Source organism: Doryrhamphus excisus, linkage group LG23, assembly GCF_037039965.1.
Source record: "Doryrhamphus excisus strain RoL-2023G ecotype Guam linkage group LG23, RoL_Dexc_Guam_v1.1, whole genome shotgun sequence".
NCBI classification, from domain to species: domain Eukaryota; kingdom Metazoa; phylum Chordata; class Actinopteri; order Syngnathiformes; family Syngnathidae; genus Doryrhamphus; species Doryrhamphus excisus.
Window position 1 is genome coordinate 3,897,470 of NC_136379.1, and position 576,716 is coordinate 4,474,185.

Below are 576,716 nucleotides of genomic sequence, written 5' to 3' on the forward strand. Positions count from 1 at the left end.
TGCCATCAGAGTGGCAAAGCGTGCCCACAGCCGGAAGATCCAAAGCTTCTTCCAGGACCCCGGCAACACCAGACAACTGTGGCAGGGCATCCAGACTGTCACTGACTACAAAGCCAGACCTGCACCCTGCCAGAATGACATCAGCTTCCTCAATGAGCTAAATAACTTCTTCGGAAGGTTTGAGGCTCTGAACAATAACCCTGCGAGGAAGGCTACCCCGATACTGCTGCTGTGTGGAGAGTCCTGAGGAAGGTCAACGTGCAGAAAGCTGCAGGCCCCGACGCCATTCCAGGACGGGTGATCAAGGAATGTGCAGACCAGCTGGCCCACGTGCTCACAGACATCTTCAACACCTCACTGGCCCAAGCTGTAGTCCCCCCGTGTTTCAAGTCCGCCACAATAATTCCAGTGCCCAAGAAACCATCTATTACATGTCTGAACGACTTTCGGCCCGTTGCACTCACATCAACCATTATGAAATGTTTCGAAAGGGTGGTTAAGGACCATATCGCCTCCATACTCCCCCCATCACTCGACCCTTTCCAATTCGCGTACCAGCCAAACCGCTCCACTGAAGACGCCATCACCACTGCTCTCCACCTGAGCCTGGAGCACCTGGAGAAGAAAAACACCCATGTACGGATGCTGTTCCTGGACTTCAGCTCAGCATTCAACACGATCATCCCCCAGGACCTGGTACGCAAGTTGGAGCCACTGGGCCTCAAGACCTCCCTGTGCAACTGGCTGCTTGACTTCCTCACAGATAGAACCCAGTATGTCAGAGTGGGCAACAACACATCCAGTGTCATCTCCCTGAACACCGGCTCACCCCAGGGATGTGTTCTGAGCCCCCTGTTGTTTACCCTAATGACCCATGACTGTCGCCCCAAGTACAGCAGCAACCATATCCTGAAGTACGCGGACGACACGACAGTTGTGGGCCTCATTCAGGACAACAACGAACTGGCTTACAGGGAGGAAGTGAAACATCTTGTGGATTGGTGCAAGGCGAACAACCTGGTCCTGAATGTTGACAAAACAAAGGAGATCATCGTCGACTTCAGGAGATCCAGACCCAGCCACACTCCACTCAGCATCAACGACACAGCCGTAGAAGTTGTGAACACAACCAAGTACTTGGGGGTGCATATCACGGACAACCTCGGCTGGTCACGCCACACCTCCGCTCTGGCGAAGAAGGCACAGCAGCGACTGCACTTCCTGCGGCGGATGAGAAGAGCCTCCCTCTCCCCGCCTATCTTTACCACCTTCTACAGAGGGACCATCGAGAGCCTGCTGACCAACGGCATCTCCGTCTGGTCTGGGAGCTGCAAGGCCTCGGACTGGACGTTACTGCAGAGAGTGGTGAGGACAGCGGAGAAGATCATCGGGACCCCGCTCCCCCCCATTATGGACATAGCAAACAGCCGGTGTGTATCTAGAGCCCATCGGATCTGCTCTGACCCCACACACCCCCAGCATGGACTGTTCTCTCGCCTGGCGTCTGGGAAAAGGCTCTGCAGCATCCGCTGTAGGACGACCAGGTTCAGAGACAGCTACTTCCCCCTGGCCATCAGACTGCTGAATGCCAAATAAGCCCCTCTACCCTTAATTACATTATTATTATTTATTTAAATTATTTGGGCAATTTACTGTTCACGCTGCACTTTACATTATGTTGTTCATATTTGGTGTCTGTTCTATCTATTTATTCTCCACATTATTATTATTATTATTATTATTATTATTTATTATTACTTATCTTTTGTGTCTGTTATTATATGGGAGCCAGGCAACGACATTTCGTTGGCAATTTCACTACTGTGTTTTTGTGCAATGACAATAAAGGGAGTCCATCCATCCATCCATCCATCCATCCATCCATCCATCCATCCATCCATCCATCCATCCATCCATCCATCCATCCATCCATCCATCCATCCATCCATCCATCCATCCATCCATCCATCCATCCATCCATCCATCCATCCATCCATCCATCCATCCATCCATCCATCCATCCATCCATCCATCCATCCATCCATCCATCCATCCATCCATCCATCCATCCATCCATCCATCCATCCATCCATCCATCCATCCATCCATCCATCCATCCATCCATCCATCCATCCATCCATCCATCCATCCATCCATCCATCCATCCATCCATCCATCCATCCATCCATCCATCCATCCATCCATCCATCCATCCATCCATCCATCCATCCATCCATCCATCCATCCATCCATCCATCCATCCATCCATCCATCCATCCATCCATCCATCCATCCATCCATCCATCCATCCATCCATCCATCCATCCATCCATCCATCCATCCATCCATCCATCCATCCATCCATCCATCCATCCATCCATCCATCCATCCATCCATCCATCCATCCATCCATCCATCCATCCATCCATCCATCCATCCATCCATCCATCCATCCATCCATCCATCCATCCATCCATCCATCCATCCATCCATCCATCCATCCATCCATCCATCCATCCATCCATCCATCCATCCATCCATCCATCCATCCATCCATCCATCCATCCATCCATCCATCCATCCATCCATCCATCCATCCATCCATCCATCCATCCATCCATCCATCCATCCATCCATCCATCCATCCATCCATCCATCCATCCATCCATCCATCCATCCATCCATCCATCCATCCATCCATCCATCCATCCATCCATCCATCCATCCATCCATCCATCCATCCATCCATCCATCCATCCATCCATCCATCCATCCATCCATCCATCCATCCATCCATCCATCCATCCATCCATCCATCCATCCATCCATCCATCCATCCATCCATCCATCCATCCATCCATCCATCCATCCATCCATCCATCCATCCATCCATCCATCCATCCATCCATCCATCCATCCATCCATCCATCCATCCATCCATCCATCCATCCATCCATCCATCCATCCATCCATCCATCCATCCATCCATCCATCCATCCATCCATCCATCCATCCATCCATCCATCCATCCATCCATCCATCCATCCATCCATCCATCCATCCATCCATCCATCCATCCATCCATCCATCCATCCATCCATCCATCCATCCATCCATCCATCCATCCATCCATCCATCCATCCATCCATCCATCCATCCATCCATCCATCCATCCATCCATCCATCCATCCATCCATCCATCCATCCATCCATCCATCCATCCATCCATCCATCCATCCATCCATCCATCCATCCATCCATCCATCCATCCATCCATCCATCCATCCATCCATCCATCCATCCATCCATCCATCCATCCATCCATCCATCCATCCATCCATCCATCCATCCATCCATCCATCCATCCATCCATCCATCCATCCATCCATCCATCCATCCATCCATCCATCCATCCATCCATCCATCCATCCATCCATCCATCCATCCATCCATCCATCCATCCATCCATCCATCCATCCATCCATCCATCCATCCATCCATCCATCCATCCATCCATCCATCCATCCATCCATCCATCCATCCATCCATCCATCCATCCATCCATCCATCCATCCATCCATCCATCCATCCATCCATCCATCCATCCATCCATCCATCCATCCATCCATCCATCCATCCATCCATCCATCCATCCATCCATCCATCCATCCATCCATCCATCCATCCATCCATCCATCCATCCATCCATCCATCCATCCATCCATCCATCCATCCATCCATCCATCCATCCATCCATCCATCCATCCATCCATCCATCCATCCATCCATCCATCCATCCATCCATCCATCCATCCATCCATCCATCCATCCATCCATCCATCCATCCATCCATCCATCCATCCATCCATCCATCCATCCATCCATCCATCCATCCATCCATCCATCCATCCATCCATCCATCCATCCATCCATCCATCCATCCATCCATCCATCCATCCATCCATCCATCCATCCATCCATCCATCCATCCATCCATCCATCCATCCATCCATCCATCCATCCATCCATCCATCCATCCATCCATCCATCCATCCATCCATCCATCCATCCATCCATCCATCCATCCATCCATCCATCCATCCATCCATCCATCCATCCATCCATCCATCCATCCATCCATCCATCCATCCATCCATCCATCCATCCATCCATCCATCCATCCATCCATCCATCCATCCATCCATCCATCCATCCATCCATCCATCCATCCATCCATCCATCCATCCATCCATCCATCCATCCATCCATCCATCCATCCATCCATCCATCCATCCATCCATCCATCCATCCATCCATCCATCCATCCATCCATCCATCCATCCATCCATCCATCCATCCATCCATCCATCCATCCATCCATCCATCCATCCATCCATCCATCCATCCATCCATCCATCCATCCATCCATCCATCCATCCATCCATCCATCCATCCATCCATCCATCCATCCATCCATCCATCCATCCATCCATCCATCCATCCATCCATCCATCCATCCATCCATCCATCCATCCATCCATCCATCCATCCATCCATCCATCCATCCATCCATCCATCCATCCATCCATCCATCCATCCATCCATCCATCCATCCATCCATCCATCCATCCATCCATCCATCCATCCATCCATCCATCCATCCATCCATCCATCCATCCATCCATCCATCCATCCATCCATCCATCCATCCATCCATCCATCCATCCATCCATCCATCCATCCATCCATCCATCCATCCATCCATCCATCCATCCATCCATCCATCCATCCATCCATCCATCCATCCATCCATCCATCCATCCATCCATCCATCCATCCATCCATCCATCCATCCATCCATCCATCCATCCATCCATCCATCCATCCATCCATCCATCCATCCATCCATCCATCCATCCATCCATCCATCCATCCATCCATCCATCCATCCATCCATCCATCCATCCATCCATCCATCCATCCATCCATCCATCCATCCATCCATCCATCCATCCATCCATCCATCCATCCATCCATCCATCCATCCATCCATCCATCCATCCATCCATCCATCCATCCATCCATCCATCCATCCATCCATCCATCCATCCATCCATCCATCCATCCATCCATCCATCCATCCATCCATCCATCCATCCATCCATCCATCCATCCATCCATCCATCCATCCATCCATCCATCCATCCATCCATCCATCCATCCATCCATCCATCCATCCATCCATCCATCCATCCATCCATCCATCCATCCATCCATCCATCCATCCATCCATCCATCCATCCATCCATCCATCCATCCATCCATCCATCCATCCATCCATCCATCCATCCATCCATCCATCCATCCATCCATCCATCCATCCATCCATCCATCCATCCATCCATCCATCCATCCATCCATCCATCCATCCATCCATCCATCCATCCATCCATCCATCCATCCATCCATCCATCCATCCATCCATCCATCCATCCATCCATCCATCCATCCATCCATCCATCCATCCATCCATCCATCCATCCATCCATCCATCCATCCATCCATCCATCCATCCATCCATCCATCCATCCATCCATCCATCCATCCATCCATCCATCCATCCATCCATCCATCCATCCATCCATCCATCCATCCATCCATCCATCCATCCATCCATCCATCCATCCATCCATCCATCCATCCATCCATCCATCCATCCATCCATCCATCCATCCATCCATCCATCCATCCATCCATCCATCCATCCATCCATCCATCCATGTCCCTTGCGTTCAAGAAGGGAGAAAGAAATAAATTGGAAAATTACAGGCCAATCAGCTTATTAAATGTAGATTATAAAATTCTTGCCAAAATTCTAGCAGGCCGTATCAGAGGTGTAATGGAGTCGGTTATTCTATCCGCCCAGGCTTACAGTGTCCCTGGCCGGGACATTTCAGACTCAATTTTGTCAATAAAATATTTACTAAATGTGATGCATAAAACAGGTGGTATTCATGTAAGTGTAGATTTTAATAAAGCTTTTGATAGAGTAGAGCACAGTTTTCTTTTTGCTGTATTAGAAAAAATGGGTTTTGGTTCGAATTTTGTAAACTGGATAAAGTTATTGTATGGATCTGCTTCGAGCAGAGTCAAATGTAATGGTGCCATGACAGATGTCTTTCCTGTGAAGCGTTCTATCCGTCAGGGATGCCCCCTCTCTGCTTTTCTTTATAGCCTCGTGGCTGAGCCTCGGGCTGCCATGTTGATGTCAGAGTGTAGTGTCAGGGGCATACTCTCCCCTGCAGGAGCTGAGTATAAGGTGTTACAGTTCGCAGATGACAGCAATTTATTTTTGCGAGACACCGAAAGTCTTGAGGCAGCCTTGCATGTGTTGAAAATTTATGGTCTGGCCTCAGGAGCAAAAATAAACTTTGAAAAAACGTCTGTTGCATTTTGTGGAAATGTAACTCCCCAACCTTTGTCAGTACATTTTAAGGAAGCAGGGAGCATTTACAGGGTCTTAAGGGTGCTTGTAGGTAAAGATAGTGTGGAGTCAAATCGGAAAATGTGGGAAGATTTAATCAGAAAGCTAGTAGCTAAATTGAATTTCCTAAAATTTCGACGTTTAGGACTGAGAGGAAAAGTTTTAGTGGTGAATGCTTTGTGTCTGTCAAAACTGACCCATGCTCTAACTGTGAGCGAGCTGCCAGGAGACTGTGCAAATAGGATTAGTGTAATTGTATCGAAGTTTCTCTGGGGTATTGGTCGTTGTTTGGTCGCACACAATGTAATGATCAATGATGTTGATAAGGGAGGTCTGAATTTAATTGATTTAGTCTTGAAGAAACAGGCACTGAGACTAAACGTGCTTAGAAAATTTCTGGATCCAGATTGTCGGGCTCCCTGGAAGGAGTTCTTCTTGAAGGATCTGGGTTTATTAAATAATTTTGGTGCCTTTAATCTTTGTCTGTTGCCCCCCAGCCCAGTGCTCGGGGTCCACCCGAACTTTGTAAGGGAAGCCTTACAGGCGTGGGCCGCTTTGAGGCCTTTTGCTGTGGCAGTTCCTGGTTCATGGATTGATTTGTGTAAAATGCCTCTCCGATTCAATCCAGACCTCCTCTCTTCTCCCTCCAAAGAGAGGAGAAAGATGATGGGGGAGTCTATGGAGAGAGCTGGGTTAACAGTTGTAAAGGATATTTTTTCACCTTTTGGGGATTGGAACATTGACTTTGTCCGGAGAAAATTTGTTATGTCAAGAGTGGTGTTTAGAAGAACATCAGTTTTGGTGTTGTTAAACTCATTTAAAGAGCACCTGTTCAGATGGTGGGGCACCCTGCTAACAGGTGGCAAACCTCCTGATGTGGGCTTTGCCCCCCTTGATTTTGATATACATTTTAATGGTTCAGTCAGGCGTTTCACCTCCCTGCACACTCGTACCTTCTACCGGTTACTGTTGGATCGTGTGGTCAGGGCTCCTGCAGCTGAACATGCCTGGTCCCGTTCATACCATACTCATGACATCACACCCATCTGGGCCAAGACATTCCAATGGTACACCTCACCCCAGCTCGCAAATTTCGAGTTCAAAATGAAACATAGACTGATTTACACACGCGCTACACTGCACACTATATACCCAGACAGGTATGGCAGAGATTGTCCGGTGTGTGGTGGGTCTTACGAGGATCTCCATCACCTCTTCATCACGTGCCCGGCCGTCCGCCCCTTCTGGACCCGGGTGCAGGGTCTGCTCGCCCGGAGACTGTCTTGGAGACTTCCACCGCCGGCATCTCTTGAGGGAGGCGACCAGGAACCATGGCTTCTCCTCTTTGGGCCCTCCATCAGCCGCTCTGGAGCGAACCGCCACCTCTGTCATCTCATCCTGTCCATAGCCCGGTATACCATCTACATCGTCAGGAACATCCACCACTTTGACCACCGCACCGCCCGCCACTGGCCCATCTTCACCCGTCTTCTCACCGTCCACCTACGACACCTGCACTCGGCTCAGAAACATCGCTTCATCACCACCTTCACCCCCAATCAGTCACTTTTCTCCATCTATCCGAATGACACTCTGGACATGAACATTTAAACTGTACAAAGACTTCCATCCTGGCAATCATGGACTCACTGCCCCCTCATCTGATCAATCCATCCCGGACTCTTTTACTTAGGACAATTGGACTCACTAAGCACTATATATTAAAAAAAAAAAAAAAAATCCTTGTGTGTGTTGTCTTGTTCTTGTCATTGTAAATATTGTAAATAATCCCTATGTGTTAGCTTGTGTTTTGTGGTTGTGTCTGTGTTGTAAATAGTGTACATATTTTCTTGTTGTCTTGTGCTGTGAAAACTGTTTTTTTTGTATTTATTGAATTTCTATATTAAAAGATCCCCCCCCCAAAACGCCCGATCTCGGAAGCTAAGCAGGGGCGGGCCTGGATAGTACTTGGATGGGAGACCGCCTGGGAATACCAGATGCTGTCAGCTTTTTATGGCTTCTGCTCTTGCCTGACAGCAGAGGGCGCTGTTTGACACTTTTTGCTGGAGTCTAGTTTGGCCTGCGTCACCTTTAAATAGGATCTTTTCAGTTGACCTGGCAGCTTACGGCCATACTACCCTGAAAACGCCCGATCTCGTCTGATCTCAGAAGCTAAGCAGGGGCGGGCCTGGTTAGTACTTGGATGGGAGACCGCCTGGGAATACCAGTTGCTGTAAGCTTTTTATGGTTTCTGCTCTTGCCTGACAGCAGAGGGCGATGTTTGACACTTTTTGCTGGAGTCTAGTTTGGCCTGCGTCGCCTTCAAATAGGATCTTTTCAGTTGACCTGGCAGCTTATGGCCATACTACCCTGAAAACGCCCGATCTCGTCCAATCTCCGAAGCTAAGCAGGGGCGGGCCTGGTCCGTACTTGGATGGGAGACCGCCTGGGAATACCAGGTGCTGTCAGCTTTTTATGGTTTCTGCTCTTGCCTGACAGCAGAGGGCGCTGTTTGACACTTTTTGCTGGAGTCTAGTTTGGCCTGCGTCACCTTTAAATAGGATCTTTTCAGGTGACCTGGCAGCTTACAGCCATACTACCCTGAAAACGCCCGATCTCGTCCGATCTCGGAAGCTAAGCGGGGGCGGGCCTGCTTAGTACTTGGATGGGAGACCGCCTGGGAATACCAGGTGCTGTAAGCTTTTTATGGTTTCTGCTCTTGCCTGACAGCAGAGGGTGCTGTTTGACACTTTTTGCTGGAGTCTAGTTTGGCCTGCGTCGCCTTCAAATAGGATCTTTTCAGTTGACCTGGCAGCTTTCGGCCATACTACCCTGAAAACGCCGGATCTCGTCCGATCTCGAAAGCTAAGCAGGGGCGGGCCTGCTTAGTACTTGGATGGGAGACCGCCTGGGAATACCAGGTGCTGTAAGCTTTTTATGGTTTCTGCTCTTGTCTGACAGCAGAGGGCGCTGTTTGACACTTTGCTGGAGTCTAGTTTGGCCTGCGTTGCCTTCAAATAGGATCTTTTCAGTTGACCTGGCAGCTTACGGCCATACTACCCAGAAAACGCCCGATCTCGTCCAACCTCGGAAGCTAAGCAGGGGCGGGCCTGGTTAGTACTTGGATGGGAGACCGCCTGGGAATACCAGGTGCTGTAAGATTTGTATGGTCTATGTCTATGTCTGTATAGCACATCATGACTGGTTCAAGACTCTTCATCCTTGTATTTAGCAAACATCAACTGCTTGTATTGTTTCTTGAATTGGCTCATCGTTGTGCATTGTTTGATTTCCTTACTCAATCCATTCCATAGTTTGATTCCACATACTGAAATGCTATGGCTAGCATAACATAGTCCTAGCATAGAAGTGTTTCAAATGTACTTCTTCCCTGAGATCATATTTCTCCTCTCTTGTAGAGAAGTATTGGATGACATTTTTAGCTAATTAAGTAAAAATATTGTATTATGTGTAATATCTGTCCTTCTTTTTCAAGCTAATCAGTTTTAATCAGCATTTGCCTTGTAACTTCAACTTGTGGGCTCACATGCTCTCTCCCCCATCAGACACCCTCTACCAGGTTGCAGAGAAGTTGGAGGGTCCGTTCAACATGGAGTTGGCGGAAGACTCCATCTCCTTCAAAGTGTCCGAAGCCATCATGCACATGCAAGAAAACAGCGTCAGCATCTCCACCAAGGCAAGGAAGTTGACGAAGTTTTAGAATCAGTTGACATATGGTCAATGACTTATTGAGTCCAATTTCACTATGATTCGACTAAACACTCTAAAGTTAAAGTGAGTCACTGATCTGTGTGTGTGTCAATCTGAGTTAGCTTACACAAACACATATAGTCAAGTGAAAATTTCACATTAAAGTTTGGTAAGAATGAATAACAGCATTCAAGACCCATTTCCACTTAATTGGATGATGATTATTGTCTCATTTGGATGTCCTTCCTGAGACAACATGTAGCGACACTGCAGCATTCCCACACACAGCATGATGTTCGTACTGTGAGACTGAAACCTGGCAAGCCAGTCCACCTGAGAAGCACCCACGTCCTCCTCAATACTTGGCAGCGCTTCAAGGAACAGGGAGTTCTTTCCTTCACAGCTTGGCTTTTTTCTCTGATAAAGAGAAAGAAAGTGTGACGTGACAACGGCAGTAAAACCATCACCTTGGATTTCGGTGATCGCTGCACCGAACCTTCGACCATGGACTCTGAGTCTGAAATTGATATTGTTCCTGTCGGTCTTCCAAGGTTTTGGAAACCCCAGACCGCCTCCGGGACGATCCAAGCGCTCACCAAAGGAGTCGGGGGGCAACAGGAGGCCTTTCCGCACCTACACCCCGGAGGAAAAACCCACCACTGCTGCAGGCACCAACTTGGACCGACTGGTAAGGATAAGGTTAAACTTAGCTTAGACTGTCCACTTTGGTCTGTACTTGGGAAACAGATCCAAAGTTTGAGATTGAATCCGATCTATCTATCCAAATGGACTGTTCAAATTGCCCTAGAAGACAAAGGTAGACAAAGACATTTTTTTCTGTGTCACTATTCTGTATAAATCTTGGGGCAGTGAACCGATCGCAAACGGACTATTCAAGTTGTCTTAGTGGACGTTTCATCTGTCATCCGAGCAGGCTTCATCAGTTCAGGTTCAAAGACTAGATAGTACTAGAGCTCAGAAAACTCAGACTAGAACTGTCCTATGTATCGTAATCTTGGGGCATTTAATTGATCTCAACTGTATAAATCTTGGGCCAGTGAATCGATCGCAAACGGACTATTCAAGTTGTCTTAGAGGACGTTTCATCTGTCATCCGAACAGACTTCATCAGTTCATGTTCAAAGACTAGACAGCTGTATTGGCTGGCGACCAGTCCAGGGTGTACCCCGCCTCTCGCCCGAAGACAGCTAGGCTCCAGCACCCCCGCGACCCTCGTGAGGATAAGCAGCAGAAAATGAATGAATATATCACATTCAAATCTCCACACAGTGACACTAATTACCTGATTGCTGGATGTTGCTGTGTGAAAATGTACACCATTTCCTCAGTATACTGCTTCACTGGGTTCTGTTTGAAAGGCACGGGCGGATAAATGCAATTGAACGCTCTAATGTACAGTGAAGAAAATAAGTATTTGAACACCCTGCTATTTTGCTATTTCTCCCACTTAGAAATCATGGAGGGGTCTGAAATTTTCATCGTAGGTGCATGTCCACTGTGAGAGAGATAAACTAAAAAGAAAAATCCAGAAATCACAATGCATGATTTTTTAACAATTTATTTGTGTGATACAGCTGCAAATAAGTATTTGAACACCTGTGTATCATCTAGAATTCTGACCCTGAAAGACCTGTTAGTCTGCCCATTAGAAGTCCACCTGCACTCCATGTATCATCCTGAATCAGATGCACCTGTTTGAGGTCGTTAGCTGCATAAAGACACCTGTCCACCCCATACAATCAGTAAGACTTTAACTTGTAACATGGCGAAGACCAAAGAGCTGTCCAAAGACACCAGAGACAAAATTGTACACCTCCACAAGGCTGGAAAGGGCTACGGAGCAATTACCAAGCAGCTTGGTGAAAAAAGGTCCACTGTTGGAGCTATCATTAGAAAATGGAAGAAGCTAAACATGACGGTCAATCTCAATCGGAGTGGAGCCCCATGCAAGATATCACCTCGTGGGGTCTCAATGATTCTAAGAAAGGTGAGGAATCAGCCCAGAACTACACGACAGGACTTGGTCAATGACCTGAAAAGAGCTGGGACCACCGTTTCCAAGGTTACTGTAGGTAATACACTAAGACGTCATGATGTGAAATCATGCATGGCACGAACGGTTCCCCTGCTTAAACCAGCACATGTCAAGGCCCGTCTTAAGTTTGCTTATGACCATTTGGATGATACAGAGGAGTCATGGGAGAAAGTTTTATGGTCAGATGAGACCAAAATAGAACTTTTTGGTCATAATTCCAATAAGCGTGTTTGGAGGAAGAAGAATGAAGAGTACAATCCGAAGAACACCATCCCTACTGTGAAGCATGGGGGTGGTAGCATCATGCTTTGGGGGTGTTTTTCTGCACATGGGACAGGACGAGTGCACTGCATTAAAGAGAGGATGACTGGGGCCGTGTATTGTGAGATTTTGGGGAACAACCTCCTTCCCTCTGTCAGAGCATTGAAGATGGGTCGTGGCTGGGTCTTCCAACACGACAACGACCCGAAGCACACAGCCAGGAAAACCAAGGAGTGGCTCCGTAAGAAGCATATCAAGGTTCTAGCATGGCCCAGCCAGTCTCCAGACCTGAACCCAATCGAAAATCTTTGGAGGGAGCTCAAACTCCGTGTTTCTCAGCGACAGCCCAGAAACCTGACTGATCTAGAGAAGATCTGTGTGGAGGAGTGGGCCAAGATCCCTCCTGCAGTGTGTGCAAACCTGGTGAAAAACTACAGGAAACGTTTGACCTCTGTAATAGCAAACAAAGGCTACTGTACCAAATATTAACATTCATTTTCTCAGGTGTTCAAATACTTATTAGCAGCTGTATCACACAAATAAATTGTTAAAAAATCATGCATTGTGATTTCTGGATTTTTCTTTTTAGTTTATCTCTCTCACAGTGGACATGCACCTACGATGAAAATTTCAGACCCCTCCATGATTTCTAAGTGGGAGAAATAGCAAAATAGCAGGGTGTTCAAATACTTATTTTCTTCACTGTAGCAATTTCGCAGGCTCTCTGTGTCAAAGAGGTGAATGAACAAGACAATTTCGAAAGTATTATTCAGACTCGTAATATAGGCAAGACTCAATAACCTCCACAGAAAGCAGCCTTTCTAACAATATTTGGATTCCCACAAATCCATTAATTTAACACTCAAAACTATGACTCATGTGGAACTCATACGCTTCCCTCCCACCCCAGCAAAGAAGCTGCACACAAGAACGCTTCCAGGCTTGAAATGACGACAAACTGCCTCCGTACAGGTGCCTGACCTGAAGGAGCGCTTGCGGCCCATGGGAAGCTTCTGGGTGTCCCTCCCACACATCATCTGCAACGATGAAAAGATGGCAGCCGACGTCACAAACGAGGACCGCTGCTGGAACGGGCAGACCCGGGGGAGGTTAGCAAGCAATTGAATTTATCTATCACCCACAAACTGTCTGACGGGAATGATGATGGATGCTTTTCTTAACACGGATACAGCAAGTGGTTATTCCTGCTTTGTGTAAAGCTGAAGTGGAGTTTAAAGAGAAGCTAAACATTTTGACATTGACCTAAAAAGAAATAGAAACTGGAAAAAAAGGGGGGAATGTTTTAGTGTAGAATCATACGGGACACAATTGTTTTATTCAATATTAATTCATTCATTGATTTTCTGCCGCTTATCTTCACAAGGGTCACAGGTATGCTGGAGCCTATCCCAGCTGTCTTCGGGCGTGAGGCGGGGTACACCCTGGACTGGTCGCCAGCCAATCACAGGGCACATATAGACAAACAACCATTCACACTCACATTCATACCTATGGACAATTTGGAGTGGCCAATTAACCTAGCATGTTTTTGGAATGTGGGAGGAAACCGGAGTACCCGGAGAAAACCCACGCATGCACGGGGAGAACATGCAAACTCCACACAAACTTTTTAAATAGTTTTTAAGACTGGAAATCAAATCCATCTGTTCCAAATGTTGTTTTGCAGTAAATAATTTTGAAATAAAAGGGATTGAAGACTGTTTCCATAGCTGTGAGGTCTGCGCGCTAACTACTCGACCGCCGTGCAGCCCAAAATTTTAGATTTTTATTTTTATATTTTATTTGATAGTTTTGCTAAAATTATGAAAAAGGAAGATAATATAATGCAATGGAATGCAACACATATTATATTGTACTATTTATTGTTATTTCTCATACTTATATGTTGGGTGAAACAAAATATAATAAATGCAGCATTAATAAATAAATACAATATAAAATACATAAATAATAAAAAATAAAATAATACAATATAATATGAATGAATGAATTACTAATATATATACTAGTTATAAAATATTGTACATATTTTATTGTTTTTCATTTTTACATTTTCATTTAAAAAATTATAAATAATTTACATTTATTTTCAATATTATTATAAATATTATATTTCAATAATAAAACTTTAATAACATGTTTAATATTATAATATTATAAATGCATTCATGCAAAAAACAAAATCCAAGTAGACACCTGGCGCCCTCTGCAGTTGAGTAAATAAATATGTCATGTGCATCACGGTGGTGTAAAATGGACAGTCCAATTAAAATCTCATTCTTGTGTTTTTTTCTTTCTTTTGTTTTGTAGGTGAGGAGGGCAGCGGTTCAGGGAGAGGAGACAGCAGTGAAAGAAACAATGACGACTGGCTGGGTTACGGTCCTTACTCTCCTCCTTACAACAAGCCCCCTCGTAACTCCGCCCCCTCACCCCCTGCCTCCAACCCAGCGAAACCTCCTCGGGTTCGTGAGAGAAACAACAAGTGGAACCGCAACAACGGCCAGGTCATTCATTCTACAGCAAGTCCCCTCACCTCCTCCTCCTTGCTTCCTTTGTTATTGCTTCCTTCCATGATGTTGGAGGCCATCTTGCTGAGATAGCTGCTTTACATCAAGCACATTAGGGCAGAATAATATTCCATTTGGTTACACCAGCACAAAAAACATACCAGCCCAAAATATGTGACTACTTTTAATCCCTATACTACACAAAGCACTAAATATCGCTATATCACCATTCTAAAAAATCTAAATCATATTAGCGAAATGTTCAGTCTTGAAAAACAATATGCTCTGCTGGGTGTTGAAGTGACATAAATGCGTCATTTAATTTATTTTAACCAAATAATTAGAAAAATAGCCGTGGTAAGATATCATTGAACTACTTCTTGGAAAAATGGTTCTCAACTGGTTTCATAGGCAGTGGCCAAAACCCCAAAATTCATTAATTCATTCATTTTCTACCGCTTATCCTCACCAGGGCCGCGGCGGTGTATGCTGGAGCCTATCCTAGCTGTCTTCGGGTGAGAGGCGGGGTACACCCTGGACTGTTCACCAGCCAATCACAGAGCAGATATAGACAACCATTCCCACTCACATTCCACCGCGCACCAACCTTCCAAATATCATATATCAGCGATGAGACGTTGTTGCTCGTCTGTATGGCACGTTCTTCTCCAGCAGATATTTGCAGCTGTGTGTCGGACCGGCAGCCATTCATTGTTCTTCCTATCCCGCGAGGTGCATTCATGGACATCGGGCCATTACATTAATATTTCTTGGCCCACCAGTTGAGAATCCTTGGCTTAGAATGTACAAAAACAATGACGTCTCATGTAAAAATATTGACGCTTTTTAACGTATTTATTATTATTGCTTATTTAACTCAATTTATTTCCATTGAAGATATTCTTTAAATGTTTTTATCTTCTGAAAGAAGTGTTTCTGATTAAAAAAACAAAAGCCAATACCCTCTAAAAACACATAATTGGGTTATTTTGTATTATTTATTTTTTTTAAACTGTGCGCTTTTCTACTTGCTATTCCTAAAAGCGACGAATGTCTGACAATGACCCCTTTGTGTTACATGATGCTGAATGTGTTTTGATGAAGAAAAAGGGGAAATTGTGGTATTTTTGTGGGGAAAAAGAACGTAGACATGATAATCCCAGTTTCACGTTTTTAATAGAAACACACTTTGAAATAATGCTGGATTATCGCTGTACAAAAAGCACATTTTTGTTTGTAAATAACAATTGAAAGCACAAAAAAAAAATATGCGAGGGGGGTTTAAAAAAGCAACAGTGTTGTCGTTTTGTGTCTTTCCCTTCAAATGAGCTGCAGTATTTCCACAAAATGTCAGGTGAATGGTGAAAACAGCACAATTCATGTTGTTAACAAACTAGTGATATTTTCTGCCTCATTAAAACAAATGAACAATGCAATGTTGTCATCTACACTATATACACAGTATGACCCTAACCCCCCCCCATACGCTGCTTACCCTGCACTCTGATCTCAGGCTTTTAGAGGAGGAGCACTTCCTACATTTTCATAGTGCGAGGACTTCTTATTACACATCTGACATGTGATGCAACCACGCTGACAAGGAGAGAAAAATGCTGCATTATATTATGCATACACTTTATATATGATTACAGACTCATTAATGTTACCATCCATAGGAAGAAGCAGAGGACGGCCAGGAGCAGCATGCCGGCCACGATTGTCAAGAAGATGATCCACCAGGCGACTTTGGTGAAGTATTCATCTTCTCTTTCCAGGAACACTGTCACTTTTACCTGTACATATACGTATATATACAGTACTGTACTATGGGAGTAGTATATAGGAGTATAGATTTACTATCCACTGAAAATAAGCCAGGCTGCACGGCGCACAAGTGGTTAGCGCGCAGACCTCACATCTAGGAGACCCGAAATTGTCCATAGGTATGAATGTGAGTGTGAATGGTTGTTTGTCTGTATGTGCCCTGTGATTGGCTGGCAACCAGTCCAGGGTGTACCCCGCCTCTCGCCCGAAGACAGCTGGGATAGGCTCCAGCACCCCCCGTGACCCTTGTGAGGATAAGCAGTAGAAAATGAATGAATGAATGAAAATAAGCCAGACTGCACGGCGGTCGAGTGGTTAGCGCGCAGACTTCACAGATAGATCAGGGTTCAATTCCACCCTCGGCTATCTCTGTGTGGAGTTTGCATGTTCTCCGCGTGCATGCGTGGGTTTTCTCCAGGTACTCCGGTTTCCTCCCACATTGCAAAAACATGCTAGGTTAATTGTCAACTCCAAATTGTTCATATTTATGAATGTGAGTGTGAATGGTTGGGCATTGTGTGGTAAACAATAAATAACAGGAGCGTAAAGGTGACTATAGGGGTGTTATTTTATGTCCACAGTGCTCTAATAATGTTAAAACCGTATACAATATTTAGAAAATCATAAATGGGTTTTCAAGGCTTTAACTATGAAAATGTATATATATTTTTTTTTTCCGGTCCAGTCGCTCCAAATGGCATAACAAAAACATCAAATAACGGCAAATAAAATTTCATGGTACAGGGAAGTTGTAGCCAACACCTTTCCTGACACAGAGCAAATCTGTCTAGCATGTAAGGGCATTTAGATCAACAATACTATCTGCCCCAATGGCCGGACGGGACAAAAAAAAAAAAAAAAAAATGTATTTTTTTTTAACATGAATCCTTTATCTCGAAAATTAATTGGAGAACCAATTATCGGGGGCCGCACAGCGGATGAGTGGTTAGCACGCAGACCTCACAGCTCGGAGACCCGAGTTCAATCCTAGTTTGCATGTTCTCCCTGTGCATGCGTGGGTTTTCTCCGGGTACTCCGGTTTCCTCCCACATTCCAAAAACATGCTAGGTTAATTGGCGACTCCAAATTGTCCATAGGTATGAATGTGAGTGTGAATGGTTGTTTGTCTATATGTGCCCTGTGATTGGCTGGCCACCAGTCCAGGGTGTACCCCGCCTCTCGCCCGAAGACAGCTGGGATAGGCTCCAGCACCCTCCGTGACCCTCGTGAGGGAAAAGCGGTAGAAAATGAATGAATGAACGATGACATCCATTACTGTTGTCTAAATGGCTGGCTACACAATTTGCATACCCGCATTTTAACAAATTTCTAGTTGTGTGTGTTTTACTTTGGTCTGAGGCTTTTCTTCCTTGAGTCCGATGTTCTCAGGAGAGTTGCTTAGACTGAGAGCAGCATCCACGACAATATCCAAGTAATTGAAAGAGCTGTAATCCTATATAGGAAACAAAATATGACTAATTTAGTCCGGTAAAGATACATTATAAGATGCATTTAAACTGAGCACCTGTGTGAGAGTGCTGTTCCAAAGACGGGCATGTAGAACAACTAGTGCAGTATTGTCTAATCCCACTAGAGGGCAGCGTAACCCCACACACTTGAGTCCGTCAGAGCACGTCTGAGGGGGTCAAAAGGTTACAGTAATAATAATACAATCACTGCCATATTCAAGAATCAAGTAGGATTTCTCACCAGGGTTTTATATTTCCTTCTTAGTGGAAGAAATGGGAATCCATCCGTGGAGAGCGCGTCATATTCTGCCTCGCGTCTCTGCCTTGAGGCACCGCGCCAACCCTTGAGGCCAAATCCATGTCAATCCATGTTACAAAATAGCAATAAAAACAACAGAAATCTGGATTACCTTCACTTGCTTAAGAGGATCAATTCGATCGGCGGGTGAGCAGGAGCCATAATGCATTCCTGTACTTGTGATGTGAGTCAAGTAGAGCAGCCGTTTCCCGTTGGAATTCTCTTCTGGCCAGTCGATATCGAGGGATGCGTTGGCAAATGACTTTAGTGATCGGCCCATATTTGGTATCTGTTAGCATAGCTCATTTAGACTTGAACATAAGCTAGGAAATGTATTTTGATGAACATCATGTTACCTTAAATTCATACTGAATGGCAGCTCCAATGTCATCCACTGTTTTCATGGCTCTTTCACTCATTAAGCTTGGACTGACTGACACTTGAGACGGCCTGGCAAGCCTAAGAAACAATAGTATATACTGTATACAGTAAAACTCAAACTTTATATGCTGTGTATACTGTTGTGCCTCTCATACATACATACTCTACATATATATACAATAAAAAGTTAGATGAATTAAATAAAAAAATAATTATATGTATTAAATAGTATTTTAGTATTTTTCTTTATATTTTTTATTTAATTTAATTTTACTTTTTTAATAGTATTAAATCGTAGGATACTGGTAACTTCTAGCATTACCTCGAAGATGTCTCTCATCAAGTATATAAAAATATATATAATTATAAAATGTAAATATATATATTTTTTAATATATAAAAAAACAAAAATATAAATAATTATGGCCACAAAACTTTGTTAAAAGTATTTAATTTAATAGTCAAAATAGGTACAATCATAGGGCTGCACGGTGGCATTCAATTGAATTCAGTGACCGGCATTATGTATTGGATCTCATTGGTAGTGGTGTACTGTGGAGTTACATGCTTACCCGTATATTTGCAGCCCCAGTTTGAAAACCACTTTGGCTGTAGCCTCGACCGCTTCTAATGTCTGCACACTTGTACTGCAGCACAAGAAATGCAGGAGGATAACATGTTGCAAACATTATGCTCATCTGCAACTTTATGGCCAAAACACTTACGTCTGAAGTTGTAGTGTGATATTGACAGATTTTGTGCTCAGTGAGATGCCAGTTGTTGTCAGCATGACATAAAATGTAACCTGAAAGGCAAATAGCCAACATATACAATACAAATATACAGTACATATATTTTATGAGTTGTTATTAAACTGGTAATTTGACTCTACAGTACAAAAATATCATTTTCATTCACTTTTCAGTGTATTCTTGTATTTAATGAACACATGTATGACTGTATTTATTTATATATATTCTTCATTCTGTGTTATGTGTACAGTGTTCATTTAGCTATAATTTGGGTATGAAATATCGCTGTCGACATTAGGATGCATACAAACTCACGTGTGCATCTCTCCGTAGAGGGTTTCCCAGCTCGCAATCAATCACTGTCCCCTTCTTATTAGCTGAGCATGACACCTGTGATACCTGGAAACACATAACATTAGTCCATACTGTTTGGCTGAAATAATGCAATAAAAAAATTCCATATACTGTAAAAGCATTTTTCAGCACTGAAAGAAGCCTTATATGCCAGAAGCCTTATATAATATATACTATAATCGCATCCATCCATTTTCTGTACCGCTTATCCTCACAAGGGTCGCAAGCATGCTGGAACCTACCCCAGCTGTCTTCAGGCGAGAAGAGCCAATCACAGGGCACATACAGACAAACAACCATTCACACTCACATTCATACCTATGGACAATTTGGAGTCGCTAATTAACCTAGCATGTTTTTGGAATGTGGGAGGAAACCGGAGTACCCGGAGAAAACCCATGCAAACTCCACTCAGAGATGCCCGAGCGGGGAATCGAGTCTCCTAGCTGAGTGGCTTGCGTGCTAACCACTCGCCCCTGATAATCACAAAATGTGTTCTGTGCATCTTCATCATCCATTCCTCGTTTATCGTAGTAAACTGGTTTCAAAGATACGTTTGAAGTGAATTTCCGCTAAGTAGGATTCTTTATTTATAAATCAAATATTATCATACATAGAGCATAGAAAACGTGATTACGACCTCCTTAATATGTTTTTTTAACATGATTAGAGCTCCTTAAACATGAAATAGCACCCCTATAGTCAAATACAACATACAAATACAACAATTACCCGATATCCATCCAACTATTTAATGATATTGTAGTACTGTATAAGTATTGATACCCTGGTATTGGTGTCAATATTGTAGTATCCATCCATCAACATTTGAAATGAACAATCTCTGTCACAGAAGAGCTGACTTACGGATTCTGAGGTGTAGACAACAGAAGAGTAGTGCAGAAGGTCAGGTAGCTGGATGAGTATACGACTCTGGTGTGCGTCCTCCCCGTCCATGTTGCTCACAGTCATCTCCAAGGCGACGTCCTCACCAGAAGGAGTGATGACTGCAACGCCGTCCTCTCTAACGAGGACTCAAAGGTAATGGTAATGGTAATGGTAATGGTTTAATTTCATTTGAACATGCATCAGATTACAATTGAATGTATCCCATAATCAGTTCACAGTTCCACATGTCCAAAAGGAGTAGGAAGAAGCAAAGCTTATTAAATCCTACCCCTCCATCTGGTACTTTTACAATCAGTAACTGTTACATTTGTTCACTTCCTGCTTTCCATAATACAGTTTAAGTTTTTTTTTGTTTTGTTTTTTTTTCCAAAATAACATACGGGCGGCACGGCGGTCGAGTGGTTAGCACGCAGACCTTGCAGCTAGGAGTCCAGGGTTCAATTCCACCCTCGGCCATCTCTCTGTGGCTTTTAGGTTGACGATTAAGTTTACCTTGAGGATATTAATAAATAAATACAAATGTGGCGTTTGCATGTTCTCCCCGTGCATGCGTGGGACACTTACTATGGTACCCATTATGTCATTGGATGGTCATATAACCTCCTACTTCGGTACGTGAAAAAACAAAAACCCTTAAACTATATTAGGAAAGCAAGAAGTGCAAGGACTTTGTTAAAAAGCCATTGCATTTCAGTATGTGGAATCAAACTATGGAATGGATTGAGTAAGACCCTCAAACAATGCACAACGATGAGCCAATTCAAGAAACAATACAAGCAGTTGATGTTTGCTAAATACAAGGATGAAGAGTCTTGAACCAGTCATGATGTGCTATACATATCACTATATTGACACTTACTATGGTACCCATTATGTCATTGGATGCTCATATCACCTCCTACTTCGGTACGGGACAAAAAATTAAAAAAAAAAAAAAAAAACTTAAACTATATTAGGAAAGCAGGAAGTGAACAAATGTAACAGTTACTGATTGTAAAAGTACCAGATAGAGGGGTAGGATTTAATAAGCTTTGCGTCTTCCTACTCCTTTTGGACATGTGGAACTGTGAACTGATTATGAGTCTTGAACCAGTCACATCATGACTGGTTCAAGACTCTTCATCCTTGTATTCAGGTATTTAGGACATTTCCTCCTTGGTGCACTTTGAGTTCCTAGCCTCACCTGACCAGCGATGTGAAAACATCTTCATGGTTTTGAATTTTCCTGGCACAGAACCTGTAGTGAAGCTTCAGGTTGCTTTGGCAAACGTTGTCCCAGCCGCAGCCCTTGTTGATGAACTTTATCTAATAAATCAAAACAGTTCATTGTCTTTAAGGACTTAAAAAGTAGCTAGAGCCTCCACGCGGATGTTCAAACCTTTGCGACTGTCCTTTTTTCCTGGTGGAGGTTGACTACGGGGTAATTATTGGGAAGACGTATCCTCGCCTCCTGACTGGAGCTCGTCAGAGACCGATTGATGGAGACAGTGATGCTGTGAAGCTTGTCTCTCATGTCCCGCTGCAGGGGACATGTAAACCTGTCACAAGGAGGGTAAAGCGTACAAAAACACCAGGCTATCCTGGACAGTACCAGAAGTCGGAGATTGGTCTTGGCACAGCTTTTCCTCCCCTGACCAGGCAGCTCCAATGTCCCATGAGATGGACCCATAAAGTCCACACGGGGTGGAAGTCGGGATTTCCGTCTCTCTGCATCAGCTTCAAATGAGTAGCTGATTGCTGCGGAGGAACAGTTCAACACACACACACACACCATATTGACATCAAGTAATAAATATGACACATTAATTGTCAAATATTCCTTAAAACGTACTCAGTTTAGGGTTGAAGGATGCTGGGTGGGCTGTGTAGCTCAAACATGCCTGCACTGCAAAATAACTGAGGTGGAAAGAAAAAAAAAAGATAAAAGCGGATATATTTTCTTCTCAGTTTTGTTTGTGGGCATCTTACCATGTGCGTCTATCACACTCCTCCACGTCTATCTCATTTGGTGTGACGGTTAAAGTGTTGATGATGCTGACGACCGGCCTTGCTCTGGAATACGCAAAACACTCTTTTAGATTTGTTACATTTTAATGGCATTATCTGACATGGAAACTGTGGAATTATGGGAAAAATTGGCTTTTACACACCATATTTCACTTATTGTGTGGAAATATGGGCTGATAACTATAAAAGCAATCTTCATTCACTAAATGTACTGCAAAAAATGCTAGTAAGGATAATTCATAATGCCGCCTACAGAGAACATACTAACTCCTTATTTCTAAAATCACAAATACTTCAACTTTCTGATATAGTTCATCTTCAAACAGCTAAAATAATGCATAAGGCTAAAAATAACCAATTAGCTAAAAATGTCATCCAATACTTCTCTACAAGAGAGGAGAAATATGATCTCAGGGAAGAAGTACATTTGAAACACTTCTATGCTAGGACTACGTTAAAAAGCCATAGCATTTCAGTATGTGGAATCAAACTATGGAATGGATTGAGTAAGACCCTCAAACAATGCACAACGATGAGCCAATTCAAGAAACAATACAAGCAGTTGATGTTTGCTAAATACAAGGATGAAGAGTCTTGAACCAGTCATGATGTGCTATACATATCACTATATTGACACTTACTATGGTACCCATTATGGCATTGGATGCTCATATCACCTCCTACTTCTGTACGAGGTGGATTATTAAAAAAAAAAAAAAAAAAAAAAAACTTAAACTGTATTATGGAAAGCAGGAAGTGAACAAATGTAATGGTTACTGATTGTAAAAGTACCAGATGGAGGAGTAGGATTTAATAAGCTTTGCTTCTTCCTACTCCTTTTGGACATGTGGAACTGTGAACTGATTATGTGATGCACTCAATTGTAATCTGATGCATGTTCAAATTAAATAAAACCATTACCATTACCAAATTTTGCCATGAAAAATGTGTAATTATACCAAAAATGAAAAATGATTGTGGTTTCCTCCCACATTCCAAAAACATGCTAGGTTAATTGGCAACTCCAAATTGTCCATAGGTATGAATGTGAGTGTGAATGGTTGTTTGTCTATATGTGCCCTGTGATTGGCTGGCGACCAGTTCGGGGGCAAGACAGCTGGGATAGGCTCCAGCATACCCCCGCAACCCTAGTGAAGATAAGCGGTATAGAAAATGGATGGATGAATAGCTAACATGCTCTTAATAAGATTAATATTCCCATGTTTGAATAATTTCATTGTGGAATGTGAAAAATGTGGACTTATTGAAAAAAGTCAGAATTTTTGAAGTTTTGAATCGGTTAAAAATGTGGAAACACTTCCAGAGTGTAATAATAATGCATTTTGGTGCAGAAGCACAAATGTAGATAATTAAAACTTAAACTTAAAACCAAGCATCGACTAAAATTATCATACTGCGCCTTTAAAACTCAGAAGAAGTCTACATTTTGGTACTATTAAGACTAAAAGTACCACTTATAACCCAAAGCTGACACAGAGTTTATTTTTAAATACATACGTATAATGTCTTCTTTAGCCTTTTTAATATTGTCCCCCCCCCCCAAAAAAACCCTCTTAAATATGAGTAACATGCATTATAATTTGCATTTATTTATTAATATCTTCAAGGTAAACTTAATCGTCAACCTAAAAGCCACAGAAAATGTTTGTATCTGTTTGATTTTGCCCAATAAATAAGATTTTAAGCATTAGAAATGTTTGGTGTAATAAATACCTTTTAAGCACTGTACATTGGATTATTTTTAACATATGAAATATATAAGTGTGTCAAAATGGCCTCTGCATCCTTCAATTTTCCTGTATCCTGTATATGCCAAAGATTTGGGCCCCCTGCTGTTACCTGTAAACAAAAACTGTATCCGAGAGTGACCCAACTGCCAAATCGGGGTATTGATTATCATCAATATCCAAGTTACCGGACAGAGAATATCCAAATAAAGTGACTTTACTGGATCCTGGCGAGAGCACCTATGAGTAAAGAAACCACTCATAGATGATTGACACTTAAATCACGGACAATTGTGGAGCTATTTTTCACAAATGTGACTCTAAAGCTCACCTGTGCTGCCTTTTTATTGATGCCGCTTGGTGAGCCACAGTAGAGAAACACTCGACCAGACCCGTCATAAGGTGCGCCCACTGCAATGTCTATCAGAATCAGGTTTATGTAGTATTTGATACATAAATAAATACATTAAAACATTACAAATAGAAAGTATGTAGGTAATAGTGGGTAATAGCATAAAAGTGATCATCAATACAATCGTCCCTCACAATATAAGAAATTAATTAATAATTTCATGGTAGACTATGCGGTATTATGAGTCAAAACATATTGAAATACAAGTGATATCTAGTATTCTGGTCACATAATCTTACATAACATTACCAATGAAGTCAGCCACAGCATGTCCAACATGATACAGTGAAAAAAGCTCCTCCCATTCCATGTGGAAGTGGTTATGTCAAGACTCCATGTGAGGAGGAAGACTCGAAGGCTGACCTGGCAGGCCCTTCTCAAGGTAAGGTAGATTACATGAGCGGGGTCGGTTCACAAGAGGTCAGTTTTTGCCTTCTTAGGTTTAGAAGAAATAAATTCAAGGCTAACTGGTTAGCTTGCTAGCCGTTTCGAAAACAAGCGTAAAGGTGACTATAGGGGTGTTATTTTATGTCTACAGCGCTCTAATAATGTTCAAACCGTATACCATATTTAGAAAATCATAAATGGGTTTTCAAGGCTTTGAAAACATTATTTTTTTCACATGAATCCTTTAATGGCAAAATTAATTGGAGAATGGCGGAGTGGTTAACACGCAGACCTCACAGCTAGGAGACCTGAGTTCAATCCCAGTTTGCATGTTCTTGCATGTTATATTGAAATATAATATTTATAATGTTATTGAAAATAATACAATTATTATATATTAATTATTATATATTAATGAATCAATATTATATTAATTATTAATATGATAAATAATTGTATTATTATTTATAATTTTTAAAATGAAAATGTAAAAATGTAAATCAATAAAATATGTACAATATATTATAACTAGTATATATACTAGTAATTCATTCATTCATATTATATTTTATTATTTATTATTTGTTTTACCCAAAACAAAAGAATGAAAAATAACAATAAATAGTACAATATAATATGTGTTGCATTTCATTGCATTCTATTATCTTCCTTTTTCAGGTTAATTGGTTAATTGGCCACTCCAAATTGTCCATAGGTATGAATGTGAGTGTGAATGGTTGTTTGTCTATATGTGCCCTGTGATTGGCTGGCCACCAGTCCAGGGTGTACAAAGACAGCTGGGATAGGCTCCAGCACCACCTCAACCCTCGTGTGTATAAGCGGTAGAAAATGAATGAATAAATGAACCAATTATCCGCCATAGAAGAGGGACGACTGAATGTCTATAATTGTGGTTGTAGTGTGCCGTCACCTCCATATCCATCTTGATTGACATCTCCAATGTTTTCCACTGCAAGTCCAAACATGGAATCTTTCCCTCCGGTTAGTTGAATGGGATGAATCTTTTCCCAGTTTTTCCCTTTGTCGTTAATGAAGACGTACACCGCTCCTCCGATTAAACCATCTTTAACAAAGAATTCCGGCGCTCCCACAGCGAGGTCATCCCACCTGGTGGTATAGAAAGTACTTCAAAATTTTATTACAGTCAACACTAAAAAGTAGTGCTATGAAGTCAATATAAAGGAATCCACAGTTCAGGCAAATATTTTATAGCATATTTTAAAGCAGGGGTCTCAAACACATGGCCCGTGGGCTAGTTTGAGGCCCCCGCCTTGATATGAAAGTTTAATGTTAGTGCGGCCCGCGCAAGTTTGATATGGATGCTGTATGGTATCATGTACCCAGAAAACATTATTACGTTTGATTAATATTCATGTTAAAGGTTAAATAACTGTTAATAGTTATCCTCCCTATCCGTGTGGAAGTGGTAAGTTTTTGGCTATTTAAGTTTAAAGGAAATAACTTGAAGGCTACCGTTTAGGTCGCTAGCTCTCTAGTTTGCGAGTTAGCATGTGTCTCAAGACCCTGCAGTTGCGCAATATGTTGTAAATAAAAAGAGTATAAATGTGACTATAGTCGTGTTTTGTCATGTCTACAGGGCTCTAATAATGCTTTGTTCATTTTAATTTGAAAAAAATAATTTGTCTACCCACCAACTATATGTGGTTTCTTAAGTTTTTATTATTTGCCGTTTTATTATTATTATTATTATATTCATTTATTACTGATTGATTGATTTTCTTTATTCTTGATTTGTTTATTTATTTTTCATCTTATTTTGTGCAGAAAAATAAAAATTAAGATATTTGAGAACAGTGGAATGTTTTATCAGAGCTTTTATTGAAGAAAATCGGAACCAAAGCACTTGTTTGTATATTTTTCTGTTTTTAATAAATGCGTTTTTTTTTTTTTTTTTTGGAAAACCTGATGCGGCCCAGCCTTGCCCAGACCCTAGCTCCAGTGGCCCCCAGGTAAATTGAGTTTGAGACCCCTGTTTTAAAGGGTTTACAGCATTAAAATGAAATATTTTAGAATTAAGGTTGAATAAGAGGAATAACTTAACCCATCACTGTTGAGATCCACCACAGCCACATCGTATCCAAAGGAGGAGGCCAGCCCAGGACCAGAGAGGACTAACTCTACAGACAAGCTTCTTTTTGCTGAAGGGTCCGCCTTAAGAAAAGTCACCTGACCACTGTATCCTCCTCTGGGTGCTCCTGATACGATGGTAAGTTCACCTCTCCTGAGGAGGGCCATCCCAGAGTCAGTGGAGAATCCTGGTAGGACCATAAAACTGCAAAGATTAACTTCCAACAGGAATATAATGTATTTTTCTCCTCCCACTCACCCAAGTAGCTATCTCTTTGGAGCGGAATGAGTTTGGAGTCAAAGCGGTCGATATCGCCAGTTTCTCGAGTATCCTCACTTGAGATGTCCAGATTGTCCAGCGGCTCCATTTGCACAATTCCTTTTGAAAGAAAACATTTTTTTTTCACTTTGAGCTTTTTCCCTGTCTGGGGTCGCTACAGCGAGTTAATCACATGTATGATTTTGGCCAAGGACACAATGCATAGGACTGTCAGCTCCGTAGTACGCCCTGCAGGGGTTTGATTGCCATGATGGTGAGCAGAATCCAGACATATTGCACACTGCACAGGCATTAATTGCTCCAATATACAGTCCAACAGACCAGGATCCAAGCTCAAACCAACTTGGGTTCTGCAGCAGCAACACACCAGCAAGTCCACCTCTGAATGACTTTGGACTGGCCTAGTCAAAGACCTGAATCTTATTGAGATGCAGTGGCATGACCTTAAAAAAGGTGGTCCAAGGTGGCTCAATGACAACAATTCTGCAATTCTGTGGGCCGAAAACCCCTTAAGCTAAGAGTCCATTACTGCTGTGGCGCCTAGTGTCACCAATAAGGTGCCTCGTGGCGTGCAGTGGCTCAAACTGCCTCCCAACTGGCTCGTGGTGGCCTGCAACAGCGGCAAAAATTGAGTGTGACGGCAAGAAAATTTTAAAATGTTTAAAATCTATGTCACGCCAATTGCTTGATGCACATGGGGCGAAGTGTCCACCAAGTGGAACCAAATACAAACAATCCGCCTATTGGAATCCACTGGAATGTAATGGAGCGAGCCAAGTTGTGCCAATGATGCTAGGAGTCCAGTGGGACGGCGCCAGTTGGTGTCAGTTCGCGCCAATGCAATTTGCTGTGGCGCCTAGTGTCACCAATAAGGTGCCTAGTGGCGTGTAGTGGCTCAAACTGCCTCCCAACTGGCTCGTGGTGGCCTGTAACGGCGGCAAAAATTGAGTGTGACGGCAAGAAAATTCAAAAATGTTTAAAATCTTTGTTGCGCCAATTGCTTGATGCAAGTGGCGCAACAAAAATTTTAGTGTCCACCAAGTTCCATTACTATTACCATAAAAATAACCTTAAATGTTCATTCATCATGTAAATTTATCCATAGGGATTTCAAATTATTTTCTGCATGTAAAACTACAAAATAAACATTTGGAATAATAAGATAAATAATAAGTTTTTTCCGACCTTTCCACTGATAAGCACCCGGAGCTCCAAAGACCAGCGATCTGTTGTCCTTTGCAAAAGATGCACCGTGACCCTGTTGGCAATATGCAAACCACTCGTGGTCTTTCTGTCGTCTGGTCAGGTGTTCGGAATCGCAAACCACTCTTCTCCATGTCCGGTCCTCTTTCCCGACCTGCAGGCCATCTGCCAGGATGTAACACTGGCCGGTCAACAGGTGAGGGATGTAAAGACCTGGACTTGGGCTCCATTGCTGATACCGATGAGCACAAGTCTGGAAGACAAATTTCATTCATTCATTCATTCATTTTCTACCGCTTATCCTCACAAGGATTGCAGGGGGTGCTGGAGCCTATCCCAGGGTCGTACACCCTAGACTGGTGGCCAGCCAATCACAGGGCACATACGTATAGACAAACAACCATTCACACTCACATTCATACCTATGGACAATTTGGAGTCGCCAATTAACCTAGCATGTTTTTGGAATGTACCCGGAGAAAACCCACGCATGCACGGGGAGAACATGCAAACTCCACACAGAGATGGCCGAGGGTGGAATTGAACTCGGGTCTCCTAGCTGTGAGGTCTGCGTTAACCACTCGTCTACCGTGAAGCCCAAAATTCAATATTTTTATTATTATATCTTATTTGATAGTTTTGCTAAAATTATGAGAAAGGAAGATAATATAATGCAATGAAATGCAACACATATTATATTGTACTATTTATTGTTATTTTTCATACTTTTGTGTTGGGCAAAACAAATAATAAATAATTAAATATAATATGAATGAATAAATTACTAATATATATATACTAGTTATATATATTATATATATATACTTATATATATTGTACATATTTTATTGTTTTTCATTTTTACATTTTCGTTTAAAAATTATAAATAATTAATATAAATATATTAAATATATTAATATATAACAATATATAATAATTTTATTATTTTCAATAATATTATAAATATTATATTTCAATATATATATAAGAACATGCAAACTGGCATTGAACTCGGGTCTCCTAGCTGTGAGGTCTGCGTGCTAACCACTCACCCGCCATGCAGCCACCGATAATTGGTTCTCCAATTAATTTTTGCGATAAAATTTATATTTTCATAGTTAAAGCCTTGAAAACCCATTTATGATTTCATAAATATACGGTTTTAACATTATTAGAGCGCTGTGGACATAAAATAACACCCCTATAGTCACCTTTTTTTTATTGTTTACCACACAATGCCCAACTCTCTGCAGGGACTCGAAACGACCGATAGCTAGCAAGCTAACCAGTTAGCCTGCGTGCTAACCACTCGACCGCCGTGCAGCCCGGAAGACAAAATATTAGATTTTTTGTATGTATGGTGCTATAACTTTTGTGGATTTGGACGTGGAGGTCTGGGATTGGGAATATTTTCCTTACCATGACATTTTTACCAGGACCTTGGCTCGTCACTCTCACGCCCATCCACTGGCCATTTATACCGCTGCTTTCAAGGAACTCTGCAATATACAGTATACAGTTTTATGACTATCGGTCATATATTGTATAACAGATATAAAAGTCAAACAAACCTTCATCTTTAAAGTCAATGGGATGACATCGTTGGGAAGATGCACTAAGTTCACATTGATAGACGACGCCTGTAACATTCCCCAGGTATGGGTGCTTCGATTGCGGGGCTCCGACCAACAATCTGAAGGCAAGAATGCATTGGAAAATGAACACACCGCATACAGAAACCATTTTTTGTATCTTCTCAAGGGAGAATACTATACAGTCTTGACAAGTTTTTAGAGAAATCGGTGTACTGTTTACTGCAGTGTGGATTTATTGTCGGAATCAAACAAAAGTGATCAAAAGTGTGTCCTTGGTGTCAATATTTAGTGTGAGCACCACACTGGCAATTACCTGACCTGATTCAACATTGCATGGCATTGAAGGTCAAAGACGGGGGGCACTTTGTTATATCTAGTACCTCCTTTGCATGACATGTATCATTGTATTAGAAATGCTGCATCATTTTGCAGCCACTTGTCTTTCATTGAAACTAGTAATCATGTATACAGAATCAGAACATTAGTCCCAGTTCTCGTCAAATTCTCAAACTATTCACAGGTGTGGAAAGGATGAAACTCAAGATTGACAGGCAGCGTCTGCAATGATGCATCAGTCCTGTGTGGTGAATCGAGCCGATCGAGCTGCATTGCTACCTATCGTCATGAGCTTAAAGGGGACCAATAAGCTTTTCCAACTTTCCTGACCTATAAATGTAGTTAGAATTAAGCATCGACCGATACATCGGCTGGCCAATATATCGGGCCGATATTTGCGTTTTTTTCCTTGTATCGGTATCGGCCGATACGTGCGTGGGTTCGCCGATGTATTTTTCCACCGCATGATTTACAGTCAGGCAACTTGTGTTGCCGCTGATGGCAGAGGACCCCGCAACACACGTAGTCGTGGTACCCCGCCTTCAAATATCGGCCCAAGCAAAATCGTCCATCGGCTAAGAGTGAAGGAAAAAAATCTGTATCGGCATCGGCCCCAAAAAAAACATATCGGTCGATACCTAGTTAGAATGTTGGATTCTCGTGTCAAACGATACCAAAGTTTCAAATAATGAGGTTTGCATCTCCTATAAAGTTGGGTTCGCAGCAAGCGGCACAAACCAGAAGTCCCTTTCAGCCATAGCTGTCACGTTCCGGCTTGTGAGTTTTATGGTTCGACGCCAGGATGCAGAGATGAGGACCCAAATGCAGGTAAAAATATATTTATTTATGCTATGCAGCAGGATGACGCACTAGCAAGTCCAACTCAACCAAAGACAATGGAACGACAAACAAAGGAACGCGCACCTGAACTAAATCACAAATGGAAAACAGGTGCGGGAGAAAATGGAAATCCACGGAAAACAGAACAGAGTAACAAAGGAAGTGAATACAAAATAAGGGCATGAACTAGGAAGGGAAAACTAGAGGCAAAAAAGGAACTAAACGAGGGGGTGAAGCCCGATCGGGACAATTAGCAGAGTGGACCGTGGGTGGAATACATTACAAACGGACTGTTTTCACAGAAAGCACGAAATCCAAAGAAATAGGTGCAGATTCTGGAAGAACTAGAAAGCTTTCTGTGCTGGTTATTGTGTGTAACTGCTCTATAGGAGTCCACAATTCAATACAAAGGGCCGGAAAATGATCATAAAGCTGGGGACAGTGAAGTCCGAGCTGCTGGCCCCTGCGGCCCAACCCCCCATAAGCCAAATAGGATGGATAGAGTTAAATCTATACCGCCATATGCTATACACAAACATTTATAAAGTATATCCAAGTTTACTTTCTTGAGTATCATCCCTTGAGATGCTGAAAATGTAATATGACATACCCCACAATATATCACTTACAAGTTTTTTTTGGTAGGATTCAGCTGCTGGTGGAAGGCAATAGAAAACCCAAAAAGGCTTCCCGGGTCTCCGGTTCTCTCCAGGACACTCTGGATGTCCAGGTTGAAAGCAGTAACATTAAAACTCCATAGAAAGATGCTGTATAAAAACACTTCCGTGAATGCAACGTGCGGCTTCATGATGTAGACACACTGTATGAAAGCAAAATATGTAGGAGGGTAAACACTCATATTTAAGGGGTTGGACTCCTTTGGCGTAGACAAACAAGGAGTGGCTGCCAGTAATGTAACTTCCGAGGACCAACCCTCAACTTTATGAGTTTATAACTGAAGTTAATAAGCAAACGTAAGACACACCTTTAGTGGTAGTGTTTCTCCAAGTGGGTTTAACTTTCCTTCTCGCTGACATTTATTGGTCACACGTGAGATAAGATCGCGTCTCAAGTAGAAAAATAATTCTTTAGTTTTTGTATTTGTTATTACTTCTAACTATACAAATACAAATAATGCAAATGTGCAGTATTTCCATCACTGTTACTACCTCAAACATATTTATTTATTTAACAACCCAATACAAAACACTCATATGTGACTTTACTCATCTGTATACACCAGTCATTATTTGCACTATGACCCATTTATCATTGCACTAAAATTAATATATCTGCAATATGTCTGCCCCTGCATATGATCCTGTGCAATATTATGTGTCCATTTTGGATATGTTGTATATACCTTGTATGTATCTTGTTAAATTGCCTTTTTTTACTCTACTTTTTGTGTACTTTTTTTAACTTGACTACTGCACTGAAAGGAGAAGCTCTCCAATCTCACATCTTGTATAATGACAATAAAGACCATTCCATTCCATTCCACAAATAGACGGTGTGGACATTGAAAGGGTGAAGGAAAATAAATTTTTGGGGATCACAATAGATGAAAATATGAGCTGGAAACCTCATACTACAAATATACAACATAAGGTGGCCAGAAATATTTCAATATTGAACAAAGCAAAATTTGTTCTCAATCAGAAATCACTCCACACTCTTTATTGCTCTCTGGTTCTACTACATCTTACTTATTGTGTGGAAATATGGGCTAATAACTATAAAAGCAATCTTCATTCGCTAAATGTACTGCAAAAAAGGTCAGTAAGGATAATTCATAATGCCGCCTACAGAGAACCTACTAACTCCTTATTTCTAAAATCACAAATACTTCAACTTGCTGATATAGCTCATCTTCAAACAGCTAAAATAATGCATAAGGCTAAAAATAAGCAATTAGCTAAAAATGTCATCCAATACTTCTCTACAAGAGAGGAGAAATATGATCTCAGGGAAGAAGTACATTTGAAACACTTCTATGCTAGGACTACGTTATGCTAGCCATAGCATTTCAGTATGTGGAATCAAACTATGGAATGGATTGAGTAAGGAAATCAAACAATGCACAACGATGAGCCAATTCAAGAAACAATACAAGCAGTTGATGTTTGCTAAATACAAGGATGAAGAGTCTTGAACCAGTCATGATGTGCTATACATATCACTATATTGACACTTACTATGATACCCATTATGGCATTGGATGCTCGTATCACAAAAAAAACCTTAAACTATATTAGGAAAGCAGGAAGTGAACAAATGTAACAGTTACTGATTGTAAAAGTACCAGATGGAGGGGTAGGATTTAATAAGCTTTGCTTCTTCCTACTCCTTTTGGACATGTGGAACTGTGAACTGATTATGGGATGCATTCAATTGTAATCTGATGCATGTTCAAGTGAAATAAAACCATTACCATTACCATTACCATTACCATATACCAGGAGTCACAGCATTTTTCTGTATTTTTATTTTTATTATACAGCTGTTTTTATTGTTACTTAATTTGTTCTATTTTTTACTGTGCATCCCGTGCCACTAGTATTACTGTCCCGTATACTGCATACTTTGCTACTGAGGGCACACGCCCAAGGGACCAACACAGTTCTATCTAACCTAATCTAATCAAATGGAAATACAGTGGAACCTTTGTTACCGCCATTAATTAGTCCAAAATTAAACTGACATTAACTGAATCAATTTTTCCCATAAGAAATAATGAAAATCCAATTGGGATATTTAAAATGGCTCAATGTTCGTCACAATGCCTCATCTCTATTTTGGTTTATATATCTAAAGTTACATGGTAAACTTGTTCTGCGCTGTGTAGACCTGCATTGATTGGCCACAACATTAGGTTGTTGCCGCACAAGGGCGGCATCAAACATTCTGCATGCATGGATAAAATATTACAAAAATATGGCTAAAATATTACACCCCTCTCTATACGTTGCAGTATGAACCTTGCGATCTTAAACTTGTTTCATGATATACGCTGTGTTTTTAACAAGACAGCTGGCACGATCGTGCATCAGTCACTGTTTTTTTTGCGTCTGCTTGTTTGCTAGTGATACTAAGCCAGTTGGAAAACTGCTTGTAGTATGATATATGCTGTGTTTTTAACAAGACAGCTGGCACGATTGTGCATCAGTCACTGTTTTTTTTGCGTATGCTTGCTCGCTAGTGATACTAAGTCAGTTGGAAAACTGCTTGTAGTATGATATACGCTGTGTTTTTAACAAGACAGCTGGCACGATCGTGCATCAGTCACCGTTTTTTTGTGTCTGCTTGTTTGCTACTGATACTAAGTCAGTTGGAAAACTGCTTGTAGTATGATATACGCTGTGTTTTTAACAAGACAGCTGGCACGACCGTGCATCAGTCACTGTTTTTTTGTGTCTGCTTGTTTGCTAGTGATACTAAGTCAGTTGGAAAACTGCTTGTAGTATTGAACGAGGGGCTTTTGAGAAAAATACAGTCAACAATGCTGACATTGTCATTTTTTCATGAATCACAAACTTCATAATAATTATAATGTATGTAAATAATTAAAGAATAAAGTCTCAAGGATCATTTGCACACACATAAACAATACATATAGCAACTTCTGATCAATCCAAATCAATTTCAGACTTAGGGTAATGTATAGCTTTAAGCACTGCCAATTTGTGACTAAACCACACGCACTTTTGGTATATGACCCGCCCACTCACAGTACCCATATGAATACAGACACTTTAGATGGGTGAACAGATACAGATACAGATAGTGGTGTACTCGTTCATCCCTAGTAAAAATCTACCTATTTTCACAACAAGAGCATCAATGTAAACTTTTTGATGCAGTGAAAAGCCTAATTTATTTGGGTTTTTAAAAATATTTGAGAGAAATATAGCCCACAGACTACATATGCAGAAGAAAAGTTTTGAATGACCTGATTAAAAATACTTTAGTCATCTAAGAGAGTAGGTCGACCATCCCCTTCCCTTTTTGATGTGTCTGCTCTTCTGCAAAGTATGAAATGGTTGCGAAACTAAATGTGCCTACTGACAAAGCCACAAACACTTCTGATGCACTTATAATTTGGTCTGTGTTTTTTCCATCGCAGGAAGCTCTGCAACTTATGTGTATGTGTGAGACAGTATTTATGGCCTGAAGTGTGTGGGGGTGTTTTTAGGGTTTGTGGTTCCCAAAATGCAAAATGGACCTAATCATGTTTAAGGTATTTTGAAGACTGACTGTAGTCTAACAATATGAGTGTGAAATAAACATAATGTGTGTATGCACATACTTTTTATATTTTTTTTTGCTCAAAAATTCTGGGTCAAAAACGTGAAATGTGAAGTTTTCAAAGACTGTGAGTCGGCATGGCAGAGTTGACGATACAATCGGGCAAAAATATTTTTATAGCTATACCAGCCAGAAGAAAATGGAAATGAAGTGCCTTAAAATGGCATGCATTTGATTGCCAATACCTATACAGTATTTGGGAGAGTAGTATTCTAAGTACTGTATTTCATTTAGGCCTGGGACTTCATTGCAGTAATTCATTAACGGCAGAACGATACTGCGTTACAAAAAAAGTAGGGCTGTCAAAGGATTAAAATTTGTATATAGATTAATCACAGTTTAAAAAAAATAATTAATCACGATTAATCACCACTAGCAATTATGTCTGAAATGTATTACTGCATTTACATTTACTGCATTACCAGGAAGATGAATGACAAGACACGATTGTATGTATTTGTATATTTGTATTTGTATGTTTTAACAACCCCAAATGAACTGAATATATCAATCACGCTAAAAGATATGACACAAGTCTAAAAATCAATTTGTCTCATTAATAGTAGCAGAACAGTAGTATCACACTTTAAAGGTTGGACAAATTTATTAACACAAATGAATTACTAGCAGAACCGCCATGCCATTGATTGAAATGACGGAGGAAATCATTAATGTTATACCTGACGAACGCCTTTGATCATGACATCCTAATAACAAAATTAGAAAGGTACGGAATAAGATAATTAGTTTTGAACTGACTCAAAAGCTACTTAGCTGACAGAACGCAATATACACGCATCTGAAAGTTGAAATCTGACATGTGGAGTACCCCAGGGGTCAATACTGGGACCAAAACTGTTCAACTTTAAAGCAGAGTTACGAAAGACGTAAAAGTTTAGTTTGCGGTTGATACCATTGCCATTTGTTCTGGATGAAGCACGGAAGAAATCATTAAAAAGGTCAGAGAAGAAATGTTTATATTAAAAAGATGGTTTGATAATAACAGATTTTCCTTGAACCTAAGTAAAACTAAAATAATGCTGTTTGGTACCAGTAGAAAAGACACACATAACAAATACAAATAGATGATGTAGACATAGAATCGGTGAGTGAAAATACATTTCTGGGTGTATAAATGAAAAATACTCCACACTCTCAGGTTTTACCATATCTAATTTACGTATTCTGTGGAGATTTGGGATACTAACTGTAAAAGCAATATTCACTCGAAAATGTACTGAAAAAAGGTCAGTAAGGATAATCCATAATGCCGCCTATAGAGAACATACTAACTCCTTATTTCTAATATAGTTAATTTCCAAACAGCTAAAATAACGCATAAAGCTAACAATAACCAATTACCTAAAAATGTCATCCAATATTTCTCTACTCCTTTTGGATATTTGGAATTATGAATTGATTTATGTGGTGTATTATTATACTGTTTATTTACACACACACACACATATTGTACAGCTCTTTTGTGATGTTTGGATTGGCCCTGAAGGCATCTCATGTTTTTGTAATGACAATTAGGAAGTGTTGAATGAAAGTGATCCAAAAGTTGCTTAAATCTGTGTTTCTATGATGTAGCTTGAAAAAAATGTCACAATCAGACTGGAAAGTTTGGGTGGACATATTTCCACTGAGGTCGGGGCGACATACAGATGACGACCAATGAGATGGCTGTGAAATAGTTCCCTCCCTCCTTCAAGTCAATAACCTTATGATGCTGTCTAGATGGTCTGCTGTTCACTTGGTCAAACCAGAAGAAAATGTGGATGGTGCTTCATCTGCTGCTCCTGCTCCAACATGGAGGCAAGTCCATGCTCAGTTCCGATGTACATAACTCTTGTTAATATCTCTTCTTTTTCTTCTCTTCAGCATGTACAGGAGCTCCCAGCTTTTCCAGTAAGACTGTTAGACCTGGACAAAATGTCTCCCTGACGTGTCCCTGTGACAGAAATAGCAGGACCAGCAACTTATTTTGGATCCGACTTGTTTCTGGAACTTTTCCTCAACTTTTAGCAGCAACGGCATCTTTGAAGTTAGGCTTTATTGAATATGGAAAATTAAATGCTGGACATCGCATCAAAGCCATGAAAGAACCAGGAACATTTGATCTGCAAATAAGTCCAGTAGAGAAAAGTGATGCGGCGGTCTACTACTGTTTAAAAGTACAAGGATATAAGTTGATGTTTGTAATGGGAGCATTTCTTCAGATCACAGGTACATAGTAAGTCAATTGATGGTCTCCTCATCACATTATAGCTTTTACATACAGATGGAAAATTGATAATGATAATGCAGTCGTCAAATGTTGACAACCTATTTATCGCTAAGAACATATTTTTTACAAACACATTAAGAACTCTAACCTCTGAATTTCCACACATTATTCTTTTTTTAATTAATTTTTTATTACATTATATTTATTAATTTTTATTACATTATTCTGAGTAGTGAATGTCGCTCTGTGGAATCAAAGAGTTCAATTTGTCTTTCATCCTTCCCAGAACCAGAACCTTTTGTGTCGGTTGTCTCTGAAGTCCAACCCGGACAACTCGTAAAGTTCCAGTGTTCCGTCTTATTTATTATTTATTTAAAGATTTCAACAATAGTGAAGGGGCTGCACGGCGGTCGAGTGGTTAGCACGCAGACCTCACAGCTAGGAGAACCGAGTTCAATCCCAGTTTGCATGTTCTCCCTGTGCATGTGTGGGTTTTCTCCGGGTACTCCGGTTTCCTCCCACATTCCAAAAAGGTATGCTAGGTTAATTGGTGACTCCAAATTGTTGAAGACAGTTGGGATAGGCTCAAGCACCCCGTGACCCTAAAAAGTGGTAGAAAATGAATGAATGAATGAATGAATGAACAATAGTGAAGAAAAATCAAAGATTTGTCTTCCTCCTTCCCAGAACCAGAACCAGAACCCTCTGTGTCTGTTGTCTCTGAAGTCCAACCAGGACAACCTGTGAAGTTCCAGTGTTCCGTCCTCTCCCAGTCTGGGAATGAAATCTGTCAGGATGGATACAAACTTCACTGGTTCAGAACTGGACCGGACAACATCCATCCCAGCTTTGTTTCCATTCATGAGGAATGCAAGAAGGTCAACGATAAGTCCACTCAGAAATGCATCCATACTTTCTCAAAGAACATCAGCTCTTCTGATGATGGAACTTATATCTGTGCCATGGCCACATGTGGGACAATTTTCATGGGAAATCCAATGAAAGTCTTCGCTAAAGGTAAACATTCATTCATCAGTGTTGACAAATCCATGATAAGTGTGTTGGTATATTTATTAATGGTTGTTTTATCATACCCATCCAGATATGAACAGGAGGGATTCAAACACATGCTTGATTCAAAGATATATTACCTTTGTCTTGAGTGCTGCTTTGGCTTTAAGTTTCATCATGTCAGCCTTCCTAATCTAAAAGATCAGGACAAAACACTGTTCTTGCTGCAAAGGTAATAGAAAATCCAGATTACCAATCATCCTTGGAATGATGATTTTGATTTTATGCTGCGTTTTCATGTTTCAGCTGGTCCACAAACACATGAAGAAACGTCTGATCACGTCCAGCAGGTAAGAAAAAAGTCTCTAGAAAGGTTTTGTGTATCTATGCTTAATTTTTTCACCTTCTTCCCATTTCATGCATGACTTGTTTTTTCAGAGAGATGAGAACAATTTGGTTTATTTGATGCCGACCATCGTCACCAGGAAAACCGGAAAAGCCAGGCACACAAATCTGAAGGCAACAGAGGAATTTAACACATACGCAGACGTCCGTCTTCGTGCCTCAATTCTTGAGACGCAAGATTGAAATGTGTTCTAATACATATTCTTTTATTACTCAAATTACTTATGACTTATTTCCTGTAATCATGTTCAAAATAAAGTACTTTTTGCTACTTTTTTTTCAAAACTTTTTACAGTTGTGTACATCTTCAGACATTTGCCCTGAAATCTTAATTAATTTGAAATATTCAACATAATTAATTGGTTAGTGCAGTGTTTTTCAATCTTTTTGAGCCACGGCACGTTTTTTACATTGGAAAAATCTTGTGGCACACCACTAACCAAAAATGTTACAAAATGTCACCACGACCTCACACGTGTATCAATAAGTCTATGGGAGGAACAAGGTAGGTGTTGCCACACGGACCAATATTACATTGCTCTGCCAGTCTTTACACCACAGACACTCCACAGTAGCCACGTTTTTACATCACCACTTTTTCTCTTTCCGAATTACCTTTCGGGAAACAATGGTATCCATGGAAAGGAATATTCCAATCTCTTGTCTACATGCGCCGTGAAAATCAAACAGAATAGTCAAGAGGGCATGCCCAGTAAAACGTAAACATCAACATCACGTGATACCGGCTTCCCCAAGTTTTTCTTTCACTTGTTGGAATAACTCCGTATTGCCAGTTTTTCGTCTGTCCAGTCTTGAAATTTAGTTTGAATCAAAAACAAACTTTGCTTAGTCCAGTTCCGATTGCTGGCCTCCATTTTTAAAAGTGAAGAACGTCTGGATCTGCGTGTTACGTCATATCTGAGCATGCGCTGAAAGAACGCACCCGGGATAAATTTAAACAGGAAAAGATCAAATTCAATCTTGCTAATATTTTATAATTAAACTCAGGACATGTTTTAAAATATATATCTATATTTTCTTTTTTAATAAAACTGCACTTGTGAATGGCGTATAGAAGGGTTCTGTTCCACAGATGGCGGTAATGCACACGAAAGCTGCTTGCCAACCGCCAATAAACAACAGAAGAAGAAAAACACCACGAAGAAGAACTTTCCGTTTGAGCGGGTACAAGATACCTCAATCGGATTGGTTAAAGGAATATTCCATCCCTGTTCAATTCTTTCCGTTTGAGCAAATAAACCAAATGTAATTGGAATATTTGGGTCCATGTATACTATTGACATAATGGCTATTGACCTAATATTTGCAAATGATGATTAATAAATGTTAATTATAAAAAGTGATATTGGATAATTCCTCACGGCACACCTGACGGTTTCTCAAGGTACACTAGTGTGCCGCGACACAGTGGTTGAAAATCACTGGGTTAGTGAATCAGAATCAGAGTCAAAAATGTGTCTTTTCACATGAGCACTGAAATACGTAGATGATCTTTGTACGTACTGTAGCTTTAATTCCAGTTTGAAGTCGGCATCCATCCATTTCAATGGGTTGCATTTGAGCTTCACTTTTTTCACTATAGTTTAAAGCAGAGGTAGGGAACCTATGGCTCGGGAGCCAGGTAGGGCTCTTTTGATGACTGTATCTGGCTCTCAAGCATTTCTTACTACAATAAAAATTTATTTTTGCTAACATTTTAAAGTAAACCATCACAGAAATGACTGTTAAAAATAATATTCAAAATCAACAACTTTCTTATGCATTTTAATTCGTCCATCTATATTCTGCTGCAATACGGCCAACCATATCTACCTTTCCTGATGATATTTTCCAGGTCAAACACCAAAACTTGATTATTACTGGGTAATGCTGTAGTCTACCTCGGTCATTGAGATGTCAAAAAAACATGTAAATGTAAACTTTCCTCCTTTAGTCAAATAGCTAAAGCTGCAGAACCAAGCCTTCTGACGAAGATGGCCAAAAGAATGAAATACGTCTACGGAGTACGGTGCAAAACTATGCAGCAGCAGAAGTTGTATTAATGGCAACAAGTATTTGATTTATTATTAGACACTGCGCTGCTCACGAAAGTGTGCTGGCCACACCCCATTGGCGTGGGGTAGTGTGCCTGGTCTACATAATTAGAGCCCATTATCTAAAACTGTTGGTCTTACATAAAAATGCACACATTTTATTGCATTCAATGTTTAAAAAATGTATATGGCTCTCACAGATACACATTTTAAAATATCTGGCCTTCATGGCTCTCTTAGCCAAAAAGGTTCCCAACCCCTGGTTTAAAGGAACCATGCTATTTTTTTGCCCCTTTGTATTCAGTTGTGGACTCCTATAGAGCAGCTACACACAATACCCTGTATAGAAAGCTTTGTAGATCTTCCATAATCTACACCTATTTCAGCTGTATTTCCTTGGCTTTCAAAGCACTGTTTTAATTTATTCCACCCATGGCCGTCACACTCCCGAGGACTTCCAGACTACTGCCGAACCCATTTATCTATCCATCTATCCATGCCGCTTATCCTCACTAGGGTCGCAGACATGCTGGAGCCTATCCCAGCTGTCGTCAAGCGAGAGGCGGGGTACACCCTTGACTGGTGGCCAGCCAATCACAGGGCACATATAGACAAACAACCATTCACACTCACATTCATTCCTATGGACAATTTGGAGTCGCCAATTAACCTAGCGTGTTTTTGGAATGTGGGAGGAAACCACAATCATTTTTCATTTTTGTTATAATTACACATTTTTCATGGCAAAATTTGGTAATGGTAATGGTTTTATTTCATTTAAACATGCATCAGATTACAATTGAATGCATCACATAATCAGTTCACAGTTCCACATGTCCAAAAGGAGTAGGAAGAAGCAAAGCTTATTAAATCCTACCCCTCCATCTGGTACTTTTATAATCAGTAACTGTTACATTTGTTTACTTCCTGCTTTCCATAATACAGTTTAAGGATTTTTTTTGTTTTTTTTTATAATGTACCTCGTACCGAAGTAGAAGGTGATATGAGCATCCAATGACATAATGGGTACCATAGTAAGTGTCAATATAGTGATATGTATAGCACATCATGACTGGTTCAAGACTCTTTTTGTGGGACTACCAGTGTTTCAAAATATCTATATAATGTCTATATAATTCTACAGGTCACAGGTAAATATCATAACAATTACTGCAAAGAAAAGCTTGTATGAAAAAAACAATGTTTCATATGTTAATTATTACAGTTTGTTTACAGATGACAAACGGTCAGTGAGCACCTATTTAAGTCTAAACCTTTGCAGTAACATAAGTAAGTGAATTATTCCATGTATGTGTGTGTGAGACAGAGGCTAAGTAACCAAACAAGACATGTAGTATATTGAAACAACTAGCTATCCGTGTTGGGTATTGTTTTGAAAACAAAAATAATCCGGGATATAAAATACAAAGTTGATGTGTCATAGGTTGAAGAGACAACTTCCACCCCCCTCAAATGGGCTCAGCGCTCATAGGAGGAGCCCAAAGGTGCAGCGTGAGATGGGAGGCAACCGAAAGCAGGGACTATGTTCATGTTGACCATGTCCATTCCTTTGCTTTCCATTCGGAGTTGCCTTTTGGTGGGAGAGTACCCCTATTTGGATTCCCTTAAAGCAGGGGTCTCAAACTCAATTTACTTGGTAGGCACTGGAGCTAGGGTCTGGGTGAGACTGGGCCGCATCAGGTTTTCAAAAAAAAAAAATGCATTTATTAAAAACAGAAAAATGAATAAACTTTGCTTTGGTTCCAATTTTCTACAAGAAAAGCTCTGATAAAACATTCCACTGTTCTCAAATATCTTACTTTTTATCTTTCTACACAAAATAAGATGAAACATAAATAAACAAATCAAGAATAAAGAAAATCAATCAATCAGTAATAAATAAATAAATATAATAATAATAATAATAAAACGGCAAATACTAAAAACTTAAGAAACCACATAGACAAATGGGTAGACAAATTATTTTTTTCATATTAAAATGAACAAAGCATTATTAGAGCCCTGTAGACATGACACAACACGACTATAGTCACATTTATACTTTTTTATTTACAACATATTGCGCAACTGTAAGGTCTTGAGACACATGCTAACTCGCAAACTAGAGAACTAGCAACCTAAACGGTAGCCTTCAAGTTATTTCCTTTAAACTTAAATAGCCAAAAACCTACCACTTCCACACGGATAGGGAGGATAACTATTAACAGTTATTTAACCTTTAACATGAATATTAATCAAACGTAATAATTTTTTCTCGATACACGATACCATACAACATCCATATCAAACTTGCGCAGGCCGCACTAACATTAAACTTTCATATCATGGCGGGGGCCTCAAACTAGTGTCCTGCGGGCCACATTTGGCCCGCGGGCCGCATGTTTGAGACCCCTGTTTTAAAGAGTACTGAGAGTCCTCGATGACGAAAGCTTGATGCCATCAAGATGAAAAACTAGTCGTATTTAGGAGGGTTTCTATGAAGTGATGGAGACTTCTGGATGACTTTGAGGAGATTCTGCACCACCGTCTCAGGAGAGGGAAGCGTTGTACTGTCAGCAGCGTGTATGGCCGGGATGGTGTGTAGCTGACCTTGACTCGAAATGTTGTGGACCGGGGGAAGAAATACTTTAAAGAAATGCTACCAGGAAGCTAAGCACGTGCGCACTGATGTCAGGGGACAGCAAAATAAATCATCAGATCATTTTTGTATTGTTTTTATTATAATTTTTTAGGCTTTTTCTCCCTTATAAAACCTATTCCATAACAAGGGCCAAAGAAGTCGAGGTTTACTGGTTACAAAAATAAAAAATATATATAAATTAAGTCTTATTTGAGTCAAATCCAGTACAAATGCTACATGGATTATTAGTTTATTGATTTTCTTTGTGTATTTTTGACACAAAAGCACTGCATTGTGAAAAAAAAAAGCAGTCACCAAATAAGCCACCATGTGAAATGGAACGGTATGGAAAGGTTTGGTGGACATATTTCCACTGAGGTTGATTGGACAGATGACGACCAATGAGATGGCTGTGAAATAGTTCCCTCCCATTTGGTATGATGTGATTCAAGTCAATAACCTTATGATGCTGTCTAGATGGTCTGCTGTTCACTTGGTCAAACCAGAAGAAAATGTGGATGGTGCTTCATCTCCTGCTCCAACATGGAGGCAAGTCCATGCTCAGTTCCGATGTACATGACTCTTGTTAATATCTCTTCTTTTTCTTCTCTTCAGCATGTACAGGAGCTCACAGCTTTTCCACTCTGACTGTTAGACCTGGACAAGATGTCTTCATGAAGTGTCCCCGTGAAGAAACTTCAAATCACCTATTTTGGATCCGACATGTTTCTGGAACCTTTCCTCAGTTTTTGGCTGCAACATCATCTTTCAAGTCAGCTTCTATAGATTATGGACCATTAAATATCAGACATCGCATCACAGCCAAAAAAGAACCAGGAACATTTGATCTGCACATTGACCAAGTTGGGAAAAGCGATATGGCGGTCTACTACTGTGTCAAAGTGGATTTTAATGAATTTACATTTTTGAATGGAACATTTGTTCACGTCACAGGTAAATATGAATTTTTACATACAGTTTGTTTATAGATAACATTTACTTGGCCACTCATCCAATAATGCAGCCATCAAATGTTCTAACTTTTATAGCTAAGAACACAGCAAGAAGTGTAGGTCCTTTATTTACACGTCGATTTATTATTATTATTTATTTAAAGATTTCAACAATAGTGAAGGGGCTGCACGGTGGTCGAGTGGTTAGCACGCAGACCTCACAGCTAGGAGAACCGAGTTCAATCCCAGTTTGCATGTTCTCCTCGTGCATGCGTGGGTTTTCTCCAGGTACTCCGGTTTCCTCCCACATTCCAAAAACATGCTAGGTTAATTGGCGACTCCAAATTGTCGAAGACAGCTGGGATAGGCTCAAGCACCCCTGTGACCCTCTGAGGAAAAAGCGGTAGAAAATGAATGAATGAACAATAGTGAAAAAGAATCAAAGATTTGTCTTCCTCCTTCCCAGAACCAGAACCATCTGTGTCTGTTGTCTCTGAAGTCCAACCAGGACAACCTGTGAAATTCCAGTGTTCCGTCCTCTCCCAGTCTGGGAATGAAATCTGTCAGGATGGATACAAACTTCACTGGTTCAGAACTGGACCGGACAACATCCATCCCAGCTTTGTTTCCACTCATGACGAATGCAAGAAGGTCAACGATAAGTCCACTCAGAAATGCATCCATACTTTCTCAAAGAACATCAGCTCTTCTGATGCTGGAACTTATATCTGTGCCGTGGCCACATGTGGGACGATTTTCATAGGAAATCCAATTAAAGTCATCGTTAAAGGTAAACATTCATTCATCAGTGTTGACAAATCCATGATAAGTGTGTTGGTATATTTATTAATGGTTGTTTTATCATACCCATCCAGATATGAACAGGTGGGATTCAAACACATGCTTGATTCAAAGATATATTACCTTTGTCTTGAGTGCTGCTTTGGCTTTAAGTTTCATCATGTCAGCCTTCCTAATCTACAAGATCAGGACAAAACACTGTTCTTGCTGCAAAGGTAAGACCACATCCAGATGATCAGTCACTAGATGGGTGTTTTATGCTTTGTCTTCAATTTCCAGTTGGTCCACAAACACTTGAAGAAAGGTCCAGTTGTATCCAGCAGGTAAGAAGGAAAAGGTCTGTGCATCTTAGCTTTGTTATTAGATTCATCACGCATGATTTGTTTCCTCAGACAAATGTGGACTCTTTGGTTTATTCTATGCCGACCGTCGTTGCCAGGAAATCCGGCAAAGCCAGGCAGACAAATGCAGCATCAACACAGGAATTTACTACATATGCTGATGTCTGTCTTCACGAATCAATCGCCACAACGTAAAATTAAAATGTGTTCTAATTAGGGATGTCCGATAAATATCTGTACCGATAAATATCAGCATAAAAATACGATGTCGGTTGATATGAGTATCTGATTTTTTCCCGATCATGAAAACCGATGCTGTATATAACTGTCACGCCCTGTGTGGGTTCCTAAGTGACAGTTTGGGTTTGAGTTACCTTCTTGGGCTTTGGTTTCCGTTTTGAACTCTTTTTGTATTGGACTTCCTCTTTTGCCCCGTCTGCCTTAGTTGCCATGGTCACCCACACCTGTCCCTAATTTGTCCTCTATTTAGTTCAGGTGTGGGCTTCTCCCTTTGTGGGATCATTGTTAGTTTGTCCTTCAGCTAGTTGAGTTGCTTTTCCTTCTGCTGCTACTATAGCTAAAATAAATATTATTTTACCTGCATTTGGTCCTGCTCTCTGCATCCTGGGGTCGCACCGCAACATTGACATGCCGAACCGTGACAACAACACATACATGTTCATTCCACCACAGTACATATATCATGTTACACTTATCGGTATTGGTTGATATTGGTATCGGAAATGGAAAAAAAAAATTCTGCAAAAAAAGCGGACATCGGACATCCCTAGTTCAAATTCACAATCTGTCACTATTATGTAACCACAGTAGTAATAATTAGGGCTGGGATTAAAATGATAACATTTTTAATCAGATTAATCATGTTTTCAAATTAATTAATCATGATTAATCACCACGTCAGCTGGGATAGGCTCCAGCATACCCAGGTGAGGATACGCTGCACAGAAGATGGATGGATGGATCCTTTAATCGCTGTTGAATTAGACTTGAACTGTTTTATTATGAGTAATGAGGAGTTGCGTTCAAAAACACCACGTCATTCAAGATGAATTCACATGTTTATGTAACAACAATAATTATAATTAGGGCTGTGATTAAAATGATTAATTATTAAAAGTTTTAATCAGATTAATCATGGCTTTCAAAATAGTTAATCATGATTAATCACCATGTCTCACTATGTCTGAAATATGACAATTTTTACCGTATTTTTATTGAAAGAAAGACAAATTATATGGCCGTAGCGCCAAAATTTTAATCACATTAAGAGATGGTCCACATGTCTGAAAATCTAGTTACCTAACGCTACTTCATTTAATTCTCCTCTGAAGTCAGCTGGGATAGGCTCCAGCATACCCTGGTGAGGATACGCTGCACAGAAGATGGATGGATGGATCCTTTAATCGCTGTTGAATTAGACTTAAAGTGTTTTATTATGAGTAATGAGGAGTTGCGTTCAAAAACACTACAGTAAAGTCTCGTTATATCGATATTCTCGGGAGTCGGAAAAAATATTGATATAACCGGACTATCAATATATCCAATCCTGCGCCGAACTGCATTAAAAGTGGGCGGATCTTTGGCATGTAATTTTCTCCTTGAGTTAATGGATTGCGTATCTAGCATGCTTTTGTACTGTAGTGAAGTGAAAAATAAACTTATGCATTAAATAAAAACGTCTTAACACTTTTTTAATGACTATTTCTTTTCTAAAATTCAACCAATGCAAAATCCTCACGCTTCAGCAGACAAAACCATAAACATTGTTGCAAAAAATGATTGCATTCATATACTTAACACAATTCGGTTAAAGTCAGATGGGTCACATTTTTTTTCAACATTTATTATTTTCATAACGCACTCTTGCAATAGTGACTCTGAGTAAATATTCAATAATGCACTCGACATTGTTCTATACACACGAGAGAAACCACGAACGCCAGCATGTACATATGAAAAACAGTGATTATTGCAAGCGATAAAAAGATATCTGAATACAACACAATTACATACATGTATGGAAAACGAAAACAATTGTTCGTGCGGATCTTATCTCTAAAACAGTGATTATTGCAAGCGATAAAAAGATATCTGAATACAACACAATTAAATGCATGTATGGAAAACGAAAACAATTGTTCGTGCGGATCTTATCTCTAAAACGCTTCACGAGCTTCACAACTCCAATTTATACCTGCTTTCATCCCTTTTGATGTTTACTAGTATTGTAGATTTACTTATCATATTAATCTTTAAGATACAAGTGTATTGATTTATTTCAAACAACAAGAGATTGCTTCTTTGATCAAGCAATACCGTAAGTTTACTTTCATAATTTATCAGTAAAGCTAGTGCCAAGAATATTGAACACATCTGAAAACACTAAGTCTATTCACTGAATCTTCCCTCTAAATTATACAAATATTTACTCCTTTGCTTCAAAAGATTGCTTAATACTTACCTCATATTAATTACCGTCCGTCGGTGGAAAAGCCGAAACGGTGTTAGCCGAAAATCAAACAATACGCCGTTTACAGATTTCGTTAATGGTGGTATTGAAATCCTTAAGCAAATATTGATTCAGCTTTAAGATGCTTTTGTATCGATATAAGCAGACCAAATTGGCTGGCGGGAGATGAAAAGGGCATCGTAGTAACCGGATTATCATAAAAACCGCGTATCGTACTAACCGGAACTAATTACATCATAAAAGACTAGAAATTTGCCGGGAAATGAAAATAGTATCGTAATAAGCAGTACTTCGATATAACCGATATCTATATAACGAGACTTTACTGTATGTCATTTAAGATGAATTCACATGTTTATGTAACAACAATAATAATAATTAGGGCTGTCATTAAAATGATTAATGATTAAAATTAGAAAAAAATCAGATTAATCACGATTTGGGGGAAATAATTAATCACGATTAATCACCATGTGTCGCTATGTCTGAAATATGCCAATTTTACCATATTGTTATTGAAAGAAAGACAAATTATATGGCCAAAATGTAGCGCCAAAATTTTAATCAAATTAAGAGATGACACACATGTCTGAAAATCTAGTTACCTAACACTGCTTTATTTAATTCTTGCCTGATGTCAACTGGGATAGGCTCCAGCATAGCATACCCTGGTGAGGATACGCGGCACAGAAGATGAATGGATGGACCTTTTAATAGCAGGTATTTGAATCAGACTTGAACTATTTTATTATGAGCAATTATGAGTTGCGTTCAAAAGCACCACGTCATTTAAGATGAATTTGCATGTTTTGAGTGAATTTTATGGGATTTCCCCAGCAACATTAAATGCAGAGGTGCCGGGGCTTCAAAGCATGTGTCGAGTAATCAAGTGGGCACTTCCACGAAGCGTGTACCAAAGCTTGATTCATTGGGGGGAGGGGCTGGAATTGATGACGTCCGAAGCCTCGTACAACGTGACGGATTCGGAAAAAGGTTCGGAATTTGTCGCGATGTTTGCCTGTCACTCTGCGAAATATGTATCACATGATACATGGCATTTATGGACAAGAAGACATTCAGTATTTTATATATACTGTATATTTTATCTTACACTTTGTAGAGTAATCATTTGGTGATACAATTTTTTGTAGTACATGATCATTTCCAAAGGTTGCATGGCGGTTGAGTGGTTAGCGCGCAGACCTCACAGCTAGGAGACCAGGGTTCAATTCCACCCTCGGCCATCTCTGTGTGGAGTTTGCATGTTCTCCCCGTGCATGCGTGGGTTTTCTTCGGGTACTCCGGTTTCCTCCCACATTCCAACATCCAAACATGCTAGGTTAATTGGCCACTCCAAATTGTCCATAGGTATGAATGTGAGTGTGAATGGTTTGTCTATATGTGCCCTGTGATTGGCTGGCCACCAGTCCAGGGTGTACCCCGCCTCTCGCCCCAAGACAGCTGGGATAGGCTCCAGCACCCCTCGCAACCCTCATGAGGAAAAAGCAGTAGAAAATGAATGAATGAATGAATAATAATTATGCTGCTTTATAAATGTCCGCCATGTTTATTTCCAATACACATGTTTGCTGATGCTAATGCAATGCTTACCGCTGTAAGCAATAAATAAAGTAAGGAACATTCTTCACTATTCTTGCTGTGTGGTGTCATTGCAAAAATTATGTATGAAGTTCAAGTACACTTGGACAGGAAGAAAATGTCGCACATTGTTTTTCAACCACAACCACAACAAGCTTTCACTTTCCATGCAGCATTTACCTTTCTATGTGTGAGAGAGTAAGCTAGCAAGCTATGTAGCATGTGAGGCTGTATTATTATTTTTTTCAACCAACATATTCTCAAATATAAAATTGACATGTAGAGGCGACATGGGACCCCCACCCCATCCTGGACTCGCCACTCAATGAGGGGCCAAAAGATGCAGTGTGAGATGAGCGGTACCTGAAAGCAAGTACCTTAGTGGTTCAGTCCGTTCTGGCCACATGGAATGTCATCTCTCTATTATGCTTTTTCCACTTTTCTGACCCATAAATGTTGTATTCTTATGTTAAATGGTGCCAAAATTGCAGATCGTGAGGTTTGTGCATTTGGAAGTAAGCCCTGAAAGAAGTTTGGGGTGGCTCTCAATGCTCTGTTTCAGAGTGTGTTCCAACTTCCCGTATAAGGAAGCTTTCTTAAATGGCCGTGGTGAAGTCTGATGGATTTCTAACGCTGTAGAACAGAGGTTGGCAAACTACTACCCGCCCGTTCTTTCCAAAGTATTTCATTGAAACTTAACATACAACCTGGCATCATGGCTTGAGACAACCTTTTGATGATTTAGGGAGCTTTTTTTTTAAATCAATTTGGTTATTTGATGTGGTCTGCTGTTTACAAAAGTGCTCCTGAAAAAAGGGACACAAGCACATTAAGCAGGATGAATGACACTTTTACTTTGACTGTTAGAATTCATGCTTTCATTCATTTTCTACCGCTTATCCTCACGAGGGTCGGGGGGGGGATGGTGCTGGAGCCTAACCCAGCTGTCTTTGGGCGAGAGGCTGGCTACACCCTGGACTGGTGGCCAGCCAAACACAGGGCACATATAGACAAACAACCATTCACACTCACATTCATACCTATGGACAATTTGGAGTGGCCAATTAACCTAGCATGTTTTTGGAATGTGGGAGGAAACCGGAGTACCCGGAGAAAACCCACGCATGCACGGGGAGAACGTGCAAACGCCACACAGAGATGGCCGAGGATGGAATTGAACTCGGGTCTCCTAGCTGTGAGGCCTGTGTGCTAACCACTCGTCCACCGTGCAGCCCCATGTGTATATTTTTCAAATCATTCATTCATTGGGATAGTGCTGGAGTCTATCCCAGCTGTGTTCGGGCAAGAGGCAGGGTGTATACACCCTCGACTGGTGGCCAGCCAATCACAGGGCACATATAGACAAACAACCATTCACACTCACATTCATACCTATGGACAATTTGGAGTGGCTAATTAACCTAGCATGTTTTTGGAATGTGGGAGGAAACCGGAGTCCCCGGAGAAAACCCACGCATGCACCGTGCAAACTCCACACAGAGACAGCCGAGGGTGGAATTGGAATTTTGTGACACTATATATATATATATATATATATATATATATATATATATATATATATATATATATATATATATATATAGTATATATACTCTTGTTTTAGTAAAATCCAATCCAAATATTACATGCTTTATTGGTTTATTGATGCACACAAATCTGCCAAACTACTACATACAGATTTTTTTCTGACACGGAAATACTGCATTGTGATGAAAAGCAGTAAACAAATAAGCCACAAGAAGAAGAGGTCACAAATAGTTTGGAAAGTGTTGGTGGACATATTTCCACTGAGGTTGATTGGACAAATGACGACCAATGAGATGGCTGTGAAATAGTTCCCTCCCATTTGGTATGATGTGATTCAAGTCAATAACCTTATGATGCTGTCTAGATGGTCTGCTGTTCACTTGGTCAAACCAGAAGAAAATGTGGATGGTGCTTCATCTGCTGCTCCTGCTGCAACATAGAGGCAAGTCCATGCTCAGTTCCGATGTACATGACTCTTGTTAATATCTCTTCTTTTTCTTCTCTTCAGCATGTACAGGAGCTCACAGCTTTTCCACTCTGACTGTTAGACCTGGACAAAATGTCTCTCTCACATGTACCATTGAGAAAAATACAAAAATGGAAAAAACATTTTGGATCCGACTTGTTTCTGGAACTTTTCCTGAAGTTTTAGGCGGAACTTCAAATGTCGGGTCTATAGACTACGGACCATCAGAAATTGGAAATCGCACCAGAGCCAAAAGACAACCAGGAACATTTGATCTTCACATTAGTCAAATCGAGAAGCGTGATACGGGGGTCTACTACTGTTTCAAAGTATATTTACAACAAGCCAGGTTTTTGAATGGAACATTTCTTCAGGTCTCAGGTAAATACAATAAATACTTTGATATCTTTTCTTACTGATGGTTTATTTATTGATAAAATATCATTTGACCTCTCATCCGGTGGTTAGCATGTCACTCAGTTTGTCTTCACCCCTTCCCAGAACCAGAACCCTCTGTGTCTGTTGTCTCTGAAGCCCAACCAGGACAACCCGTAAAGTTCCAGTGTTCCGTCCTCTCCCAGTCTGGGAATGAAACCTGTCAGGATGGATACAAACTTCACTGGTTCAGAACTGGACCGGAAAACTCTCATCCCAGCTTTGTTTCCACTCATGACGAATGCAAGAAGGTCAACGATAAGTCCACTCAGAAATGCATCCATACTTTCTCCAAGAACATCAGCTCTTCTGATGCTGGCACTTATATCTGTGCCGTGGCCACATGTGGGAATATTTTCACGGGAAATCCAATAAAAGTCATCGTTAAAGGTAAACATTCATTCATCAGTATTGATAAATTCACCATAAGTTGCAATAAATGGACTCTTTTGTTATCGTAGATGTCAGCAGGTCGGATTCAAACATTATTATTGTCTTGAGTGCTGCTTTGGTTTTAAGTTTCATCATGTCAGTCCTCGTCTACAAGATCAGGACAAAAAACTGTTCTTGCTGCATAGGTAAGGTAGAGACTGCAGATGATCAATCATTAGATGGTTTATTCATGTTTTGTTTTCAATTTCCAGCTGGTCCACAAACACCTGATAAAAGGTCCAGTTGCATCCAGCAGGTAAGAAGAAAGTTTGTAGAAATTTGTGCGCCTCTTTACTCCATTTTTACCTTCATGACTTGTTTCCTCAGATATCCGAGGACTCTTTGGTTTATTCCATGCCGACATTCGTCAGCAGGAAAACTGTCAAAGCCAGGCAGAAAACTGCAATGGCAGCAGACGAATTTAGCACATACGCTGATGTTTGTTGTCATGACGCAGCGCAAATTGAAAATGTGTTTTAACTCAGTTTAACTCTGTTGACTCTTATTTAAATGTAGTTAAATGTTTAAGTGTAATTTACGCAATTTATATCTCACATGGTCACAAGTCTTTACTCCCTTCATCCCGGGAACGACACTTGCGAGATGCATTCAGGGACGTTCCAAAAATCAAAAAAACGTCTTTTTATGTGATTTTTTTTTTTTAATCATTTATAACAGCGCTAGTTTTAACAGAGGTTCAGGAAAATATTGTACTTGTAGTCGGTTGTCACTCTGGTGAGGGCCAAACGTTACAAAAAAGTACTTGGTGTGTACTTTGTATGGTCTGCTTTTACGCTCATTTTCCGTGCTTTGTATTGAGTTGTGGACTCCTATAGAGCAGCTACACACAATAACACACAGAAAGCTTTCTAGATCTCCCAATTGACTTCCTGCTTCCGACCCATGAAACAATACTATAATAATTGTTGTGGCTTTTGTTTGTTTTTGAAGAAATAATCATGCATAGGCTAAAAAGTGTAAATAAAGAAAACCACTTTAATATTCAGTATTGTTCCACAATACCACAAGGACAATACATAATTGTAAACAATGAAGAGTTTTAAGTGGGGATGGATGTCGTAGTTTTCTTTTATAAAAAACGTCAGTCTTTAATTCTCACTTTTAATCTAAACAAATTGTAATGAACTGAATTGGTGAACTAATGATGGTGACAGGAAGTGTAAGCCTGTAATGAAAGCCTGTTAAACTAGAAAAAATATTGTTTTTTGTGTATTTTTGTACTGATTTCCAAAATAAAATGTAGTGACCAACAAACATTTTGTGTGTGTGTGTGTGCGTGTGTTGTATACAGTATTTGAAGTACAGCAGTATTTTAAATATTTAAGGTTATTTAACAAGACTTTTACCTTTACTGACTACATTGTTTCCCTGTAGTCTGTTACAGAACTAAACATTAAGGAGTGAACAGTTAGCTTTGTACTTGAACTTTATTGTAAAGTTGAGTAACAGCTACTCTCATCAGTGGACATTCAACCTGCAACCTGTGTTAACGTTTCCTATCTTTATATTACAGAATATAATTATGTATTAAATATATAATAATATAAAATATATATATAAATATATAAATTTTATATATATATATATATATATATATATATATATATATATATATATATATATATATATATATTACAATAAATTATAAAAATAAAAATACATTATATTATATTATTATATTTCAGTCTGGTTTCAGGAGAAACCATTCCACTGAATCAGCCCTTGCAAAAGTGACAAATGATCTTCTTCTTTCTATGGACTGTGACACATCTACAATATTGTTATTACTTGATCTCAGTGCTGCTTTCGACACTGTCGATCACTCTATCTTACTGGAACGCCTTCAAACATATGTTGGTGTTACTGGTCCGGTACTCTCTTGGTTTAGATCTTATCTTGAGGATCGGACGCATCGTGTCGTCTGTGATGATATGACTTCAGAGTTCTGTGATGTCACTTGTGGAGTTCCACAAGGTTCAGTGCTCGGCCCTCTTTTGTTTAACATTTACATGTTGCCGCTTGCCGACATCATTCGCAAACATAAGATTAGCTTTCACTCTTATGCTGATGACACTCAGCTATATGTCCCACTAAAGTTAACTCACCCGCACAACTGCTCTAATTTGGAGGCTTGCCTCATTGATATTAAACATTGGATGTCCTGTAACTTTTTACTCCTGAACTCTGATAAAACTGAGATGGTGATCATCGGCCCTGCTAAACAGAGCCTGTTTAAGGACACCACTCTGAGTTTTGATAATAGTATAATTTCCCAAAGTGACTCTGTAAAAAATCTGGGTGTGATATTGGACCCGACTTTATCCTTTCATAAACACATTAAGAATGTTACTAAAACAGCATTTTTTCATCTTCGCAATATTGCAAAGATACGACCTATTCTATCAACTTCTGATGCAGAGACCCTAGTCCATGCATTTGTCACGTCTCGCCTTGACTACTGTAATGTACTGCTTTCTGGTCTTCCAATGGCGAGTCTCAAAAGCTTACAGTTAGTACAAAATGCTGCAGCGCGACTTCTTACAAGGACACGTAAGTGTGACCATATTTCACCAATACTAGCCAACCTGCACTGGCTCCCAGTTCACTTAAGATGTGACTTTAAGGTACTGCTTCTGGTTTACAAAATATTACACGGGTTGGCACCTTTTTATCTGGTGGACCTAATTGTACCCTATGCTCCGTCTAGAAACCTACGCTCACAACACGCCGGTCTTTTGACTATCCCGAGAGCCAGAAAGAAGTATGCGGGCTCTAGAGCCTTTTCCATTCGGGCCCCAACGTTGTGGAATGATCTACCTGTTAATATTAGAGCTGCTACCTCAGTAGAAATGTTCAAGTCCCGACTTAAGACTCATTTCTATACTTTAGCGTTTTGTTAAAAATATTCCCTGCCTGTTTTGACTGCCGCTCCTTCTCTCTCCCATACCGCCCCCCCGGCTGAGGGGGCGGGTCCAGGAGAGGCTGTTTTGGAAGTTTGCCTTGACGAAATTGGACATCGGACGTGGCCTACCTTGGAGGCGCTGCAGCAGAGGGATAGTGATCATCTCAAGACCCACGGCTGCCCAACTGTCCTAATGGCATCACATCTTGGACCTGGACTATTATACTCTATGTTTTTATTTAACTGTCACATGTAAACCTCTCCACATCCATTGCAGCCTGGTCATCCTAGAAGGGGGATTCCCCCATCTGCGGTCCCTTCTCAAGGTTTCTTTTTCCCTAATGGGTTTTTGAGTTTTTCCTTGCCCTGATGGGGGTTCAGATCAGGGGATGTCGTCTGTCGTCTATTGTCTGTCTTCTACTGTTGCCTGCTTGTTAAGCCCTTTGAGGCTCTTTTGTGATTAAGGGCTATATAAATAAACTTGACTTGACTTGACTTGAATTACAAATGATACTTTTGTACTTTGCTACGACTTATTTCTGGAATTCAGTAGTCTCATTTTTATCAGTTTGTTTTCATCCATCCATTTTCTATGCCGCTTATTCTCATGCTGGAGCCTATCCCAGCTGATTTCGAGCGAGAGACGGGGAGGAAACCGGAGTACCCGGAGAAAACCCACGCACACACGGGGAGAACAAACAAACTCCACAACAATCGGAGATTCGAACCCAGGTCTTCCGATCTCCTGTGTAGCCAACATGCTAACCACCGTGCGGCCCGAGTTGGTTTTCAGTTTCATTTAAATAAGCATAATGAAAACTCAAAATACTCAGTACTCAAGTACACTTGAATGCCTACTTTAAATAATGTGCTATACTGTATGTGTTCATTTCTCCCACAGCTCCGTGCGTACTGTAACTTTAAGGTTTCACTAGGAAATTTGGTACACACCTTTTAGGGGATTGACGAGCACCTGTAAGTCAAATTTGAGCAAGATCGGTTGAAAAACATGGCCGCCCATCAAGCAAAAAAGGGAACAAGTCATGTATGTCATGTGAATGTACACAAAAAAGCAGTATTGGTACAAGTTAGGAAAATTGCATTACTATTTTTAAATACAACTACTACTGGAATTATAAATGTCAGCAAATCATTCATTTTCTATTGCTTTTTCCTCACGAGGGTCACAGGGGTGCTGTGGGGAGAACATGCAAACTCCACACAGAGATGGCCGAGTGTGGAATTGAACCCTGTTCTCCTAGCTGTGACAAACCACTCGTCCGCCTTGCCGCCCGTCAGCAAATCATCAAAAATCTATTGATGCATTACATCAAGAAAGAATATGCAAATCTGTTAATTTATTAGCTTTAAGCGACAATAAGCATATCATGACTACATTGAAGTATATCCCATTTATGTATATCACATGCTGAATATTCTTTATACAAAAAGAATTAAGCAACAACAACAGTGACCACAATGGCGACGGTCGCGAGCAGAACCCCAAGCAAAATGGCAGCCAGTTTCACATCTTGTCCTGGGAAACAAAAACAGTACAACTTAGTATTGCAATACAAAATGACAGATAGTTTGCACTTGGATTCATGCAGTCGAATAATAGTACTTTGAAGTTATTAATGCTAAAGCCAAATGCTAACTTCATATTCATAGCAAGACAGTCAGGCAGTTAAGATGATGGCAGAGTCCGACCGCAACAGGAAGTTGCAAGAGCACAACAAGACAAAAGGGATGCCCTTGCATCAAAACATGCATCTGTGCTTAGCGCCTGAGCTTCTTTTGTTCAACTAATAGAACAACATGTCCGAAAAGGAGGAGGAAGAAGTGCAGTTTATTTAATCCGGAAAGGAATCATCCGCAATTCTTATATCAGAAACAACACACGTCTTACTCTTTTCTTTGCATTCTAAAGATATACAAACAGCTAAAATATTAAACACCATATTAAAACACCTTCAAAAACCATTTAGTAACAATTCCATGATAATATGTAATACAAGCAACATGGAAGTGAACGCTACACTTTGTGTTATGTTTTCCAAACCCAAGCACAAAAACACAGCAGTGACGGCAGTTCAAATGTGTGAGGGAATGTGTGGGTAGCGAGGTGTAACATTAGCCACGTTTACATGAGGCGTTTTCTTTTTCCGAATGACCTTTCCGAAAGCAATGGTATACATGGAAAGGAATATTCCAATCGCATGTCTACATGCGCCACTGTAATCAACCAGAATAGTCAATGGGGCATGCCCAGTAAAACGTAAACACCAACATCACATGATACCGACTTCCTTGAGTTTTTCTTTCACTTGTTGGAATAACTCCGTATTGCCAGTTTTTTGTTCGTCCAGTCTTGAAATTTAGTTTGAATCAAAAACAAACTTTCCTTAGCAGTCCAGTGCCGATTGGTCACCTCCATTTTTTAAATGGAAGAACATCTGGAGCTGCCTGTTACGTCATATCTCAGCATTCGCTGAAAGAACGCACCCGGAAACAGGAAAAGATAAAGTTCAATCTTGCTATTATTTTGTAATTAAGCTCAGCACATGTTTTATATATAGATATGTATTTTCTTTTTTAATAAAACTGGACTTGTGAATGGCGTATAGAAGGGTTTAGATTCTGTTCCACAGATGGCGCTAATGTACACGAAAGCTGCTTGCCAACCGCCAATAAACAACAGAAGAAGAAAAACACCACGAAGAAGAACGCAGTCTGACAACTTTCCGATTGAGCGGGTGCAAGATACCTCAATCGAATTGGGGAAAGGAATATTCCACCCCTGGGAATCCCATTATATATTCAAATATACCCTTTCATTTGAAGCCCACATCAAACAGTTAACCCGGACTGCATTTTTCCATCTTAAGAACATAGCCCGACTCCGTCCATCACTTACATTCTCTGCCGCTGAATCCCTGATCCATGCATTCATCCCAACCAGAATGGACTACTGCAACAGTATTCTTTATGGTACAACATCCAAAACCCTCAACAAACTACAATATATTCACAACTCTGCTGCCCGCCTCCTCAGCTCCTCATTACCCCTGTCCTCCAAAACCTCCACTGGCTTCCCGTCCCCCAGTGTATCCATTTCAAAGTCCTTCTCATAACCTACAAAGCCCTCCACGATGTGACCCCCCCCATATCTCACAGACCTCCTCCATTCACACAATCCCCCCTTCGCTCCTCAGACTCCAACCTCCTGGCAGTGAGACCATTTTTTTGCCTCTTTTATCTATTTTTATATCTTTAGAACACACAGAAATGGGAAAGACGTGTTCAGGTCTGACATAAGGATTGTGGATGATGGGCAATAACGATAAAATAAGTAAAAGATGAATACATACGAGTCTCCACATGAGTTCCTTGGCCAAAGAGGATCTGGCCACATGTGGCCACAGCGCAGTAGTATGTTCCCATGTCGGATGAGTTATGTATTTTCAAGGACAGATGATAGACACATCTCCTTTTGTCTTGTTCTTCATCACCGTCGGAGTAAATGATGTGTGGATGAGACTCTCCCAATCCAGATTTCAACCAGTAGACGCTGTGCTGGTCCGGACACTGGTGGAGATGTTCCTTACTCTCTGTGAGGATGGAACACTGCATGGTGACAGATTGGCCCTCGTCAACCGACTTGCTTTGTGGAATTTGTTTCACATGGAAGGACTTGTGCTTGGGATCTGCGTGAATCATAAAAATGTCAAATCCAAACGCTTGCTTTTCCACGACTGAGAATTCCGAGGATATTTTACCTTTCACAACCAGATGCGTGCCACTGATGAAGCGCATGTTGTATGACGTTCCAGCCTGGCAGGTGTACATCGCTTCATCGTCTTTGCGTACATCGGTGATGTTTAAAATGTACCTGTCTCCAGTGAGCGCACTTGCGAATCTTTCATACTTGAATGGGCTTTGAAGTAATACTTCTCCAAAATACCCCTCGGCAACCGTTTGGATCATGGAGCCAAATTTCATCTTATACCAGTAAAATATGTCTCTCATATGATTTAAGTGAGGGCATACCAATGTGACGTTCACGCCAACTTCTACCACGACAAAAGACATCGGTTTCAGATCATATGCTTGAACCAGAGCTGTAAAAAAAATTAAAAAAAACAATTTGTACATTGATAAAGTGGAAAATACAAAACAGAGGTACCTGAACTCACCTAATGTGCTGATAAGCACGAGTGCAGTCAGTCCTGCCATCATCGCAATCTTCTTCACACTCACGAGGAGGCGAAGGTTTGCAAGTTGGAAACCTTGGTGATGGGTTGAAATGTTGTTTTTTTTTTTTTTTTTCAAACTACTGACCCATTTTTACTGAGCATACACATCCTAGAAGATTGTCATTGATTTGAAAAATAAAAAAAACAGTCCTAGGATACAATAAGTGTACGTGTCAATGCATTTTATTTTTATTTTGAAGTTAATTAATTTTTTTTTAAATGTATTTTTAATGCTTGACCATAGTTTGTTCTGGTGACATTTTTTCATTAAAAATAAAAATTTACATTCACAAGCCGTATTTTTTACAGTTTTTTGAATCATTATTGGTGAAATTTGAGGATAATCATTAAAAAAAATCATTAAAAAAAACAAACATACAGACATTACCATACATTATGTACAAAAACATCAAACTACCAGAAAATCATGTATGTGTATTTACAAATGTAAAAAAAGCTTCACAAAAAACTGACACATTTGTTCCTCACCACCAAAAATGTTCAATTGGGAATAAAAATCATGTTAACATCAATTAGAATCAGTAATGGTTTATTGCCAGGTATGATCAAACACATACTAGGAATTTGTTTTGGTGAAGTAGGTGCAGACACATCTATTAAAAAAAGAATGAAGATACAAAATATACAGAATAAACAGAATAAATATATGTACACAGTCTGTTTTTTGTTTGTTTGTTTCAATTGACCTTTATTTCACTTTGCACCTGAAGGTCACAATGGCGGAATGTCTAAGATTCAGTTCCATGCTGACGAGGTAGTGTAGGTGGGCTCAAAGACACACAATCTGACACACACACACACACACACACACACTACAGGCCCACTGACACAAATGCCTGGAAATGATCGTGGTTCAACCTTGAAAAAAACGAAAGGTGTGACCACAGAAGTTCGTCGACTTTGTTGCAACGACTCCAGAAGTGTGTGAATACTGATCATAAACGTACTCTATTGATGTTTAGAAGAAAACATGGTGGACAGATCAGCACAAAAGTACATTGAAACAATGTTTTTTTGATGGTTTTAATCTACAGCAAGAGTCAGGCGATCATCTGGCACTCATCTGGAGTTTGCATGTGACGTACATGGTTTTTCTCCTGGTACTCCAGTTTCCGCCAAGATTCCGAAAAAATACACTTATACACTATACAATTGTATATAGTTATGAATACGTTTGCAAATGTTTGTCTATATGTGCCCTGAGATTGACTGGCGACCAGTCCAGGGTGTACCCCTGGGATAGGCTCCAGCATACATCCCGGTTGGTGTGTCTAATATTCATTCATTCATTCATTTTCTACGTATTTATGGATATTGTATTTTAATGCATCTTTTACTCTGTTTTTACTCAACTCAATTTTGATTTATTTTTCTCTACTGTAAAGCATCTTTGAGTACTCTGAAAAGCACTATACAAATAAAATGTATTATTATTATTATTATTCATTTATTCATTCATTCATTTTCTACCGCTTTTTCCTCACGAGGGTCACGGGGGTGCTGGAGTCTATCCCAGCTGTCTTCGGGCAAGAGGCGGGGTACACCCTGGACGGGTGGCCAGCCAATCACAGGGCACATATAGACAAACAACCATTCACACTCACATTCATACCTATGGACAATTTGGAGTGGCCAATTAACCTAGCATGTTTTTGGAATGTGGGAGGAAACCGGAGTACCCGGAGAAAACCCACGCATGCACGGGGAGAACATGCAAACTCCACACAGAGATGGCCGGGTGGAATTGAACCCTGGTCTCCTAGCTGTGAGGTCTGCGCGCTAACCACTAGGTGTGTCTCATATGCGGTCATAAAATTTCATTGATGAAACTGTTGAATTTTGACACAGGAAATGCTACATTTGCATCCAAACGCAAGTTTAGCTGATCTTCGGTTAGCTTTACTATTTTTTTTTCAACAATACCCTTCACAAATGGCGAAAATACCAAAACATGCAAATGAACTTTTGATGACTTTTCCGATAAAGACAAAGATGATCAAATGAAGAAAAGACATGCAAGAACTGATCACGATTATGCAAATCAGGTGAAGGAAACCCAATGACGGACATGAACCTTAACCTCACCGCGTATCAACCACCATACAATGTTAATGGTAATGGTAATGGTAATGGTTTTATTTCATTTGAACATGCATCAGATTACAATTGAATGCATCACATAATCAGTTCACAGTTCCACATGTCCAAAAGGAGTAGGAAGAAGCAAAGCTTAATAAATCCTACCTCTCCATCTGGTACTTTTACAATCAGTAACTGTTACATTTGTTCACTTCCTGCTTTCCATAATACAGTTTAAGGTTTTTTTGTTTTTTTTTAAATAATGTACCTTGTACCGAAGTAGGAGGTGATATGAGTATCCAATGACATAATGGGTACCATAGTAAGTGTCAATATAGTGATATGTATAGCACATCATGACTGGTTCAAGACTCTTCATCCTTGTATTTCAAGGTATTTCATAGTGCTTTACACAAAAGAAGGGTAACAGTCATGAAATAAAATTCCATTAAACAAAGTAAAAAAAAATAATTCAAACTGAAGATTTTCAGATTTTCAAAGTTTTCAGCTTAGATTTGAACATTTGCTAAAGTTGAGGATGGTCACACATCTTCTAGAAGATTTTGGCAGCATAAAACTGAAACACAGCCTCACTGTGTTCAGTCCTGACTCTGGGTGCCCGCAGGGGACCGCTCCCCGAGCTTCTCTGAGGAACAGGAAGCCAATGCAGAGACCTGAGGACTGGACTAATATGCTCATATTTTCTGATTCTAGGCAGGACTCGAGCAGCAGCATTTCGGATGCACTGCAGCTGTGAGTCTGTTACAGTAAAAAAAACAAAACAAAAAATGATGTGTGTATATATATATATATGTATATATATATATAAATGGCGGCACGCGGTTGAGTCCTCGTCTGTCTGTCCCACATTCCATCCCACATCTCGGCCATATATATATATATATATATATGTATATGTATGTATATATATATATATATATATGTATATATATATATGTATATATATATATATGTATATATATGTATATATATGTATATATATATATGTATATATATATATATGTATATATATGTATATATATGTATATATATAAAGCTTCCATATATATGTATATACGTATATATATAAAGCTTCCATATATATGTATATATGCATACATACATACATATATATATATATATAAAAAGGGCGGCATGCGGTCGAGTGGTTAGCATGCCAACCTCACAGCTAGGAGACCAGGGTTCAATTCCACCCTCGCCCATCTCTGTGTGGAGTTTGCATGTTCTCCCCGTGCATGCGTGGGTTTTCTCCGGGTACTCTGGTTTCCTCCCACATTCCAAAAACATGCTAGGTTAATTAGCGACTCCAAATTGTCCATAGGTATGAATGTGAGTGTGAATGGTTGTTTGTCTATATGTGACCTGTGATTGGCTGGCCACCAGTCCAGGGTGTACTCCGCCTCTCGAAGACAGCTGGGATAGGCTCCAGCATCCCCGCGACCCTTGTGAGGAAAAGCTATAGAAAATGAATATATATATATATATATATATATATATATATACATCCCATGAGTGTGAATGACAGGGCCTTAAATACGGAGACAGACGTCCGTGTACGTGCTAAATTCCTCCGCTGCCCTCACATGCGCCTGCCTGGCGTTGCCACTTTTCCTGGTGAGGACGGTCGGCATGGAATAAACCAAAGAGTCCTCGTCTGTCTGAGGAAACAAGTCATGCATAAGAACATAAGAAGGTAAAAATCAGCAAAGATGCACACAGCTTTTCGACAGACGTCCTTCTTACCTGTTGGACGCGACTGGATGTTTCATCAAATGTTTGTGAACCAGCTGAAAATGAAAACCAAAGCGTCAAACAACCACCTAATGATGCTTGATAATGTATGTTTTCTATTACCTTTGCAGCAAAACCACTTTTTTGTCTGGAGTTTTCTGATGAGGAAGGCTGACATGATGAAACTTAAGGCCAAAGCAGCACTCAAGAGACTCCCGAGCAGAGCACTTGTTGGTTCTGCTTCTGGAACGCAAATTCACATTTAACGTTTAATTTCACAGAGTGACATTCCTAGCTGTTGAAAGCTTCCATCCATCTGTTTTCTATGCCGCTTATCCTCACTAGGGTTGCGGGTAAGCTGGAGCCTATCCCAGCTGTGTTTGGTTGAGCGGCGGGGTACACCCTGGACTGGTTGGCAGCCAATCACAGGGCACATATAGACAAACAACCATTCACACTCACATTCATACCTATGGACAATTTGGAGTCGCAAATTAAGGAAGCGTTTGTGTTCATCCATTTCAAACATGCAAGAAAAATGAACGGTCGACACCATGCAACATTTTCAACACCATCATATCATGCAAAAGAATGTGTAGACTTCTTCCAACCCTGGTGTCAGCAACCCGTGCCTCCGTCAGCCTCTTTGTTGTGGCTTCCTTCGCTATGCTCCAATATGTTTCATATGTGGCGAGAAAAGACACAAAACGATGCAAGAATAGCTCTGTGAGAAATTCACAGTAAAGTCATTCATAAAAATTACATTAATTCATTCATTCATTTACTACGGCTTATCCTCACGAGGGTTGCTGGGGGTGCTGGAGCCTATCCCAGCTGTCTTTGGGCGAGAGGTAGGGTACACCCTGGACTGGTGGCCAGCCAATCACAGGGCACATATAGACAAACAACCATTCACACTCACATTCATACCTATGGACATGAACATGCAAACTCCACACAGAGAGGCTGAGGGTGGAATTGAACTCGGGTCTCCTAGCTGTGAGACCTGCGCGCTAACCACAGAGTCCACAAAAAATTATGGGAAATATTTAAATCATGGAAACTTTATTGACCCTACCTCTGAAAAGAATTGGAATCGAGAATCGTTTGGAATGGTTTGGTCATTGTCATGCTGGAAGACCCATTCGTCAGTGTTCAGGCCGAGGTCTGGAAACTCTTATTTAAGTGGACTCTTCCTGTACCTCCAGTAGCAAAACGGCCCCCGAAGCTGAATATTTCCACCTCCATGTTGGACTCTAGTGATATATTTTCAGCATTTCTCTGCCTCCAAACAGACCAGTTGATGGCAAAGAACTCAATCTTGGCCTCTTCTATCACTATATTGACACTTACTGTGATACCCATTATGTCATTGGATGTACTTCGGTATGTGACAAAAATAAAATTGATAAAAAAATAAATAAAAATAAAAAAATTAAATGAAATGTGTAAAAAAATAACATTTAATAAAAAAAAACTTAAACTATATTAGGAAAGCAGGAAGTGAACAAATGTAACAGTTACTGATTGTAAAAGTACCAGATGGAGGGGTAGGATTTAATAAGCTTTGCTTCTTCCTACTCCTTTTGGACATGTGGAACTGTGAACTGATTATGGGATGCATTCAATTGTAATCTGATGCATGTTCAAATGAAATAAAACCATTACCATTACCATTACCATTCTTAACACACATCAAATCCCCCCCATTTGGTCTATATCACCAGGATTTTTGCTGTAGGGACAGATCTAATAACAGACTGATCAAAATTTTAAGACCAGTTGAAAGGGTGCAAGAATTTGGACTTTTGGATCTTTAAGAGGTTCTACGTAGAGGTTCAAAATGCGCAACCAAGAAATGGGAGTGGGACAACAACAAAAAAATAGTGTTGAAATGCAATCGGCTGTTGATCAGCAGATCATTTCCTGTCAAGTATTCATGATCTCTTGATGGCTAAGGGAAAAAAAAGTGTTTAAAATTTTGATCAGCAGTGTTTCAACTTGTCTTTGGGAGTTGGAATTCTTTCTGGTTTCCAAAGGATCAAATCCTTATAATTATTTCAACACGGTACGAACAGCAAATCAGACTGAATGGAAGCAGATGGTCAACTTACTCGTTGTTCTATTTACCTGTGATATGAAGAAACGTTCCCTTTAAGAAGGTCATGTTGGATCGAGCCACTTTCAAGCAGTAGTAGACGGCCATGTCACCTTTCTGTACTTTACTAATGTCCAGGACAAATCTTCCTGGTTCTTTTTTGGCTGTGAAGCGCTGATCGGAGATGGATGTCTCATGTTGGACAGAACCTGCAGTGCCATCCAAAGACGGTTTTGCAGCTAAAACTTCAGGAAAGTTTCCAGATAAAAGTCGAATCCAAAAGAAGTATTCAATATCCTGGGTTTTTTCACGGGTACATGAGAGAGAAACATTTTGTCCAGGTCTAACAGTCAGAGTGGAAACGCTGTGAGCTCCTGTACATGCTGAAGAGAAGAAAAAGAAGAGATATTAACAAGAGTCATGTACAGTATGAAGTTGTCTCCATCAGAACTGAGCATGGACTTGCCTCCATGTTGGAGCAGGAGTAGCAGATGAAGCACCATCCACATTTTCTTCTGGTTTGACCCTAGACAGCATATGATTATCGACGTCAATCACATCATACTAAATGGGAGGGAACTATCTATTACCGTCTCATTGGTCGTCTGCTGCATCGCCTCGACCTCAGTGGAAATATGTCCAACCAAACTTTCCATGTTCAGTATATACAGTGTATACACACACAGTGTATTGTCATTAATTGTTTTTATTTTTTCTTTTAATACAGTAAGCTACAAACAAGCTATCCCAGCTGACATTGGGCGAAAGGTGGAAAGGGCTACCTTAAATGTCGGAATAATTAAGACAATTCCAAGGACCAAAATAGGTAGTTCTTGAATAAATTAAAGGGGAAACCCGACCTGATTTTTTTTTTTTTTCATAATGACCAGAATTACTGGAGGTGGGGTACACCCTGGACTGGTCATCGGTTAGACGCAAGGCACATCAGTATTATTTTTTTATTATTATTTATTTTTTGATATTCATGGAACATGAATCACTGTAAGTTAGCACGCAGACCTCACAGCTAGGAGACCAGGGTTCAAGTCCACCCTCGGCTATCTCTGTGTGGAGTTTGCATGTTCTCCCCGTGCATGCGTGGGTTTTCTCCAGGTACTCCGGTTTCCTCCCACATTCCAAAAAACATGCTAGGTTAATTGGCCACTCCAAATTGTCCATAGGTATGAATGTGAGTGTGAATGGTTGTTTGTCTATATGTGCCCTGTGATTTTTATTTTTATTTATTTTTTTATCAATTTTATTTTTGTCACATACCGAAGTACAAGGTGATATGAGCATCCAATGACATAATGGGTATCACAGTAAGTGTCAATATAGTGATAGAAGAGGCCAAGATTGAGTTCTTTGCCATCAACTGGTCTGTTTGGAGGCAGAGAAATGCTGAAAATATATCACTAGAGTCCAACATGAAGGTGGAAATATTCAGCTTCGGGGGCCGTTTTGCTACTGGAGGTACAGGAAGAGTCCACTTAAATAAGAGTTTCCAGACCTCGGCCTGAACACTGACGAATGGGTCTTCCAGCATGACAATGACCAAACCATTCCAAACGATTCTGGATTCCAATTCTTTTCAGAGGTAGGGTCAATAAAGTTTCCATGATTTAAATATTTCCCATAATTTTTTGTGGACTCTGTGGTTAGCGCGCAGGTCTCACAGCTAGGAGACCGAGTTCAATTCCACCCTTAGCCTCTCTGTGTGGAGTTTGCATGTTCATGTCCATAGGTATGAATGTGAGTGTGAATGGTTGTTTGTCTATATGTGCCCTGTGATTGGCTGGCCACCAGTACAGGGTGTACCCTACCTCTCGCCCAGAGACAGCTGGGATAGGCTCCAGCACCCCCCCACGACCCTTGTGAGGAAAAAGTGGTAGAAAATGAATGAATGAATGAATCACTGTACATTCATGTATAAAGTGCAAAGTGAAGCAGAAGAACCTTGTACTTGTTCCTAAACATTAATCCCGTGTGTGCTCAGTGTTGAGTGAAAGTGTGCATATTTATTTGGCTGCATATATTCAATGTTTGAGTGCAGTTTGAGCTCCTATGTCCATTTTACTTGCTAATAAACCTCATGTTGAGTTCATGTCCCTTTAGAGTACAATACAGTAATTTCTGTACTTTATGTGCACTGGTTTTGCCCGCCCCCGTTAGGTAGGGGGTTCTGTGATGGTGGGGGCTCGGCCTGACTGTGTGGGGCGGGATTTGGGGCAGTCAGTCACTCTCCTTTTTTGAGAGTTAATAATACTTCACCCTCTCCATGATAGTCTTTTAGAAACATGATACGCATTTGCTGAAGTAGTTCTGTTCTGTTATTTTCATTGCAATTGTTGTTGTCTCTGTTTTCTTCTTTTCTATCCCCTACTGCTCCGGTCCGGTCGCTCCAAATTTGCATTACAACAAAAAATCTAATAAAGCCAAATTAGAGGGAGTACCTCTAACAGGGAAAGTGTATCTTACACTTTTTCCTGGCAGAGCAAATCTGTTTTGCAAGTAGGGGCATTAAGATAAGTAATACTATCTGCCCCAATGGACTAAAAAATAGAATAAAAGGTACTTTTAAGGGGGCATTTCCTGTATACTTTGAATAAAAGAAAAAGGTGGTGCTAAAATCAAAACATGTGTTCCTTGATGAGGCAACACATGGTTATATTATATTATTATTATATTATTCTACTGTATTTGTAACTTGGTAAAAATGCAAGTTGAATAGTTTTTGTCTAAACGTGCCAACACTACTTAAAGCAATCATGACAACTACTCAGATAAACATTAAGGTCTTCCGTGCTTTACCTCAACTTCAAGCCCCCCCCCCACATTTCCTGTCCTTGAACGCTCTTCCGAGTAAACAGTCCGAGTGGTTGGTCAAAGGCCCGCCACAGCTTCCGTCTGCCATACCGCTGTTCAACATACCTTTTACCTTAACAACATACACTGGAGTTCTGGTCATTGTTTGTGGCTCCTTATGACTTTGCATGAAAACACGAGGCACATACTAATTTTGATATGAATGTGAGTGTGAATGGTTGTTTGTATGTGCCCTGTGATTGGCTGCCCACCAGTCCAGGGTGTCTCTTGCCTGAAGACAGCTGGGATAGGCTCCAGCATAATCCAGTGACCCTAGTGAGGATAAGTGGTATAGAAAATGAATGGATGGAAAAGTGGTGATCAACAAAGTTGGTATTGTTATGATATCTGAGGATACAAATAAGTATTAACTATATAACTCTCATGAGAAAATGTATAGGTTATTGGTCCCCCCAATTATTTTTTTTTGGGGGGGCAAAATGAATCTCCATATTAACAATCCATGAATAAAAACAAAAAAAGGGGATACGTGGTTTTTTTTTACAAATGGAAAGTGGTGGTGAACAATGTGACTGTTGTTATTTCATCTGAGAATAAAAATAATCATTCATTCATTTTCTACCGCTTATCCTCATGAGGGTTGTGGGGGTGCTGGAGCCTATCCCAGCTGTCTTCGGGCGAGAGGCGGGGTACACCATGGGCTGGTCGCCAGCCAATCACAGGGCACATACGTATAGACAAATAACCATTCACACTCACATTCATACCTATGGACAATTTGGAGTCGCCAATTAACGTAGCATGTTTTTGGAATGTGGGAGGAAACCGGAGTACCCGTAGAAAACCCACGCATGCACGGGGACCACATAGAGATGGCCGAGGGTGGGATTGAACCCTGATCTCCTAGCTGTGAGGTCTGCGTGCTAACCACTCAATCGCCGTGCAGCTCTAAAAATAATCAAACAATTTCAGTAAATGTGTCACGATACGGCATGTCGATGTTGCGGTGCGACCCCAGGATGCAGAGAGCAGGACCAAATGCCGGGAAATAATATTTATTTTTAGCATTAGTTGCAGCAGCAAGAAATAAGGCAACACAACTTGCTGGCGGACAAACGATAATGATCCCACAAAGGGAGAAGCGCACACCTGAACTAAATAAGGGGACAAATTAGGGACAGGTGTGGGTAACCATGGCAACTAAGGAAAAGGAGGCAAAAGAGGAAGTCCAATACAAAAAGAGTTCAAAATGGAAACCAAAGCCCAAACGGGGAACTCAAACATAAACTGTCACGTGCAAACCCACACAGGGCGTGACAGTACACCCCCCTCAAGGACGGATCCCAGACGTCCGAAACAGTTCAGAGGGAAGGGTGGTGGGGGGACCGGAGGTGGGTCGCTGACGGGACCCTTCAGGGGGCCGGCCGGGGCGGCAGGCCCGGTGGAGCCAGCAAGACCCCTCCACATGGAGGGAATGGTTGGGTCGACGGAGGTGGTAAGCACTCTCCGGGGGGCGCCCTCGACTATGCGCGGGGTAGGCCTCCTCAGGGGGGCGCCCTGGGTGCAGAACCTGAGCCCCGGCAGAGAGTCTAGAGGTAGGCGGCGTCCGGCCCTGACGCGGCGACGGCGAAGAAGCAGGCGTCCGGCCCTGACGTGGAGACGGCGAAGAAGCAGGCGTCCGGCCCTGACGCGGAGACGGCAAAGAAGCAGGCGTCCGGCCCTGACGCGGAGACGGCAAAGAAGCAGGCGTCCGGCCCTGACGCGGAGACGGCAAAGAAGCAGGCGTCCGGCCCTGACGCGGAGACGGCGAAGAAGCAGGCGTCCGGCCCTGACGCGGAGACGGCGAAGAAGCAGGCGTCCGGCCCTGACGCGGAGACGGCGAAGAAGCAGGCGTCCGGCCCTGACGCGGAGACGGCGAAGAAGCAGGCGTCCGGCCCTGACGCGGAGACGGCAAAGAAGCAGGCGTCCGGCCCTGACGCGGAGACGGCAAAGAAGCAGGCGTCCGGCCCTGACGCGGAGACGGCAAAGAAGCAGGCGTCCGGCCCTGACGCGGAGACGGCAAAGAAGCAGGCGTCCGGCCCTGACGCGGAGACGGCAAAGAAGCAGGCGTCCGGCCCTGACGCGGAGACGGCAAAGAAGCAGGCGTCCGGCCCTGACGCGGAGACGGCAAAGAAGCAGGCGTCCGGCCCTGACGCGGAGACGGCAAAGAAGCAGGCGTCCGGCCCTAACGCGGAGACGGCAAAGAAGCAGGCGTCCGGCCCTGACGCGGAGACGGCAAAGAAGCAGGCGTCCGGCCCTGACGCGGAGACGGCAAAGAAGCAGGCGTCCGGCCCTGACGCGGAGACGGCAAAGAAGCAGGCGTCCGGCCCTGACGCGGAGACGGCGAAGAAGCAGGCGTCCGGCCCTGACGCGGAGACGGAGAAGAAGCAGGCGTAGTCCATGCCAGAGCCTCTCCATCTGCTCCAGCAAGCCCTGCTCCTCGTCTTGCAGGTGGAGTGGGCTGTGCCTCCTCACTCCCCCAGCAGGTGGCGCCATCCTCTCTCTCCATAGGCGCGCCATCCTCCTTCTCCATAGGCGGGCTGGGCTGTGCTTCCAGCATAGCCCAGCAGGTGGTACTAGCCCCCCCTCTCGAAGGCGGATCCCAGATGCCGTCATCAGAGGGAGCCAAAACCAAGGAAGGGAGGAGGGAGGCTTGGAGGAGGGTCACTGGCTCCTCCAGGTCAGCAGTCCCGGCCGCAGCCACTTGTTTGGGCCTGAAGCTGCGCGGCTTGGGCACGGGCGGGATCAGGGAGGCCGTGCAGCTTGGCATGGGAGCCGGGTCTTGAGAACCCCTGGGGCTGCGCGGCTTGGGCACAGGCGGAATCCGGGACGCCACGCAGCTTGGCACGGGAGCCGGGTCTTGGGAACCCCAGGGGCTGCGCGGCTTGGGCACAGGCGGAATCCGGAATGCCACGCAGCTTGGCACGGGAGCCGGGTCTTGGAAACCCCAGGGGCTGCGTGGCTTGGGAACTGGAGGAATCTGAGAGGCCACGCAGCTTGGCACGGGAGCCGGGTCTTGGAAACCCCTGGGGCTGCGTGGCTTGGGCACTGGAGGAATCTGAGAGGCCACGCAGCTTGGCACGGGAGCCGGGTCTTGGAAACCCCAGGGGCTGCATGGCTTGGGCACTGGAGGAATCTGAGAGGCCACGCAGCTTGGCACGTGAGCCGGGTCTTGGAAACCCCTGGGGCTGCGTGGCTTGGGAACTGGAGGAATCTGAGAGGCCACGCAGCTTGGCACGGGAGCCGGGTCTTGGAAACACCTAGGGCTGCGTGGCTTGGGCACTGGAGGAATCCGGGGCGCCTCGCCACTTGGCACGGGAGCCGTCGGGGAATGCACGACGGGCTGCAACTCGGCAGCAGCGAGAGGACTGAGCTGTGCCGTGGCGTGGCATGGCAAGGCGGAAGAGGGCGGCCACACCTCTTGGCGACGTGCCGTGCGTCGGAGGGTGTGCAGCGGGTACCGGGAACACCGACGCCATGGGCACGAGGGTGCCGTCCGGCCCCCACACCATGGTCTCCAGTTCCTCCGGGGTGTACCTTGCACATTCTTGCTCCATTGCCTTGAAGAACTGCCGGGTCCATTCGTCGAACTCCGCGAGGTCGTCGTTGGGTCCGTCGAAGCCGGCAGGGCAAGAGGGCGGGTGCACCTCGACTTGGCGTGGAGGGGAAGACGAGCTAGGCGTCGCTCTGTGGCGCCGCGGCTTGCGTCGGCGTCGCGAAGGGTTTGGAGCGTCGTCGGCGGGTCCGGGATACAGCCACGCCGTAGCGACGAACGTGTCGTCCGGACCGCACACCAAGTCCTCCATCTCCCATGGCGGCATCGCCATCTCCTCGTCCTCCATCGCCTTGAGGAGCTGCCAGGTCCAAAACTCACTCTCCGCGAGGTCGTCGTCACTTGGTGGGATTATTCTGTCACGATACGGCATGTCGATGTTGCGGTGCGACCCCAGGATGCAGAGAGCAGGACCAAATGCCGGGAAATAATATTTATTTTTAGCATTAGTTGCAGCAGCAAGAAATAAGGCAACACAACTTGCTGGCGGACAAACGATAATGATCCCACAAAGGGAGAAGCGCACACCTGAACTAAATAAGGGGACAAATTAGGGACAGGTGTGGGTAACCATGGCAACTAAGGAAAAGGAGGCAAAAGAGGAAGTCCAATACAAAAAGAGTTCAAAATGGAAACCAAAGCCCAAACGGGGAACTCAAACATAAACTGTCACGTGCAAACCCACACAGGGCGTGACAAAATGTGAAGATTTTTATTAGAATTTTCCAAATTAGAGTGAAATGAAATTGTATTTCAATAGATGCGTTTCATTAAAAAAAAAAAAAACAACAACCATGCTTTGTTGACAATAATCACCGGCTAATAACAAATAGACAATGTTGCCTTTATGAGTCTTGTAAGATGGAGGGAAGTCTGTGTTTCTTCACTGCATCCGTTGTTCCAGTATCCATCATAGTAAAGACCACAGCAGAGTTAAGACAAGCGTCTTTTGCTCTCTGGGAATAAAAAAAAAATATCATGCTAAATTAAGAATATGGAACAGGAAATATACAGTAAAAAAAAAGCAAATACAAACATTTATAGTTGAATAATCAGCAGGGATCTTGTCTAGCAATGAAACAGAGCCTGGAAGGGGGAAAAAAGTAAATTAAAGTCAGAAAGAATTTAAAAAAAAAACCTTTGAGTTACATTACCTGTCTTATTTTTGATGATGACGTTTATGAGAAAGGCAATGATGAACAGATATAAAGCCAAGATGGCAGATGCGCTCCAAAGAATGACGTTGATCTCAACATGTGTCTCGTCTCTCGTCTCTTCTAGAATATGAACACAACCAAGAAATGTTGGATTAGTGCAGTGCTTATTAAATGGCGTAACGAATGCTATATTTTAGCATAATTCACGCATGCGCACCAGAGCAAGAATGCCTCTTATGACGGCAGTCAAAAGCACAGTGGAATGTCCACGCATAGTCACACAGTGTCTACCGCTCTTTTATAACTTCATTATGACTTGAAAACATCAACAGCGGTACAATTCCAACACCGTATACTGTATCTACAGTATTTCCTCCAACTCACAAACGTCTCTTGTCCGTTCTTCTGGGTACGACACTTCCTCATTCACTTTACAAGAACACCAGATGCATTCAAGGACATCACCAAAAAGCTTAATAATAGCTTGTGTGTGTGTGTGAATAAACAGGACGGTAAAGAAAAACATGAAAAGCTACATATTCTTATTACTCATTTTGGTAACTAATAATTCGGATGTACAATTAGCTACATTAAATGTGCTGTAAAATACACTGAAAACAACTACATTCATCTTAAATTACGCGATGTCTTTGAACGCAGCCCCCATTGCCGAAGCTGTATAACAGTTTATATTAAAATACTATTAAATAGACCAGTGTTAGTCTTTTTAGACTTGTGTGGCATCTTTTAGCTTCCCTGACATATTTAGCTAATTTGGAGCCCTTAATACATACAAATATATAAATATATATATCATAGATGGTTATGATAAAATATTTAGATATATATTGCAGTAAAACATTGATTTATCAATACTGATGAATGAATGTTTACCTTTAACGATGACTTTTATTGGATTTCCTATGAAAATCGTCCCACATGTGGCCACGGCACAGATATAAGTTCCAGCATCAGAAGAGCTGATGTTCTTTGAGAAAGTATGGATGCATTTCTGAGTGGACTTATCATTGACCTTCTTGCATTCCTCATGAGTGGAAACAAAGCTGGGATGGATGTTGTCCGGTCCACTTCTGAACCAGTGAAGTTTGTATCCATCCTGACAGATTTCATTCCCAGACTGGGAGAGGACGGCACACTGGAACTTTACGGGTTGTCCTGGTTGGACTTCAGAGACAACAGACACAGAGGGTTCTGGTTCTGGGAAGGGGTGAAGACAAACTGAGTGACATGCTAACCACCAGATGAAAGGTCAAATTATATTTTATCAATAAACAAAGAAAGGATAGCAAATTGTTGTATTAAACTGTTTTGTAAAAGTATTTATCATATTTACCTGAGACCTGAAGAAATATTCCATGCAAAAACCTGGCTTGTTGTAAATATACTTTGAAACAGTAGTAGACCCCCGTATCACGCTTCTCGATTTGACTAATGTGAAGATCAAATGTTCCTGGTTGTCTTTTGGCTCTGATGCGATGTCCAGTTTCTGATGGTTCGTAGTCTATAGACCCGACATTTGAAGTTCCGCCTAAAACTTCAGGAAAAGTTCCAGAAACAAGTCGGATCCAAAATGTTTTTTCCATTTGTGATTTTTTCTCAATGGTACATGTGAGAGAGACATTTTGTCCAGGTCTAACAGTCAGAGTGGAAAAGCTGTGAGCTCCTGTACATGCTGAAGAGAAGAAAAAGAAGAGATATTAACAAGAGTCATGTACATCGGAACTGAGCATGGACTTGCCTCCATGTTGGAGCAGGAGCAGCAGATGAAGCACCATCCACATTTTCTTCTGGTTTGACCAAGTGAACAGCAGACCATCTACACAGCATCATAAGGTTATTGACTTGAATCACATCATACCAAATGGGAGGGAACTATTTCACAGCCATCTCATTGGTCGTCAACGGAGCCAATCAACCTCAGTGGAAATATGTCCACCAAAATCTATTTGAGCCATTGTCTTCTTGTGGCTTATTTGTTTACTGCTTTTCTTCACAATGCAGTATTTCCGTGTCTGAGAAAAATCAGTATATATTAGTCCGGCAGATTTGTGTGCATCAATAAAATAATAAAGCATGTAATATTTGTATTGGATTCTACTAAAACAAAAGTTATTTCATTTTTTTTTGGTAAAATGTTTTTCTTTAAGCAAGACACATGCAAAGAAAAGAATTTGCAGAAAAAGGAAATAAATATGAATTCATGTTTCACATAAGGATTGTGAATGATGGGCAAAATTAAAAAAAAAAAAGTGCAGTTCCTATTATGCTAATTCTTCGGTCCTTTGTATTATAGAGAAACTACACACGATAACCAGCACAGAAAGCCTTCGAGTTCTTCCAGAATCCGCACCTATTCAGCCGTATTTATTTGGATTTCGTTGTTCCTGTGAAAGCGGTGTGTTTTAATGTATTTCACCCATGGCCCGCCTCCCGGCACGCCCACTGTGCTGTGGTTGGTCACACTGCCAATGCATCGAGTTCCGGTTTGTGCGGCTAACTTTATAGGAGTTGATAATAAATGGCGATGTATCTTTTTAAAATATCCGCTTTGAACATACAGCCATATGTGTTGGATTCCGAATCTGATCCAGAGTCTGATTCAGTCCAAAGTTTCTTAAGATACAAGGTTACTTCAAGATAGCTTTAGCATTTTAGCATTTCTGCAGCATCGGTAACGTGTAATGTGTTTTGCGGGACTACCGGTGTGTAAAAAAACTTGGGTAGAGACACTGATTGTGATGGGAAACATCTACTAGCAATACTGCTTCCTGTCTGCGCACTCTATAACGCTACACAGACAAACGCTTTTGCTCCATAACTTACATAAAATAAACAGTTAGGACACTGATAAATTGTTACTTACTGCTTGCTCTTCTGACTCTTCCCCACGACCAAGTAACATTGGCAAGTTTGTCGGCTAGTCCATACTGTCCCATGTTCACAAAACAGTCCAGTTTGAAATGCCGTTGACGGATTAAAATGCATTTCTTTTGCTGGTAGGGAAATCAGGAACTCCAACCACTCGTCTTTAGGAATTGTAAACTAATATGATGTTCCCTTTCGAGGCATTGCTAGCAAGTAAACAGCTTATCTGGCTTACAGCCATGACCATATAAGGACGTCCACCTCTCTGTGATGTCACAAAAAGGGCGGTTTTACTACGCCTTTTGAAACAGAGCATTTTGAGCCACCCCAAACTTCTTTCAGGGCTCACTTCCAAATGTGAAAACCTCATATCTGAAACTTTGGCACAATAAGTACAAGAAAGTGAACGGAAGAAAGACATGAAATCATTAAAAATAAATATGGTGCTAATTTTTATTATTATTGTTATTATTATTTAGTCACAAGCCCTCCTTCTCTCCACTGCATCGCTTGTTCCAGTTTCCATCATGGTAAAGACCACAGCAGAGTTAAGACAAGTGCCTTCATCTGTCTGGGGTTAAAAACATGCAAAAATTAACTCATTCAATAACAAAGATGTATTCATGTTTTTATAGACCCAAACGCTCAATCCCAAAGACGTATTTATACGTCTTTTACGTTTTTTTGTGTGTGAGAGGCAAAAAGAGGTTCAATCAGTATTAAGCCAAAAAAAAAAAAACGGCCACAAGATGGCAGAAGTGCATTTGATAGGAGCTGGGCATGGATCTTGTGAATGTAAAAATACAAATAGTGTGAAGGAGTTACGTATTGTAGGGACGTTTTTAAGGCATGCACATTCAGACACACACAGTTTAGTTTAGTTAGGTAGCAGAAATTGACTTTTGCCTCAGATTTTCTTGGATACGACAAGGCAGATATTCATAAGCAGCTGGTGGCACACCTCCTGAAGTCCTACAAAGCCTTTGGCTGCTATGTCAATGAAGATACACTTTTTGCATACCTTTTTTTTTGCAAAAAATTGTGTCAAATTTTCTCCTGTTTCTAGTTGGGAACTGAAATTTTCCTGAAACTTATCTATTTTCTACTGTTGATTACTAAAGGATGGAAAAAGGTAGAAACAAACCATATTTTGGAATGAAAGATGAGAGTCTAATCTTTCTTTTGGTATTATTTTGTATATTTTGTTATTTTTGTTCTTTGCAGACATCTTTCTCTCTACATGATTGTAGAGAAATGTCACAAACGGTAGCAGAAGTTGACTTTTGCCTCAGATTTTCTTGGATACGACAAGAAAGATATTTATAAGTAGCTGGTGGCAAACCTCCTGAAGTCCTACAAAGCCTTTGGCTGCTATGTCAATGAAGGTACACTTTTTGCATACCTTTTTTTGCAAAAAATTGTGTCAAATTTTCACATAAAGCTGTTTTTCTCCTGTTTCTAGTTGGGAACTGATATTTCCCTGAAACGTACCTATTTTCTGCGGTTGATTACTAAAGGATGGAAAAAGGTAGAAACAAACCATATTTTGGAATGAAAGATGAGAGTGTAATCTTTCTTTTGGTATATTTTGTTATTTGCAGACTTCTTTCTCTCTACATGAACATAGAGAAATGTCACGAACGGTAGCAAAAGTTGACTTTTGCTTCAGATTTTCTTGGATACGACAAGGAAGATATTTATAAGCAGCTGGTGGCAAACCTCCTGAAGTCCTACAACTTGGCTGCTATGTCAATGAAGATACACTTTTTGCATAACTTTTTTCAAAAATTGTGTCAAATTTTCACAAAAAGCTGTTTTTCTCCTGTTTCTAGTTGGGAACTGATACTTTCCTGAAACTTACCCATTTTCTACTGTTGATTACTAAAGGATGGAAAAAGGTAGAAACAAACCATTTTGGGGGATGAAATTCGAGAGTCTAATCTTTCTTTTGGTAGGTTCAATGTTTATATCGCCATCGAACACAACATTCAGTGTGTCATAAAATTTGAGTCAAATTCTTTAGAACATTTTCTGGAAGTGAATGAGTTAAAAACATAGAACAATTAAACATTGAAAGGGAAATACAAAAATACAAACATTTAAGGTTGGGTTCTTGCTTTGCGATGAAGCAGAGTCTGGAAGGTGCAAATAAAAAGTCCATTAAAGTCAAAACCAATGAAAAAAAGGGCTGTGAGTTACGTTACCTGTCTTAGTTTTGATGATGACGTTTATGAGAAAGACGATGATGAACAGACTTAAAGCCAAGATGGCAGACAAAAGGAGGAGACAACCAACATTGAAGTGTGTCTGTCTGTCTTGAGCATCAAGAGGAACAAACAGGAAAGGTTGGATTAGTCCACAAGAAGCTGAAGGAGACAATGAAGTTTTGTTTCCCATAAAATTTTGACTTTATGTTGTAATATTTTGACTATGTACTCTAATAATAGTCCAACTTTTTTCATGCATTACGACTTTGGCTTATTGTCGTAATATTTGAATGCTGTGCTTGTATTAAACTGGTCTACAAAGCAAAATCTTTCCGGAACAAAAGTATTGACATATTTCTTGGTTTAGTGCAGATTCATACAGTATTGGGTTAAAATGGGAAATTAATGCAAAATAAGGCAAAAACAGCAGTTTATCAGAATGTAAAGTGTGTCCACTAGCAACCAGTTCTATCTGTCCTGGCCTGTCTGCAAATTCCAGTACATCCATTTTAATGTCTGAAGTTTTGACGTAAAATATTTTGATATTTGCAGAAATGTTTCTCTTGGAAGAGGAAAAAATGCAAGCATGTAGAGAAAGTTCAGGAACACTAGCAGAAATTAACTTTTGCATCACAGATTCTTGGATACAACAAGGCAGATATTTATAAGCAGCTGGTGGAAAACCTGAAGTCCTACAAAGCCCTTGGCTGCAATATGTTACTGAAGCGAAGTGTTGTTAAGACGCTTTTAGTGAGTCAATGAGTGTGCGTGCGAAACTAAATTTTTGTACTCATAAAATTCAGATGGCCGTCGTTTTGAATTTGTCTTTGTAAGTTTGCGGCGTTATAATACAACCTAATACAAGTTTCATATTATGATGCTGTAAAATTACAATGCGACTTTTTTACAAATTACAATTACGACTTTCTTCGCATGAAAATGCGACTTTTCCATTGTAATGCAAAGCTACAAATTCCAAACATTATTATTGTGATATTATGACATTCTTCGCACGGCTTTTTTCATGCAATTTTTGCAACTTTTCTATTGTAACATTCCGACTTTGTTCTTTTGCATGAACAGGATATAACGTAACATTACTACCTTGTGTTTGCAAAATTCCAATTTTTATTTTCCGACATCTTGGCTGTATTCTCGTCACAAGACGACTTTTTTCTTGTGACATTACGTCTTTTCTTTCGCAAGATTGCGACTTTAGTATTGCAAAAATGCAACATTGTTGTTATAACATGAACGTTACACAGAGTAACATTACAACTTGCGACATTGTTTTTACGACAGTCCAAATTTATTCTTGTGACAGCTTGCATTTGGTCTCGTAACGATATTCTCGTATACGATATTGCGTCTTTTTTTCGAACAAGCTTTGCGACTTCCTATGACAGCATTCCGACTAACAGTACATCACCTTGTGTTCGCAAAATTCAGATTTTTATTTTCTGACCTCTTGTCTGTATCCTCGTTACAAGACGATTTTTTTCTTGTGACATTACGTCTTTTTCTCGCAAGATTGCGACTTTACTATTGCAAAAATGCAACATTGTTCTCATAACATGAACGTTACACGGAGTAACATTGCATAACATTTACGACATTCCAGATTTAGTCTTGTGACAGCTTGCATTTGGTCTCGTGACTATACGACTTTGCGTCTTTTTTCGTACACTTTTTCGCGACTTTCTATGACAGCATTCCGACTTTTGTATTAATATTACATTACCTTGTATTCGCATCTTTGTGTCGTCTTGGCTTTATTCTCGTAACATTACGACTTTTTTGTTAGTGTAACAAAAACTTTTTTTAGTCAAACTTTTTACTTGCGACGTTTAATTTTTTGCTCAGTACTTTTGCAAATTTTTTGTCGCAACATTCTGACTTAATTTTTTTCCATTACCATTACATAATGTAACATTACTAACTCGTGTTGGTAACAGTTTATTCTTGTGATGTCTTGGCTTTATTCTTGTAACATTATAGCATTCTAACTTTTTATGTTTCATTTTTTTGCTCGCTACTTTTGCAAATTTTCTGTTGCAACATTCAGACTGTTTTTTTTCCATTACTGTTACATAACGTAACATTACTAACTCGTGTTGGTAACAGTTTATTCTTGTGATGTCTTGGCTTTATTCTCGTAATATTCTGACTTTTTTTGTTGTTGTAGCATTCTAACTTTTTATGTTTCATTTTTTTGCTCGCTACTTTTGCTAATTTTCTGTCGCAACATTCCGACTTTGTTTTTTTTCCATTACTGTTACATAACATAACATTACGACCTCATGTTGGTAACAGTTTATTCTTGTGATGTCTTAGTTTTATTCTCGTAACATTACGACTTTTCTCATAACCGTGTGCCTTGTGCCTCTATAGCAACATTAAACAATTTTTCTCGTAAATTTCGGCACAATTGAATATCTTTAAAGAAAATCGGCATTGATATTTATTATTTAGAGAGTTCCACGCGAAACAAACAAAATTAAGAGCATCATCGCCATAGTGCGAAAGACTAAGAATGGAATAATTACTTTCAGAGTCCACTTTCGTTCCACTTCCAAACACGATGCTGCCACAGGTAGCCATCGCACAGTAGTAGGTGGCGTTCTCCGAGTCATCGCTTACTGTGGTGAAGAGCGAATAGACGCATCGTTTGGGATTCGCCGTGCTGTCGCATTCTTTGTTTGACCTTCCTTCAGCACGAATGATGCCTGAATGGGATCCAACTCTCAACCAGTGGACATGGCGCCCCTCCGGACATGTGATGCTTGTGTTCTGGTCATAAAGCAGCGAGCACTGGAGGGTGAAGGAGTCACCTCGACGTAGCGGGTTCAACTCCGCTGGCCACTGCATGAGGGAAGTGTTATCTGGCTTCTTAGCGTCTGCTGGGGACAACAAACACTTGTCTAAAAAAAGACACCATGGAAGGTTGCCCTCTAGTGGCTGTGAGTAGTATAGGTGATGCTATCCGTGGTATTGTTTAAGCTCTTTGGGCCAATTTTTCAATTATTGTGCAAATATTTACAAGAAAATTAAGGCTAAAAATACAACAGGAGATTCATGGCAATAAAGTCAAATATGACACGAATAAAATCATAAAATTAAAGAAAAAAAGTCATCATTTTACAAGCGTACATTTGTATCATGATGAATAAACACTACCAGAATAAAAGTTAAAATAATAATGATATAATATTCCCCCTTGTGGTTCGTAAAGCTTTTTATTAAAAATTAATTTTGGTTCAACTGTAACGGGCAAATTAAATTAAATTAAATTAAATTAAATTAAATTAAATTAAATTAAATTAAATTAAATTAAATTAAATTAAATTAAATTAAATTAAATTAAATTAAATTAAATACAAACTATTTGGGTCACACACAAGTCATACAATCTATGAATGAAGTCCAAATTAGGACAGTAAAGTCAAAATATTATAAGTGTTGATTTTACCACATTACATTTTTAATATTACATTCACAAATATGAATCTAAACTACGGACGAGTGTTTGGGTCATACTAACAACTAAACAACTAAATATACTATGAGAATAAGTTGATAAGTTATAAATATGAGCATTAAATGGAGAAAGTTTAAGCATGCCCCTTAAGAGATTAATATTAGCAATTATTACAGTCGGTCCTGAATGAGACAATCGTGTTTTTCTTTTATCAAACGATGCTATTGATACCTAACGAGATGTCCGTCATCATTAAAGAAAATCTTCAGAGCTAAAAAAGACAACTTACATCCTCCATAAAGAAACATCATCCACACAAGCGTCACCTTCATCATTTTCGTCTCCGTCTTATTCCGCAAGTGAAAAGATGCTCGGCGGCAAGAAGGGGTCGTGAAAAGTACACGACCCAACGTTTCCTGTCACGTCATTGTCATGTGCAAGTTTTTAAGGTTTTCAGGTCAAATAGGGTGGAAGGTTCAATACTTTTCTTTTACATGTGACTTGGCTGTTCAATCTGTCATTAATTTCTTCTTTTTAGTTGAATCTACCAATTGTGTAATTTTTTTATGTAGTGTTTTTGAGTGTAAAAGTGACTATAGGGGTGTTATTTTATGTTTAGTGAGCTCTAATTAAATTTACTTCCAATTTGTGTTTATGTCAAAGAATTGATGATTTAAAAAATGATTGTAGACTCATATAAAGTGAACAAGCAAATTATTGTTAAAGTTAGTATAAAGTAGAAAAAACTATGGAAGATATTATACTGTACTAGCCACATTTGCATTCATTCATTTTATTTATACTTATTTAAAAGTAGATTTTAATTTATATATTTAAATCAGTATAATTTACATTACTTATTTATATTTTAGCTGCAATTTATGGATTTATCTGTTATTTTTTAATCAATATTTTTAATCAATATTTAAATATTTAATCAATATTTTGTCAATATACTTTAAAAGATTTATTTGTAATTTTCCCCTAATACTAACAATACTAATTATAATAAAATAAAATGACAGGATGAAAAAGAGAAATGAAATGATGTTCAAAAAAAGCGTGTAGAATCCTGATATCACATCTTAATGAATATAATAAATGATGCATTCACTGGACATCAGCACTGGAGCTATGGTGGACATTTTGGAAAAAAAATCAGACAGAGAAATTCATCATATTTCAATGGTAGTTTAATTTCAACATTCAACATAAGCATCCACATTTTCAATCAGGCTTTTTTTTTAATGAAAAAGATTTTTTTCTTGGCTTCACATTGGAACAGTCGATCCTTCAGGCTTCAGAATTGTGCAATCATGTGAGGCGTTTGAGTAACACTGAAGATAATACTGCAAGTGATGTGTACCGATACTTTGTACATGATTGTAAATGGAGTAGTATAAAGACGACTACAGTATTGTTAATAATGTTAGGCGTTAGTCCGCTTATATGTGAAGAGTTCAATTACTGCAAGTGAATCAACAGGAAGCTGATTTTTCCCGATGCTGCAGTTTGGTGTTGACTTTTGTTGATCTCATGGTTGATCTTGTGGTGGTTGCAAAAGTTTTGGGACAAGAATGTGACACCTTGTTGTGTCCACCCAACATTTAGCAGCAATGGTTTGACTGGAGAAGGCACATACTGTTACAGCTGGCTTTGGCGTTTTAAAGCAGCAATATGAAACAACTGTCCTCAAAAAAAAAAAAAAACAATTGGTACACTGGTTTGTAATCAGGAGAGAACCTGCCTCTATTGTTGCCATGGTGACCGCACATCACCAACTGTTTGCGGTCGGGCGGACCAGCCTGGAAACCGGTGCTAGTGATCTTGTCTTCATATAAAACATATAAAATAGTTTATTGTTCTCCGTTTTGTGTTTACTTAAAGGTCACGTACATTTTATAATTGTAGCGGGATAAAAAAAAAACAAAAAATACTTTTTTTTTCTTATTCCTCCTTTAAAACAACATTGTTTGTGAATATAGCACAGTGAAACATGTTCTGTCCAAAGAATGCCAACTCATTGGGTGGCCCTAAAACCTACACACTAATATTATGACCCCCCCCCCCAAAAAAACCCAAACAGTCTACACTTGGTCACAATTGAATGTCTTGTTCCGCCAATCAAAATCCGGAAGATGGTAATTTAGACAAAATGGTGTGCTAAAAAAAAAAAAAAATGCCACCCAAAAATTTTTTAAAAATATAATTAAATAAAGGAAATTACCAAATATTGCAAAAAATTAAAAAAATCCCCCCAAATAAGTCCAGTAACTTGAAATACAGTCAATATACTACTTTACTTAATGGCCATTGTTGACGTATTGTCGCTTCATAGACAAAAAAAAAAACAATCGTTATAAAAATACATCTCTGTGTAAAAGTGTCTTCAAAGTGAGGATGATGATGTCCGTAGCAGGTTAGCGAGGCACGTATGGTTCCCTTTTCCGGCCAAAAAGGATCTGAAAGTCACCACCCCCTAGTGGCCATCAACTGAAGTGTCCAAAGGCCACCCCACAGAAAAAGATCATGCAAATACACAATGAATGGCATTAGGGTATAATTCCTATATATATCTTTACATGTACATATATAAATTCTTATACTTTGAAGGAATGTTAATCTATATTGTTGTTCTTATAAGGTACAAAATAACTTTTCATCCTATGTAACACATTGTACGTATCATCAACATATTTAAAACAGTCCTTTATCATCTTTTAGAGAAGAAAATCCATAATAAAAATAAGTTCTATGCTTTTTTTTCCTCCCTTGTATCTTACAATATATTTCTCTCTGTCAACACACACACACACACACACACACACTCTGACACACACACATAAAACACGCATGTCCCCATTGTGGTTTCTCCTGCAGCAATCTGGCGGCCGTCAAACGGGATGTGTAAACAAAAATGGTGTTAATAATAATAATAATAATAATAATGGCGGCAGCGCTCATCAACAGTTGTTAACAGAGCCCCAAAATTCACAAGATGGCGGCCCGCGTGCGAGCGAGGCGCCGTTACAACGGGCATCTGGCGCAACCGCACTCCAAAGCCGTCTCCATCTCCTCGGAGTACGAGGTGCCGTCGGTGCAGCGGAACACCACCTTCCTCCTTCGAGTCTTCGTCACGCCGCAGCAGACCCCAGGGGGCGCCGCCGTTTGGCACGAGCGGGGGCAATCCATGCGCGGGATCCTGCTGGTGGACGTGCACGTCCGCATGGCCTGGTGGCGCTTCAGCTGCTCGCGCACCATCTCGCCTTGGCACGTCACCTCTGGAGATAAAACGGAGGAACATAAACGTGATGAACCACGTCCCTAAAAACATCACCGGATCTCCTTTTGGACAACCTACTCGTGTCGCAGGTCGGTCCGGTGTAACCGGGCAGACAGTTGCACACCGGCTCCCCGCCCTCCGATAGTCTGCACTCTCCGTGGCCGCAACGCTGCCCCCTGCAGGCCGACGGCTCCTGCTGCTGCTCGCAGAACTGTCCTTGATAGCCGTCGCTACACTGGCAGCTGTAGGACGGCCCCCTGGGCACGCACGCACCGTGGACGCATCTAAAGAAAGAGGAGGAGGGGACTGGTTAGCGGATGGTCTTAAAATACATTTCGGGAATTAAAATTTATTTCCAAAGTACACATAAAAATGTCAAAAAGTGGTCATGTGGTGACGAGGAGGCATGAATTGCTGAATGTGTTCATGAAAAACGCCAACAAACTCAAAGAACATTGGAACTAAATGTTCCTACCCCTCCATTACACACTCATGGTTTAGTCCAATCAATGCCAGAATGGAATATGTCATTCAAGGATACTTACACCGTATCCTGCACGTCTTTATCTGAGCTGCAGATTGACTTTATGGATTATTCTCTTTTGGTTGATTTGGTAATGGTAATGGTAATGGTAATGGTAATGGTTTTATTTCATTTGAACATGCATCAGATTACAATTGAATCCATCACATAATCATTTCACAGTTCCACATGTCCAAAAGGAGTATGAAGAAGCAAAGCTTATCCTACCCCTCCATCTGGTACTTTTACAATCAGTAACTGTTACATTTGTTCACTTCCTGCTTTCCTAATATAGTTTTTTTTAATAGTAATATAGTTTCATTCATTCATTTTCTACTGCTTTTTCCTCACAAGGGTCGCGGGGGGTGCTGGAGCCTATCCCAGCTGTCTTGGGGCGAGAGGCGGGGTACACCCTGGACTGGTGGCCAGCCAATCACAGGGCACATATAGACAAACAACCATTCACACTCACATTTATACCTATGGACAATTTGGAGTCGCCAATTAACCTAGCATGTTTTTGGAATGTGGGAGGAAACCGGAGTACCCGGAGAAAACCCACGCATGCACGGGGAGAACATGCAAACTCCACACAGAGATGGCAGAGAGCTGAACCCTGGTCTCTTAGCTGTGAGGTCTGCACGCTCACCACTTGACCACCGTGCCGCCCAGTAATATAGTTTTAAAAGTTCATTTTATTTTTGTCACATTTCTTTCTAAAATGTGGTGGTTATCATGTATAACTATATAAACAATACAAGCAGTTGATGTTTGCTAAATACAAGGATGAAGAGTCTTGAACCAGTCATGATGTGCTATACATATCACTATATTGACACTTACTATGGTACCCATTATGGCATTGGATGCTCATATCACCTCCTACTTTGGTACGGGACAAAAAAAAAAAAAAAATCTAACTATATTAGGAAAGTAGGAAGTGAACAAATGTAACAGTTAGTGATTGTAAAAGTACTAGATGGAGGGGTAGGATTTAATAAGCTTTGCTTCTTCCTACTCCTTTTGGACATGTGGAACTGTGAACTGATTATGTGATGCATTCAATTGTAATCTGATGCATGTTCAAATGAAATAAAACTATTACCATAACCATAGATTGATGCAATATACGTATACTGTAGTTGATTGATTCTGCCCACCTGCTGTCCTGACAGGGGCTGGGTGTCGTCGTCTGTTCACACAAGGTCCCGCTGCGCCCCGGCGGGCACTGACAGGTGACGCCCATCTCGCCGCCCTCTCTGCACGTCCCCTGTGCGCACACGCTGCAAGAGTGGCAGCCCACCAGGACGCCATCGCCCTGCCGATACAACAACAGAGTGTGATTCCCAGACATGAAGCTGCTAGTAGCATCACTGAGATGGAGAAGATCATTCATGGCTGAATTAGGCTTTATCACCTTCATAACAAAACATGTAAACACAACACGGGTCTTTTAAAAAGCTGGTATTTTTCTCAGGACTTTGGTCAAACATAGTTGTAAGTGGTGATTAATCAGGATTAATTCATCTATGGACTATGATTAATCTGATTAAAAATATTATTCATCAGCCCCAATTAGAATAATATTGAAATTTAACTGCGCTGGTGGTTCCCTCTGTTTGTTTGGTAACAGGCCTTTTCCCTAATTGTCTTTCTTCAGGCATCTGATCGGCTAAAATGGCTTCATGGTTCATAAAAACAGATTATGCACACAAAAATATAATCAATTTAAAATGTTTTTGACATTTTATTTTTATAGCCATACAAAGCCTCTACAATTGTATCCTACGTATGTGATGTTAATGATGATAATAATGGTGATTAATCAGGATTAATAATGTTATTCATTAGCCCCAATTAGAATAATAATCAAATTTAACTGCGCTGATGGTTCCCTCTGTTTGTTTTGTAACAGGCCTTTTCCCTAATTGGCTTTTTTCATGCATCTGATTGGCTAAAATGGCCTCATTGTGAATGAAAACATATAATGCACTCAAAAAAATTTATACATTTTCTACCGCTTATCCTCACACGGGTTGCGGGGGTGCTGGAGCCTATCCCAGCTGTCTTCTCAATTTAAAATGTTTAAAATGACATTTTATTTTATAGCCATATAAAGCCTCTACAATTGCATCCTATGTGACGTTAATGATGATAATAATGATGATAATAATAATGATGATCGTACTTTTCCCTCCACGGGCCGGCCTCCTGTGGCCTGGTAAGTCAGGTCTTGCGGTTCCCCGTTGATCTGGACATTGTGGATGCAACCATTGAAGAACTGAGGGGAGCGTTCCGGGCTGGGCCGTAGACCGGAAGCCACCACCTGGTAGGGTACGCCTGAGAGGAAACGGTGAGACATGAAATGCAGCAGCTCTCAAGTGCAAGGTTTTTGAGGAAGCGAGACATACGTACATCTCTCAACCACATCCTAAAAGCGGATGTGAGGTTCTTGTGTGTGTTTGTGTTGCCTATGCATGACAAACTTATCTTCACAACTACAATAAGCTGACATGGCCAAACATAAACACTCGGCTTGCATGCATGCACCTGTAATGTGTGTGTGTGTGTGTATACCTCCTATGTAGAGCTGTGTGTTGTGGTCAACAGAGGGTTGGCGTGCCAGCATGCCCAGGCTCTTAGGGGTGCCGTCATCCACCACCAGGCTGAGCGAGTGGTTCTGAATCAAGAGCTCGACTGTGTGGAAAAGCCCGTCATTGACAGACTCCACGCTGTTAGAAACACACAGAAAGACGATCCAGATTAAGATGAAGTCTAATATTTACATAATTGGATACGGCAGACATCTTCTAGTGTCATAAAATGCACTTCTGCCACCTTGTGGTCGTTTTTTCAGCTTAAAACTTGCATCAGGCTGCATGTTGGACGAGTGGTTGGCGTGCAGACCTCACAGCTAGGAGACCCGAGTTCAATTCCACCCTCAGCCATCTCTGTGTGGAGTTTGCATGTTCCCCGTGCATGCGTGGGTTTTCTCCGGGTACTCCGGTTTCCTCCCACATTCCAAAAACATGCTAGGCTAATTGGCCACTCCAAATTGTCCATAGGTATGAATGTGAGTGTGAATGGTTGTTTGTCTATATGTGCCCTGTGATTGGCTGGCCACCAGTCCAGGGTGTACCCCGCCTCTCGTCCGAAGACAGCTGGGATAGGCTCAGCACCCACCGCGACCCTCGGACCCCGGAGAAAACCTGAAAAACCCTGTAGGAACGCATGCACGGGGAGAACATGCAAACTCCACACAGAAATGGCCGAGGTTGGAACTGAACTCGGGTCTCCTAGCTGTGAGGCCTGCGTGCTCACCACTCGACTACCGTGCAGCTCATAACAAACCCATCAAGCATAAATAAGACATAATATAGTTCCTTGTTTTCTTTTGGTTTGTGTACAGTACTGCGGTGGCTACTGTCTCATCAATGAACATTACTGACACCTAGTGTCCAGTGTCGAGTACTACATAATACAACACTAATAAACAGATACTCCATGTCAAAAAAATAATTCTACTGATTTTTAATGCAACGGCATTGGTAAGTTGTAGGTCAAATCAGTACATGCCAACTTACAACATATTTTTGGAGGATATTTAAACCTTTTTTTTACTCTTCCAAACACAAAGTGTTGATTTAAAGGCTAAGCAATATATATTGGAGGATGCTAATTAGAATATAACACAAGCTGGAGTTCAAAGGTTAACATAATTTCCTCAGAATTATTAACCAACTTATTGATGAATTTTATGTGATCTTATTGTGTTTTGGTTGCAATGTTCAGCCAGTTGTGCTTCTGTTTATAGTTTTGAAACAAAAATGAAAGTCCAGATGTATAACAGCGTCATGAATAAAGATGATGACGTTCCGCACCCTGTCCGACCCCACCAACAATGTCAGTATGAGAGCGAGTGAGCCCCCCCCCCCCCCCCCCCTCCTCTAAGTGGTTTTAGCTGGAGTGGAGACAGACAGCTATAGAGACAGTGGTTTGGCACGAGTGGCGGCGGATGGGGGCATGTTGAAAGAAAACCAGGGGGCGACCATGCTAAGTTCACCTCAACAAAACCAAGTTGGAGGTCCGCTGCATCGTAAAAAATCAACACAATAGCGCCTTTGTTTTGATAGTTTGGAAGTAGCTCCATATTTGATTGACAGACGTTTATAAAGCATTCAGATTATGCTGATTAACAGCGTTCGGAGAGCATTCCCGAGTTAGTTTTTTTTTATCGAAATGCTGATGCTGCTGAAGAAGAAATAAGAAAGAGGAAGGAAACAATTAGAAACCACAAAGACTAAAACAAACAATGCTAACATGGCTTTTCAAACTCCCCTATTATGCAAAATGTGACTTTTTAATGACGTACAATAATATGTGACCCTAGAGAAGAGTCTTAAACTTGGGGCTGTAGGAACATATTTTGTGGTCCCCTACTTGACATCAAAGATTAGTGTTGGTACGCTCCACAAAGCCTGGGCAAGTTCAGAGGCACTTGGGGGGTGGGGGGTGACAGAACACAAACTCCAAGCTTCAAAGTTTACTCTGGGGAATACAGCGTTCCCTCGTTTATCACGGGATAGATTCCCAAAATAGTTAACTATATATTTTTTTACAATTATGATGTATGTTTTAAGGCTGTAAAACCCCTCACTATACACGTTTGTCAGACATTTTCTCGTATTTTTATCTTGTTTAAACACTTCAAGTTCAAATTTCTAATGAAATTTTAATGATCAACCAACAAGAAATCACACGTATTTCACTGTGATCGTGTTTTGTCATCCTGGTGCCGTTCAGCTGTAGCGTTTTTGTATCCTTGTTAAAACATGTTTGTATTTTCCTGACACAGTTAGCTTCTTCTGTTTCTTCTATTGTTTCCAGTACTGGTGGTTAGCAAAGCAGCTCACAAGGTTTGATAGTTTGGTAGATCGATTGACATTGGTCTACAGCCAATAAGGATGCAGAAGAAAACACTACAATTCTTCTTAAAGGGCCAGGATCGGCCTGTAATGGAAAGAGGGAACACAACTTTAAACACGTAACTACATCATATTTGCTCAAAACAAACACTGCAAAGCATGCTGGGAGCCGGCATCACTCCCAATAATTGATGCGGTGGAGCCTCACCCAAGTAAACCGAGTTTAAGACCCCTGCCCTTGAGCAGTACACACTTGTGTCAGTGCAGGAAAAGTCCACCAAACTACAAAGCGGGTCAAAAACAATCCCGATACAAACGATGTTATTCTTTTTTATTTGACACAGCTCTCCACACGCTACCCCGCCCCATCTTTGAGCCATGTTAACCGCAATGCAAACACATGTTTAAACCCCATTTTCCCCAATTTATCTTGATATTTCAAGCTCCGATAATTGGTTCAAGGTGGATTACTGAGACGTTCATGCATTACATCCACAGTGACAGATGACTTCCTGCTTTTTCTCCACCCCCCCAACTCCCGCTACATCAAACTAGTTTAGCTTTTAGCCGGTTGCCGAGGAGAAAAGCAGACGTATACATGGTTTCTATTAGGGAACGTGTAATTTAATAACCAATATCCAATATCCAATCCAGCCACAATGATGCCCCGAAAGACCTTACTCATCTCTTAACCTTATGTCCTCTTTTTTTCTTTTTAAAATATTCCTTTTTTATCAACATAACATTCTTTTTTCCTATCAAATTTAAGCCCATAATTCCCTTCAGAGTTGGCTCAAGTGGCTTAAAAATCAAAGCAGACATTTAAACAGCTGAGGACATAATCTAATTGATTTTTATTTAGCCCCGGTGCACCACAATGCAATTCAATTATGCTATGACACCACAACGCCACAGGGGGGCAGTAGATGACCAGTAGTTTTTCCATGTATTTTCTTGGCTGCAGCATACATACATTCTGTGCATGCGTGTTTGCAATTTGTGTATGTAATGTAATTCATATATCCGCAGCTGCTTTTCACTGAGCCTAGCAGGGACAATGACTTCTTGTTAGCATTGAATTAGAAAAATTATACATGTAGTTGATTAAAACAGGGGCGTTCAAAGTTAGGCCTGTCATTTTACAAGAATACTGTCAAAATATTAAAAGAAAAAAAAGAGAAAAAGCATAAAAAGATGGTAATATTGTGAGAAACAAACAAAACAACCAGCATAAAGTAAAAAATATTATGAGAATAATGATATTATTATGAAAAGAAAGTTGGGGAAAAAAACAGCAAGAGCAGAAATGACAAAACAGCTATAGTTTTACAAAAATAAAGTCAAATATTAATAGGAAAAACTTATTGTAACTACAAAATAGGTTGCAATTTTCCGATAAAAAGTAATATGAGGAAAAATAATGTCATTTTAATAGCACAGAGGTGTAATAGTTAATGTCGGTATATTATGGGAAACAAGCAAAACAAAATACAGTTGTAATTTTTGGAACATTCGGTTGGAGAAAATAATCTATAAATAATCTATCTAAGAGGAAAGATGAAATATTTGGAAAATTAAACAAAACAACAGCAAAAATACGATAAATAGGCTTTTTCACCTATATAACCAAGCTGAGATGATTTTTATCCTTGAAATATATCTAACGTCTTAGCAACGTCTTAGCATATCTACTAGCATATCACTATATTGACTGTTACTATGGTACCCATTATGTCATTGTATGGTCATATCACCTCCTACTTCGGTACGGGACAAAAAATTACAAAATTTAAAAATAATAATAATAAAAAAACCTTAAACTATATCAGGAAAGCAGGAAGTGAACAAATGTAACAGTTACTGATTGTAAAAGTACCAGATGGAGGGGTAGGATTTAATAAGCTTTGCTTCTTCCTACTCCTTTTGGACATGTGGAACTGTGAACTGATTATGTGATGCATTCAATTGTAATCTGATGCATGTTCAAATGAAATAAAGCCATTATCATTACCATGTGTTGGTTTACTACATATCAAATTGACCATTACATCCTTTCATTTTTCAGTAAATTTGGACACCCCTGGATTAACACTTAGGTCACTCACACTGTCCACAGGACACACAAAAGACATAAAAAACATTAAATCCATAAATGAAACACAAAAAAAAACATTTCCCTTCTTACTAGGAGTCGCTCGCAAGAATACCAACACTCTTCAGAAGCCATGAACATGACATGAGTCCTGACTGTGTTCGATGCCCAACCCTAGCCTCCTTCTGCAAGTGAACTCTGGTATGGTTCAGTTTGCTGGAACATGAACGCAAGAGCGTATGAGACGACAACAAAAAACATGTGGAAATGACAAATATGTAAAATATATTTAATTAAAATATTTAATAAAAATATTTCACAGTACCAAACCACAAATGTGAATTGTAAAAAATACATAGTGTGTTTTTGCATTAACTCCACTTTAACTCTTTAATCTAATTAGACATTTCCTTAGTGTGTGAGACTTTTTACGTACAGTGTGTTTATTTATGATTCATTAAATGTTCCTGCAATGCATGTTGGTGTCACTTGTACATACAAGCCAGTCGTCTGTGTGTGTGTATGTGTGTGTCTGTGTGTGTGTGTGTAGCAGCCCGATTTGATTAAAGTGACATGCAGCAGGCGAGCCAGCCAGTCCCGTACTACCGTTGTAACCTCAATTAGTCGCTGCTTGCTGACACAGCAGCTGCTCCATTATTTATTCCCCCCGCCCCCAAGAATCAAGTTTTCAATAAAGCAACTTTCTTCCAAAAAAAGATGCAGTGCTAGGTTTGAAGTAACCTTCCAGGAAATGAGCATTTCTTGCGTTTTTTTTTTTTTTTTGTAGCTTCTAAAGTTTGGGGATATGAATATGTGAATTGCCTTGCAGCATTTTAAACTCTATATTACTCAAGGAATGTCTGTGTGTTTCCGCCAAGATTTGAGTTCAAGACATATTGACCGCCAAAAGTCAGACCGCTATCAAAATAGGGCTCGTCATATGCATGACTTGGCAAGAGCTGCAAGACTTGAAGACACAATTGTGTGTGAAATGTTAGATATTAAGTTCCGCTTTTGAATGCACAACAGGGAAACAACCCTGGCCAAGATTATTATCATCCTTTGAAATAGCACTCATGCTCACTATGTGATGTACAACTGTGTTCTTATTGTAGTTTTAGCACAAAACGTCCATGTTAGCAACCTATTAGCTTGCTAATCCATGAAAACAGTTTACTGCATGTAAAACTATTATTAAAAAACTAGAAAACAACTTTTGGAACAGATTTATTTGATTTCCAGTCTTAACAATTAAAAAAATGGACTCAATTTGAGTATGTTTTGGTTAGAGTCAGACCTTGTGGAACAGATTGACACTAACCAAGGTTACCATTAATTTTAACCATTAATTAAAATTAAAATTAACCATTAATTTTGCAATCACATTGCTCTATATACATTAATACATAAATATTTTAATATGATTAAATTGTGGTTAGCGTGCATGCCTCACAGCTAGGAGACCCGAGTTCAATTCCACCCTCGGCCATCTCTGTGTGGAGTTTGCATGTTCTTCCTGTGCATGCGTGGGTTTTCTCCGGGTACTCCGGTTTCCTCCCACATTCCAAAAACATGCTAGGTTAAGTGGCCACTCCAAATTGTCCATAGGTATGAATGTGAGTGTGAATGGTTGTTTGTCTATATGTGCCCTGTGATTGGCTGATTGGCGACCAGTCCAGGGTATACCCCACCTCTCGCCCGCCTCTTACTGCAAAACAACATTTGGAACAGATGAATTTGATTTCCAGTCTTAAAAACGATTACAAAAATTGACTCGATTGGAGTATGTTTTGGTTAGAGTCTGACCTTGTGGACATTAACCAAGGTTCCACCGTGAAAGCTTTATGAGAAGTGGTTACTAAGACATTAATTTTGCAATCCCATTGCTCTGTATACATGAATACATACATGTATTTTTAATATGATTAAATTAGGCCGAGTGGTTAGCATGCAGGCCTCACAGCGAGGAGACCCGAATTAAATTCCCAACATCCCTATGTGGAGTTTGCATGTTCTCCCCGTGCATGCGTGGGTTTTCTCCGGATACTCCGGTTTCCTCCCACATTCCAAAAACATGCTAGGTTAATTGGCCACTCCAAATTGTCCATAGGTATGAATGTGAGTGTGAATGGTGGTTTGTCTATATGTGCCCTGTGATTGGCTGGCGACCGGTCCAGGGTGTACTCCGCCTCTTGCCCAAAGACAGCTGGGATAGGCTCCAGCACGCCTGCGACCCTTGTGAGGAAAAGTGCTAGAAAATGAATGAATGAATAAATGATATGATTAATATTTCACAGTGTAAACGGAAAAAGCAGATAAATACTGCATGTGTTGGCCATTTTGTGTGATCCCTGCATGAAAGAGGTTCGACTCTGTCCTAAACCCCGCCCTCCTGCTCCTCCTGTCTCTGGCTGTTGAGTAACTGTAGACGTGTTCTGTCTGACCTGATGGTAGATTAGCGTGGCATTTAGCAAAGGGCAGCACATTAATGCACAACATTCTCTCTCCCGCTCTCTTTCTCTCTCTCTCCCACACACACACACACACAGATATGCATAAAAAGCATCATCTGTTGCAAAGACAGTGGAAGGAGTTCCTGCATCTTTTCTTCCATTGCCTTCAATTCAAGAGCATATAATTCTTCTACTTATGAAATGATGTACACAAAAATTTGTCAAAACATGCACCTCTACGGTGGTACCTGTGCTATTATTCATTCATTCATTTTTTACCGCTTTTTCCTCACGAGGGTCACAGGGGTGCTGGAGCCTATCCCAGCTGTCTTCGGGCGAGAGGCGGGGTACACCCTGGACCGGTGGCCATCCAATCACAGGGCACATATAGACAAACAACCATTCACACTCACATTCATACCTATGGACAATATGGAGTTGCTAATTAACCTAGCATGTTTTTGGAATGTGGGAGGAAACCGGAGTACCCGGAGAAAACCCATGCATGCACGGGGAGAACATGCAAACACAGAGATGGCCGACGGTGGAATTGAACCCTGGTCTCCTAGCTGTGAGGTCTGCGTGCTAACCACTCGACCGCCGTGCCGCCCGCTGTGCTATTATTTTGTTGACCAATACAACACACTGTCGTGTTTTTATTAAACCCTAAAGTTTATGATAGACTTTCCATTACTCACACAGATCAATGTGCGCTACAAAACACCCACTGTAACAAATGTGGACACTAGTTTGAGGCCCCCGCCTTGATATGAAAGTTTAATGTTAGTGCGGCCCGCGCAAGTTTGATATGGATGCTGTATGGTATCATGTACCCAGAAAAAATTATTACGTTTGATTAATGTTCATGTTAAAGGTTAAATAACTGTTAATAGTTATCCTCCCTATCCGTGTGGAAGTGGTAAGTTTTTGGCTATTTAAGTTTAAAGGAAATAACTTGAAGGCTACTGTTTAGGTCGCTAGCTCTCTAGTTTGCGAGTTAGCATGTGTCTCAAGACCCTGCAGTTGCGCAATATGTTATAAATAAAAAAAGTATAAATGTGACTATAGTCGTGTTTTGTCATGTCTACAGGGCTCTAATAATGCTTTGTTCATTTTAATCTGAAAAAAATAATTTGTCTACCCACCAACTATATGTGGTTTCTTAATTTTTTATTATTTGCTGTTTTATTATTATTATTATTATTATATTTATTAATGTATTACTGATTGATTGATTTTCTTTATTCTTGATTTGTTTCTTTATCTTTCATCTTATTTTGTGTAGAAAAATAAAAAGTAAGATATTTGAGAACAGTGGAATGTTTTATCAGAGCTTTTCTTGTAGAAAATTGGAACCAAAGCAAAGTTTTTTTTAATTTTTTTGTTTTTAATAAATTTTTTTTTTTTTTTTGGAAAACCTGATGCGGCCCAGTCTCACCCAGACCGGAGCTCCAGTGGCCCCCAAGTAAATTGAGTTTGAGACCCCTGGTTTAGTCCAATCACCACAAAATTTGGTACACACCTTTAGAGCAGAGACGAGCAAATGTGTGTCAAATATGATGAAGATTAGTTGAAAAACCATCAAGCAACCGCCAACCATAAGCCACTGCCCATTTGGCTCATGATTGATCTGTATTATAGGAGCATGTCTTCCGAAGGAGGCGCCAAATAATTTTAAGCACGATCCATAGGGGGCACCACAAATGTCATGACCAGTCAAGTATGACGTTTGTGTACATATATGTGCGTGACGGAGGCCCCACTGTAACTATTACAAGCGATTACTCACTGCTATTACCAGTTAGCCTCTCTTGGTTTTGGCAGCCAAACACAGCCCAACGTCACAAACCTCCATCTCTAAACTTTTCCGCCGCTCCGCACGGCGTTGAGGTTTTGACTCTGCCCGCACAGTATTTTTGTTTCAAATTGGGGTAGATAGGATTTGGGCTGATCGCACTCCATGTAATCAAAAAATGGCACATGCGAAGGAGTGCATAGTGGATTGCGGTGAAGCAGACTGGATCTCCTTCCTGAGTGCTGAACAGTGAGAGGGAGTGTTTACTTAGAACTTGTGCTCAGCCATCATTTATAGATCTACTTCCTGCCTTCACTTCAATAAATTATTGGAAGTCTTTGATATCCTTATTAGGTATTAATGACTTATAGCCAATTAGTTGCCAGTCCTGCCTATGGTAGTGCAAAAATATTTTGCTTAAAAATTTTACACCCACGTACTTGTCAGTATATACACAAAAAAATTTTTTTTGCGAAATTTGGTGGTGTTTGAGCTAAATGTTTTTGTAGTAAAGTGTATTTGGTCGTGTGAGAAATTTCAAGTCAATCTGACTCGTAGGTGTCATGCTTTGGAGTTTAACAAGAGCGCCACAATGTGGTGTATTTAATAATAGCATGAATGGTCCGTTTTATGATAATTTTTCACCATTTTATGTGCAGTGGTTCAAGGAGTGGAAGAGTTAACTTACACAAATACACATACAACCCATTCACATGACGAGTGGTGGGCAAAACCGGTTCATTCAGTTAAAAGATCCGTTCATTTCATTTATTTTGTTCATTTCCTTCATTTCCTTCATTTCCTTCATTTCCTTCATTTCCTTCATTTCCTTCATTTCCTTCATTTCCTTCATTTCCTTCATTTCCTTCATTTCCTTCATTTCCTTCATTTCCTTCATTTCCTTCATTTCCTTCATTTCCTTCATTTCCTTCATTTCCTTCATTTCGTTCATCCATTCATTCATTCATTTTCTACCGCTTTTCCTCACAAGGGTTGCGGGGGTGCTGGAGCCTATCCCAGCTGTCTTCGGGCGAGAGGCGGGGTACACCCTGGACTGGTGGCCAGCCAATCACAGGGCACATATAGACAAACAACCATTCACACTCACATTCATACCTATGGACAATTTGGAGTCGCCAATTAACCTAGCATGTTTTTGGAATGTGGGAGGAAACCGGAGTACCCGGAGAAAATCCACATATGCACAGGGAGAACATGCAAACTCCACACAGAGATGGCCGAGGGTGGGATTCATTTTGTTCATTTGGTCGTTAGCCTTTGATGTCCCTCTATGCATAAGGATAACTGGCTTGTGGCAGCCAAGCGTTCATAGCGACATCACTTTTTGATCCTTCGATGTCGGCTCTTCCTATCATTGTGAAGCAGAATTCACCAAGCGTTGGATTGTTCACCCACTAATAGGGAACGTGAGCTGGGGTTAGACCGTCGTGAGACAGGTTAGTTTTAGCCTACTGATGATGTGTCGTTGCAACAGTAAGGTCAGCCGTGTGGAGTCAGTCCGTTCACTCATGTTCATTTCGTTCCGACTCAACAGCGCACACAACACGTGATGACGAGTGTTGTGTTGGTCATGAACGAACGGGTCAAAAGAACTAGTTCTTTTGAATGAACAAGGCCACCGTCAGTGTCGGTCAATCTCTCGGCCTCGGTCTTTCAGTCAGCTACCCCCACCCACCCACAGAGCGAGGCGTGATGATAGGATAAGACAGGCGAGCACGCAGATAGTCCCGCCCTGCAAAAAGAACTGACTCTGACTGACACTGACTCTGAACTGACTCTGAACTGACTCTCCAGCCAATCAAAAAAAGCATATGCAACTGAACGGACTGAACAGGTATTCCAGGGGCGGTGACCTTGTTCATTCCGTTCACAAAAAAGAACTAAGAACTTTAAAAGAAAAAAGAACTTTATTATTATTATCATCCTTTGAAATAGCACTCGTGGTTACAATGTGATGTACAACTGTGTTCTTAATGTATTTTTAGCACAAAACGCCCATGTTAGCAACTTATTAGCTTGCTAATGCATGGAAACAGTTTTCGATGAAGCTAAAATTGTATAAAATATTTATCCCTTTGACCTCAAAATTGTTTACTGCATGTAAGACTATTATTGCAAAACTAGAAAACAACTTTTGGAACAGATTAATTTGATTTCCAGTCTTAAAAATGATTGACTTGATTAGAGTACGTTTTGGTTAGAGTCGGACCTCGTGGAACAGATTGACACTAACCGAGGTTCTTTATGAGAAGAGGTTACGAAGACATTAATTTTGCTGAGAACTGACTCTGAACTGACTCTCCAGCCAATCAAAAAAAAAAGCATTTGCAACTGAACAAACTGAACGGGTATTTTAGGGACGGTGACCTCGTTCATTCCGTTCACAAAAAAGAACTACTTCTTTTGACCCATTTGTTCATGACCGACACACCACTGCACATGACCATATATGGTCTTATGCATATGTGCATATGGAATCTTTATCATTCATTCCAGCAAGACATTTTCTCCATAGTTTTCCAGTTTGTTGCTCCTTGTATCTGTCAGTGAATATTGTTGTCGTCTTGTGTGTCCATTACTCCTCACAATCCCTGCTTCCATCAGTGATTCTAGCCCGGCCTAGCAGGCGTGGCTCGTGTCAAGCTAACCAGAGTCGACAAGGATAATTCCCAGACTCCTTCTGTGGTTGACTTCCCCCCCGGTGCATTGCATCCCTCAGTCATCTCCACACTCCATCATCTGTTTTCATCACTCTCCTCTAATGGGCCACCTATTCGACGCAGTTGTGTCTTCATCGAGTTGTCGGCTGTCTCGGTTTTATTCTTTGAGGTTTTTTTTGTGTGTGTGGAGTCAGTCCATCCATCTTGATGTCTTCTGCTCAAGAAGCGTACATGTGATGTAGCGATCTGGGATGGGTGCAGTATGTTTATATAGGATGTACTCCCGACCATAAGAAAGAGAACGAAAAGAAAAAGAAAAGGAGGTGAAGAAGCGAGTGCAAGCAGGATGGAACGGGTGGAGAAGAATGTCAGGCGTGATGTGTGATAGAAGAGTTTCAGCTAAAATGAAAGGAAAGGTATACAAAACTGTGGTGAGACAGCCATGTTTGGTCTAGAGACAGTGCCACTGAGGAAAAGACAGGAAGCAGAACTGGAGGTAGCAGAGTTTATAATGCTCTCATTGAGAGTGACCAGGATGGATAGGATCATCAACATCAACACCAGAGGGACATTACATGTTAGAGGCCTTGGAGATAAAGTCCTTTATCCAAACTGAGATGGTTGGGACATGTCCAGAGGAAAGATAGTGAATATATTGGTAGAAGGATGCTGCGTTTAGAGCTGCCAGGTAGGAGTCGTAGAGAAAGACCAAAGAGGAGGTTTATGGATGTAGTGAAGGAGAACATGAGGGTAGTTGGTGTGAGAGAGATAGATGCAGAAGACAGGATTGGATGGAGGAGATTGACTTGCTGTGGCGAGCCGACAATAAGTCAGACTTTTTCTCATAGTTTATCTATATAAATATATATAACATACTAGTACAGTACTAAGTACTAAGGTACTTATAAAATTGCACTTTTGGTTGGATGCTAACTGCATTTTGTTGCCCTGTACAAGTGACATGAGCAATAACAATAAAGTTGAATCTAATCTAATCTAATCTAATCTAATGTAATGTAATGTAATGTAATGTAATCTAATCTAATCTAATCTAATGTAATCTAATCTAATCTAATCTAATCTAATCTAATCTAATCTAATCTAATCTAATCACATCTTCCTAAATGTTAATTGATACTCACTGTACAGAATGAGCATTACCATCAACCCCCGTCAGAGGGCACTCTTGGCTGGCGATGAATAATTCAATGGATTTTGTGATGTGGAATGAGATCGGGAGCTCGGTGAACTTGCTTAACGGTAACTTGTTGTTGGATGGAGGAGATTGACTTGCTGTGGCGAGCCGACAATAAGTCAGACTTTTTCTCATAGTTTATCTATATAAATATATATAACATACTAGTACAGTACTAAGTACTAAGGTACTTATAAAATTGCACTTCTGGTTGGATGCTAACTGCATTTTGTTGCCCTGTACAAGTGACATGAGCAATAACAATAAAGTTGAATCTAATCTAATCTAATCTAATCTAATCTAATCTAATCTAATCTAATCTAATCTAATCTAATGACATCTTCCTAAATGTTAATTGATACTCACTGTACAGAATGAGCATTACCATCAACACCCGTCAGAGGGCACTCTTGGCTGGCGATGAATAATTCAATAGATTTTGTGATGTGGAATGAGATCGGGAGCTCGGTGAACTTGCTTAACGGTAACTTGTTGTTGGACTTTTCATTCTCCGATATGTTTATTTGTATGTTGTTTATGCTACTATGTAACTGAGCAAGTGTTAGTGGTATGTTAAAATACCAGATAACTCTTGCCTTTTCCGCCTTTATCCGCCTTTCCCACCTTTCCCGCCTTTCCCGCCTTTCCCGCCTTTCCCGCCTTTCCCGCCTTTCCCGCCTTTATTGTGTCCCAAAAAGAGGTAGAATTTGGACTTTTTTTGGAAAAAACATGCCACAAAACTTGATTGAGTGACTACTCTGTGGTTAAAAGAATTAGCAAATAAAATAAAAAAAAACAACAGCTTCATGTTTTGATTCAATGAGACAGGCTCCAGCACCGCTAAACAGGACACGCAGTGTAGAAAATACATGAGTGATGTATTTTGGGCATGTGGTGCAAAAATGAGCACAGACCAGTGTCATTGAGCAATAAATCCTTCCCCTCATAATGTTACGTGACCACATTGTGATGTCCGTACAAACAAATGTTTCATAAAATTCCATACTTGTTTATGTTGAGCACTATAACAGCTTGTCATACAAATGGGACCCCCACCACCTTTTGGCAAAATTTATCCTGCACTTTAAATCCTAGATTGGTTTTGATAGTCTGACACCACACGCAAGCGAGTTTAAGCTGTAATACAATCGATGAGCGACAATTATGAAGTTATGACGCCTTTCGGTTAAACTAAAAAATGCGTGGTTGGTTAGCAAGGTTGGGTTTCAGTCCAGCATTTTTGCCAAGGTGAAGGTACAATCATGGTTTTTGCAACAGGATCTAATCATTCCGGTGGTTTTTACAAAAGATGTCTGATTATATAAAAGTATTACTCGACACCGCTTGACTTTTACTAGGTATCCGCTTTCAAATTAAGAGTCTCCCGTCGTTCTTAAGGCCGCATGATTAGCAAAAATCAATTGTTGACATCCTGCTGGCTAATTTTATAGTCAGTGCCTGCTAATAACATTGGGAAATGGACAACCTGACCTCGGCATCGGGAGAAGCACCAAAATTTGGTGTTTTTATTGGAGGTACACTCCAAAAATGTGCATATTTTCATCCTTCATCCATCTCCTCCTTTCTCCTTTAAGTTAGTTTAACTTCGTAGGAATCATTTCAGCCCGTTTTCTACTGTTTTGATTCCAGACGCCCTGGTAAATGCAGCAGTATTATCTTGGATTACCATCTCCCTGTACTGCAATTTACCAAGGAATATCAATTCCTATGAAAATGCCAGTGTATCTTTTTATATAATATCCAAAGGCTTTACGGCGGACTAACTCACTTGAATGAGGTCTTTTGTTTGGCCCGTTTGAAGTCTCACCTAGAAAGGTTTTTGCTGGGTTTCTATGGAGGGCCAATGACTGCCTCATCGGGATTAAGGAGGAATTTTTCAAGGTTCATGTTTGTTTACAGAAGGAAGTGCCGAGTTATAGATCGGGGAGCGTGTGTCTGTATGTGCGGTGGGAAGAACTACTCTGTGGATTATATTGTGCTGGGTCCAAATCGGGAGCTACTGAAACGTCCACAAAACCTGATTGAGATTGGAACTTGTGAGTGTAAGTGTGAGGCTAAAAAAAAACAGTTGTGCATTTAACAGTGTATTTAATCAGCACCTCTGCAACATTAGGGCTGTGAAGCGTATTTCCTTCAAGGGTTTCTAACACATATGAAGTAGAAAGTCAGTTCCTAAAGCCTCTGGCTATATCTGTTAAGTGTTAAAACACAATCTATCATCCGTAGAATGATAATAAAACAGCATTTGTGCTTTGGTCCCATCATGCTAAAGGAAAGAAAGTGTACCAATCTTTATGTGTGAAGTGCAAGTACGGCCTTAACCCTTAGATGCACGAGTGACTGGACCCTACACTCCATAAGTGGGTCAAAAATGACCCATACTAGAATCAATGCGTTTTTGTGCCCATTTTGCCATTTTGGTTAGGAATAATCACTTGTAGGACCATACAATAATGATTTCTATAATAACTATAAAAGCAATCTTCACTCGCTAAATGTACTGCAAAAAAGGTCAGTAAGGATAATTCATAATGCCGCCTACAGAGAACATACTAACTCCTTATTTCTAAAATCACAAATACTTCAACTTGCTGATATAGTTCATCTTCAAACAGCTAAAATAATGCATAAGGCTAAAAATAACCAATTAGCTAAAAATATCATCCAATACTTCTCTACAAGAGAGGAGAAATATGATCTCAGGGAAGAAGTACATTTGAAACACTTCTATGCTAGGACTACGTTATGCTAGCCATAGCATTTCAGTATGTGGAATCAAACTATGGAATGGATTGAGTAAGACCCTCAAGCAATGCACAACGATGAGCCAATTCAAGAAACAATACAAGCAGTTGATGTTTGCTAAATACAAGGATGAAGAGTCTTGAACCAGTCATGATGTGCTATACATATCACTATATTGACACTTACTATGGTACCCATTATGGCATTGGATGATCATATCACCTCCTACTTCGGTACGGGACAAAAAAAAAACCCTTAAACTATATTAGGAAAGCAGGATGTGAACAAATGTGACAGTTAATAATTGTAAAAGTACCAGATGGAGGGGTAGGATTTAATAAGCTTTGCTTCTTCCTACTCCTTTTGGACACGTCGAACTGTGAGCTGATTATGGGATGCATTCAATTGTAATCTGATGTGCTATACATATCACTATATTGACAGTTACTATGGTACCCATTATGTCATTGTATGGTCATATCACCTCATACTTCAGTACGAGGTGCATTATTAAAAAAAAACAAAAAACAAAAAAAACCTTTGGTACGCGGTGCATTATTAAAAAAAAAGAAAAAAACCTTAAACTGTATTATGATTAAAATTTTTCATTCCGAAGATATTTCAAGAAAACAACCTGACCGGGTTATTTTTGACCCACTTATGCATCTATTGGTTAAAAACATATCATAACGGCTCCCCTAATGATAATTGCCTGGTGTGTATGCGGCCTACCTGTACACCGTAGTGGGAGGATAGTTGGCCATGTCGTAGATGAGTCGTATGTGTCCTTGGTACAGTTCCAAAGCCAGGGGATCGTGATCTTCCTTATACAGCAGAATGCCATTGTCTTTGTCAGTGGCCACCTAGAAGAGAGGGAGAGGAGGTGAAGACAGTTATAAATCACTTTTGGTGCCTCATGCATTATTCTGTCAGCTCATCCCAGGACCTGCCACGGGTGACAGGACAAATCGCTGGATAATGCGACAGCGATCGAGCTAATTTGGGTCAATAATGGAATAAAACAGTCCAAATTACGCCCTTCGCCTTGCAGATAAAAAGGCGACGCAATAATGCTCATGACAATTGGGTTAAAAAGATGAATGAAACATCATACACTATAGTGTACTATACATTTAAACTTACATTAATTTATTTTTTTATTAACAGTATGAAATGCAATTACTATTATTATTGGTTATTATTATTAGCTGTGAGTCAACTAACAGCATAATGTGATAATCAATGAAAATATGTGCTGATTTCTGAAACTCTGGCTCGGGACCATTCATTCATTCATTCATTCATTCATTTTTTAACGCTTATCCTCACAAGGGTCGCAGGCATGCTGGAGCCTATCCCAGTTGTCTTCAGGCGAGAGGCGGTGTACACCCTGGACTGGTGGCCAGCCAATCACAGGGCACATATAGACAAACAACCATTCACACTCACAATTTGGAGTCGCCAATTAACCTAGCATGTTTTTGGAATGTGGGAGGAAACCGGAGTACCCGGCGAAGGGAGAACATGCAAACTCCACACAGAGATGGCACAGGCTGGAATTGAACTCGGGTCTCCTAGCTGTGTGGCCTGCGCGCTAACCACTCCCTAATTTAATCATATTTAAAATATTTATGTATTCATGTATACAGAGCAATGTGCAAAATTAATGTCTTAGTAACCTCTTCTCATAAATCTTTTACAGTGGAACCTTGGTTAGTGTCAATCTGTTCCACGAGGTCCGACTCTAACCAAAACATACTCCAATCGAGTCCATTTTTTAAATCGTTTTCAAGACTGGAAATCAAATTTACTCATTCATTCATGTTCTACTGCTTATCCTCACGTGGGTCACGGGGGTTGCTGGAGCCTATACCAGTTGTCTTCGGGCGAGAGGCGGGTACACCCTGGATTGGTGGCCAGCCAATCACAGGGCACATATAGACAAACAACCATTCACACTCACATTCAAACCTTATTTATTCAAAATTATTTAAATTATTTGTGCAATTTACTGTTTACACTGCACATTATTGTTCATATTTGATGTCATCTATTTATTCTCCATATTGTTATTGTTGTTAATATTATTTATTAATATACCGGAGCCAGGCAACGACATTTCGCAATTTCACTGCTGTTATTGTGCAATTACAATAAATCTATCTATTTCTATAAATCGATAAATCTATATATCTATCTATCGACAATTTGGAGTGGCCAATTAATCTAGCATGTTTTTGGAATGTGGGAGGAAACCGGAGTACCCAGAGAAAACCCACGCATGCACAGGGAGAACATGCAAACTCCACACAGAGACAGCCGAGGGTGGCTTTGAGGTCTGTGCACTAACCACTCGTCCACCGTGCAGCCCATTTTGATCTCAAGATTTCTTAAAAAATGTATTCAGTTTATACAGCAATGATGTTTTTTCGGGCACCAGTGAAGGACCCGGTTGGCACAATGCTACTTTATATCCAACATTGCCAACAGCTATGCAGATTTAAAATATTAAAATAGACTTTTCCCCTTTTAAGCACCCAAGAAAAACAGCAGCGAGAGCAAAAGAAAGGCAATGGAGATATTTGAATACAGTAGCAAGGTCACACTCCACACGTCTTGGTGGCTGGGCTGAGCATTAACACAGTAACAGGTGGCGATGGGGCCGCAGGGGCAGAAACACTTAACACTGTAGCTTCAAATGGAGCTCAGCCAAGAAGACACCTGCTAACAAGATGCAGGGAAGGAGAGAGAGCAGATAGAGATATGGAGAATAACGAGAGAATGTGTTAAAAAGGGAACAAGTACAACGTGATTTATGAAGCGCTGTCAATGCGCTTTACTTTTTCTCCCACCCCCTTTTCCTCTCGGAGTGGAGGCCTCTGGGTGCACATTTAACAGCTTTGGCATTGAGAAGTGAAAAAGCCGCTGGCAGGAAAAGACAGAAGCCCGCAGCGCTCACATTCACACAGGTGTTAAACATCAGCGGCCTACTTTTATTGTTTCTGTCTGCTTGACTCATGCTGCCATCTTCACAAAAAAAAGCTTCAATTAGGATTTTGACTTTCAGATGTCCGCAAGAATCCATGATGGACATCTGTTGCGGGTCAGAGGAGATGTTTGCTGCAGCTCCACAGGCTCTTGACGCACTTTTTCATATTTTTAATAATACACATCTTAATAAGGAACTCAGGGCGGCATGGTGGTCGAGTGGTTAGCGCACAGACCTCACAGCTAGGAGACCAGGGTTCAATTCCACCCTCGGCCATCTCTGTGTGAATTTGCATGTTCTCCCTGTGCATGTGTGGGTTTTTTTGGGGAGAACATGCAAACTGTGCCGCCCTATATTATATTATATTATATTATATTATATTATATTATATTATATTATATTATATTATATTATATTATATTACATTACATTACATTACATTACATTACATTACATTACATTACATTACATTACATTACATTACATTATAATTATAAGCACCTACCCAAGGCGTTAACAACTATCCATAGTTAACAAAACAAATCTAGTACAATTAAATACACATAAAACTTTGATGGTACCTGAAAGGAAATATGTGCGGTGGGACGGAGCTTGGCGCCCGGAAGCTCCACGTATGCCTCGCGCCCCAGGAAGTGAACGGTGGCCATCTTGTCGCACTTGCTGCCGTAGAATCCAGGCATACAACGGCAGACCGGCTCGCCGGCCACCAGTAGGCACTGGGCGCCGTTTTGGCAAACGGTCTGGTCGCAGGGGCTGGTCTGGAGCAAGATCATGGGTGGGGGGTTCTCGCAGAACAGACCGCTGTAGGACGAGGGGGTGATCATTAATGCTCATTAATGGATGGTTTGCTAATAAAACATATGTTACATAAATGCACATAGACTACTGCTAAAATATATCTTTGCACGACTTATATTTTAGATTTTTAAAATCAATCAAAAGTGTTGTTACAATATCATATACATATATATGACGTTGTTTGTTATTATAGTAGTATGGTGTTAATAATATGTATATTTTAATTGTTTTATATGCACAATGAGCCTGAATGAAAATAAAATAAACAAATGATGCCCCACCATTTTGAAGACGTGTATGAAATCTGATGCTCATTAATGGATGATTTGCTACTAAACATATGTTACATAAATGCACATAGACTACTGCTAAAATATATCTAAATAAATGATGCCCCACCATTTTGAAATCTGACAGTTTAAAGCGGAATTACAGCATGCTGCATTCATGTTCCCTGTTATAAATGAACCAGCCATTTTGCACACTCCCCCAAATATTCCTGTTGAAAAATCACCAGAATTTCCCAGGCCTGTTTTCTGTTTTCCCGTCTGCTATAATTAATCACAGTGTGCATCTGTCGCATGCAGGTGGTCAAGCGGCTCCAACGCCATCTGTATCTCCTCCCACAGTTTGTGTGTATGTATGTGTGAGTCGCTGAGGTGTGATTTTTGTTCCATCTCATATGACATTACCTGAAGCCCTCCTGGCAGACACACGTGTAGCCGTTGACGGCGTCCACGCACTCTGCGCCATGTTGACACTTGTTCTCCAGACAGTCGTTGTAGTCTTGCTCGCAGTAGTGGCCCACATATCCTGGTAGGCACTCACATCTGTAGAAATAATGGCGGCATTATTTTGTGGCGTTTGATCACTTCAACCCAGGAAGATTTGTGTTTGTAGTTTATCAATTGTTCATTGTTGCGGCAGGGCTCTCCCTATAGTTATAGTCATAAACTTTTCAGCCAATGTAGTGGACAGTAAGGGACGAAGAAGAGTTGCTAAATCACCTAATGGTAATGGTAATGGTTTTATTTCATTTGAACATGCATCAGATTACAATTGAATTCATCCCATAATCAGTTCACAGTTCCACATGTCCAAAAGGAGTAGGAAGAAGCAAAGCTTATTAAATCCTACCCCTCCATCTGGTACTTTTACAATCAGTAACTGTTACATTTGTTCACTTCCTGCTTTCCTAATATAGTTTAAGGTTTTTGTTTTTTATTTAATTTTTGTCATATACCGAAGTAGGGGGTAATATGCGCATCCAATGCCATAATGGGTACCATAGTAAGTGTCAATATAGTGATATGTATAGCACATCATGACTGGTTCAAGACTCTTCATCCTTGTATTTAGCAAACATCAACTGCTTGTATTGTTTCTTGAATTGGCTCATCGTTGTGCATTGTTTGATTTCCTTACTCAATCCATTCCATAGTTTGATTCCACATACTTAAATGCTATGGCTAGCATAACGTAGTCCTAGCATAGAAGTGTTTCAAATGTACTTCTTCCCTGAGATTATATTTCTCCTCTCTTGTAGAGAAGTATTGGATGACATTTTTAGCTAATTGCTTATTTTTAGCCTTATGCATTATTTTAGCTGTTTGAAGATGAACTATATCAGCAAGTTTAAGTATTTGTGATTTTAGAAATAAGGAGTTAGGATGTTCTCTGTAGGCGGCATTATGAATTATCCTTACTGACCTTTTTTGCAGTACATTTAGCGAGTGAAGATTTAAAAGTATGTACACAGCCCTGCACATTAGCGTTAACGCTAACTGATAATGCTAACAACATTGAGGATTGAGAGACGCAAGTAAATTTACTAAGGATGTCCGATAATTATATCAGCATGGCTGCACGACACATGAGTTGTTAATGCGCATGCCTCACAGCTAGGAGACCCGAGTTCAATTCCTCTCTGTGTGGCGTTTTCATATTCTCCCCGTGCATGCGTGGGTTTTCTCCGGGTACTCCAGCTTCCTCCCACATTCGAAAAACATGCTAGCTTAATTAGCGACTCCAAATTGTCCATAGGTATGAATGTGAGTGTGAATGGTTGTTTGTCTATATGTGCCCTGTGATTGGCTGGCCACCAGTCCAGGGTGTACCCCGCCTCTCGCTTGAAGACAGCTGGGATAGGCTCCATCACACGCCGGCCACCCTCGTGAGGATAAGCGGCAGAAAATGAATAAATGAATGAACGATGTCAGCATAAACATGTGATAGTGGTTGATTTTATCCCGATCATGAAAACCGATATTTAAAAAAATGCTGTATCCAACACATATGTGTTCATTCCAACACAGGAGATATGTCATTTAAATATATCGGTATTGATTCGGCTCATATTGGTCTCGGAAATTGAGCACATTATTTGCTGAATTATTATTTTTTATTATTATATTATTATTATATTTTATATATATATAAATTTATTATGATTTTATTTTATTATTATTTATTATATATATTATTATTATTATTATTATTTTATTATATATATTTACATTTATGTTTTTGCTTAATTATTATTATTGTCAAACTGCATTTTAGCTGGGGTGTACCATGTACTGTTTCTGCCATTAAAACGGCAGTGAGTTTGCCTCTGACTCAAGGATGAACTGCTGGGAATTTTTGGACCATCAAAGGTAACCCTGACCCCCGCACAGTACTTCTTTTTTTAATGCCCCCCCCTTACTCTGGGATTCACCCCCTGGGCCTTTTACTGAAGTCACTCACCTGTAACTGCGCCCGACGTGGATGCACTTTGAATCATGCTGACAGGGGTCGAAGCCGTGGAGGCAGGGGTCAAGCACCTCCTCGCAGAGGTCACCTGGTGAGGGTGAGACAATAGAGATGACGTATATTACCTCATAGATGACTAATAATCCATAGACAAACATTTACAATAGTTGAATGAAGGATTAAAACAGCTCAAGTCTAACCTCTGTAATCAATAAGTCAACATAAAAGCAACTCATAAAACACAAAAAAGTCTTCATTTACATGCCTCTAGATCTTGTCAGAGGCCATTAAAACACTCGTCTTCATTCTTCGCCTGCTTTAATCTAATCCTTACGCCCTAAACTCCCACCATGTCTGTCTCCACTAGCCCTTTTCCCAAGACCTTTATAGCCGCCTGGTAAATTACACATGCAAAACAACATCTGAGCATCCCAGCACCATTATACAAAACAAGTGCTTTCGGGTTATCTCAACGAGAAGGGTGGTTTATTAGCGTGTTATGAATGGAAATAGTCTGGGAAATTCAGGACAGTAACACGCAAGTATTCTCAGTAGAAAGTATAAATCATCTTTAATGCTTTCCTACCCCAAATGAACTGCCTCAATGTCCTATACGCAGCAATAATTCACAGAAAAAGCATAATACTGTAGCTAAATAACATTTAAGTTGTTGCACAGATGAGAGGAAAAGGTGCGAGGGAACATGTTCTTCATTTTGAAGTGTTTTAAACAAAATAGTGTGAGTAATTCTCCAAAGAGATGTGAAGATAAAGATTCTTTTAAAGGTCATATTGTATATATTGTAATATTTGTGCTTTTAGTAAGCCCTACTGGAAACACAGTGTTTTGTGTGCCTGTAGCTTTAATGCTAATGAGCTGAGCTTGTCCATGCCGAGTGTGTGTCTCAGCTAAAAAAACGCAAAAAATGCATAAAAATGTCAGGTGGATGGAACTTATTGCTGACGTGGACTTCCTGTTCATCTTGGCGAGATGGAATACAATAGCGTGACTCAACTTTGTAATCAACTTTTTTTTGAGCCCCATGGTGGGTTATTTTAATGGATAATAATCTCTCTATTATCGCGGTAAATTGGTTCCCAGATCCAACCGTGATAGTCCATTTCAATGAAGTAGGATTCCTCAGTATTATTACTGACATCTAGTGACCAGTGTAGAATACTACCATCATATTGTCACAGCGTCTTCTGAATGCCTTAAATGAAAATGTTAACGCTTGAAAATACTTCATTTATGAAAAACATTGATAATTGATCAAATATGCACACATTTACACACCCCTTTCTGATTTTGTACATTTTAGTCAATGACAACACAACTGAAAACAAAATGCAATTTTTAAATGAACCTTTTTTATTATTAAGGGAGAAAAAAAATTCTCCTCCAGGATGTTTTGTTAGACAGCAGAATTCATGGTTCCATTTATCACAGGAAGTCTTCCAGGTCCTGAAGCAGCAAAACAGCCCCAGACCATCGCACTACCACCACCATATATTACTGGTGGTATAATGTTCTTTTTTTGTCTTTTTTATGTCATGAACACTGACCTTAGCTGAGGCACGTCAGTCTTGTAATTCTTTGGATGTTTTTGTGGGGTCTTTTGTGACCTCGTGGATGAGTCGTTGCTGCGCTCTTGGGGTCATTTTGGTATATTTTTGTTTTTGGCATTTGTAGATAACGACTCTCATTGTGGTTTGCTAGAGTCCCAAAGCTGTAGAAATGGCTTTATAATCTTTACCAAAACTGATAGATCTCAATTAGTTGTGTTGTCATTGACTAATATTTAAATGTGTCTAAAATGTGTGACAACTTTATATAATGTTTTATCAGTAAAATTAAACATGAAACAGAATGATTTAGTCATGAATATATTTTTGAAAAATCGCAATAGAATGAAGCAGCAAAATTTTAACCTTGAAGTTAAACGACTGTAGTTTGATAATGTGCCATATCCTAAAAACAAGGCAAACATTTTCAAAAATTTATCTTCTTTCAAAAGTGCAGCAACAAGTGATGGAGATGATACATTTTTATTCTGATTTCTGCTTTGTCATTGAACATTACCGTTCATGTTCATGTTTGCATAACAGGGGATATTTAGTATAATGTTAGAACAACACAAGAGGGCCAGCAGACTGTCATGGAGTTCAGTCTGGATCTTCACAGCCGCAGTGAGATAATCCCTGCTGGGTCTGACGCCACCCTCCATGACCTTTCCGTGAAATCTCCACTTTCAAATAAAGCACCTTGTCAAAGCCACATGCTGATCTTTACGTGTTTGACATATTTGGAGGATCTTAACTTCCCATCACCTTGTGACTTCTCCCAATCCCACACATGAGACGTGGTATGACATCATACTGACATTTCATTTGTTAAACATGTCCAGTTCACATTTTCATTCCAGCTGCTCTCTGAAAGGCCTCCGAACCAGAAATCCGCATTTATTTTTTTAATTTATAGTCCAGTTGGACTGAAATGCCCTGGTTCTATTTGGATTTGGAAAAAAAAGAGAAAAATATGCAACTTTGAACTGCTTGACGTCAAACAAACTACCTCAGCGTACCTCACAAGACCTATCCCAGCTGTCTTTGGGCGAGAGGCGGGGTACACCCTGTACTGGTGGCCAGCCAATCACTGGGCACATATAGACAAACAACCATTCACACTCACATTCATACCTATGGACAATTTGGAGTGGCCAATTAACCTAGCATGTTTTTGGAATGTGGGAGGAAACCGGAGTACCCGGAGAAAACCCACGCATGCACGGGGAGAACATGCAAACTCCACACAGAGATGGCCGAGGGTGGAATTGAACCCTGGTCTCCTAGCTGTGAGGTCTGCGCGCTAACCACTTGACCATTTTTGCAATATTTCTGTATCAAATTATTTATTCATCCAATTTAGAGGTGAAGTAACACATAAGCATTTTTGAGCTGTTGTAAAAATGGATGTATAGATTTCATACAAATGCATTTATGCATTACATGGTTAATGTTTTGTCCATATTATTATTATTATGATATGTTGCACATGACACTCAAAGCATAAGACTGTTTTTTGTGCAAATTAGTTCTGGAGTCCCTGGAGAAAACAGGGAGAACATGCAAACTCCACACAGAGATGTTCGAGTGTGGAATCGAACTTGGGTTTCCTAGATGTCTGGCCTGCGCGCTAACAAATTGGCTCAGATATTTTATGTGATCATTATTATCAAATTAATAGAAAGGATTCATAGAATCTAAGCAGAACATGATTGAAAATGTGTATTTCCCAGAAGCGAATATATAAAAGTACATTTTACTGCGGTTATATGTGCTCCAAGAAGTTGTTGTATGACATACGATATATGGCATTTATTCTGTTGGACAAGAAATACAGTGTATATGTAAAATTTGGATGGCAGAGGTTTGACCCTGGAACGGATCAATTCTGAAGTTGGGATTGTGTTGGATTTAGGAGATTCCAGTGGAATATAAAAGCTGAGTTGGAAAAGGCTTGAGTGAGTAAGCGTTCTCTTAAAGTGACACCTGATGATTGGGCCAGTGGCCACTCAACCATAAGCCAGCTGTGTGTGTGTGTGTGTGTGTGTGTGTGTAAGATAGATAGAGAGAAGCTTGTGCATGCCAAGAGATGTAATGACAGTGTGTGTGTGTGTGTGTGTGTATCTTGAATGAGGTCCAGTATCATAGTGGACCGACAGAGTGTAAATGTGTGTACTTTAGAGGACAATGCCTCGCTAACAAAAAAAACTTAACTCCTTAGTCAGCATCTGGTGTGGGCTGACTCTTCCTCCCACTTCCAGCATCTCTTTCACGCATCTTTCCTCCTCGCTTTATCAACCCCTTTTCTTGACCTCTCTTCACGTGATGACATTTTTATGTTTTCTCTTTGCACCTAGCTGTTCCCTCTCTCTCTCCCTCTCTAGATCGCCCAAGCTTCCTTCCTGCAGGAGCGGTGTCGGAGGGTCACTGCGGAGTGGCTGTCCATTACCGACTCACCAGCCGGCAAAAGTGGAAATTGTGATTTTGTGCGAGTAAGCAGTTGTGCGGGGACTCTCAAGGGGGGAAAAAGGGCCAAAGTGACCCAAAGTCACTCACTCACTTTAGTCACATTTCCGCCGAGCGGTACAGTTCAGTTCCCTGTGCTACGATTAGTAAACGGCAGGACATCATTGTGCCCTGACAAAACGCCAGTGGAATCGACAAAGACCGGAGAGTAAACAATGGAATATTTAGAACACAACACGCCACAGAAGGGGCCATTTTATGTCAATGGGTCGTTGGACTGCAGTGTGTATTTCCACCCATTACACACTGTACCGTACTGCATGTTCTCCCCGTGCATGCGTGGGTTTTCTCCGGGTACTCCGGTTTCCTCCCACATTCCAAAAACATGCTAGGTTAATTGGCCACTCCAAATTGTCCATAGGTATGAATGTGAGTGTGAATGGTTGTTTGTCTATATGTGCCCTGTGATTGGCTGGCGACCAGTCCAGGGTGTACCCCGCCTCTCGCCCAAAGACAGCTGGGATAGGCTCCAGCACCCCCGCGACCCTCGTGAGGATAAGCGGTAGAAAATGAATGAATGAAGGTACCGTACCATTTTCATCCTGAAAACAATGACACAACTAAAGTCTCAATCATAGATACCGTAGGACCAAAACTAGACCCAACACATCCTTGCATGGTCAGTACACACTTACACACTTTAACCATTAAACATTAAATATGCCCATCATAGAAGCATATAGAAAATGGGTAGAAATAGGTAAATTACAGTATTTACGCTAGACGCTGCAAATTCACATTGTCATATCCAGGGCTCGACAATAACGATAATGTACTGATGGCCCGGGGCAAGTTAAAAAAAAAATGGGGCAAGTAAATCCAATCAGTGATATTCCCGTCGGGCAAGTGCACTTTGGCATGCCATACTGCCAAGAGTTTTTTAAAAAGTGGTTCTTCTTGGGTGTTGGTAAAACACGGACTGCGTAATTCCGGTGGTAATTTGCAAACCGATCCTTGCAAATCTTGAAATGGACCAATCAGAATAGTTTATTTAGACCGCGGCCCCCGGTCCACAGTCCGCGTTTTACCCACACCCGTTCTTGTTTGCGGTCAACCTATCGGCGATGGTTTGACTAGGAAAACATCTATCATGGCGTCCCTGCCAACATGGTCTAATTCTTCAACAACTTGTGAAGGAAAACAGCAAAAAGTGATGAACCAGTGCCTCCTAAACAAGTATTTTATTAGCGGCAGCAAATCAAATGACGGCACAGGTGAGTGAATCACATTGCTGTGACAATTTGAAGTGGTCACAATGAAACACCACCGATTAGATCCAATACCAAGTGCTGATTTTGCACAAGCTACAAAATCTAGCGCTTCCATATCTCTGTGTGTTTTTCTCAACTTTGCTTCACAAATTATTGTTTGACCGTTGAGCTTTTTTTTCTGGATTAAAAACACTTTACTAGTACACAAATGTGTCTATTCAATAATGTTTCATTGTGGTGCACAACTTCTAAATATCACTGCTTACTACGATTACGATGTGTAAGGTAGTATGGCATGCCATGTTAACATACGTTTCAGACATTCCTCCAAATACAATGCATCAGTACTATTATCTGATGAATTATCAGCATATTCGGGCAAGTAGTTCTCACCTTAAGGATTCCCCATGGGCAAGTCATTTTTTAGCCCTGATATCTTTATGACTAACCAAAGGTGTTTAAAGTCACTTTCTGACAGACGAAATCTTTCGATCTTGACTCTTTGGTCGTTTTGACACAACAGTCGACTTTTCCTTGCATTAAACTGTTCCACTGTGCTACTACTCTCATCTTTTCTCTGTACAAGGATGCTTGACATACAGTGAAGAAAATAAGTATTTGAACACCCTGCTATTTTGCTATTTCAAATCATGGAGGGGTCTGAAATTTTCATCGTAGGTGCATGTCCACTGTGAGAGAGATAAACTAAAAAGAAAAATCCAGAAATCACAATGCATGATTTTTTAACAATTTATTTGTGTGATACAGCTGCTAATAAGTATTTGAACACCTGAGAAAATGAATGTTAATATTTGGTACAGTAGCCTTTGTTTGCTATTACAGAGGTCAAACGTTTCCTGTAGTTTTTCACCAGGTTTGCACACACTGCAGGAGGGATCTTGGCCCACTCCTCCACACAGATCTTCTCTAGATCAGTCAGGTTTCTGGGCTGTCGCTGAGAAACACGGAGTTTGAGCTCCCTCCAAAGATTTTCGATTGGGTTCAGGTCTGGAGACTGGCTGGGCCATGCTAGAACCTTGATATGCTTCTTACGGAGCCACTCCTTGGTTTTCCTGGCTGTGTGCTTCGGGTCGTTGTCGTGTTGGAAGACCCAGCCACGACCCATCTTCAATGCTCTGACAGAGGGAAGGAGGTTGTTCCCCAAAATCTCACAATACACGGCCCCAGTCATCCTCTCTTTAATGCAGTGCACTCGTCCTGTCCCATGTGCAGAAAAACACCCCCAAAGCATGATGCTACCACCCCCATGCTTCACAGTAGGGATGGTGTTCTTCGGATTGTACTCTTCATTCTTCTTCCTCCAAACACGCTTATTGGAATTATGACCAAAAAGTTCTATTTTGGTCTCATCTGACCATAAAACTTTCTCCCATGACTCCTCTGTATCATCCAAATGGTCATATGCAAACTTAAGACGGGCCTTGACATGTGCTGGTTTAAGCAGGGGAACCTTTCGTGCCATGCATGATTTCACATCATGACGTCTTAGTGTATTACCTACAGTAACCTTGGAAACGGTGGTCCCAGCTCTTTTCAGGTCATTGACCAAGTCCTGTCGTGTAGTTCTGGGCTGATTCCTCACCTTTCTTAGAATCATTGAGACCCCACGAGGTGATATCTTGCATGGGGCTCCACTCCGATTGAGATTGACCGTCATGTTTAGCTTCTTCCATTTTCTAATGATAGCTCCAACAGTGGACCTTTTTTCACCAAGCTGCTTGGCAATTGCTCCGTAGCCCTTTCCAGCCTTGTGGAGGTGTACAATTTTGTCTCTGGTGTCTTTGGACAGCTCTTTGGTCTTCGCCATGTTACAAGTTAAAGTCTTACTGATTGTATGGGGTGGACAGGTGTCTTTATGCAGCTAACGACCTCAAACAGGTGCATCTGATTCAGGATGATACATGGAGTGCAGGTGGACTTCTAATGGGCAGACTAACAGGTCTTTCAGGGTCAGAATTCTAGATGATACACAGGTGTTCAAATACTTATTAGCAGCTGTATCACACAAATAAATTGTTAAAAAATCATGCATTGTGATTTCTGGATTTTTCTTTTTAGTTTATCTCTCTCACAGTGGACATGCACCTACGATGAAAATTTCAGACCCCTCCATGATTTCTAAGTGGGAGAAATAGCAAAATAGCAGGGTGTTCAAATACTTATTTTCTTCACTGTATGTGAATGATGACTTTACAATGACTCCCAAGTCAATGCACTGCACCCACACTCTTGAGTTAACGGGTTCTAAGCTGAAAATGGCAGCAGGTAGAGATATTTCATTGGCACGTTGACTTACGGTCACGTTTATTTCATAATATTATTATAATCATTCCCTGAGAGACTGGAGAACTGCAACCTAAAATTCTTCTTGGGAAAAAAATGTATTTTTTTTTTGAGAAAATGGCATAGTAGCCATGTTTACATGAGGAATTTTCCTCTTTCCGAATGACTTGGTATACATGGAAAGGAATATTCCAATCTCTTGTCTACATGCGCCGCTATAATCAACCAGAATAGTCAATGGGTCATGCGCAGTAAAACATAAACACCAACATCACATGATACCGACTTCCTCGAGTTTTTCTTTCACTTGTTGGAATAACTCCGTATTGCCAGTTTTTTAATTGTCCAGTCTTGAAATTTAGTTTGGATCTAAAACAAACTTTCCTTAGCAGTCCAGTGCCGATTGGTCACGTTTATTTCGTAATATTATCAGTTCTTTGACATAATCATTGCCTGAGCGATTGGAGAACTGCAACCTAAAATTCTTCTTGGGAAAATGGCATAGAAGCCATGTTTACAGAAGGAGTTTTCCTCTTTCCGAATGACTTTTCCGAAAATATGGTATACATGGAAAAGGAATATTCCAATCTCCTGTCTACATGCGCCGCTATAATCAACCAGAATAGTCAATGGGTCATGTGCAGTAAAACGTAAACATCAACATCACGTGATACCGACTTCCCCGAGTTTTTCTTTCACTTGTTGGAATAATTCCCTATTGCCAGTTTTTCCTTCATCCAGTTTTGAAATTTAGTTTGAATCAAAAACAAACTTTCCTTAGCAGTCCAGTGCCCATTGCTCGCCTCCATTTTTTCAAATCGAAGAACGTCTGGAGCTGCGTGTTACGTCATATCTCAGCATTCGCTGATAAATTTAAACAGGAAAAAAATCAAATTCAATCTTGCTAATATTTTATAATTAAACCCGGGACATGTTTTATATAGATATGTATTTTCTTTTTTAATAAAACTGGACTTGTGAATGGCGTATAGAAGGGTTTAGATTCTGTTCCATAGATGGCGCTAATGCACATGAAAGCTGCTTGCCAACCGCCAATAAACAACAGAAGAAGAACACCACAAAGAACGCAGTATGACAACTTTCCGATTGAGCGGGTACAAGATACCTCAATCGGATTGGGGAAAGGAATATTCCACCCCTGGGAATCCCATTATATATTCATTCGGATTGGCACTTTTCTTTCGGAATACAAAGGTTCAATTATCTCGGTTTGAGCAAATAAACGGAATGCAATTGGAATATTTGTGTCCATGTATACGTGGCATAGTGAGTCTTCCTACCGCTGTAGTTGGGTGGACAGAGACAGGTGTAGTTGTTGACGCCGTCGACGCAGGTGGAGTTGTTCTCGCAGTCGTTGTCCTCGCAATCATCCGGGTTGACCTCGCAACGTTGGCCCTCGAAGCCCGGCGGACACACGCAGCTGCACACCAAAACAAAAGTACATGATGAGGTCCATTGAATGCAGGTCAAAGCCCAAAAAACAGATGTTAGTATGAGAAACTCATTTCTCAGTCTTTCATTGGATAAAGATGGAGCACTGTTTACGATGTACTGCAACAGCCTCAGTAAAAATGTAAGGCTACTGCTAAAGCTGATATATAATCATTTTGGTGTTGCCGAATATTCGTTTGTTCGTTCGTTCATTTTCTATCGCGGTGGTGCTGGTGCCTATCCCAGCTGTCTTTGGGCGAGAGGCGGGGTACACCCTGGACTGGTGGCCAGCCAATCACAGGGCACATATAGACAAACAACCATTCACACTCACATTCATACCTATGGACAATTTGGAGTCGCTAATTAACCTAGCATGTTTTTGGAGCTCATGGACACAAACGAGCCAGTATGCAGAAATTGTTGGAAAGTGGTAGCAACAAAAAAGGCAATAAAATAAAAAAAAACTTAGCCGCCTCAAGCATATACACCTGACCCAGTTTCCCCATCTGGCAAAAAGTTACACACCAAGATGCACATCTCTTTAATACAATTGAAAAGCTTGAAGGGTAGTACAAATTGCCTGTGAGAATATAGAAGCCACAAATGGAAATTCCACAACTTTGAAAGTGAAAAGTGAAAGATGACATTCATTCAATCATTTTCTATCCCAGCTGTCTTCAGGCGAGAGGCGGGGTACACCCTGGACTGGTGGCCAGCCAATCACAGGGCACATATAGACAAACAACCATTCACACTCGCATTCATACCTCTGGACAATTTGGAGTCGCCAATTAACCTAGCATGTTTTTGGAATGTGTTGTGAATGATGTTCTTGTGTTTCAAGTACATGGGCCAGACGTGGTCCATCAAAGAGGCTGGTGGGGGGTTCTGGTACCGTGTAGTTCCTTGAGCACCTCCTCATTTTGCATTCTTAATACGGGATGGAAATAAAGTAACGCTGGTTCAGCACGTCAATCAATGGTTGGTAGGTGTAAAGCAGGAAGTGTGGGAGGAAACTGGAGTACCCGGAGAAAACCCACGCATGCACGGGAAGAACATGCAAACTCCACACAGAGATGGCCGAGGGTGGAATTGAACCCTGGTCTCCTAGCTGTGAGGTATGCGCGCTAACCACTGCGGAATATTGCAAGCCATAAAAATGCTGTCATAAGAAATGCCTCCTTGTTGAGTGATGTTTCAATGAGGAACATCAACAGTACGTTCATTAGCCCTGAGTCTTCACAACAAACTAATCCAAAGCCGAGGTAATTGTGCTTCTAATTGGTTGCCACAGATGCAGGGCCACGCCCACTCAGAAGCGCACTTCATTATCTACCACCTCCTCCAGCTTGTTTTGCTCTTCCATCTTCACCTTCACTTCACCCCCCTCACTGGTGCAACTTGTATTCCACCCCCTTGTATCTCACACACGTTAAAGCCCCCCCAGCACACACACACAGACACACACACAGTAATTCCTCAGCAGCTCGCCCACCCTCCTCGCTCTGCATCCTTGCATTTGTCTCTTACACTTCATCAAGTCGACTTTACTTTTTTATTACATGAAAAGGATTTCACAGCAAGGTCATCCTGAAGCAAACGAGTGCCACTTCTCCACACATACACACACACACACACAAACTCACAAACACTGGACGTATGGAGTCGTCTTTCGATGAAAGACACTGCTGCTTACCGTCACCTACTTACTTTTCATCCATTTTCAGTGCCATTTACCACTAACGTTAACACCAAGTGTTTATGTGTTTAGTCAAGGCGAGTTTATTTATAGAGCACGAAAAAGTCCTTTACAGTAAAGAAAGATAAAATCATAAAGTAATGATAATAGCAATACATAAAATTCAATGTCAAAAAGATGTAAAAAATATGTAAAAGCGACGAGCACAGGTAAATATGACTTTCAGTTGTCATATGCAAAGTTGAACAGAAGTCTTTTCAGCTCAAATAAAGGGTGAAGGAAAATACATTTGTGGGTATCACAATAGATGAAAATATGAGCCGGAAACCTCATATTACAAATATACAACATAAGGTGGCCAGAAATATTTCAATATTGAACAAAGCAAAATTTGTTCTCAATCAGAAATCACTCCACACTCTTTATTGCTCTCTGGTTCTACCATATCTTACTTATTGTGTGGAAATATGGGATAATAGCTATAAAAGCAATCTTCACTCGCTAAATGTACTGCAAAAAAGGTCAGTAGGGATAAATCATAATGCCGCCGACAGAGAACATACTAACTCCTTATTTCTAAAATCACAAATACTTCAACTTGCTGATATAGTTCATCTTCAAACATCTAAAATAATGCATAAGGCTAAAAATAAGCAATTAGCTAAAAATGTCATCCAATACTTCTCTACAAGAGAGGAGAAATATGATCTCAGGGAAGAAGTACATTTGAAACACTTCTATGCTAGGACTACGTTAAAAAGCCATAGCATTTCAGTATGTGGAATCAAACTATGGAATGGATTGAGTAAGACCCTCAAACAATGCACAACGATGAGCCAATTCAAGAAACAATACAAGCAGTTGATGTTTGCTAAATACAAGGATGAAGAGTCTTGAACCAGTCATGATGTGCTATACATATCACTATATTGACACTTACTATGGTACCCATTATTACTCATAACATTTCTTTAAGCTTGGCAGGTCTGTCAGTAGCCACGTATACATGGACCCAAATATTCCAATTCCATTCAGGTTATTTGCTGAAACGGAAAGAATGAAGAACCTTTGTATACACCTCATTCCGAAAGAAAAGAATCGGATTCCCAGGGGTGGAATATTCCTTTCCCCAATCCGATTGAGGTATCTTGTACCCGCTCAATCGGAAAGTTGTCAGACTGTGTTCGTCTTCGTGGTGTTTTTCTTCTTCTGTTGTTTATTGCCGGTCTATGGAACTGAATCTAAACCCTTCTATACGCCATTCACAAGTCCAGTTTTATTAAAAAAGAAAATACATATCTATATATAAAACATGTGCCGAGCTGAATTATAAAATATTAGCAAGATTGAACTTTATCTTTTCCTGTTCCTGGGTGCGTTCTTTCAGCGAATGCTGAGATATGATGTAACACGCAGCTCCAGACGTTCTTCGATTTAAAAAAAGTAGAGGCGAGCAATCGGCACTGGACTGCTAAGGAAAGTTTGTTTTTGATTCAAACTAAATTTCAAGACTGGACGAACGAAAAACTGGCAATACGGAGTTATTCCAACAAGTGAAAGAAAAACTTGAGGAAGTCGGTATCACGTGATGTTGGTGTTTACGTTTTACTGCGCATGACCCATTGACTATTCTGGTTGATTATAGCGGCACATGTAGACATGCGATTGGAATATTCCTTTCCATGTATACCATGTTTTCAGAAAAGTCATTCGGAAAGAGGAAAATTCCTCACGTAAACATGGCTTCCATGCCATTTTCCCAAGAAGAATTTTAGGCTGCAGTTCTACAATCGCTCAGGGAATGATTATGTCAAAGAACTGATAATATTACGAAATAAATGTGACCAATCGGCACTGGACTGCTAAGGAAAGTTTGTTTTAGATCCAAACTAAATTTCAAGACTGGACGAAGGAAAAGCTGGCAATACGGAGTTATTCCCACAAGTGAAAGAAAAATTTGAGGAAGTCGGTATCACGTGATGTTGGTGTTTATGTTTTACTGCGCATGCCCCATTGACTATTCTGTTGGATTATAGTTGCCGCATGTAAAGACGCAATTAGAATATTCCTTTCCATGTATACCATTGCTTTCGGAAAGGTCATTCGGAAAGAGAAAAACTCCTCATGTAAACGAGTCTAGCGTCTTTATGCATGCTTGAACAATGCTGGTGCCAACAACTCATACAATGGTTAATATGGACAAACATCACAGGCTGTGTGTGAAAATATTGACACGAAAATAATTAAGAACCACTCATTTCAAGCAATTACTGAATGAGATGATAAAAAGATTACCGGTGACGCATATAAATGAGAGTTAAAACAAAAAAGAGGTGCAAAATGAAGAGGAAATAAAGTCAACATCTGCAGGGCCACGTTGAGCGTTGTGCCACTCTGACATTTAAAACGATTTGTGTCTGCCTGCTAAGCACTGAGGCTAATTGGACTTATTGAATATCCCCAAACGATTATAAAACATGTCAGAATGTTAAAGAGGTTTGGCTTTTTTCAATCGTCTGAAGGCACAGGCGTCTACATGAGTTGCTATCAACATTAAGAGAGCGCCTGTAAAAGGGTAAAAGGAGTCATGGTATCATTACCGTGTGGGTTGGTAAAGGCCAGATGCATATCCAAACCTTTCAAAGGTCAAAGGGCTTCCTAAAAGTGGATTCTTTTACCGTCGTATTGTTCCATCTTTGGATGATAGTGTATGATTGTCATTTTTTGTTATATGCAGGTGCACCCTATGAAGCGTCCAGCGTGTGTTATGTTTAAGTGCACTTGTATAAATGAATGACTGCTGGATCATAATACACAGACACTTAAAAACTAGCCAAATTGCAGCGGCTGATCCTTCCACTATTGATTTACATGCTATTTTGGAACCATTTACTATGAACCCATCATTTCCATCCTTACGGTGAAACCCTAGCCCCCCATTGGCCAGTCATGTTGGCCACGGCGGCTTCGCACTCAACGTCGCTGGCTCGCACCACCTTCATTGCACCGCACCACATTTCGGCAAATGAGAAAATAAAAGGCAATAATAAAATCAGCATCAAGTGATAAATAACCGTTTGGGAAGCCCGTGTTGACAGATTTATGCACAATGCATTTGAAGGAGGCAGTGATGACTGACAGAGGTTTAGGGGCTTTTCTTTGGAGCAGTTGTTGAGGTCAGAGAGCAGCCTGAAAGGAGATTTTCTCATCTAATTTCCTCATTCCCTCACGCAGACAATAAAACACACCATAAGGTCAAAGTTACATGCTATTTTCAATCATGTACTGCTTAGATTCTATGAATCCTTTCTATTAATTTGATAATAATGATCACATTAAATATCGGAGCCAATTGGTTAGCGCACAGGCCACACAGCTAGAAGACACGAGTTCGATTCCACCCTCGGAAATCTCTGTGTGGAGTTTGCATGTTCTCCCTGTGCAAGCGTGGGTTTTCTACAGGGACTCCGGAACTAATTCGCACAAAAAAACAGTCTTATGCTTTGGGTGTCATGTGCAACATATCATAATAATAATAATAATAAGGACAAAACATTAACAATGTAATGCATAAATGCATTTGTAAGAAATCTATACATCCATTTTTATAACAGCTGAAAAATGCTTATGTGTTATTTCACCTCTAAATTGGATCAATAAATAATTTGATACAGAAATATTGCAAAAATAGTCGAGTGGTTAGCAGTTAACTGAGTTCAATTCCACCCTCGGCCATCTCTGTGTGGAGTTTGCATGCTCCAAAAACATGCTAGGTTAATTGGCGACTCCAAATTGAAATTTCAAGTCATTGGTTGCCATTTGTCGTGCATTTGTCGTACATGATTGATTTATGATGATGATATAGGCGTCCATCACAATATCAAAGTTCAATGATCCCTCTCTTGTTATATCATGTTGTTTCAGAAATTAATTAATAAGTAATCACTGTTACATGGTAAAATTATGGGCTATTATCAATCAAAACATGATAATAATTCATTTCCAGAAATATAAGTGATATGAAGTATTCTAATGTCTGATGATATTCCCTCACCTTGTACTCCATGTAGCGAGCTATGGATGCAGAGTGAAAATAGGTTGTCCTTCCACTTCCTTCTGTGTGGAAGTGGTAAGTTTTTGGTTTCCTATTTTGTCTGTTTTTTTTAACCCTTTAAGTTTCATTCACATAATGACTTTTACATGTTAAAACTTACTTACATTTGCTTACATCTTGATTACAATAAAATACATTTGAGACTAACTGGTTAGCTTGCTAGCTAATGTTAAATAATAATGTTAAAAACCATATTTAGGAAGTCATAAACTACAAAAGTATTCCATTTATTAAAATTGAATACTATAATTCAGTTATCATGGTCCAGTCTGGAATCAATTAGCCGTTATAAACTAGGGACGACTATAAACTATGAAATACTATAAGCAATATTAGCAAAAATAGCTCTCACAAACTTTTCAATGTAATGATGACCATGCAGCAGAGACATTGGATGGAAATCACTTCCTAGCATAAAAACCAGGATGTATAAACAGGACACATCCTGGGGAAACAGGATGTTTGGTCACCGTATATAAATGACAATATTAATACTATTATATAATATTATAGTCGCCTGTGTCTGTCAGATTCATTTCCAGTACATATTTAGCCAAAAATGATAGGCAGAAGCATGTTTCTTTGGTTTTCGCTTAAGTATCCATAAATATCTTCATCTTTGTGGCAACAGTTTGAAATGCACAATACCGCCATCTAAAGGACCGGAGTAGACCCAGAATGACTGCAAATAGCATTTGCACATTGACAGTGGATCACGGTTGGTACCTGAAGTTGTCTTCAAGGCCAGGATGAAGGTGACACGTTCCTCCATTCAAGCAGGGGAAACTAACGCAGGCATTAATGGGTGTTTCACAGTCCTGACCCTGCGGGACACCAGAAGACACAGAATATAATAGCATTATTCTCTTCAATGATGGCTAACATCACAGCATTGTTCATCTCCTTCCATTCCTTTATTATTCCTGTTCTGTTCTACTTCCGGGTGGGTTTTAGTCCAGTTGCTTCTGACACGTGACCTTGACAAGCGACTTAATTATCCTCCTTCTAAAGGCCTTCACACAAAGACCTGGAAAAGGGTGTACTATAAACACACATTCACTATCAATGTTAATTTCCCCCTTCAGTGGAATATTTGCATGCACTTTCCATTTACAAGACTCTTGAGAAGCATCACAGCCTCTTGTGTCTTTGGGTGGGTCAGAACCTACAGCACAGTCATCATAGTCGTCTTTGCTGAGCAACGACGCCATACATTATGCATGCACCGTTGAAGCTAAGCCGGATAATGCTGCTAATTCCGCCGGCTTATGCAGTGCCGTATCCATTGACGATCCCGGGCCTTTGCGACACAATTCCGGGAAATCAGATGACGTTTTTACATGATGTCTCTTCTTTTTCAACAGTTAAGACGTTCACGTTTACATGAAATCGACTCGACGTATGTCACCTTGAATCCAAACGGACAGGTGCAGTGGTAAGATCCTGATGCGTCAGACACACAGGTCCCGTTATTTTGGCAAGGTTCCGCCAGGCAGGGGGCGCACTTGGACACAAGAGTGATATCTACCGGCCCTGATAGGGGATAAAAAGATGGAGAGAAGGACACAGAGATGGTAACACAGATAGGACAGATGAAGATAAGAGAGCCAAAGGACAACGTCACAGGGAAAGACATAAATCATGTTTTAAAAGGTGCTCTACTTTTATTCTTCACGGGCAGAGCTAAGGAGAGACATGAAGGTGATTTATTGAGTGACGGCTTTCCTTAACCCTTTAAACACGGCTCTTTGCACCATTTTAACCTCTAAACAACTCATCCTAAAAGGGTGCTAACCTTTTGGTCATTGAATTAACCACTGATTATTCGAGTGCAGGTTGGGGTTCTGCGTTTTGGCCTTTTATCGACACAAAAGTTCATTTGTTTCAGACATGCTTAACAGGTTACATTAAGGAACATCACATGGTTACAGTTGCACAATCGACATGTCTGAAAAGCAGCGTGTATTTAATCCTACCTTCATGTTTATTACTGATAATTAATGAATACATAGGCTGCATGGTGGTTGAGTGGTTAGAGCGCAGGCTTCACAGCTACCTGAGTTCAATTCCACCCTCGGCCATCTCTGTGTGGAGTTTGCATGTTCTCCCCGTGCATGCGTGGGTTTTCTCCGGGTACTCCTGTTTCCTCCCACATTCCAAAAACATGCTAGGTTAATTGGCGACTCCAAATTGTCCATAGGTATGAATGTGAGTGTGAATGGTTGTTTGTCTATATGTGCCCTGTGATTGGCTGGCCACCAATCCAGGGTGTAACTTGCCTCTCGCCCAAAGACAGCCGGGATAGGCTCCAGCACCCCTGCGACCCTTATGAGGATAAGCGGTAGAAAATGAATGAATGAATAATAGCCCATAATCTTGCCTTGTAACTGTGACTATTTATTAATTATTTTCTGAAAAAACATAGGGAGGGATCATCGAACTTTGATATTGTGATGGACGCCTGTATTTATTTGTCCAGTAAGACTAAAAATTATTTTCTGTAAACATAAAACAAGAAAAAACAAATCATAAACCAACATGTAAAATGCATGACAAATGGCGACCAATGACTTGAAAGTTCATCTACATAAATGAATAGATGACTTAAACACGTTTAATACATCACAGTATATCATAGCAATCCTGAGTGGCTTTTGAGCTGACAATATTTTTGCAATATTTCCGTATCAAATTATTTATTGATCCAATTTAGAGGTGAAGTAACACATAAGCATTTTTGAGCTGTTGTAAAAATGGATGTATAGATTTCTTACAAATGCATTTATGCATTACATTGTTAATGTTTTGTCCATATTATTATTATTATTATTATTATATGTTGCACATGACACTCAAAGCATAAGACTGTTTTTTTGTGCAAATTAGTTCCGGAGTCCCTGTAGAAAACCCACGCATGCACTGGGAGAACATGCAAACTCCACACAGAGATGGCCGAGGGTGGAATCGAACTTGTGTCTCCTAGCTGTGTGGCCTACTTGGCCCAGCTATTTTATGTGATAATTCATTCATTCAGTCATTCATTCATTTTCTCCTGCTTTTTCCTCATGAGGGTCGCGGGGGGGGGTGTCTTCCCATCTGTCTTCGGGCGAGAGGCGGGGTACACCCTGGACTGGTGGCCAGCCAATCACAGGGCACATATAGACAAACAACCATTCACACTCACATTCATACCTATGGACAATTTGGAGTCACCAATTAACCTAGCATGTTTTTTGGAATGTGGGAGGAAACCGGAGTGCCCAGAGAAAACCCACGCATGCACCGGGAGAACATGCAAACTCCACAAATTCAACTGTGAGGGTGGAATTGAACCCTGGTCTCCTAGCTGTGAAGTCTGCGCGCTAACCACTCGTCCGCCGTGCCGTCCTATGTGATCATTATTATCAAATGAATAGAAGGGATAGGTTTTGCCTGTGTAGACCGCATTTAGAGGTAAAAACAACATGGAAATCGGTGAGCTGCTCATTGGCTGAAAAACCCTCAATTGTCAACCTGATGAAGGTATTTATTGTAACCGACCAATGCCTATACCTTTTCAAGGTATACCACAACATGAAAATCACTACAATTGTCCGTTGTACCAGTCCAGAACGGCCATTACTTAGAAATACTTTGTCACATCCTGTGTTGAAACCACTGATGTGTGTGCTGTAGCCAAATGTCGGGCATCGATAGCACAGGAGTTAGCAATAAGCGCTGCCAGTACGATCACACTGTTGTCACCAAATGTGGGCAAACATTGCTAAAACATCCTGGAAGTCATCAAGTCATACAATATACTGAATAAAAAAGCATGCAAATGGTTAAAATATTTTTTTTTCACCTTTACACTGAAATTTGTTGAGCGGTGTTGTGAGCAGCAGTCTGTCAGCCATGTCGGGAGGTCCGCTGCAGCGAGCAATGCCTGTCGAAAGCCACCCGGTGAACAAGTTTCCATATATAAATGTCATTTGAAGGACATATATATTTTTTTGGGTCTTACCAGGCTCTTTAAAGCCAGCCTTCACCCACTGGGAGAGCCAGCGCAGGTCGCAGTTACAGTACAAGGGATTTGCACCGAGAGCACTGGACATGTTCACAAAATGAATACCTTCCCTATCAACATTCTGTATTGTGACCATGTTTGTTGATGGGACTTACAGGTGAGACAAGGAGATGAGATGGTTGAACGCTCCATCGGGGATTGTGGAGAGGTCGTTGCCGTGGAGAGTCCTTAAGAAAATGAGAGAATGCATAAATGTTAAACAAAGATCCAACTATCTTTCTGTTAAAGTTACAAAATCTGATGTGTCATGTCAGTCAAGGGAGGGAAATCACGCCGGCACAAAGAATTATTGAAATGATCTGCATCTCCTCAGCAGTGTAGGACCACCATCTGCTTTTAGAATGGAACATGAATACATTTATATGAAACTAAGTCGTCAGTGTGAATGGTTGTTTGTCTATATGTGCCCTGTGATTGGCTGGCGACCAGTCCAGGGTGTACCCCGCCTCTCGCCTGAAGACAGCTGGGATAGGCTCCAGCACCCCCCGTGACCCTCGTGAGGATAAGCGGTAGAAAATTAATGAATGAATGAATAAATGCTTCCCTATTGAAAATGAATGTAAAATGTATTAACGCCCTCTAGTGGTGGAGCATCATTTTCATGTACCATTACTGTGACATTCTGGTTAGTCTACAGTCCTTGATGGTCCTTGTGTAATTGTTCAACATTCATTCATTCATTCATTCATTCATTTTCTACCGCTTATCCTCACAAGGGTTGCGGGGGTGCTGGAGCCTATCCCAGCTGTCTTCCGGTGAGAGGCGGGGTACACCCTGGACTGGTGGCCAGCCAATCACAGGGCACATATAGACAAACAACCATTCACACTCAGATTCATACCTATGGACAATTTGGAGTCGCCAATTAACCTAGCATGTTTTTGGAATGTGGGAGGAAACCGGAATACCTGGAGAAAACCCACGCATGCACGGGGAGAACATGCAAACTCCACACAGAGATGGCCGAGGGTGGAATTGTACTCGGGTCACCTTGCTGTGAGGACTGCACGCTAAACACTCGACCGCCATGCAGCCTTACATTTCAACAATTATTATAAGTTTTTTCATTCCAAAACTTAAAATTCCAATACTCCAACATTTCTCAACAACCTCTAACCATTCCAACAACATTCCGATTATTCTGTATGTGACGGCATGGCTCAGACGCCTCCCAGAATGGTGGTTGCTGTTCGATTCCTCAGTCGCCTGAATGGATTTCAACACATTTCTAGGATACGTCAACATTTAAATTCAGCAACAGTGTTTCAGCAGTACTAATACATACAAACTTGTGTACATGTGTTAGTATCAGTTACAAACAGCCCCCCCCCCCACCGCCTCACCCCACCCCCACCACGGCCTGCTCCAGAGGGAGTTGCGTGTAATAAGGGAAGTGACAGTGATGACTGCCTGGCAACAGGTTGCTACGGGGGGGGGGGGGGGGGGGGGGGCAGTCCCCACGGCAACATCAACTAAAATGAAAGAGGCGAAAAAAGAAATGGGTAAGAGTTTGGCTTTGTTTGTACTTATTTGTTTTTCCACTGAAGGCCACCACAAAATGGTTGAAGAGAGCAAGCATTGGTCTGGATCGGTGTATACGGTATTTCGGGCAAATGGTGCTCACACCAATATAGTTAAAGTGCACATTTTGGAGTGGCCATTTATTGTGGCCAACCTTAAGGCCAATCATCACATGAAAAACATCACATGTAATGTGGATTATTATTATTATTTAGATGTTTGAGTTCAGCTCATGAAAAATTGTGTTTATATTTTTGTTGCATGTCTTCTTCTTTTTGTGGCTTTTCCCTTCAGGGGTCGCCACAGCAAATCAATCTCCTCCATCCAACCCTGTCTCTCTCACACCAACTTCTCTCATGTCCTCCTTCACTACATGCATAAACCTCCTCTTTGGTCTTTCTCTACGCCTCCTACCTGGCAGCTTTAAATGCAGCTCTAAATTCAATATCTCTCCTCAGGACATGTCCCAACCATCTCATTCTGGCCTCTCTGACTTTATCTCCAAGGCCTCTAACATGTAATGTCCCTCTGATGTACTGATTCCTGATCCTATCCATCCTGGTCACTCCCAATGAGAACCATCTCAGTCTGGCCGATAATCTGACTTTATCTCCAAGGCCTCTAACATGTAATGTCCCTCTGATGTACTCGTTCCTGATCCTATCTATCCTGGTCACTCCCAATGAGAACCTCAGCATCCTCATCTCTGCTACCTCCAGTTCTGCTTCCTGTCTTTTCCTCAGTGGCACTGTCTCTAGACCAAACATGGCTGTCTCACCACAGTTTTGTATACCTTACCTTTCCTTTCATTTTAGCTGAAACTCTTCCATCACACATCACGCCTGACACTTTTCTCCACCCTGTTCCATCTTACCTGCACTCGCTTCTTCACCTCCTTTTCACATTGTTGCATGTACTTTTATGAAATGTTTTCCATAATTATGTCTCCATTTGACAATTATGATACTTCTAGTCATCGTCAGCAATAAATCACACAATGCAAAGATGGAGCAGTTTTGGTCTTGATGGGTCTTCTAATTATAAATCCCCCATGTGCCTTCTATAAAAAATGACTGCACGTACTCAATTGTTGCACTCCACTGTTTTTACTCTGTGCCATTCTTCATTCTTGTTGACGTACTTTGTGTCGCATTGTTATGATGTCACACTATTGCCATAGCGGAAACAGTTATCCCACAGGATAGATCAGGACTAAGTGAACTTTGACTTAGGGCAAACAACGGCGCTCAAGGAGGAAACTTTCTTTCAGAGAATAATAAGTAATGGTCATGGATGCACCACAAAGCGGGATAACAGCATGGCTGTTCAACGCTCAGGCTGAAAATGTGAGGATTAAATCAAAATTAGCTGCTCAAGATGTGGCTGGTGGTTTTTGCTTGTTGTGTGCTCAGTGCACAGTGCATTTGGGCCACCAGACAGAGGGCGTACAAGCTGATGGATGAGACACAGAAACACAAGCTGAAGGTCCATTCATCAAACACAACACTGGGTGGGCGGCTGGAAAGCAGGACAAGAAGGAACGAAGGAAGGTAGGAAGAATGGAAGGATGGAGGACAAGAGGGTGCAGATCATGCAGATGATGAGAGGTGGCCATTTTTAACTCTTTTAGTAACACTGCCGAGACATACTTTACGTCGTAACGCTGCGCTTGGCATGGTACCAAGAAGCCTGATTAAACTTTGATTGAGCTCCCGAGCAGAGAACTACAGCAAAGAAGAAAGCGTCGTGACTCACAGCAGGCGGAGCGACTTCAGTCCGTTGAAGGCATGGACCGGGATGCAGCGAATTTGGTTGTAGCTGAGGATGCTGTTTGGAGAGAGAGAACGAGGACAAGGTTATTTAGTTGGCGTGGTTTTATTGGGATCGTGTCAACATTTAGCGTCACGTCTTGTCATGTTTGCTTTAATTAAAACAAACTCCAGTACACTTGCTCTACTGGTACAGGTCGTTGGGTCAAGTGTGAACACCAGCATCAATACCATGGCGGGCTGAGACCGCTTGAGAGTTGATGGGTTTCTGGCGTGGACCAGAAATGACAACAAAATATGTTGGAAGTGTTGTCTCTCTGTTTTGCTGTCTCTCCTTATATGTATGTTGTATGTTAGCACACTTTAAAAGTATATTTTGGAAGCTTTTTGTGAAATCTAAGCTAGTAAATATAACAGAATATATAAATAGGATATGTATTAAACCCAAGGAGGTTAAGAAGATTGGATTATGTCATGTGATATGTCACAAGACCTCTAAAAAAAGTATATTTTAGAAGTTTTTAGTGATATCAAAGTACAGAAAATACCAGAATGTCAAAATAACCTATATGTATTTGAGTTACGTCACAAAACATGTGCAGTGAAATCCGTACTTCATGCATAATTCCTGACTGTGCAGCCGATGGTCCCATGGCAAAAATACCCAAGTATCTTTTTGAGTATTTGTAAGAATACTTGAAATCTCAACATGGGCCAATTCACGGTTTTTGATAAATCCTGTCATGAGGTGCCCGTAATACGATCTAATCTAGTCTATCTAGTATGTAATTGAACAGACTGACAGACATTTATACTGCGACCATTTTGTACATTTTTATACCAACAAAGTAATTAATATCAAAGTGTCTTATTTTTCAGGTTACAATATTTGAATCTCACTTCAAACATGTTCCTATCAGCAATGAAAGATGTGTTCAAAGACGCCACGTAATTTTGTGGAAGTTTTAAGCACACTTAAATGCTGTTAAGAATATGCAATTTAAAAATGTTTGGGGTTTTTTTTGTTGTAAAAAATAAATAAATAAATAAAAATATATGCACTTACAGTTTTTTTTTGACTTTCTGCGTATTTTCGACCACACATGACAAAGATGTGGTGGTGATATTCAGAGCTGGGTGAGTCTGTGAACGCACCTTAAGAACGAGCTAGTGTTGTTCCCAGGACTAGCGAGTTGAAGATGCATTTATGGTGTTGGAATTACACGGCATTGTCGGAATTGCACAGCGTCAGATTGTGCCATCATAATGGAGAGGTGTGGCTTGCCATGATGCACAAGCATTATTCATTCATTCATTTTCTACCGCTTATCCCCACCCTGGACTGGTGGCCAGCCAATCACAGGGCACATATAGACAAACAACCATTCACACTCACATTCATACCTATGGACAATTTGGAGTCGCCAATTAACCTAGCATGTTTTTGGAATGTGGGAGGAAACCGGAGTACCCGGAGAAATTGAATTGAACTTGGATCTCCTAGCTGTCAGGCCTGCGCGCTAACCACTCGAACACCGTGCAGCCTGTACAAGCATTAATTACGCAACAAATGTGGACATAATTCATTAAATAATTAGATCCAATGTTATTTTTGACAGAAAATGACCTCAACCTTCCAACGGAAATCACTTGAAACTATAGCAATTTGTGACAAGATGTCATTTTTTACAATGCATGTCTGCCATGTTTTGTACTAAGTGTGCTGCATTTGCGCATTATACACTGCATGACTTTTTCGTAGAATCTTCGACATGAAAGTGAATGCAAACACAGCAGTGGGCTATCTCGTCCCCTGTGGTGCAATAAAGACACCCTTGAGTCGTGCACTTAAATCACAGTCTGTTCTGTTTTTCCGGAGGCTAAGCGAAGCAGTTGTTTGCGCTGAACGGCTCCCTGGCGTCGACGAGCGTGACTGCACAAAATAGGAAACATAGTGGAGTGAATGGGGCGTGGATTTGGAAACAACGAATATGCAAAGTCCACATATGCTGGAGGTTAATTAAAGCTAATATGAGGCATTTATGTTACAATTACATGGCTAAACAACCATTCGCATGTTTTGTAACGCCAAGTATCTCCATTTTCCGTCAAAACAAGTATTTCCTTTGCAGACTCTATTTTCTTTTTAAAAAGCAAAGCGAAGACTCCTTTCAATACACATCATGCCGACAACCTTGGATCATGAATGCAATGTTTTGGACAGATGATGCATGCATAGACTGATGATGCATGCATTCAAAATAAATGTCAATGAAAAAAATATCAATGCAACACAATAATGTTCCAATATTTTTACACGCATCTGTGGAGTTGTGCTAAGGATGCTTTGGAAGACTTGTTCATACATGTAAAATAGCCTTACTTACGGTTTTATAGTCATTAGACAAAAAGATCATGACTTATAGACCATTAGCTGCAATGTTACAGGAAGACACCGGACAAACTACTCTCCATCATGGACAAATCCCACCCACCCACCCACCCACTCAATCGGCCAATATAGGAGCAGCAGAGCTCATTCTTGTTTGATTATATTTTTACAAACTATTTTTAAATATGCAAAACTTTTTCATCTTATATTCTTATTATATTCTTCTATATTTATATTTATATTTATATTTATATTTATATTTATATTTATATTTATATTTATATTTATATTTATATTTATATTTATATTTATATTTATATTTATATTTATATTTATATTTATATTTATATTTATATTTTATTAGATTTATATTGCATTGTGTGTTTGTCTTTTTTTCTGCAGTTGAGCTACTGTAACTACAGTATGTATTCATTTTATTTTATATATTTATATTTATATTTATATTTATATTTATATTTATATTTATATTTATATTTATATTTATATTTATATTTATATTTATATTTATGTTTAGGTTTAGGTTTAGATTTAGATTTAGATTTAGATTTAGATTTAGATTTAGATTTAGATTTAGATTTAGATTGCATTGTGTGTTTGTCTTTTTCTTCTGCAGTTGAGCTATTGTAACTACAGTTGAGCTACTGTCACCAAGCAATTGTCCACTTGGATCAATAAAGTCTGTCTAGTTTTAAGTCTCAGTTCCCCCTGTGCCCGTGCAAAAATGTTTTACTTGATGGTGGCCATGTTTTTCAAACACTCTTGCTACAATTTTACACATATTTGCTTGTATTTCACCTAAAAGTGTGCAGCAAATTTCATGACATGTTTTATAATTCTGACAACTCAATTTTTTTCATTTTTTTTTTGTGCGAGAGAAAAAAAAAGAGGCAATGATGCAACTCTCCACTGATGCATTAACATTGCAGAGCACTTTTAAGCCATAATGCTGGAGTGCTGGAGAGTTGGACAAGGGATCACACATGACACTGGGATCTTTTGCAGAGTGTGTGAGATCAAACTTATTAGGGTGTAATAAAGCACCACCATATGGTATATTTGTCAGAAAATTAATAGGACTGTCAATGCAGTAGGGGTGCAAGTTTTGACAAATCTTCACATTCTGTGTGCAGCCATTAAAGAGTAGAAGAGTCAGAGTCATGTATGTCCATGGAAACTTACAGTGTGGCGAGTTGTGTCATGTTGCTAAAGGTGTATGGAGCCACTGTGCTGATGCTGTTGTTGCTCAGGTCTCTGCGGACACAAATACACGGTCAATACACCCACACACCCACTATCCGGACACACACTTTGTCAACCTGCACAAGGGTTTAGCAGAGGGATGCAAGCAATGAGGTGTACTGTACGTACACCAGTGACAGATGCTTCAGGGCCGCCAGTTCCTTGGGTACAGAAGTCAGCATATTTCCCTCCAGGTAACTGCAAGGAGGAAAAAAAAAGTAGATGTGATATATTTGTAGAGGAACACAAGCAAACAGCACATTTTACAGCTAGAGTTCAGGTTTAGCTTGTGTAAAAAAAACAAAAAATAAACAAAACAAAACAAAAAATAGCCTCTAGATCGAATGCATCGCTGGAGTTTTTCTAACACTGCTCCATGATCTCACTTTCTTCCTCCTCGGGTCAGAAGTAGGCCATGTGGACACTATGATGGAGTGTCTTCTTCAAGCCTGATCGATAGCTAATCACTGTTATTCACCCCAAGGAGCAGGAGCCATTCCATAGCTGGTGGGAGCGGCATGCCATCGTTCACCTTTGCTCTGAGGGATAGTCTTCCTGTTTTTTCATCTTTTGCACTCTTTCTGCTGGCTGATAACATTATAGCCTTTTTACTGTATGTTGCTCTCAATTAAAAATGATAACATCTACCACTAATGTTGCCAATTGCATTAGGAAAAGACATTATTGAGTAGTAGCATGTACTTTGGAGTATTTTGCCATACACATATACAGTATTACACAAGTTGGCTCGTTCACATTAGGCTCCAGCGTACTCCAGCGACACTAGTGAGAATAAGCTGTATAGAAAATGGATCTTTCTTTGCATTGTGACATTTACTACAACAATTTACTACAGCATGCACCTCTAAATGATACTATTTTTCTGTCTTGTATGTGTATTTACTACTACGTTAAAAAGCCATAGCCTTTCAGTATGTGGAATCAAACTATAGAATGGATTGAATAAGACCCTCAAACAATGCACAGCGATGAGTCAATTCAAGAAACAATACAAGCAGTTGATGTTTGCTAAATACAAGGATGAAGAGTCTTGAACCAGACATTCATTCATTCATTCATTTTCTACCGCTTTTCCTCACGAGGGTCGCGGGGGTGCTGGAGCCTATCCCAGCTGTCTTCGGGCGAGAGGCAGGGAACACTCTGGACTGGTCGCCAGCCAATCACAGGGCACATATAGACAAACAACCATTCACACTCACATTCATACCTATGGACAATTTGGAGTCGCCAATTAACCTAGCATGTTTTTGGAATGAAAACCCACGCATGCACGGGGAGAACATGCAAACTCCACACATAGATGGCCGAGGGTGGAATTGAACCCTGGTCTCCTAGTTATGAGGTGTGCGTGCTAACCACTCAACCGCTGTGCCGCCCGGTACGAGACAAAAAATAAAAAAATTAAAACAAAAAACTAAAACAAACCCCCCCCCCCCAAAAACCTGAAATTATACTATGAAAGCAGGAAGTGAACAAATGTAACAGTTACTGATTGTAAAAGTACCAGATGGAGGGGTAGGATTTAATAAGCTTTGCTTCCTCCTACTCCTTTTGGACATGTGGAACTGTGAAATGATTATGTGATGCATTCAATTGTAATCTGATGCATGTTCAAATGAAATTAAACCATTACAATTACCATTATTTTATATTTAATACAGAGCTACAGGTCAACTAGTCGTGCTAGCAGTTTCATAATGAGTTCAGCAACAATATGTACTGTATGTAAGATGACTGTGTGCATGAGTATGAATTGTGTGTGTTGGAGGGGGTAGTGCACCAGACTCACAGTTCCGTGGTGTCCTTGGGAATGCCCTTGGGCAGCGAGTGCAGCCCTCTGTTGCTGCATCGCACCACGCTGTCTGAGCATGTGCAGACATCCGGGCAGCCAGACGCAGGAAGACAGCCGTTATCCTCGCCACCTGAAAGACGGAGCGGGAGGAAAAGCCGGGCGGGAGGGGGGGGCGGTCAGTGAGTTTAAGAGTGACATTTTTTTTCATCATTCTTTAATGAATTGTACTATTTTTAATTCCCCCGGTGGGTAATATTATGCATATACTAACAGTTCAATTGCAGTTCAATTGCTACCACGTCACTGAGCAATCTAAGAGTTTGGTGCATTGCATGGTGCAGGATCCAACAACAAGTAGCAATTTCCTATTATTATTATTATTAATAATGATTCATCCAGTGCGGGATTTAAACCTTGGACCCTCCAGTCTCAAGCCAAATTAGAATATAATGACAATATCAATTATAATAGCAATGAGGCTTAATAGTACTTATGCATGAGTTAAATGTAGATAAATATTCAACATAAGTACTTTCTTAGGACTGGATGGTTTTATCTGTTGCCATCTTAGCAACTGTTGTGCAAACACTCCAACTGCTAATAAAGGATAAACTAGTAATGAGGGATTATGTGGTCTTATCTTATTTAAGCGATACAGAGGAAAAAAAGAGAAAGCCTGCTGAGAGAAAGCCCAAGGACATTAAAGAAAAAGACATTAACGAAAAACTGCCCATCTGCATGTTTATGTGGAGAATAATGAGAGGCTGAAAAAGCGCAATGAGCTAGCAGGGCAATAAACCTTCACCTTTATCTTTTACAGTGTGCACACCACAAATAGTGGTGTGGAAAAGTATTGGCCCCTTTGCTGATTTCTTTTTTTTTGTATGTTTGTCACACTTAAATGTTTCAAATCGTCAAACTAATTCAATTCATGGCCCTGTGTGGAGAAAAGTGATTGCCCCCTAAACCAATTAGAAAGCAACATTAAAGGTACTGTTGGGGCACTTTTAATGGTTTCAGTACCAAAGATGCATTTACGCATTTGTATAATCCCAACAGCTTGATCTCTTGTACGTTTTTTGTGCGAGAGACAAAAAGAGGCAATGATGCAACTCTCCACTGATGCATTAACATTGCAGAGCACTTTTAAGGCATAGAGTGCTGTTGATAAAAGGGTCACACACGACAAGGAGGAAGTGAGAGAACGTGGAGGAGTGTAGCGTGCAGAAGGTAACGCAAATTTTAACAAATGCACACGCACACACGTGCACACACACAGTTCAGTTCCAAATGTAAAAATTTGTAAATTAGTAAATAGTTCATGGTGTCAGCCGTGTTGTTGACGTTTATAGATATTTTAGCTAAAAAGACAGACTACACGGCTGCATGGCGGTCGTGTGGTTAGTGCGCAGACCTCACAGCTAGGAGACCAGGGTTAATTCCACCCTCGGCCATCTCTGTGTGGAGTTTGCATGTTCTTCCCGTGCATGCGTGGGTTTTCTCCGGGTACTCCAGTTTCCTCCCACATTCCAAAAACATGCTAGGTTAATTGGCCACTCCAAATTGTCCATAGGTATGAATGTGAGTGTGAATGGTTGTTTGTCTATATGTGCCCTGTGATTGGCTGGCCACCAGTCCAGGGTGTACCCCGCCTCTCGCCTGAAGACAGCTGGGATAGGCTCCAGCACCCCCGTGACCCTCGTGAGGATAAGCGGTAGAAAATGAATGAATGAATGAGGCAGACTAGACTTGAAACTGAAAAAAGGTCAAATGCAACAAAATGGAGAGCATACAAGCACAGTGACCCCCCAGGGGGGTCCCGTGTGAGAAGCACTGGTCTACCCATGATGAAAATGCTTACCAGATCTAGGTGACATTAGAGGAAATACAGTAGTCCTTGTATTTTCTTGTATTTATATTCTTATAACATATAACATGTAAATAATACTATATTACTTTATGAATAGAAGCCGCTAAGATCTCAAACAAGGAAATCTTCACTGTCAAAAGTGTACTCATGACGTGTGCTAACTAGCGCACATGTAACACATGAAAAACCATCTCTGCAGCATGCTCACAAACACATGGTGGGAACCAAAAACACATGGTGGACCGTAACCTCAAGAGTGAGGAAGGATCAGAGCCCAAAGCGTTGTTCTTGGCTGAGAACAGCTTCCATTTCCTCGTATGACACCCACACACACACACACACGCGTGCTCGCACAATCGCTCATACTGCTGCAGTATGGTGGTGCATTGTGGGAAACACTTGAACCGTACTTCTTAAAGAGCGAAAGGCAACAGAGTTAAAACCATAATGAAGGATAATGAGGCTCAGTCACTGAGCCAATAATAACGCAATTTCAGCAAAGTGAAGGGACACCGTAGGCAAGAACAAGAATACTGTTTGTATTTAAATGTGCTCATGCTCTATTGTGTATTTGGGTCATGTGCTCAGATGGCAGAGCCAGGTAAGATTTTGTCATTGTCATGTAAATGTTATAAATTATGGACAGAATATCAATAATTTGGAACCTTTCCGAGCCTACGGATTGATTTGAGAGATTGGTTAAAATATAAAAGATAAACAACCCAATAGAATACACTCATATGTGACTTTACTCATCTGTACACACCAGTCATTATTTGCACAAAGACCCATTTATCATTGCACTAAAATTAATATGTCTGCAATATGTCTGCTCCTGCATATGCTCATGTGCAATACTATGTGTATATTTTGGATATGTTGTATATATCTTGTATATATCTTGTTAAATTGTCTTTTTTACTCTACTTTTGTATACTTTTTTTTTAACTTGACTACTGAACTGAAAGGAGAAGCTCTCCAATCTCGTTGTACATATTGTATAATGACAATAAAACCATTCCATTCCATTCCATTCCATTCCAAAAAGTGACCTTATAGTAATGCTATTTTCATGTAAAGATGTATAAAAACAAGAAAAATATCAAAGTGAAAAAGAGTTAGGGAATGGTAGCAATGGATTCAATGACATTGTGGAAAGTTATGGACAGTTTATTTGACCTTTAATCCAAAAGGACCGAACAATGAACTTCTAATATGCAATACACACAAGGGATTTGCAGCAATAGCATGCCTAGAAGACAAAACTTTTGCTTACAACAAACACACAAAATGGTTGTTTTATAAATACTGTACAAAAACTACATGAACTATTTATAATCTTGCCTGCGTTAAAATTTCCTACAGGATGCCTTCTTAGTTGTTTAGGATAGTTGGCCATTATAAATACCGTATTTTCACACTTTTTTTCATAGGTTGGCTGTTCCTGCGACTTATACTCCAGAGCGACTTATAAATGAAAAAAGTGTTTATGTTACATAAACACTGGACACCTTTTCTGTTCATTTTTATTTTTTGTATAGCTAAATAACCATTGTGTTCGCATATCTTACACCTATTCAGCCTGTTCTCTATTCTTTTATTATTGTTAGAACTTGCCTTCCAAGAGGACGTAATGTCTGTTTTGGTCAAGTAGTTTGGAAAATAAATTACCCGCAAAAAATGCAACTTATACTCCAGTGTGACTTATGTATGTTTTTTCTACCTAATTATGCATTTTTGGCCTTGTGCGACTTATACTCCGGAGCGACTTATAGTCCAGAAAATACGGTAATAGTCAAAATTTTGTTGTGTATTAAAAATAATAACATCTTACAGTTTAGTTTTGGCGATATGTCACGATACTTCGTTCCACGATACTGTATCAATATTCAAAAATATGACATCTTTATTCACGGTTTATCCTATCAAAATCCTAGTTTTTGATAAATCCTGTCATGAGGTGCCCCTAATACTATATCTAGTATAGAGGTGTAAGAAAATATTGTTTCGGCAATATATCGCGATATTTCGTTCCACGATACTATATGGATATTAAAAAGTATTATATGGATATTTTTAGGCATTTATCATAGACTGTATATGGTATTTATTCAAGTTAATTTCTGATTTGAATTGAAACCTCCGATGGTTAGGTGGTTACGTAGTCAATTAGGCAATCTAATCTAATCTTCACTCGTCAATCTCGTTCAACGTCCTCACACATAAACACAGTTCAACATGGCCGAATGCCAGCACATAACAGCGGCCCCTGCGGCGTACAAGGCTGAAGTGTGGACACATTTTGGATTTCTACACAAAGTAGGGTGTGCAGAAATGGACAAAACCCATGCCGTTTGGAAAATGTGTCGTGTTTCCCGAATAAAGTATTTGGGGAAACACGACAAATCTGCGAGTCCACTTAGCGAGACACCATGAGGACCTGCCGCTAGCAAGCAATGCCAAGGTCCTTTTGTATACTACAAAAGTAGTACTGTGATATTGCAGGTATTTTGTTTTTCTAATTGATATCACTATTTTGTTAAATAATGGTTATTTCAAGCATCCTAAAAGGACTTTTTACTGATGTTAGTTACCTTGTTCCACAAAAATACTCTTCTGATGGTGGATAAGTCAGGGACTTTATACTCTGCATTTTTTCCACAGCTAATAGAATGTGAACATATCTTGAGACATAATTAATTTATTTGGTTTTTTTTTTTGTAAATTTAAAGCTGGATGTTAAAGCTTTATTTATCCAAATGCTACACTTTAAGTTTTTAGGAAAGTTTGTGATACAGCATAACATACTGTTCTAATGGAATAAAAATGTGTTTAGTAAGTGCATATTGCTGGTGTAATTCAGTTTTTCCAGGAAATAATCTTTAACTACAAGAAAAACAAAAAAAATATCGCCTTGTTAACAGTATCGTGATATATCGTATCGTGAGCCTAGTATCGTGATACATATTGTATCGCCAGATTCTTGCCAATACACACCCCAACTTGACATGGACTAAAAGTGTACTTTTGGTCATAATCTAGACTTTAAAAAGGTTTTAAAAAGAAGAAGCAAAAATTCCTATACTGTTTGACTTTATATATTCAAATCTTAAAACAAATTTGTTCCCAGGTGCCAAACCAGCTAACCACTTCCTGAGAAAAGCATATAGAGTCAAACTTGGCAGCCAAGCGAGGAGCCTTGGTGGTGATGGGAAGGCATTGTCGTGGTAACGACAGCGTCAAAAGCGGGAACCACAGAGTGATGTCATGCGAGGCTGCTGGTGCTGCTGCTGCAGTCCAGCGGTTAGCGATCTCCCTGTCCTCACGATGCCCCGTTGAAGGATGTGGCCGTGCAATGTGAGGCACGTCTCCAACTAAACTGACAAGGCAGTTTGCGTAAGACGCGAGGCTCAAAAAGGCTGACGTGAACATTTGGCTGGTTAAACGTTGACGTCATCCGGTCTGAGCGGATGCCCAGTTTGTTCAAGCTAAGTACTCACCCAGAGACATAACATGACATAATGACAACAATTACCATCATTGAAACAACCTTGAGTCATTTCAGCATCAATCCATTTTATAATGCTGCATTCGAGACCGCGGGAACGTTGGAAGCTTTGGAGGTCCGACCTCAAAATGTTCTGACTTAAAGTAAACAAAAAACCCCAAAACATGGCTGCTGACTACAATAAGTTACCATTTCTATTGTTTGTCAACAGATTATTTGACTGTCGTACTCATAATTGGATTGATGGAATGGATGGATGGAAGTAAGTCAAGCCTTTTCCAGATACTTTTAGGCTTTTTAAAATGAACGCCATTGAAAATCAGTACGGACATTTGGTATGAAAAACCTTACTCTTACTTACCATCGCATGTAAAGTCGGGGTTTGCCACATCCTGGATGGGGATCTCCTTCAGGAAGGCTGGCCTCTGACAGCGAGGGTTTCCACTCACCACTCTGGTCTTCTTCAACCACTGACCCAGCCAGGCCAAGTGACAGTCGCACACGTATGGGTTGGATAGGAGGTTACTGCAACAAAGACACACAAAGTTGAGCTCAATGAAAACATTCTTTTTGTAACACATTTACAACAATGCACAATAAAGTACATTTTCCAATCAATGCTTCCATTCAGTTAGATGCCACATCTCTACAAAAGCAAATACATTCATTCATTTTCTACCGCTTATCCTCACGAGTGTTCCGGGGTGTGCTGGAGCCTCTTCGGGCAAAAGAGGCGGGGTACATCCTGGACTGTTTGCCAGTCAATCACAGGGCACATATAGACAAACAACCATTCACACTCACATTCATACCTATGGACAATTTGGAGTCGCCAATTAACCTAGCATGTTTTTGGAATGTGGGAGCTAACGGAGTACCCGGAGAAAACCCACGCATGCACGGGGAGAAAATGCAAACTCCACGCAGAGATGGCCGAGGGTGGAATTGAACGCGGGTCTCCTGGCTGTGAGGCCTGAGCGCTAACCACTCGATCGCCGTGCAGCCGTGTTGTTGACATTAATATGGATATCAGCCGTGCAGCCCCAACAGCAAATAATGGCATCTTTATCTACCTCTGCATGCACTTTAAATTGTTGCAACCCCTCTGTTGGTGTGAAACTGGCGTGTTACAGTTGATGTACTGTTGTTTACATTGAACTCATCAGCAGTATTAATGTTGTATGAGTTTGTTTATTTACTGCTATTACAAAATTTGTTACTCCTGTGTTGTAATAAATACTTGTTCAGAAATGCCAGCAATTTCATAAAGAAGGTAAGAACTGTTTTGAAGAAATAACATGAATGCGGCGTCCATGTTGATGTCGCTGCCTCAAAGCCGCCTTTGTCAACAATCATATCATTCATTATTTCCATGCATTTCTGCATGTCAAATTTGAATTTAAAATAATAAAAATGTGTTGTGTCACATTTTTGGCTTTCTGGAATAGGTTCATTGGATTTACATTATTTTTGATTCTGTTAGTCAAACCTTGTGGAATGAATTAGCTAACCAAGGTTCCACTGTATCAGTATTAGGATTGGGCATCGAGTACCCAAGGGGTCCAGGACTAACATTCCGATTCTCCCAGAGATTTTGCATTGCTTTCATTTAAAAAAAAAATATACATCCCTACGTTTGGTGATGGACCAACCCGCTGAGTGGCAAAACTGGCCGCATAAAACCAACAAAGAAGAAATGCCAGGAAGTGTTTGTGTTTATCGTTTTCAACCATGGACAGTGTGCAGCGACACTGGAAAATTTGGCTGAAATCCTGACAAAAAAAAAAAATAGAATGGTCGGCACTGTTACTGTGCAACATTTGCAAAGCCATTATAGCATGCAAAAGTTGGTGCACCACTAACAGCATCTATGGTGTACACTGTACAGAATGCCCTTTTTTGGGTAAAAAAAAACCCCAAAAAAACTTAAACTGTATTATGGAAAGCAGGAAGTGAACAAATGTAACAGTTAGTGATTGTAAAAGTACCAGATGGAGGGGTAGGATTTTATAAGCTTTGCTTCTTCCTACTCCTTTTGGACATGTGGAACTGTGAACTGATTATGGGATGCATTCAATTGTAATCTGATGCATGTTCAAATGAAATTAAACCATTACCGTTACCATAACCATTACCAATAAATTCCGTCCATGAAGTTACGTTATTGTGCTGGTGTGCTTTTGGTGCCGTGGTTACGGGTCGACAGTAGCCATTATTTATTTGCAATAAACAGCTCGTTCATTAACCACCTCCTGGTGGTTTTAATAGCATCTGTATCAGAAGTGAAACACCGGACAGCATGGCGGTAGGGCGTGGTGAATCGGTTGGTTTCACAGAACCGGTTATTAATAATAGATAGTGGCTGCTTCTGCCAATGGAAAAGGGCACTGATGACATTTTATTTAGCTACCTAAGCATCTTTTGCGTTAAACATAAACCTTTGGTGCAAAGATGATACTGGACAAAAGCAAACAGAAACAAGCCGAATAGATTTTTTAGTTGCTAAGAAGAGCAGATTTGCTCTATTTACTTTACAACACGGCAAACAACTCTAGCACCATGGCGCTTCTGGTCATAAACTCCGAGACATTTAGACGGAAGACCATGTTTTGGAGAAGTGGGGGGTAAAGAGGAAATAAAAGAAGCAGAAAGAGGAAAAAGGTTATGATTCATTTTTTATTCATTTGGTGAACTTAATGAGATACAGAGAGGCTGAGATAAGCAGGCCAGGCGAGCCAAACAGTGAAAGAGAAAGGAAAAAAAAAGGTTATCTCATTCATCTTATTCTTATTCCATGACTTCTCAGCATTTTGTTGCCTTTTCTGACGGCTCATGTGATATTTATGATATTTATGGTAAAGAATATTAAAACTGACGGGTGGGGGGGGAGGGAATCTTGAAAAACAAAGAATGGGTCAGCACTGGAAATAGCATGTTTTGTAGCATGCAACTGCCTCGTTTATTGCAGTTAAGCGGTTCGAGACCTGATTGTAATAAGTGAAGTAGGATTCCTGATTTATAAACTGAATATTTTACAGTTAGGACCTTCTAAAAAACTTTTTTAACATTATTATAGCCCTCTCGACATGAACTATTACATCTATAATCGCCTCTACACTGGGAAGTTCAGGGACGTCGGGGATGATGAGATGCGCAGGGAGATGCGTTGCAGCTTGCGATGGGTTACTGCCACAACAGCAACCCATGTTAGGGATTATTGTGACTGTTGTGACTAATGCAAACCTGCAAACCTGGTGCTTGTATGTCTCACTGAACATTATAGTAAAATTACTGACACCTAGTGACCAGTGGAGGATACTAGATATCACCAAAACATTTTTGAATGCGTCTTCTGAATGCCTTTTGTTTGGATTTTAGGTCATTTATGTTTGAAAATTCCTAATAAATTCCCAATCAGACATAAAAATATGTATTTAAAAAAATCAACAACAATAACTCGCTAGACTGTATTAAATTTGTGAGGGAAATTCAGGGAAAAAAAATAAAATTTGTGCCACAATGTTAAAAATCGAGCTGCTAAAGATCGATTTCCTTGTGATGAATTGACCTCAGACTTCAGCCATGTCCCGCCCCCCCCCCCCCCCCCCACCCGTTAATCTTTTAATTAAACTAATACTATACTCTCTACTGGGAAACAAGGGGAAGGTGTTGAAGGAGTGGGAGGATGGATGGAAGAGAGGAAGCACATCAAAAACAGCAGACTGATAAGGAAATGAACAAATAAGCTTGTGGTCTGCAACAACAATTACCCTTTCGTTTGTGTGCCAATTAAAAAAAGAATGCAAAGTGACTTTCATTTGCCCTTTAACGGCTATATTCCCCGTCAGTCAACACATACGAGGTAATATGTTCCTCGCTCATTTGCCTTTTTGGGTAAGAATTTCTGGTTGCCAGAGTAACAATTTCTGTACATCAACAAAAGCATTGGATTGCTCTATTACATCATGTAACGTTTTTCATACTTGTATGGCCGTGTGCTTAAGGTAGCATTTCCCATTCGACTAAACAGGATTCTCATGTTCTCTGTGAGGCTTTGGCTGTTTCTACCAACCAGTATGGATGGAAAATCCATATAAATATTTAATATTTCAAATTAAACAATCTTTTCGGCAAATATTTTTGCAGAAAAGGCCAAACTTGACCAGATGACCATCAGAGCCAAGATAAGTAAGACTCATTGTTCATATTTGATGTCATCTATTTATTCTCATCCACTCACCCACCCACCCACCCATCCATCCATCCATCCATCCATCCATCCATCCATTCATCCATTCATCCATTCATCCATTCATCCATTCATCCATTCATCCATTCATCCATTCATCCATTCATCCATCCATCGTTTTGACTACATACTAGTTAAAAAACATGATTAATGGCAATTAATTCCTTGTTTTTAATTCCAAAAACAAGATTTAAAAACTAACTTAATCTGAATATCTGCACTCAATTCCCATAGTTTTGCTTTGGACCCGCCCTGCTGTGTTGAAATCGCTTGTTTCCATTGGACACACAACACACTGACGTATCTAATGTCTTTAGTTCTGGGATGCCGTGTGGTCGCGTTAAAACAATAACCAGCCTTTGCTGGGTTCTTTGTTGACGACGTACTGCCAGTTCTTTCTGTTATGGTTCTGATCCGGCTAATTTGCAGACTCTCTGTATAAAAGGCGCTGCTGTTAAGTTTGCACAGCAATCCGCAAAATAAAGAAAAAGGACAAGGTAAAACACTTGAATCAAAGATGACGGTTATATGAGCTCTCGCTGTTTTCAGGGAGACTTTTATAGCGTGGTATGTGGTGTTCACAGTATGAAATAAAGGATAAACTGCTGAGGTTTTATCACACTGATATAAGGTTATTTATACTCTTTGCACAAGGTGGTCGGAATATTGAGGAAAAGCTGCACCGGCCTGTAACAAGTGCGCTAAAACAGGAAACACATGATGCAAATTAAGCTCATGTCAACATAGACGATTGAATGTCATTGTTATTGATTGTGTAAATGATCTTAATGAATGAAATGAGGAATACAAACACAACTTACATGGTGGAGAGGGAATGCAGGGTGGCGAAGGCTCCCGGGGCGATGCTGGAGATCCGGTTGTCATACAGAGACAGCAGGCGTACCGAGCTCAGGCCTGTAAATGTTGTGTTGTCAATGCAGCTGATCTGGTTGCTCCGCATCATCCTGGAATACAGGTTATTGATGATCCACATCAATTGTTATGTACTGTACGTATGGAAAACAGATTGCAAATATCGTAAACAGTAGACAGGACTGGCCATTAATTGGAATTAGGTGTGCATGAGAAAGTGGAAAGAAAATGAAACAGTGTATCTCCATGCATTCATGAGATACACGAATATTGGCCAATTTTTTATTTTTTTGCTTTTTTTCTCTGAAAATATGCATTTTTTCCGCAGAACATGCATCTACTTACCTTAGGTGGGTTCTAATTTGTAAGAACATAATACAGGTAAAATGTACGGCATACATGTACCACTCTTAAAACCACCACAATTTTTTATTTATGCTTTACTAACATGTTTTTTCATCAAATGCTGAAATTTCACACTTTGCTTGGTGGTCCTTGAAGGGACCATAGTAAGAAATGAAACTTAAATATAACTTCTCATCATGACACCAATTCCTTATGGTAATGGTAATGTTTTAATTCCATTTGAACATGCATCGGATGACAATTGAATGCATCACATAATCAGTTCACAGTTCCACTTGTCCAAAAGGAGTAGGAAGAAGCAAAGCTTATTAAATCCTACCCCTCCATCTGGTACTTTTACAATCAGTAACTGTTACATTTGTTCACTTCCTGCTTTCCTAATATAGTTGAAGTTTTTTTTATCACGTATTTATCACCGAAGTTCGAGGTGATATGAGCATCCAATGCCATAATGGGTACCATAGTAAGTGTCAATATAGTGATATGTATAGCACATCATGACTGGTTCAAGACTCTTCATCCTTGTATTTAGCAAACATCAACTGCTTGTATTGTTTCTTGAATTGGCTCATCGTTGTGCATTGTTTGAGGGTCTTACTCAATCCATTCCATAGTTTGATTCCACATACTTAAATGCTATGGCTAGCATAACGTAGTCCTAGCATAGAAGTGTTTCAAATGTACTTCTTCCCTGAGATCATATTTCTCCTCTCTTGTAGAGAAGTATTGGATGACATTTTTAGCTAATTGGTTATTTTTAGCCTTATGCATTATTTTAGCTGTTTGAAGATGAACTATATCAGCAAGTTGAAGTATTTGTGATTTTAGAAATAAGGAGTTAGTATGTTCTCTGTAGGCGGCATTATGAATTATCCTTACTGACCTTTTTTGCAGTACATTTAGCGAGTAAAGATTGCATTTATAGTTATTAGCCCATATTTCCACACAATAAGTAAGATATGGATAAGCAGAGAGCTTCCATTTGCAAGGTTATGGAGCTCAAGCTAAAAACTACAACATTTTATTGCAAATGTTGATCTAACATCGAGGAACATTAACGTAAGTTCACAGTAGGGTTTGGAGACAGCACTTGGGTCAGTCTTGTGTAAACATTAGACATTTTTACACAGATTTTCGCCATTCACCGATGGCCTCAGAACGTACCTCCTGCCATCTACTGTAATTTGCTTCTGCGCTTACAGGCGACTTCAGGTAATTTAATATAAGCATTAATTGGAGCTTTTTCAGTATAATTACAGTATATGACATTGTTCCCTACACATAAAACATGTCTAAAATGCGAGAGAAAAAAATTTAATTGTTGGAAAAATATTTGCTCTGGAGGATCAATACCCCCTGACGCACAATGATGGAGTATTTATAGCAACACAGTGTAGTCAACTGGTTATAGTAAACCACAATGACGTCACTTTCCTTTGGCTGGAGTTATAAAGCATATACTGCATTGCAGGTGGCACCTGGAGTTTATACCTCTAACTTTCAATTCCAAATACAAGTTATGAACCGGCTTTTGTTTAGCAATATATGTATTGGCTACATATGCATGAGCGTGGACTTTGTGTGGGTGAAAAGAGTGAAATAAAGAAGATGAAATAACATAATATGATCTGACCGGTCCCTAAAGGACGACCGCAACAGAGTCTGCAAAAAGACAGCAGCCGTGGTCTTTGAGTCACATGGGCTCATAATTCAGTTAGTTAGCAACCCGCGGGGACGGCTAACCTAGTTAGCATGACTATTACTGTAGCATGGAGCCGCTTAACATGAGACAGAGACGCTCTTGATGCCATTAGAGAGTCATTAGTCGGCATATATATAAATGATAGCATTAGTCCGTCATTACCACGTGCACACAGACGACATTAGCTTGGCTTGTGAGTTGGCTCGCTATCGTGTAACCCCTAATTGGAGCGTAGCCAGTTTAGCGTGGGTGGCTAAATGAGGCCGTCATTAGCTTTGATTTCAGGGTGGGTGAATAAACAGTCCCAGAGTATCACTTACTAACACAAATCAAAAAGGCATTTAGGCCGTAACCCTTACAATTAATGCACATTTACCAACGCTCAGAGCTGATGCTTGGGATTCCACGACAGACTTTTTCAAGGTTACAGTAAATCCACCAGTCTTGCTTTGAATGCCGGCGAGTTTATCACATTTATGAGCATTCTTCCGCTGCGTCGGCGGTCAGAGTACAAAAGTTAACAACACTTACAGAGTTTTTAGACCCGTGAGGCCACGGAACATTCGTCCCTGCAGTCCCGTTAGCTTGTTGCCTGTCAGTAGAAGCTCCAGGACACCAGACGCTCCGTCAAAAGCTCCCTCGCGGATGTCCCGAAGCTTGTTGTTGCTCAGGTTGCTGCAGGAGTAACACAAATCAAGAAAACTGGTTTTGATTGGGGGGTAAGTTGTCCCATAAAGTAAACTATATGAACAGTTATGGCCCAAAAGTATCAAACAATGCCATTATTTTGAGTTGAATGGTCGTCTTCTGGCTGATCAGCTGAAGGAAAAACGTGTTCTCCTGAGCTAAGGTTATTTTGCAGAGTCATCAGGCCAAACTGGCCCCGGATGACAGCAATTAGAACCAAGACAAGTCAGCCATCCACCCATTTGCACCACCAGGCGGGGTACACCCTGGACTGGTGGCCAGCCAATCACAGGGCACATATAGACAAACATATAGACTAATTAACCTAGCATGTTTTTGGAATGTGGGAGGAAACCGGAGTACCTGGAATTAGGTGTGCATGAGAAAGTGGAAAGAAAATGAAACTGTATCTCCACGCATTCGTGAGATACACAAATCTTAGTAAAAAAAAATTCTCGGAAAATATGCATTTTTTCCTCAGAACATGCATCTACTTACCTAAAGCGGGTTCTAATTTGTAAAAATATAATACAGGTAAAATGTACAGCATACATGTACCACTCTTAAAACCACCTACATTTTTTCTTTATGCTTTACTAACATGTTTTTTCATCAAACGCTGAAATTTCGCACTTTGCTTGGTGGTCCTTGAAGGGACCATAGTTTCTGTGAGGCTAAGAAATTAAAATTAAATATAACTTCTGATCGTGACACCAATTCCATATGATAATGGTAATGGTTTAATTTCATTTGAATATGCATCAGATTACAATTGAATGCATCCCATAATCAGTTCACAGTTCCACATGTCCAAAAGGAGTAGGAAGAAGCAAAGCTTATTAAATCCTACCCCTCCACTTTTTTTATTTTTTATTAATCACGTACCGAAATACAAGGTGATATGACCATACAATGACATAATGGGTACCATAGTAACTGTCAATATAGTGATATGCAGTCACACTCACATTCATACCTATGGACAATTTGGAGTGGCCAATTAACCTAGCATGTTTTTGGAATGTGGGAGGAAACCGGAGTACCCGGAGAAAACCCACGCATGCACGGGGAAAACATGGAAACTCCACACAGAGATGCTGAAGCAAACCCAGGTCTTCCCGATCTCCTGCTAACCACTCGACCACCATGCGGCCACCTATGTTGTCTCAAAAACAAAATGTCCAATGCCCGATATCAGCATAAAAATGCAATATCGGTTGATATCGGTATCGGGAAATGAGAGTTTTCAGCAAAAAAGATAATATCGAACATCCCTAAGTATAACATGTTGATACACTGCTGTCAAAATCCATTTTTATTTGTCTTCTTTTGTTTGGAAACAAGCGAGGAAGAACTGTGTTAGTATTTCTTTCACTCTGATGACAGAAAAATAACACCTTTTATCCCATCTTTCGATTCCTGCGCTCCAGGCAATGCAGAACGTTTCTCAGCGCCCTGTTTTCCCTGACATACGGTTAATACTAAGGCACAAGAGCGATCTCGGCACACCATTTCGGCTAACAATAAAGTTTATTTTTTAAAAAAAACATTGCACAATGGAAGCATGGAGCAAAGTGGTTATATGCACATTGTGCAACAAAGTCTTTCTTACCGTAAAAGCAGTTCGCCTGTTACGTCACCTTAATGCAAAGAGCCAAGATAAGTAAGCCCACGTCTGACAAATTAAACAACTTGTTTTTCAAAAGTAACAGACGTCAAGAGAGATGGTTTGTTTGGAAACATTTCATAGACAAAACGTATGTACAATTAAGGCCAATAATATTCATATAGAGTCATTGTTTTGAGTTGTATTTGCTGAATGCTTGTCATCTGGCAAGACAAGAAACCGTGAAAAGACTAAGAAGCTGTGCTAATTATTGCTCATTCAGGGTGATTAATTACAAAGTACGTGTGTGCAGCTTTGAATTAATAGTGCAAGTGTACCTAATGTATTGTCCCACAACCTGAGGATTCCCTGTTGCAGCCACCCATAGAAGGCTGACTAATCTTTCCTACAAAAGGGGAACAAACTCAAAAAAATGAAAAGCCTCCGAGACAATAAGGTGAGATGATGCCTATCAACCCTGCCTGAGCCTCGGGCACGCCTCTTATCGGAGCGATGCGAGAGGAAGAGGAGTGGAGATGAAGAACAGACGGAAGGAATTGAGGAGCGGAATGGAAATGAGCGCCAGCCCCAATCTATATCGTCAGTGACACTGCTAGATGGTTAGCAATTTCCTCTCCAATAAATCATCTGTTGCTCTCCAATCGCACCCCCCCCCACCCCCCCGATCACACCGTGACACACAAACACACACACAGGTTCTAGATAAGGCGTGCTTGTAAATCTGAATCGAAGGCCAATCCTCTATTTCCGTTCAATATTGGCTCTTCCTGGCCCCTCCCCATCCCGCCTTGTTTTCCTTGTCGTCCACTTCACTGCCATGTCCGTCTCACGGCGCTCCTCTCCCCTGAACATATTTGCATCCCTTTCCTTTCCTGTCATGTGTTCACTTGAGCCCCACTTTGTCAGTCATTCAATTATTCCACCACTAACTCACTAGATAAGGTGCAAGGTGGACCATACATATATAATGTACGGCGCATATACCATTCCCACACATAATGAGCACTTAAAATGTGGGAGATGTGGTTGAATCCAATCTGTCGGTTCGGGATGGAAAACAGACATTTTCTCGGGTTATATTATTGGTAGGAAAAGAAGCTTGGTGATTGAAGTGTCTCCGGGTCAATTTACATGGCGATGCTTGGCTCCAAGACAAGGGAAAAAAATCCAATAGGAGTTTCAATGAACTCACTCGCTACATGTATGTAAATGGAAGAGACTATTATATAATATATTCATTCATTCATTTTCTACCGCTTTTCCTCACGAGGGTCGCGGGGGGTGCTGGAGCCTATCCCAGCCATCTTCGGGCGAGAGGCGGGGTACACTGGTGGCCAGCCAATCACAGGGCACATATAAACAAACAACCATTCACACTCACATTCATACCTATGGACAATTTGGAGTGGCCAATTAACCTAGCATGTTTTTGGAATGTGGGAGGAAACCCGAGTACCCGGAGAAAACCCACACATGCAACATGCAAACCCCACACAGAGATGGCCGTGGGTGGAATTGAACCCTGGTCTCCTAGTTGTGAGGTCTGCGCACTAACCACTCCACCACCGTGCAGCCATCTTTAGCAGGCGGTGGTCCAGTAGTTAGCGCACAGACCTCCCTTACTTAGCTTACAATGCTGCCATTGGGATACACACCTTCGACTATGAAAGAAAACCGTTAGCGGTTTATGCTAGTTCTGTAAACAGCGACAGCACTTCTGATGTCTGCGCTACTTGGGATGGCTGTGTCTTCCAGCACATTACGTGTGCTCCAGTCCTCAGGTAAAAAAATGCTGATGATAAACGAGCATCTTGTTGAGTCTTTGTAGTGGAATTGAGAGCTAGCTATCCACTCCTCTGTCTGTGAATGACGCTGACACAGAGCGCTAGCGAGGTGTTGTGTTCGTCCGCGAGATTATAGTTTTTCATGTTAGCTGCTACAATAATATCACTGTAGCTTGGTTAATATTCAAGTCAGTTATGTAAATGACACTTGACTGAGTGTTTTTTTTGTGAGGGCAAAATAGATAGTTCGTTGCTAGCTAGCTATATTTTTTTACGCTAGAGTCCACAGAAAAGGGTAAAAAATAAAAGTTTTATTTGTTATATATGTTTTTATAATATATATTTCAATGTGTACTACTTTAATTTAGAAATTTGTAACTAAATGTGTCCACCAGATGGCGATACGTTTTCCAATTCAAAGCATGCAGCAAATTCTGCAAGAGTACCTTGCAACTGAAATAATATGTTTGTGTGTGTGTCTGTGTGTTGTGATGCTGCTTTGACTTCTGGGGCATATTTGGGTGACATGTTATTGGTTGAACTCCAAATTGTACTACTTTCAAGGCTGTAGCTTGTAGCTCCTATTGTATTGTATAGAGAAACAGAGAGAAAACGCTGACAGTTGACAACCACTTCATTTACATAATAATGAGCTGTCCCCGAACTAGACGCATAACACTGGTATGTGCATGTCTCCTCCTTAACAAACATATGTAATGCACTTTGCAGGAACAAGCACAATCATCACACTGGTGACATTGCACGCATGAAAGGGCCAAGATGCGTTAAAAAGACTAGAAAAGGAGAATGCTCATGTATTGGGTTACAGGATGGAAATCAGGATGAACCATACGTACATCTTCCTCAAGTTTGGCAGCTTCTTAAACGTCCCCGTAGCCTCCAGTATGCTGATCTCATTGTCGTTGAGGCGCCTGCACAGTGACAAGACCAAAGTCAAAACACACATAAAAAGAGTAGGAGGCATGACTGCATCATCAAGGTAAAAGGGGCCTTTTGTGACTCTTTAAGACGTTTAACAAGACCAGAGGATAGATGTTTGTATTTTAAAGAAGTCGAGGAATCGCTTCTATGGGGTCATCAATACCTATAATACAATACCCTAAACCCGGGTAAAACACTGGATATGTGCTTTACTGGAGTAATTCTAAGTAAAGAAGTACTTTTGTCAAGTGAGTTTATCCCATGTACCCATTGCTAAACTTTCAGAAAATGAAAAAGACCTCTTGACACAAAGTAGTTAAAGGTCTGATGATGCAAAATGACTTTTTAATGATGCTCTAACAGTATTAGGTGTCCCCAGAGCTTCCTTATGAGCGCCACACGTGAGGGCCAATCCATCATCACCCTCATTTGTTTGCTTTACTTTTCGAGGAGAGGCGCTCAAGCGCTTGCTTTTGAAGTTGTGTTGTTTCATGACACGCCTGGAGGTCTGCAAACTAGGGGTCATTTTGTTTTTCTTTATCAAGTAGGCCAACCAAGGTGTAGCATTTTTTTGTCCTTATGTATCATCCCTTATTATGTTATGTGATATATGGCATCTATAAGGTTGTGCTGTGTTATTGTGTGTATGTCAAAAGTAGATAAAGTGTACAATATCTTCTTAGGCTACGTTCACACTGCAAGGTTTGATGTGCAATTAGGATTTTTTTTGTTGCAATCCAATTTTTTTATGTGGTCAAGTCATATGACCACATAAATCTGACTTTGGCATCTGAAAAGTGACGTGCCTCCGCAAAAAATGACTTCATTTGCATTTCCATTACACATTGTGAACAATATGATCTCAGGGAAGAAGTACATTTGAAACCCTTCCATGCTAGGACTACGTTATGCTAGCCATAGCATTTCAGTATGTGGAATCAAACTATGGAATGGATTGAGTAAGGAAATCAAACAATGCACAACGATGAGCCAATTCAAGAAACAATACAAGCAGTTGATGTTTGCTAAATACAAGGATGAAGAGTCTTGAACCAGTCATGATGTGCTATACATATCACTATATTGACACTTACTATGGTACCCATTATGGCATTGGATGCTTATATCACATCGTACTTCGGTACGGGACAAAAAAAAAAAAAACAAATAACAAAAACTTAACTTAATAAATAAATAATACAAAAAATATATGTATACATAAAATAAAAATAAAACTATATTAGGAAAGCAGGAAGTGAACAAATGTAACAGTTACTGATTGTAAAAGTACCAGATGGAGGGGTAGGATTTAATAAGCTTTGCTTCTTCCTGCTCCTTTTGGACATGTGGAACTGTGAACTGATTATGTGATGCATTCAATTGTAATCTGATGCATGTTCAAATGAAATTAAACCATTACCATTACTAGTGAAGTATACTGAGGTAGTGGGGTGAGTTTTGTGTCTTCTTCTACTATCAGGCTTATGAAAGAAGCTGGCGTTCATGGGCAGTCTTTGAAGAGCCAGTGGCTATGGATCAAGCGCAAGGAACACCTGGGAGGCCAGATGGGAGACCAATGAAGGAGGGTGCCCACCTGACGACCTTAACGACGACCCACCCGCCTTCCTTCATGCCCTTGAAGGTGTGGAGTAGAGGTTAAAGGGGAGGCTGAGTGACAACCAGGTGGGTGGAGCAGTTTTTGGTCCCAGGTCGGGATCTCAGTACCCTAGTGAGATTTCAGGCTCAGGCTTGATCACCACGTAAAAACCCACTGATTCAAACGTACACTACTGATGATGTGTCCAAAAATTGGCATCCTGAGATAAAATTCCCATGCCACTCTCAACATCCACACCTCATGTGATTAGCATCTATTGGCACCAAGGACATTGTCTATCCATATCTTAATTTGGACACCCCTGCGATGCGGTGCCGTGTTTAAAATGGTTAAAAAATACTACAATATGGGCCCTTTGAGTCAATAAAAAGGGATTAAACAACAGCCTGCCTTTTCTAAAGCCTTTTATTTTGCATGCAAACATGGACATTGTTAATACATCTTTTTTAACCTCATTTCCTTCCCTTCTTGCTCATAATAACAATGGTCTTTATTTATGATTTTGTTGTTGTATTTCCTTCGCTGTTGTGAAATTATTCATAACAACATTGCGGAGAGGTGGTACTTTGTGTTAAATTTTGTGCGGCAACAGCATGACAAACAAATTGTTGACAGAATGAATGCATTTCTAAAGCAACAGGGGGGCTACTGTAAAACTTTTTCGATTTCTCTTTGATTTCCTGCACCTTTTTGTGTTTGATATGAATATTTGATCATTGTGCTTTGTAGCAACCTGTTGTTCTTTTTTACGTCCACCTCTCAGGATTTGACTGCCACACACATCGCATCAACGTCCCTATACTTTCATGTCGATCTTTATGTTTCACGGTTGCTGTGAATACTGAGCAGGTTCTTTTGTATTATAATAATCCCCTATCAGCCAACAGAACCTGAACACAGAGCCACTCTTTAAGCCTTCCCTCAATGTAATCAGGATATCCCCGTTGTATATTACTCTCTGCTGTGTGCCACCTCATTTCCATTTGTCACAGCTAAAAAGGATATAAGGGACTGCTCAGTATGCCAGTGTGAGCTCTCGCTACAGATCATGATGGTTCCTGTGGGTCTTGGAAGGAGATGGAAAATACCAATGAGAGCCTTGTTTTTAGCTTGGAAGTAAAAAAAAAAAACACAAAAAAAACTCAATATTCCGACAGGATTTGAGAATGTGTGCTGTGCATATTAAAGCAGAGCAGGTGCTGAGCAGCTTCATTGCATTCTGGGAAGTTTAATTTTCTTCGTTTAACTTTTAACGCACAAATCTATCCTATATTGTTTTTAGTGTATTTGGCGATACCACAATAACGGCAGAGAACAGTAGCATCATTAGCAATAATTGCGATATAATGGTTTTGGGAAATAGTTCATACACTACCGATTTGGGGTGTCCCGATACAGTCATTCCTCGTTTATCACAGTTAATTGGTTCCAGCCTCACTTGCGATAGGTGAATTTCCACAAAGTAGCATTCAATAATACATTGAATACTTTTGTAGTTATAGCATAGAAAACATGAGCTTCTAAAATGGCTTCAACATTATTAGAGCCCTGTAGACATTAAATAACACCACAATAGTCACCTTTGTACGTGTATTACCGAACACAGTAGACGTGTTAAGCAATAATAAATTTCATATTTTAGTAGTTGGAGCATAGAAAATATGTCTATGATCTTCTAAAAATTTGTTTAACATTATTAGAGCCCTGCAGACATAAAATAACACCCCTATAGTCACCTTTGTACATCTATTACCGCACACAGTCCATGTGTTAAGCAATAAATTGAATATATTAGTAGTTAGAGCATAGAAAATATGTCTATGACCTTCTAAAAATGGGTTTAACATTATTAGAGCCCTGTAGACATTAAATAACACCCCTATAGTCACCTTTGTACATGTATTACCGAACACAGTAGACGTGTTAAGCAATAATAAATTGAATATTTTTGTAGTTAGAGCATAAATTATGTCTCTGACGTTCTACATTTTTTTAACATGATTAGAGCCCTGTAGACATAAAATAACACCCCTATAGTCACCTTGTACTTGTATTACCTAATTTGATAAACATGGTAAGCAATAATAAGACAACTCCCCGTTAGCGTAGGGATTGTAGTTTTGCAAACGTAATGTGGGCCATAGCATTAAAAAAACATCCATCCTCACTATGACATTTGCCACTTGATTGATATACAGGACAGCCAATCATTAATCTGCCATAGATAGACGTACACAACGGCAATAATACTAACTTTGTTTACACCACATTGCGCACCACTTAGGCGAAGGCTACGGGATCCCTGAAGTGACACAAAAGATGCTCGCCATCATAAGAATAGGTTTGAAACAGAGTGGCTAAGAAGGACAAAGTAAACAAAAACATACCACTTCCACACAGAATGTGAGGCGAACTTGAGGGGAATCATATGAGCCTTATATTGCATTAAAGGTTGATGTTAGACTTACAGATCTGTGGTGTGTTCCGGGATGTGTGCAGGGATGCGGGTCAGTTTCAGGTTGGAGCAGTCCACCACGGTGCCCTCGCAGCGACATTTCTCGGGACAAACCAGGTCCTGGAAACACTCGCCACTCAGGCGGCTGCGATAATCCTCTTGACCTGTCGAAACCGGAGCGACAAAACGTGACACTTGGTGAGATATGGACGAGGCTAGCATGCTAGCAAAACATCCAGCTTGACTGCATTCAAATGGTAATCATCATCATCCACTAGGGGGCACATTTGCATGATATTACAGCACTTAATTAATTTCTTTGCAATTTCAACTCATATCTTTTAAGCATTCACCTGCAATTTATGAGGGAATTCCCATTCCTTTGACTTTGATTCAAACTTTGTTATCATTTCTATCCAAGGGGCAAAGTGTGCACCTCTCGAGGGCGGAATCTTTTATTTTTAATAATGTCTCTGGGCTGCCACAAACCTTGCTGGGAGAGATTAGCAGCAAAACAACAGAAAAGAGCTAGAGAAAAAAAAATGCTTTTGAAGAAAGACAGAAAGCTCATTAGTCGCTTCTTTTCAGTCGGAGCAGAGCAGGGTGAGGAGGTCTTAAAAGCAGCGTTGAGGTGAGCCATGCTAGCCGCTGACGACCGTTTTAGCAGCTGGAGCAGGTGTGCTGGCAATGTGGAATCTCAGTGGTGCAAAGCAGCGCAATAATGGAACAATTGGAAAGTGGTTAAGGCGATAACCGAGGCTCAATGTTAAACTCTCAGGACTGTCTTTTAACAATTATGCATCTCTGTGCAGTCATTAAAAGACTAACGAGAAACAAAAGCATGCATGGAAGGAAATCCGGTGACTCTTGACTTTAAATTCTTAACTTTTTGGCTTTTAAACAAACAAACAAAAAAAAAAGGAATCGGAAATTATGCATGCTTTTTCACTCTAAAATCGTGGCTCGGCTTGGCTCTACTTGCTTCATTTTGGTTTCCACGTCAACGTTACATCATGTAATGCTGCAAAAACCAAGCCGCTTTGAACGCATCACACTAAAAAACAATGGAGAATGAAATTATCAACTTCATTTATGCTTCCTGGCATGGCAAGGAGGGACATTTGATCCACAAGGAGACTGAGGGCAGAAAAAAACAGGCAGTGGAGACTGCGGATCAACAGTAAGCTAATGTGAGTTTAGCTGCCATTTCTTGCCTTCCTCAAATGTTACATTAACGAAGCGGTTCGACCAATGAGCGACCAGGTACTATAAATAGTGCCTCCTTGTACCTGCTTAGCCAATGGAAACATACAACAGTAGTGAGTAGAGCCCTGCTGAGTCACCTTGGTCACATGTCTCAAGGCGCTATCATGACAACTCTTCCGTTAAGCCCTGAGTTTTCTGCTCCGAGTCACGGGATTGGCCGGCAGATGCAGGCGAGCGTGTGCAAGGCGGTCCCTGGCGCTTGACGGAACCATGTGATGTCACAGCAGGCGGGGCCACATGGTTAGATCAAGCACAAGAGACAGCTGCACGAGCCAATCAGTGCGCAGGTCCACACACAGGAGGCGGGGCGGGGCAAAAACGTAGAGGTTAAAACAAGAGGATCCGCACGGGAAGAAGGCGGGGCCAGAGAACCACTGCAATGTCCAGGGAGAAAACAGGAGGAGCAAGGAGAGAGGAAGGCCCAAAGCAAGGAGGGCAGCCAGAACCGCTTTTAGGAGGGACTCCGACTCGGATGTTTTTGTCACATTAATCCCAATATGATACAAGTGTGGGAATGTGCACTCACCTGTGCAGCGGAACTTCTTGCCTTTAACTTGGCTGATGCGCTTGTTGGCGAGCCTTCGTGGGTGGCTGCAGCGCGCCCCGCTGGTCTCTATGGGGTTGTCAAACAGGAAGTCCGCCAACCACTTCAGGTGACAGTCACACATGAAGGGATTCTGAGCCAGATGACTGACGAAAAGAGAACATAGATGAGGACATGTCCAGTTTTCTGGCTGCAAGGTGGACGAGTGGTTAGCGCGCAGGCAACACCCGGGTTCGATTGCGCCCTCGGGAATCTCTGTGTGGAATTTTCATGTTCTCCCCATGCGTTTCTCCTGGTACTCCGGTTTCCTCCCCCACAACAAAAAAAACATGCATATCCATAGGTATTAATGTGAGTGTGAATGGTTGTTTGTCTATATGTGCCCTGTGATTGGCTGGCGACCAGTCCAGGGTGTACCCCGCCTCTTGCCTGAAAACAACTGGGATAGGCTCCAGCACCCCCGTGACCCTCAAATGAAAATGAATGAAAGTCTAGTTTTCTTGCAATTAAAATATAATGGTTTTCAGCACGGCAGCATGGCGGCATGAAACACCGGCAAACCAACTTCGAACTTTCTCTCTTATAGAGCATGAATGGAAGCCAGCTGAGGTCGCTTAGTTTAGCAGAGCATGCTAGTGAGTGCGCGACTCAGACTGTATGAGTGTGTTTACACCTTGTTGCCTTTTACTGCTTGTTAATCACATTAGAAAAGTTAGCCAAATTACATCAGCTTCTGAAATACAGGGCCAATGTATTATGTCAATAAATGTAAGCATCATTGCATTTAATTAAGTGACATTTTATTTACTAATGACTTGAAAATAGGCTTATAGCCTTAATAGCCTTAGGCTCTTGTAAGGGATAAGAAAATCATTCATTCATTTTCTACCGCTTATCCTCAGGGTGCTGGAGCCTATCCCAGCTGTCTTCGGGCGAGAGGCAGGGTACACCCTGGACTGGTCGCCAGCCAATCACAAAGCACATATAGACAAACAACCATTCACACTCACATTCATACCTATGGACAATTTGGAGTCGCCAATTAACCTAGCATGTTTTTGGAATGTGGGAGGAAACCGGAGTACCCGGAGAAAACCCACGCATGCACGGGGAGAACATGCAAACTCCACAAAGAGATGCCCGAGGGGGGGATTGAACTCCGGTCTGCTGAGGTCTGTGCGCTAACCACTCGACCACCATGTAGCCCGATAAGAAAATCATTAAAATATTAATAAAGACGGCGGCACGGCGGTTGAGTGGTTAGCGCGCGCAGACCTCACAGCTAGGAGACCAGGGTTCAATTCCACCCTCAGCCATCTTTGTGTGACGTTTGCATGTTCTCCCCGTGCATGTGTGGGTTTTCTCCGGGTACTCCGGTTTCCTCCCACATTCCAAAAACATGCTAGGTTAATTGGCCACTCCAAATTGTCCATAGGTATGAATTTGAGTGTGAATGGTTGTTTGTCTATATGTGCCCTGTGATTGGCTGGCGGTAGAAAATGAATGAATGAATGTATTTCATTGGGCCATTAAATTAAGTAAGATTTAAGTTACATTGGAATCCATCACATCACATTCCTGAAATCACTCAGTTTGAGTTCCTTACTCAATCCGTTCCACAATTTTTGCATTTCTCCTCTCTTGTTGAGCAGATGCGTATTTTTTACTGACAGCGTTATGTACCTCTGCATGCGCTTTAAAATGTACGCCACTCATAAAACTCATGCATAGTGAATGCTGGATGGGCAGTTTTTTAGAACATTGATTCCAGTTTATAACAGTTCTTACAACATTTGTCCTGTGATTGCTGCTGAGTACTGCTGTGTACTCATGTACTCAAAGAAAGCTATGTTTTTTTTTTGTACTTTCTCTATCCTTCTTAAAGTAAAAATAATATAATTGTTATATATTACAGGCCTCGTTCCAATTCTGCTTCCAATTAACGCCTCATTGTGGCTTAGGTAAAGAATACTGTATATTATTAGAGCATTTACACCAGTGATTTTCAACCACTGTGTCGCGGCACACTAGTGTGCCTTGAGAAATTGTCAGGTGTGCCGTGAGGAATTATCCAATATCACTTTTTATAATTAACATTTATTAATCATCATTTGCAAATATTATGTTAATATCCACGTATACGTGGACCCAAATATTCAAATTGCATTTGGTTTATTTGCTCAAACGGAAAGAATGTGACCTTTGTATACACCTCATTCCAAAAGAATAGTGCCAATCCGAATGAATATATAATTGGATTAACAGGGGTGGAATATTCCTTTCCCCAATCCGACTGAGGTATCTTGTAGCTGCTCAAACGGAAAGTTGTCAGGGTGCGTTCTTCTTCTTCTTCTGTACTTTATTGGCGGTTGGCAAGCAGCTTTCGTGTGCATTAGCGCCATCTGTAGAACAGAATCTAAACCCTCCTATGCGGCATTCATAAGTCCATAAGTCAAAAGAAAATATATATCTATATAAAACATGTACCGAGTTGAATTATAAAATATTAGCAAGATTGAATTTGATCCTGTCCTGGTTAAATTTATCATATCGCATGCTCAGATATGACGTAACACGCAGCTCCAGACGTTCTTCAGTTTTAAAAATGGAGGCCAGCAATCGGCACTGGACTGATACGGAAAGTTTGTTTTTGATTCAAACTAAATTTCAAGACTGGACAAACGAAAAACTGACAATACGGAATTATTCCAACAAGTGAAAGAACAACTCGGGGAAGTCGGTATCACGTGATGTTGATGTTTAAGTTTTACTGGGCATGCCCTATTGACTATTCTGGTTGATTATAGCGACGCATGTAGACAAGAGATTGGAATATTCCTTTCCAGGGATACCATTGTTTCCGGAAAAGTCATTCGGAAAGACAAAAACTCCTCATGTAAACATGGCTACTGTTGAGTGTCCGTGGTGTAAAGACTGGCAGAGAAATGTAATATCGGTCCATGTGGAAACACCTAGCTTGTTCCTCCTATAGACTTAGTGATGTTTTCCAATGTAAAAAAACGTGCCGTGGCTCAAAAAAGGTTGAAAAACACTGATTTACACTATGTTCCCAATGGTATACAATAGTGTACTTTTTGTGTTCAAGTACTCACAGAGTTTTGATGGATCGCAGTGGAGCGAAAAGTCCTTTACTGATGGTCTGTAACTTGTTGTCGTAGAGCGACAGCAGGTTGAGGTTGTGCAGGTCTTGGAAGGTGTTGACGCGAAGACAGTTGATCTTGTTGGCGTTCAAGAGTCTGAAACACAAAGTGTGACATGTTGTTTCACGGCTGAATCGTATTGTTCGCCTTTTAAAGGCCGGTGAAACACAGAAATAGAGGATGGTAATGGGGGATGGAATAACCTTAGTCTATGAATAGGCACCCTAACGTGGAGAAAAAATGAGTCATCCTCATTGTCTTTGCTTGGCTTCACTTTATGATAGAAAAGCCTGGAACATTAGTACTTTTCTGCTGGTGGACTACAGAGCTTGCATGAACCATATGCCGCATTCAGCACCAGTGGAGCAGTTTCATTTCTATTTATTCCCAACATATGCTGCAGATGATGTTAAAATACATACAGTATACATCTTTACCAACATACAGGTTACAGCGCTACTTGCTATTGATGCTGCTGGGTTTCAACCACGAGACCTACAAGCAGACAGGCTGCAAGTAAAAGCTACAGACATATACACACTCAGTATGTTTGTGCAATATGTTGCAGATTAAACTGAACAATGGTGCATGTGTTGAAATGATTTACTTCAATTGTGTGTGTACATGTGTAATGCATGAAGACATAACATCAGGCCATGGAAAAGCTTCAGACATCAGGAAAATAATGTCTATTTGCATTTTTACGCCACATTTGTCAGTATGAATATATTGCATTGTTCTGCTCTTGAGTTCTGCAGAACCAGGGTGGAGGGGGGCCAGGGACACCTTGGCTGTCCGGGCATGTGTGGAGCGCCCCGTTGGGAATTTGTGATTGCTTCACAAATTTGTGTTTCAGACCTTTACCATCTTGTATATGTTACATTTACATTTTGTTTTTTTGCAACCAAGCAAATGTTGGTGTTATATTTATGCTGTTGAATAATTTGGCACTGAATAAGTGGTTAGCGAGCAGGCCACACAGCTAGAAGACCCGAGTTTGATTCCACCCTCGGCCGTCTCTGTGTGGAGTTTGCATGTTCTCCCCGTGAATGCATGGTTTTCTCCGGGTACTCCGGTTTCCTCCCACATTCCAAAAACATGCTAGGTTAATTGGCCACTCCAAATTGTCCATAGGTATGAATGTGAGTGTGAATGGTTGTTTGTCTATATGTGCCCTGTGATTGGCTGGCCACCAGTCCAGGGTGTACCCCGCCTCTCGCCTGAAGACAGCTGGGATAGGCTCCAGCACCCCCGCGACCCTCGTGAGGATAAGCGGTAGAAAATGAATGAATGAATGAATGAATAACTGGGCACTGCACGAGTGGTTAGCGCGCTGGCCACACAGCAAGGAGACCCGAGTTCGATTCCACCTTTGGCCATCTCTGTGTGGAGTTTGCATATTCCTCCCGTGCATGCGTGGGTTTTCTACGGGTACTCCGGTTTCCTCCCACATTCCAAAAACATGCTAGGTTAATTGGCGACTCCAAATTGTCCATAGGTATGAATGTGAGTGTGAATGGTTGTTTGTCTATATGTGCCCTGTGATTGGCTGACCACCAGTCTAGGGTGTACACTGCCTCTCGCCCGAAGACAGCTGGGATAGTCCACAGCATATCCGTGACCCTCGTGAGGATAAGCGATAAAAAATGAATGAATGAATGAATAATTGGGCACTTATACAGCAGTAGTATTTAAATGAAGCGATACAAGGAAATGACAAATATTTAGTTTTCTGTTCTAATTTCATATTTTCGAGTTCCAACAGTGTTTTTACTTTTATTGTTATAACAACAGGGTTGGCAAACTCTGAGGAAGGTGGCTTCCCTGCGTTTTTTTGGTTGTTTCCTGATTTTTTTTCTCATTATGATGGACTAGCTCAATAATAAGGTTATCCAAAAACATGCGAGAACAGTGCATGTATTTGGCATTTCTGTTGTGAAACATCTAGTCACAAATACATTTGTATGACCCTCCATCTCTTTGCCATATGGCCGACAACAAGTGGATGTGAAACCCAGCAATACCACAAGGGAAATTTGAGGAGGCACGGCTAGATAGGACCAAAATGGACAAACATACAACATTAGCTTAACCTCTTCCTGCACAAATCTCATCTTTGGATCTAGGACTAGTATTTCTAGTGTGCCGATGTAAACAAAGATCCACATCTGACTTCAGCTTAGCCTGTTACTGTGTCTTAGCTTTATATGCTGCCGTATTAGTCTCCACTTTGCTGCAATGTTCTGTTTTCTTGCTGCCCTCAGTCTCCCTTTAGATAAAATGTCTTCTTTCTGCATGCAAAGAACTAAACACCCTTGTTTTCCAGCGCGTACTTACAATAGTTGCAGGGACACCAGGCCTTCAAACAATCCTTTGGGAAGCTCTGTGATCTTGTTGCCGTACAGCACCCTGCCCAAGACAAGTGTAAAATCATTTCATTAGAAGTCTGCTGGAATGATTTTTGCACCATCACGCCTCAGCTCGCCTTAGTTGATCCCCTTGTGTTCATGTACCTATGTGTGTGTGTGTGTGCGTGTGTGTCACTCTTAACACCCGTTCACCTTGCCCGCCCTTTCTTGTCCGTCCGTCCGTCTTCTTTTCACGCCGCCGATTGATTCAAATTAAACTGTCCTTCATGTTCTTATCACACTCACCCCGTGTAGCAAACAACAAACACGGAGGGTGATTACACACACCAATCAAATATCGTGTGTGCGTCTGTGTGTGTCCCTCAGCCTTAATATTATTATTTACTAAATTGCTTTCATGTGTGATACTTACAAGGAGGTGAGCGAGCGGAGGCCACTGAAGGCATCGGCGGCAATGTCGGAAATCTGGTTCTTACTCAAGTCTCTGGAGGAGGGAAGGGAAAACGGGAGAGAGAGAGAGAGAGAGAGAGGGAGGGAGTGCATTAGTGATACACATGTCCTAGAACTGTCGCTGACAGCATACATCAGCAGAGGTCAAGGGAAAAAAGAAAAAAAGAAAAAGAGGAAGTAGGTGTAAGTAAATGAGGTAGAGGATGATGGACAGCGAGATGGGATGGCGAGGGAAAGAGGAAAAAAGCAGACGCGGTGGCGTGTTAAGTGCACCGCGTGTCATTCACATCCATGGAGCGAGATTTATTATTGAACGCTCCCATTCCGGGATGATGATTGGGTGGCTGAGTGATGACCTCATGGCCTTGCACGTGTCTGTCAGTCATGATGGTATCTGCAGCTGTTAGCATGGGAGGAAGACCATATATGGGCAGCAGGGTGGGCACTTATGGTCTTTGGGATTCATTCTACCATACATGTAAAACGTTATAATCCTTAGACTTTTACCAATCTATTACCAATCAGCTGCAAAGTGCAGTGACATATGTTTTTCAACATATTCATATTTTGCACACTTGTCAGTCCCCTAAAACTGGAGCATCATATCATGAGGTTTGCATTTGGAAGTGAGCCATAAAATAAGTTTTAGGTGGCTCCGAAAGAGTTTTTTCTAACAACAACAAAGTTCTATTGCCGTCAGTGCGATCCGGACCTCCTTATATGGGCTGCAGATTGCTTGCACTCAGTCAATGCTGTCCTACATATCCGGAAGTCCTCGAGAGCACTTGGGGAGTGTGACTGATCACAGCGGAATGGGCGCACCTAGAGTAGGATCAGGGGTGGACTAAATTAAACAGACCGTTTGGATCAGAAGGAGGAAGTCTACGGAAACACTGCAGAATGAGGTGCAGAATCTGGAAGATCTAGAAAGCTTTGTTTGCTGGTTATTGTGTATAGCTGCTCTATAGGAGTCCATAACTGAATACATTCATTCATTCATTTTCTACCGCTTTTCCTCACGAGGGTCGCGGGGTTGCTGGAGCCTATCCCAGCTGTCTTCGGGCGAGAGGCGGGGTACACCCTGGACTGGTGGCCAGCCAATCACAGGGCACATATAGACAAACAACCATTCACACTCACATTCATACCTATGGACAATTTGGAGTCGCCAATTAACTTAGCATGTTTTTGGAATGTGGGAGGAAACCGGAATAACCGGAGAAAACCCACACATGCACAGGGAGAACATGGAAACTAGGATTGAACTCAAGTCTCCTAGCTGTGAGGTCTGCGTACTAACCACTCATCCGCCGTGCAGCCCCCGATAATTGGTTCTCAAATTAATTTTCGCGATAAAGTATTCATTCATTCATTCATTCATTCATTTTCTACCGCTTTTCCTCACGAGGGTCGCGGGGGGTGCTGGAGCCTATCCCAGCTGTCTTCGGGCGAGAGGTGGGATACACCCTGGACTGGTGGCCAGCCAATCACAGGCCACATATAGACAAACAACCATTCACACTCACATACCTATGGACAATTTGGAGTCGCCAATTAACCTAGCATGTTTTTGGAATGTGGGAAGAAACCGGAGTACCCGGAGAAAACCCACGCATGCACGGGGAGAACATGCAAACTCCACACAGAGATGGCCAAGGGTGGAATTGAACCCTGGTCTCCTAGCTGTGAGGTCTGCCCGCTAACCACTTGACCGCCGTGCCGCCCCAACTGAATACAAAGCGCAGAAAATGAGCATAATAGGTCCCTTATAATGTTTCCAAAAACGACCCGCAATTGGCTCGCATACCACCAGGGGTACGTGTACCGAAGTATAATAAGTATAATTATCCAAAGGTCAAAGAAGTAAGGTGTCTAGTCCAACCCTACTGATCAATTAATTCATTGATTTATACGCGTGTCTAAAGTAACGATTTTGAGTCACACTAGCTTTCAGAGGGATAGCTTCAGTCAAAATAATACAAAATTGGCTTTTTATTTCCTGGTATTATGCCAGAGGGGTCCAGATCATTTCATTTTGTTTGTTGATTCATTAAAAAAATATTGTCACAATATTATCTTAATATAATTGTTCTTATCCAAACCAAACACAATGGTATGGCGAATGCGGGCATGAATATATGAAGTGAAATCGACTCTTATTCGTTCATGCAATTCTAACCAAAACTCTGTTCAACTCAGTGGTCTAAAAAGCGTTAGGAAGGTTATGGAACGGGAAATGGTATTGGAGTTAAACACATGTCAAGGTTGCCAGATGCTTAGAATGTAAATGTGGGGCATCAATATGTACTGTATTGTGTTTTTACTCTTACAAATGTTCCTATTCTATTCAATATCGACAGACTTACATCCTCTTGAGCTTCTTGTAGGAGGAAAAGGCTCCAGGCGGGACGCTTTTGATCAAGTTCTGCTCCAAACGACTGAAAAACACACAAGGAAGAGAAGAAAGGCAACGTGATGTGAAGGTTAGATCATCCTTACGTCTATACCAGGACTGTGCAATACTGCTTTTACGCTGCGTTCATACTTCAGTACCCTGGTCCAAACCAAAAATGTAAACAACTGATACTTGGTGCACACTTGTGTGCTAATGGTAATGGTAATCATTTCATTTGAACATGCGTCAGATGACAATTGAATGCATCACATAATCAGTTCACAGTTCCACATGTCCAAAAGGAGTAGGAAGAAGCAAAGCTTATTAAATCCACTCCTCTGCTTTGTTCAATATTGAAATATTTCTGGCCACCTTATGTTGAATATTTGCAATGTGAGGTTTCCAGCTCATATTTTCATCTATTGTGATCCCCAGAAATTTATTTCACCCTTCACCCTTTCAAGGTAATTGGTTATTTTTAGCCTTTTAGCTGTTTGAAGATTAACTACGGTATTTTTGTTATGGGGACCAAAACAAAATATTAGTAGTAGTATTAGCATTATTAGTCATAGCAACATATAAGAAGACCAACTCTCATTTAACACACATTTTCAATATTTACATTCCAATTATTCTTTGTTTACACCACATTGCTAACACATAGGCTACGGGATTTTTGAAGCCAAAAATGTACAACTTCCACATTGAATGGGAGGAGAACTTTTCTGCTAGTTGATTTTTTTTTTAAACACATTTGTCAAACCGACCAGGGCGCACCAAGTTCGGATGATCATCAAACTTGACGAAACAAAGCTGAATAACAACAACAACTATACATATTTTAATGCACACCTTCAATTAAAGCATAAATAATACTTTATTTTGGCACAGAACCGTATTGTACTACTCGTGTTGGACCTCACCACGTTGTGCAGTCGTACCTCATGGAGTGAGAAGATGAAGCCTTTGTGTGAAAACAGAAGTTTGCAAGACCTCCGTGTATAAAAGTAACAGCCATCATGTTTTAAATGTGTTTGACAGCAGGCGTTTTGTGTGAGAAGGACTGCCACTCAATGATGTAAAGGTTGGCGCACGGGATAATTAATGTGTAACTGGCAGCGCCACACTCACCATAATCATTTTCCGAACATGATTTATTTTAAAAGAAGACTTTTGCACGCTACTTTCTCAAGCCGACAGCCAAATGGGAATGTTACGACATCTTCTTTTTGTGCGTGAGCGCAAGACTGATTACACTGGCAGCAAGGCTCTATCAGTACGTTTGGAAAAACGTACCGTGGCTTAGTCTCACGCCGCATGCAGTGCATTCATCCAGCTCATGTATTCTTAATGTCCTCTTGTTTGGAGGAGGAAATAGAAGGATGAGAGTGCTAGAAATTGAGGAGAGGGGCTGGAGGGATGGGAGGTGATAAAAAGGAGGATGAGAGGCAACCTGTGGATGTACAAGGAGAGCATGGACCAAGGCCGGGACCAGGGTCGGCTGTCAACATGATGAATGAGATCTAATCCCGCCCTCTTATCCTCCTCCTCTTTAACCCCCACCCTGTCCTGCTCTTGACCTTCATCTCTTTCTTGCCCATCCATCCATCCTTGGGGACATGTTTGTTAGGATTAGACGTGTTGAATGGAACCCACAAATGCAGCTTTCAAGCTCATCCGAGACAAGTTTGGGCCTTCCTAACGCCTTTAAGAGGTGCATTACATATTTGACTATGCTTATTTTCCCCCATTAATATGCTATATGGTATGCTGGAGCCTATGCCAGCTTTCTTCGGACAAGAGGCGGGGTGCACCCTGGACTGGTGGCCAGCCAATCACAGGGCACATATAGACAAACAACCATTCACACTCACATTCATACCTATGGACAATTTGGAGTCGCCAATTAACCTAGCATGTTTTTGGAATGTGGGAGGAAACCGGAGTACCCGGAGAAAACCCACGGGGAGAACGTGCAAACTCCACACAGAGATGGCCGAGTATGGAATTGAACTCGGGTCTCCTAGCTGTGTGGACACCGTGCAGCCCCATGTATATTTTTCAATTATTTATGTATTTTCTACTCACATTTTTGTGTCCCTTGTTTTTAGCACCTTAAAACTAACTAAATAAATTGTGTACAGGATAATTTGATAAACTGATAAATGTTTGAAGCAATATGTCATAAAATTGAAGATGACTTTTTTGTAAGAAGCCTGAACACTTCTGCTTGTTTCTTGGCTTACTCTCTGCTCTTGAAATAAATATCTCTGTATGATGAGGATAATGTCCAAAGGGGACTGCGACAAAGGCACTTTAGACAATTAACACAACATGATGCATTAGCAGGATGTCACTTCCTGAGGCAGAATGGAAAAGATCGATCAAATGGTGATTAGATGATGATGGAAGAAGCTGTACTGTCTTGACAGTGTTGGCGTGGATGTTGTACAAACAGCTGTGGGTATGCTGCAGTGCAGTGTCCATCAGAATATGTATTCTATATTGGACTGTTCAGGTGTTTCAGATACATGATTTTATAAATATGAGCGAATGCACGTTGCTGCTTACTTTCAATTAAACATTCACTCAGTGTGCAAGCTATTGAAAGTCCGTGAGTACAGTTGAAGTAGAGTTTAAAATGTCTCCCAGTGGACAGCACACTCACACAGACACAAGCAGCGTACTCAAAGTCAAACCATGAATATTGGCGGGCAAAAAAAGCAGTGCACAAATTGTGAAAAGAAAGTACAGCGGTCTTACATCTCCACGATGCCTTCCGGGAGGTTGGCCGGTATTTCAGTCAGACTCTTGCGCCGGCAGTCCACAATGTTGTTGTTGCAGCTGCAGCTGGGAGGGCACACGGCCACTAGGGGCGCACACGTCCTGGACTCGGTGTAGGCGGGGCCTGGGGACAAGCCAAAGAATCACAATAAGGAATGAAAGCCATAACGATGGTTTAATTTCATTTGAACATGCATCAGATTACAATTGAATGCATCACATAATCAGTTCACAGTTCCACATGTCCAAAAGGAGTAGGAAGAAGCAAAGCTTATTAAATCCTACCCCTCCATCTGGTACTTTTACAATCAGTAACTCTTACATTTGTTCACCTCCTGCTTTCCTAATACAATTTAAGTTTGTTTTTTTTTGTCACATACCGAAGTACGAGGCGATATGACCATACAATAACCAACCCAACCAAAAATGTAAACAACTGATACTCGGCGCACACTCGTGTGGTAATGGTAATGGTTTTATTTCATTTGAACATGCATCAGATTACAATTGAATGCATCACATAATCAGTTCACAGTTCCACATGTCCAAAAGGAGTAGGAAGAAGCAAAGCTTATTAAATCCTACCCCTCCATCTGGTACTTTTACAATCAGTAACTGTTACATTTGTTCACTTCCTGCTTTCCTAATATACTTTTTTTATTTATTTTATTTTATTTTTGTCACTATAGGTAGTTATCCTATAGGTAGTTATCCTAAGCTCAGCTGTAAGAGAACAAATTAATTTGGGTTACCGGGTACACATACACTAAAAAAAGTATTAGGACAAATCTTGGTGTGTTGATTCATATTCTGTTACCTGATGATAAGAATATCACAGCACAGTAATCCATCGTTTATCACAGGTAACTGATTTCAGACCAGATCAGGATAAGTGATTTTCCGAAGGATTCCTTATTCCTAAATCAAATATTTACCCAATGTAGTCACATAAAAGAAAATATTGTTTGTCTCACCCAACATTACAGTAACATTACTGCCACCTAGTGACCAGTGGACAAAACCTCACAACCCAGAATCTTCCGAGAGGCTTATATTTCTATTTTATTTATCCTCTGTCAAGTCGCTCTTATGTTGGTATGCACTTCCTGTTTCTTGTGATGTGCAGCCACCCGACGTCTGTTTGCAACAGCTGGCTGCAATTATCAATCAGTTGGAATCTTAAGCCCAGCAAAGTTTCAGGGCTTTGCTGGTGGTTTATTGTCAATGTTACATGCATTGTGTGATGTAACTATTCACTGCTTCTCAGTCCACCATTTTGGCTTATCATCCATGGAGAAAAATATGGTTGTGTTTGGGGTATGTGCGTAAGTAACTGGAGTTATGCTGTGATGTCACACATGTGACGTGTGTTTTTGCAAGCCAAAATACGGCTTCATATTGAAGAGCGGAGGCGAAGAAGCACTTTGTGTTGGCCGCTTTTCCTGAAATAACCATTCCACGTAGAAAGCATCTTTTGGGTCAGACCGGGACGCACTGCGAGCTGGTGGGAGAACTTTGGCCAGCCAATCACAGGGCACATATAGACAAACAACCATTCACACTCACATTCATACCTATGGACAATTTGGAGTGACCAATTAAACTAGCATGTTTTTGGAATGTGGGAGGAAACCGGAGTACCCGGAGAAAACCCACGCATGCACGGGGAGAACATGCAAACTCTACACAGAGATGGCCGAGGGTGGAATATTATTGGAGTTATTATTATCATCATTATTATTAGTGAAGTGTACAACGGCTTGTATTTTACATTTTATTAGTCCTTTAATTTTAGTTTATACAAAATAATAGAAACTAAAATTAAAGGATTTAACAATCATAACAATAAGTTCGTATTATATTGCATTATTTATTTTTATTTTTATTTTTATTTTTATTTTTATTTTTATTTTTATTTTTATTTTTATTTTTATTTTTATTTTTATTTTTATTTTTATTTTTATTTTTATTAATAAAATAAAAATAATAATAAAACGGCTAATAAAATGCAACACGACATTAGGGTAATTCAGAAATTGCCTACAGGGCCATGTTTTATCTATATTAGTATTATAGTTTCTATTTTTAAAATAAATTATATTACATGGTAACTCCACACAGAGATGGCCGACGGTGGAATCAAACTCACGTCTCCTAACTGTGAGGCCTGCATGCTAACCACTTGATCGCTGTGCAGCCGTCCCCGTTATTGTTGTTGTCAATTACGTGGGGATGCATTTTTTTTTTTTAATACGAGGCTGTGGGGAAATATGCGCTTTTAAAAACACCCAGCTACGTGTGGTCAAGGCCTTAGTTTCATACCCTTGTGTCTCCATCTTTTTTTCACAGAGCCTTTTTGCTCTGTCCCCCCCTTGTGTGGATGTGTGGATGGCGTGAACACTTATTGTTATGATATATAATAGCCAGGATATTATACAGTATTTCTGACAATAACACAACATGGGGGCGCTGTTAGTAAATCCCAAAGTTTAAACACCAATAAGTTAGCTTGACCGGTCTAGGGTTTATCTAGTCTGTTGCGCGAAGTCAGCTGGGATAGGCTCCAGCATGACCCTGGTGAGGATAAGCGGCATAGAAAACACATAGATGGATGGAAGTTGGCTTGACTGACATTTCTCATACAGCTCTTCAAAACATCCTACTGTAACTTTAGCTTATTAAGCCCGATCATGGTGAAATTGAGTACACCCGTGTAAGGGACGGACAAGCACGTGTGTGTAAAATTTGAGCAAGGTTGGTTGAAAAACATGGCGGCCTCCAAGCAAAACATGTGCAGAGGCGCAAGAGCAGGTTAGTCATTGGCTATTTGCCCAATGTTTACAATATTTTGTGGATATCTGTATTACACAGCACAACCTATAGGGGGCGCCGAGTATAAATCAGACAAGATTTAAGCAGTCTACGAGCGAAGTCGAGGCCCAATGGAGAGCAACCTATCGTGAGGAGTCCTAATCGGGGGGCATGTACACCGCAGCGATGAGGCTAAAGGCTAATAAAGAGGAAGCATCCTGACAGTCTATTAGCTGAATCAGGCGCCTCCAAACAGCGATAAGTCTGTGGTCTGCATGGTTTTGTGTCAGTGTTAGATGCCTCAATGTTGAGCTGTCTCTGGACGATAACACTGCTTGCAGTAATGAGACAAGGTGGACTTTTACAAGCGTTTAACTCCCCCAAGACATTTATCATACAAAAAGCAATAAACTGTCAGCTAATCACAAGCCAAACTAAGTATATTAATTAATTAGTTCCATTAACTTAGTATCAAATTAATTACTCTTAGTTGTGCCTCCATTTTGTTATATTATTGCTGTTGTATTCATTCATTCACAACCCCTTATATAGGCACGGCGGTTGAGTGGTTAGCGCGCAGACCTCACAGCTAGGAGACCCGAGTTCAATTCCACCCTCGGCCATCTCTGTGTGTTTGCATGTTCTCCCCGTGGATGTGTGGGGTTTTCTCCGGTTTCCTCCCACATTCCAAAAACATGCTAGGTTAATTAGCGACTCCAAATTGTCCATAGGTATGAATGTGAGTGTGAATGGTTGTTTGTCTATATGTGCCCTGTGATTGGCTGGCGACCAATCCAGGGTGTACCCCACCTCTTGCCCGAAGACAGCTGGGATAGGCTCCAGCATACCCACAACCCTCGTGAGGATAAGCGGTAGAAAATGAATGAATGAATATACAGAGTAGCCTGCACGGCGGTGGAGTGGTTAGCGCGCAGGCCTCACAGCTAGGAGACCCAAGTTCAATTCCACCCTCGGTCATCTCTGTTTGCATGATCTCCCAGTGTATGTGTGGGTTTTCTCCGGGTACTCCGGTTTCCTCCCCTATTCCAAAAACATGCTAGGTTAATTAGCGACTCCAAATTGTCGATAAGTATGAATGTGAGTGTGAATGGTTGTTTGTCTATATGTGCCCTGTGATTGGCTGGTGACGGTAGAAGCGGTAGAAAATGAATGAATGAATGAACTCCTTATTTACTGATAATTTATTTTTACATGTATATTATTTTTTTCTACATACAATGCTGCTTCTACTTGTTGCCGTTCACATATGAATATTTATTTATCAATGTACAGTTGATATTTACACCTGCATATGTTGTGTTTATTTAGTCTTGTACAGTTGCCATTCACGTCTGCATATATAGCAGTTATTAAGCATTGTACACTTGTCAGTCAAATCTGCATATATAGCACTTGTTTTGCAACAGTTTGCATTCCAGTATGCATATTTAGTACTTTGCATTCCCATATGCATATTTAGTATTTGAATCATGTACAACTGCCAGTTAGATCTGCATATATAGTACTTTAATGATGTACACTTGCTATTGACGTCTGCACATATACACCCACGCACGAGGAGTACATGCAAACTTCACACAAAGAATCAAACCCAGATCTTCCCATCTCCTGACTGTGTGGCCAACATGATAACCACTAATCCACCTATTCAGTGAATCAATGATCCAATCAAACCAAAGGACACAGATATGCTTCATATAGCACACCAGTGCGCGTCTGATGTGAACTCACCGCTGCAGACAAAATCCTTCTTCTGCACATCAGGGACATTCAGGCCCCTCATGTGGGCGGGGGCCATGCACTGTGTGAAGGGCGCCAGGCCCCGCCTCGCCCGCAGCCAATCAGAGAGCCAGGACAGGTGACAGTCACAGTGAAGGTTGTTGGAGTGCAGACGACTGAGGGAAAAGGAGCCAAAAAGAGGAGATTTGGGTTGAATGTTTGTGGGTTCGTCAGCTTGCATGGCGTCACTCACACATTGGAGAGACAGGAACACAACAATATGCTCGTTTGGCGAACGAGTGAATGCGTGTGATACAATATGTCAAAAGACGTGAGAATCGCAACGCCGCCAGCATACACACTGAATGCATAGAAGCAAGAAGAAGCAATATGAACAAATATGACAAGTAGGAGCAAAGGAAATGTGAATAAATGAGAAAAGACAATAACCTGAATCCCAATATGAACATTAGTGACAAGAATTATATGTATTATACATTGTATGTATGTACAATATGTACAAATGTATGCATGAGGTACAATCCGGAGGTGATAAACTTTGGGATTCCAGCAACATTTTGAAGACAAAAATCCAATCCCTGAAATTGCATTGCTTTGGATTTTTAAACCATGGTCATTGAAAGACAATCTGCATGTGTCTATTTACTTTTTCTTTGGCTTGTTTTCAGCAAAAACCCAACATAACAAGTAGTGTTGCAAGTAAGTATTGCCATTTGCTATTCAAAATTATACTTTTTTTTTTGCTGTTTTATGCTCAATGCTTGTGATTTCTGCAAGAATAAAGTAGCAACATTGGCAAAAAAAATAACTGCAACGCTCCACTATAATGTTATTAGACATCCATTTCAAGAAAAAGTCAAAATGTTGTGAAAATGACATGATTGTGTGAGAAAATCATGAAAAAATATATATTTTCATGAGAATGACTTCTTGTGATGTGAAAAAAGTCACTGTTGAGAAAATGTCCTGATTGTATGAGAAAGTCATGCCGCTACAAAAAAGTAATCTTAGGGCAAAAAAATGTTACAGTACCACTCTATTGGTGGTATTCTACTATGTCTGTAGACACAGATGCTCTAGGGTAGTCTATGGCCTCTCCGACCGCCACCACACATTCATTCACATTCATAACACTGGAAGAACTATGATGATGTTATGAGGAAAAAAACAATTTCAGGAGAAAAAGCCATGCTAAAATGAAAAGTCCATGTTGAGAAAATGTCATGATCATATGACAATCTTATGAGAAAAATTTACAAAAAAACAAAAAAAGCAGGATGTTACAGTGAAGAAAATAAGTATTTGAACACCCTGCTATTTTGCTATTTCTCCCACTTAGAAATCATGGAGGGGTCTGAAATTTTCATCGTAGGTGCATGTCCACTGTGAGAGAGATAAACTAAAAAGAAAAATCCAGAAATCACAATGCATGATTTTTTAACAATTTATTTGTGTGATACAGCTGCAAATAAGTATTTGAACACCTGTGTATCATCTAGAATTCTGACCCTGAAAGACCTGTTAGTCTGCCCATTAGAAGTCCACCTGCACTCCATGTATCATCCTGAATCAGATGCACCTGTTTGAGGTCGTTAGCTGCATAAAGACACCTGTCCACCCCATACAATCAGTAAGACTTTAACTTGTAACATGGCGAAGACCAAAGAGCTGTCCAAAGACACCAGAGACAAAATTGTACACCTCCACAAGGCTGGAAAGGGCTACGGAGCAATTACCAAGCAGCTTGGTGAAAAAAGGTCCACTGTTGGAGCTATCATTAGAAAATGGAAGAAGCTAAACATGACGGTCAATCTCAATCGGAGTGGAGCCCCATGCAAGATATCACCTCGTGGGGTCTCAATGATTCTAAGAAAGGTGAGGAATCAGCCCAGAACTACACGACAGGACTTGGTCAATGACCTGAAAAGAGCTGGGACCACCGTTTCCAAGGTTACTGTAGGTAATACACTAAGACGTCATGATGTGAAATCATGCATGGCACGAAAGGTTCCCCTGCTTAAACCAGCACATGTCAAGGCCCGTCTTAAGTTTGCATATGACCATTTGGATGATACAGAGGAGTCATGGGAGAAAGTTTTATGGTCAGATGAGACCAAAATAGAACTTTTTGGTCATAATTCCAATAAGCGTGTTTGGAGGAAGAAGAATGAAGAGTACAATCCGAAGAACACCATCCCTACTGTGAAGCATGGGGGTGGTAGCATCATGCTTTGGGGGTGTTTTTCTGCACATGGGACAGGACGAGTGCACTGCATTAAAGAGAGGATGACTGGGGCCGTGTATTGTGAGATTTTGGGGAACAACCTCCTTCCCTCTGTCAGAGCATTGAAGATGGGTCGTGGCTGGGTCTTCCAACACGACAACGACCCGAAGCACACAGCCAGGAAAACCAAGGAGTGGCTCCGTAAGAAGCATATCAAGGTTCTAGCATGGCCCAGCCAGTCTCCAGACCTGAACCCAATCGAAAATCTTTGGAGGGAGCTCAAACTCCGTGTTTCTCAGCGACAGCCCAGAAACCTGACTGATCTAGAGAAGATCTGTGTGGAGGAGTGGGCCAAGATCCCTCCTGCAGTGTGTGCAAACCTGGTGAAAAACTACAGGAAACGTTTGACCTCTGTAATAGCAAACAAAGGCTACTGTACCAAATATTAACATTCATTTTCTCAGGTGTTCAAATACTTATTAGCAGCTGTATCACACAAATAAATTGTTAAAAAATCATGCATTGTGATTTCTGGATTTTTCTTTTTAGTTTATCTCTCTCACAGTGGACATGCACCTACGATGAAAATTTCAGACCCCTCCATGATTTCTAAGTGGGAGAAATAGCAAAATAGCAGGGTGTTCAAATACTTATTTTCTTCACTGTATGAGAAAAATGTTATTTTATGAGGGAAAACCACCCCAAAATCATTACTATTTATGTTCACATTACACTTTTGTGGACCTATTATGCTTTTTCCACTTTTCTGAACTATAAATGTAGTTAGAATGTTGTATTCTCGTCTTAAACCATGCCGAAGTTTCAGATAATGAGGTTTGCACATTTGATAATGAGCTCAAAAATGCTCGGTTTCAGAGGGCGTGGTAAAACTGCTCCTTTGTGATGTCACAGAGGAGAAGACTTCCTAATATGGGCGTGATCGTAAGCCAGATAAGCTGTCTGCCCTGCCCCAAGCTGTTCATATGATTAAGTGCAGGGGTCTCAAACTGACGGCCGGCGGGCCAAATGTGGCCTGCGAGACGCTAGTTTGAGGCCACCACCTTGATACCAAAGTTTAATGTTGAAATGACAGCTTAAAGCTGTGTGCACACCGGACACAATTAACATGATTTTGCCCCGCCCATACTGTTACCCTACCCTGTTACCCGGCCCTGTTTTGCTTTGGATTAGCAATGAAGCTAAAGATGAAGCTAAAGGCTTATGACGCTGGGTACAAATAAATGCAGGAAATGATTTGGAATAAAAGGGAAAATACACGTCAAGATAAAGCATCTCATCAAACATGTTGTTAAAGTTACCACGCTGCTCCCAGATGGAACTGAGTATGATGCTAACTTGCTAATTGGGTCAAATTATTAAGTTTCATTAATGTTCATGTTAAAGGTTAAATAACTGTACTGTAACTGTTATATACAGTATATATACTGTTATATACTGTTAATATAACTGTTAAATACTGTACATTTGAATCTAAAAAAAATAATTTCTCTACCAACTGTATGTGGTTTCTTACGTTTTTCTTATTTGCTGTTTTATTATTATTTTACCTATTTATTACTGATTGATTGATTTATTGTCTTTATTCTTAATTTGTTTATTTTTTTTATCTTATTTTGTGAATAGAAAAATAAAAATTAAGATATTTGAGAACAGTGGAATGTTTTATCAGATATTTTGGTGTGGAGGATCGGAACCAAAGTACTGAAAAAGTGTAGGGTATAGCAGAAGCAAAAGCATTGAAGATATTTTTTTAATTGATTTTTTTTCCAGATTCTAATAAATGCGTTTTGGGTTTTTTTTTTAAAACCTGATGTGGCCCGGCTTCACCCAGAACCCAGCTCCGGTGGCCCCCAGGTAAATTGAGTTTGAGACCCCTGATTAAGTGGCTAGATGGCTCATACGGGAAAGCTACATTTCTTTACAATGCCTTTCCGGTTTGACACGCCTCAATTAATTCCATTTAATTAAATAAAACTATAAAGTGTAATGTAAAAAGAAGCAATAGAAATATACGCAAACATGCACAAACTGTAATTCTCATCGTCAAAATATCCCTGATTAAAAAAGTCTCGTTTCCCGATGAGGAGTGGATGACTTAAGAGGCATTCACACAAAGTGAAGCCTGTGGAAAAAAATGACCTCCCAGCATGCTAATGTTCAATCTTGGGTGCATTAAGGGATTTTAACACAAAGCTGCGACGCCGCATGCTTGGCGGACACCTTAAGAGTGCACGGCACACAGAGGGAGACTGAGAGAGAAGGGCAGGGAAAATGGCAGGATGTCTTGTCAGCGTATTATACGCCGGCCGGGATATCTCGCCTTTCAGAAGACAGGCCTCCCTTTGTAATAAAGCCGAGGACAAATCCTGTTATGGAACAGAGATGGGGCTCATTGATGCTAGCAGCGGGGGCAGCGGCTTTTAATACCGCTCTCCTATTATAAATCCAGTTTATAGTCAAGCCCCCCGCCTGGAGATAGCCACGTTCTGGCCCACCCCCGGCTCAGCCTTAATTACTGACAAGTAGGATTAAAACACAGGGCAGAATGAGGAGCGGGTGGGGGTGCTGTGCTTGTGTGCTGACTGTATGTTTGTGCTTTATTGTGTGTTTAATGTTCGCTAAGGTCTTGCAAATGCACATTTATGGATGCTATGGAATGAGGTGATGCCATTAGTGGTAAATAAAAAAAATAAAAAATACATTACACATATAAAAAAAAATCTGAAAACAACCTATAACATACAAAATAATACAATGAAATAACCAAAGTATAATGTATTCTTCCTTAGTCCATGCCACACCTTTCCAAAATGCATGACAATGAGGGTTCCATGGCAGAGGTAATGATTAGACGAGAAGATGGAGCGGAGGATTAGGCTGCAAGGAGGGGGGGTGGATAAGAGGTAAAATGGGAGCTGGGGGGGCAGTCACTCATGGTTGACAGACAACAGAAGCATTGGAGGGCTTCTGATTAAACGATATTGGATATTGGTGATTCTGCACTCAATCCGCCCGCCAACTTGTAGCTTCAACCGCGGCCCGAAATCCAATTTTATACGCCTGATTTTGAGGCAAACGCACACATAAATACGCACACACACACGCGCGTACGTGAGCGTTGTGATTGGCTGGAGATGGGAGCTGCCATTCAAATTTGAGCAGAAAAATGGTCCTTTCAACATAAGTGGATTTTGCGGCCGTTCGTGGTGTTGACGGCAAAAAATCACTTCGATATGAATTTGGTCTTTGCAAAATTCAGTCCATGAAATCTTTTGGCACTCAGATAGCCCAAAAGGATAATAGATAGACCTTTTACAAAGAGAAAAACGACGACCGGGATAGGCTAGCATACCCTCGCTAGCCTAGTGAGGATAATCACAATCAGCATAGAAAATAAATGGATGAAATTCATAAAGTAAGGAAGTAAACAAACTAGTCATAAAATAAATACAATGTATGGCCACAAAATAAATAGAAATTACATTCTAAGTCAATTTGTAAATTTGTTAACAAATTAAATACAACATAGTCAATACAACATAGTCTGCCAATATTAATGCTAACAATACACTTACCATGATAACACAAAAGCGTTCTACTAATAAACCGGCTGGTCATAAAATAAATACAATGTATGGCCACAAAATAAATAGAAATTACATTCTAAGTCAATTTGTGAATTTGTTAACAAATTAAATACAACATAGTCAATACAACATAGTCTGTCAATATTAATGCTAACATTACACTTACCATGATAGCACAAAAGAGTTCTACTAATAAACCGGCTAATAATGCTAATATGCTAACATTAGCATGCAACACCTACCATGGTAGCACTACGTTTCAATATGTGTTAATACTGTCAGAAAATGCTACTATGCTAATGTCACTGCTAGCATGCGAACACATAGCATGATAGCACAATATATGCTAAATGTTCTGAGTGAGTTGTACATTTTACACTTTGGAATGGCTTTAAATGGTTAAGAAATATGGTAGCAGTAACAATTGTTATGTATTTAGAGAAGAGCGGGAATGTTGTGTAGTGCAAACAATTGATACGTTTTTGGAGTTTTTGTGTAAAACACAAATTTTAACCTGAATGAGGAGTTAGAAGCCAAAAAAAGGTAGAATACGAATGATCAAAACACCTTTTTAGAATTATATAAGTGTGAAAGATTTGTTCGATTTTGTCAGTTTTGCTGCAAAATCATTTCAAGGCATTGATCACAGCTAAACAGGTTTTAGCAGGAACTTAAAATAATTAGATAATTATGTCTTTATAGGGCTGCACGGCGGACTAGTGGTTAGCGCACAGACGTCACAGCTATGGTTCAATTCCACCCTCGACCATCTCTCTGTGGAGTTTGCATGTTCTCCCCGTGCATGCGTGGGTTTTCTCCGGGTACTCCGGTTTCCTCCCACATTCCAAAAACATGCTAGGTTAATTAGCGACTCCAAATTGTCCATAGGTATGAATGTGAGTGTGAATGGTTGTTTGTCTATATGTGCCCTGTGATTGGCTGGTCACCAGTCCAGGGTGTACCCCGCCTCTCGCCCGAAGACAGCTGGGATAGGCTCCAGCACCTCCGCGACACTCGTGAAGATAAGTGTTAGAAAATGAATGAATGTGTCTTTATAACTCATTTCATTATAACCATAATGAATCCCGGTGGGCATCCTCCATGTGTGTAAGGTCCTGTATATTGTATGTATTGAAGGTATTTGCTCAATTTTGCAAGCTAAAGATAAAAGCAAACACATAGAGAAACACCATGAGAGCGGTTCTAGCAAAGGCAGTGGCGTAAGCTGATTGGTCCAGGACCCCAGCCTCAGGACTCCAGCCTCGAGTGTATAAAAGGCCGGGCAGGGAAAGGAAGGGTGTTTTTTTGCAACTGCGCTGTAATAAGACCCGCTTACTTGTAGGCATACAGGGACTGCAGATAAACCCGGACGTCTGTATTAGGTATTGTTGTCAGGAATAAACAATATGGTTCTCATTCTATAATTTGGTTCTTTAAGATTCCCTTATCCTCTATTCGAAACCCACTTAGAGTCCTCAGGGGGAGGATTTCTACAGTATTCAATGCACAACAATATGCTTTTGACTTGGATCCCCCTTAGTCATGACCTTCTTGGTTAAGGTCTGCATTGAAACATGTAGTCGAATTGTTGAACAGTATGCTTGGCATTAGCAGTGGGATCTCCTTTACTAGTGCATGCACCGGATAGTGTGTGTGTGTGTGTGTGTGTGTTGTACTCACAGTGTCCGCAGCTTAGGCATGTGGTTGAAGCTGGACAGTGGGATGAGGGTGATGTTGTTGTTGTTGAGGGTGCTGCACAGAGAAAAAAGACAAGCAGAAACATATTCATGAGCTCACTTCCAGGAAACGTGCGTTGATGCAAGTCACTCCTCCGCCTTTTAGAAAGTCTCTTATTAGCTCTTTTATAAACTACTCGGCACCGCGTATTTACTATCAAGCCAAAGCGCCATCAACACCAGATTGTCGTTACAAGCAAACACATAATGTACACGCACAAGTGGCTCCCCAAGCACATCACTATTGATTTTCATGTATCAAAACAAAGCCAACAAAGACAGAAAATGGGGAAGAAATGCAAAGACATAAAGCTGTTCCATCAAAGCAACCCAAGGGGGAGAGCAAAGGGCTTTTCAGGCTGCTGAAAGCCGCTGATCTGTGAAGCTGGTCGTTTCATAACACGCTTGTGGCTGCCCAATACATCCACCTCATGCACACATGCTCAAAAAAATTACATTGCCACAAAAAACAACAGGCTGGGATATACAGCTAACATTATAGTATCATTATGGTGCAAACACTGGGAGGTGTTTGATATCATGATAGGATTCTTTACATATAATTATAATCATATTTTCCTAGGTGGAGTATAGAAAGCTCCACTGTTTATGACTTTCTAAATAAGATTTTTCACATTATTAGAGCCCTATCAACATGAAATAACACCCCTATAGTCACCTTTACACTTGTGGTACTTGATATAGTAGACATAATAAAAGAAAATGAGCCCTTTAAGACATAAATAAGACTTATGTGGTTCGGGCAGCTGAATGGGGGCAAACAGGAAGTGATGTCAGGGGTTCAGATTTGGTGTGGTTTACCGCAGTAAAAGTAGTCTGGTCAAATTCATACATTGTTCCGGTGGTCAAGTCTGGTGCTTGTGTGTCTCACCTCACAGTAACATTACTGACAGGTAGTGACCAGTGTTTGCTCTACAGCATAATAGGGTAAAATTAGATATATAGATAGATAGATAGATAGACAGACAGACAGACAGACAGACAGACAGACAGATTGCACAAATTATTTAAATATTTATTTTTTTATAATAAATATTATTACATAAATATTATTATTATTAGTAGTAGTATTAGTAGTGTTATTATAAATAAATAAATAGTTAATTATTACATTTTAACTCTTTATAAAACAATGGAAAAGCAAATGATATCAGATGATATAGAAAAATAAATAAGTTTAATTTCATGTTGTGCATACAACATGAAATTAAAATACAAATACAACATTTGAGTGTTTGCGTATAATTTTATTTTAATCAGGACAGAAATATTTACACAATGCAGCCAAGGACAAGGTCAAAAGCCTCCAATTTGGCCCAATGAAAGTAGTCATTTGCAAGCATTGCAAATAGCGTAAGGTAGCAGGCAAACACACAAAGGCGCCACAGTGAGCGTTTGAAGCTAATGTTGTCACAACTGTTGAAAATAAGTCTCATTACACCCGACTCTCTGTGTTTATACGAACACCCACTCATCCCCAAAATACACTCGCTGCTCCGCACTGTTGGTCTTACTACTTTTCTTTCTCTTTAATTCCCCGTCTCTTCCGAATGGCTTTCGTATCGGCCGGCGTAGCCTCCATGGCCTTGGCGGTGGAAGGATTGAGTTTCACACACGGTCGCTTCTAAACACACACACACACATATATATATTATGGCCAGCCCTGTCAGGGGTGATTCCACCCAGTCTATATAATTTAATTGTGGAATAACAACCCCCCCACCCCCACGCCACTACAATTTCCCTGTCAGCTATCCTCCCTCTCAGTCCCAAATCCCCCCCCCCCCCCCACCACACTTCAAAATCTCCGCCTTAATACAGTTGTGACTGGTCTGGATTAGTCCAAATAAACAGTGAAGAACATTTATATACAATATTAAGTTTCACGTTGGCCTACTTTACAAGCCTCGTGTTCCACATGTTGGGCGGCACTTTAAATACTGCTTGTGTTGTCGGGATTGCATTAAGTGTCTGTATTTTTTTTTTTTTAAATACACAAGACTCTCTCCTCTTGAGTGCAAATGAAATGACTTCGGAATTGTTTGTCCGGATTGCGCCCGAGGAGAGCTCATGTTTTGTGTACACTGCTGGCTTTGTTTAAAAAATGCTTACTACTATTTGTGTCATGTTGCATTCAAACCGCATGATTATATGGTGCGAACCAGTGTTATTAGCATCGCTCCAGCAAATGAAAAACTACACCGATAGATTTACGTTTACCCCCGCCGCTCCAAACATAAGCATTAAACAATTGTGGTTAAATTCATGAAATAATCGTTGTAATAATAATTGTTCTTTTTTTTGTTTTTGAAAAATAATAATAATAATAATGCAAGAATCCCTGCATGTTCTGAACTCCTGTTTCCCTGCTAGTGTACTACAGTACAGCATGCATGTGAACAACCAGGGCAGGTACTAGTACAGTGAGGGGAGAAAGGTGACAGGATAAAATTGTTCATTGTTCTGTGTGCGGGCTGCACGGTGATCTAGTGGTTAGCGCACAGACCTCACAGCTAGGAAACCAGGGTTCAATTCCACCCTTGGCCATCTCTGTGTGGAGTTTGCATGTTCTCCCCGTGCATGCGTGGGTTTTCTCCGGGTACTCCGGTTTCCTCCCACATTCCAAAAAACATGCTAGGTTAATTGCGGCACGGCGGTTGAGTGGTTAGCACGCACACCTCATAACTAGGAGACCAGGGTTCAATTCCACCCTCGGCCATCTCTGTGTGGAGTTTGCATGTTCTCCCCGTGCATGCGTGGGTTTTCATTCCAAAAACATGCTAGGTTAATTGGCGACTACAAATTGTCCATAAGTATGAATGTGAGTGTGAATGGTTGTTTGTATATATGTGCCCTGTGATTGGCTGGCCACCAGTCAAGGGTGTATCCCGCCTCTCACCCGAAGACAGCTGGGATAGGCTCCAGCACCCCCTTGTGAGGAAAAACCGGTAGAAATGAATGAATGAATGAATGTTCTGTGTGCCTGATATGAGCAAATAAGTAAGTTTGATGATGATTTCAATGCTATTGTGTGCTAAGGTTGGTCATTTGTTTGTTGACTGGTGCAAGACTATGTTAGAAAACCCCCAATTTTATAAAAACACAACAAAAGAGCATAACGGACACAGTTCACCGCATCCAAATACAAGACAAAACTACCTGAAATGACTAAAATAACATCAAATATTGCAAACACACAGCCACATGTACTTCGATATATTAAATATACTTTGTGCAGTTTTGCCCTGTTGATGCAGTGGTCTCTCTGACGCAGTACAATTGCCTCTGCAGTCATTGATGGAGGAGACTCTTTAGAAGCAGCCAACCCCAATCTGTGTGTAAATAAAAGCGCGAGGGTGGAAGAAGCAAAGTGATGTTATCGTGTGCATCGTCACTGCAACCGACAAACTCCGGTCAAAGCCTTGCTGGTCAATCCCCCTTCCACCCACACACACATACACACACATACATACAAATACACAAGTACGCACTAATTAAAATACATTCACTAGTAAAGCAAGAACTATGGTTGCCCTCTGCAAAGTCTGTTAGTTGCAGTCTGGGTCATGTCTTCATTTGTCTGGGTATTGAACAATGATCTCCTGCAGTAATGGAGCCTAGTTGGTACATGCATCAACTACGCTGTGCCTTTTTTCATTACTTACGTATTTCTTCATTTGAGATTAAAAGTAAATATAAATGGGCATGTAGGATATATGTAGGAAATATGATCTCAGGGAAGAACTACATTTATAACACTTCTATGCTAGGACTACGTTATGCTAGCCATAGCATTTCAGTATGTGGAATCAAACTATGGAATGGATTGAGTAAGACCCTCAAACAATGCACAACGATGAGCCAATTCAAGAAACAATACAAGCAGTTGATGTTTGCTAAATACAAGGATGAAGAGTCTTGAACCAGTCATGATGTGCTATACATATCACTATATTGACACTTACTATGGTACCCATTATGGCATTGGATGCTCATATCACCTCCTACTTTGGTACAGGACAAAAAATGTAAAAATTAAAAAAAAAAACAAAAAAACTTAAAACTATATTAGGGAAAGCAGGAAGTGAACAAATGTAACAGTTACTTATTGTAAAATATATAATATATATATATATATATATATATATATATATATATATATATACACATACATGTTTATATATTAAATATATAAATAAAAAATAATATAGAAATATTATGTATTATATATATTAAATATATACATAAAATTAATTAAAAAATAAAAAATAAAAAAAATAACAAGACAAACTATATTAAGAATGCAGGAAGTGAACAAATGTAACAGTTACTGATTGTAAAAGTACCAGATGGAGGGGTAGGATTTAATAAGCTTTGCTTCTTCCTACTCCTTTTGGACATGTGGAACTGTGAACTGATTATGTGATGCATTCAATTATCTGATGCATGTTCAAGTGGAATTAAACCATTACCATTACCGTATATGTTACGTGACATGACGCGTCTGGTGTGAATTCGGGATTATTTTTTCCTGCATGTTTAGCTATGAGAGCGTATTGAGTAGTATCCTGTCTGCTCATTGGTCGATCAATAAAACTATGGCTGATTGGTCCTTGTGTGGGCGCCAGAATAACATTTTTTGACTTTCTGGTATCGCGTCACAAGCCAGTGTGTGCACGATGACATGCATGCATTAACATTGATATGTGAGCAGTCGCTTCACATAGTGTTACTACTACTATTCCTTTTGTTCTGATCACTAAAAAGTGATCCGTGCAGTTTTGTCATTTTGGAAGTTCACTGCAAACAGGTCATGTAGCCCTTCATACTATCCGTGCTCACAAAGTAGCCCTCAGCCTCAAAAAGGTTGGTGACCCCTGCTGTAAAGTAAATTAATTCTATTGATTTTGATGGAAAGAACGTGGCGTTCAGCTTCTTTGATGTTTCTTGTCATCGCTCGCAGCAAATTGGTGTACGAATGTAAAAACATCACACATACTAATCTCCTATTGGTTCTAGTTCATTTCCACAAGTTTCTGCTAAACCCTAATAGGAACTGAACCGTGTGAGTGTTTCCCACACAAGCGGTGAAAACTATCAAAAGAGCTTCAAGGGCTCTTTGAGTTTGATGAAGAGCTCTCAGCATCTTGGCCTGGGCCTCATTAGAGCCTGAGGAGAAGGATGGTGAGGTGGATGAGGAGGCGGTGGGGTCCAGCACACAGACACTTGACTGCTTTTCATCACATGTTGGTTTAACCCAGTGCTTCTCAAAAAAAAAAAAAAATGGGCGAGCCACCCGGGTGGAAGGGTGTGGTTGAGTACTTCCAGTGTTCATTTCATGTATTGTACCCCACATGCAGGGTCATGACTAGAAATAATTGAGAACCACTGGTTTAACCCGGGGGCTGCACGGCGGTCGAGTGGTTAGCGCGCAGAGCTCACAGCTTGGAGACCCCAGTTCAATTCCACCCACGGTGGAGTTTGCATGTTCTCCCCGTGCATGCGTGGGTTTTCTCCAGGTACTCCGGTTTCCTCCCACATTCCAAAAACATGCTAGGTTAATTGGCGACTCCAAATTGTCCATAGGTATGAATGTGAGTGTGAATGGTTGTTTGTCTATATGTGCCCTGTGATTGGCTGGCCACCAGTCCAGGATGTACCCCGCTATCATTCAAGACAGCTGGGATAGGCTCCAGCATACCCGTGACCCTCGTGAGGATAAGCGGTAGAAAATGAATGAATGAATGAATATACAGAGTAGTCTGCACGGTGGTCTAGTGGTTAGCGCACAGGCCTCACAGCTAGGAGACCTGGGTTCAATTCCACCCTCGGTCATCTCTGTTTGCATGATCTCCCAGTGTATGCGTGGGTTTTCTCCGGGTACTCCGGTTTCCTCCCACATTCCAAAAACATGTTAGCAGGCGGCTCCAAATTGTCCATAGGTATGAATGTGAGCGTGAATGTTTGTTTGTCTATATGTGCCACTAGTCCAGGGTGTACCCCGCCTCTCGCTCAAAGACAGCCGGGATAGGCTCCAGCACCCCCTGCAAGGATAAGCGGTAGTAAAGGAATGAAAGAATGGTTTAACCCATTGATGTCCTCCTGTCATGTGTGACCCTCCATCTCCTCTCAGCAAGGGAATGACTTGATGCTTTAACCTCCTCCACAGAAAAGAGGCAGTGGGAACGCATCTCTCTCAATGTAAATATTAATGTTGTCACTGTTGGGGTGCTAGGAGAAAGGATTTGGACATTTGTGCCCCCTATACTTTTTTATTGACATAGTTTTTTGCTGAGTCAATAAATCCAACTTGCTGATTCTGAAGTATTTTACAGTTCACACACCTTTGCCAAAGTCATATTTATGCATTTATCAAAAGCTCTCAGCTACTGCTAAACTAGTAATAAAAAAAACCCAACAAAAACAAAAACAGCTTTAAATTGTTGACCCATGTTGTGCCTATGAAACAGGTCTTTTTGTATCAAAATACACACACACAATTCTGAAATACACACTATGTTTCAGTTTTAGCTAACCTTGCCTTTATTTTCACTACTTTCCGATGTATCATTCCAAGCTCGTCCTTGGGGGTGTTCTAAATCTTTCACCAGTAGTGTAGACGTACTTTATTCATCTCCAAGATACATTCACATAATAATACTCGTAATAAACCTAATAATAATAATACTAATAATCAAAAATGTAATAGAAAAATACATAATAATAATCTCACATTTCATATTAAGTGTTTAGTCATACTGTGTCATGTTTTTCATATGTGTTTATATGTCATGAGGGTATGTGTGGTATTTTATTCATAATCCGTATGTTCCGCGAACTGCACTTTTGGGGATTTTGCCCATCATTCACAATCCTTATGTACAAAATAAACACATTTCTGTCCCTTTTCTGTGCATTATAACGCAAAAAAATGAGTTAATTTGAGCTAGCTAATAATGCTGTAATTGGGATACACCTATTTCAACTATAAAGCCGTGTAAAAAAACCCTCTAACAACGCTGCATCGTTTGATATTCACGCTGTGATCATGTGATAATAAAATGTAATAGTTGAAGTGTCAACAGCAACAGCAGCGACAACACTTAGGATGTCCGCTCCCATTGGGATGGCTGTGTCTTCCAGCACAAGACGTGTGCTCTGGTCCTCAGGTAAAAAAAAAAAAAAATGCTGACGGTAAACAAGCATCTTGTTGAGTCTTTGTAGCGAAATTGAGAGCTAGGTATCCACTCTCCACCTGCAATATTAAGGCTCCAAGTGCAATATATTAAGTTCTATGTGAAGCATTTCTATAATGCCTCATATTAACTCACTAGCATGATCTCATAGTGTATAGACCGGTCATATATTTCATCTCATTTCATATTATCTGCAAACAGTATTTGTATATAACGCTGGGTAGCATTGTTGATTTGTTAATATTTGGGTTGTTTATATTGTTTATATTTTTCATTCATTCATTCTCTACCGCTTTTTCCTCACGAGGGTCGTGGGGGGTGCTTGAGCCTATCCCAGCTGTCTTTGGGCAAGAGGCGGGGTACACCCTGGACTGGTGGCCAGCCAATCACAGGGCACATATAGACAAACAACCATTCACACTCACATTCATACCTATGGACAATTTGGAGTCGCCAATTAACCTAGCATGTTTTTGGAATGTGGGAGGAAACCGGAGTACCCGGAGAAAACCCACGCATGCACGGGGGAGAACATGCAAACTCCACACAGAGGTCTCCTAGCTGTGAGGTCTGCGCGCTAACCACTCGACCACCGTGCAGCCCTATAAAGACACAATTATGTAATTATTATTAATTATCTAATTATTTTAAGGTCCTGCTAAAACCTGTTTAGCTGTGATCAATGCCATGGAATGGTTTTGCAGCAAAGCTAACACAATCGAACAAATCTTTCACATTTATATAATTCTAAAATGTTGCTTTGATCATTCATATTCAAACTTTTTTTGGCTTCTAACTCCTCATTCAGGTTAAAATTTGTGTTTTACACAAAAACTCAAAAAACGTATCAATTGTTTCCACGACGCAACATTCCCGCTCTTCTCTAAAAACATAATAATTGTTACTGCTACCATATTTCCATACTGCCGTGCCGCCCTGTTTATTTTTTTATATTGTGTATTTTGTACTGCTTAACTGTTTCCCAACCGAGGGACGAATAAAGGCATATCTTATCTCATCTTCCATCTGTGAATAACACTAAGACTGACTGAGATATTTCTTTTCATTAATTTCAATTAATTAAACAGCATTTTCATTCATCATCCATAATTGATGTCTTTTGACGTTTACTGCAAATATATACGTAAGACAGCCTTTAAGGACTGTGAAGTGCTTTTAGCGGTCATGCTGTGTCATATACGTATGAACGTTCCCACAGGGCTGAATGTCTACTTCAAGTGCTTCACCCGACACCACATTGTTGTAAAATGTATGCATTGTGTATGCTTCCAGAAAGTGAAGTGATGGACCAAACAAAGTCCTTTACTCTGCCATTCCAGAGAAAATGGACTTTTCCACACGGTTGCCATTGGGAACCACCCTGGGAAAGCAGCACACGTTTAAAGCCTAAAAGACACGAAGGGGCTTAATAATCAGCAGCTGCCATATTTACAGCCACATCTTCAAATCATAATGTTTGACTTGCTGTGTTTGAACGGGAAGTCAGTATACATTCGACATTGTGGTTTCTGTATCCTCGCAGAGTCCACGGAAGGTCTAAAGGAGAAACCTTTTGCCAAAAAAAATGAGGCAAGTTCTTGGAAGAACGGTTGAAATTGTGAATAGAAGCACTGAGCCAGTACGACGTGGGGTGTAAATGATAGTTTGTGTTGACTGACAAACGTTGATGCTTAAAACCACACGTAGTAGTTTTTCATCCTATTAACTGACACCAAGTACACAAGGAGAGAAGCTGGATGGCGGCCGCTGACCAATACCATGCGGTTTGGGCAGCAGGAGGGAAGGCAGGAAGAAGGGAGGATGCTGGATGGGAGTATGAGGGGGGGATACAGGAAGGGAAAACAAGGAAAGAGAGGCAGGTAACAAGGAACGTAGGAGGTGAAGGGAGGAATTTGGAGAGGAAGGAAGAGTGGCGGGCAGAAAATGACGGGAAAAAAGGTACAATTGAAGGATAAACTGGGGGCGTAAGGAGGGGTGCAATTGAAGGCAGTAACGAAAGACGGTTGGAGTAAATGGAAGAAACTGAAGCAAGGTGGGAGGGGGGATTTGAAAGGAACAAGGGGAGCGTCCAACGGAATGAAAATGAAGAAAGTGAGAAAATGAAGGGAGGGAAGAAGGAAATAGGAAAGCACACAACGGGGGGAGGCTGCACGGCGGACGAGGGTTCAATTCCACCCTCGGCCATCTCTGTGTGGAGTTTGCATGTTCTCCCCGTGCATGCGTGGGTTTTCTCCGGGTACTCCGGTTTCCTCCCACATTCCAAAAACATGCTAGGTTAATTGGCCACTCCAAATTGTCCATAGGTATGAATGTGAGTGTGAATGGTTGTTTGTCTATATGGGCCCTGTGATTGGCTGGCCATCCGCCTCTTGCCCCAAGACAGCTGGGATAGGCTCCAGCACCCCCGCAATCCTCGTGAGGAAAAGCGGTAGAAAATGAATGAAGGTCGTATAAGGCGGAATGGAAGAAAGAAAGAAAGGAAAAAAAAAGAGGGAAGGGTTTAAGGAAGAGTGAGAGGGAGAATGGAAAAAAGGAGGAAAAAAGGTACGGCAGGTAAGGAAGGAAGGAATTGTTGATAGGAGTGGCTCAATTGGGAAAGTGGGGGAAGGAAGGAATGGAAGGAAAGGAAGCAAAAAGAGAAACAATGGATGAGCTGATGACAGCAAATGAGGAGAAAGGAAGACTGAAGGAGTAAGGATGAGAGAGAGGGATGAAGGGAGAATGGAAGGAAGGAAATAAGGAAGTGGGAGAACAGATGGAAGAACTCGATATTGGATGAAGGATGAATACAAGGATATCACACAACAGGTGATCTTAGCATCCTGATGTTGAGGGAACTGATTAAGGGCGGAGCTTGATATCCCTGCTGTCTGTGGATTGGTCCACATGGAACTGCCATTTCCAGAATGGGAAAAAACGGAATACTTCCAGATATGCTCTCATGCCTTCTGTTAGCAAAAGCAGACAGTATCATGATACAATACTACATCAGTCCTTGCACCCATTTGACCTCTCCTCTCTTGGAATCCCTCCAACCAAACTCCCCGGTCCCGTGACCTTCACCCCGGCTGACTCACCCGACAGTCAAAAAGCCAGTCCAAACCAAAATGACTTGACAGCAGAACGCTACACCGCCCCACGCCCCCGCCTGACCCCCTCTGGCACGCATACACATAGAAAAACAATCAAGCATTGTTACGGTGATGGACTCTACCACACCGCCATCTGAAGGGGCCAACCAAGGGTGGCGGTGAAGGCACAGAAGACCTGCATGACGCGACCACAAATGGTGCAGTCATTACCGAGAGTGGACAAATGATGTTGCACGTCGTTTTGTGGTCAAAGATGCCACGTTGCCAAATGCAAAGACTCGACCGACTGCCAGCCATTGTTTCTACGGGAAAACCATCAACCATTTGTTTACCTTTCATTTCTAGCCTCAGTGCATTTATAATACACTTGTCCATGTCAATCATGTCAAGTAAAATGGCAATGTGATGTATATTTTTACAGATACTATCTGGTTCAGACATTTTCTATGGCCATTTTTTGGATGAATTGGACTGATTTTTCAACGCGCACGGAATATTGTGCCCTACGACTATATTCATTCATTCGTTCATTTTCTACCGCTTATCCCATTTCAGTATGTGGAATCAAACTATGGAATGGATTGAGTAAGACCCTCAAACAATGCACAACGATGAGCCAATTCAAGAAACAATACAAGCAGTTGATGTTTGCTAAATACAAGGATGAAGAGTCTTGAACCAGTCATGATGTGCTATACATATCACTATATTGACACTTACTATGGTACCCATTATGGCATTGGATGCTCATATCACCTCCTACTTCGGTACGGGACAAAAAAAACAAAAAAAACAAAAAAAAAAAACCCTAAACTATATTAGGAAAGCAGGAAGTGAACAAATGTTACTGATTGTAAAAGTACCAGATGGAGGGGTAGGATTTAATAAACTTTGCTTCTTCCTACTCCTTTTGGACATGTGGAACTGTGAACTGATTATGTGATGCATTCAATTGTAATCTGATGCATGTTCAAATGAAATTACACCATTACCATATGGAATTGGTGTCATGATCAGAAGTTATATTTAAGTTAAATTTCTTAGCCTCACAGCAACTATGGTCGCTTCAAGGACCACCAAGCAAAGTGCGAAATTTCAGCGTTTGATGAAAAAACATGAAGTAAAGCATAGTAGCATAGTAGTAGTAGTAAAGCATAAAGAAAAAATGTAGGTGGTTTTAAGAGTGGTACATGTATGCTGCACATTTTACCTGTATTATATTTTTACAAATTAGAACCCACCTAAGTAAGTAGTAGTAAGTAAGTAGTAAGTAAGTAGATGCATGTTCTGCGGGAAAAAATGCATATTTTCGGAGAAAAAAAGCAACAAAACATTTTTTACCAAGATTTGTGTACTTCACGAATGCATGGAGATACACTGTTTCATTTTCTTTCCACTTTCTCATGCACACCTAATTCCAATTAATGGCCAGTCTTCTCTGCTGTTTACGATATTTGTGATCTGTTTTCCATACGTACAGTACATAACAATTGATGTGGATCATAAATAACCTGTATTCCAGGATGATGCGGAGCAACCAGATCAGCTGCATTGACAACACTGTGGAACTGTGAACTGATTATGTGATGCATTCAATTGTAATCTGATGCATGTTCAAATGAAATAAAACCATTACCATATCCTCACGAGGGTCGTGGGGGGTGCTGGAGCCTATCCCAGCTGTCTTGGGGCGAGAGGCGGGGTACACCCTGGACTGGTGGCCAGCCAATCACAGGGCACATATAGACAAACAACCATTCACACTCACATTCATACCTATGGACAATTTGGAGTCGCTACCCTTGTGATCCTAATGAGGATAAGCGGAATAGAAAATGGATGGATGGACAATTCACACAGAGCAAATAACACACATGAAATACACAATACGAGAAAAAATATAAAAAATACTGATGGAGGAATAGTAAGACAAACAGAGGGATGCACGTGTGTTAGCATGCATGTGTGTGTGTGTGTGTGTGAGTTACAAACTGAAAAGTCACCTTGCACAGTGCACCCTGCAACTCTCTCCTTATGAATTATGACAGTTGCTGCTTGGCTAAAGCCACCATGACACACACACAAACACACACACACACACACACCATCTCTCTTTGGCGCTTGTGGAGGAAAGTGATCATAAATTATGCAGCCATTCCTCTTTCCCTTTTTAGGCCCCATAGAGATTGAAAGAAAGTGTTCATAAATGTGCTACTTTGGCCAAACGTCATGTCGCTACTTCCTCCATCCATCAACGTGTCACGCCGATGTTTCGTGTCTAACAAGTTTGGTTGGAGGGGGGGTGGGGGTGGGGGATTTCAACAGTTATGACAACATCTGACGTAGCGATGGCGCCAATCAAAGCGGTGGACACATTTGTCCTATCAAAATAGTCCATCATTGTGAAACGTATACTAAAGTCTAACTGGACAATAGCCTCAATAATATTGAATAATATTGTAATATTAGGACTTTATTTTCATGCAATTACAACTTTAGTCCTGTAATATTACAAATGTATGTGTGTGAAATTTTGTTTCTCTTTTTTAATTTTAGGAATATTACAAACAATCCTACTAGGAATAATATTTCCACTTTATTCCTGTAAAATGAAGACTTTTCCCCAAATATAAATAAACCTTATTCTTATAAATATTCTGGCTTTATTCTACTAAAATATTGATTTTATTCTTGTCATATTTTGACTTCAAAATTACTTTATAAAAGACTATTTTCGGAAGCTATGTTAAAATGTTTTATCTTGCAAAGTTATACTTTATAGTCATGATGTTATGACTTCATTTGGCTTTATTCTGTAATATTATTACAACTTTATTCTTATGAAATCAAGACTTTATTCTCATTTATTCTGCTAAAATGAACCTTTTGTTTAATAATTTCATTATTATGGTAATTCTATGATTTTATTAAATTATTTATCATTCAGTGTGGCATCTATTCTTACAATTAAAGATCTTTTTTTCATGAAAACTAGTATATACATATGTTATGTATACATATATTTGATGAATGATGGCTAAAAACCAAAAATACATTTGACGTGTTCGTTTTATAATTTTTTTTTTTTAGCGGAAGATGTTTCCCCATCGACACACGGCCTCCTATGCATTTACATCATACATCTTCACACCCTGCCTTGAGACCAGAACATTAACATTCACTGAAATTAAAGACGCTTATGAAAAATGAAAGCGATTCCTTCTATTTCATAAGAGAAACATGATGGAGTGCTTATCTTCTGCTCTCATAAATCAGCGTTGTTGCCAGCAGCGAGCGAGAGAAAAGAGGAAAAAAAAAAAGTTGAAAGATCAATGAAGGGAAAAAAAAGCCATCTAATCCAACTGGTTAGGACGTTTGAATAATGATTAATTAATCAGTTTCATATTAGTCCGACGCGGCTGCTCTCCACCGCTCATTAAGTACACACACATACACGCGCACACGCACACGCACGTATATATACACAATGTTTGCCACAATCATTTGCGAGTGTGTGCGCATTTATTAAAGCACTCCACGCCTCATGTGTGCGAGCGCCTCATTGGCATGCGCGGCGCCAGCCCGCTGAGTGCGAGCTGTCCGGCCTCGCTTTGGAGTCATTAGTGCGCTCGTTAGTCCAGTTATGTTAAATCTAAATTACCATTCATCATCACGCGGGGAGCCATCACTTATTGGGACGCGGCCGGGCACAATAACTGGATTAAGCGGACCCACGACACGCAGGCGCGTTCGCCAGCCACACGGCAGAATCCCAAATCGGGCGTTAGCCGGCGATGCTAAAGTGTTTTAACGTCTATTATCTATTATTGATTAAGAGTTGCTTGGCCCTCCCGGGTACGGATCATGTCGTAAAGCGCAGAGGCTACCATCGAGGATCCTTCCAAGCGTGCCATCGCTAACCGCCGTCTTTATTTGAGAAGAAAATACGGGAAGTACTCCATCATGGCGCGTTGTTTCCACCATGCTGGCATGCTCAAGGACTCAATGGAGCTTGAAAAACACAGAAAGACAAACAGAATCAAATGCTTCCATCTGCTACTCGACTATAAGAGATGAACGGTCCTTTCGACGCAAACCAACAACCAACAACAGGCAAATGTTGCGTTTGTGGCTTCATTTCATTTTCAACCGTGTTTAGCCAGCTAGCTGGCCTATGACCCCGAGCTCACGGCGGGAAAGACTTTTCAATGAGTTTGAGTTTGTTGAGTTGAGTTTGCGCTGTTTTTGCTCACCATAGTGTAGTCGTCCAAAATATGTAACAATATATCACATATACAGTATTGGACACTAGCCAAACCACCATGCTACACTGCTAACAGTGGGAGCTACATTAGCTTAGCACTGAGTCATATTTTGGTCCAAATTAGGAGCAACTACACCGAACATTGGCTGAATTTGACAATTACTGGAGAAAAAGGGTTAAAATATATTGCACTTTGCCGCAAAAAAATAAATTTTTACATTTTCGTACTAATTTTAGTTTCCATCAGTCCATGAACTGAGCCTTTGTTGCCCTTAAGGGCCACCGTAGTGTAGCTAACTGTGGGCTATCAGCTAGCACAACAATATACAGTTGTCCCTCACTGCATTGCGGTTGGAACATCGTTCCTTCACTCTATCATGTTTTTTCAAACATTATTCATTTTTTTTCTATGCAACTTAATCCTCATTAGCATTGTGGGGGTATGCACACAGGTACACTGCTAACTGTAACTATGATGCCGCTACATGTTAGCATTCAGTCATATTTTGGTACAAACTAGTAGCAAGCACACCAAAAACTGTCTGTATTTGACAATTATTGGAGAAAATGTGCCCTAACTGTTGCAATATAGAAAAATATGTATTTAATATATATTAAATATTTAATATAAAAAAATATATATATTTTGTTTTGCAAAATATAACATTTCTACATTTCCAAGCTAATTTTAGTTCAAGTATTGAGCCTTTTTTTGCCCTTAAGGGCCACCTTAGTGTAGCTGATTGTGGAAGTCAGCCAACCCAAGTCACTTATTATTTATTTATTTTGCATGCCCCGCCACCATGCTACACTGCTAACAGTCGTAGCCACTGTAGCTGAATCATATTTTGGTACAAATTAATAACAATCATACCAACTATGCACTGTATATGACACTTATTGGAGAAAATGTGCCCTAACTGGGTTAAAATGATGGATAAATGTTGCATTTTATGGCAAAATATAATATGTTTACATTTTCATATGGTGGGCTAGCGGGTCATACAGTCAGTATATCTGGAAAATCTGGGTTCAAATCTCTGATTGTGGAAGTCAGCTCTAGTAAGTGATGATAGCTCACAGTTTTGTTGCAAAATATAACATTTTCACCTGTTTCCATCAGTCAATGTATTGATCTATTTGTACTTTTAAGGAACACCATAGTGTAGCTGCTTGTGGAAGTCTGCCAAGACCGGAAAAGCAACAATATGACATATTTACTCCAAAAAAGTGTAGGCTATGTTGACTTTTTATGGATTACATTGTTACAACTGTGTCTTTTGACACTAAATTGAGTTCATCTAAGTTATCAGTTGATTAAAAATAATTACAGAACATAACAGTCATCCACAATATGCTTGTTTAAAAAGAGCCCAGGACAATTTCCCTCCAAGTCTCCAACCTCCAGGCCAATAAAGTGTATTGTCATGGTGAAAATTCTCATTTTCATCTTGTTAAACATGAGTGCAACAAAGCGACAGAGTAGATGTTGTACATGATGAATGGTCTGGTCATAAACCACAAAAACTGTCAGTTCAGATGAAGCTGTTTGCAATTAGCGCATCTTGGGAGTTGAAACCCTTCATCTTTCCTGGCATGTTTTTGCCAAAATATACGCAAACAATCCCACAATTCATTTCACATTTCGGGACGTGGATATTGGTAGCATTTAATCATGGGGCGCCCGACCAAAAGTCATCACCGCATGCAAATTTCCTCTTTTAATTTTTCACTATGGCAGAAGCAGCGGCAGAGTCGATTTTCATCATCGGAAAATGGCCGAGGCCCGGATATGAAGGAGACCTCCATCTGGGGTCAAATGCACCCATCGCATCTCAATTCAGGAGCGTGGATTGATTTTGAGGAGGACGTTTAAACCTGCTGACGCTGAGGCTTGTTGATTAAGGAGCGACTATGAAAAAAAAAAAATAATACACCAAGGAACCTGGAATACAAGACCGAGATACTACTTCCATGCTGATATATTACTAATCTATTCTGGTTCTTATGGTAAAATGTACAACACACATACATTGTTGTGAAATACTACATTCTAATTTATACTAATACTAATTTTAGCCTTACACCTCATTGTGCAGCAAACATATTTTACTGCATTCAAAAATGTACTTTGACCAAACTCACGCAAAACATTACACCTCATTAAACGTAAACAAGGAAGTGTGTTGACACACAATGTGAATTTTATTTTATTTTATATTCTGGAAGAAGGCGGCACGGCGGTCTAGTGGTTAGCGCGCAGACCTCACAGCTAGGAGACCGGGGTTCGGTTCCCGCCCTCGGCCGTCTCTGTGTGGAGTTTGCATGTTCTCCTCGTGCATGCGTGGGTTTTCTCCGGGTACTCCGGTTTCGTCCCACATTCCAAAAACATGCTAGGTTAATTGGCCACTCCAAATTGTCCATAGGTATGAATGTGAGTGTGAATGGTTGTTTGTCTATATGTGCCCTGTGATTGGCTGGCGACCAGTCCAGGGTGTACCCCGCCTCTCGCCCGAAGACAGCTGGGATAGGCTCCAGCACCCTCGTGAGGAAAAAGCGGTAGAAAATGAAAGTTATTTTGTGTAGCTGCTCTATAGGAGAGCACAACTTAATACAAAAGGTTGAAAGTGAAACAAGGAAGTGTCCGCTTTGACGAACAATGTGAATTTTAGCATATTCCCGGGTTATTTATACACTGGTCCAGACGCAAACAGATGTTGTTTGTTTGATTTATTGTATTTAAAAGCCCTTGACATTGTAGCTACAATGTTAAAGGGAACCTATAATGCTTTTTCTGACCTATAAATGTCTATAATATATAACGAGAAAAAATTCTTATGATATGAGGAAAAAAATGCAGGATGTTATGAGAAAAATTTAATTTTATGAGGGAAAAAAAACCCACAATCATTACTCTTTATGTTCACATTATTATCCACTTTTGTGGACCTATTATGTTTTTTCCACTTTTCTGACTTATAAATGTAGTTAGAATGTTGTATTCTCGTGTTAAACCAAAGTTACCAAAGTTTCAGATAATGAGGTTTTCGCATTTGGAAGTGAGCCCTGAAAGAAGTTTGGGATGGCTCAAAACGCTCAGTTTCAAAAGGCGTGGTTAAACTCACCCTTTGTGATGTCACAGAGGGGTGGACTTCCTTATATGGTTCATAGTTAAGAAGCACTTTGTGTGTGTGACTAATCACTAATCGGAGGGGGAATAAATTAGGACCCACAAATCAAAAGGAGATACAGCTGGAATGGGTGCAGATTCTGGAAGATCTAAAAATAATTGCGGGTTATTGTGTGTAGCTGTAGCATTAGGTCCCCTATAAGTACTCTTGAGAAATTAAAGTTTATTGCCTTTAATATAGCGCACTCGCCATACATTAAAAAAATGGTCTCAAAATAATGCACCCTTATTTTATGTGGGCTCACTATTTGGCAAGTTGTATTCTTGATGTTGTGTTACAGTGATTCAGTGATTCAGGCTTTATGAACTATTATAATCCATGTACAAAGCATATCTGTTGTAAGGTATATAGCTCCCAAAAATGTGGGGATATAGGGCCTCCTTATTTGGCAAACAGGAAGTCATAGCTGATGTGTTTGCTTTGGTTTTCAAGTGTTTATTGGGTATCAAAAAAGAGAAGGTAACCCTTGTGACTTGAAGTGGATGTGACAGCCTTGGTGGCGTGGAAAGAGTCCAGCGTCAAATTGAGTCAGTCAGTCAGACATTTGTTGCATCAATAATTAATGTCCCCCTGCCTCCCTGCCTGTGATCATGCTCTCCACCTTCCATCACTACCATTATGTTCTTTTTCCCTTACCGTATGCCTTAATAATGTCACATGGCTAGCCGTCTGTCATCTTTTCAGGCGGCGTAGTCTTTTATTCGTCTTTGTTAACGCACACTTCATCCATAGAAGCACCGCTGTGTTTTTCTCTCATGTCCTTCTTATTTATGTCCAACACCAAATAAATAAATGATGTCCTGGAAACTGGCTGCTGTTCCAGCCCCGATAGCTTCCTTTCCGACTTCCCCACATCATCCCAAATCCTCCTTTTCTCCCCACGTATAAAAAAAGGAGAGTAACAGGCCTAAATAAATGATAACTAGGCTCTCTTTTAGAAAGCCCATCCTCCACTTTCATGTCAGCAGCCGTGAAAGTGACAGCAGCAAAGAAAAGGAGGAAGAGAGGGAGAAGGCGTTAGAGTTAAGGGATGTCTAAAAGATTTCTTTAATCGCTTTTTGGTTGTTATTAATACATTTATTAATACATGGAAGCAAAGAAGCTTCATAAAAAGATTATAACAGAATGTTGAATACAAAACAACTTCAATAAACTCATTATGAAATGAAACATTACATATACGTATATTTCAAGTATATATACAGTATAATATATACAGTATAATTCATATTACCATGTAATATAATTTATTCTAAAAATAGAAACTATTACAAATAACACATGACCCTATAGGCTATTTCTGGATTACCCTAATGCTATGTTACATTTAATTAGCCATACATGTATTTTAAAAAAATAAAAATAAAAATAAAAATAAAAATAAAAATAAAAATAAAAATAAAAATAAAAATAAAAATAAAAATAAAAATAAAAATAAAAATAAAAATAAAAATAAAAATAAAAATAAAAATAATGCAATATAATACAAATTTATTGTTATGATTGTTAATTCCTTTCATTTTAGTTTCTATTATCTTGTATAAACTAAAATTAAAGGACTAATAAAATGTAAAATACAAGGACTAGAACAACGTCATATGTTTCAATTATTAACATTTCACTAATAATAATGATGATGATGATAACTCATATTCCACCCTCGACATTTTTGTGTGGAATTTTCATGTTTTCCCAGTGCATGCGTGGGTTTTCTCCGGGTACTCCGGTTTCCTCCCACATTCCAAAAACATGCTAGGTTAATTGGCGACTCCAAATTGTCCATAGGTATGAATGTGAGTGTGAATGGTTGTTTGTCTATATGTGCCCTGTGATTGGCTGGCCACCAGTCCAGGGTGTACCCCGCCTCTCGCCCGAAGACAGCTGGGATAGGCTCCAGCACCCCCGCGACCCTCTTGAGGATAAGCGGTAGAAAATGAATGAATGAATTATCTTGTATATTATACTTGTCTTATTATTATTATTATTAGTTTGGCTTTATTCAGCCTTTTACACAGTTGATCATCCAAATTGTCATTGTGTCTCCCGCATATGTCTGTAAAAAAGACAAAACGTGTCACCTTCAAATACTACTACTACTACTGCTACTATAATGAAACAGTTTGAAAAAGTGGACTGAAACAAACACGCTGACCTAAGGGTGCAATCACATGACCTTTGATTGTGTACTATGGCCCCATCGTCTGACCCCATGGACTGAACAGATGGACACGTGTGCATTTGTGTGTGTAACGCAGCCACGTACGTGCACGCTGACGGGCGCACACCTGGCTTTATTAAAACGTCACGGGAGGGGGGTGTGAATAAAGTGCGCGCGATGTCATGCCGTCTGCTGCGTATTTACAGTGCATTGTAAATCCTGCCAGGCGTTTCAGCTGTCAAGAGGCTTATGAATTGCTAATGTCTTGTATCGGTGCTGTCAAATGCAAAGCACGTATGTCTATTTTTAATTGAACGTAATAAGTTAACATGACGTAGATTTCTAAATTATTTTAAAGCAACCGTATGCAAAACTTTAACCCCCAGCCTAACACCCTAAAACACCATTTTCATACAACAATGCTTGGTAGAAAAGCGTATCTCCCGTTACCATGGCAACGATGGATGATAAGTGGACCAGCCAGGACACATTTGTGTAATGGTACAGCTTCAAATTGTGTACAAATCATGTGTTAAGACAAAATAACTCCTTTAGCTTAGGTCTAATGTCAATTATGAGAGTTACTTTTTCTGAAAGACTGTAGGGGGAGCTAAAGAACCCCCCCGAGAGACAGTCAGAAGGCAACAATGCAGCGATTGAGGGCAGTGAGAAACCGGAGCACTTCAACAAAGTAGAGACTGCGGAATACATTTTAGCATTTGTGGCTTTTTTGTTGTTATTTCTCGCCATGTAGAATAGCAATAAATGTTACAATGCCATAATGAGTGGCTTACTAGAAATAGTATCTAATAGCAGAGTCTGATAGGCACCATGCAGTTAAAAATGGCTATTACTAATTACGTCTTTTCCATTATTTATTTTGTGAATATGAAGTCTCTCCCACCATCGACCTTGGCTATCTCCATATCAATAATCAGCCATTAAAACCAGGACGCAGAGTGGACTTTTGGGGGCCACTTGTGTCGCCCTTCACCTCTCCTCCCACTCCTGACATCCTCTATCCTCCTCTGCATCCTGGTTGTCTAATTTGCAAGTTTTATCAGCAGCACGTTCTGACTATAACTTTTCCATCGCAACATGAGCATGCACACTGCCAAAAAGCCCTGCAGACAAATGAGCCAACATTTGTGTAGCAGAAATGGTAACTTTTGTTTTAGATGCAAACACCAACAAAGGGAAGGGAAATGCACACGAGTAGCACGGTTCCTCAAACTGTGGATCGGGACCCAAAACGGGTGGCGGGATAATTTTTAGTGAGCCATATTATTAATTCAATCAGACAGAATCAAAAAGCCTTTTGAAGAATGAATAAAAAAACCCGAAGTTCCACTGTCATGGATTTCCACAACATAAAGAGATGCTAAACGAATCATGAACGAATCATGATTCGTTTCTGGACCGATAACGGGTGGCGGGACAAAAAGCCTTTTGATTCTGTCTGATTGAATTAATATGGCCCACTAAAAATTGGGTCCCAATAAAGAGAACATAAAGAGATGCTAAACGAATCATGAACCAGAATCAAATTCAGGTTCATGATTTGTTCAGCATCTCTTTATGTTGTGGTAATCCAAGACAGTGGAACTTTGGTTTTTGTTATTCATTCTTCAAAAGTCAAAAGGACAAAACATACAAAAACCGAGGGAATTTTTACCACATTAAATGAATCCCCAAAATATTAACAAAAAAATGATTTTATCCAGAATAATTATAGTTTTACACGCATGTGAGGAGTTCACATACTTCCTGTCTTTGGCCCCGTGGCGGTTCATTTAACATGATACATGAAAAATTTTCACAGTCAGTGAGTGAACGATTCTTAGGCATGGTTTGTTTTGGGAATTCCATTTGAATACAGTCGTCCCTCGTTTATCATGGCTAGTTGGCTCCTGTGATAAGTGAATTTCCACAAATGAAAATATAAATATGAAAAATATATATATCTGAATGACAATGAATAACAGCCACATAGTCACCTTTATATTTGTATTACCCAATATATTCAGTATCAGAGAAAATAAGTCATATTGAATAGACGGTAATTAAGTGGCCAATATAGAATACAGTACTACAGTCACAATTAGAATGCCTTGTATTGGTATTTTAGTTTGTTTTTATGCTGAAAAATACTTAATTTAATCCAATAAAAAGTACGATTTGCTTAAATATGCATATTCTTCTAATAATAGGAATAATTCAACCATAAAACACTGATCATTTATTCATTTTTGAAAAAAACACAAGTTAATGAGCGATGTTCAATCAGCGATTAAGCAGTCATGCTTACGGGCGCTATTGTACAAAAACCGAGGCAATGTTCTGGTTAAAATCTGATGAAAACCAAGGTTTGACTGTATATATTTCAGTAAGTTTTCGATACATAAAAATTAAAGCCACAGAAAAACACACAAAAAAAAATAACCCATTGGCAGCTGTGGCTGTAGGCAACCTGCTGATGTATTTTTTTTTCCATTTTTTTCCTTATATTATTCGCAGAAAATCAAATCTCCATCTGATGAATGATGGAGGTAACTGCATCTGAAGTGTCATGCAGTATCCAGCAGTTTTATACGCCTCTGCATGTACTTTAAAATGCTACTCAAGTGTTGGTGTGAAACTCAGCACTGGCATTACTAGTATTACTTTACCGCTATTACAACATTGGTTCTGTGACTAGTGCATTGTACAACACACTTGCCAATAACTGATATTTATATGGTCCAAGTGAGATTAGTTTTACTTTTGATTTTTTCATGCACTCCAAATCATTGTTACAGCTGAAAAAAATGAACTTCAGTTTTCGTTATTCATTCTTCAAAAGTCAGAACAAAACGTACAAAAATGAGGGAATTTTTACCACATTAAATGAATCCCAAAAATATTAACAAAAAATGTATTTTATCCATAATAATAATAATAATAATAATAATAAATTTTACTTGTATAGCGCTTTTCAAAATACTCAAAGACACTTTACAGAAAAGTAACATTATTTTAAAAAATTATAGTTTTACACGCATATAAGGAGTTCCTGCACTTCCTGTCGTGATTCAACAACAGTCTATGTCCAATCAGCGTCCATTTCCAATTAACACCCCGCCCCTCTTTGTGGTTTAGCTAAATAAATTCCTTATATAAAAATTAGAGCATTTATAAAATGCACCTTTACTGCAACGACAACTGTGTGTGTGTGTGTGTATGTGTGTTTTTTAGCAGTGCATTGATCAAGGACGCACATCTGCCACCGTATGCTATGCTATTAACCAAGAAACTGAATCAAGAAAAGACAAAACAAAAACTTGTGCATGCAACATTTGCGAGCACTTTGTTAAACTTGGGAGTCCCAGCCAGAGGAGGATGAGAGAGACAGGATGAAGGCACAGACGGGACAGACCTGTTAGACGCAGGATGGAGGAGGAAGAGGATTATACACTTACAGAATCTCCAGATCACGCAGCGCTCGGAAAGCTCCATCTTCAATGCAGCTGATGTGGTTGCTGTCCAGTTGCCTGCACACACACACACACACACACACACAATTACTCACACAGATGAGACTCAAGGTGGAGGTGGGACTAACCAAAAAGGCGTGAATGGGTGTATATGGGTGTATATGTGTGTAAAGAGTAGGTGGGGAGGTGATACCCTAAGGAGTCAGCCTAAAGTACACACACACACACACATATATAGCTGAAAACACACACACATAAAAGCACGGGGATGGCCGCTCTCACCTCAGCACTGTGATGTGTGAGCTGCCCTGAGGAGGAGGAGGAGAGGAAAAGGAGGAGAGCCCACCAGGAGGAAAGAAGTGGCGGAACAGCCAGCGTGGCGTCAGCCTATCACCTGCTTGCTTGCTGCCACCGCCGCCACACTGGCCAGCGAGAGATGGAGAGAGAGAGAGAGAGAGAGAGAGAGAGAGAGAGAGAGAGAGAGAAAGGGGGAGGAAGAGAGCGAGCTAAGCCCACCCTTCCTTCTTGTCTCTTCTGTAAATATTAATTGCATTTTCCTCCTCCTCCTCCTCCCAATGTCATCTTTTATTCTTTCTTTCTTCCAGCGTGTAGCGAGCGAGGGAGTAATTTCATTACATTAGGCCAGCCAATCCATTAAGGGCCTTTTACCGGCTCTGTCACTGAAACAATTTCATTAAAAGCAAAGCCGCCGTAAATCAAACCCGCAGTCACGACTTCCTTCCTCTTTCCAAAAACACAACCGACCCCGCCCCCCCGGGTCCACGCCTCATTGGTGGACAACTCCTCCCCCCTTGTGCCCCTCAGTCATCCATCCTTGGCTTTTATTTTAATTTGCTCAGGTCCGCCTGTAGACGACATCAGACCGCCGTTCCATCCACGAACCCGATAACCCCGAGCACTCTTGGGAGAACCAGAATGTCTTCTCTTACCTTCTTCTGGACCAAAAATTAACCCCTTCATTTGTATTTTGCTCCAAAAAAAAGTCAAAACAAAGTGAATCAAACTAGAGTGATATAATTTTTTTTTACCCGACCCCACCTTTCTCTTCTCTCCTCTTCTTTTCTGTTCTTCTTCTTGCTCCGGTCCAGTCGCTCCAAATGGCATAACAAAAACATCAAATAACGGCAAATAAAATTTCATGGTACAGGGAAGTTGTAGCCAACACCTTTCCTGACACAGAGCAAATCTGTCTAGCATGTAAGGGCATTTAGATCAACAATACTATCTGCCCCAATGGCTGGACGGGACAAAAAAAAAAAAAATGGAATGTGGGAGGAAACCGGAGTACCCGGAGAAAACCCACGCATGCACGGGTAGAACATGCAAACTCCACACAGAGATAGCTGAGGGTGGAATTGAACTCGGGTCTCCTAGTTGTGAGGCCTGCCCCATAATATATCATTCATTCATTCATCCATCCATCATCCATCCATCATCCATCCATCATCCATCCATCATCCATCCATCATCCATCATCCATCATCCATCCATCCAATCCAACCTCCATCCATCCATCCTCCATCCATCATCCATCCATCATCCATCCATCCAATCCAACCTTCATCCATCCATCCTCCATCCATCATCCATCCATCATCCATCCATCCAATCCAACCTCCATCCATCCATCCATCCATCATCCATTCATCATACATCCATCATACATCCATCCATCATCCATCCATCCATCCATCCATCCATCATCCATCCATCCATGCATCCATCCATCCATCCATCCATCCATCATCCATCCGTCCATCATCCATCCGTCCATCCATCCATCCATCATCCATCCATCCATCCAGCCATCATCCATCCATCATCCATCCATCCATCCATCCATCCATCATCCATCCATCCATCCAGCCATCATCCATCCATCATCCATCCATCCATCCATCATCCATCCATCCATCCATCCATCCAGCCATCATCCATCCATCATCCATCCATCCATCAACTGTAGAGTATGAAAACTGAACATTGATGGCGCTTTTTGGAGGATTCTTCAGAAGGCTTATAGGTGGAATAGGTGCGTCCCATAACGTGTATTATATTTCATTGAAAGTAATGTATGCCAGTTGGCCAATAAATCAACAGAAAGCAGTTAATTTGCATTTCCTGCAATTATTTTTAGATGTTAAAGGTATACAGTGGTTGGAGATTTATCGTTATTGAGGCAAAAACTGGCCAATTTATCATGATATTGATTTGAGGTCATATGACCCAACCCTAATATGCATAAAATCAGGACTTAATTTTACGTCTGCTGTGTTGACTACGTAGGTTATTTCTATAGCAGCACAGATTCCAGCCTGCTATTGATGATTGCTTTCACATCCGACCAAATGATCCGTATTAGCAGAGCAAACATCGGCAACGTTCACACACCCTACTTCATCTTCCATCCATGTTGTTTCCTAGCATCCTTCTCCTTCCCTAACCTTATCCATTTTCCTCCTCACCTTCACTTCCACTCTCCTCCTACTCCCACTGCATCTCTAAATGTGACACTAAAGCAGTCCTCACAGTGAGGGACAGCCGTTATATGGCTCTTTAGGCTAGCAGGGATGTCGCCAGGGCAACTGAAGCAAAAAAACAAAAAAAAAAGACTTTTCAACGAGTAAAATGTGGTAAGACCCCCTTGGGTCGCGGTGAATCGTCGGGGGGTGAGCATAAGAGGCAAGGAGTATTTTCAAGGTTAATGCAGACCTGCCAACATGTACACATTTTTTGTACTCCATTTTGTTGCGTTTTCCAAGTTTCTGTTTTGAGTTCAGTCTGTACAGTACAGATAAATAGAAATTTGTCAATAACATTTCAAATTGGGGGGTGTAAAAACATTTCATTTCTGTTTCCAGGGCTGGGGGGGGCATGACAGAAAATAAGGATGTAAAGCAGGGGTCTCAAACACGCGGCCCGCGGGCCAAATGTGGCCCGCAGGGCACTAGTTTGAGGCCCCCGCCTTGATATGAAAGTTTAATGTTAGCGCGGCCCGCGCAAGTTTGATATGGATGCTGTATGGTATCATGTACCCAGAAAAAATGATTAACATCCCCTCCGCTGATCCCCTGTGTGGGACTTCCTGTCTTTGTGAATGTGATGTAAGTCTTGCCCAGTCTCTCCAAGTTTTCGAAGCTTGCGTTGTGATCAGCTGCTAAAGTTCAGGTCCCGACCCGCTGTACTTACAAGTGTAGGCAAAATTTGGGGATGAGTACCGCCTTAGTACGGAATTGGAAGCATGCAGACACTATGCAGCACTTTTAGTGCAGGGGGAACTTTCATTGTGGGAGGGGCAGCATCGGGCTAAGGATGACTTGTGATGTGCATGCCCTCTGCAACCACTTCTATCTCCGTGAGCGTGGTCGTGGTGGGTGGAATTTTATCCATCATTCACAATCCTTATGTGAAACATGAACACATATTCTTTTTCTTTTCTATGCATTCAGGTAATGGTTTAATTTCATTTGAACATGCATCAGATTACAATTGAATGCATCCCATAATCAGTTCACAGTTCCACATGTCCAAAAGGAGTAGGAAGAAGCAAAGCTTATTAAATCCTACCCCTACATCTGGTACTTTTACAATCAGTAACTGTTACATTTGTTCACTTCCTGCTTTCCCAATATAGTTAAAGTTTTTTTAATGAATTAATTAATGTATTTATTTTTAATTGTTTTTATTTTTTTCCTCTGTGTGGCCAACATTCTAACCACTCAGATCATCATGTCGACTATTATAGGTAATACGAGTATCCGGAGTGACTATAGGGGTGCTATTTCATGTTTGCAGGGCTCTAATAATGTTGATCAACAGGTTTCCGATGCTCAAATTACAAAAATATTCCATTCATCAATGTGGAATCGTACTTTGCGGAAAATTCACTTATTGTAGTCAGGTCTGAGGGCAATTAATCGTGATAAATGAGGGACGACTGTACGATACTCTAATAATGAGTATTGCAGATTCACTTCATTAACGTACAATATGGTAATTGTAATGGTAATGGTTTAATTTCGTTTGAACATGCATCAGATTACAATTGAATGCATCACATAATCAGTTCACAGTTCCACATGTCCAAAAGGAGTAGGAAGAAGCAAAGCTTATTAAATCCTACCCCTCCATCTGGTACTTTTACAATCAGTAACTGTTACATTTGTTCACTTCCTGCTTTCCTAATGTAATTAAAGTTTTTTTTTTAACTTTTGTTATTTTTTACATTTTATGTTTTATGTTTTATTTTTAGTTTTTAATTTCCATGTATACCATTGCTTTCGGAAAGGTCATTCGGAAAGAGAAAAACTCCTCATGTAAACGTGGCTATTGAGTCGATTGATTGCTGCATCTCGAAGAGATCTCTAGAGATACATGGTTGGAAAGGTTGTGTGTTTTTAAAGTACATTTTAATGTGTATTAACTGTAAAAACTGTAATTTTAGCCATAGTCATTTCAATACAACTACAAAACAATTTTCCTTGTGACTCTCTCCTGGACTTATTTTCCCTCTTGCTTTGTTTGTCCATCAGCAGGATTCGACAAACCTTGATGGAGGTTTGCTGCACAGGCCAAACATCTGGTTAACATAGTCCTAAAAAAGAAAACATTTTATTTTCAATGGCCGTGGCGCCGATACACGCTCTACTTTCCGCATGCGCATAAAATGGCCATCAGGGCCATAAAATGCTACTTGATTTACAGCAATGTGTATTTTTCATGCCGTGTGCGTCCAAGTTAGCACTGTGGACCTACATGGAAATACTGTATGTTAAAAAAAAATACACAACTGTGTGTATAGCTGACAAAATAGCTAATGTACTATAGCTGGAAATTAGGATGTTCAATGCTGTTGCTATTGTCTACGTCAAACCAGGACCCCCCTGCAACTCTGCAGCTCTAATGACTGTTAGACCCGTGCAGCGGTGTGTCCGCCAGTGTGCCTGAAAGCGGGTTTTCATCGCACGTGCAAATCTCCGCTAATGTTCCCTCTGCTGAGGATCACCCACAGAGACCCGGCACCTCTCAGGAGAAGAACTAACGAAGTCTTATCAGATCAGTGGCACAACCTCTCGGAGAGCGCGCTCGGTTATCAATGGGCGCCGCGTGGGATCACAGTTCTTGAGAAATGTGAGATTTTCTGAGAGGAATGAGAGTTAAGTTGAGGACTCACATCGGGAGGCCATGTTCCTCGCCCTGAGTCCCTCCTGGCTGAGGCTAAACGCTTTCATCGTGATTGAATTCCTCTGACGGCTTTGTTCACCGAGTACCGTGATTAGCGGTGACATGATTGCTATCAGTCTGTCATGAGATGTGTGTGTGTGTGTGTGTGTGTGGATGGTTGTCACAGGGCAAAAGACTGGAGGACCAAAATTTAATTTCTTTCCATATAATTAGTGTCTCTAATCATGTCTATGATGAAGCCTATTGACAGACTGATAGAGTCCTTGCCTTTGCAACCATCTGGCACTCATGCACACAATTTTTCTGCTCTATGAATCCACCTGGAACCACCATTATTGGAAAAAAAAAATGATTATCTTTGTCATTTATTGCCTAGAAATACACATCAACATTAACATCAACAGAACTCAAATGGTTGCTTCCAAAGTTGCGACTTTTGGTGACATCATCAAATAGAAGCAGGCTTCACCTTACATCTCAAAATAAAGTCCAGACGGTCTGCCAACTCAGATACAGCAGTTTTCTTCAACAAATAAGCTAACCTAGAATGATGTTGCTGTTAAAATGGAAATGTTAGCACGTTAGCATCGCATATAGTTATGCTAGTGTTGCTAGTGTTTGTGTCTTCCTGTCTAAATGCTGAATGTTGTTGTATGCGATGTGTGGCATCTGTCCAAATAAAATCGAATCTGGCAACGTGGTGACTGATGATTGATCGGCTTTTTGTCCATCATTCCCCGTGCGTGAACGATTCGCTCACAGGGCATGCAGCTTTGTTTATGTAGTCAACTCCGATTTCTGCATCGACACATCGATTACTCGTAGTATTTCACAGGCGACAATCAAAGCTAATGAGCTAAATCAGGGGTCAGCAACCCACGGCACCAGAGCCGCATGTGGATCTTCAGCCTCTTTGTTGTGGAGCACGTTGCTGCACATTTGCTGCTTATTTGCTGCTTATGGAAAGCAGGAGGTGAACAAATGTAACAGTTACTGATTGTAAAAGTACCAGATGGAGGGGTAGGATTTAATAAGCTTTGCTTCTTCCTACTCCTTTTGGACATGTGGAACTGTGAACTGATTATGTGATGCATTCAATTGTAATCTGATGCATGTTCAAATGAAATTAAACCTTTACCATTTCTTCAGGTATCAGGTATAAACCTTTAAAAGATTATAAGATATTGTTTTTGAATTATGTTTTGCAGCTCCAGTCTATTTTCCTTTAGTCAATGAACGGGTAAAATGGCTCTTTTGGTAGGAAAGGTTGCCGACCCCTGAGCTACACAGTCGGAAAGTGTCATGATCAGTTCCAATGAAAAAAAAAAAAAGTGGATACAGGACATCCCACACTGGACAAATACAGCTCAGGAGTATTAAAGCCACAGACACAAAACATGGTGTTTTCCAGTAGCACTAAAAGCACTGACTGTGTTCCTAACAATGATCTCCCTATTGTTGTTATTTTTGAATGAATCTGAAGCTTGTTGTTTTCATTAATCATGTAGGTGCTTAGGGCTTAGACCAAGGGTGGGCAAACTTCGGCCCCTGGGCCACACGCAGCCCACCAAGCATTTGAATCCGGCCCGGTAGTTGCTTTCTAAGTATTTTAACTTTTAACATACAAACTGGCAACATGACTTGCAAGGAGGATGTCTTATTTTTGTTTTTGTAAGAAAAAAACAAAAAAACAAAACAAAACTGTAAAATTAAATTATATAGTTTCATGTGGGGGGGCTGCACAGCGGTCAAGTGGTTAGCGCGCAGACCTCACAGCTAGGAGACCAGGGTTCAATTCCACCCTCGGCCATCTCTGTGTGGAGTTTGCATGTTCTCCCCGTGCATGCGTGGGTTTTCTCCGGGTACTCCTGTTTCCTCCCACATTCCAAAAACATGCTAGGTTAATTGGCCACTCCAAATTGTCCATAGGTATGAATGTGAGTGTGAATGGTTGTTTGTCTATATGTGCCCTGTGATTGGCTGGCCACCAGTCCAGGGTGTACAAAGACAGCTGTGATAGGCTCCAGCACCCCCGCGACCCTCGTGAGGATAAGCGACTGAAAATGAATGAATGAAAGAGTTTGATGTTTAAAGTGCTCCTGTAAAAAGGGACATGAGAACTTAAAGCTGATAGTATAATACTTTTACATCTAAAATTAGACAAATAATTCAAGGAAAATTATAAGCATAAAATAGTGTGTGTGTTCTGGTCCCCCGGACAATTTTGTTAACTCAATGCGGCCCACGAATCAAAATATTTGCCCACCCCTGGCTTAGACTCTGTGCGTGTTTTCTCCCGCAGGTGATTTAATTGATGAGTTCCTTCCCTCAAATTAAAGATGTTGCTCATTAAAATCACCTGCTTTGTCTGCAGAAATCTGTAGTGTCTTGACCATTCATGACACCAGTCTGATACCAGTCTGATACCAGTCTGTCCTAGACCGACCAAATCCATATGAAGCAAACACAAACAGTTCATGGTTTGGTCTGCATCGTGCCCATGACTAAGGAAATCAAAATATTGACGCGATAGAGACGCTGAAACGTACGTTCTACCGCTGATTACTGAAGAACAGAAAAAGGCAGAGACGAACAAATCATATTTTTGATATGATGACTCTTGATGACTCTAAATCGAATCTTTCTTCTGGTATGATCCATGTTAATGGGAAATGTCTGGTAGTGGATTAATTAATCCTGGATTAATTGTCCAGAACCGGTCCAGGGTGTACCCCGCCTCTCACCTGAAGTCAGCTGTGATAGGCTCCAGTATACGCCGCAACCCTAGTGAGGATAAGCGGCACAGAAAATGAATGTATGTATGGATAATGTTTATAATTGGTGAGAAATATTTGAATATGGGTCCTTTAAGATGGAATATTTGCCTGTTCTTTATGAATGTGAAAACATAACATCTATCTATTCACCTGCCTGACACTTTTTATAGAGAGACGTACTTCTATGAATTCCAACAAATCCAGCCCACCGTATTTTTTTCCATCTGAAACTGATATTAAGAATGCAATTTTCAACCGCTCATTACCCCATGAAGCTCAAGTAGACGTTGTAGCATCACAGCTTTGCATCGTCAGCACTCCACTCTCAGACCAAACGAGCCTCATCTGCAATAAAATCATCGTCATGCGGCAGCTCCGCATCGACACGGACCGCCTCAAAACGAAGGTTGTCACATATTTCTGTTAAAAGAATGCATCGCTATCACAACGCGAGCAGCACAACCCAAGCGGCGAGAACTTGCCGAGACATTCCTAGCAGGATGGTGGGAGGTATTGGCTGGCGTTTAACGACCTTCATTTTTAGTGTTTCACATGGCAGCAAAATATGAAGTGTTACTTACTTTTACTGCTCAAAGTGGGGAAATTGAACCGTGGAACAAGATGGTTAAGTTCAGGTTACGTTCATGCATCACGCCAAACTGCAGAAGTGGTGGAAAATGAGGCTGACTTTGAATTTTGAAAATGGACTTTGAAGTATTTGTTAGAAAACAAGTGCTGCAAAGCATGCTGGGAAGTTATTATTCTCCACGGCAGTAGCTCTACCATGTGTCTTAACTTTTCATTTTCAACTATGAATTACTTCCAAAAGGTCTGACGGGGGTTGTTTGTCTATATGTGCCCTGTGATTGGCTGGCCACCAGTCCAGGGTGTACCCCGCCTCTTGCCCGAAAACAGCTGGGATAGGACCAGCACCCCCGCGACCCTCATGAGGATAAGCGGTAGAAAATGAATGAAAGGTCTGACGGAAACCAAGACCCCCAAAACTATGAATAAAAATACACCTTTATCAAATAAGTTTACATGCAGAAAAATTCACTATGTATGGAACTTGTTGTCAGTGTGGACTTCCCGTACATCCTGGTGAGAATTCTATTGATGCCCAAACAGAGATTTGAACCCAGATCCTCTGTGTGGCCAACATGCTAACCACTCAGATCATCATGCCGAGTATTATAGGTAATGTGAGTATTCGGGGTGACTATAGGGGTGCTATTTCATGTTTGCAGGGCTCTAATAATGTTGGTTTCCGATGCTCAAATTACGAAAATATTCCATTCATCAATGTGGAATCATACTTTGTGGAAAATTCACTTATCTTAGTCAGGTTTGAGGGCAATTAATCGTGATAAACGAGGGACGACTGGACAATACTCTAATAATGAGTATTGCAGATTCACTTCATTCACGTACAATATGGTAATGGTAATGGTAATGGTAATGGTAATGGTAATGGTTTTATTTCATTTGAACATGCATCAGATTACAATTGAATGCATCCCATAATCAGTTCACAGTTCCACATGTCCAAAAGGAGTAGGAAGAAGTAAAGCTTATTAAATCCTACCCCTCCATTTGGTACTTGTAACTTGTAACAATCAGTAACTGTTACATTTGTTCACTTCCTGCTTTCATAATATAGTTTTTTTTTTAAGTTAATTCATTTTTTTTTTTTATGTTTATAAATTTTTATTTATTTATTTTTTGTCACATACACGAAGTACGAAGTGATATGACCAGGATAAGCAGTACAGAAAGTGGACGGATGGTTGAATACTACATAATTACAGAATAATACTACATATCCTTCTCAGGGTATTCAATAGATTGCAACCATACTGATCACATTGTCTCAGATGAGAGGCGAACGTCTTCTAAGACGACCCGAACAGTCCACTTACGATGGATTAAATGAGAATGAGAACGACCTGGATGAATGGGAATTACATAGGAGCAAAATTCCCCTCTGAGATGAATATGAAAATGCGGCGTCAATCAAAAGTGACACTGTAATCATCTTTGGGTCCATTAAAGTGATTTGATCTACAAAGTTAATTATTGTCACTTAAAGTCGGCAGTGACTCGAGTCGTTCATCATCTTCGTTGTCCTCGCTGATCGCTGCCACTCTTGATTATAATTTTTTTTTTGTCAATTCTCCTCTCCGAACAATATTAATTCACCTAATTAACATAAATACTGGAAGCAACAAGTTAAGGAAATCATTGGTTTTTTTTTCTCATGTGTCCTCTTTGCTTCCTGGTGATTTTTCTTGGTTTGGGATTTTCTCCTCCATGCTTCCATTCGTCTATTCGACAAGGTGACTGTGGCCATAAAAAAGACTCGGGTCCTCCATTACACTACAGAGTGGCAAAGAGGAATAAAAGCCTCCGTGACATTCTGTCCCTGGTGGACACCGCATTGATTTTCTCCCCTGTCTCCTTCTCACTTTGTTCCTGGCGGTGACCACTTTTTAGCCGTTAATACTTCTCCTCTCTTTCTCCGTCCGCCGCGCTGCCCAGAGGCTACGTTAGCATTTGATGCTGTTTACTGCTGCCGGTGCCTTTTTCCACGCCACTCAAGATTGACTACCTTGCGATGTTCAACTACTAAATCAAAACATCAGCTTATGTATGTACAATTATCCAATTATGGACCACTTCTAATGGACGTCCTCCATCAGTACAGTATTAACAGACTTGATATGAATACTAAAATATTTAACAGTATGCCACCGGTGTACATCCCCAGCAGTACGGAGGTGAAGAAGATGAAGCAAAGATATGAGCGTATATGACAAGAGTCATTCAGTCATGGACACATCAGATAAGCCGCCACTGTTTCATATACCTCACATTACACCTCAGTGCACACACACATATTCTCCTTTTATCCTCCTCCCCATCGGTGGGCTCAGTGTTTTCCTTCGCTTATTCCGTCTCTCCTACACTGTGTATTATTTTTTTTTCTCCATTATTTGATCAAATTTAATTCATCTTTCCTGCTGTGTTCACCCAGGCTCAACATCTACAAGCCTACCCATCGGGTACGGGCCACAAAAAGCGATTCCATTAAACAGCACATTTTTTAAATATATATATTTTTTACATTCTAAACCTTCACGGCGTCTTTTGCTATCTTTTCCCTATACTGGCGTCACGCTTCCCTACCCACAATGCAATGCAGGACGGCCGTTTGTTTGAATTATGACCACAGTGGCACAGAGGTGACTGGGGATGCACACAACTTTCTGACGTGTATTGTATGGGTTTTAAACACAACACTAGATGGGGAAATATGTAGAAAAGCACATGGAGGCACATTTTAATTTAGTCTACAATGAAATATATGAGGTTAAATGCAATGGAAGGTATACAAATATGGAATATTCCTCAAAAAATATTTAAAGTTCATAGAATATCAAATGATACATATTGTGAACCAGTCATGATATGCTATACATACGTATCACTATATTGACACTTACTATGGTACCCATTATTGGATGCTCATATCACCTCCTACTTCGGTACGTGACTAAAATAAAATAAAACAAAATAAAACAAAACAAAACCTTAAACTATAAAATAAAATAAAATAAAATAAAATAAAATAAAATAAAATAAAATAAAATAAAATAAAATAAAATAAAATAAAATAAAATAAAATAAAATAAAAACTTAAACTATATTATGAAAGCAGGAAGTGAACAAATGTAACAGTTACTGATTGTAAAAGTACCAGATGGAGGGGTAGGATTTAATAAGCTTTGCTTCTTCCTACTCCTTTTGGACATGTGGAACTGTGAACTGATTATGTGATGCGTTCAATTGTAATCTGATGCATGTTCAAATGAAATTAAACCATTACCATTACCATTACCATATCCTCACGAGGATTGCGGGCATGCTGGAGCCTATGCCAGCTGTCTTTCGGTGAGAGGCGGGGTATGGCAAAAAAAAAAAAACAACATAGAAAAAGCCACAACCACAGGAGAATGTGCTGCAGCAAATCCACTTCTAATAGTGTAGAAAGCAGCAGTGTTCAATATCCTGCTGTAAATGATGATGATGATGTCCGTGTTTGCGTGAGAGACAAAGGGGACTGTGACAAGCGGATCAGACATTTTGATGAGCTTGTTTGGTATGTGGAGACAGGGATCTGACCGTTTCTGAGCCTGGTGACGTCATAATGTGAAAATTTGATGTGTGGATTTACTCCTGGTTGCACGGTGGATGAGTGGTTAGCATGTTGTTACCACATAGTCTTGGGCATCTCTGTGTGGGGTTTGCATGTTCTCCCCATGCATGTGTGGGTTTTCTCCGGGTACTCCGGTTTCCTCCCACATTCCAAAAACATTCATTCATTCATTGGTTCATTTTCTACCGCTTAACCTCATGAGGATCGTGGGGGTGCTGGAGCCTATCCCAGCTGTCTTCAGGCGAGAGGGAGGGTACACCCTGGACTGGTGGCCAGCCAGTGTGTATGTTTTTGTCTGTAAGTTTTTGTACTTCCGAAGCAAAAAAAAAGCTGAAAATTACTTTCTGAAAAATACACCACATGGTGGCACTCTTATTGATCCACATTAATTGGACTGACTTGAAATTTCTCACGCAGCTCTACAAAACATCCACTGTAACTTTAAGATGTTTAGCTTAAAATTGACTACATTTGGTATGTACATATTTGGTATGAGGGTCGCAGGGGGTGCTGGAGCCTATCCCAGCTGTCTTCGGACGAGAGGCGGGGTACACCCTGAACTGGTGGCCAGCCAATCACAGGGCACATATAGACAAACAACCATTCACACTCACATTCATACCTATGGACAATTTGGAGTGGCCAATTAACCTAGCATGTTTTTGGAATGTGGTAGGAAACCGGAGTACCCGGAGAAAACCCACGCATGCACGGGGAGAACATGCAAACTCCACACAGAGATGGCCGAGGGTGGAATTGAACGCTGGTCTCCTAGCTGTGAGGTCTGCGCGCTAACCACTCGACTACCGTCCATTCATTCATTCATTCATTTTCTACCGCTTTTCCTCACGAGGGTCGCGGGGGTGCTGGAGCCTATCCCAGCTGTCTTCGGGCGAGAGGTGGGGTACACCATGGACTGGTGGCCAGCCAATCACAGGGCACATATAGACAAACAACCATTCACACTCACATTCATACCTATAGACAATTTGGAGTGGCCAATTAACCTAGCATGTTTTTGGAATGTGGTAGGAAACCGGAGTACCCGGAGAAAACCCACGCATGCACGGGGAGAACATGCAAACTCCACACAGAGATGGCCGAGGGTGGAATTGAACGCTGGTCTCCTAGCTGTGAGGTCTGCGCGCTAACCACTCGACTACCGTCCATTCATTCATTCATTCATTTTCTACCGCTTTTCCTCACGAGGGTCGCGGGGGTGCTGGAGCCTATCCCAGCTGTCTTCGGGCGAGAGGTGGGGTACACCATGGACTGGTGGCCAGCCAATCACAGGGCACATATAGACAAACAACCATTCACACTCACATTCATACCTATAGACAATTTGGAGTGGCCAATTAACCTAGCATGTTTTTGGAATGTGGTAGGAAACCGGAGTACCCGGAGAAAAATCCACGCATGCACGGGGAGAACATGCAAACTCCACACAGAGATGGCTGAGGGTGGAATTGAACGCTGGTCTCCTAGCTGTGAGGTCTGCGCGCTAACCACTCGACCGCCGTGCAGTGCTAGGTTAATTAGCAACTCCAAATTGTCCATAGGTATGAATGTGAGTGTGAATGGTTGTTTGTCTATATGTGCCCTGTGATTGGCTGGCGACCAGTCCAGGGTCTAAAGTCAGCTGGTGTAGGCTCCAGCATACATGCAACCTTAGTGAGGAAAATCTGCAAAATGGATGGATGGATGGAATTTAGTCCTATTACAAGCTTTGGGTCATACTGATAGCCCACGCCCCCCAGTTTGAAATACCTTCCAAAGCATTTTCATCACAACCCATAGGGGGAGCCACAAATACACCAACTGCGTTTGCATCGACTGTTCTTTAAAGATGGAAGACAAAGAGATGTGAGAAGAATAACAAAAAAAAACGTGCTCTCATTTTAGGAAGCATGTCCTTGTGGAGTTTGTAGCAGCAGGTCTTTCCTTTTTGGTTCGTCGTGCATCACTGCGGGGGGTTTGCAGCACGCACACGTCAGCACAATGTCCCGCTGTTAACCAAATATAGCGCTTGGTTCTCTTTTCTTAGTTACGATTTGCTACTAAATTCTTGCAAGATCAAGTTGAGCATCACGCTCGGAGAGGGAAAGCGTTTGGTCGGAGGCCAACCTGATGTTTGGATGTGATCCATGGCAACACACACACACACACACACACACACACACACAGTGCAGTGTAGACACTTTCAGGTCCATTTAACATTAAAGTCATCATCCCTGGTGGACCTTGGCGTCCATGTTGAATTTACAGCAGGCTTGGGAGAGACAGCACATATGCTAGCGGCACATGAACCGATTCACGTGGTCACCATGGCAGCTTTTATACATCTTAATAATCCAAAGAGAGTTGATATTTTACGGCACGTCGTAAATCTTAATTGGAACACACACACACACAGACACACACAGACACACACACACACACACGAGGTAATGATAATAAGCAGATGTACTGTCTGTGTCTGCTTGATGATGGAATTGGAATTTTCCCTTCCTTTGTGCTAGCGGCAAGGACTCGCAAAAAGTCCCTTTGTGATGACACCACAAGGTCCATTTACACGCTTTAAAAATACCAAATGAAACAAATGAGGACGTGCCTTTGTCAGGTAAAAACAATGACTGATGCAGTCGACGCCCAATCAAATTTGACCAAATGTCTTTGCCCCGACAAGTGCAATGATGATTTATTTATCCGCGTGCGACCATCTATTCCTATTTGCATCCCTTCAACCCATTGAAACAGATCCATACTGTACATCACGTACGCAGCCAAGGTCACATTACTTGCACAGCGTCATCAGAGCTGACCGTTTAGGCAGTATTTGTTTGGGGGGGGGGGGGGGCTGTATCTTTATTGTACTCACATAAAGAACATACCAAAGAGGTTGAGCATTAGAATGCTATATTATTTGTACCCTGAGATCGACTGATCTCGTGATCTAGTAATGGACTCTCCTTATAACTTAGAAACCTAACATTGATTCCTTTGTGATGGCACTGTTGGCTCACCTTCCCGTCTTCCCGTCTGCAACCAAATAGCTGTTTGTGCGCTGATTGATTGATGACAAACTTTTGTTTTTCCCCCCAGTCAAAAGGAAGGCGGTGTCATGTTTTATTGCCTGTTTTCATTTCGTTAGAAAACTAGTTAATATTAGCTAGCTAACAACAAACGTCATGGGAAATGCTTATTTTAACGTTAAAGCCCTCACAAAAAACTGCATATTTAACTATAACTATACTCTCAATTTCGCTACAAAGACTCAACAAGATTTTTTACCCGAGGACTGGAGCAGACATCTTGTGCTGGAAGACACAGCTATCCCAAGGAGAGCCGATATTGTAAGTTTTGTCACTGCGTCTATGTTGCTGTTATGTATGTTGCTGTTATTATGTGAAATAAATCCGGCGACAACGTTTTGCATGATCACAGCATGTACAGTGTCAGGCAAAATGATCTGACACATTTGTAGGTTAAATAAAAGGCACATAAAGTAAAGAAATAAAAGTGTTTTTATTTTCGAAAAGTACATATTTTATTTCATATAATGCCATTTTGCTTTGTTTCTTTATAATGCCACAATAATAATAATAATAATAATAATAATGTTTCTTTTTCAGTTTCTGCCGTTTGCACTTCAATCTTGGTACCAGCTCCAAACACCATCTGGTTATGGGTTACCAACTTCAGAGCTACTGGATCTGCATTGAAACCAAAATCAACTGGCTGACCTTCCGCCACCAGAACAGATTTAATTTTTAAAACATAATGAAATAAAATGACATTGTATATACTTTTTGAAAATAAAAAAAATGTACATTTCATTTTTCATTCATTTTCTACTGCTTTTCTCACGAGGGTTGCGGGGGTGCTGGAGCCTATCCCAGCTGTCTTCGGATGACAGGCGGGGTACACCCTGGACTGGTGGCCAGCCAATCACAGGGCACATATAGACAAACAACCATTCACACTCACATTCATACCTATGGACAATTTGGAGATGCTAATTAACCTAGCATGTTTTTGGAATGTGGGAGGAAACCGGAGTACCCGGAGGAAACCCACGCATGCACGGGGAGAACATGCAAACTCCACACAGAGATGGCTGAGGGTGGAATTGAACCATGGTTTCCTAGCTGTGAGATCTGCGCGCTAACCACTAGACCGCCTTTTATTTAACCTACAAATGCATCAGATCATTTTCACCCCGTATATCAAATGACAAAACGCTGTTCGAGGTTTCTTTTTTAGAGAGCTTCATAGTCAAAATAGGTGCGTCCCAATGACGTTCATTGTTAACTAGCTCATATTAACTTGTTTTCTTGCATTATAATGAATAGAAAAGGAAATAAATATACAAAGTTTGTGAATGATGGGCAAAATTACCCAAAAAGTGCAGTTCCCATTTACGTGATGATGACATAATGCTAAAATCACAGCCGATATTATTGATCCTAAATCTGGTTCAGCACTTTTGTCTGCACTTTTGACGTGAATGAAAGACCCCTATAAGAGTTATGGATGTTTGGGATTTGTTAGTGATGTTCATACTGTTTTTCTGTAAAATATTCCAATTTAAACAACAATAATATCTCTCTTTCTTTCCAGTAGTCACGTTCTGTAAATGTATCTGTCTATTCCACTCTATGCTAAAATGCTCTACACGTAGCGATGACACTGTTTACCCCCAAGACGTGACATCGATCAGTCATTATTGACGTGAGGCGTCGATGAGGTAGCCGATCGATGATGCCACTGGTGATTAGGATGTCGACAAGATTTTCCTAACGTGAGCACCAAAGGCCTTTCGAGATGACGTGAAGCTATGAGGAAATATCAAGCCCCCATTGAAAATATTTGAGTTGCCTTGAGAATACATTGAAAGCGACACATTTAACGTCAGCATACGTCAAGTTAAAATATAACGACTCAGTCACAAGTGTTAGTACTGGCCAAGCATATGGACGTGTGGGTTTAGTGAAATAATAGAAAATGACGTGACGCCAACCGAAGGGAATATTTGCGCTTACAGGTTCTTGACATTGGTGATTCCTCTGAAGGCTTTCCTGGGAACTGCCTGGATTTGGTTCTCGCTCAGGTCTCTAGAGAGGAGGAAGAGAGAGAAAGGCCATTAGATGTGGTGCTGAGGAGTCCAATCGTGAACAAAAAAACCACAAGCGGTTGAAGTCTGGAGACAAAAAAAAGCCAGCACAACACAAAAGGCAGCCAGGAGAAGGTGACAGATGGACGATATGACATTCATGATGGCAGGAATAATTGCATCCAAAGAGCTTCAAAAGACTCCATCGGAATCCATTGGAAAATCATCCTGATGTGTGTGTGTGTAGTTGTTCGTTCTTAGTTAAACACACACAGACACACACAAACGCCACCGACACCATGTTTGAACCCTGGCTGATTTTTATTTTCCACATTGACTTTGGCTCACGTGTAATGAATGAACATCAACGCTATATGAGCCAGAACTTACGTGACACGACATGACAGGCGGGCGTTAACGACAACATTAGCGTGACAGTCATCTAATTAGACAGAAGGGGTGGGAAAAAAAAAAAACGTATCTTCCTGTACTTACACGTGTACTCTCGATTAGGCTCCAAATGTACGTATTTTGATGTCAAATTATATTCAAATTTGATGCCTTCACTTTATCACTGTTTTTAAAAATTTATTAATTAATAAAGTAGTCATTATGTGCCTGTTTAAGCAAATATGATCTATTTCTGGCATAAATTAAGCATTTTCAAGCATAAATATGACTACATGAACTAAAATACAAATATAAAACATTCCGGAAACTCATTCAGAAGCGTTAATACGTCGCATTCTACACCGGTCAGTAGCCAGCGGAGGAAATTCCGGGACTAAAATAAGACAACAACAACAACAACAACAACAACAACAACAACAACAACAACAACAACAACAACCCCAATGCTATAATATGTGAGTTTATACTATGTCTTATTTTCAATTATGTCAACTATATTGGGTCATATGAGTATAAATGTGGATATAGGGGTGTTATATCATGTCTAGAGGTCTCTAATGTTAAAAGCCGGTGTTCAGACAGGTTTTCTATGCTCCAACTATGAAAGTTATCCATTTGTAAAGGAATCCGACTTTGCAGAAATTCACTTATGACGGTTGGGCCCGGAACTGATTAACTGCAAAAAACGAGGGATGGTTGTACTTCATGTATGTCTTATTTTCAATTATGTCAACAATATTGGGTCATATGAGTAAAAATGTGGATATAGGGGTGTTATATCATGTCTAGAAGTCTCTAATGTTAAAAGCTGATGTTTATACAGGTTTTCTATGCTCCAACTATGAAAGTAATCCATTTGTAAAGGAATCAGACTTTGCAGAAATTTGTTTATCATGCCTGGAACCGATTAACTGCAAAAAACGAGGGATGGTTGTACTTCATGTACTCATAAAATTCAATAACTTAATGATTCAAACTTCAATCTTTTTTATTGGATTAAGTGGAATTTCTTCTCATCTTTCTTCATATGTTTTTCATCAGCATTGCTATTACTTTGTCTTTATGATTTAGTTTGGTATCACCAAAAATACAAATAAAACATATTCTACTACTTCCTGAAGTTTTAAAGTATCCTACCGGGTGGTGGATTAGTAAACTTTCTTTTAAATTATCTCTGTCAACAAACAGAGGCTAGTAGGGCTAGTAATATTAGTATTTTTAGTAGTATAATGTGTTGTAGTAGTATTTTCACCTATAAATAAACATACACAGTCTCGCATTGTTTATGAGGGTCAAAGCAATAGTAACTCAAAGCGCAGGTTTCCCCCTCAGACGCCGCCTGCTGTGCTCTGCGGCTGCGCCTTTTGTTTGACACGTCCCACTTGGACCGATGGCTGACGAATGTTGCGGGCTATCAAAGTCTCCTTGTAGGCGAAGACATGTGTTCTTCCATACACACATTAAGCATCATGGATGACTTTTGACGGGTCGGAATGCAGCGGTGTTATTTTAATGAGCGGCTCAGCCTGCGGACGTACTGTATTGTTTATGTTAGTACTCTTTGTTTTTGACTGGGATGCTCTTTTTCTTACTGCTGCTGTATTTCTAGAGCAAATAGAAGTATTCATTCCATGCTCTGTTGCTTTGTATTGTATGTCACGCTCATTGTTTATCTGCCTGGCTACAGGCACATACTGTATCTATCTTGTCTGTTTGGAAGATTTCTAACCCTCTGTGGGCCTCCGGGTGAATAACGACGAGGGACAAACACAATTAGAAAGGAGACAGAAAGATATTGATGTGTAATTACAATTAAAAATTGTGTTTTCTTTTTAATACATCACATCTGTTATTCAGAATACATTCCATTATGATGAGTGACAAAAGCCAATTTATCTTAAATAATAACTATGGATGTCGGATAATTATTGGTACTGATATATCAGCTGATATCGGTATCGGATTTCCCGATCATGAAAACTATAGATTTTAAAATTTTGGATACAACACATACCACAGAAAATAAGTCATGTTCTATGTATCGATATATATCGATATCGGAAATTGAGAGTTGGACAATATTGCTATATTGCTATATTGGTTTTCGACCAAAAAGCCAATATATTGGTCATCCCTAATATTCATGAAAAAAATACAATAAAAATATTCATTTAGTATACCCCTGATCCTCATTAGGCCCATGGGAAAAATAATGTTAATATTTAATTTATATATTTAATTTTTCAATTTAATTCATTTAAAAATAATCTATGATATTTTTAGATGTCACTTAAAAATTATTTCCAATAATAATAATACATAATTTATATATTAAAATTTTTAAATAACTTTTTCTGTTATTTAATTCATTTAAAAATAATCTATGATATGTCACGTAAACATTTTTTCAATAATAATAATAATAATTATTATTATTATTATTATTATATTATTATAATAATAATAATAATTATTATTATTATTATTATATTATTATAATAATATTATAATATTATAATATAATAATAATATCATATAATATAATATTATTATATTATTATAATAATAATAATAATTATTATTATTATTATATTATCATAATAATAATTATTATTATTATTATTATTAATAATAATAATATGTCATATAAACATATAAAAAATGTTTACGTGACATTTGAAAATATCATAGATTATTGAATAATAAAAATTCATAATGTCATAATAATTACCAATAATCCTTAAAAATATTATACAAATGTGTACAAATTTCTATGACAAGACAATAAATAGATACTTTAAAATATAATTGACTTATTAAAAATAATAAACATCACCTTCAAACTGTCTGGGTTAATGTTTAATCCACTAACAACCCAATACATTTTGAATGCAATAATGTCAGTGTCACGGCGCGGCATGTCTTTGTTGCGGTGCAACCCCAGGATGCAGAGAGCAGGACCAAATAGCAGGTAAATAATATTTATTTCGGCTATAATTGTAGCAGCGGGAAAAAAGGCAACTCAACTTGCTGGCGGACAAACGATAATAATCCCACAAAGGGGAGATGCACACACCTGAACTAAATACAAACACAAATTAGGGACAGGTGTGAATGATTACGGCAACCAAGGACGACAGGACAAAACAGGAAGTTAAATACAAAATAAAGAGTTCAAAACGGAAACCAAAACCTAGACCGGGAACATAACCAAACTGTCACGCCGGAACTCACGCAGGGCGTGACAGTCAGTCCAGTTATTTCTTTATTGATATGAGCTATTTTTATGTTGTGATATGACGTACTGTTTATAGCTATTATATCTTCTATGTATTGATCATTCATCTACAATATTTTTATTGTGGGTATCTATTACATGTGCTGACTTTTCTGTTGTGGTGTTGCTTTGTGTTGGCCAACATAAGATGTGATATCCTGTGATATCAACAAATAGGGATACATTTTAAACAAAGACGTATGGATTGAAGCATTAAGGATTGTTATATTGCGATGCCAAGAACAGAAAACGATGCCTACCGGCTGACTGTGTTGTGATATTCCAACACCGAGATGTGTGCATCATGTCCTTGTGTAAACAACAACGTTCCTGCTCTTGTTGGGCCGCGACGCGTACCTGCTGACCTTTGAGCACAGTGAAGGCCATGACTAGCGGGAGGCTGACCTACGTCCCCTGGAAAGGACACTGGCTGATGGACTAGAGACACACAAACACACACGGGGAACATTGCATGTGTGTGTGTGTGTGTGTGTGTGCTTTTAAAGAGACTACTATTTATGACTTAAGTAGTAGAACTACAGCAGGGTGTTTAAAACAACCCTCACTATACTGTATATAACAAATTCATTTTATAAACTCTAATAATGTGCATGAGAAAGTGGAAAACAGCTATTTTTGACCACAAGGAGCATTTACAGTATGTATCATGAACTGCATTGTATGGACAAAGGTACAGGGAGTTATGGACACATCTTGGAGGTCTAGGGAGGGCTTTTTGATGAAGGTGAGGATGTTTGGAGGCAATGGTATTAGATTTAAGTGTGTGTCTGTGCATGTGTGTGTGTGTGTGTGTTGGCTCCCAGCTACCACATCCCACATATGAACTTTCATTATTCATGTAAAGAGAATAATAATCGCCACCAGGTCACTTCGGATATTACTGTTAACCCCCTGCAGACAATGACACACACACACACACGGACGTCATGCACATTTAACCAGCTAGCTTATAGCGTCACACCACCATACATTGTATCAGCAATCAGAACAAAAGCGCACACAAGTCCTGTTGGATTTCATGCATCAAAGGTCTGAGGAGGACAAGGAAGGTGGCTCGACTCCAGGAACTCGAACCACCTCCATTGGAAGCCTTTCCACCTCTACCAACCCTCCCTTCAGTCTCCCATTCCCTCCCTGGGGGGCCGTAAGTGCATTTAATAGTCTCTCGTTGAGACAGTCATAAATATTGACTGCTGGCCAATTGAAAGTGGATGCTATTTTCGACGCAGCTACATGCTAGGATGGTCTGAGGCTGCACAAGTGCTGCCTGCACCGGGGGAGCTGCGGTTCACTGAAATGAAGGATGGATTCCAACATGAACTGTGACAAAATCCCCCCTTTCCACACCACTGTATACATGTGCATATGCATATACACTATACTTATACTATATACTTACATATATAGTTACATATATACTACTTACACTATACTTCCAATTCCTCAAGGTAGGCGGGTGTTTTTATTCATGCTTGGATGGCGTTGGTGCCATCAACTCATACAGTGGTTTGTACAGATAAATACATAAACAGGTTATCAATGTGGGCTGCACGGCGGACGAGTGGTTAGCACACAGCTAGGAGACCAGGGTTCAATTCCACCATCGCTGTGTGGAGTTTGCATGTTCTCCCCGTGCATGCGTGGGTTTTCTCCGGGTACTCCGGTTTCCTCCCACATTCCAAAAACATGCTAGGTTAATTGGCGACTCCAAATTGTCCATAGGTATGAATGTGAGTGTGAATGGTTGTTTGTCTATATGTGTCCTGTGATTGGCTGGCAACCAGTCCAGGGTGTACCCCGCCTCTCGCCCAAAGACAGCTGGGATAGGCTCCAGCACCCCCCGCGACCCTCGTGAGGATAAGCGGTAGAAAATGAATGAATGAATGAATGAGGTTATCAACATATATTCATATTTCTAACATTTCTCTCTCCTAACTAAGTAAGTAAGCATGATTGTAAGTAATTGAGAACCAGTGCTCTATGGTAATATATTAACTGTTGTACAGATTAGTACTATAGTAACATTTTGCTATAAAGTTTGCCCTTTAAGTTATGGAACACCCACTGGAGGACGCACTTTTTTTCAATATCGGGAGAATTTTCATCAATCTCCTGAATGTGTGCCCTTGCATCATTCTGGTAAACCCCCCCAACGCCACCCCCCCACTCCAAGATCCCTTCTGTTGTATTAACCCCACCCACTGCCCTCTGTGATTTCATTAAGTGGCTGCTATAGGAATAAAAATATCGCTCCCTCTATTGATCACGACGGATGGAAGCTGACAGGCCAGCCTGGCTGGGATGGGACGCCCACTTTTCTACCTCGCTGTATTGTATGGATCTATGCCATGATGTGTGTGTGTGTGTGTGTGTGTGTGTGTGTGTGTGAGGGCGAATCATCCAGGAGCTGTAGCATCTAAATCAAACTAAGCATTCTCAAAAGCTCTCTTGGGCTCTTGCAAATCCCTCATTAGACGCTCACACACACACACACACACACACACACACACACCTGAATAGACAATCACACACATTCCTTTGATACACAGTATTATAAATAGACATTGTCTGCACTTTTTCCTTCCCTGCGTCTCGGGGGTGCATGGCTCTGTGTAGGGCTGTAAGTATCTATTATGTTTTGTCAATGTTGTAATTAAATTGGACAGCTTAATGCAATTCTCTGTGATCCATAGGCCTTTATGGATATAAAAGCTTTTCTGGCCCCCTGCCTGAAGAAGACGTCCAGCAAATTTAGATGACTTACTAGCTTGGGACCAAAGAAAAAAATATATATATATTATTGGGGGGGTACCAGGGTGCACACATACACACACACACACACACACACAAACTCTCATTTGTGATTGGTTAATTGGATTCCCGATGCCATTTTATCCAGATACTTGTAGTTATTTGAAGTGTTAGCTACAAGACGCTAACAAGGACGATAACATGGACGCTAACATGGACGCTAACATGGACGCGCTTCTTCTTTGCTTGGATTGCTTTATTGAAATGTTAGTTTATCCGGTGACATCGAAAAGGTTAATATAAAATTCTAAAAAGACCAAAAATGTATGGGACATCATGAACATTTCAATAGCAAACATATCATATTCGCGAAGTCTTGTGAGCTAGCTTACCTTCAAAGCTGTTGGAATAGCTGGGGTGTTTATTTACCTAAACTGAGGGTATTCATTTGTAGCAGGAGATAGTTTGCTGTGGATACAGTACGATTTTGTTTTTTTTTTTAATGCAAAATAAACGAAAACTGGGTTCGCATTAATTTCCCAATTAGCGTACAATATAGAAATGTGTTATAATTTCTTATTACGAGCAATTTTTGGTTGCTGTAATTTCTGATATATAAGCCGCTACTTTTTCTTAAACTTTGAACCTTGCATCTTATAGAGTGGTGCAACAGATTTTTGACCATGTTCAGATCTTGTAACATCTATACTATATAACTGCTTCTAATCATTTAAATACTGTGTGGGAACTCACAACGAGCTTGTCGACCCATCAGAAATCGCATGAGGTCATTACTCAATATAACAGCCACAGTCTCATCTTACAAAAAACCCTAAAATCATCACACAGCAACTGAACACTAAAAAGGAATATATACTTAAAAAATATACAGTACCAACATTTAACTATATTTTAACTTCTTCCCCTTAACGCATTTCGTCCAGCTGAGCAGTTCATTGGACAATGGCTGCCGCTCAAGAGCTCCCCTGTATTAACAATTACATTGCACAGCAGGTACAAGCACAACCGACATTTTAAAAGCACAAGCAATGGTAGCTGACCACTCGTGATATTTGGAAATTCCTGTGGAGTTAATTAAATAAAAACAAAAAAAACATGAAGGAAGTTGCCTACAGCCACATGTGGCTCCTATAGGATTAACTGAATAGATGGGTTAACTGGAGCAATTGCTGTGTTTTTCAAGGTCATGTTAAATGTTTTCCAAGTGAATGACAATAATATTGACATGATTACATACATAAAAAGGCAAGTGTATAAAGAAACAGAGTGACAGTGCATGGAATGCTGCACAGGGACATGATGAGGACTGAGACATGGGACGTTTTTAAAGAGTGTTGGGAGTGTGAGGAGGGGTCATGTGGGTGAATAAAGAAGCTGAATGAGGTGTTTTAGCTTTATAAGCATCTGGGGAGCACCTTAGCCCCCATAAATAACCCAGTGCAAATTAGCAGATTGCACAGAAGGAGACAGCAGGGAGGGTGTGAAGGGTTGGGTCATATATGTGCATGCGTGTGTGTATGTGTGTGTGTGTGTGTGCCAATATGCATGGTGATGAAACTAAATTAAAATGTGCACGCAGGATGTATACTTATTAGGCAACATGTTATGCAGGTTCACTACAACCGCACTCACCTTTGAAGCTGCCTGTGCGTGTGTGTGTGTGTGTGTGTGCGTTGTGATCCGTCTCTCAGCAGGTTTCAGTGTTGTCAAGGTTACTAGAGGCCATTTCACCAGCAGGCCAATTAACTTTCTTTTTTTTTTGTGCACAGGAAACAAGCAGAGCACAGGTGCCTCAGCATTGTTAACCAGTTAGACAAAGACTGTAATGTTTCTTATCTGTCAACACAACATAGACAGTCATCACAATCATGCATGGACTAGATAATACTTCAATCATGAGATCAAGCCTGCAGACACGTAGAGGTGCTACTCAGGGTCCAGAACATAAACAGTAGTTACTGAGGAACGAACCTACCTGACCACTACTCATTAGCTCCTGAGTAACTACTCTAAATGTATGTACCTTAGTCATTAGTTCATCGGTAACTACTCTAAATGTATGTGCATTAGTTCCTTAGTAACTATTCCACTCATTAGTCCCTAATTAGTTGTTGTTCCCTAGTAACCACTCTAAATATATGTGCATTAGTTCCTTAGTAACTATTCCACTCAGTCCCTAATTAGTTGTTGTTCCTTAGTAACCACTCTAAATATATGTGCATTAGTTCCTTAGTAACTATTCCACTCATTAGTCCCAAATTAGTTGTTGTTCCCTAGTAACCACTCTAGATGTATGTGTGTTAGTTCCTTAGTAACTATTACACTCATTAGTCCCTAATTAGTTGTTGTTCCCTAGTAGCCACTCTAAATATATGTGCATTAGTTCCTTAGTAACTATTACACTCATTAGTCCCTAATTAGTTGTTGTTCCCTAGTAACCACTCTAGATGTATGTGTGTTAGTTCCTTAGTAACTATTCCACTCATTAGTCCCTAGTTAGTTGTTGTTCCCTAGTAACCACTCTAAATATATGTGCGTTAGTTCCTTAGTAACTATTCCACCCATTAGTCCCTAATTAGTTGTTGTTCCCTAGTAACCACTCTAGATGTATGTGTGTTAGTTCCTTAGTAACTATTACACTCATTAGTCCCTAGTTAGTTGTTGTTCCCTAGTAACCACTCTAAATATATGTGCGTTAGTTCCTTAGTAACTATTCCACCCATTAGTCCCTAATTAGTTGTTGTTCCCTAGTAACCACTCTAGATGTATGTGTGTTAGTTTCTTAGTAACTATTACACTCATTAGTCCCTAATTAGTTGCTGTTCCCTAGTAACCACTCTAGATGTATGTGTGTTAGTTCCTTAGTAAATGTTACACTCATTAGTCCCTAATTAGTTGTTGTTCCCTAGTAACCACTCTAGATGTATGTGTGTTAGTTCCTTAGTAACTATTCCACCCATTAGTCCCTAATTTGTTGTTGTTCCCTGGTAACTACTCTAAATGTATGTGTGTTAGTTCCTTAGTAACTATTCCACTCATTAGTCCGTAATTAGTTGTTATTCCCTAGTAACCAATCTAAATGTATGTGTTAGTTCCTTAGTAACTATTCCACCAATTGGTCCCTAATTAGTTGTTGTTCCCTAGTAACTACTCTAAATGTATGTCCGTTAATTCCTTAATAACTATTCCACTCCTTAGTCCCTAATTAGTTGTTGTTCCCTAGTAACTACTCTAAATGTATGTGCATTAGTTTCTTAGTAACTATTCCACTCACCTCGTATCTACTCTAAATGTATGTGTGTTACTTCCTTAGTAACTATTCCACTCATTAGTCCCTAATTAGTTGTTATTCCCTAGTAACTACTCTAAATGTATGTGCATTAGTTTCTTATTAACTATTCCACTCACCTAGTAACTACTCTAAATGTGTGTGTGTTAGTTCCGTAGCAACTATTCCACTCATTGGTTAGTTGTTCTTTGGTTCCTCAGTAACTACTCTAAATGCATGTGCCCTCGTCATTAGTTCATCATGAGTTCCTCAGCAACTACTCTAAATGTATGTGACTTAGTGATTAGTTCTTCATTAGTTCCTCAATAAGTACTCTAGACTTATGTGTTTTAGTCATTAGTTCCTCAGTAACTACTCTAGATGTACGTATGTGCCTTAGTTCCTTAGTAAGTCTTCCACTCATTAGTTCCTAATTTGTTGTTATTTGGTTCCTCAGTAACTACTCTAAATGTATGTGACTTAGTGATCAGTTCTTCATTAGTTCCTCAGTAAGCAATCTAGATTTATGTGTCTTAGTCATTAGTTTCTCAGTAACTACTCTAAATGTATGTGCCTTAGTCATTAATTCCTCATTAGTTTTTCCGTAATTACTCTAAATGTATACGCCTTAGTGCCAGTAACTCATTAGTTCCATTAGTTGTCCATTAGTTCCTCGGAAACTACTCTAAATGAATGTGGCTTAGTCATAAGTTAATCATCGATTCCTCAGTAACTACTCTAAATGTATGTGTCTTGGTTCCTTGGTAACTGTCCCTCTCATTAGTTCCGAATTAGTCGTCCATTGATTCCTCAGTAACTCATCTAAATGTATGGGCCTTAGTCATCAGTTCCTCGTGACATCTTCATTAGTTCCTCAGTAACTACTCTATTTATGTGGACCTTATTGTAAGATGAGACCCATTAAAGTCATTCTGTCTTATGATGTCTGATGTCGCTAAAACGGAACTAGGCTTCTTTTTTCAAGACAGTGCATGATATGCTGTTCGATGCCTACTACTACATTTTTCTACCGCTTGGGTTGCCGGGGTGCTGGAGCCTATCCCAGCTGTCCTTGGGCGAGAGGCAGGGTACACCCTGGACTGGTGGCCAGCCAATCACAGGGCACATATAGACAAACAACCATTCACACTCACATTCATACCTATGGACAATTTGGAGTCGCCAATTAACCTAGCATGTTTTTGGAATGTGGGAGGAAACCGGAGTACCCGGAGAAAACCCACGCATGCACGGGGAGAACATGCAAACTCCACACAGAGATTGAATTGATGGAAATTGAATAGAGATGGAATTGAACTCGGGTCTCCTAGATGTGAGGTCTGCGCGCTAACCACTAGACCACCGTGCAGCCGCCTAAAAAAGACTTTGGAGCTAAAATGTGCACAAAAATCTGTTAAGAAATAGTGTTGGTCTCAGATCATGTAATGGTTGCTTGTGTCACATGATCATCAACTGTGGTGGAGTCACATGATCAGGGTCGCATGTAGATTGTTGTACTTAAATAAGCTTATTTAGCCAAGACAGTGCATGATATGCTGCTTGGCTCATTAAACCATGATGGGAAACTAAATATACAGCTAAACATTGTACAGCTAGTCTATAGTACTTATTTTAGGCCTAGTTAGACAGCTGGAATATTCATGATTGCAGGCTTTTATTGTCTTATTTTACACAAGCGTCTCTTGCGGCCCATGTGTTCGGTGTAAAACTGCTGTAATTTATAAATCCTCCACCATTCACTGAGATTTTTACGACTGTTTCATGCAGCCCCGGGCAAAATAAAGTGATTGTGATGGCTAACAAGCACACCCTGTCATCCCGATTCCTCTGACACATTCTTCTTCTGCTGCTGCTACTACAATGGCTGACGGTTCGTCTGCTTGAATGAGAGCTGGACAGCGAGGGATGAGCACGGCGGGATGGGGGAGGGATGTGTGGGGGGGGAAGAGAATGGAATTAAGCCATGGAGAGACACACACCACTGGTTGCTATGCTGTCTCCAGGCCTTAATCTCTTTAGTGAGCTCCATGATCCAGTTAGGAACACTGAGTGGCTAATGTCAGAGCTAACTGGATGAGAGGCTTCTCTGTGCTTGTGTGTGTTTTCATCCATATCCTATATTAAAACTTCTCTTATGCTCCAATGAATGGAGGAAATGTGTGATCTAATTTGTCTTTGTGTGTGTCTAAAGCAGCAGTGGTAGCTACTAACATGCATGTTGTGTGTCCTACTATGTGTGTGTGTGTGTGTGTCCTACAACATGCTTTGTTTATGTGCTGGTCTAAGATAGAAGAACCAGACAGGTGCACAGGAAACACATCCTTAATTCATTAAAGCCAGTCTGGTTCAAATGAAAGGGGGATGAATCGGTCACGGTCGAGCCCATCCTGCACTTCTATTACTGCATTTATAGGCAAGAAATATGGCTTATAACTAGTATATTATATTAGTATATTAGTAAGGGCAAGAAATATGGCTTACAACTAGCAATAGTAAGGGCAAGAAATTGGATTCTCTTATAATTTCTGCAAATTATTACAAATGAAGAAAGTAAATTATAGTCTGACTGCTGAGAGACGAGCATTAGAATTAATACTCGAGTTTATGTGGAAATATTTGGAAACTTAGTAGAACCTTTTAACTCATTCAATACCAGACACTTTTTTTTGCGTATGGGAAAAACAAATGATGTCTATATTTGGTGATGACGGTACTTGGGGATGGCTAAGATACAGAATATAGGACGGGAATATAAGACGATATATATATATGTGACAACTGTTTGTCTGAATTACTTCCGAAAACATGGTACGTATACATGGAAAGGAATATTCCAATCTCCTGTCTACATGCGCTGCATGCGTGGGTTTTCTCCGGGTACTCCGGTTTCCTGCCACATTCCAAAAACATGCTAGGATAATTGGCCACTCCAAATTGTCCATACGTATGAATGTGAGTGTGAATGGTTGTTTGTCTATATGTGCCCTGTGATTGGCTGGCCACCAGTCCAGGGTGTACCCCGCCTCTCGCCCGAAGGCAGCTGGGGTAGGCTCCAGCACCCCCGCAACCCTTGTGAGGACAAGCGGTAGAAAATGCTAATATTTTCTTGTATATATAATTGGTTCATACAGAGGCACAGCGGCCAAGTGGTTAGCGCACAGACCTCACAGCTAGGAGACCAGAGTTCAATTCCACCCTCGGCCATCTCTGTGTGGAGTTTGCATGTTCTCCCTGTGCATGCGTGGGTTTTCTCCGGGTACTCCGGTTTCCTCCCACATTCCAAAAACATGCTAGGTTAATTGTCAACTCCAAATTGTCCATAGGTATGAATGTGAGTGTGAATGGTTGTTTGTCTATATGTGCCCTGTGATTGGCTGGCCACCAGTCCAGGGTGTACCCCGCCTCTCGCCCGAAGACAGCTGGGGTAGGCTCCAGCACCCCGCGACCCTCGTGAGGAAAAGTGGTAGAAAATGAATGAATGATTCATACAGAACGTATGGACTCATATAGATATAGATATGTATTTTCTTTTTTAATAAAACTGGACTTGTGAATGGCATATAGAAGGGTTTAGATTCTGTTCCACAGATGGCGCTAATGTACACGAAAGCTGCTTGCCAAAAGCCAATAAACAGCAGAAGAAGAAAAACACAAAGAAGAACGCACCCTGACAACGTTCCGATTGAGCGGGTACAAGATACCTCAATCGGATTGGGGAAAGCAATATTCCACCCCTGGGAATCCCATTATATATTCATTCAGATTGGCACTTTTCTTTCGGAATGAGGTGTATACAAAGGTTACATTCTTTCTGTTTGAGCAAATAAACTGAATGCAATTGGAATATTTGTGTACATGTATACGGAAAAAACAAATACGACATTTGATCAGTATGATGTTGAGGGACTGCTATGATTTGTGGGTATGGGCATAGCACGGTATTGATGCTTATATAACACAAACACAGAGTGAATATAACAAAAATACTTTTTCTTCTGAGCAGGTTTTTTCTGCATCTGTGTGAGTGACAGGAAGAAAAGCTCTGACAATCTTGGGGAAAAGTGACATAAAACATAAAATGATGTGAAAAAAATCCAATCTTATAATCCAAATACTGGACATGAAGTCGGACAAAAAGTCATTCAAGTTATTAAACCCGAAGTCATTTCCTCTTGTGATTTATGACCATATTTGGATTGTTTTACAAATGCTTATCTTCTTATAATAATTGTAGTTATTCCGCCGTGCCGGGGCATGAAATATATACGACACATCTGGACGGGCGCTGCGTGGCGATTTATGTCCGCAAATGTGCTCCGAGCTGTCCCGGCGTGATGAAAATGGACTTTGCCATCAGCACTTTTGTCACAGAGGGTAAAAGTACAACTAACCCCCCCCCTCCGCATCGTGCTGTAATAAACGATGAGGCGCTGACACGGAGCGAATGAGGAGCACTCACAAGTAATGGCCGCCTGCTCGTATAAGTGTGCATAAACATGAGCGACTCTTCCGTTTGTCTTTTCCGTCTCTTTCACGTCAAGTCAAGTCTTCCAGCAGGTAAGAAAAAAAAACATTCCTTCACCGGAGGGGGAGAAGGGGAATTGCGAGGAAATTCCGTTCCAGAACACCTCATAGAACAACGTCCGCCTGCAATATTGGAAAATGAAAATCCGTCACGCTCGGGGTGAGGATGCGGAGCGGAATAAAGGATGGATGTGGACGCAGCCAAATTGAACCCAATTCTTCCTTCCCGTCAAATCACGCTGGGTCGCAAATCACTGTGTCTGCTGTTAATTCACCGGCAGTGTAGGCCTCAACATATGGCGTGTATGTACATACGTATGTGTGTGTGTGTGTGTGTAGCACGTGTAGATACGTTATGGTTGGAAGATGAGCGAAGCTAGAGATGATTTAGGCGTAATAGGAGCTAGTAAAAATCAGCATGCCCTGCAGCAGCATTATGACTAAATCTAATCTGCTAATGGAGAGGGTGGGTGATGGAGGGAGGAGGAAGAGGAGGGAAGAAGGGGACAAGGATGAAGGTAGAGGACATGTGCGTGGGGGGGAAGGAGGGGCGGGTCAAACAGACAGTGAGGTAGGAGTTAAAAGTTCAAGGTTATAGTAAGAAGATGACACATTCATACTGTCATGCAGTAATGCAATAATTGTGCCGACACAATTATTATCGAAGATAATAATTCATTCATTCATTTGCTACAGCTTTTTTCCTCACAAGCGTCGCAGGGGGGTGGAGCCTATCCCAGCTGTCTTCATGCGAGAGGCGGGGTCCCCCAAGGTTCAGTCCTTGGTCCCCTACTTTTTATCATGAGTCTTCTTTCATTCATTCATTTTCTGATGCTTATCCTCAGCTATCCCAGCTGTCTTCGAGCGAGAGGCGGGGTACACCCTGGACTGGTGGCCAGCCAATCACAGGGCACATATAGACAAACAACCATTCACACTCACATTCATACCTATGGACAATTTGGAGTCGCCAATTAACCTAGCATGTTTTTTTGGAAATGTGGGAGGACCCGGAGAAACCCACGCATGCACAAGGAGAACATGCAAACTCCACACAGAGATGGCCAAGGGTGGAATTGAACCCTGGTCTCCTAGCTGTGAGGTCTGCATGCTAACCACTTCCCCGCCGTGCCGCCCCGGAAGATAATAATATATTATATTATTATAGATAGATATATTATTCTGGAAGACATACAGTACAGTCATCCCTCGCTACATCGAGGTTCGAAAATAGCACGCTCAATCTTAACAAAACAAAAGTTCTACTTTTGGGGCCAAAACCAATGACAAACTAAAACTCAACTCTGAATTAATAATATATAATATTATTATATTAGATAGATATATTATTATGGAAGACATACAGTACAGTCGCCCCTCAAAAATAGCACCCTCAATCTTAACAACACAAAAGTTCTACTTTTGGGGCCAAAACCAATGACAAACTAAAACTCAACTCTGAACCTCCGGCGGCACTTCCTGTCCACCTCTCATCTGTCATCTCGGGACTACATTTTCTGTTTTATTTACATCTTAAATGTCATATTTACACTTATCATATCTACTATATTGGGTAATACAAGTGTAAAAGCATTTACAGCCGCCATGGGCTTTCTTCCTGGCACTCGCTCATTTCCACATGATAACATCTAAAAGCAAGATGCACTGACAGGAGATGGCGCTGTCATGCTTCTATGGGTCACAATCCCCAGCCATGGTGACCCGAGACGCTCATGAATCACAACCTGCGCAAGTCATCCATAGGAAAATGGCGGAATTACCCATTGAAAGTGTGCGACAAAGACATCTGAGATATGTCTGTTGTATCTCTCCGCTCCTGCCCTCTCCCAGCATGCCCTCTGCCTCCTGTCTGTCATGCACAAAAACGACTTGAAAGGATCTGTGACTTATTATCCTCGCCTCAGCCTCTGAAGCTGACGTCCCAACATGCATGTGTGTGTGTGTGTGTGTGTGTGTGTGTGTGTAGAAAAGGCAGTAAAATATATGACACACCTCATTCGGTACACGTGCACCATCTAATAAGATCCAAGACCTGTATTAAGATTCTGGCCTTTTTATAAAGATAATAATGCTCGCCTTTTTTTTTTAAACACACGCTCACCTTACTATGTCAGAGAAGCCTTTTATAAATGGTCCTGTCCAAATGTTAATGGGTGCTAAATGGCACACTGGGGAGGTTAAGTAGGAGCACACCATCACGACAAGAATGGTGTTAAAAATAAGATCACTACCAAGCTCATAATTCTAGCAAATACCATCAGTGTCATACCGTCGTCAGAGGGCCGACGGAAACCCTTTTTTTGGTTTAAATCTGGACCGGACTGGGCCTCTTCATACGAAAGACGGCAGTCACTAAAAGCCCCATTCAAGTTCTGGAATTTCTCATGTAGTTTTATCTTATTTAATTGTATTGTTTTATACATTTTATTTTATTTTATGACGCATGTATTATTTTATTTACCCATTTAATTCAAGCAATCAGAAAATGACAACACATTTGTGTACTTAGCAATGTTTAAAATGCAAATACTCAAAAATAACAAATGTGGAGGGACATGGTGCGGTAAAATACCGAGATTTTTTAAAGAAAAATTATATATCATTAATTATGTACGATTATAGTATATTATTAATTATTTAGAAGTCTGTTTGATTTTAAAAAATCAACAAAAATGTCAAAAATATATATAGTTCTTGGCATTACATTATATGTTTATCCACTACTTTTAGTAGTTTGTGTATTTATTTATTACTATTTCTTCCTTTTATATTTTATTTATTATATTGCCCCCATTATATTGTTCATACTATATAATTTTTTCTATGACATGTATTATTTTATTTACCCATGTAAATTCAAGCAATCAGAAAATGACAACACATTTGTGTACTTAGCCATGTTTAAAATGCAAATACACAAAAATAACAAATGTGGAGGGACATGATGCGGTAAAATACTGAGATTTTTTAAAGAAAAATTAGATATTGTTAATTATTTATTATTATATATTATTAATTATTTAGAAGTCTGTTTAATAAAAAATGTCAAAAATATATATATTTCTTGGCATTGCATTATATGTTTAGCCACAGTACTAGCACTACTTTTTGCAGTTTGTATATTTATTATTATTATTTCTTCTTTTTATATTTTATTTATTATATTGCCCCCATGATATTGTTCATACTATATAATTTTTTCTATTTTTACAATGAAAATACATCTCCTTTGTGCTAAATACAGAATGCAACTACAAATCCTACTAAAGTGGGACAGATTGGGTATCAATATGTTGGAACAAACAAGGAGCACACAGCGCCCCCTGCTGGGAGGACAAGCAAAATGAATGACATGAATATGCTGCATTCACAGGTGTTACATGTTCAGTATAGTCAGACTTTTCTAACTTCTTTAAGTAAAAAAAAAAACAACACCACGGTCACGTTCAGAGCCACAAATTCGACCCGCCGATTTAAAAATAGCTGCGGCGGCGCTCTGGCCGGCGACGTTGGAAAAATAAAGTCTTGTCGGGAAGCACGGTCGAGGCTTTGATTTCCTGCTGCTTTGCTCTGGCTGTGAACGCACCGTGGCCACTTCTTGTTATTCTTCCAACGCGCCTACCAGTGGGTTCTGGTGGGTGGATGGGTGGCGGTGTGGGAAGGGGGCTGGGGGGTGTCTCATCCTGATGACATCACAGCGCCATCAAAGATATTCGTTCCAATTGCGCTCTCTGACAGACACCATCTTGAACTTTTCGCTTCTTTTTGCTTACAATGACTTGGCACTTCCTGCACGCTCTGTCAGCAGGATTATAAAAACGACCTGCCTCATTTTCACATCATTTTCTGCACTGGAGCAGCGTGGGAAAGCTCGGCTCAAGATGGCAAAAACACATTACCGCTACTACTTTTTCTCCAGGCTGATGCTGAATACAAAGACCAAAAATGCCTCTATTCAATTATAAAAGTTGGAGGCCTACACAAGACTCTAATTAGTGCATGTGAATATTCTCATTCATGATATTCTCAGGGGATTCAATCGTACGCAACTGGACCGTTCAGGTTGTCTTAGAAGCCGTTTGGCCTCTGATCCAGCTTCATCAGTTCATGTTTAAAGACTCACACGCCAGTCAGACTAGATAGGACAGCTCTAGTCTCGAATCAGAGCCATGCGCAAAAAAAATTCGAGTTCCAACTTGTGGCTGTGGGCAACCTCCTGATGTTTGTTAACTACAAGATAGCAGTGGCCGCATCTGAAATATGACAAGTGGCCCATATGGATCAGCTTTATTTATCTCTGCATGCACTTTAAAATGTTGCTACTCATCTGTTTCACACTTTCTGTATTGTTGTTTATCTTATGTCTGTTGATACTGTTTATATTAATAATTGTTAATTGGAGGATTGGAGGTAGTCTTTATTTAGTTTATTCATTCATTTTCTACCGCTTTTCCTCACAAGAGTCGCGGGGGTGCTGGAGCCTATCCCAGCTGTACACCCTGGACTGGTGGCCAGCCAATCACAGGGCACATATAGACAAACAACCATTCACACTCACATTCATACCTATGGACAATTTGGAGTGGCCAATTAACCTAGCATGTTTATGGAATGTGGGATGAAACCGGAGTACCCGGAGAAAACCCACGCATGCACGGGGAGAACATGCAAACTCCACACAGAGATGGCAGAGGGTGGAATCGAACTCGGGTCTCCTAGCTGTGTAGCCTGCAAGCTAACTACTCGTCCAGTGCCCAATTGTTCATTAATTCATTCATTCATTCATTTTCTACCGCTTATCTTCACGAGGGTCGCGGGGATGCTGGAGTCTATCCCAGCTGTCTTTGGGCGATAGGCGGTGTACTCCCTGGACTGGTGGCCAGCCAATCACAGGGCACATGCTCTCCCTGTGCATGCGTGGGTTTTCTCCGGGTACTCCGGTTTCCTCCCACATTCCAAAAACATGCTAGGTTAATTGGCGACTCCAAATTGTCCATAGGTATGAATGTGAGTGTGAATGGTTGTTTGTCTATATGTGCCCTGTGATTGGCTGGCCACCAGTCCAGGGTGTCCAGTATAAGCAGTAGAAAATGAATGAATGAATGAACTTTGAGGTACTGACAAATTGGATTCTGAAATTAGATTAAATTGATCGTGCAACACAAAGAAGGGACAAAAAATAATCGGCCCTACTCATACTACTACTATTATACAGTACTATACTACATACTATACACTACAGGAAAATAAGCTAATATCACGTATGAAAGTTTGAACAAGTGCAGAATTACTGCAGTTTCTGTTTGGACTACTCAATATGGATAGCTCAAGTTAAATGGGTTATTTGCTTCGAGACGACGAAGAGCGACAACAAAAGAGAGAGAGGGAGACTGACAACATGTGTGACGAAGGAATTATGAGCCTGTTCAATTGTAATGCTTCTCGAGACGACTTGAGTGGTTACAGTTCCCAGGAGGAGAAGGAGGAAGCCGATGAAAGACTTTTCTTGTAAGCTACTGTTTAATTAGCCATTTTACGCTAACACTTCGGGACTGTTTAATTAACCAGTTTGGAGAAAAGAATGCATTTAATCAAAAGTTGAACATATTTCTGTGTAACATCTGCCCGTGTACTAAATATACAGCTTTGTAACATGTTAAAAACTGTCTTTATGTACAGTATTTTTATGGACTATTGGTTTCTTTGCTGTGTTTACGTATTTACATATTAGTCCGATGAAGAGTGTCGAGTCCAATGCAAGTTTTTTTTAACATAAAAAGCATTTCCACCACCGTCGTGCATCCTCTCGGTAAAAAGCTGCTTTTGAAAAGCCTTCTATGTTCACATTTGCATGATCCTTTGTCGTAGTAAGCAGGCTTACTCATCGTGGTGTAAATGTATTTTATCTCAACACTAATCCTCTTTCAATCCAAACAAGAAGGGATTGTAGAAAACATTTGCAAGGCGTATAGTCTCGACGCAGAGAAGCCACATATTTAAAGCATAAAAATAGTGAAGGAAATTGCAGATATGTTGCATTTTTCCACATTATTTATTTATCAGCTGCCAAAAAGTCACCCTCCAACTGGACTCAAACTGGAACCAGATTTTTTTACAGGCTTGGATGTTATTATGGAGAAAAGATTGGATCAAGAAGTGGTGGTTTTAGGGCCGATGTTTGATTGATTGACAGTGAGCTCTATCAACTAATGCAGCAAAGAAAATATTTTCCATAAAAGGTCCTTAAAGTTTATTGGCCAAGTACAATATAATGTCCCTCCCGAAACTAAAAGTATATTAACTTTTAAGTGTGTATAGTCATTGAAGAGAGGACCACAACGTGCGCGGTGGAGTGGAAATGGACTTTGGCTATTCGATGTGTATGAGATCACATGGCTAATTTAAAGAACACCACTCGAAGGAAATATACTTTCAGCCTTTTCTGAGGTAACGCATTACGGTATTTAAAAAAAAAAAAGTGCCAGGAAAAAATATATTAATACAAAATATTTTTATATTTACAGTGACTAACTAAATACTCAAATATATTTATTTGTACAATATACTACATTTTAGTAACTAATAAAAATAACCATAAATGTATACGAAAACTATTGTTATATTGTAATATACAATATACAAATTATATATGGGTAATTTAAAGAACACGACTCGAAGGAAAAATACTTTCAGCCTTTTCTGAGGTAACGCATGACGGTGTTATTAAAAAAAAGAATATTAATACAAAATATTTTAATATTTACAGTGACTAAGTAAATACTCAAATGCATTTACTTTACTAGTAAACTTATAAATATATATAAATATACATTTATATATTTATATATATATATATATATATAAAACAAATAAATATATAAATATATTTACTTTAATTTACTAGTACAATCTGAGGTAACACATTATGGTATTATTAAAAAAAATAAAGTTTAAAATATTTTAATATTTACAGTGACTAAGTAAATACTCAAATATATTTACTTTACTAGTAAACTTAGAAATATATACAAATAAATATATATACATATATATATATACATATATATATACATATACATATATATATATTTATATATTTATTTGTATATATATATACATATATATATACAAATAAATATATAAATAGATTTACTTTAATTTACTAGTACAATCTACAAAATTTTAAGAACTAATAAAAATAACCATAAATATATACGAAAACTATTGTTATTTTGTAATATACAATATACAAAGTATATTATCGATACATATCAACCTTGTTGACTTGTTGTTGCTGATCCAAAAACTGCACCGAACAGGAAATTAAGAGTACCTTAAATGCATCAGACCCTGACTTCTATATTAAATGAAAACAACATTGGAAAATGCTCCATTATGGAAATATGGATCATAAATGACAAAGCTCTGTGGATGAAAACAAAAGGAAAATGATGACATTAGTAAGTGGCTGCAGTTAAATCACCCTGGGACATGTTAATGTACAGAAGGTGTGTGCGTGGTGGCGGAGTGAAATGAGCCGTTTTAATGAGTTAGCGTTGCTGTGTCTGCAATACAACGTTAGTGTAAGACTGCATAGCTCAGCACAAGTAAACACACACGTCACTACAGGAGACAATACGCTAAACGATAGTTGATTTAAAAAGGAACACCCACTCCCATCTGCATTTATATGTATTCATGGCTCTTTATGGGACGCCTTCAGCAAACGACCACAAAGTGAAAGAGCCGACCCAGGGCGGAACGTGAAAGTAATATTAGTGCAGGATAAAACAGTCGGCCGTTTTAAGACGTACGTTTAGCAGCCAGCTCGGTCTGGTTTTGAGGTTCTCAAACAAAGAGTGTTGATGATGTGGATTGATGGAGGAAAATGTGATCACGCCATTGGCCCAAATTAAACTTTTAATTTCCTAGTGGCGATGTCCGCTTCGACTGGGAAATCTATCAAACCGACATTGTTGACTTTGATCGCTGCTCGGGACAGAGACGCCCACTCGTCACAACATTAGGTATGCCTGTGTTATGTAATTATGACGTATGACACCCAATATGTCAACTGGACTCAAATGCTGGCACATGGGCCAAATCTGGACGATAAGTGACACCAAGGCGGCCTGCATGTTCGGTTCAAAACTTGGGTGGGGCTAACTTTTGCAGCAGATTCCTAAAAACAGCAGTGTTCCTGTTAAAAAAGACAATCTTTGACTACCTTCCTAAAAACAGAAGTGCTCCTGTTAAAAAAGACAATCATTGACTGCCTTCCTAAAAATAACAGCAGTGCCCCTGTTACAAAAACAATCTTAGACTACCTTCCTAAAAACAGCAGTGTTCTGTTAAAAAAGACAATCTTTGACTACCTTCCTAAAAACAGCAGTGCTCCTGTTAAAAAAGACAATCTTTGACTACCTTCCTAAAAGCATACTTCCTGTTAAAAAAGACAATCTTTGACTACCTTCCTAAAAACAGCAGTGCTCTTGTTAAAAGAACATCTTTGACTACCTTCTTAAAAACAGCAGTGCTCCTGTTACAAAGACCATCTTTGACTACCTTCCTAAAAACAGCAGTGCTCCTGTTACAAAGACAATCTTTGACTACCTTCCTAATGACTGTTTCCTAGTGACTTTTGTTTTTCCGTAAATACTTAAAGGCAGCAGTATTCCTACCGTATTTAGGATGGTTGTCAAGAGTCGGTCCTTAAAAACAGCAGTACTTCTGATATATACACAATCTTTGAATAGCTTATTAAAAACAGTAGTAAAAACTACCAATCCTATCATTTGGATTATTTTAAAATCAAACATGGTTCCATAATTATCATCAAATTAATTAGTTTAAGGATTTTAGATAATTAAATTAGGTTAACTCAATTTTATCTAAGTAGAGATGCATTTTCTTGTTTTAACATTTCTGAGTAAATGAATGATGTATTTATTTATTTATCATTTTCTTTCATTTGAGCTTGATGTTTGACAATGCGCCACATATTTTTTACGATCACACTGAGCTACAAGCATAAGCAGCTTTTTTTTTTTTTTAGTTTAACCACAACATGTAAACTCCTAAAGAACAAAAAGAAAACTTGACAATAAAAACAGAAAGATGCCAACATGTCCGGTGATGATGGATTACATTTCTGAAAGCGACTTAAATCAATGACTTTCATATGACGATAAAAAGCTTTGAAAAGTCGTCAGAAAGCATTAACCTCTCACCTCGGTGGAGAGGAACATTTGAATACGAGCCGCACGACATCATCGTGCATGAGGCTGCATTAGAGCCCAACGTTTAAAATAGAAAGACGAAGTTGCTGCCAGTCGGGGGCAACGCCATGCAACCGTTTTGGCACAATAAACTAGACATATGAGGTCAGAATATTTTCAAAAATGTATTTCCGTCCATACTATGACAATTAGGAAACTCCATTAGTGGGATATGGTCCAAATGCTATGGAAGACGTGCTATCATATATCTAAAATTGGTGAATGACTTATGGACGATTATACAGATGTCCGATAATTATTGGCCCGATATCAGCATGAAAATTTGATATCGGTATCAGATTTTTCTCCCGATCATGAAAAACGATATTAACAAAATGCTATATACAACCCAGGAGATATGTCATGTTAAACGTATCGGTATCGTCTGATATCGGCATCAGAAATTGAGAGTTAGACTATATCGGCATGTTAGGTTTTCGGCAAAATGACTTATGGACGATTATACGGATGTCCGATAATTATCGGCCCGATATCAGCATGAAAATGTGATATCAGTTGATATCGGTATCAGATTTTTCTCCTGATCATAAAAAATGGCATTAACTATATACAACACAGGAGATATGTCATGTTAAACGTATCGGTATCGTCTGATATCGGCATCAGAAATTGAGAATTGGACTATATCGGCATGTTAGGTTTTCGGCAAAATGACTTATGAACGGTTATACGGATGTCCAATAATTATCGGCCCGATATCAGCATGAAAATGTGATATCAGTTGATATCGGTATCAGATTTTTCTCCCGATCATAAAAAATGGCATTAACTATATACAACACAGGAGATATGTCATGTTAAACGTATCGGTATCGTCTGTTATCGGCAGCGGAAATTGAGAGTTGGACAATATCAGCATGTTCGGTTTTCGGCAAAATGACTTATGGACGATTATACGGATGTCCGATAATTATCGACCCGATATCAGCATGAAAATTTTATATCACTCGATATCGGTATCAGATTTTTCTCCTGATCATGAAAAACGATATTAACAAAATGCTATATACAACACAGGCGATATGTCCTGTTAAACATATCGGTATCGTCTGATATTGGCATCGGAAATTGAGAGTTGGACAATATCGGCATGTTAGGTTTTCGGCAAAATGACGTATGGACGATTATACGGATGTCTGATAATTATCGGCCCAATATCAGCATGAAAATTTGATATCGGTATCAGATTTTCCCCTGATCATAAAAAACGACATTAACAAAATACTATATACAACGCAGGAGATATGTCCTGTTAAACATATCGGTATCGTCTGATATCGGCAGTGGAAATTGAGAGTTGGACAATATCAGCATGTTAGGTTTTTGGCAAAATGACTTATGGACGATTATACGGATGTCCGATAATTATCGACCCGATATCAGCATGAAAATTTTATATCACTTGATATTGGTATCAGATTTTTCTCCCGATCATAAAAAACAACATTAAAAAAATGCTATAAACAACACAGGAAATATGTCATGTTAAACATATCGGTATTGTCTGATATCGGCATTGGAAATTGAGAGTTGGACAATATCGGCATGTTAGGTTTTTGGCAAAATGACTTATGGACGATTATACGGATGTCCGATAATTATCAGCCCGATATCAGCATAAAAATTTGATATCGGTATCGGATTTTTCTTCCGATCATAAAAAACGACATTAACAAAATGCTATATACAACACAGGAGATATGTCCTGTTAAACATATCAGTATCGTCTGATATCAGCATCGGAAATTGATAGTTGGGCAATATCGGCATGTTAGGTTTTCGGCAAAATGACTTATGGACGATTATATGGATGTTCGATAATTATCGGCCCAATATCAGCATGAAAATTTGATATCATTTGATATCGGTATCAGATTTTTCTCCCGATCATAAAAAACGACATGTGTCGGTATGTTAGGTTTTCGGCAAAAAAGCTCATATCGGACATTTTGCTTGATGGTTTCTATCCAGTCTTGTGAAAAATGTAAACACATCTGCTTGTCATATGTATGTACCAAATTTCGTAGGGATCTGATGAAATACCCTAATGTTTGTTTTGTAAATTTTTGCTGGCGATTAAACAGAACACCACAAAGGGTGTTTAGTATACGTGTGTGAGAAATTTCAAGTCAATATGGTCTCAAACCTTGGAGATTAATAACGGTACCACCATGCAGGGTATTGGTCAGAAAAATAATAGCACAGGCAACACAGTCAGTGGTAGTTGGAGTCTATGACACACATATGGCTGTCATCTTGTCTCCGCTTTGCATTAAATGCCTGTCAGCCATACACACACACAAGCACACGCACACACACACACACACACACACACACAGACAATCAACCACTTCCATCTGAACGCCGCCATCGTCCACTTTGGGCAATTCATCCATCTTCCTCACCTGTCAGTTGACCATTACACCTTTGCAAAATCACACACAAGCACACGCACACGCATGCAAACAGTACACACCTGCACAAAAAATATAGCATGTGGTGTGTGTGTGTGTCTTGATCACGGAATCTTGTGTGCACGATGGGAACAAAAGACTAAAAAGCGTTTTTTTTCCCCATTATTTGTTGATGATGACGCAGAGCCACCATGTGTTTTCCTCCTTCTATGTTTGCGACCACCAAGTATAAAGCAGGTCCGTTCACGTCAGCCATCTTGGCCTCAGCCAGGACAAATAAAGTCCAGAGCCTTCTTCTTCAGCCACATTGCCCGCAGAACACTTGTCAGTCATACGCCTATTGTCTATTTTGCTGAGCCCTAGCCGTCTCATTTATTCCACCCTGGTCCTTCTTTTCTCTATTTTTTTTTCTCAAATAAAAAATGACATGGCGCCGCTGGAGCTTTGAACGACTCATTTGCTTTACTGTTTCCGGAAATTAAAAAAAAATAAAAAAAAATCAATCAATGCGAATTCCCACCAATGGTTCTCGGTGATGGCAAGAACCTTATTGATTTTCAACACAAGAATGTCTCCAAACATTCATATTTCTATCCTTTGAATTGTTTCATAACAGCAATATATATAGATGCAAGAATCCTACTGATTTTGAAGGGTGGTGCAGAAATATAATGTCAGTTAATAGACGCCATCAAACACATCATTGGCACACAATCTTTAGCTTTCAACCGGCTACAATTTTTGTTTCCCTTTACTTTGACCTAGAGTTCCTCAATGATTAATCGATTTGCCAATTAATCGACAACTATTATGGTCTTTGATCGATTTCTTTGGAAAACAGTGATTGACATTTTTGCCTCTTTTTTGATATATTGAAAACCAAACCGGGTCATATTGATTTGGTCCCTCTTGAGGCTAACTGATTCTTTGATTAATCAAAACAATAAGTTTCAGATTAATCGACTAAGAAAATAATCGAAAGTTGCAGCCCCACTTTTTTAGATAGATGGTGGTGTTATATTTATTAAATTGATGTAAAACAAAAAATGTTTGTGTCGTTTGTGTCATGGCATTGTTGTTTAGACATTTTGGCTAAATATAGTATATATTAATATGTATATTAATATATTTGGCTAAATTTGTGTCAAAGTGAAATATATGCTTGAAATGTTTCTTTTCAGGAAAAACCATGATACTTTGGTGTAAAAGTTTGATATCTCCTGGTGAGTCCGGGTACATAATCCTCCACTTTAGCAGCTGAATTCATTCATTCAGAAGAGTATAAAAATATGTTAACTGTATTTGATTGTCTGCAAGTAAGAAACAAAAAAAGGCAAAAATTATGTTTTTGGGCTGCACGGTGGTTGAGTGGTTAGCGCGCAGGCCTCACAGCAAGGACTTTTTCCGGATACTCCGGTTTCCTCCCACATTCCAAAAACATGCTAGGTTAATTGGCCACTCCAAATTGTCCATAGGTATGAATGTGAGTGTGAATGGTTGTTTGTCTATATGTGCCCTGTGATTGGCTGGCCACCAGTCCAGGGTGTACCCCGCCTCTCGCTCCAAGAAGACAGCTGGGATAGGCTCCAGCATCCCCCACGACCGACATGAGGATAAGCGGTAGAAAATGAATGAATTATGTTTTTGTTTCCTTTGTGGAAGTACGGCAGTGACAAGCACTTTTTCAGCTCATGCACGGCTACACCCATTCTGGATGCAGTGGTAGAAAAATCGGAAATTCTGTAAATTAGTTAAAAATGATTCGAATCACACCGAAAATAAATTTCTAATAGAGTTCAATGGATAAATGTGAATATTTATTTGATGTTATTCCTGTATTTTCCATCATGTCAGTGGGTGTACCTTGTGATGTGTCCCGTTCTACATGTGTAATAATAGAAAGAAAAGGACGTGAGAAGACATGAGGCAAAGTTTACATTCCATCTCGCCACTGTGGAAATAGGCCGTGTGCAGAAACACAAACTACAAAGTGACGCGCACGGGGAACATTGAATCATACGTCTGCTTCAGCTTAATAAAAACAAATATCCAAAGATGAAAACACACACAGAAATATCCTCCTGGCAACTTCCAAAAAAGTTGGAAAAGAGTTTCCAGGACCTTTAAAGTCCACCAGAAAGTCAACTTTTAACCTTGGATCCGTTCGTTCGCCCAATGGGATTGTATTGGAATACAACGGAATCTATTCAAAAACAGAGCGGTTTGTGTTTCCGTCGTTCAAACTTCAACTATGTGATTTGATTCCACTTGTATTACTGCCACCATGCCCCCACCACACAGGAACCCGCGCTGGTTGTACATCATCATCACTTCATCATTGTCCTTCAAACGGCTTTATGAAGGCTTGCATTCGGGCTTTTGTGATCTTTAACCACAAAGATGTGATTGGACTGAATTGACTTACAAAAAAACATAAAGTCAGGAAGTATTTTTTTTATGTCATACTAGGAATGTAGGCCATAACTTACAGTATATTTCCATCTTTGAAAATAAAACACATTCCAGCATTATGATCCATAACGTTGTAAAAAGGCCTGTGTGTGTGTGTGTGTGTGTGTGTGTGTGTGTGTGTGTGTGTGATGTCTTACATGTCACCTTGATCCAATCATTTTTATTTGCTGGAAACTTCTCCCTCTCTCTCTACTACAAAACCCCCTTTGTCTTTTTTTATTCCTCTTTTTACTCTTTGATACATTTCTACATTCCCCTGCTTCTGCCTCCCATTTCCTCTCGCTAGAATGTGGAGGTTTTGCAGGCCCATACAAGAGCTTTTTGTTCACAATGCCCAGTTTTATTTTGGTTCTCGCTAAATACGGTAAACATGTAGGCCACACAGTTAGGAGATCGGGAAGACCTGGGTTCGATTCTCCGCTCGGGTATCTCTGTGTGGAGTTTGCATGTTCTCCCCGTGCATGCGTGGGTTTTCTCCGGGTACTCCGGTTTCCTCCCACATTCCAAAAACATGCTAGGTTAATTGGCCACTCCAAATTGTCCATAGGTATGAATGTGAGTGTGAATGGTTGTTTGTCTATATGTGCCCTGTGATTGGCTGGCCACCAGTCCAGGGTGTACCACGCCTCTCACCCCAAGACAGCTGGGATAGGCTCCAGCAACCCCGCGACCCTCGTGAGGAAAAGCGGTAGAAAATGAATGAATGAATGTATTCAGTTGTGGACTCCAATAGAGCAGCTACACACAATAACCAGCAAACAAAGCTTTCTAGATCTTCCAGATTCTGCACCTTATTCTACAGTGTTTCCATAGACTTCCTGCTTCTGATCCAAACGGTCTGTTTAATTTAGTCCACCCCCGACCCTCCTCTAGGTACACGCATTCCGCTGTGATCGGTCACACTCGCTCTCGAGGACTTCCGGATATGTAGGTCAGCGTTGACTGAGTGCAGGCAATCTGCAGCCCATATAAGGAGGTCTGGATCGCACTGACGGCAATAGAACTTTGTTGTTGTTAGAAAAAACTCTTCCGGAGCCACCTAAAACTTATTTTATGGCTTACTTCCAAATGTGCAAACCTCATGATATGATGCTCCAGTTTTAGGGGACTGACAAGTATGCAAAATATTTCCGGTGGGAGGTTTCTGGTTTCCTCCCACATTCCTAAAAAATTTTTGGTTAATTGGCGACTCCAAATTGTTCATAGGTATGAATGTGAGTGTGAATGGTTGTTTGTCTATATGTGCCCTGTGATTGGCTGGCCACCAGTCCAGGGTGTACCCCGCCTCTTGACCGAAGACAGCTGTGATAGGCTCCAGCATCCCCCGCAACCGACGTGAGGATAAGCGGTAGAAAATGAATGAATTATGTTTTTGTTTCCTTTGTGGAAGCACTGCAGTGACAAGCACTTTCCAGCTCATGCACAGCTACACCCAAAAATTGGAAATTCTTTAAATTAGTTAAAAATGATTAGAATCACAAATAAAATAAATTTCTAATAGAGTTCAACGAACAAATATGAATATTTATCTGATGTTTTTGATGAGTGTGAATGGTTGTTTGTCTATATGTGCCCAGTGATTGGCTGGCCACCAGTCCAGGGTGTACCCCGCCTCTCGCCCGAAGACAGCTGGCAAGGACAGAACATAGATGGATGGATAAATACGGTAACCTAAATGTTACAATTTATAGCTTGTCTCTACTTGTTAAAAACATCATATTACAGTATAATACAATATTTCATAATATTTCATATTATTATATGATAAGGTGAGTGGAAAGTGGAAATTGGAAATAAATAAGCATAAACAAACAGAACGGTCTAAACTAAGGTGTAAGGTATAAACTTAGAGGTGCTAACAATTTTTTAATTTATAAATAAATGTCATTGATATTTTATTTCTTATTTTTATTGTACTATTTCTCGTATTATTTTTAAGTTATTTAATTACAAAATATATGTCAATATAGTTTGGATTTTTTTATATAGAAAGTTATATAAATATAGAAAGTTTTAGAAAAATAAAAACAGACTTGTGTTTATTATGGTGTCAATTGGGGAACCATGTGATTTCTCTCAGCCAATCAATGAATTGGTGTAAAGATAAACAGAAATAATAGTTAATAAAAATGTACAAAGACAACAATTAATTGGGATTAATATAAATAAATTATCATTCTCATCCCTTTCGTCCACCTGTGCCCGCCCATGCTAGCGCTACAGCTTAGTAGCCCCCCCTAGTGGAACAAAGCATGAAGCACAACCCTTTTCTTCCTGACCCCCCACGACGCCATAAACAATCCCTGGAGCCTGACTGATAGGACATGAATCCCACATCCAACTAATGAAAGTGGTCTTCCCTTATAAGGAAGCTCCTTCCACAGCGATGACCAAGGTGAACCCTTTCAAAGGATTTCCGGAAAGAAAATCTTCGGAGCGCATTAGGAGACAAATGAGATAAGTCTTAAATGAGTGGAAGAAGGCGAGCAATGAAAGGAGGGTAAAATAGACTTTTGGAGATAAGGAGATGTTGTCCATTCAATGAGCAAATAAGCGAAGGACAGATGTTCTCGGACAACACACACAAATGCATCGATCAGCAATGTAGACAACACACACACACACACACACACACGTCCACTCATCATGACCTTGACAACCGGGCCCACGGTGTTTATCTCAACCAGAGTCTGGTTCCCATCTTGACTGGTGGTCCCGGGGGGACACTTGGCAACCCAGACTCACACTATGACACCCCCTCAAGGCTCTTCCAGACGACATGTGTTACTAAAATAGTGTATGACCTTGTTTTCTTATCACAATTACTGAACATTTAAAGTTACACATTTGAGTTAAAGCAGAAATGCATGGCGGTAAACAACCACAATGTATCCCGGTGGACATCATGTCCTCTGAAAAAAATTGTTTTAAAAAAAATTATATATTGTTCAAAAATAATTTTTAAATATTGCCTTCAAACTATAAATATGTTTTCAATCAAATTTAAACCAACACACACACACACACACACAAAATGCAATTGTGGTATAACATTTGGAAGTTATACTGTAAATATATATTTTAATATCTATTTAATAAAATTAAAACGTGAAAAAATGACATACATATTCGTAAATTATTCGTTATTATATTTTTAAAGCCAACCAACAAGGAAATTACACTTTATTAAAATAACATAAATAGCACTGCAAATTTATTACATTTAAATTGAAATAAGAAAAAAAATAAAGCATATAATATTACATTTTAAAACATTTTCCATGTACTGTAAATATATATTTTTATATGTATTTAATAAAAATGAAAACATGAGAAAATGACATACATATTAATAAATGATTATATTTTTTATGCCAACCAACCAGGAAATTACACTTTATTAAAATAACATAAATAGCACTGCAAATTTATTAATTTAAATTGAAGTAAAGAAACAAACATATAAAATTACATTTGAAAATATTTTTTCATAGTTAAAAATCTAGTACTGTAAATATATATTTTTATATGTATTTAATAAAATGAAAACATGAAAAAATGACATACATATTAATAAATTATTATATATTTTAAGCCAACAAAACCAGGAAATTACACTTTATTAAAATAACATAAATAGCACTGCAAATTTATTACACTTAAATTTAAGTTTAAAAAAATCAAGCATATAAAATCCCATTTAAAAATATTTTTCATAGTAAAAAAATCTAGTACTGTAAATATATATTTTTATAACTATTTAATAAAAATGAAAACCTGAAAAAAATGACATGAAATTATTATTTTTTTAAGCCAACCAACCAGGAAATTAGTAACATAAAGTAACATATTATTAAGTAACACGTTAAAGTAACATAAATAGCACTGCAAATGTATGAAATTTAAATTGAAGTAAGAAAAAAATTAAGCATATAAAAAATTTAAAAATGAAAATGTTTTTCATTAAAAAATTAATAAAAATATATATATTTTTAAAATAAAAAATGAAATCAATATTGTTATTCATTTTAAACATATTGCACTGTGCTGTATAATAGCTCTTAATGGATCATGTTTCATAAGTAGCAAGTGAAAACAACATGAATAAAAATGTTAATATCCAACTCCTGTTCTCTTTCAGCATGGGAGGGGATGGGGGGGGGGGGGGTCCGATGGGGCCGCCACGGCGAGACACCTATCGTCTCTCAATTTACTTATCACATGCTTTCACAGAGGAAAAACATTTGGCCAACTTAATGCATTTCTGCTTTTCATCAAGATAAAACGCCTGCTTTATTTGCAGCGTTTCACTTTTACTTGCCAGAAGCTCCGACCACCATTTTTATTTGGGGGGGTGTGTTCATACATTTGATAATAAAAACACTATTTATTCAATAAAATAAAAAATTATGTTTTTAAAAATGATTTTATAATATATAACATATTTGACATACACACCAAAGGAGTAAATATTGCAACATCGCCAACTACTGCCCTGGAATGCACATTACAGGCACTTTCAATGTTATGTTCGCATGTCTGTTGCTATGCATGCATTTGAGATGGTGTGAAACGTGCGTGTCCTGGTGGTGTCAGGGTTGGCACGCCCATCCCCCCCCCCTCCCAATCTGTTTGTCATTATAATGTTGACAGGACTGCTGGCCAGGTTAATTATCATGGTAACAGGTTAATTGCACCAATTAAACATTACTGGACACTGGCTTTTCTCAGCCTGCACGCACGCACACGGACATCCACCCCCCCCCCCCCCCCCGTAAGATGATCAAAGAGTGATACATCACAAATGAAAGAGCCGACAAAACGTGCAGCAGAATAAAGTCTCAGTTGTATTTGACAGAAACAGGAAGTGAAATGGACGGGAAGCGCCTGACAGCTGGGGGGCGGGGCTTTAGGGACGACAGGTGGTCAGTCGGACAGGCGTAGATGGAGACGTCCAACTGGTATTCCAGATTTTTTTTCATCCTCCCCTACTGGACTGTACTGTCACACTCGTGATGAACGATGTGAAAGTGCGTGCGTGTGTGTGTCTTTGCACGGTGATCAATCTGCATCACGTGAACGTGGAAAAAGGATTTATCGCTTTGCGCAACTGAAGGAGGGCAGAGGTCAAATTCTGCTGATGTATTTATGAAGGATGACGCAAGACGTGTAATACTTATTAAATGAAATCAATTCATGTGTTTAACATTTTTACACTTTAAAAATAGTCGATTTGGACACGTGTCATGCTAATCAGTTACCGTAACGGCTACATTTAACGCCTCTATTCAATTACTGGCACTGGCAAAAACAGCTGTTGCTATACGCCACCCGTTACTGTAGGTTTTTATTCAAGGGACTGCATGCAACTCGCTCCAAATTACATTGGTTGAAAAAAATACAAAAAATATAAGAACAGCACCTCCGGCTAGCATATGTTACCAATAGTGGTTTAAAAGAACAAAAAAAATTCACAATTACAAATTGCATTACACGCTAAAGAACATTGGCAAAACAAAGGGAATCGTTCCTAAGACAGATTTAGAAATCCATGTATTTGTCTCCAGCAGGTTAGACTACTAAACAAGCGGTAGAAAAGCTTCAGTACATCCAGAATGCTGCTGCTCGAGTCTTGACTAAAACCTCAAAGAGGAACTATTATGTTTTTTTCCACTTTTATGACCTATAAATGTAGTTAGAATGTTGTATTATCGTGTTAAACGTTACCAAAGTTTCAGATAATGAGGTTTCCGCATTTGGAGGTGAGCCCTGAAAGAAGTTTGGGATTACTCAAAACGCTCAGTTTCAAAAGGCGTGGTAAAAGTATTCCTTTGTGATGTCACAGAGAGGTGGACTTCCTTATTTGGTTCATAGTTAGGAAGCACTTTGGGCGCAGATTATTTTTCTGTGCGGGTTATTGTGTGGAGCTGCTCTATAGGAGACCATAACTCAATACAAAGGGTTGGAAAATGAGCATGAAAGGTCCGCTTATATGACCTTAAAATATGACCTTAATAGTTTCGTACTCAGGTGCCTGCACTGGCTAGCTGTCGCTTAGAGAATACACTTGTGTGTAAGTCCGGTACCAAAGTACATCTCCAACATTTTAGCTTGGCATCCATTAGCTTTATTTACCTCTGTATGCGCTTCAAAATGTTATCCAGTGGTTTTGATATTATCTGTTATTTCCTCTAAATTTAGAGTGTGTTGATCCTACATCAGAAATAACGTAGCCTTAGTCCGGACTCGCCTATGTCGTACCTAGGCCCCGCCGAACGCTCGTCTACATCCTAAAGTGGAACTGATTGGTGGAATTCCATGTAAAATAATGTCCTCATTTAAGATCCGTTTTTGTTTTTGTAGTGTGAGTCAGTATTTGTGTCCTAGCATTAGAATAGCAAGCTAATGAGAGCGTGACAAGGCAAAATAAACAAAACAAATAATAAGTGTGACTTCCAGTCCGTCCAATAACAGTACCAACCCAAAATACTGCCAAATCAGCTTTATTTACCTCTGTACGCACTTCAAAATGCTATCCAGCGGTTTTGATGTTATCTGTTATTTCCTCTAAATTTAGAGTGTGTGGATCCTACATCAGAAATAACGGTCTATAATAGCCAGTAAGTAAACAAATAGCATCAAATACATATCGGATTTATATCGTATGCGAACAAGGCCTGTTTTTGACATGAAAAAAAATCACACATAGGTCACATGAGAAAAAAAAAAAATCCAAAAAAATCGGTCTTGACCTGTTGTGTGAACGTAGCCTTAGTCTGGACTCGCCTATGTCATACCTAAGCCCCGCCCAACGCTCGTCTACATCCTAAAGTGGAAGTGATTGGTGGAATTCAGTGTAAAATAATGTCCTCATTTAAGATCCGTTTTTGTTTTTGTAGTGTGAGTCAGTATTTGTCTCCTAGCATAAGAATGGCAAGCTAATGAGAGCGTGACAAGGCAAAATAAACAAACGAAACAAATAATAAGAGTGACTTCCAGTCCGTCCTACAACAGTACCAACCCAAAATACTGCTGTCAGTTTCTATTAGCTAGCTCCATTTTTTTTGTTTTGTTGTTTACTTATTGGTGTCCTGCTGTTTCAAACTACAGGCTTCAAAAGTTCTTCGTTTGAAGACATTGCCGCTCTTTTTTACGGCGCCGTGGCCTGCTTTAGTGATGATGAATAAGCAACATGAAGAACATAGCTCATTAGTACATCACCATAATAATTGGACCTCTGTGCAACAAATGCTGCTGTTTAGATCTCTAAAGTGATTTAATGTAGCGGAACATGTCTGTGTTTCCCGGCACTTTAATGAGCAACTTTTGATATTAATCACAGTTGCACTGTGGGTACTCATTTTAAAGCCAAAAAAAAAAAGAGTTCCCACAAGGTTTATCTAAGAACGGATATCATCCATGGCTGCCTTATTCTAATAAGCTCCATTAATGGCGTCCATTCATCATTTTGCAATAACATCAACGTATTCAAATGAAGTCTCGTCGAGCATAAACGATGGACGTGAATGAAATTCACAAGGGCATCAGCTAAAATGGTTCATGATTTATGTCATTTGTATTTTATTTGACATTCTCAGCTAAGTGTTTACAGGAAGTGCAGGAAAGAAGGATGGAAAGAGAGAGAAAGTTGCGGTGGAAAGTTAACAATTAGAGTGTGTAATGATGCAGGAGCTTTGTTTGGTGCTAAAGTGAGCGGCGCTTGTTGGGTGGCTGGCGTCCGACTGCGGCGCAAGAAAAAGAAGGCGAGAGAGAAGGAAGAATGAAACGTGGCCTCAATCAGTTCAGCTGGAGTTCACAGAGAGAGTATTTTTGCCATTGTTCAATTCCATCATTGACAAAAAAAAACATAAGAATTACCAAACTGACCCGAATGTAACACGACCGTGAAAACGACCTCTCTTTCTCAAGGTCTTTTGTAAAAAAAATTCAATAAAAGAAAAAAAACTATCTGAAATAACATTGTGCTGTTTGATAGTCGACTCCAATGATCACTGTGTGTGAGTGACAGGAAGAAAAACTCAGACTTACCAGTTTACTATTAACCAGTTACCTCCCTATAATAGAGTCAATAAGGTACTAATGTGGGTCACATATTAATATTCATTCATTCACATTCATACCTATGGACAATTTGGAGTGGCCAATTAACCTAGCATGTTTTTGGAATGTGGGAGGAAACCGGAGTACCCGGAGAAAACCCACACATGCACGGGAGAACATGCAAACTCCACACAGAGATGGCCAAGAGTGGAATTGAACTCGGGTCTCAGAGCTGTGAGGCCTTCACGCTAACCACTTGTCCACCGTGCGGCCCACATATTAACATTGTCAACAAAATTCTGTCATGGAAGGAGACCAACGTTAGCTTGCAAGATGTTGAATGTGACAGTCCTGTCTCTTGTTGTCAATCAATCCCAGACATTTTTCAAAAGACATCCCTGTCAGCATCGGACATTTTTGATGATTTCGATGAGGGATGCCCGATATTGGCTTTTTTGCTGAAAACAGATATGCCAATATTGTGTAACTCTCAATTTCGATACGGACATCAGCTGATTCCAATGCTTACAAATTTTCGTATTTTATTATTTTATTCATATATTATGGTTTTTCATGATGGAGGAAAAAACCTATATCAAAACCTATATCAACCGATATAAACATTTTATTCTGATATCTGTACCGATAATTATCGGACATCTGTCATTTTGACTGATATTTCAAGGCATCCAGAATATTGTGTTCTACGGCTATATCAACATGGTACCTAAGTCTCATCAAAAATGTTGCCTTCATTAGTACTTACACAAGTAAGTTTCAGAAAAAAAAGTAAAATATGCATTTCAAGCATAACTTTTACTGTGACACAAATGTACAAATATAACACCATGAAATAGTTACAATTTTCACATATGGAACTGAACCGTATGTGTGCACGCGTGTGCATGCGTCAAACGAGTTTGCTTTCAATGCGTAACAACCCTCCCATGTTTTTTCACTTCATGCTTGCAGCTTTACTGCATGGGAAAGATGCATTTCTGTCACTTTGTGGGTGTTTTTATGGCTTAAACTCTAATGTGGAGTTGTGCCATCACCTCTTTTAGCCTCTCATGCAAAAAAAAAATTGTAAAAGACGGATAAATATGTGTTCAGGCTGAAGAAAAAAAGGCTGGTATTGCAAATGCTATTCGCTAGCACATGCATGGGATTTTCAATGTAAATTAGCAGTAACGCATATAAAACTATGGTAATGGTAATGGTTTAATTTCATTTGAACATGCATCAGATTACAATTGAATGCATCACATAATCAGTTCACAGTTCCACATGTCCAAAAGGAGTAGGAAGAAGCAAAGCTTATTAAATTCTACCCCTCCATCTGGTACTTTTACAATCACTAACTGTTACATTTGTTCACTTCCTGCTTTTCTTCCTAATATAGTTGAAGTTTTTTTTATTATTATTATTTTTTTTTTGTCCCGTACCGAAGTACGAGGTGATATGACCATACAATGACATAATGGGTACCATAGTAAGTGTCAAGTTGAAGTATTTGTGATTTTAGAAATAAGGAGTTAGTATGTTCTCTGTAGGCGGCATTATGAATTATCCTTACTGACCTTTTTTTGCAGTACATTTAGTGAGTGAAGATTGCTTTTATAGTTATTAGCCCATATTTCCACACAATAAGTAAAACTATGTAAATTACTTGTCCATCTAAGTGGATCCTTTAAAGTTCCATTTATTTTGAATTGAGGCATGATGGGTAATTAAACCAAGGGATAAAGACCAGAGATGAAACATTCCACACTGGGGAGTTGGCGGTTTCCATTAGCTTTATTTCTGACCTATTTTAAACATCTGACCACACCTCTGGACTGAAGGGAATGACTAGAATGAAGAGAGGAATGCCTGTCGGTGTGTCAATGTCTTATCTCCTACGTGGACTCCTAATGTGCTCCATTGGTCCCATTCCCATAAATCCCACCTATCATTGTAATCTATGTGTCGCAGTGACAGCCAACACCTGCTACTCATCACCAGCCATGATCCTAACGCTGTTAATATTTTCACATGTATATACGCGAGCGCTGCTCCCAAAAGGATGGCTTGACGGGATGAGAACAAAGCACAGGGAGGAGAGGACGCCAAAGAGGACAATCCAGATCAAAACACAAGTGAGCAAAGACAGAGATGTGACAGACTGAAGAATGGGAAAAAAACATACTAATAATCCTGAAAAGCTGTTCTTCTATTAGCCTGCATAATGTACATGTCCCGGCTTCTCTTTCATTTCCTTCTGCCCTTTGTCTTCCTTCCTTTGTCCACATGTGTCTTTCTCTGTCTACCTTTATTGTTCTCGTCAAAGCCTAAAAAAAGTCATATTTCTCCACTCGCATTTAATATGTGATGCATTAGGAAGGAAGGGCTTGTACAGACAAAAATCTTCTGCAAAATTAATTTCCTCCTCCAATAATAGCAGCACTCTTTTTAAATGCCATCATTAGTGATCCCCTCTGCTGATTTTAAAGCTGCACAGTAAAAACGCTGGTCAAAGATCCTTCTTGTTTTTAAGAATGTATACTGCAGAAACACGTTGTGCTGTTTTTAAAAGGGGACCTATTATTATGCTCATTTTTCTGGCCCATTGTAGTTGTGGACTCCTATAGAGCAGCTACACGCAATAACCAACACAGAAATCTTTCTAGATCCTTCAGAATCTGCACCTATTCCAGCTGTATTTCTTTGGATTTTGTCTGTTTTAATTTACCCTCCAGGCAAGATCCGGTCTCAAAACGGTCAAAGATCCTTTATATGACAGTATAATAGATCACAGTTTTTAAGGACCTACTGCAAAAGTCAAATTACTCTGAGGAGTGCTTCATTCTTTTTAAGGATGTGCCGTAAGAACGCTAGTCAAAGATCCTCTATCAGCTTCTTGTTTTTAAGAATGTATACTGCAGAAACACGTTGTGCTGTTTTTAAAGGGGACCTATTATGCTCATTTTTCTGGCCCGTTGTAGTTGTGGACTCCTATAGAGCAGCTACACGCAATAACCAGCACAGAAAGCGTTCTAGATCTACTGTACAAAACAATCAACGGTCAAAGATCCTTTATATGACAGCATAATGGATCACATTTTGGAGTTTTTAAGGACGTACTGCAAAAGTCAAATTACTCTTACTGAGGAGTGCTTCATTCTTTTTAAGGATGTGCTGTAAAAACGCTAGTCAAAGATCCTCTATCAGCTTCTTGTTTTTAAGAATGTATACTGCAGAAAGTTGTTTTTAAAGGGGACCTATTATGCAAATTTTCTGGCCCATTGTAGTTGTGGACTCCGATAGAGCAGTTACACGCAATAACCAGCACAGAAATCTTTCTAGATCCTTCAGAATCTTCACCTATTCCAGCTGTATTTCTTTGGATTTTGTGCTTCCTGCGAAAACGGTCTGTTTTAATTTACGCCCACTCCACTGTGGTTGGTCACATGCCCACTTTGAATTATATGCCTCATTATCTGACACTTTGACCTCGTGTAACACCAGAATACAACATTCTAACTACATTTATAGGTCAGCAAAGTGGAAAAAGCATCATAGGTCCCCTTTGAGGATCGACTGCTAAAAGTCAAAGATCCGGTCTACTGTTTCCAACCTACAGTACAAAACGATCAAAGGTCAAAGATCCTTTATATGACAGTATAATAGATCATATTTTGGAGTTTTTAAGGACCTACTCATTCATTCATTTTCTACCGTTTTTCCTCACGAGGGTAGCGGAGGTGCTGGAGCCTATCCCAGCTGTCTTTGGGCAAGAGGCGGAGTACACCCTGGACTGGTGGCCGAGGGTGGAATTGAACCTTGGTCTCCTAGCTGTAACCACTCATCCGCCGTGCAGCCTTAAGGACCTACTGCAAAAGTCAAATTACTCTTACTGAGGAGTGCTTCACTCTTTTAAAGGATGTGCTGTAAAAACGCTAGTCAAAGATGCTCTGAAGAAGGAGTGTAAATACTGCAGAAACACTAAGAACTTATTTTATATGACAGGAGTGCTGTGCTGTTTTTAAGGGTGTACTCCAAAAGTCAAAGATCCTCTATATGTCAGCATTCTGCGATTATTGAAATCAAAGATCCTATATATATATATATATTAATATATATATATAACTTGGCTCTGTTTTTCAGCGTTATCATTCATGCTTCTTTCATTCCTTCACACTTGTGTTTTCACCTTTGTCCAACTTCCTGTCAACCTCTCCATTATCAACCTCCTGTCTCCATGTCTCTTTCTCCGCCTTGTCGGCACCGCTAAAGCTCTCTCGCTCTGCTCCACATTAGTTCTGCTGGTTTAAAAGCCACCAGCGTGCGTGATCACTTCCACAACCGCGACCCATGGAGGAAGCACAGAGGGGGGGAGGAGGACACACGACAGGACACACGGAAAGTGAACGTGAGTCCTAATAAGGATACATGATTAGGCCTGTCACGATAATCAATACATCGATTAATCGAACTATTACAAAAATCAAGTTGGTCATTTGATAAATTGACATGTGCATGCAAATTGCGAACAAGCTAATTCTTTTCTAGGTAGGAAAACAGTACAGTCTGGTTCTCCCCACCTCCGTGGACGCACGACGGTATAGCATGTCCGACATTAAGGTCCCTTACCCGGCCATGGCGGGTGGCTTCTCCTGCCCACTGCCCCACCAACCAGTTCCAGCTGGACTCTGGCTCTGTGGTGACATTTTTGTTTTGCTAATCATTCATTCATTTTCTACCGCTTATCCTCACGAGGGTCGCGGGGGTGCTGGAGCCTATCCCAGCTGTCTTCGAGCGAGAGGCGGGGTACACCCTGGACTGGTGGCCAGCCAATCACAGGGCACATATAGACAAACAACCATTCACACTCACATTCATACCTATAGACAATTTGGAGTCGCCAATTAACCTAGCATGTTTTTGGAATGTGGGAGGAAACCGGAGTACCCGGAGAAAACCCACGCATGCACGGGAAGAACATGCAAACTCCACACAGAAATGGCCAAGGGTGGACTTGAACTCCGGTCTCCTAGCTGTGAGGCCTGTGCGCTAACCACTCGGTCGACGTGCAGCCGTTTCTCTAATCAATCAATTGAAAAATTGACAGTAATAAACTTTTGATCCTGTAATTTCCAATCTTATTGCCATTTTCTCCCTGTTCTTTCTCTGCAGTGTGGATAAGTGGAGCTTTCTATCTTATACAGTACAGGTTGCCAGGTTAGCAGGATCATCTGTTTCTGGGAGGTAAAACATAATTTAACAACACACACATGCTGTTTCTACAATTCATAGTATTGAATTAGCAGGCTTAAGGCTGTTTTAACCAATCAGAAGCCAGAAGAAAGTCATTTGTGGAAAAGAACAATACCATCAATTCCCCCATTGCAGAATTTGCTTAAAATGACTTATTATCCGTTAGGTCCGTTTAGCTGCTACATCCTGTTTGAAATATGGCTCCATGGCGTTCCTGAACCACATGTAGTAACATCTAGAACCGTCTGTGATATATTACTCTGCATTGTCACTCTGATGCGTTTATGGGCCAAAGGAAGAAGCGGCGCTGTTTGAGAAATTTCAAACATGGCTGGGTGCCATATGAGCGGCCCCGCACCTTCACCGCCGTGTTGTGTTGTCATCGAGTCTGCGGTCATCGCGTCGATTGATCAGCGGCCGCCGTTCTGGGGTCACAGAGTGCATCGGTTAAGGCCGATGCCTTAGCGTCCATAAAGACAACAAATGGGACTCAGACGTGACTCTGACGCATCTGGAGCACAGCTGTCTATGCTATGAGTGTGTCAAGGCGAGCAAGTCGTCCACCCCTACCTTTGCAACGCCACACACCATTAACACAAAAGGCTGCTAATATTTGTACAGTAGGGTGCAAATGCAAACACTGTGACCTGAGACCTCCGCCAAGGCCCAACTGTTTACAAATTTGAAAAGAAAATCATGGATTGACAAAAAAAAGTGCAAATATTATTAATTGAGAGAAAAATAATGATGTTTAAAATGTAATGAATAAATTTTTTATTAGTGTAAAAATTAAAAATCTACATAAATAAAACTGAAGGAAACAAAATAAAAATATTAAATGAAAAATTCAAATTAAAAATAAAGCCAAATAAATATTTTTGAGTATTTACATTAATTAAAAAATTAAATAAACACACAAAAAAATATTAAATGATCAATGAAATAAATTAACTGTGAAACATTAAACAAATAATTTTCTTGACACTATAGAAAAACAGTATACAGCTTTCTCAATACAATCTTTACCATTATTAGAGCCCGGTAGACATGAAATAACACCTCTATAGTCCCCTTTACACCCCTGTGATTTTTTTTTTTTTTACACCACATTGCTCAACTGCAGTGTGCAGGCTATGATATCACTACTGGGACAGGAGACGGCCATGGCTTTAAACATTATCAAGCTAGCAGTATTACAAACTTGGGTTTAAAATGGAGTGGACAAAAAACCTAAAAAATACCATTTCCACACTGAATGGGAGGAGAACTTATTTTCACTGACAATGTCATGTCTCAGAAATGGAATTACTGACACCTAGTGGCCAGACTACTACATATACCGCACCTTTGTCTTTCAATATTTTTTGACTAATAATATATCTTCCCTGGCGATATTGCCATTCAAAAAGTTATATGGAAAGCAACAAATTAAATGAATTAAATGGCATTATATTTACTTAAATATAGCACAAAAATAAACTTCATAATGTAAGGTGGCAAGTAAAAAGAGATATGCATTCATCAATGTTTATTATTGTGATTGTCGTTATTGATAGCACGAAGAAAAATTATTTTCACAACATACACACACTGAGTATACTGTCGTGACATGCTGTTACTGGCACCAAGCCTGGCCAAGCACATGTTGTCGCGCTAGCACAGAGCTAATAATAATAATAATAATAATAATAATATTACTGTTGCCTCAAGCAAGTCGTAGTAATGCCCTGTACACACCATACAGTAAGTACACACAAGAGCTCGCTGTTAATCATCACTTGGTGTGTAATAAGCCAACCATTAGGGAGCACAGAGACACATTCAGTAGGCGCTCGATAGCATCTGCTAATAGGACTCAGGAGACGAAGGCGGGCTGTTTCTTTTAAATAAAAAGCCTGTGCGACATGACTGAAAACAAGTAGTATCAAAGTATGAGTGACGGCGTGTGTGTGTTTGTACGAGGGGAGTTTTCTTTCGACATGATTAACACACTGATGAGGGTTAAATGACAGCAAAAAGCAGAAAGGACAAAAATGTAAAAGAAAATACTTCGCTCCATCTGTGTGTATAACAGTGCTCTTTAGTATTATATTTTAGAAGCTTTTTTCATAAAAAAATAAAATAAGCTATTCAACACAGCACCTATTTGGAATAATCCAATAGCCCATTCAAGTTCTTAATTTATGCATAATGTTCTTTACTGCGCATCCTTTGGTCACATGACAAAAATAGCAGTGTGAACGCTATGCAAACAGCACCAAACGTGCACATAAAGTATCTCTTTATGTATGTGTGTGTGAATGCAGCCATTATGGATATTTTTAGTCAAACATTAGTTAAATGACACTAATGACAGAGTTCCACTGCAAAAAAAAAGCCTCATCAGGCTTGCATTGCTGCAGGGTAGGGCCATTTCAACACACACACACACACACACATGCCCAAGTGCATGCACACACACTGTGCTGAGACCGTCTGATATTTGGAGCTCCAGTCGGGATGCATGTAAAGATAAAGAGCTGGAGCACTTACACTGAAAGATAATGCCTAACAAGTCAAGTAGAGGACAGTCTGTTCTTATTCTATCACTTTATGTACTAAAATACGAGTTAGCCACACATGACCTCAAAATGGAGGTACAAAAACATAACCATTTATTCTATCTTTGAAGAAATACGCTGTCCCTTGGCATGAAGAATAAATCCGCTTGAGTGAGGACATAATAAGAGGGTGGGCTCCATCAATAACGTGTCCTTGCCCTAAAAAAAAAGCCTCATTCTTCAGGCTAGGTTAGGTCAAGCCTGGGGTCAGGAAGTCATTTTTATTCCGTCTGCTGCTGGGCCAGGTGGACATATGGGGGCTATACTGGGGAGTTTGGGTCACAGGGTGGTCACAAAATCACCACAAGGGGGCCACGTTTGTGGACTTGACACCGTTTGAATCAGATCCAGGTGCATATCAATGTCATCAACACTGTGGACTACAGTGACTTGTATATACACTTTAGAGTAGTCAATGTGGAGTAGTGGTTAGCGTGCAGGTCTCACAGCTAGGAGACTCGAGTTCAATTCCACCCTCTCTGTGTTTTTCTCTGGGTTTTCTCCGGGTACTCCGGTTTCCTCCCACATTCCAAAAACATGCTAGGTTAATTGGCAACTCCAAATTGTCCATAGGTATGAATGTGAGTGTGAATGGTTGTTTGTCTATATGTGCCCTGTGATTGGCTGGCCACCAGTCCAGGGTGTACCCCGCCTCTCACCATGAGGATAAGCGGTAGAAAATGAATGAATGAATGAAATTATTTGACCTTTGGTCTAAACCAGGAGTGTCCAAAATGCAGGCTGGGGGCCATTTGCGGCACAAAACAGGATACTATGAGCCGAACCGTGACAAAACAACGATACCTGTTCACGTTCAATAGCAAAACTCTTGATCACACAAAATGTTTTTGTTTTCTGTAAATATTTCCCAGGAGACCCGAGTTCGATTCCACCCTCGGCCATCTCTGTGTGGAGGTTGCATGTTCTCCCCGTGCATGCGTGGGTTTTCTCCGGGTACTCCGGTTTCCTCCCACATTCCAAAAACATGCTAGGTTAATTGGCCACTCCAAATTGTCCATAGGTATGAATGTGAGTGTGAATGGTTGTTTGTCTATATGTGCCCTGTGATTGGCTGGCCACCAGTCCAGGGTGAGGATAAGCAGTAGAAAATGATTGAATGAATGTCATCTTTCACTTTTCACTTTCAAAGTTTTGGAATTTCCATTTGTGGCTTTTATATTCTCACAGACAATTTGTACTGTCCTTCAAACATTTGCAGCATTTCTTGAAATGCTGGCTTTTAAATTGTATTAAAGAGAAGCACACTTTTGCACACTTCGTTTTTGCACTCCTCCACCTTCCTTTCTTCGTTCTGCTTGAGGATGCTCCACAGATGCTCAGTTGGATCCAAGTTTGGAGGAGACACACTAAGACACCCAATCACCTTCGGCTTCCTAAGCAAGACACCTGTCACCATGAAGGTGTGTCACAGCACATCACTGTGGAATTCACAGGAAGTCTCTCCCGCGATACAAGCGGGACACTGACTACTCTAAAGGAAGTTAGAAACAACACATCTAAAACCTCTCCCCTCGGATGCCTGCTCCACCCCCTTCCCTTCTCATGGATCAAAGTGAATCCAGCTGGTCGTGATCCTAACCTTCCATGCGGCGGGACGGGACCCCTGACACACACACAAGATAACTACACCTTCCTGCAAAGTGCTGTAGGGCGGGTGTAAAAAAAAAACGAGTTTGTCTGAGCGTGCGTTTGTCTCACTGAACCTCACGGTACCTTTTCACCTTGAGGTCAAAGGTGAACAGAGCAATCAAAGCCAGCTTCCATCTGCTCCCCGCCTTAACATGTCCTGTGTGTATATGTGTGTGTGTGTGCCTTTTCTCCCTACAGCTATCCATTTCTCAGTGTCCGCCACTCCGCGTATGTGACTGTTTAAATGTGTGTGTGTGTGTGTGTGTGTGTTCCCCCCTCCAGCGATGGTTGCCCTGCTGGTCTGCAGGAATCTCTCATCAAAGAGCAGAGAATGTCGGAGGTGTCTGGATCGTCAAAACTGCCGGGCGACCTCTGAAGCAACACACTACAGACATGGGGCTCCCGTGCAGACACACACACACACGGATAAAGACACACAAAGAGACGCACACAGCACGCCACCAGGGTGCTGTTTGCTTTCCCTTTTTCAAATTTCCGTTTCAAAGTTGCTATATTGCCACTCCAATATCGCTCCCTCGCTCTACTGCGTTTTCACAAATTCACTCATTCAATACCGAACATGTTTTTATAGACCCAAACGACCGATTTCAACAAAGTATTTCACGTTTTTTGTTTTTGCTGATGCAACTCCTCAACCAAGGATTAGACTTGAGAGCAATTTTAATGCCATAAAAAGAACCACGAGATGGCAGAAGAGCATTTGATAAGGAACACACACACACACACACACACACACACAAAGAAAAGCCCTTGCATAAAAGCAGCTGTTACATTGTGTACCAACTCGCATAGTTCAATTCCAAATGTGAAAATTGTGAATGGTGTCACATACATGCCGCTGACCCTCGTGGCGCTGTCACAAAAAGTAAAAAAAAAAAAAAAAAGTGTCAAAATGAAAGTTATGCTTGAATTTGATGTCCCAATCCACATTATTTGATATGCACCTGGGGAGGATCGAACCCAGATTTTCCCAATCTGGGGTCTACATGCTAACTACTACGGCCACCGAGTGTAGCCGTCAACGCCTCCCGCTCCATGTGGAAGTGGTACAATTGGGGTTTTTACTTCGCCCTTCTTCCCCACTCTGTTTAGTTCAGAATAAATACGTTGGATTCTAACCAATTAGTTGGTGGTGGTCTCTTGTGTCCCGTCAGAGATCCCGCCACCCGTGCATAAGCTGTGTACAATATGATGTAAGCAAAGTGAGGGGTATTATCGCAGTGTACGTCTAAGTGTGTAAGATGCTACATTGACCGTCTTGTATTTCAATCAAGTGACAAATCGTGAGGATGTGTGATGTCCACCTTTTTTATGATATGCATACAATCAGTCCATATTACGTTCGAGATACTACACGGGCCTTTCCCAGTAGTGCTAACAGTGTAATTAGTTGTAGTTATATGAGTATAAAAGGTGTTATTGAACCCTTAGATGCACGGGTGAGTGGACCCCACACTCCATACGTGGGTCAAAAAATGACCCATACTAGAATCAATGCAATGCGTTTTTATGCCAATTTTGCCATTTTGGTTAGGAATAATCACTTGTATGATATTTAGTATTATATTAAGGACCACACAAGAATGATTTCATGTTAGAAACATCTTCATTTTTCACTTGTTTCCATCTTTGAAAAAGAAAATGACCCCGTACAACAATAGAAAATGAGGATCCATTGTGTGTTGCATAAAGGTAAGCTAAAAATGTGAACAGCATGATATCAAAAATATGTTTTTTGAGGAATACCTGGAATATGAAATGATAACAATTTTTCATTATGAAGGTATTTCAAGAAAACAATGTGACCGGGTCATTTTTGACCCACTTATGGAAGGTTGGGGTACTAACACAAAAACAAAAATTTCTTAAAATGTATAAAAGATAAGTTAAAAATGTGAATGGCATGATATCAAAAACATGTTTTTTGAGGAATACCTGGAAAATGAAATGATAACAATTTTTCATTATGAAGATATTTCAAGAAAACAATGTGACCGGGTCATTTTTGACCCACTTATGGAAGGTTGGGGTAGTAACACAAAAACAAAAATTTCTTAAAATGTATAAAAGATAAGTTAAAAATGTGAATGGCATGATATCAAAAATATGTTTTTGAGGAATACCTGGAATATGAAATGATAAAAAATTTTCATTACAAAGATATTTCAAGAAAACAACCTGACCGGGTCATTTTTGACCCACTTATGCATCTAAGAGATAGTGTCTACAGGGTTGTAATAATGGTTAAAAAAAAAAACATTTTTCGAACATCATAAACATGTTTACTATGAAAATATTCAACATATTAATCATTAATCCTACTTTGCTGTCTGCACTGTCTGGGTTGAATCGTGATAAACGAGGAACAACTATATACATTGCATATCAGATGCCATAGCAACCCACTTCTGCCATAAAAATATGGAGGCTTCAATTTCTTGCTAAAAAGTCGGATTTTGAACCTGCGACGCTGCACAAGCTCGGCGATACTAGAAACCTTGTAATGGACTGTGGACTATCTAAGAAGGTGCATTAAACTCTCAGTTGTTGCCTCCTCCAGGGCAGCTACACAAGCACACAAGGAAGTATAAAATATGGCTGAAATTGCTTTATAATGTTGTTTGCACGACCTCCTGCTAGTTTAACTGCTTATTAAAGCCATGAAGACACGCAGCAAGGGAGAGATGTATGAAACATACTTGTGTACTATATGGTTGACAGTGTTCCGATGTAACAAGTACTAAAAGGGTGAGGCGTCCAGCAATGCTATTCATACAAATTATGGGAAAACTCTCACAACATTCTGGATGCTGCTGTTCCACTGCAGTCCTGCATGTGGCGCTAATGCACATAGCAACCAAATACGCACCACAAAAGCCAAAAAAGCGGATATAGTAATCCCTGGTTTGAACGTTGCTCCCTGGCTCTATCACAGTTTTCAAAAATGAATAAATGCTCGCTGTTTCGTGGTTGACTATGTCGTATTTATGAGTCAAGAAATACTGAAAGATAAATGTATATGTAGTATTCTGGCCACTAGGCATCAGTAATGTTCTATTAGATGGAGTTCTCCTCCCATTCCGTGTGGAAGTGGTAGGTCTGGGCTTCTTTGTCTTACTACTGTAGTAATGCAACTGTCGCTTTAGGGCAGTAATGTAAGGCATTACTAATATATTTTACGTAAGCGACGATCTCATTAATAAAACAATGTAAACTGTGACTCTATCAAAATCTTTAAGCTGTTACTGACTTGGATTTGACTTTGAAAAACGTCATTTTTAACCCATATGATATCATACAAAAATATGACGAAAATATGGCATTAAAATAAATCACAAAAAATAACTGTATACTTTCTAAATAATAACTAAAAAATAAAATTGTCAATACAGTCTATTGTTGCTAATTGTGGCTATTGGCGTTGGAAATTTAGATTGAACATCGGCATATCGGTTTTCAGCAAACAAGCAAATATTCATAATATCGCCACAACCATTCACACTCACATTCAGCTTGCAGCTTGATATAATACCCATATCTTATTTTTTTTTAGCAAATTTAATCTGTAAAGCTAAAAAATGTAATGGAAAGTTGAATGGAATATTAATAATTTAATTTAAGTTTTTATAACATTTTTGCACTGTGAATAAATGCAAATATAACGAATGCGGTTCAAACGTATACATTATTTTACACCACAATGAAGGACTTTCTTCCTTACTGACCGACCTCATGTCATTATTTCAAAAATGTCTTTGCTTTAGTTTTATTATTATATGGAAACATGTTGGCAACATTAAGTCCATTCACACACAAGAGTGTCCCATGGTGTTAAACTAATGTGCCTTTCCAAAACAAAACCAAACATCGGCACCACAACAGCCTTCTTTTATTATTTCCCATATGCTATATAGGTCTCTAAAGTATGCTATTGCTGCGTGCGAACGTGTATGCCAGCTTCCACTGAGCTATAAAAGCTGTATATACGGTATATGTCCATGCATGAACATGAAGAGTGCCAAATGATGTGTGCGGGCACTTGTGTTACAGCGTAAAGCCAACATTTGTGTTGTGATTTAAACAGGCAGCCGGCATGTGTTTTCATTTTCCCCCACCATGGCCGACGCTTCTCTGCATTTATTTAAATAAGCGACGAGGAAGAAGCGGTGGTGTTCTTTCAGTCCCGTCTTCATCATCCCGACTCGGAAATGTATGGCTGTCAGCGCGTACATATATATATGCTGTATGTCACACTTGCTCAAACACCAAACAAAGGTGAAGAAAAAGAGACCGCACACCAGGTTGGGGCTGCAGCGAGGATGCCCCCGGGGTACGGCAGATGAAAAGTAAAACCATACGTGGACAAAAAGAGAAGAGAAACCAGGTAGGAATGATCCATAAGGAGAAGCTGTTGTATGTCATGTACACAACTGCTCCGTGGAACTGACTTTTTGAGGGAATTTTTGAAAAAAATGTACCTTAAAGTTGCACAAAACTTGATGTCAAGTGAGTCTTCGGTTCAGAAATCAAAGGAATGTGTTTTTTTCCTTTTTCTTTAACTTATTTGTCCGGAGTATGCACACAAAGGAATACTCAAAATTCTCGATTTAACGCCTCTATTCAATGAGTATTTAGGTGCATGGGCTACAAAAGCATTTAATCGCCACTGTTTCTAATTAACATCAACTGCTGTGGCTGTAGGCAACCTCCTGATGTGGTTTTGTAAGTGTCATTAGAGGTCATTTTACACTTGCCGTACTATTGTTTACAATTTGTGGTGTTAATATTGTTTGCATTTGCAGTTTGCTCATTGCCGCTATTACAACATTGGTTCTGTTGCTGTTGTGTTGTAAAATATACGTGTGCATTGTGCAAATGTCATTCATTCATTTTCTACCACTTATCCTCACGAGGGACGTAGGGGTGCTGGAGCCTATCCCAGCTGTCTTCGGTACACCCTGAACTGGTCGCCAGCCAATCACAGGGCACATATAGACAAACAACCATTCACACTCACATTCATACCTATGGACAATTTGGAGTGGCCAATTAACCTAGCATGTTTTTGGAATGTGGGAGGAAACCGGAGTACCCGGAGAAAACCCACGCATGCACGGGGAGAACATGCAAACTCCACACAGAGATGGTCGAGGGTGGAATTGAACTCCGGTCTCCTAGCTGTGAGGCCTGCATGCTAACCACTCTTTCGCCGTGCAGCCCAGATAATCAAACTATTCACAATAAATGGTTCCTCCCATAAAATAAAGTGCATACATTTCTACATTATTTCAATCTTATGTAGCCGGCCCACATTTTTTAAAACTGACATTTATTGCAGAACAACAAATAACTATTAATAATGATTCTTCGGCGCTTCAAACCATTAATTTAATTAACTTTTCCATACTGGGATTGCAGCTTTTCAATGGTCCTGGAGTGATGTGTGGTGTAGCAGAGGGCCGACTACGGTTAGCTTCTCCTGCAGGAATGACATATACTGTATGCATGATGGATAGGCTACCAATACAACTCATTGTAAATACAATAATAATGGTAGTAGCTGTATAGTAAGTTAGTCTGCTGAAAACAAATATAGAGTCATGGTAACGTCAAAAAAATGATGGGACGCCATTACATTCCTAAAGTTGAATAAACTTTGATAATGTGGTGTGGTGAGCGAGTTCTTAATTACTTACTTATTTATGTACTTCTTTTGGTCTCCGCTCTGTCGCTGGAGTGTTGTATCTGACTAGACTCCGCCTACCTTTTCATTTCAAGAAACCACAATTGGTTTCTAGAGTTGTCCACCCTTTAGCACTTTCCCCTAAATGCTTGGTTTAAGGAAGATTTGGACACCACTTGATTTTGGTGAATGTGCAAAACCTCGGATAAGGGGTAGAATTAGGATTTTGCCTTCTTGCCTTGTACCTGCTTTTCCAAACACCTTGTCAGCTCCTCACATTTCACCAGCTGCTGCTTGTTCACACGCTACGCTCTGGACGCACACGCACGAACATTGTTTCAGTATGGGAAACGTATATGGAGCATATCAATATGGTTGCTGGCTGATTTGTTGCCTGTTACAGTGTAACACACACACACACACACACACACATGCACTGTCCATGCTGTGGTTTAAGTAACATCTTGGCATTCTTAACCGGTATACACATGCGGAAAAAAAGTAGCTGCTGCCAAAACAAGACAATTTAATGCTCATTAGTATTTTTTTTTATTTAATTAACATTGTTAATGGTCACACAAGTGTAAAAAGAAGTTAACTGCAAAACGGATTTGAAGTGATGAGAAAGTGGGAAGGAAAATTTTGCTCTCTTTGACCATTTGCGCTGGCTGCACCGGTGAGTGGTTAGCGCGCAGTTAGCACCCGAGTTCAATTCCACCCTCGGCCATCTCTGCGTGGAGTTTGCATGTTCTCCCCGTGCATGCGTGGGTTTTCTCCGGGTACTCCGGTTTCCTCCCACATTCCAAAAACATGCTAGGTTAATTGGCGACTCCAAATTGTCCATAGGTATGAATGTGAGTGTGAATGGTTGTTTGTCTATATGTGGCCTGTGATTGGCTGGCCACCAGTCCAGGGTGTACCCCGCCTCTCGCCCGAAGACAGCTGGGATAGGCTCCAGCACAGTAAGGATAAGCGGTAGAAAATGAGTGAATGAATTTGATGATCTCGTCTGATATGATGAGAATCAAGTGGGTTCCATTTCTTAGTGGCTTCTTCCCCTTGACCCTAGGTTTTAAGGCGTACAACAAGGACTAAGACGAATGGGAAGGGGGAAGGGGTAAAAGTGAGCTTCACCCTAAGAGAGAGAGAAAGACACTGTGTTGAATGAGAGCGTCTGTGGTGGAATACCATGCAAACATGACACCATGAGTCTCTTACAAGAATTTTGTATAATGGTGTGGAAGTGGTAGAGAAGAAAATAGATAAATAGCTAAATATCACAAAACTATAATTTGATTTGACAATACCTTTTTTTAAAATAGATTTGTCACTACCTGTTCACCCGCTTAATCTGTTTAAATATATCTTTCCACTTGGCTTTCTTGGGTGGTTTCCAGACATTTATGCTATCAGAGGGGGAGTCATTTAAGAGAATAGGACAGTGGTGGTAAAGTTCCAAAAGGCCAAAAAGCAACAGGACAAAGGTGAAAGTTTTCCAGCCCTCCCACTGCAACGTCTGTTCTGGTCATTAGTGAAGCCTGACTGTCATTCACTCTGTGTGTGTGTGTGTGTGTGTGTGTGTGTGTGTGTGTGTATGCATATGTGTGTGCATATGTGTGTGGAATGTGAAGAATCCCTCTCCGTCAAAGTGACACTGTTATCAAGCACCCTCATCTCCACCTCAGTCCCTCCCTCTTTTGCTATCTCTGCTTTCTCTCTCCTTTCTCCTCGTTTCCTTAAACCTGCCAAATTATTACAACAAAAAGTTCAGGGGTCAAACTCTTTAACTGTGTTTGAAGACAGACAGCGGGAAGTAAAAAGCGTACGGAATTTGTGCATTTTTGCTTTTTTTTTGCATGTAATGTCACCAACACATTTGCATTTTGCATTGAGAACGATACAGGCTTTCATGTTAGTCTCCAAAAGTCAAGAAAAATGCAATCTTGAGGCATCAGTCTACTCTGTAAATACAGCATCAAAGTCTAGCTGGCAGCGTTGGTACCTCCTGCTATGTCTTCTTATTCTCTGGCAGACCAGTTGCATGTAGATGTGTTGAGAAGCACAGTCACAATGCCATCTACTGTACAGAGTTGGAATGACAAGCTACATTCACACACATTCCCATTAAAATGTGTTTATGAGTGACAGTGAAGAAGACGTGCCAAAACGATTTATGGTGGTCCATATTTATTCTCCAGGGGCCACCACAAATAAGGGAACTGTGATATTAGCAATCATGTCGGACATATTACTTATTATTGCAGTAATATGGCTGTTGATATGAACAAAAGTTGACATTGATTTCCTTGGCCAACAACAGTTTTTGTGAACCTTGCCCTGATGATGGCGAGGCGGCCGCTCTCGACGCTAACGCAAACGTTCTTTTTTTGAGCAACATGGAACCATTTGTCTTCGTCTGACAGGCAGCAGGAGGCGGCCGGGGCCAATGTCAACAACGTCTGGCTCGAGCCAAGAAGAGGAAAAGTGACATCTAGCGAAAAAGAAAGACAGGAAAGAAAGTGAGGGATCAGAGAGAAGGCCGAGGAAGGAAGCCAACGAGAAGGCAAATATTTGAGAGGGAAAGGATGAAGGAGATAAGAGATGGATGGAGGATGCTGACGGGAAAGAGGAAGGGAAAGGAAGGAAAGAAGGAATAAGAGCACTTTGAGAGCGCAGACTTTTATATATTAATGGCTTGCATTGAAGCTACAGTAGAGCTTGGCTAGTTGGTTACTTTGGCTTTGTGTATCATAGCTAATGTGCTAGCTTAGATGGCTTGGTTGTTGATCTTGGCTAGCGTTTTGATTGGACTTTAATTCTCTTCATATAGACCTTTTTTGTACATCTATCAATCTATCTGAGCTAATTTGCTATTGTGGCTAGCTTGAGCTTTTTCTATCTTTCCGTCTATCTTGCTAACAGGCTTCTTGCCTTAGCTTGTAGTTGAGCTTTATCTTTCTTCCTATCTTAGCTAACTTGCTATTTTGGCTAGCTTGTAGTTGGTTACTTTAGCTTTGTGTATCATAGCTAATGTGCTAGCTTAGATGGCTTGGTTGTTGATCTTGGCTAGCGTTTTGATTGGACTTTAATTCTCTTCATATAGACCTTTTTTGTACATCTATCAATCTATCTGAGCTAATTTGCTATCGTGGCTAGCTTGAGCTTTTTCTATCTTTCCGTCTATCTTGCTAACAGGCTTCTTGCCTTAGCTTGTAGTTTAGCTTCATCTTTCTTCCTATCTTAGCTAACTTGCTATTTTGGCTAGCTTGTAGTTGGTTACTTTAGCTTTGTGTATCATAGCTAATGTGCTAGCTTAGATGGCTTGGTTGTTGATCTTGGCCAGAGTTTTGATTGGACTTTAATTCTCTTCATATAGACCTTTTTTGTATATCTATCAATCTATCTGAGCTAATTTGCTATTGTAGCTAGCTTGAGGTTTTTCTATCTTTCCGTCTATCTTGCTAACAGGCTTCTTGCCTTAGCTTGTAGTTTAGCTTCATCTTTCTTCCTATCTTAGCTAACTTGCTATTTTGGCTAGCTTGTAGTTGAGCTTCTTCTATCTTTCCGTCTATTTTGCTAACAGGCTGCTTGTCTTAGCTGACTAGCAGTAGTTATCTTAGTTCAGAAGTTATTAGTTCTTGCTTTGCATGTACATAGTTGAGCATTATCTTTCTTCCAATCTTAGCTAACTTGCTATTTTGGCTAGCTTGTAGTTGAGTTTTATTTAGCTTCCTAACAGTGTAATCTTAGTTGACTTGCTACCTTGGCTAGCTACTTTGACAATTTTAGCAATTTTAGCTAAAAGTTGAGCTTTATCTATCTTCTTTGTTTAGCTAACTTGCTATTTTTGCGAGCCTGTAATGAAGCTTCTTCTACCTTCCTATCCACCTTGGTAACAGTCTAGTTAGCTTAGCTGACAAGGTTCCACTGTATAGTTACGATAGCTAATGTGCTAGCTTGTTAGTTGACCTAATAACTAACAGGCTGGTTGTTTTTACTAACATGCTACCTTGGCTACCTCGTTAGTTTAGCATTGTTCATACCTGGATCTGCCTAGCAAAGTAAAAGAATTAATTTTGGGGGGATTTTTTGGACAAAAAAGGACAAAGGTGGGTCAATAAAAGCTAAAGGTACAAAACAAAGTGCGATAGAGAGACGTGAAAGGAAACTGCCTATAAAGAGGCGAAAACTTTATCTTAGTCACAGTCTAAAATCCTGACGTTGAGTGACATTTCCTGCGTCTGAATGGCCTGGTCTGTCCATCCTGTGCTTAGCGTGTGTCTCCGCGAGTAATTTAAGGAGTCTTTGTGAGAGTAAAGACGTCTTTCAGGCCTGGATTGAGTCCACTTGAACAGCACAATGATGCAACAAGTGGCTCCACTCAATACTTCTCATGGAATGGCTTCTTTGGTATTCATTGGAAATGAATTTGCTTCCTGCCACCTTTGTCTCTTTTTCCTCATACGCTCTCCATGTTAAAGGCTCCATTTTACAAATGAATTAATTTGGAATTGACTTGTCGTGACAACTATCGTCCTTAAAATCATTCCAAATGACATCCATGAAAACTACAGTAAAGTAGTAAAAGTAGTACTAGCAAACATGGACGTCTTATATTTGGCAGCGTTGACCCGATGCTTTGGCCTCATTGGAGCGTTAAATGCCCAATCGACCAATCATAAATTAGCAGCGGCAGCCTGTTATTACAGGGCCGAGACATCCGCCCGGCAACGGAATCTCACTCTTTTGACTCTGTAACGGTTAGTGGGACCGCCCGGGGCGCTGCAGTAACGATGGGGTCATCTCGCTTGACATGCAGCTCAGGTCAAAAGTCACTGGAGGGACTACAGTGTGTGTGTGTGTGTGTGTGTGTGTGTGTGCGTGAGTGTGTGTGAGTGCGGCACTCCTCATTACCGGAGAGCATGATTTATTGTTGGTTTAATTAAAAGCTCCTGGGTGCCAATCAATTAAGAGCCTTACCATCTAAGAGTTAAGGTGTGTGTGTGTGTGTTGCCTGAACCAGGAACTGCAGCAGACAACATTTAAGACTGTCTCTGCTCCCAATAATGTTAGAATTCGAGACTTTTTCCACATCATTGAAGCCGTTTTTGATGTTTGATCAACATCAGCACCTTAACGATCTTGCTGCCTCTCACGCAACAAAAAAACAAAAAAGCCACCATCGAGGTTGAAAATGCTTATTTGTGCAATGATAGCTTGGCTAATGCTTTACTTGAGGTTGACTTTTTACTGTAAGCATTAAATAATACAACAATTTGGACCTACAACTGTATTTTCGATGGAAAAGAACCGTGAAAAAAGAAAGTACATTGGCCTCAAGAGTGTTGTGCCCGCCTGCCAGGCTGACTGTTATAAAGCACGAAGAGTCCAAGAGTGGGAGGTCATGATTAGTTCACAGTCAGATTGGTTAAATGGTTCGGGAATCCCAGTCTCCTTTGTGGAAACTGAAATAAATGTAACGCTGTGATTGGTCAGACTGAATGGTGTACCTGGATTAGGCTTGTTTTTAATTTAAATGGGACCTCTTATGCTTATTTTTTGACCCTTTGTATTGAGTTGCAGTCTCCTATAGAGCAGCTACACACAATAACCCGCAGAGAAAATGTCTTCGATTTTGCAGAATCTGCACCTATTCCAGATGTATTTCCTATGATTTGTGCTTCCTGCCAAAACGGTCTCTTTTAAATTATTCCACCCACGCCCAAAGTGCTTTTTAACTATGAACCATATAAGGAAGTCTGCCCCTCTGTGACATCACAAAGGAACGGTTTTACCACGGCTTTTGAAACTGAGCATTTTGAGCCATCCCGAACTTCTTTCAGGGCACACAAACAATTATCATTATCTGATAGGTTGGTATTGTTTAACACGGGAATACAATATTCTAACTACATTTACAGTGCATCCGGAAAGTATTCACAGCGCTTCACTTTTTCTACATTTTGTCATGTTACAGCCTCATTCCAAACTGAATTAAATTAATCTCTTACCTCAAAATTCTACACAAAAATCCTCCATTATGACAATGTGAAAAAAGTTTTTTTTGACATGTTTTGAATTTATTAAAAATAGAAAACAAAAAAATCACATTTACATAAGTATTCACAGCCTTTGCCATGAAGCTCAAAATTGAGCTCAGGTGCATCTTTTTTCCACTGATCATCCGTGAGATCTTTCTACAGCTTAATTGGAGTCCACCTGCAGTAAATTCAGTTGATTGGACATGATTTGGAAATATAATAACTGTCTATATAAGGTCCCACAGTTGACTGTGCATGTCAGAGCACAAACACCAAGCATGAAGTCAAAAGAACTGTCTGTAGACCTGCGAGACAGGATTGTCTTGAGGCACAAATCTGGGGAAGGATACAGAAAAATTTCTGCTGCTTTGAAGGTCCCAATGAGCACAGTGGCCTCCATTATTCGTAAATGGAAGACGTTTGGAACCACCAGGACTCTTCCTAGAGCTGGCCGGCCTTCTAAACTGAGCGATCGGGGAAGAAGGGCCTTAGTCAGGGAGGTGACCAAGGCCCCGATAGTCACTCTGTCAGAGCTCCAGCGTTCCTCTGTGGAGAGAGGAGAGCCTTCCAGAAGGACAACCATCTCTGCAGCAATCCACCAATCAGGCCTGTATGGTAGAGTGGCCAGACGAAAGCCACTCCTTAGTAAAAGGAACATGGCAGCCCGTCTGGAATTTGCCAAAAAGCACCTGAATGACTCTCAGACCATGAGAAACAAAATTCTCTGGTCTGATGAGACAAAGATTGAACTCTTTGGTGTGAATGCCAGGCGCCATGTTTGGAGGAAACCAGGCACTGCTCATCACCAGGCCAATACCATCCCTACAGTGAAGCATGGTGGTGGCAGCATCATGCTGTGGGGATGTTTTTCAGCAGCAGGAACTGGCAGACTAGTCAGGATAGAAGGAAAATGAATGCAGCAATATATGGAGATATCCTGGATGAAAACCTGCTCCAGAGCGCTCTTGACCTCAGTAGACTGGTCATGTACCTTGACCATATAGACAGTAGACATTAGCACACAGCCAAGATCTCAAAAGATTGGCTTCAGAACCACTCCGTGAATGTCCTGGAGTGGCCCAGCCAGAGTCCAGACTTGAATGCGATCGAACTTCTCTGGAGAGATCTGAAAATGGCTGTGCACAGACGTCTCCCATCCAACCTGATGGAGCTTGAGACTTATTGCAAAGAAGAATGGGCAAAACTGCCTAAAGATAGGTGTGCTAAACTTGTGGGATCATATTCAAAAAGACTTGAGGCTGTAATTGCTGCCAAAGGTGGATCAACAAAGTATTAAGCAAAGGCTGTGAATACTTATGTAAATGTGATTTTTTTGTTTTCTATTTTTAAGAAATTCAAAACATGTCAAAAAAACCTTTTTTCACATTGTCATAATGGAGTATTTTGTGTAGAATTTTGAGGTAAGAGATTAATTTAATTCAGTTTGGAATGAGGCTGTAACATGACAAAATGTAGAAAAAGTGAAGCGCTGTGAATACTTTCCGGATGCACTGTATAGGTCAGAAAATTGGAAAGTATAATAGATCCGCTTTTACATTGAATGATTATTATAATTATTTCGTTTGTCTAAACATTTTTTCATGATAAAATTATTATTTTAAACTAAATTAATTAAATATATAACAATTTAATTATAATGAAAATATGTTTAAAAAACACTTATTTTGCAGAGATCAAAATATAATAATAAGTAATAAATGTATTTACATTTTTTACTACTATTGTCTTTTTTTAACATAATTAATAATAAAATAATAACATTTTAATTGCATGTACTAGTGTAGCAAAAATGAGGAAGGGCGTTGTTACTACAAAAACACAGTTGACCTTATGCCCAGCAAAGCAATGATGTGGTACTTTTGTAAGGAAAATAAAAATGTCCTATGAAGCATCCAATTCAATTATCCAATTCCCTAGTGGGGGCTGTTTTGAACAGTATCTGGGAAATGTTATAATATACCCTTCTGTATGAACTAGTACTATGGACACAAAACAACTTAAATATAATGTCAAGTTGGTGCACTTGCAGAAGAACATATTTGTATGACATATTTATATTACAACATTTCAGGATGTCATGACTCACAACTGTGGCCTAGCAGGCGTCTTCCCACTACAAGTAGTGTGTGTTGGTCTTCACAATCCGCGCATTCCCCCATTTCCTCTCGCCTCTGACAGATTTATGGACTTAGCATGGTTACACAGTGACAAGCGGGCCCACACGAAACAAAATGCATCACATTCCTGCCAACACAGCACGGCAAACACGACACAGCGCTTGCTCTCTCGCACGGGGATGGAATGTGAATGATTGCGGTGATGCGCTCACACCTCCTCACCGTTTGGTGGTACACGCTGAGGAGTCGGCTTCTTGCTTGTATATGACACAACAACTTTGTGTGTGTTGTGGATAAAACACGATTTAATGTCAATTCTAGCCCACTTTGTGACATGAAAAGTTTGGGACAAAGATAGTTAAATAAATAATACTAAACTGGAACTTACGTTTCAGGGATTCCCCAAGTACAACACCCGATTGTGCACACATTTTGCTGCATTCAAAACAAACTCAGACAAAACCTTACCTCTTTAAAAGTAAAAAATTTTTTCCACACATAATGTTATGATTAGCAAAAGTCAAGCAAGGCAGTGTATATGCAAATGCACTGACATCTGCATTGTCTTTATGCTGTTTAATTAATTTTATTTAAAAGTTCTTGACATTCCAATGAAAATGTTAAAGGGGGCCTATTATATATTTTCACTTTTCTGACCTATAAATGTAGTTAGAATGTTGTATTCTGCTGTTAAACGATGCAAAAGTTTCAGATAATGAGGTTTGCGCATTTGGAAGTGAGCCCTGAAAGAAGTTTTTGATGGCTCAAAACACTCAGTTTTAGAAGGCTTGGTAAAAATGCCCCTTTGTGATGTCACAGAGGAGAGGACTTCCAAGCTCTGCTTCTGTGTTCACGTGGATAGCAGTGGCTCATAAGGGAAAGCCACATTTCTTTCCAATTCCTATGCCACCATCAGGTACAAGTGGGTGGAGTTCCTGATTCCTGACCAGCAAAATAAATACATTTTAATCTGTCAACGGCACTGGACTGTTTTGTGAACATGGGCCAGTACGTAGCTAGGCTAGCTGACAGACCTGGCAGTGTCCTAACTGTGTTTATTTTGTATTTATTAAGTCATGGAACAAAAGCGCTTGTCTGTGCAGCATTATTGAATAAAGAAAGCGGGGTTGCTAAAAGCCTTTTCCCACCACAATTAGTGGCTCTACCCGAGTTTTATACACACTGGTAGTCCTGCAAAACACAGACATTACCGATGCTGTAGAAAACCTAATGTTAAAGCTACTTACAATTGAGAGATGTTTTGAAGTAACATTTTTTTTTTGAAAAACTGTCCAGTCTCTACTTACGGATCGGATTTGGGTTCCAGCATATATGGTTGTATCTTAAAAGCAGACATTTAAAAAAGATAAATCAACATTTATAATCAATATATTATCAAGTGTTTAGCAGTTGGGAGCGGAGTGGGGGAGGCGGGCCGTGGGTGAAATACATTAAAATAGACCGTTTTCACGGAAACCACAAAATCCCCCCATAAATACAGCTGAATAGGTGCAGATTCTGGAAGAACTAGAAAGCTTTCTGTGCTGGTTATTGTGTTTAACTGCTCTATAGGAGTCCACAACTTGATACAAAAGGCCAGAAAATGAGAAGAATAGGTCCCCTTTAAATAATCTTGAGAAAAGAAACCTCATTGCTTTTGATATGGTGTACTCGCATTATTATGACGTGTTATGACAAAAAAAATGTCTCAAAATAATGTTAGCATTACTACATACTGTACAAAATTTGTTATCATGACAAGCCTACATTTTTTTATAGTTGTTGCATATTCTAGTATAATTGTTTCCCGGCCATCCATATATTTACTATATCAAAACATTAAGCAAGTCACAACAGTTAAAAACAACAAAATTCTGCTGTTCATTTACTCCAATAATCACCTGGCTTAGTGTTAAAGTGTTAAAGAGCTTTTCACTAAAGGCCTTTCATACACAATTCAACTAAATACTACCAAGATTAGAACCTTTTTCTTCCTTTCAACGTTCAGTCTTTTACACACCAAGTCATTGTCTCCAGGTCTCCCTCCCCCATCAGTAAGAATGTCGTGTGTGACCCCGTGACCTCAGGTACCCTGCAGGTGTGCACCCCTACATAACAGCTCCAAGGAATGTTTTATCTACACACACACACTCACACACACACACACACACACTCACAGAGGCATGCATGACTGGGCACCAACTACGTGCTGCTGTCGCCGTCTTTGTGTTCTACCTGCACAGTATATAAACGACACACTATAGTAGCAGGAGTTTTATCCGTTATCCGAGTTTTATCAGTTTGTTAAGTGGCTGTTCACTCAATTATGTGATAGAAAATTTTCATTGTGGCCTTTCAACGATTGCGGTAAGATAAAAAAAAGTTGAAATATACAATAGAAACCGTTATTTACTTTGATAATATGATAATATGTTTTATCACAATGTTTATTTCAACTTGTGCAATGAACACTTTGTTTTCTTTGATCGTGACATATCAATATTTTTTTTGCTCTGTGTGAGCTGATCTTGTGTCAAAAAAAAAAACCTTAGTCTGCACGGCGGACAAGTGGTTAGCGCGCAGATCTCACATTTAGGAGACCAAGTACAGTGCCGAGTTCAATGCCACCCTCGGCCATCTCTGTGTGGAGTTTGCATGTTCTCCCCGTGCATGCGTGGGTTTTCTCCGGGTACTCCGGTTTCCTCCCACATTCCAAAAACATGCTAGGTTAATTGGCCACTCCAAATTGTCCATAGGTATGAATGTGAGTGTGAATGGTTGTTTGTCTATATGTGCCCTGTGATTGGCTGGCCACCAGTCCAGGGTGTACCAAAGACAGCTGGGATAGGCTCCAGCATACCTCACGACCCTTGTGAGGATAATCGGTAGAAAATGAATAAATGAATGAATATTTTATATTATACAATAGTATTTTTTATAAAAGCATTGAACAATACATCCAAATAAATTACAATAACAGTCTTTATCATTATTATTATCACTTATTATCATTACCACTAATAATAATAAATAAAATATAAAAGGTATAATTATTGATATGTTAAGACTGTATTCTCCTGTCCTTGGAATGACTATGAAGTTAACAGAAAAGCTGAAAAACACAATAAATAAACATTTGGAGGCTAATAATTGTATTAATCTCTAAACCTTCATTGTGGATATGTCAATGTAGGAATTAATGCAGCCCCTCAATAATGTCAGGAGCGTGATAACTATACAAACATGAGAACAAATTTTTTTGCTATTAAAATGAATCTATATATAGATTGGCTTAATTCCAATAGGGAGGGATAGGACAGTTCAGTTCATAGCACCCATTTAAAAATTGGAAACTTTTTAAATAATGTAAATTTTCTACTAATTTCATTGTAGATTTTGGATAAAGTTTGTTAAATTATCTGTAGAATATTTCCATGTGGTCAGCTTCATGAAAAAAATGTTACATCGACCTGTCACCAAAGAGGAAAAGCTCTTGTCTGTCTTTACTATTTCTACTCGTCATTTGCAGTATTTTGGTTGCTGATTGGAAAATCTTTCAAAAACGTAAGAAACCCGCTACAAGGACGTCATATGGTTATTCTCTTGCTCTTGTGTATTTCGTCGCTCCTCCCCTTTTGTGGAACGGCGCTCCAAGCAGTGAGAAAGTCATTAGCGATAGTAGTTTGTCCAGGGATTAGGAAGCTAAGCTGGTAAATACAGCCAGGCTTTCAACTGACAGTCAAAGAGGAGAAAGAAGGTGAGAGGCAGTAGACGGTAAAGGCAAAAGTACAAAACTGGAATCCGGTCGTTTTTAAAGAAAAAAAAAAAAGAATGTGGCCTCCCTGGCTGCTCATTAAAAGTTGAAGGAAGTCAAACAGAGCTTGGTGGCAGCTTGCGGTCTTTCGGCGGGAAACCAAACATGGCAGAACAAACAACTTTGCCCGGTTGTGTTGTCGTCAGACTCTGGGGGAGATTACAAAAGACGGACATTCATTGTGGGGAAGGTGGACACACTCTCACACGCATTGTGGATTTACATGAAAGTTAATAACTCTAAAAAAAAGAGTGAAGAAAGTTGCAGCTAGTTGGGATGAGCTTTTCCTTGTTTTCCTCCGAGAAACTTCATGGAATGACCAGTACAGAAAAACAGCGTACAGAAATTTAATTAGTCTAAGCTATCTCTGCCATATTTGTGTTTCACAAATATCAATTTTGATATAAAAAAAGAGCGATTTGAGTTGAACATCCAGCATTATTTGCTAACCCAACTAGTGGTGGCATGCATATTACCGCCTTTATGTGTGTTTTCAGTTGCCAGAAGACTTCAAGGGAGGCGCAGCAAGTTGAGAACACATTTTTCAAACCCGCTAAGCCAACTCCAGTTATATTGAAATTCATAGTAAATCTTTATCTCTATGATTTTTAGTTCTGACGACACAAAATATGCAGAAAATCAGTTTTTCGGGGAATTTCCCAGCCATGTGGGATGCTAACTGTGCCACACTTTGAAAACCCCTGCTTAGATAGATTTAGGTCATTCGTTTGGCTGATTGTATGCATTATTGATGGTGAGTTCGTTATCGCTGCACGGCAGACGAGTGGTTAGCGCACAGGACAAAAAAAACATGCTAGGTTAATTAGCGACTCCAAATTGTCCATAGGTATGAATGTGAGTGTGAATGGTTGTTTGTCTATATGTGCCCTGTGATTGGCTGGCCACCAGTCCAGGGTGTACCCCGCCTCTGGCCCAAAGACAGCTGGGATAGGCTCCAGCACGCCTGAATTGAATTTTGAATGATTTCTGGGAAAAGGTTGGACATCAAGTCTCGAGCATTGATGGGAACCAGGACTAACATTCCGATTCCCTCAAGATCATTCATTCATTCTTTCATTTTCTGTACCACGTATTCTCACGAGGGTCATGGTGGGTGCTGGAGCCTATCCCAGCTGTCTTCCGGCGAAAGGGGTATAAATCCTGGACTGGTCGCCAGCCAATAACAGGGCACATATAGACAAACAACCATTCACACTCACATTCATACCTATGGACAATTTGGAGTGGCCAATTAACCTAGCATGTTTTTGGAATGTGGGAGGAAACTGAAGTACCTGGAGAAAACCCACGCATGCACGGGGAGAACATGTAAACTCCACACAGAGATTGCCGAGGGTGGGATTGAACTCGGGTCACCTAGCTGTGTGCGCTAACCACTCGCCCGCCGTGCCGTGCAAATGATTTTATTTCAAAATAGCCACAAACACCAATGAACGAACCAGCAACCTTCGGGTTGTGAGACAACCAATTTACCACCTCCACCAGGAGGGGGCACCATTTAATGTGTCCATTCATCGTTTTTAGCTAACTAAAAACTATCACATTAAGTTAAATGGATCGAACCAGCAACAATCGGGCTGAGAAAACAACTGCTCTACCTCCAATGCCCAATCATTTTTAATGTGAAAATTGTTACAGAAAAAAAAAAGTTACATTAAACGAGGGAATTTTTGGGAAGGTTCAGATATCCAACATGCATTTTGACTCTGAATTGGTTTGAATCTGTGGAGAAATGTGGGACGAGTTAGTGGCCAAGTAGTAGAGGAATACATGGTGTCACAGTTTATATGTGTGACTAGCACACTAAACAGTAGGTTCTGGACAACTGTAAGAAATGAATACCCTCTATTTCCCGTAATGGTGCATTTACAAACCATATTTATACAAAAAAGGATCCCTTTTTGTTGCTGCTCTTGTGTTTCACCACAGTTTAGTCACATTTTGCTGGTCTTTGTGAGCGGAGCTCCTTGTTGTTGTTGTGATGAATGAACCCAAAGCCAGACGGTGCACAGGTATGCTAGTGGTACCGAATCATTTTAAAAAGATAAATCAACGTTTATTATTAATATATTATCAATATAAGGGTTTAGCAGTTGGGAGTGTGACCAACCACACGGAGTGGGCGTGCCTGGAGGCGGGCCGTGGATGGAATACATTAAAACTAGGGATCAACCAAAATGGTTTTTTTGGGGCCGACACCGATTTTTTTTCCATCACCCTTAGCTGATGGCCGATTTTGCTTGGCCGATACTGCGGTGTTGGTAACAGCTGTACATATTTGACCGTTTTTGCAGGAACCAGGGCTCGACAATAACGATGTACCGATGGCCCGGGGCCCGTCAGGCAAGTGCACTTTGGCATGCCATACTGCCAAGAGTTTTTTTAAAGCGGTTCTTGTTGGGTGTTGGTAAAAGACGGACTGCATAATTCCGGTGGTAATTTGCAAACTAATCCTTGCAAATCTTGAAATGGACCAATCAGAATTGTTTATTTAGACCCGCGGTCCACAGTCCACGTTTTACCCACACCGGTTCTTGTTCGCGATCAACCAATCAGCGATGGTTTGACTAGGAAAACATCTATCATGGCGTCCCTGCCAACATGGTCTAATTCTTCAACAACTTGTGAAGGAAAACAGCAAAAAGTGATGAAGCAGTGCCTCCTAAACAAGTATTTTATTAGCGGCAGCAAATCAAATGATGGCACAGGTGAGTGAATCACATTGCTGTGACAATTTTATTTATTTGAGATTCTCATGTGATGCCACAAAAATTAGATGACATCATTATGGCAGTCTTTTCATTTTACATGGGGCAAGTTCGGGCAAGTAGTTCTCACCTTAAGGATTCCCCATAATAGTAAATAATTTTTGTTTTTAATGTAGAGCCATGAGGAATCACAAAATCCAAAAAATACAGCTGAATAGGTGCAGATTCTGGAAGAACTAGAAAGCTTTCTGTGTTGGTTATTGCGTGTAGCTGCTCTATAAGAGTCCACAACTTGATACAAAGGGCCAAAAAATGAGAAGAATAGGTCCCCTTTAAATAATCTTGGGAAAAGAAACCTCATTGCTTTTGATACGGTGTACTCGCATTATTATGACGTGTTATGACAAAAAAAATGTCTCAAAATAATGCTGATATTACTGACATTACTAGTGGTACCAAATGGTTGGGGAGCAGAAGAATGAGCGGATGCAAGTCTGAGTTTTTTAGAAGGGTGTCAAGTCAAGAAAGTAGAATGAAAAGACATTTGTGTACACAGACATGCCGGGGCCCCTCCAGGCTAAACGAAATGAACTCTGACGGGCCGAAAGCTTTTAAGCAAACTGAGCCAAAGAAGGCCCGGGCTCAGTGTTGGACTCACACAAATCCCCAAATAAAGATTTATGAGCTGCTTTTTTTTTCTTCTGGGTAGATGAGGGCCAAAGTGCGGAGCAGCTCACTTTCATTAGTGTGATGGTTTCGACTTGAAAGAGCAGCAGCAGCACAATTGGCCTGATGGAGCGCTATTAAGGTTTGATGTCGGGCCGCTGACCCGAGCCAAAGCGGGCCAAATCGACCCAGCCATTATGATAAGTGGCATGGCGTTAAACGTAGGTACCGTGCCATTAGCCGCCGCAAAAAGGGAACGCTAATGGTCAATTTTAGAAGGGAAGACTTTGGTGCTCGAATCCGTTCGGTGATTGAAGGCTGTGTTTTTGCACTTAATTGCAAACCTCATTAAAGGCACTGATTTGGGGGCAAAAATATATATAATATATATATATAAATAATATGAATATAAAAATAAAATGAAATTTATTTTAATAATATAAGTATAAAAATAAAATAAAATTTATATAAATAAAATAAAATAAAATTAAATTAAATTAAATTAAATTAAATTAAATTAAATTAAATTAAATTAAATTAAATTAAATTAAATTAAATTAAATTAAAAAATTCATTCATTCATTTTCTACTGCTTTTTCCTCACAAGGGTCGCAGGGGGTGCTGGAGCCTATCCCAGCTGTCTTCGGGCGAGAGGCGGGGTACACCCTAGACTGGTCGCCAGCCAATCACAGGGCATAAATAAAAAAAAAAAAAAAAAAAATGTAAATAAAATTAATAATAAATATAATTTTTCATTTTTTCATAGAAGTCACTTTCCGTCACTTTCCGTCACTTTCCGTCACTTTCCGTCACTTTCCGTCACTTTCCGTCACTTTCCGTCACTTTCCGTATTTTGATTTGTATTTTCGTATTTGTTACTGGAATGTCCTTGTTTTACTGTGAATTTGCCAAAGCACATTTAAGGACAGAGTTTTTCAAAGCGTGAGGTGGGATTCCCCTGGGAGGCAGCTCGAGCAAAATAAAGTGTAACTTCCTGTAATTATGAAGAGTTTAAAACAAAGAATAAGACGGGCTGCTCTGCATTGCAGTCATGCCATAAGGAGACACAAATTTGCATGTTTTGCCTTCCTTGTTGTGCGTTTGTGTGTCACCACATTTTAGCAGACAGTAAAAAAAAAAGGGGGGGGGGAGCAGGAGGAAGCTGTGGGTGATCGGCTCTTCGCTGTGGGTGTCTTGTTGTGATCATCGGTTAGCAAAGAGGATAATCTTACAGCCGACCCACCTCTGGTGTGTGTGTGTGTTTATGTTAGATTTCCTTTACCTCCACATCATACAACATGCATGTGGGTGCTTTAAAAAAATATATGTAAATGTAGTGTGTGTGTATCTCCCAACAGGCCTATTTACAGTTAAAGGAAAACTATGATTAGAGAGAAGGAGCACGGCTGCCAGGACACACACATCCACAGAGACGCTCACAAACTGTCATTACTTTTGTTTTGTTCTATTCTCATTCCAAAGTCATGAACAACAATACCTCACACACACACACACAAACACAAAATATGACACACAGACATCGATACGCATCAAAGAAACAGTCATGAAATGCTGCTGAAGTGTGACATTGTCCCACCAAGAGGCCATTAGTGGGAAAGAAACGCACCAACGGTGTCCCCACCACAAAGTGACACTAACAAGACTCCCCACCATCAGCATCACAATGCTAACTTATCACAAACAATAAATTACATCCATGCAACAAAGCAAGAAAAAAAAGGGTCAAGTCACTGGCTCTTTGTCCAGCTCAGTTTGTCCACAAGGGATCTTGGCAGTCCATTAGCCTTCTAAGTGCACCCACATTGTCTATTAAACATCCTTACGTGGGATCCAGTCCAGGCGTTTCATGTGTTACCGTTTAGAGCAGGGGTCTCAAACTCACTTTACTTGGGGGCCACTGGAACTAGGGTCTGGGTGAGACTGGGCCACATCAGGTTTTCCAAAAAAAAAAAAAAACGCATTTATTAAAAACAGAAAAATATACAAACTTTTTCAGTGCTTTGGTTCCGATTTTCTACAATAAAAGCTCTGATAAAACATTCCACTGTTCTCAAATATCTTCATTTTTATTTTTCTGCACAAGATGAAAAATAAACAAATCAAGAATAAAGAAAATCAATCAATCAGTAATAAATAAATATAATAATAATAATAAAAACTTAAGAAACCACATATAGTTGGTGGGTAGACAAATTATTTTTTCAGATTAAAATGAACAAAGCATTATTAGAGCCCTGTAGACATGACAAAACACGACTATAGTCACATTTATGCTCTTTTTATTTACAACATATTGCGCAACTGCACGGTCTTGAGACACATGCTAACTCGCAAACTAGAGAGCTAGCGACCTAAACGGTAGCCTTCAAGTTATGTCCTTTAAACTTAAAAAAGCCCAAAACTTACCACTTCCACACGGATAGGGAGGATAACTATTAACAGTTATTTAACCTTTAACATGAACATTAATCAAACGTAATAATTTTTTCTGGGTACATGATACCATACAGCATCCATATCAAACTTGCGTGGGCCGCACTAACATTAAACTTTCATATCAAGGTGGGGGCCTCAAACTAGTGTCCTGCGGGCCACATTTGGCCCGCGGGCCGCATGTTTGAGACCCCTGATTTAGAGGAAGATGTAAGGTCCATTTGGCGAAACACAGCGGTGGCATTCAAGCTAATAAAACAAAACAAAAACGGTAAAAATGCAATAATGTCAGGGCGGGTATATTGAAAGGGGGGGCAAGTGTAAAGGCCATCTCCTGTCAATGGGACCTACAATCAGGTTTTCTAGGGGGACCATGAAGTACCATGAGCCAAAAAAAGTGGTGCCGTGTGCGCTGTTTGACTGTTGCCAAGCAACCAGGTGTAAACACATCAATTTCTGTTTTGATTGCAGTTGATTGTGATATGGTCCTAGAGCAGTCGATTGGGTGGCATCGATTTAGTCTTGATTTGATTAATCGTGCAGTACTTGTTTCAGGTATGTTTTTTTCTCACATCAAGAGCATGAAAATAGGAGTTCAGAACACCCCAAAAAATGTGTGGCTTAAAGAAGCAAATAACCGACTTGATCTCTGATGACTGTTGGGTCAAAAATAACACTATGATAAACAGCTGTGGCTGTAGGCAACCTCCGGATGGAGATTAATTGGAGATTAATTGCATGTTGGGTTAATTGGAGACTCTAAATTGAATGGTCGTTTGTCTTGTCTATGTGCACTGCAATTGGCTGGCGACCAGTCAAGGATGTACCCCACCTTTCGTCAGCTGGGATAGGCTCCAGCATACCTCAGTTTCAAAAGGTAATTCCAATTCCAGTTGGATGTAAATTTCCAAACTAACTTCTTATTCCTATTTAAAAATGCAACAGTCATCCCACGAGGGTATGGGTCTTGCTCCGTAAGCTTTTTTGTTGTTATTCAAAAGAAAAACACAATTCATATGGTTAACCACTTGAAGTCCCACCTTAGCCATCAAGTGTAGCATCTGCGTAAGTGTTCACTGCGCCACATGCATTATGCTAATAGCGGCGAGGGGATGATCTTAGCAGACAGGTCGTGTTGAGAGGTTTCCTGTGGTGCCGCTAATGCACGGGTCAGCCACCATGAAAAGCGCTTATGTGCTACAAACAGCCGTAAAGCACTTGAAGGGATGACAAGTTGATCTCTGGCGGATCAGGACTAGAGACAAATCCAAGACGAGGGATTTCTTGGACACACACGTAACAAAGGCTATACGGTCAAGAACCGTAAGACTGGAGAGACGATGAGATCTAATTGATGATAATTCCGCACTCGAGCATCCAATCAGCACCCAAAATACTGCAAATGACGAGTAGAAATAGTAAAGACAGACAAGAGCTTTTCCTCTTTGGTGACAGGTCGATGTAACATTTTTTTCATGAAGCTGACCACATGGAAATATTCTACAGATAATTTAACAAACTTCATCCAAAATCTACAATGAAATTAGTAGAAAATTGACATTATTTAAAAAGTTTCCAATTTTTAAATGGGTGCTATAAACTGAACTGTCCTATCCCTCCCTATTGGAATTAAGCCAATCTATATATAGATTCATTTTAATAGCAAAATATTGTTTTTTCTAATGTTTGTATAGTTATCACGCTCCTGACATTATTGACGGGCTGCATTAATTCCTACATTGACATATCCACAATGAAGGTTTAGAGATTAATACAATTATTAGCCTCCAAATGTTTATTTATTGTGTTTTTCAGCTTTTCTGTTAACTTCACAGTCATTCCAAGGACAGGAGAATACAGTCTTAACATATCAATAATCATACGTTTTATATTTTATTTATTATTATTATTAGTGGTAATAGTAATGATAATAAGTGATAATAATAATGATAAAGACTGTTATTTATTTGGATGTATTGTTCAATACTTTTCAAAAAAATATATTATTATTATATCATATAAAATATTCATTTTCTACTGCTTATCCTCACATCCTCACTTTGTCCAAAAAAGCTCAACATTACTTAAAAATACACCACATGGTGGCACTCGTATTAATCCCCATTAATTGGACTGACTTGAAATTTCTCTACAGCTAAAGCTCGACAAAACATCCACTGTAACTTTAAGCTGTTAGTCCAGGTACACCCTGGACTGGTGGCCAGCCAATCACAGGGCACATATAGACAAACAACCATTCACACTCACATTCATACCTATGGACAATTTGGAGTGGCCAATTAACCTAGCATGTTTTTGGAATGTGGGAGGAAACCGGAGTACCCGGAGAAAACCCACGCATGCACGGGGAGAACATGCAAACTCCACACAGAGATGGCCGAGGATGGAATCGAACTTGGGTCTCCTAGCTGTGTGGCCTGCACGCTAACCACTCGGTCGCCATGCAGCCCAATATAAAATATTATTATTTAATAAGTATTGTTAATGATACAGTTATTATATTTTTTCCTGACATAAAGAATGTTCAAATGTTACAGTAAGCATTGTCTGTGTAGTATAGAGGCAACGGTTTGACTCTCAAACAGATGATTTCCATTTCCATAATATCATACGGGGGGAAAATTGTTACGTGCTGTGTAAGGCTGGACCCCAGATGCAGAAGCATGAGGCCGTCTCTTTAATGAGAGTCACTAAACAAAGCCAACAAAGGGGCTACCAGCAGGCACCGGCTGAGCTTTAGTCTTGAGCTGGCAAAAGACACCATGAAAACTTAATGTTATAAAACACGGAAAAGCAGAGGGCCAGGCTGGATGGCAGCGAAATAACTGGGCATACAAGAAGATACGACAACTATGAAATGTTCAAAAAGTAGAAGAGGTCCAAGCAGGGGCATTTTCCAAGCATGGAAGAAAGAGTGTCTCCCAGGTATAAACATTACTTTTAAGTTGCTAGGTTAATTGGCGACTCCAAATTGTCCATAGGTATGAATGTGAGTGTGAATGGTTGTTTGTCTATATGTGCCCTGTGATTGGCTGGCCACCAGTCCAGGGTGTACCCCGCCTCTCGCCCGAAGACAGCTGGGATAGGCTCCAGCACCCCCCGCAACCCTCGTGAGGAAAAAAGCGGTATAAAATGAATGAATGCAGTCAGAACCTTGTGTTCAACCTTAGAGGTTCCACTTTATATGGCGGGACAGGTTCGGCCTCGTGTCAGGGTTCCCAAATGAGTCGACCACCCTCATGTCAACACACACTCATGTGGATGAGGGGGACCCTCAGGTTCACGTCAAAGATAAACAGGCCAACACGTCTGGAGGAGCACTCACTGAAAGCCTCGACCCATTCCACAAGCCTGTCACATGCTGCCAGCACTTAAAGCAAAGCATCATGGGAGTCGTAACGTTATGCCTCCGTGGCGTCTGCTGCGTTGATCCTACCAGCCTAACAAACTATGACCGATTGAGCACATCTTAGCATGCGGGCAAGGCTAAATGTCCTCAAAAAGACAAATGGGTCCATCATATAAGTTGTGATGCCACACACACACACACACACACACACACATGGAAAAACCGCACATACACAACAAACCCAAAGCAAAAGAAATCGGAAGCCCATACTCGGCTTTGCATGGCTGCTGTTCATTGACCCGTTCAAGTCCAGCTCGTCACAGTCAGGTGTGTGTGCGTGCGAGTGTGTGAGTCTATGAGAGAGAGAGATAGATACATATCTAAATTAAAATAGGTCTGCCCTGCTTCCGTGTGTTTGCAGGTATTAAGACCTTTCCTCCCAGTTCAGCTTTCACTCAGCACATTTCATTAATGCGCCCTCTTCTCCAAACACTCTTTCATCTTGAGGACCCCCCCCCCCCCCCCCCACTCCGGAAAGCTCCAACTGCTAGGCCAAGAAGCCACCACGACTACTATTACTTGGGTCTTCCTCCAGAATTAAATTGGTGATTAATAGAGGCTCTACGTGCTGGGGAAGTGATTTAAAGTGGCGCAAAGACGAGGGAAACACTTAAAGAGGATTACTGGAAAGGAAGCAAGATGTTCTTTTTTTTATTGTCCATTAAGTTCCATCCCAAAGTGATCCATTAAGTGCCGACTTGTATTTAAAACAAACAGAAATCCTGATTTAAGGATTATCCCCAATTCAAGGCCAGCAATGGTCACACTCTACACACGCATTTCATCTTTTTTGTTCCCTCGAACAAAAATCTTGTGTGGCGCCATCATCATTTTAATGCGCATGCGGTGATAAATAAAGCTGCTGGATTCTGATTACTTTGAGACAAAATAATAATCAGGAGGGGGTGCACAGTGATGTAGTGGTTAGCGCGCAGGCCTCACAGCTAGGAGACCCGAGTTCAATTCCACCCTCGGCCATCTCTGTGTGGAGTTTGCATGTTCTCCCCGTGCATGCGTGGGTTTTCTCCGGGTACTCCGGTTTCCTCCCACATTCCAAAAACATGGTTGTTTGTCTATATGTGCCCTGTGATTGACTGGCGCCCGAAGACTCCAGCGCACCCGTGACCCTCGTGAGGATAAGCGGTAGAAAATTAATGCATTAATAAATAATCAGTAGTCATATCTACATGTTGTGCAACTCTGATTGTGCTAGGTGAGTGTATGTGTCAAGAAAGCTACACAAGAGGACTGACAATGCACTGAGCTCTTAAACTGAATCTAACAAACCAATGCACCCGGCAACTATATCTCAACAATCAAGACCGTTTTTGAGATCTCAAGAATTATTACAAACACACACAAAAATAAGAAATATAAACCCGATACGTCACTCAAATCTAATGAACAAACCCAGCAGTTTGAGCCCATGTTGAGTTCTTAAAGTCCAACATGTTTGCGCATCCAAACAAGCCCACACAGATCTCTTTTTGTCAGGACGGGGACAGGCGATGGCCTGGCGGGAACTCCAGTCATGCCAAAAATTCCGCCGAGGAGACAACTGAGAGGATTGTCACTCCTGCTGGCTCGATTGTCAGCGCATTTGTTGTGTCATACATCACAACGTGGGAGAAGACGAAAAGACGACAATGGACTGTTTCAACAAACACTTCCTGGTGCCCTGACTCAGCACTTGGTGTGACTCCACTGTCCAAACGTCTCGGAGGACATTGAATTAGTTCACTGTCACAGTAGAGATACAGTGTCATGTGTCCCCTTCCCAGTTGTCAATATGTTTAGTATTGTGGTTGTACAGCTGCACCGCATGCCACCCCCGAGAACTGTTTCTGATATTCCAATCGGTTTATAATAATAACCAAAAGACACTGTGTTTGTTCATCTATCAGCAAGCATATGCAGAGCGTCAACGCGGGAAAGACAAGACGATGCCAAAAGCCATCATGATGGGAGGACATGAGCCACATTAAAAGCATTCAAACAGCTCTTATCTTGGCTGACTACTCGCATTCTTCTTCCACAGACTCTCATGACTTTTCACTCTGAGAAAGACGCTGTGAAAGGACACGACAAACACCGTCGTATACTGTACCCCCAAGTATGAAAACACTTCACTATTTTCCCCATAGGAAATAGAAATGATCCGTTCTAGGGTCAAAGTGGGGGCTTTTTGAAATTTGTAGCTTTCTAGTTTTTCCAGAATCTGCACCTACTCAGTTGTATTTCTTTGGATTCTGTTCTTCCCTCGAAAATGGTCTGTTTTAAGGGTCAACCGATACATCGGCCGGTCGATATATCGCGTGGGTTCGCCGATATACGTATTTTTCCGCTGCATGATTTACAGTAGAGGTCTACACGGAGTGGCTGGCCCCACGGCTGGCCGGACTCCTCGGCTAACCGGGCGGGGCGGGCTGAAGAAATCTCAAGAACATGGCCACGGCTGTGGCCACGGCTATGGAAAACTTAGGACTTTTTGCTTTCCGCGATAGTTCTTCACAAATGTCTTAGTTGTTGTCAACACTAATGTCTCTTTATATTATCTTTTCCACACAATTTATACTATCTTGAGCTGAAAAGAGGTCATTTAATTTTTGTGCTTGTTCGGCCGGCTGACGGCTGGCCGCTCAAATCTCACCACGGCTGTGGACGGCTGTGCCACGGCTGTGGGGCAGGGCGGCCAAGGAAAAGCACAGCCGTGTAGACCTCTAATTTACAGACAGGCATCCGCCGGGCAGCTATGTGTTGCCGGAGGACCCTGCAACACACGCAGTCGCGGCACCCCGCCTCCGCCACATCACAACAAGGGTACGTTTTCAACTTTTAATTAGCCTCTGACAGTTAGGCTTAGTTGAAATATTGCCAACTGCTTTGAAAGAGTTTAAGAATTAGCTTGCTTTTTACACCATACATGGGGGCCCTCTACATGTCACTGGGTGGCCGCTAGGCACAACAGTTTCAGTCACGGTGTGACAACAAGACGTCCCAAAAACATCACATACCAACGCAACAGACGAATAAAAGCACTCTCACAAGCTGAGCAGACCAAGCATGAACGACTATGCAACTTTAACCACAAACTGACAAACTATTTACATCGACGGTGCTGCAAAGCATGCTGGGAACCAGGAAGTGCTCCCAGCGACGCTGCAATATAGTTTAGTTTGTGGGTCTGAAAACCAGGAATGCTGCTGAATGCTTCATTTTTAAAAGTGCCTACCGTTGGAATTAGGGAGCTGTTGATGTAGCTGGAGGCTAATATGTACAGCTGTTACCAACACCGCAGTATCGGCCACAAAAGCAGTATCGGCCACAAATATCGGCCCAAGCAAAATCCCCCAGTGATGGAAAAAAAATCGGTATCGGCCCCCCAAAAAACCATATCGGTCGATCCCGAGTTTTAATGTATTCCACCCAGTCCGCCTCCAGGCACACCCACTCCATTGTGGTTGGTCACACTCCCAAGTGCATAGACGGACTTCCGGTTTGTATGGCTAACTTTATAGGTGGTAACATGTTGGATCTTGAATCCGATCCGGAAGTAGAAACTGGAGAGTCCAAAGTTTCTCAAGGAATGAGGTTACTTCAAGATATTTCTAATGAATCATCTGAGTCTGATGTGTTTCCGGTGTGTCCACCGAATCGACTCAATCAAATGAATCATTTGATAACGTGCATAGGATCCGGGTTCATGAAGACCTTGGAATCATGATTCCTGATCGATGACCAAGATTTGAATCATCAGGTTCATCTCCTGGTTAAGTGTCATTCAAAAAGCCAACAAAGAAATGGTTTATCGTTTGATACTCACTGAATTGGGTTCTGAAAACATATGCTGACTTCTGATGTGTTTCCGGTGTGTCCACTGAATCGACTCAATTAAATGAATCATCTGATAACACGCATAGGATCCAAGTTCATGAAGACCTTGGAATCATGATTCCTGATTGATGACCAAGATTTGAATCATCAGGTTCATCTCCTGATTAAGTGTCGTTCAAAAAGCCAACAAGGAAAAGGTTTATCGTTTGATACTCACTGAATTGGGTTCTGGAAACATATGCTGACTTCTTCCATCGACATAATTTGTTTGGCACAAAATTTGACCAAACAATTTTGCTAAAATAAACTTTAGAAGCTTAGAGGTTCCACTGTGATTCATGTTGTCTTTCTCTCCCTGTTACCTGTATTCTGCAATCTACATCAACACAAAACACATGTACTACTAGACACACACATGCACACACTCCATACTTGGCAAAGTCTTCAAAGAAAAGACCCCTCCAAAGTGTGTATCAATGTGCGTTCAAAGCCTCATTCCCATCATTTCTAACATGATCCACATAAACGCCTGGTCGGTCCACAATGTACCAGGAATGATATGCACCACTGTGTGTGTGTGTGTGTGTGTCTGTCTGTATTAACGAGACTGTGTTAATTAAAATCAGAGCAACTTAAGAATGCGGTGGTGTTTGCCATCCATAACATGATTGCTTTGTAGCGCACTTAATTTACAATGTGTGTGTGTGTGTGTGTGTGTGTGTGGGTGGGTGTGTGTGTGTGTGAAATGCAAACACATACACAGACACTTCCCAAGATTCCTCACGCCACTTTTCCTCCCACGGGTCCTTAGTGTTTGCAGAGTTGTGACATCAGTGATCATCTGATCCTCTCAGAGATAACACTGAAAAACTATGCTGAGAACCGATCTGCTTTTGATTCCACTTGCATCACTTGGGAACTGGATGGCGTTGTTGTACTAGTACTATTAAAAACCCTCGGAAATCATTTGCACAGCTGCCATTTTTTTTTCATCAAGAATGTGCATTGGAGGTAATGCATATAATGCAATAATAACAAAAATGGTGAATTAAGCATGTGGATTCACATTGGACGGTGGACGAGTGGTTAGCATTTTGGCCACACAGTCAGGAGATAGGAAAAACCAAGGTTCGATTCTCTGCCTGGGCATCTCTTACATGTTTTCCCTGTGTGGTTTTCCTCCCACATTCCAAAAACATGCTAGGTTAATTGGCCACTCCAAATTGTCCATAGGTATGAATGTGAGTGTGAATGGTTGTTTGTCTATATGTGCCCTGTGATTGGCTGGCCACCAGTCCAGGGTGTACCCCGCCTCTCGCCCGAAGACAGCTGGGATAGGCTCCAGCACCCCCGCGACCCTTGTGAGGATAAGCGGTAGAAAATGAATGAATGAATGTTTTTGGAATGTGGGAGGAAACCGGAGTACCCGGAGAAAACCCACGCATGCACGGGGAGAACATGCAAACTCCACACAGAGATGGCCGAGGGTGCAATTGAACCCTGGTGTCCTAGCTGTGAGGTCTGCACGCTAACCACTCGACTGCCGTGCAGCCTAACGTGAGCACATCTTGTTCAAAACCAATTTCATTAGAACAATTACAGCATCATCAAAGCGAAACGGATCTACTTTAAAACAGACTTCCACGGTGCATCAACTTACATGAATCAGTATTATTAGACAGTGTATCTAATTGTTGTGTAAAACACACACACACACACACACACACACACACACTATGATGTGCGGCATGCAGAAAGCTGCCCGGTCATCTCTCATAAAAAAAAATAATACAAGCACATGTGCTGCAGATTCCTGAGGATGTGAGTCCTCGTCTCAGTCGTGCATTCCCTCATCTAATTAGAGCCACGTGAGTGTTTGTGCTGGTGTGTGTGTGTGTGTGTGTGTGTCAGACTTGCCTCAATCATGGCAAATATGGCAATTTTGCCAACTATGTTAGAGTGAGGGCCTATCGTACATTATAATCAGATTGTGTCCGAGTGAAAGAACACACAAGACTTCTCCTTCCACTGTGTGCTCCACTCATACATTCTATCTGCAGCACTGCAGCATGGTGTCCACACGCACACAAAATGACAGCAGCATCAGCAGGCGCCTTGTCACGGAGGTGACACGGATGCGTTTACATGCAATCTACTTGTGTGTGTCAGTGTGTGCAGACGTCTCCATGCTCTCATCTGCCAACAGCCCCTCGACAGCGAGGTCGACACCTTGTAAAGAGCACACGTGTTGTCTGCTCGCAGGGTGTTGGGGGCGGACCTTTTTTTTTCCTTTTTGCACACAGTCTTTCAATGAGAGTCATGAAATGCATCTAATAAAAATAGCCGTCTATTTGTTTTTACTTCAGTCACATAATGTTTATAAATTCTCAATAAATTGACAGAACATCTACAGTTAGATTGAAATTATTTGTATATTTATTATATATATTATATATATTATATTTATTATTATATTATATCTATATATTTATATTTGTATATGTTTATATATTATATATTATATATTAATTATATATTTATTTTAATTTTAATATTTATATTTAATATTATATTTGTATATAATATTATTTATTTAATATTATATTTGATATTAATTTTGATTTTTTTTCACCAGACTTTCAGTCAGTCTAAACATCTAAATAAATAATATAATTGAATTATTATTTCTCATGTCAAAAGAAATGATCTACATTCTAAAGAAATTGGTTAAATATCCTCCTGGTAGCCAGAAATTATTTTATTATCTATTTTTAATTTTTCCCAGGTATTGTCTTAATGTTGCCAGTTTATTGATTACCTCATATGCAGAAATAATGAACTAAATTCTAAATAATTTGGCTTTTTAATTTCATTTGTGGCTACGCCCAACATCGCTCTGAGTTGATTTCCTCAGGCTGGAAACTTCATATTTTTAGGTTAATTTGTGACATTTATTGTAAATAAATACATAAGCAAACTCACACAATACTCCTCAGGCTAATTGGCCCTGCGGGTCTTATTATAATGTTATTTATTCAGTTGTTTGCGTGTGTGCAGGTTATTTGCATAAAGTGACCTTATTTATAATGAATACTTTTTAAAACTAACTAACCACCACTTCTATCAATGAATGGCTTTAATTGATAAGGTTTCAAGCTGTACATGACTTTTGTGGTTTTTCTTAAAAAAAATGCGATAATGAGAGTTGTTGCATGTGGCTAACAAGGCTAATTGGCCCCGAGCTGACAAAACACCAGCTTCTCCTCCCAGATGGGATCTTATTTCCGTCGCATACTTCCTATTTTTAACAATAATTTACCTATTATTTTTGTGGGTTATTGTTGTGTTGTCACCAAAACAGACAGACGGCATAAACGACACCTGAGGAGATGAGGTAACGATCCAAGAGCTAAATTGATGGATTTGTTTATCGAAAGTGGGATTCAGCTCATGTAAAACGGAACACTACACACTTCAAGTCTGCTTTGCATGAAATAAAATGTCTCGTCGTGACATTTATTGTTGCAGCCTTTTCACTAATGACTGCACGTATTTGATAGTCTGACGCTCTACGTTGACTTGACTGGCGTGACTTAAACGGTGTTATTAAAAACAAAAGCAACAAAGTCAGTGAAGTCTTAAAAACACAAAGAGCCAGACAACACGCTCGTAAAATGTGCGACAATTTTTACTGTTGTCTTACAATTCACAACCAAAATTGTGTCTTCAAAAAGATTTGGAAGCTACACATCACTTTATTGGTCTTAGTTTCGTTAGCACTAGCGTCTCTCCCAAAGTGGGGTAAGTCAATTGCCATATGGGGTACGTGAATAAAAACAACAATTAGCACTTAACATTCAAGATTACGAGCGCACCTGAACGCCTCACAGTGTGGGGAGACCACAGCAAGAAGGAGACAGAGAGGCTTTATTGTATGTTTATTGTATATATTTTTTGTATATATTGTATATTATTGTATACCATGGATAAATTCCAGTCAGATTATGGATTCTTCATACTCAAAAAGCTGGATCAAAACTAGCAAACTGCTGTCAGTGCTGCTACGGCTTTTTCTGAAATGGTGCGTTCAGATGCATCACGTAACTCCTGAGACACATTCAGGGACACACAATCACAGCAAACACAGCCACACATGCACACGCAACTCAAAGTAGGTGATATTTACAAAACCTGGCACTTGTTCCTCATACAATAATAAGACAATGCTAAAATAATGTTCTACTTATAACTACTTACCGTATTTTCTGGACTATAAGTCGCTCAGGAATATAACTCGCACAAGGCCAAAAATGCATAATTAGGTCGAAAAAAACATACATAAGTCGCATTTTTTGCAGGTAATTTATTTTACAAACTACTTGATCAAAACAGACATTACTTCCTCTTGGAAGGCTAGTGCTAACATGAATAAAAGAATAGAGAACAGGCTAAATAGGTGTAAGATATGCTAACACAATGGTTATTTAGCTATACAAAAAATAAGCAAGAACAGAAAAGGTGTCCAGTGTTTATGGAACATAAACACTTTTTTCATTTATAAGTCGCTCTGGAGTATAAGTGGCAGAAACAGCCAACCTATGCGACTTATAGTCCGGAAAATACAGTATATCTACTTAGTATATATACTTCTTTATTATGACTGTTAAACTTTCCCCATTATTGGTTGTTCAACATTTGATTTATTTTTGACAATTTTTGCTGTTTTTTAGATTTTATTTTGTTTCCTCAGTGATGCGATGAGGCAGACGGCCCCTGAGCCACACTTTGGAAACCCCTAGTTTTGTCTTCATCAGGGTATGAGATCAACCAGTAGCTCGCTTGCTGACACGTACTTTTGAGGAATGGGCCTCGTGCTTATGCAAAGTTTAGCACACCTTTCAGAAATGTTATCTATTCAATCTATGTCAAGACACTAAAACAATGTTGTTAGCATTTAGCATGTAGCCTCAATGGTTTCCAGTGATGTTTGGTGGATTCAAAACATACACATTGTACGTACTTATAACTAATGCACACATACGTAGCTTGGAGTTTAATTTGAATAAAAGTACAAAAATAACATTTTTAAATATTCTTCACCAGGGCTGCAGAGTGGTTAGCGTGCAGACCTCATAGCTAGGAGACCAGGGTTCAATTCCACCCTCGTCCATCTCTGTGTGGAGTTTGCATGTTGCATGCGTGGGTTTTCTCCGGTTTCCTCCCACATTCCAAAAACATGCTAGGTTAATTGGCGACTCCAAATTGTCCATAGGTATGAATGTGAGTGTGAATGGTTGTTTGTCTATATGTGCCCTGTGATTGGCTGGCCACCAGTCCAGGGTGTACCCCGCCTCTCGCACGAAGACAGCTGGGATAGGCTCCAGCACCCCTCCCCCCCGTGACCCTCGTGAGGAAAAGAAAATGAATGAATGAATGAATGTCCTTCACCAACTTTAGCTCAGTCTGCTGACGAAAACGTAGACTTTCATATTTGTACACTCGGACTTGACCGTAAATTAAACTATTTCTGGTTTAAGCTTGGGTAAATGTTTATGAAATGTCAAATTAAAATAAAACTTGCCTATTTTGGATCTCAAAGCAATACGGTTTTGTTGAACAGGTGGAGCCACCCCGCTAGTTACATAATAACCTTCCAAAAGTTGAAGTTGTCTTTGCGGCGGCGCGGCCTTCCATGTGTTTATGTGTAGGCAAACGTTGCATGTTTGCCAGCGATGTATAAATACATGGCATGGGGTTTTAAAGTGGCTTTGCGGTGCCCTGTATTTAGAGGTTAGATCCTCTCTCACCCCATTCATGTGGTCCACTCTCGCTCCGTTGCGCTCTTCAGAGTCCCCCATCGTTCCTTTAAGAGTCATAGCTCCAACCTGCGGCACATCACAGCCTCTAAATTCATGTAGTACGACATCTAAATCCTAGCGAGGTCGCGGCAACTCATGCACATGTCTTCCCGTGCAGCCTGCTTTCCAGTGGGTATATCTGGGAGTTGGGCGCGTTGGGAAAATTACTTCCTTAAGGTAACTGGTTAACAAAGAGCAGTCTTGTCTTCACAAAAGGACGTCTATACGAGGAGACGAGGACAGACTTGATTCACTGCTTACTTATTTATCCGCTTTTTACATTTACACTCCTAAGACCAGTTGAAAATGCACATTTTGCACTGTTGGATCTTAACACGGGCTGCACGATGCATGAGTGGTTAGCACACAGGTCTCACAGCTAGGAGACCCGAATTCGATTAATTAATTGGTGAGTGTGAATGGTTGTTTGTCTATATGTGCCCTGTGATTGGCAGGCCACCAGTCCAGGGTATACCCCGCCTCTCGCCCAAAGACAGCTGGGATAGGCTCCAGCACCCCTGCGACCGTCGTGAGGATAAGCGGTAGAAAATGATTGAATGAATGAATGAATACATTTCATCCCATTCCCATTATTTTATTTTATTTTATTTTATTTTATTTTATTTTATTTTATTTTATTTTATTTTATTTTATTTATTTTTTTTATTTTATTTTATTTTATTTTATTTTATTTTATTGGATTCGATTGGATTCGATTGGATTCGATTGGATTCAATTTTATTCGATTAGATTCAACTCAGTATTCAGTATTCAAACGGCATTCAAATCCGCTCCCGAATGTGGCGCAAATTTTGAAACTTCTGATTGGTTTTCATTTCCCATTCATTCATTTCATTTCCCCATAATGCCATTTGACACCCCTGCACAATTTTAAGCTCAGGTGGGATCTCCTTCTCATGCCAGTGATGTTGGAGCTGATTGTTATTGGACTTCTCGGCACCAGCAACAAATACATTTGGAGGTCACCGATGATGAAGTATATAAGTATACTATAAATAGTATAGTATCAATCAATGATAAGTATCGTATCAACATTTTAAGGTTCAGGGTTATTGTTGCACATTTCTTATGACATAAACCAAAAAGCTTTGTTTTTACCTGTTCACACAATTAGCGAGCTAACACTTTTGGAAGTGTTTATCGTCATTGAAATATTAACTACAACCACAATATTAAATAGTGGCACAAAAGGGGACCAATGTTAGCAACACTAGCATAGTTATGTGAGCTAACATGCTAACATTACAGTCACATTTTAACAGGAACATCATGCTAGGTCAGGCTATTCGCTAGCAAACTTTTCATAGCTTGTCATAGCTTTCTTTTACGCCGTGTAGCAGTTCAAGTAACTTAGTAGTAAAACTTGAATGGAAAGCAAACCTTTTGATTGAATTGCTAACAATATTATGTAAAATATTGAACCTCCATTAGCTTTCACTGTGAGTTACGGGAAGAAAGTAATGAGAGCGGTAGGGAAGCATGTCGAGAGCGTTGGGGTCACTTGAGATGTCTTTTCCTCCTAATTAACTTAATGGGGAAAGACGAGGAGGCCGCCTTTAATCTCGCCTAATTGTCCATTTAGAGACGACCGCCGCAGTTTACCTGCTGGAATGCCTCGGTTCGTGTTACAGGAAGTGGGTGCAATCTGTGTGGCCTGTGATTGGCCGGGGACACATGGAGCCTACGTGGCTATTGGGTCAGAGCACCCAGGGATGGTGGGGGGGAATGTGCACCCCTTGAACTTTACTTTCTGTCAGCCCCCCCCCCCTTTTATGTTTGCATGCAATCTCGTGTAAACACCACTAGAAGTGTTTTGTGCGATTGTCGACTCCTGTTTGTTTTTCACGCCGTGCTTGCGAGAAACAAATCATTGGTAAACACGCAAAGAGGCTCACGCAGAACACAAGAACAAAAGCATGGAATTGTACCAAATAACTCACCTCATAATGAAGCATATGTAAGTTTACCAAATACAGGTGTGCATCTGCACCACAGTTTGGAGGCCCAGGCGTGGAGCTACACTAATTACACCACTTGGACGGATTGAAGTGCTGAACGTAATTCGACTAAAATCATTCATTCATTCATTTTCTACCGCTTTTCCTCACGAGGGTCACAGCGGGTGCTGGAGCCTATCCCCGCTGTCTTCGAGCGAGAGGCGGGGTACACCCTGGACTGGTGGCCAGCCAATCACAGGGCACATATAGACAAACAACCATTCACACTCACATTCATACCTAATACCTTCATACCGGAGAAATCCCACGCATGCACAAGACGAACATGCAAACACCACACAGAGATAGCCGAGGGTGGGATTGAACTCGGGTCTCCTAGCTGTGAGGTCTGTGTGCTAACCACTAGACCACCGTGCAGCCCTCGACTAAAATCATCACTGAAAAAAAGTTGAGTTTTAAATTAAATTCCCATAATCCCCCATGATGTTGCAATGTGAGCAGTGAAAAAGCTAAAGAACAAACAAAACATGCACAGGTTAATTGTTTGATGGTTTTTTTTGCATTACGACAGTTGGAAGTGTAAAGTATGTCATGACTTTTGCGGCATGAACAATTGGCTAAATTCTGGATTGAACACTGGTGTCATGTTTGTTACTATTAAATATGTGGATGCCCAATTCTGCATTCAAGACCCTATAAAAGGTTGTAATTTTCTGTTTTTCTGCAGAAAACACCTCTCATGTACCCAAGTCAGGAATAATTCATTCATTCATTCATTCATTCATTTTCTACTGCTTTTCCTCACAAGGTCGCGTGGGTGCTGGAGCCTATCCCAGCTGTCTTCAGGCAAGAGGCGGGGTACACCCTGGACTGGTGGCCAGCCAATCACAGGGGGCAATAATTCAGTATAATAAAATAAAATGTACAACATCCATATACCGCTGTTACAAAAAGACATGTGTTGAGATTTCACACTTTAGTGGTCCTTGAATGCACCTTACTAACTGGGAGACACAATAGTGAAATTTACATTTCTATAACAATCCGACCTCCAAACTTGCAGCAAGGTGAACACAAGTTCCCTCCGATCCACCCACTCAAACCTCCTCCACATACCCAGAACAAACCTCAGGACCGTGGGTGATAGTAGTACCTTCTGTGCTGCTGCCCCACGCCTGTGGAATGCCCCGATACTTTGAGGGCACCACAATCCACTGACTTTTTTAAAAAAGGTCTAAAGACATTTCTTTTAGTAAAACTTTTGGCTCCCGCTCTTCAGTTTATCTTTTAAACATGTTTTAGTTCCTCTTTCCCAAAATGACTTTTCTTGGTAACCTGTAGCCCTTTGAGATTTCTCTATAAAAAGAGCATTGCAAATAAATAATTAGTAGTAGTAGTGGTAGTGGGCTGCATGGCGAAGGAGTGGTTAGCGTGCAGGCCACACAGCTAGGAGACCGGAGTTCAATCCCACCCTCGGCCATCTCTGTGTGGAGTTTGCATGTTCTCCCGTGCATGCGTGGGTTTTCTCCGGGTACTCCGGTTTCCTCCCACATTCCAAAAACATGCTAGGTTAATTAGCGACTCCAAATTGTCCATAGGTATGAATGTGAGTGTGAATGGTGCCCTGTGATTGGCTGGCGAACCCGAAGACGGCTGGGATAGGCTCCAGCACCACATGACATGAGGATAAGCGTTTAGAAAATAAATGAATGAATGAATGAATGAGTGAATGAATGAATTAGTAGTAGTAGTAGTATTAATGATGGGCTGCACGGCGGAGTAGTGGTTAGCGTGCAGACCTCACAGCTAGGAGACCCTAGTTCAATTCCACCCTTGGCCATCTGAGTTTGTCTGTTCGTGCATTTGTGGGTTTTCTCCAGGTATTCCGGTTTCCTCCCACATTCCAAAAACATGCTAGGTTAATTGGCGACTCCAAATTGTCCATACGTATGAATGTGAGTGTGAATGGTTGTTTGTCTACATGTGCCCTGTGATTGGCTACCCACCAGTCCCAGTTCACGGCTGGGATAGGCTACAGCACCCCCGCCACGTGAGGATAAGCGGTAGAAAATGAATGAATGAATTATTATTATTATTATTAGTAGTAGTAGTAGTAGTAGTAGTAGTAGTAGTAGTATTAATGATTATTATTGATGCCATCCGGATGCCCACGGACACCTTCCTGGTGAGGTGTTTTGGGGATGCCCACCCGAGAAAAGTGAGGTAGGTGTGAGGTGGATTCCAATTAATCTTTTGTATTGGTCATTATTATTATTATTTTTCATTAGTGGTGAACACACAACTCCACAGACATATAGCATGAAGCATGTAGCATGAATTTAGCATTTAGCTTCTGTGATTCGGGAACAATGGCGATTGAAGAGAGAGGTTTCTGAAGCTGAATCTATTTAAATAATAATAAACACTTTTATTGCAAATGCTGATCAAAAATCAGAGTAAAAGGAGTTAGGAGGAGTAAAAACATACATTTTCATGGCTGTATTGATTACTCCACTGAGATCAGACTTATAGGCAATATTCTATTTTTTTAATTTTGTTAGTGGTTTACCACAGGCCAACGTTTTGTCCTCTGCTTCACTTTATGCCCTGCCTGTGTTCACTTTGCATTCATATCATGCATCTGCTACATTTTCACACAGTATTTAGGGCCAGTATTTAGGGCTATACATCCAGGTTTCCTCCTGTAAGACCTGTCCAAGGTTTGTGTCCACACATTAGCGCATATTCATTGTGAGCGCTTTGCGAGGTGTTCCTAATAATGCGCCGCCGTGCAGAGAAAGAAGCCCAGAGGCCCAAACTTGGTATGTGTCGGTTGTCAATATGTCTTTTTCTTTTTCGATGAAGACGTGTGACTAAAGCAAGCCAGCTTGTCTCCTCTGACCGCCCCCCCCCCAAAAAAAAGTTTGCACGCAGCAACACAGCCTCCTAGCCTGGCACTATAGATTGCCTAAGGTTGTGGGGGGGGGGGGGGGGGGGGGGTTGAGGGGCTTGGTGGCTGTGGTTCTTTTTTTTTTTTTTTCTTTTTAATGTCAAAGAATTTTTATGTTTGCTGTGAAATAGCACAGAGGCTGCATGTGGTTGTGATTTAAGCGTACAAATATAGGTGAGTGGGATGGGTGGGGGGGGGTAAACGAGGGACTTTAGTGGAGGAAGAGAACTTTTATTTTTATTGATAAAAAGTTTTTTAAAAAAACTATACATGTTCCCAGTTTACAAAGCAACTGGGTGTACTCATTTTGTCAAGACTACGTTTTTGTCTGTACGTTTTTGTACTTCCGAAGCACAAAAAATACACCACATGGATACACCCACTCTTAATAATCCCCATTAATTGGACTGACTTGAAATTTCTCACGCAGCTCTACAAAACATCCACTGTAACTTTAAGCTGTTTAGCTTAAAATTGACTAAATTTGGTATGTACATATTTGGTATGAGGGTCGCTGGGGGGTGCTGGAGCCTATCCCAGCTGTCTTCAGACAAGAGGCGGGGTACACCCTGGACTGGTGGCCAGCCAATCACAGGGCACATATAGACAAACAACCATTCACACTCACCAATTAATTAATCCCGGAGTACCCGGAGAAAACCCACGCATGCACAGGGGAGAACATGCAAACTCCACACAGAGATGGCAGAGGGTGGAATTGAACTCGGGTCTCCTAGCTGTGAGGCCCAGCATGCTAACCACTCGGACAATAACATGTGTGAAATTTGAGCAAGATTGGTTGAAAAACAGACCGTCATCAAGTCAAACATCTTTGCAGCTACACGGGGGCGGGACTTAGAGACTAATTATCCATAGCGCATGACCACTTGTCTAATTATTATAAAACTTTGAGGCTATAAGTATTACAAGTATGCTAGCATGTCTTCATAGCATTTTGACTCTCATTCATAGTCATGTGGAAAAAATGATTATTATTTTTCTTTGCGCATGTGTAACTATTAGTGTTTGTGTGTGTATTTTAGGCCGTTCATTGATGTACATGTCTCGGGATGTGCGATGCTGTGTACAAGCACTGTGCACATAATTTGTGTCTCCCCTCGCGTCCTGTGCATATTTGCTTATATGTTTACATATGTCAGGCTATCATTTAAACACGTATCCTAATGTACATACTTCACATGTCCTGCTTTGGTGTGTGTGTGTGTGTATGTGTGTGTGTGTGTGTGTGTGTGTGTGCCAGAGAGACACATGTAATTGACAGAGAGGCAAACTTGATACGAGGCCAAAAACGCGCTCACGTAGTGTTTGTTTAATCACAATTTAGGTTTACACGAGACGGCTAATCAAAAGCAGACGCTGCTGCCTGGAAACCTCGAGGAAGAGGAGGAGGAGGTGAGGGAAGAAAGCAGAGGAGGAGGAAGAGGAGGATGAAAACGGGGATGAAGGAGAGAGAGCATAATGGATCACTTTAGTTTAATTGAAGCTTTTGTGAGCAGTTGATTTTTGGACATATTTTTCCATCTTGTTAAGCTTTTCTTAATATTTTACTAACAGTTTATTTATGTATTTATTTATTTATTTATTTATAACCCATTATCAGGATGGGGTGGGTTATTATTGCATTATTTTCCAGCTACAATAACAGTGTAACAGGAAATTATTAAACAAAATAAGTCAAAATAATAAAATTGAGTAAAATTAAATAAAGAAAGAACATTGAAAAGCTAAAATATTCTATTCACTAGCATTAGCATGTAGTGTTTTTTTTTGTAAATTTGAATTTATGATGAATTAAATATTTTTAAAAACGTATGCTCTCAGAAAAAAAAATTTGGTTATTGCCCTAATAAAATTTATTTGTGTCCATTATTTCATTTGATTTTGCTAATAGTGGTTATAATAATTCACTACAATACGGTCTTTGTTACGGCCTTGTTACGAATATCTACTGAAGGCCTCTTGTGATTAACCAGGAATACGTCCTTCCACTTGATAAAGTATGTGTTTAGGCATGTGAGTCTGCCCTTCACTGTCTCTGTTCCTCACCCTTCATCTCTCATATGTAGTTTCCTATATTAACTAACATTTCAGCATGAAGAGTCTCTCTAGACGCCATCAGTCCAGGTTGTATTGAGTTTTAGTCAATTGTACCCGTCATTATTCTGAATTGTTTCTCATCAATTTTGAAGCAAACAGCATATTTCCCTTAATGGTAATGGTAATGGTTTTATTTCATTTGAACATGCATCAGATTACAATTGAATGCATCCCATAATCAGTTCACAGTTCCACATGTCCAAAAGGAGTAGGAAGAAGCAAAGCTTATTAAATCCTAGCCCTCCATCTGGTACTTTTACAATCAGTAACTGTTACATTTGTTCACTTCCTGCTTTCCATAATACAGTTTAAGGTTTTTTTTTGTTTTTTTTTTGTTTTTTTTAAATAATGCACCTCGTACCGAAGTAGGAGGTGATATGAGCATCCAATGCCATAATGGGTACCATAGTAAGTGTCAATATAGTGATATGTATAGCACATCATGACTGGTTCAAGACTCTTCATCCTTGTATTTAGCAAACATCAACTGCTTGTATTGTTTCTTGAATTGGCTCATCGTTGTGCATTGTTTGAGGGTCTTACTCAATCCATTCCATAGTTTGATTCCACATACTGAAATGCTATGGCTAGCATAACGTAGTCCTAGCATAGAAGTGTTTCAAATGTACTTCTTCCCTGAGATCATATTTCTCCTCTCTTGTAGAGAAGTATTGGATGACATTTTTAGCTAATTGCTTATTTTTAGCCTTATGCATTATTTTGTTTTGTATTGTTTGAAGATGAACTATATTAGCAAGTTGAAGTATTTGTGATTTTAGAAATAAGGAGTTAGTATGTTCTCTGTAGGCGGCATTATGAATTATCCTTACTGGCCTTTTTTGCAGTATATTTAGGCGAGTGAAGATTGTTTTTATAGTTATTAGCCCATATTTCCACACAATAAGTAAGATATGGTAGAATGTTAGCTCACTGCTTGTGTAAATGGGTAAAAACAAAGCTTTTTGGTGTATGTCATAAGAAATGTGCAACAATAACAATGAACCTTAAAATATTGATACTATATATTGATACTATACTTATGCACAGGGAGAACATGCAAATCGAACTCGGGTCTCCTAGCTGTGATGCATGCGTGACAACCACCAATGTACTTCTTCCCTGAGATCATATTTCTCCTCTCTTGTAGAAAAGTATTAGATTACATTTTTAGCTTATTTTAGCCTTATGCATTATTTTAGCTGTTTGAAGATGAACTATATCAGCAAGTTGAAGTATTTGTGATTTTAGAAAACAACATGTCGTCTGTCATATGGGTTGGTGAAAGGGTGTTTATGGACCTCCTGGTTTTAACAGGAAATGTTGGTCAACTGTTACAGTCCATGACTCATAATGCCTCTAAATTATTACTAGTCTGTTTTCTTATTTTAAAAAAATGGTTCGATTAAAACGCTAAATGGTCACTGTCTGCAGCAATCTGGATAATTTTATTTTCAAACATCACTAGTGATTATTTAAAGGTATGTCTGAATGGTTTTTATGTGGTGGGACATGTTGCCAAGAGGAGTCATGTAATGATGACATCGGAGGCTCTGTCAGACTTTATGCTCCTTTCTTGGAAACCATGTGCAGGTTTCCTCCGAGCTGCGTCTGCACGGGCGTCCAGTGAGTATAAATCGTCTCTTTAAGCCCGTGTGGCTGCAAAAGTACAAGCTGAGACCTCTTGTGTGTTTGTACCAGTATTCCAAGCCTGGTTTTCGGTCTTTATTGACTGATATATTGCGTGGATTGCATGTTGTTGAATTAATTCCACTTCAGTTAGTGGGGATTGTGTTAGATCCTTTTTGGCGTGAAGTGACATTTAAACTTAGTATGTGGCCCAGCTCCTGAGGGCAATGTTTGAGATGTAATTTGGGACATCGGATCATCATTACGCATGTAAACTACACTGTTGGTACTGGCCAGTGTCAAACTCTCACCACTGACGTGCCATTGACCTTTGCGTATTCGGGTTTGGGTACAAACATAGCTGTCAAATTGTTGACACATGATTTATGCTGTATAAATCAAGTACGTTTCTGACAAATGAGCCCGATCTGTCCTTGTTATTCTTCTACCATAATCTGCAGAGTTACACAAACACTGGAGGTTCCAAACAAACACAAATCAACCTTGTCATGATTTCTCTGTTTCCACATCCATCTTTAAAACCCACACAAAAATAAAGCTTCATGTCTAGAAACGTTTAATGTAATGAATTGAAACATTAGACTTTTCTTAATGCCTCCAACACCGGAAGCTATTTGAATCAGGTGATAAGCATGAGGAGGACTTATTTTGGAAACAGCACGCACACGCATTGCGGTTCGGTTACTACTGTTTACATCGGTAGCGGAAAGTTTTGGTACGCATCGTTACATGTAACGTTTGTACTCTTAGATATGTTGAGTATCGCGGACAGAGCATTTATTTTACCACAATACGCCACCTTTGACATACAAGTTTTTGTTTTTATGCGCTACACAAATGCCCTCACCGCACTGAACACAACGATGGCGTGACGAGACTGACATGACGAGACTTTGTCATCCTCCCGTGTCCCAGCATGCCAACCAAGCAGACAACAAGGTAACATGAGCTTCATTGCTGGAGGAAAAGAATGATGGCCACTTGGTAACATAGCATAGTCTCATAGTGAAGGAGGCCTCACATACATGCAGGGTGACTCATCTTCTGTGTGGTTATAAAAGGGAAGATTCTTGAGGAGCGTGTAGGTGCTTCAGATGCTCATACCGTGCATTTTTTCATGAGTCTTCATTAAAACATCCAGGAACGTATCCGACTCGCTGCCTTACTGCCCGTGTGTGTGTCTACTCCGTGCAAATGTTGGGTGAAATGACTGCACACAGTCAAACCCGCAGACTCCAGTCCACCATCCATCTATATCACCAGCGCCATTTTTGGCTGAACCCACCCCCCCCTGCCGAGCACCCAGTGGGGCGTCAGATCCTTCACCATCCATCACCCCTTCATTCAAAGATGACCTCCCCCGGTCCTCATCATTAATCATCAGCACACTGTATCCTATAAAGGGACCGTAGTAACGTTTCAGCGTCTATCTCAGCAGGATCCAAGACCGGGCGAAAACTTTTATCTGGCCTGATAGCTGCCGCAGTATTTTCCCTTCCAGCTTGTCCTTCCCCACCGTTTTCCAAACCTCAGACCACAGCGCTTCAACAGGAGGATTGAGAGGTAATTCCTATCACACTGCCATCATTTAACTTCCAGCCGAGGGTGGAGGGAAAGGTTAGAAACCCGAAAACCAGAAATCCACCAACTGAAACTCTTTGTTTCCTTCCATCCAAAGCTCCCGCTGTGTCTTTGCCTTTGCTTCCAGATCTTCCACAAATCTTAGCTTTTCTTCCACGGAGGATTTACTTGTGGAATTTTCAACCCATTAACATCTTTTTGACAGGAGTTAACTTCAATTTAGTCTTTGGTGTTGCAGTTTTGCTATGAAAAGCCAAAATTGGAGATGCTGGACATTGGCTTTATTATTGATAACTTATATACCAATAACGTCCAGCGTTTCATAAAGCTCCTCCCTCAAACTAAAGACAGGTTACATTTCATGTCACGAATGAATACATGATACTTCTTTTACTGTGATGTATTTCACAAATAAACGCTGTGAGATGATGATGAAACGTTAGGAAAAATAAATAAACACATGTATGATTAGTGCTGATTTCCGATATCAGGCGATACTCATAGTTGGAATATTGGTATAGTATTAAAATTTGAAAAGTTGCATCGGGGAACACCTGAGAAAAAGAAAAAAAAACTGACACCAATTTGCTGATACTATCAGTCGGTCGAAATGATCAGACATGACTAGTCATGACGTACCGTATTTTCCGGACTATAAATCGCACTTGAACCAGTCATGATGTGCTATACATATCACTATATTGACACTTACTATGGTACCCATTATGGCATTGGATGGTCATAAGAACGAGGTGCATTATTAAAAAAAAAAAAACGTAAACTATATTATGGAAAGCAGGAAGTGAACAAATGTAAGTTACTGATTGTAAAAGTACCAGATGGAGGGGTAGGATTTAATAAGCTTTGCTTCTTCCTACTCCTTTTGGACATGTGGAACTGTGAACTGATTATGTGATGCATTCAATTGTATTCTGATGCATGTTCAAATGAAATTAAACCATTACCACTTTTTTCATAGGTTGGCTGTTCCTGCGACTAATAAATGAAAAAAACTGTTTATGTTACATAAACACTAGACATGTTTATTTTTTGTGTAGCTGAATAAGCATTGTGTTAGCATATCTTACACCTATTCGGCCTGTTCTCTATTCTTTTATTAATGTTAGAACTTGCCTTGGTCAAGTAGTTTATAAAATAAATTACCTGCAAAAAATGTGACTTATACTCCAATGCGACTTATGTATGTTTTTTTTTTTTTTTTTTGGCCTTGTGCGACCTATAGTCCAGAAAATACGGTAATTAGCATTGAATGCAAAAATAGCATATATGGCCTTGGTTGAAATCTCATACAATCTCAACTCTACCAACTGTGTTTTTTGTACATTAAATATCCACAGCAGACAAACTGTTAAAAATCGATATTCAACCCCATGAATGTTATGTGGATTCTTTTTCCGCAAAAATATCTATAATGGAAATGTCGGAGAATCACATGGACAAACAACGATGAATCAATCCCACGGTTTCACCCCAGGTTTTATGACCTGTATTCTTTCCGCAGCAGCATCGTGCGCTCACAGCGCCCCCACCTCCCCGCCACCACGGGATAAAGATAATGTCTACAATCACCGTCAAGTAAATATTCAATTTTTCTATACTTCTTTCATCAATTTTGTTTATATTTCACTTGACACAATTCATGGAGGGAATACTCCATGGTGACGTTCAACACGGGTGTGTTGACTTCATGCATCCACTATACATGTTTGATGTGGGGGTCATTATTAGTCTGTTTATTTAGTGCAAATTGGCAGGCCTGCACTAAGTCATCTGCTACTTTCCTAATTTCCAAGAGATCATAAAAGACTATTTCAATGTACTCATTGTGCACATTCATGCTTTGCCCGAAAAAAAAAACACGAGCTGGATAAAAGGCACGGTAAAATGGGAGCAAAAGATGGGAAAAGTGGAAAGAAAGAAAATAAAGGGCAGTAGAAGCAGTCCAGACACTGTAATTTAGTTTGTGCTGATGGCAAAGCCGGGATATAAAGAACATGAAATTTATAATGTTAAGTTTGGAAGCCTGCTCTCCCTTTTCCACTCTCTTGCCGAGCTCTGTTCGAGTCCTACTGGGATCCATATTTGACCAGTGACAAATGGAGGCCTTTCCAGTTCAATTAGGGGTTTTAAGGGAACGGCAAGCCAGGCAGCCGAGGAAATAAGACTGTCACTCACCAAGAACAAGACGGCCGAAATGTAAACACAGCGAGCGCACGTGAAAGTGCGCGAGAGAGAGACGATTGGACTGCTGTGCGATTTGGAAGCCGCAATTGACGTAAATGACAGTTCTTTTTTTCCCGCCGTAACGGTCAGGTTTGCCGCCTGCAGCAGTACATCACACCTCACCGCAAATATACGACGCGCGACGTTGGTGAGGCCAGAGTTTTGGTCTTTCTGGGGCCTTTCCCGCTAACGCCAGGGATCCGTTGGATGAAGCGCTGAGACGGATATAAATCAGTGCATGAAAGCAACTTCCATGTATTTGAATTTACAGCTCTGCTTTAGAAACAGGTTTTTAGAATAAAAGTTGTCAAAAGGAGACTTACCGTGTTTTGTTTGGGTTGAAGTCGATAATATAATAGGACACCTTTGAGTCTGCATATTTGGAACTAGAAAACGGCAGTTATCAATCAAAAGCAACATGCTAGGAAATTGGAAAATAATCCCTGAAAGGCTGGGGATGAAATTTGTGAGCATGTGGGGCGGGGTACAGGGTGGCCGATATGGACCTTACCATGGATCACAGTATTTGGGGGATCACAATATGAATATGTGATTAAATTCATCATAAGTCTTGTATAAAAATATATATATAACTTTTCCAAAAAAATTTAATGCCTGTGTTTGTCATTAAGGAAGAGGTTGTTTTTTTTAAACTTTTTTAACTTTTTTTTTTACTTTTAAATGTATTTTATTTTAACAACTATCTGTTTTTTGTATTGTTGGACTGTTATTGTATGCATTTTCTTTTCTATTTTACCCATTTCATTCTACTCTTGTTATTTTTTATTTTTTTTTAATTTTCCTCCTTGTTTGTTTTTCATTTGACCACTTTTAAAAACATTTTAAAAATGGACGAGACAAAATATATATATATATATATATATATATATATATATATATATATATATATATATATATATATATATATTTATATATATTTATATATATATTTATTCCCTTAATAATGCAGGTCTGTGCTTCTAAAATAATGTATTTTTTTCCTCATATGAAAAGTTTATCCCCCCCAAAAAAGTTTCTTGTTAAAAAACATGTTTTGCCTCTTAAATTTATGGCTGTTGTTTTCCATTTTTGCTGTTTGTTTTTTTTCTTTAATTTAAACTACTTAAACTTTCTTCTTGTAACTGTGCATCTTTTAATATTACGAGTTTCCTTATTTTTATTCCCATAATATGATAACTTTTTCCATATACTAATTTTGTTAGGTGTTATTATATTATGACTTTTAAAAATCATATTTTTGCCTTTACTATTTCAACTTTATGCTACTAAAATTATGGAACTCATAATATTTTTTTATTGTTGGACTGTTATTGTACACATTTTCTTTTCTATTTTACCCATTTCATTCTACTCTTATTTAATTTAATGTTTTTAATTTAAACATTTATCTGCTTCCTCCATGTTTGTTTTTCATTTGACTACTTTTTAAACATTTTAAAAATATTTTTGTCCTTTAATAATGCAGGTCTGTGCTTCTAAAATGATGTCTTTTTTTCCTCATATGACAAGTTTATTCCCGCACAACCAAATAATTTTTGTTGTTGTTTTGCCTCTTAAATTTACAGCTGTTTTTTTCAATTTTTGCTGTTTTTTTCTTTAATTTAAACTACTTAAACTTTCTTCTTGTAACTGTGCATCTTTTAATATTACGAGTTTCCATATTTTTATTCCCATAATATGATAACTTTTTCCATATACTAATTTTGTTATTATATTATGACTTTTAAAAATCATATTTATGCCTTGACTATTTCATGGAACTTTCCCTCATAATATTACAGCGTTAATTCTCATAAAATTCTGAATTTTTCTTGTTAGATTAAAAAAAATTCTCTAAATATTTTGACTTCATTCTTGGGGTTTTGCTGTTGCTGAAGAAATTCAACAATTGAACTCAATGATTTTTACATCGACAACATTTTCCTTAGTAAGAAAAAGTAGTCTCTTGTCTCCTAACAAACGTTTCAAAGTGGAAACAACAGAGGTGAGAAGTTTAACATCCCAGTGATGGTATTTCCTTTTCCTTCCTCGACCACTCCCTACTCAAGGATAGACACTATATCACTATCATGCAGGCATGCACACACACACACACACACACACACGCCTACATATATAATCAAAAATGATTGCAGACACACACACACACAATCAAAAGCGCCACAAAAAATGTAAACAGCTATAATGTCTGCTTGAACGTTCCCTCCCATGTGACTTCTGGGGATAAAACAAAAAGAGACAGCAGAGGAACCTGTGGGATGCCTGACCTTAGCGTACACTCCCAACACTCCATATTTCCCATGCAAAAAAAAATGAATTCCAAGCATAACATCCCCCCTCCCAAAGTCGTCACACAACACGGAGGCCACAGTGTCACATGGTGCAGCACTCCAAACTTTCGTCCAAAAAGCATGAAGCGCCTCTATAAAGGTTCCCCACAGGTGTACTTACAGTCTGCCGAGTTTGGGGTTGGACTGGAAGAGGAGTTCTGGAAGAACAGTCAGTTTGTTCCTGTTCAGGCGTCTGAAACGCAAGAAATAGGAGAAATGAATATGAATATGTAAACAATATCACAATGGACAAACAACACACAGCCTAGAGGAAAGATGGGAGAATATCCAATGGGAATACATGATTGAGATTCCAGCTCAAGGCTTCTTAGTAACATCGTGATGGGTTCAAGGGTCAGATTCATGGGAGACGGGAGGTTTCCTGTGATCATGACCGTCGGGTTATCAAGGTTACGTGCTTGTTTCATGTGCAGGTTATCTCCGTGCAACCTTTAAATCCAGTTATCACTAGCATGATTACCAAAATAGAAGGTTAGCTTCTTCAATGGATGACAGTATAAGAGTTTGAATAAACGTTTAAAGGAGAACTGCACTTTTTGTCCATCATTCACCCATTATGTCATTGTATGGTCATATCACCTCATACATAAAAAATAAAAAATTTGAAAAATTAAAAAATAAAAAAATTAAAAAATTAAAAATTAAAAATTAAAAATTAAAAATTAAAAATTAAAAATTAAAAATTAAAAATTAAAAATTAAAAATTAAAAATTAAAAATTAAAAATTAAAAATTAAAAATTTTAAAAATGAAAAATTAAAAATTAAAAAATTAAAAAATTAAAAAATTAAAAAATTAAAAAATTAAAAAATTAAAAAATTAAAAAATTAAAAAATGATGATCCAGATGGAGGGGTAGGATTTAATAAGCTTTGCTTCTTCCTTCTCCTTTTGGACATGTGGAACTGTGAACTGATTATGTGATGCATTCAATTGTAATTTGATGCATGTTCAAATGAAATAAAACCATTACAATTACCATACTGTACGTGAATGAAGTGAATCTGCAATACTTATTATTAGAGTATCGTACAGTTGTCCCTCGTTTATCACAATTAATTGCCCTCAGACCTGACTACAATAAGTGAATTTTCCGCAAAGTACGATTCCACATTGATGAATGGAATATTTTCGGAATTTGAGCATCGGAAACCTGTTGATCAACATTATTAGAGCCCCGCAAACATGAAATAGCACCCTTATAGTCACCCCGGACACTCGTATTACCTATAATAGTCGACATGATGTTAGCATGTTGGCCACACAGAGAAAAAAATAATAAAAACAATTAAAAATAAATTAATTAATTAATTCATAAAAAAAACTTAAACTATATTATGAAAGCAGGAAGCGAACAAATCTAACAGTTACTGATTGTAAAAGTACCAGATGGAGGGGTAGGATTTAATAAGCTTTGCTTCTTCCTACTCCTTTTGGACATGTGGAACTGTGAACTGATTATGTGATGCATTCAATTGTAATCTGATGCATGTTCAAATGAAATTAAACCATTACCATTCACAATCCTTATGTGAAACATGAATACATCTAACCAAGGTTGCATGGTATTGTTTTTTAAAGGGACGGTGTATGTGTAGGAGTGTTAAAGGCACAAGGATGCTAAAGTTCACAGGGTCACAAAGTAGAATTCGCAGCGGAGAAGACACAGACACTGACCTTTGAACCTGTGTGATTCCGATAACAAGACCCTGACTTTCGTGTTGGAAAGAGATTCCAAGAAGACATGCAATATTTGACTAAATGATTACTATCTTCCTGTTTGAATGTGAAAATGGACATTAAATCCAATAAGTGTGTTCTGCCAATCTGGAAGTAGTCAAATTGTGTTACAAGTCAATTCTACACAACGTGGCTTCTGGAGCCGATGCAGGCTCTTGTGATGTATGTGATTTATGTTATATTCACGTGTGGACAATGATGGATGCCCTCGCCCAGGGAGAAGACAAGATAAGCTCCATCTTTTTCCACATTGAGGCGCCATAAATCACACGTCCTCGTCACCCGTCACCTTTCACCCCCCGGCAGGCATCGCATCAGAGGGGCTGTCGGCGAGGGATTATAATTACCAATTTGGTTAGAATTAAAGAACAGGACTTTGGTTCAACTTCCAGGTTATAAAGTGTGTGTTTGGTTTGCATATAATTCATCATGGTTGCTGTCAATGTAAAAACATGTTTTAATTGAAAGAACATGCATGCTTTGCCCTCCGGGCTCTTGCTTCCGTGAACTCTGACCCCCCCTTCCCGACACAGCACACTTAAAAAAGCTTTTAAAGTGAGCCTTACCCATCACCTCCGCTCCTGCCTGACCCCTCGCCCTGCCCGCGCTATCGAACGTTCAATCTCCATTGACGTACACATGTTACTGCCACTCAGCGATGTCCACCTGACATTCACCGACTCCACTTTAGATCTGAAGCCCCGATTCCATCAAAATGTCAATCAAAGCTTGGACTTTGAAACTTTCCTCGACGATTTACAGTCCAAGATGGCGGTTTTAGGTGTGCACGGTCGGCATGACTTAATCATTGAAGAATCGACTTTGCAAAACCAACTCGGAGGTTATTTTCAACTTGCAGTGACTCAGAGGTCCTTTGGTAATGGGGTCAGTGAGCTAAGCTAACCAATTAGCTCATTATGTGTGTTTTTATAAAGTTTCTGCAAAAGGAACAGGCTGTAATTAGTTATTCTTCTGAGGTAGCGAGTCGTTTTCTCAAAAAATAAGACTATTTGAGTAAAAAAAATGAACCAAAGTGAGTTTTGTTATGAGATTGTAGCTTCATCAGGAGGATATAATCATTATCCAAACTTAGAAAACACACTTTTTAATGATGATTATATTGTAATGGTCATAAAAAGTAATTATGGAACCCATTTGGTGTTATACTTACGTACTGTAAGTTCATTAGCAGTATTCATGCTGGGCACTATTACCACTATTACAACATTGGTTCTGTTCTGCTGTGTTGTACAACCCACTTGTTAATAAATGATCCAATTGCTCCAAGAATCCAAACTGGGGTCCCACCATATCAATTTCTGTTTTCCAGAAATGATCTATTTTCTAAAGTTAGGCGTGCCTTCCCGCAAGTGTTCAAACCCTGCCATCCGTCCGGCTCATAAACACGTGTCTGAGCATGTGTGTTTTTTGCGTGTGTGCCGATTTTAGACTTTAAAAGGTCCCTATACAAGTGACTTTTAATGATGTTCTAACATATGTGCACTTAGAAGCCTGTTTATGAGCGCCATCTCTCTCGGTTGTTTTCTACACTTTTCAGAGAAACGCTTGCTTTTGAAGGCTCCGCTTTTCATGACGTCATGAAGTTGAAAGATCTCTTTCCAGCAGGCTTCGCTACACATCTTAAAATCCAGCTTGTAGGATTGCCAACCATCAGTTTGCTACTGTTTTTTTCTTCAGTGAATTGGCTAACCTAGCATGATGTTGCTGTTCAAATGGGAGTCCAATGTTTACAGTGTAGCTCACATATGTATATATGCTATGTGTTGCTAATGTTTGCGTCATTGTGATTTATGGCATGTATGAAGTTGGACAGTGTAGACTAGTCCCTCTGTCATCACAGTTAATTGTGAATTACAGCATAGAAACCCTGTGTACGTACTTCTAATACATTTTTTATATTATTAGAGCCCTCCAGACATGAACTAACACCCCTATGGTCACCTTTACACTCCAATATAGTAGACATGAGAGTAACATACATAAGATTTGTTGCTATAAATGTGTTCCCCAGGGGAGTAGAGTGAGTGGCGGACAGGACAGGATGTTGGGCGTTGAGTTTCCTCTTTCCGTGTGTTACGGCTGAAAGAGTAGACTTTCTTTTATGAGGGATTATTGTCAATTATTGCAATTAAAGCCTGTTGTTCCAATGATCAAGTCTGGTGTTTGTGTGTCTCAAACATGACAATAACATTACTGATACTTTTTTACTACTAGATTACTGTCTTTGAATGAGTCCTGTGAATATTTTATACTTGTATTTAGGTAAATTTAGCCATTATGGTTGATAATGGGGCTGCATGGTGGTCTAGTGGTTAGCGCACAAGCCACACAGCTGGGAGACCAGAGTTCGATTCCACCCTCGGCCATCTCTGAGTGGAGTTTGCATGTTCTCCCCGTGCATGCGTGGGTTTTCTCCGGGTACTCCGGTTTCCTCCCACACATGCTAGGTTAATTAGCGACTCCAAATTGTCCATAGGTATGAATGTGAGTGTGAATGGTTGTTTGTCTATATGTGCCCTGCGGTTGGCTGGCCACCAGTCCAGGGTGTACCCCGCCACTCGCCTGAAAACGGCTGGGATAGACTCCAGAACCCCCCTCGTGAAGATAAGCGGTAGAAAATGTTGTATGAATGGTTGATAAAAGGCAAAAACATCTTAAAATTTGCAGAGTTTTGTGTATGTTTTGACTAATAACAGCATGATTTATATATATATGTATATATTTTTTTTTTGAACACCCCTGATGGAGTCAAGTCACAAAACTCAAACCAGGAAGTGGCAAAGGACGACAAATACTATACTGTAATTCCTTTTACATGCATGATATATTGGAGTGACAATTGTTCTCTTACAGTCTCTCCAGCAGTCGCAGGTCTTGGAAGGCTCCTCTCTCGATGACACTGATTTGGTTGTCCTCGAGATGACTGCAGTTAACACACACAAAGAACACAACACCATGGTGAGATTTATGTTCCCACACAAAAAAAAAACGACAAAAAAGAACATGGGTACCGTAGTCATCACTGGACAAACAAAACATTGGAGTGAAAAAAAAAAAAGAATCAAACATGACTAAATCTTTAAAAAAAATGGTTTAATCTTGCAAATCTTTTAAGCCAATAAAGCCAAAATACACAGAAAAACAACCCATCTTCGTCATCTCTTTCATCACTTGGCAAGGACTACAATTCTTTCCTTGACGGAGATAAAGACTTAAGAAAAAAAAACACCAATCGCTTTCTCATTTAATCTCATCAACATCATTTACAGTCCTGTCTTTATCAATCTGGGATGTTTAAAGAAGCGTACAGCTGGATGTTCTCCACCCTGGCGGATAGAAAGCCTTAGAGGAAACTGAATCACGGTGATTTCATTTGATAAATCATCATTTGGAAAAGACCTACGATGTTCTTTGATTGGTCTGCGTCTCAACAGATGTGTGTGAGGGTTCTTAAAAAGAAAACAACATTCTATGTTTATTAAATGCGGTGATGTCACCCTTGTAGAACACTCCCTTTCACCATGTTCCACTAAACAAGTCCAACATTAAAAAGAGGTGCTTTCACCTGCGGTCCAACATGTTGGGAATTACTCATTCCCGACCGCAATCTGGAGCTAATCTTTTGGCCGTGAGGCTGCCAAAGATGTGCCAAGTGTTGCACGTAGACACCAGGACTCGCACTGCACCATTAAAATGTTTCTGATAACACGACTGGCCCGCAATCGGCCCTTTAAAATGTAAGAAATGATACATAACGTTGTCTTGATGTCTTTATATAATATTAGTCATCCGGGTCATGATTCCAGGCAACTGGACCCCCCTTATTGAAGATGTTTCACCTTTAACACAAAATTCATTCATTCATTTTCTACCGCTTATCCTCACGAGGGTCGCGGGGGGTGCTGGAGCCTATCCCAGCTGTCTTCGGGCGAGAGGCGGGGTACACCCTGGACTGGTGGCCAGCCAATCACAGGGCACATATAGACAAACAACCATTCACACTCACATTCATACCTATGGACAATTTGGAGTGGCCAATTAACCGGAGGACTACTTTGTCCGGCTCCTCCTTTGAGGTGTTCACAGGCCAGTTTTCACTCCCAGTCTGGTGAAAATATTTAATGCCGCATCCCCAATAAACACCCAAACCCTAAAAAACAGTAGTCCCTCATTCATTCATTCATTTTCTACCGCTTATCCTCACGAGGGTCGCGGGGTGCTGGAACCTATCCCAGCTGACTTCAGGCGAGAGGCGGGGTACACCCTGGACTGGTGGCCAGCCAATCACAGGGCACATATAGACATGAAGATTGTGAAGAATGAAGATTGGCTGCTAAAATGTAATAAACAGTTCTCATTGGTTGTTAAGTACAGGAACTCCATATCTCTGAAACAAGCTCGTGAAATATAAATAAATACTTTCAATGGTTAAAAATAGTACTACATCAATAGAAATATGATACATAATTGTAAATAATATATACAGTAATCCACAATAACATGATAGGTTCAACAAAATTAAAAGTAATACAAATAAATGTGACTAATTACTGTCATGATGCGACCAATTAAACAATAACAAAAAGTAAATCAAAGTATATACTGTATGTAAAATAAAATACTAACATAGAAAATTAGCAAAATCTCTTCATGTTAATTTTTTAAAAACAAGAAATTTAAAAGACTATATATGTATGTATTGCAACTTTTGTAGCAAAAGTTAAAAAACATTTAATTATATATATTCACTATATTTTATATATTTTTGTACATGTATTGTAAATTATGGAAATAATTTGAATATCACAATGTAAGCAATTTAATTTAATTTAATTTATTCACATAATTTTATTTATTTAATTTAATTTATATGCACGGGGAGAACATGCAAACTCCACACAGAGATGGCCGAGAGTGGAATTGAACCCTTTTCTCCTAGCTGTGAGGTCTGCGCGCTAACCACACAACCGCTGTGCAGCCCCCAAAATGATTCTTCAGTCCAATTTTTTTTAAGTGTAGAGTCTCCCCTTGGGGAATCGTGTTGTTGTTGTTGTTGCCGGGCGTGGCTAGTGACTCACCGTGCTACAAAACAATACATTAATTAGGCCACAAGCCTTCCTGGTGGCAAAACAACTTGTATGTGGCCATGAGAAAATCTTTGGGGGACATAATGGAGGTCAATTCTATCAAACAGCAGTCCTCCATATCCAGAATTTAGGTCCATTCCACATGGGAACCCATCTACACTCAGCTTCATCTACCTCTGCATGCGCTTTCAAATGTGGACACTCGGCTATCTGTGTGAAACTCATTACACTCATCAGCGGTATTAAGGCGCCTCATCGCTATCACAACATTGGTTCTGTTGCTGTTGTGTTGTGCATTGTACTTGTTCATAAATTATGACGTAGCATATACTATAATGTGTGTGGGCTGCACGGTGAAAGAGTGGTTAGCGCGAAGGCCTCGCAGCTAGGAGACCCGAGTTCAATTCCACCCTCGGCCATCTCTGTGTGGAGTTTGCATGTTCTCCCCGTGCATGCGTGGGTTTTCTCCGGGTACTCCGGTTTCCTCCCACATTCCAAAAACATGCTAGGTTAATTGGCCACTCCAAATTGTCCATAGGTATGAATGTGAGTGTGAATGGTTGTTTGTCTATATGTGCCCTGTGATTGGCTGGCCACCAGTCCAGGGTGTACCCCACCTCATGTCCGAAGACAGCTGGGATAGGCTCCAGCACCCCTGCGACCCTCGTGAGGATAAGCGATAGAAAATGCATTGCATCCCATTCTGGATTTTTTATTTATTTATTTTTTAATATTTATCACCTTTGAAATGCTATGAATGAAATAACAGTTGTTTTATTCCTTTTAAACTCGTATTGGTACTTATTTGTATATTTCTTAGCTACCTTTTCAGTGTTAAGTTGCTGTGTGATGATTTTAGTAAGATGACACCATGAATGTTATATCGAGTAATGAAGTCCAACTATGGAGAGAAACATAATGCATATCATTCATGACCACCAGCAACAAAACACATTGTACACAACAATCATACGCAATCGTTTGTAATAATTGCTAACAAAAGTGATGATTACACTATAGCTGCATTAAAGTAGGCTGGGACGGTTGAAGAAAAAAAAGTCCCATTCTAGTTGTATCTCTTGACTGTAAAGTAAAGTATGTGTGTAGCCTATGTAGTTAGTGTGCAGCGTGTGTGCGTACTTGCAAGAGTCGGCTAGTACTTTCTCAGACTATCTCCACTTCCACAAACCATCTCCTCACCAATTTGAAGAGATTTACAGTGGGGAAATGTCACAGCAGTTTCTCACCAACCACATGAAACAAACCACCAACCAATCATGCTCACACACACACACACACACACACACTATACGCATATACACACACACTAGCTCCTCATCATTGAGTCTATCCAGTGCACATGTACAGCCTATACAAAAATGGGTTTCAGTCTCAAGTTGTCACATCGGCCAACTTGAGCTCCCAAAGCCGCAGTGGTCAACAAATGTGCTTACAAATGAAAACACACACATGCATCGACTTATTTCCACTTCCAAGCCCAGTTTGTGCAGCAAAGGAGTGTATTTTTATCTGCCGCTCGGCCGAGGAGTGAGCCTGTGTGATTATAGTTATTATAGGGCCTCACACACACACACACACACACACACTACACTGACAAAGGCCTACAGTCATCGCAGACATACAACCTTTGACCTTTTTAACACAACATGGCTCATGTGTTTATTCAAATGTACTTGAAAATTCAATTCAATATTATTTTTACTTTAATCCACAGATGATGATGATTGAAGGGTAACATATTTTTATTGGGAATATTTATTGGCATCGGCAGGCGTGACAAAGGGCTACACACCATCATGCTAGGTTCGGTAATGTGCCTCAAAGCTGGTTGCCACTCGACTCCCGCCACTTGCATGAAGAAGAAAATGCAACATCACCGTGGTGAAGTTAGTTTCACTTTGGGTGTTGCATGTTAGGTAGGTAGGTACAGCGGTAGTTTCCCCTCGCTGTGTCCGGTGCATTAAAGCCTCAAAAAGAACCTTTCATTGTTTTTCCACTTTTCTGACCTATAAATGGAGTTAGAATTTCTATTCTCATGTTAAATTATGCCAAAGTTTCAGATAATGAGGTTTTCACACGTGGAAGTGACCCCTGAAAGAATTTTGGGATGGCTCAAAACGCTCGGTTTCAAAAGGCGTGGTAAAACTGCCCCTTTGTGATGTCACAGAGGGGCGGACTTCTTTGTATGGTTCATAGTTAGGAAGCACTTTGGCCTTGGGTGGAATAAATTAAAACAGACCGTTTTAGCAGGAAGCACAAATCAAAGGAAATACAGATGGAATAGGTACAGATTCTGGAAGATCTAAAACGTTCTCTGTGCGGGTTATTGTGTGTAGCTGCTCTATAGGAGACCACAACTCAATACAAAGGGTCGAAAAATGACCACAATACAACATGGTGAAAATATACTCATCGAGCCCGAGTCGCGCACACACACACACACAACTAATTAGCGTGATAAACTAAGCTAACCCCTGCTAGCGTGTGTTCACGTTCTGTATTCTGTTTATCACCAGTTCAACCTGTTCAGGTCAGGAAGTCCGCCAAGTAAATACTTCCCCACATGAACGTTCCTTCTCACAATGACAGCATTTAATTCATCTTACGTATCCATATTCAATTCCATGAATTCATGTTTGTAACCAAAGCTTATTATTGTTGTTATTGTTTTTTTTTTTTTAAATAAACGGTACCGGATTGGCAAGACTACAGAAAAAATCAGATCGGGGGCCAAAAAATGTGGACCTAATTTTTATTATACATAAGATTAAATCGATAATTGGGTATCCAATTCAACTTAAAGTAAAAAAATGTCAGATTATTTCTAGTATTTGCCATCAATGTTACTGGAGAAAAAGCAAAACACACTCGTTCAGATGCACAGTTTTTTATTTTGAAGTATGAAGTTCTACTTGACTTTTAAGGCATTTTTGTCCAAAACTGGGATTTATTTAGTTTGTTCCATTGGGTTTAGATGTATTAAATTGTTTTTTATTTAATCAAACACTTAATATAATATATTTTAAGGTTAGTCTCGTCCCTATGTTTTTTCATTTATAAATCTTTTAGGGAACTGGCCAAAATATTCAGCCAATATTCCTTAGGAAAAAAAGTGAAATAAAATAAACATTTCCCAGTGCAAGTCAGTTAAAAATGCATGAAGAATAACATCTATAAATCATATCTAGTGGTCAGGCCAGAGAGAGGCCTATTAAGTAAAGATAGCCTTTGTCTAATGGCTCCATGATGGCTATGTAACGAGGTTCCTTGCAGGGAAACAACAGAATAAACAAAAAGGAAGAAAATGTAAATCCGTGCATCATTTTCTGCCATGTGAAAGTCATTTGAGGGGAATTGTGTGAATTTCCCCTTCCACATACTTGAAATTTCTCCCACCAGAAATGTGATTAGAATACAACAACAACCCTGCATTGACTTTTCCGGGATATTCTAGAAATAAACTCACAGGATTCTCAGGTTCTTGACGCCGGAGAAGTCCACTTTGGTGATCCGGGTGATGTTGTTTCTGTTCAGGTCCCTGCAGGGCGAAAACACAAGGGTCAGACATTGGGCCATGAACAACAAACCTCCAAACCACATCATCGGTAAAAATGAAAAAAAAAAAAAAAAAACCTTGATTGGGTTCGGCGAGTATCAAGAAACACAAATGTAGGATGGAGCGTGAGAATGCCCGGCGGCAGTGAAGCCCACACACGTTCGTACGTGCAAACAAACTAAAACTTCAACATAAAAAATATGCATTAAACACTGAAGAAAGAAACCAAAACGTTTCCTGCCCGTCTTTCAATCTCATCTTCCCCTGAAGTGTGGCATGTATACGTTGTGTAGCATGAGTCTGCTTCCCTTTATACGGCTGTTTATTGAAACGCTGTCGCACAGAAGGAATGAGTGCGGACAACAAACACAATTTTCCCTCTTGTTTCACACAGCCACTCACACACACACACACACACACACAAATATAAACAGTCTGCTCCTGCCAAGACGGCCTGCGTGTGTGTTTTTCATAACACACCTAAACATTTATAAATCTCATTTAAGACCATATTAGGTTTCAAAAGGCTGCCATTGCCAAGGGCCCTAATAGGAGACAGCCTCGGACATGAGCATGAATGGTCCCAATTCGAGCTAGATGTCCAGCCCAGGATCCATTTGTCGGCCATATATTATTTTTTATAACCCCGAGGTAGAGTCAAACAAGATATTCTTGAAATAAAAACACTGTAAATATTCATTCATGAATTCATTTTCTACCACTTTTTCCTCACGAGGGTCGCGGGGGTGCTGGAGCCTATCCCAGCTGTCTTCAGGCGAGAGGCGGGGTACACCCTGGACTGGTGGCCAGCCAATCACAGGGCACATATAGACAAACAACCATTCACACTCACATTCATACCTATGGACAATTTGGAGTCGCCAATTAACCTAGCATGTTTTTGGAATGTGGGAGGAAACCGGAGTACCCGGAGAAAACCCACGCATGCAAACTCCACACAGAGATGGCCGAGGGTGGAATTGAACTCGGGTCTCTTATCTGCGAGGCCTTCGCGCGAACCACTCGTACACCATGCAGCCCACACACATTATACTATATGCTGCGTCATCATTTATGCAAACATGCAAACTCCACACAGAGATGGCCGAGGGTGGAATCGAACTTGGGTCTCCTAGCTGTGAGGCCTGAGGGTGGCTGTAAATATTCCAATTCTGAAAAATTATATACCATCATTTACAGAAATCAGAACATGGTGTTATTTGAGAGGTTGAGCTAAATTTGAGTGTGTATAGCTAAGTATATTTAAATCATGATTTGGAGTGCATGAAAAAGTGGAAAGGAAAACTTTACTTTTTTTAAACAAATAATTTAAACAATATAACAGAGTCATTCATTGATTCCTTTTCTACCGCTTATCCTCACAAGGGGTGCTGGAGCCTATCCCAGCTGTCTTCGAGCGAGAGGCGGGGTACACCCTGGACTGGTGGCCAGCCAATCACAGGGCACATATAGACAAACAACCATTCACACTCACATATAACAGAGTCACATCATTTTAAATCGCATTCAGAGGTAGGAGAACGCGTCTGATGCTGAGACTTCACATGCAGCTACTGCCATTTTGCGAAATTCAACGAGTAAGGTTGCTTACAGCCACAGTTTTTAATGTTACAGTCATTTGACTTTTGTGGTTATTTGTGAGATTACTGGAACGTATGCTAAATTGTGCAGTTACAAACATGGCCTATAAGACTTTGAATAATATTGTGTTGTTATACAATGTTATTCAATGCATTCTCACTTCTTTCTCTCTCCTAGCTGTCACTCGTCCACAGTCGACTAAACCCTCTAATCTGCTTTTCTTCCTTTCTAATCTCCCCTCTTTTACCTCAATCTCTAACTCCTTTACAGTTGGCTACATCGCCCCCCCCCCCCCCCCCATCTTTATCTCCATCTTTGTTGCTGATGGTGGAAACTTGTGCTGTGTAGCAAGTACCCCGCCTCCCTGCATTCAAGCCAACAGCAATGGTGGAAGGTCAGGTGGAAAGATGTTAGATTAAAGTCCAATCGGGGGAAATGTAATCTACTATATTGTTGTTTACTTTGGAATACAACAATAGAAACAAAGATGAGTAAAAGGTAGGACCTAAAGAAAGGAAAGCGCCATAATAGATACTAGCTCTTGTTCATATAAATGTCATTTTTAACTACTGATGTTTGGACTTGCATCCTGATCTGATTCGGCTTTCCCTTCAGGGGTCGCCACAGCAAATCAATCCTCCATTTAACCCTGTATTCTGCATCCGTCTCTCTCACACCAACTACCCTCATGTCCTCCTTCACTACATCCATAAACCTCCTCTTTGGTCTTCCTCTATAATATATTCACTATCTCTCCACTGGACATGCCCCAACCATCTCAGTCTGGTCTCTCTGACTTTATCTCCAAGGCCTCTAACATGTAATGTCCCTATGATGTACCCATTCCTGATCCTATCCATCCTGGTCACTCCCAATGAGAACCATCTCAGTCTGGCCTCTCTGACTTTATCTCCAAGGCCTCTAACATGTAATGTCCCTCTGATGTACTCGTTCCTGATCCTATCCATCCGGGTCACTCCCAATGAGAACCTCAGTTGCACTGTCTTACTTGAAAAATTGTACAAATTAACAATTTGCCAAAGAAATGTCATGGAAAATGTAAAGATCTTTGAAATGTCTATAGAGCCCTTTTATCAGAGCCTTGAAACAATTTCCTAAACCTTTAATGATCGAAATAAGGCATTTCTTTGCATGGTTTCACCACAGGTGATTCCAAAACAAGGGAAAAAGTATGAAAAAAATATGCATAAAACATATTTTTTTGTGATACTGTAATCCCTGATCCTTGACCATAATGAGTGATTAGGGTTCCTTGTTCATAGCTAGCATATGTTTTATCATTAGAGCATAAAAAGCCTATTTACGATTTTTAACATTATTAGAGCCCACTGTCCAGGCTATTCAGTACAATATGGCTCGAGTGGACAACGATTACTCTGCAAAGTGAGCTGCATTTAGTCAGTATGTGCCTCCTAAGCACATGCTGTAATGTTAAGTATTGCTTACAACTGTGCATAATTTCTTTTTACAATAGTAATGTAATTTTATTTGTATTGCATTTTATATTTTAGCCATCTAACACAGATAATTCATATCTCCATTTTCCCCAAAGGGTAAAAAGGAGTCACTTTGTGTGTTTTGCTCATAAAGCCTTACTCTCACTTTTACTGACCAGCTGGCAGTCTGTCAGCCCTAACAACTACATGTCATTTCCACTCATGTGTGTGTTTACAGCATGGGGTGGGAGACAAACAGCAGGTGTTGTGTCTGTAGAACAACTCCAGCCACCAGTTGAGTGTGGACTGGCTGCTGCACACGCCGAAAGGAAAATTATAAGGAAGGTTTAAGAAAAGACAGCGCAGGTGACAAAGTCTTGGAATGAAGTCCATCTCTGCCGCGTTTCAGTTAAATTTTGACTTCAAATATGTGGCTCTTAATCCAGCTCAAGTCATCAAGTCTTATTTTCATTTTCTTGACCTTTCACCTTCTTTGCTTCCTCTTCTGTCTGGGATAACACTCTTTCCTCCATCGGTCCGTCTGTCTCGCTAAAGTGTATCCAGGTCTCAACCAAAAAGGACTTCCTGCGCTAATCTCTTGTTATTTTTTCCACAAAGCACTTTTATCACTTCTTTTTTTTTTTCTTCTTTCTCCCTTCGTCTTTCTCCCGCTCTCAGATAGGTATGCTCCATTTCACCCTGGACAACTTTCAGCCACGCAAGGAATCCTAATTGCCCTCTTCCTTTTTCCGAAAACTAGCCCGGCGCTGTACGGCGTGTCCGTCACCAGAGGAAGGAGGAGAAAAAGCAGGAGTGATGTATTACATCTTATCACATACTACAGTATTCATTGGCCCTGTACCCTAGAAACCGCCCATGAATGACACGGGAAAAGGCCGAAATGATACTGTGTCAAAGCCCAGGGCAGTGGTACTGATAAAATATAGAGTTTAACCATGTCCAGTATCAGCCCCCGTAGCTGTCCACTCAGAGCGCGCTGCTCTGGTATCGTGCCCGTGAAACAACCAATCAGAGAACAGCGCACGAGTGCTTAGTGCCTAGTGCTTCTCCAGTCACCAAAAAACCCAAACTTGATTCATGGAACTTTAATTGCCAGACATTGATAAGATTGTTGATAAAATATAATACCAGCTAAAATATAATATCACGTGGTTTGTCTGGTATCAGGCCCAGTATCATGCCCCCGCGTGCCAGTATATGACACTTGGGGGCATGATACCTGGCCTGATACCAGACAAACCATGTAACCTATAATTCTCAAGGCACAATCCTACAGAAAGTAACCTTGTATGTACAGTACTTTGGAGTAGTATTGTATGTCCTTATTGATGAAATAGCTGGCACCTCAGAGAACATCTCTGTCGGGATGCTGCGATCGATTGGCCACCATTCACTATCGGCCGATTTCCATGATCTGCATGTGATGGATGAACGCCTTTGGTCCGTACTATTATATCCTGTTGCAATGACTGCCTGCAGTATAGTGTCTTGCCCTAACTAACATCTTAGGTAACGTCCTCCGCCCACTTACATACCTTTACACTACACTACACTTACACATCTTTGTCACAGGTGGGACACACCAGGTTCGCTGGCTTGCTCCCCACTTAGAGCCCACCTACGTGCACTTATGGACTCGATCTCACATCTAAAGTCTCCTTTATGAAGGCATCTCATCCTCTGTATGTGATACACAGTATGTTTTTGTCTAAATGAAGGTGATTTTATGTTTCTAGTTTTCATATCACATCACGTTTGTTTGGACTTGTGTCGCATTTGAACATTTTTTAGAAGACTTTTTGGCACTGACTGATCTACGCTGTACTGCCTTTAGTGTTTTGTCACAGGCCTGACTGAAGACCGTGCCAAGGGAAACTGAGTAAAAGCATGAGATCCAAAATAAGATGAGGGGGAGACGGCACAAGAAAAGATGTCATAAGTCGGTCACTTTTTTTAACTGCAGGCTGAAGGCCACTTACACTACTCCTTAAAAAAAAAATTACACTCATTACAAAATGTGGTTCTTCTGTGAAGGTTCCCATCCGAACCATGGTGCACACAAAACATCCTAACCCAGGACTTCAAGTCAAACCCAAAAAATTTTGTTGTTTAAAAAAGCTTATACAGTGCAACTTTTGTTTTCGTCATTAATTTGTACCAGGAATTCATATGAAAAACAGACACATACGACATCTGAGATTTTTGATTTGCTGTACAATTTTTGTACTGTAATAAAAGGCTGGAAAGCACATGGTTAAAGTTCGCATAGTAGTTGGTTAGTATTCTGCATTATACGTTGGTAGTGTATTGTCTGTTTTTATCCACCTATTGTGTTGCTCAAACATAACAGGAGACAATGATCTTTGAACGATAATCTTAATGATCATTGTTTATGTTTTTTGTTTAAAAAAAGTTTGAAATGATCAAATATCAGTCGATAATTAATTGCACAATTATCGACCAGCAAAATTTGTGGCCGAGTTTCAGCCCCTCATCCATCCTCTGGATGCCCTGGAAAGGTATTTTTTGAAAACAGCTTCCAAAGTGGGAAAAATCTGATAATCTGATGACGTCAGCCGCCCATCGCTATCACATGATCAGAAGTGGGTTTTCACAACAAACCAGCATAATATCTGAATATTTTGATTTTCATGACTCACGGCAGTCGACACTCTTTTGTATTTTGTTGCTTCCAAAATGACTATCGTACGTCTGGACGAGCCTTGTCCAGCGAAAGACGATGGACTTATGTGCATGCGTCCTTTCTTCTTCTGTGGTATGATATGTCACATGGTTCAGTCTGCTTGTCGGTTCACAGCGCCACACGTATTTGTAGTTGCGTATTACAAACTGTGACTTCAGCCACCACATTCATGGTCAAAGTATGAAATTATCCGTACTGCACCACATTTTGGCGTCCAACTGCTGCAGTAGGGTACCTAAAAGGGGTGGAGCTAAACCAAATGTAGCTTCCTGATTAGTCAAGCTCGCATGGTTTCTTTTTAGGTTGTGTTGTGTTGCGATGAGGTCACGGTATTCCCATCCCGCCATTGGAAACCCAAGCCAGATAAGGATTTAAAATGGTCCCGCTTGGTGGAAACACGTCCTCATTGCCCAATTTCTGTTTGTTTCCCTTCTGCTTGCAACTTCAGCGTCTCCACTCAGTCATGAGCGTGCTTTATGTGATTTATAGCCGTCCTTTTTTGCCAAGGCTAATGAAAAAGTCAGTTTGGTGACAACAGCAGCGGCTCGGCCACATGAAAGAGTGGCCCACGAGCGTCCCTTTGTTTTCAGGGTGGCGATCTACAAGGGCTTGTAAAGCGGCGCGCTGTGTTTGGTTAGCACTTGGGCTGCTATAGTCTGGATGTAGTCTCGTAAACACATTAAGTTGGGGTCACTTGGAGACAAAGATTTGATCAGTGATGATGGACCGAATGCCAGAATTGACAACAGTTAAAATTTACTACTACTTCCATCAGATTAATCTATTTTTTTTGGCTTTAAATGTGCATAAATCATGCAATGCAATGAATCTGTACTCTATTTCACTTTTAGTCTGGATTTTTTTTAAATTAAATACAGCATTAGTGTAGTGTACAATGTGGAGAGGCCCCAATAAATCACAACATATCTTTCTATAATGAAACACATCATCCAACCCTTCTTAAATAGCTACAGTCAAATATCAGCAGGTTTCTTACTTTGATAATGAACATTAAACATTGTAAACAAGTGTTGCTATGGTGACAAAACAGTGGCACAGCTTCAAATTATTCCAAACGTCATTTTTGCACTACACACATACACACTGTGATGTGTCTCATGCCACAATTTCCATCAAATAATTGAATATTCCAACCAGTATGCATGACAATACATGCGTCCATGCACATCGTGTGGGATACTTTTGGCCTGTTCTTTCCTATTTGCACTGTTAATGAAGCCCACAGCAAATTATGGGATGTGAGCTCACGATGTGGTCACATAAAAAAAAACAAAAACAACAGAGTACTTGGTCAACGAAAGCGGGGGAAAGAAGAAGAAATTTGGTCTATATTCCAGATGAAATGGAGGAAGTGTTTTAAATTTGTCATGTTCTGGATCACGACGAGTCAGTCAAGAAACTTGTTGATTGACCATAAAGTAAAAATCAACCATAAATCACAGTGACAACATTTATGTAAATGTGACTTAATGTTCAACCATTAATGTGTCCCAATGCAGGCTTTGCTACACATCTTAAAATGATATCCGCAGCTCTGCCAACTATATAAAATGTGAGTGTAACACCTGCAGTGTAGCATTGAGTTCCTGATTGCCTACCAACTAAAGAAAAATGGCATTTCACACTGGACTGTTTTGTGAACATGGGCTAGCGTGCAGCTGGACTAGCTGACAAATCGTTGCTGAAGCTCCACACCTTTCCTTACTTGGTTGTGTTGAAGAGTCAGGAGAGAAAACAGTAAGTAAAAACTTATCAGCATCTTGTTTTTATTTTCTGTAAGTAACGGAACAAAAACGGTTGTCTGTGTAGCATTATAGAGTGTGCACACAAAGAGCCGGGTGCACGTTACAAGCTGACTGATCAGATTCAGCATCCAACACATATGGCTGTATGTTAAAAATGTTATTTTTGCATTAATTATTAATTCATTTTAAAAACATTAATCGCTTATCATCAACTCCTATACCGTTTATCAACTCCTATAAAGTTGGTTTCGGCAGCTATCTGGAAGTCCTCGTGACCAACGACAGGGGAGTGGGCGTGCCTGGAGGCGGGCTGTGGGGTGAATACATTAAAACTGGAATAGGTAAAGGTAATAGATTCTGGAGGAACTAAAGATTCTGTGTTGGTTATCATGTGTAGCTGCTCTATAGGAGTCCACAACTGAAAAATGAGCAATATAAGTCCCGTTTGAAAGTGCTCTAAAAGCGACATCCATTTAAAATAACATAAATCTTTGGTATTGAATGAGTTGAGGTTTGTATCCTCATTATATTATGTCAAATATACTATGTGATACATGGCATTTCTTATGATGGACAAGTGCAGAATGACAGTGTATATGTAAAACCTGCATAAAGGCCCTTCTTGGAGAAACACACACACACACACACACACACAGCTCATTAGCAGACACACAAGGTACAGACACACAAAAATGTGCATTCCCAGTAGTGCTGTCTAAATTCCAGCATCAATACTACACTAAACTATTGTCCAAATAAGCTTTATTTAAAACTGTTGAAAAAGAGAACATGAATGATACATAAAATCTCCTAAAAATCTTAACTAGCAACAAGTTCTGCATCCTTTTTAATTCCAACCCACCACTTCACTCCTTTTAATCTGATCAAGCATTTTAAGTGCATGCATGACTTTGCATAAGGGCGCCAGTGTGTGAGCACCTCGTCCTGTTTTGTATGTGTTGCAGTTTTTCTCAGCAGGGCCGTAACCAACTGTTCTCTTATCCAGCTGGCCGCCTGAGTGGCAGAACAAGTCATTACGGAGAAAAAAGGTCAGCTGAAGCATCACCCACTGACCTAGAAGCAGAGCCCAAACTTTGGTTTTTTCCAAAACTCCCTTGCGCCACTTGGCGAGCCTTCAGTGAATCAAACATGGTGACCACAGAATGGCTGCCGATGATGATGATCATCAGCGTATTATGAAAACTGTTTGAGAACAGCAAGCTCATTGTGGCTTTTTTTATATCTTTTCAAAAGAATGAGGAAAGAAAAAAAAGACGTGTGTCTGCAATAGCAATAACACTCATGACATCACCGTTGCTACCCTGCCCGTGTGTTCCACCAAACGTTCTCGCTGAGGCGTCCCGCAAACACGCAGAAGTGCAGCACAAACAAAAACATCACTAAAAAGCTGCACGTCGTCCAAAAAAAGAAAGAAAAGGAACACATTGTGGTTGGATGAGAATCATAGCGGCAATGACTAAAAACACTCGGCGCGGTTCTTTTGACTTATCGGGCCACAAGCAGATTCCGGTCCCCGTCCGTTGGAATGCTGCCTCGTAGATGGAGGGGCGTGGCAGTTCTACCAATCAGAGGATTGAAAATGTGCATACATACACACACACACACACACAGCAGCATCCTGTTGGGTCATGCACAGTGGTAGGTCGGCAAAGCCGGGAGAAATGGGAGCTGTGAAAACTCTACTGGAGGGATGTTTCTGGCAAACTGGAGGTGTGTGTGTGTGTGTGTGTGTTAGCAGGGGAGGTGAGGGAGGAGTTATTGGGGTGGGGGGTGCAATGGAAAAAAGAAGAGTGAGAAATGTTAGGAAGAGTTGGCAAGTCCTGAAGAGAGGGTGCCAACGCGGGAAGGTGTTACTCGTTAGGAAAACCGCCGAAATGTCCCTTAAAAAAATAAAAAATAAAAAATAAAAATTAAGATGCTGGCAAGGTGGAGAAATAAAAAATTTGTTACTGTAAAGCTGGCTGAGGCAAATGCACGCAAGCTTTTGCAACACAAGAACCATACGTGCAATTGAAGCTCAAATCCCATCGATGACGCATTCAAGACCGATGGGAATATATTCAGGAATATCCCAATTGGAGATCAGGGGGGCCCTCGTTGATGACAGGTGGTCCTTGGGTTCCTCGACTGGGATGCAAGTTGGATCTTACACTTAGACGTAGCAGAGATGAGAATGCTGAGGTTCTGATTGAGAGTGACCATGATGGATAGGATCAGCATGGATAGGAATATTAGAGGCCTTGAAGATAAAGTCAGAGAAGCCAGACTGAGATGGTTCAGATGCAGAAGACAGGGTTGGATGGAGGAGATTGATTTGCTGTGGCGACCCCTAAAGCCCAAAGAGAAAGAAGAAGAAGAAAACCCAAAGCACCATGTTAAGTTTGTTTACCTGTTAGACTACATCCTACATCCTGGTTCTTGGAGGATAATGAACATGACAGATGGTGCCATTTTGATTCTGACAGGGGTGGACACTTCCTTTGACACCACCCGCTACAGATCCTCATGAAATAATGGCTTCCTTCTTGACCCATGCACCACAAGGTTCTGTAGAAATGGTATTATTTGCTGTAATCCTGCTCACTGTATATGTATGCCATGTACTACTATTGTGCTTCTATTTACTTTGCACTGTGTCTGAAGCATGAACAGTTGAGCTCCTGGATGAAAATACAATAACAACACTCCGGCGTGTCGGGCAGGTGTGAATTGGCCCCATGAGAAGCCAAGCAAGCGCTCGGCTTCATTTTCCTCAGCTTTGTTCAACCCGCTGAGCCTCAAATTAGATGCAAATGAGGTCTCAAGTGGCTTCCCGAGGAGGGAACATGAGAAGCGACTCGCCGGCCTCAAGAAAATGTTCATATGTGGACAGAAAAAAAAACAGAGAGGTGAGGCTGCCTTGTTAACCTTCCAAATGTTCTATTGATAGCCGGGAAGGAACTGTTTCCTATTGCTGGCAAACGGCGTGAAATGAAATTGACATCTTGCAAAAAAAAATGACATTAGATGAACTGTAAGACATTACAAAGCAGCCTAACGTTCCCTATGGTTTCCGATATTCCATTCTCCAGGTTATCCAGAGGTTATTCCTCCATCATTGACTTTTATTCCCCCTGCTCTCGACCTGTGTCTTGTACTCGTAACCACTTCTGGGAGTTTTTCTGCATATCTACAATGTTTTCGAAGTGCATACATATGGTTCAAACTAGCGATAAAGTGATAAAGAATAGTAGTAGTAATAGTAGCAGCACAAGCAAGATAAAAATAAAAACATTTCTGCAGCATTGGTGGAAACCATCATTATTAATGTAAGCTAAGGAGTAAATAGGAGCTGTAAGTTTCATTATTGTGTTTTTTTTTCTTTACCTGTTGCTTCACATATGCTTCTGTTGCTAAAGTCTACCTAACCAAATATTACAGGAACATTACTGACACCTAATGACCAAGGTGGAGTACTGCATAGCATCACGTTTCTGAATGCATTTTGTTTTTCAGCCAGAAAAATCTAATTTTAGACAAAAAAAAGTACAATTTGCATAAACATAAAATTTTTGGACTACCATTAAGGATATTCAACCACAAAACAACATGACTTAACATTTTCCGAAAAACCGTGACACATTGAAGCCGTGTAACTCAAACCACAATGTGAGTAATATCACTGAAAGCCTTTAACATTTCTAACATTCCACACTACAGAATAAGCAACAAGTATGTATGATTTGTTGTGATATTGAATCGCTATCGGACGATGCTAAATGCGAAAAAAATCTGTATTGTATGGGGAGTGAAAATTAGTAAAAAGTGGGAAAAGGTGTTACTGCATGGTCACAGCATGTACTGTATATCAAACAATAAACCCCTGTTTTAATAGTGGTCTTTGTAGGCGACATAGGTGTGTCCCATGTGCAGTAATGAGTGGTCTCTTTTTATCTGTTTTTATATCTTTAGAACGGACTAAAAAGAGAAAGATATGTTTTCAAGTAAGGATTGTGGACACCCAACAGTTCCCAGTAGGGCTTACTAAAAGCACTTTTTAATTGTCTACATTCCAGCATCAAGCCTGGAACTTCACTTCCAACGGACTATTGTGGGATTCTGTTTGCTGAAAAAGAATCGACTACGGGGCCTTTAACAGTTCAGGGGTCTCATCCAACTGCAGACTGATAAATATTCAGAAGCTCCAAACCGAAGTGTCGCTGGAAGAGCATTCGCTGAGAATGAAATAAAAGATCTGATGATGTCTCGCTCTGTTTTCCATTCACCATCCACAAATAAACAAAGTGTCCCAGGGTCGAAGCCACAACAGAACTTGTGTTTTTTTTTGCCAGAATATGAGCAAATATGACACAAATCGTCATTCAATGCTCACATTTTCGGATGCACTGCAATGAGCGGGAATAATGAAGACGCCTCGCTTCTCCAACAATGTCTCTCCATCATTGGCTTCCATGTCAAGAATTTTCCAAAAGAGGAAAGCAGGCAGTTTTAGAACACTGACCTGGATAAATCAGGGCAACATAAACACATTTCTGGAGGGGCAGGTACGTGAAGGGGGGGTGCTGCCCCCAAATATTTCTCCCTGGGGAAGAATAACCCCCCCATTCGTCCTCCACCATCACAGCCTGCTCTAATTATTTATTTTCTTAGAGTGTAAATGTCTTCGGGGGATTGCTGTGTAAACGGCAACAGGTCCCAGAAGGTCAAACGCTGGAAGAAGTGTGTGCACGTTCATGCAGGTCACTATGTTAGGTACATGTGCATGTATTGACAATGTGCACTACATTACTACACCACTGCTGACTAAAACCATAACAATAATTATATTGTTGAACTATTGAGCATTATTGTATTTGCAAAGTCATCCTAGCCTATATTAAACCTATCCACTCTCACAGCAGGCAAACTGACACTACGGCACTGATTGTGTTTGTTGTCTCTGCAGGCTTGGCTGTGTTGTGGATCAACCTCAGGGCTTTTTTTTTGGGGGGGGGGGCTGCACCATTATTAGCATGCATAATCACTTCCATATACATTTGCAGCATGCAGAGGCATGTGTGGCATTATCACACTTGTTGGGAAAGCTCCCCAAAAGGGCTGAAATTATTCTTTTTTTTGTGTTATATTCGTTATATAAGTCATTTGATATGCATCATTCGACTTCTAATACAGCCTGTGAATGTCCTTTCATTCCATAAAGCGTAGTTTGACAACTTTTTCACTCAGTTTTGGTGCTGTCATGCAACTTTTAACATGACTTGGGAGAGTGATGCTCATTTCTAACCCTAACCCTAACCCTAACCCTAACCCTAACCCGTTGAACTAAAGAACCAATATATTTTTTTCAACTCTAAGCACAAGTTTGTCAACTTTTTCACTTAATTTTGGACATGCAATAACACAATTTAGCTGATTTGCAATTTTAAACCCAACTTTTTCAAATCAGTTTGGGGACCGCTATGCAACTTTGAACCACTCGGAGCAAGATAATGTCATGTCATTCATTAAAATGACAACTTGGGACCTAATTGTTTATTTACACACAGCCTGACAAATTGTTTAACTTAATTTTGGGACTCCCACATAACTTCCAACACAACCTTTGATACAGATGATCATTTCACTCACTAAACTGAAGAATCAACTTTTTGGACAACTTTTTCCACTTATTCCAACACAGGAATAATGTCCTTTCATTCACTTAAATAATTTTAAACCCAGTTTGGCAACTTTTTCAATAAGTTTTGTGGACTATCATAAGGCATCTAATAACTTGGCGCATAAATATGTCATTTAATTCATTAAAATGTAGAATCAGTAATTTTTTCTTAAATTTAAACACTCAAATTAAGGGCAAAGCTGCATTTTATCCCCATAATCTTCCACTTTGTAAGGCAATATTTGCATTTAACTTCATATTCTATGAATGTTAAAATCTTAGTTTGCAGAATTGTACAAATAAGCACACTTACAGGCGCTCAGCACCGCGTGGAATCCCCTTTGGTACCGTCTTCAGACCCAGACCCTGACAGTCTACATGGGATCCAGAGCAGCTGCACTTGTGTGGGCATCCATCCACGGAGCACACGGCGCACAGCACCATGAGAGCCCAAAGCCGGTGAAGCTGCATGATATCCACTGGAAGTAAGTCACCGATAATCCGTGTGGAAAGTTGGATCTCCAGGGGGGGAAAAAGGAGCTGGGAAAAGAGCCAAACAATATCAAAGCACTCCTTTGTGTTTTTTTTTTTTTGTTAAATCACATGGAGGCAAAAAAGTGAAGCAGTTCACGGTGCATCCCTCCGAGGAGTCTCCAAACTTGGTCTCCTTCAAGTTCTAAAGCCCTTCAGAGAAATTAAAGGTTTTAGTTTGGGGAGGGTACAAAATAATCCAAACCAGCACCCCATCCACAGACAGCTTCTAAAAGTTCTGTCATAAAAAAGAAAGAAGAAGTCATCAGTAGCAAAGTTGAGAGGGAAGTGGCACAGCACAGACTGGTGCGCACTGTGGGTTTGGAGTGAGGAGAGCCCCCACCTTCCTCCTTCTCCTCCCAAAAAAAATCTCCTCCCTCTGGCTCTCCCTCTCTTTCTTGATGTCACCACAACAAACTTTCACTATAGGGGCCGTCTCTCCAGGCATTACACCACACAAGTGAATCAAAACCTTTATTGGTGCATCCATCATGTACTTCTATCAGTTTGAGTTGTACATCATTATGAGTTTTGTCTAATACACCCATTACTACATAGAAGTTACAAATAGTGCAGTTCTAAGCTCTAAAATGCCCCCTCTTGTGTGAAAATGTCTTTTTCATTACGTTCCAACAGTACAATGTGTTCCGAGAGCCTGTTTATGAGCACCAAACCATAGAAAAATCTATAATTTCCCACACTTGTTTGCTTATTATTAGTCAAAACATACTGAAAGACAAATAATATTGAGTATTCTGTTCAGTAGACGTCTGCAATGTTACATTGATGAGACTTTGTCAATTTACATTATTTTAACTTGCAAAAAAAAACAACTCTCCCATTCCGTGTGGAAGTGGTACGATTTGGGCTTCTTACATTGACCTTTTCTCCACTTAGTTTCAAACAAATTCTTTAGCTTAGAATAAATCAGAGGCTGACTCAATAGCTTGACTGATTGTTATTGATAAAACGGCAATCATCTCTTGATCCCGTAGCCTGCACATAAGCAGTGTGCAATGTGATGTAAACAAAGCTAGCTGAATTGTCGATGTGATATGTTGATCTTGATCTTTTTTTAATGCCGTGCAATCGACCAACATTACGTTCAAGACACTACAACAAGAAAGTTTCCATATATTATTGCTTATCATGTCTACTATACTATATTGGGCAATACATAAAGTGATATACAATATATAAAGGTGACTATTTAATGTCTACAAGGCTCTAATAACGTTAAAAAAAAAAATTTCTTGAAGGTCATAAACAGGTTTTCTATGCTCTATTTAAATATTCCATTCATTCATTAACATTGAATCCTACTTTGCGGCCTATCGCTGCCTGGGCCAGAACCAATTAACCACGACTGTATACCCACCACTTCACAGAGAACAGTTTTGTTAAAAAAAAGAATAAAGGAGGCTTCTCTACACCTCTTAAATGTACTCTCTGTCAACTACCACTCAGCTATAGACGTATTTTGACTATCTTCCGTGAATAAGCTAACTGAGCATGACGTTGTTGTTAAAGTGAGTGTAATGTTAGCAATGTAGCTCATACACCTAAGCTAGCATGTTAGTCCTTCTGCCCCAGTCCTTAATGCTAACTTGTTGTATTTGAGTTACAGTGTACAGCATATGTAAAAAGAAGATAACATGCTCAAACAAATTAGCATTCATCTCCAAACACACAAAACTTTCAACAACTTACCAGATGTTGGACAACAGACTTCTAACACACAATTGTGGGACCTCATATTGGATGAAAAATACCTACCTTTTTAGTTTTCTTATTACACATCACTGTTAAACGTGGTATCCTTAAACACATCATCATCAAATAAAAGAAAGGAGCTTCTGGTGTTAACGTGTAACTGTATAAGTGTATGCATCCCTATTTTACGTGGCCACAAATCAACAAGAAGCTACAGAAAACTGAAAATGAAGTAGCGTCCTTCCTTAAAAGCCTGCTGCCCCCTATTGGTCAACATGGGAAACGCCTCCACATACATTAGCTTCATAAAGCTGTTTAGTTGGTTTCTCATTAAAATCACTGATACGTTCATTTAGTTCAGTTGGGAGGGGGCAGGGGGGGTATAAATGTCTAAAGCCTTCCTCTTCCACCTAATGAATGTTCATAAATATTGCAAGTAACTAATTCAGTGCATCATTGAGAGGGAGCGAGGCTAATTAAAACATTAGTTTCTCTGTCATTTGGAGACCACCACCAGACAAAGTCCATTATGTTACAAGTTAAAATAGCTTTAATAATTGATTACACCACACACAATGGATGCTGGAAGACTTTTTTTTATATAAATTAATGGCTTCTTTTGATTGACAGATTTGGATTTTTAAAAGAAATTAACATTTCAGATGTAGTGATTATACAATCAGATTTGCTACAATGTAAAGGAGGTGAATTAAATATAATTTAACAACATTTTTGTATTAAAAATATATATAAAATGTACAATACTGAATGTTACATATTTAAATATGTACAAAACTACTCTCCAGCAGAGTTGGCTAGGATTTTTTTTTTAATACAATTTCTAAGAAAAAAAAATATTGTTTTAGCAGTTCTCTGCTTACTCCTTGTTAATCCCAAGGATATTAATACTTTAAAAAGTTGTACTTCCTACTCAACCTCTTCAACCACACTATTCCAAGATCTTTCCACAATAACAGGGTCCAAATATAAAAATGTTTGATTTATTCTGGTTCAACTTAAGCAGAACACGTTTCTCTTTACTACAGATAATTATTTGTATTAATTTCATCAGTTAATTTTGTTATATTGAACCAAAAAAAGTCATTATTGTCAATATTACATTGGATAAAGCCATCAGTATGATGTAATGATGACAATAATGGATATTCATAAACGGATATGTGTCTAACAGTGTCAATCATGATTATCTGTGTAAAGGCAGAATTTTACACACACACACACACACACAAAAGAAATCTGAAACTATTTTCTTAACTTGTCATCCTTTCACCCTTTTATTAAAAATATTCCCCCCGCCCGCCACAGCCACTTGTATTATTCCAAGCATATGTGAAAATGTAGTACCGACACTTCACTTCTATTCCCCCAACATCTAACCCAAGCTTTGCCCCCAGTCTCCTCCCTGGAGGATCCCCAGATGCCCTCTGGCATGATGGGAAATTAAAGCCCCCGTCAGAGACGGTTAGGTCTGCCCCGAGGTTTCCTTCCCTGCTGTTTGAGCTGCAGCCTGTCAAAGAGCATGAAGCTCACGCAACTTAGTGGCGGGCGTGTAGGACGGCCTGCTAATGTCCTCACTCACACATTAAGATTGATGAAAACTGTACAGAGTAGGACTTCTAAAGAGGATCTGGACTAGTGGTTGGCCACCCGGGGCTCTGGAGATTCAGCCTCCTTGTTGGAGAGAACTTCCTTGTTTAATTCTGAATGGATATACAGTATTCCTTTGCCAATGACATCATCTTACCCAAGCGTGTGCTTGATATAAGGAGAGAAGTTAGCAGTGGTTAACTTCTTTTTACACTTGTATGGCTGTATCAGGCAAGATCTGAGGTGGTCCACCTCTTCATGATGATGATCCCAAGACCCGCAGCAGACTAACTCTCCTGATGGCACTTCATCTATGAATGGAGCCTATCCCAGCTGTCTTCGGGCAAGAGGCGGGTTACACCTTGGACTGGTGGCCAGCCAATCACAGGGCACATATAGACAAACAACCATTCACACTCACATTCATACCTATGGACAATTTGGAGTGGCCAATTAACCTAGCATGTTTTTGGAATGTGGGAGGAAACCGGAGTACCCGGAGAAAACCCACGCATGCACAGGGATAACATGCAAACCAAGGATCGAAGGTGGAATTGAACCCGGGTCTCCCTGAATTTACTTTGTATATATTTATAATGTGTCATATGTTGTCCAGCCGAGTTGTTAGCGCGCAGGCCATACCGCTAGGACACCCGAGTTCAATTCCATCTCTGTGTGGAGTTTGCATGTTCTCCCCGTGCATGCGTGGGTTTTCTCCGGGTACTCCGGTTTCCTCCCACATTCCAAAAACATGCTAGGTTAATTGGCCACTCCAAATTGTCCATAGGTATGAATGTGAGTGTGAATGGTTGTTTGTCTATATGTGCCCTGTGATTGGCTGGCCACCAGTCCAGGGTGTACCCCGCCTCTCTACCCCAAAGACAGCTGGGATAGGCTCCAGCACCCTCGTGATCCTTGTGAGGATAAGCGGTATAAAATGTTGCACATACGACATCCATTGCATCCTGGTCATCCTGGAAGAGGGATCCCCCCACCCCCCCCAACATGAATCTCCATGTACTTACATGAGCCTCCATGGTGGTCCGTGCACTTCAAATTAGCCCAGCTAACGTTGTTAACTCAAGTCGATGGTTTAATTTAGGTGAGCACCACCTCGAATGACCCCAATTAGCTTGAGTGCTTCTTCTGTAAACACCAAAGATGTTATCTCTAATAAACATTGCGCTCTGTGGAAGTGATGACTGTTTGGATTTATTTTTTTACTCTTTCTTCATTGAAGCAACCTAAATTCAAACTTAAAATAGAGAACAAGAACTGCAGTCATTTGACATTTATACTAATTTTCATGATTATTATTCGTACTATTATCCTTTAAATTCTATTTAACATGTTCCATAGAAAGTTTGAAGATAGTAGTAACTAAGAATGAAGAAAATCTTGTGTCAAAAGTCCTCACTTTATGTACAAGTTCCACTCCTACAACTGCACTGGAAGTCCATTCTACCTGGGGTGAACCTGGGGTGACAGAGCCTTCTCCATCGCTGCCCCCGCCCTCTGGAACTGTTTGCCCCATTCACTCCGTGCTTGCCCTGACCTTCCCACCTTCAAAAAACAACTAAAAACCCACCTCTTTAAATCTGTTTTTAATGTTTAACTTTTTATACCTGACTTCTGTGCCCCGCCCCGCTTTTACTCATATGTTAACTGTGTATAAACGAATGAATGTTGTATTTTAATGTTAACTTGTTTTTATTCAACTCCATTTTTCTGTAAAATGTCTTTGAGTATTTTGAAAAGTGCTATACAAATAAAATGTATTATTATTATTATTATTATTACCTAAATTGTAGCTAAATTAACAGCTAGAAACGGTATTTTAACACTATTTTTTTTTTGTCCCGTCCAGCCATTGGGGCAGATTGTTGATCTAAATGCCCTTACATGCTAAACAGATTTGCTCTGTGTCAGGAAAGGTGCGTCAAACGATATTCCAACTGCACTATGGCTGCATTCTAAATATTCCTATGGTATTCCAGCTTTCTAAATATACTGATTACATCGGGGATGAAAAGAAGCAGCCAGCTGCCGCTGAAACATCACTATGTCACCTTATTCACATCACATTTACATCACCGCCAAGGAAAAGTGGCCAAGTTAACAAGTGAACTCCTCCAGGAGCCGCCAGTTTGGACAGCGCAGAGGTGCTGAAAAAGTGCCTCTTTTGAGTTTATTGCCTTTTTCCTGCTTTTTTGCACATATGCAGCTGTGAGAAAATACTGTGGACTTACTTTTCTTTTTTGCATGACTTCAATATCTTATAGGTCCCAAATAGACAATGAATAGGCAATGAATCAATGACGCTATAGGGGTGAGGCTTACTGTGTTGTGTGGTGCAAACTAAGGAAAATGCCAGGCAAAATGCGTGCAAATCTAAACGCCACACCCCCGGCGTGCACAGTACAGAGGTGCTGACATTCAGGAAGCTACATTAAGCGCCAGCTCCTATCCCTGATAAGTATTCAAATAAATAAATTAGACATAAATAAATAAAAATGCATCAAATTATTGATTATGCACATACCCAAAGATATGAAATTGCAAGGTCATGACCCTCGTGAGGAAAAGCGGTACAAAATGAATGAATGAATGAATGATGCGACCAATTAAACAATAACAAAAAGTAAATCAAAGTATATACTGTATGTATAATATAATACTAACATGGAAAATTAGCAAACTCTCTGGTTCATGTTAATTTTTTACAGCGTATTAGTGTTTAAAAATGAAAATATTAAAAACAAGAAATTTCAAAGACTATATATGTATTTTTTGCAACTCAAAATAAAAGTTAAAAAACATTTAATTATATATATTCACTATATTTTATATAGTTTTGTACACGGATTGTAAATTATTGAAAAATATTTGAACATCACAATGCAAGCTATTAAATTAAATTAAATTAAATTAAGTTTGTTTTTGTTTTTGTTTTATTTTATTTTATTTTATTTTATTCGATTTAATTCAGTATTCAAACAGCATTCAAATCCGCTCCCGAATGTGGCGCAAATTTTGAAACTGTTGATTCATTTTCATTTCCCATAATGCATTTCATCCCATCCTGAATCACCTTTCAAATGCTATGAATGAAATAACACTTGTTTTATTCCGTTTAAACTCATATTGGTACTTGTATATTTCTTAGCTACCTTTTTAGTGTTAAGTTGCTTTGTGATGATTTTAGTAAGATGACACCATGAGTGTTATATCGAGTAATGAAGTCCAATGGGCAATTGGCTCCTGTAAAATAAATAGCTACCTGATCCTCACAGACATGTGCGCACCATATATACAATATGCGTACTATAAACAAGCACTGCATGTAGTCTTCTTTTTTTGTCTTAAAATCAAGTAAAACATGAAGCTTTGCACGTTAATGGAGAGGTGACTACAAACGTTAAGCATGTGGTTACATTTAGGGGACTATTATAATAATAATAATATTTTGCTTATTTTGCCTCCCTTCCTCCATCTTATTGGAAAAAGAAGAAAAGCTGGACTCCTCACTTCCTTTGAAAGAGCCATTACCCAGGAGCCATTGCCCAGGTGTGTGTCTTTGAGGAGCTTTGTCCATAGGTGTGTGTGTGTCCTCGTCTATGTGTGTGTCCATTTATGCAGACAGCATTCTGGCGCGACAATGTCCTCCAAGTACAAGGCGGCCATTACAACATGTCACATAATTACGCTTAAGTGTAGGCGCTTGACCACTTGTAAAGCTTTTTCCTACCAACTGGGCTCTCGTCATGTTGACAAAAGTGGAGTCCGGTCCAGAATTCCGCTCCAATGTAAACTCATGCTGGAGGACACGTCTAAGAACGTGGTGTTTTCCTGCTCTGTGAAGATGACGCCCAAATGAAGGGTGCAGTATACTTGCTAGGTTTGGCTTGAAAAGGCTGGTAATAAAGGAGCGTGTAATGGTCCCATTAGAAGATGGTTCATTTTAGTCATGACAACACAGCAAACTTCGCTCAAGTCTCTACAATTTAACAGGCCACATCCTGGATTTAAGTGCATGGGTCCGCCACAACTTTGAGGAACCAATTACCTTGCATAATAGCAACAGTTTGTTTTTGTGATTAAACTTGATTGGCTGCTAAAATGTAATAAACTGTTCTCATTGGTTGTTAAATACAGGGACTCCATATCTCTGAAAAAAAAGCTCGTGAAATATAAATAAATACTTTCAATGGTTAAAAATAGTACTACATTAATAGAAATATGGTACATGATTGTAAATAAAATATACAACAATCCACAAAAACATGATAGCTTCAACAAAATTAAAAGTAATAGAAATAAATGTGACTAATTACTGTCATGATACGACCAATTAAACAATCACAAACAGTAAATCAAAGTATATACTGTATGTACAATAAAATTGTCACGATCGCGCTCGGCAGTGTTGCGTACCCCTGGATGCAGAGAGCAGGACCAAAAGTGCAAATAAAAGGTAGTTTAATGCAAAAATGGCAGCAGCAGGCAAACACAACAGCCACTACAACGCAAAGACAATTCACAATGAAGCCACAACAGAAAGAGCACGCACCTGAACTAAATAGGGATAATGAAATTAGAAGCAGGTGTGTGAAAAGAGCAGGGGTAAGGAAAACGGAAGAGAACAACAAAGGAAGTGGTTACCAAAATAAGGGCATGGAAACCAGAACAGAAGCAAAGAAGGAAACTAAGAGAGCTGTCACGAGGGGGTGAAAATTAGCAAAATCTCTCATTCTGGTTCTGTTAATTTTTTTTACAACGTATTAGTGTTTAAAAATAAAAATATTAAAAACAAGAAATTTAAAAGACTATATATGTATTTGGTGCAACTCTTGTTTTACTACTTTTGTAGCAAAAGTTAAAAAACATTTAATTATATATATTCACTATATTTTATATATTTTTGTACATGTATTGTAAATTATGGAAAAAAAAATTAAATTAAATTAAATTTAATTTAATTTAATTTAATTTGTTTTGTTTTGTTTTGTTTTGTTTTGTTTTGTTTTGTTTTGTTTAATTAAATTAAATTAAATTAAATTAAATTAAATTAAATTAAATTAAATTAAATTAAATTAAATTTATTAATTAAATTTTCATCTTCTTGTCCTTGCTGATTTTGGCCAAGAGGCGGGGTACACCCTGGAGCCTACTTCAGCTGTCTTTGGGCAAGAGGCGGGGTACACCCTGGACTGGTGGTCAGCCAATCACAGGGCACATATAGACAAACAACCATTCACACTTATTCATACCTATGGACAATTTAGACTCTCCAATGAACCTAACATGCAGACAGAATAGGACAGTAAAGACTAAATTCCTGTGTGGGACATGAACACAAGACTAGCACCAAGGGAAAGGGAAAAGGGAAATGGTGGTGGTCCAGCACCAAGCCACACCAAATGCAGACATGATCGACGCGAGCTGTGGTCCCCGTCGTGCCAGCAACGGGGGTATATTGCGGCGAAGGTGCTGGATGTGGCCATGATTGTCGTTTCGTAGGTGGAGGGGGTGATCCAGATTAGAATCGGGTACAGAGCCCAAGTAGTATTGTGTTCCATGTTGTATATTCCCAGGTTTGCTAAGAGTATTTTGAGCTTTCTCCATAGGCAGAAACACACACATAGAGTACTATACGTGTACGCCATTTCTATTAAGGGGCAGTTAAATGATGCCACATGTTTCTGCAGTGCCTCTATTTTATTAAAAGGATATTATTGTTCTCTTTGCTTCCTGCATTCTTTATGATTAATGGACTCATTTAGAAGAATATCACATACTGGCCAACTCTACAACACTGATTTTACCCTGGATAACCCGTGGTAGCGCTCTCACGCTCAAATTCTTTTAAAAAAATCCAATATTCCTCAAAGTATTCTCAGTATTATCATCCTTACATTCTTTCTGAATGTAATTTTGGAGCCTAACAAGTAAAAGCCCATGCAGCACAGATAGATATTCATCAGAACAAGTACGAAGTAGAATTACCTGCACAATTCCACTCCAGTGTGATTTGCCGAGGGTGGCCTCTCAGCACGTCTCTCCAATCTGTGTCCTTCATCGTCAAAGCCTGGAAGCACTTAAGATTTAAAAAAAAAAAAAAAAAAAGTTCTGTGAAGTTTTCGTACTATTTGTGTGTGTCGTCGCTGAATAATGTCTACCCGGCGCTGTGTTTGTGTGATCTAATGCTCAGGAATTAGCGCTTATTAAACTCTAACCTCTTTGATTAGCAACAGCACATCTGCACCAACCCCCTTTCTGTGTTAAACACATCAATATTTATGGTACGAGTCATCTTTAGTCATCTATAGGATGCTGAATAATTACTTTAAACAAGTCACCAGCATAAATGAGGCCTCTCTGATGTCAAATTAAATCTTTTGCTCAATTAACCTTCACATGTTTGAAGGTGGGCTGTACGGTGGGCGAGTGGTTAGCTAACAGGCCACACAGCTCGGAGACCCAAGTTCGATTCCACCCTCGGCCATCTCTGTGTGGAGTTTACATGTTCTCCCTGTGCATGTGTGGGTTTTCTCCTCATGAACAAATGAATGAATAAACTTCTATGGAATATGTATTAGTATCCTCGATGATGCCATCATTAAGAACCCAGAAAAGCCAAGTTCTCATATCTTCAAATGCTACTAAAGGTATCCTGTTTTGCATCACACAAGACAAGGAATTTAAGACTTGTACACAAAGAGGTCAGACAGGATGGAAATGTTCTGTTAGTGAAGCTCACGCTGATGTCAAGGAGGATTAAACAGACACAAATTCAAGCGCAGGACACCAAAGCAGGAGGTTAGAAAGGAAAAGATAAGAAATATGTTTAGTCTGGCTCTGTTCAACATGAAGCTTTTCTGCTGTTCACTCAAATAAATATTCATTCATTTTCTATAGCTTTTTTCGTCACAAGGGTCGCGGGGGTGCTGGAGCTGGTGGCCAGCCAATCACAGGGCACATATAGACAAACAACCATTCACACTCATTCATACCTATGGACAATTTGGAGTGGCCAATTAACCTAGCATGTTTTTGGAATGCGGGAGGAAACCGGAGTACCCGGAGAAAACCCACGCATGCACGGGAGAACATGTAGACTCCACACAGAGATGGCCGAGGGTGGAATTGAACTCGTGCCTGCGTACTTAACACTTGTCTCCCATGCACCCAATACTGTAGTTGTTCATTCATTAATTCATTTTCTACCGCTTATCCTCAAGATGGTCTTGGGGCATGCTGGAGCCTATCCCAGCTGTCTTTGGGTGAGAGGCGGGGTACACCCTGGACTGGTGGCCAGCCAATCACAGGGCACATATAGACAAACAACCATTCACACTCACATTCATACCTATGGACAATTTGGAGCCGCTAATTAACTGGAAAACTACTTTGTCCCACTCCTCCTTTGAGGCGTTCACAGACCAGTTTTTACTACCAGTCTGGTAAAAATATTTAATGCCGCACCCCTAATAAACACCCAAACCCTAAAACAGTAGTCCCTCATTTATCTTTATTTTAATTGGTTCCAGACTATGATTTTTACCTCATAAATGGAACATTTTTGTAGTTATAACTACAAAAATTGTAAATATAAAGGAAGTGCTCCGATGGTGCTCCGGTATTGGCCGATATCAGTGAAAAAGCTTTGAAACGCCAATCCCTCCCCGCCCCCCGATTAGCTCCGCCCACATTGCAGCATCCAGATGAAGCATGTCTGTCATGTGTCGGACTTCCTGTCTTTATGAGAGTTTTGCAACCTGCAAATTCATTCATTCATTCATTTTCTACCGCTTTTTCCTCACCTCGAAAAAATTTTCACCAGGGTGGCGCTTTTAGCTCAGTGGCTAGCGCACTGGACCCTCAATCTGTGGAAGGTGGGACTGGCTGGACTGTGTTGAATGTGTTGAATAAAAAATAAGAGTAAAAGAATGGCCAAAACATAATCAGAATCTATGGGATGGCCTTTAACCATCAAATAATAATAATAATAATGGTATCCATACAATATGTTTATTATTGTGGCTGTTTTACAAGATGACAAAGCAAACCTCAAAGGTAAACATAATGTTAATTATCAGTCAAGGTTAAGGTTGTGCATCTGCATCTAATATTATGTTCATATCTCATCATTACCATCAGTACCATTTCATGGACAACATGTACTGTACGTGTACTTATGACTGAATCTCAAAGTATTTCTCAAGTCCCACAGTAAAACTCTGTGACTAGCTTCCACTCTACCTGATGGACTTGACAGGGGATGGATGAACGCCTCCGGATGGTTCTCGCTTCCTCAGGATCAGACCAGGAGATGAACAGGATTGACTGCCATCTTAGCAAAGGCCTGGATAGGATCGGAATCTGGGAGAGGAAGGGGATAAACATTTTAAAGGAAGGATCATTGTGATCAGATAAAGTGAATTAAAGATGAAATACAAAGGAAGGGATGGAGGAGGATATAGTGTGCAACTAAGGAAGCAGTTGAGGGACGTTTCCAACTACAGCATGCTGTCAAGAGTGGAGATTTGAAGGTGTTCTGGAACAGTTTGACCAAGTTGAAGGTGCAAGGGATACAAAAGTACTCATTGACATTCACGTGTCAACCTTCTTGGAAGTTCTAAACCAAGTCATTAAGTTTAAATGGAAGCATGTGGAAATGCAACCCAGGAAGGGTTCAATGCTTTTGGCATTTATGACAACATATCGCATGTGCGTAACCTTCTCAGATCAGGATTTTTAGAATCTGTGGTTGACTGACAGATAGTTGGCCGAGGTCCGGCCTTAATTTTAACATGTGTAGCGAAGCCTTTTTTTCTGCTCTGTGGAGGAAACAAGTAAGACAGATTTTTTCCCCCTCTTTTTACAGTGAAACAGGTTCAAAGGATGAATATCACCTTTAACTTGAATACCTGTCACTTGGTAATGGTAATGGTTTTATTTCATTTGAACATGCATCAGATTACAATTGAATGCATCACATAATCAGTTCACAGTTCCACATGTCCAAAAAGAGTAGGAAGAAGCAAAGCTTATTAAATCCTACCCCTCCATCTGGTACTTTTACAATCAGTAACTGTTACATTTGTTCACTTCCTGCTTTCCTAAATAGTTAGTTTTTATTTTTATTTGTTTAATTAATTTTATTTATATATTTAATATATATATGACACATAATATATATATATTAATTTTTATTTATATATTTATACAGTATACACATGTATGTGTATTTATATATTTTATATGTTTATATTTATTTATTTTAATATTTATTTTAATATTCATTCATTCATTTTCTATTGCTTTTTCCTCACGAGGGTCGCGGGGGGTGCTGGAGCCTATCTCAGCTGTCTTCGGGCGAGAGGCGGGGTACACCCTGGACTGGTGGCCAGCCAATCACAGGGCACATTTAGACAAACAACCATTCACACTCACATTCATACCTATGGACAATTTGGAGTCACCAATTAACCTAGCATGTTTTTGGAATGTGGGAGGAAACCGGAGTACCCGGAGAAAACCCACGCGTGCATGGGAAGAACATGCAAACTCCACACAGAGATGGCCGAGGGTGGGAATTTAACTCTGGTCTCCTAGCTGTGAGGTCTGCGCGCTATTTTTTGTATTTTTTTTTTTATATTTATTTGATATTTATTTTATATATTTTTATATATTTTACAATCAGTAACTGTTGCATTTGCTTTCCTAATATAGTTTTAAGGTTTGTTTTGTTTTTTTGTTTTTTTTAATTTTTTGTCCCATACCGAAGTAGGAGGTGATATGATCATCCAATGCCATAATGGGTACCATAGTAAGTGTCAATATAGTGATATGTATAGCACATCATGACTGGTTCAAGACTCTTCATCCTTGTATTTAGCAAACATCAACTGCTTGTATTGTTTCTTGAATTGGCTCATCGTTGTGCATTGTTTGAGGGTCTTACTCAATCCATTCCATAGTTTGATTCCACATACTGAAATGCTATGGCTAGCATAACGTAGTCCTAGCATAGAAGTGTTTCAAATGTACTTCTTCCCTGAGATCATATTTCTCCTCTCTTGTAGAGAAGTATTGGATGACATTTTTAGCTAATTGCTTATTTTTAGCCTTATGCATTATTTTAGCTGTTTGAAGATGAATTATATCAGCAAGTTGAAGTATTTGTGATTTTAGAAATAAACAGTTGGTATGTTCTCTGTAGGCGGCATTATGAATTATCCTTACTGACCTTTTTTGCAGTACATTTAGCGAGTGAAGATTGCTGTTATACCCCATATTTCCACACACTTTATGATGGTGTTATTAAAACTAGGCTACACTCACACTGCAGGGTATGACGACAAACTTACATACATACGTATATGACGTGTAACTTTTGTTCTGATTTAACCTATCAGGACTAAGGAAGCTGGCCCTGAGAGGGCAAACCAGCCCCATCGCTAATAGCGCCTATGTGACGGGGGTCAGGCCTCCTAATTCTGAAGTCCCTAGGCAGATATAATCGGACAAAAGAATCTAACATGCACATATACTACTGGAAGCACTGCAGCCAAGAAACAAAATGAAGATAATAGTCTGTTTGGTAATTTAATTTAAACAGTACAATTTCAGTTTGAAATGTAGGTTAGTTGTCCTGGTCATGTTTAGGCCAGCAGAGAAGGCCCTGGTGTGTTGTGACAAATCTGGTAATCTTTTCTGGTCTTATTGGACACTTTTTGAGGTGTGACACATGTCACTCTTCTCAACGAGCAGTGCCCCGCCACCCCCCCTTATCTAAAATCACTCACAGGCAGCTCAGTCTTGCTTATGACATAAAAACAATAAAAACAAATTTAATCCGCAATCTTCAGCTTTTTTGCTCACATTGTCTCAAACAGTGTCATTAGGCAATGATGCAATCCAGCCAAATCACACCCCCTGCAACACACCACCACAGATAGATTGCATTCCTGTGGGAACTACTCTTCTATTTTTGTTATTTTCAATGGGAAAAGTCTGAAAGTCTGCTGATAGTAATATTATGACCCAACGAAACAATAAAAACAAATTTAATCCGCATTTCTTCTGCTTTTTTGCTCACATTGTCTCAAACAGTGTCATTAGGCAATGATCCAGCCAAATCACAACCCCTGCAACACACCACCACAGATAGATCGTATTCCTGTGGGAACTACTGTTCTATTTTTGTTAATCTTCAATGGGAAAAAGTCTGAAAGTCTGCATGATAGTAATATTTTGTTACACTAAATGGTGAAATATGCACAATATTATAAACCATGCTTAGTGCGGTATCGGTTTAATCTCACATGTTTCACTTTATAATCAAAATATTCATATAAATGTGTCAAAATGTGGTAAACAAACCTACATGTATTTGCTGACTCTTTAGTAGAAGCATTAGGACATCCATAAGTCATATCAACAGACAGGAAAACGGCTTTAGTGTGTCGGATGACTCCATGTTTACGGAAAATAACAAGCGCTAATATTTTATGAAACCCTCCCCCGTGTTCCCGGAATTAAAATAAGTTGTTTTTTCCCCCCGCAAGTGGTCTTATTAGGCAACTACAGCTGTGTAACAGGAGGAGAGCTTGTCCTTGACGAGCCAAGAAGAGGAGACGACTGATAGCATCGCACATCAATGCAAGTCAATGAGTCAGCGTCTTCATTACTGAAGGTGATGAAATGTGCACACATTCAAACACGTCTCTCGTTCATTTTGTTTTAGAGAAAAAGTGAAAGACGGATGGAGAGAAAAAAAGCTCCAAATTGTTCCTCCAAGTAAGACAAATAAGAAGCGTTTATTTAACGGAGCAGCAGAATGGTCCCTTTTTTGTAAGCGGCTTATTAGATTTCACTGCATGTTACTTTGAAAAGGCAGCACTTTGGGGCAAAATGATACGTTTTAAGAGGCGTGTGGCTGCAGGCACAAACACAACGTAAACTAAATTAGAGCTCGTATCGCACCAAGACTTTGACTCTCCAGCTATGAGGTTCGATTTACATTTTAAACTCAACATTTAAATCAAATTGTCCAAACATGCTCACAGAGTCTGTCGGGAGAATAAAAAGTTTACAAAGGCCCTGTCCAGTTTTTTTTTCCTCTCCCAGGATATTAATGAGGAAATGACGCACACTTGTAAAGTCGAAAAGAAGAAAGAAGAAGGAATGAGCGATGAAGGTTTCAAGCGGGGATGAGGGGCCACTGATTAATCCCGCTTGGAGTGCCCTCCGCCAGGAATTCCATCAAACGAAGAGAGGAAAAGGGGATTTTAATTGGACACTCCCCTCTCCTTCCACGTTTCCCAAAACGCTTACCTACCTTCATGCTCCCGCCTTCCTGGTTGTTGTTGGGGAGGTTGCAATGGAATCTGGTGGGCCTCTAAACACACACACACACACACAAAGACATACACACACATACTAGGAGTAAAAATTACTTTCAGATGTGGAAGTGAACAGAAATGCTATAGGTGTCTATGCATGGTCTTATTATACCATGTTAGCCCTTAAATGTCATTAACATTGTATTTATTCCTGCATTTAAACACATTGGTACCTTTATACCTGTCTTTCCTCCTGATGTGTGGTGAGGTTCAAGGCTGGTGAGGCACTGACTCTGGAGTTTGGAGTTTCTTTATGTTGATGCGGCTTGCGTATGAAGATGGAGGAAGAGAATGTTGTTTTCAAATACTTCCCACTTATCCTACTAGTCCCACTTTTTTTTTATTAACTGAAAAACAACTAGCAGACCTCACAGCTAGGAGACCAGGGTTCAATTCCACCCTCGGCCAACTCTGTGTGGAGTTTGCATGTTCTCCCCGTGCATGCGTGAGTTTTCTCCGGGTACTCCGGTTTCCTCCCACATTCCAAAAACATGCTAGGTTAATTGGCCACTCCAAATTGTCCATAGGTAATGAATGTGAGTGTGAATGGTTGTTTGTCTATATGTGCCCTGTGATTGGCTGGCCACCAGTCCAGGGTGTACCCCGCCTCTCGCCCGAAGACAGCTGGGATAGGCTCCAGCAATCCCCGTGACCCTCATGAGGAAAAAACGGGAAAAATAAATGAATGAATGAATGAAAATTATCCTCATGGAAGCCATATGCAGTACAAAGGGTGTGCCACAAGGCTCAATCTTCAGAACACTTTTTTTTTTAACTTTCTCATTCATGGCTATTAGGTTAATTGGCGACTCCAAATTGTCCATAGGTATGAAAGTGAGTGTGAATGACGGATGACAAGCCACCCTAGTGAGGATAAGCGGTATAGAAAATGAATGGATGGATGAAAAACATTGGTGTTCTTAACTATTTTTGTCCAGGAAAATATATCCGAGCTTTTCTGGTGAGTTTGGTGATCTTGGATATATAATCCCGACAGCAAGCGTAGCATAAACAATAAAGCCTGTATATGTGCATTGATTAATTAGATGTCCACCTGTGTCCACTTAGTGTCTAATCCAGGACCTCTCTGGACCAATGCTCCACTTGCCTCCACTTGATGTGTTGATAACCCGACACAAGTCATCAACCCGTTTATGGTGCTCCAATATGCTTTTTTATGGTTTTAAGTGTCAGGGGAAGCATAACCCCCCCATGTGTGCTGGAAGGATTGTCAAAAAGGAGCCAGGGGACCCATCAGGGGGGCCTCGAAGTAAGCCCCCAACTAATAAAAGTGATGTATAGTTAACTGAATCAGGTTGTAGCTACACCGTTGGTCTGACATATTTAGGTGGAGTGGTGCTCTTTAGCGGATGCCGACGCCTACTCACTCCTACTACTCCCCGAAAAAATGATTTTCTGGCGAATATTTTGTGACATTGTCTGCTCTGTCTACTCCCTTGTTGTAAAAATCAACTGATTTATTGGGGGGGGGGGGGTTCAAGCTGCTGCACCTTTGAAAATACCTTAAGCAAGGAATGAAAGCAATAAACACAATGGACTACATCTAGGAATTAGCTGAATGCTAACCCTGATGCACCCATTGATTCTATATGAATAATTTACATAAGATATAGAATTATTAAACATTTATTTGTGACAAATTAAAAATAGGGTGGCACGGCGGTCAAGTGGTTAACAAGCAGACCTCACAGCTGGGAGACTAGGGTTCAATTCCACCCTCAGCCATCTCTGTGTGTAGTTTGCATGTTCTCCCCGTGCATGCGTGGGTTTTCTCCGGGTACTCCGGTTTCCTCCCACATTCCAAAAACATGCTAGGTTAATTGGCGACTCCAAATTGTCCATAGGTATGAATGTGAGTGTGAATGGTTGTTTGTCTATATGTGCCCTGTGATTGGCTGGCCACCAGTCCAGGGTGTACACCGCCTCTTTTGCCTGAAAACAGCTGGGATAGGCTCCAGCACCCCCTGCGAACCTCGTGTGGAAAAAGTGGTAAAAAATGAATGAATAGAAATTAAAAAATAAAAAATCTAAAAAAAAAACAAAGATACTGTATTAGTGACATATAGGGCTCTAATTTCATAGACCTGTCCTGCGCTGTGCCTATGGCATGCCAAAGTGGTGTAGCCAGCGCAGCTTGGTGCACCCACACCTCCTTCCCTCCCACTTATGTTGACTATGTATGTAAAAAAAAAAACTCTATAAATCATTTCATATACACACTCTGATCATGCTTTAACACGTACAGTAATAATAAAATGTAATAGTTGCAGGATCTTATAATAATAATAATAATAATAATACATTTTATTTGTATAGCGCTTTTCAAAATACTCAGACACTTTACAGAAGAATGGAGTTGAATAAAAGCAAGTAAACAGATTAAAAGATACATTAAAATACAACATTAATTTGTTAATACACAGTTAAAACACGAGTATCTTGTTGTATTTTGATACACAGTTATGCTAGCTCAACAACAACAGCGGCGACAACACTTACGACGTCTGCTCTCGTTGGGATGGCTTTGTGTTCCAGTAGAAGACAAGTGCTCCAATCCTCAGGTACAAAATATTGACGGCAAACGAGCATCTTGTTGAGTTTTTGTAGCGAAATCGAGAGCTGGGTATCAACTCTTCCGTCTGTGAATGGCTAGCGATTAGCAAGGCGTCGTGTTAGTTAGCTAGCAGCTTTTTTTCACTTCTAAAATGTTGATTTGTGGTAACAAGCCATTTATTTAGATCGTGATTTTATAATGGATTTTACTGTAGAATCTTTCCAGAAGCTGGTGTTAACTTAACATCCTTATCTTCTAATATATCAGCTTTTCTACAGTAAAACTAAGCTAAAACTACAGTATGTTAAGGGGTGTTTCAAAGGAAGGCCATGTTGCTTTCCTTGCACATCAAACAGAAGAAACCAGGGGGTATTCTGGGGGGGGGGGTGGAATAAGATGAGGGTGTTTGATTTCACATTCTGCATAGATGAGTTTAGCAAACCTCCTTCAGATGACACCAGCATGAGGTGGAGACGTGCCCCCTCGTGTGGCGTCATATGGCCTGAGTTAGAACTCCATGTGCATTAAAAGAAGGGGAGGAAAAAAAACATGCTAGAACACATTTTCTCTTCCCTCGGAGTTGAAAAGTTAAAATGCATCTTTCCCACATGATAAAAATACTGCAGTAACTCACAGTCACTCGTCAGCATCCGATTTGATTTTTGTATTTCTTGGAGCGTGGCGGCCATGCAGGTTTGTTATCTGAGCCTTTGGGAGGGCGGCAGCGCGATAGCATCTCCTACAGAATGTGGAGGATTGCATTCCGAGCATAGATCAGAGAAGAACTGGGAAAGAGAAGTGTTATGAGTGTAAAATATGGCTTGATGTTTAGATGGACATTCCAGATAATGTTTGAGGGATGGGTGGGGCCATGCTAAGCTTTTTCAAAATATGGAAACATGCACTTTGGAGACTTTAGTAGGAAAAAGCACATTATGTTCTGCACTTTGATTCTGTAAAAAATAGGTTATATATTATACTATTCCACTAAACCAGGGGTCTCAAACTCAATTTACTTGGGGGCCACTGGAGCTAGGGTCTGGGCGAGGCTGGGCCGCATCAGGTTTTCCAAAAAAAAAAAAAATGCATTTATTAAAAACAGAAAAATGAATAAACTTTGCTTTTGTTACGATTTTCTACAAGAAAAGCTCTGATAAAACATTCCACTGTTCTCAAATATCTTCATTTGTATTTTTCTACACAAAATAAGATGAAAAATAAATAAACAAATCAAGAATAAAAAAAATCAATCAGTAATAAATAAATATAATAATAATAATAATAATAATAATAATAATAATAATAATAATAATAAAACGGCAAATAATAACAACTTAAGAAACCACATATAGTTGGTGGGTAGACAAATTATTTTTTCAGATTAAAATTAACAAAGCATTATTAGAGCCCAGTAGACATGACAAAACACGACTATAGTCACATTTTATTTACAACATATTGCGCAACTGCAGGGTCTTGAGACACATGCTAACTCGCAAACTAGAGAGCTTAGCGACCTAAACGGTAGCCTTCAAGTTATTTCCTATAAACTTAAATAGCCAAAAACTTACCACTTCCACACGGATAGGGAGGATAACTATTAACAGTTATTTAACCTTTAACATGAACATTAATCAAACATAATCATTTTTTTCTGGGTACATGATACCATACAGCATCCATATCAAACTTGCGCAGGCCGCACTAACATTAAACTTTCATATCAAGACGGGGGCCTCAAACTAGTGTCCTGCGGGCCACATTTGGCCCGTTTGAGATCCCTGCACCAAACCATTTTAGTAAAGTTATATTGGTCTTGAATCAGTCATGATGTGCTATATACTATATCACTATATTGACAGTTACTCTGGTACACATAATGTCATTGTATGGTCATATCACCTCGTACTTTGGTACATGACAAAAAATTGCAAAATTTAAAAATTAATTTTAAAAAAAAACTTAAACTCTATTACAGAAAGCAGGAAGTGAACAAATGTAACAGTTACTGATTGTAAAAGTACCAGATTTACCAGAAAGGGGTAGGATTTAATAAGCTTTGCTTCTTCCTACTCCTTTTGGACATGTGGAACTGTGAACTGATTATGTGATGCATTCAATTGTAATCTGATGCATGTTCAAATGAAATAAAACCCTTACCATTACTATATTTTGAAACAAGAGCATTATTTAGGTAGTCTACAGTACGTCAGCAATAACTATGGTGATGGTTGTACACTACAGTACATAACTAGAAGGAATATCAGGAGTATGTAAATGTGACGTAATTTGTTTTCATGGTAAAAATTAATGAAACCTATTCAACGACTGAGGATCGAACCATCAGTTTGGGAGACGACCACTCTATGACTTGAGCCATACCACCACAGAATGAGCAGAATGTTAAATGTAAAATAAATTTCCACCAATAGGGGGAGACGCTGAAATTGTACATTCATCCATTTATTCGTTTTCTTTTCCACTTATCCTCACTAAGGTGGTGGATATGCTGGAGCCTATCCCAGCTGTCTTTGACAACAAAGCTTCAGTTCCAGTTCCACTGTGAGGACACCAATGGAGAATGGATCAATGGGTGGGTGGATGTAAAAAATATGTTGGAATATGATAAAAAAGTAATCTACCACCTGAGTGGTGTCACCTGTAGAATAAGTGAAAATATATATGTTCCACCAGTAGGGGGCACCATTTTTTGGCAGAATTTGAAATTTGGGGAAATTACAGCACGATCGAACGAGCAACTAATAGGTTGGGAAACAACTATTCTACCCACTGAGCCATAAATGCTTCTCAGAGTTCACACAATTAACTTAATTATGTTTGATTCACGTGGAGTAAATAACTTACCTAGCTGCTTGCTTTGCAGCTGGCGTGAGTTAGAAGCAAAACAAAAGGTGTTCAAGGTCCTTTCTGAGTGATTTTTTTAATTTTATTTGGGCAAATATATGAAACATTACAGTGCATTTCTTTTTCTGCATCAATCAGAATATAACTTTCCATTATTTCCATTTATATTCAACTATCTGATCACAAGCCCAAAAGGAGTAGGCTGAAGCAAAAGCTTGTAAATTCCTACCCCTTTTTGCAAGATATAATCATGTTCATGCCACAGTCTTGTTTTCCCCTGTTATTATTATCATTGTAATATTATTATTGTTATTATCATTATCATTATGATCATTATTGTTATAATCTTTATCATTATTACCATTATTATTGTTATTATTATCACCATTATTATAATCATCATTAATATTACCATTTTCATCATTATAGTTGTAACAATTTTTGAATTTTTTTAAAAAAATATTTCATTATAATTTTTATCATTATAATGATTAATTATTAATTAATATTCAATTAACAAGTGATCAGGAGGCAGACACAAAAGATAACAATTGTTACTGGATTTCCAAAGTTGTGTACTTATTATATTATAGTATTATCTATGTAGCGGAAAAGCACATCGATCATTTTACAGGATGCAATTAAAGTTCATATCAGAGCCACTCAATAAAAGCATAATATTGCAGTCTGGTTTTGGTTTCCAATATCCAGGATGAAATCATCAATCAAGAAAAGACCAAATATAAACATTATCATTATAAAGTAATTGTTACAACAATGAAATTTCCACTTCACCTACCACTAATTTCAAAATACACATCGAGTAAAAGATCGTGATAAATATCTCATCATCTGCTCCATAAAATTGAATCCAAACCAAACCATGGCCAATCAAACTGAAGTGTACCGTGTGGTGGAAACAAGTGTCTCGTTTTACCTTTCTATTACCACTTTAATTACAAATTACAAGTCATTAAATCAGCAAACTGTTCATGTTCCAAGAATGTACTATATTTTAGGATTCTTAAAAGAGAATATTTTACAGACTTTCTCCCCGTGTTGTCTCCTGTATACCCAACGCTTTACAAGGTCAATTACTTTGGACTCTGCTGTGTGTGTGCATGTGTGTGTGTGTGCATGTGTGTGTGTCCATATGTGCAACAATCTAGGGCACCATTATGTTCTCTGGTAGCCGGCAGCGAGCGGAGGAATGGTTTGAGTTAAAGAGAAATGGCTTGAAGTGCAGAGCAACAAGAGGAGAAAACTCTGTGGTACTCCGTGTGTGTGTGACAGCACAGGCCAAAAGATCTTGTATAAGCCCCACTTCCACTATACCACCCCTACCCCTGCTTACAAACGGCATTCATGGAACACTTATGGGATTTTTTTTGGTTAACAACTTGAACTTGAACGGAAGGCGAGAAACCTATAACGACTTCAGTGACAGTTTGCAACACTTGTTCGTAAAGCTTTTAACACAGTGGCACGCTTTGTAAAGAGGATTTGAAGGCAGTAAATGTCATGTCTTCTATAGTTGTTGGCCGCGTGCGTTGAATAAATAACAAATAAGCGACTAATTAGCGCTTCAGTCTTACAGCAACCTCATGATTATGCATTTGAAGTATCGTGACTGGTCAGCTGATGTCATACCTATGGACAATTTGGAATCACCAATTTACCTAATAGCCATGAATGACAAAGTTAAAAATGAAAAAAATGTGGTTTGAGGATTGAGCCTTGTGGCACACCCTTTGTACTGTATACGGCTTCCATAAGATAATTCAGTATCTATACAGCACCTATTGATGTCCATCTATTTATCATCAACTTTGACATGTGCATATCAAGTATTTTATGCCACAAATCAGTTTGCTCCGTACAGCTATCTCAACATTGGTTTTGTTGCTGCTGTGTTGTGCAATAAAGTAAATTCACACTTTTGTTCCAGACTTACCAGAAACACTACGGACCACAGCGTGACATCTCAACTCTTGGCAAAAAAACACTATCAGTGAAGCTTAAACATATAAAAAAAAATATGGGTTGATACATTTGTAGTGTACATTTGGCCTGTATTATCGTGTATTTGTAAATGACTACTAATTTAGGATGAATGTCATAGTAGGTTTTCTGTGGAAAAAAATGCTTATTTTCATGTATTTATATGTTTTTTTTCAACCCGTTTTCTTATGTGAGAGGCAAAAAGAGGTGCTGACACAACTCCAGAATAGAAGAGATCATGTTCAGTGCAATTTTAAACCATTAATTTTATCTTTCACATGTAAAAACACACTCCACAGCGAGCAGGAAGAGGTTTTTCATGTATAAAACAACATCTTTTGCGTTGTTCATATTGTGGCATAGTTGTTTAGATATTGGCTAAATTTGTGTCAAAATGTCAAAAAATCTGAACTATCCCTTTAATAACTGACCATGTAGTCAAAAACTGCTGAATTTCGCTTCTCACTTTCTCATGCACTCCAGATCATTAGTTGACGATACTATATGATTACATATAATGAGTTTAAAAATGTAGGTTATGGGTGACCTCCAGTGCCGCCTGTTGCTTTGCCATTCACATGGCAACATGCAAATGTTCAATAATCGAATGGACAGATATTTGGTTACAATATTTGCTTAACCTTGTACTTTCCCCATCATGTTGATTTTAAAGTCATTGAGCCTGCGGTCACTTCTGTTGTTGCCTTGGCATTCATCTTTGCCGCATCCATCCATCCTTCTCCCTTTAACCCGCATCCCGAGACCCCAATTGTTGCCTACAAATCAAATTGCAATTGAGTTTACAGCAGTGGAAACACATTTTCAAAGCAGTCTCCTCCTCACTCTCTCTATTAACTTTTATTGGTTACACACAAATGTCAGTTGAATTGAAGCAAATGCATAAAGTGTGATATTGTGAATGATTTTGTCTGTGTATTTTATGCCCGACGCCACAGAAAAAGCTTGCGGTGGCATTCCTTACATTGTCAACAGGAACTATTCATCTTGCGCTTGCTTTTATCAGTTTGCTCCGTACAGCTATCTCAACATTGGTTTTGTTGCTGCTGTGTTGTGCAATAGAGTAAATTCACACTTTCATCCCAGACTTACCAGCACCTATTGATGTCATACCTATTGACAATTTGGAATCACCAAATAACCTAATAGCCATGAATGACAAAGTTAAAAATAAAAAAATGTGGTCTGAGGATTGAGCCTTGTGGCACACCCTTTGTACTGTATATGGCTTCCATAAGATAATTTATTATCTATACCGCAACTACTGATGTCCATCTATTTATGATCAACTTTGACACATGCATATCAAGTATCTTATGCCACAATTCAGTTTGCTCCGTACAGCTATCTCAACATTGGTTTTGTTGCTGCTGTGTTGTGCAATAGAGTAAATTCACACTTGCATTCCAGACTTACCAGCACCTATTGATGTCATACCTATGGACAATTTGGAATCACCAATTAACCTAATAGCCATGAATGACAAAGTTAAAAATAAAAAGGATTGAAGGAGGATTGAGTCTTGCGGCACACCCTTTGCACTTCATATGGCTTCCATAAGGATAACTCAGTATCTATAATGTCAAGGGCGCGCTCGACGGTGTTGCGGTGCGACCCCAGGATGCAGAGAGCAGGACCAAATGCAGGTAAATTATATTTATTTAAAGCAATAATTGCAGCAGCAGCGAAAACACAACTCGACTTGCTGACGGACAAACCAACAATGATCCCACACCGGGAGAAGCGCACACCTGAACTAAATAAGAGGACAAATTAGGGACAGGTGTGAATGATTAAGGAAACAAAGGCAGAGGCGGCAAAACAGGAAGTCAAGTACAAAATAAGAGTGTTCAAAAGGGAAATCAAAGCCCAAACGGGGAACATAAACAAACTGTCACCTGGAAACCCACACAGGACGTGACAGTACACCCCCCTCAAGGACGGATCCCAGACGTCCAAAACAGAAGTCAAAGAGGGATGGGTGGTGGGGGGACCGGAGGTGGGTCGCCGACGGGACCCTTCTGGGGGCCGGCCGGGGCGGCAGGCCCGGCGGAGCCAGCAAGACCCCTCCAAGTGATGGAGGGAATGGTTGGGTCAGCGGAGGTGGTAAGCACTCTCCGGGGGGCGCCCTCGACTATGCGCGGGGTAGGCCTCCTCAGGGGGGCGCCCTGGGTGCAGAACCTGAGCCCCAGCAGAGAGTCTAGAGGTAGGCGGCGTCCGGCCCTGACGCGGAGACGGCGAAGAAGCAGGCGTCCGGCCCTGACGCGGAGACGGCGAAGAAGCAGGCGTCCGGCCCTGACGCGGAGACGGCGAAGAAGCAGGCGTCCGGCCCTGACGCGGAGACGGCGAAGAAGCAGGCGTCCGGCCCTGACGCGGAGACGGCGAAGAAGCAGGCGTCCGGCCCTGACGCGGAGACGGCGAAGAAGCAGGCGTCCGGCCCTGACGCGGAGACGGCGAAGAAGCAGGCGTCCGGCCCTGACGCGGAGACGGCGAAGCAGCAGGTGTCGTCTCTGCCAGAGCCTCTCCATCTGCTCCAGCAGGCCCTGCTCCTCGTCTTGCCGGTGGAGTGGGCTGTGCCTCCTCACTCCCCCCGCAGGTGGCGCCATCCTCCCTTGCTATTGGCAGGCTGGGCTGTGCCTCCAGCGTAGCCCAGCAGGTGGTACTAGCCCCCCCTCTCGTAGGCGGATCCCAGACGCCGTCATCAGAGGGAGCCGAAACCAGGGAAGGGAGGAGGGAGGCTTGGAGGAGGGTCACTGGCTCCTCCAGGTCAGCAGTCCCGGCCGCAGCCACTTGTGTAGGCTTGAAGCCGCGCGGCTTGGGCACGGGTGGGATCAGGGATGCCACGCAGCTTGGCACGGGAGCCGGGTCTTGGGAACCCCAGTGGCTGCGCGGCTTGGGCACAGGCGGAATCCGGGGTGCCACGCAGCTTGGCACAGGAGCCGGGTCTTGGGAACCCCAGTGGCTGCGCGGCTTGGGCACAGGCGGAATACGGGGTGCCACGCAGCTTGGCACGGGAGCCGGGTCTTGGGAACCCCAGTGGCTGCGCGGCTTGGGCACAGGCAGAATCCGGGATGCCACGCAGCTTGGCATGGGAGCCGGGTCTTGGGAACCCCTGGGGCTGCGCGGCTTGGGGACTGGAGGAATCTGTGAGGCCACACAGCTTGGCGCGGGAGCCGGGGTTTGAGGAACCTTGAAGCTGCGTGGCTTGGGGACTGGAGGAATCCGTAACGCCATGCAGCTTGGCACGGGAGCCGGGTCTTGGAAACCCCTGGGGCTGCGTGGCTTGGGAACTGGAGGAATCTGTGATGCCACGCAGCTTGGCACGGGAGCCGGGTCTTGGAAACCCCTGGGACTGCGTGGCTTGGGAACTGGAGGAATCTGAGAGGCCACGCAGCTTGGCACGGGAGCCGGGTCTTGGAAACCCCTGGGACTGCGTGGCTTGGGAACTGGAGGAATCTGAGAGGCCACGCAGCTTGGCACGGGAGCCGGGTCTTGGAAACCCCTGGGGCTGCGTGGCTTGGGCACTGGAGGAATCCGGGGCACCTCGCCACTTGGCACGGGAGCCGTCGGGGAATGCACGACGGGCTGCAACTCGGCAGCAGCGAGAGGACTGAGCTGTGCCGTGGCGTGACATGGCGAGGCGGAAGAGGGCGGCCACACCTCTTGGCGACGTGCCGTGCGTCGGCGACACCACCGCGTCGAAGGGTGTGCAGCGGGTACCGGGAACACCGACGCCATGGGCACGAGGGTGCCGTCCGGCCCCCACACCATGGTCTCCAGTTCCTCCGGGGTGTACCTTGCACACTCCTGCTCCATCGCCTTAAAAAACTGCCGGGTCCATTCGTCGAACTCCGCGAAGTCGTCGTCGGTTTCGTCGACGCCGGCAGGGCATGAGGGCGGGTGCACCTTCGCTTGGCGTGGAGGGGAGGACGAGCTGGGCTTCGCTCTGTGGCGCCGCGGCTTGCGTCGGCGTCGGGGAGGGTTAGGAGTGCCGTCGGTGGGTCCGGGATGCAGCCACGCCGTGGAAACGAACGTGTCGTCCGGACCGCGCACCAAGTCCTCCATCTCCCATGGCGGCATCGCCATCTCCTCGTCCTCCATGGCCTTGATGAGCTGCCAGGTCCAAAAATCGCTCTCCGCGAGGTTGTCTCATATGGTGGGATCATTCTGTCAAGGGCGCGCTCGACGGTGTTGCGGTGCGACCCCAGGATGCAGAGAGCAGGACCAAATGCAGGTAAATTATATTTATTTAAAGCAATAATTGCAGCAGCAGCGAAAACACAACTCGACTTGCTGACGGACAAACCAACAATGATCCCACATCGGGAGAAGCGCACACCTGAACTAAATAAGAGGACAAATTAGGGACAGGTGTGAATGATTAAGGAAACAAAGGCAGAGGCGGCAAAACAGGAAGTCAAGTACAAAATAAGAGTGTTCAAAAGGGAAATCAAAGCCCAAACGGGGAACATAAACAAACTGTCACCTGGAAACCCACACAGGACGTGACATATAACTCAGTATGCTGTGTTTAGGAGATTGGAAAAAAAGGCAAGAATGGAGGCAGACTGAAGAGCAAAAGATATGTTAAATGAGGTGCAGGAAGCAAACAGTAACAGAAGGAGGAGGTTAAAATGTGAATAACTTCCTGGTAGTGTTTCACAGCGCATACAAATGAGTACGGATCCAGTCGTGGCCTGAGACCACCTGTTTCCTCTGAATGAATGCATTTCAATGATATGACCTCATAACTGATTCCAGCCTTTTGCTTTTGTGTCGAAACTGTGTCATTGTTTATTACAGCTGGATGATATCACCCCCTAGATTGTTGCTTAACTTCCACGTCTGGTTGATTGGGCTGGCTTTGTCTTTGTCAGCCTATTTGTCTCACAGGGGAACAAAATGCCGGAAGGTAAAAAATGAGCACTAACTGGCTGGTGTAACGCAGACATGGGAGTATGAAGAATCAAAACAAATAAAAGTCACCTCAAACCTAAAACATCTCAGCTATGAAACAGCCACCATCTTGCGGGTCAGAAATATTCCACGAAAGCACATATTTCATAATTTCTGGACAGCAGTGCATATTTGACTAAAATGGCTGATTTGTAGGTCGACAGTGACGTCTAACACATCATGTTTTTAGCTGTTAAGTAAAAACAATTTGAACAGCTTCAAATGTCAACATTTTGAAAAATCTGCAAATGGAAAATACCAGGTGAAAAAAGAAATATTAATACATAATATAACAAACAAATATTTGTTTTACTGTACTTGTACTTTTTTGAGAATTTTGAGAAAATCATTCACAATGCTTATGTGAAAGATGAACACATATTTTTTTCCCTTTTCTGTACATTCTAGCGAAAATAGTTAATATAAGCTAGCTAGCAACGGCCGTCATGGAAAATACCTATTTTGACACTAAAGCCCTCACAAAAAAAGGTAAAATAATGGCAACAGTGTTCCATTTATAACTGACGTTTATATTAACCAAGCTACAGCGATATTATTATTGCAGCAGTTAACTTGAAAAATCTCGCGAACTAAAACAAGGTGTCGCCAAGCGCTCGTCTCGGCGTCATTCACAGATAGAATAGTGGATACCTAGCTCTCAATTTTGCTACAAAGACTCAACAAGATGCTCGTTTACCGTCAGCATTTTTTACCTAAGGACTGGAGCACACGCCTTGTGCTGGAAGACACAGCCATCCCAAGACGAACTGACAGCATGTGTGTTGTCGCCGCTGTTGTTGTTGACAGAACTAGCATAAGTATGTGTGTCAATGCGCCAAGGAAAGAAGTTTGGTTTTTTTTACAAGGCTTGATAGTCGAAATAGGTGTATCCCAGTGACCAGCAATGTAAGCTAGCTCAAATTAACTTATAATAGGCAGGTAGAGAATTTTCATTATAAATTAGCATTGAGCTAGCTCTTTCTTTAAATGCATTTTGTTCATGTTAAATGTCAGAGACAAATTATTTTGTATTTTATCCATCCATTTTCTATGCCGCTTATTCTCACTAAGGTTGCGGGGGTATGCTGGAGCCTATCCCAGCTGACTTTGGGTTAGAGGCGGAGTACACCCTGGACCGATTGCCAGCCAATCACAGCGCACATATAGACAAACAACCATTCACACTCACATTCATACCTATGGACAATTTGGAGTCACCAATTAACCTAGCATGTTTTTGGAATGTGGGAGGAAACCTTAGTACGCGGAGAAAACCCACGCATGCACGGGGAGAACATGCAAACTCCACACAGAGATGGCCGAGTGTGGAATCGAACTCGGGTCATACATACATTCATACCTATGGACAATTTGGAGTGGCCAATTAACCTAATAACCATGAATCAGAAAGTTAAAAAGAAAAAAAACTATGGTCTGAGGATTGAGCCTTGTGGACCGCCCTTTGTACTGCATATGGCTTTCATAAGGATAATTCAGTATCTATACCGCATCTATTGATGTCCATCTATTTATGATCAACTTTGACACGCGCATATCAAGTATTTTATGCCACAAAGTATATATGCTCACCCTCTTTTGTTGTGTCTTGTGATAGGCTGTCAAAAATATTCGCGTCCCATCAACATTTCCATCTGACTGCCATGGTCTGTCTTCGATTTCACTGCCCTTCATCATCATAAGTCCTCGAGAAGCAACTATTGTTCAAACACTTGGCCGGTGCTTTAAATATTTGAATGAATTCCGTGACCACATAACAACACAGTATTCACATGTTTTCATTGCATGTAAGGGTATCTGACATGTATTTAGAATTGGGGGGGACACCGTCCTTCCTTTAATGTTGAATTGCATTGATCTCCTGGTGAGATGTAACACATTGTTGGAAACACTGTTTTGCAAAAAAGCTATTTGTTTGTGTTTCCATGCTCCATTCGACTCTTTACATGATTTATTTGACTGCATTGCAGTGCTCGGCTCCAGTTTCAGGCAGCCTGAGCCAACATAAACCTTGTCACAACTTTGAATTCCTGCCTAGGCTACAGCTTCCAGGCAAAGCTACAGTGGCTCAGCGCCGGATAAATACAAGCGATAAGCTCAGCCGGTGCCCTGCATTGCGCAGGAATTGGGCAAAGAGCATCCAAAGTATGACTTGGGTATGGAACTTGAAATGAAGCGGTGTCACTCAGCGTCGGTGTTCCATTACAAGACATTCAAAGTCTGTAATTTTCTTTGTCAGTTGTAATAATGATGAAAGATGAAAAACTAATTGCTCAGTAGTCACTGGGTTACGATAGCCAGGAATTTAGCAACATCTAGCGGTAAAACAAGAGACCTGAGGTGTGATGCAAAAAAAACCTTTACTGTCCACTGATGACTGAACAACAAATTTCTTCATATGGTTGCCATTTATTTACTAAACCGCAGAGAAAACCAGGTATCTACAGTGGTTCCTCGCCATAAACTATATATTCATTCATAAACATGCTGTTTCAAAGCATACAAATTGGTAAATGAACGACTATACAAATATAAGCCGTTAAGAAGACAATGCAAATTGTGAATGTAGTAACCTACATTGGTCACTAGTTGTCAGTTATGTTCAGTGAGACAAATCTGGACGTGACCGCCAGAACAACAGGCTTTTATTGCAGGTTTAAATGATCTTACAACAGGCACAATAACATCTTCCTTTATATTTACAATTTTTGTAGTTATGGCATAGAAAATGTGTTGACAAAAGATTTTCTATGCAATAACTACAAAAATGTTCAATTTATAAAGAACAAATCATAGTCTGGAACCAATAAAATAAAGATAAATGAGGGACTACTGTTTTAGGGTTTGGGTGTTTATTAGGGGTGCTGCATTAAATATTTTTGCCAGACTGGTAGTAAAAACTGGTCTGTGAACGCCTCAAAGGAGGAGCCGGACAAAGTAGTCCTCCGGTTAATTGGCCACTCCAAATTGTCCATAGGTATGAATGTGAGTGTGAATGGTTGTTTGTCTATATGTGCCCTGTGATTGGCTGGCCACCAGTCCAGGGTGTACCCCGCCTCTCGCCTGAAGACAGCTGGGATAGGCTCCAGCCTGCCCGCGACCCTCGTGAGGATAAGCGGTAGAAAATGAATGAATGAATGAATGAATGAATAACCATATACACTACACCACTAGTCAAAAGTCGTTCAAGTTCAATGAATAACTTGAAAAATGCCAGAAAATAATGTGATTTTTCAGAATTATACACAAAATGGGTCAACAATTTGAAGCTGTTCTGCAGAAATGGGAGCGTCTATCTTGATTAATCAATTAATCAGTAGAATCGATAAGCGGTAGAAAATTAATGAATAAATGAAACATACTGCATAGTTTGTGTCAATGGTGTCCATAACTGTATTGTATTGTATTATAGCTTTCTATATATTCTAAAGATGTTCAGATTTTGTACACTAAAACTATAAGTTATGATTTAAGTAAATAAAGCGACTTAAATGACTTCTCACTCTATAAATCTGCTCCTAACATGTCAAACCGGTTGGGTCCTATTTTGTTCCTCCTCAAAGACAATGTGATCAATTTTCAAATCAGGAACAACTGTGTCTGCACGGAATAAGACCACTTTCCAGAACTTATGTTCTCCATGCTCCACATGTTCCTTTTGGGGCCAGCTCTCCAGTAACTCTCGGGGAGTGGGAGCATTTATGCCAGAGTGAATTTGAGATTCTGCTGAAATGTTTGGCAGATGCCGATGAGTCGGGATCACCGCGTCACTCCGCATCAAAGCTTGAACGCTCACGTAGCGCCGAAAAGCAGACACAAGTTGGACAAGCGACTTGCTTAACTATGCTAACCTGACAAACATGATCCAAAGTGCTAATACCGATAACTATGTTGGCTTAGAGCGGTCATCGCGTTCTGTCGAGCTGCGATATCGTCGCAATATATTGTGTAACTTCATCACTCTGTAACCAGCACACACTCTTAGCCTCTGTCTCTTTTAATTTAATATTTCCACGGAATCTCCGCATGTAATCCTCTGCTTGGATATCCTAAATCTGTGATGAACCACGTCCTTTTTACTCCTTTGGTCTCATAATCTCCACTGTGGTGTAAAGTGACCTGGGTTACTTACACCGAGCAATTTTAGGATGTTGGTTTGTAGCGCGCATAATCAAGGCTGCGGTCGTGTTGTCATCAATCTTCATGTGACGGCACCAGATGCGGGACGAGCTCGCGTCACAGTGGAGGCTGGACATTTCCCACAAATTCTGGCTTAAAAATAAATTCGAGGGGATACGTCAACTTGATTGTATCCAGTGAAATACCGATCCGGCGGTTCTCATATTAAAAAAACTTTGATATGTTAAGAATTCTGTGGGTGGGGATGGAGTGATGGAATGACCATATTTTTCTTTGCCTTGTGGGACAGATCTATACTTAATGTAAACTATACTTCTGGGATGGCATGGAATCTACACAGCCTGGAGGTTGATGAAGGATTGTAGTGGGGGGGTACCACTGCAGTCTATGGAAGCCCCATGGCTTTGAGAATGAAGCCACGATGTGAACTGAGAGCATGTTTTCATCCGCTCCCATTTTTGACATTCCCTATGAGTGTTAAATCAAGTTGGCAGCAGACCCGCCCGATACATTTATGTGATACCAGTCGGGATTGGCGGTTTGGAGCACGATGTTTCAGATAGGCCATGGAATAACAGGAAGCCAAGGAAAAGGAAAGTTGGGAGTTATAGCATAAGCTAATGATCAATACTGGGTAGGGATGTCCGATATTGACTTTTTTGCCGAAAACCGATATGCTGATATTGTCCAAATACAAATAGACGGTGTAGATCAGGGGTCTCAAACTCAATTTACCTGGGGGCCACTGGAGCTAGGGTCTGGGCAAGGCTGGGCCGCATCAGGTTTTCCAAAAAAAAAAAAAAATGCATTTATTAAAAACATAAAAATATACAAACTTTTTCAGTGCTTTGGTTCCGATTTTCTACAAGAAAAGCTCTGATAAAACATTCCACTGTTCTCAAATATCTTAATTTTTATTTTTCTGCACAAAATAAGATGAAAAATAAATAAACACATCAAGAATAAAGAAAATCAATCAATCAGTAATAAATATAATAATAATAATAAAACAGCAAATAATAAAAACTTAAGAAACCACATATAGTTGGTGGGTAGACAAATTATTTTTTTCAGATTAAAATGAACAAAGCATTATTAGAGCCCTGTAGACATGACAAAACACGACTATAGTCACATTTATACTCTTTTTATTTACAACATATTGCGCAACAGCAGGGTCTTGAGACACATGCTAACTCGCAAACTAGACAGCTAGCGACCTAAACGGTAGCCTTCAAGTTATTACCTTTAAACTTAAATAGCCAAAAACTTACCACTTCCACACGGATAGGGAGGATAACTATTAACAGTTATTTAACCTTTAACATGAACATTAATCAAACGTAATATTTTTTTCTGGGTACATGATACCATACAGCATCCATATCAAACTTGCGCGGGCCGCACTAACATTAAACTTTCATATCATGGCGGGGGCCTCAAACTAGTGTCCTGCGGGCCACATTTGGCCCACGGGCCGCGTGTTTGAGACCCCTGGTTTAGATTCTGTTCCACAGATGGCGCTAATGCACACAGAAGCTGCTTGCCAACCACCAATAAACAGGCCGAGTGTTTGACACCCCTGGTGTAAACATTGAAAGGGTGAATGAAAATACATCTCTGGGGATCACAATAGATGAAAATATGAGCTGGAAACCTCATATTACAAATATACAACATAAGGTGGCCAGAAATATTTCAATATTGAACAAAGTAAAATTTGTTCTCAATCAGAAATCACTCCACACTCTTTATTGCTCTCTGGTTCTACCATATCTTACTTATTGTGTGGAAATATGTACAGTAAGGATAATTCATAATGCCGGCTACAGAGAACATACTAACTCCTTATTTCTAAAATCACAAATACTTCAACTTGCTGATATAGTTCATCTTCAAACAGCTAAAATAATGCATAAGGCTAAAAATAACCAAATAGCTAAAAATGTCATCCAATACTTCTCTACAAGAGAGGAGAAATATGATCTCAGGGAAGAAGTACATTTGAAACACTTCTATGCTAGGACTACGTTATGCTAGCCATAGCATTTCAGTATGTGGAATCAAACTATGGAATGGATTGAGTAAGGAAATCAAACAATGCACAACGATGAGCCAATTCAAGAAACAATACAAGCAGTTGATGTTTGCTAAATACAAGGATGAAGAGTCTTGAACCAGTCATGATGTGCTATACATATCACTATATTGACACTTACTATGGTACCCATTATGGCATTGGATGCTCATATCACCTCCTACTTCGGTGCGTGACAAAAAAACCTTAAACTATATTAGGAAAGCAGGAAGTGAACAAATGTAACAGTTACTGATTGTAAAAGTACCAGATGGAGGGGTAGGATTTAATAAGCTTTGCTTCTTCCTACTCCTTTTGGACATGTGGAACTGTGAACTGATTATGTGATGCATTCAATTGTAATCTGATGCATGTTCAAATGAAATAAAACCATTACCATTTCCATTACCAAATTCCGGATACCGATATGTGCAACATGACATACTTCCTGTGGTATCTGATACCGATATCAACCGATATCGCATTTAACGGTACCGATAATTATCGAACATCCTTAATACTAAGCTAGTGATAGAGTTGAACTGTACTTTAATAAACTGATAAACTGAACATATTAAAAATGCTTCAATTAATGGTTTCAATCAATGGTTTGCAGTACTGTTTATTTAGAACACAAATCAAGGAAAAGGCAAGCGGTGAACTGCAAGCTAGCCATTGTACAAACGTACCATAACTATTGGGTATCTAAGACCAACCACTAGGGTTGTGTTGACCTGACTGGGTTATGGAATACTGACCTGTACCACCAAGTATCAATGGATTCTACCATAAGACATGGACAAATCTTACCATTATCAATGCTAAAAATACATCACATCATTTTTTTCATGAGAATAAATTCTTGATTCTAAAGGTCGAAGCTTAGTGTGAGGGTGGTTCTGAGTTTGAGATGTCCCACTTGAGTCCAGACATTTGGGATTTGGCCAAGGAATACTTGTGTGACTCACCATTAAGGCGTGAGACCAGGCCGGATTAACATGGTTTAAAAAGTGCAACCGGGTTGTTCCTCCTGATATAAAACAGAAATGAATCCAATTATTTTTAGACCAAATGACAAACGCTCAGCACACACACAAATACGCAAAAGCTTCTCCCAAGTGTGTTGTTTTCCGTTGGACTCTGGTTTTTCGCCCTCTCATAAATACATGACAAGTATGAATGTAAAACTTTATTTTCTAGATTACATACTTCCTTAAATGTATTACTTTTTGCCATTGCAAGAATCCAAGTATTAACCTTCCTCTTGTGTTAGCTTTCTGGTATCACCTCTTATGTTAAAGGGTCGGTTTTGACCCGTGTATTAAATCAGATATAAAATATATAAAAAATAATCTCTTGGTTACCTTCTTAGGCTTCCTCATTCATGAAAATATTGCTTTTAATACTTTTGGTGTGGGCATGTAGGCCTTATTTTGTCACTATACCCCTCCATTTCTATTTCCAAAAATGGTCAAATGAACCTCAAAAGAATCATATTCATAAATTGAAGGTTCTTTTGTTACCTGACTATTACTGAGGGATATAGAACAGCTTCACCACCAGCAACCTCTTCATCTGACTCGCATCATCTGTGTCTTCTGGATCATACTCCAGGTTGTCCTCCTGATCATCTCAATGGCTATGCTGGTCTGTCCTCTCCGTAATGGCCACCAAAAATTTGGTCCAGATCTTGGTTCACTGTACTACTTGGGATTCTTTCCATGATTAAAATTATAAATGTGTCTGGACATGTTTTTTGGTAATGGTAATAGTTTAATTTCATTTGAACATGCATCAGATTACAATTGAATGCATCACATAATCAGTTCACAGTTCCACATGTCCAAAAGGAGTAGGAAGAAGCAAAGCTTATTAAATCCTACCCCTCCATCTGGTACTTTTACAATCAGTAACTGTTACATTTGTTCACTTCCTGCTTTCCTAATATAGTTTAAGGTTTTTTTTTCTTTCTTTTTAATAATGCACCTCGTACCAAAGTAGGAGGTGATATGATCATCCAATGCCATAATGGGTACCATAGTAAGTGTCAATATAGTGATATGTATAGCACATCATGACTGGTTCAAGACTCTTCATCCTTGTATTTAGCAAACATCAACTGCTTGTATTGTTTCTTGAATTGGCTCATCGTTGTGCATTGTTTGATTTCCTTACTCAATCCATTCCATAGTTTGATTCCACATACTGAAATGCTATGGCTAGCATAACGTAGTCCTAGCATAGAAGTGTTTCAAATGTACTTCTTCCCTGAGATCATATTTCTCCTCTCTTGTAGAGAAGTATTGGATGACATTTTTAGCTAATTGGTTATTTTTAGCCTTATGCATTATTTTAGCTGTTTGAAGATGAACTATATCAGCAAGTTGAAGTATTTGTGATTTTAGAAATGAGTTAGTATGTTCTCTGTAGGCGGCATTATGAATTATCCTTACTGGCCTTTTTTGCAGTACATTTAGCGAGTGAAGATTGCTTTTATAGTTATTAGCCCATATTAGTAAGATATGACCAGAGAGCAATAAAGAGTGTGGAGTGATTTCTGATTGAGAACAAGTTTTGCTTTGTTCAATTTTCTGCTGGTATACTGGAAAAGCGGTCAAAATGAGAATCCCCTGAAGCTTACATGATGAGAAGATGAGCTGGTTGTCATTGTGTTGGCTTATTGTACACTTATAATTTCAGTTTTGGCTCAAAATATTGCTTTATAATGATATTATTATTACCGGATCAAAACCGACCCCAACAATACAGTGGTCATTATTTCAACCAGACCATTTTAAAATGTAGTAAAAATTATTTTTTGGGTTTTATTTTGTTGAAATAGAGTTTCCTGACAAAGTCAAAAAGCCTTTTTGCAATTAAAGAAATGTTATGTGATTCTTTTTATGCATTAAAATGTAAAACGGGTCGATGCCGACCCTAACACAAGAGGAAGTTAAGCAAGCACCAATCGACCCGTGTGTTCGGTTGCGTTCGCAGAGGCTTTCCCAGAAAAAGTATCAATGGTTCAGGCGAGTCGAATCCAAAAGTAGTGTTCCATCGTTCGGAAACAGGCCATCTTCCAGCTTCTCTTCCTCTTTTTTCTGTCACTCTCTCCAACGTGAAGCGAAGCCAGAGGACGACCATTAAGCTAAGCTGTCACATTAGCAGCGACTGAGTGATTATTCACTGAGGTAAACATGTATGTCTTAATATTAAAACAATGCTAAGACAAGTGAGAGCATGACTCATTCTTTCCCTGAGCCAGACATCCATCGCAAGTGTGGGGAATTTTTGGAGTCGGCATACTTCCAGGTACAAACCACATGGGTAGTTTTTACTGCGTCAGAACAATGGTTTTAAAGTTGGCCACACATACTGTATCGTAGCGCTGCCACGGTACTTGTAACATTTGGGCTTCTCAAAATTGAGACCATGTTTTCCCATAAAGCGGTTGCTTCCTGTGGCATGCCGATGTGTTTTTGAAAAATAATGACAGATCACAAGAGCCAGCAACGGCCCCTGACAACAGCAGAAAGCCACACCAAGACGAGTTTTCATTTGGAGCCATGGCAGTGGCGCTGAGAGCATTTTTTACGATCCACGTCCGCCTCTTTTTGGGCGAGAGGGAACTTTCACTGCTTGATCCCCGGCTTCAGTGGATCGTGTCAACTTAATAATGTTTGTAAAAGCTTACACATTTCCACTAATGACTAACACACAATCACAAATACTGTGGAGCAATTTTTTTTTTTTATAAAAGGATTCCCACACTTTTTCAGCTCAAGACCAGACTTTGACATTTAGTTCCTCCCCACAACACAAACATAGGAAAATAATATACAGTACATAGATATGTATTGTCATAACCCTGGCATACATTTACTTCAACTGCAGACAAACACCACAAAGTATATACAGTTACGCTGAATTTAAATTTTAAAAAAGCCCTTTGCCACTAAATTGCTGCACATGCATTTTTTTTTATTAGTTTTTTGGTAGGGAGTTTCCAATCAGGATTTTATGCTGCCAATACCGATAATCCATTTGTAAAATCGGCAAATACCGAAAAAAGTCACAATGACAATGAATCTGGCTTCTTTGTCAAATTCGTGTTTATTAGGGGTGCTGCATTAAATATTTTTGCCAGACTGGGAGTAAAAACTGGTCTGTGAACGCCTCAAAGGAGGAGTGGGACAAAGTAGTCTTCCAGTTAATTAGCGGCTCCAAATTGTCCATAGGTATGAATGTGAGTGTGAATGGTTGTTTGTCTATATGTGCCCTGTGATTGGCTGGCCACCAGTCCAGGGTGTACCCCGCCTCTCGCCCGAAGACAGCTGGGATAGGCTCCAGCACCCCCGCGACCCTCGTGAGGATAAGCGGTAGAAAATGAATGAATGAATGAATGAAAAGAGTTAAAAGCTAATAAATGCTAACAATTTGACTTTGTAGTCATCAACTTTGCACTGAACTTGCATTGCTTTTTATATAAATCAAACAATCCTCCTTTGAGGCGCAACCTCTACATGCAAATGGCGTGGAATCCCGTTTTTTTTGTTTTTTTTTTACTCAAAAGTGAGGTCACGTTGAAATAAATCATTGGAATGCAAACGGTAATTTCCAAAAGGCCGCATGCGTGCGCACACCTTCTCTTGTTTCCCTGCATTACCTGAGAGCACGCCTGCAGCCTGATTAAAGGACACCCGATACTCGACATCAGCGGTTGCCATGGCGACTAAACTGGTGCAAATTAACCAGAGTGTGGTGGTCATTTCCCCTGTTAAAGTGTTCAGGGAGGTCGTGGAAGCTAACATTACAACAATCACGACAAATACTCTCAGTCAAGTGTTGGGATTCTCGGGAGAGTTCCCACAGCGGGGGAGGGGGGGGGTTGTTTTTTATTCCCTTTTTGAATATATTTTGTTTATCTTTTTCGGGCTTCGGTATTAGATACCATGATTATTCCTATAATGCTGTGGCCCTAAATGGATAAATGGCCAAAAAAATAAGAGCAAGGAAGAATTATTACAGACAAAACGGGAGGAATGGTCAAAGCCGCAATAACAGACTTTTCCCTTCGAGGAAAAAATATATTTAAGACTTAACGGTATTAAAACCAAGCTGAAAAATGACACAGTTGTCATAACATTTATGGAGGAAAATGCTTTTTTTAAGCATGATGGCTCTTCCACCCTCCTCTCCCGGGGAAAGATTTAATGCTCGCTGATGTCTGGATGACTAATGACCTTCCCATTGAAGAGCAAATTATTTTTCCAAGCTGCTTTTTCCTTGACATCTTTTTTTTGGTTTGTGTTCAAAACATTATCAGCATACTAACTGTATATTGGAACTGTGGGGCCAAAGTCATTTTTATTGTTCAAAGTTTTATTAAACTACTTTGATAGGCAGCAGCTGTACCATTACACCACCAGGAAGTGACAGGTGAGATTCTGCCATGTTATTCTCCTATTCTGTTGGAGCACAGTGCCAGATAGTATCCTGTCTCTGTGCTCAATGTGCATCCATTTGCCAAGAAAATGGGGCCCCCAATGGACCTTGGGGGCCCTACACACAGCACATTTTGCATGTTGGGAGGGGCAACTTTGAAAATATACCTCTGAAGTCGATTTTGTTTCAGTATGAATTAAATACAGTATAAAAAACAACTAGCAGCACGGCGGTCTAGTGGTTAGCGCGCAGACCTCACAGTGAGGAGACCAGGGTTCAATTCCCACCCTCGGCCATCTCACCTTGGAGTTTGCATGTTCTCCCTGTGCAAGCGTGGGTTTTCTCCGGGTACTCCGGTTTCCTCCCACATTCCAAAAACATGCTAGGTTAATTAGCGACTCCAAATTGTCCATAGGTATGAATGAGAGTGTGAATGGTTGTTTGTCTATATGTGCCCTGTGATTGGTTGACCTTGGTTGGCCACCAGTCCAGGGTGCACCCCGCCTCTCGCACGAAGACAGCTGGGATAGGCTCCAGCACCCCCCGCGACCCTCGCGAGGATAAGAAAACGAATGAATGTTACTAAAAGTTGAATACTAGACTATGCATGCCAGTCATTTTTGGGTCTATTTGTTATGAGGTGCATTATTCCTCTCAGGTTAACCGTGTCATCCATTTAAAAAGAAACATAAAAAATAACAGCTACTTTACAGTTATTTACTACATTTCTCATTGGCCTCTTATTCTGAGGTAATGCAGAATAAATAAACTTTTACAAGCACTTAACATTAATGTTACACCAACGTTGCAGCCATGAGCTCATGTTCTGACTGAGCTAACCCCCCCGCCTTCAACATCACCCTCCCAATTTAAACCTTACATATCGCACTTATCCTTACTCCTCCTGCACCCTATAGGTGTTGATTTTTTATGATAGCCTCAGGCATTGGAGCCTTGTGGAGACCAAGTATAGTGCCAGCCAGCACTGTTGATTGTCTCTTAAACATTTACAATGGCCTTGGCGCAGCCCCTATCCCCCCCCCCCCCCCCCCCCGTACACTACAGGATATATGACTTAGCTGGCAATAATTCATGCACACATGAGAGCGTTTGAATGGAGGTGAGGTCACGCACAAGCCAGCCCCACGCAGAGAGCGCCATTAACCGCGATGCCCTTTACTGCTCCTGAAGTGGGTCCCTCAGCCATAATGTCTTTACAGGGCTGTGTTTTTATACTACAGTCAGGTTTTTGGTATAGTTTATTTTGATTTTATATGCCAAGTATGAGCAACATGTGAGGAAAGGTGATGACATGCTCATGTTCAGCATTATCCAATACAATGAATGACATGGTCCTCCATTGCCATAAGATCCTCCAGCCATTGTCTGCACTTCACCACCAATGAGCTGGGGCTTTTAAGGTAAGAGGATGGGTGTAAATCACAAAGGCATTCACACTTAGGGACAATTTAGGGCAGGGGTCTCAAACTCAATTTACTTGGGGGCCACTGGAGCTAGGGTCTGATTGAGACTGGGCCGCATCAGGTTTTCAAAAAAAAAATGCATTTATTAAAAACAGAAAAATGAAAAATCTTTGCTCTGGTTCCAATTTTCTACAATAAAAGCTCTGATAAAACATCCACTGTTCTCAAATATAAATTTTTATTTGTTGTACACAAAATAAGATGAAAAATAAATAAACAAATCAAGAATAAAGAAAATTAATCAATCAGTAATAAATAAATATAATAATAATAATAAAAACTTAAGAAACCACATATAGTTGGTGGGTAGACAAATTATTTTTTTCAGATTAAAATGAACAAAGCATTATTAGAGCCCTGTAGACATGACAAAACACGACTATAGTCACATTTATACTCTTTTTATTTACAACATATTGCGCAACTGCAGGGTCTTGAGACACATGCTAACTCGCAAACTAGAGAGCTAGCGACCTAAACGGTAGCCTCCAAGTTATTTCCTTTAAACTTAAATAGCCAAAAACTTACCACTTCCACACGGATAGGGAGGATAACTATTAACAGTTATTTAACCTTTAACATGAACATTAATCAAACGTAATATTTTTTTCTGGGTACATGATACCATACAGCATCCATATCAAACTTGCGCGGGCCGCACTAACATTAAACTTTCGTATCAAGGCGGGGGCCTACACTCGCATCGGATGCGAGTGCCCGCGTGTTTGAGACCATATAATTTATTAGGGTCTCCAATTCACTGAAACTGAATGAATGTGAAGAAGTACACAGACAGAACCTAAGCAAGCACAAGGAGAACATGCAAACTCCACTCAGATGTTCCAACGACTTGAAATCCCTGCCTGTGAGGCTATTCTGACGTACAGGCATCAATATTATATCGTATTATATTGTATTGAATTATTTCATTCCCATCATGCAACGCGACTGTACCAGCAGAGGTCACTAAAGGTGAATAAAAGTTCACACTTTTATTCATCCATTGTATTCTTCCATGCAGTCTTGATAGGCTGGACAAATATGTAGATATTTCTTGTGTATTTTTGATATTGTATTTACATGTGTCATTAAAAAACGGCTGGTTGGATGTTTGTGTTCCTAGAAATACAGTAGTTGTAGTTGAAGCCAGCGCCCGGAAGATGGCAGCATTGTAACGTTTGGGGTGGTCAGCAAAAAACCTACTCCTAAAGTAATGTGACGTCACGTATGTCGGAAACTATCTGAACCAACCTGGACTTATGCATATATGTTGGTGAGCTGGTTTTGACGTAGTTTCCTGAGAAACTAAAGACTTTGAGGCGCCACCTCACCTGATGTAGGTGTTGGTGGGCCAGGTGAAATCTCACATGGTTACATTTGCGCAATGTTGACACTTACAAATTTGGTTTGTTAAGTTTCACATTATAATTTTGTTCACTTCCGGTGTGAAGAAAAGGAAGGAAAAACCTGAAAAACATAAAACAATAAGCAAACAGGAGCTTTAAAAAGATATCACAGCTTGTGCAGTGTTATGGAATAGAAGAAAAATAAAAGTACATTATAATTAAAGTAGTAAAATACAAATATAATTTGTTCATAATAAACCGGAAATAAGTTACAGTAAAGGCAAAGCAGATATTGAGGATAACAATGTCAATAATGGAGTAAAAATATTGCCTGAATCCCATTTATAAGTCATTTTGGGGTATGGATGATGCAATATTACTTATTAATACTTATTATTATACTTATTTGTGAATGAAATGTTGCTTCATGTGGCATAATCTGTGATTGTAGTCTTCTTACCATGTTGTTTGCTTCAATATGCATCAAGTCTTTGAGTTGTCTTTTATTTCTCTGTTGTCAAAATGATGTCATCTTCAATACTTCGGTTTATTGATGTCTTTGTCATGTTTTTTCAGTCATAGAAGCATTTCTTGACACACACACTCACAAAGCACAGGTTCTGCAACAGTTACATATGAGTGGTGGTAATGGTGGTGGTTTAATTGTATTTGAACATGCATACAAGTTACAATGGAATATATTGCATAGTTCAATTTGCAGTTCCACATGTCCAAAAGGAGTAGGAAGAATCAAATCTTAGTTAATCCTGTTTAAAATGTGTAATCAAAACTCCCACGGAAGAAAGTCAAGTGCCTCACAATGGAGCGACCTGTGGATTCGTGTTTATTAACCACGATGCAAACGCAACATGTAGTGTTTCAATTTTGCCAATTTTACTGAAATTTCGTCTGCAGATCGATATTAAAGTAAATTAATATCCCATATATATATTTTATCATGTCCTATATCTCCGGTCCATGAGTTTGAAAAGCTTAAAAGTTGCACTTAATTTTCCAAGCACTAATTTGACTTGTTGTGATCAGTCTGTGATATAAATTCTGATTGCCAGTGAACGCATCCACGCATCACACCATCCTGCTCATCCTACTAGTCCGGGCCGGAAGTTAGGTTGGCGTTGGGGGGGTCAGCTTTGACCAGCAGAGACGGTGACACTCATGCAATTTGGAACGGAGCCGCCGAAGTGATGTCTGCGCCGGGGTTCTCCAACGTCAACGGCTCCTTCGGCTACAACCAAAAGCCGACGCCGAATGGTGGAGCTAACGCCCCCCATCAGAACGGTAACGGAGGCCGGATGATGCGATTAGCCAGCTCCCTGGGTTTTAGCTTGCTAGTGCTATGGACTTTTATTTTATTACCTTTATTACCTGTTACCACGACAACGTATTGTATCACTCTTTAACATAACCACCATTTCTTTGTATTTTAACTTTACAGTGAAAACAAAAATAGTGGGTTTAGCTAACCTAAGAAAAATCAGAGGAGATAGCTGCTAGCATTAGCCTAGCATAGATGGGACCTCAAGTAATGCTTTGAGCAGTGTAGCAATGCGATATTTCATTTATTTACATGAGATAACATAACCACAAGTGCACTATTGGAACTTATTATCTAGCTGTGTGCGTGTGTGTAGTGGCATTATTACACCGTCCTACTGAGCCAACAGCTGCTGATGAAGCTTGTTTGCAGCTTTGACCAAAGAGGGATATTATTTGCCATCATTGCTGCTATCATAACAGGGGTGCTCAAACACAGGACCGTGGTTCTCTAATGTCACTTCCAAACCTTCAGTTAATAAGTTCACAGTGATGTATGCTATGAAGTTAGTTACACCTTGTTGCTAGTCCCTTGTTACGTGTGTAAAATTAGTAGCAGGGAACTTTTCATAACATAAGGATATACGTATTAATGTTAACTAAATAGAATTATACCTTCTTCCCAGGTCCAATTCAGTCCTACACCCCCACATGTCCACCCGTGGGTTACTATGGAGCACCGCCGCAGCAGCAGAACTACCCTGGCATCCCGTCACACTATCCCAGCAAAGCACACACCATGAACAGTGTCCATAGTGCTAATAACTACTACCAGAACCACCATCAGCATCCCCATGTAGCACCCACCTCAACCATACCCTCAAACTACCACTACGCCCAACAGCCATTCCAGCAGCAACATCCACCCTATGCCACTCCAGGAAGCTACTATGGACAGCCGCCATACCACGCGCTCCCAGCTCAGTGCCAGCAGCAGCCCACGTTGTTACCGGCCCCACCTAGCGGACCCGGGGCCCCCACCTACCCCATCGTTTCCTATCCATCCGCGGCAGGGACCAGCCAATACGGCACTCTCACCTCCACACAGACCTTCGCCACGCCTGGAGCAACACAGTACAGTGCTCCCCAGCAGGGATCCACGGCAGCAGCATTGCATTCTGGGTGCAGCACGGCCCCGCCGACTCAGAATGGTCAAGCAAGCACAGGTATCATGTAATTGGATCCTTCATTCATTCATGCGATTAGATGATTTCTTGTCAATTGTGAATGTTCTGAACTTCTGTTTCCTTACCAAACCTTATGCACCTGCTGTAGTGTTGTTTACAATGGACTCAACCTAAGTCCTTTTTATCTCGTCTGCTCAAAACAGCCCACCAACACTACGACCACCATGCCTCTCGAAACAACGACTCCTTCAGCGGGGGTGTCAACGGAGTGCGACCGCCCTCAGCATCCTCTTCTGCGTCAGTCCATTCCTCGCCAGTCCGCGATCAAGGTAAATGGACGTTAATGGATGAAAAATAGGCTTTTTTTGCAGGAATTATGTCATAAATGCCTCAATCATCCTTAACACGAGCCGTAATCCATGCTAGCCTAAAACTCAGTAACACACATGAGTCTTATTTAAGTCTTGATTATTTTCTGATAATGTCTACTATATTGGGTAACACGGGTGTAAAGGTGACTATAGGGGTGTTACTTCTAAAGGCTCTAACGTTAACAAAAACCTATTTAGAAAGTCATAAACATGGTCTAACTATGAAAATGTTAGAAAATAAGGAATCCTATTTCTTGGAAATGCAACGTCTACACTCTATTGACAAAACTGGAGTTCCTAATTTTTACAACAAAATATTACTGTCCTTTTTAATGTAAAGACTCACACCAAGAAGTTGAGTGCCTGATCACGTCCGCTCGTCTTCTGCCCTCCTGTCCCTGTTCCCCATTCCCGTCTCCAACAGGCGGCCAGTATGGATATGTTGCTATTAGTGGAGATAGATCTACCTCTGCCGCCACCTCATGTCCGCCCGCTGCCCCCTCGTCATCCAGCTCTGACGATGAGGATGATGACAATGAGGAGGATGACGAGGATGAGGAAGCAGGTCTGCTCTAGATTTTTCCTGGCAGCAACCCCCTCCTAATCCATCCCCATCTACAGCTACCAAACCCCTCCAATGTTGACAATTTGTACATCGCTGTCCATCCAGCTGACCTCCCATCTTCACCCGTTGCTCATTTTTTTTCCATCATTCCGCAGTTTTTCTATGTTCTATTTTTGCTTGTGTAGCTACGAACGGTCTTCATATTTGGTAATCTTTAGGTAAAGATCACATGGTAGCCAACTCAAAATTGTTGTATTGCATGCTGGTGATGGCATGGTAAGCATTGGTAAGATCTGACCGATTTTTAAGTGTGCGCACAGACCTCACAGCTAGGAGACGAGGGTTCAATTCCACCCTCTGCCATCTCTGTGTGGAGTTTGCATGTTCTCCCCGTGTATGTGTGGGTTTTCTCCGGGTATTCCGGTTTCCTCCCACATTCCAAAAACATGCTAGGTTAATTGGCCACTCCAAATTGTCCATAGGTATGAATGTGAGTGTGAATGGTTGTTTGTCTATATGTGCCCTGTGATTGGCTGGCCACCAGTCCAGAGTGTACCCCGCCTCTTGCCCGAAGACAGCTGGGATAGGCTCCAGCACCCCCACGACCCTCGTGAGGAAATGCGGTAGAAAATGAATGAATGAATGAATGAATGCAACAATGCAATTTATACTCCATACTAATATCCTTCATTCATTGATTTTTTTACCGCTTATCCTCACAAGGGTCGCGGGGGTGCTGGAGCCTATCCCAGCTGTCTTCGGGCGAGAGGCGGAGTACACCCTGGACTCACAGGGCACATACAGAAAAACAACCATTCACACTCACATTCATATATGTATATTCATATGTGCCATCCAAATGGTTTTCAAGACAATGCATATTATTGCTTTTAAATCTTTGATGAGCTGTCTTGAAACAGGTACAGCCATCTTAGTGTTTTCCCAGAGCAGATAATCCACAACAGCTCCAATTTAGTGCCGTGCTAATTGGATCTGTTGAGCTTCTCGTTGCCTGTCATATGGGATTGTTGTTGGAAAAAAAACAGGAAATGCAGACCGTAATAGCAGTACTAAAATTCATTTTACGCCTAGTTTCTTTTTACATCAAAAGATACATAATAAACAATACCAATATTGATAACATTCCATTATGTTTCTAATAGGATAAGAAGTGACATCCTCCTCAAATGTTTATTTATTTATTTCATGATTCTTCTGCCTCATGCTCAGTCTGAATCATTCTGTGTCATTGAACTGTGATGCTTTCAGGTTGGGACACGTCATCTTCCACCACTGGCACTGCGTCTCCGGTGCCCAATAACTGCGATTCCGTGGAAGGAGGCGGTTATCCAGGTACATCTTGTACACTAACATCGTTCATACACATTTTGGGCGATATGTACTGTGCAAAGGTTATATTGCACTGCTAGCTTTGCTGCTTTAAAGGTCATTTTCTAAGCTGTCATTTTAAGAGCACAAATACGGACGTGTTAATTGGTTGTTTGACACTTTAACCTTTTACCCTGTAACCCCTTATTATTATTATTATTATTATTATTATTATTATTATTTCGGGGGGGGGGGCTTAATTACAAATAGACAATGAAATTTATTTGCAGTTGGAATACTTTCAAATATTGTTATCACAATACAGAACGACCCGTGGGGTGGGTCCTTGGAATGTTAAGGGGTTAAATTATGCTGTTATGCTATATTTTTGCAGAGGGCCTTCTGTTTGCAATGGAGAAGTAATTACATATGGTTATAATAACTTGGCTCAAGACCTCTTTGAGGTCTACAAAATGAGGGGATCAAATATCATTCCCCCTCTGCATTTATATATTTTTAAAGCTCAAGTACCCCTAAGGGGCTAGTACCTCCATTTGAGGACCGGCAGACGAGATTAAGAAGAGATTGTACACTGTTGCACAATACTGCATGTATTATATGTAGATATTTTCAACGCACAGATTCCATGCCACCTTCCGCCAACATAACCAATCAAGCCCCGCCTGACAATAGCTATGGTTACCCTGGCACGCAGCCAGACTATCACCAGGGACCTACCTCGCCGCTGGACCCGATGTTTTCTCAGGACCAGCTCGGCCCTTCAGGGTACCAGGTTAGGCAACCCACTTCAGTTCATATACAGGGTTTGAGCATCTTAGAGGTGGTCACCAAAGTAGATACTCACTTGTGGGTGTGTGTTCAGCCATTCCCAAGCCTGTCCCAGCTATCTGCGGCCCTTGGGGGCTTAAGTGGGGTCCCAGAGCTGGAAGTGGAAGCCCTCAGGCCGATCAACCTGCTGAAGGAGCGGAACTTGCTGCCCCCAAGACCCCTAGAGGCACCTGAACCCAACCTGAGCTCCGAGCTGAAGAAGGTCAACTGCAGCCCGCAGTATGTAAATTGTTATGACCCTTGGATAATAATAGTGATTTACTCAATAATTTATTCATGACAGTTCCTTTTTCTCTCTCCAAAACAGGACGTTCCGATGTACCCTAACCAGTATCCCTCAAACTCAGGCTGTTCTCAACAAGGCCAGACTCCCACTCGGCCTCATCCTTCACCCCTTCAGAGATCTACAGGTTTGATCTGAGCTCCTAAAAACACATTCAGCTTCACTTGTATAAGATAGTAAAGGAAACACAAGCCAATTAAGATGCAACTGTAACACTTCACAAAAAATGACATATACAAAGCATAACATTAATGAGCTGGACAGGAGGACACACATGTTAGCAACGCTAGCTACAGACAGCGATATTTTCTTGGTATTAAAAAAAATGCAAACAAATGCAATCAAGTGGCTCCAGAAGGTCATGGTATACATAAATGCCACAAACTTGCATTTTCGTGTCGTGTGATTGTAGTTAATTTTGTACCACTTATCTTATCTAGTTTTCTTTGCCTGATTCCACGCTCATGTTTGGTTATATCAATTGTCAAGCTCCTTAACACTTAAAGGCAGGGTCAGATGTAGGAAGTATGTATGTTTGTTATTAGAGGTGGTATAGGTAAGAGAGTCAGAAGGTCATTGATATTATGTAAAAGGTAAACAAGCACATTTGCCTGGAAAGCAATAATTACTATTTAACTCAAACATTTCAAACATATTCGGAATGCATTTGCATTTAATTACTGTATATTCCAACAATAAGTGTCGAGACGCATCTGAGCTACATCATTGGTGTTTCAATGTCTCTGCAGCAATTGCCAGTCATCACATCCAACACAATAGTGCGGTGCCGCTACTGCCGCACCTATATCAACCCCTTCGTCACCTTCATAGGCCAGCGCCAGTGGAAGTGTAACCTCTGCTACCGGGTCAATGACGGTACAAAACGTTTCAGTACAATGTTTGTTTTTATGTAGCTTTGCAGCATGAGCCACTCTTGTGTCTACATTTTCTTTCAGTACCGGATGAGTTCATGTACAACCCAGTCACAAGATCCTACGGCGAACCTAACAAGAGACCAGAGGTCCAGAACGCCACCGTAGAGTTCATTGCTTCTTCAGACTACATGGTGAGACTCATATAAATACCACGTACTATTATAACTATTACAATAATAATCTGTATACAACAATTGACAAACCCATTTGTCATGGTTATTTGGTACCAGGCCTGTATTTTATATTTTTAGATAAGGATTCCATATCTACAAATGGGAGATTTTTGCAATTGGAAACCTGTTTAGGACCTTCTAAATATGTTTAACACTATTGGAGCACTATAGACATAAAATAGTAGACTCACACTCATGTCCTCACTGTGGTTATTGTCTCATCAAAGTAACATTACAGATACCCGTGACCAATGTACAATACTGCACATTCTTTGAATGCATCTTCTAAACGCCTTATAATTGTGCTTTAGTTAGTTTAGCCATTTTTATGCTTGAAAATCTGCTTAAATATGCATATTTTTGTTCTTTTATTAGGCCTCAGTCAAACACAAAGCAGCAATAATGTATTGATTAAAATATTTATTGCATTTTGTCCATAGTTAACTCATAATTAATCTCTGATGTAAATCTATAGTAACTGATTTGATACACAACTACAATAACTACATCAAATTTTACATCAAGGGATATAAGTTCAGGAAGTATGGACTGTTGTTTTATTCCAAAAAATCAATTTCGAAATCCCCCAGTTTTTTCATGTTTAATGCGAGCGGTGTTGTGTCCCACTTTGACGGTCCTTGAACGCATCATTAGATTTGCTGACCTTATTGAGTGCCAATGTCTGTGTATATTTGTTCGGTACACAACGTCTTTGAAAGTCTAGGCTTGTTGCTTTTTAATTTGTTTTACAATATAGATTAGAACGGAGATAAATTGGATGGTTATAATATGTTTTACTGATGTATGGATGACGAGCTAATGCACTGCTATTGCTAGCGATGCTAGCTCTTCATCTATGGTCCCGCTAACGCAGTCCCCCAAATAACTGTCCTCGGGCTCATACCCACATTTTCGCTGGTTGAGACACTCAAGGTCAAGGTACCTCTGTGTAAATAGTTTGAAGTTAAATTTACCAATCAAAATACCCCTTTACTTTGTCTATTTCTGCTCAATATTTGTTCCTACTTGTGGCTCCATGGTCGCCGCTACTTCCTTAAGTGGGCCGATGTTCAAACAGGATATGCGCACGTTAATTGTGCATTAAAAACATTTTAAATGAAACTTCCGTTAACGTGTTTAACCTTAGTATTAATTTCTTTATTTTGCAAAAGCACAATAGGGTGAAGCCGAAAAATTTAAACCGCAAAAGTGGCAAGGGACAACTTTACAGTACTTTTAGGTTGCTTGTTGTGTGATAGTCAGTCCACTAGAGGGCAGTCTTGTATTAGCGTTCGTCAACACACAACATTAGATACCAGATATTTAGCAATACATTACAAGTTGCGGTTACATATTTTAAGTTCAAGTTAATTTAACAATGTGTTTATTATTGTGCTTGTATCTTGTTGAGAGTTGCTCTATTTGTGGCCCTTTCTTTGTTCTTATTAAATGCAAAAAATACAGCAAAGCTTAAATAGTACATATGATAAAGTAGTTGTTGTATTAGTACACTTTGTGTGGCCACTTAAAGAGAAATATCATTACAATTCCACTAATAAATATGCGTCTTTGCACATTCAGTTGCGGCCCCCTCAGCCTGCCGTCTACCTGTTTGTGCTGGACGTTTCCCACAATGCAGTGGAGTCGGGTTACCTGAGGCATTTCTGCAGCTTGCTCCTGGAGAACTTGGATAAGTGAGTGTAAAAAATGTAGTAGCAATTTCTGCCTATAAAGAGTTTCAAGAGGTTGAGTTAACAAGGCTGTAATGATGTTTCTCAGGTTGCCTGGAGACTCACGCACTAAGGTGGGCTTCCTCACCTTTGACAACACCATCCACTTCTACAACCTCCAGGAGGGACTGTCGCAACCACAGATGCTGGTGGTGACAGATCTCGACGGTACTGACACCAGCAGATATGTAGACATCACCTTAAGGTGTCACTGCTGTCACCCACTTCTTATTTTTCCTTGCAGATGTCTTCATACCCTCTCATGACAGTCTAATGGTGAACAGGAAGGAGAGTAAAGAGGTAGACATTTAAGCTTTTGTATAATTTCTGTTTACGTGAGGATGAATTGGATTTTTGCGTCATCCCAATGTGTAGCTTGTGAAGGACTTGCTGACCTCCCTGCCCGCCATGTTCAGCCAGAGCAGGGAGACGCACAGTGCACTCGGCCCTGCCTTACAGGCCGCCTACAAACTCATGTCGCCCACTGGAGGACGTGTTAGTGTGTTCCAGACACAGTTCCCCACGCTGGGTGCTGGTTTGCTGCAGTCCAGGGAGGACCCCAGCCAACGCAGCAATGCAAAAGTGAGAAAAATGGAAAAAAAAATGGACTCATCTTTATGGAAGTGACAGCCTACAGCTTTCTTATGTTTGCTTGCAGGGAGTGCAGCACCTTGGCCCCGCCACAGACTTTTATAAGAAATTTGCACTGGACTGCTCAGGACAGCAGATCGGTGTTGACCTTTTTCTTCTCAGCTCCCAGTACTCTGATCTCGCCTCGCTGGGTAAGAGTCCGCCCTTTCATTGCTTTCTTCTCTTAATGTCGCTTTAATGTCTCACTCACACCACCCACGACCCTTTTGCTTTCCAGCCTGTATTTCCAAATATTCAGCTGGCAGCATCTTCTACTATCCCTCCTTTCATCACATCCACAACCCAGCCCAGCTGGAGAAGTTTCAGAAGGATCTGGAGCGCTACCTCACCAGGAAGATAGGCTTTGAGGCAGTTATGAGAATACGATGCACCAAAGGTTTGCCATCCATCCCCAAACATAGCCTGATAACACTGGAAATAGCTAACTTCCATGTCCTCTTCAGGTTTATCCATCCATACGTTCCACGGGAACTTCTTTGTACGCTCCACCGACCTGCTGTCCCTCGCCAATGTCAACCCTGACTCAGCCTTTGCTGTCCAGATGTCAATCGACGACTCTCTGGTGAACTCCTCTTTGGCATGTTTCCAAGCAGCGCTACTCTACACCTCCAGTAAAGGTAAGTGTCATTAAGGTTGGGGTTTATCAGCACTTTGTAGTGCATGTTAGATGTGTGGAAGACACTACTGTCATCCCTCTTTTATCACGGTCAATTGGTTCCAGAGCTTAGAAAACCTGTTTATGACTTTTTAAATGTATGTATTTATCTGATGTTTGATGCTCATAAACAAGCTCTAGGGCAGGGGTCTCAAACTCAATTTACAGTGCATCCGGAAAGTATTCACAGCGCTTGACTTTTTCTACATTTTGCCATGTTACAGCCTCATTCCAAACTGAATTAAATTAATCTCTTACCTCAAAATTCTACACAAAATACTCCATTATGACAATATGAAAAAAGTTTTTTTGACATGTTTTGAATTTATTAAAAATAGAAAACAAAAAAATCACATTTACATAAGTATTCACAGCCTTTGCTTAATACTTTGTTGATCCACCTTTGGCAGCAATTACAGCCTCAAGTCTTTTTGAATATGATCCCACAAGTTTAGCACACCTATCTTTAGGCAGTTTTGCCCATTCTTCTTTGCAATAAGTCTCAAGCTCCATCAGGTTGGATGGGAGACGTCTGTGCACAGACAATTTTCAGATCTCTCCAGAGATGTTCGATCGGATTCAAGTCTGGACTCTGGCTGGGCCACTCCAGGACATTCACGGAGTGGTTCTGAAGCCAATCTTTTGAGATCTTGGCTGTGTGCTAATGTCTACTGTCTATATGGTCAAGGTACATGACCAGTCTACTGAAGTCAAGAGCGCTCTGGAGCAGGTTTCATCCAGGATATCTCCATATATTGCTGCATTCATTTTCCTTCTATCCTGACTAGTCTGCCAGTTCCTGCTGCTGAAAAACATCCCCACAGCATGATGCTGCCACCACCATGCTTCACTGTAGGGATGGTATTGGCCTGGTGATGAGCAGTGCCTGGTTTCCTCCAAACATGGCGCCTGGCATTCACACCAAAGAGTTCAATCTTTGTCTCATCAGACCAGAGTATTTTGTTTCTCATGTTCTGAGAGTCATTCAGGTGCTTTTTGGCAAATTCCAGACGGGCTGCCATGTTCCTTTTACTAAGGAGTGGCTTTCGTCTGGCCACTCTACCATACAGGCCTGATTGGTGGATTGCTGCAGAGATGGTTGTCCTTCTGGAAGGCTCTCCTCTCTCCACAGAGGAACGCTGGAGCTCTGACAGAGTGACCATCGGGGCCTTGGTCACCGCCCTTCTTCCCCGATCGCTCAGTTTAGAAGGCCGGCCAGCTCTAGGAAGAGTCCTGGTGGTTCCAAACGTCTTCCATTTACGAATAATGGAGGCCACTGTGCTCATTGGGACCTTCAAAGCAGCAGAAATTTTTCTGTATCCTTCCCCAGATTTGTGCCTCAAGACAATCCTGTCTCGCAGGTCTACAGACAGTTCTTTTGACTTCATGTTTGGTGTTTGTGCTCTGACATGCACAGTCAACTGTGGGACCTTATATAGACAGTTATTATATTTCCAAATCATGTCCAATCAACTGAATTTACTGCAGGTGGACTCCAATTAAGCTGTAGAAAGATCTCGAGGATGATCAGTGGAAAAAAGATGCACCTGAGCTCAATTTTGAGCTTCATGGCAAAAAGTGAAGCGCTGTGAATACTCTCTGGATGCACTGTACCTGGAGGCCACTGGGGCTAGGGTCTGGGCAAGGCTGGGCCGCATCAGGTTTTCCAAAAAAAAAAAACGCATTTATTAAAAACAGAAAAATATACAAACATTTTCAGTGCTTTGGTTCCGATTTTCTACAATAAAAGCTCTGATAAAGCATTCCACTGTTCTCAAATATCTTAATTTTTATTTTTCGGCACAAAATAAGATGAAAAATAAATAAACAAATCAAGAATAAAGAAAATCAATCAATCAGTAATAAATAAATATAATAATAATAATAATAAAACGGCAAATAATAAAAACTTAAGAAACCACATATAGTTGGTGGGTAGACAAATTATTTTTTTCAGATTAAAATTAACAAAGCATTTTTAGAGCCCTGTAGACATGACAAAACACGACTATAGTCACATTTATACTTTTTTTATTTACAACACATTGCGCAACTGCAGGGTCTTGAGACACATGCTAACTCGCAAACTAGAGTTCTAGAGTAGACCTAAACTGTAGCCTTCAAGTTATTTCCTTTAAACTTAAATAGCCAAAAACTTACCACTTCCACACGGATAGGGAGGATAACTATTAACAGTTATTTAACCTTTAACATGAACATTAATCAAACGTAATAATTTTTTCTCGGTACATGATACCATACAGCATCCATATCAAACTTGCACGGGCCGCACTAACATTAAACTTTCATATCAAGGCGGGGGCCTCAAACTAGTGTCCTGCAGGCCACATTTGGCCTGTGGGCCGCGTGTTTGAGACCCCTGCTCTAGGGACACATTACTGTTAGAACTTTATGAAAAAGTCATTTTTGTATAATAGGGGACTTTTTAATGACACATTTGTCTAATGTTGCAGGAAAGAGGCGTATCCGTGTCCACACCCTTTGTCTGCCTGTGGTTAACCAGTTGAGTGATGTGTATGCTGGTGCTGATGTCCAGGCCATTACTTGCCTGTTAGCCAACATGGGTGAGTCACAAGCATTTGCCCCTTTGTGTGCTCTAAAGTCTTTGCGTGAAATGTCATATTTGTTCTATTGTTTAATATCGTAGCAATCGACCGGTCCGTATCATCCAGCCTGTCAGATGCCCGTGACGCCCTGGTGAATGCGGCGGTGGACTTTGTGAGCGCCTACAAGAGCAACGTCTCCAACCTGCAGCAGTCTGGCGTGGTGGTGCCTGCCATCATGCGCCTTTTCCCTCTCTACATCCTCTGTCTGCTCAAACAGGTGTGCCTTTCACACGTCATACAATCAGACTTAAATGGGGATTTGACTTTATAAAACTGTAATTTACCCTCTCAGAAAGCATTTCAGACGGGGACGAGTACACGCCTGGACGAGCGCGTCTTCGCCATGTGCGAGTTCAAGACGCAGCCGCTGCAGCAGCTGATGCGAATGGTTCACCCCGACCTGTACCGCCTGGACAACATGTCTGACCAAGTGCGCTAGCATGAGAACTTGACAACAAACTTGAAATTATCCTTCAGAAAATTGTTAGCAATTGCTATGTTTGTCCTGTAGGGGGCGCTCCACCTTAACGATACACTGGTCCCGCAACCTCCTCTGCTGCACTTGTCTGAAAAGAGGCTGAGCCGAGATGGAGCATTCCTTGTGGACTGCGGCAGTGTACGTTTCATGCTCTTGGCAGCTCTGCTGTGATGTGTTCAAAAACCGCTATGCTAATTTAAATTTGTCCAATGTTGCCTGCTAAGAGTTAATCTTGCAATAATTGTGTAAAAATTGAACTGTCTAAAAATATAACTTCAATTTAATTTTCCTATATCCAACCCCTTGCGACTAATTAGTTTTTCCCCCTCGTTCATACAGGTGTTTTACCTATGGGTTGGCACACGCTGCAATGAGATGTTCATCCGAGATGTTCTGGACTACCCCAACCAGGCTTCAATCCCCGCCAACATGGTCAGTGCTAGAAAGTGCTCTGCCTTTTGTGGTAGTGCGGGGTTTAAAACATGCACCGCAAACAAGACTTGCTGGTGCTGCGTTTCACCTCTAGAATGTTCTGGCAGGGCGGACAGCAGCCGTCAGCGTGTTTATCTCCCGTTTTTTTTTTTCCATACTAGAGAAGGCGGGGTTGATGCCTCCAAAGCCACCTACATACCAAACATTCCACATTTCTTTGCACCGCATTGTGCAACTGCAGCAGTGAAAGCTTGTTGTTGTTGATGATGTTTTATTGTGCTGGTGTTTCTGGCAGAGTTGCATTCCTGAGCTGCAAACACCGCTGTCGGAGAGGGTGCGAGCGTTCCTGGACTGGCTGCAGGACAACAGAGCATTCAGCTCCATCGTACACGTCATCAAGTAAGCACTAAAGTGCATCTTAAAACACTATCAGTGACAGGCTCGGCAAGGTAATGGTAATGTACTGTAACAGGATCACAAATACACGTGCCAAAAATTGTCCCCGGTTGATGGAAACAAGGCCTGATTAAGAAGACCGCACACACGTCATCAACTATGCTCACAATCACCGCAGGCTCTTGAGAGGAAGTTCTTCTTTCTCCCTGATTGATGACAGGGGCGGCCTCTTCCTCAGGGAATCTATTGTTTGTGCTGCCCCCCTCCTTCCTGAGCGGCATTGTTGTGTCGCTCAGCAGTGTTGTTGTGCAGCACAGCAGGACTGATCACACAAATAACAATCTAATAGCGATTTCTCTCTGACCTTTTTTTCTTGATAATCACAAGTAACGCAACGAATGGGAAAAGTTTAAACTTGTTTGAATTTTTTTTTTTTGGTAACAAATTTGGACAAGAAAAAAACATGGCAAAAATTCTGATTATATGATTTTTTTTCTTGTTTTAATAAAATTAAATCTTGTAAACTATGCAAATTAACATGTTTTTTTAAATTATTAATATTTTATTAGATTACCAAAGCATCTAGCCAAGTATGATGTTGAAATAAAACCTATAAAAGATTCTATACAATGGAAAATACTGTACATATGCTAAAATATTAGTCAATAGGCTCAATATATAGATATTATGTTTATTTTATTAACATGTTCATTTTAATATGAATGTCGTTTTAAAATATAATCAATATGATTATAAAAACATGGCTACATGGAGTGAATATTTTTATTTGTTTTGCAGAAAAACTTTTAAGTGAATACAAATAATATGGTTAAAATAACATTTTTGGTTAATATTTAGATATTTCTTTAAGAGGAAGAGGAAGAGGAAGTTTAACTTTTTAATAAGGAAATTGGAAACGATACTAAGATTAAGACCTTATTATCTTTCTCCATTTGTAGGGATGGCTCCTCAGCCAGCGCAATTGTCCTCCAGCACCTGGTTGAAGATCGGTCCGAGTCGACGTCATCCTACTGTGAATTCCTGGAGCACATTCAGCAGCAGGTGTGCTAGTAAGAATCCCATCATTCTGGATGGTTAGCAAGAGGACTGGTGTTTTTTTAGTCTGTCACTGATTGGGCCGAGCAGGGTTGAGAAACAATGAAGGAACCTTGACCGCTGACTCATAGCTTCTCTTGAGATCGCTCAAGGGGACCAGAAGGGAAATGGAGCCAAGGAGATGCACCTTTTGTCATAAGCTTCCCTTGTAAGCTCTATAGTTGTTATTTTTTTGTTTTAGAAGATTTTACTGAAAATGCGACTGAAAACACTGGAGAGGAAAAGCTATTCACTGGAGTATGCACTGAACAAACATGGTTACTTTGACTGCTAGCACTGAGACCGTGAAGACCCCTCATTTGCGCCTGACTTCTGACCGACCATCCCTTTTCTGCCGCTTATCGAAGGAAGGAAGCCCAGACTTACCTCTCCATGGCCACTTTGTTCAGCTCCTCCCGGCAGATCCCAAAGCATTCCTGGTCCAGTTGAGAGACAGTTTCTACAACATCTCCTAGGTCTTGCCTGACTCCTCATCATGGTTGGACATGCCCTGGACACCTCCCCAGGGAGGCTTCCAGGTGGCATCTTGACCAGATGCTTGAACCACGTAATCTGGCTCCTGTCAATGCGATGGCGCACCGGTTCTACGCCGAGCTGCCACCTTGGAGTCCACAGGCACTACTTTCCCATTAGAAGGTGTGTCTGGGGGATTGACGAGGTCTTCTACGTATTCCCTCTACCAGTCCTAAACCTCTCAAGTCAAGGTCAGCACGGAACATGGCCGACTTTGAACATGGTCGGAGCGTACTTGGGAGGTGGGAGTTGAAACTCCTCTTGACGAGGGCATCTTCTCCCCCACCATCGGTGCGTCACTCAAGTGTCCAAAATATATATGGCCACATGTCTGATGACACGACCACAATGTCAGTCATAGAATTGCTGCCTAGGGTGTCCATGCTGCCAAGTGCACATATGGACACTTGGCCTGTCACGATAATGGTCAGTAATTATGAGCTCAAATTTGACCCCCTACAATAGATTAACAATACACTACATAACTCTGTGTGTGAGTTTTTATTGAAGTGTTTTGCGTTTTTTCTTAACAGAGACATATAGCGTCGCTGAGAGTGCTTTGCTGTACATTCATTCATTTTCTACCGCTTTTCCTCACGAGGGTCGCGGGGGTGCTGGAGCCTATCCCAGCTGTCTTCGGGCGAGAGGCGTTGTACACCCTGGACTGGTCGCCAGCCAATCACAGGGCACATGTAGACAAACAACCATTCACACTCACATTCATACCTATGGACAATTTGGAGTGGCCAATTAACCTAGCATGTTTTTGGAATGTGGGAGGAAACCGGAGTACCCGGAGAAAACACACGCATGCACAGGGAGAACATGTAAACGCCACACAGAGATGGCCGAGGGTGGAATTGAACCCTGGTCTCCTAGCTGTGAGGTCTGCGCACTAACCACTCGACCGCCGTGCAGATGCTTTGCTGTACAGTTTTTGTAAAAAAAAAAAATAAAAAATTTAATGGCTGGAAGGCACATGTTTACAGCTCAGAGTTAATATTCTGCATTATACGTTGGTAGTGTATCGTCTGTTTTTATCCACCTATTTTGTTGCTGTCTATGTGAAATTCTTTTGACACCAGATATAGGAATTATGTGATGTGGTGACTATCCGCGATTCGTAGCTAATATGGTTCCCCAAACAGGAACACCACGCTTGAGTACCATGTAGTGGCTCAAATGTGACATGACGCAATTATGACATGACAATGTTTTTTAAATGATAATCTTTTTTTTTTAATTCTTTAAATTATCGAATATATAATTAATAGCATAATTATGGACCGGCAAAATGTGTTATCGTGACAGGCCTAGTGGACACCCTTATGCTTGAGCAAGGTGCTTGTTATGGACAATCTGTGACGAGCACAGAATCCGATTTAACAAAGCACTGCTCGGGTTCAGATCAGGGGGCCATTCCTCCCAATCACGCTTCTCCAGGGCTTGTTGGACAACAAGGGAACCCCCGAGGGAGCACTTGCTACTCCCTCTTGGGATTCCAAACATAGTGGGTATTCTGAGAATTGGACTGCTGAGGTCCCTGCCTTCGGCTGCCACCCAGCTTACTCTGGACCCGACCCCTTCAGCCTCTCCATTGAGGGGTGAGCTCATTGGAAGGGTGACCATTGTGGCTTCTTTAGGCTATGCCGGGTTGGGGCCCATGGGTGCAGGCCTGGCCACCAGACTCTTAACATTGTGCCCCACCTCCAGGACTTGCATCCAGGTGAGGGAAAACTGTCCAATATTTTTTTGTCTTTATGGGGATCTGTTGAGCCACTCTTTGTCTGGTCCCTCACCTAGGACCCTACCAGGGGCTACTTCTGACCAGTCATTAACAAAAAATAATTCCCCTTTTTGTTTCTTTTACTTCTGTGACTATAAATGTATGCTATCCTCTTTGTAACTACTGAAGAGAATCTTTTATGTGGGATAATTTATGAAGCAGCTTATTAAATAAAAATGACAAACCGAACCTGATGGACTTTAAACATTTAGTATCCCCTTGCTTGTTTTTTTGTTTGTTTTTAAGGCAATAGCTGCCATTACATCATAACTCTATGTTCCAACAGTTTCCATTGCACTCATGTTCCGCCCTCGCTGCATCATTCACCCACTCCCCAATGACCTCATCACTCCTGCAGCCATTTAATAGAAGGTTTGACCTCAGCGCTTCAACGTTACAAGACTGTAAATATTGACAAGTTCCTTTTTACATATGTATCATGTAAAATAGTTTTTAAAATCAAATTGCTATTTTAACACTAAATATTTTAGTTTGAGCTAATTGAACTTTTATTATGTAAAATGGAGTTTTATGTGATGAAAATCGATCAACACTTTTGAGAGAAGACACACTCTAGATCAGGGGTCTCAAACTCAATTTACTTGGGGGCCACTGGAGCTAGGGTCTGGGCGAGACAGGGCGCATCAGGTTTTCCAAAAAAAACAACAAAAAACGCATTTATTAAAAACAGAAAAATGAATAAACTTTGCTTTGGTTTCGATTTTCTACAATAAAAGCTCTGATAAAACATTCCACTGTTCTCAAATATTTTACTTTTTATTTTTCTACACAAAATAAGATAAAAAATAAATAAACAAATCAAGAATAAAGAAAATCAATCAATCAGTAATAAATAGATAAATATAATAATAATAGTAAAACGGCAAATAATAAAAACTTAAGAAACCACATATAGTTGGTGGGTAAACAAATTATTTTTTTCAGATTAAAATGAACAAAGCATTATTAGAGCCCTGTAGACATGACAAAACACGACTATAGTCACATTTATACTCTTTTTATTTACAACATATTGCGCAACTGCAGGGTCTTGAGACATATGCTAACTCGCAAACGAGAGAGCTAGCGACCTAAATGGTAGCCTTCAAGTTATTTCTTTTAAACTTAAAAGGCCAAAAACTTACCACTTCCACACGGATAGGGAGGATAACTATTAACAGTTATTTAACCTTTAACATGAACATTAATCAGACATAATCATTTTTTCTGGGTACATGATACCATACAGCATCCATATCAAACTTGCGCAGGCCGCACTAACATTAAACTTTCATATCAAGGCGGGGGCCTCAAACTAGTGTCCTGCGGGCCACATTTGGTCCGCGGGCCGCGTGTTTGAGACCCCTGCTCTAGATGACCAACCGTTTCTGACCTGAAATTCAGTAATAAGCCCGCCAAAAAAAACACACAGGTTTCACTACACTTTTTAAAGTAAAGCCTGGGACTCTGCTGTCTCTCCATCAATCAGCTACTGATGTAGGAGCTTAAAGTTTGATCATTTTGTTTTGACGCATACATGCACTGTTCTTGCTTGTGGAAATCGTTCCAATCGGGATTTGGGGAAAAGTTATTACTAAGAATCCATCATGAAGGGGAAAAAAGTTCAGCAAACAAAGAACCTGGTTTGAAATCCTGTTGTGACATAGAATGCAATCCGTACTGTTTAGTCTGAAAGCCCGGGTACTAATTGCACCAGCCACCACTAAAAAATAGTGAAAAATGGACCACTACGGGGCCTTCTTGCAGAATAGTTTTTCCCGCTTTCATTCCATTTTTATATTGTAACATGAAGGTTGAATTGGGGAAGTGATGTGCTAATCCTTTGCATTGTTCATCAATCTTACGCTCAAGAGAATCATTCATTCATGTAGCCCAAATACTCGAGAAACAAGAACAAGCTTTGTTTTCCGGCAGTTCCTATTGTGTTGAAATGGTGCGGTCGGGCGGGGGTCATGTTTTCATCACAATCTTGCACAAACGTTCCGTGTAAAGATCCGAGTTATGCGTGTTCTCCTTTTTCCTCTTCCCTGGAATCCCAGCAGATGTGTTGCTCCCGAGTCTCGGATTATCTTTGTTTCTTTTGGGAGACTTGGCTTCACAGGAAAGCATTTTTCTAAATTGAGAAAAAACATCTTTTGGGATAAAAATGTCTTGTCCAGATAAGGGCATTGTAGGGTTTTTTGTCCCAGGAAGTCTCCCCAAGGAGCATGAGTGGTTTCCTAAATGGCCCCTTGTGTTTTGTCTTGTCTTTGTGTGGAGATTTCACCATCATTGTCTCCAATCCTGGTTGCATAATTACCCCCATGTTGTTTGTCACTTCTACTTTGCGACGCCGCCGTTTGTTCAGCTTTACTGCAGCCTGACAGCGACCCCGCCCCGCAAACCGCCCAACCCCACGAAGCTCCAGCCTTTGGGCCGCTTGGCTTGTCAGCAGTTAGGTTGCTTTGAATGAGCTTTCCTCCTCAAGCAGGCGGGGAACCTCAACTTGAACCACATGCGAAACGACTTCAGAGAGAGGAAATGCAAGCATGGCGCCGCCAGTAGAGACCTCAGACCCCAGCTGCTTTTTTCATCTGGTCCACTTTCCTTCTCATCTAGTTGGGGTTCCACCAGAACTGACCAAAACCACCAGTGGAGCCCTGAACACAGAAGTGTGAGGAAAAAAAAGAAGGCTCTTGTGTGTTACATGTTACTAAAATAAGCAGAAGGAATCTATTGTGTGTTTGTTGTGTGACACAAGTGAAGTTTTTAAATTCATTCATTCATTTTCTACCGCTTTTCCTCACAAGGGTCACAGGGGGTGCTGGAGCCTATCCCGGCTGTCTTTGGGTGAGAGGCGGGGTACACCCTGGACTGGTGGCCAGCCAATCGCAGGGCACATATAGACAAACAACCATTCACACTCACATTCATACCTATGGACAATTTGGAGTCGCCAATTAACCTAGCATGTTTTTGGAAAAAACCCACACATGCACAGGGAGAACATGCAAACTCCACACAGAGATGGCCAATGGTGGAATTGAACCCTGGTCTCCTAGCTGTGAGGGTAGTTTTTAAATGAAACTTTTATTATTAAGGGAGGAAAAATATGTGGGAAAAGTTGTTAAAACATAACTGAGGTTGAGAGCTGTCAGTCTGGAAAAGGTTATAAAACTTTGGGACTCAAGCAAACCACAGTGAGAGCCATTATCCGCAGGCTTCGCTTCTTTCACATACTTGTTTTCACTTTTTCACACACTTCTGTGTTCAGGGCTCCACTGGTGGTTTTGTCAGTTCTGGTGGAATCCCAACTAGATGAGAAGGAAAGTGGACCAGATGAAAAGTTGTTAAAACATAACTGAGGTTGAGAGCTGTCAGTCTGGAAAAGGTTATAAAACTTTGGGACTCAAGCAAACCACAGTGAGAGCCATTATCTACAAATGGGGAAAATATGGAACCGCAAACCAAAATGACACCAAGAGCGCAGTGACGATTCATTTAAGAGGTCACAAAAGACCCCACAACAACATCCAAACAACCGCAGGCCTCACTTGAGTCCACAACTCAATGCAAAGCGCAGAATTTGAGCATAATAGCATCCTGCTGAGTGGCCTGCAGCTTCCCGATGAGAAGTTACCTTACGAGGGGCCTCCACACTTTTGAGTCCAGACGTGTTACGCAAGCTAGGAGGTTGTTTCTCATCTTTTGTGCAGCCGCTTTTCTAGTCTTCCTTTCTTGTTTAGTTTTTTTTTTTTTTTTGCTTGAGCCAAGACTTAGGAAGTCTTTGCTTCCTTTTTCAGGGTTGTTCCCAACTTCTTAATCCCTTCCTCCACCTTAGAGGGTCCACTCATATCCTAGACCAGGGGTCTCAAACTCAATTTGCCTGGGGGCCACTGGGGCTAGGGTCTGGGTGAGACTGGGCCGCATCAGGTTTCCCCCCCCCCCCAAAAAAAAATGCATTTATTAAAAACAGAAAAATATACAAACTTTTTCAGTGCTTTGGTTCCGATTTTCTACAAGAAAAGCTCTGATAAAACATTCCACTGTTCTCAAATATCTTACTTTTTATTTTTCTGCACAAAATAAGATGAAAAATAAATAAACAAATCAAGAATAAAGAAAATCAATCAATCAGTAATAAATAAATATAATAATAATAAAACGTCAATAAATAAAAACCCAAGAAACCACGTATAGTTGGTGGGTAGACAAATTATTTTTTCCAGATTAAAATGAACAAAGCATTATTAGAGCCCTGTAGACATGACAAAACACGACTATAGTCACATTTATACTCTTTTTATTTACAACATATTGCGCAACTGCAGGGTCTTGAGACACATGCTAACTCGCAAACTAGAGAGCTAGCGACCTAAACGGTAGCCTTCAAGTTATTTCCTTTAAACTTAAATAGCCAAAAACTTACCACTTCCACACGGATAGGGAGGATAACTATTAACAGTTATTTAACCTTTAACATGAACATTAATCAAACGTAATCATTTTTTCTGGGTACATGATACCATACAGCATCCATATCAAACTTGCGCGGGCCACACATTAAACTTTCATATCAAGGTGGGGGCCTCAAACTAGTGTTCTGCGGGCCACATTTGGCCCACGGGCCGCGTGTTTGAGACCCCTGTCCTAGGGTGTCTAACTTTGAGTTTGAGTTACAAGCACACAGAAGTTCTTGCCTGTGGATTCACTTTCACTCCCAGATGTTTTTGCTTAAGAAAAAAGGGAGTTGGTGGGTGATTGACCGGAGTTTAAACAAGGGAGGACCGAGATTATGTAAACCTCATGTACAGCTCTCCTCCTCCATGGAGGGAAAACGGGGGCCGGAATAGGCTTCCCTCATTTCTCACAGCACCCGCAGACAAGCTCATATCAGATTCTTTATGAGGTTAAATCTCTTTCTGTTTCTTTTGGATTTATTATGTGCTTCCATGTGCAAGGGTGACTCATTTATGGTAATAGCACTTGTTCTAGTAGCTTCTATTAGCTGTAGGGCTTATATATTGGTGAGTTGTCATTCAACCCTTGTCAATCAATTATGTAAAGAGCTTGGTTAGGAGGGAAATTAGTTTGCCATTTGCATTTGTGTGTTACTTTAAGGTCTGATTTTTATTTTTAGATTATTTTTTGATTTTTTTTTCATTTTGGGAGATTAATTAGGATTATTTAATGATGTGTTCTTCTAAAAAGCATCAAAAGAACATCAGCCTTCTTTCTCTCCCCACTGACATCACTGTCCAGGAAGTTAAGAGTCACGACCTGTGGTTATTTTTAGTGGGGGCTGTCATGTGCACTATCTATTGTGGACTCTCACACTCTCAGTATTATCACTGTTTTATTTCAAGATAGGTTGTTATCTGTCACTTCAACAACTTTTCTTCTGAAATAATTTCCCCAGAATGGCAAGAAGGCTAATGATTTTATTGTATTTTTAGGTCAGGATTAATTATCTAACACAGTGGTCGCAAAGACGCGGGCCAAATGTGGCCCGCAGGACACTAGTTTGAGGCCCCCGCCTTGATATGAAAGTTTAATGTTTGATATGGATGCTGTATGGTATCATGTACCCAGAAAAAATTATTACATTTGATTAATGTTCATGTTAAAGGTTAAATAACTGTTAATAGTTATCCTCCCTATCCATGTGGAAGTGGTAAGTTTTTGGCTATTAAAGTTTAAAGGAAATAACGTGAAGGCTACCGTTTAGGTCGCAAGCTCTCTAGTTTGCGAGTTAGCATGTGTCTCAAGACCCTGCAGTTGCGCAATATGTTGTAAATAAAAAGAGTATAAATGTGACTATAGTCGTGTTTTGTCATGTCTACAGGGCTCTAATAATGCTTTGTTCATTTTAATCTGAAAAAATAATTTGTCTACCCACCAACTATATGTGGTTTCTTAAGTTTTTATTATTTGCCGTTTTATTATTATTATTATATTTATTTATTACTGATTGATTGATTTTCTTTATTCTTGATTTGTTTATTTATTTTTCATCTTATTTTGTGCAGAAAAATAAAAATTAAGATATTTGAGAACAGTGGAATGTTTTATCAGAGCTTTTATTGGAGAAAATCTGAACCAAAGCACTGAAAAAGTTTGTTTATTTTTCTGTTTTTAATAAAAATAATGTTTGGAAAAGGGCCCAGCCTTGCCCAGACCTTAGCTCCAGTGGCCCCCAGGTAAATTGAGTTTGAGACCCCTGATCACATGCAAAAGAAGCTTCCCTACATATTACCGTATTTTATACATTGTTTTTTATTTATTCCCCATGCCAAGTCCGCAATGGAGGAAGAATGTCGGGAATCAGTAGGAGAAACAGTTATTGTCCGTGGGGGTATCGCGCTTGAGTTCTTCTGGAAAGGTGTCAGTCAGAGGCCGAGTGTGCTGCTGTGGGCGTGGGCCAAGCTGTCCCTGTGGAGGCCGTATTTACCTCGCTGCACCACCATCCCACTTTTGACACCAGTGTAGCATCTACACAAACCAGGTTGCTCGTGTTTGCAGATAAATAACTACTCTCAGCAGTAACCACGCCCAAGCACATCAGCACAACATCAGGACAGTATTACAGCAGCACAAGAGGATTTGGGTCAGGGGTTAGTTAGCAAGTGATAGCAGGCCCATTCCAAATTCCCACACGTTGTTGGTGGGTTTACTTGTCAATCATTACACACATAATGACTGTTAAATTGCTCATGTCAATCATTACATGTGGCACCACTTTACACCACCGTTGCTTTAAATGTGTTTTGTTTATGTATTGGTATTTTGGAAAATGAATGGTAAATTTGTAAACAAACATGGCGGTGTACGAGAGACAATGTTTACAGTGACTATAGCGAAGATTTCAGCGATTTTGAGTTGAAATAGAGAACTTGCAGAACGCGGATTTCCGCTTTAAGACATGGAAATGAACATTTCAAGGTGTTCATTCAAAGCAGCCATCAGTGAAATGATCACTGCAAAGGATAGAATTCGAGGTGGGCGTCCATCCGTCTCTCACTTGCTGCATTTGCCTCTTTCATTGTTGTCTTGAACTCCTTTTTGGCAAAGAAAACAAACTCACATTATCACTCGGATACTATAAACATCCAGCAGCAACACAACATTTTGGTATGACTACTATTTTACTATTATTATTTCTATGGTTGTCATCACATTTTCTCTCATTTTCAACACTGGCATCAGATAAGAAGCCAAAGAAATGTCTAAATTTGTGCCTGTTGTGATGTTTTGGATTAGAGTTATATGTCCAGATGAGACATCAAACACCACATTACATAAGTATACCATCACTACCGCCCCCATATGCAAACACTCCATCTTTCATCCAAGCAATGTTTACACTGTAAAGCGTCCAATCAGGGACAACAACACAATGCATCATTGTTGTCTTAAACTCCTTTTTAGCAAAGAAAACAAACTCATATTATCACTCGCATATTATAAACATCCAGCAGCAACACAACGTTTTGGCATGACTACTATTTTGATGAAAAAAGTACTGAACCAAGTCAACAGACTACCTTGAGAAGTGATACACGTAGAGGTGGCAGTAAGTTGATATCTGAGTTGTCTGGATGGCCAGTAAGACGGCCGATACGGACTGATGGTGGCCACGCCCACTACTACCACTACTGTAGCTCAGTCACTGATGTTACCCCGATTATGTCATTTTTGCCAATTCACTGTTAGCTTTCAAAAATTAAGCAATGTAGCACATAATCACAAACAATATGTAAGATATTTAAGCTGAGTTATTATTTTTTTTAATTTTAAAGCTGACATTTAAGTTGAATCATGAATCATGCTAGTTAGGTACTTTTTACATTAGCACACTGTGCCTAGCAACAGTGTGTTTATAGAGCCAAAACATTAGTATAATTAGTATTAGTATAAATAGTTTAAAATGTATTCAAGGAATATGATTATGAATATGATTATTTGATGACATGAAAATATGATCGTTATGAATCGTTACAAAACTTCCAGTGAAATGACCCCACACGTGACGTCACAGCAGAATCTCCGAGAACTTCCAGCAGGTCTCGTGAAGCACACGTGATGAAGTCGGGGCTCCGCCTCCAACCCAGAAGGCGGGAGGAGCGGCGTTACCTCCGGGCGCTCAGCCGGATTCTCCTCACACTACGCCTGCCTCCGGTCGACTTCCGGCGCCGAGTCCCTCCGTGCTTCACCCCCCCCACTTTGGCGGCGTATCCACCGGGCTGAAGTGAGAAGAAGACATGGAGCAGATGGAGGACATAGTACAACTGAGCGAGTACCAGAGGAGAACTTTGGAGGAGAATTTCACTAAAGTCAGCAGGCACCCTGATGGGACGACGCTCATGTTGATAGCCGCCGAGTGTGGACTCTCTCAGGAGTACACGCAGGTGAGAGACCTGATGGATGTGTACTTTTATGTGTGAGCAATAATTGTCATCATTTGTTATCAAATATGTTACTATGTCATATATACAGTTGCACGTGAAATCACTCGACCCTTTTGGTACATTCCATTTATTTCGCGAGTTGATCTATTTAAATGGGTTAATTGCAAACTACTGCGAGCTAATAAACTATACACGTAAATTCGAATTTAACGAGATAAGTAAGTCAATTTAACAACCGTACTCGTATTCTGGGGTTGTTTTTAATGTTATAAATATTGTTGTAAATTGTATAGTATTTGTTAAACAATGCAAACTAAATAGCTTTTCTTAAAAAAAAATATATATATATACATATATAATTATTTAAAAATATAACATATATATATTTTATTATTATTTTTTATTTTTTATTTTTAATATATATAGGCTATGACTTATTCCAAAAGCTTTATTGTCTGACCACTGGCTGTCAAAACACAAACGCTCCACTGAGCCCTCTTGTGGTCATTTTCAGTATTGCGAGACAATTTCTTTAAAGCAATTTTCCCTCATACGAAATAATGGAAATATATATTATTCCTTATGGCGGCTACCATCACAATACGTTTTAGTGTACAGGCATTTCTTAAAGTCACATTTTCACATTTTAACTGTCATCAAAGTGTAAAAAGAAGAACATTGTGTGCCTTATTAGCATAAGAGACCAAAGCCACTTATGTACTGTATGTATTATACAGTACTACATGCTAACTATGAGGGTATATTATGAATGTTGACTTAGCATCCAGGACAGACACATTTGCATCATGAAAACAACTTAAATTTTCGGTTCTATGGTTGTCATCACATGTTTCCTCTTTGCCAATGCTGGCATCACATATGCACTAACATTATTGACTCTGCCATACTGTACTGAGCAGCCGGGACACAGATAAGCTCATTCTGCCTTTGGTCATCACATGCTCCAATGACATCACTACAACAACTTACATGTTGAGTTCTATGGTTGTCATCACATTTTCTCTCATTTTCAACACTGGCATCAGATAAGAAGCCAAAGAAATGTCAAAATGTTTGCCTGTTGTGATGTTTTGGATTAGAGTTATATGTCCAGATGAGACATCAAACACCACATTATTACATAAGTATACCATCACTACCGCCCCCACTGCGATATGCAAACACTCCATCTTTCATCCAAGCAATGTTTACACTGTAAAGCGTCCAATCAGGGGACAACAACACAATGATAGCGGTGCACCAATGTTCTCATTAGGGGTGCTGGAGCCTATCCCAGCTGTCTTGTACAGGTGGCCAGCCAATCACAAGGCACATATAGACAAACAACCATTCACACTCACATTCATACCTATGGACAATTTGGAGTCACCAATTAACCTAGCATGTTTTTGGAATGTGGGAGGAAACCGGAGTACCCGGAAAAAACCCACGTTCAAAATATTTTCTTCCATAAAGTACCTGTGTTTCTTTTCCACTTCAACCCAACCAACCAGTTGGTCTGGATTAGCCACTTAATTACATGACTGCAACGTAAACACGAGTAAAATAGGAATAAAGCAGGTTGACAGGCCATGGAGTACGAGTCCGCTTCCGGAATGAATTCAAAAATGTGCCACCAAAGATAAAAATGTTGCTAAAAGGACTAAAAGCAATACAACAACAGGACATTTTTTAAAGGGGACCTATTATGCTCATTTGTATTGATTTGTGGACTCCTATAGAGCAGCGACACACAATAATAACCCTCACATAAAGCTTTCTAGATCTTCCAGATTCTGGCTGGACTTCCTGCTTCTGACCCAAACGGTCTTTTTCATTCACTCCACCCCTAGCTGTGCCCACTCTACCGTGATTGGTCACACCCTCAAGCTCTCCCGAGGACTTCCGGACTTCTTTAAGGGCTCACTTCCAAATGCGCAGACCTCATTATCTGATGCTTTGTCATGGTTTAACATGAGCATACAACATTAACTACATTTATATGTCAGAAAAGCATAATAGGTCCCCTTTAAAGGATTCTTTAACATTGTGAGATAGAACCATTTGTGCATAGAACTCCAAAAATGGTTTCCAACAAAAAAAAAGTCCAAAAAAAGTTTCCAACGGCTTCTACAAAATATCAAAGACTGTAGGATCATTATCTCGCTGTGAACCCAATATTGGGGCTAAATATGGTGCTTGGCAGAGTTCTACACCTTTCTACGTGTTTCTCTAGTTTTTGTGTTTCTGTTTTTGTTTCCCCGTTTCACATCTGTGAGCTACACACCCTTTCTTTAAAAAACACCAGGCCATTTAGTGTAAAAAGGCCTTTGACTGCTGCTGCATCCGGACTCAGGTGTTTATGACTGCTCCTATTCATTGTGTGCGAAGGCCCGGTCTGGTCTGGTCTGGTCTGGGCGGTGTTGAGGGTTCAGATCTGGCCCCTTATCAAAAGACCTGACTTCATTTCCTGTCAAGTGTTTTGGATTGTTAACAAAGGCCTCATTGGGGAAGGTTCAAATAAAGAAACTCAAGGCTGCCCCTCCCTGTTCCACATTAACACCATTTACAACGTGCTGCAGCCGCCGTGTTAGCCCCCCCCCCCCCCCCCTGTTTGTTTTCAGTGGACGCCGTAAAGCCAGAGTCAACTTTGCCTCTGTTATGTAAGAGCGCTCTGCAGTGAACAGAAAAAAAGGAAAGCACACTGGGCTTCCTCAGGAACATTCTAATATTCTCATATTCTCATATTCTCATATTCTCATATTCTCATATTCTAATATAACACCAATAACACCAAACTGGCCAATCAAAACGTAGAAACCACCAAGACAAACATGTTCTGGTATGTTTTGATGAGACACCAGGAGACCAGCATTTGCAACCAGGACCTTCTGTCTGCCCCTGGTTGCAAGGAAGTACCCTGGAGAAATCCACTCCACTCAAAGATCCTCTATACGCCAGAAGCACTGTGCTGTTTTTAAGGCATGACTGCAAAAACACTAGTCAAAGATCTTCTATATGCGACAGAAGTGATTTTCTGTCTTTAAAAAAGCAAAGATCTCCTATGTGACAGGAGTGCTCTGCTGTTTTTGAGGACCCCCTGCCAAAAAACACTCGTCAAAGATTGTCTGTGTGACGGGAGTGATCTGATGCTGTTTTTAAGGACCTACTGACAAAAATCACTAGTCAAAGATTGTCTATGTGACGGGAGTGATTTGCTGCTGTTTTTAAGGACCTTCAGACAAAAAACTCTCTTAAAAGATCCTCTTTTTGACAGGAGCGCTCTGCTGTTTTTGAGGTCCTACAACAAAAACATGAGTCAAAGATCTTCTATATGTGACAGAAGTGTTATTCTGTTTTTAAAAAAGCAAAGATCTGCTATGTGACAGATGCTCTGCTATTTTTGAGGACCAACTGGCAAAAAACACTAGTCAAAGATCATCTATGTGACGGGAGTGATCTGCTGCTGTTTTTAAGGATCTTCAGCCAAAAACTCTCTTCAAAGATCCTCTTTTTGACAGGAGCGCTGTGCTGTTTTTGAGGTCCTACAACAAAAACATTAGTCAAAGATCTTCTATATGCGACAGAAGTGCTCTTCTGATTTTAAGTACCAACTACCAAAAACGTTAGTCAAAGATTGTCTATGTGACTTTTTTGAGGACCTAAACACAAAAAATGCTAGTCAAAGATTGTCTATATGTAACAGAACCCTTACCTCTACAAAAAGTCAAAGATCCATTATATGACAGGAGTGGTCTGTTGTTTTAAGCACCTACTGGGAAAGCTAATCAAAGATCCTCTATATGAAAGGAGTATTATGATGGATTCTTGGGTTTTTGAACTGAATGCCATTGTTTAGGGAGTGCATACAGACACGTGGAGGCCACACACACAAAAGCAAGCTAGTTCGATCCCCTTGTGTAGGGAAGCGGACCCGCACCTGTTCTCAGGTCTAATCATGTGATTGGCTGTTGGTCCGTTACATCATCGCTTCTCGTGTTTCAGGTTCTGCAGGCTTTCTGTGTCTGAATCCCGTTCTTGTGTGTGTGTTTATTCCAGAAATGGTTCAACCTTCGCATGGCTCAATGGCGCCAGGCTGAGGGTCTTCCAGCCGAACTGGGCTCTGTGTTGGATTGAGACCCTGGACCTGACCTCCTGGGGGTTGGACCTTCTCCTGGACATCCTCTCCTTCCTGGCCGCTCGCTCTTTGTTTTCCATGAAGATATTTAAACTTCTACAAAGTGAAGGTGTTTGTTTTGCTATATAACCGCCATGTTTACATGAATGAACTTATTATTATTAATAAATTAAGACTTAAAAGGGCTTGCCTGTGCTTCGTCTGTTAGCATAGCATCATCGCATTAGCATTCTGGTCCATTTCTGTATCATCAATTTCAACTAAATTTCAATTTTTGGTTAATAAATTAGCATTAACTACAAATGCTGAGAACGTGTGAATGCTAGAAAGCTAAAAGTGTTATTATAAACTGGCCACAAGGTGTCACTAATGGTACATTGATAAGAAAACAGCCACTGCAAGAAGCACTGAACAGACAACAGAGGTTAAAAATGTCTTACTTATGTCTTTTATGTCTTATTTTCACTTATTATGGCCACTATTTGGGGTAATACAACTCTTAAGGTGACTATAGGGGTGTTATGTTTTGTCTCCAGGGCTCTAATAATGTTAAAAAATTGTGTTTAGAAGATCATCAAGACAAAAAGAAAGTGGTAAACATGTTTCTGATGCTCATTCATTCATTCATTCATTTTCTACCGCTTATCCTCACGAGGCGGGGTACACCCTGGACTGGTGGCCAGCCAATCACAGGGCACATATAGACAAACAACCATTCACACTCACATTCATACCTATGGACAATTTGGAGTGGCCAATTAACCTAGCATGTTTTTGGAATGTGGGAGGAAACCGGAGTACCCGGAGAAAACCCACGCATGCACGGGGAGAACATGAAAACTCCACACAGAGATGGCTGAGGGTGGAATTGAACCTGGGTCTCCTAGCTGTGAGGCCGTTTTTGATGCTCCTACTATGAAAATATTTGATAAACGGTGATAAATGAGGGATTAATAAGCATGAGCTCACTTATTGAAAGCTAACGTTGGTGCTCTCATTGTTTACTGTAAAGAAAAGAATGTGTGCTTTCCGGTTCTCATGGCCTTTGGGTCGTCATGAGAGGAGACAATAAGATAAAAGGAAAGTATGAGAAAGACTGAGGAAGTACACGAAGTACGACTTGCTTGATGGACACCATGCAACACGTTTTTCTGGCTACTGTGATGATGCAAGCCTTGTTTTCATTCATGGACTGGATGCTACAGTTCAGGTTTTAGGTTTTTGGTTACTATGGCAACTGTAGAAAACACAAAGACACACTTCTGGGGTGTTGCTGACGTTGGACTATAAGGGCCACATTGGAGAGTAAGTATATATGTAATGTGAATAAAGTTGTACTAGTACTATGTACTAGGGGAAAAAAGGCATAATATTAGTTGGAACTTTAGAGCATAGCTTTTTTTTAGCTTTATGCTTGAAATTTGAGATTTTTTCTATGAGAAGAAATCTGCAAATTTCCAGAAATGTAGTTTTAATTGTACTAGAATATTACAAAAATGAATTTCGGAAATGTAGAGCATAGTTTTTCTGTTTTATTTTCAAAATCTGAAATATTTTTTCCATAGAGAAACTTATATATACTATATATTACAAGAAGAAAGTTGTAAACTTACATGAAAAAAAATCATAAATGTACTAGAAAAAAGGTGTCATAAATTAAGAGCAGAGTTTTTTCAGATTTATTCTCATATTTTTTTTTCTGAAAAAAGTTGTAAATTTTGGAGGATAAAGTCGTACATTTACAAAAAAAGTTGTACATTTAGGAACATGTAGTATTAAATATACTATAAATAAATGCATAATATTACATTATATTACGAATTTTGTAAATGTAGAGCATAGATGTTTTTGTTTTATTCTCGAAATCTCTGATTATTTTTCAGAAGAAAAAAGTAATATTAAAGTCATAAATTAAGAGCATAGTTTTTCAGCTTTATTCTGAAAATCTCCGATTTTTTTTTTAGTTTTCTGAAAAAAAGTTGTAAATTTCTGAGAACAAAGGTGTACATTTACAAAAAACCTTATTTTTAAATTTAACAAAAAAGTACCAGAAAAAAAAGCCAAATATTTCAAATTTCATAAATGTAGAACATATTTTTTTTAGCTTTATTCTTGAAATCTCAGATCATTTTTTTCAGAAGAAAAAAGTCGTAATATGACAAGTCGAAAGTTGTAAACTTACAAGAAAAAAAATCAGATATTTACGAGAATAAAGTCATAAATGTACTAGAAAAAAAAGGTGTAATATTAGTTGTCATTGTTGTTTTTAATAGTTGTTAATTCATGAGAAAAATGTTGTAATATTACAAAAATAAATTATAAACGTAGAAGAAAAAAACTAAGTAGATTTAAGAGAATTATTATTATTATTATTATTATGATAAGAATAAAGTGGCTCTGGTGAGGATAAGCGGTAGAAAATGAATGAATGAATAAAGTGTAAATGTTAGGTGTCATGTGGTCATCCGTGTAACAAAGGTTACCATTTTTTCTGATTAATTATCGCAGGATTTACCAAATTAATATTCATATATATATTTACTGATTATTTTCCATATTGGTCCAAAGGGTTCGGCAAACGTTCTGATGTTTGACCATAAAATCCCCAAAAGAGCGTGTGCAGAATGTAAATGGAAGTTAGCTTTGTTTGTTGCTAAGATAACTGGAACGTCGCTGTGAGGAATTTCCTGGACGCTTCCACAATCCCAGATGCCAACATTTTACTGTGCCAAGTCTTCTTCTACGTCTTATGTTCTCTTGTCTTTTTTTGAAGGACGCACTTAGCCCTTTGCAGACTGCGCACATGTTAGCACATGTTAGCACATGTTAGCACATGTTAGCACATGTAACCATTTAGCCACACTAAATGAACCCCAACGCTAGTGAACACGTCATAAATGCACACTTACAACTACATAGGCAATAAACAACAATAAGTGCTCACAACAAACTCGCACAGTATGGATATCTTTTCCACAAGGCATGCTGGGTAGCCCACAGTATGTCTTGTTAAGATTATTAAGAAGTGTTAGTTGTAGCTGTTTATTAGCCTCCCCGGTAGAGTAGTCGTGGTTGTTATGTTGCTATTTATTTGTAGAGTGACTTCAGTTGATGTTGTGTTTAAAGACCTCAGTGTCTGACCTGAGTGTTGGACCCCAACGCTGGTCAAATTCATTCATTCATTCATTCATTTTCTACCGCTTTTCCTCACGAGGGTCGCGGGGGTGCTGGAGCCTATCCCAGCTGGCTTCAGGCGAGAGGCGGGGTACACCCTGGACTGGTGGCCAGCCAATCACAGGGCACATATAGACAAACAACCATTCACACTCACATTCATACCTATGGACAATTTGGAGTGGCCAATTAACCTAGCATGTTTTTGGAATGTGGGAGGAAACCGGAGTACCCGGAGAAAACCCACACATGCACGGGGAGAACATGCAAACTCCACACAGAGATGGCCGAGAGTGGAATTGAACCCTGGTCTCCTAGCTGTGAGGCCTGCGCACTAACCACTAGAGCTGGTCAAATTGTCTGTCAAAAAATTTTTTGTGCTACATTTGTGCTACGTTTGTGCTGTTTTGTGCGGTTAAAATGAAAGTTTTTGCTGCTTTCATTTTTGAGTTATTACACTTTATTTCATAGCTCGGAATTGAACTGAAATAGTCTTATTTCTTGGTGCTATGTTTGGGCTGTATTGTGTAGTTAAAACAAACGTTTGCACTGCTTTCGTTTAGATTATAAGCAATCTAAGTTTTGGCCAATTATTATAAGTTTTGGGCGCTGGTTATGTAATAGGCCAAAACTTCAATCATTCATAACTCCAAAACAAAAGCAGCCCAAACGTTCATTTCAACTGCACAAACCAGCACAAACGTAGCACAAAAAAATGAGACTTCTTCGGTTTATTTTCGCACATGTAATAATTCTGACCTATGTAAGAAACTGTAATAACTCTGTAATAACTCCAAAACAAAAGCAGCCCAAACATTCATTTCAACAGCACAAACCAGCAAAAACGTAGCACTAAAAAATGGACTATTTTGGTTTCATTCTGAGCATGTTGGAGGGCCTGGTGACCTTTGGTTGACCTATGTAATCAACTGTAATAACGCTGTAATAACTCTGTAATAACTCCAAAACAAAAGCAGCCCAAACGTTCATTTCAACTGCACAAACTAGCAAAAACGTAGCACAAAAAATGAGACTATTTTGGTTTCATTCTGAGCATGTTGGAGGGCTGGGTGACCTTTGGTTGACCATAACTGTAATAACTCTGTAATAACTCTGTAATAACTCTGTAATAACTCAAAAACAAAAGCAGCCCAAAGGTTCTTTTCAATTGCACAAACCAGCACAAACTGACCAGAGTTTTGTGTGAGGTGGGGGGGGCAACTTCACTAAGTGCACCGTGAGCTAGCATTATGCTAATCCTTGATGAAAGGAGTTTTTCCCGTGTTGTTTTATTTGTGTCAGTTATGATGTATAACTGGCGAGGAGCCATTGCCTCTCATCCACGCCGTGACGCGGTGCACGTGCACGTGCACGTTTGTGTGTTTGTGTCATTGTTTAGCTGTCAGCTATGATTTTAATCAAGCGTATTACATCCTGTTTAATTACAGAGAAGAAAGACCGGTTCCGGAAAGGGCACTTCCTGTACGGGCTGGTGATGTGATTACGCTGCGTGTCGTGTGCTTTTAATGTGACAGCTGACGAGCAATACCAAAATAAAGACGTCCACCTCCGATACAATTACATTAAAAAATGGCCCTACTATATAAGTCATTGCCGGTTACACCCACAGGCCACTTGATTAGGTACATTAGGTACGAGCTGTATTCAGCTGTCCAAGTGATGCTCTCTAATGGCTTTCTAATGGGGCCGCTGGCATCCGTCCATCACTTTCTAGCATTATTAGTCTTGACTGAAGTGTTGGCTCAGCACATTGAAAGCTTCTTTCCTGCGTATGTCATCCATCCATAAATATGACCAGGCCCGCATGGGCGCCGATGGGAGGAAGCACGATAAAGCAGGCCGTGTTGGGAAATGTTTTGTGACTGGAAATCAATAGGAGAGGTCACATGCAGGTTTCTTATGCTTTTTATATACAATACAGAGCAGTGGCTTCAGTATAAAATGGGTCGGACAACAAAAAAGTATCATTTCCTATTGGGGGTAATGTGTTATACTGTAGAGCATTGTATTATTTAACCCCGCCTCTCGCCCGAAGACAGCTGGGATAGGCTCAAGTACCCCCCCCCCCCCTCATGAGGAAAATGAACTGTATTATTTATATTTGCACTTCAGTGCACTAACTCATCATGGCATTTGCATTGTTTGTCTACAGGCAGCTGTGGTTGCTATGGGAAAAAGAGTCCCTAGCAACCGCACCTGCAGGTTGTGTAATTTGAGCCACAGGTTCTTTTACATGTCAACAACTCATCTGACCTCCACATCAAAAACATGCTAACTTTGCTACAAACAACCACCACAACCATTATGAGGATATTTTTATTACATTTGAAGTAATCCTACACACCAAACACAGTAAAGTACTAAGACAACAGGAAGAAGTGAAGTAAAAGATCTTACCAGCTAAATTAAGATATCGTTAAGTAAACATCAGGCAGCCAAACTCAAGACAAAATACAAAATATGTTCATTTTTATTTGAACATCCATACAAGTTAAGAATACATAATCTGTGAATAAAGTATTTATGTAAATATATGTCTGGAAATGGTGTAAAAAAATACATCCAATAGGTTTTCACTTTCATTCCTTTTCTTGAAATTTGGCGCCTCCTGGTGGTTGAAATGAGTATTACGGCCACACAGAGGCTAAAGCCATACATGAAATAAGTCATAATGCTACAGACTTAAGTCGTAATAAAGCATGAAGAGTTTAATGATAAATATAGTCTGTTACTGGGTAAAAAAACATCTTTGGTTAGGTTTAAACTTTTTTGGTAGATAAATAAAAGCTTGTATTTAAAAACTTAAAGGGCTTAATGAAGGCTTGCTTTGCTGCAGGTCTGGACAGTTCATATTTATATGTGACTGTCAAATTACATATACTTCCTGTATTATTATTATGTATAATTACATATACTTCCTGTATTATTATGTATAATCACATATACTTCCTATTATTAATACACTGGTGTCAAAAAGTGTTTGCCCCCTTCCTGTTTTCTTCTTTTTTGGTATGTATGTCACACTTCCCCAGTTAAACAGTTAAAACATAACTGAGATTAATTAATCAGTGTGGAAAAAGGTTATTAAAGCCATTTCTAACGCTTTGGGACTCCAGCACAACACAGTGAGAGCCATTATCCACAAGTGGTGAAACTTCCCAGGAGTGGCCAGCCAACCAAAATGACCCCAAGAGTGCAGCGACGACTCATCCAAGAGGTCACAAAAGACCCCACAACAGTAGTCCTGAAGAAGTCCTGACCTGAATTTGACGCTTTGATTGCAGTTATTGGGGTTAGCGGGCAATCCCATTTTGTCACACGGGGCCGTAAAAGGTTGACTAACATTTAAATTATACTTTGATGATCTGAAACAATTACGTAAGTGTGTAAAAACTTTTTGACAGCGATGTATTAATATGTTTCAGTGGAGTTGGTGCACAGTGAAAAAGGTCTAACAAGGACATACAAACATCCCTGATTAATAACAATAACCAGCAACTGTTATTAGCCTCCAGCCATCTGGAGGATGAGATCTCGAGCGTCCTGAACACCTGAGCTAAGCTCCGCCTCCCCTTTCTTCACACACGTACCGATGAGGAACATCTTACGGTCTCCAACGTGAGAAAGCTCCAAAGCGTCGTGGAGGTCAGTGATGCTGCAAGCACCCGGAAGGTCCTGGAAGACAAGATGGAACAGGACCTTCTTCAAGCGTCAAGCTGTTGCCATGGCGCCGTGGGTTCTTTTATGATTTAAGAAGCCTTCTGGAGTGTTTGCTGTCATCCTCACCTGCTTGTTGGCCAGCACCATCAGAGGCAAGGTGGGGTCGGAGCTCAGCAAGCCGTGCAGCAACGTCTTGACGATAGCGAAGAGCTGCGTGGCGGCTGAGTCCACCACAAACACCAACAGCAGAGCCTTGGACATGTACCTCTGCCAGTAGGGCCTCAGCGCCTCGTGACCGCCAACTGATAGCCAAGACAAGACCAGGCAATGCCATAACTGCTGGATGTTCATTATTAGGGGTGTAAGAAAATAGCGTTTCAGAGATATATCGCGATACTTCGTTCCACGATACTGTATCAATATTAAAAAGTATGATATGGATATTTGAAACGTCCTCACACATAAACACAGTTCAACATGGCCGAATGCCAGCACATAACAGCGGCCCCTGCGGCGTACAAGGCTGAAGTGTGGACACATTTTGGATTTCTACACAAAGTAGGGTGTGCAGAAATGGACAAAACCCATGCCGTTTGGAAAATGTGTGATCTGCGAGTCCACTTAGCGAGACACCATGAGGACCTGCCGCTAGCAAGCAATGCCAAGGTCCTTTTGTATACTACAAAAGTAGTACTGTAATATTGCAGGTATTTTGTTTTTCTAATTGATATCACTATTTTGTTAAATAATGGTTATTTCAAGCATCCTAAAAGGACTTTTTACTGATGTTAGTTACTTTGTTCCACAAAAATACTCTTCTGATGGTGGATAAGTCAGGGACTTTATACTCTGCATTTTTTTTTTACAGCTAATAGAATGTGAACATTTGAGCAGGATCTTGAGACATAATTTCATTCATTGTTTTTTATTTGTAAATTTAAAGCTGGATGTTAAAGCTTTATTTCAAGTTTTTACAGAGGAAAGTTTGTGATACAGCATAACATACTGTTCTAATGGAATAAAAATGTGTTTAGTAAGTGCATATTGCTGGTGTAATTCAGTTTTCCCAGGAAATAATCTTTAACTACAAGAAAAATAAAAAAATATCACCTTGTTAACAATATCGTGAGCCTAGTATCGTGATACGTATAGTATCGCCATATTCTTGCCAATACACACCCCTAAATCACTAGTCCTAACGGGACTTACTCTCCAGGAACTCAACTTGCAGGTCTTCTCTGTTAATGGAAACGGCGTGAAAGCCGTGCGTCGGCTCCAAATCCACATCCAGGCTGCCGATGGCCAAACAGTGCAGGAGGCTGGACTTGCCGGCTCCATCTAGACCCAGAACCAGAACTTGGGTACCCTCTGACTTGGCTGGCCTGGGCTGCTGCACACAGACATGGGGATACATTAGCATGGAATGTTTGCAAAAGTGTAAAATAACTAAACAAAGTGACAACAAATACTATTTTTGATAATTTTGACATTTTTCTTCAATTAGATACTGACTCTACCATTAATATCGATATTATCGATGATTGGGTCGACCCGCCAAAGCACATAAAACATCACCGGGGTCTCCATGAAAGTATGACCGCCTGTGGCGACGCCTACCTCGGATGCTTTTTGCACTCTCTCGGCGGCGACCACGGGCTCCACAGCAGCATCAACGACTGTTTCTTCGGCATCTTCTTCCCTCTTGTCCTCCAAAATCGTTTCTTCCACTCCCTTCCCGGCTTTCTCTCGGTGAGTTTTATCGGTCTTCTTCTCCCCGGAGAAGGACGCGTAGTTCCAGATGACATAGGCCAGTCCTCCCGCCAGAGCCACGGAGACGCCGATGACGCCGGCTTCCCTCAAGCCTAACATGGCACTAACTCAACCCCGCCAAGCTAACAACTGCTTTAAATGTTTTTAAATAAACATTTCCATCATGGCTGAGCATTAACTTGAACACCTTCTTGGCTCACTCCTCCATCAACAAGTGGATTAATAGACACGGAAGGAAGTGCAGGAGGAACTTCTCGACCGTACTTCCGGTTTGGAGCTCTATGTTGATGCAGTGTATCGGTTTGACCACTAGATGGCACAACTGACACCAAAATATAGTGCAGGAGGCTATGTTTTTCAATTGTTTTATTTTTTATTATATAAATAAACGATATGTTTTTTACTTCGACAACTTTAATATGTATTTTGATGACATATTAGTCATAACAAATTACAATTATGGAAAACCAAGGCGAGGAAGGTGGCGGGACCAGACGGCATCAGCTCCAGGCTCCTGAAGTCCTGCGCGGACGAGCTGTGCGGGATTGTTGAGCACATCTTCAACCTGAGCCTGAAGCTGGGGAGGGTGCCACAGGTGTGGAAGACATCCTGCGTGGTTCCTGTCCGCACCCCAAGGACCTCAGCAGCTACAGGCCGGTGTCACTTACATCACACCTGATGAAGACCCTGGAGCGGCTGATCCTTGACCATCTCCGCCCCCTGGTGGGTCCTTTGATGGACCCGCTTCAGTTCGCCTATCAACCTGGCACTGGGGTGGACGACGCCGTCATCTTCCTCCAGCACAGAGCGCTCTCTCACCTGGAGAAACCTGGGAGCACGGTGAGAATCATGTTCTTTGATTTTTCCAGTGCGTTCAACACCATCCAGCCAGCACTTCTGAGGGACAAGCTGGAGCACACAGGGGTGGACCTGCACCTCACATCGTGGATACTGGACTACCTCACCAACCGTCCACAGTATGTGAGGACACGGGACTGTGTGTCCGACACGGTTGTCTGCAGTACGGGGGCTCCGCAGGGAACGGTCCTGGCTCCGTTCCTTTTCACCCTCTACACAGCAGACTTCTCCTACAACACACCAACCTGCCACCTGCAGAAGTTCTCTGACGACTCTGCAATCGTTGGCCTCATCACAGAGGGGGACGACTTGGAGTACAGAGGACTGACACAGGACTTTGTGGATTGGTGCCAGCGGAACTGCCTCCAGATCAACACGGGGAAAACCAGAGAGCTGGTGGTGGATTTCCACAGGCGCATCCACTCTCCTCCAACACCAGTGAACATTCAGGGAATGGACATTGAGATGGTGACATCTTACAAGTACCTGGGTGTTCACCTCAATAATAGGCTGGACTGGACTCATCACACAGAAGCACTTTACAGGAAGGGCATGAGCAGACTCTATCTGCTCAGGAGACTGAGGTCTTTTGGAGTGCAAGGGGCACTCCTCAAGACGTTCTATGACTCTCTTGTGGCTTCAGCCATTTTCCAGGGAGTGGTCTGCTGGGGCAGCAGCATTTCGGCTGCGGATAGGAAGAGACTCAGGAAGGCCAGCTCTGCACTGGGTTGCCCCCTTGACCCAGTGGAGGTGGTGGGAGAGAGGAGGATGTTGGCTAAGCTATCATCCATGTTGGAGAACGACTCCCACCCCCTGCAGGACACTTTGACAGCACTTGAGAGCTCCTTCAGTGATAGACTGCTTCACCTCAAGTGTGTGAAGGAGCGATATCGCAGGTCTTTTCTTCCTGCAACTGTCAGGCTGTACAACCAGCACCGCTCCCAATAGACTTCTACACTGCTATGTACATCTGTGTAATACTTGCTTTTATAGTCTAGTTACTCCAGACCCCATTCATTGTGCAATATCTGATCAACCTCCATGTGCAATATTAAGGGCTCTAAATGCAATATACTAAGTTCTATGTGAAGTATTTCCATAATGCCTCATATTAACTCTCTAACAAGATCTCAGTGTATAGACTGGTCATATATCTCATCTGGTTTCATATTATCTCCATACTGTATTGTATATAACTCTGGGAAAAACTGTTGATTTTTGTTAATACTTGGGTTGTTTATATTGTTTATTTTTCTATATTGTGTATTTTGTACTCTTGCTGCTGTGCAATACAAATTTCCCCATTGAGGGACGAATAAAGGCATATCTTAATCTTATTTTTACACAATGTAACCTAAATAGTTCAGTTGCTACAGAGGGAAACATTTGTCCTCTTCCAAAATCATAACATATTTTTCACCTTCAGTCCTGATTGTGATCAGGGTTGAAATCAATCAAATATCAGGTATTTATGAATAAACATTTTTATTAAATTTAAATAATTCAACTAAAGTTAGATTATAACAAAACGTGCGTACTGTACATCAACTGTGTATGTTTCTGAGGTTAAAAGGTGATTACGGCTTGAAGCGGCCCTGCCATTTCTGCCTCAATGGCACCCCCTCCTGGTCAGGGGCGCTCAGCAGCCACGGCGCCAGCTCGGACTTCTCCGTGTTCTTCCCGAGGGCCTTCCACGTCCTAGCCCGCAACGAGAGAGGCTTGGCCGGATTGACTTCGCGGCCGCCGTGCTCCTGCTCTGGTCCCGAGCTGGACGAATGCACCGCCCCCTGCCGGTGCCTCCTGGACTTGGATCCATGATCGTCTGGTTTTCCGTAGCTCTTCTTCTTGATGGATGCCAGGAGGGAGGCTCTACTGTGACTGTCTTCTTCATAGATGGGTTTCTCCTCATCTTCTTCTTTAGTTTGATGGAAGGTGTTGTGCTGCCATGTAACGAACTCAGTCAAAGTTGTCTTTAAACGTGAAGCAAACTGTGTATGTGTCATGGCTGCCTGGTGGCGGACCTCCTCCAAGTCTTGCTTCATCTTCTCATAATGGTTCTGGATGTTGGTGACCTCCTCCAGGTAGTCTTCAGACAGGAGGTCATTCACTGCGGTGGCCCTCGCCAGCATCTCGCTGCACAACTTCTGATTCTTGGGCCTCTTGGGTTTCCGGAAGTTAAGCGAATGCGGCATGGCGGTGTACTGGAAGGCTTTGGAGGAGACAAGCTTCCGGTAGATGTACACCACATCCAGGTGGCCCGAGACCATGGAGTCTTGCAGGAACTTCTGCACGTAGTCCCAGTCCCTGAGAGCCAGGCGGATGTGCACAGGCGGGGTGACGAGCTGCGTGTTGTAGAAGGCGTACATCAAGTACAGACCTCCGACCCGGACTTGGAAGCAGTAGGGGGGCAGGAAGTACTTGGCGGCTGTGATCATGGCCACCTTGCAGAACTCCCTCATCTCGCCCACGCCGAAGATGCCCAGGAAGACATCCGAGAATCGCATGTCCCTCCAGATGGCCGAGAAGTCGTCGAAGCGGATGGAGTCTTTCTGCTGGAAGCGGCCGAGGAGATCTTCCACGTCCTCGCTCAGAGGCTCGTAGACGTTGTCCACGTATTTGGGAGGCATTGTGGACAAAATGAAGAGGATTAGCCACAGTAAATGCAAACAACCTTGTCTGGCGATTTTCAATGTAGTGGGCGGGGCTAATTAGCTAATATTGAATGCAGCCAATTAAACGAAATTAGGCATTGTAGTCGGTGTTCGAGTGTAATTTGGACAACGAACTGATCCATTCCAGTTACTACTGTCTACTGGGGCAAGGGGAAAATAAATGACTTGTCGCGCCAAATCCAAATTTTACAGGTGAAAACTCCGCCAGAAAAAATCAAAAGACAACACCTCATCTCCGTGGCCCTACCAACATCCAATCACTGTTAGCATGCAAATGAAACCGCCCTCCTTCTCTAAGTAAACATCCAATCACTGTTAATAGGCAATTGGAGACCGCCCGCCTTCCCTCAGTAAACATCCAATCACTGTTAATATGCAAATGCAGACCGCCCGCCTTCACTCAGTAAACATCCAATCACTGTTAGTATGCAAATGAACATTCTAACTGTGGCGTCATATTTTAAGACAGACCGGCCTTTGAGGTAACAGCGAACGCTGTACCGCTTATCAACTAATCAACTAAAAACAACGGATAATGTAACGTATATAATTGTTCAATCACGTGGGGAATTAGCTAATGAATAGCCGTTATTCCCGAGTGGGAGGGTTTCTCGGCCACGCAAGCAGACTGCCTGGAGCCTTGTCTTCAGGTGGGTCGGGTCTCAGGGTAGAGGCCTCACAATGTGCAATCCACTTCTCCAGGTTGAATATAAAAATATAAATTACAGAGGCATGAGCCTAATATGGTTCATTTCGTACTTTTTAATTAAAATGTGTTTCGTGTTTGTCTCACCTAAGAAGGTCACAACTTAAAAATAAACACAGCTTTTGAGTCCATTTGATGCCACTTCCTGTGCTATCAAAATAAGACAAAGGAGAGTTGAAGGCTTTGACTGAAAATGAAAAAACTGGGACCCTAAAAAACAAAACAAAAAAATTTGCATTGTATGGTCCTTCCATCCGTCTGTTCTTCCATCCAGGGCTACCAGCCTCCTTTGCCCCCCTTTTTCTTCTTCTGTGGTGCCTTCTTACGAGTGGCCCCAGAGGAGGCGGGTTTCTGCTGTCGTGGAGGGATGACGTTGGTGGGGGCTGAGCCGGACGCAGAGCCTGGTCGAGGGGAGGTCGGGGGGCTGCTGGCGGTCTTACTAGCATCCCTGGATCACAGGCGATTGGAGAAGTGAGTGTTTTTAATATTTTTAATTTAAACTGTAATGAGCTAACAAACAGGAAGTTCAACTCACAGCTCAGCGGAAGCAGCCGCCGTTGCTCCCTGTGTGCCTTTTCCGATTTGCTCCTTCTTCTTCCCCTTCTTCTTGCCGCGGTAGTAGGAGCGCTCCCTCATGGGCAGCCATCTCTCGGGGTCGGGGGTGGCTTTGGGGTCACAGTTCTTAGGTAGTTTACCTGCAGGGACAAGGTGGAGGGGGTTTCAAACAATGGACCTCTAGTCAAACATTGAGCAAGATGGAGGTTGCCTAGGTCCACCTCCCCCCAAAAAATTACCTTTCTTTTTCTTCCTCTTTTTCTTGATATCCCCTTGGCTTAAAGGACAAAACCATATCCGATTAACCAAAAATGGTCGTTGTTTCTATCAGTTAAAAATGGATAAGAACATGCTGTTACCCTTCTTCTTTGGGAAGGACTTCCCCCGCCACTTTTGCTGCCTTTTTCCTGACGTATGTGGCTCCATGGGAGTTCTCCAGCGCATCCACATCCACCTTGAAGGACATGGTGTCCGCCGAGGGGAGGTGCTTGCTCAGACTGGGAGGGGGGACGTGTTCAGGTAAACACTACTGTGCTAACAAAAACTTGTACACGGAGGACGATTTTGTTGCAAGGATACGATTTGGCTTTATCGGTGTTCACCAGCGAGTAGGCGGAGATGAGTTGCGCCAGAGTGTGGATGTCTTTCGGGTTTTGCCTGTTGGTAGAAATCGCTTATTCACACAGGGCCATGTTTGCTTTAACGTAAATTAGTTTGATGATCTGAAACATTTAAATTTGAGAAACATGGGGGTGGACAACCACCATGTATCCTACCAGACATCCCCTTTCAGCTGCTCTCTTTAATTACAGTAAAGTAAGGTGAATTTTGTGATGGTGAATGCTATCAAAACGAGGAACACACTTGTTTTTTTATTTTATTATTTTTTTTTTACTTACTTCCAGAGCTGCTCCAGATCACTAATGGCTTCCTTTTTCCGTCCATATTTCAGTTTAAAATTGGCGGCTTCTCGCACGAGAGCCAAATGGGCTGCAGAGCCGGGCTACAAATGAGGACAAGCGGGTAGTAAAAATATTAAGAGTGTGAATTCCACAATCAATCAGTATAGATATTGAACCAACCTGTTCTGACTCGTAGTTCTGAATAGCTTGCCTAAAAACGTCAATAGCGCCGTCTATGTCTTCCTCGTGGGAGTACATACTCACGAGAGCTGACACCTGAGGAGGCAGACATTTTTAGGCACAAAAGAGAGCACACCGAAGTCATTTTCTGTACTCTTACCATGCCCGATTTATGCTTGTACTCTTCAATGGACCTCAGGACGTCGCAGGCTTTGGTGACGTGACCTGAGGACCGCATTGTGACACTTTCAGCTTTGGTTAGTTCAACATTTTCAATCTTGTTGCATGGAAAGTATGCGCACCTTGAACTAAATACAACTGTGCCATCGTCAGTTTGATTCCCGATGCGCTCTCTGGATGCTGGTCTGAAAATTGCTACAGAAAAAACAAAATAAAAAGGCAGTTAGTACACTGCTAGTATTGTGTTTGCAGTGGTGTGTGGACCTACCTGGAGCAACTCTATGGCCTTGCTGTGCTGCTTCTCCCTGCACAGTTGAGCCACCTGGATCAGGACTGGACGAGGGTGACCGGGGTTCTGGGACTGAAGACTAGACGACAGTTTCCTGCACTGGTCGGCCTTTTTGATAGCAGCAAAGAAGAACAAATGAGGTTGTGGTATAAAAGTTATTTTGAGCGGGCCTGCTTCAACACACCTGGTTAGTGTACATGGCCAGCAGGGCTTTGTTGAAGTCCATGGCCTGCAGCTGCTTTTTGGCTAGCTTGTATTCCACACCTTCCGCACTTGTCAGCTTTACCTTCTTCTTGGAGTCAAATACGTTTTGGTCCTGCGAAAGATCACATATGAATGAAATTCATAATTTTTAAAAGTTTTAAATAATTCATTTTCAAATTAATCATGACTAATCACCAATTGCTATATTTTATGTAGAGGGGCTGTCAAATGATTAAAATTTGTAATTAAATTAGTTTTCAAATTAATCATGACTAATCGCCAACTGCCACTGTGTCAAACTAATTTTTACTGTATTTTATGAACTGCCACTGTGTAAAACTCATTTTTACTGTATTTTATGAAGAGTGGCTGTCAAATGCTAAAAATCTGTAATTAATTAGTTTTCAAATTAATCATGACTAAATCACCAATTGCCACTATGTGAAATACTCATTTTTGCTATATGAAAAATGAGTATTATGAAGAGAGGCTGTCAAATGATTAAAATTTGTAATTAAATTAATTCGTTTTCAAATGAATCATGACTACTCACCAATTGCCACTGTGTGAAACCACTGTATTTTATGAAGAGGGGTTGCCAAATGATTACAATTAAATTAATTACTTTTCAAATTCATGATTATTAATAGCCAGTGTGTGAAATACACCCATGTTTGCTGTATTTTTTGAGGATAAAGATAAATGATGGGACAGTTATAAGATATAGTATATGCACATATAGGACAGTTAGATATATGTCTCTTTAATAGTGGCTTGACATGACACGCATGCATTAATGATGATCAATATTTTCCACATAATTACCAAAAACATTTAGTTACTGCTGTCAACGTGCTATTTTTGACGGCCCTCGTAAATGTGTGCTAAGCAGCGTCCCCCTCTTGCCACCTTATTTATCGTGATGATGTTGTTTGCAGTCACAGCCAGCAGTCCCACATCAGATGGCCTGAAACAGCACATTAAAAATGAACACCAATCCCAATACAACAGTTCTCCGTATGGAAATTTAAAAGGAATTCTTACTTGAGCTTGATGACCTGATTGTAGAGCTGAAGCGCCTCCTCTGTCCGACCTTGTAACTGCATCACGTATGCCATCTGAGAATGGATGATGGCCAGCTCTGACTCGATATCCTCCTCTGTGATGTCCTGCAAAAATACATAACACGCAATTATACACAGAAGAAGATATTTCAGACATACAGTGAAGAAAATAAGTATTTGAACACCCTGCTATTTTGCTATTTCTCCCACTTAGAAATCATGGAGGGGTCTGAAATTTTCATCGTAGGTGCATGTCCACTGTGAGAGAGATAAACTAAAAAGAAAAATCCAGAAATCACAATGCATGATTTTTTAACAATTTATTTGTGTGATACAGCTGCAAATAAGTATTTGAACACCTGTGTATCATCTAGAATTCTGACCCTGAAAGACCTGTTAGTCTGCCCATTAGAAGTCCACCTGCACTCCATGTATCATCCTGAATCAGATGCACCTGTTTGAGGTCGTTAGCTGCATAAAGACACCTGTCCACCCCATACAATCAGTAAGACTTTAACTTGTAACATGGCGAAGACCAAAGAGCTGTCCAAAGACACCAGAGACAAAATTGTACACCTCCACAAGGCTGGAAAGGGCTACGGAGCAATTACCAAGCAGCTTGGTGAAAAAAGGTCCACTGTTGGAGCTATCATTAGAAAATGGAAGAAGCTAAACATGACGGTCAATCTCAATCGGAGTGGAGCCCCATGCAAGATATCACCTCGTGGGGTCTCAATGATTCTAAGAAAGGTGAGGAATCAGCCCAGAACGACACGACAGGACTTGGTCAATGACCTGAAAAGAGCTGGGACCACCGTTTCCAAGGTTACTGTAGGTAATACACTAAGACGTCATGATGTGAAATCATGCATGGCACGAAAGGTTCCCCTGCTTAAACCAGCACATGTCAAGGCCCGTCTTAAGTTTGCATATGACCATTTGGATGATACAGAGGAGTCATGGGAGAAAGTTTTATGGTCAGATGAGACCAAAATAGAACTTTTTGGTCATAATTCCAATAAGCGTGTTTGGAGGAAGAAGAATGAAGAGTACAATCCGAAGAACACCATCCCTACTGTGAAGCATGGGGGTGGTAGCATCATGCTTTGGGGGTGTTTTTCTGCACATGGGACAGGACGAGTGCACTGCATTAAAGAGAGGATGACTGGGGCCGTGTATTGTGAGATTTTGGGGAACAACCTCCTTCCCTCTGTCAGAGCATTGAAGATGGGTCGTGGCTGGGTCTTCCAACACGACAACGACCCGAGGCACACAGCCAGGAAAACCAAGGAGTGGCTCCGTAAGAAGCATATCAAGGTTCTAGCATGGCCCAGCCAGTCTCCAGACCTGAACCCAATCGAAAATCTTTGGAGGGAGCTCAAACTCCGTGTTTCTCAGCGACAGCCCAGAAACCTGACTGATCTAGAGAAGATCTGTGTGGAGGAGTGGGCCAAGATCCCTCCTGCAGTGTGTGCAAACCTGGTGAAAAACTACAGGAAACGTTTGACCTCTGTAATAGCAAACAAAGGCTACTGTACCAAATATTAACATTCATTTTCTCAGGTGTTCAAATACTTATTAGCAGCTGTATCACACAAATAAATTGTTAAAAAATCATGCATTGTGATTTCTGGATTTTTCTTTTTAGTTTATCTCTCTCACAGTGGACATGCACCTACGATGAAAATTTCAGACCCCTCCATGATTTCTAAGTGGGAGAAATAGCAAAATAGCAGGGTGTTCAAATACTTATTTTCTTCACTGTAGTCGCAAATGGTGATTAAACATCACTAATTTGAAAAACATGATTGTCAAGGACTGCAAAAACATCCAATATGCACCCGTGGAATACGATACATTTTTAGAAGTGAAACTTACAGCATCATCCGCCAGAGAAATTCTGCAAAGCTCTGAAAAACAAGAACGATGAATATGAAATCGCCTTGCAACCAAACCGTGAAATTGGGCAGAGAAATAGAAATCAGACCTTCAGCTTTTTGCAGCTTATTGAAGGCCTCTGTCAGCTGAGCCTGGCCTATCAGTGTGCAGGCGGCGTTGTAGCAAAGCTCGTACGTTGAGTCAGGAAGGCCCAGATCTTCCTACAAGGACAAAAACAATCCTAAAAATCACACAAAAACAAGCACAGAAAAGTATCTGCTCATTTCTAGCGGGTGCCTTACCAACTGGTTCTTCTCCCACTGACTTGTGGCGGCCATGACAGCAGCCAGGTTGGTCTTTCGCTCCTCTTCGTACTCATCCTGAGAGTTTCTGATCAGATCCTTGTAGACAGACTTACATTCGTTGTAACGCTCAAGTCTGTACAACTAAGCAGATGGCAGATGTCTTTACTTAACAACAGTGTAATACAGTGGGGCAAAAAAGTATTTAGTCAGCCACCAATTGTGCAAGTTCTCCCACTTAAAAAGATGAGAGAGGCCTGTAATTTTCATCATAGGTACGCTTCAACTATGAGAGACAAAATGAGAAAAAAAAATCCAGATAATCACATTGTTTGATTTTTAAAGAATTTATTTGCAAATCATGGTGGAAAATAAGTATTTGGTCACCTACAAACAAGCAAGATTTGTGGCTCTCACAGACCTGTAAGTTCTTCTTTAAGAAGCTCCTCTGTCCTCCACTCGTTACCTGTATTGATGGCACCTGTTTGAACTGGTTATCAGTATAAAAGACACCTGTCCACAACCTCAGACAGTCACACTCCAAACTCCACTATGGCCAAGACCAAAGAGCTGTCAAAGGACATCAGAAACAAAATTGTAGACCTGCACCAGGCTGGGAAGACTGAATCTGCAATAGTTAAGCAGCTTGGTGTGAAGAAATCAACTGTGGGAGCAATTGTGAGAAAATGGAAGACCTACAAGACCACCGATAATCTCCCTCGATCTGGGGCTCCGCGCAAGATCTCACCCCGTGGGGTCAAAATGATAACAAGAACGGTGAGCAAAAATCCCAGAACCACACGGGGGGACCTAGTGAAAGACCTGCAGAGAGCTGGGACCATATTAACGAAGGCTACCATAAGTAACACACTCCGCCGCCAGGGACTCAAATCCTGCAGTGCCAGACGTGTCCCCCTGCTGAAGCCAGTACATGTCCAAGCCCGTCTGAAGTTTGCTAGAGAGCATTTGGATGATCCAGAAGAGGATTGGGAGAATGTAATATGGTCAGATGAAACCAAAATAGAACTTTTTGGTATCAACTCAACTCGTCGTGTTTGGAGGAGAAAGAATGCTGAGTTGCATCCAAACAACACCACACCTACTGTGAAGCATGGGGGTGGAAACATCATGCTCTGGGGCTGTTTTTCTGCAAAGGGACCAGGACAACTGATCCGTGTAAATGGGAGAATGAATGGGGCCATGTATCGTGAGATTCTGAATGAAAACCTTCTTCCATCAGCAAGGGCACTGAAGATGAAACGTGGCTGGGTCTTTCAGCATGACAACGATCCCAAACACACCGCCCGGGCAACGAAGGAGTGGCTTCATAAGAAGCATTTCAAGGTCCTGGAGTGGCCTAGCCAGTCTCCAGATCTCAACCCCATAGAAAATCTTTGGAGGGAGTTGAAAATCCGTGTTGCCCAGCGACAGCCCCTAAACATCACTGCTCTAGAGGCGATCTGCATGGAGGAATGGGCCAAAATACCTACAACAGTGTGTGAAAATCTTGTGAAGAGTTACAGAAAACGTTTGATCTCTGTCATTGCCAACAAAGGGTATATCACAAAGTATTGAGATGAACTTTTGTTTTTGACCAAATACTTATTTTCCACCATGATTTGCAAATAAATTCTTTAAAAATCAAACAATATGATTATCTGGATTTTTTTTTCTCATTTTGTCTCTCATAGTTGAAGCGTACCTATGATGAAAATTACAGGCCTCTCTCATCTTTTTAAGTGGGAGAACTTGCACAATTGGTGGCTGACTAAATACTTTTTTGCCCCACTGTAGGTAAAAGTTGGTGATTCGACAACACTCATTTATGCCTCACCACTTGGCCGTAGAGCTCCTTCAGCTTGTCCGTCTGCTCGGGGGCATTTTCTATAGTCTTCAGAGAACTTTCCACTCGATTGAGGCGATACTCGCAGTATGCTTTCTCAAACACAAGCTCACTGAGGAGGAGTAAAAATAAATAAATGCTTGATCAACTCTGCCTTCATTGATAAGGAGCCTTTTGTTTTCTCTCAAATAAATAAGAGGACTTACCTGCCGAGAACCTTAGAATGAGTGTTCATGACATTTAAAGCCTCCTTGAAGCTGCCATTCTGGACAAGGCAAACTGTTTTACAGTGAAGGGCTGTCACATCGTCTCTGTTTTCTTGCAAAACTGTTACAGAAGTAGACAGCAGACAAAACCTCTTATAATAAAAGCAAAAACGACGATGAAAAGCGTGTATTGAGTATTGAAGGGCTAGTCAGCTGTCATGATAGAGACACGTCACAAATCACATGCAGACGGCGCAACTTAACTTTACAAGTTCATATAGTACACGCGAAGCCAACAACACTATACAGTACGTGTAGTGACAGTGACATTGTGCAATAAAAGAGAAAAGCCATCTGAGAGTAGACATTAAAGTGCCATACGGCCCTTAGCCTAGCCGCATGCTAAAGGCTGCTCAGGGAGTTAGCCAGAGCACTGCTAATTGGAGCCACAAGTAAACCATCTTGGCTCACACGGAGCTATAACATTCCAAAACACGGACACCTACTTTTACCAAGCGCTTTCAGGGCTCTTGTGTAGTCTCCATTCTGCCCACAGCGGTTCACTTCGGTCCACAGCGACGCCGTGGAGAGCCCCCCGCTCGCCATCTTTGCTGAGTGGACTACTATGTACTAAGATTCGGATGTAGTTTTGTAACATTTCCGGGTCAATATTAAGAGCTTTAATGTATCCTGGGAAATTTCAAAATGCCACTGATTATCCGACTTTTGTGAACCTATGGCTGTCGTGTTTTGTGTTCTAAGAAGCATTAGTGCCATATTATCAAATATCAAAATATATCAAATATTGAGCTCATTTTGACTTTTGCTACAACACCTTTAATATGTTCATGTAGAAACGTAAAGATTTGGTGATCGCAATAATGTTCAGATTAAACTTGAAATAAAAACAAAAATAGTTAATACCTAATTGTATGTGTAAATCATACTTAAAACACAATCGATACGACTGGTATTAATATTATACGAAGAACCGTCTGATGAAGATTTAATTTTTCCGACTTTGGGCCGAGTCAGTGAAAGCATCTCGCTAACCACCACTGATTTTCAGTCGCAGTCCGCTGAGGAAGAGGGGAGCTGTTGTCATCTGGCCGGCTGTTGTGTCGACCCTTTGTTCAGGGGAAATGGCTGGGATTAAAGGTGCGGCAGTGGATGCTTATCATCAGAGAAATAGAATAAATACCCAAAGTTAACCAGGACATCACGTTAACGTGTTGAAGCTTATGGACGTCTTTGCCATTTTTAGCTAGCTAACCGTATAGCGTGGAAAAGTGCTAGTCGCTTCATAGTCGTTATCATTAGCTCAAAATATTCTATTTACCTTGTCTTTTTTGCTGTGTCAATTAATGAAACTACTACTATGTGCTGGGCACAACAGTTTGACTTGAAGGTCTGATATAGCCTTTTGGTAATAGTAATTATCGCTAATAGGCTAACGCTAGCAAAAGCTTAACTTCAGTGATTACTTGCCAATTAGGATGCTGCTTGTGTGCTAGTGTAAAGTAACGCTTTCCAGGATTGTTAAGTATGGACTACATACGTAAAGGGGGGTCGTTATGGCAGTGTTTGGGGTATTGTCACACGTTTAATCAGCTGGTTAATCACGTGGTAGCCAAGAGGGGATGAGGTTTAGGATGCATTCTTTTGGGATGTGGGAGGAAGCTGGCGTACCCGGGGAAAACCCCTGCAAGCACGAGGAGAACGTGCATACTTCACGTGGAGATGTTGCATAATAATAATAATAATAATAATACCTCAATCGTTGTAAAGGATGATTTGTCATAGCTCCCTTGTAGGTGTACCTCACAAACTGCATCTGTCTGTTGTAGCTCTCATCACACTGTCCTTTGGAGGGGCCATTGGCCTCATGTTCCTCATGCTGGGATGTGCCCTGCCTGTGTATGAGTGAGTACTAATATCAGATATTAGCAAGATAGAACTTTATCTTTTCCTGTTCCCGGGTGCGTTCTTTCAGCGAAGGCTGAGATATGACGTAACACGCAGCTCCAGACGTTCTTCGATTAAAAAAAAAAATGGAGGCGAGCAATCGGCACTGGACTGCTAAGGAAAGTTTGTTTTTGATTCAAACTACATTTCAAGACTGGACGAACGAAAAACTGGCAATACGTAGTTATTCCAACAAGTGAAAGAAAAACTCGGGGAAGTCGGTATCATGTGATGTTGATGTTTACGTTTTACTGCGCATGCCCCATTGACTACTCTGTTGGATTATAGCGGCGCATGTAGACACAAGATTGGCATATTCCTTTCCATATCATTGTTTTCGGAAAAGTCATTCGGAAAGATTCCATTCGGAAAGAGAAAAACTCCTCATGTAAACGTGGCTAATGAGTCAGAATTCTCCTCTGGACAGCATTCACTTACTCGTTATGATACAGAATGTTCTGAGCTTCTGTTTCCATACAGATGGATATTCCTATTTCTTTAAAAATTACAAATTAATGGTGACAGTGCTGTTTTTTTTCAGTGCAGTGAATGTAGTCAAATGCCTAATTAATTCAAATTCTACTAGGTGTAAAAGTTAACTTTGAGTGTTATTGCATATATTATTATATTAAGTACTTACTTGTTCTCTATTCTTTTATTATTGTTAGAACTTGCTTTCCAAGATGCTATAATGTCTGTTTTGTCAAATAAATTACCTGCAAAAAATGTGACTTATACTCTACTACGTCTTATGTACAAGTGGCCTTGTGCAACTTATACTCTGGAGCGACTTATAGTCCAGAAAATACGGTACTTTCTTGTTGAGTCTATTTCTTAAAACTTAAGTCTTCCTCCTCCCTGTGTGGTTACATGGCAGCCTATCAGCGTGCATGACTCGGCTACTTTCCCTCTGTGTGCAGTAAATACTGGCCGCTGTTCCTCCTCTTCTTCTACATCCTCTCGCCCATCCCGTACTGCATCTCAAGGCGGGTTGTCGACGACACCGACTCGGCCAGCAATGCCTGCAAAGAGCTGGCCATCTTCCTCACAACGGGCATCGTCATCTCAGCCTTCGGCCTGCCCATTGTTTTCGCCAGAGCCGAAGTGGTAAGTCCCACAGTTTTGAGTCGTATAAAATGTCATTGTGGCATTTAAGATGGAGTTCTGTCGGGCAGATCGCCTGGGGGGCGTGTGCGCTTGTGCTCACGGGCAACATCGTCATCTTCGGGACCATCCTGGGCTTTTTCCTGGTCTTCGGGTCCAATGACGACTTCAGCTGGCAGCAGTGGTAAAACATCAGAGGGGGGAGGGGGGATTGGTTGAGTTTTTATTGTTAGCTTTATTTTTATTATAATTTGGTCCTTGTTATGATTTATACAATGGCCGCCCATCTGTAGACTCACTCCAGGCTCGTGCAATATTTACTTGTCTTTTGAACGCCTGCTTCATGTTGAACTGGCACAAGGTGGGGGGGGTGTAACATGCTCGACTGTACATCTGCTGCTGCCATATTTTCATTTTTGAGCGAGTAGGGGTGTTAACAAGACAGTCAGTTCATGAGATGAGCCGATATACGACATTGGGTCTACAAGAACAAGACCAGCTTTTAACATTTTAAGAAAAGTGAAATGTAAAAACAATTAAAACATGACAATATATTGCAATCTACTAATTTCATTTATCTACATTACACTCTCTTGCAATCTGTGCGTATGCTAGCGGCCCCCGCCTCCACCCACCGAGACTGTACGACTGACAAAAGGGTTCACTACATTCATGCTGTGGTTTTGTGGAACAAACATGCCAAGGTTTGGAAACCAATGCACAGAGTGAACCCTCTTCCTGCCTGTTTGGAGGCGGTAGACAAGGAAAATAGATAAGCATGCACATGGCAACATATTCAAGCTGGCAAATTTATTATGTGATTAATTCCATCCATTCCTTTTCTATGCGGCTTATTCTCAACTAGGGTTGCGGGACTATGCTGGAGCCTATCCAGCCTATGGAGAGGTGGGGTACACTCTGGACTGGTCGCCAGCCAATCGCAGGGCACATACAGACAACCTTTCACACTCGCATTCATACCTATGGACAATTTAGAATCCACAGTGCATCCATGTGATTAATTCATTTATTTATTATCATCCCAGGCCTCGTTTCCACAAGACGAGATATCGTGTCATGTTTTAATCTAGCAAGCTCTAACAACACGAAATCTTGTGACGCCCCTATTAGCAAACAAAATTTGCCATCAGTGATGCCTGTGAAAATACTGGAAAGAATGTTTAATATCTGACCTTATCAGGCAGGGGTAGGGAACCTATGGCTCAGGATCCAAATGTGGCTCTTTTGATGACGGCATCTGGCTCTCAGACATGTCCTAACACAATCAAATGCATTTTTGTTATTTTTTTTCCACTGACATTTTAAATAAAACATGAAAGAAATCACAGTATTAAATCTTCAAAATATTCAACTTTTTTATGCATTTGGATCCATCCATTTTCTACTGCAATGCAGGTGGCCAGAGCCAATACCAGCTCTCCTTCCAAAACTCCAATATTACTGGGTAAAACGGTAGCCTATCCGGGTCATCAAGAGGTGACCTGTAATCAAATATGGATACGGCGTACGGTGCAAAACCACCAGAAGTTGCATTAATGGTAAGAATCTTTTTTCTCCCATTATTAGCATCAGTATAACAATGTTATTAAAAATCATACTTTGTGACTTACTATTCTGAAATTGTTGGTCATGCTTAAAATACACACATGTAGCTGTAATCCATGTTAAAAAAATATATGAAAAATGTGGCTTTCTGAGCCCCAAAGGTTCCTGACCCCTGTTAGGGCAATGTCAGGGCTGTCTATCATGCTTTTTGTGCACTCCCCTTCACTAGGTGGCAGTAAAGTACCACTATGCTGGCTTGCCAACTGCTAACACACTGTATGGTCATGTGTGTTTATTAAGGGTGGGAATCCTGAGTAACATACACAATACACAATATGTAAGCCCTTGTTGCAGACTTGGCATACTAAACAAAACCCAAAAAAAGGACAATAAGTAATGTTTTTTTTCTCATAGTATCACCTAAATAAGTCAGATGGACCCCGACCCATTTTGTTATGTCCTTCTCAGCAATACTACAGTAAAACTGCACACTAAAACCCACGGTCATCTTTTATGTTCATATTCATCCAGACATCAGCTCCTCAGTGAAGAAATGGTTGTACTAAAAAGCACTGAATGAAGGCAGCAGGTCTGTGAAAACTACTGACACCATTTATTGGGTAAAACTAAACGCTCTGGTGGCAAATCTTTACAAACTAAAAACATCAAGTCCAAAATGTGGAATATGGGAATATTTGTTGTAGCTGTGGGATGGGCCTCTGTGTGTGTGTTGCTGTTTTAGTAGTTTCCTCCCACGCCTGCACTCATGTTGTATTTATTATTTGATAAGCCACACTTCATCTTCATGTTCTGTACTATTTTTTTGGTTTTTTTTGGAGGGAGAATTCAGCATGGTGGAGTTTTTTTTTTAAATAAACGCATTTTTGGAACATCGTTTCTGATATGCCCAGTTATTGATTGAAATTCATTCATTTCTGAGGGTCGCGGGGGTGCTGGAGCCTATCCCAGCTGTCTTCAGGCGAGAGGCAGGGTACACCATGGACTGGTGGCCAGCCAATCCCAGGGCACATATAGACAAACAACCATTCACACTCACATTCATACCTATGGACAATTTGGAGTCGCCAATTAACCTAGCATGTTTTTGGAATGTGGGAGGAAACCGGAGTACCCGGAGAAAACCCACGCATGCACGGGGAGAACATGCAAACTCCACACAGAGATGGCCAAGGGTGGAATTGAACTCGGGTCTCCTAGGTGTGTTGTTAACGTTTACATTTTTGTGGTGAATCGTCATTGCCCATCAAAGTTTGTGTTGTGTTCAGGACCTTTCTAATACCACATTTTGCACCGGGCCTGACCATCCAAAAATGCAAGGAAACACATGTAATAATAATAATAATAATAAACATTGCCGTTCCAACAATTAAAACACATTAACCTTTCATGGTGAAAGACACCAATGAGAGAGGCTGTATCAAACTTCTTCCATTGTGGAGTTGCATCATCACCTCTTTGTGCCTCCCACGCTAAAAAACCCAAGCCGTATTTATGCGTCTTTGGGAGTGAGTGGTAGTGTTGAAAAAAACCCATCATACATCTTTGGTAGGAATGACTTAAAGCCAGCCTAGTGTTTTTCATCCGGATGCATTGGCAAGTGCACAGTTTTAAAAAGTACTTTTTATTGTGATGGCCTTTCAAAGACAAAAGGATATTAAAGTGACACCAACATGCTGGAGAGGAAATTTGATCTCAGGGGAACGTCACGATGTGACCTTTTTCATCATTCCTCGTCCTTAATGTATGCAGCCAAGAAGCATCCTCATTTGTCTCACAGCAGGACCACTCAAAGTGCCTCCAGTCACTCTACCCGCCGTACTCCACACGGTATACAGCTGACGCAGTACAAGTACAACACTATACAACTTACTGAGGCTGGAATGGAAGGAACAATGGAACCAAACTGCTCAGCGTTTGTGTAAATATGTGAGTACACATAAGTCAATGTGTATGGAAGGGCCAAGTAAAAAGAGTGTAGGACAGGAAGTGTGGATTCCAGCTCTGCAGTTTGTCTCCTGAGTAAAAATACACCTCAGAGACAGCCACATTGAAGTAAAGTCAACTAAAGGAGACATTTGGAGAATGAGTGTCATGCACACGTCACTTTGGAAAAAGAACATCTAACACAGCACCATTACATCCAACACCATTTATGTCAAATCGTGGAAGACGTCTGTTGAACTGCAGATGTCCTACTAATAATAAAGTATAAGAATAAAAAAAACAGCAGCAGTGTTTAAGTATACTCTAGTCCATTCACTGCAGGATATTCAATATAGCTTATTTCCTCTGCGTTAAATTCTAAATATATATATTAGGGCGGGACGACACACAGAATACGTTGACGCAAAAACGGCACGTCGATGCATCGTCACTCAGATTCAAAAGATGGCAGCGGCCGCGGCATCAAGTAATGGTAAGTTGGGGGTGGAGTGTGAATGGTTGTTTGTCTATATGTGCCCTGTGATTGGCCAGGGTGTACCCTGCCTCTCGCCCGAAGACAGCTGGAATAGGGTCCAGCACCCCCGCGACCCTCGTGAGGAAAAAGCGGTAGAAAACGAATGAATGAAATATGTATTTGTAATTATGGTACCTTAAACAGGAAGTGGTTTTATGGCGTGCTTCAACTATGAATCCAGCAGAGGGCGCTGTCTCACAAGTCAATTCACAGTGATTTTCTAGCTAGAAAATGATTGGACAAGACGTGATGTTGTGTAACTACGTTTTATAAAGACAATACTCTTAATGCCTACAATTGACTGTGGACAACTGAATTTATTTATTAATTTATTTATTAACTGAATTTGTTTAATTAACTTTTGAGAGGAATATTAATGTGGAAATTGAGAGTTTTGGGGCGTTTTTTATGAGCGTGTCCATTATATTTTCATTCGCGGGGGGGGGGTTGGAATGGACCGCTGTCTTTGTCGCATACATATAACAGATGGGCAACATATTTCAAAGTCCTTATGTATTTGGTATTTATATGAAGTTGAAATTATTAACTTGGTGAAGCAGCAAAATAGTTAACAGCTAAACAACAACAAGTTCTCCATCACTCACCTCGAAGACAGAACTTCTTCCTGTTTACGACCTGGCGCCCATTTCTGTACGCCCACCGCTGACCAATTGGAGGAGAGCGATGTCACGTGGCTTGCGGTGATGCATTGTGTGACACTGGGAATTTTGGATTTCTATGTTGATTGCACAGAATTTACAAATTCTGACCATATAAAGTTAACTCAAGTGTGAAAGAATCAAATAATACATTCAATGAAATGCCAGAGAAGTGACTGTTCATTAGGGTTTTATTTTTGGAGGCAAATCAATGAATATAGTATGTACTTTATACAGTATATGAGGAGCACATCTCTACAGTTTCATAATGTAAACAATCTCTGAAGAGAAATGTATTCAGTTTAAAAGGAAGCCATAGTCTTCTGTTTTAAACTATTTACATGAATTAAAATATAATTTATAACATCAGATACTTCCGCTTCTATGAAACTAGATTTGAACAATTCAAAAATACTGAAATGCCTTTTGTCTCCACATTCTCCAGACATGAAATCACACAAAGCCAAAGGAAAAAAAAATACCTTAAAAGACATCCAAACTAAGTGGCGCATAAATAAAAAATAAAACCAACAAATGTAAAAATATAAAATCTCACTACAAGTATTTTTCTCGTTTGTTTTAACAAAAACTATGTTAAAAAAGAATCACGTGAGTTTGATAGTCATTAGATGTAAAAACACAACGTTTGCCCTTTTAAGTGTTTTGTTCTATCCGCTCACTTATTTGCCTACCAAGTGCTCTTTGACATCTTTGAATTTTTTTTTGTGTGTGTGTGTTCAAATGCTGAAATGTGACATTGTGACATTTTTTTCAAACCATGAGAAAAATAGTACAAAAACGTAAATCAAAGTTTTAGCGGGCCATGGTACGGCAACACAAAACAAGAAAGCCGCCATCTTGATTTGATTTTTGGTCAACTTGCCTGTCAAGTTTTTTTTTTCTGGTTTTCTTGCCTTTTCCCACTTTTCCCCAAACGAGGAGTGGAAAGTATTGCATTCTGGCCAGGGTCTTTTCCCTTTGGAAGCTGTGATTAGTATAATTATATATATTATTATTATTATCATTAATATTTGGATTCATTGCCTTGAAGCGTGCCAGTAGCTCGCCCAAGTGGACAGTGTTATTATTACACTGAAATATGTGACACTGAGGAAAATGGTCAACATCAAAGTTTTCTATAAGAAAGTATATAATCATCTAGATATCTACACAAACACACAAATATATATATATTCATATATATATGTATATACCTTTTATAATATGGCTATTGAAAAAAGTTAGAATTGCTATGTGGAATAAACCACGTTGGATTGGAGGGCTGTTGAAGAGTAAAAGCTAAAGAGCAGCGTCGTCCCTCCTGTTGATTTTAAGGCTTGCCATGATGACACAATGCCATGGTGAATGTCCGCCATCTTAGCGGGGGACGCTGCAGAAATCCCAGCACACATTCTCAATAACGTGGGATAGGACGCTTACATTTTACAGGGGGGTGTCCAAACATGTATGTACCGATGGAAGGGCTAAGTGCTAGCTTTCAAACGGTGCCAAAGTTTGCCACTGAAGTGCTCATGGTTTGAATTCGTACATCAAGTTCCTCTAGAAACTGTCACCAGTGTTGTATAGGAGTTACCATAGCAACCTTAAGGGTTATAAAGACCAGAAGCTGCATTCTGCCGGATGGCCAGGTGTGATGCTGTTACACACAAGTTGTGATCATAAGTGCGTTGGCGATACTTCAAAGTAAAAGTACTTCCCGGTTTCGGACACGCCCCTTTCAGATGGCTGGGATTTCTTTAGCGTGAAGGCTAACGGCGCCACAACTTGCTTCTCCTGCCTCCTGCAATCCTTTGCTAGCTAGCGTCACGGCGACATCGACTCGTGGCGATACATTGGATCTGTCGAGGTCGCCGTGTCGCTACGATGACGTGGTTATTTTGTTTGTACACGTGTTCGCTGCACCACATTCGTCCTGTTTGCGCCTACAGCGGCTTTCATTATTACAGACCACAGGGGTGTCCAAGTTTTATCCCCCCCCTCAAAAAAAAAATGACTCCGGGTGTATTTTGTGCATTAAAAATGCTAAAACCAATATGTACTCATTCGTTATTATAGCATCTTAGTTTTGCACCATGCTGAGGGCCGGAAAAATTGGGCCTAAAATGTCCCCTGGGCCACACTTTGGACACCCCTGACATATTGCATCTCAAATTGCTTCTTAAAAACACAGAAAGACAAGGAAAAACATATTAAAAACATATTCCCCCGAGAGAGCAAAGGAATTGAACCTTGTAGCGTGATGGTCCAAAAGCAGGGTTTCCCAAACGGCAAGTAAATGAATATAATAAATGGGCGGCACGGCGGACGAGTGGTTAGCGCGCAGACCTCACAGCTAAGAGACTAGGGTTCAATTCCACCCTCGGCCATCTGTCTGTGTGGAGTTTGCATGTTCTCCGGGTACTCCGGTTTCCTCCCACATTCCAAAAACATGCTAGGTTAATTAGCGACTCCAAATTGTCCATAGGTATGAATGTGAGTGTGAATGGTTGTTTGTCTATATGTGCCCTGTGATTGGCTGGCCACCAGTCCAGGGTGTACCCCGCCTCTCGCCTGAAGACAGCTGGGATAGGCTCCAGCACGCCCGCCACCCTCGTGAGGATAAGCGGTATAGAAAATGGATGGATGGATGGATGTTAGTCACAATGATATTTTGTGAAATTATTTGCTTGAAGAGAATGATATTTGAGTGATGGACAGTTTACCTTACCAATGTCTACAGAATGTTAAACCCAATGTTTAATAAACAATTATCAAGTCTTCCAAGCTGTCTTTTCAAGACAGCTGGGATAGGCTCCAGCACCCCCTGCGACCATCGTGAGGAAAAGCGGTAGAAAATGAATGAATGAATATAATAAACGAATATCTGCGATGTTCTTTGCCATTGACTATTGCCTATGACGGACTTGAGTCGGTGTGGTGTTTGGGTACGATTTATATGTCTCTCTTGATCAAGTTCGGGAACCCGATGGACTTTCCTTGTTTTTAACGGGATTCTTGCGTGAAGCCGTTTTTCACGTTCCCTTGGCGTCCACCCGCCCGCCCACCTGCCACCGCGTACGAAACAAAAGACACGATATAGCTTACAAGGAGGCATAGTGCTATGTACATGTTATATATTTGTTTGGAATATGTAAACCAGCGTTTAGTAGTATACATACTAAGCACAAACAGGCATTCAGTTTGTTTCGCTCGTCCCGTCAGTATGTATAGCACTAAATAGCTTTTTGGCCTTTCGTTCCTTCTTTCCTACGCATTTTGGAAACACTGAATAAGGCGCGTTTGTACTTAGTGTGCGTTCCTAATAAAGTCAAAGGAGAGTGATGTAAACATTCAATGTGTGTGTGTTGATTAGATAGACAAGTGGGAGGGGCCTCCAACCCGCACAGGTCCTATTGGGCGAGGAGAGGAGAGGAGCCCCCGACCCCCTCCTCGTTTAGTGTCCGACAAGAAGACGAAGACACCAAGACAGACACGAGGACGCCAAGACAGAGGACACACTTAAGGGGGAGGACAGAGACATGCACCCGCCGTCCCCCTAAATTGAGGATGGGGCGGGGTCCATCACCACGAGGACGACTGCGAGAGCATCGGTGTATGGATGTGAGGTAGAGATACTCAGCTGACACCTCCCGACTCGGTACCCACTAAGCCCCGCCCCTCTCGCTATTTTGCCTGGATATCATATCGGATGCCCCCGTCCCCACCTTGTCACGGCGCCCCTTACTGGCCGCGTGTCAAAGCTCGTCGGTCTTTGGGCGGGCCACCGATGGGGAAAGACGCTGCTTACATTCAGAATGACAAATACATTCCAATTGGACAAAAGGAAGTCACATTTGAGGGGGTGGGGTCAGGTCAGGGAGGGGCGTGGTCTCTCTCGTACGCCTGTCAACGCTTTTCCCCATCAGAGCACCGCAGGCTGCAGTCCAAATGTAAACAATAACTGTTGCATGGGCGGAGTGTGGCCAGGCTGCAGCCTCCGAGTGACGTACGTCACATGACCACAGCAGAGAGCAACCCCCTCCGCCCTGGAAGTGGGAATGGATCACGCCAATATTGATTTCCTTTCACCTACAAATGGAACCTAACATTGGTCAATCTTATTTTTGCTGTTTCTTTAAAACTCTTTTAAACACTTTAAAACTCTTAGTACTTTAACAGTACTTTAACACATTAGCACAGTACAATACTGTATACAATATGCCTCTAATTGTTCCTTAATGTGTAAAACTGTATTTTAAAATGTATGGTAATGGTTTAATTTCATTTGAACATGCATCAGATTACAATTGAATGCATCACATAATCAGTTCACAGTTCCACATGTCCAAAAGGAGTAGGAAGAAGCAAAGCTTATTAAATCCTACCCCTCCATCTGGTACTTTTACAATCAGTAACTGTTAGGGAATTAATTTGTTCACTTCCTGCCGTTCTGATATTATTTTTGATTTTTTTTTATTTTATTTTATTAGTATTTTATATTATGCATTTCCCTAAAAATGCTTATTGCTTATTCAGGCTGTTGCATTATTTCTCTTAGTTTTGGAAGTGAAGCGTTCCCACATTCCAGTCGGGGTCTTTCTGTTGTTGCAAACATGACAAGCAGCAGCCAATAGGGGGCGCCTCCATAATAGCGGGGTAAGAGATAAGCGTTATTGGGGGGGGGCGTGTTAAAGAGGAGGCAAGCGGAAAGCTCCTGACAGTGCATAGATCAAATCAAGGAAGCACTACAATTACAAAAAAGAAAAAAAAAGTTTTTTTCTTTTTCATTTTAGAATTGTAAACTTTATCAACCGATTACACTGAACGTTATATTCTTTGTCCGGAACACACACACACACACGACGATTCTAAAAATTGAAACATCCAACAAAGCGGGTATTTTTTTTTGTGTTATTGTTATTGTTTTGTTTTGTTTTTTTTAAACGCGGTTACACAACCACTCACGTTTACGGCGACTGCAGTTTTGCCTCAACCGCACAAACGCGATCCGGAAAAGGGAAGTTATTTTTTTCCGCTATTTTCTTTTCACCAAACAAATTGAACAGAGAACACACACAAAGAACGCACGCACGCGCAGAGAAACACACCACGAGGACCGACGGACGCGACATTAGCAAGGATTTGCTACAGAGGTCTCTCAGGCCCGCTCGACCACCGACCCACCGACCCACCCGCGGCTGGGCGCTGATGTCACCAACACAGACAGGAAGCAGCTTTGTGGCATACGAATTTGAAAGTCCTATTCCTGCCATTGTCTCTCCTCCACGTTGAGCAGAATCCTCCGGGTGTTAAAAAAAACAAATCAAGGTTCTTCTCATTGCGTTATTCCAATGGTAAAAATGTAAACATCTTTGCGAGGTCGCCTTGCACGGAGGTTCCAGTAGGCGTGTCTTGAGGGCGGAGCCTGTTGACTGCAGTGTTACTAAGGCTGGACTGTCAGCGATGCAGAGACTTCTGGGCCTCCTTCAGCAGAGTGTCAAAGTCCAGTGCGTCGTACTTGCTCTTGATGGGACCCGGACCCGCTTCGTCTGAAAGTAGACAGATGGGAGGGGCCTAATGTTAGCCTTGTGTACAGAAAGTCCAAGTCAGCTAACCTGAGGAATTCCCATTTCTAACATCTGAGTCTATATTATGTCTTATTTATTTCTAAGATGTCTTATTTTCTCACTATTTTGGGTAATTTGAGTGTAAAGGTGACTATAGGGGTGCTATATCAAGTCTAGAGGGCTCTTATCATGTTAAAAACAGGTTTTCTATTGATAAATGAGAATGAAATTCACTTTTAGTCCTATTTTATGCTTTTAACTCCAGTATTTCCTCAGGGGCGGTCCTCCACACTGGGGGCTGTGTCGGGTCTGCTGAGGGGGTGCCATCCTTGAGTCCCTTCGACCCAGCCGGCTGGGGGTTCCTCCCTTTAATGTGGGGGTCCGCCCGTCTGTCGGAGTCGGGGGGCCCGGGTGCTGGTCCCCCGATGGCACGGCCTGCGGCTCCTCCCAGTGTGGACGGCCCCAAAGGTGGCGTTTCCTTGATCCTCAGTGCCATGCCATGTCTCCCTACTCTGTGTGATTGTGTGTGTGTGTGTCTAGTATGGAGGGTGGGAGGGAGGGGCTTTCTTAGTATTTGTTTTTCCTTTTAATTGTGTTAATTGTTTTTAATTCTGTAAAGCACTTTGTGTTGCATGTCTTTGCAGGAAAAGTGCTATACAAATAAAGTTGATTTGATTTATCATTTCTAACCAATTAACCACGATAAATAAGGGATTATTGCGTATAACATTTACTACAAGAGTCGTGGTTACCAAGGTCGATGTAGCGCTTCCTCGTCAGTCTCCGCAGGCTCGCAGGCGCGCTCTGGAAAACATTCTCACGTTCCCTTCGATGTCTCTGAATCCCGGACTGGCGTATCTTTATGACCCCACAGCGCTCCCTGCAGTCACACAGCGGAATTGACTCGTGTCATAAGAACTAGTGCCGATGGGGGGGGGCTTGAAAAAGTTGCTGGCTGAAGCAGCTTACTCGTTGCAGATGATGACTTTGCAGTCCTCCGCTTTGCCAAAGACCTGAAAGCGCTTCCTCAACATGTTCTGGGTCATGCTGCTGGGCAGGTTGTGGATGTAAAACACCTGACAGTTCTCCTGGCAACAAGGAAACCATGGCAACAGTCAGGACAAAGGACACTGTGGAGTGCAGATGGACGTGGGAGGCTGAAGGAGCGTTGAGGTGAGCATATCACGCAGAGACGGCGTCTCAACATACGCAACACAACAACGGCGTAGCGAGAGAGGAGCTCAAGAACACAGTGTACCTCGTCAGATTTGGCTCTGCTTCGCTGCTCGTCGTCGGGGCAGATCTCAGAGTTTTCACTGAAAGGAGAGAAGACGAGGAGGGAGGGTTGAGCAAAGGAGAAAAGGACAAAAAAAAAAGTAAAAACTGCAGCGTGAGGCAGGAGAGAACATGGAACAGACAGAACATAGCTGCAGCAGCTGGAGGCTCTTCTGCTTGGCTCTGCTCTTCATCCTGACGGCTCTAACATCTGCTTTAATCATTGCTTTACATTCTGTCTCCTCTTTCAAACATTAGCACCTGAACCACACCTGAGCGACCAAACAGCTCATAAAGAACACACAAGAATAGATTCCAGTTGCTCTACCTAGTGGTGAAACTGGTGAACTGCAGTTTCATCCACTGTAAATAAACAGTTTGACCCTGGAACAGATCATTTCTACAATAGCATGATATGCCATTTGTGGTGATGACGTTACCTAGAGTCGGTCTTGCTGGCAGGGGAGTCCGGACACAGATGGAGAGTCGGTGAGGGCGAGCGGGACCCAGATGAGGGCTCTGCCTCTTCCTCTGAGGTCGGCGGCGTGGTGTCCAAGGACTGGTGTTCGGGTGGCGGCGGCGGCAATGACGTCACCACAGTCTGCTGCTGCTCTTCAGGCTCTTTGTCGTCTGACATCTTGCCACTGTCTTTCCCGTTTGCCTCCGCTGGTCCCTGCTCGCCCGCTTTGGGTTCCACCTGTAGCATGGCACCCAGAATGGCCATGCTTCGCTTGCGGCTCTCTCCGAGGCTCAGAGCGCAGTAGTCGTGGTCGCCAAAACTGCGACAGGTGTCACTGTCGCCGGCTTGGCCCATGCGGCGCAGCTGGGCGTAGAGCTCCGTTTGCTCTGGAAGCTTCCGTTGGTGAGCGCGGCTGAGCCAGGAGCCTTTGACTCCGGCATGGTTGCTCACAGAGGACTGGACGGACTCGCCGCCTGCCTCGCTGCCGTCGCCATTACCGGCTTTTGGTGCCTCTGCTGGCTTGAAGAGTTCATCCTCTACGGGTTTGTGGGGCGGCGTGGTGGGCGGGGTCAGACCTACAGATGATACAGGCGAGAACTCTTGAAAAGAGAAACTTCTATACTGTTCAATGGGAGCGGCCATGACAATGTACCTGCAGTTCCACAGAGGTCCACGCTCAGCGTCTGCTCGAAGCTCTTACTGCTGAACTCTCTTCAATCATGAGAAAGAAAAAAGCAGACATATAAGATGGCTGTGTCATGTTGCATTGTGTTCCCAGTCACTCGGTATGCATAACCTATTCCAAAAAAGACTTTTGGCTGATGTGTTTGTCCCTGTGTGTGCTGCTGGTGTCTCTCAGCCCGCTTCAGTTCTTATCACCGTCGCCATATGCAGTCACCGTCCTCGCCCGCCATTCTTCTCTGTTCTATTTTTGGAGCGCTCGGGTCCGTTGCACCGGTTGGGAGCGGTGCCGAGTGGATTGGCTTGAGGCGGAACGTTACTTAGCCTCCCTAGCCAACGCGGGAATAGATAAATACATAAATAAATAAGAAAACGGTGGGCACTTGAAAAGGCAGCCTAATGTGAAGGATGGAGCCACGCCAGCAGCTTGTAGAGGAAAACCACTCTTTGGCTTTGTGACCGGACCGAGCTGGACACGTTCCAGGAACGGAGGCGGCACGGCTGGGAGGTTAATGTGGAAAAGCGGCAAGGAGGCTCCGTCTGCCGCTGATTACAATCGGAATAAAGCAGCCGGTATCTGATTCATTAAGCATCTGAGAATTTAATCTGGTAGGGGTTAGAAATGACAACGGATGGCAAACGAATGTGCACTAAAAACAGAACACAACAACCTTGTCATCATAAATTAGACATTATTATGATATTATATTACATTATAATCCTGCTTTTAATGTGTTAACCTGCACTTGCTGTAATTAACACTGCACTAAGTTATTAACTTTACTGACCGTGACAAAGCCACGGTGGCCATCTTGGTTTATGTAGCATAAAAAATGTTTACAGCAGCTAACATCACACTAAGACACTTTAAACACAACTACAATACCCATATTGTTAAATTAATACTTCATATATCTCCATGTGTGACATTTAGCAGTGTTTCTAAGATATTTGAAGGTGATAATCCGCAAAGCTAATAGTGCTAATGCTATTACTACCAAACAGGATCCCTGACTGACTTATTTTAATTAATGCGAGTGAAGGCGTAATAATTATGTATTCATTTGTATTCATTTAACAATGTGGTTTTTCCTTTTTTGTGTTTTTTTTTGTTGTTGTGTTGGCTGCTGTTTCAATGTTATTTGACATTACGTGGATATACTGCTAATAGTGCTAATGCTATTGCTACCAATCAAGATCCCTGACTGGCTTATTCTAATTAATGTGAGTGAAAGCCTAATGTTTATGTATTCATTTGTATTAATTTAATAATGTGGTTGTTGCTTTTTTGTGTTTTTTTGTGGTGTTGGCTGCTGTTTCAATGTTATGTTACATTACGTAGATATACTACTAATAGTGCTAATGCTATTGCTACCAAACAAGATCCCTGACTGGTTTATTCTAATTAATGTGGGTGAAGGCGTAATGTTTATGTATTCATTTAACAATGTGGTTGTTCCTTTTTTGTGTTTTTTTGTTGTGTTGGCTGCTGTTTCAATGTTTTGTGACATTACGTAGATATAATGCTAATGGCGCTAATGCTATTGCTACCAATCTCTGACTGGACTAGCATAGCTAATGGTCGTGGAGTAGTATGTTGAGTTTGTTTAGTTTAGCTTTACCTTTTCTTCCTGGGGTGCACAGTAATTATTCAAGAACATACTATGATGATAAATAAACTACGGAAGTCATGCTTCTGTTCTCACTTTGGTGACAATCTGTCTGCTTCTGCTGTGTTCCAAGTGACGGCAAACACGGAATACAAATATTTTTAAAAAAAACCTCTACTGCAGTATGCATGGAAAATGTTTGCCAAGAGCGTGACAGCCATGACAAAGAACGTTCAGCATGTAGATTCTCACCCTGTGGACTTGTTGGCGTTCAGAGGCAGACACAGGCAGGCTCGCTTTTCTGTCAACAAAAAAAATTCAAGTCAATTTGAGCGTTAAATTAGATCCTCGCTCAGAAGACGACTGATGGACACGAGTGTGGGCGGCCGTCCTCTTCACGCGTGACTCACATCTTCATCAAGATTCAGTGTAAGAACAAGCCACATTTACACAACCGGTCCATAAATGTTACAAACCCGACATATCCTTTTCTACTCATTTTTTGTTAACTTTATAGTGAAGGAATAGAGAAATCCCTCGTTTATCACACTTAATTAGTTGCAGGCCCGATCACGATAAAATAATTTCCGTACATTTAATATTTTTTTATTTATTATTATATTTTATGCTTAATTTAGGCAAAAATATGTACAATTAGCTTCAATTTGTATATTCGTTGTACTCATAATAGGCTGTATTCAACCAGCATGATTTATTAATTAATGTATGTTCAAATGTGGCGAGCCTGCAATCTTGGGTATTTTGGTAAACACATCTCATTCATGCTAATAATTTATAAATACATGATAATACAGGTAAAATGTAAGGAATACATGTAGCTGTCTACACAATTTTTACATGTTTATCTCTTTATGCTTTACTTATAATGTTTTTTTTTTGCTAATTGTAGAGTTGTCACACTTTTTCGGGGGTCCTTGAAGGCATCATAGTTATACTTTGTGACTTATTTCTTCCCAGCATCCATGTGTTCATAAATTCATTTGTGGCGAGTAGCTGTATGTTTGACAATTCAAAATGTATTTAATAAGTGTGTGAAGCATATATTCCTAAAACCTGGAGTATGCTGCAAGTGAGGAATGTCAGGAGCGTGGAATGGGATACCCGGAAAAGAAGGGAGCTACTATACTGCAAAATCAGTCTAATGTATGACGGATTTTTCCTCCATTTGCCGTTGTTGTTGTGTCTTTTCCCTAAATTGCTTTCTTCAGGCTTCTGATTGGTTAAAATGACCAAAGTGTTGGGGTGCAACCTATTTTCATGTGTTTTGGACAGGAAGTGATATGTGGTATGTGGGTATGTGGTCTCACCGCTGTGGCAACAGGTTTTGGTCGTCTCCGTCGCGTTGCCTTGCGCTGGCTTCTCCGTCTGGGTCTCTGTCGTGGTCCCCCCTCCGGCCTGTGTTGGTGAGAGCTTTGCGCCCGCCCGGCCGTCCTCCCGCTCCGCCTTCCTGTCGCCCTCCCTCGCCCGCTCAGCCCGCAGTCTCTTGGCGAAGCGGCTGGGGAAGGAGGCCAGACGTCTGGAGCGGCGGACTGAGAAGGAGCTGCTATCCTCCGCCGGGTCCCCGGGGCTTTGTGATGCTTCAGAGTTTCTCCTCTCGGGGGAGGAGGAGTCTTTACAAAGCTCTGGTTTAGCGGGGGCGGAGCTGGGCGAGTGGGCATGGGCTCCTCCTCCTCGGGTGTACGGCGGGCTGTGCAGTCTGTAAGGCTTGCTTACGTCAAAGGAGCTGCTCTGCTGCAGGAGATCACGGAGAAGCGAGTTGGTCTTCACCTCCCGCCGCGTCACAAAGGGAAGCCTCCTGGTGGCGCCCCCTGACACGATGACAACCCCGCTATTCGCCGGGGAGGCCACCATGACCACACGGTTGTGAGAGTTTGTGACAGGTGGGCGGGGGGCGTCAGGTCGAGCCCGAGGCCTGGGCGGGTCCTTGCGGTCCAGACCCTGCTGCTTGCGTGCGGGCATGCAGTATGTGTGCATGTAGGTGATCAGCGCCACCACAGAATGGAGTTCTTTCTCAGAGCTGAACTGAGGTTTGGCCGGCTCGGCGGGGGTGGCGACACCTTCCGCCTCGCTGCCGGAAGACTCCTCCTCTTCCTCTTCGTCATCCTCCTCTGATTCGCTGTCCTCATCCTCGTCCTCCTCCGTGTCGGCCGCTCGGGGCTCATCGGCGTTGCGGGCGGTGGTGAGGTGGCGGTGGAGCTCGGTGCACAGACGGCTCGCGGGCCGTACCGCTCTGGGTTTTCGCTCCTGAGAGAGGTCCATCTGAGGGCGGAGACATTAAACCATCATATTTTTATAGATACTGCATTTTTATATTTTGTAAATGTTATACTAGGGCTGTCAATTAAAACATACATAATAGGAAAAAACAATATAATAAGTAGGGTTGTCCAATATGCCGATACCGATATGTGTAACATGACATCTCCTGTGGTGGAATGAACACATATAGTATATGTTGTATACCGATATCGCATTTTTATGCTGATATTGGGTCGATAATTATGGGTACGGATAATAATCAGACATCCCTAAGTGTCCTTTGAAAGATCATTACAGGTTTTAATACGCCTATTAACGTGAGACTTGATAATTGTTTATTAAACATTCTGTTTAACATTCTGTAGACATTAGTAAGGTAAACTGTCCATCACTTAAATATCATTCTCTTCAAGCAAAGAATCTCACAAAATATCATTGTGACTAACATCCATCCATACATTTTCTATACAGCTTATCTGAGGGTGGCGGGCGTGCTGGAGCCTATCCCAGCTGTCTTCGGGCGAGAGGCGGGGTACACCCTGGACTGGTGGCCAGCCAATCACAGGGCACATATAGACAAACAACCATTCACACTCACATTCATACCTATGGACAATTTGGAGTCGCCAATTAACCTAGCATGTTTTTGGAATGTGGGAGGAAACCGGAGTACCCGGAGAAAACCCACGCATGCACGGGGAGAACATGCAAACTCCACACAGAGATGGCCGAGGGTGGAATTGAACTCGGGTTTCCTAGCTCTTTGACAAACACAGCAGTTTAAGCACAAATGCCAATATATTGCTAAGAAATAATAATAATAACGCTAATTAATTTACTACCATCTCACTGAAAGTTGTGTGTGTGTGTTCACTCACGTCCATCTTTGTCCCCACTTACTAAGATACCTACAGGCCCCCCCCCCCCAAAATAGCAGTACTCGGCTATATGTGTGTGTGAGATGGATATCAGTGAGAAAAAGGCTCAGTGCCGCCACAATCAAGCACAAAGCGAGCGGCGGCTACTGCCGAATCACACTTTGCCATGACGCCACGTTGTTCATCTCTGCAGGCGTCACGCCTGATGAGCTTCTGGCGTAAAATGAGACGTCTGTCTTTTGAAAGACCTTTGTTGTTCCTGACCACTGAACGCTGGGATTGAACAGCGCATAAAGACATGGCTCGACAGTGCCCTGAATTCAAAGACAGTGTTTCAGCACATTTACGATCATTTCTTGATGCCAGGCGAGACGCAGCCTCTCAGACTGCTATTCCACTGAAATGCAATGACGCTAAAAGTCTCCCCAGACAGCCTTATTTAATAGAAGCGCCTCAGCAATAACACAGGGAGGGAAGATCTCTGTGGACCTGACCAGATTATGACCAGCTTCTACTTTGCTGTGTTTGTGTCAATTAGTGTACATCCACAAATTTGATTCCTCACCTTTACCTGAGGTCGCACAGGTCGCTGGTGCAATCCTCTGTTACTATAGCGATGCCCGTCTTTGCCCGCAGGCACGTTAGGCGGAGTCAGCAGGAGTTTCTCCAGCTACCAAGAAAAGCAGAAGAACAAGAAAAAGACGTTATTAGACTTCTGGTTGGACATATAAACAAAATGCATACAGTATAATATATAATATACATACATTTTGACATTAAATACATAGCGCGCAGGTTTCCGCCCACATTCCAAAAACATGCTAGGTTAATTGGCGACTCCAAATTGGCCATAGGTATGAATGTGAGTGTGAATGGTTGTTTGTCTATATGTGCCCTGTGATTGGCTGGCCACCAGTCCAGGGTGTACCCCGCCTCTCGCCCCAAGAAGACAGCTGGGATAGGCTCCAGCACCCCCGCGACCCTCGTGAGGATAAGCAGTAGAAAATGAATGAAAGTATTACTTTTAGTTCCCGACTAAAAACGGGTGAAAAACAGCTTTATGTGAAAAGATACATTTCACGCATGACAAATATTTTTTTGCTTTTGTCACAGTTGAAATATGTAAAAACTATAGCAACAAAAACAACACAAAAATTGGTTATTTTAACAACAATTTATTGACAGCTGGGATTGGCTCCAGCATACCCTCAGCTCTCATGAGGATAAGCGGTAGAATATGAATGAATGAATATAAATATGTATTTCATTTTTTAAATAAATATGTACTTATATTTCATTTTATGTATTAATTTTAATATACTATAGCTTATTTATATTATTACACATAGCATATATATACAGTAAAGTCTCGTTATATCGATATCGGTTATAACGAATTACTACTTATTACGATACTATTTTCATTTCCCGGCAAATTTCTAGTCTTTTATGATATAATTAGTTCCGTTAGTACGATACCCGGTTATTATGATAATCCGGTTACTACGATGCCCTTTTCATCTCCCGCCAGCCAATTTGGTCTGCTTATATCGATACAAAAGCAGCTTAAATCAATCTTTGCTTAAGGATTTCAATACCAAAAAAGAACACGGCGAACGGCTGCTTCCAGTCAACTTTATTTTTCACACTTCCACCACCCGAGCGCAGCACACACACCGATTCCCGCACTTCCTGGTTCACAGGTCATGCTCAACCCGCCCCACATAGCTGGCCAAACACATGCCTATATAGAATCTATACACACGAGAGAAACCACGAACGCAGTTGGTTCTTCTGCTGACTGGAAGCAGCCGTTCGCCGTGTTCTTTTTTGGTATTGAAATCCTTAAGCAAAGATTGATTTAAGCTGCTCGACATTGTTCTATACTATAGAACAATGTCGAGGGCATTATTGCCCACTTTTAATGCAGTTCGGCGCAGGATCGGATATATGGCTATTCCGGTTATATCGGTATTTTTTCCGACTCCCGAGAATATCCATATAACGAGACTTTACTGTATATATATATATATATATATATTTATGACATGAAAAATAATTATTTAACAGTATTTTATACATTCCTAAATTAAAAACAAATTAATATATCATTAAATATGTTGTTATTTTTTTTTCTTAATTTATTTATGTTTGTATTTTAATGCAGTTTATTTATATTATTATGTATAGTATATTTTATTATATCAAACATTATTATTAATTTAATAAATAATAAAGAAAATTTTAATTAATTATTAGTTTTATTAATTTATGTATTAATTTTTCTTGTGTAATGCATTTATATTGTATGAGTATACAGTATTATATGTCCCTGTACACGACTTGACATTTACCCTGACAATTCCCGGCTTTCCAACTGGCCATTTACCAATTGGAAAGAAACCACCGGAGCCAAGGAAGATGGTAGGAACCAACCACAACATTTCAAAGTATGGTTTTGAACCAAGAATGTGCACGATGTTCCATTTTTTTCAGTGCAGCTAGTACTGAGAACAATCCCACAGCTGTGCAAAGCTGTCCAACAGCGATGCTATACCTTTAACTCGCCTTTTCAGTGAACATGCTCTGCTGATGCGGTGGATGCTTCACGGAGCGCGAGCGGTTGTGTTTCTGTACATTCATCACATTTATCCATAGAGCTGACAGCTACATGACACCTTCTCATTAAATATCTGGCCTTCAAAGCTCCCTGACTTCACTGATGGCTACATGGACGCTACATCTTTTTCTCCATTCCTACTCTCTAATCACTATTTTACACCTTTTAAGCTCACATTTGCGCCCTGACATTTATCCATGTCTGACCACTCTAAACCAGGAGTGCAGTCTGACATTTGTATTAGCCCTAGTCATATTCAAAGAATAAAACTATACATGATGGCCGCATCACTACAAAGGAGAAGTAGGGCTGAGAGTGTTGAAAAACGGGAAAAATTTGCACACTCAGGATGCTGGATAGCCCTTAACAGACGGTCATGTGACTGTGTTGGACATATGAGTAGCAGAGTCAATGCACTACGCTACAACAGCACTGTTTTTCACTGGGAAGTAGTCCCACAAGCCTACGTTCAATACTTTCACATCCATTTGCAACGCTTTGTGATTTTAAGGCTCCGTAACGTCATTTGAAGATGACATCGTTTTCAGTTAAAATGATGTGGTTTAAACGGCCATAAATCTAAGCATGCAAACATTCCTCCCGTCTCCCTGGCGTTACCTTTCAAAATGGATATTAACCAAAGCGTTTCTCATTGCGCTCCATCCGTTTCATTCAGCTGGCTGCCATCATGACACCACTATCAGCGGATAGAAATCAGCTTAGGGAGAAAATCCCTCGCTAAGCCCAGCGTCGTTTGTTACAGGGGAGGGCGGGAGGGACAATGGAGGACATACAGACCGGGTGGGATGTAGGTTTTCTCTATGGGAGGAGATCCTCCTGGTGGTATTCCCAAAACATGCTGAGCATCTCCACAGCATCAGGTGTACCAAAATCAAAACACTGTGGCTGTGCCTCAAACCAAATATAGCAATCCCTCGTTTATCGTCGTTAATTGGTGGCAGGACAGATCGTGATAAATGAATTTCCGCATGTCTAAAGAATTAGAGCCCTCTAGACATGCAATAACACCCCTATAGTCACCCTTACACTCATATTACACAATACAGTAGACATAATAACAGAAAATAATACATATAACATATAAATAAAACTCATGCTTGTAGGTGTTGCTGTAATTCTAGGAGGGCAGAGTGGGGGGTGGACAGGAAGTGGGTTGAATCGAGGGTTCAGAATTGAGTTTTAGCTTAGCATGGGTTACAGCCACAACAGCAACAGCCTTGTGCTTATTGTGAGATACTGTTCCAGCGATCAAATCTGGTGCTTTTGTGTCTCACCGAACATTCCAGTAAAAGTACACCTAGCGATGATTTTCAGTGTAAAATACCACATATCATCACGTCTTTGAATGCGTCTCCTGAATGCCTTATGTTTAGCTTGCTTCAAAATGCTTAATTCAGGCAAAACATGCAATTTTTAAAAAAATAATATGCTCTAGTGAACCATAAAAAGCATGATTTATTGATTAATATATTTTTAAATAACATAATAGAGTGAAGCCAATACCATATACCATCACGTCTTTGAATGCTTCTCCTGAATGCCTTATGTTTAGCTTGCTTGAAAATGCTTAATTCAGGCATAAAATGCAAACAATTATTTAAATAATATGCTCTACTGAACCATAAAAGCATGATTTATTGATTAATATATTTTAAAATAACATAATAGAGTGAAGCCAATAGCACATATCATCACGTCTTTGAATGCGTCTCCTGAATGCCTTATGTTTAGCTTGCTTCAAAATGCTTAATTCAGGCAAAAAATGCAAAAAATTATTTAAATAATATGCTCTACCGAACCATAAAAAGCATGATTTATCGATTAATATAATTTTTAAATAACATAATAGAGTGAAGCCAATACCATATATCATCACGTCTTTGAATGCTTCTCCCGAATGCCTTATGTTTAGCTTGCTTGAAAATGCTTAATTCAGGCATAAAATTATTTAAATAATATGCTCTACTGAACCATAAAAAGCATGATTTATTGATTAATATAATTTTTAAATAACATCATAGAGTGAAGCCGCAAAATTCAAATTGCATAACGGCGCTTCACACAAGAAATGATGCAATATTTATCTGCTTCCTCTTCTTCTCTCCTTTTTAATTGTGAAATGCAACCTCTCGAGCTAGTGCTTCCCATTCCGCTACGTCGCCAAGATGCTGAGGATTGAGCGTGGTTATGGTCTATTGTTGCACACTCAGTATTTGAGCCTACATTTTGCCGTACTTGTCACTAACATGACTAACATGAGCTCATGCAATAAGCGGAATTTACTCCGAAAACGATCTCCAGCCTCCGATGACATAAATCCACTTGCACATAAAACCTCACCAAATGTTGGTCCATTTAGCGCCGGTTCTTAATCATCTATCAAGGATCGGTGATGGCACCACAAAGCCACACTAGAAACGTCCTCGTCCTGCAAGTCGGCCGGCTCAGCGGCCTCGGCTTTAATTTAAATTTATGTTGGGAAATACATACGCCTTTATGGGCTTTTTTACTTTGCATCTTTATGACAATGTGATATTATGGAGAGATAAGTTACCATAAATCTGATCCCCAACACACACGTTAGAGTATTACTGGTTGGCTAGGCGGTGGAATCAGAGCGCTAGTTCATGATACACTATCTTTATATGCTTATACTGTGGACACAACAGCGATAGTAATTTGATTTGTTTGCAACTCTTGCAAGTACGTTACAGTATATGTGTATATGATACTGCATATCAGGGATGCCCTGTATAGTAGTGTACATGGACTAATTAGTAGAACATTAGCAGCCATGAGAGCCGGGCAAAAAGCATCAAGTAGTTTCTGGGTCAAATGACTGACGGGGATGCTAATGGGGCTCCCTCAGCTCTTTGTGGGCGAGCCAACTTGGCTGCGAACGTTATGATGCTTCTCTTGCAGGGCCATTGAGGAGCATGAAGAGGAGCCAGAAGGACCGTGCATGTGTGCAACACTGCAAAGCACCCAGCAGCACCTGGTCCACTCAAATACTGGATGACTTCCTGGGATACACTCAATGAGGGACTTGTCCTTGCAGCACATGGACCACGAGGAGGACAAGGAGGAGGAGGACGAAGGGCTGCATGTGCAGTCACATAAGGAAACACGGGATGGTACGGAGGTGAGTTTGCACACAAAAGAAGATGAAACGAGGACGCAGTAATGAGGCCACAAACACACAGGAGGATGAACAAACTGAAAGGATGAAGGACATGACAACAAACAGTGGCCATTACGTCAACAGTGCATGGAGAAAAACGTACACAAAGAAATAGCGGACATGAAGAATGCATAATTATCAATTCTATGGAATGTGAAACAGATGAAATCATTTCAAATGCTATTTGTGCTTCTTAAACATTTGCCCTCAGAATCAAATTTAAAAGTGGTTGGCAATTGGTTCCACCATTAGTATATCAGCATATTTAATATTTATTTCAAATGTTACTTTGCCTCTGAATAATTGTGGCAAATGCCAACCCATTCGGATGTCATCACGTAATTGGAAACACACGCACGCACGCACACAAGAATGTAGTCATGACTTCATCTGTAGTTCCGACTCTGACCAGCAGAGGGAACTATAACACCCAAAGCCATGTGAGTAAATCCGGCAAAACAAGCACACGTTTTGTCTTATTTGATTAAATAAAAATGGTTTAAATGTATTAAATGTTTTTAATTAATTAATTATTAATATATATATATATATAATTCTATATATATATTCTATATTATATATATATATATAAAATCTAATATATATACACCTATATATATATGGAATTATATACTTATATATATTATAATTATGATATATAATTAATACATTATATGTATATAATTATAATTATTAATTATTTATTAATTTTGTTAACTGAATTACAGATCTGATTGTATGATTTCAGTTTTCTATTAAAACATATTAATTAATATGTAATAATATTAATATTAATATATAATATATAATATGATTATATATATATTATAATTATAATATATTAATAATATCTAAATAACATATAATATATATTATATATATAATTATATATTTATGGAATTATATATAATTATAATTATATCTAAATAATACATAATATGTATATAATTATAATTTTGTTAACAGAATTACAGACACTATTGTATAATTTCAGTTTTCTATTAAAACATAATTAATATGTAACAATATTAATAGTAATATATAATTATATATAATATATATATTATATAATTTCATATAATTTTATATTTATAATTATATAAATTATTATATTTAGATGTATTTATATTTATTATTATATATTTTAATTATATATAATATATATTAAATAATTTTATACAATTCTATATAAAATTATAATTATAATATATAAATAACATATAATATATTATATATATATAATTATATATTAATATTAATAAATATTCATTAATGTTTTAATAGAAAACTGAAATGATACAATAGTATCTGTAATTCTATTAACGGATGCTGGTTTCATATTGATGCATGTTTCCATGATGGATCGTTGAATGACTCTAAACATCCTCATTCTCCCTCTGTGAACATTCCAAGCTTGCAGAACGTCTAGCATGAGTGGAGTGACTTTGAGGACAAGTTTAATCATTTCCTCTTTCGCTTCCTATTTTCTCTCACCACGAGCCAACTTCTGCTGGCGTTCACCTTCGGAGTCTCCTGAGTGAACGGTGATGGATTAATGATGAACCAGCCCTCTAATCGACTGATAAACGGGGGGCTTCTCAAGGTCACCCAAGGGCCGGGCGGTCACATACGAAGGGCGCCCTTGTTGTTGAGTTGCTGACTTGTTGTTTGGGACTAACCAACACCACCATGGCATTTAACACCCTGTGTACACCTTCTATATGTGTGTGCACTATGCTAGAACACTCCAAAGAACCAAAGAACAAAACATCACTTAAACATCGTTACCAACCTTCCGCCGGCCTCTTTTTCACTAAGTGTCTGAAGGATCGTTTGTTATTTTGTGCACAGTTTGGTGAGCTCATTAAGAACAATGAAGCTGTTGTCGCTATCAGTTGCTCCACTTCAATCTTTCTCCAGGAACTTCGATCAGCGCTTTCTTAATTGACATTCCGGAGCTGCTGCACCAGTTCCAGGGAGCACCTTGCAAACAGCAAGGCAGAGTGAGCATTTACGCACCAGCCATGGGGAACAGAAGCATCTTTGTAGTCAAGCTCTCACGCAAAAAGTCCTTCAAGCTTTCTCCTCACTGTGATACACGGGAGCGTCGTCTTTGGGAAGATATTACGTACGGCCCTAATTGTCTCTAGAAGGTTCTTCCTATGAAGGTGTGATATTTACTGGTCGGGGTGCAAGACGGACAGGACGAGTAGAGACAAACAAGTTGAATTCCTGGAAGTCTGCTACAGGGAATAACAGAGGGGCACAACCAGGGGGTGGGGGGGATCTGAGGGATGCCACAATTACGTGTGAAAAGTGAAAGAGTGGACACGCACTCGTGGAGAACGGAGGTAAACTTGGCCACGTGCTTGGAATTCACACATTTAGATGAGGTTTGATGATGAATCGAACGCAACATCATTGCAAAAATGCACACTAATCCATATATCAAAAAGACACAAATACTGTTGACAACATAATCTCCTTCTGGGAGGTTATTCCGCAGCTTTTAGCCCACCAAATGTAGCCAGATGAGTCAATAGCTGGATGGTAACCCTCTGAGTGAGCACACTTAGTCATTCCAATCGTTTAATGCACAGACGTCCATCCGACTTAAAGCCAATCACGTTGTGTTTACTGTTTTTTGTCGTATCGAGCGCTGCTGTAAGAGAGCAGAGCAGAAACGATAAACTGCCTCGCTGCCGTCAGCTCTACTCTGTGGTTTGTCATCAAAATAACGTGTACGCACACCAATTGGACATGGAATTGTTCATAGCATGAATGCTCATTGGTGATGATGATGATGATGCTGCTTGGATGAGCACAATTGCTCAACCGGGATCACTAAACGAACGTGTGTGTGCTTGACAGAAATCCTGCTGTGATTCCAAAACCTGCTAGATAGGAAAATCTTCCATTTCAGGAACCGACAGGAAGGCCTCTCAAGGTGACAAATGGCTTCCCTCAACCACATGCAGCATGATTGCGAAGGTTATTTAGCCTACACTCAATGGCCACTTCATTAGATACACCTGAGTAAATAATACTGTGCTGTTTGACGAAGAGTTGTTGTGTAGGGGAACACATACGTGATAAAAAAAAATAAAGAGTACTGCAAGCTACCCAGCATGCCTTGCGTTAGGAATATATGGGTGTCAGTGCAAGAGACATGGCTGCCTATACAGGAAGTGATGCCAGGAAGTGGTCTTACAAGAGAAGGGCCCTCCGTTTCTGGGCCTGGTGAGCGTCCGAAGTCGTCGGCGTTCAGAGAAAGACGGTCCTTGTCTTCCTCGTCTTGCTCTGGCTCTTCCCCCAAGGCGGGGAAAACAGACAGCCCGCCCACTTCGGCATCCACCATGCCGTCCAGGCTGTCAGTGAGAGCGGCGAGCAGGGCCGCATTCTCCTCTTCTATCTGGGGGAGACAAAGCGAGAGAAACATCAGTGTTTTCTCGACAACGTGACTATGACATGTTTGTCCACATAATGCATTCATCAGACGTGTATTATTATGTCCAGCCTATCTACAAAATGAAACAGCAACAGTGTGAGACTGAAGTCAATAACAAACTGTAAATAACTGCTGTATTCGCATGGACCATTTATTACTATTTATGACTTCATGTTGCTAACCACAAACAGTCTGCTCAACTCTATTAGTAGGATCAATATATTGGATCAAATATAACATGGCTACGCAGGAATCGGGTCCAGGAAGCAGGAAAAAATAGCCAGTAGGCAGGTGGCGCACAGGGAGTGTGAGATTTATTGTTTTCTGGAGTAAATGGGATTCTGTAATCACAAATAAATCAAAATCCCAAGAAGAATCAACAGGGAGGAAAAGAGGATGGTGAGATTGGATTTGTAAATGAATGAGGCAGGTTGGGAAGAAAAATAAAATAAAAAATAAATGTAAGAAAAAAAAATTATAAATATGTTATAGTACAGTATGAAGAAAATACAAATAAATGAAAGAGGAGGCAGGTTTTTTCAAAGGGAAAAATGAATAAAAATAAAATACAAAACAAATTTATTTATTTTAATAATTTAATTTATTATTTTTTAAATTTATTTAATTATTTTAATTAATTTATAAAATAAAATAATTTCTAATAATTTTTAAAAAGCTTTAAAACACTACAGTTGACCCTTGTTTAGCACAGCTAAGTGGTTCCAGCCCCGACGATTCAATATTAATAAATTAAATATTTTCATAGAACATAGAAAACCTGTTCATGACCTTGTAAAAATATTTTTTTAACATTAGAAATATTCATAACATGCCACATTTATACTCATATTAACTATAGAGTAGACACATAAGCACAGATAAGACATAATAATTGTTGTAGTATCTCAAACATAGAGTGGGTCGATAGTGTGGCATTAAAAAAAGCCTATCATACATCCTCACTATGGACGGCCAATCTGCCATTAATCTGCCATACAGCTCACATACAGTCCAACAATACTGCTGGCTTTGGTTATGTCACAAAGCGTACCATTTATGTACAAGCTACCTACATGGTAATGGTAATGGTAATGGTTTTATTTCATTTGAACATGCATCAGATTACAATTGAATGCATCACATAATCAGTTCACAGTTCCACATGTCCAAAAGGAGTAGGAAGAAGCAAAGCCTATTAAATCCTACCCCTCCATCTGGTACTTTTACAATCAGTAAATGTTACATTTGTTCACTTCCTGCTTTCCATAATACAGTTTAAGGTTATTATTTTTTTTAATAATGTACCTCGTACCGAAGTCTGAAGTGATATAACCATCCAATGACATAATGGGTACCATAGTAAGTGTCAATATAGTGATATGTATAGCACATCATGACTGGTTCAAGACCAGATCCCGTTACTCAATCCATTCATACATAGCTATCTACTGAGCTAACTAGTTGTATTTCTTCCCGGAATAGGTTTGAAAATGAACGGTCAAAAAAGACAAAGGACAAATGTACCACTTCCACATGGTATGGGAGCAGAACCTTTTTTCATTATGTCATGTCAGACTACAAGGATCCATGGTTGCAAGCTAAGGTGAAGTAATGTAAAGAAATGTCTCATCAATGTAACATTACTGATGCCTAGTACTAGAATACTACATATGACTTGTCTTATAATAATAGTCAACCACAAAACAGCAATCATACATAGAGCAAGGGAGCAATGTACAAACCGCAATGTGGTGAAGGACGACTGTATATAAATACAAATTGTATATAAATTGTAAATGATACGCTCCTAAATGCTACTTTAGAGTATCTCCACGTCACTAAGGACCATGTAACGGGAGCACAAGACATTTATCCAGGACGATCAATGCACCTCTCCACTTCTGAGAGGTATTCCCTGAATTCCAGCATCCAGGGACAGGAGATAGGGCGGTGAGACTGGGACTTAAGTAGGGACTTAAGTCCACGTCTCCAGTCAACAATGTAACTACAGTATGTACACTATGTCAATACGGAAGACCTTCATCGGGTTGCACATTCCTGGGAAAGCTCCCAATCGAACATGCTGCAGCCATGCTTATGTTTCATCACAGAGATCAGTCAGGGGGTTAGTGACCTTGACTACTATATCAAGGGACCGTTCTGGATGACATTTGTTATACTGTAAATCATGTGATGTGAGTGAATGTTACTTCCTGGTTAATGAAAAATGTTCAAGCTGAAGCCAGTGGCTCAAATGGAAAATGTTTTATGAAACTGAGTATCGCACATTCAGTCGTTTGTAAAGTAAGACAACGCGTCTGACCTCAAAGAGCTCGTCAGTGGTGCTGTAGTGAATGGAGGCGGGTGAGGCATCCACCGCCTGGTCGCTGCACCACTGCAGCTCGCCGAGACAGTTGACGCTGTCAAAATCGCTGGTGTCCAGCTGAGAAAGGTCGATGTCCGGGAAGTCGGTGTCCAGGCGATCCGAGCACACCTCTTCCTCCTCCCCATACTAAAGATGGACAAAAAAAAGACAGAGAGGGAAAGGTCAGATTAGTCCAACTTGAAAAATATTTCCCAGGCGGTTGCTCCTTTTTTGGGATACAAGTGCAACACTCAAGTGAGCTACTTTCGCATCATCCTGTCCACAATCAGTAAGAAAATCATCCTCTAATATATTCCTATCAAACAAATTGGCGAGGCAGAACAACACATCATAACACATCACATCATTAGCAAATTCACACATCATATAAATCAACAACTAAGCTCTAAACATAACACACAACTTCAATTTGTTATTTCCAAATGCCCACAAGGCATGCTGGGCAGTCCAGCTACAGAAACCATATGAACCATATGACCAATAAAACATGGACTCCTTGTTTACTTCTCTGACCACTTCCTCAACATATTTTGCACACTTGCAAAAATGAGAAAAGCACGGAAAATGTTTATTAAAAAAAAGAGTACCCCAAGCTACCTAGCATGCCTTGCGTCAGGAATATATGGGTGTTTTTATGGCACGGGTATTGCGTGTAGATATTTGTAGTATGTAGGCTGTTTTGTGCATCATGAGTGTTGACATGTTGTTGTTTGGATGGCTGCACGGCGATCGAGTGGTTAGCGCACAGACCTCGCAGCTAGGAGACCCGAGTTCAATCCCACTCTTGGCAATCTCTGTGTGGAGTTTGCATGTTCTCCCTGTGCATGTTGTGGGTTTTCTACGGGTACTCCGGTTTCCTCCCACATTCCAAAAACATGCTAGGTTAATTGGCGACTCTAAATTGTCCATAGGTATGAATGTGAGTGTGAATGGTTGTTTGTCTGTATGTGCGTGCGTATGAGTGTACCCCGCCTCTCGCCCGAAGACAGATAAGATAGCACTGCAAGGCATGTTGCCAGCTACACATTCCATTCCTATTAAAAATGGGAATTTGGAAGTGCTGATTTATAGATGTGGAAGTGGGAAAGAAAGAATAGTGGGTCCCTATGACAAATAATAACGTGATGACCCCTCAAGTCCAAAACTTTCTCACAAAATTTGGTCAAATTTAAGGACTTTAAGGACTTTAAGGACTCCATCAGAACCCCAAAACCTTCAAACAATTCTTTAAGGATTCTTTAATTACTCAAACATAATTTTTGAATGCAGAGTATTATGATGCACTGTTAGCGACAGTAGTGTTGTTGCAGACACGTGCTTACCAGTCATAGCACACACACACACACACACACACACATACACGTGTGAAAAAGAAGTGTGTGACACAGTGAGAGGAAGTCAGTCTGGTCTCCCGGGGGTGAATAAGATCGAGAAACTTGAAATACAAATGAACATGGAAGTAGTCTACTAACGCACACTAGCCAGAAGTGAGCTCCCTGCCAAGTGAACCACAACAAAAAGAATGAATGTCCAATTGTTTGCTGCATGACGACACGTCTTTACTGAAACATTCACTCTTTCATTTGCATTCATGTGAGAGGACCAGACGACGAGTTGGACCAGTTCCTCTCCCCCGTCTTTTTAAAAGGCAGCTTTCATCTCAAAGAGAATGGCTTAACAATCACAATGGACCATTTTTTACGTCTCTGTGATGCGTGTTAGAAATTCAAAGAGCGTCTTCTATATTCTTGATGACTATAATGATGGTCCGACCACACTAATACATATACGGCTAACTACCGTGCTTTGATGTCGAACAATGCTTACAGTACTGATATTGCTAACCGTATAGCTGGCGCTGACTAAGATGATGAAACTAATTTAGTCAATTCAGTTCAATTTCACCACTCTAAAGCAGTTACACGACCAGATGCTGCTGAATACTCAGATGTAGCAAAGATTTAGTTAGTTATTTATGTTGCTAACCTTAGTGTTGACGCTAACTATGATGATGTAACTAATCTTTGCTAAGCACACTGAAGCAGCAAAGATCATTCATGTGGTAAACTACACAAATTTAGCGGGTTACTACATTGCTATGGTTTCTGATGTTGCGACCATTACAGTTGCTATGGTGATGTAGCTTATCTCTAAATGCAGTATTGCTAGACCTACGAACGTTCTCACAAGGCCTGCAATCCACGATTATTTTAATAATCGATTATTTATGCAATTAATTAATGAATCTTATTTTTAAAAAGTTGTTGTTTCAGTTAATGGAGTAATCAGTGGACTGAATGGACTAAATTAATAAGAAGCAAACACCTGCAGCTAGAATACAAAGATTATGTCTGCTTTCATGGATGACTAAGGAAGTATCCACATTTGAGAGGCTAAAATCAGAGGATATTTACGTATTTAAATAAAAAAATGGGGCTGCACGGCGGATGAGTGGTTAGCACGCAGGCCTCACAGCTAGGAGACTCGGGTTCAATCCCACCCTCGGCCATCTCTGTGTGGAGTTTGCATGTTCTCCCGTGCATGCGTGGGTTTTCTCCGGGTACTCCGGTTTCCTCCCACATTCCAAAAACATGCTAGGTTAATTGGCGACTCCAAATTGTCCATAGGTATGAATGTGAGTGTGAATGGTTGTTTGTCTATATGTGCCCTGTGATTGGCTGGCCACCAGTCCAGGGTGAACCCCGCCTCTCGCCCGAAGACAGCTGGGATAGGCTCCAGCACCCCCGCAACCCTCGTGAGGATAAGCGGTAGAAAATGAATGAATGAATGAATGAATAAAAAAATGATTAACCGATTACCAAAATCGTTGTTGATTAATTGGGTAATCGCTAAACCATTGATTAATCTTTGCGGCCCTTGTTCTAACCAGCATTTAATCTAATTTATGTGGCTAACTACACAGATTTAGCAATGTTACAAGGTTTGGAACATCGCTAAAGTTGCTAACTTTATCTATAACGCATAACTACAATGAGATAGCTAATATTAAAATACTGCATAGGTTACTTATATTCCAACCATGCTAGCAACTCAGATGTAGCGAAAGCTACCAATGTTGCTAACCTTACAGTGACACTAACTATGATGACATAAACGTCATAATTATATGGCTTAAGTTTTTGAACATTAGTTAAGTTACTAGTGTCGCTAACATTATAGATGCTTAACTACAATGACATAACTAATCTCATCACCACTGCTAGGGTAGCTAACCTTCTTTTCACACCAAAACAGCTAAGCTAGCCAACATAGTTATAGTTATAACGCTAAGTACAATGACATAGCACTTAAGTTAGCTACAATGTTGACACTAACATTACAAAAAGCTAACCTCGCTGTTGTAATTACTTGCTAAAATGACATCAGAACCTGACATTGACTTGAAAGGTTATTAGTGAAAGTAATCAATCTCTGGTGAAAAAGATGAATTAGCGTGAAGTAACATGAACACACTGTACCTGATGTGTTATCTACTTTCAGTGGCCGTCACTCGCCATCACTGATGATCTTGAGCGTTTATTATTTAACTAAATTGCTTTATCCACGTCAATATTTTTATTGCAATTGTGTTGGATTTAGAAACGAGAGATGAACTGCTTGCTCGAAGCGGACAGCTCGTTAACGTGTTTATTTGCCTTTTAAACGCTGATTTATGGATTATGAATTAGCATGCTAATTGCGCTGTCCATGTCTTTGAGGTTTAACTTTATAATCACTGTTTATATAAATATGAATATGAATATATGCGTGTGTGTTTATTTGGGTCAGCAGCATCGCCGATGGTTTATGTCGAGCCGTGTGAGAAGTGGGTGGAGTCAATCAGCCGAGTGGATAGGGGATGTTGGAGGAGGTCAAAGGTGACAGTAAGGGGGGGTGCTGTCGTGACTTGATAGAAACGACGAAGCAGAAGGAGGGAGGAGCCAAAAAGGAGAGGATGTCCTCCATGAGACGCTCCCATTGCTTCATCTGCTTCCAGCTGCTCATGCAGGTGTGTGTGTGTGTGTGTGTGTGTCCATTAGCATGCCGATCACATCCCGCTCACATGCACCCTCCACACGCTTCCTCTCCTCCATCTCACTCTCCTATCTCCTTCCCTCAGCCTCCCTCCGTCATTCCTCTCCATCCTTCGACATAAGCCTGAAATTCCACACTTTGCTCATTTTTGCATCCTCCACTAAAACTCCAAAGTGACATCTTGATGGATGTTTTTCTTCCCGCTAGCCCATCCTCCAGCCCGTCAATAAACATATGTTCTCACACGCACGCACACACTGGCATGTAAAGAACACGCGTGACGCAGGGGAACATCCTCTCTGCAGCAACGAGCCACGCAGAATAACGATGAAGACGGCAGCATGACTCGGGCAGAGCCACCAGGGGGTGCCTCAGTGTGTTGCATCACACTGCAGTCACCTATGACCTCTAGCCGAGGGGGGGGGGGTATGACTGATAACAGCTATAGTCAATGACTCAACACCAGATGAGGCTGGGGAGCATTTAGCCTGGACTAGCTATTCATTTAGCATTATCTGTTTTATATATTACTGTATTATTTTCTGCAATTTTAAATATGTCTCAGGGGGTCTCGCATTGGAATCGTATTGTTCAAAATCTCGCCTTAATGCTGGAGTTTGGACAGTTTATTAAGCCTTACTGGGTTTTGTGCATCTGTAGCTTTAATGCTAATGAGCTAAATTTGTCCACACCTGTCGTATAAAGTTTACTTAATTCACTTTTTACTTATACACTAACTCTGCGCTTGTCCAATGTAAGAGACATCATATACCACATACAAAAACGGGATATGAGCTACAATGCTAACATTACCCTGATATTTTGATAGCAACTTTAGGCTAGGTTAGCCTATTTGCTGAAAAAAACAAAACAAAATGAAACAAAAACTTACAGCTCCCTGTAGCTGTCTGTAGCTGAGAAATGTTACAAGGTTTACAACACTGCTAAAATTGCTAACTTTATCTATAATGCATAACTACAATGATACTGCATAGGTTACTTATATTCCAACCATGCTAGCAACTCAGATGTAGCGAAAGCTACCAATGTTGCTAACCTTACAGTGACACTAACTATGATGACATAACTCATCTAAAAATATTGCTAAAATTACTAACGTTGTCACCACTCTAAAGCAGCTACGATAATTTATATGGCTTAAGTTTTTGAACATTACTTAAGTTAGTAGTGTCGCTAACATTATAGATGATGCTTAACTATAATGACGTAACTGCTGCTGTGGTAGCTAACCTTCTTTTCACACCAAAACAGCTAAACTAGCCGACATAGTTATAGTTATAATGCCAAGTACAATGACGTAGCAAAGGTTTTAAGCACTTGAGTTAGCTACAATGTTGACGCTAACCTCGCTGTTGTAATTACTTGCTAAAATGACATCAGAACCTGACATTGACTTGAAAGGTTATTAGTGAACGTAATCAATCTCTTATGAAAAATATTAATTAGTGTGACAGATGGACAGTTATCACAAATCCTGGCGTCATTTTAAGATGTGTAGCAAAGCCTGCCTTACATCATTGTATGCAATATTGTTCAAATAACCCCCTAAAGATGCACATAGCAAAGGTTTTAAGCACTTAAGTTAGCTACAACGTTGACGCTAACATTACAAAAAGCTAACCTCGCTGCTGTAATTACTTGCTAAAATGACATCAGAACCTCACATTTACTTGAAAGGTTCTTAGTGAAAGTAATCAATTTCTTATGAAAAAGATTAATTAGTGTGACAGATGGACAGTGATCACAAATCCTGGCGTCATTTTAAGATGTGTAGCAAAGCCTGCCTTACATCATTGTATGCAATGTTGTTCAAATGAGCCTCTAAAGATGCACAAAATGTCAGCGTAGAACCATCCTCACAAGCCAAGACATCGAATCTTGTATTATATTAAACCTCAATTTACGCTAATTTCCATCATGTTTGAAGTTAGCGACTAGCAAAAACTACAGTTTTACTACTACTACTACTGCGCTACAGTGCTACAGTGATGTTAGCCTACTCACTGAAGGAAAACAAAATGATCAAACTTAGCTTCCACATTTGTAACGGACTGTGAGCTAGTTGGCAGAGCTCTGGGTGGCATTTTAAGATGTGTAGCAAAGCCTGTTATTGGATGTTTTAGTTGGGGGTATCATGTCCAAGAGGAAGGTCATGAAAAGCCACAACCTTAAAAGGTAAATAAACTTTAAAGACACAATTATTTCACATAACAGGTACACAGGTAGGAGAGAGTGAATTTTACTTTTTTTTAATTTTACTTTATTGACTGCTGTTAAATGGTTCTATCTTCAATTAGTCAAGTCGTTTTGACATAAATACGACACACAACCACCTGCTCGGTGGAGGTAACAGCAGTGTGGACATTTGGACTTCAGCCAGTCAACCTTCTTTCTCAGGAAGCGTGCTCGCGTCTGCTGGGTCAGGCAGAGTTCACGCTGAGATTATTCCCGCATAGCGCCCAAGCAGCCTGAGGTGCCAGCAGCACGTCTGCTGCACGTGCGCATCTTTGAACACTGCCAGCGCAGACGCATTTGCACTAAAAACCCTTTCCTGCCAATGGATGAATTGATCAGAAAAACACCTCTGAGCCAAAGTGTTCTATCCTGGGAGTAAATGAAAGCTACTCTGGCCAAAAGGCAAAGGAAGAGGAGAAGCTTCCACGTCTTCATGTGCTATAATGGCTTTAGCAAACACAATAGAACGTAGTGAATGAAGACATCGCTCACTGTGTCTTAGGCTCGATATATTAGGTCTTAAATAGGTCGTTTGAAAAGACAGATTAAGCAAATGAGCATGGAATTGTGCCGGAATACTGATACCTTTGAAGTTATTGGAGTAACACACTTTCAGGGAAAAACTGCAGTAAGTTCGTAGGGAGTTCATCGTTCCAGTAATACAAGAGTGAGATTGTCTCAAATGGAATACTTCCTGTATAATGTGTACTTATGATCACAATATTTTAATGTTGAATCACGGTGAATTGATTTTACAATTAATAGCAGTGTAAATCAGCAAAAAAATAGGTATCATCAATAAATCGGCAGTCCAATCGAGAATCCGGTATCCAGACGCTGCTGGATAGAGTCCATACGAACAAGACATCGCAGCACCTTAAACGATAGCATCAACATCATACCTACTGATTATTGCTCTTTTGTTGTCTTTTGTGAGTAATATCGCTTGGTCAAGCCTTTTCTAACACTACAAAATAAGTCAAAAGTATGTATGTTTCGTGTTGATATCAGATCAGATTGACATCAGTATTGACTGCTAAAAAAGTAAACAAAAAACGTGGGACACCCTGAATAATTAGGATTCATTTGTTATTAATTTTTAAGTAATTCTTACTTGGGTTTACCCCCTCCAAGGTCCCTCGCTACATCTTGGTTCGAACATCGCTTCCTGATTCTATCATGGATTTAAGAAATGAATCAATGAATTAATAAAATACTGACTTATTATTAGTCAATAAATATTGAAAGACAAGTTATATGCGTTATTCTGATTACTAGGCATCAGTAAATCCTGCTTCTCCTTCTTCCCCACTCTGTTTGAAGCCCTTTCTGAAGCCACTTTTATTTTGTAGCCCCTCCCCTTCTGCTACATTGCCAAGATGGTGATGATTGACGGTTGGTGTCGCCAACTTACCGACTTTGTCGCAAAGTCTGGTAACATTCCAAACCCTCCTGGCGACATTCATTCATTCATTCATTCATTTTCTATCGCTTATCCTCATGAGGGTCGCGGGGGTGCTGGAGCCTATCCCAGCCGTCGTCGGGCGAGAGGCGGGGTACACCCTGGACTGGTGGCCAGCCAATCACAGGGCACATATAGACAAACAACCATTCACACTCACATTCATACCTATGGACAATTTGGAGTCGCTAATTAACCTAGCATGTTTTTGGAATGTAGGAGGAAACAGGAGTACCCGGAGAAAACAGGGAGAACATGCAAACTCCACACAGAGATGATGCCCAAGGGTGGAATTGAACTCGGGTCTCCTAGATGTGAGGTCTGCGCACTTGACCGCCATGCAGCTTCTGGCGACATATTTTTCTCAAAATGTAGCTACTTTTTCTGACGTTGGACAATTTTCTGGTATTTGGGGACTTAAAAGTGAAAGCACATATTGATCTGCAGTTTCTGCAGAGAGGTCTGCCCCGCCCCAAGGCAGTCACAAACAGTGCGCGGCACACTGAGAGCATAGTGGAGGCTAGAGGCGAGTTTAGATAAAATATTAAAATAAATATACTTTGATGTTTATTTGTAGTATTAAACATCATAACAGTGTAAGTGTGAGTATGGATGTACACAAACTGCATCTTAAACACCCTCTCCAAAATAAACTTTGACCTTTTTGAAATGTATAAAATAGCTTTCGGCTGCACTGTGGAGTACTAAAAGTGGAGCACAAAAAAACTTCCATTTGTGGCCAATCTCTGCCTTACTCACAACAGTGGAAAGAAACGTCATGAAGAGCCTGCCGGGACAATCGTGCATGAAAGCCTGTCTATTTATAGCGGGCCTGCATGTGGGAGGGCTAGCAGTGCTAAAACAAGCCAGTCGCTGTGGAAAGGCCAGCCTCTGCAGCGGCCCTCTGGCATGCGAGTCTCCCCAAGTGCATCCCACACCTCTAAATTTAAACACCTCAACGTAACGCCTTCTTTCATGAGGGCGCTCTCAAAAGCAGATGATGCTCCCGCCATGAAGAACAGTCGATAAAACGACCTCGCTTCACACATGCACTCAACCAGCTGTGCTAGATAGCAGATTTTTATTGCAGCGGCAAGCCAGTTGTCACTAAAAAAAAACATAAAAGACAACAACGTCTACCAGGGCTTTCATATTTGTCACCTGCCAAACTAGCAACTGTGGTAGATTTTGTTCCCTTGAAGTCGGACCCAGTTCTGGAAGCAAATGAAACGTCGCCACCTTGACTTTAGCAGAATAAATGACCAGTATAGTGTGGAACCAGAAGACAGAATACAGACTGGTCCAGGAACATTCTGATTTGATCAGATTTCAAAACTGTTTCATAATGGAAATAGAAATAGTCTGTTACAGGGTCAAACTGTGGCTATGTTGTAAGACACATCTTTGCTAATAAATATTGTGATGCTAGAATTGGAGTCCACAGTCAACATATTAAAACATTCATTCATTCATTCATTCATTTTCTACCACTTATCCTCACAAGGGTCGCTGGGGTGCTGGAGCCTATCCCAGCTGTCTTCGGGCGAGAGGCGGGGTACACCCTGGACTGGTCGCCAGCCAATCACAGGGCACATATAGACAAACAACCATTCACACTCACATTCATACCTATGGACAATTTGGAGTGGCCAATTAACCTAGCATGTTTTTGGAATGTGGGAGGAAACCGGAGTACCCGGAGAAAACCCACACATGCACGGGGAGAACATGCAAACTCCACACAGAGATGGCTGAGGGTGGGATCGAACTCGGGTCGCCAAGCTGTGAGGTCTGCACTCTAACCACTAGACCGCCGTGCAGCCCCATATTAAAACTACAAAATTTGACAATTGACAGTGATATGTGTGTTTTTGGGGAATAAAGGTGGTCCTCCCCGGATTCTGTGTTACAACCTTTCACTAAATGAACGCAATGTGTGCTCAATATTAGCATTTCCCTCAAACGCTCGACTGTCATGGCCATCATTATGAGTAAGGATCAAATTTTAAAATCGGCCAAACCATGCCAAAACATTCATTCATTCATTCATTTTCTACCGCTTTTCCCTCACGAGGTTCGCAGGGGGTGCTGGAGCCTATCCCAGCTGTCTTTGGGTGAGAGGCGGGGTACACCCTGGACTGGTGGCCAGCCAATCACAGGGCACATATAGACAAACAACCATTCACACTCACATTCCACAAGGTGGGATTGAACTCTGGTCTCCTAGCTGTGAGGTCAGGGCGCTAACCACTCGACCACCGTGCAGCCACGCCAAAACAACAACAGCAAATTCAACTTTCTTCACACCCTCACAGGCACATAATCGAAAATGGAAAAAACTCTTAACACAATAAACACAGGTTGCCAGGTTGCTATAGTATCCTTGAACATGTTAAAGGATCTGCTGGTATGAAAGTGGCAGTAATAACTAAGCAGCGGTCCTTTCATTCTTATATTTTGTGTTTTTATTACTGCATCTCATGTTTTTTGTGTGTTTGGTGCACAATGTGACTGACTTTATTTATTTGGGTATGACTTCCGAGTAAAATTCTACTTACAATGCGCTGTAGGTACGTAACTTGAGGACTGACTGATGTACACAAAACTGTAAACTGCACACAACCAAATAGACAAACCCATCAAATAACAAACATTCCTTCCATGAGGAAGATAATATGAAAATATAATATAATATTTCACAGGCTCCCGAGTTAAAAGAGTTAAAGAGCGACTTGTCCCGTCATTTATAATAACTAAAATTATTACAGCAATTCCATCCTATTACTTTTAATATTGTGCCACATAGAAGAGTTTCATTCCCGCCGACAAGCACTTAAATGTCAGCAAAAAGTCGCTATGGATTCTTTTTGATGAGAAAAAAGCAGCTTTTGTACGTCGGCAGTGCAAAAACAACGTGCCCTTCACCCCAATCAGCCCTCTCCATTAATGGGAGTCTTTATTGATCCGCACGGAGAAATCCAATCCGTGGTGGCAAGCGGGCCAGTGGCGGTGAGGCTCGGGCCATGTGACGCTCAAGTCATGTTGGACACCCAGCCCCCCCCCTCTCTCACACACACACACACACACACACACACACTTATAAGACAGTTGAGCACCATACAAGGTCAGCCTCGCTGCAGAAGATGAATGCTCAGGTTTGCAGTGTTATGAGTCATGTGACCTTGATCAAGGCTTTACATGACTTCCACATGATGGCAACTGGAGCAGGACTCAAACTGCAGCGACCCCCATCCACGGGGTCAGGGCTGCACTTGAACGAGATTTTCAAGAGAACGAGAGGGGAGCTCACTTTTTTGCTCTTTTTGCTCATTCATCACAAGTGACACGCTTCAATCGTTATGGATAAAATGGCGATGGCGAGGGGAACAAAATGCTCTTAAAAGCAGTCAATATGGCAGCTGCTTTGTCTTAAATGGAACACTTCCTCAGTACACGTTATTACAGTATACTGTGTACATGGTGCACTTAGTTCATGAGTGTGCAAATTTTGGCAGTGAGATCAGTGAGATACTTAGCGGAATTGCCGATCGTAAGAAAGGTTTGGTAGTCCCTCTGTACGTGTATGGGATGGGAGGGGGGGTCCATAAAACTGGAAACTGACCAAGTGGAAAAGCAAAAAGCACATCTGTCCTGGCTGCTCAGTGCAATATGGCTAAAGCCTCAGGGGGGCAGGATGTCTTATTTTCTCACTATTTTGGGTAATTTGAGTGTAAAGGTGACTATAGGGGTGCTATATCAAGTCTAGATGGCTCTAATCATGTTAAAAACAGGTTTTCTATTGATAAATGAGAATGAAATTCACTTTTAGTCCTATTTTATGCTTTTAGTTTTTAGCTTTTAACTCCAGTATTTCCTCAGGGGGGGGTCCTCCACACTGGGGGCTGTGTCGGGTCTGCTGAGGGGGTGCCAATCTTGGGTCCCTTCGACCCGGCCGGCTTGGGGGTTCCTCCCTTTTAATATGGGGGTCCGCCCGTCTGTCGGAGTCGGGGGGCCCGGGTGCTGGTCCCCCGATGGCACGGCCTCCCAGTGTGGACGGCCCCAAAAGTGGTGTTTCCTTGATCTTCAGTGCCATGCCATGTCTCCCTATTGTGTGTAATTGTGTGTGTGTGTGTGTGTGTAGTATGGAGAGTGGGAGGGAGGGGCTTTCTTTGTAATTGTTTTTCCTTTTAATTGTGGTAATTGTTTTTAATTTAATTAAAAAGTGCTCTACAAATAAAGTTGATTGAAAGCAGCAATTATTATACTTCGGGCGGCACGGCGGGTAGTGGTTAGCACGCAGACCTCACAGCTAGGAGACCAGGGTTCAATTCCACCCTCGGCCATCTCTGTGTGGAGTTTGCATGTTCTCCCCGTGCATGCGTGGGTTTTCTCCGGGTACTCCGGTTTCCTCCCACATTCCAAAAACATGCTAGGTTAATTGGCGACTCCAAATTGTCCATAGGTATGAATGTGAGTGTGAATGGTTGTTTGTCTATATGTGCCCTGTGATTGGCTGGCCACCAGTCCAGGGTGTACCCCGCCTCTCGCCCAAAGACAGCTGGGATAGGCTCCAGCACCCCCGCGACCCTCGTGAGGAAAAAGCGGTATAAAATGAATGAATGAATGAATGAGTATACTTCCTCTTGCTTTTATGTCAAATTCCAGTTAATGGGAGAGTTGCATCAAGAACGGCATCTGCCATAAAAAGTATGCCAAATAAATAACGCTGTTGCGAACCCTAACGGGAAACGATTGTTCTCGTCCACAGTAAATCAGTGCACGTGTTTTTTTTTATAGGACGAGGCCCCAAGACAGGAACATGACAAGTGGAACCAAGCCATGAACTATTTTACATGCCTCATAAGAGTTTTAGCCTACATCATATCTTAACCGTCCTTAATGACGTTCCCCACCCCGAGCATCAATTAAGCTGGCATAACGACAAGAAACATGATCACACGAGTGGTTTCATTCTGGACATGACAGCAGAAATAAAATAAGTGCTTAATGTCGCACATTCTGCTAAGAACAGATGGGTCCTAGAACCTGGGAGGGTCCAAATGGACGCCTTGAAGATAGAAAGTAGAAGGGGGGTGAAGTGGGGTAAGTGAAGGTGAAGTGACACATCATGGAGGACATCATGGGGCTGAGAGATGGTGATGACGGAGCGCCATGAAGACTGGTAATCACCTCTCAGCCTCACACGTTCATGAAGAGACACGATAGAAGGCAGTGTGCCAGACTGGGGTGGGGGGACCGTATATACCCCCGCCCCCCCTTCCACCCTCATTTTACTACTTTACATACTACTTTCTTGGAGGTGACTTTGACAGGAAGTACTTTCCACATGACAGCTAAGCAGAATCCACAGCCAGGACTATTGACCTGCGTTAATCATTAGCAGCTTTGTTACTTAACGGAAACATCTACAGGAGAACCGAGAACCTACCTGGACTATGTGGTGGGCAAGTCTCAATGTGGATCAGGTTTGGACTCTGTATTGGTCTGGTCCTTTGAGATTTAAGTATAGACTCTTTGTGACGTTTCTCAGTGGGGTTTATGTCTAAACGAGGTGGTGGTCTACGCTCAATGGGGTTCAGATGTGCACTTGGTGGTGGTCCTTATCACTGAGGGTTAGGTCTGGATTCTAATCTGGAGTCTAATTGTAATGAGTTTCAGGTTTGGACTTTGTGGAGGTGTATTTCCAGTGGTTTTCTGTTGTGGTATCTGCATTTGGGTTCAGGTCTAGCGTTTGTGGGGGTCTTCTTCACTGGGATTAAGTCTAGACTCTGTGGTCATCTGGTCTCAATGAGGTTCTTAGAGGTCTGGGTTCTGCAGTGGCCTAATCTCAATGAATTTAAGTGTGGCCTTTGTGGTGGTCTATTAGCAATGGGGTTCAGTTCTGGACTCTCCAATTCCTAATAGGATTCAGATGGTTGTCAATCAAAGGCTCAAGTCTCAATATGGTTCTGGACTTGTGTGTATATATTTATTCCCTACAAGCAGACTCTGTGGTCCTCTTTCTGAGAGGGGTTCAGGTCCACTTTGTGGTGGTCTTATACATATGGATTTTCTGTGGCCTATTCTCAAAGAGTTTCAGGTTTGGACTTTGTGGAGGTGTATTTCCAGTGGTTTTCTGTTGTGGTATCTGCATTCGGGTTCAGGTCTAGCGTTTGTGGGGGTCTTCTTCACTGGGATTAAGTCTAGACTCTGTGGTCATGTGGTCTCAATGAGGTTTTTAGAGGTCTGGGTTCTGCGGTGGCCTAATCTCAATGAATTTAAGTGCAATGGGGTTCAGTTCTGGACTCTCCAATTCCTAATAGGATTCAGGTGGTTGTCAATGAAAGGCTCAAGTCTCAATATGGTTCTGGTCTGGTGTGTATATATTTATTCCCTTCGAGTAGACTCTGTGGTCATCTTTCTGAGAGGGGTTCAGGTCCACTTTGTGGTGGTCTTTTACAAAATGGATTTTTTGTTGGCCTATTCTCAAAGAGTTTCAGGTTTGGACTTTGTCTATTTCCAGTGAGGTTCAGTTTTGGGTTCTCCGTTCGTAAAAGGGTTCAGGTGTGGACAATTTGGTGATCTTTTCTCTGGGGTTTAGGTCTGGACTCTGTGGTGTTCTATTCTCAATACGGTTTATGGTTGGACTTTGTGTATAGCCAGTGGGGTCCAGGTCTGCACACTGTGGTGGTTGTCTTCCAAAGGGATGTAGGTTTCAGGAACGGTCAGGTCTAGATTCCATATTCATATTCCCTATGATATTTAGGTTTTTCTGTGATGGTCTTTCTCACTTGAGTGTAAGTCTACATTCTGTGGTGATCTAAGTCTTCAGGTCTGGACTCCGGTAGGTGGTTTTCTTTTTGCAGTACACCTGCCTGATCCCTGAAGTTCCTAGTTTGGCTTCAAACGGGCCCATGCGTTCGTTTCAGTTCAATGTTTTGAGCCCATCAGCATCATTCTGGCAAGTATTAGCGCTCGATTATCAGAGAGTCCTCCCATTTTTGCTCTAAAACCATCTGAGATGTTCTTAATTACAGCAAAGCTCCCTCCATGTTGAATAACAGCACAAGAAGCCAATCATGTGCCATTTGATTATCGAGCTGCAAAGTCGCCGCATTAGGGATGAGGATCAATAGGCATCATTAGCTCACTCACGTTTAATCTTTATTTTCCCACAGAGGCTGCTTTGTGTTTCAAACATTCAAACATTCAGCGCACGTTTTCTTGCTGCAGTCTATGTTTCCTCCTCGAAGGAAGAAAGCCGTTCACCCATCATAAGAGGTCACAATATTAACGCTGAAGGTGCGGAAATGGCCACAAAGTAATTAACGATTAACCCCTTGAACTCCGCCAGGGTGCCACTGGAAGGCTTTCTGTGAAAAACACATTTTTACAGAACACTCAGAAAGGGCAGAGGACCCTCAATGTCAATCTACTCGAATCGCCACCCTCAGTTTAGACTGCAAGGCGAACGTTACGTGTCTTCCAAGATTGCAAAAAACTAACTGGTGTTGGATCACAGTCATAGATTTCAAAATAAAGTGAAGTGTATTTTGGCACTGGGAAATGGAGAGCGGCCAAACTCATCACGGTGATGGAAGGCCTCACACCATCGCTCGACTCACTTCTCTTCACGCTGTGTCCAAACCCCAACGTATCGTGTGAGCACTTGACTCGTTTGTCATAGACGATATGGTGCCAGATGGAATTTCAACACAACTACGAGTCTTACGGTGTATGCGCAGTGTTACACTAAAGCTGTGAAAACGGATGCATTATGGCAGATTAATGTATCATCGTTATTAATTGGATGAGTGGAAAAATTGATGGTTCGCAAGTTTGCCAGCCAAGTATTAACTAGGGATGTCCGATATGCCGATATTGTCAAACTCTCAAGTTCCGATATCAGCCGATACCGATCGGTATCGATACCGCTGACTTTCAACAATGGAATTTAAACACAACTGCGAGTCTTAGGGTGTATGTGCAGTGTTACACTAAAGCTGTGAAAACTGACGCATTATTGCAGATTAATGTATCATCATTATTAATCGGATTAAAAATGTTAACACAATGAATCCATCTGCAGCTCAGAATGACTCAAAATCGAAAAATTTATGGTTCGCAAGTTTGCCAGTCAAGTATTAACTAGGGATGTCCGATATGCTGATATTGTCCAACTCTCAAGTTCCGATCCCGATATCAGCCGATACCGATATGTGTAACATGATATTTCCTGTGGTGGAAAGAACACATATGTGTTATGAACAGCATTTTTTAAATTTCGTTTTTCAGGATCGGGAAAAAATCTGCGTTTTTATGCTGATATTGGGCCGATTATCGGACATACCCAATTAACATTGTTCAGGAAGGATTTTTTTTTTCAACAAAACAATTCCAGCTAAAAATGTATTATGTTAGCACTTTGGCGAACACATTGTCTAGCTAGCTACAAACCAACCTTACGAAACATCGGCGATTCAGACAAACTGACTAACATTGACAAGTGCCAAGTGGACTTTCAACAAACTCGATCCAAATCCTCATTTGGGTAGCGTGGGCATGCTGGAGCCTATCACAGCTGACTTTGGGCGAGAGGCGGGGTACACCCTGGACTGGTGGCCAGCCAATCACAGGGCACATATAGACAAACAACCATTCACACTCACATTCATACCTATGGACAATTTGGAGTGGCCAATTAACCTAGCATGTTTTTGGAATGTGGGAGGAAACCGGAGTACCCGGAGAAAACCCACGCATGCACGGGGAGAACATGCAAACTCCACACAGAGATGGCCGAGGGTGGAATTGAACATGAGTCTCCTAGCTGTGACCTATTCGAAAACAAAAACATTTTTTTGTTTCTTTACTTTATTTGCCTTTTATTTAACCTATAAATGTGTGAGATCTCTGTGTGGAGATCTGATGGCCGAGGGTGGAATTGAACTCAGGTCTCTTTTGGTGTAGATTCATAAAAAAAAACATTATGTGTCTGAATGATTGACAGTCTGTTTCCGTTTTGGGCTCATCTCCAATCTTTTTTGGACTTTCAAGTGTCACCCAGTTTGAACTCGGCGACTCTTATTCCTGAGCCCTGAATCGGCTTTCCCAGCTCGATCCCATTACCCGGGAGATCTGCCACCTCGGCTGCTTTTAGCCCACCGGCGCGTCTCGCCTTCTTCGCCATCATCATCATTAACATCACAGTCATCTCCACGGCTCTGTCACTTAGGATTGTCCTGCTGGTATCAACCTCTGTCAAAACTCTTCCCGTCAAAAAAGGAACGGTCATCATGGATTTAGATTTTTGAAAAGCATATTATTGATATTTGAATAGCAAATGATTTGACTTTGGACCAAAATGGCTTGAAAATGGAATAATTTGACATGTGACGGCATATTTGGAGCTTATGGCTTAAGATTGATGCTGTCAATCATCATGGAAGTTTGCAAATGGAGACACAGGAACTGCTTAGTCCCTTTTTACCTGGAAAATTACACACACAGGGTGGCACGGCGGTCTAGTGGTTAGCGTGCTGACCTCACAGCTAGGAGACCAGGGTTCAATTCCAGCTTCGGCCATCTCTGTGTGGAGTTTGCATGTTCTCCCCGTGCATGCATGGGTTTTCTCCGGGTACTCCGGTTTCCTCCCACATTCCAAAAACATGCTAGGTTAATTAGCCACTCCAAATTGTCCATAGGTATGAATGTGAGTGTGAATGGTTGTTTGTCTATATGTGCCCTGTGATTGGCTGGCCACCAGTCCAGGGTGTACCCCGCCTCTCGCCCAAAGACAGCTGGGATAGGCTCCAGCACCCCCCGCGACCCTCATGAGGAAAAAGCAGTAGAAAATGAATGAATGAATGAATTACACACACATGATGACCTCATGACCCACTGACTCATTACCTTGACTGAGTTGGAGGAAATAAGCAAAATTAATTTAAAAAGATAATTATTGGCAATGATCCTTTAATGCTGAGAAAATGGAAGGTATCCCTCTTGTTAATTTGCAAGCGCTCGCTCCCGACGTAATAAGAAACACTTGCAGCCAATTCCTCCTCCTCGTCCACTGACATAAATCACTTTGGCTGTCATGCGGAAGCTACGCTGCGTGAGGTCAACACACACACACACACACACACACACACTTGTATCCAGAGCCGTGTGATTGGATGTGATTGATTCCAACATAATCCTCAGCAGCTTGCATCATGGAGTGTTAGAGTATGTGTGTGTGTGTGTGTGTGTGTGTGTGCGAGAGGTCATCTGTGTGTGGCAGACGCTCCTCAAGTCAGCAGCAGCTTGTGAAGTACAAGCCAGGAGACCTGCGTAGGAGCTAAATATAGAACAACACACTCCCATCATATTAGTCCATGTATGTGTGTGTGTGTGTGTGTGTGTGTGTGTGTGTGTCGGTGGGTACCAATCTGTTTATGTTACCTTATCGTTTTCATCTTTTAATCCCATGGAAAGTGTATTGTGTTTCCTTTCTATGCTTCATGCTTTCTTTCCAATGGCTAAAGAATAAAGTAGAGAAATCAAAAGGATTAAAATGCTTATTCAGATTAATCACAGGGTTGGTGGATTAATTTTGGTAAAATTTTGGTTAAACATAAATATAATTCGGCTGCATGGTGCACGAGTGGTTAACATGCAGGCTAACCAATTCCACCCTCGGCCATCTCTGTGTGGAGTTTGCATGTTCTCCCCGTGCATGCGTGGGTTTTCTCCGGGTACTCCGGTTTCCTCCCACATTCCAAAAACATGCTAGGTTAATTGGCCACTCCAAATTGTCCATAGGTATGAATGTGAGTGTGAATGGTTGTTTGTCTATATGTGCCCTGTGATTGGCTGGCCACCAGTCCAGGGTGTACCCCGCCTCTCGCCCAAAGACAGCTGGGATAGGCTCCAGCACCTCTGTGACCATAGTGAGGATAAGCGGCATAGAAAATGTGTGCAGGTTTAATCAGTTGCGTCCTATCATTCATTTCATTTATTATAGCCATTAGAGCAGGGGTGGGCAAACTATGGGCCAGGGGCCACATGCGGCCCGCCAGGCATTTGAATCCGGCCCTCCAGTGTTCTGCATTCTTCAGTATTTCAACTTTTAACATACAGCTGGGATAGGCTCCAGCACCCCTGTGACCCTCGCGGCAGAAAATGAATGAATGAATGAATGAATGAATGAACCTACACCAAAGTGTACTAGTTCCTACCTTGACCTACATAATAATATTTTCCTTTATTTATTTTGGAAACCAAACTAAAGTTCCTATAGTTTATCCACGTTGGATTTTCACAGTAAGATTGTCTTTCCAAAGTCACTCGTGTTGATTAAAGTGTCCGTGAAGAGCTCTCACATGTCCCGGCACACTCGTCTCTGATATCAGGACACTTAAGACCCCTAAAGAGACCCTTTCCTAGCTGTTCATCCCAGTCAACACCAGCAGGTAGCTGATGGAAAGATCCAACTTTCAGGCCTTCATCAGCGTGATGTCATTGTCTGTGGCTTTTATTAGCAATTAGCCGCCAGGCGGCCATCATTGCTAACAAGCACGCTGGAGCAGATCCAAATGTCATTCAGCCTCCCCTCTTATGCACACTTGTCTCCTTCCTAGTATTCTTGTTTTCGGAATCGCTTCATTGTGGCTAAATCGTGACCACGGCGCAGTACGCTTTGGTTCACTTCGATATACTTTCCTTGCTTCTCTCATCCATCTTAGCCGTCCACGCTGATGCCCGTGTTTTTATGTTAATGCAGCATTCCTACATGGCGCCTTCCTGCTCACACACGAGGGGCACGCTGGTCAAACGTTCCCAATCAGTCTCGCTGAGGAACAAGCTCATTAGGAGGCGACCAACGGGAACAAGCGCCATCATTCCCATGTGACATCACACTTCTCACTTCCCCCCCGGTCCCCGTCTTCCTGTCACATGCTGTGGATGCTTTGAGGCATGACACTTGAATTCTATCAGTAATGGACTTGCCACTAAACATTATTTGCCTCGTCGATTAATCTGAGGCTTGTTGTTATGATTAATCGTGTCATCGGTTAGACCCTAGACAGACCAATATGTTAGTGGTTTGATTCACAACATATCAGAAAAGAAGCAGAAATGGGGATCAATGTTTTCCAAATATCTTCTTTTGATATTCACACACATGTAAATTTAGTCAATTTATTTTGATTAATCTTTAGTTAAATTCATAAAACGATTAATCACATACCAAAAAAGTTAATAATCTATTCAACTATCCCAAAAATGATGATCGGATTATTTGCCGATTTATTCTTCTTCTTCCTCCTCTCTCCTTTTTAATGGTGAATTGTAACCACTTGAGTATGATCACCATGTGATAACCCAAGTTCAATTCCACCCTCGGCCATCTCTGTGTGGAGTTTGCATGTTCTCCCCGTGCATGCGTGGGTTTTCTCCGGGTACTCCGGTTTCCTCCCACATTCCAAAAACATGCTAGGTTAATTGGCGACTCCAAATTGTCCATAGGTATGAATGTGAGTGTGAATGGTTGTTTGTCTATATGTGCCCTGTGATTGGCTGGCCACCAGTCCAGGGTGTACCCCGCCTCTCGCCCAAAGACAGCTGGGACAGGCTCCAGCACCCCCGCCACCCTCGTGACGATAAGCGGTAGAAAATGAATGAATGAATGAGTTTTGGAAAAGTACATACAATGCCATTCTGTTTCATTATGTTAAAAAAATGAAACCAGTCAAATGTGATCCAAATCATACTGATTTTCATTTCAATTCAGATCCAGTAGCTCTGAAGTTGGTAGTCATGTCTACCAAGACTGAAGTACAAACGTAACGGAAAATTTCATGGAAGCAACTGAAAAAGAAACGAAAAACAATGGCATTATATGTACTGAAAATAAAAAGACTTTTTTTGGTTTTTTACTTTATTTGCCTTTTATTTAACCTACAAATGCATCAGATCATTTTGCCTGATCCTGTATAAGAGAAGCATAACAGTCATGTGATCGATTACCCGCTTTAACGGATACCTTTCACTTCTTGAGTTGTGCTTATTACGGTTAGCCACTCATAAGCAGAAGAAGTTGGGACCAAGTGGCTTGAAAAGACGTTGGCAGAGATGGAGGTGTAATCTGCCAATAGGAGGCGTTTAAATGAAGGTGCGCTAATCTGGTTGACTGACTTGTTTCCGTTCAAATTAGGCGAGATAAGGTAGCGGATTTGGAGTTGACGTGATTGGCCAAGGAACTGTCAGGTGGTAATCGGTGTGGTGTGTGTATGTGTGTGTGTGTGTGGATAAATACACACAATAATATGGTAACATAATTAGTTCCTCCACACTAACATATACCTTCTATACTGTATATGGGCAGACATTATATTCTCCCCTGCCCTTCGACCCGACCCTGGTGATAAGGTTTATGATGTCGTTCAATCCCGTTAAGAGCTTTCCAAACGGCACCTAGCTAAAAAAGATAGATTACCAGCGGTGAGCAGTTATGGAAGAATGGGTGGACTATCCTGAATTGTGGTCCGAGCAAATTCCAAAATATGTCTGAATTGGCACACGTCCATATTTACACTTAGAGTGGATAACGTTGTTCACACTGAGGCTTTGTCAGAAGGGTATTTTTAAAAACTCTCCATTTATGACAAAAAATAGTGTCCATACAAGCTGGTGTTTAAAAAAAAAAAACATAACCGCATAAATGCTAATAAGACTGACAACAATAACAAGGACCGTGACATTCGGAAATTGTTGCGCCAGCCTGCGGGAGTTGGGCATCTCTTTGCGGCGATGCATGGGTTTTCCTCCCACATTCCCAAAACATCCATGCTTGGTTAATTGGCCACTCCAAATTGTCCATAGGTATGAATGTGAGTGTGAATGGTTGTTTGTCTATATGTGCCCTGTGATTGGCTGGCCACCAGTCCAGGGTGTACCCCGCCTCTTGGCTGAAGACAGCTGGGATAGGCTCCAGCATACCCGCGATCCTTGAAAGGATAAGCGGTAGAAAATGAATGAATGAATGACTATACAGAGTAGTCTGCATGGTGGTCGAGTGGTTAGCGCGCAGGCCTCACAGCTAGGAGACCCGAGTTCAATTCCACCTTCTGCAATCTCTGTGTGGAGTTTGCATGTTCTCCCCGTGCATGCGTGGGTTTTCTCCGGGTACTCCGGTTTCCTCCCACATTCCAAAAACATGCTAGGTTAATTGGCCACTCCAAATTGTCCATAGGTATGAATGTGAGTGTGAATGGTTGTTTGTCTATATGTGCCCTGTGATTGGCTGGCCATGTCAGGCCACGCCTCGTGCCCGAAGACAGCTGGGATAGGCTCCAGCACCCTCCGCGACGCTCATGAGGAATGAATGAATGAATGAATGAATGTGTCAGACTCTGTACAACAAAAAATAAGTACATGTTGGCAGGTCTGGGCTTCAAACATCGAACCTTTCCGTTCACCACAGTCCACCGCTACCACTTTCCAAAACATACACAAGACAACGTTTCCTGCCACCACCTCTGTGAGGAAGACAGCTGCAGTCCAAAAGAGGAGGAGGAGGAGGAGGAGGAAGCCAGGACATTGTGTGGGACATTTGAGCCACGAGTGGCTGTGCAACCTGATCTCAGTGAGTCACCTTCTGTCACTTATCAAGAATACACTGCGACAATGCTTCTGTGTGTCTGATACGCCACAGGAATACATGCAAGTTCCTTATTTTGCAGCGAGAACAGCTTCCACTACACTGGGAAGTAGCGGTGTCACGAGATCTCGCCACATTAAAACATGACAAGATTTCTCCTGAATTCATCAATTCAGTGTTGTGTTTTCTTGCTTGATCTTAAATCTGGTTTTCGTTGACCGATTCGCACCATTTAAAGACTTGTGGGCAGCTGCTGAGTTCAAAGATCCCGCAGAGCTACCATACAAAATGTATCCAAATCCACATGAGTGACATTCAGGGGAGAGCTGACCTCCACACCAAAATGAATGCATCTCTTAGCACGGTTCCAATATGTTAAACACAAACTCTAAGCGGCTGGCGTCACAAGGACACATGTGCACGCTCTGCATGAGCTGATGCGTTGGTGTCGGTAAATCTTCTTGTCTCGTAAGGACTGCAGAAACGGCGTAACACACACACACACACACACACACACAGACGTATAGATTGCGCTGTTTGTCAAGGTCGTTGGGGAGGATTTCTAGGAAATGTGCAGATAAGCAATATTTCACGTGGACGACAGGATGGGGGGGAGGATGAGACACCATGACTGACATAAAGACTCCACTACGGAATATTACTGCAAAAAAGGCCAGTAAGGATAATTCATAATGGCGCCTACAGAGAACATACTAACTCCTTATTTCTAAATTCACAAATAATTAAACTTGCTGATATAGTTCATCTTCAAACAGCTAAAATAATGCTATACATATCACTATATTGACAGTTACTATGGTAACCATTATGTTATGTCATTGTATGGTCATATCGCCTCACACTTCGGTACAAAACTAAAAAATAAAAAAATAAATGAAAAAAAAAAATACATGCTGCTCTGGCTTTTTCTACAATGGTGCATTCAGGTGCCCAACGCCCAAAGTAGGTGATATTGACAAAACCTGCCACTTGTTGCTCATACGACCAAAAAAAAAAACCTTAAGCCATATTCAGAAAGCAGGAAGTGAACAAATGTAACAGTTACTGATTGTAAAAGTACCAGATGGAGGGGTAGGATTTAATAAGCTTTGCTTCTTCCTACTCCTTTTGGACATGTGGAACTGTGAACTGATTATGTGATGCATTCAATTGTAATCTGATGCATGTTCAAATGAAATTAAACCATTACCATAACCACTTCCCATCATCTTAAACGTGGACTAACTGGTTTACTCATTCTCAGTGATGTTAAAGCCCCAACAAAAATGGCGATACCCCAATGAAGGGATGCTCCTCAATGATTATTCATGTACATAACACAGCGATGATGTGTGAAATGATGTTTATTACAGTGCTAGCATGTCACTGTTAGCTCAGCTGTCACCAAGCTCTCACATACAAACTGCCGAATGCCACATGTTAGCATTCTAGCACCATGGACTTTGCATTGACCTCCTTCAAGGCCTTTTTCTTAATCTGGATCCGTACCACCTTCACGCACACACTCACACGCTCACTAGATGTATTATTAATGTTTGTGTATTATTCACAAGATACTCTAAATGCATGCTTCTCATTAGCGATCAAGGGAATGTCATCAAATGATCATCCCCAGCATTGATAGCGACAATGTTCATTAACAATAGAGGTCACCCGCGGTACCCGGTAGCTCCCTGGTGGAGGGGATAAAACCACACACACGCACGCATGCACACACACACACACAGATGTTAACAATGATGCAGTCTTTAATGCGTGAAATGATGCCCCCCCCCCAAATTGGTGGTGGTGGTGGAGGGTCATGCAAAATGGCAAGTAATAAAAAATACCTGTTGTCGTTGAAACATCACGGCAGTGTGTGTGTATGTGCAGGTAACTGTATCCAGGCAGATTACGTACTTATATCACAGTGACACATCTAAATGGCCCTCCGTCGCACACACACACACACACACATGCATACACACACACATGCATACACACACACGGTGGTAAGTTTCATTGCAAAAGGAAAGGAGGAGATAGAAGATGAAGATAAGTGTGCTCCAACATGGATGAATGAGTAGGAGAAGAAATGCATTTTATGATAAGAGAAGAAGACAGAAGGAATGAAGAAGAGGAAAAGGGGGGGGGCAGGTGGTGATAAAATGAAAGGATTGAGGCAATGTGAGAAGGTAACGGCACCTCAGTCACTTGATCTGAAGGCTTTGTGTGTGTGTGTGTGTGTGTGTGTGTGTGTGCACGTGTGTTCCCTCGTTCTAATGCAGCGCACGTTTGAAAACGCTCCTCCTTTCTTCCATTTTCCATCACATCTGCATCATCCACTCCAGCTTTTCTCCATCCTTGTTCCTCCGTGTCCTCCTCCATCTCTACCACATCGACATCTAACAGTCCACCTGGAATGATGTATATTATTTTATCTGTAAAAGTGCCATACAATCTGCTATATGTGTGTGTGTGTGTGTGTGTGTGTGTGTGTGTGTGTGTGTGTGTGTGTCACTTTGGACATCAGACCACATCAAATAACGCCATTGAATTTTACAGGAAATAAGACACACGGAATGTGCATAAATAAAGGATGCACAGTGGCGGCCACCCCACTGGCCACCCCACTGGCCATCTAGACCTATCCGGTACCAACTTATTGCCACCCCTGTGTGAGTAATGGTCTCACCTTGGCCACCCCACTGGCCATCTAGACCTATCCGGTACCAACTTATTGCCACCCCTGTGTGAGTAATGGTCTCACCTTGGCCACCCCAATGTAATATGATGGCAAAAACACTGACTATTAAAAGTATGTGAACGTCCCAGATTGACTGACGTTTAGCCAGCTTGTATGCTAAAAGTTTGGACTAAATACAGGACTTTGGGAGCAATTGGCGGGCTGGATTCAAAGGCCTGGTGGGCCCGGATGTGGGCCCCCAGGCCATATTTTTCCCACCTTTGGTAATGGTAATGGTTTAATTTCATTTGAACATGCATCAGATTACAATTGAATGCATCACATAATCAGTTCACAGTTCCACATGTCCAAAAGGAGTAGGAAGAAGCAAAGCTTATTAAATCCTACCCCTCCATCTGGTACTTTTACAATCAGTAACTGTTACATTTGTTCACTTGCTGCTTTCCTAATATAGTTTAAGGTTTTTTAAAATTAAAATTAAAATTAAAATTAAAATTAAAATTAAAATTAAAATTAAAATTAAAATTAAAATTAAAATTAAAATTAAAATTAAAATTAATTTTTAATTTTTAATTTTTAATTTTTAATTTTTAATTTTTAATTTTTAATTTTTAATTTTTAATTTTTAATTTTTAATTTTATTAAAATTAATTAAAAGTAACATAAAAAATAAAAGAAAAAATAATAAAAAATAATTAAAATTAATTAAAATAAAAAATAAAAAAATAATAATTTTAATTTTTGTCACATACCGAAGTACTCGGTGATATGAGCATCCAATGCCATAATGGGTACCATAGTAAGTGTCAATATAGTGATATGTATAGCACATCATGACTGGTTCAAGACTCTTCATCCTTGTATTTAGCAAACATCAACTGCTTGTATTGTTTCTTGAATTGGCTCATCGTTGTGCATTGTTTGATTTCCTTACTCAATCCATTCCATAGTTTGATTCCACATACTGAAATGCTATGGCTAGCATAACGTAGTCCTAGCATATTCTTACTTCTCTGCTCATCCTCATTTATTCCTTATCCTCTATCATTCCTATGCTTCCTTCTCCCTGCACCATTCCTCCTCCTCCGAGGTTTCTTCCCATCTCTGCTCATCCATCCTAAACATTGTCTCCATCATCCCTCTTCTCTTCCATCCTTCCTCCTCCATGTTTCCGTCCATATTTTCTCCAAGTCCCTCCATACATCACTCCTCCTCAATCCACCTTTTGTCTCTCCTCCTCCATCCTTCCCCCTCCATCATCACATCAGTGCCCTCCACTATTCCTCCATCATCATTCCAGCTCATCTTCTATCATTTTCTCTACCTTTCCTCCTCCCTCCTCCGCTCCTGGCCGGCTGGGAGGTGAGGCTGATGCTCCGCCCTCCTCGCCATCATCTTTTCATCCGCGTGTGCGCATCCATCCGTGTGGTCACGACTCTGCGAAAGCTGCAAAGAGGGAAGTGCAGCAGCGGGGAGGAGGAAAGGAAAGGAGAGAAGGCTGCTGGTGTAGCATCCTTTGTGCACTTTGACTTGGTGCAGTAAAAGAAAAAGTAAAATCAGAGAGGACGAGCTGTGATGGACACACAAAGCGTCAGCATCTCATCCATCAACACTAAAATAATCTGGGGCTCAAACGATAGACTAATATGAGACACAATAGTGACATTATTAAATGATCTTTTCAAAATTAAAGTCACATCATTAATCTTTGCTTCGGTGCATCTTCACATTAAAGTGACATCAGCATTCATGGCACCCAAAGTTCAAGTTAGGCAGGAAAGCCGTGATTCTATTGGCTACTCTATAATGAGGTCATATTCTTCCCAGGAAGTCTGTCTGTGATCTTTCTGCTGCAGGATCATCTGGCGGCTGAAAGGTCAGTGAGACGCTAATGAGAGAGCAACTCGCTTCTAAATATAAATGCTGGCTCTTGGACAAGGATCGATTTCAAAAAAGTAAATAGAGCAGCGAAGGAGACGGATGTGAAGAAAATACTGCCAAAGATCGGTCGGTCGCGGAGCTTTTTTTAAGCTTTGACGTCTGAGGTCGCGTGGCGGAAAATGTGCAACGTAACACCCGACATACGCAAAGAACGTCATTCCGAGGAATTTAAAAAAGACGGTCAAATTGGACCGATATGCTCCAAAAGCAGACCCCAGCCCATATTCAATATTTTGTGTTTTATGTGTCTTATCAGTGACGATAAGCCAAAGAGGAAGTCCACAATGACAGCATTACAGATTACGGCTCGGCCCATATGAGTTTTTGGAGGGGCTGATGCCGATCCTGATATGAGGGAATACAAAAAATCAGATAGCCAATGTATCGGTTGATGGCATTTTCACATTTTTCAATGAAAAAAATATATTCTTCATGCTTTTGATTATGAGAAACTGTGCGGAACAAGCAGCATATAAACAAACTGAACATAAAATAAATAAAAATATGAGGTGCAAAAGGCCAGTGAACCTGTATGTAAACTATATGAATGAAAACATTTACTTTTACATGCGCCCTCAGTACCTGAGGTGTTGTTATTATTGGCAACCTAACAGAGGTAAGCTCCAGTGTAAAAAGTACGACTTTTTAAATAATAATAATAATACATTTTATTTGTATAGCTCTTTTCAGAGTACTCAAAGAGAAAAAAATTATAAAAATAGAGTTGAGTAAAAACAGAGTAAATGATGCATTAAAATACAATCAAATACATTCATTCAGAGCTAAAACAAGGCTAAAAGCGGGACGGGGCGCAGCAGTTTAAACATCAGACCTCAACAAATTCCGAAACATAATTTTACATTTTTTTTTACTGAATAAGACATCTGACTTGCAAGTCATGTTGTCAACTTGTACGTTAAAAGTTGAAATACTGGAGAATTCAGAATACTGGCGGGCCGGATTCAAACGCTTGGTGGGCCGCATGTGGCCCCCGGGCCGTAGTTTGCCCACCCCTGCTCTAATGCAATAATAAATTAAATGAATGGTAGGACGCAAGTGATTAAACATTACCTGCACCTATTTTCTATGCCGCTTATCCTCACTAGGGTCGCAGAGTATGCTGGAGCCTATCCCAGCTGTCTTCGGGCAAGAGGCGGGGTACACCCTGGACTGGTGGCCAGCCAATCACAGGGCACATATAGACAAACAACCATTCACACTCACATTCATACCTATGGACAATTTGGAGTCACTAATTAACCTAGCATGGATGTTTTGGGGATGTGGAAGGAAATCAAACCCATGCATCTCCACAAAGAGATGCCCAAGCGGTGATTCGAACCCAGATGTTCCCGATGTTCTGACTGTGTGGCCAACATGCTAACCACTTGGCCCATGACCTGCGTTTTATTTATGAATAAATCTCAGGCAGGAAAGCAGGAAGTGAACAAATGTAACAGTTACTGATTGTAAAAGTACCAGATGGAGGGTAGGATTTAATAAGCTTTGCTTCTTCCTACTCCTTTTGGACATGTGGAACTGTGAACTGATTATGTGATGCATTCAATTGTAATCTGATGCATGTTCAAATGAAATTAAACCATTACCATTACCATTACCATTACCATTACCATTACCATTACCATTATCTCATGGCTTTGAATCACTGCTTGTGCCCACTACAGTCGCACGTATGCCAGAGCCTATCCTCCCTGTCTTCGTGTGAGAGGCGGGGTCCACCCCTGACTGGTCGCCAGCCAATCGCTGGGTCCACCTATGCACTTATTTTGGATGCACAGAAATTCGAATGACAGTAGAGAAGCACTTTCAATCGCCCCTTTGCAACAATAACTTGAAATGATGAGCGATGATGCAGCTTTTTTTTTAACAAATCTGCAGGCCTTTGTGTTGCTTGTTCTCTTCCTTTGAGTCTAAATATGGACATTGTTGGGTGTTTTTTTTTGTTTTGGGAAGCCTTCATCTTCCTGGTCCTCCTGAGGGATATGCTCCCATGTATCAAGAGACACACAAGTAGTGACGTCTATACAGAAGACGTCAAAAAGCTATCTGCGCACACAACAAAGTGTGGGAAGAGTTAAAGAGCTCACCTCCAATCCTATCTCAGCTCACAAAACAAGCATAAAGTGTGTGATATTTCGGGGTGTCGCTGTCAATAACACCTCTGCTATGGTGGGAAAAGCTGGGGCTTGGAAATGGGAGGGGGGGTAGGTTTGTTTTGAAACCTTATAACACAACCAGGACGGGTGGGGCTCTTTTTGGAGATGACTGGGGTGCCAGTGTGTGTGTGTGTGTGTGTGTGTGTGTGTGTGTGTGTTGTGGTGATCAGGTGGAGGTCGAAAGGACATGGTGAGAAACAGCTGTCACATACACATCCTGTACACACACACACACACACACACACACACACATTGTAACCTCACAGGCACTGGCTGTCTCCTAGCGTAGCTTCAGCGGTGGTCTTTTCCCAAACATATCACGTGTGAAAGCGGGCCTCGGGGGTCTATAGTGCTGCCGACTCGATCAGTGCGACGCAGCAGGCCGCCTGTCAAAGTAACACAACGCTCACACGCTGGATCACAACAGCTGACGAGACACCCTCGCCGACCGGAGAAAGAAGGAAAACACAAGGAGTCAGCAGCCCACTTCCACTTCTTCTTCTTGGTTGCTTAGCAGGACGGGAGGGATTAACTATTCGCAGCTAAAAAAGGATGGAAGAGGAAAACGGATAAGTATTACGAGTAGTACGAAGCTTATTAAATGGACGTACGAGCATGAGATTGTGCACCAAGCAAGCAACACACAGCAGCACAGAGCGAAGATTATTGAATTATTAAACTCACCTCTGTTCATTTAAGCACAGCATTAACATTTGTGAACAAGAACGAGGTGAAAGGAAGAATGGAAGCCTGACAGTACAGCGTCAGAGAGTCGTACTCACACATTACATCTCTATCTGTGTCACACACGGTGTGTTCAAGGGCCGCTGAACAAAGTGGCCGCGATGCCCAAAGAAGACACGTTTCGATTAATCCCCACAGGGCCGCAGCGGAGATTCTGTATTCTTGGTTCTATGTACAGTATTTTTGTATTTCATATACTATTAAAAAGGGGGTAGTGGTTCTTTTAGATTTGGGACACCATGGAAAGATTCCAGTCAGATTATGGACACTTTATACTCAATAAACAGGATCAAAGCTAGCAAACTGCTGCTCCGGCTTTTTCTAAAATGGTGCATTCAGGTGCAGCGCATAACTCCTGGGACACATGCCGCCGCTGCATTCAGGGACACTTGTAAATCACAGCACACCCACATATGCACATGAAGCTCAAAGTAGATGATATTGACAAAACCTGCCACTTGTTGCTCATACAAAAAAAAACCTTAAACTATATTAGGAAAGCAGGAAGTGAACAAATGTAACAGTTACTGATTGTAAAATTGCCAGATGGGGGGGTAGGATTTAATAAGCTTTGCTTCTTCCTTGCTTGGGCATGTGACAACTTTTGGAAAGTTGACAACGACTGACACCCCGAATCCATCCATCCTTTTATTTTCTATGCCGCTTATCCAGTCGAAGCACGGGGTCATAGAAAAAGTCATAAACACAACATTTTTACCGGGCGATTTGATCGAGTGGTTGCAATTCACCATTAAAGAGGAGAAAAGAAGAAATATTGTTGTAATCATCACTATATTAGGAAAGCAGGAAGTGAACAAATGTAACAGTTAGTGATTGTGAAAGTACAAGATGGAGGGGTAGGATTTAATAAGCTTTGCTTCTTCCTGCTCCTTTTGGACATGTGGAACTGTGAACTGATTATGTGATGCATTCAATTGTAATCTGATGCATGTTCAAATGAAATAAAACCATTACAGCAATAAAACAATAGTACAAAATGTTCTACTTAGAATAGACATCAATGTTAAAAAAGCATTTTAAACTTGTTAAACTTTCCCCTTCAATTTGCTATGAAATGAATATGCAGACGGGCTGCACGGAAGTCGAGTGGTTAGCGTGCAGACCTCACAGCTAGGAGAGCCGAGTTCAATCCCACCCTCGGCCAACTCTGTGTGGAATTTGCATGTTCTCCGGGTACTCCGGTTTCCTCCCACATTCCAAAAACATGCTAGGTTAATTGGCCACATTCGCCCGAAGACAGCTGGGATAGGCTCCAGCACCCCCCCCCCCATGACCCTTGTGAGGATAAGCGGTATAGAAAAAGTATGGATGGATGGATGGATGTTAGTCACAATGATATCTTGTGAGATTATTTACTTGAAGAGAATGATATTTGAATGATGGACAGTTTACCTTACTAATGTCTACAGAATGTTAAACCCAATGTTTCATAAACAATTAATTCAATTCCACCCTCGGCCATCTCTGTGTGGAGTTTGCATGTTCTCCCTGTGCATGCGTGGGTTTTCTCCGGGTACTCCGGTTTCCTCCCACATTCCAAAAACATGCTAGGTTAATTGGCCACTCCAAATTGTCCATAGGTATGAATGTGAGTGTGAATGGTTGTTTGTCTATATGTGCCCTGTGATTGGCTGGCCACCAGTCCAGGGTGTACCCCGCCTCTCGCCCGAAGACAGCTGGGATAGGCTCCAGCACCCCTGCAACCCTCGTGAGGATAAGCGTGAGAAAATGAATGAATGAATGAATTCCTTCTGCATTCCATCCCATAATGACCAACACCCAGGTACTGACAGTATTCTGCATTTTGCTGTCCAAGTGAGAGAATTGAGACACAGAATTCGCCTCAATGACGTGAAAGCCTTTGCACGCGAGGTGAGTGACAGCTCATTCTATCAATAACTTTTGCTTTACACCAAACGCTTCCAAAAGGCGAACGATCTCACCATTGGGCTTAGCGGAGACGGCAAAACGGCCAAAAAAACAAGCACAGCTGTCACACAGTGTGACACTCTGCAGTGATTACAGCTGCAGTGGCACAGATTGTGGATGCTTAAAGACGTCACACAATACGCTAACCGCCTCCCTCCTCGCGTGAAATGCTAATCTACGTCATACATACACTGCGGTGTCGTGCATTAGAGACTTAAGAGGGCTGCTTCGGCTACAATTGGAGCTCCTCCTGCAGCATGTATGATATCAATGATTCAATAATGCTCTTAATAGAGCATTGATAGACTACATGGACTCAGCTTGGATCAGCACACACCTTCGATACTCTCATTCTTTTCATTCTCATTCATTCATTTTTACCGTTTTTCCTCAGGAGGGTTGCGAGGCTGCTGGAGCCTATCCCAGCTGTCTTTGGGGGAGAGGCGGTGTACACCTTGGACTGGTGGCCAGCCAACCACAGGGCACATATAGACAAACAACCATTCACACTCACATTCATACCTATGGACAATTTGGAGTCGCTAATTAACCTAGCATGTTTTTGGAATGTGGGAGGAAACCCACTCATAGAAGGGGACAACAGGCAAACACAGAGATGCCTAAGCAGAGATTCGAACACAGTTCTTCCCCATCTCCTGACTGTGTGGCCAACATGCTAACACTCATCCACCATGTCGCCCAAACTGGATTAATATAGATTTTAAAAGAATTATATTTATTCATTTGTTCATTTTCTACCTCATATCCTCACAAGGGTCATGGAGGGGCTGGAGCCTATCCCAGCTGTCTTCAGGCGAGAGGCGGGGTACACCCTGGACTGGTGGCCAGCCAATCACAGGGCACATATAGACAAACAACCATTCACACTCACATTCATACCTATGGACAATTTGGAGTGGCCAATTAACCTAGCATGTTTTTGGAATGTGGGAGGAAACCGGAGTACCCGGAGAAAACCCACGCATGCACGGGGAGAACATGCAAACTCCACACAGAGAACGCAGAGGTTGGAATTGAACCCTGGTCTCTTAGCTGTGAGGTCTGCGCGCTAACCACTCGACCGCCGTGCAGCTCATTAAACCATTCTAAAACCAGACTGTATGGAAGGAGCTACACTAAATATGACCTGATTAAAATGATGTGTATATGACACAACCGCTGATGTTTGTAGATTAATTAGTCAAAATGTTCTCGCTATTGTGGCGTAACAAAGACTTATTTGATTTTTTTAAAACGCCGTCTAGTAACATCTTCCTCACAACAAAGTGTCTCCGGTGTGTTTGTGGATTTACTTCATCTCATGGACTTGTTTTGCTCTCTAATTAAATGTGAACACAAACGGAAAGCAGCGGATAATGAGGTGAAATTGCACGTCTCCTCGCTCCTCACGCACACTTATTCTCCAGCCAAGCGGCCTCCTCCAAGAAGAACATCATCTCTCTTGCCCCAGCCTCCCCGACAGGCTAGAAGCTGCTAATAAATTGACAATAAAACACTCTGAAGTCCCACTGGCACACACAAACACATTTGCTTTTATATACAGTATATATAAAAATAGCAGTGTGTTATTTCAGCTGCTGCGTTCACACACACACACACACACACACACACACTTGGCTGAAGTGTAGTGGCTTTTACAGTGATATTGACACGACTAAGCATTGCATGCTGTAAACATAACTACATATATAAGTTTTATAGAATTGCTCTCACACAGGTGTTAATATGAGCACCTGTTTGTTTACTTCTGTGTGAACCCGACTGATTTTTATTGCACGGAACGGAAACTCTTTAGCTGCACTAATAATGATATTCGATACACAAGCTAATGATAATAAAACTGTTATTAGAAAAATAAACAAGGGCTAGGTCCAGCAAAAGGTGGAACCTCGGTTAGCGTCAATGCCAGTTAGTATGTTTTTTGGTTAAGGTCAAAGATGTACGGCAACATTGCTGCATTCTCTGGTCTATCAATTAATTAATTATTAATATTAGTTTCAGGGCTGCCCTGTGATTGGCTGGCGACCAGTCCAGGGGGTACCCTGCCTCTCGCCCAAAGACAGCTGGGATAGGCTCCAGCACCCTCCGCGAACCTTGTGAGGAAAAGCGGTAGAAAATGAATGAATGAATGAGTTTCAGGGCTGCATGGTGGTCGAGTGGTTAGCGCGCAGGCCTCACAGCTAGGAAACCCGAGTTCAATTCCACCCGCGGTCATCTCTGTGTGGAGTTTTGCATGGAATTTTCCTCCCCCATTCCAAAAACATGCTAGGTTAATTGGCGACTCCAAATTGTCCATAGGTATGAATGTGAGTGTGAATGGTTGTTTGTCTATATGTGCCCTGTGATTGGCTGGCCACCAGTCCAGGGTGTACCCCGCCTTTCGCTGAGGAAGACAGCTGGGATAGGCTCCAGCACCCCCGCGACCCTCGTGAGGATAAGCGGTAGAAAATGAATGAGAGTATTAGTTTCAGGAAAATATTAGTTCCCGACTAAAAACGGGTGAAAAACAACTTTATGTGAAAAGATACATTACAAGTATGACACAAATATTTTTGGCTTTTGTAACAGTTGAAATATCTAAAAACTATACCAACATAAACAACACAAAAAAACCCAATTTATTTACAAATATAAGAGCATGAACTATGGCTACACTTGTCCGTGCTCTCTCACTATTAACGGTGCTTAACTTCTTTTTACACCTTTGGAGTACGTAAGTCATTGCCAGTACATTCAATGAAGCTTTTATGAAGGCCGCATTTTCCATCCAATCCATTCTTTTTCTATGCCGCTTATCCTCACTAGGGTCACTGGGGTATGCTGGAGCCTATCCCAGCTGACATTGGGCAGGAGGCAGGGTACACCCTGGACTGGTCGTCAGCCAATCACAGGGCACATATAGACAAACAACCATTCACACTCACATTCATATCTATGTTCGCCAATTAGCCTAAAATGCATGTTTTTGGAATGTGAGAGGAAACCGAAGTACCCGGAGAAAACCCACACACGCACGGCATCCCAAGCATTCCGATCTCCTGACTGTGTGGCCAACATGCTAACCACTTTCCACCGTGCAGCCCGACCCTGGACAGATAATTTAGCAGAACTGTATTACAATTTTTTTTGTATTTGTCCTTCATGTGTCATCTTGGCATTAATAGAAACAAAACACGAGTGACTCGATAGAAAGAGAAAAACAATAAACGGGAAGTCACCTTTTCATTTGTCTTACAGATTTGTTGACATTGCCAAACTCTCATCTCTCTCTCTCTCTCTCTTACCACACACACACACACACACACACACATGCACACTTTCCCCCTACAGAGTTTGATTGGTTTGGATGCAGCAATCAAACATGTTGGTTTCAATCAAAAACACTATAATTTCCTATCAAAAAGCAATTGCCGACTTTTCTCGTGTGTCTGTGTGCTTCAGCTGCTCGATTTGTGAGTGTGTGTGAGTAGTTGTGGTGCATTGTGTGAGTCAGCGATGTTCCCTGCTGCCTCAGAGGAAGCACACACACACACACACATACACACACATATATATATATATATATATATATACGCCATGCATTCAAACAAACACAAGCAGGAAGTCACATCTGCACGTGCTCAGTGACTAGACTGGACATACATGAACATGATGGAACTACAACACGCACACACTTGTATAACAGAGGAAGTGTGTGTGTGTGTGTGTGAGTCATGCCATCAATAGCTGTCTAATGTGGAGACAGACGGCTCAGCCATCTGCTCCGAAGACAACCACATGTACAAGCAACTTTTTCCTTGTACGGTCGTCCCTCGCCACTTCACGGTTTGATATTCTATTACAGCTTTTCAAAAATATATTAATGAATATGACCTATTATTGCACATGTTTAATACGGCCGAGTTGTTAGCGTGCAGGCCATATAGCTCGGAGACCCGAGTTCAATTCCACCCTCGGGTATCTCTGTGTGGAGATTGCATGTTGCACGTGGTTTTTCTCCGGGTACTCCGGTTTCCTCCCACATTCCAAAAACATGCTAGGTTAATTAGCAACTCCAAATTGTCCATAGGTATGAATGTGAGTGTGAATGGTTGTTTGTCTATATGTGCCCTGTGATTGGCTGGCACCCCACCTCTCGCCCCAAGACAGCTGGGATAGGTTCCAGCATACCCCATCGACCCTCATGAGGATAAGCGGTACAAAATGAATGAATGGATGATGTATTTCTGACCTAAATTGAAGCATTTCAATCATAAAAATAGGAAATGAACTAAAATACAAATACAAGACATTGAAAAAACGCATTCAAAACCATTGATTTAGTACTCTACATTCGACAGTAGGTGTCAGTAATGTTACTGTAATGTTAAGTGAGAACCATACATACGCAGGCTTTTATTGCAGGTTTGAATTATCTCACAATAGGCGCAATAATCCCTATAAGCAATCCGCAATAAATAATCCCAATGAAATAATCCACCCATTTAATTAGGGTTTATAATAATAATAATAGGGATTAACATTTATTCGGAATTTAATAACCGCAACAGATAAACCACAACAGGCTAAAACTCAACTCTTGACATCACTTCCTGTCCGCCACTCACTCTGTTCCATGAGGGAACACATTTATGGCAACACACCAGCAATTTACACCACAAATTTTCTTTTAACGGCATCTTTCAAGCCCCGAGTAATTAAAGACACAAAGCTAAAATTGACTGTACTTGAAGTATTGAGATAAAAGTAGTATTATAAAGAAGTAACCTGGTTTTGGTACTAAAGCAAGCTATATCTGCAGTCTATATATGTTAGCTTTGGTTGCTAACTGGGCTAATCTTTATCAGAATGGCTAACTCATGCTAATTTCAAGCTACTAGGATTTCTGTGCACGTCAACAATGTCACTAATCTTTAGCCCTGGTTTGTTTGAAATGCTCACTCAGCCTTTTAGCTAATGATTACTATGCTGTGTTTATATGCTTGGGGGGGCAGCCGCCCGGTCTCAAAGAGGACTAACCATTAGTATAGGTTTTTAAGGCCAGGGCCTTGTTAGCGCCGTTAAATTATTTACTTGTGGTCGCCCGTATGTCTGAATCCCAGGCTACACATACACGGCTAACTGTTAGCTCTGGTAGTCAAGCCTTAAACTCTTCCTATATACGTAGCTTCAGATTGTCTCTTACGTGAATATTGGGTGGCAAAATAGGTCATCTTTTTCTGGCTGGCTAACGTATGGTGGTTATTATTTATGGTGGTCCTAAATGAGTTTGGCCTAATCTGGAGGCTAATCCTTAACCAGGATTTACTGCCTTGAAATGAGTTAGAGAATACTACTCAGGCTAAAGGGATATCATCTAGACAGGCTGGGCTACAGGCTGTAAATTAGGGCAGCGTGTGGAGAGTGGACAGAGTGACTTTTTGGAGGCATTTTTGTTGTAAAGTGATGACACGTTAACAAGGACACTTTGCAACAATTCACGGCTAACCGCGTCGTCTGCTGTACCTATAATACAACGACTGACACCCCAATCCATCCATCCCTTCATTTTCTATGCCGCTTATCCCCAGTCGAAGCACGAGGTCATAGAAAAAGTCATAAACACAAGATTTTTACCCGGCGATTTGATCAAGTGGTTGCAATTCACCATTAAAAAGGAGAGAAGAAGAAATATTGTTGTAATCGTCACTTCCGAAAGTCGACAACGACTGACACCCCGATCCATCCATCCCTCCATTTTCTATGCCGCTTATCCCCAGTCGAAGCACGAGGTCATAGAAAAAGTCATAAACACAAGATTTTTACCCGGCGATTTGATCGAGTGGTTGTAATTCACCATTAAATAGGAGAGAAGAAGAAATATTGTCGTAATCGTCACTTCCGAAAGTCGACATCCATCCATCCCATCCATTTTCTATGCCGCTTATCCCTAGTCGAAGCATGAGGTCATAGAAAAAGTCATAAACACAAGATTTTTACCGGGTGATTTGATCGAGTGGTTGCAATTCACCATTAAAAAGGAGAGAAGAAATATTGTTGTAATCGTCACTTCCGAAAGTCGACAACGACTGACACCCCGATCCATCCATCCCTCCATTTTCTATGCCGCTTATCCCCAGTCGAAGCACGAGGTCATAGAAAAAGTCATAAACACACGATTTTTACCCGGCGATTTGATCGAGTGGTTGTAATTCACCATTAAATAGGAGAGAAGAAGAAATATTGTCGTAATCGTCACTTCCGAAAGTCGACATCCATCCACCCCATCCATTTTCTATGCCGCTTATCCCCCATCGAAGCACAAGGTCATAGAAAAAGTCATAAGGACAAGATTTTTACCGGGCAATTTGATCGGGTGGTTGCAATTCACCATGAAAAAGGAGAGAAGAAGAAATATTGTTGTCATCGTCACTTTCGAAAGTCACTACCAATTAGGCACAGCAGTGCAGCGTCAAAATTAACACACTCAGTGTACGCAGTGTACTTATTGAAGTGCACTTGAGGAAGGATTCCATTCAACATTCAACTCCATACAAAGACTAAGACTAGTTTATGTAAAGAGACAAAAGGTGCACATAAAAAACTAGCAAAATATTTGTTTTGAAAGTACTTGTGTAGATACGGTGTGTTGTATGCCACCAACACACACACACACACACACACACACAGACAGGGGCAACAAATTTTGCACTAGTGACACACTAGTTTCTTACGTTTACTACGCCATGTTGGCTGCTTCCCTCGCCTGCTGGATCTCCGTGGAGATGCTCAGCATTGTGCAATCACACACACACACACACACACACACACACTCGCACACACACTGTGACACTATCAATTATCTCTCATTCAAATCTGTGAATCGTCTCCATCTCGGCTGCAGTGTCCTGGAAAGACCCGTCACACGTGCACACATACGTGGACGCGCAGGTATCATGCCTGACTGCGGGCTTGACATGCGAGAGAGGGAGAGAGGGAGAGAGGGAGAGAGAGAGAGAGAGAGAGAGAGAGACAGGGAGGTTGTTACTCGGGGCAACAAGCACCAAGGGCTGCATTCAAGAGCACCGAGGCGCGTTCCCAACAAGCTCAATGGCTGCACAGAATAAAGACAGGAACAGGAACGCTGCTGAATTCCATGCCAGCTTCCACTTCCTTTCCAACCTCTTCCTGGTTTGTCATGTACTTCCTGCCAAATATGTTTTTCTTCATCGTGAAAACTTGTTAGAAGGTTGGCCAAATGTTATTATGAACACTTTTATTGCTATTGAGTGCCAAAATTTGTATTTCTCTTCCAATTATTCTTTTATTATATAAGCTTACTATTAATAACTCGCAATTTCCGATACCGGGCTGCACGGCGGTTGTGTGGTTAGACCTCGCAGCTAGGAGACTCAGGTTCAATTCCACCCTCTGCCATCTCTGTGTGGAGTTTGCATATGAACAATGTACAGCGTAAACAGTAATTTGTACAAATAATTTAGGATTCAATTTGAGCAATTTGATCCCATGACTGCTAGCCTAAGGTTGAGCTGCACTGTACTTGTTTACATACCGGACTCGTTAAGTTACACTTAAACTGTGTGGGAAGGAAGTAAAAATACATGTTCCATTACGCCCATCACAATGAATATTTCTATTTTTCCCCAACTAAACATGTAGAAGTTGTGAAATATTTTATAATAAGACAAAAAGGCACAATCGTTGACATAAATCATGCATTGAAGTAGGAGTTCAGAACATTCAAATAACAATAACTTGCATCCCACTGAAAAGAGTACCGAAAAAATGACGTCAGACAGTCAATAAAAACCTCAAAGCATTACTGTCTCTTTGGCATTCCGTCTTAAAAATGGCAACCCTCTCCTTCACCGCCGCCCCGATGCCGCATGCGAGTGAGTGTCATGGCAACAGTGCATCTATAAATACAGCATCATGCATGCTGCTGCAGCCTGCAGGAACACTCATGTACCGGAATAATCCCAACAAGAAACTCAAGACAATTATTCAATTAAACTGCACTCTGTCTCCATTTTTATTTACAAACCGCCATGTGGGAGGAGCCAGTAATCAATAGCACTTAGTGTTTGGACTTCTATTTTAAAGCCACACGAGGTGGCGTTTTATATTATACATTGTTGAATTTAATTAGAGGACCATGCTATAAAAAAAACTAAATACAATTTGGTCATTGAGCGAGGAGAAAATTAATGACAACTGCTTTCATTTAATTATGTGCTCAGTTGGTTTGTTCCTCCGAGGGAATCTTAAATTTTAATGAACAAAACCGCTGCTCAAAATCATTTCCCTTCAAGTTTTATATGTACTTTTTACTCCTCGTTTAAGATGCACTCAAGTCACAGTTCAAGATTTGGAAGTAAACATTCAAATAGCCAACGGTACCAATATGGAGGCTTTAGATCAGTGCTTTTTAACCCACAATCACCCATCAATAGCCACGTTTACATGAGGAGTTTTTCTCTTTCGGTCTCAAACACGCAGCCCGCAGGACACTAGTTTGAGTTTTTGTCATGTCTACAGGGCTCTAATAATGCTTTGTTCATTTTAATCTGAAAAAAATAATTTGTCTACCCACCAACTATATGTGGTTTCTTAAGTTTTTATTATTTGCCGTTTTATTATTATTATTATATTTATCTATTTATTACTGATTGATTGATTTTCTTTATTCTTGATTTGTTTATTTATTTTTCATCTTATTTTGTGCAGAAAAATAAAAATTCAGATATTTGAGAACAGTGGAATGTTTTATTAGAGCTTTTCATGTATAAAATCCCCACCTCAAACTACTGTCCTGCGGCCATATTTGGCCCGCGGGCCGCGTGTTTGAGACCCATGGTTTAGATTCTGTTCCACAGATGGCGCTAATGCACACGAAAGCTGCTTGCCAACCGCCAATAAACAACAGAAGAAGAAAAACACCACGAAGAAGAACGCAGTCTGACAACTTTCCGTTTGAGCGGGTACAAGATACCTCAATCGAATTGGGGAAAGGAATATTCCACCCCTGGGAATCCCATTATATATTCATTCGGGTTGGCACTTTTCTTTCGGAATGAGGTTACATTCTTTCCGTTTGAGCAAATAACCCGAATGGAATTGGAATATTTGGGTCCATGTAAACGCGGCGAGTGACAGGCGGCGAACCAAACTGCAGAAAACTTTCAACTAAAACTTGTGTGTGGCGTTGTCGCTCTCTTTGTGGCGTGCTCTTCTCCAGCAGGTATCTGCAGCTGTGTGTCGGATACCTGACATCACTGACATTGGCTCCCAACAGTTCATTCGGATTGTCCTCAATGGTACAATCCAGCCAGTAAAATGGAATATCTATCAGAGTGAGACATCCTTTTTTCAGCCCGGCATTACGTCTGTGTTTAATATGACGCTTTATGACTGAAATTTCCAGACTATTACTACATGAAATATATTATTCATATTGTCAGAGACAAGAAAGAGCTCTAATGACTTGCACAAACATTTAAATGTTGTTTAGTTGGATGCTATTTGACTGTTCATGATAATACTAATACCAATAATCATAATTTATAATGTATGAGTGTCTAGCTTTGTCAAAATATTTGCTAAATTTAGCTGGACTTTTAGCGGATGCTTTTAGTTTGGGCGAGGCCTTTCCCAAACTTCCAATTCCAAACACTTTACAGCTTTTATCTGGAAGCATTTGGACTGAGACCATGCCGTCTTTTTCCCCTCCTGAGCTCTGATGGCTAATAAAACGTTTTCTCTTCCCCAGGCACACTCGGAACACTTTCCTTGGCCCAGTTAGACGCGAGGATGACCTGCAGGAACGCACCACTGTGCTGCTTCTATTGAAGTGACAAGGAAGCTCTATATTTAGGAGACCTTTCTTGTGAGCTGGGCATGCTTGTGGCAGCACGGGCATGACAAAGACACACAAACACGGCTTTTAAAAAACAGACGGCTGACCTGGAATTAAAATAGCTGACGTTTGTGCGGAAATGAGCCCCCCCCCCCACCTGAAAAACCTTAAGGTGAGCAGGTGTGCAACGCTACATTCAAGACCGCTTCTCCAAAAGCATCAACAAATCATCCTGACGTCCAGCTCGGCAACGCTATTGTCTGTTCTGACATCCTGACCAATCAGAGCTCAAGGCTTTGCCGCTTTATCACACACACACACACACACACTCATGCGGCGTCTCAAATGGAATACATCCATCAATACGCTTCAATATGTATACTGGTACACTGTGTACTTCATTTCTGAGTGCACAAAAATTGCATAGTGTAGTGCTGTCCCAAATTCATTACTATTGATGTGCACTTACTGGAAAATGATCGCAATATTTACCTACTTCATAAGACCAGGTACAATTAACAGGATGAAGGAAAAACTGTCAATAAGGAGTTATTCCAATAACTGAAAGAAAAACTCTGGGAAGTCGGTATCACGTGATGTTGATGTTTACGTTTTACTGCGTATGCCCCTTTGACTATTCTGGTTGATTATAGCGCCGCATGTAGACATGCGATTGGAATATTCCTTTCCATGTATACCATTGGGGCGGCACGGCGGACGAGTGGTTAGTGCGTAGACCTCACAGCTAGGAGACCAGGGTTCAATTCCACCCTCGGCCATCTCTGTGTGGAGTTTGCATGTTCTCCCTGTGCATGCATGGGTTTTCTCCGGTTTCCTCCGACATTCCAAAAACATGCTAGGCCACTCCAAATTGTCCATAGGTATGAATGTGAGTGTGAATGGTCGTTTGTCTATATGTGCCCTGTGATTGGCTGGCCACCAGTCCAGGGTGTACCCTGCCTCTGGCCCCAAGAAGACAGCTGGGATAGGCTCCAGCACCCCCCGCGACTCTCGTGAGGATAAGCGGTAGAATATGAATGAATGAAGATTCATGATAAAAAGTAGAAGACCAAAGACTTAACCTTGGGGGACCCCACCTCTCGCATGAAGACAGCTGGGATAGGCTCCAGCACCCCCCTGGATAAGCGGTAGAAAATGAATGAATGAATGAAAGTGTTACACACTTATGCACTCATGGAAGTGCGCACATTGAGACACAACAACACACACACACACAAGCACAGGTTGCTCAATATGGACTGTGCAACATCGCTGTGCAGAGGTCATGGGTGTCTTGTAAAACAAAAACAAGTGAAACAACTTTGAGGTCATTTGTATTCTTTAAGCACCTTTGATCAGTTTTTACCACGGCAGCACTTTGCCCTCTGGGAAGGACACACACACGCATACATAGACACACATACACACACATGCACAATTGTGGTGACTTCAGGGGCATGTGCAAGGTATGTGGTCTATTTTTTCCCCCGTCTAAAATAGAAAGGGCTTTAGTAATTAGCACACGCACTTAACACATGTCCAACATACACCGCTATCGATATACTTTTAGCTTGCCGTGCACGTCCATCATTGTGACACACACAGGATTTTAACACATGGCAAAGTGAAAGCGTGACTGATAACGCATCTACTTCCAGTCCACTTTACCGCCGTGCCACATGTTGCATGTCCAGGTCAAGAGTCAGGCGACAGGAAGGCGCAGCGACCAGAATATACGGCGTCTTGACCCTTGACCTTGTTGGACCTTACCGACAGCGAGAAGGCATCAAAGAGCAGATATTTCTGGATATTAGTACACATCGTTCAGGTGTGAAGCCTGAAGGACAACACGGCCGTGACTCCCTAAGAACGCCCTCCACTCAGACGTGACAGACTTGCACGCCGTCCAGAAGTTATTTTAAAAGTACGCTGGCGCAGATTGTTGAGAGGCTGATAAATGAACTTTAACAAAGGACACATGACTGACACATGTGAGCTGTAGCTTCCAGAAGTACTTGTCTGTCACGTACAACTTGCTGTTATTAAATGGCAAAATACTCACTGTAACTTCAGGAGGTTTAGCTAATTAGCCTTTAATAGGCGTTTCAAATTTGAGCAAGATTGCTTGGAAAACAAGCAAAACGTACTTATACTAAAAAACTGTAAAAAAAATACTTAAACTATATTAGGAAAGCAGGAAGTGAACGAATGTAACAGTTACTGATTGTAAAAGTACCAGATGGAGGGGTGGGATTTAATAAGCTTTGCTTCTTCCTACTCCTTTTGAGAAATCGGAAACCTGTTGATCAACATTATTAGAGCCCTGCAAACATGAAATAGCACCCCTATAGTCACCCCGGACACTCGTATTACCTATAATAGTCGATATGATGATCCAAGTGGTTAGCATGTTGGCCAAACAGAGGGAAAAAAATAAAAACAATTAAAAATAAATTAATTCATTAAAAAAAACTATATTAGGAAAGCAGGAAGTGAACAAATGTAACAGTTACTGATTGTAAAAGTACCAGATGGAGGGGTAGGATTTAATAAGCTTTGCTTCTTCCTACTCCTTTTGGACATGTGGAACTGTGAACTGATTATGTGATGCATTCAATTGTAATCTGATGCATGTTCAAATGAAATTACCATTACCATTACCATTACCATATGCACCGCATGGTGGCATGGCTATTTAACCCCAAAATGAGGCCCCAAAAACGGATTGACTTGCCTTGACTTGAGTCAAACTGCCAAAAAAATTTGGTACACACATGTAAATAACTAAAATAAGCACATGTATGTAAAATTTGAGCAAAATTGGTTGAAGAACATGGCCGCCCTAAAGCAAATTGTCTTTGGTCTTAGCAACTAATTGTCCATAAGTCACTGACCATGTGTATAATGATTATAAAACTTTGCACATATCTGTATTCCATATGCAACAGATGGTGGCACAGCTATTTAACCCCCAAAAAACGCATTGACTTGAAATTTCTCACACAGCCCTGTAAAACACCCCTCTATAACTTTAAGTTTTTGAGTCAAATTGCCACGAAATTTGGTACACACATTAAGGTAACTGACACGCACATGCGTGTAAAATTTGAACAAGATTGGTTGAAAAACATGGCAGTCATCAAGCAAAATGCCTTTGATCTTAGCAACTAACTGTCCATTACATAGTCATTATATGTGCAAACATGCACCACAGCCCATAGGGGGCGCCAAAAATGCCATGTCAGCCAAACTTGAACATTATTATCTATGTAAAGCTAAGAGTTGCATATTTTTATAAATACATTTCAATTCACATGTAATACTATAATGCGTTATCTCACTGAACAGGTGTGTGTGTGTGTGTGTGTGTGTGTGTGTGTGTACAGGTCACGTCTATGCAGGCTAATGTTAGACTGTCCCGTGCTTAACATGTTAACCTACAGGTCAGATTTAGCGCATGCTTTTACCATAGCAACATGACACTAAAGGTCACGCACAATCATCAGACATCAGTCAAAGCATGTTGATCATTAAAATAGATGACCAGCGCTCAAACATGGACACGTTGCTTCTAGGTCACCAGGCTCCACCTCTCAGCACAAGCAACGCCACTCTGTCCCATGCAAGGGCACACACCTGCATGCATAAGTGCATGGCTTTGGTAACTACTGCACTGCATCATTACGCACACACACACACACATACACACACACACATGCACACACAGAGGAAGGAGGCCGGTGCAATCAGCGTCCCCGTCCTTGAGGCGTGAGGGATGCCAGGGAGACACACACACACACACACACACTAGTGGGGACATGATTAGGTGACGTGTGTTCTTATTAAAATTATCCTCAACTGGCTGACATTTAACACGTTTTTTTTTTTTATTCCTGTAACAGAAATGATGCCAAATATTTCCGGCCTTTTCAACCGTACACGCCCCCCCACCCCCCAACCCCACTCCCATTTCTCACAGCTCTCATCAATCCCTCCCTCCTCCCTTACATTTCATCTCTTATTGGGAGAGCATTCACACCAGAATTCCTCCGACGCGGTGTTTCAGCGACTTCCATCTTTCTCTAAAGATGCAAAACATTCAACCATTAAAATAACCATTGACACGTTTCAATAATTTACCATAATTCCACATTTCCCGCGACAAATGTACAGTTTCTATAACAGGCTGCAAGGCGATCGAGTGGTTAGCGTGCAGACCTCACAGCTAGGAGACCCGAGTTCAATTCCACCCTCGGCCATCTCATACTCCGGTTTCCTCCCACATTCCAAAAACATGCTAGGTTAATTGGCGACTCCAAATTGTCCATAGGTATGAATGTGAGTGTGAATGGTTGTTTGTCTATATGTGAGGCCTGCGCGCTAACCACTCATCACCGTGCAGCCCTATATTATTTTATATTCTATTCTATTTCTATTCTATTCTAGTTACTCTCGCTGTCCTCTTTATTCATATCTTTCATTCCTTTCTCTTCTTTCCCATAACTCTCGCTGTTCCCTTTATCTGTTTCTTGCAGCCATTTGTCTTTTCTTCCCTCATAACTCTTGCTGTCCTCTTTATCCGTATGTCTCACTCTTATCTGTTTGCTTTCACTGTAACTGTCATTGTATCTCTCACTCGTGTCTCACTCGTTTCCCCGTTACTCTAACTGTCCTTCTCATTTGTTTCTCTCGTCTTTCTCCAAAACTCTTTCTATCCTCTTTATCTGTATCGCTCACTCGTATCTCTCTTCTTTGTCTTTAACTCTCGCTGTCCTCTTTATAGGTATGTCTCACTCATATCTCTCTACTTTCCCTGTACCTCCCCTCACTAGTATCTCTATTCTGTCCCTGCAACTCCTGCTGTCTTCTTTCTTCAAATCTCTCACTCATTTCTCTCCTTTGTCCATAACGTTCACTGTCCTCTTTATCTGTGGCTCTCATAGCTCTGACTTGTTCTTCTGCGTCACTCACTTCCCTACTCTGCTCATTTGTCTATGAATTTAGCGTCGCATTGTTTAGCACCGGGAATGCACAGATTTCATTGGCTGAGTCAAATCATGTGGGATTTTCATGATCCGATCAACCAGTATCAACCAGTATCAACCAGTATCAACCAGTATCATCCTGTCAAAACTAAAAATACTCATTCATTCATTTTCTATACTGGAGCCTATCCTGGATAGGTGCTGGAGAGGTGGGGTACACCCTGGACTGGTGGCCAGCCAATCACAGGGCACATATAGACAAACAACCATTCACACTCACATTCATACCTATGGACAATTTGGAGTTGCCAATTAACCTAGCATGTTTTTGGAATGTGGGAGGAAACCGGAGTACCCGGAGAAAACCCACGCATGCACGGGGAGAACATGCAAACTCCACACAGAGATGGCCGAGGGTGGAATTGAACCCTGGTCCCCTAGCTGTGAGGTCTGGCGCTAACCACGAAAAATACTAAGAACTAAAATTCTTCACTATAGGTTCACTTCTAGGTCTGGACTGGACTACAGTCCATCAGTTATTGAGGAAAAATTTTGCAAAAAATTATAGTTTTTCCAACCCCAAATTCTGAAGTACAATTTTCCCACATTTCCCAAACTATTCCTGCATCAAGCATTTAATCCAGCTTTATCTCTTCAGAATTCACATGCAATTTCTACAGAAACTGCCTTTCCTCGTCTTCTCCTCCTCGTATGACATACAGTATCTAGTATTAAATTGATACGTCCAGACTGCCGACTCGGAGCTAAGCTAAGGCGTCATCTTTAATGTCTTTGATTGCCTGGAGGCCAGCGGGACAGCATCAACTTCTTCTCGTTATTTGTAATGTTTTTATTACGCCGTCTAATAACCTTGTATACTTTGCGTGACGCCAATACTACAATCTTTTTTTTCCCTATCAATTAGAACTTCATTAACCTGTCATTTGAAGTTATTAACATTAATAAAATGTCCATGAGAGCATCTTTAAAAGGCTCTTTGCAGCCTGACATCATCACCGCTGAGCTAATTGATACAGAAAGAGAGACGGGAATAAATAAAGGACGTACAGGTATTTGTCCGAGTTGGACCTGCAGCGTTAGCCGACTAGGCCGCTTATCCAAATGTGAGGCGATAACCGTGGCTTAGTGGCTTAAGCACACACTCAGAATTAGCCCAGTGTGATGGGTTTGTACCGCTCTCTTCTGCTGCCTCTTGTGTGTGGCGTTTCCATGGCGACAGCTGACAACACACCCTGAATGAGGGAGAACTGCGGCAGCAAAGATGTTGATAGAAAAGTGACAAGAATAGCAAATATATGCTTGAAGCGACACAAACGAGAACCAAAGTATGGCTACTTGATTCTGGTGTTGAAGGAGGAGGAGACAAGAGAAGGAGGCTAGGTGGTCAGAAGATTTGGAGATTTTGGAACTACAAGAGATTATCTGAGACACACAAATACACTGCATAGTAACTGAGAGGAGTGTGTGTGTGTGTGTGTGTGTGTGTGTGTGTGCACTCTTGGCCCAGGACTGCAGTGCACGTGACACAAAGACTCATGCAGCAGAAGCTCCATATTTAGGCAAGTAGGAGAGAGAGAGGGAGAGAGCGAGCGAAAGAGACAGGGAGAGAGAGACATTGAACTCCGACCTTCGACCCCTCGAGTTTATCTCCACACACCACAGGAAGTCTGCGGCAAGAACAAAAAGTGTGTGCGTGCGTGCGTGTGTGTATATGTGTCTCTTCAGATGTGAAGCCGTGCGGTCTTTGAACGTTACGAACATCAAAAACATCTGCTTCACACACACGCACACACACAATATGGTGTGGAAACCATATTGCTGTACTGTAGAAGCATACGACTAAGTCTAAGATTCAGGGATAATCTGTTCCAGTGTCAAACTGGAAGCTGGAAACCTCATATTACAAAAACCACATAAGGTGGCCAGAAATATTTCAATATTGAGCAAAGAAAAATTTGTTCTCAATTTGTTCTACCATATCTTACTTATTGTGTGGAAATATGGGCTAATAACTATAAAAGCAATCTTCACCCGCTAAATGTACTGCAAAAAAGGCCAGTAAGGATAATTCATAATGCTGCCTACAGAGAACATACTAACTAAAATCACAAATACTTCAACTTGCTGATATAGTTCATCTTCAAACAGCTAAAATAATGCATAAGGCTAAAAATAAGCAATTAGCTAAAAATGTCATCCAATACTTCTCTACAAGAGAGGAGAAATATGATCTCAGGGAAGAAGTACATTTGAAACACTTCTATGCTAGGACTACGTTATGCTAGCCATAGCATTTCAGTATGTGGAATCAAACTATGGAATGGATTGAGTAAGACCCTCAAACAATGCACAACGATGAGCCAATTCAAGAAACAATACAAGCAGTTGATGTTTGCTAAATACAAGGATGAAGAGTCTTGAACCAGTCATGATGTGCTATACATATCACTATATTGACACTTACTATGGTACCCATTATGGCATTGGATGCTCATATCACCTAAAAAATAAAAATAAAAATAAAAATAAAAATAAAAATAAAAATAAAAATAAAAATAAAAATAAAAATAAAAATAAAAATAAAAATAAAAATAAAAATAAAAATAAAAATAAAAATAAAAATAAAAATAAAAATAAAAATAAAAATAAAAATAAAAATATGAAGTGAATCTGCAATACTCATTATTAGAGTATCGTACAGTCGTCCCTCATTTATCACGATTAATTGCTCTCAGACCTGACTACAATAAGTGAATTTTCCGCAAAGTACGATTCCACATTGATGAATGGAATATTTTTGCATCGGAAACCTGTTGATCAACATGATTAGAGCCCTGCAAACATGAAATAGCACCCCTATAGTCACCCCGGACACTCGTATTACCTATAATAGTTGACATGATGATCTGAGTGGTTAGCATGTTGGCCACACAGAGGAAAAAAAATAAAAACAATTAAAATTAAATGAATTAATTAATTCATTGAAAAAAACTTTACTATATTGGGAAGCAGGAAGTGAAAAAATGTAACAGTTACTGATTGTAAAAGTACCAGATGGAGGGGTAGGATTTAATAAGCTTTGCTTCTTCCTACTCCTTTTGGACATGTGGAACTGTGAACTGATTATGTGATGCATTCAATTGTAATCTGATGCATGTTCAAATGAAATAAAACCATTACCATTAAACTGTGGTCATCATATGTTTTAAGACACATTTGAACAGTCGCGTGTCACAAAAGCGTCAAAGGAAGTGTAAGAAAAGACAATACGCTTCTATTAGTAGAACAATATGGCCGAATACTAATACTAACCGAATATCGAATACTAAATCTTTCACTTTTAAAAACTCACACACACACACGTCTTTCCCAGCCTTTGTGTTATTTACTGCCGTGTTTTCAGAGCTAACCTGCTTTGCGAACTTGCCCCAGCATGTGTACGCTGTATATGTTGTATATATATATTTACTGTATGTGTGTGTGTGTGTGTGTGTGTGTGTGTGTAGGGCCAGGAGCACCTTCATGCTACCACACCTCCTGTATACACACCTGTCTACACACATACACGTACAAGTACACATTCATGCTACTTAGTGTTAGCGTATGTTTTACCAGTGATGTCTAAACAGCGTAAACATAAATCCCTGTCGCTCTAATCATTTTACTCTCTCACACACACACACACACACACACACACACCTCACCTCCTTCAGGGCGAATGAGATTATTATTATGGACAGAAAAAAAGAAGAAAAAACTGTCAGGGAGTTTGCTAATTTGTGGGTGTTTGACGAGCTGAGACGCGTGAAAGTGTGCTTGAGTGTGTGTGTGTGTGTGTGTGTGTGTAGGATGTGCTTATGCAAGTGTTAGTCATCTCAACAGAGTTGACATTTCTTTGCTGTGCAAAAGCAAGCGTGCAGGTCGGCTGGCGTCGCCATCGCAGTGGCAATAAAACACTAGCTGGACAATGTTAGCATGGGGCTAACTGATGTTACGTTAAATATAACGTTCTCCATCCTTGGACTTGCTTCATTCTCATTAGCTTTACTTAATACAATGTCATGGCTGTGGTATGTCACTGAAGCTATAATAATAATAAAAATTATTATTATCATTATTATTATTATTATTATACTACTTATACTACTATTAATAATAATAATAATTATTGTTATTATCATTATTATTATATTAGTAGTAGTAGTAGTATATAATAATAATAATTATTATTATTAAATATTATTAATAATAATAATTATTATTATTATTATAGCTTCAGTGACATACCACAATAATAATAATCATAATTATTATGATTATGATTATGATTATGGTGACTATTATTATTATTATTTTATATATTATACATAATTACATATATATTATATTATATAATATATATTATATAATAATAATAATTATTATTATTATTATTCATATTATTATTATAGCTTCTGTGACACAGTGAATAATAATTATTATGATTATTAGTATTATTAATTATTGTTATCATTCATATTATTATTATTATAGCTTCAGTGGCATACCACATAATAATTATTATTTATTTATTTTATTAGTAGTAGTAGTAGTAGCTCTGTGATTGGCTGGCCACCAGTCCAGGGTGTACCCCGCCTCTCGCCCAAAGACAGCTGGGATAGGCTCCAGCACCCCCGCGACCCTCGTGAGGATAAGCGGTAGAAAATGAATGAATTAATGAATTATTATTATTATTATTATTATTATAATCATGGACATACAGTAGTCACATATACAGGTACAGTATGTGACTGTGTTGTGATGCAGTGGGCAAAGTATCCTGATATGATGCAATCGCTGTGAGATATGTTGTGCTTGCTACCTTTAACCCCCCCACGTCTAACAGGGTGGAATTTTCCACCCTGTTGTGTCCGCCTTTCACTGGCTCACATCAATTACTAAAAGGAAAGACAATCATTTGGAAAAGTACAATGAATATAAACTCTACAAGGAGGGCTTTGTGGAATAGTTGCCCTTGCCAGAGGCAAGGTGACAGTCTACCCCAAGAAAACAACTGGACCTTGGCATGTAAAAAAAATACTTGAGGATAAAAATAAGTAGATAACTTAGAATAGTAAGGTGCTGCTAAAGTCACTACTCAGCTGAAGTTGTTATGGGCTAAACAAGCTAATCATTTGGATGCGGGCGATCCACAGCCACCTCTGAAGAGTCGTTAGAAACCAAGATGGCCGCCGGGGGAGCCATTGCATCACTTAAGCGCCTGCTTTGAAGATGCTGTCTGCTAGCTTAAATGGCTACCAAGTGACCAAAGCAAGAAAGTTGCTCAAGTTCGCTCGGATTTAAAACTGCAACCACCGAAACACAGGACGCTCCGATCCCACCCAAATATCTTTAAACTAAAAAATGTTAATATAATGTTAGCTAATAAATGCCTGACTGCACGGTGGATGAGTGGTTAGTGTGCAGACCTCACAGCTAGGAGACCCGAGTTCAATCCCATCTTTTGTTTGTTTTCCCCGTGCATGCGTGGGTTTTCTCCGGGTACTCCGGTTTCCTCCCACATTCCAAAAACATGCTAGGTTAATTGGCCACTCCAAATTGTCCATAGGTGTGAATGTGAGTGTGAATGGTTGTTTGTCTATATGTGCCCTGTGATTGGCTGGCCACCAGTCCAGGGTGTACCCCGCCTCTCGCCCCAAGACAGCTGGGATAGGCTCCAGCATACGAATGAATGAATGAATCTATGCCTGAGTTGTAAATTTGGGATGGTAGGTGACATTCTGACTCGTTCTTCGCTTCTCTTGGCGGCCATATCGGGTTAATCAGGCAAGATTAACGCTAATGATCCTGCCATCATGTCAAAAAGGCTGGAGGCTCCTGTGCTGATGTGAGGTTAGATGAATGAACCAGAGTTGTCCTCATCCTGCATTGCAGTGGAGAAAGAGGACAAAGCTCTGCAGGGCTCGTCTTCCCCCCTAAAAGGCCCATCATGAGCACTCCCACGTTTACTAATTAGCCTGCTTTGAGTCGCTGGAGACAGCGCGGCCATAAATGGATCATTTCCAGCCCGGACATCTCTCACTTTGCTTTTCCAAGGCTTAGGTTTTTCATTTCGGGACTAAGCAGCTGATGGACACCTTTAGTCTTTGGCAACGTAATGAAAAGGCTTACCTTGAAAGGCCATTGTTGCTACATGCATGCTGCAGCAATGAGACCAGGGCTGTGTTTCTTCAATATGTACACCTCATACTACATTCAGACCAGGGGTCTCAAACACGCGACCGTGGGCCAAATGTGGCCCGCAGGACACTAGTTTGAGGCCCCCGCCTTGATATGAAAGTTTAATGTTAGTGTTTAGTGTTAGTTTGATATGGATGCTGTATGGTATCATGTACCCAGAAAAAATGATTACGTTTGATTAATGTTCATGTTAAAGGTTAAATAACTGTTAATAGTTATCATCCCTATCCGTGTGGAAGTGGTAAGTTTTTGGCTATTTAAGTTTAAAGGAAATAACTTGAAGGCTACCGTTTAGGTCGCTAGCTCTCTAGTTTGCGAGTTAGCATGTGTCTCAAGACCCTGCAGTTGCGCAACATGTTGTAAATAAAAAGAGTATAAATGTGACTATAGTCGTGTTTTGTCATGTCTACAGGGCTCTAATAATGCTTTGTTCATTTTAATATGAAAAAAATAATTTGTCTACCCACCAACTATATGTGGTTTCTTAAGTTTTTATTATTTGCCGTTTTATTATTATTATTATTATAATATTTATTTATTACTGATTGATTCATTTTCTTTATTCTTGATTTGTTTATTTATTTTTCATCTTATTTTGTGCAGAAAAATAAAAATGAAGATATTTGAGAACAGTGGAATGTTTTATCAGAGCTTTTATTGTAGAAAATCGGAACCAAAGCACTGAAAAAGTTTGTATATTTTTCTGTTTTTAATAAATTTGCTTCCTCCTCATCTCCTTTTTTATGGTGAATTGCAACCACTCACATTAGTGTCTTCCGCTAAGATGGCGATGATTGAGAGTGGCTCCATTGCTGCACACTCCCCATTTGGGGCGTGTTAAGTATAACATCCAGGTACCGATGCCGCACTGCGTTTTGCCAACACTTCTCAGTGTGAATGCACTTTGCACTCAAAACGCTCAGTGTGCAAGCTCGCGATTTGGAACAAAGCCTAAATCCAAAAGCTCCTTCTTGAGATTTTGCTCTAAATCTCTAATCTGCTTGCCTTCCTCTCACCTGCCTGCTTCTTTTCTCAACTTTCTCACTGTGCAGCTTCCCATAAACCACCTGCAGTTGAATCGATACGCTATCACAGCAAGAAGGTTGGCGGGCCCACCGCGCCCCGCCCAACAACACCCCACCACGCTCTCCTCATCCCGTCTCGGTCAGAGGCTGTCTAACTACAGCCGCACGTCCATCACTTGCCTGTGTGTTTTAGCAAGTGAACGTTGGCGTTGCAAAGCAGACACGAGCCAGCAGCAGATTGTTGTGATGTTGAAAGCGCGTGGGGAACAAAAACAAGTGAATAGAGGAGGACTGGAAAGAAACACAAAGAGCTGAGTGAAAAGCAAAAGGAAGGTGAAGCTGCATTGTGAGCCATGGAAGAAATAAATAAAGGTGTGTTTGGAAAAAAAAGGCTCAAACACGCCTAGCAAAAGCTCAGTTACAACATGATGAGTGTTTGTGAAACTGATTATTAGCATGCTAACAGGGGGGGGGTCTTACTGCAGTAGCTGCTCCCCCAGTCGCAGTTGGGTCACCCAGTTGCCTACTTCTTCTCTCCGTTTTACATTGTAAGTAAGTCATTTTTTATGCTGACTTAAATAGAACTTGGTTTGATGGCGCTATCTACAGGCGGGGAAATAAAGAGTGCTGCAGCTATAAATCCTGCAGACGGCGCTGCATTACCAGTCCATTCACTCAACATTTTCCAGCAGGAAGATGCCTTGACAAGAATCAGAATCAGAAATGGTTTATTGCCAGGTATGATCAAACACATACGAGGAATTTGTTTTGGTGAAGTAGCTGCAGACATATCTATTAGAAAAAGAGTGAAAATACAAAATATGCAGAATAAACAGTATAAATATATGTACACAGTCTGTTTTTTTTGTTTGTTATTCCGGAAGTGCAGAGATTGTTGTTCCTAGTTTTTTTAGGATTTTTTTTCCTGAATTGATGTTGTGTGTGTTTTTGTAAGTGGAATACTGTATACCGTATATCTGTAATGGTTACTCAATGTGCAAAAGTATGACTATTATTACTGAAACTGAATTGATAATGCATTTAATAACTGTGAGAAGCATTTAAGGGTATCAAGACTATCCAAAAATGGCAATTTTTCGGGCTTTTAATGTTTTTTTCCTGCAGCATGTACTGTACTGTACTTGAAATTCCATAATGTTTAAAAACAAACATGGCCGTCAGCAGTCCATGATAAGAGCCAATACGACAAACATGTCCACCCAGCAGGTCAGTATCCACAGCACAATACGGACAAACCGTAATAAGGATAACATTTTCATTGCTGAGATGGCGATAGCTGCATCAGCTAATTAAAGAGGACAGACATGACACAATACAAATGGATACACACCTTTATGTGAATAAACTCCACAATAAAAATAAACAGCAAGTCTCGCCTTTAACAAACGTATGTCTTGTGCTATAGACACACACATTCATGTGTAAACACACACTCACTTCTCAAGTATTTGCCTCATTACACATATTGCATCACAGAGCCAACATTCCTGCTGTCAGACGCACCGCCGCCGCCTTGGCGGAGGAAAACAATGCATATGAACATCGCGAGATGGGTGTGACAACACCTTAGCAAGGCCGTCCCTAAAGTTTTCCCACAATATAATACATATTATATACAATTGTGTCCAAAACTTTGCTAACGTCCCAATATTTTTGCTCATATATCATACTGTTATGTTCCAATTAAAGCTCGCCTCTCTGCTATGTTGTTTAATGTGATTTATGTAAGGCAACAAAAGGGACAGCGCAAGATGGCACAACGTAAGAGGTCAATTAGTGGCATCCAGTCATTATTTCAGGACTACACACCTCTTGAGTGTGTGTGTGTGTGTGTGTGTGTGTGCGTGGTCGTAAATATGCACGTGTAAGCATCAAACACAGCAGCGGAGTGTGTGCAGGCAGCACTGTGGTCACGCAAGCCTGAGCAGCCTTTGGGAAGTAGGTCAATGAGTGAGAATGGGAGAGAGATAGAGAATCATGGATGGTGTGAGAGGAGAAAGAAGAAGAACCGAGAGTGACCCCTTGTAAAAAAAAAAAAAAAAAAGGTTTAATATTGTAACATTTTTCGTCAATTTTAAATAAGCGTCAATATAGACAGTTTAAAAGTGCTTTTAGTAAGCCCTACTGGAAACTGTAATACGTAGATGCCATATATCACATACAACATAACATTCAAGAGTGGAACAGGAAGGTTAGCAACACTAGCCTAGCTGCTGTATATGAGCTAAAGTGCTAAAATTAAACTCAAAATCATGCTAGGTTTACCTATTTGCTAAAAAAAAACCTCCAGGTGTCATTTTAAGATGTGTAGAGAAGCCTGTTTTTTGTTTATTTTTTTGCTTGTGGCACGCTTATCTAGATTATTCTCTCAAAAGTGGAGAAAACAAGTAATGGATATGATTTTTTTTCACATATGGCGCTAATAAACAGGCACTTGGTATAATAGGGAGCCCTATAATAAGCTTTACTCCAGGGGTCTCAAACACGCAGCCCATGCTAGTTTGAGGCCCCTGCCTTGATATGAAAGTTTAATGTTATTGCGCCCACCCGCGCAAGTTTGATATGGAGGCTGTATGGTATCATGTACCCAGAAAAAAATATTACATTTGATTAATGTTCATGTTAAAGGTTAAATAACTGTTAATAGTTATCCTCCCTATCCGTGTGGAAGTGGTAAGTTTTTGGCTATTTAAGTTTATAGGAAATAACTTGAAGGCTACCGTTTAGGTCGCTAGCTCTCTAGTTTGCGAGTTAGCATGTGTCTCAAGACCCTGCAGTTGCGCAATATGTTGTAAATAAAAAGAGTATAAATGTGACTATAGTCGTGTTTTGTCATGTCTACAGGGCTCTAATAATGCTTTGTTCATTTTAATCTGAAAAAAATAATTTGTCTACCCACCAACTATATGTGGTTTCTTAAGTTTTTATTATTATTATTATATTTATTTATTACTGATTGATTGATTTTCTTTATTCTTGATTTGTTTATTTATTTTTCATCTTATTTTGTGCAGAAAAATAAAAATGAAGATATTTGAGAACAGTGGAATGTTTTATCAGAGCTTTTATTGTACAAAATCTGAACCAAAGCACTGAAAAAGTTTGTATATTTTTCTGTTTTTAATAAATGCGTTTTTGGTTTTTTTTTTGAAAACCTGATGCGGCCCAGCCTTGCCCAGACCCTAGCTCCAGTGGCCCCCAGGTAAATTGAGTTTGAGACCCCTGCTTTACTCTATCAGTGTATTGACAGCCAAAGGATTGGAAACATGTACTCCAAACTTTGTACTGGTATTGTATGCTGGCGCTGGGTCAGAGCTGGTATCCTGTCCATGAGGAAAGAGGTTTTCCCTTCATGACGCCATGATGAAAGGCTGCAACTTCAAAGCTGCCTCTTCAAACAAGTGACGGAGATGAGAAATTTTTGTCATGTTTACTGCTTATAAGCAGTTAGAACGTCATTTTAACGTCATTTTTAGACAAATATAATGAATAATAAATAAATAATAAATAATATCGTATTTGCGTCTATTTTTCATGAGCTGAACTGAGAGTTTTCTTTTTCTATGTACACTAAGGAACAAATCTAAAACACAAGATGCTGGCCACAATAAAAGGCCACCTCAAAATATTATGTTAATGTATTGGTGTACCTTCCTGCAGTCAACATGCCTATTTCACCCTCCCTCGCCACTCTGTGGCATTGTGCGGTGTGATTAAACTGACCTTTTATTGTGGCCAGTGTCAGACACACATCATGCTGTCTCATCTGCATTTTTATTGCGTGTAAACACCATCAACGACGAGCCACAAATGCATTGCTTCAGCTTAAAAACAAAGATGGCTGCCCCTGTGAAATGTTGAACACGGTATGACAAAGCAAACTTACGCATTTGACCTTTGAACTCGGTTATGTTATGGTAGATATTAACTAATAGGAATATCACTATGCCGAGGATAAAGTGAGGAAAAGTCACCAAAAACTTCCGAATACCGCCTCCTGTACTTGTGCATGCAGGTACAATCACGTCGCCCACTTACAACACACACACACACACACACACACACACCTAAACTTTCCATCATAAGCCTAGCGGAGCCGCCGCCCTCCCGTGTTTACCCTCATGAATACACACTTTAATGACATCACGTAGTTGGCGGAGGGAATAAATCAGCCTTAATATGTTTCGGCTCCATTAGATTGTCACGACAACAACGCACACGTGTGTGTGTGCGTGTGTCCATCATCACACTTGTGCGCCATCCATTTGCATCATACACCAATCGACCGCCGCTGAGGAATATCGACAAGGCGACGCTATGCTGAGGTCGGTCTGGGGTGAAATGTGTGTGATGCGAGAGTGTCAGCACACACACACACACACACACACACACTGCAGCACAAACACACACACACACATACACACAATAATGAAGCTTTCATGTGACAAGGCAACAACTAAAAATAACAAATGCTTTTTAAGAGAAGTGCTGAGCGTGTGTGTTTGCATGATAAATAAGAGCACGCTGACAAAGCTTGCACCGGTCTGTGCTTGCCCATGGCACCTGGTTACCACGACGACAAGACATGCTGGCACCTGTGTGCGTGTGTCCAATGGGCAATGGAAATTTCCTTCAACCTTTCCTCTATTTTCCACCTGTGCCCTTGAGAGTCCATATACATAGAGTACACAAAGGAAGGAGTAATACACACACACAGTAGCAGTAGCAGTACGGGTCACGGTAGAGATAAACCAACTGTCGCTGTGTTGTGACTACAAACGTTGTGCATCCAACTCTTTAAAACCGCCAAAGCTGATTAGGAGTCACATGACCGTTATGACAGCTCCTCTGTCATCGTCCTCCTGCTGGATGGACACTGCTCCCATGGCGACTGCCCTGCCCTCACACACACAAACACACACACACACCTAACTGGCAACCTCGCTGCCTCCATCAAGGATAATACCTGATTCTGTTACTATTATGCAGGACATATTCAGTTCAAGGGATGGTGGTCTTGTGGTTAGCGCGCAGACCTCACAGCTAGGAGACCCGAGTTCAATTCCCCCCTCGGCCATCTTTTGCATGTTCTCCCCGTGCATGCGTGGGTTTTCTCCGGGTATTCCAATTTCCTCCCACATTCCAAAAACATGCTAGGTTAATTGGCGACTCCAAATTGTTGCAACGGTTTAAGCCTGCACTGCTAAAATGCTCACTGATGATTATTTGAAGTTGTTAGCTTAGCATTATAGTAAATGAGGCTGGCACCAACACTTTCGGTTAGCCGACAACTGACGCTGTTTATGGTTTTAGTTGTTAGCTTAGCATGCTGGCAACTCGCTCTCACTTCAGGACAATTTTTTTTCAGTGTTCTTTGTTTGAATATATTAGCTTAGCATTTGTTGCAGCTCATGTCCAAAAATGCTCGCTGTTCATTGTTTAATGTTGTTAGGTTAGCATTTTATGCTAATTAAATTCTGTTTGTTTTTTTAAATAGTTAGCTTAGCATGCTGGCAGCTCAGGTTCACATCAGTGCTATCAGTTAGCCAAAAATGCTCATTGTTTAACATTGTTATCTGAGAATGTTGGGGGCTCTAGTTTATACTCTTGCTTTCAGTTAGCTGAAAATCCTTGCTGTTCATCATTTTAGTTGTTAGCTTAGCATGTTGGCAACTCGCTCTCACTTCAGAACAATTTTTTTCAATGTTCTTTGTTTGAATTTATTAGCTTAGCATTTTTAGCAGCTCATGTTTAACACATTGCCAAAAATGCTCGCTGTTCATTGTTTAATGTTGTTAGGTTAGCATTTTATGTTAATTAAATGCTGTTCATTTTTCAAAATAGTTAGCTTAGCATGCTGGCAGCTCAGGTTCACACCAGTGCTATCAGTTAGCTAAAAATGCTTGATGTTCATTGTTTAACATTGTTAGCTGAACATTTTGGCAGCTCAGACTAACAACGCTAGTTTCAGTTGGACAAATATGCTTGCTATTCGTTGTTTAAAATAGTTATCTTAGAATGTTGGCAGCTCGAGTTTACACTCTTTGCTTTTTTAGTTAGCTGAAAATCCTTGCTGTTCAACATTTTAGTTGTTAGCTTAGCATGTTGGCAGCTCGCTCTCACTTCAAGACAATTTCTCAAAGTTCTTTGTTTGAATTTATTAGCTTAGCATTTTTAGCAGCTCATGTTTAACCACATTGCCAAAAATGCTCGCTGTTCATTGTTTAATGTTGTTAGGTTAGCATTTTATGCTAATTAAATTCTGTTTGTTTTTTTAAATAGTTAGCTTAGCATGCTGGCAGCTCAGGTTCACACCGGTGCTATCAGTTAGCCAAAAATGCTCATTGTTCATTGTTTAACATTGTTATCTTAGAATGTTGGCGGCTCTAGTTTACACTCTTTGCTTTTTTAGTTAGCTGAAAATCCTTGCTGTTGTTAGCTTAGCATTGGCAGCTCGCTCTCACTTCAGGACAATTTCTCAAAGTTCTTTCTTTGAATTTATTAGCTTAGCATTTTTAGCAGCTCATGTTTAACCACATTGCCAAAAATGCTCGCTGTTCATTGTTTAATGTTGTTAGGTTAGCATTTTATGCTAATAAAGCTCAGGTTCACACTGGTGCTATCAGTTAGCTAAAAATGCTCATTGTTCATTGTTTAACATTGTTAGCTGAACATTTTGGCAGCTCAGACTAACAACGCTAGTTTCAGTTGGACAAAAATGCTCGCTATTCATTGTTATCTTAAGAGTGTTGGCAAAATCCTTGCTGTTCATCATTTTAGTTGTTAGCTTAGCATGTTAAGCTTAGCATGTTATCAAGGTCAGTGACGTTTTTCCAGAAGAATGCAGTCTTAAAATTAAGCTGTACTCAGTTTCATACTGAGATGTCCAAGTTTTATCTGACTAGTAAACTATTCAGTTAGATCAACAAAACATTAGCATTTTAAGCACTTAAGCCAAAATTCAAGCATTGTCAAGAATTTCAAGTATCAGTGTCAACAAAGTATTAAAAAAATAGTATCGATATTGAGTGTTCTGAGACTTTCCTTCAAAAGTATGACGCTACTTCCTGCATGTTTGCCGCAGGTTGCGATACCTGACCAGACCGCATTGCTGTCACCATGACGACCAACACCACCACGGTCGTGGAGCTGTGCAGACGAGAGTGAGCGGTCGTAAATGCTGAAGACTTTGCAGAGTGTTAAGACAGTGTAGTCTCACTCCTGCTTCTTGCAAAGAGGGCGGCGCAGCAGGTTGAAAACTTGACAGGATGACGTAACCCGTACATGGCCCCTGTAATCCCTAACCTTGTGGACCACAAGTCTTAATCACACACAATAATCCTGCTGGACGTGTGGATTACTCCCAGTGGAGAAAAACTGGTGTCTACATTGTGTGTGTGTGTGTGTGTGTTGGGCTTCATCCAGCCATCTCTACAACGTGATTTGCTTATTGGCCGGGTTGAGGCGAGCTCCAGTCAAAACACTGGCATTATGTCAAGGTGAGGGAGATGCGGCGGTTAGGCCTGCAGCCTCCTCTTTTTGTTTTTTTCAAGTTTTTATTGTTATTGCTGTGATAATTAATACAAGCAATGACGGCGCAAGGGAGGGTTTAAGTTTTGATTCATCTTTAGGGACAATCCAATTAGTATCACGATTTAGCGACAATGGACGGCATCTGTCACAATCAGCAAAAAAAAATGGTCGGCTCCAAAGTCAACATATGAGATATAAAGGCAACAAATTATAATATGATTTGATGATATTTAACAGATATAGGAATTAATGTTCTATGACATTTGAGAATTGATGCCAAGGGCGCTTTCTGGATCAGATCAGCATCCAATTTGGTTTGACACATTAATGACTGAACTGGCTGTTTAATTGATGATAAGGTTTTATCATTATTGTTTTTATTATTATTATTGTTTATTATTATTATTGATTGTTGTTATTTATTATTTATTGTTGTAATTGATTATTTATTATTAATAATTATTATTATTATTATTGATTATTTATTATCAATAATAGTAATAATTATTATTGATTGTTTATTGTTTCTTATTAATAATAATTATCATTTATTATTAATAATACTAATTATTATTATTGTTGATTATTTATGATGATGATTATTATTATTATTTTTTATTTTTTTATTTTTTATTTTTTATTTTTTATTTTTTATTTTTTATTTTTTATTTTTTATTTTTTATTTTTTATTTTTTATTTTTTATTTTTTATTTTTTATTTTTTATTTTTTATTTTTTATTTTTTATTTTTTATTTTTTATTTAGTTAAGGGCTGCACAGTGGTCGAGTGGTTAGCACATAGACCTCCCAGCTAGGATACCAGGGTTCAATTCCACCCTTGGCCACCTCTGTGTGGAGTCTGCATGTTCTCCCCGTGCATGCGTGGGTTTTCTCCGGGTACTCCGGTTTCCTCCCACATTCCAAAAACATGCTAGGTTAATTGATGACTCCAAATTGTCCATAGGTATGAATGTGAGTGTGAATGGTTGTTTGTCTATATGTGCCCTGTGATTGGCTGGCCACCAGTCCAGGGTGTACCCCGCCTCTCGCTTGAAGACAGCTGGGATAGGCTCCAGCACCCCCGCGACCCTCGTGAGGATAAGCGGTAGAAAATTAATTAATGAATATTGAGCGACCTGATCTTCTCGGCTAAATCTGGTTCTTGGGACATGGAATGTAAATTCTCTGGTGGGGAAAGAGCCATAGTCCGACTCACTTTGACCCACAGTTTGGGTTCTGGAACCAATCTCCTCGAGAGGGGCGGGAGAGACTGCGATCTGGTGTGGGTTTATTAATAGCCCCCCTCTCCCCCGGTTTGGTGCCTCTGTGTGGAAGTCATGCTCTGTGAATGGGAGGGTCATTTCCCTGCGCATGATCATTTCCCCTAAAATATTCCCATTAGAGAGGCTGAAATCAGAGAATATTTACATTTTTTAATAATAAAAAAAGATTAATTGAATGGCCAAATAGTTGTAGATTAATTATGTTATTAATTAATTGGTCATTTTTTACGCATGCGACTAACTGCTGCCCCACGCTGTTAGACTTGGCTACTGCATGAGCATCTTTTTGTACTTTGAAGTACCAACTTGGCCGGTCGAATGGTTAGCGCGCAGACCAGGGTTCAATTCCACCCTCGGCCATCTCTGTGTGGAGTCTGCATGTTCTCCCCGTGCATGCGTGGGTTTTCTCTGGGTACTCCGGTTTCCTCCCACATTCCAAAAACATGCTAGGTTAATTAGCCACTCCAAATTGTCCATAGGTATGAATGTGAGTGTGAATGGTTGTTTGTCTATATGTGCCGTGTGATTGGCTGGCGACCAGCCTCTCGCCCAAAGACAGCTGGGATAGGCTCCAGCACCCCCGCGACCCTCATGAGGAAAAGCAGTAGAAAATGAATGAATGAATGAAAGACCCAACTTATACATTTAGCTTCAAAATGAATATCTATATAACCTGCTCAGCGGTGAAAAACAGATCGTTCGGTCCCTGACACCTCCGCAAAGCACTAAAGATGACACTTGGTTTGACGGCAACACATAATCGCGCTATCAGCATCCTTCTCGCGGAATGTGGCTCGGAGCATCACAGCTCTGTGTGTTAAAATAAGACATCTCCCCAGTGGCCGCCCTGTGATAAATCAGCTTTAGAAGAAATAGGCCAGCCAGCATGGAGACTAGCACGTCTCCCACTGCTTCCCTACACTGCCCAGGGCGAAGGCTGGGTTCCCGCTTCCCTTTAACCACTTCCTCTCATGCGATTGCAGGTGTGTGTGTGTGTGTGTGTGTGTGTGTGTGTTAGGTGTGTTGACAGTATCAATATGATGAAAAGTGCCTGTGTCGAATACAAATTGCTGGCAAAGGTTATGAAAGGACAGCGACATGCAGACGTAGACTTTGATTAGAGCGGGAAAGGAGAGGGCAGCGTGAGGAGAAACGATGATGAACGGTCTATCTGTGTCGTGTATCGTCAGAGAACTTCACAATACTATAGTACATATACAGACATGTATGTTTTATACTATGAAGTACAGGTGTAACAGTACATCATAATGACAAAAAACTATGATTATATGTACCGTTACACCCCTACAATTAAACACACCATGGCCACAGTTTGACTCTGGAACTGATTATTTATATTCCTATGACAGTAATGGCTGGATGAATTGCCGGCGTTCCTTCTACCTCACGTGAGGAAGAGGCTGTGCGTGTCGGATGCTCCGCACAGCCGAGTGGCGCTCGGCTGCTTCACCTCAGGGGGAGAAGAACCACTTGGAAGGCTTTGATGTCCGCATGCGAGCTGCGCTTGTGTAACACTTCCAAGAAGAGCGGTTCCTGACACCGCCACCTCTGAGCGGCGGCGGCGGAGGCGGCGGCAGCGGATCAGGTGAGCATCAACACTTAACCTGAGCTGCTTCAACACGGCTGCTGTCACAATTAGACATCATGCCGAGTAAGGAGGCTAACACACCGCCTTCATCGGGCCGCTTTATCTCACAGACCGAAGGCCACCAGGCCGCTGAGCATCACATGGAGGAAAAATGATGATCGTTTAGCTGAGAGGGCGAATAAAACTAACACCCCTGAAAGATAATGACCATGTCATCAAATTAGCACAACTTCATTATCATTAAAAGTAAAACAGCAGCCCGAGAAAGCCGAGTGAGTGGCGGGATGAATTATTGAGGCAGGCTCACCTGCTAGCAGGCGCACGCTAGCCGGCACGTCACATGATCAACCAGCCCAGGGCCGCTGGGGAGGCAGGGCGGGGGACCCGCCGGATGCAGGATGAAGCTCAAGAGGGATTTGGGAGGAAGTAACCGTATTCCCGCAATGACGTGCGCAGCTCGCAGGCGTTCCCACATCACACGTTAGCAAACATTAGCCCCCCCGTGGAGACGGCTTGTCGACATTGACAAACTAAAAATGCATTATGATGCTGTGCACACGGAGGGAGTGTGTGTGTGTGTGTGTGTGTGTGTGTGGTACAGGTGAGTCAGATAGTAAGCTGCAAAGTGTTCCCTTGCACTGCAGGAATATCACCACACACACACACACACACACACACACACACGGTTAAACATTGACTGTACGTCCATTAAAAGTGTGTCTAGCGCTATTGCTAATAGTAGCAGAATTCTTCTGATGGGGCAAACTCCAACCAGCAGCTCAAGACGTTTTATTATTCAGCCAGTCGGGGGACTTTCATCTCAGACAAGGACATCAGCAAGAGTGGGCGGGGCCAATAATGAGAAGAGGAAATTACTATTGGAAAGGGTACCTTGATGTACCATGTCCCACTGAAGGCCTACTTTAAAGAACCTTGTTGGAACAGACGACATGCACCAACCAGGAGGACATTGACTATTTCCAATGCAAATACTGTAGATCAGGGGTCTCAAATTCAATTTACTTGGGGGCCACTGGAGCTCGGGTCTGGGTGAGGCTGGGCCGCATCAGGTTTTCCAAAAAAAAACAAAAAACGCATTTATTAAAAACAAAAAAATTTTAAAAACTTCGCCTTGGTTCCAATTTTCTACAATAAAAGCTCTGATAAAACATTCCACTGTTTTCAAATATCTTACTTTTTATTTTTCTACACAAAATAAGATGAAAAATAAATAAACAAATCAAGAATAAAGAAAATCAATCAATCAGTAATAAATTAATAAATATAATAATAATAATAATAATAAAACGGCAAATAATAAAAACTTAAGAAACCACATATAGTTGGTGGGTAGACAAATTATTTTTTTCAGATTAAAATGAACAAAGCATTATTAGAGCCCTGTAGACATGACAAAACACGACTATAGTCACATTTATACTCTTTTTATTTACAACATATTGCGCAACTGCAGGGTCTTTAGCCACATGCTAACTCGCAAACTAGAGCGCTAGCGACCTAAACGGTAGCCTTCAAGTTATTTCCTTTAAACTTAAATAGCCAAAAACTTACCACTTCCACACGGATAGGGAGGATAACTATTAACAGTTATTTAACCTTTAACATGAACATTAATCAAACGTAATCATTTTTTCTGGGTACATGATACCATACAGCATCCATATCAAACATTAAACTTTCATATCAAGGCGGGGGCCTCAAACTAGTGTCCTGCGGGCCACATTTGGCCCGCGGGCCGCGTGTTTGAGACCCCTGCTGTAGATGATTGTCAGTGAATAGTCTGTGGTTGCACCTGCAGCTAAATGTGCTCGGTGAGGGTCTGACATTGGATATGGTCTCACACACACACACACACACACACACACACACACATACAGAGTGGCGTTAGTGCTGACTCACAGTGCAAGGCCTCAACAATAATGACTTTAAGCTTTATTAACTTTTCCATTTGCAACTTGTCGCCGTTGTTTCACAGTTTGCAAATGAAGACCTGAAACACTTGAGTCATTTGTTGCTGTCGGGGAGAACAAAATGTACCCATGAAAAAGTTTTCCAATTATTTCAACCTCTGACTCTGCTGGGCTGCTTTTGTTTTTTTTCATATTATTATTATTCATTCAAATATTGCGATACTTAGCTCAGCCTGTAAGGTACAGTACATGTATGCCAGGGGTGAGCAAACTACGGCCTCGGGGGCCACATGCGGCCCACCAAGCGTTTGAATCTGGCCCGCCAGTTGCTTTCTAAGTATTTCAACTTTTAACATCCAAACTGGCAACATGATTTGCAAGTCCGATGTCTTTCATTCATTCATTCATTTTCTACCGCTTATCCTCACGAGGGTCGCGGGGGGTGCCGGAGCCTATGCCAGCTGTCTTTGGGCGAGAGGCGGCGTACACCCTGGACTGGTGGCCAGCCAATCACAGGGCACATATAGACAAACAACCATTCACACTCACATTCATACCTATGGACAATTTGGAGTCGCTAATTAACCTAGCATGTTTTTGGAATGTGGGAGGAAACCGGAGTACCCGGAGAAAACCCACGCATGCACGGGGAGAACATGCAAACTCCACACAGAGATAGCCGAGGGTGGAATTGAACCCGGGTCTCGTAGCTGTGAGGTCTGCACACTAACCACTGGACCGCCGTGCCGCCCTATATTATTATTATTATAATGTAATTCTAATTGAATCTAATATCTTCTTTATGGGGTGTAAAGGTGTAAAGTCACGTTTATTATCAAAAACATGCTGTACCGATGTGCACTTTGTTTCTCCTCCAACTAACCAGCTAATTTTTGACTAGCCCGTTGGTTGAGTCCTGTTATCCGCTTATGAGAACCACAAAGCATACGTTACTTATTAGTTCATACCAAACTACTTTAGGGCAAGTCAACAGCCCCTCTGCCGGTCACCGCCAAGTCATTCTCCATATTGCATCAACTGCTGTAAGGGACTTTTTTTGCCCAAAGAGGAGAACTCATTGTCAGACACACTTTGTCAAAGGCGCTGAGTTTCTGGGGAAGGTTTTAAGCCATGTTTTCACTGTCAGGCCTTCTATTTGACCACCAAGGCAAGAACCATATACGTTCCAAGGCTTATCCAACAAGAGTAGCTTGAAATGGAAGGTCCATGGACCACTAAATAAATCCACTGAAACTTCTGCTCGCCTTCCGGTTGCGCTGATCCTACACCTTATCCCAAGGTCAAATTCAAACGCTTTTTCAAGATCAATTTCCAGGAACGGCGAGCACCCGTGGGAACGACGGTGAATCTCAACACACCTCATCATGTCAGCGCTTGAGGGGATGAGACGACGGTGTTTCCTAGACATTCATTTATTCGTAGCGGCCCGCCACAAATAAACTCGGACAGCCACAAATAGATTTGGTGCTACCTGTTCACCCTTGCTCATCAGCACATTATAAATGGCACCGCCTGTGAATGTAGCTTGTCGTTATAACTGGGTACAGTAGGGGGGCGCTAACACACACATACCTGGTCTGCCAGAGAATAAGAAGACGTAACACGAAAGATCAGTGTTGTCAACTATGTCACTATAATTAGTAAGTATTCTGACCCCTCTATTGACTTATTTCTAAAAAAAACCAAAACAAAAACACGAACATCGACAAATCTAGAGAATTTTTCTTGTTTTATTGATACTTATTGATATTGATACTTATGGAGGTTTGTGGCGTTCTTCCTCACGAATAGCGGGTGTTGCTATGGGAACTGTTGCTTTTCATGCATTTTATTTTATTATGTCTACCATATTGGGTAATATAAGTGTAAAGTTGACTGTAGGGGTGTTATTTCATGTCTAGAGAGCTCTAACAATGTTAAAAACAATATTTAGAAGGTTGTAAACAGATTTTCCATGCTCTTACTACAAATATATTCCATTTACAAATAAGAAATCCGACCTGAATTTGGTTGGGTCTGGAACCCATTAACTGCAATAAACAAGGGATTACCGTAAATGCATCATGTCCAATTATGCAAATTAGATCATGTCGTCATCTCGACGGAAGTATTCAATTTGAGACGGTCTAGGATACTTACGACACTCGGTCGTCAGCAAAAAAAATCACGCACTCAGTATACTTATTGAAGTATACTGACTGAAGTACTTTATTTGAGACAAGGCATCAGTGTGAATGTGCAACAGGGAGGAAATTATAGCAAGCCGAAAGAGCACAAGCCGGAGAGAGAGATAGAGAGAGGGGGGATAGGGAAGAGTCACATGCTAAAGGAGGAGGAGGAGGCCTGGTGCTGGTTTACGTCACGGCGACGCCCCCCTCCCTCCTCCACTACGACTCACATGACTGCAGCAGCTCTGTTCTGTAACTCGTCACGAGGAGTAGTATTACAATAAGCAGCCAGCAGGGGCGAGCGACATACACACACATACACACACATACACACACATACACACACATACACACAGAGAGAGAGAGAGAGTGGCTGCCAGGACTAATAGTGTAAATATTAACACAGTTTGTGCAACAGATAGCTTTCAACGTCGGAACTTGTCAGGTGATACCACTTTGTTTAAACCCAATCACACCGAACACGCCTAATCTAATATGTATCTTTTTTTAATGTACATAATTAGCAACATCAACACCAGTGTTACACTCCATGCATATCTTCATTTCGTTCAAGATGAAATATTCTACAGGCCAACAATTTAGACCCTTTCACCCATGGGAGCATGACAGCATGGTCACAGTAGAGACAGCAAGGTCATGCTACCATGAATAGGCGGCGATGTGGGAATTAAACGTGTGGTCCATAATTCAATGTACCTGCTGCAGTGATGCAATTGATGTGGATGGAATGTTGCAGAATCTCACAATGCAGCACAACAGAAAGGTTAATGCTTCTTCCTGTGTGTGTGCGTGTTATAAATAGACCACAGTCCCAACACACTTATTTTAACCTGCTTTAAGAGATGATGCAGTCACAGCAATGCCACACAGTGATGCAGTGCTAAGGGGCTTGGGTGGGTGGAGGGGGGTTGGGGGGCATCTCAATAACAGGCAGTGTCGTTGGGTCGTGCGTGTTTAGGAAGCGCGGCTCTTCAACCAGGAGCGAGCTGCAGGGATTATAGCCTTGATCCCGGAGATACAAAAAAAGGCATAAGAAACCGACCACCAAACCTCGGTTCGAAAACGCCCGGTTTAAGACTTGCTTCGAGGTTTCCACGCTCACGCGTGTCAAGTGTACACCAAATATCACACACCGACAGCGCATCGCCGGTTGGACAAATCGGCGTAAATGTCGAGTGCACAGCGGTGTTTCGTAAGGCGGAATCCGGGTGCTTTCGCAACGGGTGCAGCTGTCAAAGTTGCCTCGGCTGTTGCAGCAAGGTGAATCGAATACGTTACGGAGTCGACTCATCTTGACACAATCCGCTTAAAATGTGATTTTTAGCTAACCGCTTTAGTGGGCTGCATTGAAATGTGCAGTACTCACGCACGCACACGCGCGCACAGAGCAAGGATTCACAACAATCGTGAGAAGCAGTCACACGTTTTGTAACCGAAGCCGTTACGCAAACTATTATGTATCCTAAAGCCAGCGCTAACATATCCGAGGAGCACCCAAACGTTGCATCCCGGACCTCCAATCCGGGAGCCGACCCCGGTCAGCACCGTGAGAGTTGGCTCAAGTTAGTCTGCGACCCCCTGCAGATCATGCCCAGTGCCGTCACAAGTAATGTGGACCGGCGTGGACGTAAAGCTACACCCCACTCGAGTTGCACCAGCACCCGTGTGCGCCCTTTTCCGTATACCTGTGCACAAATAGCACACAACAGCAACACGTATCTACTAATATATGTGTCACTAAATTTGCGGAGCTTCCACAAGGATGTCCTCCACTATCCGGGCTGAGTCCACAAGTTCACGGTCCCACCACGTGTAAACGCCTGGCGGAACCACACGAAACTTCCTCAAGAAGAATGCGTCAAAAAGTTTCCAAAGAGCGCCTCGGCAGTCACACCAACGCCGCCTGGCAGCAGCGGGCAAGCCGCCACAACTTCCACACACATCCCGGGACATATTATTCTCCAAACTTGAGCGTGGATGAGGACATCCCCTCCTCCGAAGGACACGTGAACGCCACACGTCAAGACATCGTGGACATCCACCAACACGCCGGCGAGATGCTGCTGACAAGCCGGCTAAGGGCTCTCTCGAGCCGGCCTCTCAAAGCTCCGGTGCCCGGCGACAAGCCAAGACGTGCGGAGGCGTCAATGCAAAAAGTCCCCGCATCCACAGAACTCTTACCTGGCTGCCGGGGTTCTCTGTCAGGTAATTGAAGACGAAGGACGAGAGTTCCTCATCTAATAGTGGAGCGCAGTCCGCCATCTTCTAGTGAATGAACGCTGAGGAGACACACAGCACAGTATAGCGGGGGCTGCAGTGCTGCCGGCGGCCTGCGGGGGGCGCTTCTATTTACACGTGCTCAATAGCACTGACACACACACGCACACACACACACACGTGCACTATAAGAAAAGCACACTATAAATCACAAATAATCCTCCGAATTAACGTTACATTAAACCTTAAATTATAAGCATAATTATAATATCTTTAAAATATGCATCAGCACCAAGTAGTACACATGGAATAAAATCTACAGTAATATGTAATATACATTAATAGAATGTAAAGTCAAATGTAATATAGTGTAATGTAATTTATGTAATGTAATATACCTATGCATGCTACACAGTGTTTGTTCCCATTCAATCAGTGTTTAATAGAAATTATTTATCAATGGTGATATCGCACGGCGATTGAGTGGTTAGGGCGCAGACCTCACAGCTAGGAGACCAGGGTTCAATTCCACCCTCAGCCATCTCTGTGTGGAGTTTGCATGTTCTCCCTGTGCATGCGTGGGTTTTCTCCGGGTACTCCGGTTTCCTCCCACATTCCAAAAACATGCTAGGTTAATTGAAAATTGAGTACTTTGTACTTAGTTCCTGCAGAAATAACACATGATATAAATATAGCTAGCGAATGGTTAGCGCGCAGACCTTACAGCTAGGAGACCCGAGTTCAATCCCATTTCTGTGTGGAGTTTGCATGTTCTCCCCGTGCATGCGTGGGTTTTCTCCGGGTACTCCGGTTTCCTCCCACATTCCAAAAACATGCTAGGTTAATTAGCGACTCCAAATTGTCCATAGGTATGAATGTGAGTGTGAATGGTTGTTTGTCTATATGTGCCCTGTGATTGGCTGGCGACCAGTCCAGGGTGTACCCCGCCTCTCGCCCGAAGACAGCTGGGATAGGCTCCAGCAACCCCCGCGACCCTTGTGAGGAAAAGCGAGGAAAAACTTTTTTTGGCTTCTTACTTTCTTAAATTTCTAATAAATAAATTTGCGCCTAACTAGTTAGCTCTGTAGCATGCTATGTTATTTTATGCTATGTGGCTGTCTCTTGTGTCCCTGCAGTGGTCCTGTGGCCTGTGCATTGCAGATGAGTTGTAAACACAGAATAATAGGAGTGTAAAGGTAACTATAGGGGTACTATTTCATGTCTACAGAGCTCTAATAATGGTAAAAAAATAATATTTTACAAATTTATACAAATGTTTTCTATGCTGTAAATAGGAAAATATTCAAATTATTAATATTGAATTCAACTTTGTTGATTGTGAGTGTTAATGGTTGTTTGTCTATATGTGCCCTGTGATTGGCTGGCGACCAGTCCAGGGTGTACCCCGCCTCTCGCCCGAAGACAGCTGGGATAGAATAGATCAAATAGAATTTTTAAGGCCACTGAGGTCAAAGGTCAGCACACCATGGGTCATTGCACAATGTGTAAGAGCAAGAACCCTTGGTTTATTTTTAACCATTAGGTGGCGACATTCAAATCGCCCGCTGGCAAATTCAAATTAAGCACGTGGACCGACTTCTGTTCTGGTTCTGTTCACATTAAAACACTTCCAAATAGTTTGGATCTCCATTTGAACTTATACTTCCAGCTCCACTCCTTTCCTCATTCTCCTGCTGTCATAAATGTAATCCAGTATATTTCTTTGTGAACATGCCTCGACTAACTCCACCACATTGGAATGTTTGGAAGGGGACAACATTTCAGCTGCAAATGACTCACTACGTGTGTGTGTTTTTAAAAATCAGGATTACACAAAAACTACCTTAGCAACACACACAACATTTTCCAGAAAAGTTTTGTAACGCAATACTGGAGAAACACCTCAACAGAAAACAGCTTCATTTGTTTGACAACTTGTGTTTTAAGCACAGTAGCGCCACCTATTTGAGCAGAGTGGCACTTAGGATTAGTGTCTGTGTACAAAGGTTAGCGTTAGGGTCAGGGGCCAAGGGTTAGGGTTTGTATGAAAGCAGCAACAATGGAGGCATCCGTCCCCTAACACAGATGACGGAAGTCTGCAGGTTGTTATTTATTCCTTTAATTTTTGTATAAGGCCCTGATGGAAAACGTTTGGACACCCCTGTGCCAGAATTATAATGGTACTGCCTGTCTGATCCATTGTAGTCCTATATACAGTGGTGTAAAAAAGTGTTTCCTCCTTCTGAGTTCTTATTTTTTTATATGTTTGTCACACTTAAATGTTGAAGATCATTAAACAAATAAATATTAGGCATTGACAATGCAACTGTACAGTATATCCTATATTCCATACACTGTAGATCAGGGGTCTCAAACTCAATTTACCTGGGGGCCACTGGAGCTAGGGTCTGGGCAAGGCTGGGTCGCATCAGGTTTTCAAAAAAAAAAAACCGCATTTATAAAAACAGAAAAATATACAAACTTTTTCAGTGCTTTGGTTCCGATTTTCTACAATAAAAGCTCTGATAAAACATTCCACTGTTCTCGAATATCTTCATTTTTATTTTTCTGCACAAAATAAGATAAAAAATGAATAAACAAATCAAGAATAAAGAAAATCAATCAATCAGTAATAAATAAATATAATAAAAATAATAAAAACTTAAGAAACCACATATAGTTGGTGGGTAGACAAATTATTTTTTTCATATTAAAATGAACAAAGCATTATTAGAGCCCTGTAGACATGACAAAACACGACTATAGTCACATTTATACTCTTTTTATTTACAACATATTGCGCAACTGCAGGGTCTTGAGACACATGCTAACTCGCAAACTAGAGAGCTAGCGACCTAAACGGTAGCCTTCAAGTTATTTCTTTTAAACTTAAATAGTCAAAAACTTACCACTTCCACACGGATAAGGAGGATAACTATTAACAGTTATTTAACCTTTAACATGAACATTAATCAAACGTAATAATTTTTTCTGGGTACATGATACCATACAGCATCCATATCAAACTTGCATTAAACTTTCATATCAAGGCGGGGGCCTCAAACTCGTGTCCTGCGGGCCACATTTGGCCCCTGCTTGAGACCCCTGCTGTAGATACAATATTGTGTTGCTATGATCGATGTAGGCAGTTGATGTGTCCCTAAAGAGAATCAGGACAATCTAACTGTGTGTTGGACCACAAAAGGTTAAGTGTTTGAGACAGGTGACGGCCACTGCAGAGCGTTCAAGTCTTGGATGGTATTACTGACCTTAGCATGCCATCTGTGTGTGTCGTTGTTGCAGTAGTTGCAGTAGTAGTAGTACATGCACTGGGAGCTTGGAAGAAAGGCAGTCGTTTCCTTGTCATCTCCTCGTCCTGTGATGTAGTCTGAGGTGACACAAGAAGAAAACATGTCCATAAAAGACGACACCCTGAGATGTGTGGCAGCTCATGAAAGAAGAGTCCATCCAGGAAGATTCCAAACAAAGCTTCTAGGTCATGTGAGGGGTGAATGAAGCAATCAACACTCACTCAGACGGACCCCTGCTACCAGAACCACTCCGAGGACATGTTCTTGTTCTAGTAGCTAATCCCACCGGGAGGACATGATGGATTCATACTTGGCTTCCTGACCTATTGAAAGACATTTGAACTTATCTAGGGCTGCATGGTGGACGAGTGGTTAGCGTGAAGGCCACACAGCTACGGGACCTGAGTTCAATCCCACCTTCGGCCATATCTGTGTGGAGTTTGCGTACATTTTCTCCGGGTACTCCGGTTTTCTCCCACATTCCAAAAACATGCTAGGTTAATTGGCCACTCCAAATTGTCCATAGGTATGAATGTGAGTGTGAATGGTTGTTTGTCTATATGTGCCCTGTGATTGGCTGGCCACCAGTCCAGGGTGTACCCCGCCTCTCGTCCGAAGACGGCTGGGATAGGCTCCAGCACCCCTGCGACCCTCGTGAGGATAAGCAGTAGAAAATGAATGAATGAATATACAGAGTAGTCTGCACGGTGGTCGAGTGGTTGCCGCGAAGGCCTCACAGCTAGGAGACCTGAGTTCGATTCCACCCCCGGCCATCTCTGTGTGGAGTTTGCATGTTCTCCCCGTGCATGCGTGGGTTTTCCCCGGGTACTCCGGTTTCCTCCCACATTCCAAAAACATGCTAGGTTAATTAGCCACTCCAAATTGTCCATAGGTATGAATGTGAGTGTGAATGGTTGTTTGTCTATATGTGCCCTGTGATTGGCTGGTCACCAGTCCAGGGTGTACCCCGCCTCTCACCCGAAAACAGCTGGGATAGGCTCCAGCAACCCCTGCGGACTATAAGTCTATTAAGAAATATTTTAATTTAATATACCATAATCACAGTTCATTGGTACCAACATTTTCATAGTAAGAGCAAAGATATTTTTTTTACTTTCAAAATATTATTTTTAACATTATTAGAGCCCTCTAAACATGAAATAACACCCCTATGTAAGATGTATGTTGCCAGTGCCATTTTCATTCATTCATTCATTTTCTACCGCTTATCCTCACGAGGGTCGCTGGGGTGCTGGAGCCTATCCCAGCTGTCTTCAGGCGAGAGGCGTGGTGGTATTATAACATTTTAAGAAAAATAACCAAGCTCGTGTTAGCTTAGCTTGCGGTATTTACAGTATTATATGCCACAATCTTTGATAAAAGCAGGCTTCACTACACATCCTAAATTAAAGCCTAGTGCTCAGCCATCTATTAGTCATGTACAGATATGGGAGCAGTATGTTCATTCATTATCTACTAATCTGGTGTGGATGAATGCGAACACATCCAACATTTGCAAACTGTGACCTCACAAATGGCTGCAAAGACTCCATATCCTGTTCAGGATATATCGAGTTGCCAAAGATTGTGTAGGAACAGGCAGAATTCGAGTTTCAGTGCGTCCATCACCGGGTGACGCATTTCCTTAAGACAACTCCAGCGCTGTAAGGGGAGACCCTGTGAGTCTTGGAAGCGTCTGCGTTGACGTTTGAACTTTTGGTCTTGGCGCCGCTCAGTGTCAGCCATCCAACAGCAGCCATCCGTGTAGCCAGGCCCTAGGCCTCGCTGGCACCGTGTTGGTCGTTCTGATAGGAACACTGAGACGTAAACCTCTGCCAAGGCTTACTTAAACATTCGCCTTGCATAAACTCATCTTAGCAAGTGAAATAAGTCCATGTCCCTAAAAATTAGGACTCCAAGCGAAGCCTCTATGTCGTGTTCATGTGAACACAACCAATAACAGCCTGGTCTAAGGAGAGTAATAATAATGATGTCATAGTCAGTAATGACTATGTAAAAATAATACACAATATTCATTCATTCATTCATATTCTACTGCTTATCCTCACAAGGGTAGCGGGGGTGCTGGAGCCTATCCCAGCTGTCATCGGTCGAAAGGCGGGGTACACCCTGGACTGGTGGCCAGCCAATCACAGGGCACATATAGACAAACAACCATTCACACTCACATTCATACCTATGGACAATATTGATAATTAAATAATCAATTTGTCAAACTAAAGCAAATAAACTAAACTAAACTAAACTAAACTAAACTAAACTAAACTAAACTAAACTAAACTAAACTAAACTAAACTAAAATAAAATAAAATAAAATAAAATAAAATAAAATAAAATAAAATAAAATAAAATAAAATAAAATAAAATAAAATAAAACATAGTGGGTGGCACGATGGTCTAGTGATTAGCGCACAGACCTCACAGCTAGGAGACTAGGGTTCAATTCCACCCTCAGCCATCTCTGTTTGCATGTTCTCCCCGTGCATGCGTGGGTTTTCTCCGGGTACTCCGGTTTCCTCCCACATTCCAAAAACATGCTAGGTTAATTAGCGACTCCAAATTGTCCATAGGTATGAATGTGAGTGTGAATGGTTGTTTGTCTATATGTGCCCTGTGATTGGCTGGCCACCAGTCCAGGGTGTACCCCGCTTCTCTCGCCCGATGACAGCTGGGATAGGCTCCAGTACCCCCGCGACCCTTGTGAGGATAAGTGGTAGAAAATGAATGAATGAATGAAAATGGCACTGGCAACATACATCTTATATAGGGGTGTTATTTCATGTTTAGAGGGCTCTAATAATGTTAAAAATAATATTTCGAAGGTAAAAAAAAATATCTTTGCTCTTACTATGAAAATGTTGGTACCAATGAACTGTGATTATGGTATATTAAATTAAAATATTTCTTAATAGACCTTATGTGTACAGTATAGAGTATATCCAGACCCTGTAAGACAGAATAATTGTTTCCAGGAAGGTTTTACATGCTGGAGTAGGTAATGGGATGTGTTTCTAAGTAGCCCTAGCAGTGGTGCTGGTAGGACACTACACTTGTATTGATTTTTAATTTGGCATTGAACTGTGTACGCTATAATATGGACATACCGAGACCCACACCCTTAATCAATGAATGAATCAGAGGTCGGAGAAGAACGCAATACTTTTCGTGTGACTCCTTTTTGGAATTGAAGGTGTCTGTCCGGAAGAGGTTTTTCTACAGCCGCACTGCCAGATTGGCTTTAGTCTATCCGAGACGGGATGAGTGTGGCGGTCCTGATGGTGAATCCATTTCCATTTGTCATCCTTAAAGGAAGCTGGCAGAGATCATTAGTGAATCAAGAGCACTCTGATTTATGACCGAATTTGATTCAATGCAGCAGGGATCACTGACATGTGACCAGGAATTCAATTACGTGCTTGGCCAGCGACGTGGTCGCGTGGCGTGGACGCCGGGGAGCTAGCTTTAATGCGTCCTGTGTGTTAACGCACTCGCTCCACGCCCCCATTCAATCTGCGACTCGCCGGTGCGACCTTGACCTTTGCCCTACTTAGCAGAGTGGTCCTGTGACCGTCTACTCGTGTTCTGGAGCGTCCGTGTCCAGCAATGTTAGCATGCCAAGCAAGCGCTATGTTTAGTGGCTTCCCCGCGCTCCCGTGTACACTGCAGGTTGGTGACGCTGTCACTTTAAAGCTCTAAAATATCGATATTTAAAATCAGGAACCATTCCCAACCTCCATATTCCCACTTAGGGACACCTTAAAAGCAGAATTCCATAGAGAAAACAGGAGCCGGGAGCGCTGTTTCCCGTTTCTCTTTGCCGCGCAGCCACAAACTGCTGTGATAATCACAAACTACATATGAACACAAACGCCGCTCACTTGCTATCATCTGATTGGTTGATAAGAGGTGATGCTCAGGTCAAGGAGACCTCTCTTTGCCCGCAGCTTCCTGCATGTGTGGAGAGGGAAAAAGCTCTGCTGGTAGCCTGGAGAGGATGCTGATGTGACACTAAATGTTCTATTTAGAACAGGGGTCTCAAACACACGGCCCGCGGGCCAAAAGTGGCACGCAGGACACGAGTTTGATGCCCCCGCCTTGATATGAAAGTTTAATGTTAGTGTGGCCCACGCAAGTTTGATATGGATGCTGTATGGTATCATGTACCCAGAAAAAATGATTACATTTGATTAATGTTCATGTTAAAGGTTAAATAACTGTTAATAGTTATCCTCCTTATCCGTGTGGAAGTGGTACGTTTTTGGCTATTTAAGTTTAAAGGAAATAACTTGAAGGCTACCGTTTAGGTCGCTAGCTCTCTAGTTTGCGAGTTAGCATGTGTCTCAAGACCCTGCAGTTGCGCAATATGTTGTAAATAAAAAGAGTATAAATGTGACTATAGTCGTGTTTTGTCATGTCTACAGGGCTCTAATAATGCTTTGTTCATTTTAATCTGAAAAAAATCATTTGTCTACCCACCAACTATATGTGGTTTCTTAAGTTTTTATTATTATTATTATATTTATTTATTACTGATTGATTGATTTTCTTTATTCTTGATTTGTTTATTTATTTTTTATCTTATTTTGTGCAGAAAAATAAAAAGTAAGATATTTGAGAACAGTGGAATGTTTTATCAGAGATTTTATTGTAGAAAATCGGAACCAAAGCACTGAAAAAGTTTGTATATTTTTCTGTTTTTAATAAATGTGTTGTTTTTTTTTTTTTTGGAAAACCTGATGCGGCCCAGCCTTGCCCAGACCCTAGTTTGAGACCCCTGATTTAGACTCTTTTCACACACTCGTTCGTCTTGAGGCCATCATGTGACACCAGGCGTGGGGCGGGGCTAGCGTCATAATCAACATAGCGTTCACTCACATTAACATGAGCCGCATCTTTATTATCTTAGTGTGGGATGAATGTTTGATACGACTAGTGTACCTAATGAAGTGGCTCAATTCCTGCAATCAGAAGCGATCGATCAAGTTGAAGATGTAGTACACACACACACAGCAGCTTCCTCTATTGATGTTGCATTATGGGATGTTGGCCATGTTTGTTTGCAGTCATCCATCAGAGAGTGGCCTATTTCATAGACGACTCATTGATCAGTGACCCCAGTCATTGATCAATACTCACATGTTGAACTTAGTGAGGACAACTACTTTGGCTCTAGTGTACCATCTTTACTTCAATTATTATACATAAGGTACCATATTTACATTATATTGAATGTACATCCTATATACAAAATGTACATATTTAAAGGCTATTAAATATCATATAAATATGGTACAATAGGGGAGTGTTTCCTAACCTTTTTTGTGAGCCTTTTTGTTATCCTTTGAGTACTCATACGTGTTGATAATTCTCCAAATGTAACACAACTGTTGTCATTTTGGCACAGCTGTACCTCAGGTTATTATCTCCTTAGGGAATCTAATTGTAGTACACATTCCATTTTATTGTCTGGCTTAATATGAAATAACTGAGAATATTTACTTTTCATCTTGGAAATGAACCCGACCCCTGGTTGGAAATTAGTACATTAGGGTGTATTATACATAATGTAAATATACAGTGAAGAAAATAAGTATTTGAACACCCTGCTATTTTGCTATTTCTCCCACTTAGAAATCATGGAGGGGTCTGAAATTTTCATCGTAGGTGCATGTCCACTGTGAGAGAGATAAACTAAAAAGAAAAATCCAGAAATCACAATGCATGATTTTTTAACAATTTATTTGTGTGATACAGCTGCAAATAAGTATTTGAACACCTGTGTATCATCTAGAATTCTGACCCTGAAAGACCTGTTAGTCTGCCCATTAGAAGTCCACCTGCACTCCATGTATCATCCTGAATCAGATGCACCTGTTTGAGGTCGTTAGCTGCATAAAGACACCTGTCCACCCCATACAATCAGTAAGACTTTAACTTGTAACATGGCGAAGACCAAAGAGCTGTCCAAAGACACCAGAGACAAAATTGTACACCTCCACAAGGCTGGAAAGGGCTACGGAGCAATTACCAAGCAGCTTGGTGAAAAAAGGTCCACTGTTGGAGCTATCATTAGAAAATGGAAGAAGCTAAACATGACGGTCAATCTCAATCGGAGTGGAGCCCCATGCAAGATATCACCTCGTGGGGTCTCAATGATTCTAAGAAAGGTGAGGAATCAGCCCAGAACTACACGACAGGACTTGGTCAATGACCTGAAAAGAGCTGGGACCACCGTTTCCAAGGTTACTGTAGGTAATACACTAAGACGTCATGATGTGAAATCATGCATGGCACGAAAGGTTCCCCTGCTTAAACCAGCACATGTCAAGGCCCGTCTTAAGTTTGCATATGACCATTTGGATGATACAGAGGAGTCATGGGAGAAAGTTTTATGGTCAGATGAGACCAAAATAGAACTTTTTGGTCATAATTCCAATAAGCGTGTTTGGAGGAAGAAGAATGAAGAGTACAATCCGAAGAACACCATCCCTACTGTGAAGCATGGGGGTGGTAGCATCATGCTTTGGGGGTGTTTTTCTGCACATGGGACAGGACGAGTGCACTGCATTAAAGAGAGGATGACTGGGGCCGTGTATTGTGAGATTTTGGGGAACAACCTCCTTCCCTCTGTCAGAGCATTGAAGATGGGTCGTGGCTGGGTCTTCCAACACGACAACGACCCGAAGCACACAGCCAGGAAAACCAAGGAGTGGCTCCGTAAGAAGCATATCAAGGTTCTAGCATGGCCCAGCCAGTCTCCAGACCTGAACCCAATCGAAAATCTTTGGAGGGAGCTCAAACTCCGTGTTTCTCAGCGACAGCCCAGAAACCTGACTGATCTAGAGAAGATCTGTGTGGAGGAGTGGGCCAAGATCCCTCCTGCAGTGTGTGCAAACCTGGTGAAAAACTACAGGAAACGTTTGACCTCTGTAATAGCAAACAAAGGCTACTGTACCAAATATTAACATTCATTTTCTCAGGTGTTCAAATACTTATTAGCAGCTGTATCACACAAATAAATTGTTAAAAAATCATGCATTGTGATTTCTGGATTTTTCTTTTTAGTTTATCTCTCTCACAGTGGACATGCACCTACGATGAAAATTTCAGACCCCTCCATGATTTCTAAGTGGGAGAAATAGCAAAATAGCAGGGTGTTCAAATACTTATTTTCTTCACTGTAGTACAATGGAGGTGTGTTACACCCGCAAACGTAATAACTTCCCACAAACGTAATAAACCACAAACGTAATACAAATATGCAGCTTTGAATGCAATAATCCTGCAAATAAAATTCAAAAATAATAATAATAATACTACTAATTAATACATTTCCCACAAATGTAATAAAATGTGCCTACTGCAAATATAATAACTATTAGTTTTTTTACAGTATATTATTGCATGTGTGATTTTGTGTGTATATGGGGAAGAAATAATCAAAAGAAATAATAAAATATAATAACAATAATAGTAATAATAATTGTATTAAAACAATTGCAATGATCACAGTTATGCTATCTTTTTTAATTAAAAATAAATTCTAATTTAATAATTAAAGATTCCTTTATTGTATTCAAATGATACTCTTTGAATAATATTTTTTCCACAAAAAAAGGAAAAAAAAGAGTTATCTTGTTAAAATCCTCAAAATGACATCTACACCTTCTCCCTCATTAAAAGAAGAAAGAGCAAACAACAACAACAACCACAAAGATCATTATTTTGTCTCATATTACATTGGTGGGAACTTATTACAGTTACAGATTTTCACTTTCCCACATTTGTAATAAATTCCTGCAAATGTAACATTTACGTGTTACATGTGCAGGAAATTCAGTATTACGTTTCCAGTAGGCAAATTTTATTACGTTTGTGGGAAATGTATTACATTTGCAGGATTATTACATTCAAAGCTGCAGATTTGTACTACGTTTGTGGGTGTAACAGAGGTGTATTAAATACAGCGGCGCTTTGGTTAAGATCATTTATTCGTTCCTGAAGGTCTGACTCAAACCAAAACGGACTCTAACCAAGACAAGTTTTCGCAAAGAAAACATCGGCAGTACATTACATACATATATGATGGTATACCCCTGCTGGTGGGATGGCACACACTTCTGCCTTTCATGGCAGAGGGCATGGGTTCGATTGCCAGGGTTGCGTCAGAAAGGGCATCCGGTGTAAAAAAGTGAAAATCATTCATGTGATTGATGCGCTGTAGCAAACCCCTGGCAGGGTAAATGGGGGGAAAAGATCCATTATGGTACATTAAATTTGATGTTTATATGATACATTAGAGGTAAATATGGTATACACAACACCGTAAGTGTCCTCTAATGTCCTTTTCTCTTCTACACTAGAACATTTTAAATTCCCTCCTCCTCCCTCATCACCTTCCTGTCTCCTATCCTTAATTAACATCTGTCCTTTACCCCTCCGCCATCCAATATACCTTCCCTGCTTCTTATTTCCTCTATCAGAACTTCATTTTCCACTTTATTTCCCTTTTAACCACAGATGAGCTGTTTCCACACATGAGAGAATCAAAGTCCTCCCTCTCTGTTGCATTCAACATATGACCAGTGGCCAGTCACATCCATCATAGTCATCCATAGACATCCAAAATAGTCCACGGTGTACCCTTCCGTTCCACTTCCATTCCACTACTACAAAACAAACACCAAAAACCCTCCCACCGATCAGCGTGGAAGCAGTGCATTATTTGGGGCATGGCGTCTGTCTTAGGGCCAATATTTGTCAAGCTTGCACAAGCAGGAGTGCAGCGTGCACGCCCGCCTCCCGCGGGATTTTAATGTCAGCTGGGAGATTAAAAAGGAAAAAAAGAAAAAAAAATGACTGCAGATCAGCTCTCCTCCACTGAGGCGATGACGCTGGTAAGTAACCTTGCTGCAGGAACGAGTCACGACTGCCTCCGCTGTGAGTCAGCACAATAAGCCTGCATACGGAAGCATCTAAAATATGCAAAAGCTAAGACAATAAATAAAACAATATAGACTATATAAGAAAAAAAAACAGTAAGATGCCCTCTAGTGGTTGCAGGGGAACAAGTATGTAAGTCTGGAGTCAAGTCTGAAGTCAAGCTGTTCAAGTCAAGACAAGAATTAAGTCCCAAGTCATACGCCTGAAATTTATCATAAGCACTTTAATGTCTCCTAGGCCTGTCATGGTAATCAATAAATCAATTAATCAATTAATCTCACACTAAATTGAAGTGGATCATTTTGCTGGTCTTGATATATAATCGTGTTTTTTTTCCTCATCTCTCTTTAGAAAAAAGGCTGGATGACAAGAAGTTTCATCTGTTTCAGCACCTGGGCGTGTTGATTCTATAGCGGTGAGTGAAGCCTCCTGTCAATCATTCCATCTCTTTGTACCAATGGGGAGAGGCGGGGCCCTAGCAAGTGTGCACTTGCTTGCTCTGTGTGTGTCATGAGTTACACGATTATGAATACATTCATTGTAGCTGGTGTATGAACCCACATCAAACGATATGATTATCAATGCTGAACATGAAGAATGAAGGGAGCAAAGTTTGAAAAGGATCGTTTTCATTCATTCATTTTCTACCACTTATCCTCACGAGGGTCGCAGGGGTGCTGGAGCCTATCCCAGTTTGCATGTTCTCCCCGTGCATGCGTGGGTTTTCTCCGGGTACTCCGGTTTCCTCCCACATTCCAAAAACATGCTAGGTTAATTGGCCACTCCAAATTGTCCATAGGTATGAATGTGAGTGTGAATGGTTGTTTGTCTATATGTGCCCTGTGATTGGCTGGCCTCTCGACCGAAGACAGCTGGGATAGGCTCCAGCACCCCCCGCGACCTTCGTGAGGAAAAAGCAGTAGAAAATGAAGGAATGAATGAAATTTGAAAATTGCTACTTTTGAAGTAGACTTTAGTTCCGGTATTAAGACGTTTGAATGGGGGGGGGGGGGGGGGGGTCCAGACTTTCTCCTAGCAGCAGCGATGCTAATTTGGGAAAGCCTCTGATTGGCTGTGAGGAGGGTGGGAAACGCAGCAGATGCAGAGAGCGAATGCAGACTGACAGCGAGGAGAGCAAAGGATGAGATGAGGAGGAGAGGAGGATGAAGGTGAGAGCGGCAGAGTGATGAGTCATGTGACCCGGCGGCACGTGGAAACGCTCGTCTCCCACCGCCTCTGCTTCCACTCGGATACAGGAGGCGCTCTCAGCCAATCAGAAAGCGCCATCTATGTGTCACGCTTACTATGAGGGTGGTGCCCCCCCCCCCCCCCCTGCCCGTCTCAGTGTCAGATGTCACTAAAACGTCTACAACATAATTTTTTTCCAACTCATTACCATGATTATTCAAAGTTAATAAATTGAATATTTTCATAGTTAGAGCATAAAAAGCCAGTTTATGATGTTATAAATATGGTTTCAACATTATTAGAGCCCTGTAGACATGAAATAACAGCCCTATAGTTACCATTACACTCCTATTATTTATTCTTTACACCAGATTGCACTACTATTATGCTACAGGGCTGCTAGCTAGTTAGCTAGTGAGCTAATAAGCTAGCAAGCTAAGCAGTTAGCATCCGATTAATTTTTTCTAAACTTAAAAAAAGACCTATTTTACTCATTTTCAGGGCTTTATATTGAGTTGTGGACTCCTATAGAGCAGCTACACATGATAACCGGCACAGAACATTTTCTAGATCTTCTGAATTCTGCGCCTATTTCAGCAGCGTCACACTCCCATGCGATCCCGAGGACTTCCTGACAGCTGTAATTTTTTTTTAAGTTTAAATAGGACCTATTACACTAATTTTCGGCAGTTTGTACTGACTTGTGGACTCCTATAGAGCAGCCACACGCAATAACACGCACAGAAAGCTTTGTAGATCTTCCAGAATCTGTGCCTATTTCAGCAGCATCACACTCCCAAGCGATCCTGAGGACTTCCTGACAGCTGTATTTTTTTTCAAGTTTAACAGAGACCTATTACACTAATTTTCGGCCATTTGTACTGGCTTGTGGACTCCTATAGAGCAGCTACACGCAATAACATGCACAGAAAGCTTTCTAGATCTTCCAGAATCTGCACCTATTTCAGCAGCGTCACACTCCCAAGCGATCCTGAGGACTTCCTGACAGCCATAATTTTATTTTTTTCAAGTTCAACAGGGACCTATTACACTCATTTTTGGCCATTTGTACTGACTTGTGGACTCCTATAGAGCAGCTACACGCAATAACATGCACAGAAAGCTTTCAAGATCTTACAGAATCTGCGCCTATTTCAGCAGCGTCACACTCCCATGCGATCCCGGGGACTTCCTGAAGGCTGTAATTTTTTTTTTTTTTTAAGTTTAACAGGGACCTATTAAACTAATTTTTGGCCGTTTGTACTGACTTGTAGACTCCTATAGAGCAGCTACACACAATAACCCACACAAATGCTTTCTAGATCTTCCAGAATCTGCGCCTATTTTAGCAGCGTCACACTCCCAAGCGATCTTGAGGACTTCCTGACAGCTGTAATTTTTTTTTTTAATTTAACTAGGACCTATTACACTAATTTGCGGCCGTTTGTACTGACTTGTAGACTCCTATAGAGCAGCTACACGCAATAACACGCACAGACAGCTTTCTAGATCTTCCAGAATCTGCACCTATATTTCCTTGGCACATTTGGTTCAAATCTCATGAGATAAAAATGCAATAACAAATTACTTAAATTAAAATATGCACATAAAATATAATGAAAACATAATTAGTAAAAAATGATAGTATATTTTTTTCTGTATTTGCAATTGGGGCCAAAATAAGTTGCCCTTCGCTTATGATTTTATCCTACATTTAAATGGGGTTTGTTGTGACATCACAAATGTATTCTCCTCATCTGTTTGTCTCAGTTTGCTGTTGGTTTTGATGGAATTCTGTCAAGAGACACAACAGCGTGAATAACGAATAACCGACTCATTTAAAACACAAATGCAATATTTTCATAATGTTTTATTCCTCCAACAATGTGACGAGATTAATGCCAACGTTTGTCTCCCCGCTTCCCGTCTCCTCTCTAAACCTGGACTGATGGATGTCTGTCGTTCTCTCCACTTCCTGTGCGGCCAGGATGGCGAGGTCACGCACGCTAAGCCTCGGTGCGCGGCAGATGGGAGTAAACGAGGGCGGCCGAGAAGCTGTGTCTTTTCCTCACTAATACACGGTCGAGGTATTAGCCCCGCTTGCATGTAAAAGGTGTGCGCTTTCAAACGAGCTGCGTTCACAGAGCGTATAAATGACGTAGCGTCGTCATACTGTATACGCGTGTGCGTGTATACTAATCATGTTGAATGTAAACACTGTCATACTAATCCTCAATCTACAGGATGAACCTGCTGAGCCTCGCTCCATGTGTTTGTTCCCGTTTTAAGGTGACGCTCTAGTGACCCAAAAAGTAATGTGGTGGCGAGTGCAAACCAACCATGAAAACCAACAAAGACAAAAATATGTAAATAAAAATGGTAATGGTTTAATTTCATTTGAACATGCATCAGATTACAATTGAATGCATCACATAATCAGTTCACAGTTCCACATGTCCAAAAGGAGTAGGAAGAAGCAAAGCTTATTAAATCCTACCCCTCCATCTGGTACTTTTACAATCACTAACTGTTACATTTGTTCACTTCCTGCTTTCCTAATAATTTTTTATATTTTTTTATTATTTTTTATATTATTTTTATTTATTATAAATTAGACTTAGGGCTTTCCCCATTCCACTTGTGACTCCGCCTGTAATCGACTTGATTGACAAGTGTATTGTTTGCTTGAACCACAGTTCTGCATCTGAGAGTTCTTGCTGATTTAGCTAAAGAAAAATAAAAAAGAAAAATTAACAAGTTGTGTTGTGACTTGTGATGCAACATGGCGGCACAGGAAAGCTTGTGTATGGTGTTGATGAACCCGCCGTAGAGCCAACAACAGCTGACACATTAGGGGATTTTAATTTTAATTTTAATTTTAATTTTAATTTTAATTTTAATTTTAATTTTAATTTTAATTTTAATTTTAATTTTAATTTTAATTTTAATTTTAATTTTAATTTTAATTTTAATTTTAATTTTAATTTTTTTGTCCCGTACCTCGTAGGAGGTGATATGATCATCCAATGCCATAATGGGTACCATAGTAAGTGTCAATATAGTGATATGTATAGCACATCATGACTGGTTCAAGACTCTTCATCCTTGTATTTAGCAAACATCAACTGCTTGTATTGTTTCTTGAATTGGCTCATCGTTGTGCATTGTTTGAGGGTCTTACTCAATCCATTCCATAGTTTGATTCCACATAAAATAAACAAACATGTAATAGATTCCTCTTTTATCCTGGCCCTGCCTCTCTACAAGACTGGTGACGCGTCATATTTACGTTTAGGTTTATTTATGTTTACAGCTAGTTTAGTGCAGGTTGGATGCTATACAAACAACACATGCAACTACATAAAAGTCCTTCTGTAAGGTGAACATGTCATGTGGGATTTTTTTAGTTATTTTTATTTTTTTAAGAGGTGACACCACCAAATGTTCCCCTGCAGGCCACTACAGCAACCCACCTTTCTTCCCTAAAGAACAAAAGTCGTTAACCGTTTTGAAAGACGAGACGAGGGAAACCGACGTAACAACATCATGACGTGACGTGGTGATTTAAGGGTGCAGACTTCGGAACAATGCGATATGTCCTTTTAGCAAGAAACAAACAAAAACAAATAAAAAGTCTTCGCCTACAGTCATGATATTGCAGTAGTGAGCTCTGTGCTGCCACCTGTGGCCAAAAAGTGTAACTGCTATTCTTTGCTGCAGTATGGATTCAGTCATGATCTCTCTCTGGTGACTCAATACTTTCCATTTGTAACACACACACACACACACACACACACACACACACACACACAATAGCAGAGTGCGAGTGGGATTAAAGGATGAATATTCCTCCTCTAACAAATCTTGTGCAGAGCTTCTTGATACATTATTACAGCAGCTTCAGGGCGAAGCAATTTTATTTATTTCATTTATTAATGATGTATTTTTAAAGCATGTGTTTGCTCTCTGCGGGAAACACATTGCCTTGGGAATAAGACATAGCAGTCGACACGGCAGGATAAAGTCATGCTGCAGTACCTCATACAATAATAAATGGCAAGTTAATAGAATTTATGCATGAGGAAAACACCCAGAGTGACACATTATCTTGACATTTATTTTTATTTAAGTAGCAGCCAAATGACAAGTGATGCAACTTTTTCAAATGCCAGGTCAAGTTCTTGTACCACTTAATCGTCTGTGTTTCAATCAATAATGAAAGATAGTAGACCTTTTTCCTTCAATATTTGCTCATTTTAGAGGACACTATTTAAGCAAATGTGTGTTCTGGTTAGCAATCCAGCTAAATCAGGGGTCTCAAACTCACGGGCCGCGGGCCGGACGTTAGTTTGAGGCCCCCGCCTTGATATGAAAGTTTAATTTGTTTAATTAGTTTTTTGATTTGCTTATTTATTTTTCCATCTTATTATGTGTCAAAAAATAAAAATTAACATTAAACATTTATTTAATAATTTAATAATAAATAAAAATTTATTTGTTCATTTGTTTCTTGATTTGCTTATTTATTTTACCATCTTATTTTGTGTTGAAAAATTAAAATTAACATTAAACATTTATTTAACAATTTAATAATAAATTAAAATTAATTTGTTCATTTGTTTCATTTGTTTTTGCTTATTTTCATTTTGTTCATTTTGTTTCATTTTGATTTGCTTATTTATTTTTTCATCTTAATTTGTGTCGAAAAATAAAAATTAACATTAAACATGTTTTTAATAATTTAATAATAAATAAAAATTTATTTGTTAATTTGTTTCACTTGTTTCATTTGTTTTTTGATTTGCTTATTTATTTTTCCATCTTATTTTGTGTCAAAAAATAAAAATTAACATTAAACATTTATTTAATAATTTAATAATAAATAAAAAATTATTTATAATAATTTATAAGAATTTATTATGATTTAATGTTTTATCAGAGCTTTTGCAAAGAACCAAAGAACTGAAAAAAGTGGAGGCTATAGCAGAAGCATTGAAGACTATTATATATTATATATATTTATTAATATCTAATATACTTAATATTTATTAATATTTTTATGATGTTTTTCTTTTTCTTTTTTTAATATTTATATATATATCCTCTTCCCTCTAAGCTTCATTTTGGAGGAGGAAAATAATCATCCCGTCACGTAGCGAGAGAGTATTTCTGAGATGTATCGCTGCACACACACACAGTATGAAATGTACAGTACATTGCAGTCGTTCCAAAGACATAATAGAGAGGTCCGTCATCAGCGTGGCTAACACACAACAATGTCTGGCAGCCAAAATAAACAGCTGTCAGCAAAAAACACATTAACATTAATCTGAAGAGGTAAGGGGGGGTGAAAAAAAGGAGGAGGAGGAGGAGGAGGAGGAGGAGTAAGAGACGGGGGAAGTCATGTTGAGAGAGGAAGGATGAAGAATATTCAACTCAACCGGCTCATGTTGTGCATTGTTTGATTTCCTTACTCAATCCATTCCATAGTTTGATTCCACATACTGAAATGCTATGGCTAGCATAACGTAGTCCTAGCATAGAAGTGTTTCAAATGTACTTCTTCCCTGAGATCATATTTCTCCTCTCTTGTAGAGAAGTATTGGATGACATTTTTAGCTAATTGCTTATTTTTAGCCTTATGCATTATTTTAGCTGTTTGAAGATGAACTATATCAGCAAGATTAACTATATCAGAAAGTTTATTGTTTTAAATAACAAAGTGATTTCACCCCATGCTGTATCGTTCCATGAAATCATGCTGCTAACTCACTGTCTATGTATGTGTGCATTGATTGAAAACCATTATTAATTATTAGAAATATTATTAATTATTCCCCATTCACCATTAAATTATAATCTGTAAAGCTGTTAAGTCCTCATTTTCTAATATATTTCTTGGGTGTTTGAAAGAGATTAACAAGATTTACCTTATTTCCTATGAGAAAAATGGCATCTTTTGTATATTTTGGTCTTTGTCGAATCTTTTGGAACAAATAAAATACAAAAATAAAGGTAAATCTCTATTTGCAGTTGCTTCAGCCATATTGTACTGACCAGCCAGGACAGAATGTTTTTTTTTTTTACCTCTTTCCGACTTTTTTTTTTTACTTTTTATGACTTTTTATGACTGCTCTGCCCCGCTTTTACCCATGTTTTAGCTGTGTATAAACAAATGAATGTTTAATGTATCTTTTACTCTGTTTACTTTTATTTATATTATTATTTTTTCTGTAAAGCGTCTGAGTATTTTGAAAAGCGCTCTACAAATAAAATGTATTATTTATTTTTATTAATAAGTTCCATTTCCTGTTCTATGGTCGTCATCACTGTAAAAAACAACACACTTATAGTTAATATGACAGATGCTCATTACGCTGAAATCTCATTGGATAATAACCTACCCTCCAAGGACACTTGTTTACTTTTTTTGTCAATGGAGACAACAATGCTGCTCTAACGAGGCTATCAAGCTAATTGAGTGTGTTGCTGTGCTTCGACAGACACACACAAACGCGGTGACAGACAAGGGAAGACAAGGACATATTTATACACTGTTTTTTTTTTTTAGGAAGGACAGCTCCTTTACAGGATGGTGACTCACTGTCTCCCCCTGTGGAGCAAAGCGGTATAACACTAAGATGCTTCCATGATGCTTATGAGTTGAGCTGACTGCGAGTCACTGGAACTTGATCTAATGACCCAGGCCAATGCTGTGATGATGCATAGACAGATGTGAGGATGACTGGCGAGGGAGGGAGGGGGCAGGGACTTATGGAGGAGGGGCGGGCGGCGGACATTGAATAGGAAGTATAAAAAGAGCAGTGGAGGTGGGGGGGGCAGAGTGATAGTTCCTCGGGCACCTGCCCCGCGCTCCAGTGACTGAGAAATCTACCATAATTACGTCTGAGCACGCTGCACTGCGCGTACACACACACACACACACACACACACACACACAGTAAGAGGGTGAGAGAGAGAGAGAGAGAGAGAGAGGGATGGGGCTAAAATCCTTACACAACCTCAGCAAAGTCATCCAAAATGCTGCATGATGACAGCTCAGGCTCTTGCTCACTGGCCCAAACACACGTGCACGTGGATGCTGATGGTGGGGGCTGTGGGGGGTGCAAGAACAAAGTGGGTTAGAGAGAGAGAGAACCAGAGCGTGTGTGACATTTTGTACGAAAACGGCTTCCAACTAGGCCTGTGTATAGTGTAAAATATACCATTTTTGGGGGGGGTAATTGCATTTTGCAGGCCATTAAAAAATAATCTGCGGGTCGCAAGTGTTCCCCAGACTGCACTTTGGACACCCCTGATCTACTTTAAAGTATACAGTGTTTAAATCATACCAAAAACATAAAGGATCTCACAAAAGCGAGTGCAGCACTGTGAGCATTTTGTCAAGAGACAATAGAATGTGAATGTACTCTATAGAGTATACATACATGTATACATAGAGTATACATAGTAGTATAGATTTACATTCCACTACAAAAAAGTTTTATTGTTGTGGTGGTGGTAGTATCATGCCACGAGTGCTACTGGCACTGGAGGAGCTGTGGTTCATTGAGGAGGAAAACATGTCTTTTTAATTTGGTTTAAATCTTTTGACAATAAGTTTTGAGTCGACTCATTTCAGTGGATAGTAAATACTACTACAATATGTACACTTAAGTATATAAGATACTATAGAATGTGAGGGTAGTACTCTGTATATTCATTCATTCATTCATTTTCTACCGCTTACCCTTACAAGGATCGCGGGTATGCTGGAGCCTATCAGAGCTGTCTTTGGGCGAGAGGCGGGGTACACCCTGGACTGGTGGCCAGCCAATCACAGGGCACATATAGACAAACAACCATTCACACTCACATTCATACCTATGGACAATTTGGAGTCGCTAATTAACCTAGCATGTTTTTGGAATGTGGGAGGAAACCGGAGTACCCGGAGAAAACCCACACATGCACGGGGAGAATATGCAAACTCCACACAGAGATGGACGAGGGTGGAATTGAACTCGGGGCTCCGAGCTGTGAGGCCTGTGTGGTAACCACTCAACCACCGTGCAGACTACTCTGTATATATGTGAAATTATATAAGTGAAATTGTCCAAAAATACTGAAAGTAGGCAACAATACGAGTAATTCTACTAACAATACCCAACAAACAGGTTAAAAGCTAAGTTTGTGTAACTTAGTATTGTTTGTTCAGGTAAGTAAATGGTTACGGTGCACAGACAATGGGTCCACATTGTCAAAAAATGTACTTTGGAAGGCAGTAAAAAAAAAAAAAAAAAAGTGTCACAATCTTTGCCCAGTGACACTTTCACTTTGAGAAAGCACACTGTGGTTTTCCATTACGAGCTGACAACTTTTCCAATCGCTGCCGCTGGCATTTAGACCTGAGGAAAGGCCACTGATGCTTGGCAAAGTTCATTTTGTCATTCTATCCCATAATAGCAGATCTGCACTTAGTTGCATGAGGTGGATGGATGGATAGATGAATGGAGTGGGTCTGACTTAATAACCGAATAATCTAATGCACTTCCAATCACAAAGGCTGGCACCTGTTGAACATGGAGAGCAATTAAACGGATCTGTGTGTGTGTGTGTGTGTGTGTGTGTGTGTGTCCCAGAGTCCCATATTGATCAGTGAAACTCTTGTAAACAGGAGGCTAATTAAACTCTGTAACAACACCGCTAACTAAAACTGAAAGTGCACACCGCTCAAAGCCCATAAATCAACACAGACACACACGCACAGTCGGTTCACTGGTCAGACCGGATGTCATAGGTTGGCTGTTCCTGGGACTTATACTCCAGAGCGACTTATAAATGAAAAAAAGTGTTTATGTTCCATAAACACTAGACACCTTTTCTATTCATGTTTATTTTTTGTGTAGCTGAATAACCATTGTGTTAGCATATCTTACACCTATTTAGCCTGTTCTTTTATTATTGTTAGAACTTGCCTTCTAAGAGGACGTAATGTCTGTTTTGGTCAAGTAGTTTGGAAAATAAATTACCCGCAAAAAATGTGACTTATACTCCAGTGCGATTTATTTTTCTACCTAATTATGCATTTTTGGCCTTGTGTGACTTATAGTCCAGAGTAGTGTATCTAGTATATCAACATCAGTGTATTGCACATCCTAGTATTTTCCAAGTTACCCAAAAATATCATCCAATACTTCTCTACAAGAGAGGAGAAATATGATCTCAGGGAAGAAGTACATTTGAAACACTTCTATGCTAGGACTACGTTATGCTAGCCATAGCATTTCAGTATGTGGAATCAAACTATGGAATGGATTGAGTAAGACCCTCAAACACCTCGTACTTCGGTACAGGACAAAAAAAAATTATATTATTAGAACTTATTATTATTTTCCCAACTACATTAGGAAAGCAGGAAGTGAACAAATGTAACAGTTACTGATTGTAAAAGTACCAGATGGAGGGGTAGGATTTAATAAGCTTTGCTTCTTCCTACTCCTTTTGGACATGTGGAACTGTGAACTGATTATGGGATGCATTCAATTGTAATCTGATGTGCTATAGTATATATATATCACTATATTGACAGTTACTATGGTACCCATTATGTCATCGTATAGTCATATCACCTCATACTTCAGTACGAGGTGCATTATTAAAAAAAAAAAAAAAGAAAAAACCTTCGGTACGTGAAGCATTATTTAAAAAAAAAAAGAAAGAAAAAAACCTTAAACTGTATTATGGAAAGCAGGAAGTGAACAAATGTAACAGTTACTGATTGTAAAAGTACCAGATGGAGGGGTAGGATTTAATAAGCTTTGCTTCTTCCTACTCCTTTTGGACATGTGGAACTGTGAACTGATTATGTGATGCATTCAATTGTAATCTGATGCATGTTCAAATGAAATTAAAGTGCGGACCAGACAAATGTGTCCTCAAAGACAATTAAAATAAAGAGTGTTAGAGTGTGTGTTTTTACATTAAGATAGAAAGCCAACAGCACAAAACACACACCTCTCTGGAGTGAGTGCACAGCAAGCCTCTATCATGTGACTCAAGGACAAGTATAATTGGTTCAAGGTCATCTGGTTCCACATTAGTACTGGCATACCAGTGATGTCACACACGTGTGTGTGTATGTGTTTATATCTCTAGACAGCACACCTTTATTTAGCCACATTTTGATACAAGAGCAATGCTATGATGAGCTAGCAGAGGGCTTGGCTTCAATGGGACATGCAGGAGTTGCTCATTCTCCTTCTTTTGTGTGTTGTGCCTTGACTTCCCATTAGTGCTGCTATTGATCAGGCTGGCATTGCATGTCACATTGTGTGTGTGTGTGTGTGTGTGTGTGTGTGTGTGTGTGTGTGTGGAGATTGTTGTCCACTGGTATGCACACAAGCCTGAGTGTGTGTAAGGTGCTGATAATAAGCTTCCATGTAATTGGGCTCCTCAAGAACATCTCAAGGCCACTCCACCTTTCTTATAGATCGATGCTGTCACACTGAGCTGGGGAGCTTCAAGGGATGGTAAGTGTGTGTGTGTGTGTGTGTGTGTGTGAGGGGCTCACAGAAAAGTAGAGGTGAGCGTAAAGTTGAGGTTAATTAATCACTGCTGTGTTAAAGAACTGAGCTTTTTGTTCATCATCTTTACCAACTCTGCATTCTAAAACCGGCCAGTTGGAGCTTTATCAGCTCTGATGAGGAAAAAAGCAAAGTATTATTGCTTAAAATCGAAAATCAAATTAACTACAAGTGAAATAACCTTCAGTCAGCAACTCAACTAACCAAATAACAACATATGGATAAGACAACAAAACTCATTCATTCATTCATTTTCTACCGCTTTTTCCTCACGAGGGTCGCGGGGGTGCTGGAGCCTATCCCACCTGTCTTCGGGCCTATCCCACCCCGGACTCGCCAGCCAATCACAGGACACATATAGACAAACAACCATTCACACTCACATTCATACCTATGGACAATTCGGAGTTGCCAATTAACCTAGCATGTTTTTGGAATGTGGGAGGAAACCGGAGTACCCGGAGAAAACCCACACATGCACGGGGAAAACATGCAAACTCCTCACAGAGATGGCCGAGGGTGGGATTAAACTCGGGTTTCCTAGCTGTGAGGTCTGCGCGCTAACCACTCGACCGCCGTGCAGCCCGATTTTAGCAGACCTATGTTCATGTCCAGGGTGGAATGTGGGCTAGGCAAACTAGTGGGTCGCAAGGGTCACAGGGGGTGCTGGAGCCTATCCCAGCTGTCTTTGGGCGAGAGGCGGGGTACACCCTGGACTGGTGGCCAGCCAATCACAGGGCACATATAGACAAACAACCATTCACACTCACATTCATACCTATGGACAATTTGGAGTCGCCAATTAACCTAGCATGTTTTTGGAATGTGGGAGGAAACGGGAAAACCCGGAGAAAACCCACGCATGCACGGGGAGAACATGCAAACTCCACACAGAGATGGCCGAGGGTGGAATTGAACCCTAGCTGTGAGGTCTGTGCGCTAACCACTCGACCGCCGTGCCGCCCGACAACAAAACTATTATTATAAAATATTATTGTTTTGCTTCACTCTGCACTGATCAAACTTTATTGATAGAGTGACATTGATGATGTCACTGGGAGAAAATGTTTTTAAGAGGGTCGTCTCCTCTGGTAGTTTTCCTCTTTAAACCGACCCCCTCCCACCACCACCTACAAGTCTATTATGACAGTTGGCTTGGAGGAATTCAAAACAAGAACGCCCCCAGTCTTCCACATAGCCCGAAACACACCCACACACACACACACACACAGACTATGACATAGTACATATAACGGTCACACAGGGGTGTGAAGGCCTCAAGCGGCCCCCACCCCTTGTGTTTTCATAACGTGGTGTAAAGGTTAAGTCCTCCAGTGTTTGTTTAACGTGAACATACACTCATGCACACACGCCGCTCAAGTGGAAAAAAAAACAAAGAGAGGTCAGGCGCTCCCGTCGACCCCCCCGACAGGTGTAAGGGGCGGGGCCGTGGCTGGGTGTACGGATGCAGAGAGCCAATCGGCTGCACAGCGGCCCCCATTAGAGGCCAGGGAACATGTTTTGGAAAGTCAGAGGTGAGCAAAATATATTGAATGGTTAGGTGACAACTTGGCTAGTACTGAAAAGTACTAGCGGGAGCTAATGAGGAAGTAATTACTGTAGTTATTAAGTAGTTAGTGTATTAAATTAAGTATTTACTGAGGAACTAATGACAAATAATGAGTGGTGGTTAGGGTCTTTTATCACTGGGTTCATGGATAGATCATGGTCATGTTACATATTGTGCATTTTACTTTACTAATAACCAACTAAGGAGACCCAAGTTCAATTCCACCCTCTGCCATCTCTGTGTGGAGTTTGCATGTTCTCCCCGTGCATGCGTGGGTTTTCTCCGGGTACTCCGGTTTCCTCCCACATTCCAAAAACATGCTAGGTTAATTGGCCACTCCAAATTGTCCATAGGTATGAATTTGAGTGTGAATGGTTGTTTGTCTATATGTGCTCTGTGATTGGCTGGTGACCAGTCCAGGGTGTACCCGCCTCTCGCCCGAAGACAGCTGGGATAGGCTCCATCACCTCCCGTGACCCTCGTGAGAAAAAAGCGGTAGAAAATCAATGAATGAATGAATAATCAATTCACCCAAAGCCAACCAATAAAACAAATCAAGTTAATCTGACAAGCCAAACTCATCGAATAACAAATTAACCCAATAAAGTAACAGTAAAATCAGTAACCAATCAACAATTCAAACAAAGAATCAATAACCCAGCCAACGAACCAACCATAAAACAACCTAGGCAAGAAACTAGTCATTGACTTAACTATCAATGGCCTAACCAGCCAAACTCTAAACTCAACAACTAACACATCAATCAACAGTCCGACCAACCGATCACTTATGAGTAAACCAATCATCCTAACAAAGCCAATCAATCAATTCACAACCAAGCAAGACACCAATCATTGACAACTAAAACTAGACTAGACCTAAACTAGATCTGCCAAACCTTACTAACAAACTAAGTCAACCAACACAACAAGAAATTGGTCAGTTAATGAATAACCCCTGCGATTGGCTGGCTTGCCCAAAGATAGCTGGGATAGGCTCCAGCATACCTGTGACCCTAGTGAGAATAAGCGGCATAGAAAATAGATGGATGGATGAATAACCCAAACAAGTCAATAATCCAACCAACAAACCAATCATTAATCTAACCAATTGACTGACAACCCAACATCATCAAAGAACATCATCACCCCAACCAATGTATTTATTCTAATAAACCAATATTTAACCCAACAAATTACCCAAACCAAAAAACAACAATTGACTTAACCATCTAAACAACTATTTACTAACCCAACCAGTCATTGACTTAACTTTGTACTTAATCATACTTAACCCAACTGGCCAAACTGTGATCAACTCAAACTACATATCGATTAACCAATCAACAGTCTGACCAACCAACAATTTCCTCCATAATCAACCAACCAACCGACAATCATCCCAATCAAGAAACCAGTCATTGACAACCAGGCCAGCCTCCCAAAAATCCAAACAACCAATCGATGGATAACCCAACTAGTAAACCAACTAATTAATAACAACATTATGGTGGTGTGGCGCCGCTGCTATGCCAACATGCACGAGGATGTGACTCATGTGTGCTGGAGTCCGACGTCACTCGTGCACACAGACAGAGAAAGAGGACGCTCACACACACACACACACACACACACACACACCAAGATAATGTTACATGCTAACGTAAATGTAAATCTAAGTCCTGTGTATGTTAGGACAAATTCCAGTGCAGTCAACTTCTAAATTGCATGCACGTGCATGAGCATGAAGGTCAAAATGTGTGTGTATCTGTGTGACACAGGAAGCAAAGCGCACACAGGAGAAGACACCAGTGGTATGATTTGAACACAACAAACACTCACTAGTGTCCTTGGCTTAAAATAAGAAGAGCTTTAAGTTTGCTTTTCTTCCTCGTGGCTGCAGCAAGGTTGACGACCAGCATAGATTTAGCTCTCTGAATCATTTATCAACCACTAGAGGGAACACTCTAGTGGACAAAAAAAAACCCAAAAAAAAACAACCATTAACTTTCCACAGACTCACTGGACATTTCATTAGGTACACCATTTAAGGTCATCCAATACTGCTTCTTCGTCTGCAACTCAGTTTCCCATCATGTCATTATTTGGACTGACAGGGACCAGCAGGGCTAATCCGATCTGCTTCCTGTGTATGGCTGTGTATGTAGCATGGCTTCTTTGTGTAAAAAAAACAAAAATAGCACACCACATTTCTGAAGAACATACAGTAATACGTGTCCAGAGTAATTCCCCTACTAGCCTTTCATCACAGATCCATGTACTGGATATGTTGGGTCACTGCCCCATTTGGCCCAACTTAAGTAGAACATCAACACGTATGAAGTGACATCTCAGATGGGTGATGTCAGTTCTGGTTGGCATTTTGTTGGCTAACAAGTATATAAAAAATATACATAAATATAAAAATATAAATATTAAGACTGCAGATTGACTTACACAGTGTATTAATATTGTACACTAACCCGGAGAACGCATGCAAAACTGGCGTAAATTTTCAATGTTAACCAAAACACACACTAACTGCTTCCTGTGTATGGCTGTGTATGTAGCATGGCTTCTTTGTGCAACAAAACAAAAATAGCACACCACATTTCTGAAGAACGTACAGTAATACGTGTCCAGAGTAATTCCCCTACTAGCCTTTCATCAGAGATCCATGTACTAGATATGTTGGGTCACTGCCCCATTCGGCCCCAACTTAAGTAGAATATCAATGCATAAAAAGTGACATCTCAGATGGGTGATGTAAGTTCCGGTTGGCATTTTGTTGGCTAACAAGTATATTAAAAATCTACATAAATATAAAAAATATATATAAATATAAAAATAGACTGCAGATGGACTTACGCAATGTATTAATAACACAACAAGATGCTAGCTATATTGTACACTATATGGAGAATGCATGCAAAACTGTGGCGTAAATTTTTGATGTTAACCAAAACACACACTAACTGCTTCCTGTGTATGGCTATGTACGTATGTAGCATGGCTTCTTTGTGTGAAAAAAGAAAAATAGCACACCACATTTCTGAAGAACGTACAGTAATACGTGTGCAGAGTAATTCCCCTACTAGCCTTTCATCACAAATAACACAAACATCACAGATGTAAGTTCCGGTTGGCGTTTTGTTGGCTAACAAGTATATAAAAAATATACAGAAATATAAAAAAATATGAAAATAAAAATATAAATATTAAGACTGCAGATGGACTTACGCAGTGTATTAATTGTACACTAACCAGGAAAACGCATGCAAAACTGTGGCGTAAATTTTCGATGTTAACCAAAACACACACTACCTGCTTCCTGTGTATGGCTGTGTATGTAGCATGGCTTCTTTGTGCAACAAAACAAAAATAGCACACCACATTTCTGAAGAACATACATTAAAGTACCACTTTTGTCAAAAATCAACACCTTGAGAAAGTGCCATTATTGTATCCTATTTTCTCCAATCCTTGCCTACTTCGCTACATTCTTACTAAGCAGAATATGCACCCCCCCGCCCCCATAATGCAACACAACATTCAAGACAGCGTCTCAAAGTCAATTTGGCCGACACCCCTCACACGTGTGAAGCGCTATATATCGGTCACTGTCATCCTCTGTCCTCATGGTCGAGCGCTGGCTCATAGGAGAGCGCCCCAATCTATTATTGAGCAGGACATCATCATTCCAGGGCCTGAAGGTCACTGGCATCAATAACTCCCCTGTGCGCGCACACACACACACACATACAAGCACAAAAACACACCACCCTGCTTGCCGCAATAAACCTCCACACACACAGCTGGTGGTCACATGACGGATAAAATGTTGTCTAATTAGAATGCGTTGACATTTAAACACATGATGTCTGTCATGTTAGGTTGCTTTTATGAATAAAGAGTAATAACATGCAGATTAAGGAGCGCTTGTGCTGCAGTCAGCACATCAGCAGCAGGGCTTGAGAGTGTGTGAAGGGCGAGCAAATGTCATGGAGGTCAGTGTGTGTGTGTGTGTGTGTGTGTGTGTCTGTGCAAACTGCAGTTGTAATTCAGCTACATACACACTTAATGTAAAAGCCATGTCAGTATTTTTTACTTACTGAATGTACAGTACATGGTAATATTCTACATACTGTATATGATATTCATATTCATCGGGGAATAGTATTAGATGCAGGTGTTTAATACAAAATAAAATACACAAAATAAAATAAATATTAAAAATAAAAATAAAAATAAAAATAAAAATAAAAATAAAAATAAAAATAAAAATAAAAATAAAAATAAAAATAAAAATAAAAATAAAAATAAAAATAAAAATAAAAATACAAATACAAATACAAATACAAATACAAATACAAATACAAATAAAAAAGACACAGGTGTTTGTGTCCTGCAAATCACTACTGAAGATGGAGAAGTAAAACAAATTAAGACTCCATCAACTCCATCACTGAGCTGTCTGTGGCGTTAATCTTTGACCCCTAACGTGTCAGCCATTGTCGGCTCTGCGGCGGGTTCGTCGACACCAAACACAAGCTTTCCCGTGCCGTCATGTTGCATCATGAGTCACAACACAACTTGTTCATTTTTCTTGCCATGTCAGTATTTTTTACTTACTGAATGTACAGTACATGGTAATATTCTATATACTGTATATGACATTTATATTCATAGGGGAATAGAATTAGATACAGGTGTTTAATACAAAATAAAAATAAAAATAAAAATAAAAATAAAAATAAAAATAAAAATAAAAATAAAAATAAAAATAAAAATAAAAATAAAAATAAAAATAAAAATAAAAATAAAAATAAAAATAAAAATAAAAATAAAAATCCCCTAATGTGTCAGCCGTTGTCGGCTCTACGTGCCGCCATGCTGCATCACGAGTCACGACACAACTTGTTAATTTTTCTTTTTTCTTTTTCTTTAGCTAAATAAGGAAGAACTCTCAGATGCAGAACTGTGGTTCAAGCAAACAATACACTTGTCAAACAAGTCGATTACAGGCGGAGTCACAAGTGGAATGGGGAAAGCCCTAAGTCTAATTTATAACATCATTGATCCGTTTGCAAGTGGGACACACACACACAGTGAGTCGTTCACACCCTTCCTACATACAGTATATGATGTCACTCTGTGGAACAGGCGCTATAGTAGATAAACCACGCCCCCTTCCTACTTTCCTATATCAATTCATCAACAACTGCTTGCTGACAAAACACAAAGAAGGGAAGTGGAGGATTTGTCGACATTTTGCTGCCTAAAATAAACAAAACCAGGAGAAAACTGTCCACTGTCATGGTGATACTGTTCCAGTCCTGTTGGTGGCGGTAATGAGCATTACACAGCGGGCGTCACATGCCATCTTGTTTTGCCATCACTTCATCTCAGGAGGAAATTGTTGAGTCAATATCACGCCGTCGCTTCCCACAGTGCGCTCTGATTCTATCACAACGTTCCCCTATCTGGTTCTTTGTGTCCAAATCCTTCATGTTGTTTGCTTACACTGTCAACACAGTGTCGCTATTGACACACAGTGCGTCGAGGCCACGTCTGCGGCCTCGTCACCGCCACCGTCACACTGAGTTCAAAGCTCTCGGACAAGACGCAATGCTAAATATTGGCTAACCATGTACAAAGTCATCTGCACAAATATAAGTCCATGCAAACATGAAGCCAACCTCATTATATATCTGTTCTGTTCTTATATCCTTGAACACAACGTATCAGTGGTCAAACTATTTTAAAGAAAGGGTGATTCAAAAGTGGAGGTGCGGAAGAACAGAGCAAACAAGAATTACCAAACTCCTCAAAGCACCAACAGTTAATACAATGCAGGGCCTCCACACCTGCAGAAACAGAATATACCTTCATGTGTACTACAATGCACCCAATGATAAGTATTATTAATAATACTTTCAGCAGATTTAAGGACAGTCTCCAGAGCGCCCTCTTTTGGCAACCCGTGCAAGCAGTAATAAAGCGATCAAAGGGGCAGTCCTGATGCTTGGTGGGCGTGTCACTGCCGGACCGATGGCGGTCAGATTTCAGGGTGAGTGGTCGCTTGAATGGAAAAGTGTGTGTTTGTATGACAGCAGGCCGGGATGCAGCAATCACTGAGAGCTAGAGAGAGAGTGTGTGTGTGTGTGTGTGGTGGGGGATGTGGGGGTGAGGTTGATGCATTTTGACATGTGGAACACTAAGTGTATTAATCCAACGCACTGCAGCCCCTGTCACCATACATCTGTCTACTGTGCTGACACCAGCCAAACATGTGTGCTGGTTTATGTGGACCTTACACACAAGTGTGTGTTTGTCCGAAAACAAAAATGCTGAAAACCAAAGAATATGAGATAAGGGGGGAAAATGCTTGGGGTCACTGCCCCATTCGGCCCTGACTTAAGTCGAATATCAACACGTAAAAAGTGACATCTCAAATGGGTGATGTAAGTTCCGGTTGCCATTGTGTTGGCTAACAAGTATATAAAAAATATACATCAATATAAAAAATATATAAATATAAAGCTGCACAGGGGTCTAGTGGTTAGCACGCAGACCTCACAGCTAGGAGACCCGAGTTCAATTCCACCCTCGGCCATCTCTGTGTGGAGTTTTCATGTTCTCCCCGTGCATGCGTGGGTTTTCTCCGGGTACTCCGGTTTCCTCCCACATTCCAAAAACATGCTAGGTTAATTGGTGACTCCAAATTGTCCATAGGTATGAATGTGAGTGTGAATGGTTGTTTGTCTATATGTGCCCTGTGATTGGCTGGCCACCA

The 576,716-nt window shown here is 40.8% G+C and overlaps 12 protein-coding genes, 1 long non-coding RNA gene, 4 other non-coding genes and 1 pseudogene across 26 annotated transcripts; 9 read left to right on the top strand and 9 right to left on the bottom strand.

Moving 5' to 3' along the window:
* Positions 1-8,605: 8,605 nt before the first annotated feature.
* Positions 8,606-8,724, top strand: LOC144895029 (5S ribosomal RNA). The gene has a single exon (XR_013625611.1). It is a non-coding gene; the product is annotated as a 5S ribosomal RNA (ribosomal RNA).
* Positions 8,725-8,836: 112 nt separating this feature from the next.
* LOC144895127 (5S ribosomal RNA) lies at positions 8,837-8,955 on the top strand (annotated as a pseudogene).
* A 112-nt stretch (positions 8,956-9,067) lies between these two features.
* Positions 9,068-9,186, top strand: LOC144894965 (5S ribosomal RNA). Its single transcript, XR_013625533.1, has one exon. It is a non-coding gene; the product is annotated as a 5S ribosomal RNA (ribosomal RNA).
* A 112-nt stretch (positions 9,187-9,298) lies between these two features.
* Positions 9,299-9,417, top strand: LOC144895074 (5S ribosomal RNA). The gene has a single exon (XR_013625675.1). It is a non-coding gene; the product is annotated as a 5S ribosomal RNA (ribosomal RNA).
* Positions 9,418-9,527: 110 nt separating this feature from the next.
* On the top strand, positions 9,528-9,646 carry LOC131123381 (5S ribosomal RNA). Its single transcript, XR_013625655.1, has one exon. It is a non-coding gene; the product is annotated as a 5S ribosomal RNA (ribosomal RNA).
* A 6,467-nt stretch (positions 9,647-16,113) lies between these two features.
* LOC131104888 (integrin alpha-6) lies at positions 16,114-32,752 on the bottom strand. The gene is made up of 25 exons (XM_078788626.1): positions 32,574-32,752; positions 30,745-30,866; positions 30,593-30,672; positions 29,156-29,426; positions 27,950-28,069; positions 27,665-27,878; positions 26,513-26,709; positions 25,114-25,202; positions 24,895-25,022; positions 22,996-23,079; positions 22,859-22,923; positions 22,619-22,764; positions 22,406-22,546; positions 22,211-22,332; positions 20,986-21,142; positions 20,080-20,163; positions 19,738-19,817; positions 19,585-19,659; positions 18,988-19,090; positions 18,744-18,920; positions 18,575-18,676; positions 18,390-18,500; positions 18,213-18,317; positions 16,708-16,833; positions 16,114-16,633 (listed from the first exon to the last, which is right to left on the bottom strand). Exons 1-25 carry the CDS (start codon positions 32,750-32,752, stop codon positions 16,550-16,552), a joined length of 3,162 nt encoding a protein of 1,053 aa, XP_078644752.1. The 3' UTR covers positions 16,114-16,549.
* A 20,171-nt stretch (positions 32,753-52,923) lies between these two features.
* On the top strand, positions 52,924-54,930 carry LOC131132250 (uncharacterized). Its single transcript, XM_058077714.2, has 4 exons — positions 52,924-53,173; positions 53,294-53,617; positions 53,689-53,805; positions 53,872-54,930. Exons 1-4 carry the CDS (start codon positions 52,924-52,926, stop codon positions 54,147-54,149), a joined length of 969 nt encoding a protein of 322 aa, XP_057933697.2. The 3' UTR covers positions 54,150-54,930.
* A 2,936-nt stretch (positions 54,931-57,866) lies between these two features.
* LOC131132125 (uncharacterized) lies at positions 57,867-61,131 on the bottom strand. 3 transcript variants are annotated; one of them, XM_078788484.1, is made up of 3 exons: positions 60,779-61,131; positions 59,954-60,703; positions 57,867-58,119 (listed from the first exon to the last, which is right to left on the bottom strand). In XM_078788484.1, the coding sequence occupies exons 1-3, from the start codon at positions 60,819-60,821 to the stop codon at positions 58,037-58,039; spliced, it is 876 nt and encodes a 291-aa protein (XP_078644610.1). In that variant the 5' UTR covers positions 60,822-61,131; the 3' UTR covers positions 57,867-58,036. The 3 variants fall into 3 exon arrangements, with proteins under 3 accessions (XP_078644610.1, XP_078644609.1, XP_078644608.1); XM_078788483.1 differs by having other exon boundaries at positions 59,954-60,289; positions 60,362-61,131; XM_078788482.1 differs by having other exon boundaries at positions 59,954-61,131.
* Positions 61,132-74,379: 13,248 nt separating this feature from the next.
* On the bottom strand, positions 74,380-75,974 carry LOC144894918 (uncharacterized). The gene is made up of 3 exons (XR_013625470.1): positions 75,718-75,974; positions 75,258-75,581; positions 74,380-74,483 (listed from the first exon to the last, which is right to left on the bottom strand). It is a non-coding gene; the product is annotated as an uncharacterized LOC144894918 (long non-coding RNA).
* Positions 75,975-77,736: 1,762 nt separating this feature from the next.
* LOC144894908 (uncharacterized) lies at positions 77,737-83,274 on the bottom strand. Its single transcript, XM_078788572.1, has 4 exons — positions 83,224-83,274; positions 82,003-82,353; positions 79,454-79,564; positions 77,737-77,820 (listed from the first exon to the last, which is right to left on the bottom strand). The coding sequence occupies exons 1-4, from the start codon at positions 83,267-83,269 to the stop codon at positions 77,813-77,815; spliced, it is 516 nt and encodes a 171-aa protein (XP_078644698.1). The 5' UTR covers positions 83,270-83,274; the 3' UTR covers positions 77,737-77,812.
* Positions 83,275-85,215: 1,941 nt separating this feature from the next.
* On the bottom strand, positions 85,216-350,177 carry slit3 (slit homolog 3 (Drosophila)). 2 transcript variants are annotated; one of them, XM_058048416.2, is made up of 39 exons: positions 350,011-350,177; positions 348,017-348,243; positions 334,384-334,455; positions 328,661-328,732; positions 324,151-324,222; positions 226,354-226,425; positions 209,096-209,167; positions 185,639-185,710; positions 178,118-178,281; positions 173,534-173,678; positions 170,742-170,813; positions 168,338-168,409; positions 167,894-167,965; positions 165,509-165,652; positions 162,378-162,541; positions 160,599-160,749; positions 156,428-156,502; positions 152,004-152,147; positions 149,353-149,496; positions 144,644-144,807; positions 138,902-139,034; positions 137,221-137,289; positions 137,032-137,103; positions 133,426-133,497; positions 130,245-130,316; positions 130,087-130,169; positions 129,928-130,008; positions 127,492-127,616; positions 126,810-126,907; positions 120,117-120,256; positions 111,204-111,297; positions 109,148-109,285; positions 108,218-108,458; positions 105,380-105,510; positions 89,318-89,472; positions 88,929-89,080; positions 87,901-88,058; positions 86,296-86,501; positions 85,216-86,215 (listed from the first exon to the last, which is right to left on the bottom strand). In XM_058048416.2, exons 1-39 carry the CDS (start codon positions 350,068-350,070, stop codon positions 85,962-85,964), a joined length of 4,704 nt encoding a protein of 1,567 aa, XP_057904399.2. In that variant the 5' UTR covers positions 350,071-350,177; the 3' UTR covers positions 85,216-85,961. The 2 variants fall into 2 exon arrangements, with proteins under 2 accessions (XP_057904399.2, XP_078644524.1); XM_078788398.1 differs by lacking the exon at positions 209,096-209,167.
* A 41,808-nt stretch (positions 350,178-391,985) lies between these two features.
* sec24b (SEC24 homolog B, COPII coat complex component) lies at positions 391,986-407,838 on the top strand. Of its 2 annotated transcripts, XM_058064403.2 has the most exons (24): positions 391,986-392,189; positions 392,852-393,391; positions 393,556-393,681; positions 394,148-394,288; positions 395,558-395,641; positions 396,259-396,410; positions 396,501-396,685; positions 396,774-396,876; positions 397,499-397,625; positions 397,706-397,815; positions 399,439-399,551; positions 399,637-399,755; positions 399,832-399,887; positions 399,963-400,169; positions 400,246-400,369; positions 400,456-400,614; positions 400,682-400,855; positions 403,368-403,478; positions 403,562-403,737; positions 403,813-403,950; positions 404,032-404,136; positions 404,338-404,430; positions 404,726-404,829; positions 405,786-407,838. In XM_058064403.2, exons 1-24 carry the CDS (start codon positions 392,096-392,098, stop codon positions 405,895-405,897), a joined length of 3,453 nt encoding a protein of 1,150 aa, XP_057920386.2. In that variant the 5' UTR covers positions 391,986-392,095; the 3' UTR covers positions 405,898-407,838. The 2 variants fall into 2 exon arrangements, with proteins under 2 accessions (XP_057920386.2, XP_057920387.2); XM_058064404.2 differs by lacking the exon at positions 394,148-394,288.
* Positions 407,839-416,384: 8,546 nt separating this feature from the next.
* hopx (HOP homeobox) lies at positions 416,385-420,969 on the top strand. The gene is made up of 2 exons (XM_078788592.1): positions 416,385-416,649; positions 420,709-420,969. The coding sequence occupies exons 1-2, from the start codon at positions 416,503-416,505 to the stop codon at positions 420,784-420,786; spliced, it is 225 nt and encodes a 74-aa protein (XP_078644718.1). The 5' UTR covers positions 416,385-416,502; the 3' UTR covers positions 420,787-420,969.
* A 6,042-nt stretch (positions 420,970-427,011) lies between these two features.
* Positions 427,012-429,645, bottom strand: arl9 (ADP-ribosylation factor-like 9). Of its 2 annotated transcripts, none has more exons than XM_058061018.2 (4): positions 429,260-429,645; positions 428,852-429,029; positions 427,769-427,944; positions 427,012-427,657 (listed from the first exon to the last, which is right to left on the bottom strand). In XM_058061018.2, the coding sequence occupies exons 1-4, from the start codon at positions 429,509-429,511 to the stop codon at positions 427,487-427,489; spliced, it is 777 nt and encodes a 258-aa protein (XP_057917001.2). In that variant the 5' UTR covers positions 429,512-429,645; the 3' UTR covers positions 427,012-427,486. The 2 variants fall into 2 exon arrangements, with proteins under 2 accessions (XP_057917001.2, XP_057916990.2); XM_058061007.2 differs by having other exon boundaries at positions 428,852-429,032.
* Positions 429,646-431,715: 2,070 nt separating this feature from the next.
* LOC131111857 (snRNA-activating protein complex subunit 1-like) lies at positions 431,716-433,330 on the bottom strand. 2 transcript variants are annotated; one of them, XM_058064133.2, is made up of 2 exons: positions 432,292-433,330; positions 431,716-432,210 (listed from the first exon to the last, which is right to left on the bottom strand). In XM_058064133.2, the coding sequence occupies exons 1-2, from the start codon at positions 432,895-432,897 to the stop codon at positions 431,848-431,850; spliced, it is 969 nt and encodes a 322-aa protein (XP_057920116.2). In that variant the 5' UTR covers positions 432,898-433,330; the 3' UTR covers positions 431,716-431,847. The 2 variants fall into 2 exon arrangements, with proteins under 2 accessions (XP_057920116.2, XP_057920115.2); XM_058064132.2 differs by having other exon boundaries at positions 431,723-433,330.
* A 354-nt stretch (positions 433,331-433,684) lies between these two features.
* srp72 (signal recognition particle 72) lies at positions 433,685-445,598 on the bottom strand. Of its 2 annotated transcripts, XM_078788436.1 has the most exons (20): positions 445,514-445,598; positions 443,024-443,164; positions 441,252-441,372; positions 441,037-441,157; positions 439,203-439,346; positions 439,010-439,121; positions 438,901-438,932; positions 437,003-437,127; positions 436,868-436,925; positions 435,939-436,070; positions 435,734-435,862; positions 435,588-435,660; positions 435,446-435,510; positions 435,286-435,381; positions 435,103-435,206; positions 434,783-434,860; positions 434,563-434,700; positions 434,443-434,480; positions 434,184-434,343; positions 433,685-434,096 (listed from the first exon to the last, which is right to left on the bottom strand). In XM_078788436.1, exons 3-20 carry the CDS (start codon positions 441,278-441,280, stop codon positions 433,925-433,927), a joined length of 1,806 nt encoding a protein of 601 aa, XP_078644562.1. In that variant the 5' UTR covers positions 441,281-441,372; positions 443,024-443,164; positions 445,514-445,598; the 3' UTR covers positions 433,685-433,924. The 2 variants fall into 2 exon arrangements, with proteins under 2 accessions (XP_078644562.1, XP_057920337.2); XM_058064354.2 differs by lacking the exons at positions 443,024-443,164; positions 445,514-445,598 and adding an exon at positions 441,758-441,921.
* LOC131114902 (leptin receptor overlapping transcript-like 1) lies at positions 442,281-444,880 on the top strand. Its single transcript, XM_058064355.2, has 4 exons — positions 442,281-442,409; positions 443,099-443,174; positions 444,137-444,323; positions 444,392-444,880. Exons 1-4 carry the CDS (start codon positions 442,394-442,396, stop codon positions 444,506-444,508), a joined length of 396 nt encoding a protein of 131 aa, XP_057920338.1. The 5' UTR covers positions 442,281-442,393; the 3' UTR covers positions 444,509-444,880.
* Positions 445,599-449,171: 3,573 nt separating the features above from the next.
* On the bottom strand, positions 449,172-544,390 carry ppargc1b (peroxisome proliferator-activated receptor gamma, coactivator 1 beta). Of its 3 annotated transcripts, none has more exons than XM_078788400.1 (12): positions 544,266-544,390; positions 473,369-473,557; positions 470,809-471,009; positions 462,347-462,445; positions 459,946-460,897; positions 458,870-458,918; positions 456,979-457,037; positions 456,307-456,901; positions 455,850-455,907; positions 455,561-455,679; positions 455,344-455,471; positions 449,172-454,573 (listed from the first exon to the last, which is right to left on the bottom strand). In XM_078788400.1, the coding sequence occupies exons 1-12, from the start codon at positions 544,344-544,346 to the stop codon at positions 454,482-454,484; spliced, it is 2,622 nt and encodes an 873-aa protein (XP_078644526.1). In that variant the 5' UTR covers positions 544,347-544,390; the 3' UTR covers positions 449,172-454,481. The 3 variants fall into 3 exon arrangements, with proteins under 3 accessions (XP_078644526.1, XP_057920336.2, XP_078644527.1); XM_058064353.2 differs by having other exon boundaries at positions 462,341-462,445; XM_078788401.1 differs by lacking the exon at positions 544,266-544,390 and adding an exon at positions 512,085-513,827 and having other exon boundaries at positions 462,341-462,445.
* Between the last annotated feature and the right edge of the window lie 32,326 nt (positions 544,391-576,716).

Coding starts and splice junctions, on each gene's coding strand:
- ppargc1b (XM_058064353.2), bottom strand. CDS start 544,346: ATGGCGGACTGCGCTCCACTATTAGATGAGGAACTCTCGTCCTTCGTC. Junction 471,010..473,368: donor CCACTGACGAGCTCTTTGAG/GTCAGACGCGTT, acceptor TGTCTCCCCCAG/ATAGAAGAGGAGAATGCGGC. Junction 455,472..455,560: donor AAAGTCATCATCTGCAACGA/GTAAGCTGCTTC, acceptor GTGTGACTGCAG/GGAGCGCTGTGGGGTCATAA.
- srp72 (XM_058064354.2), bottom strand. CDS start 441,857: ATGGCGAGCGGGGGGCTCTCCACGGCGTCGCTGTGGACCGAAGTGAAC. Junction 438,933..439,009: donor TAAGCTGCAAAAAGCTGAAG/GTCTGATTTCTA, acceptor CTTGTTTTTCAG/AGCTTTGCAGAATTTCTCTG. Junction 435,207..435,285: donor AGAACTACGAGTCAGAACAG/GTTGGTTCAATA, acceptor CCTCATTTGTAG/CCCGGCTCTGCAGCCCATTT.
- LOC131114902 (XM_058064355.2), top strand. Junction 443,175..444,136: donor TGTGCCCTGCCTGTGTATGA/GTGAGTACTAAT, acceptor CTCTGTGTGCAG/TAAATACTGGCCGCTGTTCC. Junction 444,324..444,391: donor TTTTCGCCAGAGCCGAAGTG/GTAAGTCCCACA, acceptor TCTGTCGGGCAG/ATCGCCTGGGGGGCGTGTGC.
- LOC131104888 (XM_078788626.1), bottom strand. CDS start 32,752: ATGAAGCCGCACGTTGCATTCACGGAAGTGTTTTTATACAGCATCTTT. Junction 30,673..30,744: donor CATTGACTTTAAAGATGAAG/GTTTGTTTGACT, acceptor TGTATATTGCAG/AGTTCCTTGAAAGCAGCGGT. Junction 22,333..22,405: donor AAAAAAGGACAGTCGCAAAG/GTTTGAACATCC, acceptor TTGATTTATTAG/ATAAAGTTCATCAACAAGGG.
- LOC131132250 (XM_058077714.2), top strand. CDS start 52,924: ATGGAAAAAACATTTTGGATCCGACTTGTTTCTGGAACTTTTCCTGAA. Junction 53,174..53,293: donor AACATTTCTTCAGGTCTCAG/GTAAATACAATA, acceptor ACCCCTTCCCAG/AACCAGAACCCTCTGTGTCT. Junction 53,618..53,688: donor AATAAAAGTCATCGTTAAAG/GTAAACATTCAT, acceptor TTGTTATCGTAG/ATGTCAGCAGGTCGGATTCA.
- LOC131111857 (XM_058064132.2), bottom strand. CDS start 432,897: ATGCCTCCCAAATACGTGGACAACGTCTACGAGCCTCTGAGCGAGGAC.
- slit3 (XM_058048416.2), bottom strand. CDS start 350,070: ATGATGATGTGTTTAAGGATACCACGTTTAACAGTGATGTGTAATAAG. Junction 149,497..152,003: donor CTCACGGGTCTAAAAACTCT/GTAAGTGTTGTT, acceptor CCTGTATTCCAG/GATGATGCGGAGCAACCAGA. Junction 139,035..144,643: donor CCCCGACTTTACATGCGATG/GTAAGTAAGAGT, acceptor TCCGTCTTTCAG/GTGGCGAGGATAACGGCTGT.
- LOC144894908 (XM_078788572.1), bottom strand. CDS start 83,269: ATGATGAAGGTGACGCTTGTGTGGATGATGTTTCTTTATGGAGGAT. Junction 82,354..83,223: donor GATGTTTCTTTATGGAGGAT/GTAAGTTGTCTT, acceptor TGTCCCCAGCAG/ACGCTAAGAAGCCAGATAAC. Junction 79,565..82,002: donor AACGAAAGTGGACTCTGAAA/GTAATTATTCCA, acceptor TTGATGCTCAAG/ACAGACAGACACACTTCAAT.
- hopx (XM_078788592.1), top strand. CDS start 416,503: ATGGAGCAGATGGAGGACATAGTACAACTGAGCGAGTACCAGAGGAGA. Junction 416,650..420,708: donor TCTCTCAGGAGTACACGCAG/GTGAGAGACCTG, acceptor TGTTTATTCCAG/AAATGGTTCAACCTTCGCAT.
- LOC131132125 (XM_078788482.1), bottom strand. CDS start 60,821: ATGATGGCAGGACTGACTGCACTCGTGCTTATCAGCACATTAGGTGAG. Junction 58,120..59,953: donor AGGAACTCATGTGGAGACTC/GTATGTATTCAT, acceptor TTTGTTTCCCAG/GACAAGATGTGAAACTGGCT.
- arl9 (XM_058061007.2), bottom strand. CDS start 429,511: ATGTTAGGCTTGAGGGAAGCCGGCGTCATCGGCGTCTCCGTGGCTCTG. Junction 427,945..428,851: donor GCAAGTTGAGTTCCTGGAGA/GTAAGTCCCGTT, acceptor CTTGGCTATCAG/TTGGCGGTCACGAGGCGCTG. Junction 427,658..427,768: donor TGGTGCTGGCCAACAAGCAG/GTGAGGATGACA, acceptor CTTGTCTTCCAG/GACCTTCCGGGTGCTTGCAG.
- sec24b (XM_058064403.2), top strand. CDS start 392,096: ATGTCTGCGCCGGGGTTCTCCAACGTCAACGGCTCCTTCGGCTACAAC. Junction 397,626..397,705: donor CTGCTACCGGGTCAATGACG/GTACAAAACGTT, acceptor ATTTTCTTTCAG/TACCGGATGAGTTCATGTAC. Junction 399,756..399,831: donor GGTGGTGACAGATCTCGACG/GTACTGACACCA, acceptor TTTTCCTTGCAG/ATGTCTTCATACCCTCTCAT.